A 576,716-nucleotide genomic window follows, 5' to 3' on the forward strand; every position below is an offset into this window, starting at 1 on the left:
TAAAATGTAAAGTTACATTTGAACAACCTTACTCTGAATTAAATTCTTTATTTAGAAGTGAAAGGGAAACATTAGGAAGAAAAATTAATCTGTGAAAAAGCACTGACTACAGCCTTTGTAGACACCAATGTGTCTTAATTTTATATTTACTGTCTCACAATGTGATGGCAGGATTTAATTTGTTTCTGTGCTTTCATTTGGTGTTTCTTTTGTCACTGTTTTGGAATTTCCTTTAAGAATTACTTTCTCACTGATTTTTTTAGATGTATGTGCTTTAATTGGAGTTAACTGCAATGTCCATGGGGTTTTTTGCCTTAAATGTCTCTCCACTTTGTCCTTAAACTTATAGTTGTGTTGTTTTGTTTTTCTTTGGAGGTATTTATAGTGTAGATCACATTTTCTGTAATATCTCAGAGAATAACTGGACTTGGAACTCAGGATCCAAGAGCATCAGAAGTTTGTGTCTTTGGGTTTTTTTTATGGTATGTACTTGAGGGTAATTTCTAAGAGGTGCCATCTGGTCACAGATAATAATGCAAAAAAAAAAAAAGTAGATTTCTTGACCCACCTGGTTTTCATCATGCTGTTTTGGGTTGAAATACTCTTCTCAGTGGCGCAGAGCACTGCAATAGGAGAATATAAACTCCTAGTGTTTCTTGTCATCAAGTGTCTGGGGAGACATGCACGTGGAAAAGCAAATATGTTCTTAATGAAAAAGGTTATGGTGGTTTTATTACAAATTACTTCACCTGTTTAAGAGGTTTCAACTAGTGCTTTACTCCTATCATATATTTTTAGTAAGGTACTCTTGAAGATTTCATTCAGGTTTAAGATGATAAGTTGCTCTATGAAGGCTGTGTTTAACATGTCTGGGGTAATAAAAATACGCCTTGGCAAAAGTTAGGGAGGACCTGGCAGAAATTAAATACTCGGCATTGAAAAAACTCTGATAAGTAGTCTTCAGGCTCCTGAGAAAATCTGTGAATGGCAGTGAGCTAAATAGGGTGACGTATTAACAGCAAGGTTTTGATCATTTAAAATGGACTTTTATACAGTACGTTGCTTTATACAAAGACGTGGCTTTTGTATATGATGTTATAGTCCACTTAAAAGCATTGAACACAATTGATGGAAACTCATTATAGGAAACGGTCACTGCTCTTACTTTCATCTTGGAAGAATTCTACTTAATGTCCTGTGCTAGAAAGAGACAATTTCCTGCAGATTTGTGTCCTGCATTGCTGGCAGTCTGCCTCTGCATAAATCCCAGCTGCTCTGTTGGCTTCCATGGATTGCTCTTCCACCCGATGTTTGCTTCCTCCCGCATTCCCTGCCTGTTTGACAGGCAGAAGGCAGCACCAGCTCTGATCTGAGTTGTTCTTTTACTGACAGGGAAAGCTGCCTGCTCCCTCACACAGGGAATTCCTTCCTGCCTTTGGAAATATAAAATCGTGTGTGTTTCTATGTCGGGACACAAGTTTGGGTCTTTTTTTTTCTTCTTGGCTTCAGATTTTCTTGAATCTTGTAGAAATATAATATGGCTGAACCTCTGTTGAATTTGATTGTAATTGTCAATGCATTAAAAGTTATTAGTAAACAGAACAGGGAGATTGATGATATTGCCTTGGAAACTGATGTTCTGTTTAAAGGCAGGATTTAGTTCATTCCAGACAAAAATATCTCTAGTGTTGGCTTTCAAGGATCTTAGGGGAGGTGGTGCTTTTTGAAATGGGATGTTTGGGAAGGTCTAGTTTGTAGATCCAGAGCTTTGGATCTTTTTTTTGATTTTTTTTTTTTTTTTATCTTTGACACTAATTAAATAGGGGTTCAGTCTCACTCCTCTGAAGACTTGGGGCCAGTGATAAAGCCTTCATGCCTCAGTTGCTCACTAATGACTTTGCTAAAGTATTTTCCTTTATTGAAAGGGTAGAGGAACTAGAAGTGAGGCAGTGTTGTAAGGGTAAATGTGTTAAACGCCCTGAGATGCTCATTTGTGTCAAGATTATATGTGTTTGGGACTGATAAATGGACCCTGTTTTACTAAAGTGCTTGGCACTTTTAAAAAATCAGGCCCTGTGAGGAGTGTATAGGTCTAACATTAGCTTTGCAGTTTGAGTCCTTTGATCTTGGCATGTTAACTCAAAAACCTCACTAGGGAATAGAAGTGTTTCTCCAGAAAAAAAGCCTGCATATTTTGTTTTCTGGACAATGTTGATCAAGTAGTCGGAAGGAACATTTTTCACTGTTACATTTCCACACACCCTCCCTTACTTTTATGCATGGATAGTATTTGTTAATTTTTTCTAATCCGATGTAGCTGTGTTTGCTCACTATGGAATGAGTAATTCTAATTAAGAACTGCAAACCACAGAATGTTACGCAACTGGCTGCGTCCCACACTTTCAAAATAATTCGGCTGAAAGAACAGCGCTTTCCAAGAAAAAGCCAAGGCAGAATTCATCCCCATCCTAGATTACATATATTTTGTCCACTGGCTTGCTGTCCCTCCTGCTACTACCTGAACTCTGGGGAGTGCTGAGTGGTGGTGGTATCGTGGTGTCTGATGCTGCTATCGTGGTGTCTGATGCTGCCCCTGGGACTGGGCTCAGATGCCTGCCTGACCCAGCCTCAGTGGTCCCCAGCAAGACTCAGAACCTGGAAATTATTGAGCACCACCGGAGCGGCAGTGAGGTTTGAAACACGTTAAGGCACTTCAGTTGACCCTAGTGTCTTGTCCAGGTCCAGTGTAGGTTAGAAAAAAAGAAAAATTCATGCACAGGTGGCACTTCAGGTGGCTTGACATTCCCTATATAGTCTCCCCTGCCCCCTCTAGCTTCCACAAATAGCATGTCTTCTGCCAAAATAGCACGTGAATGAACGTTTTCAGAGCAACCCCAGCCCTCTATTCAAAATAACAGGTTTCACAGTGGCAATCCTGACCCAGTTTCAACCTGGGTTGCTATGGTGCTCTGCAGGCTGGGCGGTCGGCGGGGCAGGGAGATGTGGCCATGGCACACAAGCCTTTTGTTGCTTTTTGGCCTGGGTCCAGCCAGCTTGTTTCCCCGCTTCTCCTTCCACCCTGCATCAGCTGGCAGCAACCTACATCTGCACCCCAGGACCAGCCAGGCTGTGGCCTCCGCTGACTCTCCAGGTTGGTCTTCCAAAGGAAGCATCTTCTTCCAGGCATCCGGAGCTGTTCCCTCCTGGACTACAGCATCCATCTTTTGGCCAAATGCCCCTGCATTGGAAAAACCTTCATCTTCCTGGGCTTTGAGCAGGCTCACTCTCCCCTTCCCTCACTAGTTTCATCCTGTCCCCTGCTTTACTTCCTTCCAAAAAAAGGAATTCATCACAATACTTTTAAATTTATTAGATTTAAAATAGGTCGTCTTAGTAATGAGTGGAAAGGAAAGTAATTTTAAGAACAGGATTTAAAACAAAACTCGTTATTTTAAAGGCGGATCTTTTAATTTCTAGTTAAATATATTACAATTGCCTACATGCAGTAATAAAGCACAGGATTTGCAAATTTGAGTTTAATGTTAATTTAGTTGGTGGAGTTATTCTGCGGGGTAATCAGTGCTTTGCATTTTTCATTCAATCTTAATGTTAAACTTCCCCTTCCACAACATAATCTAAACCACAGACCAGCTGGCTGTGTTGATTAAAATCCTTGTTCCGCTTTTTATTAATCTTCATGGTTCTGCCCTAGAATTATGAAGTGGTCATGGTCTATCAGGAAGGAAATCTGCTGGGGCAGAATACAGTATTTACAAATTGAGATTTCTGCCTAAAGCTTATTGCCAATTCCTAAAATAAGTTGTGTCCTGAATGCCTTATTCTATCCACAGAACCTTACGTGAGTTTGGAACAAAGATCCTCAGATTAAATTACTTACAAATAATTCTTTAAGCATTTGGCTGACACATTTCCTCACTGAAAACCTAGATTAAGAGAATGTCACTAGGGGATAGGGGTGACAGTGGACTTCTGTTGTCCATAGGCCTAATCCTGCCTTTCAGAGGAAAAAGAGTCATGCAAGCTTTTCATCTGTACCCTCAAATGCCTTTAACTTGATGGCAGAGGGAGAATGGACAGGGTCAGGGTATTGCTGCAAGGGTGAGCACTGATCCAGGCATCAGAGGTTCCTCAGGATGCACAACAAAGGGATGGGAAAACATTCTCAAAAGGAAGGTGACAGAGCAGTGGGAAGGATGCTCTGACTCCCCAAATTCATCCAAAGTCAGCTGGGACACAGCCTCAATATTTTGTGCTCTGCAAAGCTCCTTGCACAAAGGCTGTTGGTCCAAAGTGAATGAGATTTACCCTAAACAAGTAATGTGCTCTCTGTGTTGTTGCTTTTATTTTTATAAATAACTGTTTGATCACAAGAAATTGATTTTTTTTTTAACTAATTTGATGAGATGGTTAGGCAATCACTTTAGCATGTGTTTTTTCAATTATCTCTCGTTAACAAAATGAGGCGGTAACTAAGCATAATCTATCTTTTCCTGATTTCTCACAAGGTTAATTAAGACTGCAGATATTCCTGCTGTGGGGTTTGCATATCTTTGGATCTAGAGATGGCTAACATGGTTATATTCTGTAGTTATGTTACCTATACTTTGGCCAATATCCTACTCTTAAGGACGTTACTCAGTAAAACTGTTACATAGGTAGAGAGACCTGCCTACAGGGGACTGTGTCAGTGCATACATTTGGGGCAGAGAGAACACAAAATGATGATGGATGCTTATAAATAATGCATACTAGTGCTGCAGAATTTTGCTACAGGGAATGAAGTTTGGGCTTAGGCTTTACTCTTTTGTTTCCATACTTGCACTTAACAAAACCACTCATTTTTACTATTCAAAATAAATTGCCGTTCAAATACTACACCTTTGCTATCTGCTTTGAGCTTCAGCAAGGAGCTGTAAGATATGCGGGTTGAAGAGTCAGGACCTGAACGTTTTTTAGAAGCTTTTCTCTCATCCTGAAGAACGATATAACTTACTTTAGCGTGTTTCTCACCATTGCAGGTATATCCAGCCTACAGCGGAGTAAGACAGAGATAGGACATGCAAATGTGAAGTACCTGCAGGGTTAAAACCACAGTTCTCCTTGACACCAATAAGGAAGTTTCCTATGAGCCAGCTCTGCTATAAATTGCAGTGTTGACACAAGCTCTGACTATGTGGAAATTAGTCTTTTGTGAATTCAGCTGTTCTCTCTCCATCTTCTAGGGGATGTCATAAGCTTCTGTAGGGTGCTCTCTCCTCGAAGGCACATGTCTCAGTTTCTAAGCTGGTTTGGAGTCTGCTGCAACCTTATGATTTTGCATTTTTAATCTTCAAAAAAGCAATTCCTTTCTCTTGCTTTGGAGGGTCTTGGTTGCAAAAAAGTCAGCTCTGACCTCCACTCTTCCCAATTTACTTTTGCCAGTTTTCCAGGCAATTATAGTAGTTTTTGAAGCCCTGACATCTTCAGACACAGAAACTTGGGCTAGCAGCTTGCCGTGGTAACCTTAATGTTGACTGGGTGCTGGTCAGCATTGCTTGTCTGGCTACTGAAGTTCATGGGTACTACTCAAAAAAACAAACTGCAAAATGCTACTTAGGAGTTGGGGGTGGTTAATCAGCTTGTTTTTATCCTCATGACTGCACAGTTCTTATTTTCACTGAGCTCTTGCCACTCAGGCATTTTCTTTAATATTGTGAACATAGCAGGTGGGCTCTGGCTGCAGAACTGACTGGTAGCAGCATCCAGTTGATGCTCTTATCCTATAGCCTCCTGCATTCCCATCTAGCTTCCCCCTGTAACATCATGGTCAAAGCAGATCAACTTATCCTCTTGGCAGTAGTCTTATCACTTTACTTTGTGATCTACTTGCTTAAAGGATCTGTCTATTGCCTTGGTTTTTTTGTCATTATCATCCCAAATTAGAAGTTCTTGCCCTCATCTTCTGGAAGTATTCAGCAGCTTGGAATCTCTCTTCTGGCTTTTGTGTTTATCCCTCCTTTTGGGCCATCATCTTTGTCCCTGTGCCTGCAAACCTCTGTTCCAGTTCACTATTTTCTACAAATACCAACTTAAATTAACAGAGGCTCAACCACGTTACCAAATATATATTTCATGTGCTTTTGTACTGTAGTGTTGGTTTTCCACCAGGCTTCTGTGCTTGTGGATAGTTGTACTGCCTTCAGCTGGTGCTCTGTGTGGCACTGGGTACACGTAGCAGGCCTTGGGGTGCTTTGTCCCCACGCGCTCCTTGGCACAAGGCACAAATGGAATGCTTCTCAAGCAGAAAATAATAAAAAAAAAATGTAGAGAACTGCTTAACAAAAAAGAATGCAAACTCTGCATTTCTGGCTCACTTTGCTGTGCCTTAAGGACTTCTTTTTGCATTGAGTTATGTGGTTGAATGTATTTTTCAAGAAAACAAGAAGTGACCTGAAGGATCTTACTCATTCCATCTGTTAGCAAGGTTTAGTTTCCTTGCTTCTGATCAAACAACTACCAAGAACCATACCTCCAACTTTACTTATTTAAACTGAATTAGGCATCACGGTTACACAAATCAAAACAAATAAAAACAAATAAAAACAAAAGTGGCGTATACAAGAAACAGCTAATGTTCTGTTTCTGGAGTAAAATACACGTAGAGAATTTTTTTTCAATGCAGAAAGAGGAAAAAAATCCAAACCCATCAAAGTCAAGCACATTAAAGGCGATGGTTGCAAGAAGATGACCCATATGCTGTACATAATACATGACTTTCTTCCTCTTCATGTCTGCTCTCCAAAAGATGAAAAATTACAAGGCTGAAACTGAAAGCATCATTAAATGTTAATCTGCTGGGCTTTTGTAGTGCTAGCGAGGTCAGGCTCTGCTGCAGAACATAGTGACAGATGGAGCGTCCTCTGTGAAATCATTTTGCACTGCCAAATGCTGTCGGTAGACGAGCTGCCTGTCATCAGGCACGTGCTCTGGCTGCGCACCCCGTGAGCTCCCTGCCCAAGGGTGGGAGCACTCCAAGGGACTCGACCCTCCATGCAGGAAAACAGCAGTGTGGGCATGTTGTGTCACTGCAGAGTCAGGAAGAACGGGCTTCAGATTAGGGCCAGTAATGAGCTTTCTGTCTCTGTGAGTGTTATCATAACATGCAGGCAGGAAAATACAGTTTTATAAAATGTTCTAGTGTAGCACTGAGATGGGGATCACTAAATTGCTCTCAAGGGCATTGTCCCTGCTGAGTCTGGTGCCTGTGTTTTTCATCCTTGTATGAAAAATACTCAAGTCTTGGAGACTTAACATATTAGCAAAATTAAGTTGAAACCTCCTGACTGACAGCCTTAGTATTTCTTCCCATAAACAAATAAAGCTATATCGCAGCTGAGACAGAAGGATGGTATCTTGCTTGTGACTAGACTCTGTACGTTGATCTGCTTTTGACATCATCATTTTGTAACTCCCTTGCTAATTTAGTGATGAAGCTACTGACAGAAAAACCAAAACAGTTGTGCTCCTCCCTGAAGCTTTGGCACGGTAAAAATAGGAATGGCCCCTGAATCAATGCCTGCCCCAGCTCCTTTTTGCCAAAGTTCTTTGTGGCAAAGGAGCTGAGGCTATTCCCCAGGGCTGCCAGAGCGAGCACCGCCGACACTATGGTCAGAGGGCCTGTCTGCTGTTGCTCAGGAGGGAGACAACATGAGCGCTAGTTTAATGTGACCTACCCCAATGACACTGCACACAGCTGATCTGCAAGAGTCATCCTCTGCCTTGTGTACAGAAAACAGCTGTTCCCACTGCATTAGTGTGTTGGGTTTGCATGGCAAGGAGCTGGGGGTGGGGGCTACAAGGTTGGCTTCTATGAGAAGGTGCTAGAAGCTTCCTCTGTGTCCAACAGAGCCAAAGCCAACTGGCTCCAAGATGGACCTGCTGCTGGCTGAGGCCAAGCCCATCAGCGATGGTGGCAGCTCCTCTGGGATAACATAGTTAAGAAGGACGAAAACCTCTGTGTAACAGCAACCAGAGGAGAGGAGTGAGAATATGTGAGACAAACAATGTCTGCAGACACCAAGGTCAGTGAAGAAGGAGGAAGAGGAGGTGCTCCAGGTGCCAGTGCAGAGATTCCCCTGCAGCCCTTGGGGAAAACAATGATGAGGCTCGCCGTCCCCCTTCAGACCATGGAGGTCCACAATGGAGTGGCTTTCCATCTGCAGCCCATGGAGGACCTCCTGCTGGAGCAGGTGGATTCCTGAAGGAAGCTGCAACAAGTGGGAAGCCCATGCTGTAGCAGGCTCTTGAAAGGACCTGTGGACCTGTGGAGAGAGAAGCCCATGCTGGAGCAGGTTTGCTGGCAGGACTTGTGAGCCAGTGGGGGCCCACACTGGAGCAGTCTGTTCTTGTTTTGCCTGTGACAGTAATTGGTGAGTGATCTCTCCCTGTTCTTATCTCAACCCGTGATTCTTTCATTATATTTCTCTCCCCTGTCCAGACGAGGATGGGGAGTGACTTTGGCGGGCAGCTGGCATCCAGCCAGGGTCAACCCACCACAACTAGCAGAGGAGGCAAAGAATACCTAAAGATTGGATGTTCTGTCTCTGGTGTCTTAAAGCTCTGGTGAAGTGCTGGTGTCATTGTGTCAGTACTGCCTGACGCATTTTGGTGATGACTTGGGTTACAAATATAGTTGAGACAACTTCGGAGGCAGTGAGAGGCACTGTCACCATTGAAAAATTGTACAATATTTAAGGTTTTAGCAAAATGCTTATAAATCAGTGGAGCTTTGCTCAGTCACTGCTGCTTATTAGCCCACTCATTTCAACTGTGTCTAACCTGGGTTGCACATTTTCCCAGCATGGGCTATTTCCAGAATTCATTTGCTGAGCTTAATTGCCTTGTGAAGGCCAATGATGTTTGTGGAACCTTAAAATGAAGCTTTAAAACTTAAGTTTTAGATCAAGAACTGAATTTCTGTATTTGAGTTTTTGCCTCAACTGAATTGGACAGCATCAAACCTGAAACGTATGAGCTGCACACCTTGACCTATACATAACAGCAAAGAGGAAAGCAACACATTCTTTGCCTAGCAGAAAGACATTATACTTGTCACCAAAGGTTGTAGTTATTTACACTTTTGAGGTTATTGCAAGCTTTCATTTACAGTGGTTGTAGAGGTAAATACCCAGAATATGAAGGGAGCTCAGCCCTGAACAGAATCATACATAGGGGAAACCAGTGCTGCTGCTGGTGTATCTTCAAATATCAATGCATCACTGACAGTTTGACTGACAGGTAGCTCAGATGTCCATGAAATTGGGGCAAGGTGATAAATGTTGTGCTGAGCCAGGAACGGCAGAGGCAGAGAGCACTATACCTGGGGTTACCCAAGAGGGTCCTAGCAGAGCAAGGAGCAGAAACTGCATCTTCCAAATTGCAAAACAGCCACCAATGGCTTGCCTTTGTTCTCTCATGGATGTCTCCAAACCCTGCTTCATAAGCTCTGCTACATGCCTGCTGTGCTGTAGGTGGCAAAGAGCCAGCTCACCTAAGTTCCCAAGGAGTTTTGTAGTCTGCTAATGCTTCTCCAAGCAGCAGATATCATGCTAATGGTGTAGCAGTTTTGCGTTGGGTGAAATTTCACTGACTGTAAGATTACATTTATGTTTCTCCAAAAAGGCTAGTACAAAAATGCGCTTCTCAAAAGACATGAGGTTCTCCCTTGGCTGAGTGGAATTGTTGGCTCATCTTCTAGGGAGAAAGGAAGAGTGGTCACTATTACACAGTGTAGCTGAGAGCACAAGCTTTTACAGGATAGGAAGAGAGAGGCAAAGTTGCTTCCCTTAAAATTCTTCTTGGATTTACAGCATTTCTGTGGATTGTGGAGTTAAAAGATCCTGGAACCTGTGTGTCTTGTCTTTGCTTCCTCTTTCTGCAGGTTTTATTTAGACTAGTGTCCATTTTCTCCTCCAAGTATATGCCCAGCTGGATTTTGATAATGCCTTTAGAGGCTTCTGTGCAGTTCTCTCTTCAATTACTGCCTCCCCTCTGGGAAGATTTTACATTTCAAATTGTTGTGAAAACCATGTTTTATATTCGCTTTAACAGCGCTAACGGAACACAAGTTCAGTGCTTCTGTGTAGCCATGTCAGATTTTGTTTTTAAAATGTCTCATTCAACATATCCTAAAATATGAATCCTTTCTCCTCAATAAATAAGCACATATTTTTGTCATCAAATGCAGGAAAATAGCCAGTATGGAGCAAGAACTGTGCTTCATCTTGGAGGCCCTCCTTTTTTTCTTTCTTCTTTAATTGTTTCTGTGGACCTGATTAAACCACTCAAACAGAAATCTGGGGTTGTTCCATGTGTAGCCATTGTGAGTGGGTGATGCAGTTCCTGGAGCTCTGCAGTGGGCACCCCAAGACTGATGTGCTGTCATCTGGCAGCATCCATTACTGACCTGGAGAAGGAGAATTTGACTCATTAACTTGGCTTCTTCCCCTGCTCGGTGCTGCAGTGTAAGGCCATGCCATATGAGTGGGGGCTCATCTTCACAGTGCTTTTCAGAGAGAAATGGGCAGGCCAGCTAGAAGCCCACCCCAAACTGTAAGTAAGATCTCGACAGGTATTGCTGACAAGCCCTATGGAGGCATGACTAAAACCCTCACAGCTTGCAAAATCTCACTTGTCAGTTATGTCTAGTATCAGGGAAAGAGGAACAGCCCTCTTGGCTCCTCAGGAGATGTTTTCTGACATCTGCCACAGGGTGGTTCTTATCACAGTTTGCTTGCTTGAGAAAGTAATGGAGTTTAGTTACCTGGGGTGCAAGCTAGATGGAGCTAGAGCATACTGTTAAAGCGATGTTTAGAAATTGCATTAAAATATGATGGTCACAAGAAATCATAATAGAGGAAACTCCTCAGAGTTAGAGACTTTTTAACACCCGATTCACCTACAACCTTTGTTCTGACTGGGTGGTTTCTACTTCCCTGATCCTCTCAAAATTCCCTGTCAAATATATTAACGTAGGGAAAACTCTCTTTGACATTCTTATACAGAACAGATTAATAAACTGACCCTGCTCCATGATTTGAAATATTTTTTTTCTCTCTCCCTCACTTCTCTGTTTGCATTATATTGGAAGAGCAGTCAGACATTCCCCAGTGCCAAAGGGCAGTGCCACTCCATGTGGTGCATACAAAGAAAGATGTACATGGATGGACTAAGTGTTCAAAAGCATTTATGGGACCAAAGGGCATGCTTCCCATTGAAAACCAGTGGGGCTGTACTTCAGAGTTTCTTACACTGCAGAGCTTCCCCTAGCATGTTTTTCTAGCTGCATAAAGTACTTTGCTCTTTAGAAACAGATAGCGCTGTGACACATATATATTACTGTCTGTAGCAAAAGGAGTAAAACTGGAATAGCTGAATATGCTCAACGCGTTTAAATATGCCTGGAGGTTAATAATTTAATTGGCAGCGTGCCCTAGATTTCTGGCTAATGGGCCTGTTTTCAGGAGCTCCTGCCATGTCTGACATACTGGCCTGCTGCTGTTCAGACACAGTTGTACATCTGGTGATCTCAGCTGTGCTGCTCCATCTCCTGCACCCCTTCAGTGAGTGTGTCAGAGCCAGGGTGATGCTGAAACACTCAGGCAAAGATCTGTGCTATTGTCTGAGGATTAAGGATGTGCTGGAAGTGGTCCTTCTTGCAGTATGCAATGTGATCGGTGGGTATAGTGGAAAACTGCTGTGATGAGCAGAAGAAACAACGCTTGCACAGCACCGGTGCTGCTCTGTGAGGTACATCTGTGGGAATATAGGTCAGTGAAACATCCAGAGGGGTTGCACGGCTGCAAAGGGCATATTTATGTGCACAGGGTGCAGACAGCAGGCTTGAGCTAGCCAAGCTGCTGCTGAGCAGCCCAGTGTGTGCCTGGGGAACAGTGCACCAACATGCGCTGTTCAAGCCTGGTCCTCAGAAATAGCTATGGTGCTTTGTCCAGAGCTGCCCTCAGGCTGGGATGGCTATTTTGGCTTTGGAGTGGGCTATCTGTGGCACAGGACTGTAGGGTGCTTGGGCTGCCTGGCATCTGTGGCTTCCCCATGAGTCCTGCCAGTCCCCTGACCACCTGGTATGGTACCCAGTCTGCGGAGTTACATTGGACTTTGTTACTGTGAACATGAGCAAGATGAGGCTTGGAGGATGGAGCAGTTATCATCTGGGTTTTCCAGCTGTATAGCCTGATCTAACAGATGTGGTTTTAGACCCACAAACTTTTTTTTCAGGCCTGAAACAGTACTGCCAGTTTGCTCTTAAGCAACCTAAAATTGTGCAGCTTCACTTGCATCAGCTGCTAGAATATTTACAGCTTTGTACTATGAGGTCTCCCCAGTTTCCTGGTCCCCGTCTGGTTATGTCTGTGTGCAGAATCTTGTAAAATTTCTTCATTCTTTGCTCCTTGCATTTATTTGACTACCATGTTTAGCCTGGCATCAATACAGGCTGAGGGATGAGAAGATTGAGAGTAGCCCTGCCAAGAAGGACGTGGGGATACTGGTGGATGAAAAGCTGAGTATGAGCCGACAATGTGTGCTCCTAGGCTAGAAGGCTAACCTTATCCTGGGCTGCATCTAAAGAAGCATGATCAGCAGGTCAAGGGAAGTGATTTTTGCCCCTCGTCTCTGCTCTTGTGAGACCCTCCTGGAGTCCTGCATCCAACTCTGGAACCCTCCCAACAGGAAAGACATGGAGCATTGGAACGGTTCCAGAGGAGGGCCACAAAACTGATCAGAGCGATGGAACACCTCTCCTATGAGGAAGGGCTGAGACAGTTGGGGTTGTTTAGCTTAGAGAAGAGACGGCTCCAGGGAACCCTTGTTGTGGCAATTGAGTACTTAAAGTGGGGCCTATAAGAATTATGTGGTCAACTTTTCACTAGGGCTTCTTGTGATAGGACAAGGTGTTAAAAATTAAATAAAAAAGGGTGGATTCAGACTGAATATAAGGAAGAAATCCTTTATGATGAAGGTGGTGAAACATGGAACATATTGGCCAGAGAGGTGGTAAATACTTCATCCCTGGAAACATTCAAGTTCAAGTTGAATTAGGCTCTGAGCAACCAGATCTGTCTGAAGATGACCCTTCTCATTCCAGGGGAGTTGGATTAGGTGATGTTTAAGGGCTCCTTCCAACCCAAACTGTTATATGATTCTGTGATTAATTCCACGCTGGTTTTATCACAGACTCACAAAGAAATTTCTTTTCAGCCAGCAATAAACAGAGTCTATGGAAAGGTCCTACTGAAATACCAAGCTACTGGACGTTTTGTCCCTGTTTGCTAGAGTTTAGAAGGCACACACAGATTGACTGGGCATCTGTCTGCCTTTTAATAACATTGGAGGTTTTTTGTTTGAACTGGCTGCCATTACAGTCATCTGAGGACAGTGGCCTGGTGGAGGAAGCCTTTCATAGCCTTCTTTCTAATACTTACTATTTCATTTGCTATCTTGTCAAGGACGTGCTCAGGGTCCTGACTGGGGGTTCTCATTAATGAAGGACTGAGATCTCTGAACACCTCCAGCTGCTGCCCAGTGCTTTCTCTGTGATCCTCTCCTGAGACCAACAAGAAACACCTGATTCCCAAACTTCCAGTGAATCTTTTCTTTCCTTTGATCCTCTCTACCAGCTGGCTTACCCTTAAAATTTGCCTGTGGGGATGGACTAGAGGGCTGCTTGTGCATAATAACTAAAAAAAAGGCTTAAGACTTCATGAGACAGTTGATGCCAACATGAAAACCACTGAAGCTTATTGCACTATTACTGAAGAAAACATGTTGTTCAGAGGAGTTACTCTGACCAGCTCTTATCTCCTACACACAAGGGCCCTTCCAGAGTTCCCAGGCACCCTCTTCCCTAACTCAATAATGTAATTTTTCTGCAGTCTGTTCCCCACACATAATCAGATATTAATTTCACTGGATCCTTTACACGCTGGTTTTCACCAAAGTGATGAGTGTACTGCTTTTAAACCGACTTCAGTTTCTTTCGTTAAGGGAAAGAAAGGCATTGAAAAACAGGCCTCTGCCTGGTATGTTGAGAAAGTATGCTAGCATTGACAACAGACTGGCTGATGTTAGTAACACTATTTTAACTAGATTGCAGTGAAAGTTTCCAGCAGTCTTTTGGTTGTTCATGACTATACTAAAAAAGCATTCATATTTCTGCATATCAGTCTATAAGCTGGCAATAATTTCTGGTCTTGCAGTAGAAGAGTGGCGGTTGAGAAAAAGCCCATGAGTTTAAAGGAAGATGAAATTGTCTTCCTGCTGCTTAGTCCACCTTGTTCAAGATGTTCAGCTATGGACTGCTTGGAAATCAGCCAAGGATGTTAAAACAGGCACCTGACAAGTCATTCAGCTTGCTACTAAAGATTCGAGCAGTGCTGAGCTTGAGGCCAGCTTGTTAGCACTTGACCCAAGTTCAGTGATTGCACCCCAGGTCTTATTGATCATGCAGTGATTGTTGGGTAATGTTGTACAAGCAGATGTTCAGCTTGCAGACTTGCTTTACTCTGTTGCTCTGTTCCCTGTGAAATCATTGCAAACACAGGGTGCTGGGTCTTAATGGAGGAGAAATTGAGGCTGCAGGGAGAAGAACTGGTGGTTCGTAGCAGCCAGATGTTGCCACTTGGAATTCACCATGTCCCCCTGTCAAACTCAGAGTATAGCTGCAAAGTTGGGTTCACTGGCAGCCCTTCCGAGTTTGCTGCCTGGTCTGGTTTATGAGATGAGCTCTGTAAAACCTATTCCATATGTTTATATTACCAGAAGACCTATCGGTTTGTGATACCACAACTGAGTGCGCTCACGGATCTTTGATCCCTGTTAGGATAAGACAAAGATGTGTTCTACCAGGAATTTTAAGTTGAAGGTTAGTTCTGCCTCAGCCAGAATTATATATGTGCTGAAAAAAATTAATTTGGTGTTTTACTCCTGCTACAAACAACACAAGATTTTCCTTTGGGTGTTCTAAGATTGTTCTTACCTAGTAATTAAATCTTAATCATGTTCTTGCCAAAAGCAGTGTGTTTGGCTCCCAAGCGGGGAGATCTCTCAGTGTCCATCTGTCCCTCCTCCTCCTCCCAGTTCTGTTTGCCTTGTCAGCTGTTCAACCACTGAATCTGCAACCTGATATCTAGATCAGCTGTGCATGAAAATCCCTGCTCCATATCCTGCCAGGAGGCATTTTGTTTTGCTCCCTTGGCATCCAGAGGAAGTTTTTCTCCCCAGGAATTTCACACTTTCTCTGCCAGGAGCCATGGGCACACAGTGTGGTTGGCATGGGGCCATTGCTGCTTACCTGCCTACAGCCAAGCGGAGATGTGCAGCTGAGATCCAAGTGCTCCATACAGGAGGCCTCACTCAGAGAGCTCTTCATCCTTCTCATCCATCCTGAAGGGTCTGATGGCAGAGTCACCTTGGGCTAATGGCTCCTGTCCTCCCCAGCCTGGAAAATTGCATACATGTGACAGAGCAGGGAAGCCTGCTAGATTTAGAAAAATATTGTATATAATGCAGTGTACAGATGTTTTATGCATATTTGTATATATCATATTTCATCAACATCAGAGACTGTAGGTATTTGTCCTGTTGTATCCTGTCCAGGATTCTTATATAATATTTATCTTGTGAGGATGTGGCTCCTTTGTTCTCTCCAAACCCAAATCCTTTAGTGTTATTCTGAAGAAACTGTGTTGTTCTCCTATAGCCACGCTTCTGGTGCTATAGTGCTATATTACTATTATTTATTTTGTTTCCAGAAATGCTCATAAAACCAATGTACTTTTTCAGGAAAGTAGATAGCTGTCTCATTGGCTTTCAACACCATCACTGTCATCAAAATAGTGATGTGCAGTACTGGTAGTTTTGGGATGCCTTTCTTTACACAAAAGGATAGTCTTCAAAAGCATATATTCATTAAGCTCTACAAAAACTTTTGTTCAAGTAGTTACATTTATTTATCAAAACAAAAAACAGAAAAGTAACAAAATCTGATCACTTTTCCCATCTCTTGCTCAGACTTATCTGTCCTAATGAAAAATCTTCAGAATTAATTATGGATTTGTTTTTCACTAAGGATAAATTACGACAATGCAGTCTATTTGAATGGAGTTATCTTTTTTTATTTTCATTCTGTGACCATATTCTGTGCTACAGGTCTTTCCGATCTGATGTACAAACCTCTTTCATTTCTAGCCAAGAGCTAAACATATATTATCTGTATGTATGGATGCTTATTTCTCTAAGAATTCATTATTTTTACTGTTTAAAATGCACATAAATTTTGCTAGTTCTGAAATGTTTAGAGCTTGTAGGGCTGAAAAATGTAGTGATACTACTTTAGCTTTATTACAGCCTTGTCCTTTGCATGATTAAGGGACTTATTCTCCTATGAAAATTACATGCATATTCTTGGAGATACCTTTTCCTTTCTTTTGCAGTCATGATCTACATGATGGTAATAAAAAATAAGCTTCAGTAGAAATTTGCCAGAAAGACTATTAGGATGCTTTCCCATTCTTCTCTCATTTGTCTTAGAGGACTCAGGGGGATTTGGTTTGGTTCTGGTTGCCACAGACATGTGCATTGCAGATGCCAGAAGGACGTTTGGGAGACTCAAACACTGTTGTGCCAGAGCTACTGTTAGTGACAGCTGCGTGTGACTGAAAGAAGGCATTAACTAATTCCTTTTCTGCTTCTGACATGGGTTTGTAAAAACAGACCAAGACGGTGATTTCCAGTACTCAAAACACTGACTGGTGTGAAGGAATAGATCCTTTATTCTGAGTCATATGTCTGCATCATGTGCCACTGTTCAGTCATGACCCCATAGCTAGATCATTTCAGTATGAGACATGTTGCAAGGAGAAGCTTCTGTCACCCATTCTGAAAGATCAAAAGCCTCCATGTGTTTCACAATCAGTGGCAATTGGTTTTATGTTGAGCTTCACTATGAGATTGGTTTTGGATTTTGTCCATCTGAAGTAGCATAGAAGTTAAGATTTACTTAGGTTACAGCGTAAGGAATTGTATCAGAAGTAATTTGTTAATGACTAATATTATATTTTCTTCAGCCACTCTTCTTGGTCAAGTCCACTGAAAATGGTGATGCTGCTTTCATTCTCCCAGTAGTAGGATCCATACCCTATTCTCTAGCTTTGATAAACCTTTTTGTACTATGTAGACCATTCAGCTTCTTTGTGTGCCTTTAAAACTGGAAGTAACTCGACAATATTTGGACTTCTCTACTGTGTTTGGTGTTCACTCTGGGTAGCTGAGTGGTCTGTGGTAAAAACTGAGTCCTTTGCTAGTATTGTCTGTGTCTTAAACATCATCTGAGTGCAGGGCTGTGGTGCACCTGAGGGGCATTTCAGTGGCTCCTGGTTCAGTAAGAGGGGTAGGTGTAGGAGCAGGCATTGCACGACCCTCAACCTTGCCTATGATGGGCTGTGGCTGCTGCAGAGCAGGGGAAGGAGGTGAAGCTGCAGGTGCTGCCCCCCTCATCTGACTGCCCTAGGGCCCCCAGCCTCAATTCCAGAACCTTCCCGAAGGAGCTTCTGCACATGCGCAGCAAGACCACCCTTCACATGCTACTAGGGCATGGGCTTACATCTATAAAAAGAGCCTGCCTAGAAGGGCACAGTGTGTGCGCCCACCAGCACCATGGAACTGGCCTGAAGAAGTGCTGCTGAAGAACTACTGGACCCCGTGCTCCTGAAGAAATGCTGCTGGATAGACCACGTTTTCCAGAGGAATCACTATGCCCTGCTGGAGTGGTGACTTGTATTGTATTACCCCCGATACCTTTTTTTTCTCTTTCTTTTTCTGCCTTATCTTACTGTACTGTTTTTTCCCTGGTACTATGGTGTATTGGATCAAATCCAAGTTGTGTTGTAGTTTGTTTAGTGACCTTGGCTGTGTTCAGAGTATCAGATTATGATCTGACCAGATTGGGATCTGGTTTTGAGAAGCTGCAAAGCGCACAAGTGTCTGGTGTGTTATTTTGGCTGTGTCCAAAATAAACATTGCATTTGAATTTACCCTGGGAGATTTGCAGGTCTCTGATTAGCTGCACATATATCAAAAAAACTCTCCCTCTTCAACTGTGCAGGTCAGGGGATGCCCAAGCACTACTGGTGACAGGAGCAGTCCCTGACACCGGCTCTCTATCTCTCCAACCCACAGACCATCAAAGCTTTCTTCAGTCCTCCTCCTCGCACACCTCCCTGGCTTCCTCCAGCTGCCAAGAGCTATCTTCAGTACCCCCTCCCAGTACCTTTCTGGGCAATAAAAGAAACTGGGCAGCTAGTATGACTAAGTGCATTTTCTCCTGTTTCATGCCCTCCAGCTTATGCTCGGGTTAGCTACCTCCCTTGATTTGCCCCTAACACAGCTCTCCCCACATTTATGCACTGGGTTTCATTTAAACGTATAAACCCAAAGGGCTTGTAGGAGTGGCACCCAGGGCTGATCTCCATGTGGTCCAGCTGGAGTATCAGTGCCATTTAGAACAGTATGGTCATTTTTTCTAGTGGCTGAAGAGACAGAATTTGAAGGGTGGTTGATAAGTTCTCCGCTAGTCAGCGCCAATTCACTGTTGAGCACCTTGTCAGCACAGAGTAAATATGTCCTCAGTGGCTTCCCTTCAAGTCAGCCATGGATGTGTAAGGATGAAGCCAGGACTCAGTTTAACAGGAAGTCTGGTGCCAGAGGTCCAGCTGAAGATTTTTTTGTGGGAGCTGGAAGCTGGATTTGAGCATTATCAGATCTTGAAGCCGCAGAAGGCACTCAGCAATATGGGTGTCTTCTGTGCCCTTAGGAAAGGTGGGCTCTTCCAGCTGGACGTGGAATTGTTTTGAGGGATAATATAAGGAGTATGTAAGCTCCCGGTAAGAACAAGTGGTGGTAAAGGGCTGGCTCTCTGTAGCACCACAACTATTTGCCATAAGCCAACTAAAGATGCTTGTCTTAGTTCTGCAGAAAGACACTGGACTATACCAGGTGTGAGCACCACAGAAAGCTGTCTGCCTGCCTCTGAGTGTGCACATGGATTGTTTGCACTGTCTCTAGTTTTTATCTGTATTGTACCTAGGTGAGGATGAGGAGAAAGAAAAGTTGATGCTTTCCATGTTAACTACATTTTGGCAGTGGGCTGCTCCAGTGAGAGTGTGTTAAGATGTGATAAGGCATGGCTAGAGTGAGGGATGGGAGTTACTTGCATGTGGCTGGTTTGCTGCCTCTTAGGATAAAACTACAGCTCACATTTTTTTTCTGCATCCGTCATCATGCTGACATTGATGTCAGTCTGTAACGACTTATTTTCTCACAACAAATACAAACAGCACTTGATGTGCATATTGTCATTTTCACAGCCCATATGGTCTTCCCAGGTTCCTCAGGTGCTTGGCAGAAAGAGGTTGTTCATCAGCAGCTTAATTCACAGCTCCCTGGGGAGTCAGGGATGCTCCTCAAGGAGGACAAGCAGCTAATCGCAAGCCTAGCACTAACCTCCATCTTTGATGGTTTTATAATTGCCAATGTGGAGTGTGGTAATAATTTAAGAAAAAAATGAACCACTCTGAGAAAGGAATGATTCCTGAAGTTACTGTAATCCTATGTCAAACACCTGTGTGCCCACGTAGGAACCCAGCTGGATCTTCTACAGCAGCTGAGTTCATAGACTCTTACCCCTCCCAAACATGAAGCTGAAGCTGGTTGTCCAGAGCAAAGGGCAATGAAGTGCAAATGCTTCAAAGGCTTCAGCTAGTGTTTCCTTCTGTTTGTGGTCAACTCCCTTAGAAGTGAGGCTCTCTGGATAAATGAGCCTAGGAAGTGCAGGAATTCCTGCCAGAACAGAGAGGCTGGGTAATCAGTCACGTTAATTTGGGCTAAGTGAAGCATGAATGAAGCCTTTACCATTCATTCAATGTTAATCATATTGTTAGCTAGAATAACAAAACTGACGTTGTAGAAATCCAGTCTAATTTCCTTTTGTTGTAAAGTTAATCCAACCATGTTGTTATTGCGTAGAAGTTCTGTCTTCCTAAAAGATCTTTGACATTGGCTTAACATCTCTTTCATAAGCTTAATTCTCCTGATTGAATACTGTTTTGGTATTTAGCAGAGATAACTACTCTATATATTTTGTGAAAATAAGCTTGTAATCATCTGCGTACCCTTGAAAAGGGAGACTATCAAACATGTGGCTAGGCGGAGTGTGAAAACTCTGAAATAATAAGGAAGAATCAGATAAGAAATAATGATATAAATAGTGACCTAGACATCATCTAAAAGGTGAAGTCGTGTGAGAAGTGTTAAGGTTTATCTTCCCCACAAGAGAGACAAATATGTACTTATTTTGTGGTTGAGAGAAAATGACACTTGGAAAGAGCACCTTAACCACTGCTGTTTAAGGCATATTTTGACTGAACAAAGAATTAGACCATATATATTACCTAAGCCTTAGCTAATAATGGTTCTTTCTTAAAACATCCTTAAAATACAGAACAGAACCAAAGAAAAGGTTTGGGGCAATTAATTGAACCTATCACAACGTCAGCCTCTGATGCTGAGATAATAAAACAAGTTGAAAAAAAAAATTGAATCCTATATTCAGGTCTACTTTTTGAGCATGCCTTGTGCCCTCCAAGTTACTGCCTTTAGGTACATTTATACATGCTTTATAACCAAAAGTAAAATGTATATACGCAGACACACAGTAAAGTCACTGGCAGCCAAAGCATTTAACTCTCATCCAAACACTCCTATGTGGTGCTTGTCCTTAGTGAACCTGCCTCTGGTATTTCTTTCATGTTTCAAGCTCAAGTAAAATTGAGTTTTCATCACGAAGGCAATAGGGTCACATTCAGTTGGTAGTGTGGAGGATGGTTTGGGTTTTCTTTTTCATCCAAAGTGTCAGCATAACAGTCTTCTCTAATATTGCCTGGGTCTACCTTGCTGTGCTCAAGAAGATATGAGAGTGTGCTGCTCCAGGAGGGCTGGGTCTGCCCTTTCCACCCTAGTGCTCCCATCTCCTCCCTGTGTTGGTGTCAGTAGCTGCACTACTGTGCAATAATTTGGGTTCAGGATGAGGAACACCGAAACCTAATACAGCAAATGAATAAACAGAGGTTAATGCCTGGTCAGACTCGTGAGCTGATCTGACACAGTGTGTGGCAGCAGTGTCTCCTGGCCTGACTGAAGAGCCACTGTGGGAGCACATAGCCAGGGTCCAGCTTGTGCCTCTCAGCTACAACACAGTCTTGCACTGGCTTACTGTAATGGATTTCCTGAGGCCACATGATGGAAATTATAGATTGAAGGGAAAGTTTAGTAGAAGTTTTTAATCCTTCCTTTAAAGATAAATCTCACTGTCTAAGAAGGAAGGAAATAAAAAGACTAAACCCTTCATTTTTAAAATTCCTTTCTTTTAAAGCTGATTGCACGACTGATAGGCTGATCTGTGATGTCCAGTAGCTTTATAGATGAAACACCCTCCTGGATTTATCTTTCAGTGAAGTGGCAGATCAGACTAGTGATTTTCATGTTCGTATTTACAGCTGCTCTTTTGGTTCTGCTAATTATCTTGATTCAGTACTGTCCAGCAGAGGTCCTAGCAGTGCTCTTGTCTTTGAACGTTTTATGACTGGTCTTCAGAGCCAAGGGTCTCAGGCTTTTTCATCTCCAAGACATAGACTCCCCTCCTACTCAGGGATTCCCTTCTGCACTTCAGACACTGTTCTGGCAAGAGAGGAAACGGTTCACCATTTGACATTATCTTCTTGCCAAAAGCAGCACCAGATCCACCCCAGATTCAAAGATTTGGATCTCTGTCAAAAGCTGCTAGTGCCTGAAAGTGTCCCGGGACTTTCATGCCATATGGCATGCCAAGCTTGAAGCACTTCTCCCCAGTCTCTCCAAAGCCACATTGTATGTTGCTCCAGACATCTCTGTCTGTAAAAGCATAAAATATCCATGTGATGCTCAGCATCACTAGCACAATTCTTTTTCCTTTTAATTAATCAAAGCCAGAGAAGGTTAGAAAACATACTGTAAGCACACCTCTCTAGCTGCCATCCTGCAGAATCATGGACAGGAGCGGATCCAAATCCTTCTTATTTTAGTGGATTTCTGGGCATGAGTGAGTTGGTAGTTCTGCTCTGAAAGGAGGTGTCATTTTTCTCCCAGGCAGAAAGTGGCACAAAGAAAGAACACCATTAATTCCAGACCCTTTGAAAGTTACCTTTTAGCTCACTGCAACTCTGAGGACTCCTTGCTTGGAGCTTCTGGTTGTTATCAGTGCGAAGTGGTTGTCTTTCTGCCTGCAAGTGCCTAGGAGGAGTTATATGGGGCTGTAAATCACTGCTGAGAAAGCCCTTTCCCTGGTCTTTGTTCTCTCTTTGCTTTGGGTGTCAGAAAATAATTCTCTGTGATGGATTATCAGTGATAAATTGTCATCACTCTTTTAAGGATGTAGGAACTGCCTTTCTGGATAACCCCTGGTCTACACCTAGGTCAGTATCCTATGTTCAATACTAGCCAGTGTTGATGGGAAAATTGCCCATAAGCCCTATAATTTGCACATTGTCCATGCACTTCCCTTGACCTTACATCTAATGCCTCAATATCAATATAATTTGTAACTTTTCTCCGGTGTGTTAAGGAAAGCAAAAACATTTTTGCAGGCTGCATTTCAGGGAAGGGGTCCTAAGGACTCGCTAATTCTCCCAAGTTTTACACAAAAATGTTACATATAAACAGGTTTCAGTTGTGGTGCTAATAAACAGAGATTGCCAACCAGCATGTTTTTGGGAAAGCCTTTCAGTCCTGATGTTCTTTTTAAATATAATATCCTGTGTCCTTCTGTTATTAAGCCTATTACTTGGTACGTGGTCCTCAGTACTCCTGGCATTCTTCATGCATGGATGAGAGGCAGTTTCTCACTGAGAGGGCGGAGGGTCTGTGCACCCTCATCTTCAGATAGGCCTGGTGGGCTTGCAGCCCTGGCCACCATAAATGGGAAAGGCGTAAGGTGTGCCATGCAGGCAGTCTCCAGCCCAGCAGCTAAGTCATGACCCCACAAGCACCTCAAATTGTCCATCAGCTGCTTTAGCAAACAAATGTTAGAACAACGTTAGATGGCTGTCAGATTTTTATGTGCTGGGATTATGCCTGAAGTGCCACATTTTTCATTATTTCCTAACTGTCATCATGTTTACCTGTTTGTGTTGCAGAGAAGTGTTTAATTTGCTCTTTCAAAGTCTCATAAGTGAGACTACCATACTCTTGCTTTGGCTATGACTTCTTATTCCTGGTGTCCTATAGGACTTCAGTTATTTTTTTTTTTTTTCCCATTTTAAAGTTGGAATCTGGTGGCCGAAGTTGTTTGGCTTTGCTCCTTGGTGTACAGAGTAAGATCACCCACCAGGAATGAGTTTTATGCAGTGGCAGCTGGAACAGTGTTAATCTTCTTTGGATTCACCTTCAGGTGACCGTGTGAAAGCCTACCCAGATGACCAGCATCTCCTCACACTACCCTGGAGCAGTTTCATGAGACAGCAGTGCCCTCCCTTGAAGCTCAGGAAAAGTCTGAACTTCTTCCAACTAATTCACATCTTACAAGAAATTTGGGATAAAACTGTCATCAAGAAATTTTGCTATGAAAATAGAGTTGTGGCTCTGGCTATTTTGTTTAGCAAGGTTGTTAACAGATGAGAACAAATGTTCTAAGTTCTTTTAGTTTTGACTGAATGGGACAAGCGCGTAAATTCAATTAAGTGCCAATTTTTTTTTGCAAACAATATTGGTGAACAGGAATTATGAAACAAAATAAGCAGCAAAGCTATCAGTCTTCAAATGTTGTTAATCAAGTGGCTTTTAATTCATCTACAATTGTTGTATTGTTTTTAAGCATATCCTGCAGTTGCTAAATCCTTATTAAAAATTACTGATTACTTAAAATATAAGGGAGGAAAAATTCTACTCTGATAGCATCTTACTCAAAGCATAGATTTCTGCCGTCCTTCTCGCTGAGATGTCATCAAAGAGTAAATTAGTGTTGGTTTCATTGCTTGCATGAATGCAAGCAATGAAAACACTGGAATGCTTTGCCAGTATGTTCAGTGAAAGCTGCTCCTGGCTGATGGCTGAGGGTATGTGCAACTCCATCAGCCCTGCTCAGAGGGTTAATGTGAGATGGAGACTTGTGCTGTACCCACCTCACTTGGGGATCCCACTCTCCTTCCAGGGCCCTGATGAGGACATATTTTGGTGGCAAGGAGCACAGCAGACTCAGGGCTGACTTGGTGTGGATGGAAAAATGGTTGAAGCTGGTGTTTATCCCACTGGTCCTTGGTATGTGTCTTTTGACATATCTTTCTTCATCAGGCAAGTTAGCAATTAACAGCTAGGTTTTCTTCTCTTAGTCTATAACGAGAAGAACATGAAAGGCATACTGTGTCTGGTACATTACAAACAGAAACAGAGAAATTATTTTTATCAGTAAGGACGGGTGATAAACAGATGTCCAGCAGCAGGATTTTGGAAAGGCTAGTGAATGAGAGGATCGTGAATGAGAGGATAGTGAACGGACCTTCCCATGGATGAGTTAGTGGCAGAGGGTGCTGCACCTATAAGTTTTCACCCATAGCTGTTATAATCACTATATGCGGGGTCATGGATGTTATTCTGTGTGTTATTCAACCACCAGTTAAGGGAAGCCCTTGCAAAAGCTGGTGTTGCAAAAGTGCTCTGCTGCTTCCTATTTGGCAGAGAGACCATGGACAAGCAAAGGAAGAATTTTTTCATGCTCTGAAAGCCACAGCCTTTCCAGACAGACATGGAAATGCAGACATGAGCCAGTTCGCAGGAACTGGTGCTGCACTTGTGTCTTCATAAGGTGCCCCAAATAAAGAAGTACAGCTTCCAGCACTGTTGTTTCAGCACTTTGCCTACTTCAGACACAATGACAGGTATTGTTTTGAATTAGTGGCAAAGTAGTCATCTTTGAAATTACACTTGCATTATGATGAGTTTTAGTGTTTACTAAGAGTTATGCATTTTTGGTACATTTATTGGTATTTAATCTGTAAGGTTGGATCTCTTCAGCAGAAAAGTTGACATTGAACTGCTTTCTGGATTTTCTTAAGCACTGTAAAACACAAGTATCTTTACTCAAGCTCTCTACAGATACACTACAAAATGAATTACTCTCAGATGTTATCCTTTAAGAAGCTTTTTGAGAGAAGAAACAAGTTGTAAGCCCTGCAAGGAAGGGTTGTTGTCTCTTGTGGGGAAGGAGTATCTCACGGTCTTGTAAAAGCACTGAAATAGCTCCTGTAACCTAAAGATCCCAGTGAAGACAATTTTTCTTATTCTATCATAGTCACTTGAGACCGAGCCTATGTTATTTGGTTGAGCTTCACCTCAGTGGCATTCAGGTTAAAAAACCCTGTTGATCAGGAGTTTTTTCCATTAGATTTTGCACTCAGCCAGCCAGGTAGGATTTGCTTCCCCATGAGGACGCTCCTTCGCCTTACTGAGACCGTTTCACCCAAAGTTAATGGTCTAAGGCTTGAAGCAAGTCTGATCTCTACCCCTTGGTGGCTGCCACATCTTGGATATCCCACGGGTAAAGAGCTCCTCATGACCTGTGGCTGTGTCCGTCCCATGAGCTCAGAGGGAAGGGTCTCTATCAAACAAAGTAGCTCTGATGCCTTGGATGTCTTATGGACATACTTTAGCTCAAATAAAGGATGTAGACAGTAGGCAAAGCAAACAGACTTTCTTGTGACCTTTTCTCCTAATCAAGAAGGAAAGAAAATAATTGGTTTGAAACTAAGACTGTTCAGTAGATCAACACTTCCACCTTCTGTAGGTGAGCCACAGAGTTATTTGCTCTTGGTATTAATTACCTAAAGAAGGGATGGAAAAGGGATTAGATCCATAGTTTGCAAATTACATCAAATATTTCATTTAGGAAAGAAAACAAGGAAATATGCAAATGTAACATTTATTATTCATTGGCAGTAGCTACTTCTCCTTAAAGCAGGAAAATTGTGAAGAGCAATTAACTAACAGTCTTGTGTTTTGATGTGTGTGGAAGGGAGAACAACCCATTTGGGTTCAAACACATGGTGGAGACAAAATGTACATCTATCCCTCCTGGATGATGAATGACAGCAAGCTCCAAGTATGCCTCCTGCAGAGAGACAAAATTTATGGTGCCATGGGGTAGCCTGGCCCTCAGTAGGGGACAGAACCCAGCCTGGCATGGCACCAAGCAGCTGTATCCCCACCAAGGTGATGAGGTCTGGGATCAGTGCTTGTGCTATTAAGCTGGCCAAGACCTTCACGATCTGCTGACAGGAATGATTTGAATGATGGATTTACCCCAGGGGACACTGGATTCATTTGAAGGCAGGACAGAGGGAAAAAGCTAGATGTGACTGTTGACAGATCACACAAAACCTCTAGCTGATGTACTTAGTGATTTAAAAATAACAATCCATGTGCCAGATCTGTAAAGGACAGACTGGAAAAAAAAATTACTTTGCATTATTGTTTTTTCTTCTGAGGAATTTGCTGTCCACCTTACCAGAAACATAGCTCCTGTCACATTTGCCTGCTGTTTAGCACAGCAGAGAGTGCTCTGAACTGTGGAGTAAGAATTAATGACAGCAGGAAAAGATCTCTGGGAAACACAACAGAAAAAAAACAGATTTATTTCATCCAGAGAGGAGATGAATGCAGAGACATTGTGCAAGGTTATACAATAACAAACAGTAAAGAGAAAGAAAATACATCCAACTGAATTTCCTTCCAGTACTAACATATGAGGGGATTTTATAAAATGAATATGTTAATGTATAATGAACAACTTGAAAGAAAGTGTTAGCAATCTTCCTGAAAGGAACAAACCCAGTGTATTTCAAAAGCTCCACATATCTTAAGTCATCCAATTATACAAGTTTTGTAGTAATAATACAGCCATCACTGTATTACTGTTTTACAAATTGTCGCATCGAAATACAGCTTTTGATTTTGGTGAATACTGGCTTCAGTAAAGAGTAGGGTGGATTTAGAATCAGAATAAACTTAATGTTCAACTTCTCTTCAAAATATGTAATTGTGCACTTATATGATAGCTGGCTTGGTGTAAGCACTGCAGAGTTTGTATTCTGCCTTGTAAGTAAAAAGAAATAAAACAGCAGAGAGATTTTGTGCTGAGATGTGGGTGAAATTCAGCAGTCACTTGTCAAGAAACAAAGGGGCTTTGTGCGAGGGGGCATTGGGGCACATCACTGACCTGCCCAGGCACTACTACGAGGTAGGGATACAGTGCTCATGTGTCTGTGGCTGGTAAGCAGTGGCTATTTCTTCTTGATACTCCCAGGAGAAGTAATTTTGAACTTTACAGTCACAGGGAGAGACAAAGTCTGGCTCCAGACCTGAGGATATCTTATTTTGGCAACATCAGAAGAAAGGGTCAAATCAAAAGTCCCTCTGACCTTGTTTTTTTTCTCATGCATTTTGCTGTGTGTCATCTAGGTTATCATGTGGTTTCCAGTGCCTCTCAGTGCCATTCAGCATGGCTTTTATCTCCCTTTTTTTCTGGTTTTGATAGATGACTGATGAATATGTGAGAGGCCACACAGTGCAGCACAGGTCCTATCTCCTGCTAAATGGCGAGATCTGCAGAGTTAAGTCTCCCTAGTTTTCTGACTCAATTTACCCAGCAAGTATTTTGTGTTCAAGTAAGCAAAATCTGTCCACCCTTTTCTGCTCAGTATCTTCACAGGTATTTCTCTTGATTGCTCTGCTGGCCAACTAAAAAGTGCTTTTATTGTTGTTGTCATAGTGTAATGAGATTTCCCTCTGAGGTATTCGCATGTACTTCTCAGAGTATAATAGAACCAACTATAGTTTTAATGTAGTTCTTTAGCAGATCAAAATTATACAGTCTACAGAGATTAATTTTATTTCATCTCTTTCTTTTCAAATTGGTTTCTAATCTACCATTGTTCATAAAAGTGCTTTCCTGGAACAGTAATTTTTGAAATGCTGCAAGTTATACTATTTCCATGCTTATTTGGTTGTTTTTTTTCCTGAAATATGGTACCTGTTTTTCTTAGGAATTAGCACAACTGTTCATGCCAAAGCTAACAAATTAAAGGTCCAGGTTTAATTTCATCAGATTACTAAAGCACAACCTCATCCTTCTATTTTGATTCATCCAATAGTACATCCTGCTGCTAACAGTACTTTTCTAGTTCCTGCTCCATGCTCAGAGCAGCTAGGCCAGCAGAAGGTTATTTAACCTGCAAATCTTAAATGCTTAAGGAGATGATCTGCCATTTGGAGACACTTTCTTTCCCCTTTGCTAGAGGAAGGAGCCTAGATGATTAGGTTAGGCTAATCTAGCCTCTGCAACAAGCACCATCCCAGACTGCCAATTTATTTAACAGACTTGTGAAGATCTTTATACAACAAGGTTGTGCAATATCCCACTGGCCAGAGGCTGCACTGAGAATACTCAGAATGGTGCCAGTTTGGTTCCTGGACTTTAATTAAAAATTTATTTTGGAAAAAAAGGCCTCGTAAAAATGTTAAACAAAAATGGTGTCTTATTTACATAACACCAAGGGCCACGGTATTTAAAGTGCATTGAAATGTTTCGTTTTCATAAGCAATTGTTTATGTCCTGCCTTTATTCCTATTACATATGTCGTCTGTACAACATATAAGTTAGGAAGATTCAATAAATATTCTTAAATGGAAACTGAATTTAGCTATGAATAGAAATGACAAATCAAAATGTTAACTCCCTGTTGCTTCAAGAAGTAGATTAAAATCCCTCCTATAAAGCAATAGTACATAGCATCTCTGGACAGGGATCTACAGAAAGTAGGCTTTGTATATTTTGAAAGTTTGGAGGTTTTTGCTTCCCTTGTCATCTTGTATCCGCTCTGGGCTTCCACCCACCTTCTCTTTTTTGATGGAAAGACTCAGAGGTTTTAGCAGCTCTGAGGTTTCATAGCATAAGAAAGCCATTTCCCAGCCAGAGTCATGTCAACCACAGAGCCCTCAGAGGAATTGATGAGGTAAGGTCACCTTTTTTCTTAAAATTTTCTTAAATTAAAACCGTGTTCATTTTAGTAGCACTATTTTTCTATTCAAATATTCAGGGCCACAGCAAGATGTGCCATTAGAAAGGCACTGGAAAGTTTACTCCTTTTGCACTTTTTATTGTTGTTTAGCAGCTGCCTCAGGTCAGACTCCCCTTGGGTTTCTCCTCATTTGCAATCCTTACCACAGAAAGTCTGCAATCATGGCTGAGCCCAGTGGGTCACAGCTGAACCTCTTCTCTCAAATAGCAGTGCAAGTGTTACAGGCTTTTCCCAACAAGAAGTAAGTTATCCATGGTTTGATAACACATTACAAGAGTGCTGTCATTGCAAAAGGCACATAGGTTTTTTTTTGTTCCTGAAGTTTGTATCTTTATTGCTTGGTTTTAGATGTGTTTGTCTAAAGTATTTTTAATTAAAATATTAGTCAAAACATTCCTATTCCTTATTTGGGCTCAAAAATCCCTGGATGAGTGAGTGTCCCATCCAGCAGGCAGCAGGGACGTGTCCACTCGGCCCTTTTTTATTGTGATTTCTGATGCTGCAATAGGTACTGCGTGCATTGCTTAGGAACAGCAGGAAACTGCTTGCATCCTGATTTGATTTAAATTATCATTTTGTCTAGAGAAATGCCATTCAGATCAAACATCTTTAAAAATGTCCCATATGCCACAAATTCCAAACAAAGCTCGAATTTGCCTGGGACATAATGACACCAGCCTGTTGTGCTCTTCCTCAATAGACTGTAATTATTTCTCTCCTCAAACTGTGCATACAGCATTGAAGAGGCTGATACATAAATAAAAAAGCTGCATTAATTTCAAGCTACATTAGGAAAGCAGGAGTAAAAATAACCCGTGTCTGATAGATAGGGGAGAAAAACGCAAATTTACAAGAATTCTGACTGGGAGGTTTCAAGGGGAGTTATAAAGTAAGGAGAAAAAAATTAAGCCATCAGAAAGCAGAAAAGTTTGTTATTATACATGATTAGATATGGAATGCAGACTCTGTGGGTTCCAGCGGGTCTTATGCTTATGGAGACTTAGAATCATTTAAAGACCTTTAAGAAGAGTCCAAGTTAACCTAACACTGCAAGGTACACCACTAAACTACACCCCTAAGCACCACATCTACATGTCTTTGAAATACCTCCAGGGACGGTGACACAATCACTTCCCTAGGCAGCCTGTGCCACTGTTTGATAGCCCTTACAGTGAAAAAGTTTTTCATAATATTCAATCTAAACTATTCTTGGCCTTATCATTTACAGGCTGGGCAAACACTGCAGAGATATGGTGTAACCCCTGGGTCTTCATCTTGGCTTCTTCAAGGCGATGAGGAAAATGTGACCACGTGAAGCCCAATGTAATTTGCTAAATCACAGTGTTTCTACAGAAGGAGGACAGGTATAGGGAAAATGCAGAGGATAGACAGAGGTGATCGAGGCTGTCATATAGGTGTTGGGTTCTTCTGCTTTCCTTCTGTTCTGGAACCTGTGGTTCAACTCTAAAGGCTTTGATGTGCCTAAGTAACAGCTATTTGAAATACCGGGTTAAATTGGGACTGGAATTCCACATGATGTTTGGATTTCATGTGGCAAATCAAGGTGTTGTCCCATCCTCCACATCTCACATCTGGTCAGTTCATCTCTTGCAGCTAAACAAAAATATCCTTTATGCACTCCTGGGAGATGCTCTTTTGGCTGCCAAAATGAGATCTTTCAAGATAAGGGACATTATCTGTCGTTATTTTTTTCACAGCTGCTATGCATAACCAGGAAGGTGTTTGCACTTTAGAAGTTAAGCTTTTAAGTCCATATTTAGGTACGTAAATGTGATCCAGTTCCTAGAAAAGCTGACCATTCACATACTCTGCTGAAATCCCAAGGGAGACTGTTTCAGCTAGCAGATAATGTATGCTATACACAAAGTTTTTTGAAAACAAACCAAATCAATTCTAATCTTAAATGTTCAGAAATCAAGGCCCTTGTTAGAAGAAAGGAGTGTAATGACAAGTAACCTACCCAGGGTGCAGTAGCATCCTTCCCAAACAACATGCTGTGGCCTGAACCAGATGTTCTTAGCAATGGTTCTTGCTGCTTTCCCCCATTTCTGAGTTCATGGATAAAAATCTACATCTAACGTTCAAGGCTAGGAACTGAATGGCGACTCTCAGCAGCAGCATCTTTTGGAAATTTCCCTCCAGCTCTCTGGCAGAGGCTTTTCCGGGAGGTGAAGCCCAATGTTCCTGGCCCTGGAAAGGAAGCTGATGTCTTTGCCAGGAGGGAGTATGGGGGTGGTGGCTGCGATGGGGGTCCTACAGAGGACAGCCAGGGCTGGTGGGTTCTGCAGTGCCAGGAGGGTGGAAGGGAAGGAGTGCTGAGATTAAGGTGGTGAATGGCGCAGTTGAGTAGGAGTGGCAAGACCCAGTCTCATATCCGTGTCCTGCCGCATGCAGGGGGAAGCCTGGAGGAGAACACAGCTCTGACCACCCCAGGGTGTGATGGAGATGCAAGCTAGTGTGTTTGGAGGTTTTCTTGTGCTTCTTCTGAATGTGTCTTATTCGTATTATTCTGATCCTAAAATCTAACTGGGGTTCAAGATTTTTCTATTTTTTCTTCTTCCATATTTCAGGATCCGGAAGAAAGGAGTGGACTGAGAATGGGGGAAAATTTCTATTTAATTTTTAAAGGACTATGGTATTAGTTAATTTTCATGTAACATAATAATGCTTAATGAATTACAAATGGCAAGTAATAAGGGACCTAGGGTTTTTTATGGAAGGTGTTTTACAGAAATCTGTTAAGACCCTAGTGCTGGCAGATCACACTTTCCACTACATGTTAGTATTACATGTCTACTACTTATGTTGTGAATAAAGTTGTAGCCAAAATTAAATTGTGAGTACTCCATAGCATGTTTCACTGAACCATAAATCCAAATTAATCTCTACAGTCTGACTGAATGGCACCAGTGAGAAATCTTGCCCATGCAGCTAACAACTTGGTCCCCTATAAATACTTGAGAACTGGCTTTTTCTTGAGTGTGAGCAGGAGCCCATTCAAATAAATTCTTTATCCAGCAGAGGTAGCTGAAGGACACAGAAAGCTTTGCTCTGCAGGGACTACATCTGTATGCAGAAATACTGAAGTAACAAGTGATTGTTAGGGAAAATGTTTTAGATTTCTTCCTCTTCCTTTCTCTTCTCATCATTGTCTGTTGCTTGCTCTTTTTACACATCAGTATCTTTAAAAATGGAGCCATTGCAGCTGTGTCAAAATAATTTTCTTTTAAGGGTGCATGTTCTTCTTTTGTTGATCAAAAACAATTAGAGAGAGAAGAACTGACAGTTTCACTGAACTGTCAATGAAAATACCATAATGAACAGTTTATTTCAAAACAACCAATTCTTCCATTAAATGATCTGTAGCCCTAGGAGAAGAACTATTTGTGAACAGGAAGTATTGTTGGTTGCAGCATCTCTGTGTCGATCTTTTGATATTTTCTAGGAACACAGTGGTATCCATATTTTGAAAGGAACACTGGGAAGTGTGAAAGAGAATGCAACGTACCAGGATCTGACCTCACATTGTTGACCATAAGAAATTTCCTTGTCTCTTCAGGAGCATCTGGGTGTTTTGCCTCAATCAGAACTTTGCTATAAGCAAAGAGCTCTGTTAACCTCTGAAAAAAATGTGAGATGGATGCCAAATTTATCTTACTGATTTTAAATAACTTCATCTGGCTAATTACTTCATAATCCCAACTGTACAGGTGATTAATGAACCTTTTCTTTTAAGGATCACAAATGGTCTGAAGTGTTGTCCTCTGCCCTGGGAAGGATTTTGTAGGACACAACATATGCGCAATGTGGGCAGCTGGGTTTGCACATATTCACCTTCATCCTATTTCATAGACAATTGCTTCCAAAGAGCATAAGCAGCTGAAAATGCAGCACATCTTTGCACAAGGCACAGCCTCTCAGAAGACCCCAATGGGTCTTCACAGCCGTGCTGTCATGTAAACGCCTGTGCCATAGGCTCTGTGGGCCTGCACAGAGGAGGAGAACTGCATAGACTAAGGAACTGCTCATGAAGACCTGCAGGTCACAAACTCAAGTGCTAAAAAGACATTAAACCCTTGGTGGAGTATCAGGACATTTTGCTCAATTGAGACACTGTGTTCATTATGTCTTAGATACACCTTGTTTAATTTGAAAGCTATTAAAGAGTCCCTGTTTGACTCTACTAGGAATAGAGCTTTTTTTGTGCTCTTAAATTCTCTTTATCACTGACTGACTTCCCCAGGACCATCCATGCGCAATCTTTTTCTACTTTCTCCTTTCCCTCCCATGACCTCCCCCATTTTATACTTTTAGGGCTCTTCCCAACCCCTCAGCAAATTAATCTCCTCTCCTCTCTGCCCCATGTTCTCATTCTGTCAGGCACGTGCTTGAACCACTAGAAGCTTCAAAAATATGGAAGAAATACTGCCTTCTGCAAGGATCTTGTGGTTCTAGGTTATGATAACCAGCAGTTAGACAACTCACTGCAATTTACAATAGGCTACTTTAAAGATATAATCGTTTACCCAGTGTAATTGTTAAGAGTCCAGAAATTAGCACTGAACATAGCAAAAAAGTGCATGACCAAGTTGGTCTTCTGTCTCCCAGAGATCTGGAAAAGTGAATGCTGTCTTTCCTACCAGACCGGCAAGATTCCCCAGATATTAGGACAGCTCTCATGTTATTGCTTCACTTCCCCACTCCAGAGCATTCAGCTGAGGGTTCAGAGCTCATTACATATTTTTCTGCTTATGCCTCTTTTTTAGCATGATTTCCCTCACATACTATTCAGGGTGTGCATTTTACATTAATTCCTATGCTAATAAGAATCTGTGAAAAACATTTTCAGGAGGGCAGAAAGGATCCCAAATTATTAGCTCTGCTTAGTTATTGCTGCTTTTCCCAATTATTGTTTCCAAATAAAATTTGTCAGTTTATGCTTCCTGACCCAGATGTAATTATAGCATGGCTGTCAAGTAAGAGCTGGTTTAGTGCCAGCAATGAGGGAAACCTCCTTTGTAGAGACATAAGGAGACAGTTACTTGCATCTTCTGTTACAGGGTTTGGGTCCTATTTAAATAATGAGAAAATAGCTGTCTGTCTCCACAAGAATGGTATAAATGGCTGCTTTTGAGTGAAACATTTGGTGCTGGTTTTATGCTTTTCATGTTGCAATAGCATGCTGCCTCAGTGCAGCCTAATACAACCTCTGATGTGCCCAAGCTGGAGATGAAAGCCAGCAAACATAACAATGTTACTGGGCTGTTTGTTAGGATTTTATATGGAGTTTTCCAATGGGAACCAACGCTGTTGGGGTCTTCTTGGCAAACATGAAAGTATTAATTATAGATGAAAAGTGCAACTCACTTTGATTTGAGCTCTGTAGGACTAGGCTATTTTTGTGTAACTCGTGGAATGCCATTTCGCACTGACATCTGATATATGGATGGATCCTCTCTTTATTTTGAGAATGTTCATGATGAGCTGTGAGTTGCACAAAAGCTTGGATATGGTGGGCTTTCCTGCTTTTCATTTGTGGTCTTGTATTGTGTGAAATGAACAGCCAGCATACAATCATTTGGGCATCCCATTACAAATTCTCATCAAGTCCAAAGCTAAGCAAACATTTCAAGCATGTCCTAAAAAAGGCAAATTGCCTCTAGAAAATGGCATCCAAATAACGGAGTTTTTCTTCTGGTCTTCAGGGTTTAGCAACTACCTTCAGTGGGTTTGCAGACCAGAGGTCTAAAACAGCAAGGGTCATCTCCTTTTGTGTGTTTTGCCTCATCACAACATCCCTCACAAAATTAATCTTCTGTACATTGACTATTTTAATAAGTTGGCATCTGTCTGAAGAGGGGCAGCACCCCCTGGAATGGGGTTCAGTGCTCCAGGGAGGGCTTGATATGGCTTTATTTTAAATCTAGGAAATGAATACACTGTCAGATCAGGGATCATTCATTGCAATTGGGACGAGGCATTCAGTAAGAGCATGTGCGCCTGCTCTGTGTCCTCAGGTGCTCTGAAGCAAGCTGGTTTAGGAGTTATTGCCTTTCCCTGTCCTTGAAAACTTGCCTCTGGCAGGAACAGGAGCATCCAGGACCCCCTTGGACCTGGGAGAGACTGTAGCTCATGGAGGGAAACTCCTCTTCCTCCCCAGCTCTGGTCCTGATGCCCGGGGAGCTCCTGATTCTGTGAGAGGCAGGAGAGATTCCCTGCTGCTCTTCCTAAGGTCAGAACTTGGCTGCTGTAGGGAGCTACACAAAACAAAATCTCCAGCTGTCTGCTGAGCCCAGATCTGTCCAAAACCTTATTTCTCCTTGCTGAGTGCTGCCAGAAAGATCAAAGCGTGGTTGAGAGGTAGAAATAGCAATTATTTGTAGGAATTAACTTCTACCTCAGAAATTGCATCTTCCTCCTCTAATTTCACCTCTTTTCAGTTGCTTCTACTTTAGCTTGAAGCAAGAAAAATTTCCAAGGCCCAGATTTAGATTTCATTAACACTGCTGGAAAGCTGGGGCAATGCCACCAGCTTCTACAGGGTCATTGCAGCTGTGCACCTGAATACAGTTTGACGATGGCAGAGTTGGCATGACAGCCAAGAACGTGCAGGAACAATTTAAAATAGGAATGGAAATGTTTCCTCTTGAAAGAAAAGGAGGCGATATTGAGCCCTTTGCACATACTAATACTAATTTCTTAAATGAAAGCCAGGCTGAGAGCAATAGATATATCCTGCACAGACTGTAAATCAACTCATCTCATGTCTGGTTGATGAAGTCCTGGATTTTCTAAGCTTTCTTTCTGAACTTAAAAACATTTTCCTAAGTATTAAATCCAAGTCAAATCTATATGGTGGATTATAATAAATAGACTGATGTTAAAAATTATGTGATCATGTTAACCAAGAGCCTTTGGACTTTGTAGGACTTCTACGCTGGGAGACCATCAGTTGCTGTTAATTCTCCTTGCTTATGGGAGCTACAAGTAGGAACTTAAGGGCAGCACCTACAGGGGCACCTCTCACTAAAGTGGTCTCTCCAGTGATTCACATCAGTGTTTATGAGCAAGGATGGAAGGCAAATTCCCACTGCCACCTGAGAAAAAGAGATGACCTTTCTTCTGATCATTTCTGTATGTAGTTCCCCCCACTTCCCCAGAGCTCAAAATCCAGGACTGAGTAGCCAGTTCTAGAAATTAAACTCTTAATGTGTGGTTAATCCTGCTGAGAGGATGAGTAAGGGAATCGAAGTCATAGGTGAGGAAAAAATCTTCCTCCTCTCTGCTCACCTGGGTGCTTGTTGCTGGTTCACAGCAGTTCCTCTGAGCAGCAGTTCTCAGCCTGTGATGTGGTGGCATCCAGGGAGGGACATCTACCAAGTCCATGAATAACAACTAAAAACAAAACCAGGAACACTCCATTATCTTCCACTACCTGCCCTACAGGATGGTCTTCCTGATTTTGCTTTGCTTGCTGGCACAACACTTATTGGAGCTATCCTCACTATCAGGTTGCAGCAGCAGTACTGATTTTAGTGCCTTCTACTTTCCAGAAAGTCCCAGTAACAATAACTCAAACCCTCTTTTTCCTAGTAATGCCAGTGATAAAAAAATCATAACTTCCCATGCAGCTTTCATAAGAATTGAAGGGCTGGGTTCTCCACATGGAGGTAAGATCTTTGCAGTGGTGGAAGCAAAGCTGAGCGCTGGGCACTATAAGTGTGACAAGCTCTGGAGTGATCAGCACTATATACATAAGAAACAGCATTTGGATGTAACTTGTGCAACATGCCAGAAAGAAAAAGTAATAGTATCTTGCAAAGCAGTGTGATGCTGGGCAAGAATACAGTGCTAGTGGGTGATTGGGACCCTCTCCCTAGTGCTCTGGCATCTCATACCCACCTCTCCAAGAGACTCTTTCCTCTCCCAGGACACATCCTGCTCACCCTGGCTATCTTCTTGCCCTGGGCCAGCTGCACATCAGCATTTGTGTCCTCTGCCTGGATCCAGCAACACACTTACACAACAGAGGATGTGCTGCCTGCATCACCTGCATGTGCTAGGGCCATGCCTGGTAGCACCACTGCGCCTCTCCTGATCCCCCATGGTGGGCAGAGCAAATTGTCAGGTTTCTGCACTGACTGCATCAGCTGCAATGGATGGATGCTGGACCAAGGACATAATAGATGCTGCAAAACTCACAGCAGTGTCATGCCAGGCAGTGCTATACAGAGTATCATAGCCTGCAATAATTGCGCACAATCAAGTGATTAGCAGCTCATAAAGGACCAGTAAGCCCATAAAACTGTTGGTCTGGTAACATAGGCACTTGTGGCCTGTGAAAACATAGTGATGGTAAATAAGAGACCAAGGTATTGTTCTCCAGCGTGTTGTTACCCCAGTTTGTTTGTAAACTTGCAGGCATTAATCTCAATGTTGATGACTATAGAGTTGACTGTATTTGAGAGGCTGGACTTCAATTTTCAGTGGAGGCACAAAACTTGCAAATGCAGCAAAAACAAACTGCAATTAGGAATGTTTTTCTGAACATCTAGATTTACTCACAGCAGTACAAAATTAAGTGCCCATCACTGTGATTTTGGCACTCGAAACTGGATCAGTGCCTGCTGCTAAGGAAAGAAGCACATCACCACAGTTCCACCTTCAACATCAGATTAGTGAAATTAGTCTGAACTGGGAAAGGTGCCTTTGCAAGGAAGGCGGTTGAGTGCACTGCAAAAGCCTCTGCTTGTATACTGATAGAATATGTGATGAACATTAGCATCCTGTGTATAATCTTAGTATGGGAATAATAGAATAAAGGAATTTTTTGTCTTCACATTATGGTTGTCTTGATAAATTTGTTAACACTGCTTAAACTGCATGTTTCTTGGATAGTGTCTGATGAAGGATGTTCATTCACCAGAGATTCAGTGGCCACTAATATATTTATTTTGTGCCACTGGAGTTTTATTTCACAGTTAATATACATATCTTGCCATCACAGGGACCTGATTGTGTGAATGCAGCAGAGTAGCTCGAAGTGATGAATCTGCATTTGTTAGCATATGCATAAACATATTTTCTTTTCTCTGCTCTGATGGAAACTTTTTACAGGCCCCCAAATCTTACAACAACTCAACAAGGAGAACAAGTGACACCAGCCTAAGTCCTCATCACCTCTCATGGATTATAGGTAGCTTGGTGATCCAGTGCTAGCTTCAAGCATGCTTTTTCCATCCCTTGGGAACAGCAGGTAATGAAGATCTTTTGTTTTTCCACTCTGTCCCAGCTCTGCATGGAAGATTCACTTATGTCTTCTCACTTCGGCACTAGTTCTGGCAAGGTTTCAACTGTTCTTTGTCTTTTTTATCTTCCCACCATCACCTCTTAATGACTTTTCCAAGCCTATTTTTAGACTGTCCCTTGTTTTAGGTAGTTCCTTGTTTTACCAGTCTGAGTGTCTGGAATAGCTCTTTGTAGACAGATGTGATGGGATCATGATGACCTGCTAAGAAAGGTGCTGTTAATCCCTGCCATTCTTTTGCTGTTTCTCCCGGACCTTCCGCACCTGGACTTTCCCACCCATTAGGATGTCTGTCACAAATGAGAATAAACTGCATTTACAGAATTTCTGCAGCTGGAGATCTTAAAGAACCGTGTTCTGTGATCCATGCTTATATTACTCCATCCAGATGTTTCTGGTAGCACAAAAAGCTCTAAAAACAGGATTTGAGTACAAACAAAACCTTAACATTAGAATGAAACTAAATAATTTTGTTCATAATGTAATCATTTCTAAAAGAGCATCCTGAAACTTTTATGCCTAGCGTGATTTTTAAACCCTTAAAATTAGCCATTTTAAGTATAGCATGTGGCATATAGGGTTCCACAATAGCACTAAATAAATACAGGCCTGCATTTGCATCTAGAGTTTCCTTCACATGCTAACCATGTCCATTTCACACCTGCACCCCTAAGGGCATGAAGGCAAAACCCATTTATTCCCTTTTTTCCTAACATTAAATAGCAACAAAAGCTAATGCTGCTGAATATTATAGCGGGTCCTAAACCTCTAATTGAGGTTTCTAGGTGCTGTGGGTATGTTGGATTATTATACCCTTTGGTGAGGAATCATTTGACAGATCTCAGGTCTCAGCTAGTGAGGGTGTTCCCCACTGTAGTGCTCTGCTTCTCTCTAAGGAAATCAGGGCGAAAACCTCAGGTCAGTGGTACTTTTGTCCTGGGCACAGCAGCCAAGTCCACAGAACCAGCTTTACATTTCAGGTGTAATAGCTAACTTTCATGTAGGTGCAAACTTAGCAAGTTTGCAAAACTGCACCCTTAGCAAGTTTGCAGACGACACTAAGCTGGGTGGAAGTGTGGATCTGCTGGAGGGTAGGGAGGCTCCAAAGGGATCTGAACAGGCTGGACCGCTGGGCTGAGAAAATGGAGGCAAGAGGGAATGGCCTCAAGCTCCGCCAGGGGAGAATTAGGCTGGACATTAGGAAAAAAATTCTTCACAGAAAGGGTCATTGGGCACTGGAACAGGCTGCCCAGGGAGGTGGTTGATTCACCTTCCCTGGAGGTGTTTAAGGCACGGGTGGACGAGGTGCTAAGGGGCATGGTTTAGTGTTTGATAGGAATGGTTGGACTCGATGATCCGGTGGGTCTCTTCCAACCTGGTTATTCTATGATTCTATGATTCTATGATTCTATGAAACACAGCTTGCCTAGGTAGCTGTCAGTCATCAGATCATCAGAATGACTGACAGCCTCGGATGGATTCACACCTTTGCTTACCACCTCACTGAAATAATCTGGATATTGCAAAGGAAGTGCAAGTGGTCTGTCTTAGCTTAACACCAAGAGTCCAATTATTGTAAGTGAAAAGAAATGGGCCTAAGGAAATGCAAGGAGAGACTTGATTTCTTAACCCCACGCAGTCCTCTTCCTCCAAGGGCCTCCAATTGCTGTTGTGTAGCACTGTTTTCTTGCAAGATCTGTTCCCCAGAGGCGTTTTAAGGCTTAACCTTTTATAGGGAAAGGTGGAGGGCTTTTTACGCAGAAGGGCCAGGAAGTTTCCTGAAGTTACTCTGGGAATGAATCCAAATAACAAGGACAAGTTCTGGCAAGCGGCCAGTCCTCCCTTTGAGCCACCTGGGTTGGGGTGGTTCCCAGGCAAGCCCTTTTAGCAAAAGTTTTTCCCTCAAATGGTGTTTAGCCTGTAGTAGCTATTTCAGGCTATAGTCAAACCTAAATTGGGAAGTTATGCTCTAAGAAAACTGGCTCCACTCTAATTACATATTTAGTTACACCATTATTGAAATATTATAAACACCTTTAAACAACAGCCTGCACTTCATGAGCAGCTTGGTAGCTCTTGCCTCAGTCAATGTGTGCCTCTGTGAGCACACAAAACACTTCCGAAACCCAGAGGGAGTCTCTCCTATACAGGCACAACAAGAGGTGAAGTTCTCTCCCCTAAACTGTTGCTGGTGTACAAAGTGGTGTAGGCAGCTTGGTTGCCAGTAGGCATTAGGATTTGAGTCACTGCAACCCAGGTGGGTAAGCAAGCAGTTTGTGGCAACCTTTCCTGTAAATCCATCGGAGGGTTTGAAAATGGGTAGGAAAATATCACCGCAAACTGACGGATGGCTTCAGGAGTTCCTCTGGGTGTAACAATAAACCTGCCTGAGCTTTTGCAGTTTTTTTCCCCGATGACCGCAGCTGGATGGAAGTAGAAAACAAAAGAAGTTCCAGTTTGTTTGTCATGAAAGTGGATATTATTTACCAGTTCTGTTCCATCTACCACAATGGTATGGTTACTGGCTTTCTGTAAAATGGGTGTCAGTTGTCAGCTACAGGCTAACAGGAAACAGATGTTGTCCAGAAAAAAACCCTGGTGCACATAGCGTGCAGCACTGGGCTTCCCACTGCTGACCCAGGGCTGCCACATGTACAGGGAGCAGGGTGTTCTTCGTCAGAGTGTGGGAAGGAAAAATTTTATGTGTTACCTTACGTTTTACTGATTCAGGAATTTTTGAGTCCAGGCACTTGCACACCTTTGTCAAAGATATTTGATTTTTTTTTAAATGACAAGTCTTTCAGAACAGATACTGGGGTCACAGCTGGGAGCATCACGCACTGGTTCAGATTCTGTCCTTTTAACTGCAGCTTTCCAGGGCTCTCAGCTCCCTCTAGCAATCTCCACAGCCGAAAAGGATTCAGCTGAGAATTCAAAAGGCTGTAAGTGCACTAAGTCAAACTGTGACTTTGTGCACAACAAACAATTTGATTAAACCCAAAAGTTAGCAGTAAAATCATGTATTCTTTGGCAATGGGGCCCTGATGGATGGAAGCTACAGTGGATGATCTAGTGAAATATGGGGTTTCACAACCACCCCACTCTCTGAGCAAACTGTAGTCAGGTTCATCACAGTGCAGCAGGTCCATGAGGACAGGGTAAAGGCCATGCCAAACTCCCAGAAAATTGTTCCCCGATGAAACTGGCTCAGTGTTTAATGAAGACAGGGTAAACATTTTAGTAGCAAAATACGATACTATATGTTTCTTTTCTGTGCACCTACTCATTTGCCAATGGTAGACCAAACATTCCTAGATGTATTTAGGTGTATTACACCTTACTGGGATATTTTGGACTGAAAGCAGCCCTCCTGCCAGGGTTGTGCTGATGGTATGTGCTCCATACTGGTTTGCTGATTTGCAGCATACTCTGAGTGCTGGTGGTAGAAATCCTGGAAAAGGTGGGAGGCTTACTTTATGAGACTACTTCTGGTGCAAGATAAAACTATAGACAGTATAATATTTTTTTCTTATTTTTGTAAGCAGTAGCGGGACTTCTGCACAGCAGAACCTTGCTTCATTTCTGCAGCTCAATGGGGTCTCTGTAGATTGGCTCTGAAATTGTTTAGCCACTGTAACCTCCTGTCTGGTAATGGCAACACCAGGAGGTCCTTCTGTGCATATGCAAGGCCCATTACCCAAACACCCACCTCCTTCTGCTATGGAGGTCCCACCTAATAATGACTTTTTAATGAGTTTTTCCAGGGCTAGGGGCTTTTCTTTTAAATTCAACATTTTAATGATGTTTTTTATGGCATAATCAGACAGACTTCTCAGACCATTAGACTGCTTGTATTGTTACAATGTCTTATTGTGAATCTCAGCAGCAGAGATTAAGTGCTTCCTCTCTTTCTCTAGGAACCTGGTTTAGCACTTAGAAACCCCATGGAAGACAAAGGCAAGGTTGTGCAAGAGACAGTTTGAAAAATAAGGCAATACTCTGCCCATTACAAAGGGCTTTTCCTATGTAGCAGATAGACCTCTGGCAGGTGAGGGGAAGCAGACAACAAAGGTCCCCATGCTGTCACCCAGCTTGTGGCTCTGGGTGCAGCATCAATGCCAGGGTGCTCAGGGCAGACATCTCCATTACTCAGAGGGGTTTTATTTCAAGTTTATGAACCACTACACTGTCCTAGGCTGTCACCAGCTTGCGGTTTTCTGTTTTATACCTCACACATTTTCTATATTTCCTTGCAATTGCATTCCCTCCTTTTTAGAATAAGAATTAACACTTGTCTCCTTTCCCATTTATGAATATGATATTTATTACTCTCAGGTGATTGCATTTTTTTGTATGAATGATAAATACTCCTGTGTGGAGGGAGAATTGGTTTAAAAAACCCTTGTTTTGAACAGACATCTCTGCAAAATGAGTCTTGGCCAGATTTTTTTTCAGCTCGCATCTGTTTCACGACCTCTACCCAAACCCCTGTGCTCAGAGAAAGACCTCAGGTCACAATTTTGGTGATGGTTTCCCTGCATCACAGGCTATCAGTGCCTTGCTGCAATAGCTTGGATTCACAGGGGAGGCTGAGTAGCCGGGCTTAAGCCCTAGTTTTTGGTAGGATATGCAATTGCTTAGAAACAACATCTCCCTGTGGGCCTCCACGAGAGCAGAGAAAAGGTGGATTCTCAGCCCAGGAGCCAGCCATTTGGCCTGTGGCAGTCCTGTCCCTGCTGCAGGATGTAGGGCACCTAGTGGCAACAACCCTGTGCTGATGCATCACCTCCATGTCTCAATCCCATCAAGTGGTCCTGGGGTGAACGTCCTGCAAACCTTTCACTTCCAGCCCCTGTCTTTTCTTTTTCTATCAGCCTTCCTGGATTTTATTTCCCTTCTTTCCTAGGTCTGATTTGTTTCGTTAGTACAAGGCTCTGCGGCTGGCTCAGCACAGGAAACATGCATGGTTTTGACATGGATTTGCTGGTCTGGTTGTTTTGTCTGCTCTTGAATCTACGTCTGCTGTTTTGCTCAGCAGCCCACTGCTTGGCTACTCTCTCCCCGGGTTAAACAGGAGCTCTGCCACCTACGGCCCTGTGCAATAACATTTGAAACCCTCTCTGGGCACAGATTAACATTAATTTCTTTGATGTGATGGTTCATAGCTGTGACAGGTTCTTCACACAGCCACAGCAGCTCTGGCCTGGGGCACATACAACACAGCCTTTACAGGTCTCAGAGCCCTCCTTCCCCAGAGAGCCACAAGGAGAACACGGTGCACAGCAAGGCATTTGTACATCTGTGCTCTCTGGCTGAGAACTCAGCAGGCTTGGCACTGAATATCTCTAGTAAAAGGTGGATCTCTTGTGCATTCTTGGTGGCTTTTTCCTCAAGGCAAACTGGTCCCTCTTTGTACATTGGAATTGTCATGCCTCTGCCTTGTTGAGGTGGCATCTTCTACCACAACATCATGATCTGACCATGCTCCCAAAAGGACAAGAACCAGTGTCTCCCTATCAGCTTCTCCAAGCACCATGAGCACTGGGCTGCAGAAGGGACTTGAGAGAGGGGCTGGGACATCTGCTGAGGACACTGGGGAGGGCAAGCTGGGGAAGCCAACCAGACAGTGCCTTTCACATCCATGTACTGCGTCACTGGGCATAAGACATGCCAAATTCTTTTCTGTGAGGGAAAATAGCTTCAGAAGAGGTGCTGCAGAGTTTAGCTGAGCAGATCAGGGTTTGAGATTAAGGTGCCATGTTCTCCTTCATGCACCAGGATCTCCTTTGGGACGTATCTTGACACCCTGTTATGGACTTGGCCCTTGACATTTGTAGCCTCTTCAAAACTGTGCAGCTTTCCCTGGTGTTGCAATTCTGATACTATTTTCTTTACTAAATCCAAATTGAACCCCACTTTATAAACGAAATTCCCATTTTTGATAAGTGCACAAAGATACAAGACTTGCTTTGGCCCTCAGTACTGAGAGCTCTCACTCTTCGGCTTAGCAAAATGAGGATTGTTTGGACTGGAAAGTGCAAAACATACATTTCCAGCTCTTTCATGCAGAATACTTTAAATAACTGCTTCCTTTTGTCTCAGCACTTCCTCAGCTCCCAGCTTTAATCACAAGTGAGAACAGGAGTTCTCATAAGGGAAGAGCATAAAAAAAGCAGAGCTAAGTTTTTAAACTGTTCATCACCCAAGTTTTGGTAATGGGGAGCCAGCTGGTTCCCTTAGAAGGGAAAACAGCTTTATAGCAGCAAGACATCAAGTGATGATGCCTTTTCAGGCTGGGTAGAGTTAACTGTGTGTCACCTGGCAGTTGTCCTTGCTGCAGGAGCAGGACCATTGACTATAAACAGCAGTTAATCCCTGTTTTCTTCCCAGCCGTGAAGAAAAGGGTGCTTTCTGTGCTCTGACCCTCTGTCTGAACATCCTCCTCTCTACTTCATCCTCCTTGTCCCCCTGCCACTGGCTCCTACGGCACTGCCATTGGCCTTCTACCACTTGTCTCCTCCCTGCAGTCTTCCCTGTACCCCACTACACTCCCCCAGCTTCCTCTGCAGCCCCCGAGCTCCCCAGGGAATATGACTGGGTATATCATGGTTTTGGGGAGAATCATCTTGGCACAGACATGTATGTGAATGCATCCACGCTGGAATCATCTGCAGCAGTCACAGCACCTTTTGTTTCTCCCACATGCACAATTAAATTTATCAGCCGTTAGACCTTGAAATTGCATTCTACCCTTAAAAATACTGTTGGGAAATGAATTCAACTGGGTAAATTGCATCTCTTTCCAAATGTATATAGGCCTGGGTGCTGGTATTTAAACTTCTTTTTATCATACACTTTCTTATGTGCCACAAAGTGTGTGTGCGCAGTTCAGAATGGAAAGAAAAAGTATGCTACTACAAGGAGATAATTTGCAAATATTGAGTGAGTGCATATGAATTTTACAGTATAATTAATGTGGTGAAATTGGTGTTTACACAAGGAAGTTGGTTTGGCAAATCTGTGTTTGAGCAATGCATCTATAGGAATTGCTTTGAGAGCCCTGGGTTATGTCTTTCCTCTGAAATGAGTCCTCTGCTCCATCCATCCTGATGAGGATCCCTGAGGTGCAGAACTCCTTTCAGTATAAAGTAATTAATTTTTCAATATTTTTAGCTTCCTGTATAGCTTTGGGTTGCATGTATTCAAAACCTATAACGCATGCCACGAAGTGTGTTTAAAAGCCACAAAGACCATTTGCTTTAAAGAAGGCAAATCTGAAGAACTTGAAATTAAAGTCAAAAAAGAAAGAATAGGGCCCAGCTCAAAGAGTAGAAAGAGAGGTTACTTTGTATATAGCAAGCAGACAAGTGTCTCTTTAGGATGTTCACGAAGAGGGAGAGTATTCACATAACTCAATGTCGGGCAGCAAATGTGGGCACTGCAACAGAGATGCTTTTTACATAGCCATGGGGGAGGACAGATTTACCTCCCTCTCTGTTGACTCTTGAGGGCACTCTGACACCTAAACTGGCACCCTGCGAAGCTCCTCAGAGGGCCTAAGGTCCTCAGGCTGTCTGCATTCTACCAAGAGTATTTGTTGCCCCCATTGATCTCTTCTGAGGTTGCTGCAGAAGTGAGGCACCCTGTGGAGTATGGTCTGGTTCTGCCTCCCATGGGGATCAGTGAGAAACCCTGAAGGGTAAGACTCAGATGACCTCATTTTAGGTGGCTATAGCCAGTTAATGTGTGTGTCTTCCTAATGGCCTCTTCTCCCAGGTGACAGGGGACAGGACAAGAGGAAATGGCCTCAAGCTCTGCCAGGAGGTGTTTAGGCTGGACATTAGAAAAAAATTTTTCACGGAAAGGGTCATTGGGAACTGGAACGGGCTGCCCAGGGAAATAGTTGAGTCACCTTCCCTGGAGGTGTTTAAAGGACAGGTGGATGAGGTGCTGAGGGGCATGGTTTAGTGATTGATAGGAATGGTTGGACTCGATGACCCGGTGGGTCTTTTTAAAAAGGTGATTCTATGATTCTACGATTCTATGATTCTATGATTCCCAATGGCATAGGGTGTGTGGCTCACTAGAGTGCCATGGCTCACTCCTTTGAGCAGCGCTGGCCCAGGAGACCAGTTGTCCTCACCACTGCTTATGTGAACACATCTCCTGAACACAGTATGTTGTTAGGGTAAGTGACTCCCTTATCTGAAAATTCTGCTGCTCATTTTTCTTCCTACACTTCTTTCCTGCTTCTCAATTCTTCTCTCTTGTTCACCCATGTAAGAAGCTCCAAAAGCTCATTTTCCCTAAAAGTCCTGTGTTTTCCTTCTCACACATATCCTCCCATTTAAGACACTGATGTACATCGTCATTAAAGAACTAGAAATACAGCGCATACTGCATGTATCCCTTTATCACCACAGAGGGAACAAATTAAGGTCCCATGCTGAACAGATCTAACACTTGCACCCTCCTGCTGTGCCTGTTATATAAATTGAGGAGCTTTGCTTCTAAGTAATTTAGATTAGTAAAAGTTGAGGGAAATTGTAAGAAACTTGTTTAAATAATTTAAATAGATTTGTATCTTGGGCGATATGAATGCACCTTAAGTCAGAGGTTGTCATTTGATTAGATGTAACAGGTGTGGATGTTAGAATAAAGTCATATATTCATGTGTTGCTAGTTTCTTGGTTGGACCTATGGAAAATACTGTAAGAATGTCTCGGTATCCATGAAGTGTACAGAAGCAGTGAATATAACACATTAATGCTGATTAATTACTCATAAAATCTCATTAAATAGATATACAAACTACTGAACTGAATAGTACACACAGAATGTATGTACATACACAAATAATGTATCTGGATGGCTTTCTTCAATACCATTTCTCATCTCAAAAAAGAACATCTCTTAGAAAAGATCCAAGGAGAATCCCAAATTTAGAGATTATTTTTAACCATGAGAACACAAAACTAGGGAATGGTTATCTTTGGAACAAAGATGATGTACTGAGAATTTGATTATGATGGTTACAACACAGATCAATCTATTCTCTTGACTGTACTTTATAATAAAGTAACAGAACAATGGTAACCTGAAAGGGCACTAAAATAGTAAGAAATAAAAGGGCTTACTTCCACTGTAAGCTCGTGGTGGCCAGTGCTGGAAGAGGTCATTTGAGCAGGCAGTGGGGCAGGATTTAAACAAATGTGCATCACACAGAAAGAACAGGTTAGATAAGGGAAGAGTAGATGATGTCATCTACCTGGACTTGTGCATTTGACACTGTCCTGCATGGCATTCTTGTCTCTAAAGTGGGGTGCCAGATTTGATGGGCAGACCACTCAGTGAATGAGGAGTTCGCTGGATGGTGGCACTTAAAGAGTTGTGGTTAGCTGCTAAATGTCCAAATGTAGACTGGTGACAAGGGTTTGCTGTTAGGACTGGTGTTGTTTAACATCTTTGCTAGAGACGGGGACATTGAATTGCACTATCAGGGACTTGAATGGACCCTCAGCAAGTTTGATGGCAACACCAGGCTGTGTGGAACGGTTGACTTACTGGAGAAAAGGAATGCCATCCAGTGGGACCTTGGCAGACTTGAGACATGGGCTTGTGCAAACCTCATAAGGTTCAATAAGGCCAAGTGCAAGGTCCTACATTTGGGTTGGAGCAATCCTAAGCAGAAATACAAGCTGGGTGGAGAATGAATGAATTAAAAGTAGCCTGAAAAGAATGAGTTGGGGTTGCTGGTGGATGAGAAGGTCAACATGAGACAGCAATATATACTTGCAGCCCAGAAAGCCAACTTTACCCTGAGCTGCATCAAAAGAAGTGTGACCAACAGGGCAAGGGAGGCAATTCTCCCCCTCTACTCCCCTCCTGTGGGACCTTAGCTGGAGTACTGTGTTCAATTCTGGAGTCCTCAGCACAGGAAGGACACAGATCTGTTAGAGTTAGTCCAGAGGTGTGCTATGAACATGATTAGAGGGCCACCTTCCATATGGGGACAGGCTGAGAGAGTTTAGCCTAAATAAGAGATGGCTCTGAGGAGACTTCATAGTGGCCTCCCAGTACCTGAAAGGGGTGTACAGGAAAGCTGGGGAGGGACTTTTTATAAGGCCATGTAGTGATAGGACGAGGGGCAATGGCTATGAACTGGAGATGGGAAGATTTAGACTAGACATTAGGAATAAATTCTTCATGATGAGGGTGGTGAGGCATTGGCACAGGTTGCCCAGGGAAGTTGTGGATGCCCCATCCTGGAGGTGTTCAAAGCCAGTTTGGATCTGTCCTTGGGCAGCCTTTCTAGTGGAAAGTTCCTGCTCATGGCAGGGGGGGTTGAACTGGATGGTGTTTGAGGTCCCTTCCAGCCCAAACCATCTGTGATTCTACAATTCTATGTCCACACAGTATTTAGTTGTACGATGCCTCTCATTTGAAACTTTTGGAGTCAACAGCAATTCTGGCTATGTATACACATACCAGTTTAACATTACTGAAAATACATGAGGTGCACAATGATTAATATATTGATGTATTTTATAGTCTGCATGTAATATTCTCTCCTTTCATATAATGTAGTCTCTGTCATATCTGCTCACCAGTAGCTGCTACATCACGCTTTACACCACCATTGGCTTAACAGAATATTTGTGACATGATTCCTGTTATTAATGTCTTTAACAAACAAAGATTTTTCACAAAGCTATTTCTACAATGTTGGGTTTGGGTAGTTGCATTGTTATTGTACCAAATTTCTTAATTATCAGGCAATGTGCTAATTTAAACTAGGCTTTACTTGTCTCTGGGAATAAGGCTCTTAATATATAATTATCTAAAAGAACACAATGTTTAGCTGTGGTTTTCAGAGGCATATTTTTAAATATGCCTTCAGTGGGATGGTGTTATCCTTTTATTTTTCCCTGGTGGTGTTGGCTGCACTCAGTCCCTGCCTTCAGTGACTGATAGTCTCACCCCTCTTTATCCTGGTGTATCTGAGGGCCCAATAAACCTCATATCTACTTGCAGCCCCGGGTTTGTCTCTGCACTGGAGGAGACAGTCACTGCAGGCCTTTGTGGCTAAGCTTGAAGCTCTGCTTCTTCTTGTTGTACCCTGCTTTCCTGTTTCTTTCATGTGTTTTGCTCTAGCACTTGGTCCATCATGAACTCCTTATCTTCTCTGCTTCTAATGTCTCTTGACTTCTTCTCTGGTCTAATATTTTCTCTGTTCCTCTTGTCCAACTCCCAGCTATGCTTCTTGCCCATCTCTGCTAGGCACAGATTTTGTGGTGACTTTGACTGTCCTGCTGTAGCACACTGTCCCAAGTCTCAGGCATGAGCTCAGCCTTGCTCCGAGGACTGGGACAACCTCCCAGAAACCAGAACATCCCCAGTGGGCAGGATATATCAACCCACACATGTTGTTCTCCAGTAACCTCCAGCAGCTCCAGACTGCGATCCCTCCAGCCCTGATCTCCCTCTCCCTTGGAGATGATGATGTAGATATTTTACATTACAGTGGGACTTCGGAGTCTTCCCAGACCTTGCTCTCACCATCCCTTGGTGCCTGCCTTCAACAAGGACTTCCATGCTGTACAGGGAGTGCCTGCTCCCACTTTCATCTCCCAGGTGGCCTCCAAAGATGAACACTGGATTAACTGATGGTATCCTCGGTTAGCTGTTGAGGCAAGGCAACTTTTTGAGAGAGGAAGAACTTAATACCGAGCCAGAACACGTGCCACTATTTGTACCGGTTTTAGCATGTTGGTATTATCCTGTCAGTGAGGAAAGAGGAGGAAGTACCCATCATCACAGCTACAATGGCCCTGTGGAAAGTACCAATATTGCATCTGCTGTTCCACCCTTAAGGTGATTAATTCTGTACATAAAACCTTGTGCCAAGGAGAGATTCACATCAGAGCCATCACTGAAAATAAAGATACTTAAAAATCCCTCTGTCATCAATTAATCCTGAGATTCTACCAGGCCTAGGAGCCCTTTGACAGCTGTAATGGTATTCGCTGAAGGTGAGGAAGACAATTGTGTGGGCTGAATGGCTTATTCCATAAAGTCTCTTTGTCAAGAGGCAATTAGTTAGGCTATTCAGATATCTAACTCTTAAATACCTTATTCCCATTGGGACTGATGCAGCAAAGTGCCTGGATAGATTATTATGCCAATTATTTCAACGGGTTTTGGGAAAAGAAACAAAAAACTATGCCTTTTCTTTTTTTTTTGAGAAAGCCATCCCAATCCAGACTTGTTAATCAAAACATTTCATTTTCAAGTCAGAAAAAAAGGAAGTTCTCCAAAAGAGAAAAATATCTGCAAAAACATGTTTGTGTGAGAAACTAATTTTTTTTAAGGTAGCCGTAATGCCCTTTCCCCCTTGCAAGTATGATATTTTCTGTGCTAATTTCTGAAATACAAGAAATCCTAAACTGAGGAGCCAATGCATGGTGATTTGGTGAGGTAGAAAAGATATGCTAATGCAAAGTAAACAGATGTAACTAAATTTATGCAGGTCTTCACAGTGCTAAGGAAAGAAAGGAAAAATTTCTCATATTGGAACAATGCTGGAATAAGTTTCATAAAAGGCTGGATCTCTGATTTTTATCCCCTTGGAGAAATAAACCTCGAAACAAACCCCAGAATCTTCAAAAGTGAAAAAAAAACCTATAAATACAGACTTGTAATCTGATAAAGCCAATGAGCTCCCATCTACAGGACCTTCCTTTGCCTGCTGCAAAAGCTGCTGTGGATGTCCTCTTTGTGCAGACTGCTTTTTTCCTAATATCCTTTGTTTATGTTTCTAAATACTCTCTGATCTCTCTGTTTTCCATCTCTAGTCACACTGGATCTCTGTACCAAGCAGGGGAGGAGACCTCGGGGATCCCCTCCAGCTGCAAGGCAAGCACAAGTGTTGGATCCTCCACAGCCAGCCCAGGCATCTCCCTACCTCCCGCACTCTTGGAAATCATATCTAAGTGGAAAGGAGAGTGGGAAGGACAGAGGATCAGGCTGAGGTCCAGGATACACATTTGTGGAGTTGCTGCCACATTAACCTCCCTCAGAAACCAGGACTTTTCTTCCTCTTGCTTTACTCAGAATAATTAATGAGGTTGTAAAAATGTATCCTGCATGTACTAAACAGGGAAGCCCATACAGCACACCTGAAAGATGGTATGAGAAAATAGGTTATCTGAGGAGGTGCTAACAGTTTTATTGGGTTTTAATGACTGGGGGTGGAGTTTTAAATGCTGCTAGAAGACAGAGGTTTCTTTTTTTCCCAAGTATAACAACATTTACCTCCCAGGGACAGCACGGAGGTGTGGAGCCACTTGGCTGGTCCACACACAAAAGCCCTCCACTGAGGCAATGAAGCAGAAACTCAGGCAGCGATTCAGTGTGACCCAGCCGTCCCACTTGCACCAGCATGTGTGGCAGCACCCATGCCCACTCAGGTACTTGCAGCCTCTGTGCAAGCAAAGCACCCCATGTAGAGGTACTTGCAGGTTCCTCCTAATTGCTTGCAGACTGGCTGCCTCCTGGGAATTCTTGTTTTACAAGTTTCTAAAAAAAACCCTCCACCAACCCGGTCTTGGAGAGTCTGGCACGCTGTCAATCCTGAAATGTCCACAGGCTTTTACTCATGCTCGAATGTGTGTGCATGCATGTGTGTGTGCATGTTCTTTTGTATTTTGAGTTTACAAGCACGCGCATGCCTTGCTTTTGACATGTAAGTTAGTCTCAGTTGCATCAGTTGTCCTCCTCCCATGTAGATGCACTGGCACTTACAGAATCAACATCTCAATCTGCAAAAAACAAGTGTTACATTATACGTGACATGCAGACACATGAATGCATACACACAAACAGTGGACAACCTATTCCTAATCATTCTTCAGAAATAACTTGTATGTTCCTAGGGAGACACCCAACCCACACATGACATCATCCTCACCGTATCCACGCTATAGCAGATCCAACAAGTATAGTTATCTGGAGGCCTATTAATGAAAGCCTTGAGCAGCAAAAATGCTGTTGCCCCAGTAAATGAAACATGCTCTAGCTGGCACAGGCCTGCTTATGCCAGATCCCTTTGGTCAGACGCAGACGCAGCTGTCAATGCTTTATTCAGCAAAGTGAAGGAGCCTGTACCTTCTGCATTATCAAACTGGACACTGGTCTTTGGGCTGCTAAAGAGAATTAAAGGTTACACTGTGAAGGAAACTTAAATCTCTGAAAGCAGGACAGATGAAGGCAAATTGTTCCAAGGACAGACAATACGAAGAATGGCTTTTTTCTCCCTTCTGGTTACAGAAGCCCGGTAAACTTGGTTGTTAAAAAGGTTATTTCTTCTCATACACAAGCAATGGTCCTCTGCTTGGTGTGCTCTTGCATTGCTTTGCAATTTATGAGCCATTTCAATGCCAGACAATGAAATTTTGATGTGTGACATGGGATGTATGGAACTGCTCTCAACTGTCTTCGGGGCTAATTTTAAGCCAATCAGTCAGGAATTTAGTTGATGCTGAGAGCTTCAAATAGCTCCATCCTTTTTCCTTGGTAGTCCCTTTTATGCTATGCGATCTTTTTATGAGCATTAGCTGCTTGGAATGCACACAACTTCTGTTTATTTTTTTCAGTAGTAACTGATATTTCCAAAGATGCTAAGAACCAGATCATTAGCTTTGAAGTAGTGGTATGAGTGACTGACATGCAAATCAGCCCTTAACATGGTTCATCCGCCTCTCAAAGGATTTCTCCAGCATCAGGAAGCCCCCAGGGGACACAGAGCTACTGTATCTGCCTGCACGTAGTCCTACAAGCTGGAGATTGGCATTCACTCCAAGGCAGCAGCAGCTCAGCACTGCTGGAACAGCCCCTGGGGCTGTCAATATAATTTATGGCAATCGCCAAGTTCCCTCATTTACAGCAAAGATGTGGCCAGTGCAGCTCTGCAGCATGGGGACTGACACAGGCAGCTGAACCATGCTGTCCCTCACCTCCTGTTGCTCATCATCTGCGTCCCTGGGGTCCATTGTGCTGCCTGAAGGATCAGGAGAGGCTGCAGCCAGTGTAAAATTTCAGAATTAGCATAATATGCTTTAACAAATGAGCGAACTGGGCAGCTCTACCTCATCTACCAAGTCAGCTCCACCATCATCCAGGAGGACAGCTCATTCTACTTCTGCCCTTAGAAGCCCAGTGGGCTTCTTGAGAATGGCTGGTGACTGTACCCTCCTGGCCCTAAGTCTGTGTGTCTTGTTATTTGTGTCTATGATATTTAAATTTGGATGCACTGATCATGAAGGATTTGCACAGCTGACCTGATTTTCCAGACTGCTGGAAAAAAAATCATTAGTATCTGCAACAGTGGCAGCTTACAGACTTGAGATCACTCATTTACTCGCTCCGATATAGAAATCACTCTTCTCTTTTTGATCGGAGGTGTCTCTGAGCACCTGGAACTTGCATAGCACTTGGTAAATTATTTGCACTGCTTGCATCAGGCCTGAAGTTAATACTAACAGAGAGCTTTTATCCATACACTTCTGTGTCTCTTGGTGTACAGTTCGGATTTGGGGCCAAGTGTGTTGCTTTATTGTGTGAACCCAAGCCATCTTCCCTGATGGTCTGAATTACCAATGAACTTAATAAATGTAAGATTTTCTCATTACATTTCTTAAACCAAATATTTAATGATTGGTGATATTGCAGAATATCAGAACAGTGCAACATTTCAGTAGAAACCTCAGGACAAATAAGGAACTGAAAGAGAAAAAGCTTATTCTCCTGGGCTCCTGGTACAGATGAATCTTCACTTGAAGACTTTGAGAAGTCATTCAGGGAAGATGCCTTAGAAAGTGTGCAGATAAAGATTTTACGTGAGAATACCAGCATAGAATAGATGGGTGAAATTTCCTCTGTGATGGTGAGGCCCCTTGTTCACAAGGGTTTTCGTAAGATAATTAAGGTATGTTTTGTTTTAGCTTTGAAGGGCTTTATAAGCTGAGGCTTAAGAGGCCTGGAAACATTCACATGCATTCATTCCATGATCTATAATCAAACATAGCTGCTCCATATGAGAAGCTAGCAATTCTGTGAGTAAAACAAAATTAATTTTGAACAGCTCAGCTCTTCACCAGTAATTGAGTGTGACACTTACTTCATAAAGCATTTTGAACCCTATCCCAGGGTAGGAGATGTGCAGGCAGTTCTCCACTTCAGTGATTTTTCCCAACTCTGCTGTTACTTAGAGTAAGTTCCCTGCCCCAGGACCCTCCAAGAAAAGGCCCTCATGTATCTAATACTCTCTCCCTGTTTTCATAGAAGGAGAGAGTCTGTGTGTGAGGCTGCGGCACCAATGGATGTTGGCTCTGGTAGGATTCGTTAACCCGCATGCATCAGAGGCAAGACACTTTCAGAGTGACTTTGTAGAGAAGAAGACTTAAAGAGGGCTTATCTTGCCATGGCAGCATTCATGTAGCTGCTCTCTCACAGAGCTCAGGCTGTGCTAATGCAATGTCCTTTAAAAAACGCTTCCATCCTCAGTCACTTGTTGTTTGGGATCTTTTGCTGAGGGAAGTCAACAAGGGAAAAAGGGGTGAATTAAGCTTCATTAATAGCAGATGATCCCCATTATCTGTAGAAAATAATAAGAACGACCTGTCTAGCTGATGCAGTAGGTGGTGTTTAAATCACTCCTATAAGAAGCAGAGTTTAGAAAAGTGCAATAGTGCAACTTATTCTACATTTTAATAGTGTATCTTTGTGTGTAATTGGAAACTGAAAGGCAAAATGCACAGCAGAAACCCAGATTCCTCAGGGTGAGTAGTAATGAAACAAAACCATTCTCTTCAGTGTTCAAGATATAAAAATTACCAGAATGAGATTTCTCAGTCTACCAGAAATAGTTAGAAATGAAGAAGTGGGGGGAGGGAAACTGTCTAACTTTTAAAGAAGAAGAAAAAATGGAGAAATAGCCTCATGCTGTGGTAGAACCTGGTTTTGCATTGAGCAAGAGACGAATTTCCTTTTGACTTTTATGGGAGCCAAACCTCACTTCTCATCAGAGCTGAATGTGCTGGACCAATGACCAGGTTCCTTCTACCCATGCAGGTGTAGCTCATGCTCAGGTTAATGTTTTGTTTGGGAGCAGCTAGGCTTGGGATTTCTTTTACTAGAGAGGGAGATAGCACGTGTAGCCTAACACGTTTTCTAAGTAGATGGGAAGGCTCCCAATCCACAAAAAGGAGTAAACGAGGCTTGGACCTTCACAGAACCCCAGACCTCAGCCATCGCCCCTCCTTTGTTAAGAGTATGGATGATGCCTTTTAGAATCTAGACCTCAAATTATGTTAGATTTATGTTTAACACCAGTAAATTCCTAATTGTATAATGAGCACACGGTGCTAGGAAAAGATGAGAAAGTGCAGCTCACTCTAGGAGAATAGGTCTGTGTGACAAGGGCGATGTGTGTCAGCGATTCACCTGTTGGTGCTGGGAAAATGAACCTTCCCTCTGGATAAGGATTGACAGAGAAAGTTTAGATTGTTACTGCATGCATTATTTATGAAGGTGAATGTACAGAAAATGCTGTAACACTGGAAAACAAGTATAAGATACCATGTGTGAAGAGAATAACTGAAAGAGCAATATCTGGAGGGAAAAGGACTTGGAAAGAGTAAAGAAGGAGTAGGTAAAGGCAAAAATTGCCACACAGTAAAGTTGTGTTAGTGAAGGTTTTTTAAATTTCTGAAATATTAATCACGACAAATTCATAATAGCTTTTTACGTTTATCAAATAGATGAATAAAAGAAGAGGCCAACTAGCATGCCGGTAAAGACTGATAAATTAAATAATTGAGGGGAACATGTATTTTTCTGTATATTTGCTCGAACTACTGCAGATATAGCGACCAAACTTAGTGACAAGACACAGGTATAATATGATGTGATTATGTTCTCTTTCTGTAAGGAGACAAGCACTACTATCCTAGGGCTAGCTGCGGTTTCCTGACTACTGAATTGTTATTTTCACAACATGATGTGATACCTGGATGCTACCAAAGTATCTTTTTCCTCTGGGAGGACTAACCTAATGAAATACAATTATTTTAACTGTTTAACTATCAACAGTTTTGAATTGTTACAGGGTACGTTTTCAAAACCCTTGCTCCTACAAATTGAGTCAGACTAATGTAACCAAATAACACTGTAGCAGCTATGAATACAGAAACATTTTTGTGTTTCTCACCAGTTCTTAACTAATGCAAGTATTTTTTTCATTGCTTATGACTAATTGTTGTTGTGTCAAAAGCAGCAGACAGGAAAATTGGTGTTTTTTCCAAACATATCATTACAGTCACTGAAGTAATGAGAAATACATCAGATATTTTTAGGTCATCATTTTTTGTCAGGGAAAATAGCAACCATTTTTTTCTTTTTCGTCCACTGGGATTCATACTGAATGCACTAATTGTGGTGAATTCATTTGGTACTGATAAAGTTACAAAGAAGTAATTTCATGGAAGCTCAATTATAAATTGCAGTGGGCTGGGTTGTCCTCAGGCCAGAAATTTGCCTTTTGGCTGTGCCAGGCTATCTGTCCCATGATGGGGTGCTGGAGGGAGAACAAACTGAGCTGAGGGGGTGTAAATCTCATCCTTCGGCAATCCCCTAGGATTGCTCTTCTGGTTCCTGCATCCTTGGGCCCCATGGCAGGAGAAGGAAAGGCTTTGGATGAGGTTGGGGGCAGCTCCTGCCCTGCTGCAGGGCTTCAGGGCATCTTTGGGAGCAACACTGCATGTAAAGGAGTGCTCAGGGTCTGTCTTTTCAAAACAACTTAATGTATAGGCACTTCCTCAGGAAATTAATCTGCATTAACTAGAGGTAAGCGTGTAAAATACCCCATTAAACCACAGCAGACTGTGGTGCACAGGTATTCACTAGACTTTCAATGAACCAAATTAAGGTTATTTCACTTCCAGCAAGGAGAGTGTTAGTGCAGTCTGAGAAATGTGGGAGGGGAAGGGAAGGGAAGGGAAGGGAAGGGAAGGGAAGGGAAGGGAAGGGAAGGGAAGGGAAGGGAAGGGAAGGGAAGGGAAGGGAAGGGAAGGGAAGGGAAGGGAAGGGAAGGGAAGGGAAGGGAAGGGAAGGGAAGGGAAGGGAAGGGAAGGGAAGGGAAGGGAAGGGAAGGGAAGGGAAGGGAAGGGAAGGGAAGGGAAGGGAAGGGAAGGGAAGGGAAGGGAAGGGAAGGGAAGGGAAGGGAAGGGAAGGGAAGGGAAGGGAAGGGAAGGGAAGGGAAGGGAAGGGAAGGGAAGGGAAGGGAAGGGAAGGGAAGGGAAGGGAAGGGAAGGGAAGGGAAGGGAAGGGAAGGGAAGGGAAGGGAAGGGAAGGGAAGGGAAGGGAAGGGAAGGGAAGGGAAGGGAAGGGAAGGTCTACACTAACAGCACCCTCCACTTTCCCAGGGTGTTAAGGGGATCATCTGCACAAATGCACCTGATTTGCCAGAAATAGACTTACCACTGTAATCATTTCCCTGCTTGAGTTCTATTCATCATGATTTTTTTTTATTTCCGCTGAAATCTGCTTATTTTGTACAGGATTTTTTAAAGGCAGTTCTGCTCCCTACAACATCCCGAGGTGACTACTTGTGAAACATCCCAAATGGGAGTAAGTAGTGTTGCCAGTCAAAAGCAGATGAATGTACAAAACCAGGAATAGTTAATGAAATATAACATTTCCAAAGACTATCTTAGACGAAACAACATTTTTTGTTATTGTCCATAAAAGAAAAGACATTTTTTTAGCTTTTTGCTGGTTATTTTTGCACTATGAGCTAGAAACTACTTGTCTGATCTAGAGCAATACCATTTATTTGAAGCAGAAAACATAAAAACTACAAATCAATACATCATTATTTATTTAGAATCTTAGCATTCACTGAAAACAATCTTTCAGCTGTTTATTTAATTCATATTGCAGCCTTAGACTTCATTACTTTCAAAGCCTTGTGGGCTGAGATGAGGTTAACAAGTATTACTAAATATTGTCCATTAGCTAAAAGGTGATTCTGAAACAAAAAAACCCTATATGTTAAAAGGAAAAAAATGAACCTAAAAAATGAACATGCCTGTGTAAGTCATCTCACAGGCACAAAGCACTATCATGAATATATCAGCTTATTCTTCAAACAATCAAAACTCAAGGTCATTTTCCTGAAGGCACCAGGTTTCTAAATGAAATAGTTATAACCATAATGTTTATGTTTGCTTAATTTTTTCCAACTAAAGATTCACCTCACAGAAGGGTTCCCATTCCTGGGGCAGGAGAGGGATCAGGAAATGAGGATGGATTTCACTACAGTAGGTAGAATTAAACTGAGCTACTGATTCAGCTTAATTTAGCAGAAAGAGAAATTACTTTTTAATAATGAAATGTATTGCAAATTGATTAATGCTCACTCCCTTGAAGCCCTCTTTCTTTTATCTCAGTTCAGTATTTGGAAGATTAAGAACTATCTCTTATTTTCTCTCCCATTGGAGTAAAAGGCAAAATAGCAAGTTCATATTAAAAATTTTCTTCTGTGATCATCTGTGTCTTGCAAACCTGTCTCTTCTGCTGCATTAGTCACTACATGTTTATGGCCATTGGAAACTGGAGGAGTCTTCCCATCACTAGACCCAGGATAAACTCCCCAAATTCTTCAGCCAGCATTGCGCTCCCAGAGCCCTGTTGACTCACCTCTGTGGGCACAGTGGAATCTGCGGTGGATCCAGCTGAGTATGACAACTTCATACCACACAACTGTGGAAAGCTCTTTGAAAGGCAACCCAGCACTCCTTTTGTTTTCTTTTGTTCGGTTTTTTTTTATATATAAAACTGCCTGTGTTTTTGTGTTTCATAGGTTCAGACAGGACAGCTGTGTTCCCAAAAAATTAAGTCTATCTGCATTAGCCAGCACTCAGATACAGGAGGCATTTCAAAAGGATCAGCATCAAGCTGTGAAAAGCAAGTGTCAGCTCAGACACCTTTAAATATGTTAATAATTTCAACTTTCCTTTGATGTACCAAATTCTTGCAACTAACAGGGAATAAACCTCTGTGCAATGTTTGGAGACGTTTCAAGACTTTCAAGAGTGAAACCTCAGGAGACTTACACCCTTAAATGACATCCTAACTTTTGAAGATGCCACAGTCATATAGGTAAAAAGATAGGAAAAGATAGTTCCAGAACACTTTCTGTGGTGTGCAAAGCCTGCCCTATAGGGCTTCACAGCTGCACATCAAGAGTTCTTGCTGTTTGCTGAACCTGCCACTCAGCTACTTGTCTGTGCCATTCCAGTGGCAACCAGACTTTTAGTCCTCTGCCCACAGGTGCTTATGGGTTAAAAGGCAACCAAGAAATGCAAATCTGTTGCTAGGAGGCTGAAATCCCTGGCATAAAGATTGGCACCTCAGATGGAGGTCATAAGGATGTACTTTGCTACACATAATCAAGAGCCTTTGCAGCTTCAGAAAGGCACTGCATTAGATAAGAACATCTGGATGAAACCTTGGCACTGCTGATGCCAACAAGAGCTTTAGCTGTGATTTTCTACATCTTTATCCACAATACCACTTCAGTTGTTTGAGGTCAGTCAAAAGGGCCTGGCCATTTTAGGGTTACGTGGTAACACAAGGAGTATGATAAGGCTGAAAAGCTTAACGATATTCAAAAGCAATTTTAAGGCTGAGTAAAAGGGACTACTCAGAGATATAAGTGGACTAATTAATTTCTTGAAAGATATTGAGTTGCTAGAGTAACAGAATAAGTGTATTTTGAAACAGTTTTTCAGAAAATTGTTCTGGGACAAAAAGAACATTTGTATGTTGTTGTTAAGCTCTTATACGCTTTATATTATAAACCTGATCTCTGCATTAATTTTCTTGCAATTGTGTTTAGTGACTTCTCTTTCTTTTTATCATGAATAATAAACCCTTTCAATATTCTTCATATTTTCACTGGACATAAAGACAAAGCGTAAAGCCTTTTTGCTGTTGGTGGCTCAAGACTTATTTTTTTAATGGTGCTTACTCAGTCCCATCCCATGGTGAGGTTGCAAGCTGTGATTTATCATCCCAGGCACTGAAATAGCCAAATTTCCTGACACTGAAGAGGGGCTGCAGAGATGTGTATACATGCATGGCCTCCTTTTTACGTACAACCTCCCTTTTAAAGAAAGCAAACAACGTATGTGTTGCCAGACCTGCTGAGACTATGGAAAGGGTGACTGGAACAGGCAGTGTCAGACTGGAAGTCTTAAGTCTTTGCTTAAGAACTGGAACATAACCTCCTCCATAGCCATGAAGTTGTACTTCTCTGGGCAGATGTAACAACTTGAAATAATTACGTAAAGTGTCTAAAGACCATTCTTCTCACCGGGTTAAACACAGTCAAAGAGAGACTCATACTAGTGCGGTTCTCTGTCTGTGCCATCTGAGGATATCGCCTTCCCTGCATTGCACATTTCACTGAAATACCACTCCTGAATCAATTTCACTAAGTGTTATATGTAAAAAAGATGTGATTTTGGCTTTCCTAGCTAGCTGCAAGAACAGTGCCACCAATCATGAGAAATGGTCTGTCTTGCCATTGTATATTCTCTCCTTCGCTGTTGAGAGCAGAAGGAAAACAGGAAGGCCTGAAGCTGGAAACACACAGAGAGAGCAAGGGGAATACGTCTCACTTCTAGAGGTAAATGAGAAGTGTAAATTACACCTTTCCAGTTTATTAAGTACTAATTAAAGGTTGCAAGCCTGGCATTCTTTTACCAGACATGTGGTACCAGGGCTGAAGCCACCCATGTGTTCAGATGTTGATTGCTATCCTGTGATTATGTAGAAGCCAAGCACGGCTTTTTCTTTTTTTGGGTATTGCTGTCATTTGAATAATAGATCATCAGCATGCCTTGCTGCAGTGATCCATTATTCACAAGCACTTATCGTCCAAGAAAGATATGTGTCTGCTTCATAGAGCTCATGTGACATCCAAGCTGTGTCTGTGTGCTGGGAGCCTCATGAAGGTCTGACTGACTTTAGGAAGTAAAGGAATGGGTCCCTGTCGATCCCCCAGCAGCAGTGGGAATGAGCTGATTGCTGGTATGTTTAGACAGGATATTCCCAACTCTAAGTGGATATATTGCCACTTGATATACTATGAATCTTAATGCAACTCCAGGTGAAAAACACACATCCCCTGAACCCCTACTCTGTGAGGAAGTTTTCTTGTGTGGAAAGTTTCTTCTGGTTTTCCTATCTAAAGAAGCAGTGAGCTACAGGATATGTGCTACCTGATTGCCACTGAGTCTTTTTACTGCTATCAAAGCAAGGGGTAAGCCTTGGGAAGGAACCATAAGAGGACAGTGAGGTAACTCTGTAGGTGGTTACAGGCAGTGTTCTCCAGGCAGGGAAGTAGACTTGAAGGACCTGGTTCAAAAATTAATGACAGAGGTTAACACCATGGGCCAAGATGAAGCAAAAGGTCCCCTTGTGATTGCTCTCTACAACTACCTGAAAGGAGGTTGTGGAGAGGAGGGTGCTGGCCTCTTCTCCCAAGTGACAGGGTACAGGACAAGAGGGAATGGCCTCAAGCTCCGCCAGGGGAGGTTTGGGCTGGACATTAGGAAAAAAAATTTTCACAGAAAGGGTCATTGGGCACTGGAACAGGCTGCCCAGGGAGGTGGTTGATTCACCTTCCCTGGAGGTGTTTAAGGCATGGGTGGATGAGGTACTGAGGGGCATGGTTTAGTGTTTGATAGGAATGGTTGGACTCGATGATCCAGTGGGTCTCTTCCAACCTGGTGATTCTATGATTCTATGATTCTATAATGAAAGAGGAAAGTTTGTCAGGGAGTGGGGAACAACAAAGGCAGGGAAGGGGAATAATCTCTGAGGAGCTGCAAGAGCAAGGACAAGCAGCCCGTGCTGGGGAAGAGGAGAGAAAGTGTATGCTGTTAAGGAGACTGGCAAGGATAGTGCTTTCTTCATCCCTGCTCTCCCTGGCTGTCAGCCTCGATTTGCTGATGCCAAAGAGGAGCATGCTGTGGAGTCTGAGTTTTGAGAGGATGAGAATACAAACAGGAGTTTCGTCTAAAAGTCCAGTTTAGCCATCTGGAGCCAATCTAATCTTACACCAAAATGTTTTCCTCCCACACTCCAGCCAGAAGAAAACAATAGTAACACAGCCAAAGACTTTTTAGTGGCAGTGGAGCAAATCTGAGTTCAAGGGTGGCGAATTGGTTCATGCGTCATATGATCTGCAAGCTTCAGACAGAGAAGCTAGCTTATACTTAGCTCTTCTCACTGTGCCTTGCTTTGTGCAGTTGCTTTGTGTTGCTCTACAGCAACCAAATAGCTTGGTTTAAACAATATTTTACCCATACACAGCAAACGTTTACAGTGAGCATCTCTCAGAAAGGGAAAGAAGCATGAGAGATGTTCCTGCTAAACTCCGTACCAGCTAAACCCCAGCTATCTGAGCATCTTCAGCATAATTCCAAGTAATCTACTTGACTAAATTGCAGACAAATAGAAAAAAGGATTAGGCTTACTGATTTTCTTTCAATATTTTAAATATTTTGCTTTCTCTCTCTTAAGTTTCATTAACAAATGCTAAAATTCTTTTTTTTTTTTTTGTGACTTACGGGACCTGCTGCATAGCAGGTTTTCCAATTTACTGGCAAATGCATCTCACTGATGTTGCAGACCCCAATGTAGCATCTGCATACCTCTACATTATCTTTATAATCAACCAAGTAACTGTGGCAGACATCATCATAAAGCTGTTCTTTGGGTTGATTTCATCTAAGCCAGTGTGTGTAAAACAGTATCAAGTGGCATAAATGGGGCAGGGTGTAATTTCAGAGAGATCACTCCCCAGGTGGCATTCCTTAATATTACAACTACTTTGCTTAATTATGCAAATGCTACTGAGAGTATTAAAGGAAAAGCTCTAATTGCGTGGACCTCCTTGTCTATATTCTGGACACATCCAACTGTTCAGCTGTAATGCTTCCAAGACTATTTGCTGTAGCAGTAACTTTGTGGTAATTTTATTCTGCACACAGGAATTACGAGTCTTGATTACTTTGAAAGAGATGACCCCATTTCTAGCAATCACAACTTGAACTATGTACATAAATAATTAGTCCATAGATAGGTATTTTACTCTAATTAGGCATTAGTTCTAGAACGATTTCCACTATAATGTGTGGAAACAAAACTTCAAATTTTCACTTAAAATAGTACAAATGAAATAAATCAGTGGAACAAATAATTTAAAAAAAAATTTCGTTAAAGAAAAGATTTCCTACCTCGGTTTACAAAAAAAAGGAACCAAATAAATAATCTCAAGGCAACAAATCCCCAGTTCTACGTTATTATTATTAATTTGCTGGCTAGAATTGCAAAAGGTAAGTATAAAGACCCCTACAGTAAAAACAGTCTCTGCATCTCACGTCTGTGGTACAGATGGCTTACCTGGAATACAAAATGTAGGCAACTTCAATTTAAGTGTGAACAATTTTAAGGTATTTGATCCAAATGGACTTTCCATCATCACTTGCATCTGAAAGTAAAAAACATTCACTCATCTGAATGAAAATAGGAAGAAAGTCACATACTTTGATCTCTCACCCCATAGGTTTTCTAAAGGCTTCTCTTGTAGTGAAATGTGCCTGCACAGTTCATATTTTTTTTGACATATCAATATGTCACGGGATGCAGAAACAAATTACATAATATCTAGAAGATTTTTGCAGATGATTGTAAATTTACCTTATCTAAGAGATTTAGCTTTGGGATAGTGTTTGAAATTCCACTACTTGCACCTTGTATTAGGAGAGAAGGAAGAGTGTGATCAGGAGAAATTCCAAGCAAAGCTGCTAATGGAAGCAAAGGTGGATGAAGAAATTTGTGTTACATTGCAGTGAACCAGCCCTTCAGCAAGAAAGAGAATTAATTACTGCATAAACTTACAGAGTGATTTATAGCAGATAATTTGGAATGGAGATGAATTGTTTCCCTAATATGTCATGTTTGCTGGCCGCAGGCCTGCCTGGCTGCCATGGTCCTGTGGGAGCCCTGCCAAAAAGTCTCTTAGGAACATGTGAAAAACTGAGGGATTATCCCTTCACGTGCCCCTTATGATGACTTCCAAATATTTAAGTTTAAACTAAGTCCATGTCACCACTTCTAGCTAAGGCTATCCCTGTGGCCATCCCATACTATGAAGCTCTCCATTTCTCTAGGCAGAAAGTTTTCAGATTGTAGATGTCTGGAAAAACGAAATGAAAAAGTTGGCAAATAAATAAGAAAGATAATGTCTAGAGAAGTTCAGTATTCATTCTGTAAGGATCACTTTTCTTTGAGGAGACTGGGTTTTAGCGAACCGGTCATTCTGAAACATCTGCCTCCACCTCAGCAAAGTCCCTGCCTGAGCCTGCTGGATGATATGTGGCATCATGGAGGCAAATTTCAGATTCACATGTTACAATTACCTCTAAAAATTACTCAGACTCACATTCATCACAAGTAACACTAAAAATGACTCATCCGTAGAGCCTTTCCTCTTTCCCTATTGACTTGCATCTGTCCTGCACTTGTAGTTTTTTTAAAACTCCAGTGAAACTACTAACTGTTTATATGGTGACTTTAGAGCAAAGAAGAATAAGGCCATGTCCCTGTCCTATAAAAACACTCTTATCCTGGAGCCAGTGGCATCTGCTATGGCTTAAACTGTCCTTACAGGACTAGAAGCTTTTATTTTAGAAAAATAAGGAGTTTTCTCAAAGGAAAGTTTGAGCCTGGAGCCTCCACCACACAGATCACTAGTGACAGCTCGTGTTATGAGTGCAACAACAAGAAAGTTGAAATACATATTCCATGAGCACTTGGAAACTTTTCATTATATTTTGAACAAAGTTCCTCACAGTCTGCATGTATTGGGGGTCTCTGATAAGTGTTCAGTTGTGTTCAGTTCAGAAGTGTTCAGGCAGCAGGCAGCTGACGAAAATTTGCCCAAGTCTTTATTAATTCATGCTTGCAAATGACTCTCAATCTAGCAGCATACTTCCCCAGTAATGTTTGGATGCATTACAAAAATGATCAAGAACTGTATCCTTGCCTATAATCCCCTTCAAAAGACTAAGTAGTAAATGGTCATGTAGCCTGGATTACCCTGTTCTTGTCAGAGTGGTTCTTGCAGTTAAGGACTGGCTTGGTGGAAGATTGCTTGAATTTTCTGTTCCAGCATTACATCAACATTTGTTCTTGCCATCTATTTGTTTCTAGTAAGCACTGCATTAGTTTTCACAGCGCGACATCTGAAATCCTTCTCTTGCATCAAAAATGTAAATACCAAAGAACAACAAGAAGAATCAGCAAACATGGCAGGAACTTAGAGACAGATCTTTCTAAACACTAATGTTATTTTACACATCCAAAGTGGGCCAATAGTTCCTTGTTCCACTGGACTACAGAAATGTTTGAAGAATTACTAAATTAATGCATGTTATATCCATTAAAATAGGAATTTTTATGAATGTTATACATTAATCCCTCTGATCTAATAAAAGAGTTGCAGAATGTAATTAGTATCTTTATCAGCAGGAGTCTGCGTTTGTCAAATCATCATTACATCAAAATTGGCTTTACATGCACATCTCATATAATCATGGAGTTCAGGTTCTTGCATACTTTCAAACAAAAAATAGAACCTTCCTGTAGAGGCGATCCTGCTGACTTCTGTATGTTCTCCAAGAATAAAGGTGATATGGACCGCCTAGTTAAGGTTATATAAGCATCTGGATTAAAGCACTGTGTGGTGCTCTCAAGAGTCTAGATGAGATGGAAGAGTGTGAAAGCATAGTGATAAAATACAGATGCAAACACTTCCTTAGCCCAAATTTTTATGGATCCCCCCACACAAGCTATGAAAGAAAAGATGTAATGATAAAGAGATTAGAACAAGAAAAGAGGCACATAGCAGTGAAGGGATCATTAATTTACAGTTCTTAGAATTTATTAGAGTGCACAAAAGATCATTTTATTTTTAAGAAAGGACTGGACAGGTCGTTGATAAGGACTGTTTGTAATTATGACTTTTTGTGAGTTAAGACTTGTAAACTGAAGCTTCTAACTGTGCTGCTTGTGGAGATGTTTGATCCATCTCCAAATGTACTGCTGCTGCAGTTAAGATCTTTCAATACAGTGAGTGGTTTGATAGCTTCATTAAGTTTAATGTTGCAACAAAAAGTTACTGGGTTTTAGTGTCATTTGTTACTTGTGATTATTAATTAATCCCATATGTAAAGCTGTTTATACTTACCAGTCCTCATCAAACATTATAAACCTTTCACTGGTAGTGGTAAAGAGATGTTACTTCAACATGTAATTTAATTAACACTTTCAGTAATGCGAGGTTTTCTGCTGAATGAATTTGGATGCCTGTCTCTTGGTTTAATACAATACACATCCAATGCCAAAGTCTGCTCTCAGGTTTATAACTTCAAGTTTGCTATTGCTTACTGCATCTTGCTGAAATGAGCCATCTAATTGAGTGAAGCATACATTTGTCCTGATTTCCTTTCCAGTCAATGGACAGATTTCAGTGGACTAATTACTCAACGGGAAGATGCCTGTGTCCCTTGTTGAAGTCAGACTGTGCCCAGCATGCCAGGCCCTGAAATAGGTGAGACTAATCTGGGCCATTGACCTAAGCTTAATGTCTTTATATGCCTTAGGATAGACCTCAACCCTTAGTATTTTGGCCTGATCACTTGCAGAATATTCATATATTCAACAAATTAATTCACAGAATATTCAATAAAATTGTCAAAAATATAATATTTTTCTTGTGAAAAAAAAGGAATGAATCCCACAACAATAGATCAAATTCAGGATTTATTTTTTCTCACATTGCTCCTTGCACTGTTGGTGTTGGCCGCAGCTTGGTATACAGATGCTTCTTTCTTCTTTTTACTTACTTCTTATAAATCTAAATTTAAAGTTAAAACTACATTTGTATTTTTTTTCACTCATGAGGGGACATCCCACCAGACCAGGCTGCCCAAGGCCCCATCCAACTTGGCCTTGAACACTTCCAGGGAGCGGGCATCCACAACTTCTCTGGGTAACCTGTTCCAGTGCCTCACCACCCTCTTTGTGAAGAATTTATTCCTAACTCCTAGTCTTCCCATCTTCCCATCTCCAGTTCATAGCCATTGCCCCTCGTCCTATCACTACACAGTGTTATAAAAACTCCCTCCCCAGCTTTCCTGCACACTCACTTAAGGTACTGGGAGGCCACTATAAAGTCTCCTCAGAGCCTTCTCTTCTCCAGGCTGAACAAACCCAACACCACAGCCTGTCCTCATACGGGAGGTGCTCCAGCCCCTTGATCAACTTTGTAGGCCTCCTCTGAACCTATTTCAACAGTTCCATACCTTTCTTATATTGGGGATTCCATAACCGGACACAGTACTCCAGGTGCACCTTCACAAGAGCGGAGTTGAGGAGGGGAATCACTTCCACCAACCTGCTGGCCACGCTTCTTTTGATGCAGCCCAGGATATGGTTGGTCTTCTGGGCTGTGAGTGCACATTGCTGGCTCATGTCAAGCTTCTTATCAACCATCACCCCCAAGCCCTTCTCTTGTTTTTGAAAAGTCTCTTAACAGCTTGGGAGAAAAACCTTCATCTCTGTTTTTAATTTCATATTTTTGCCTGTCTATACTTTTTTTATCTTTATCTCAAATAATTTCAGAAAGCTTTTTACAGACACATAATAAATCAAAGTTTTGGGAAAATCTTTGATACGATGGAGAAAATATGTATACACAGTTAAAATATCTAATAATATTTTTTCTTTACATGCCCTTGGGTGTCCAGTTACATTGGAAACATTGCCACATGCATCTACTGTTAGTATAGAGTGAAGAGAGTAAAAAATACAAGATGTCATAAAGAAATAAAGGGTGCAAATATAAGACGTTAATTTTGCCCTGGACCGTGCCCATATTTTTGTCTTTTAGTCAAGAGTTCTCTCTCCTTCTGATCATATTGATGGCACGTGGGGATCTGCTGCATTTACAAAAATGCCTCCCCATCTTTATTTTTGCTTAGCTGCATAAAGCTTTTCAAGAATAATAACAGAACAATCCTCTGTGTGGAAATGTATCTGTTGCTGCCAACAGAAGCTACATTTGTAGATGAAGGTGATACAATTTTATCTTAGAAGATTTGGAAGTGAGGTGCTTACTTTCTTCCCCAAAAGCGGGAGACAGGAGCATTACCCGGGACTAGTGAATTAGAAAGACAAAATGGACTGGCTTATGAATGAGTGAGGAAAAAAAAACCATTCTCTTAGAAGGAAGAGGCATAAACCCAGCTGATGCAGAAGGACAGAGCAATATTTCTAATACAGAATTCCAGCGTCTGGCAATATTCGCATCATTCTTAGAGCTGTTCCTGACCATGACAAATTGTGCTACTTGCTGCAGCTGGAGTGAACTAGTATATAACGGCATGCTAACCAGTATGTAAAACACCATACATGTCAGCCAGTATTATGAAATAAGTTTTGCAGCAGGAACTGCTGCATTCTTTTCCTGTAGTATTAAATTTCTATTTAAGTTGCTAGCAGTGTGGAGCTGATCAGATAATGTCTTTGTACTGGCTGGACTTTGATCCTGGGAACACCCTGCAACAACATAGTAGTCCAAGAAGATAAATTGGTCTACATGAACGAGAGTATAGAAACTGTTCTGTTTATTAATGGTGCCAGGAAATTCTCAATGATAATATTAAACCTCCACACATAAAGTTGGAAAGTAATCCTGTACATAGAGTTTCTTTCCTTTGTTAAAGAGGAGAAAGCACAGGAGTTGATATGGTTTCTTCCAATAGGAAAAGTCAACATAAAGCAACCCAGAGGTTAAAACACTGAAAAGCAAAGCATATATTTGGTTTTGGTTTTTGGTGTTGATGGAAAGAAGTAGAACTGTTTGACATGTGATCTGTACATGGTCTGGGCTAATCTAGGATAAGCTTTGCCTTATTCATTTTGAAGTATGTGACAAAATGCTGGAAACTGTACCCCTTTCCTCAGCCTCCAGCTGATTCTGTAGCTCTGCTCCCTGTGCCCCCTCCCTCCACCCAGGTGCCTGGCTCCCTGCCACAAAGTCTCATGGCCCTTGTGCCAGGAATATCTCCATCACAGGCTCACCATGAAAAGTATGGAGGCTTCCACACCTACTCTCTAAGGCAGATCTCAGAAAAACGAGCTTAAGTTAGACTGCCAAGGCAGCGCATTTTACACACTTCACACAAGGTTTGTTGCTGAGCAAAGCTGGTTGTCAGTACCACAGCCCTCCGGAGAACTAAATGTCATTTGAAAAAGGAAGTATGTGTGTTTAATTCAAACCAAAGGCTTACAGAGATAGCCTCTCAGGGCTGGACACAGCTCTTTCACCAGTGCCTAGTCCTTTACATTGGCCTACAGATGTCAGTGAGCCTGGCATCCCTCATTCATTAATACAGGATTGATGTTGAAGACCAGAAGACAACAGCTTCAGTCTCATCTAGGTATGTCTCCAGGCTGGAGATGGGTTAACCCAACAACATGACAGAAAATTCATGCTTCCAGCCCAGCTGGGGTAACCCAAGCATTTAGTGATCCAACAGAAGCTATAAGTAGCACAAAGAGGCAATACATGACCTGCACTGCCAATGCAGAGTTAACTTGTTAATACTTTTTGAGCAAAATTGGCTTACTGAGTGTGTGGTACAGGACTCATGCTCTGTGTTTTTGATCTGGCTCCAGGAACCTGACAAACACCCTTAGTGCATGGTCCAGCCACAGCCTGAGGTTTGCTTGCACAGGCTACACATCCTACTTCCCAAATAGTTGTTGGGCAGCTCAGAAAGGTAGAGTGGCCAAAGTATAGGAATACCAAATAGCCTCAAAAATGGTTATGCTTCAAATCTCCTCATTGTTCCTCCTGTCAGTTATCTGAATGTAGCAGTGCTATTATTGTAAGGCAGGGTATTTTAAGACAGGCAGGCTAACAAAACTGGTTTTCAACACTTATTTAGATTCTTAGTTTTGCCATTGCTCATGTTACCTCTTGTTTTTTGGTCAAAATGGCTCAACTAGAAATACTGTCCAGTACATATTTGCTGGGGAGAGATGCCAAGCTGAAATGGGAAACACACTTGTCATTTCATGCTCTTCTAATGTTACTTGGGATGAATTTGGTCATGCCAGTCCCACTCAAGCTCTTCCAAAACAAATTAATCTAATGGAATCTGTGGTCCTCTACAATTTTTAAGAGTCAGTCTGAAGAGATGTCAAACTGGAAAAAAAAATAGCAATCACCTGTTCAAAAACTTCTAACTTTCAGATCCCTCCTCAATAAAATAGGGGAACTTAGGCCTCTTGTCAAAGCAATTTAAAGTCTATGGCTAAAAGGACTGGAGAATAAGTCTTAGATGTTATAACACCTAGACCTTGATGAAGAATTTTCTTCCTTCCCGGTGAGATTGCTTTGCTGCTCCATGTAGATTGCCATCAATATTTTGTTCTTCAGTATTTTCTTACATTTAGAATCACAGAATCATAGAATAATATAGAATCACAGAATCTTTAGGTTGGAAAAGACCTTAGAGATCATCAATTCTGACTGTCCACTACTATTCATGTCCCCAAACACCTCATTTACCCGCTTTTTAAACACTTACAGGGAAGGTGACTCAACCACCTTTTTTGGGACCTTAAAGCCCATCTAGTTCCAAACCCCCTGCCACAGGCAGGGACACCTTCCACTACACCTGGCTGCTCAAGGCTCCATCCAACCTGGCCTTGAACATTTGTCATGTTTTTCACTATATTTGAGGGTAAAGGCCTTACAGTGGCTTCTTTACGAGGACATCAACAAACTCCTTGAGGATCCCTTCATCGCTTGTCCTCAACCCAACATACAGGACTTCCTTATGATATGTAGTTTGATCTTCCGTTAGTATCTTCCTGTGGCCATGGTCACTCCAGTCTCTACTGGCAGAGAAAGTTTTTGAAGTGCATGAGGCTCCACAGCACAGTCACAGCAATGACGAGTATGTTAAAGGAAAAAAACCCAACAAAACAAACAAAGAAACCCAGGAGAGCTTTATGTATAGGTAGCAAACCTATAATTAAAGAGATGACAAAGTCTGGAATTTGTTTGTCTTTTAGAGGAAGGTTACCCACACAGTGTCTTCTGCTCTACTACAGGTTGGGCCAACTCTAGCCCTGCCAATCACCCCATGACTGCATTGTTATTGCTGCCCAGATGTATTTGGCTCTTGTGCCTTCTCACAGCCTCAGTACATGTCTACTAACACGTGACTGTCTACATCAGAGTAAATGTGAGGTTACCCAGACAGTGCAATACCTTCTGGAGCAACTGCGGGATGTCCTGACTGGCAGGCTGCCCAATGACCTTAGAGTCTGACAGTGACAGGACAAACTGAGAGGTGCACTGGCCCTTGCCACAGAGTGGGTGCCATCATTCAACAAAGCAAATTAAAGCTAAAAATATCCCTCTGGGTACTAGAAGCCACAGGATGTGCCCAGAGTGAGGCGGGAAATGGCCCCGTCATCTGAGCAAACTCCTGGGCAAATCCTTCAGCTTCTCGGACCAGTGTCCTGGCAGTGGCTGCCCCATGTTGTGCAGGGGCAGGCAAGCACAGGGGTCATGGCCAGAGATGTCATTGAAACACGTGTTTTGATTGAGGATGAGCCTTCAGCTGCAGGACCTGCCAGAGAAGCCCATCTGGGAGATGAGAAATCCCCACAGTGTCTTGTGAATTACAGTTCAGGGATAAGTAATTTCCAACAAAGAAATTCAAATAGAGCAAAGAAATAAGTCAGTCTGCTTCATCCTATCTGTAAGCACACAAAATTACTCAGTTACTCTGTCAGGTAATCCTGCCCTGGATAGAATTAAGTTTGTTAGCCCTTCAGTAAAGCAGCATTAGCTAAAATGAGACGGCATTATATTCACTCTATCAAGCTAATCTGCTGTGCTAATGCGATAATCTTGGAAAGACAATTTGTGGGAGATCTTTAGGAAGGTGGTTTTTACTTTTTCTTTTGCCTTTTTGGGGGGAGTTTTATGATAAATGCATGAAATATCCAAGTACTGAGAATTTATAGGAATAAAAAAGGATTAGCATACAACAATATAGTTCCATCTGTGGAACAACAAAGAACATTGCAACATGAGCACTTTGTTACTGTTGTGAAGATGCTTTTTTCCATACTGCGTTTCAGAATGTTGCCAGAGAAGAACAGAAATGTGCTAATAAGGGAGAAAAATATGTCCGATACTATGATTGTAGGAGAAAAAAAGTGGTGTAGATTAAATACCCCCTTGCTTGCTTTTGCGGATTTGCCTTTCCACAGCATCTTCCCCATTCTATCACACCTGAGAACCTTATCAAGAAGGTAAAGGTTAGATTTGGAGGTGTCGATTTTTTTAACTTTATGGGGTTTGGATCAGGCCTGGAGTATCACAGGGCACAAAATTGTCTGTAGCAAAATGCACCAGTAATTTGAGTTAAATGAAATCTGTAGGAAACTACATTCATGATGAAATGAACTGTGGGGATGTGGATATCTTGCTGGTCAGGCTTTGCCATAGGCAGCTAAATACTGTCATTCTCTTGGCAAACTCAAGTGATCTGTTGGGTACTCCCCAGCGCTCATCTTAGACTATCTGAAATATGCAGCTATTGGCAGATTCCCTTCACTTAAGCTTTTCAGGCTGAGAAATATGCAGGAGTCTACATTTGCTGCTTGGAATGATGGGGAGCAACTCAGCCTCCTGGGAGTGTTTCAGCCGGAATACTGTAGGGAACCTCTTCTTCCCAGGCATCTCCATTTCCCCAGTCCCCATGGAGGAACCCTGGACAACCAGTTTAACCTCAGAGCACTGCTTCTGGAGAGCTTTGTTGAATCAATCCTTCCATGAATAACTGAAAGTGGGATCCATCTCACCTAGCTCTCGTCACCTAAAAATTACGTGTCCTTTCTAAGGCAGCTGGCTCCCATTTCTAGCCAATGCCATGAAGGAGATGCCTACAGAGCTTTATTTATCTGACCTGAGTAGGTTAGACAAATAACCCTCTGGCAGTGCCTGTTCCTTTCCAGAAAACTAAAAAGAAGTCTAGGATGAGCAGCAGATGCTCTGACTTCTAAGCACCTTACAGGCTTGTGGATGTGTCGGGATTTCTTCAGTACAGCAGAGTTCCATACCTGTGCTGCTGCAGGACATCACTAGCCACGTGTGCAGAGAGACACCTTGGTAGAGTTGTGTTTCTATTGGGTAACTTAAGCTAGAGTATTCCTATTTGAAGGAACTCTTCCAATATGATATGCTGAGTACTGTGTGTAATGGATTGGAAAAGCCTGTCTGTGCTGTAATCACCTCAGACATTCAACAAAGGTATAGCTGCAGGTGCTCTATAAATGCAGCCTGTAGCTTTCATGAATCTGACAAGAAGGATGTATGAAAATTCTTATATTTTATTCACCAGTGGTATCTGGAACTTGTTGAAATTTTTATTTTCATTAAACATGCAAGAACACTATGTACTGTGGTGTGATTTGAATGCATAATTTAGAGGGAAAATTATTATTTTGTATTTTATGTGGGATGTTTCCTGCCACTCCTGCCTAGAGTTCATTAAATCAAATTTGTTTGTAAACCCAGCCACATCCAAATTGAGGATGCAACACTGGATTGACAGATATTTTTCCAAAAGGATTACTAACCATGTATTTACAAAACTTTTTTAAAGACTTTTGTTAGTCTTTATGAAGCAGCTAAAATCTATGTTTTTAACAAGAAGAGTCCAGAAAGTATAAAAGGTTGTCAAGTAATTCCTTGTGTAATGTATGCAACAGGTCAGACTAATTATAATAAATGTAGATTGTTCACCCAGATTTTTGCAGACAAAATCATTGAATCCCAGCTGCCTTTAGAATTTTAAAAGGTATTTGGTTGGATCCCACACCCTCACTCTTCCCACTCATCCTAATTCTGTCACTACCACATCACTTTCTTCTGCAATGAAATCCAGCAGAAAATTTCCCGGGACTGTCCCAGTTTTGGTATAATCTGATCAGCTGCCCTCAATCCCATACTACTTCAGACACCCCAAAAAGCCAGTTCTGCTCTACAAGAGTTTTATCAGGTCCCTTACTAGTGAAGTTCACTTTAAGATGAGCATGTTCACTGGGGAGAGAGCACTTTATGAATATTGATACAACAGTATATCGTTGCAGTGTTTAGTGTGGAATTCAAAACGAAGATACAGATATGCACCATAAAGATTTTACTTCCACAAAGTCCACTGAAGTAGAAAATAATTTTGAAGCTAAGCAAGGCGTGATCAAATAAAATCCTTTGACTGATACCCTGGATTTTTAAACTTCCTAAAATTTAGTGTCACTAAGTGAAGTAATTTTCTATAGTTTACAAAATACTACCAACACAGTCGAAAAATGTAATCGTGCTTTGAAGAAATGCATGTTACAGTCTAACTCTTTCTTTGCTTGAAACAAGCTTTTGTGTGCATGAGTGAGAAGCTTTCATCAACATCCTATATTTCTTTCATCTCATATTTTTTATGTGGGCTGAACTATTTTATCTAAACTACATGACAACGGCAGAATCACTACTCCTCTGATGAAGAACTTAAAAAACTTTAAGAAGGGCTTGGTTACATTTTTATTGACAAGATATTTATTATAGAAAATTGGAAATTAAAGTGAAGAGAAAAGGAGAAAAATCTCTGTTTACTTTCTTTTTCCCTCTAAAAAATAGAAAAAGATAGAATAAAGTGAAAAATACAAGGACTGTGGGAACACAAAGAGATGAGACGTATACCTTTTGGTGGAAATGCCATGTGTATTACCATGAAGTACTTGTAGCGTTCAGTTAAAAAACTTTAAGAAGGAAAAAAGTTCTCTGCATGAAGTGCAGAGCCAGAGAAGAGGTGGAGAACTTGGCTTCATCTGTGCCATGTAGGTGCTGAACTGTGGAAGGTCTGCTGCTATTCTTGGACCAGGGAGGACATTCTGGGCCAGACATGATGGGCATTTTGTCCCAGGACTCAGCATGGGATGGTGCCTCCCCCTCACCACATGTTCCTGAACCTGGTGGGGTTGGACAGAAGCAAGTGGGGAAGGCAGTGCCCATGAATTTCATCTGCTGTCCTCCTAGGATGTCACACAGCTGCTCAGTCAGCCGTACTCCGTGTTCTCACTCGGCAAATGGACCCTTAAATCTGACATGACAGATGACATTTTCCATTTTCATATTTCTGAGCTCTGCTTCATCTTTGCTGAACCTTCACTGATGTCCTGAATGTGGGCTCATCAAAGGTCTCCATGCTAGCACTGAGGTGACGCCACCAAGCTCTGGTGCCTGTAGACTGTGTCAGGGATGGCCAAATTTAGCTGTGTTTATCTACTCTGCTGTGTGATGGGGGGTGTATATTTGTGATTCTCATGCTGTAATGCATGCTATCCAGCACCAGCAAAGCAAGCTTTTATTTTGTGGTGGTAACTTTCATGAGGAGATACTAGAAGAGATCCCAGCGACTGGGCATAAAGTGCTGTTATGAACTGGCTGGGTGCCTGAAATCATCTCAATAATGCATCCTGCTATGATGTGGTAATCATGGAGGATTGGGGTCATTTATAGCCAGCTGGATGGGGAGTCACAGAAATTATTTTACAACTGCAGAGAAAAGTACTAAGGCTGTTTCTGGGTTTGAGACTCCCAAGGAACAGGAAAAAGAACTAACCAGTTGGCCATAAATGATTAAGGACTGACAAATGAACCATTTTGAGGCAGTTAACGGGATTTAGCAGCTACAGGGAGTGGTCATATACTCTCAGAACTGAGCTGGAGATCCCAAAACCAGCCCAGGTCTTCTTAGCTTATACCTGCAGCCTCATCTTCTCCCTCCTGGGATTGAAAGCAGCATTAATAAAGGCAGCAAGGCCACCTTAATGCCTGCTCAGCATAGACACTCACCATAATTTGAAGGAGAACACATCCATAGCTACTGAAACACCTGGAAGCCTATAACAGACAAGGGTGTCTATGAGGGACAGTGGCAACATCCCTCTTCTGATTGACTTTCTGCGCTCCCAGGTTGTTAGGAAAGACATGAAGTGAAACGGCAAGGACACTTTCAGTACTTTCTGTACTCTTACCATGTAAATGTGAAGGAAACGCACATTTCATTCCCCTGGCCCCATATACTGTGTAAGTCCACCCCCACACACGGCATCTCTGTTGGCTAGTGAAACACTGAGAGGGCCACTAGAGGGCTCAGAAACTGTTTACTGGGTAGATAACCCAAATCCCATGTATTGCCATTTATTGCAACTTGGTCATCTCAGCAGCACACACTGTTGTGATTTACTGTGATGCTTGCTTCATTAACCACTACCAGGAGTAAATTACATCCTCAAAATATCTTCTCGTGGGTTTGACACATCAGCCTATTTACTCAGAGATGCATCTAAGCATTATTACATTCCATTTGTAAGTGGAGGGCATTAATCATCACTGATACCGCTTTTCCAGAAGAAGTTGAAAGCAATTATCAAAGGAGTGAATGAATTCCGAATTGCCACCTACAGGGAATTTCCTGTTTTGGCAATTTTTTCACTTTCATGTTACTGAAAAAAAAAAAAAGAGGTAACAACACACTGACTACTTCAAAGGTAATATAACAGAGAAACATTTAATGGATTCAGGTTACAGTATGTACAGTGTTCTTTAACAGTTTATCCGTATTTCCAGATTACTGAGAGAAAAGGTAAGCTGTCACTCATGTTGAAATTACTGATCCCTGCATTTTTTTTTTTATAGTAGTATGTGAAAATGCGGTCAGAAGCGTTTTGGCTGAACTGTGTTCTGTCCAAAAAGAGTTTTGCTGAAATAAAAATACTTTGTAGGAGCATTTCAATTTCAACAAAATATGAGATTAAATGAAAGTTTGACATAAGATTTCATTGTATCAAATATTTATTTTTGATGCTGATTACTAGCCCAGTGACTCCAAACGAACGTTTTCCACTGACTAACTGAAAGCAATTGCTACAACATGTCTGCTTTTTCTGGGATCCTCATGGGCTCAAATCTGCTGGGTTCTGACACATGATAATATAGATTAACGTACCTCTAAAATGCTAAATCTCTCTCACATAAACAGACTGCCTGGCCTGATGTGGTCTTTTTTATTTTTACTATTTCTTAAGTTGTAAGCTTAAAGTACTGAGTTCACGGATTATTTTCTCAGCTACCCTCTTACAAAACAAAGCATTGTCTTGGGATTATCAAATCATTGCTTAATTTTGCAGGCTTTTGTTTTTAAATATAATAGACTTTATTTGGTTTTCTAAAATTATTTTTATCATCAAGATGGTACACAGTTAAAGAATGTCAAGGAAACTAAGTTTACTGATATAAATAATGTGGTCTATTATTGCTGCCCTTAAAATGAACAATGAAATGTGTGGTGGGTGATGGCTTCCATTTCATTTCTTACTATAAAGTATGTAGGTAGGCATACTACTTTTTATTAAATCATAGAATCATAGAATGGGTTGGGTTGGAAGGAATCTTAAAGATCATCCAGTTCCATTCCTCCTGCCACGGGTAGGGACACCATTCACTAGGTCAAGTTGCTCAAAGACCCATCCAACCTGGCCTTGAACACCACCAGGGATGGGGCTTCCACAACTTCTCAGGGCAACCTGTTCCAGTGCCTCACCACTCTCATCAACACGGCACAGCTGAATTAAATGAACCTACTGTCAGACAAACAATTCTTATTTCAGTCTAACAGCATTATATCAAAAGTAAAAGTTTCTAGCTTTGTTTTTTTAACACTTTGCCAGAACAGATAGAGACACTCTGTGCTCATAAGTCTCCTGAGTTTTTCCAGATGGCTTAACAAAAATATTACCCCTTTCTACAGGCATTTGCTTGTAATGGATTTTTGAACATTTGGAACACCGCTATGACAGGTTTTGCTAAAACATTTATTCTTTGTTGCTAGACATAATTTGCTTTAATTACTAATTAAAAGTATGTATTTTTGTCCATAATTTATTGTATTTGGTTCACTATCAGTAAAGTATCTATTTTAGTGTTTATATACTCAAAGTATCATGCCACGGATTTTTATTTTCTTAGATTTGTGGAGATTCTTCTTGTTTATGGACATCATGGTCATCATCCTTTCCTGTCCACACCAGTGAATTACACTGTCCTTTCCATTCTGGAATATTTTACTGAACTGGCTTGATCTAAAAAATCTATGGCATAATATATCTTACTGTCAGAGCACCAATACTGAAAAACTCACAATTAAAATTCTGCACACACCAGGATGTAATCCTGGTAGAAGGTGCCTGCTGCATATTTGCAAGTTACTGCACAATATCAGACTTTCAGGTTAGGATTTCTATTCAGGTTATCAACTATGGGACCCTGCTGTGAGTTGCCGAGATCAGAGACCTACAGGAAACCAAGCACAGTGTGGAGAATAAAAACAGCTTGTTCTGAGACAGGTGCTCCTGTTACAGAAAAATGTTGCAATTTCTCTCTAGATCAGACTGTTTCTCTCCAGATCAGCCAGTAAGAGCTGAAGAATTTCGTTGTCCACAAGTGACTTTCTTGTTGGTTTCAGGAGACAGAAACAGCCCCTACCAATGCCTCTCAGTATCCTGATGAGGCACTGATTCAACCGTGACTCAGAAGGAAATGTGTCACATAATGAGTCACCAGCATCACACTCCCAACACCTCTGCTCTAGTAATTAAGGTCTTCCATCTGAAAGCTGACAGTGAACTCATCTCATTTGTGGTTCCTGGGGACAGTGAAAACAACAGATGTCATCACTATGAGGCAGAAATACAGTGGAAATGTTCAGCGACTGTTCTGGAGTTTGATATCTAAAGCCTTTTGTACTCATTTTATTGTTGTTTTTGAGAAAGATGGACAACTACTCAGGTTTTACAAGAAACGAAAAACCATGATAGCATTTGCAGTACATAAGTCCCATTATCAAGATAATGATCAATCATATTTATGAGCGCTTTAGGCTATGGGTATCTCACTATGATCCGCAACTAGACAAAAATTGTAAAATCATGTTACTTTCTTTCTTCTTTTTTAATATATTAAAAATACTACTACAGGAAGAACAACTTACAAAGACAACTGTAAATGAAGAAAACTGGGCCATCAAAAAAAGCAGAAAGTACCCTGAAGAAAGCTGCTTGTGGATGATGCCACCTCTTTTTGGGGTGGACCTAAAGCAGTAAAAAATCCCTCAATCTGTTTCCATTCGCTAAATAAGTATCTGTGTTTTGAGTAAAGGTCTAGAGTTTTAAAGAAGCCAGACGTCTGTCGCTGTGCCTCTAGGACAACAGATGGGTTGTTCCGTATTGATATTGTCTTCACTGTAAGTATGAAAAAGGAACAAATGTTGCAGGACAGTTTGGGGAAGGAGAGATGGGTGGCCATGGTACAGACTTTGTCATGCTCTGTTTAATTTAGTATAGGAAAAGAGGAAGAGACATAGTGAAAAAAAGGAAAAGGAACTTTTACTTGTACAAGTGTGTTTCCAATGGGAAAGATAATTTATCTGCAAAACCTACTTCCTTCCTTACCTCCCCAACTGTTTAAGCTACACTCTGTCTGGAATACTGTGTCCAGTTCTGAGATGCCTGGCTCAAGAAAGGCAAGGAATGACTGTAGAAAGTCCAGTGGAGGGCCATGAAGATGATCAGGGGACTGGAACATCTCTCTTACATGGAAATGAAGAGAGAGCTGGGTCTGTTTAACCTGGAGAACACGAGACTGAGAGGAGGTCTTATCAGTGCTTATAAATAACTAAAGGATGGGTGTCAAGAGGATGAGGCTATATTATTTGCAGTGATGCCTAGTGACCGGACAAGGGACAATGGGCACAAACTGGAGCACAGGAAGTTACACCTGAAAACCTTCTTTGCTGTGAGGGTGACAGAGCACTGGAACTGGCTGACCAGAGAGGTTGTGGAGTCTTCTCTGGAGATATTCAAAACCTGCCTGGATGTGTTCCTGTGCAACCTGCTGTATGTGAATCAGCTTTAGCAGGGTGGGGTGGACTGGATGATCTTCAGAGGTCCCTCCCAACGCTGGCCATTTTGTGATCTTTGTGATTCTGTGATTCTATTTTCTATAGGGTTGGGTGGGATTGTCAATGGTTCTCTCCCCACATCTCACATAATCTCTTTAACTTGTCTGTTAGTAGGAGCAATACAACACCATAGCCGGCTGTGTGCCTACCATTAAATCAAGCAAGGCAGATAGGGACCTGAGCCCTGGGTCAGTCATCTACACTGTTCAGTTACTTGTGTGGTCCCCAGTCCATGACACCTAGGACTCTCTGAGAAATGTCTGGACTTGCTCTGGGGGTAGCATACCCCCAGCATACTCTCTGAGTGTATCATCAGCTCTGCATCTCTGTGGAGGAAGAGAAGTCAGGCTGGTAACAGCAAGCTCTAAGGCACCTGTCAGCCTCAGAAGCAGTGAAAGGCTTCTTGGGCTGTCCTATTTAGCAGTGTGGTAGCAGCTGGAGGTGGTGCAAACAGACAAAATGGCAAGGAGCAGGAGTGACAAGGTAGACCTCCTTCTGTGGTCATAGTTTTGGGTGCTGTCCAACTCTTCCCAACCTCCCAGTCTTCAAGACTCTCTAACTTATCCTTTGTGACCACTATACTCTGACACATCTTTCCAGGGTGGTTTCTTCAGTATAAGGGAACAGTTTTAGATTGTCCATTTAAATATGTCTTATGTTTTCCTATTGATTTAATCAGGTTTTCCAGAGTAGCCACATGAATCCCTGTCTTGCTTTTCCACCACCAAAGAGCCAGGACTCCTTTTTCCATCGTGTACTAATATTTTTAACAATCACCCCACCTTGTCTGGTCTGGCTACTCAGAAAATACAAAAAATATTGTAGCACAGTGTCAAGAGTAAGATACTCCTCTAAAGGCTAGTATTTCTGGTAGTAAAATATAAAATCTTTTTCCTTTTGCATCTTTTACCAGAAGTCAATTATATTCTCCTGAGCACCTTAAATCTTTGTGTGAACAGGCACCAAGCCCACTAAGAGCATCTGAAAAATGAGAGCCTGCCATAAGGTGCCATGTGACCTTTGCCTTGTCACTTCAAAGCACAGACTGGATGCCACAGAGCAACAACCACTGATGTCTAAAAGACGGCTAGGGTCAAATAGCATGATCAGAAGGGCTGCTGTGCTGGCATCAAGCATCCTTGCAGAGTTTAATCTCATGATCAAAACCAGCTCATGTAGTCAAGGAGTTGCATTGTATAAGACAGAATTTTTGAAACATCAGCAGTTTGGTGATGTGCTTCTACAAGAACTGTCATCAACCAACAAGCATATAAAGGCTTTTGATTTTCTAATTAAAAGAGTGAATTTATCTTGATTCCTCATATGCTAAATGAGGTTGATTAGTGAAAGATATAAGGGATTAAAACCTTAGCTGATTATAATTAAGATTAAATTATTCATTGCAAATAAATTATCTGACAAGTTTGCCATCATCCTGCTTTTGAGCTGATCAAAAAGTGTTCTAACATTTTCAATTCCATAACTATTTTGCAAGTATTGACCGCACAGGACAGAAGCATTTCTGAAGACATTCTGGACATTGATTGCCCATCAATGTAAGATGGATGGAGTCCAGAAAAGTTGGATGGTCTTAGAAGTTTTATTGTATGTCTGAAAAGATATATAGATACACCTTGCACACCATTCAGTACAACATTCCAATGTATGCATTTTGTGGACCTTTCTAAAAGATGTTCAGTTATAAAGGAATTTATTTTGAACTGTAAGAGCAGCACAGAGAGACATTTACTACAATTTCTTGTCTTTCTGCAGAGGTGGGTCTGAGGAGCTGCATGTTGCAAAATGGTGGTCAAGACATTATGGCCTTTTTGAGGTGTTTCATAAAATGCAACCCCACAACTCCTGGGTTTTTTTTCATTTATAAATTCAGTTTTATGCCCACTAATACCACTTGCTCTGCTTTTACCATCTTAGATCTTCCTGCTGCTTTCACAGGATCGGTCTGGCAAAAGCTTTCTGCATTTCCTCCTAGCAGATACCGAAAAAAGCAGTATGACATACCAGCTTGTCATGGTTTACTGTGGTAGCAACAGACCTTGGCCTTCCAGTGAGATGTGGCCTTGGCTCCACTGGCCACCACCTGCAGAGGCAGGACTGGCATCGTCCTGACCACTGCCCCACTGCTTCTGGCTCCCTTTGAGGCTCAGTATCCATTTGCCAGGTAACAATGCAGGAAGGAACCCAGGAGAACAGATAAAGGCTTTTGTAATCCCCCAAACTCATATATTTTGTCCTGACAATGTCTGCTAAAACAGCCCCATGCCCCAGCTACCCAAATACAGCAGTGCCTGTGGTGGGGATGGAGCTATCTACACCCACAACACGGGATGCTCACCAAAACCTTTCCTAGTTTGGCACTGATGAGTAATTAAACCTGGCACAAGCCCTCGCCAGTGGGCCGGGTGCCATGTGAACAGATGAAAAGCAGTGCAGCCGTGCCAGCGATCTGGCTGAATTCATCCCAGGAGCAGCGGCACTGGGGTTGGCAACATCACACCTGTGAGCTCTTCATGCCAACGCGTTCACCTAAAGATTTTAGACTGAGGTTAATATCTACTGAGCCAAATGGCTAGAGAAGCATGTTTGTGTCACTGCAGGCCAGAAGGAGATTCTTCTGAAAATTTTGAAGAAGAGTTTAGTGGCTGCATGTGAGAAAGTACTGGGCTGAATTTTTAAATGAGCAAAGAGAAAACAATTATTTGCAAGGTTTCTTCTTTCTGTCTGGTTGAGGGTTTTGTCTTCAGGCTGTTAGGTTTTTTGTGTTTCAGAGTCATCAGATGAGAAATCCTGTTTAAATTTTCATACTAGAGGATGACTTGCATGACTGGTGTCTGAATTTTGATCAAATTCTTGAACATTTTTCTGCTTTCAAACCAAAATACCTGGATAAATGTGCCTTTCAGCAAAAGCATCATCATTAGTTCATAATTAGAAGGATGATTCAGGAAAGCAAAAACTTTTACTTACCTTTTAAACAATTACAACATATTTCTAGCTGGCTAGGAGGGTTATTAGAGTTTGAGGCTGAGGCTCATAAAATGCATTCCCAAGAAAGAAAGTGCTGTGCTATTGAGCAAGGGTGCAGTTACTAGGACCAAATCCTCCTGTCTGAGTTCTTTCAGAGAGAGGGAAGTGCAAGCATCAAAATGTAAGAGACCCAACTGCCACGGACTCTTTTTTTATTCTTCTTTATGTTTTTCAAGTCTTTTTTTTGCAAGAGGGTTGGAATAAGAGTGGCTAAAGAGGGGCATCATTTGCAGACAATCATGCTCTTGTAAGGGCTGCATGTGCCAAGTTGCCAGAGTTGTGTGTGTGTTTATCTATTAACAGCAATGCCAGACTTGTGTCTAATCCAAGCACTTTGCCAGCTACTCTCCTTCTTGCTTCCTGGATGCAACTTCATGTGTGACAGTGAAGCACGACTGTATCATGGCCAAGGCTGAGGAGAGCCAAAGGCAGATCGTATGACAGGGAGTGTGATGGTGAGCCTATGGCTGTGTTCCTGCCATCGTTACCTCCCACAGTGAGAGATTCATTGATGAAGAGTCATGGTTGCCACATCCTCGGCTTTGGAAGTGATCCTCTGTGATGTGTCAGGGTTAGAAAGAAGCAGTTGCAGCCCAGGTAGGGTTTCCAGATGCAGAAGTTTGGGGTTTTTTGTCATGATGGGGTACAACACCTGACATATCAGCGTGCTCTGATGGCACTGAAGAAATCTGTGTAAAATCTATTCTCTCCAAAATCTGCAAAATAGCTAAAGGCTTGTAAGAATCCTGCCATGCAGGAGAGTAAGGAGAAGAAAAATAAGTCATCAAGATTCCACAGTGAGAAGAGAAAGAGGATGCTAAGGAGTGTGAACTACCTGGAAGGACTCTTTTTGTCCCAGACAGCTGGATTGAGGCCAGTGTAGAGTGCAGACCTTATGAAGCAGGGAATACAGAACAAATACAAAGGCCCAAAGAAATATCCAGACTTTCAAAGTCCTCTCCAAAAGCTGAGACATTGAGAACAGTTTAAGACAGAGATTTTATAAGCAAGAACACTCTTTTCCACTGATGGATAAAATGGAGTTGAAAAAATTGTACTTTGAATGTTAGAAAGAGAGAGAGAGAGTCACTGATTAGATGAAGAGAATAACCTAGAAGACAATCCCAGAAAAAGGGTGAGGAGGTAGGGGAAGGGGTGTCACGAACAAATAAAATTTACTGAGCTAAGATCAAAGAACACTAAAATGTACCAGTGAAATCAAGCAGAGACATAAATGCTAAATTTCTTATGCTGCTTAAAATAAAATTCAGTTGGAGTTTAGTTCAGGATGAGGGTTTCCATAGGTTTTGGATTTCAGGCTAAAATGATAGGGTATATTCAGTTATTATCAGTGTGTATCAGTGTTCTCCACAGGTATACCAGAGCATCCCACATACAGGTAGTGGATCATGATACATAGATCTCTATCTATATACATATATATACCTACACTATCTATATCTTTCTATCTATATCTATATCAAGGGAGTGAGCAGGAGGGACCGATGGCAGAGGCAGTCCTGTGGGTTACCCTGGCTAAGAGAGGCTCGCAGCTTTGCAGGTCATTGCTGGCACCCAGCACACAACCATGCAGAGAATGCGGGGATTTCTGGCTTAGGTTGTGACACTCCCTAGGCATTTCATGCAATATCAAAATTTCATTTCAGAAGCAGACTTAAAATAATTAAATGCTGAATATATGATTTAGGAAGTATGGATGTATGAAAGATGTTCCTTTTACAAGATGTGAAGAAAAAATCACTGCAGATTACTCCTTTGCAAAGGTAAACAGGAAAGCCATAAGTAAAGTAGAAAGGCATCTACAATAAAAATGAAGTAGAGAGGCAAATATCTCTGACATTCCTGTTCTATTACGACCTTTTGGTTCCTTTTGTATGTGAAGTGAATTTCATTTCTCTGGCAGTTTTAGTTTGTGTAGAAGTACTGTTTCAATACTTCCACAACTAACATACAATAGTCAGGGTATATTTTCCTCTGGAAAAGTTCATAGTCTAAAATAAAGAAGTAATAGGACTTGAGAAGTAATTCTGTTGGCAGGTGAGTGCCAATGCCAGATATATCCACCAGATGACAGATTTCAGAATGCATTCTAAATATTTTGGTTTTAGCTAATATTTCCAGTTATTTGTTATACAAGAATTTCAGAGAGGGAATGATTGATTGAAAATTATAACAGGGCATCTCTTTTTCTCAAGAAACCCCAAAGAAAAAGAAAGTCATGTGATATGCAGCAGCAGGGATGACTTATTTTCATCCCAGGAGATGGGTTTAGAAAATAAGATCCACATCTGTTTCTCTCCAGAGAACTGTAACAGTACGGTATTCATACACACGATGCACATGCATGTGGCACAGACCTTAAAACACAATTCTTAGTTATTTTCATTGCTGTGGGTGGGTGAAGCCCCAGTGCTCATAAAACGTCTCTTACAAAAGAGAAGTGAAAGACTGTTTGCCCAGTTTAGAGAATACAAATGAGGAATTATTCTAAACTAATTCAATAGCTTTTCTTTTCTCCAAACTGCCATAATATGTAAAATATTTGATAATACTGTAAACAAAAAAATTATTGCTTAGACTTTTCCAGATGAATTTATACAAGTTACTGCTACATTATACCACAGGGATTTGAACTATATGTTACAAATGATAAATTCTTTCATGCATTAGATAGTATTAAGCTTAGAAACATATGTTTTTGTCACTAGAGTTATTCCCTTTCCTCCAACATAATTTTCATCAGTAAGATCTTCTACTGAAACTACCATGAGGCCAAGACACAGAAGTCACTTCACAGTAGACTTGAATTAAGATATTTATTTCCTGACAATAAGTAAAAATTTGGTTGCGATCAAACATTTCTTTATTTAAAGCGGCAGCACATAGTGGAAGGAAAAGTTGAGGCTGGACACTTGCAGCAGAGAAACCATCTGGAGAAACACAGAGAGAACAGGCTTCTGAGTGTCAGATCTGCCTGGGAAAAGGGCTCGTGTGATCTGCCCCAAGCTGCACTGGAAACCCATCTCCCCTGCTCGACAGCAACTGTTGTGCCAGGAAACTTCCTGGGCACGTCCTGACCTAACAGACTGCAACGTGGACTCAGTTAAACACAACTGTTCTACAGGTAATTAGCTACTATAATAATACCAATAATAACATTGAAACTTGTCTCCTCAAATCCTGCTTTATGAACACCTGTGGAAATTTCAAGGGAGTATATAAAATTACTTATATAAACATGAATTCACTCATGAAGACTTAAACCAGCAGCTATTAATGCCTAGCAATCAGTGTTTCAGTTTCAGCCCAGACATGGATGATTCTGGCAATGAGTGTCCTACACTGTACTCTCTTTTATTGCTTTAGTGGTTCAACAAGTAGAAATGATGGCTACAGATAATGCTTTAATGTTTGATGGGACACTAGAACCCCCATCTGCACCAGCAGAGAGAGCAGTGCCACCTCAGGTATCCCAAAGGCAATGAATGTGTCACCCAAGAGGAGGGGGAAGAAGCACAAAGACCAGACTTTCTAGTGCTTCACTGTGCAGCAGAGCAAAGCACAGGCTGTGCTCTCAGGATAGGTCCATTTGATGTTTTGCAAGCAGATGTGAGTCCTCTCCCACAGCTCATCCTCCCTGAAAACAACACAACTTTGTTAGCTGAGCACAGAGACCTAATTATTATATTAGGGCTTCCTGGGCTAAGCAGCTTTTTGTCAGTTTGCAATGTGACAAAATGTAAAAATAAACCAAAACAGAAAACCAACCCAAAATACAGCTATTTACCCTCAGGCTGCAATGCCATGATGGCTCATGGCAAATCTGTGTGCTACTTGGTAACTACACACTCTGGTCCAAGCCATTATGGTGTTGCCAGTGCAGCCAGAGTTAGTTCATAGCTTTTCCCAATTTTATGTTGGCTGCTGAAGAAAAACTGTTTGGATGGCCTGGCCCAGAAAGTGGTGGTAAATGGTGTTAAATCCAGCTGGAGGCCAGTGACAACTGGTGTTCCCCAGGGCTCAGTGCTGGGTCCAGCCCTGTTCAATGTCTTTATCAATGGCCTGGATGAAAGCATCGAGTGCACCCTTAGCAAGTTTGCAGACGACACTAAGCTGGGTGGAAGTGTTGATCTGCTGGAGGGTAGGGAGGCTCTGCAAAGGGATCTGAACAGGCTGGACCGCTGGGCAGAGTCCAATGGCATGAGGTTTAACAAGGCCAAATGCCGGGTCCTGCACTTGGGGCACAACAACCCTATGCAGTGCTACAGACTAGGAGAAGTCTGGCTAGAAAGCTGCCTGGAGGAGAGGGACCTGGGGTGTTGGTTGACAGTGACTGAACATGAGCCAGCAGTGTGCCCAGGTGGCCAAGAAGGCCAATGGCATCTTGGCTTGTATCAGAAACGGCGTGACCAGCAGGTCCAGGGAGGTTATTCTCCCTCTGTACTCGGCACTGGTGAGACCACTCCTCGAATCCTGTGTTCAGTTCTGGGCCCCTCACCACAAGAAGGATGTTGAGGCTCTGGAGCGAGTCCAGAGAAGAGCAACAAAGCTGGTGAAGGGGCTGGAGAACAGGCCTTATGAGGAACGGCTGAGAGAGCTGGGGTTGTTTAGCCTGGAGAAGAGGAGGCTGAGGGGAGACCTCATTGCTCTCTACAACTACCTGAAAGGAGGTTGTGGAGAGGAGGGTGCTGGCCTCTTCTCCCAAGTGACAGGGGACAGGACAAGAGGGAATGAAAAAATTCTTCACAGAAAGGGTCATTGGGCACTGGAACAGGCTGCCCAGGGAGGTGGTCGATTCACCTTCCCTGGAGGTGTTTAAGGCATGGGTGGACGAGGTGCTAAGGGGCATGGTTTAGTGATTGATAGGAATGGTTGGACTCGATGATCCGGTGGGTCTCTTCCAACCTGGTTATTCTATGATTCTATGATTCTATGAACAATGCATGATCTGGCATGAAGCTAGGCTATGGATTTGGCACAAAGCCTGCTGTTACAAATTTAATCTAGCTACTTTCTTTGTAAACAAATGTGAACCAACAGAGGAGGGTCCACAACCTTTTAGAGACAATACTGGGAACTCTGGAGTCAGGTTTATTTTCTGACCAAACGTCAAGTGATTTCAGGGCTCAGACAATCAACCATCTTTCCACTGGATTAGCATGAGAAACTTCCATAATGTTCTTAACAAATAAACACTTGAGGGTGAGTGGGGAAATTGTCACGGGTCCAGAGTATACCTTGGTCACTGAAGATATCTCATTATCTCATATTCGTAAACTGTTTCTAAAAAGAGCACACGCAGTAGCCTTCAGCTACTATTTTACTTGGGCACTAGTACAGACTGCTGACAAGGATGTGGCAACCACAACTATTCATGGCAAAATTGTTTGTCATGCTAACAATGCTAAAAATCACAAAATTGTTGCTCAGGATATTCCATGTTTGAACATAAACTATGATTTGTCACACGGTTTCTCCCTAGAGAACACTTTTCTTGAACTGGAAAGGCCAAGCTAACCATAGGATAAACTAGTTAATCTGCAGTCCCAGTCAGCAGCTTTACCCCTGCACTGAAGCTTGGGAGAAGAGACTAGTACGTGTTGTTTAACAAATCACTTCAGTTCTTTTTCATCTTCTCCTCCATTTCTGTCTTGTCTGTTTTGACACAAAGTGTTCAAGAAAGAACTGTCTCTAGCTATGTATTTATAACATTAGAACTCTGATCTCTGGAGCTAGTTACAGCTCTTTATGCTAGTGAATTTGAACTGAATATAACTTCATATTGAAAAAACAGTTTAATTAGTATGAAAACAGAGTATGTTAGAACTGCTACTTACTTTTTAAGAACTTAATAACAATTTTACATTAAGAAATTGTTTTCCTGCAGATGATTTTTCCAGCTGTGAAAAGGTGTGGTCCTTCTGAAATTGTTTTTAGAATATAGATTAGGATGATGTATGCTTATATTTAGGATCTTCCTGTTGAATTAAATCTTGCAGTCAAGATAATATTTCTCATTCCCTTATGCCAACTTAATATTTCATGATCAGATTTACCACACAGGGCATAAAGGAGAGACTTTCTTGCATACTTTCCAAACACGGGCCATAAGCAGAACATCTTTAAATTTTTGTGCAAAACTACCTATTAGCAAACACCTCTTAAATATGCAGAACGAGTAATATTCAGGCTTCCCATTTGAATAAATAGACTGCATAAGACAGAATTTCTCCCAGGTAGTGCTAGCCATGCAAATACTTCACATCCCATTTATGCCAGTCACCTGCAGCCAGCAGAGGCACTCGCCCTTGGGAGGTAGAAAAAGCAAAAATTCCCTTCTCTCTCCATTGACTTGAGGGAAGACTAGGGGAATAGCGATGACTAGGCTTCTCCTTTTCACACAGCTAAAGGTGGTGAGATGAATCATATCCTTAGCTTTCAAATTCACCTGACCTAACATCAAAGGAATAATATAAAAAGTAACATATTTGTGCGTGAGAAACATGATGCCTGCCAGTGTGTAATACTGTATCATTTCAATTACCACTGGGAATCAGTGTTACAAGTTGCTTAGTTATAGGGGGAAGTGTGTACTGTGAGCTTGCTGGGACCATACCTAGGAAAGAAAAGAATTTAAAATGTATGGGGTTATCTTCGTGGGTCTGCCTCTGTGCCCAACTCAGCCTAGGCACCATCTGCCACAGCTTCTGCCTGAGAAAGTGCTGTAGTACTGGAGCTTTAATGCTTCATTTGTGGCTGTTATGTGATGAAACAGGAAACATCCCGGATGTAGAAAACCTAACTGTAAATTATACATAATATGACCTACATGTTTCATGCCCTCACTAAAATCTGTGGGGCTCCTCAACAGGTGGGGCAGTTTGTTAGCGCAGGAACCTCAGCAGAAGTGAGGCCAGTCTCTTGTACTAAAAGGATTTGGCTACTTATTGCAAGAATATTTATATCACTCTGTGTGTGATTTCAAAAAACCAGCAAGATAGAAAAAAGAGATAAATCAAGAGAGGAGAGAGAGAGAGAGAAAGAAAGAGAGGGACAGAGAAAAGGAGAGAAAGAAAGGGAGAAATGGAGAAATAAAGGGAGAAAGGAAGAAAAGGAGTGAGAGGGAAAGAGAGGGAAAGAGAGAAAGAGAGAGAGAGAAAGAGAGAAAGAGAGAGAGAAAAAGAAAGAGAGAGAGAAAGAAAGAGAGAGAGAGACAAAAAAGAGAGAAAGAGAGAGAGAGAAAGAAAGAGAGAAAGAGAGAGAAAGAGAGAAAGAAAGAAAGAAAGAAAAAGAGAGAAAGAGAGAAAGAAAGAAAGAAAGAAAGAGAGAAAGAAAGAAAGAGAAAGAAAGAAAGAGAGAAAGAGAGAAAGAGAGAAAGAAAGAGAGAAAGAAAGAGAGAAAGAAAGAAAGAGAGAAAGAGAGAAAGAGAGAAAGAGACAAAGAAAGAAAGAAAGAAAGAAAGAAAGAGAGAGAGAAAGAGAGAGAGAAAGAAAGAAAATAAATTAAAAACTTTACTTTTCTTCAGTTTCCTGGCAGGTTGCCTTTGATGCAGAAAGTTCCCTCTCTCATTGGCCTAGCAACATGGACTTAATGATCCTTATGGGTCCCTTCCAGCTTGAGATAGCCTATGAGTCTGTGATTCTAGGTCACTGCTTGAACTCGCTAAGGAGGCAAACAGCATGTTGGACTCACAATTTGGGTTTCAGCCTTCACTGGGATGAACAGGCAGATAAACCAAGGCTGGCAAGAGCAAAAGTCTTCTTCTGGCCAAGTCTGCAGTAAACAAGTCCCAATTTAAAACATGAGTGGATGATGGCTTTGGGAAATGACGTGGCTCAAGCCCTTCCAAGATCATGTAAGCCTCGTTCTGTCCTGGATCTTGAAGCCACTACTAGAAACTGCTGCTGTGCCTGGCAGCTGGCCTTTTGCCTTACAGTAGGAAAAATATAACAGACTCTGTGCCACTATTCAGAGTTATCTAATAGGATGATCAGGACCCAAGCAAAACTTTCAAAGTAGCTTAATGGCTCACTTTCCTCTTCAGATAAGCACAAAGCCCAGCCAAATACTTCTGCAATCAACAAACAGCCCCACATCTGTCCACACATGAAATCATCTCCAAGCTGCAGGGCCTGCATGAGACCTGGGTAGCTAAGAGCATCGCCGGGGTGCTCAGGGACCCACCTCCAGGCACCATCAAACTGCTGACAACAGCATGAGTTGGTATAACTTCTGTAGCTGCGCACTGGCAACTTGCTTGAACAGGGCTGGAGTTGAGCTCCCAGCGCTCTGTCCAGTGGGACTGTGATATAGGAGTCCTCTGGCATATGGTGGGATGGCAGACTATCATTGCCTGCTGTATCCAGAGTTCATTTGCTGTGCTTAGTAACATTTATTTAGGAGAGAGCACCTTTTTGCAAAATAGGCCTGACAGACCAAACTTGAAAAAGTGTTAAAAAGCAAGAATAAGAATCCAGCACTTTCCAGCCCCTAGGCTCTTGTCCCTTCAGTATTCTAGAGCTGTTGTAATGGAAACTAATCCTCCTTTCAACTAAGATACTGTGACTGCTTTTCCCAGGCTCCTAGTCATATATTTGCTGCTCATTTTTAACAAAGCCATTCCCAGCTTAACTTTTAATTACACCCATCTCTGACACTCAAGCTTATATATTCATCAATAGGGACAGTGGCTCAACTGAAAGGCTGTTCTACATGCACGTATTCAGAGTAGCTACATCAGTTAGTCACACGGGAAATTCATACCAAAAGCCCACAACAATCAAAACCTAAAACACTATCTGTCTTTTGACATGATTTAATAGTTTCAAATGAGAAACAGCACTTCTGACCAGGCAGCACTTCAATGACCACCAACAAGAGCACCACTGACTGCAGTCTTGACAGCTGAGATAGGAAGGGTTCCTGTGTCACCACCACCGTAACTCCTGTACTCCAGGGATAATCTTTCTTGGGAATGCCAGTCAGCACCTAGCCTGGCACTGGCATGTGTTTCTCTTGTACCTTTTCTCCTCTGGAAAACATTTCCACCTGCAGCTTTATTCTTCTCTTTGTCTTAAGAAATATTTGAAGCTGCTGCTATCTCTAATTTCGATGTATCCTCTCATTTAATAGCACTCTGGCAGACCTCTTAGTTGCTATAAAGCAGCATGAAGCATCTTATTTTTGTAAAATTTTACATTTCATCTCCTGTTTGGGGTCATATTATTTTCCAGAACTGGCAGATTTCTTGTTAAACTTGGCATTTTTTTTGCCCCAGTACTCTGGCATAATTAGCACTAAATCAGACACTGAAGACACTACAGCAGAAGGCTGAGATAGGGCTTCCTGATAGTAAAAATATGAGAGACTGAGATAAAGATACTTCTACTCCCAGTATTCCATCCGGGAAACTACAAATCCAGCAGATGAGAGGCCATCTGTGTGGATACCTTGTGGTATGTTTTAACACTAAAACAGTAAGGGAGCTGTACTTCTAGGGTTTCCCCTGCCAGCAGCCATCCCTGGAAATCCCCTGTAGGAGTGAAAGGATAGCTAAGGATAGTGCCATGGAAACAGAAAATCCTTCACTTACCTTTCCTAAATGAACTAGAAATTGGAGACTGACTTGTGAAAGCCAACCTAATTAACCCAATCCTCCCAAATCTAAGTATTTTGTGTTCCATTTAGTGTAATAATTAAGAAATATGAGAAAATACAATAAGAAAATGAGAGGGCTTAGTGTTCTTACTCTTGAAAAAATGCTTTAACACCTCTGTGGTAAAATGTTTAACATCAGATTTGGTGTACACTTTGATACATCTTTATCCTTGTACTTTAGAAATACTTTAAAAATTAAATGGACTATATTTATAAAAAAAAAATAAATCTGCTGTGCTCTTGTAGGACAAAGATCAATGCAGAGCAGTGCTGCAACCCTACAGCCCTCTTCCAAAGAAAGCAACTGACAGACTTTTGAACAGCAAGTAAGACATCAGTGAGAAGCTGCCACTCACAGTTGTGAATCCAGCAGGAAACAGAAAACTTTGCCTCCTCCAGAAGTGGTATTTCACTGTTTTGGCTAATCAAGTGCACCTTGCAACTGAGGGGCACTATCTCCTGTTTCCATCTGTTTTTTCCAAGGGACTTAAACCATAATTTGAGAAAGAAAAATAGAGCACGATTCACCACCGCTGAAAAGCCACTAACCCTTGCCCTAGGGGATTGCACTATATTTATTTTTTCTTGAGGAATACTGGACAATGTGTAGATGGGAGAAGGAAAGATGCTTGCTACACTTCAGTGCACTTTTTTGTTCTATTTAATAATAACTTAGGAGGCTGGCTGTTCACCATGTTCTGCCTCCACTCATGATTGAAGATGGTAATCTTACTATGACTAATATAATTTTATGTTTCAGTAAAGTGGAACACCTGAACTGTACCCTGCACATACTCTGGACAATTCACCTTCTTCCCACTTCTGTGACTGCATTGCCCACACCTGTTAGTGACACTTTGAATGGAGCCAAAGAGCATTCACAAAATTTCTGGGTCCAGGGTTTATAAAAACGGCACAGAATTTCCAGTGAACACTCAGAGCCATGACAATAAAGCATTTGGGAATTCTGAAAGCATCTGTCTCTCTTGATGCCCTCTTCCCAGATTTTCCAGCCAGATGCTGTAAGCTCTTAGCCCTCTGTGGGCAACACCAGAAGAAATGGCCAAATGGCTCCTTAGATGAGTGTCATGACTGCTTCAAAAAACGCGCAGCAAGGCCCCAGGCTTTCATGGAGATTAGGCAGACACCTGTGCTGAATGACTTTAACAGCACCACGGGAACACTGGACTGCATGGGGCCTGCACATGCAATCACCTGCAGGACAGATTTTGTGTAGTTACTGCCATCATGCTTTATATTTACTTCACCTGTGCTGTCATAGACAAGCTTGCACGTTGACTCCTACAGATATTCTTATATTGATTAAAAACTGATGAGTATCAGCCTAGTCTGTGAAATAAAGAGACCATTGCTTAAATGAGATTAAAAATAATAAATGAATATCTGTTTGTAGACAAAGACTTATACTAGGAAGTCAGACTGTACCATACAAGGTTCAAAATGCGTTATGAGTGTCCACACATGATTAGCAGCCATTACATTAAATGAGCGCAGAACACCTCTTTAGAGGTGCAACTATGTGAAACAGGCCAAGCCATTGGAGAAAAATATATTGAGCCAAGACCAAGAGTAGCAAATGTAAGTACGTGGCACATACATGACCATATATCCTCTTTAGCAGCTTCAAAAGTTATTTTGAAGTATTAAAATACTAACTGCTTTCACTTTGTTTAAGGAAACAAACAAGGAAGTAGAATAGACACCTGCTAAAGCCACAGTAATGAGGTTCCTCAACTAAACACAGTTTCAGGCAGAAGGTCAGGTTGGACTTTTTTGTTTTAATTCACAGAATTTAAATCACAATTTACATATACTGTGATTGCTGGAATACTAAGCTACCAGTCTAAGACAAGAAAACCTATTTTTTCTGCTCCCTAGCTCTCTTGAACTACGCAGGCTTCTTGTCATATAAATGTTAATTGACTTGCATGTAAACTGTAATTTTGAAATGGACAGAGAGGTCACTTGACATATATGCAATGACAATGTCAAGTGCTTGGTTTACTTGCATCATACCATTGGGTATCGTACATCTTAAATGACTTCTCTTTGGGGAAACATAACAAAACTCAGCTTTTGAAAATGAAACTGACCAAGAGACTGTAAACCAAAACATAACGAAGCAAAATATTTATAAATGGATGTAAAAGGGTCAATTAGATTTAGAAAAACTTATTGAATAACAGTAAAGATGAATAAGATTCATTACTGTTTTCAGCCTAAAAGTACTGCCTTTATAAGTTACGTGGTGTACAGAAATCTTTGGGTTTTCAGAATGAACGTCAAAAGTAATCCAGAAGTTCATAGATACTCTACTTAAACCAGGTTGTCACTCAGGGTGGTTTATGATTTGTTTATAGCAAATGCATGAATATCTGAGTGACAAAGGAAAAAATATTAGAATATAAATATTAGAAAAATAAAATGCAATATTTTCCTGGACAAAATGTATAGCTATTCCTTTCAATGACACAGCACCCATCCTCAGCACACAATTGTGCTGCAAACACATCAAGAATCCAGCCTCCTAGTTTATATGAAAGACTGCCTTCTTTCATTTTCAAAACTTGTTTATGTTGACAGACATGTCACTATAGGTACTAACTTTTCAATATAATATCAGTGTTGTGTAACCTACTGAACAATTATTTTTGCAGTTTGGAGCTCCAAAATCAAACCTGAAAAGAAAGCACATGTGTGAAATTACTGAAAGAAGCCCACTATTTCTGGCCAAGTATGACATGGTCATCTTTTTGTTTGAACTTCTAAATTTTATGATGATTTCATAACAAAAATAAGCTAGAAACACCACTGGTTTTATAGCTGGAGCAGAGAACTCGGCTCATAAATAATGTTGACCTTGATCCTGTAAACAGTTGTGTAGAGGCTTATCTTCTGTAGCATTGATAGCCACATCAAATTCATGGGGAGTATTTGCATTGTGACTGTTCTGTGCATTTGCATTTGCTATACTTGACTTGATGAACTGAAAAAAAAAAGAAAAAAGTTAAGTTGCATAATCTCAGCAATGCTTTTCCATGTTAATCACAGACAAAGTGGATGACAAGGCCTGCCTGCCCAATGCCACTTGTTGACAGAGCAAGTACAAACTTTCACACACTTTATCAACTCCAGATGGTGGTTCCCAATCTGGGTCCTCCACAAGCCAATGCACAGCAAGGCCAAGCTGTTCTTTCTGCGCTCCATGGAATAACAGACCCCAGCCATGCAGGTCCCCGTGGTACTGGACACCACCGTGTGGGTCTCTGTAGTACTGGTTCCCAATGGTACCAGACACCACAGTAGTGGACCCCATGGTGTGGGTCCTTGCAGTACTGAATCTAATGGTTGTCAGATCCCAGTGGTACCAGACACCACGGTACCAGATCCAGGAGGTACTGGGTTCCTGTGATACTGATTCCTTGTGGTATGGATCCCTGTGGTACGGGGCCTTGTGGTACCAGAACCTGCAGTGCTGGATCCCTGTGGTACAAGTTCCCCGCGGTACTGGACCTCGTGGTACTGGACCCCAGTGCTACCAGACCTCACGGTACTGGGTTCCCTGTGTTAGCAGTTCTCCGTGATACCGGACCCCAGCAGTACCAGATCCACATGGTGCCAGACCCCCGCAGTTCCAGATCCTAGTGGTACTGGATCCCTGTGGTACCAGACACTGCAGTACTGGACCCCAGTGGTACCAGATCCATGTGGTGCCAGACCCTTGGAGCACCAGATCCCAGTGGTACCAGACAACACAGTACCAGATCTAGGAGGTACCGGGTTCCCTGTGGTACCAGACCCCACAGTACTGGATCCACAAGGTACTGGGTTCCTGTGGTACTGGTTCCCCTCAGTACAGGATCCCTGTGGTACTGGACCCGTGCAGTACCAGATCCATGAAGTACCAGGTTCCTGTGGGAACTGGTTCCCGGCAGTACCAGATGCTCACAGTACCAAGTTCCTGCGGTACAGGACCCCGGTGGTACCAGACCCCATGGTACCAGACCCCATGGTACCAGACCCCATAGTACTGGACCCCAGTGGTACCAGATCCACGTGGTGTGAGACCCTTGCAGTACCAGATCCCAGCTGTACCGGACACCACAGTACCAGCTCCCCGCGATACTGGATCCACATGGTACCAGACCCCACATGGTACTGTGTTTCCTATATCACTGGATCCCAACTGTACTGGATCCAGTGGTTACCAGATATGAGTGGCATCGGACACCACAGTACCAGATCCATGAAGTACTAGGTTCCTCTGGTACTGGATCCTTGTGGTACTGGACCTCCATGATATTGGATCCCAGTGGTACCAGACCTGTACGGTATTGGGTTCCTGTGGTACCAGTTCCCCGTGGTACTGGATCCAGTGGTTACCAGATCCCTGCGGTAGCAGATCCAGCTGTACCAGATGCCCCTGGTACCAGATCCTCATGGTACCAATCACCAGCAGTACTGGTTACCCACAGTACCAGTTTCCCCCAGTACAAGATCTCCACGGTACTGGATCCCTACGGTACCAGATTCCCGGAGTACCGGTTCCCCACGGTATCAGATTTCAACGGTACCAGATCCAGCGGTACCGGTTCCCTGCAGTACCGGATCCAGCGGTACCAGATTGCCCCGGTACCAGTTCCCCACGGTACCGATTCTCCGCGGTACCGGTTCCCCGCGGTACCAGATTTCCGCCGTACCAGATCGTGCGGTACCAGTTCCCCGCGGTACCAGATCCCGCTGTACCGGTTTTCCGCTGTAGCGGTTCCCCGCGGTACCAGACCCAGCGGTACCGACCCCGCTCCGCTCCGCGCCGGCCGCCGGGCCGCCCCCGAGCCGCCCCGCGCCGCCTTTGCCCCCGCCCCTCGGCGCCGTCAGCCGTGCCGGGCGGCGGTGGGGTCACGGCGGCGGCGGCCGGGTCGGAGGGTAAAGGTCGCTCCCCCAGCATCCTCCGTGCTGGATACTCAGCCATCTTGGATCCGCGGGACAAGAAAATTCATGCGGTGAGTCCGGCCGCGGCCGCCCCCTCCCCGCCGCCGCCGCCGCGGCCCGATGCGGGACCCCCGGGCGGCTCCGCGGGGCCGGGCGGGCGCGGGGCCTCCCGGCGGGGCCGGGCCGCGCCTTTGTCCGCGGGCGGCCGCGGCGGGGAGGGGGGGGGGTGGGGGGGGACGCGCGGCGCCCGAGCCGCCGGCGCAGCCGCAGGCCCGGCCCGGCCCCGGGACCCTCCCTCCCGCCTCGCCGGGCCCCGCGGCCCCCGGCACCGCGCTCCGGGCCGCCCCCGCCGCGCTCCGCTCCCCGCCGTTCCGGGGCCGCGGCCCGGCCGGGGCCTCGCGGGGGCAGAGAGCGGGTGAGACCCGCGGGGCCGCCGCCGCCCCGCTCGCCTCCCGAAACGAGCGCCCGAGCCCCGTCCCCGCTCCCCTCTGGGCGCGCAGGGGGCCCCGCGTTCCCTTGGGCGCGTTCGCGAGGCCAAACTCGGGAGGGCCCGGGCCGTTTTCCGCGGCTGTTGGGAGCCCGAGCCCGGGGACAGGCCGGGGGCCGGGGGGGCGACGGGGAAGGGGGCGGGAGGCAGCGTTTGGTGCTCTACTTGGGATGTGGGTGCGCTCCTGATGGAGGCGAGGACGCGCCTGCAGGTATCCTGGCTTAGCCTCACTTTTTGTTTTTTTTTGAAGTTACCTGTAACTTTGCTTTGGAGGATTTGTAATGTGAGAAAATGAAAACGTGGTCGTGTTAGATGTGGGTCTGCAGCAAAGCTGCTTGTTTTGTTATGAGGTAGTATAGAAAGTGCGCCTAAACTTCCAAGGGCGGAACTCTGTTCTAAAATCGGCAGATCCTTGTATTTAACTTCGTCATTTATATCTTTCCTTAAAACTCTGATGTGCTGGAGTACATTTTTTTGAAAGGCACCTTAAAAAAACCTGTTCTGCATAAAACAATATAAAAATCTCTGAAAATTCTTGGCAGATTACTTACCATATTTGTTTTTCGGCAAAGCTGCTGATCCACATCTAACACAAGCATGTTTTCATTTGTGCTCTAAGCCTTCGTTTGTCAGGGAAAAACTTTGTTCACAGCTTTGCACTATTTTGTCTCCAGGGGAAGATAAGAACTTTTTGCCTCTCCTTCTTATACATGTATGTGTGTGCGTGCGACTTGTCTGTGTGAGGAGGCATTCCTGTGTTCCTGCACAGCAGTAGCATCTGGTGCTGGTGACTTGCTGCTAGTCTTAACCCTTCATCTGGGGGAAGGGAGTTTAAGATGATCAAACCTGCTGTCACATCAGTTAATGGAAGCCTTTCTGCGGTTCTGGAGACTTGAATGTGTTTCAGACTGCTAAAACTTGTAAAGACCTTCAAGAGGAAAATAATTGTTTAGGTTTGTATTGCAAAGGCAACTTTGCTTGGACCTTGAAGAATTGTGTGTGTTTTGGTATGTGTTGATATACTTTGTGTTCTCTTATAGTGGCTTATTAGTAGAATGCTACTTGCGAGATCCAGTTTTATGATCTTGAAGACTATATATATGCCCAATGCATTTTTTTTTTTCAACTTCCATTATTGTTTATGTTGAGAATTCAGCCGGTGTGCTAAACTTCAAGGTGATGACTGCTGCTGATTTTAGGAAGGGATTTGAATACTTGCAGTCATGAGCTGACTGACTTCACTTGCAAGTGTGTTTCCGTTTCACTTTCAGGAAGCTGTTGATAAAGCTAGTGGTAGATAAACCTTGTCTACACGTCTCTCTTCTAGAAACTTAATATTGCTGTCAAAGTAGTCATTGTTATAGTAACCCACTTGTTTGGCAGTTCTACCCACCAGTAAAAGCAAAAGTTCTTAACCAAGAACTGGAAAAAAACCAACCCTGGAATTGATAAAAAAATTGATTTGAGTTCTTCTTAAATTAATCTCATTCTAGAGAATTGTTTTTCAGTGGAAAAAATAGGGCCATTAACATGTGCTGAAGTTTGATGCTAAGAATTGGTGCCATAAGTGGCTGTTTGCACCCGAACGTCTAATCTGTACTTCAGCCCTTTCATGTGAAAGTTGTGTGTGCCCGCAGTGGAATGGTAGCTCTCCGAAAGTATTTCTGTTGTATTTGCTGTACTTCTGAACGTATTTCTGTCTAGATAGAAATTAGCTCTGAAATGAGAAACATTATTGCATTTTTAGCTTCTGCTGTGTGTTTTTTTTTTTATTATGTTTTACTTATATTTGTGTTAGTGCAAGGGTTTGTCTGTTGTGTAGTAAAGGCAACGTTGTAACCTCAGTACGGCTTTAAAAGCAGTCTTGTGTCATAATTTTGTGTATTCAAAAATATGTTGCACCTCTTGTTGTTATTGACTGAAGAAGTGACTAGGACTTAAAAATACACCATAGCTGAATTAAAATAGCGGTTTCTTGCACCTGACTTTCTGACCTAATCTGGAAACTCAAGAGAAACATTGAAGTGCTTATTTTGTTATGAGGTTATATAGAAAGTGCACCTAAACGTCCAAGTACAGAAGTTTGTGCTGAAATCAGCAGATCCTTGTACTTAACTTTTTTATTTATGTCTCCCCTTAAAACTATTGTGTGCTTGAATACAGATTTTTGAAAGGCATCTTAAGAAACATGTTCTTAATAAAACAATATAAAAATCTCTTAAAATTCTTGGCAGATTACTTGCTGTATTTGTGTTTCTAAATGTTAGCTTAGATAGGAAGCTCTGTGCCAGTTTATATAGCAGTACAGTTCTATATTCAGTCAAAACAATATTTTTTTGCTATAGATTTAAATGATTGCTTTCCAAGTGATACAGCTTTTTTTTTTTTTTTTATCATTAATACAGTGTATGCATGAAGTATACTGCTTGTAAAAGCCAAGAAGTTCAGGTTAGGTTAACTTTGCTTTATCTGGGCTTTTGAGGTATATATAAATAAATGTATGTAAATGTTCTTCTACACAGGGATCTACTAATATTTTTGCTTGAAATTTATCCTGATGTCGCAGATACACTGTTTGGAGCAATTCAGAACAACCTCTTTCAGTTGTGTTTCCTGAATAGGGTTGGCCTTTTCTTAAATCAGTTTTTCATTTGTACTTCCAAATGTGCTCTAGTGCATACGTTCTATGTTCGTGTGTGTTGTGTTGATCTTCTGACCCAGGTTCCCGTAAAAACATTTGAATAACTGAAAGTTTGTGGGTAGTGTCACTGACTTAAAAGTGCCTACTTGCATGTTGACAGTCCACTTTATGCATGAGAGTTTTCAGGATGGATGCTTTCTGTTAACAGCTAAGTATGCTTTTATTTAGCATCATAACACTGTAGGAATAATTGTGTAAAATGAAGTTATTGCGCAGTAGGATGGTTAACATTGTCCTTGCAGAATGATTTTGGTTTTAGAGAAAGTGTTTGTGTATCAAACATGGTCTGAGCTAATCTTATTTATACTTGATTTATACTTGGGATTTAAAATCTCTTTGTATTTGCATCAGCCAAATTACAAAAAACCCAAAACCCCAACGCCTCGTAAATTGTTCAGATGGTTTAAAATTATATTTTATTTTTCATTTATAATATTTTGCTGAAAATGGAATATTTGTATTTTCATAGTGTGGACTACCTCAGCTTCTGGTCTGGTTATATAATAGGCCCCAAATCAAGATGTAAATGATCCTTGCCTAAAGAGGTTACCAAGCCCACCTGATTTGTCTTGAGATAGCATTGGTTATCAGTACTGTCACAGAAAAACGTGTATTATTTTTTCCCCTTGACTTGCTTGCTCTGCCATCTGACTGCTCTTTACACTGCTAATGTGTTAATTTCATGACAGTACATTTCCTAGGAGGATTTCTTTCAGATTATGCTGGTATGTTAAAACTTGATTATAATTGAGACTTTTTTTTTTTCAGGCACATCGTTCTCTTGTTGAGTAGCAACACAAGAGTTGTTGGCCAGAAATTTATTAATAAGTAAACCACTGTTTCTTCCCATTTTCCTTTTCTGTTTTTTGTATTTTTAAGTATTGTTTTGTACCCCACGTAGTTTAATGAACTTCTGAAGCATTTTCAAAGTTCTGCCTTCAGATTTTTTTATGCGTTTGAGAACAATCATGGATGAGTATAGTTGGCTGAGGTTGACTGTTTTGTAAAATGATATAGTTAGTTTAAAATGAAAACTAGTACAAAATACTGATGTGTTTGTAGGAAGTAAAATGGCGACTCTACTTTGAGTTACTCTTGCTTGAGCAGACAATAATCCAGTGGATTTGAGTGTGAGCATAAGAGTCAGAGCGTGTTTTCTGTCTTTCTCAGTTACCTGCTGAAGTGATGGGTGACTCTGGGTAAGACATTTAACCAATTTGTAGCTGAGTTCTAGTCTGTACTAAAAGCATAATGCTTTCCCGTGTTTCAGATGCATGTTTCAGGGCTTCTGTGGAACTGGATACCAGTAGCAGTTAAAACATGCAGTTAGAGAAAGCAATGTTAAAAACCCCAAAATGGTCCTATACCAAATTCAGTAGGTGGCAGTTGTATTGTGTGTCCTTACGTGTTTCAGAATTTTATGTCCACAACATTTTCATTACAATCTACATATGTGTGCCTTTGGAAACAACAGCAAGGAGTTCCCAGGCACCAAAAAGATGCAGTGTGACCAATTACGTTAAAACAACTGCAACTAATTTAAATTATAAACTGTTAATGTTTAGATTTGGAGGCAACTTCTTGGCAAACAAGTTTTTTTAAGGTGGCATTCATAACACAGACAGCGATAATATAAGATTGAGCATTATCTCTTCTGTCTCAGGATTATAGAAAGATGCCCATCCTCGTGCAAAATAAGTAAATAATGCTTGTGTCAGTGGACTGTGCTCTTGCCATTCAGTCTGTATGACTGCATGAGGTTTTTTCTTCAAGCTTTACTGGAATAGCATTTTTCCCCTTCCAGCCTACTAAAACCTTGCATTGTTTGAGGAAGGCTGATTATTCTTTGTAACTATTTTTATGCGTTTTCTGTTCTAATTGTGAAAACTATTCCTGCAAAGGAAGTGTTGCCAGAGAATTATAATTATGGAAAAAAGGCCTGCCAGCCTTCCTTCTGTTGCTCTGCTGTGTATGGGAAATGTTCAGGTACATGCTTGGAGTCTTTTCACTATTCAGTAGTAATGCAATTTGTGAGAAATTACTTGTTGCATATAAATAAGAAGGCATAAACTAGGAAAATAGCTGTGAAGCAAGTGTTTTATGTAATGACTGCCGTAGGCTAAAAAATGTGTAGAAGGTGGTCTTTTCTTGAGAATGCATACCATGCTTTGTGGCACAGAGAAGTGGAAATCTGGGAGGTTTTCAAAAAGAAATCTAAGCTATATGCAATGCCTACTCTTGAAAGACTGAAGAAATGATGATAAGCAATTCTGAGTGTTAAAAGTACCTTGTAATATTGTGTCCACTTGTAAAACAGTTTGCAGTAGAAAAATGATTTTATATGATAAATTTGGGTAATTTGTTGCAATGTTGGTATTGTACGTGATACTTTGCTGCGTGGTGTACTCTTTTCAACACGTGAAAAGCATCATCATGTAGTAGATAGGTGCCTTATGCTGAAATATTAAGTAGTTGGCTGTGGATGTGGTACTGGATGCGGATGCACACTACCAGTAAGTTGATTCTTCAAGACCAAAATGATTAAGATCAGTATTAGACATGAGAAAGTTAGTATCTCTTTTTATTTAATGGTGGAAGTTGGAGTAACTTCTGGTTCCTGTGCTGTAGTGATACAGAGTTAATCTTTTTTAATGAAACTTTTTGCTACTTTCAGGATGATATGTTTTGGGCAGTAAATACATGGTTTGTTTTTCACTGAATTTATAGAAGTTCAGTTATGTAACAGGAAGTATTCCAAATTTCTTGGAAGGATAAAAATGTAGTTTTCAAGAGATTGGCAGTCTTCTGAGTGTTCCTTTTCTCAGATTGGTGTATGTTGTGACTATCAGCAGTATATGCTTGATGGAAAATTGTCTTTTCAAAACAATTTAATTAAGAATTTGCAAAAATGTTGATATCAGGTGTGATTCATCTTTTCTTTGTCACCTAAATGCACATATGTGTAGTTTAAACGGATTTATTGTTTCTTTTTTTCAAGCAGCTGGAATTTATTTTAAAGGCCAAAATATAGATTCAGTTTCAGGCCTCCTTTTCTTAAATGCACTTCTAGACTGAATTAGTTTTTATAGCAACAGCGCAGCAGGTCTTGAAAACTGGGATGGTCAAGTGTTTGTCTGGTTGGCAGCAAAGAGTGACTTGCTCAGAGCTGATGTCTAACTGCCCCTGAACTGCAGCACTTCTGTATTTCAATGTAGAGCTGCTGGACTACCCTGCAGTAGTGAATGCTTGCATCTGCAATCCAGTTTTTAAACCAAAAATGTTTCGAGAGGTATATTTTGAAACTCGATAGACTAAGCAAAGTCCACAGGCTGTGCTGTTAATGTACTTAGCAAAGAACCTGAAGAGGAATAGCGTAGACTGCAAATGAATAAACAGTGGTAGTAAAAATCTGTTGATAGTAGGATGCACTTAATGGATTGTTTTATGTCTGTGTCTGCAAGAAATAGGGGAAGCAATATTGATAAATTCAGGTTGGGTTGTTTTGAAGAGCACTGTGATGCATGACCATGAAGTTAGCCACAGTTTTTTTTAAAAGCAGTAAAAATGAGAGGAACAGTGAAAATCTGAGATGCTGAGGGAAGAGTGAAGTTTAATCTAAGCAAATGTGTGCTGGGTTCATTCTGCAGTATCTAGTACTTGATTAAAGCTTAAAGAAGGCAAACACCCAGGAACCTTTGATTCAGCTTTTTTCAGGAGGTGTGATTTATGGGGTTGTTTGGTTTGTCTGTTGCTCTTCCCAGGGAGTGTATACGTGTGTGTGTATAAAAATTGAAAATACGTGTCAGGTATATATAGACAACCCAATATTTGAGTTAACTCAGAAGTTAGGCATTTAAATTGATTTATGCTTCTAAATATATTCATATATGGGAACTTTAAAACAAATCAGAAAGAGGACTTAAGACTCAAATTATGGTCCTACAAACCTCAAAATTGTGTCCAGGTAGAGCAGTGAAGACCAAATAATGGCACTCTCTTGGAAAAACAGGCAGTCAGACCTGATGTGGTAAGTAAGAGTTTGCTGTAGGATGGCAGCTGGTCGGGCATCCTGTGAGCACAGATGGACTTCCAGAGTGTCTGTACCATCGCTCCCTTTTCACTGGAGCAGCAGGGAAAGTCAGTCATGAAAAGATGTGGAAGAGAGGGAAGTTGAGGGTTATCGTGGTTTGGGAGAAGTATTAAGGAACAAATCTGTAAGAAACCATTTTTCTTTAGTTCTGCTGCTCACAGGGAATAATATGTTGGTATTTATGATTAGTAGCATGTTTGGTTTGGTGACTTTTTTTTTAATGAACCTAAATTGACCTTCTTAGTCTCAGGTGGTTCAATATTTTGGGGACTGGCAGGAGAGAACTTTAATCTGAATCAAATCTAATATTTTACTCCAACTGAGCAATTGTTCTTTGTGCACTTTGATGTAACTGTCCGTGGCTCTGCAACAGATTCCAATGCAGTACTTAATTTTGTAATATGTTTCTAAAAATAAGTGCATGGTCTTATGTAACACTTCTTGTATTGTTAGCACCTAGGGGCTTCCTCCCCACTGGTATGAAGTGGAACACATGCTACATAATTTTTTATTGTGGTATTTACATCTGAAATATTTCCCCTGTCATTGTCTTTGGCCAGACAGTAACTTTACTTGTGTTTTAGGAATATCAAATGGTTTGTTTGCACAGTTAGGTATCTTTCTCCTGTGCATTTGAAAAATTTTACAGTATTATTTTGGCATATCTGAATGAAATAACAGTTTGAAAGTACTATATAATACAGTAGACATTTGTTTCCCTAATTTAGAGCCCTGTGGATTCTTACTCACAGGGAGAGCGCACTTTCTCAGAGGCGTTGCACATAATCTGGCTCTGCACTGTAACTGTAAGAGTTCTGAAAGTCTATGGATGTTGCAGATGTGAAAAGGAGATGTTAATCACATTAATGGAACTTTGAGGGTAAACTTGAAATAGGCTTTTTTTCAGTATTTTAGGTGATGCTTATGATCAAATTATTCTGTTTTCTTAGTTCTTGTACACCTCTTGCTGTAGTCCTTGCAATGTTCTGATCTCCTTAATGTGACTTCTCCCATGCTTTTTTAATTCAGGCTGCAAATAACATGTTAAATTAAATGACAGAATGCATCATGTCTTGCTGCTAGGATGACACCTTTGCAGAACAAACTTGTCATATGTAAATAATTTAAGGGACATAAATTGGATTTATCAAGAATTATAGCTTTATTAGAAAGTAACTTGTTTCTCATTTTTCACTACTTCTTGAAGTAGGTGCTGTATTTTTATGTTAAGAGCACAGCTGAAATTTCAGAATAGAGGATTGAAAATTGAGAGTCTCAAAGTCCAAAGCCAAAACAGAGTCATCCATTGTTTGTTCTATTACTGTCCTTATAAAAGTTAATTTTCTATAGTGTTATTTACTGACATCCCAAGTGCTTCATTTTACAAGGCCTTTCTCTTCCCTGAGGGATCCTCTTCTTCAGTGAAGAGTGAATTCAAAGGGGTGTAAGGTCTGAAGGAACAGATATTTGTAAAACTAAACAAACAGCTAGTCTCTTCGTCAGGTTGCAGCCTTAAGAACAAAGGAGATTTTGTAGATACCTTAAATGATTGTTTTATCTGAACAGTTCAAATTATTTATTTTCCTAGCAGTGTCTAGGTTGGGTATCCAGAACTTCAGGGCTGAGGAAGTACTGTCAGCCTTCGGACTTCTTTGTCAACCACGGAGGTCATCCTGAAAGACTGAAAAAATTGTAAACCTTGGTATTTTTGACAGCAGTAGCCCATGCTTCAGCATGAGTGTTAGCCTTGGGAAAGTGTGGATTTTTCCTTCCTGTGACCAAACAGCGTGTATTTGCATTCATATAGGTAGATACATGTAGTTTCTACATTGAGCTCTGGTTGCTCAGTGGGTGAGTGGGCAAAGACAGTAGGTGACAGCCTGCTGTAAGGCCTGTCATCCTGTGCCTTCTCCCTTTGGCCCTGGGCCTTAAGGAACCCTCTTGACCCAGCTTGTGTGTTAGAGGGGAAGAACCACAAAGCACTGCACAACCCTTCCTGGAGGCCTGGCTGCCATTCTTTTATCCTGGTGAAGGGGAGACAATCCTTTCTGTTCTTGGGGAACCCTTGAGTTTGCCTGTGAGGTGAAGGGAGTAGGACGTCTGGCCTAAAATTGATGTTACTCAGTTTACCTTTAGAATACTAAAGTGTTGGGTTTTTTCTCAGTCCTGGTCTCTCCAAAGAGCCCTGGGGCACAGCTGGAGCATTGCAGCTCCGGGGGAAGGAAGGAGACTGATCTGCTGACATTGAGGGACTCCTGAGTGCCATGTTTTCTGTGTAGGAAGCCCAGGATTGTGCTCTAACTATGGCAGAGCAGGTGTGCACCTCTGGCAGGCAGGACAAGGAGCAGAAGAGCAAGGGCTGGGGAAGCATCCCAGAGAGGAAGAACCTGTGGAGGCCAGGCCATGTTCTGTGCCCAGTGGGTTAGTTAATACTGCATGTATAGGGAAGAAGTATGATATTTTTATAGTGAACACATTCCTCTGTTCTGTTTGGCATTGTTTCCTTTTTTTTAGAGTAGTAATCCTACGAGCCAAATGCAAGAATAGCACATCAGTTGTGTATTTTGACTTCTGTGCCAAGTCCTTTTTCAATGGCGTATCCCATAGTTTCCTCACTATGGCTGTCTGTCTGTCCACTGGTAAGGGTCTACTCATGTCAAGAAGGCCCTGGTGGTTGTTGGCCTTTTATCACAAAGACACCTTACTCAGGTTTGAGCAAACTGTGTTAGGAAGCTGTTGATGTCATTAGGTTCACGGGGGTTGTTAGGAGAGGAAGGTTTTGTGAAAAGAATTTCCTATGTATTTTTGTGTAAGGAGTCAGCACACACTTTTTTATTTTAAATGCTTAATTGTCCTGTTAATATAATTTCATTTTGTGAAGCTAGTGTGTGCACTCCTTGTATAACTTCATATTTATGAAGAGTTAGATTTTTTTTTTAATGTGGAATATAATTTAACCAAGTTTATTCAATGTCTGCCTTTTGACTTGCAATGTATAGAATGAATGGATAGCCCTTTCATTTATTAACATGGGGTCAGAATGAGCTCACATCTCTCTGATGTTGCCTTTACCGTGGCAGTCTATAAAACTGCGTGGGTATGTTTTGATCTTTCTGACATATGGATATTTTGGTTGTGAACGTGTTTTCTGTGAAAACTCTTAGTCACTAATAATTGGAGTGACACTTCAGAATATCTGTCACTGTTTTTACTGGAAAGGAAAAAAGCTCATAAACCCACAAGAGTGACAGATTTTGGTTAGAAGGTTAGCTGCTGAAATTGTTATGCGTGAAGAGCATTTAAAATAATCCAGTTGTCAGTGTTAAACTCTAAAACTGAAATTGGGGGGGGGAAATGTCAGAAAAATTGAAAATGGTCTTGCCTAATCAGTTGTCCTCATGCTTCATATTCATAGTGTCAAACTCGGAAGACATACAAAGTTTTGCCTTTATTAACAAAAGGCAGTTCCCTTTGGTGTTGTAGTTTGTTCTGAATGCAGCTACTACTATTTTGCCCACATTACCCTTTTGTTTTTCCTTTCCTTTCTTCCCTCCCCCTCTCCCACCCCCTTCTCTGAAGAACCGCTCAGTATTTTTCTCTCGGAGGTGACAGCTGCCCAGCGGGGTGAGGGTGAGGGTGCTATCTGGTAGCAAGATGGACAGCTACTGATAGAGCTGGTTCAGTTTAGGTTCCACAGCAAGGTCTTGTCGTTTGCTGGAAACCTCATCAGGGCCTGCTCCTGTCAGCAGTCTGACCTCTGTGGGTACTGTTAAACTGGCAGAATAAAATTGGTAAAAAATCAGAATTACTAATGGCTAGATTACTAATGGGAATGTGTTTCTTGAGTAAGAATGAGACTCCTAGTAATACCTTGTAATAACACATCTGTTATGAGGAGCTAATTTAAATTTGGGGTTCATGTACAAAGTGATAATAATAACAATCTATGCATCACCGCTGAGGTGGTCGTATTCCTCCTATACACACTTTGTAATATTACCTTTATATTTTTTGTAATATCAAATATGCTTTGAAATGTTAGCTATTAGAAGTTTAAACTCTTTTTGTTTAGTGCAAGAAGCTTTGAATTGAGTTACTGTATAGACCTAGGGAGGAGCAGCAGTGTTCCGTCAAGTGATGAAGGCATTCCCCTTGTTAGTATAGGCATATGATGCTGTAAACTTAATTGTTGTCTGAAGACAGGACTTTAGATAAATGCAGAAAATTTCAGCTAGCCTTTGTCTTCTGTGCTCCTAGAATGCCTTCTTTTTCTACCCTATCTATTCTTACACTTTGGGTTTTTTTATTTCCTCTGCCCTCTTCTTACTCTTTTTCATCTATTCTTTTCTTTGCTTCCCTGGCAAATTAAGATTGAAAACCAAAGTTGTGGGTTACCTCATTGTTCTGCCTGGTGCTTACTCTTTGTATTGCCATGTCATAAACTTGTCTTGCTTTCAGTTCATAAACAGACAGGGATGTAGGTCACTGTTTATATGAGCATTTGCAATTTTCTCACAAACAACCCCCTCCCTGAGTCAGTACATAAAACTCTGCTTCAATGACTGTTAAAATTGCAGTCCCCAGGCAATCTGAATTTAGGAAATGCTGGAACAAAGATTTTATTTCTCATCTTAAGTCAGGTTCCATCTGCATATCATTGTTATATATTTTTTTGATCAAATGGTGTATTTTCCAGAGGACTGGCCTCATTTGTGAGACAGGATTCATGGTGTTCACTCACTGAGGTTTTTGGGTTTTAATCCTGTTGTTCAGATCATGCTATGCAGAGTTGTAAGATTCTGGATTAATATTTTCTCCCCGATTTCTTCATTACAGTTTCATGGAAGTGCTTTATAATATGTTTTGGAAAAGTTATATTTTTATGTTGCCTCACTGAGGTCACAGCCGTGCATTACAAATAGAGAAACTGAGGCATTGGCCTGATGTTTCATAACAGGAATAAGTTTCATTTAATTTGCAGCTATGAGTGGTTAATGCTACTACATAGTCTCGAAGTATTTCAAGCAGAAGGCACTTGTGAAAATCTTTGTGTGACTCCCCCAGCATTATTGGAAAAACAAACCTTAAGAGACACGCATAAAATCAGTTTATGTATGTGACATTTAGACAAGCTAGACACGTTGTTTTCTTTCTATAGTCTGTGCATCATTAATTAGGATAGTGGTACATCTTCACAGTGGCCCCTGTCCCATTTGCAGTACACCAAAAGAATGAGGCAATCCAGAAATGGCGGATCCCGGGATCTGAATCTCCACATGCTGTAGTGGCTGAGTCTTTGGGACTCTCCACTTTCCCGTCAGAACCTTGCATGTCTGTCTCTTTCTCTGCAGTTTCTTTTTCTATTCCTGTTCTGAACTGTAATTCCTCTTCTGGTTTCCTCCTTCCCTGTGTCCTAGTAATTCTTCTGATGGCACTCCACTGATATTTAAAGTAATTAAAGTACTTCTCAGACCTAGGATTAAGTGTTCTTAGCTATTCTATGGCTATGCTTATACCCACATCGTTAAACAGAGGTCTCGTGCAAGGAGGTGAAACATGCTATAGGCCAGCTGAGAGAAGCTGTGAAGTGCTGTACACCTCAGTGTAGCATGTGAGCAGGGTGGTGTTGCAGAGCCTTACAGTTGAAGCAAATTTGAGCAGGTCTTCCTTGTGATGGTACATGGTGCCTTCCTAAGACAAGGACATGACCTGCTTGTCAGTGTTGCACAGCATTCAAGTGCTGGAGCATTCCACCAGACTAGATTTTAAAATATTCTTGGCTGGAGAGGGAATATTTTCCTGTTTTAATATGGTTTGATCATTTTGGTATGTTTTTAACTACTCAAAAATAAATAAACTTGATCAGTTAAGCCAGAAAGATGGTTGAAGGAGGTATTTGGGTGCAAAAGGCTTGAACATTCTGTAATTTGGCCAAGTGAATGAATATAGGGTCTTAGAAGCAGTGACTGAGGTTATGTAACACAGTATTACTGCCTGTGCTGTCTGTAGCACTCTCAGTTGCTCTTAAAAATAAAAGTGAATCGGTATGTTTTCGTAGCTTTTTCTTTTTCCAAAGTAGTGTATTTGAAGGCAATTTTAAACAAGGCAGATTACAGTGCATTTCATGTGCATGCAATTTATTGTTCATTTCTCTGAATATGGAGTATGAGAAAAGCTATAGAAAATTTCTGGAAATTGTCTTGAAGTGTTGGATAAACCTTAAATTAGAAGATTGTTTTCAGAATTCTTAACTTTGAAACATGATATGGTTTTTGAGGTATCTGTCCAAACTTTTTTGGAAAATGGTGCTGGAGTTAAATCCTTAGAAAAAGTATTTTTGCACTCTTGATTTTCTTTCTTTTTTTTTTTGTTTCGTTTTCTGAAACAAATGTTTGCTCAAAAAATGTCCTCAAATCTTCTTGAGGAGAGAAATGGTATCTGTAGGAACATGACTGACATCTATGAAAATTAATAGGAAAGCAGGGGTTAGCTGTAACTTCATCATTAAGGAATTACTACCATTGTTGCATTTAAAAAATAGAAGTTTGTGTTGTGAATGGCGGTGCTTAGTTGTAAGGGTGTAGGAGGATTATGTAAAGAGGAAAAAGGTGAAGCAGCTGTAAGAGAAAGTGTTACAAGAGGAGTGAACATTCTGAACTGAGGTAGAGGTTTTAGTTTTATTTGTTGTGTTCATCTACATTAAAATTATTGTGAAAATAGTAAAGATGTCTATTCAAGTAATAAATGACTCATTTTCTTCTCAATGTGTTTCACAAGGGAGGTAGTTAATATCCAGACTCAGCTATAAATCTTTGAGTGTTAACTTAAGATCCAGATTTATCCCACATATCTTCTTCCACTTAATTTCAATGCTTAAGGTGAAATTTCTCTCTTCTGACTTCAGAGGCCTTGATGCCTGCCTTTTAGCCAGCTAAAGTCAGGGAAAGAAATGGAAGAGCTTCTTATGTATCCTTGAATACATGCGTATACCAGAAATGAGCACTTGCTCTCTGAATGAATAAGCATAACTGAATGGCGTACACATGTTACTGTAATGTGCATAACAGATCATATGCTTAGTGTAAATGCTGCTGTGCCCTCTTCCTCCTTTTCAGACTCTAGTTGTGGCAACACAAGTATAGCAAATCTAGATGTTATGCAAATATGCTGCAGATAATGAAGAATCAATAATTTTCATGAGAATGGACTTGCGATGTATAACCCTGATGTTGTGAGTTGCTGGAGTAAAACTTTCCCTCTCTATATTTCAATTTCCTGGTACAGATATTTTTTCTTATTCTGCAAGTCTCATTTTCTGCCTACAACCCATGGTGAAAGTCTTCCTGTATAAACAGGGTTGTGCAGTTTTTGAAGACTGCCTCTGTGTGCCTGTGTAAGTAGTTTTCATTGAGATCACAGATGAGAATGGGATTGGCATATTTTCCTGATCAGGGATCAATTCTGGACTCATTCTTGCTTCTTCCGACCCCGTGCCTGTGTTGTGGTGCTCATCCTTCTCGGTGAAGGGCTGGTGTTGAATTATGGTTTGCTTGCTGGCTCTTTGCTGGCTTCTTACTGTCTGCTCCTCAGGCACAGCGCCTCTGGGATCTTGCTTCTGGGATCTTTCCTCTTCAACCTTCTTTGGGAAAACCAGAGTCTGTAATTTAGAAATTTTTTTAGATTCTTTTGGATTAAAAGAGTGAGATTTTTTAATGTGTAATTTTATGACTTGTAGTATTAGTGCAGAGTTTTGTTAATTTTGCAGACTCCTAATGTGTGCTTTTCCCTTGAGATGCATAAATAATTCATTGCCAGTTTTGACTAAAAATATGTTTAAGTTAGAGCTTTTGCTTACTTTTAGAGAATCAGAAAAGTATAAATTGCATTAGGTGTAGAATATGCAGAATGAAGAGCTTGCAAGCTGTGTAACTTTTACTCAGTAAATGATACTGTGTCCTCTAATTCTGCACTTGTCTTTAGGTCTGTTGTGAGAAGGCCCTTACTGGGCCACAGTGCTGACAGTATGAAGTTAGCCTAAGGTACTAACCTTGCTTATAAAAACCTCCTTAAAATATGAAGTAGAGTTCTTGTCACCAGTTTCTGTGTCCTGACAAAGTTCTAAATCAGACTACATTGCCTTTCAGGTTTTTTTCTAGTTGGGTTTTGCTTTTTTTTAACTGAAATTTCATTTGTCCTTGTCAAGTAAGGTATGTAACATAGTCAAGAATCACAGTTTGAATAATGTTAATGTTTATCTTTATGATTTTTTTTCTTTAAAATAGCTGTGAGACTTCACAAATGTAGAAATGTGCTGATGAGTTTAGTATAAATATTTACTGTGAAAACTCCTTTTTCTTCTTTAAAAAGAGTAGTTCTGGGTCAGTAAGAGATGTAATGGTAAAAATCTAATTTTCTGAAATAAGGTAGATGAGCAAGGGGTTAAGGGAGCCTCTGTTAGGCCAGCAGAACTGTATTAATCCCATATACATCATGTAACTGGCACTTGTTAATCATGATGCACTTCAAAGAAATAAACTACTGAAACAATTTCTTTAGTTTAGGCTTTTATCTTGGGATGTTTGGTCATAATTTAGGAACACTTTACTCTGAAAGAGAAGCATGAATGGCTTAATTGTATTTAATTGAAAACCTTCTTAAAGGATTTTTACACTGGAGCCGTACTAAGTGACATTAAACAGTAACTATGCCAATTAGAAAGGATGATGGTCTTTCATACTTCAGTTGAAACTTTTAACTTATGCTTCTTGTGGTTTTGAAGATTCTTGAAGAGCCACTGCTTTTAAAAAGTGAAATTTCGTTTGTGTCAAGCATCAGCCTTGGTGGACTTAATTTTTGTGTTAAAATATGGTTTCTCAATATTGCATATAATAGATTTAATAGTGAAGATTATTTTTCTTTTATCCTGTTACGGAGAAGTCTAGAGATTTCTGGAATATTTCTATGTTTTTGTAATACTATAATGAAAGGTAGGTTTATTGATTTGCAAACATGAGTTGCAATCTCCAAACTGATATGCTATCAGGTATACATTACAAAATTGGGCAATCCTTTGTTTATACATAGGTATGTTTTAAGGCATAATATAATCTGAGACAGCGGCTTTTACATTCTTGCAGAATTTAGTAAACAGTTCTCAAGGGAACTTCTTCCATACAGAACCTTATGAGGGGAAAAGTAAAAATTAAGTTTGCATATTGAAACGTCCCTCAAAGCATTTAAAACCTGCAGTGTTTTTTTTCATTAAACCAAGTTAATAGTTCAAGTTTTTATCCTTTAGAAATATAGCAAATTGCACCACTGCAGTGGGATACGGTGCAGAGAAATGTCTGTGATATTACTAGATATTGCAGAGTAATATGTTATCTACTGTCCACATGGGAGCCTTGACAGTACTGTCTTCTGTTTGTTTGAAGGCATGTTTGTTAAGCCAGCAGTTTGGATTATCGGGATGCTTAAAACTACCTGATGGACTTTCCAAGCAATGCCTCTGTTAACTCTTGAAGTAAATACTGTATCCATTAAAGGGTTAACGGAGGTATTACTTAGGTATTAAGTCTAGCTTTCCTTAGTTAGACTAAAGGAACTATCTGTAGGGTTTTCATGGGAGGTATATGTCCAGATATATGGATTTCCTTGCTGTGGCCAAGTTAGGAGAGGGACAGCTGATTATGGATCTCCTGTCGTGGAGATCAGTGTCCTGAAAGGTACTAGTATTTGATAAACAGGTACCATTTAAGACCATACAAGACAAGGAGGATGTCCCCTGAAATGCTGTTTAAGGGTTTATAAAGTGAAAGTCATTTAAACTCTGCTTTGTTTGTATGATTTCTTGCAGCTGGTCTTGCAGCTCGCCATTCCAAGGGCATAGAGGAATAAGCTCCATCTCTTAGAATTTTTTTTACTTCTCTGCCTTTCTTGCAAATGCCAGTGTTGCCATTCGTAGCCTGCAAAAGGTATTTTGTATAGGAAATGAAAAGCATCACATGGAGAGATTTTAGAAAAAGTGTGGGAATGTAAAACTTTTCCTTTATTTTCCTTCATTCATAAAAGCTTCCTGGCAAACAGCAGCCTGCCAGCACAGGTACCTGTATGGCAGGGAAATGAGAAAGTAAACATAAACCCAGGAGATCCTGCCAGTCTGTAAACTGGCTACAAACTTGCTGTGAGAACCAGTGGAGAAGTTGGTTGGCAGAGCCTGCTCTGATAAATCTGGGAAGTCGTTTTTTCAGTGTGCATTGCTAGACAGGCTTGTAAGTACTGCCCTAGGCTCTTAACAATTATCTCTGATTTCCAGCAAGGCAGCTGAATTTATTAAAGAGAACTGCTGCATCAGGGAAAGACAGGAACAAGTTTCTAAAGAGATATTTCAGGTAGTTTGCGGGGCTTTTCTCCAGTTTAAACATCATCTGGGAAGCTATTGCTGTTCTTGGTCCTTCTCAGAAAATTAGATTTTGGAGGTCATAGATGGAATATTTCATAGATGGAGCAGGATCCTGGCTCGCCAACTAATTTAAACATGTCATTGAAGTAAGATGTTGTGCGTCTGTTCATGATGTGACTAATATGATACTTCACAGAGTATCCATTTGAAATTGGCCAAGTCAAGGTGAAGTCCAAGATCCTTTTCTGTACAGGATACCTCTTTCTGTAACTGTCTGTAATGAGTACATTTCTTTCACAAAATATCTTCAGAATGACTTCTGGGTTTTGTTCTGTGTTGTCTACTTAAAGGTGAGTATCATGCCAGTAAACACACGGGTAGAGAGGTCCTGTTGTTTTCCCTGTCAGTGTTCCCGTTTTACAAAAGTCACTTGCTAAGCTACTAATGCAAAACAGAAAAGGTCTGTTGGGACGAATCTGCTAAATGAGTTATGGTAAAATAAGCTTTATGGGACAGAAACTTCAAATCTGTCATCTGGAATTGCTCTAGACTCCCCTCAGTTTTCTTCATTTTGTTTATGTTCTGGTTTTGTCTGTATGCCTGTCTTATCCAAAGGTAGCTTTCTAATATTTTCCCAATAGTCAAATTTCTTCTCAGCTTTGTGTGTCTTTCCAGAAACCAGGCTTTCTGTCTTTCTAGTAACAAGTCATAGGTCTGGCTCTTGGCTGCTGCAGGTTGAATATCTATTATAGAATAGGCTTATAGAATTTATTTCTCTAGGAATAACAGTTTTTATAAAAAGTTCAATTTGTCTTACTTCTCAAACTTTAGACAGAGAAACAGAAGCTGCCATAGGGAAGGAATGAAGGTGGGAACCCGTGCCTTTCAGAAAAGAGCATAAAGCTAGGATTTGCTCTGCTGTGTGGTAGCAAAATATGCTAGCAATTCCCCATAACTTTTGTGCTGCTATTCTCTGCTCGTTAAGTTTTATCCAGTAGTGACAAATACTCAGTGCAAAATTTTAGCTTTAGAGACTCATTAATTATATGAAAATGAGTGAGAAGCAGAATAACTTGTATCATGTTAATTCTCATTGTCAATCTTTGATGATACTGTGAGCCCCATTTTCCCTATCTATTGCCTGGCGGGGGTTAAGTGGTACTGTCTGAAACCTTTGGAAGTTTTTCCCTTATCTTGGTTGTTCTTTATGCTCTTGTCAGAAGTCAGTGAAAATAGATATAGAGCAGTCCAGTTCAACTCAGAGCCAACTCTGAGAGACTTAATACTTATCTTTTTATTTAAACATCAACTGTTCTATTATGCTTTTTTGAAATCATTTGTTGTGAGAATGTATTGAACTTTCAATAAAATTGATTTGCATGTTGACATTGTGACTTAAGATGTATTCACAAGCCCAGATTGTGAGCCTCTGCTCACAAGAGCAGAGATTGTACCATTATGATTTTTTTAATTGTACCAGTTGATTTCTCATGGAATGTTTTCAAATACTTTTTGCTGTTGTATTGTTCCAGGAGCTGTTTTTAAGGGACAAAAAGCCAGCAAATATGTAGCAAGAAATATTTGAAAATGAGGCAGCCTGAGGATGATACTGTTTGGAAAACTTATATAGTATTTTTATATTTAAATGTATATAAATATAATTATCTATAGCATTGACTTTGGAGCTTTTTTTAATGTTTTATTATGCATACATATATTTTAATCTTAATTACATGTAGTCAGTCAAGAAGATCTCTGGGTGCTCATTCCTAGGAGTTTAATTAATCTTAAATACTGCAAGAGAAGGGTTTAACGTACATAGTAACACTTGTAATACTGAAATTTGATGTAAAACCTTACATGTTCTAATGTACCTTCCCTTAAAGAATGGTTCTTAATATATTGTAAAGTAATCAAAGCAGTGCTCTGTATAGCTCTGTTTATAAGAGTGCCTGTGTAATGACACGTTTTTAATTACAAGATCCTTGTGCTTTCAGGTGTATCTGTGCTTAGTTTAGAAAGTGCTCTTTTTTTATTTAGTTGTCATCTAAATATTACTAGTGCCTTAACTGATGAGTGGAATTACCGTTCTGGTCCATCAACAAATTAAGAGTGTGGTGTGACACAGGCAATACTGAAGCAATAATTTGACCTAATGAGTTCTTGCATTGTCATCTGCAATCCATCAAGAGAAAAGTTTGCCATTTTGCTATTCCAATTTAAAGAACAAAAACCTAAATAGTTTTCTGACTTGAGAACTGAGCATATGTATGAGAGAGGAGGTAAATAAGCTTCATGTTATTCCTAGGTATATTTGATTTACTGTTCAGGAATAAAGAAGAGTTTTCTAATCAAAGGCAAAATAACTTGGGACACTGATCGGCTGGAATAGATGTGCAGATTGGTTAATCAGCAGTGCTACCTTTCTCCTTCCTGTAAAGGGAATGTAAAACCTGGATGAGCCTTAGAAGGAGTAATTGTAGCCATACATTTACGTGTTAAATGCGAGCCTCACTTCAGTGAGGCTAATTGTGTGTATGGTGTTTCCTCTTGAGGAGTGGGTTGTGTTAAAAAAAAAAAAAATTAACTAGAAGAGAGATTGAAGGGGCACTGCTAATTGTTTTAAGTTGGCATTTTCTGATATTACATTTGGAATATTTTTATTATGGAAAACCTTCTCCCTGCATGTCAGTTCGTGATCTACAGTTTGCTGCAGAAACACTTTCATGTCAGCAAAAATATCTTGCCAGTCTGTTCTCCTTGTTCTCCTGCTCATGCACCCTCTGCTGCCTTTTCAGGGACAGGGTTCTTTCCGCTGTTTGTTGCTGTTGGACACTGCGGTTGGTCTGGGTGCGTGGGAGGGCATGAGCAGCACCCAGCATCGATGAATGAACAAGGAAGTGCCAGTAAAAGTGAAACCAGTGATCTGCAAAGTGCTCTCAAACCAAATAAGCCAGAATACTAGTAATATTTTGAGTAGCTTTCACTGGTGATTAGGCATATGTTTGCAAGCAGAGCTGAGAAGTGCATAAACCACTGTCATGGTTTTAGCAAAGTCTGCAAGAGGTATTTATTGAAGTCATACTCTTGTCTCTCAGGAGGACGTGTATATTAACAGTGAAGGCATGTCTCCTTATCGTTGTCATAGTAGGGCCTCCTTAGGAGATATGTAGTAGTTTATCGTGAATTGCACTTCTGTTTTATTCTTATTGTGACTGCATTACATAAAAATGTTGTACTTACAACCTAAAAATAAGGTGGATTATATATTTTTGGATTATATATTGGGATATTCACTTAAATAGCAGTGGCTGAAACGCTTGAAATGTTAAAGGAAAATTGTACTGTGGTGATAGGTTAAATGGAAAGATTGGAGAAGAAAGATAATCCACTTCTGGGCTGTGTCGTTTGAATAAAGTCAATAAAATAGCTCTGCATCAGTGCTTGACTGTGCTAAACTAGCACAGGTGCATGTTGGTAGCTCTGCGCAAACATAGGATGCTTGAAGAATTAAGGAGGAGGAGGAAACTTAGAGAAATATGATCCATTGGATGGAACAGAATGAAATCCATTTTGAGCATAAAACTTGATTTAGCTGCAGTGAAGTATATGAACCAACTTCAAACAAGAAAACAGGAATAGTGCAGGTGTGCTCAGATGTGTGGCATCAATTCGTGCTGAACTCCCAGCATGCAGAAGCTGAGTTGTCACTTTCAGGACTGTCTCTCTCCTGTTTCTGCACTGTGCCAAATGCTGTTTGTGCATTCAACAATTTGAGGGATATTTAGTTAATGTGTTAACTCCTTTGTCCAAGCTTCTTATTGAACATAATACTACTTTAACTGTACTTAAAAAAAATTAATTACTTTTTCAGGTTTCTGACAGATGTGAGGACTGTTTTACCTTTGACACATAAGCCAGGTGTGTTTGCATAGAGATCCTTGTATGCCCACAGCTACTTGAACTAGAGACCTCTTCTCCTTTGCAATTAGAGTTTAGCTGGAGTATTCTTGGTGCCCTCCCCTGTTTGCTGACAACACTTTGCTATTTTTGTTTTTCCCTCAGCTGTGCAGTTTTTTCACTTGGACTTTCTGGCCTTTAAATCTACTTACTGTTCTAGTCATTGGTATCTGTGGTGGTAGCTTGATATTATCTTCAAGAAGTGTGTGGTGTAGGGCCAGACGAAGGTGGCTAGGTCCCACCTAGCCAGCTAGCTGCTGTTTACCTCTTGATACGCATCCATCTCACTTGCTGTTTAACTTAACCTGCCTGGGCATGTGTTCTGGGTTGTGGATTTGTTCAGTGAGTTAGTTGATCTCTGCCTTCCCCCCATCATCTGAAAGTAAAATAACTTCTCTTTACAATACAAGTCTTCTGCCCTTAGTCCTTCAGAGAGAGCACCACTCCCCAAACACTAGTGGGACAATGGCTATACTTATAGGATTTAAGTGCAGGCACTGCAGGATCCTGTGTATTAAAAGCAGGAGAGGGAAGGGAAGCATCCCATAACCTCGTGGAGGTTCTGCAGTAGCTAGGCTGTTTTTACTTGCTAGTGTGGCCAAAGCACCACTGTGTTTTGCTGTAAACTTCTGCTTTCTCAGCTGTTGGAAAGAAAGGTCAGAAGTTCCAGGCTCCTAGGAGGACATTTATGGTATTGCTGTCATGTCTGGCTGTGTTGATACAATCAGAGAAGTTTTAATAGTCAGAGTCTATGAACAGGTGTTCTAAGAAAGCCCAGGATATGCAAGCATATACCGTGTTTTGCCAGAATGCTTGTGTATGTTGTAGAGGATCTACCTTTTAATAAACCTATCCCGTTTAGCCTGAAAACAGATATCTCATTTTGTCAGGTTTTTTAGCTGACAGTGACATACAGTGAGCATCTTTTCTCTTGCCTGTTTTGTTTGTTTGGGTGTTTTTGTTTTCTGGTTGCACTCCTTGAAGACCTTGGCTTCAGTTTTTCCTTCCTCTACATTCAGACTTGCAGAGTTGAAGTCTTCATAAGCGTTACCTCCAGTACCTATACCCATCTCTCTGTTGGTATCACTGTAGGTGTCCCGGGAGGTTCATGCTGTCTGCCTTGTCTTCCCCTGCTTGCAATTTCCCACCCAGTTTCCTTCCTCTAAAAAAAAAAACAAAACCAAAAACAGAACCAAAAACCCCCCAAAAACCTTCTCCAGTTCTTCATACCCTAGCCACGAGTCTTACCAGTCTCGCTGCCACTGCCCTACAGTTCATCACGTACCTTTCCCTTTCTGGAGTTAGTGTGTGGACTCATGGAGGACTAGAGAAGTTTTATTGTGCTGCAGAGAGAAAAGACTTTACAGCCTGTTCTCCTAATATCAAAAAGGAGGAGAAAGGGTTGTTTTAGACTTAAGGATTCATCTTCTCCTCTTCCTTTTCCTTAGGGCTTCAGGTCTGGCCGTTCTCTTGGTCAGTCAGGAAGGAAATTTGTGTGTCTCTTCTTGATGCTGGAGTGGAAATATGGAAGTGAGCATCACAGAGGAAGTATGCGTGGTTTTTTAGCCATGCAAATCTAGTAACAGTAAAATATCTGGTTGATTGGCTTCTTTATAGGACTAAGGTACAGTCGTGTCTCCTTTCTCGACTCAAGAAATGTTATTGCTGACTTGAAACACCTTTTCTTTTCCTCAATGGAAGGCTAAACTTCAAGCTAAACTTAATAAGAGTCAGAGTCAGTTTATAACTTTCGGTCTGAATGGGAGACTTGGACCAGTGTTAGAGGTGGACATCAATAGATGTATCTCTGTCAGTTCTGTTATGCAGTCAGACAGAAATTCTTGACATATCAATTCTGTTAATTTTAGTGCTGCACTGATGTGTGGTGGGATTTGCACAACTTGGAGAGCACAACAGGATCAAACTTTGCCTTGGACCAGTGAGGAAGTTGGTCACTCTTTTAAGTACTATCCATACTCCTGTTTGAATCTGTTTCTACAAAGTTACTTTTCAGTCTTTTTCCATGAGTGATGTCTCCCAGTTTTTAGGATAATATTCATTTAATGTTTCTCGAATGAAAATTTGGGATTAAAACAATGATCACCTACAATGAATATTTTGAAATGTCCTTTATTAATAAGTGAACCACTGCAAAAGCAGCTTGAATGTTTTGGGTAGCAGTGATTTCCAGGCAGTGGAAAAAATATATGAAACTGTAAAAGCACGTGGTATCAACAGGAAACTGTGTAATTTCATGGATATTGTAGACACTTATTCTAGCCCCAAAAAGGTAGGTAGTTAGTTACTTTTTTTTTTTAAATTTGTTTTTGAACATATGCCCATTGGAATTTCCTTTTATCTACATGTTTTTTCTTGTTGTGGATTGATTCTGCACTGGAAATGGTTTATTGTTGATAAATGATGGCAGTTTAGCCACATGTCACACTTTTCCCTGTATTTCCCTGTATTCCGTGTAAAGACTGTTTTCTTGCTAGTGTGTTGTTCAAAGAGAATACTGGTGTTCACTTTTACCACCAGTCATTGTGGGGAGGCTGTGTTACGTTTGTGTAACATGGACTGAGTCAGTGCATTTGGAATGCTGCAATTTTATGCGGTTTTTTGGTAACATTTATTTGCCCTTTTTTATCTGTTTAGAAGATCTTTGACAAATTAACATCTAACTAAATGAATGCTTCATCATTTTTAGTCATTTTTAGAGAAGTAAGTAGTCTTCCCATAGGAAAAATCACTACTCAGATGAAGTCTTCAGTGTATATACACCCATCCCAGATACTGAGGAAGACAACAGTTTGTGCTCAGTTAAGAGATGTGAATTTTAAAGTTTTATTGTCAGAGGTGCAATACAAAGAGGAATTAAAAGTTAAAGATGAAAAAGAGTTGTCAATTCATACAGGTTGAAGAAGAAATTTTAGAGGAGCAAGTTGGAAAAATGTTATTGAATATTAATAATGCTAGGCACAAACTGAATATCTGCTTAACTTTTGTGACTTTGAATAGCCTTCCATTACTTTTTGTGAACTTTTCAGGGCTAAAGGGTGGGAAGGGAATAAAAGCAGGAAGCTGACGGTATAGGAGTCATGTTATCAAATTTATAAAAAAAGTTTGAAGTGCTACCAGTTTGTAAAGCTTTTGAAATCTGTAGTCTGCCGGAAGACCCTTCTATTGAGGTATGCGTGCACACATGTATTTGTGTGTGTGCCTGTATGTCTTTATATGGATTGTTGTACCCCTACCCACTAGCTTTGGTGAGATAAAAATCTTCTGGTAGGATTGTTCAGCCATCTGTGTGATGCAAGTGAACAAGAATGTGGTTGTAAGGTGCCAAGTAGTGAAGTTCAGTTTTTTCAAGTAAACTGGAGTGAAAAGTATGCAGGAATGTGAATGATTTAGTATGATCTATATATTAGGATGTTAAATTACTAATTAAAACTTTCCTGTGTTATTTTTCTTCATAATAGTCAAATGGTGACTTTTTCTGAGTGGAAACTGCTATTGTATTTTTTTGACTTCTATATGGAAACGAAGGTCATTTTATGTTTAATTCCTGAAATGGTTAAAGGGGAAACTACTACTAGAAGAACTATTTCTTTTTCCCTACTTCATTTTATCTGTGTAGTAGGAAGTTTTAGATGAGTTATTTGGATATTACTGTCCATCTGTACTTGTCAAGTGTGACACTCGGGTCACGTAGGTGAACTTGCCTGCAAAGTAATGGTGATTCTGATTTGTTAGGTGTTTCCTGCTCAAGTTAATAGTGGTAGAAGGTAATTCAAGATTATGAGTCCTTTGTGTTTAATGTTTGTTTTCTGTTAATTACCTTTTATGTAGTTGTTTTGTGCTCCTGCCAAAGTTCTGCATGTTTGAGCAGTTTGTAAATAATTTTTGATTGTTTTAAGTGCAGCTCATTGGTGTCTATTCTACTTCAGGCTTCAAGTGCTGCATTCTGAGTTACTAATGGCAATTTAGAGCCATCTTAGATGAATTTAAGATGCTATTGAAATAGAGTATGTGAAAGCGTAAGTAAATGAACTGCAGATAAATACAGTAAGTGGTAAACTTTGTTTTACTTTATTGTATATGGTTAATTAGTCATTCACTTTAGGTGGTGGTTGCATTTCTGTGACAAATAAAACTGATATTCTCTTTAGCATAAGCCATTAGAATTCTGGTGTGACAAATTTAGGATTATTTGGCTTGTTCCAATCAGTGAGATCAGAGGAAATGTAAAATATGCTCAGCCACATGCAGGAGTAGGTCTGCATTACTTATATTTAATTGCTAACAAGTTTTAAATCTGGTTCACCTACCTCTTTAGGCTCCCTTTATAGTCAGTGGATAGAGGTCACTCTAGGGAGCGATTCCTCCCCTGATAGTTCTTAGCTGACTGTAAAGCAAGACTAAATGTTGCTTTGGAAAGCAGGATTCTTCATGCAGCTGCCTGTTTCTGATCTCTTCTGTTACTGACAAAGACCTTGTGCTGCAAATTTGCTTGGTTTGGTGGAGCATGCAAAAGGGCCTCATTGCCTAGAGAAGCCTTTTCCTTTTTATTTATGCCTTATTAAAGACAGGAGGAGGGAACTATTTCTCTGTTGTTTCTTGTTGTTTTTTTTTTTTTTAAAAAAAAAAAACCAAACTTCTCTGTTTGTTTGTTTTAAAAAACAAATCTCAACAGTTTTTTCCTGAAAATGATCTGAAGTGGGTGGGATTAGGATCACTGATCAGCTGAATGTTTTGCAAGTACATAAAGTCAAAGCAGTATACAAATGTTTGAATTTGAAGAAAGGTGCTGACCTGAATTTAATTCTCAACTGTAACAGTAAATCAAAGTTGAAAATAATTAAATTGTCCATCAGTCAAGACTAACGAGTATAAGACTAATGAGTATGAGACTACACAGGAAATATCCTTCAAAGTAATTCTTCTACAGGGAAAAATGCAGGCAACCTTCTCCAGTATTCAAAATTCAAATATTAAACTAACATGTCACAAATAGAAGCAGACTATATTATCTGAGCTTAGCACAGAGGAAATGTTATGCAAAATGATATGCATATTTTAATGTGTTTTAGGGTAAACACCGTTCTGACATTTTTACTGTGATATGTAAATTAAATAATGAAACCTTTCCAATAGTGGCATACTTATGTTGTCCTTACTGTATGTGACCTAAGGTCTTAACATTAGTCTCTTCATTCTAGATTTGCAATAATCCATATTAAAGTTTGGAATGCTTGAAGAAAGGTTTTCCAGTTGTTTTTTTTCCTGGACCGTATGATGTTGTTTTGGATTTCTTTACTAGAATTGGTTTGTATGGAGACAGTTGGCCAAGTTATGTTGTCTGGAATTCAAAGCAGGACTGGGTCAGTACAAATACTGCATCGTATTTCTGAAAATCAAATGGGGTGGGGAGGAGAGAAAGGGAAGCTGATGTTTAAGAAAACATTAGAATTTTCTGTGGTTATGTCAAGTTTATTGTTAATACTCATTTTCTCTTAAAAAATAGATTATTGCTTATTTTTTTGTGGCTTTCTAAGAACTACCTCATTTTAAAATAAGACTGTGTCATCTTTGTGGTTTTTTGGTTGTTTTTTCTTTTGTAAAGCTTTTTAAGTACCTAGCAATGTTTTTTCTCAGTTAACTGAGTGTCATTCACTTGATTGAGGTTCTGGAAAATGTAAACCTGTGCTATAGATTCACTTTGACTGGTGTGTTACTCTTGGAGCTTAATCTGAAAGAGATTTAGTACAAAACCAAACTGTGCTAGAGCAATCCTGTATCCTCCTGTGGTGGAGCAGCAGATCTGAGTAGAGGAGAAGCAGCAGATCTTGTGTATTTTAAGAAGAGCTTTTGGTACACACTACTATGATCTACATAACTAAGCTAAGGAGTTGTGTCCTAAACTGAAGCTACTGCAAGTTGTCTGGAAACCTGTGGTATGATTCTCCTCCTCTTCTCTGTTCTTATGAGACCCTACCTGGAGCAGTGTGTCCAGATCTGGAATCCCCAAGATAAGAAGGATATACAGCTGGTGGAACAGGTCCAGAGGACGGCTACAAAGATAAGAGAGCTGGAGCACCTCTGCTATGAGGACAGGCTGAGAGGGTTGGGGTTGTTCAGCCTGGAGTGGAGAAGGCTCCAGGGAGACCTCATAGCGACCTTCCAGTATCTGAAGGGGGCCTACTAGAAAAGGGAGGGACTTTTTACAAGGAAGGGCACAAAGTGATAGAATGAAGAGGAATAGCTTTAAATTGGAATGGGGAAGATTTAGATTGGACATTAGGAAGAAATTCTTCACGATGAGAGTGGTGAGACACTGGAGCAGGTTGCTTAGGGAAGTTGTGGCTGCCCCATCCCTGGAGGTGTTCAAGGCCAGGCTGGATGGGGCCTTGGGTGGCCTGATGTAGTGGGAGGTGTCCCTGACCATGGCAGGGGCAGGTGGGAATTGGATGATCTTTAAGGTCCCTTCCAACCCAAACCATTCTATGATTCTATGATTCCTTGTGAGACTGTAGAGACACTGTAGGTTTCATACGTGTTTTGTTGAGTCAAATACTTGTCTATATTTTCCTGAAATATTGCATGGTAGAATAGGAAGTAAATATACCCGTTTTGCATAAAAAGGCAAGTACAGGACTGACAAGCAGTACAAATATATAGTGAGGGCTACTGATAAATTAGCAGGGAAGAATAAAGTGCCTCTGTAATAAGCCTGAGTGCCTAAGTAATAAGTAGTGAGTAAGAAGCCATTCAGACTAGCAGTATGTTGTTGAGGTGGAGAAGGAAGCAGACACCATTCCAGGATGTATACCTAGGAGTACCTGTATCCAAGTTGTAGTGAAATACTGTTCCTCTGCTCAAAGACATGGAGGCTGGGCTAACAGAAGTATATTAACGGTTGAAGGAACTGAAGAAGACCATGGCTCTAGCAAAGATGGCCTAGAGAGCAGGGAGGAATAACTGGACCTGTTGTCTTCTGGGAGTGAGTACTCTACAGTGCAAGAGGAGAGGGAGAGGAAAAACTCTTCTTTTCTCTCTGGGAAGAGATAAGATCTTAATGATATCTGTACAAAAGGCATTTTAGGAGGTCGGAGGGAATTTTGTAAGTATGGTCAAATGGTGGGATAGGTTCCTCAGAGGGGTTGTGAAAGGTCTGTCATAGGTCTGAGAGCCAGTAATGGTGTTATCCAGTAGACACTGGTTCCTGCCTTCTGCAGAAGTGGAAGTTCAGCAGGAGACAGGAGCTACCATCCAGGAGACAGTAGCAGCTGCCAGCCTCTCTTGAGCATAAGGTATCTCTTTGATATGGAGACTTTCTCATTTCCTGCAAAATTCTTAATCAACAAATCAACATCTAATTTGGGAAAGAAGAATACATCTTGATGCACAGCCTTTGGGCCGAAGGATTCTCATTTCCTATAAAACATGGAGAACAAAAGCCCTATGATGAGGTGGAATTACAGTGATTTTAATCAGCGTAGAATTTGTGTGTTTATATGAAATGGGCTAATATTTGTATTAGCATGTTGTGTTTTCAATGTAACATTATATATATATATATGTAACAAAATTAGGAAGATTGGCATTTTCTCATTCAGAATGTATTTATTTTCGATTTGCTTTGACTGTAGCTCTCTTGAGTCATGTATTGGTACTGAAGTGAAGATCTGTTCTTGCTTTCTTAATCCCTGTCCTGGGATGACAAGCTTGGAGTGTGGAATTTCATGAGTGCTCTTTTAATTGCCCTGGTAAAGACTGAATTATAATGACATGAGAAATCCTTCTTCCACTGGAACTGAACAGAAAGCTGCATTGGGGTAGCTGGTTGATGCTGTAAAGAACTGAGGGGGAGGAGCTGAAACCCAGTTACTTGTGGAACTGCCTAGATAGACTTTGCAACCCAAGTCTTTTCCCTTCTTGCAAGGGAAAGGGGAAATCTAATTTTGTGTCGAAATTATGATTTTTAGTCATTATACCCTAAACCACTTGCTTGTGCTATGTTTAACTTTGTAACGTCTTTTCAGGAAAAGAATACAACCCTTTCTCTTCTCCTGTCATTTTATTATATTACATGTCAAATATGGTGCATGCTCCCATCCATTGATTTATAGGACTGTATGAAAGAGCCATTCCATGCGCAGCTCTGGGACCACAGGGGTAGCTGCTGTGTGTCTGAGCAACTTGATTGCTTTCTTCAGATGCTGAGGTCCATATTTGAATGTTTCCCCTGGTGTATCAATGCTTCCATGATATTTTCAGTGAAGTTTTTCTTGATTTGCTTAATGCTGAAGAAAATGTTTTGCAGAATAAGTGTGCACGAATGATTTAGCAAATTTGCTTTGAAATTTTGCTGCTCTTCCAAGGTGAGGAACCTTAGGAAAGCATTCTGAGAATGAATGGTGCAAAATGGTGGAGTTATATCCTGTATCTGCAGGACACACAGTTGTGTTGTGTCTCTTCTGGGCATCCGTCTTAAGAGTGTGTGTGTTGTTTGGCTTTTCAGTGGAAAAAAAAAATTTCAGCTTTATCATTGAATGCAGTTGGTTCCTTCGGTAGGTTAGGGTCCTAGAATACTGCTCTGCGTTCAAGATGTGGGTGATGTGTTTTTTCACTGATGTAGTAATTCATTTCCTGTGCCAGTTACAGCCAGAATATGCTGGAGATCCTGAAAGGTCAGGGCTTCTGCTTTCCCAGTTGTATTTTGGTGGTTGATATTTTTCCTTCCCATTATTTCTGCAGTGAACCAGAATTTCTATTGGGAATGGGGTTTGTTTCCTTCCTTCTTGATTGGATTTGGAAGCACTGATTCTGTGCTTCCAGCTTCTGGTTTTGTTTTCCCAGCCATTTCTGAAAACTATTTGGGCATGAATTTGGGCCTGTTCCCCTGCTGTCCCAAAGGTAGTTGAGAAGCATGTCTGTCTTTCTTGTAAGGAGGCAAAATTCCCTTTAATAGTGTACAATAAAAAGAGTCAGCCTCTATTCAGGTTTTATTGAATATGTCTAAACCACAGAGAATAAAATACACACAGTTAAAAATAATTTGGAGGCCATTTGTGATTTCTTATGTGGTTTTCTTATGAGACTAATTCTGTATTATTTTTAGAGGGACTTGTCTTTACAGGATCAAGGCATGTGTGCCTTTCTGTTTGGACAGAGGATCTGTAGATACGTTAGATCTCTGTAGCCTTTTGGTTAATGTTGTGAACTCCTTTCTTTTTTTGAGTGGGGGGGAGGAGAAGCTTACTATTGATTCATCCTTTTCTTTTTTAAATTCTCCAAAACGGTATTAATTTTGGTTTTAAAATGGAATTTTGACAGTTAATGACACCTGCTTTAGTTTGTGTGGGATTATTGCTTTTTTATTATATTTGCTTTTTACTTTTAAACTACTCAGAAGATTTATATTTTAAGTCTATTTTTTATTGTTTTCAATATACAAAATGTTTTTAAATGGATTTTTTTTCTCTCTCTTTATGGAACAGTAAGAATTAGAAGCTTAGAAGATAACTATATGTTTTTACTAATAATGTTTTATTAATCTACTTCATTTACAGGAATTGGTCATCGCTCAAAAGTTGCTTACCTCAGCAGAGACAAAAAATTAATGGGCAAAAGTACAGTGTCTAGGTAGGTAGCTATTTTCAGTGCACTTAGGGTTCTTCAAGGAGAACCTTATTCTTAAGGGACTGGGGAAGCTATAAAAACATAAGATTTTGCTCTTTAAAATATTCAGGCAGTAGATTGAACAATGAGGTGCTGAAGGAAATGGCTTTGAAGTGTATTAACGTGCTCCCTACTTTTAGGAGATTTTATTAAAAAGTGCATTGGAGTGATGCATGTGTGTATTTGTGTGTTAGAGAGAAATTGAAACAAGTACATTTACTTTTGTATGTGCTTTTGAAAAATTTTACAAATATTTTTCTTTTAAGATTTGTACACAAACTATTCTTTCTGATAGTTTTCCCAAATTTGAACTTAACTGAGGTAAGTTATAAAGGGGTTGGGCAAGGACATCTTTATTTTGTTGACCGTTGGTGTTTTACTACATTCAGTTTATTGAAATATAGTGAGCTAATTGTTACACTTCAGTATATTCTTTTCTTTTATAGTGTTCTGCAGTCATAAAAGTTAGTCAAGGTTCCATGATTATAACTTTGCAGCAGTGGTGTTGTACATTGGGTGGGCGAGTTCTGCATTTTGGCTTGTGAATAACAATTACATTTTATTTATCCCCTTAGAAAAACAAAGAAAACAAATTCTTGATTAAAATTTCCATAGTGACATAGTCTGCTCTGTAAATAAATGTTCTTTGGAATCCCTAGTGTTCCTTCAGCTCAAATGGCGAAGGCTAAAAAAAAAAAAAAATCCCTGAAAACAACTCAGTTTTGTTTATACAGAAGTGTGTGTTGTTAATAGCTGTATAGGCTATTTCAGGATAGAATTGCATTTAATTCAGAAAAAAATCATCTTTGAAGATGGAAGGTTTAATTTACATCACTGAAGTAAGAATTCAGTGGCTTCGTTTTTTATTGCGAGTCTCAAACTGTGGTGCTGTGTAGTGTGGCTAGTTTTTATATTTATGGCCTAAAAGCAGAGTAGGAAGGAGGTGACATTTCTACATGGGGATTTACACCACTTTAAAAGTAAAATTTGTTAAATTCTTGTGACTGCATGCTGTGGGTTAATTACAGCCTAGAAATGATTGGGGGTGGGGGATGGGAGGGTGGAAAGGCAAATGTGATAAGAAGGCATAAAGTTAAAAACATACAAGTTAACTTTGGGGCTCTGCCAAATAGTATGTTAAAGTAGCACGGAGACATTCCCAGGAACATGTCATGACATGCTTAAGATGCATTAAAATAAGATGAGCAGAAGAGTCAGTAAACCTCAAGAAGAGCTTGCTTTTGTGATTGCCCTATTTTATGTTTTGGCAGTATGTGTTTGAATTTAATAATACACTGCGGAAAGTCCCAGAAGTAATTCTGAAAAGTTTTTCCTTTCATTTGTCATGTATTGTTTGTTGTGCTCAGTTTGAGGATTTAAATGTGAATATGAACTTTTCTCCTGTGTGCTCCTAACTCTTGTCCCAGAACCCCAAATGGGTTGGGAAGAAGTTATGCTTGGCACAGACTGGTTTCTTGTTCCTCAGAATATCAGTGTGCTGCTTTTGCTTCCAAGGCAATCTCCAGACTGTTTTGGCTAAATGTGGGTAAGTTGTTTACCGTTGGAGAACGTCCTGTTTCACTAGTAGTTTCTGAGAGTGATTTTTGTGGCAAAAGGTGTTTCTCTTCAGTCTCCCATGCAGTAGTGCTTGAAGGAAGCTGAGATCTGAGCAGCCTGTAGTGTGGAATTACAGTTGCCTGCACAGGAAAAGGCTGAGGTTAGAGAGCGAACTTTTAAAGTGTACCAGTGGAGTATGCAGACTGGTAACTGGGAGTTTGAGAAGTTGCAGTTCCAGATGTCCTTGGCATCAGGAAGACAAAAGCTGTCTTGACTTAATTGCTGTGATAAGGAAGGCAGGTTCTGGTTTATGAATTTATCTGTTCTGAACCAGGCAGTAAGATTGCTTCTTAAAGCCAGAAAATCCTTGAGAAAGATGTAGACAGCAGGGTATAGGGAGTAAGAACTGGGTGCTTCTGGGCATGTGATTCAGGAGTGGCAGTGCAGCCCTGCTTATTTAAATCTGGGCTAGATCTGATACTTCATGAAGTAGTACCAGATAGACCTGTTTTGAAGTACTGAATTCACAGATGAAAAGTCATTCATTTATTGAGCGTGATCTTCAGCTCTGTTCTTTTTGAAGCATTAAAATGGGTTTGCCTTGTAAAAGAAACCTGCTTTGGTTGTGCACTCTTCTCTCCCTGTTGTCTGTCTTTTCTTTCTAGCACTTGGTTAACAAGAAACTTTACAGAAACCTCTCATGGAAGACTATACCTAACGTGTGTTTTGGTTTCCTTAAATGTAGGTGTTTTAGGGTAGAACTTCGAACAGATGGATGCATTTGTTTGTATTAAATCCTTGAGAACAGATTTGTTGCTTTAAGCAGGAATGAAATATTTCTATTACAGGGACCCTGATTTAGAGGGTATGTCAGTACCTATGAACATATGGGGGGGGGGGCAGGAACAAACTGTAAAATTCTACTGTAATATAAAGTGTAAGACCAATTATGAAAGTTAGTAGTCTTTAGGGAAGGAAACTGAAGTCTTTGTAGAGAACACTATGCATGCTCTATGCATGATGAGAAGAAATTAGGAAGCATCAATACAGAGCTAACAATCAGATAAGAACTGTTGGAAGTCAGTAAGTTCCACAGGGGACTCCTGTCTTTCTCCTTGTTAAGCTAAAACCTAGCTTTTCTTCCTTAGAAATTTGATGGATCGCTGTAAATAAATGAGATTTGTAATCATTTTTCCTGTGAAATGTATCAGAATTATGATTGGAAAGCAAGCTCTTAAACTGGAAAACAATATAAAAGGTGAAAAATAGAACTGACCAAGAATGCACTTTCTACCCAGAAATTAAAGTTTCATTTTGATCTTCTGTGAATTACTTGGACTATGGATTTCACAGGAAGCCCTGAAAAATGAATACACTGAGGATGCAGAATACTTTCAAAGTTCACAGAGCCATAATATACGAAAACTCTTTGTAGAAATACTTTGTTCCAAAATAGCTTGAAAAGTAGGAACTTTTAATTTCTTTTAAAGTTTGTCTTTCAAAAGAAAATTTACAGTTCCTCAGTTTTATCTGTGTAGCTATGGCTATGTGTGCCTGAACCAGCTATCTTAAGCATTTTATCTGAACATAGCAAAATTCTTACAGATCCTTTTCCTTTAGCTCTATTTTCTCACAGCACACACTTATTTCATTACCCAAAGCACAAATTAACGGGCATTGGTCAACATTTTCTTTTTCCAAGTGAAATTTTAGACTGAGCATTACTCTGTTAAAAAGGTAGCCTTCTTAACCATGAAGGTGGTTAAGATCTTTGGGGATCCATGTCTTTATTGGGTTTTGTTGTCCTTCTTTCCCAGTGGTAAGGCAATTGAGCCGATAAAGGAAAACAGCACAGCCAGGAACTGTGTGGCGGTTTGCACCTTGTGGAGTGTAAGGTGGAGTGGTTTATATTATTACCACCCTGCTGTCCTAGGGGTGCTCGTATCTGCTATAGGGATTGTTGGACAGGGTATGTAGCAAATACTGTGCGAATTTCAGTATAGCTTGCCAGGAGTAACAATACTCTTATTCTGCAAATTATCAGCGGCCCCTGGAGAAGGAGCGTGATGGAAAAGCTTAGGATGGCAGCTGTAATGGCCACCCTAGTTCAGTACGCCCCTGCGTGTGATAAGTTGCATGTTGTTTTATACTTACTTAATGGTGCTTTTCATCATACAAAGATACTTCCTTTCAGTAAATTTGGATGACAGGGTGCTTGCATTTCTTCATTTTCTAGTATCTTGATCTTCAGGTACAGTTTCTCAGCTGTTAAGGTACTGTAATTAGGACTGTGACTATTACTGTACCTCTGTGGTGTGGTGTAACCATGGTTGTAAACATGTAGCAAAGCTGCACCAGGGAGCAGACTGGCTGAAAACTGGCCAGCCAAGAGCAAGTCTGGCAGTAGGCTTCCTTGCTGTGAAACTTTATGCCTTGTGAAAATCCTGCTCAGTGATGATTTACACTATAGTGAATCTTTAATAAAAAATAATCTTCCTGTACAGTCCTTTACTCTAAGAACTGTGCAATGAGCGTGTGGAATGCTTCTCTCTGTCACTTCAAAATCCAGAACCCTTGCTTACTGTCAAATTTTTTGTAACTGTACCCTATCATGGTACAGGATTTTTTGTAACTATATCCTATCATGGTACAGTTTTTACAGTAATCATGGTTATATGTTTGTATTCTGTCCCCATAACTGACTTGCAGTCACTTATAAATTGATTTTAGAGTATCTTAGACAAGGCTCCTGTTCTTAAAGAACACTTGTGAGGTTGCTTTCTAACAACTGCATATTGTTTTTTTCTTGTTCTGCTTTCAAAGTTTTCACCAGATATTTAGTTTATTGAGTGATGTACAGCTTTCTTTGCAGCTGCTTAGCAAAATGTTGGTCAGTATTTCAGAAGCAGTGAGTGCTAATGAACCTTCCTTTCCAAGAATGTCCATTAGCAAATGGTTTGTCTGCAACAGAATTTGTTTGATAATTGTTTAAGTTCAGATTCCTAAAAAATCATCTGTTTGACTGAATTTTTTATGCATTTGACTTAGCTGTGGGTGACACAACAATCTTGTCAAGAATTTTTTTTTGGTTAATAAGCAGAAGGCTTTTAATGTATGATACATGTCCTGTCACTATAAGGAAAATACGGTTTTGGCTTTCTTACTTGTATACGTTATTGCTGTTTCTAAACTAGCTTGTGAAGGTGTGGGCAGACTCTGGGCAGAACTAGAAAAAATATACTTTTTTGTGCGTGGCTAAGTTTTGGGAGTTGTGCACAGTGTTGCTCTATGGGCTGTTTACGAATGCTGCCTCCAGGAGCATTTTTGTTTGTAACAATAAGCATTTGGTAACTTCTCTTTTAGAAAGAGGTGGGGAGTAAAAGAGTGTTAAAGAATACACGTATTTAACAGTGCAGTAAAAAAAGCTTGTGACCACAGATCAGAAATCTGTATGTGATTATAACAGTAATGAAGGAGATCGAACACAAAAAATACTTAAGCATTTATAAATGTTTCTGCCATTTGTACATTTTGAGAGCTAATTATTATACACTTCCTGTCATTGAAAGAGAGCTGTGCTATGTGGGTGATGTTTTGTTTAATTTAAGAACAGTTACAAATTTATGCAACATGTTACTGCCTCCAGTTGTCTAATATATAGGTTCATGATGAAATGTATCACCTTTTGTATTCTCAGCTGCTTGATGCTCAGAGGAAGACATACCCATGTTTTTAAAGTATTCATTTGGATTTTGAGTATAAATCTTATTTTTAAAAAATATTTAATATATAGGTAACTATAGTTTTCTGAAATTTATTTTACATTTTGTGAATGCAGTAAAGAATTTGGTCTTTCTGTCTTTCCTGATCAAGAGTTAATGGTGGAATGATGTTTCTTTTTAAAAACAAAATTTTTAAGAGATTTCCTTCAAGATCGTGCGGAGTGGGGGAGGGTGGGGAAGGGATTGTATCGCTCAAGAAACAAGAACTTCTTCTAGAACTTGGCTGACCCTGAAAAGACTTGAAAGAATTTGGCATCAGATTATGATGCAATGGTTTAAATCTCTCTATTTTCTTTATCTGTAGTACTGGTAAAATGGATTGAGATTGCAACTGAGATACTGCGACTCTAGGTGCAAGCGAAGTAGTGCTGCTGGTCAGGGTAACTTTTGAATCTTACGAAACTAGCTGTAGGAAAAGAAAAACTGAGATCTGAGGTTTGTATTTGCAAGCAGTTTACCAAGTACAGAAACTTCATTGTGAGTGCGACTATATACCTTAGCTGAAGGTTGAGTAGACCAATTTTCAGTTTACAAAGTCTCTTATTTTTTAAGGACAGAATAATGGGACACAATGCCTCATTGCTTGTTTTACTAGGCTGTTGGAGCACTAAACTTTGCTGTCCTGTCTTGGAGCTCTAAATAAATCTGACTGTTTTCTGAGAAACTATGAGGAAGGTATGAGATGGAGGAGACCAACTCTTGTCTGGGACTTGGGCCAGGTCTAAGCAACATTCGCAGCCTGAGCTTAGACTGCCAAATTGAGGTAGCTCTGTTTTAAAATGTTGTGATGTAAAGTCTGTTGCTTCAAAAGGGAATTACTTTAAAATGAAAAATGACATCTAATTTCAGTTTCTGATATTTAAACAAAGTTTACAGTACATATTGAGCCAAAGTTTTACAATATGGGAGTCTGCCTGAGGTCCACCTGCTTCTAGAAGAGAGTGCATAGCTAGGTTAGTTCATTTTTTGACAGCCCTAATGGAGAACAGAATGATTGAAGAGGTTTAAATTAAACATATGGAAGATTAGTACAGTGGAAAGGTGTGATAGGTGCATTTACTGCTTACTTTATTTTACTTAGTGATTGTATTTGTGATAACATGGTAGCGATCTCAGAGCCTGTAACTTATCTTCTTCAGTGTGGAATAGTATTTAACTCTGAAGATTCTTTAACTAACATCAATTAACACTTTAACCAAAAGTCAATGAAGAATTGAAGTTCAGCAATTTAGTCTTAAAATATTTTTAGTATTTCATTATCCTTGAAGTAAACCCAGTTTTATATATATATATATGTGTGTATATTCTTTTTTTAAGACTGATTGTGTCCTTTTTGTTTAGATGTAAAAACATCAAAGTTGGTTTGTCATACTGTCATACGTTATTTTATGGCTGAACTCAGTACAGTTGTAATCACAACATAGCCTGGCTGCGTAGTCAGAAGGTTACAGGAAACAGGTCCTGGAATATTTGGAGAAACCTGCTTCTTAAAGCGTCTTCAGGCTTTAATTTAAAAAAAATAATAAGTAAATAAATAACCAAAGGATAGAAGTCTTTAATTTTAACTTTACATTTTTGCATTTGCCTTGAAGAGTCACAGATGCTCTTAAGTATGTTTTAGGAGGACGCACTAAAATGCCATACATGAATTTAACTTGAGCCTGTGCTTTTGTGGAGTGTCTCTGCTTTTGCAGAAAGTACCTTTCAGTCTGGAGAAGGAGAGTCACTGAGAAGCAAGTATGCCGCCAGGAAGTTGTGGCAGCTCATAAATATTTCTTTCTCTTTAAGGATTCAATATATTAAACATACTTAATGTTTTAAATTTTCCAGTTGTATTTTAAGGTAAGACGTTTGATGTGCTGTGTGTGCAGAATGAACTTTTTAGCCAGAATATTCTCAGCTATTTCTGGTTTTGGAATACCTCTGGAAAAAAAAAAGGAAACAAAACATATTTCTTAAAATTCAACGTAAAGTAAAAATATTGTTATTACCTCTTTCTTGAGGATGCTTCAGACAAACGGTCAGCAGCTTGCATTAAGTACTGTATGTGTGAATGTACTGTTAGATAAATCTTTGAAAATTATTTGTGCCTTTTTTCAGTTGTCCTTTGTCTTGTGATCCCTAAACAAACAAAAAACCCTCCCCCAACCATGTACCTCCCCTGCCCCCAGCAAAAGAAAGAATAGAAGTGGGTCTAGTACTGATTTTCTTAGTGTTAAATTAAAACTCCATCCAACTAATGAAAGAAAAAAAAAATTCGTGTTACTACTCCATTAATTATGATCTCCATCTGACTGTATAGTGCTTGACTGCAGGAAATGCTTGGAAACCAGGGCTTATTTAAAATGCAATGTTTTAGATTAACCAAACATCAAAGTTTTGGCTCTGTCCAGGAAGGAGTAAGTAGTCAGTGCTGCTCTCCTAAGAACTTAGTTGAATGGGTTGTTATACAGGAAACAAACAAACAAGAAAACACACCACCCCCATCCTCCAAACCCAGAAAGATAACTTTGGTATTCCTGGAAAGAGAGAGATGAGCCTGATTCAAATAAATGGAAATATCTCAGCTGGAGTGATAGTTGTTGCTGTTCTTTTAGATGAAGCTGAGTCTAGATGAAGAAATCTGGCCTCCTGGCTGAGAGTCTCAGCTGAAAACAAAGAAAAAGCCAAAGGAGTTCTATTGTTTAACTTTTAATCTTCTATTGTGGGAGAAGAATAAAAGAGATTTTTTTTTGTGATAAACACATCTTAGTTCTGAGATCACAAACCAAATTTGAATTACTTCTAAGTTTGGGTTTTTTCCTCTATTTATAAACTTTATCTCCCTGTCTGATATATAGTGCAGAATTTTTTAGATGGTAAATACACAAACAGAAGGTAGTATCCAGTGGACAGATACAGACTACAGTTATTGCAATACACGTAATTTAATACAGCTTAATGTTTTACAGAAGTACAGATCTAGAAAGCTTATCAATGGACATTTTTGGCTTCAACTGAATTGGGTATCTAGGAACTGTTCAGAAATATTTCTGGAAGAGTATGTAAGGTAGTGACTCTACAGAGAAAGCTGGGGGACACTTAGCAGATGAAACTCTTTATCAGCTTGGCTTAAATGTGACCATATCAAGATTAAGAGAAATGGAAAATACACTCTTCCAGTGATGCAGTGTGCATGTGGTCATCTTACTTGCTTACTGACAAGCATATCAATGCCATCCTCTTTACTTTGGTCGAGAGTCACTTCTCAGCTGTGCTGTCAGCAGCTATCTCGCCTTGCCTGTGAGGCCCAGCTGACCTTCATGTTTCTGACTCATCCACTTCCACCCCAAGCTATTGCTCCCTGCCCTGCCAGTAAAGTTGCTGCTGGCAGTCCTCAATTTTGTGGCCCCTGGAATGATATAGCCTCCGTAAGACCTTTGGGAATATTTTCTCTTTCCCCACCACCAGTTTTCATTGTAAAACTTTCTGATTTGGCAAATGCAAGAAATTTAGTGAAGATTTTGAAGCAGTGGGGCACAATTTACCTGTGAATTAAAAGGCTATAAACTATACAAAATGAGTAAGAAGTTTGGCTGTTAGTACATAAGCTTTTGGTTTAGTCTGCCATTTTTATTTAAAGGCTTTTTAAACTATGTTTTACCACCTGGGACAATTTAAATAAATACATATTTTTTTCTTTTAAGTATAATGTCACACTCATTTGGCATGTAACTAAACATGTCGATAGTACAAAAGAGGGAGTGTAGTGAAGCTTACAGATTAACTTGTAGAATAACGCGATTGTCTGTATGAAGCACCAAAAAGTAGACCCTTTGTTTGCAGTGGTGTTGGCAGTCAAATACATATCTGCCCTCCACATGGGCAAATGACTTTTCTTGCTTTCAGTGAGCAGTAGCAGGGAGTTGGCACACAGACCGGTTAAGGACTCTTTACTAGGAGGAATATCAACTATTAACATACTAGTCACAATGGGCATAATTCAGAAAAATGATTACCACCATATTTCAGTGTAAAATAAGGTTTTTATATTACTTGGGCAGGAGTTCTCTTTTTTATAACTTCTTAGGGAACTAATCAACATAAAGGGTTTCTGAGATGCTCCTTATTAATGAAACTTCTGTATAATTTCTGTAATACTGGAAGCAATTATCTCTGGTTCACAATTGGGACCTTAGTGAGAGTGGTTGAATATCTTTGTCTAGATTAGCACCTGGTTTGTTTTCCAGATTAAGCTGTGTTCCCTGTGTGCATCATCTGAATTGTCTGTCCTTTGTCAGGAAAGGTGTTGAGTGGCTGAGAGTGATACCAGACATCAGAAGTAGCAAAGTATGATATTGTTGATACTGAAGCTGTAATTCTTGGTAGAGGAGGAGCCACTTACCATAGCAGATCTTTTGATTGTGAAGCTGAAGTCCGACCTGCTTAATCTTGCTTAGATAACTTCCTGTTCTAGTTGCTATTAAAAAATGTCTAGTGAATATGTGATGGCTATTGAATACCAATGAAGAATGAAAACCTGTTGTGTGGTTGGGGTTTTTTTTGTTTGGGTTTGTTTGTTTGTTTTACCTTAAGCTGTTTTGAGCTTTTCGTTGCAAATCATACTTGTTTTCTTTGCATCTTTTAACATTTGTCCTGTCTGGGGATTCCGTTAATTAAGATACTAGAATTCCAAACTTGGTTTACTGCCTGCCTGATTATCATTTAACCTGCTTAATTCTCTTCCTAGGAGTGTATTTATGTCCCTTGAGGATCTTTTGTCTGCTGTATGCCTATATGTGTATCATGGAACATACACTGGTAAAACAACTGTCCTGTTCTGGTACATTGTAGCAGAGGGGGAGTACAGTGAAGAGAGGGCTGATAGTACCAGCACTTTGACAGCAGGCTGACATTTCCCTGTTGAATCCCCTGCTTTCTTTTGCTTATACAAATGACAACAGTTTTTTAAGGTTAAAACTTCTTGTTCCCTATGTTTGCTTGCCTCGTTGTCTTGTACTCCTCTGAGTTTTCAGCTGAAGTGACTTAAATGATAACTAGTCCTGCGACTTCAGCCTGGAGAAGACAAGGCTTCAGGGAGACCTTATAATGGCCTTCTAGTACCTAGAGGGGGCCCACAAGAAAGCTGGGGAGGGACTTTTTACAAGGGCGTGTAGTGTGATACAACAAAGGGGAATGGCTATAAATTGGGAGTGGAAGATTTAGACTATGCATTAGGAAGAAATTCTTCATGACAAGAGCATTTCAAAAGCACTAATGCAGTCCATGTGGCAAACTGCAATGTTGTTTGGATGCAAAATAGATTTTATTAGTCAAAACTGTAAGTAGTTTTCAATTAGTGCATTTCTGAATTGCCTAGTGGGATGAGTCAGAGGTTACCAAACAAAAGAAGCTAGGAAGCTGTCTTTCTGAGATCTTCCAATGGCATTTTTTTTTCTGGTTGGGATGCAAAATAATCACAGAATAAACTTCTGAGGACCCAGAAGTGCTACTGTAGTAATCAGTTTATTATGAGATTTTTTTTAAAGGAAATTTCTTTATCTTTTCAGAATGGAATTTTCTCTTTTGCTTATTTAGCTACAAACTTGACAGTGGAATTTCTCCTTTCTTACACTGACCCATTTCCGTATTAACCAAATTCTAGTTTTCATAGATGGGTTTACTGTAGCAGTTACTAGAAATGCAAGTTTGGCAATCTGTTATTTTATGTACTTCTTCGCTTGTTTGTTGTGTTTTATTCTCTTTTCCCATGACAACATAGGTACTTCAGAAGCTTGTTTGCGTTCTGAACTTAGTCGGACTTCTTAATGTAACTGATCTCTTCTTTGATGGTATTCCCAAAAGACAATCATAAATAAATGTGCTGCACAGATACTGTAACTATAGCTGATAATTGTCTTGATGGGTCATCAATTGAGAACATACTTTAAAAGTTACTTTTTGATTACAAATTGAACTTTCTTTTTTAAAAAAATATTATGGCTGAGGTAGGTAACAGGAGTGTTCCAGTGCATCATTTATTTTCAAGTTTCTTGCTGTTGTTCACTGCATGCATACTTAAAATAGTATTGAACTTAAAAGTATGAACCAACATTTTGTCCACTGAAGCTACTAGCACGGTTGTCATAATTTCTTTATAAAATGCAGTCATCTTTCATGGTGAAACCTTAGAGTTGAAGGGCATTGCACAGTGAAATGTATTACATTTTACAGAAGGGAGTCAGAAATGCTATGTTACTTTAAATTAAATCTAGAACCACTCTTAGCCTTGAATGGGTTTTAGATACTACAAATGACTGGAAGCATCAAGAAGAGAGAAAGTGAGTAATTATCCTCCCATTCTGGGTAGGTTCTTGAAGGAGGTATATTACTTTGGGATTTTTTCTTATTTGTGAGTAAATAGTCTTATCTATAGTATATCAGAGAAGTAATAATTATTCCTGGTCAACAAAACCCTTAAACCGTGTCTTTGACAAATAATACAGCTATGTGTGTGGTTATTCAGGACTTGTGACATCATTGTCCTGTCTACAAAGGACACACTTCTGCTTTTCCTCAGGTCACATCACTAGATGTGAAATGCATCAGGCTGCTTCTTGGTTTGTCCCCACAGGTGCTCTAGTTGGAGTGCTAGTTTGTCTGCTCTTTTGGTCACTTTTGCAGATCCCTTTGCTGCTTTTCTCATCTTTGAAATATCTTGTGTGTTTGGATTCTGCTGAATGACGTGTCTGAAGATTATTCCCTGAGTGAGTACATCTCATTGATCAGACCCTTAAAAGGCATCCACACGGCTTAGTGCAAAGTCATATCCCAACCACTCTTGGTTTCTCACATCTTCCAAATCTTGTGCCTGTGATTATTGGGAGTAGAGGCTGCGTGAGTCGGCCCCAGAATGGGCATGGTGTCAACGTTATGAAACTCCAACCAAATGGAGTTTCTTTTTGGCTTATTTTTATTTTAGTGTAGGATAGTTTTTCTTGTTCCTCTAGTGATGTTTTATTTTAAGAGTGTTTTGAGGTGTTCATTTCATAATAGTTAAGGATGGTTAAAGGTTCAAAACAACTAGTGTGTAGATCTTAGTCAAGAGAATTTCTGTGGCTTTTCTGTGGCTGCGCTTACCTGACATAGTTTGCACAGAGCAGAGATGAACAGTTTTAGTGTAGCTTTTGAGAGCATTATTATGTATATTATATAGTAATTTATATTATATTATTTTACAAACATTTTACCTTGTAGATGGCTGTTCTTGAAAATGAGTGGAGGCTAGTCTAAAATCATAACTATATGTTCTTTGTTTCCTTCATGCTCAGTATTTTTGTAAGGAGTCCCCGCATAGAAGTTACTATGCATCTCATCTGTTATATTACTTCATTTTTGAAAGCAAAAACTATGCAGTGTGTTAAGGATACTGGTTATATCTTGAGCTACTGTGAGACTTGACCTGAGTAAGTTTGTAAATGGAGTAGTTGCTTTATGACTGTTCCTTTCTGCAGTGCTCTGTGAGTTTGGTAAATAATCAATTCATGAACCATATGACAAGTACTGTGAGATTATTCTAAAAGCTATCCAACCTTCAAGGGTTTTGGCAAATTTGTGCCTCTTATATTGTAGTGGTCTTCATTTCAGTCCTCCAGATTTCTAAGATTTAAGCTTGAAAATAGTGACATAAATTAAAAGAATATAAAGCAAATTGTTAAAGATGGACAAAACACCTATTTTACTGTTGTATTCTTACAGTGAGTCCAAATTTATGCCAGTATTAAGCTCATCAAGGAAAAAGATCTTTTAGCAAAAAAGAAATATAGTGAAATATTCCATTTTCCATGATAATGTACTGTTGATGCTACAAAGTTGTTTGAAGGGCTACTGTAGTATAAGCATATAGTATACTGTTAGAGGTTATCAGTCACCTTGGAGAAACAAGAGTGACTGTGGTTGTGAAATGCAATGAGAGAATAAAGGATCTCAGCGTCTAGGTTTGTTTTGTTTTTCATCCTGAAAATAAAATATATCTGTTTGTACTAGTGTACATTTCATGATGTTTTAACTTATCCCTAAAGAATTGGGATTTGAGAGATCTTTTGCATCTGTCAGGTTGGTAGTATATATTCTAATGTGCATCAGTTCTAGTTTGGGCCAAATAGGAATTATCTTTAACACTGAGAAATAGGATCACAAACAGTAGTAGTTTTTACTATAAGTTGAACTTATGCTATCTTTTGCCAACTGATGGCATTACAAATTCTGTATTTTGATTTAAATGCAGACTGATTTGGTGTTTACTAGCATGTGACTTTTGATGGATGCTTATTTTTTGAGACACTTAACTTCTTGCCGAAAGACTTATTAAGGGTCACTTTTATATATGCTTTGGATATGCAAATATGTTACCTTATGTGGAAACATTGATTTGTAGCAGAAGAGAGAAATAGAGTAAATTGTTAACTTTGTTTTGTAACACCTAAACAACAACATCAGAAGCCTAAGTAGGTACATGGGTGGAAGCTGTGTAACATCAGACTGAGATTACAACTTCTAATCACTCTTGTAATGACTGCGTGCCTGTTGACAAATTACCATCATCATTGGAGGAGAAGGAAAGGGAAGGTGCTGTGTTAGTGTCCTGAGTGAGCTTTCCTTAGGCACTACCTATCATAGTACTGCAAAACAGAAACATAATTAGTTTTCATATTTCAGTACTATAATTTGCTTGAGGCTGTTAAACTAATTTAATAAGCAATCACAGCATCACTCTATAAGTGATTATAGAGAAGACCTTTTTGCAGCTTAAGACAACAAAATTTAGAATAATTTTCCTTACAAATTCTGTGTCAATAATGTATGTTCAGTTTTAGCTAACAAACAAGGGTTTGAGTGCTGAAGTATGCTATACTGCGGTGTTTCTTGCAATGAAAAAGATTTTTCTTGAAATCTGTTGTTTGGGGGCTTTTTGTTTTTAAATAAGTATTGTTGATTGTCATGTTATTTACTCAGCTGAAACTTAAGTCAGTGACCACAGCAAATAACTTATTAGATGCTTCAAGTTCTTAGCATTTGTACGGTGCTTTTAGTTTCCTCATAGTAGTGGTTGTTAGGAAATCTTCCACAGAAGAATTTAAAGGTTTTGTCAGGACTGTGACTGCATTTGTCTTGGTTGATATTAACTTGAAGTTGTGGGCAGATCTGATTTTTAAATGTGATGTGCTTGTGCTTTGAAAGAAGTGCTTATGTTTGTCAGGTTAGAATTGGGCATGGTTTGTGGCTGCATGACTGGTTACTTCTCTGCGCTTCATCCTGACGTGCAGCTCCTTCCCTTTGTTTACTCTGTTACCACAAATATTTTCTAATAACATTGTACATGAATCTACCAGTGGGAGTTGTAAGTACTTTTGCAATATTATGCTAAGAGGTGAACGTACAGAAGTACACCATTTTTACATTTTTAATGAGAGGTTACACTGCCATTGCGTCTCATGCAACAAAGCACTGAGTTCCCACAGTAGAACAGGAAAAGTAGTTACGGGATTAGGAGAGGGATCTGTATGAAATTAGGCTGAGTATACTGGAATTCTTTGCTTAATAGAATTGCCTTGCAACAGGAGTACCACTGCTGTGAGATTGTGTTGGCATAAATCTGTGTATGTGTGTGTGTAGATGTGTATGTATGAATAAGGGACTTAAATACAAGGGCTAATTTGTGCCTTTCACCTCATCGGTCTAAACCCTGTGAAGGTATGAAGCCTCAGGTCACTGTTACTTTCCGAAGGCCTTAAAATGTGTTTATAAGTACTGCATGAACTTTGCTGTATTTACTTTTGTAGCTGGTTAGATGCTGATCTCAGTCTATGAAAAAGGAGCTGCAGTCTTTGTGTATGAGGCTTCCTGGTGGCTTCTGGTCCTAACAAATAAACAACAAAGTTCTGCAAAATCTGCCAGTGTTTGGCACAGCCCCAGTTTCTCTCACACCTTCTTACAAATAGTGCTGGAACAGGTTTGGGTTATTTTTTTCAGTATTTGTGCACATGCTTGTAGCATGACTGACTAATAAATATGTTAGTGAAATAAGTTAATGTGGATATGAAGATACCTACTGCTAACTTGGCAACCATCTGACAAGGTCATTGCATATATCTGCTGTAATATTATGAAAATCTGCACAAAGATAGATGCTCTGGTGCAGAGGTTTGCCAGCTGTTTACTGTCGCAGGTGACTACTGGGAAGCAGGTGAATCGGCTGCTGGCGATAGCCTAAGAACAAGCAAGAAGTAAGCAGGCTGGCTATAGCACCACAGCTTAAAGCTCTAATCCCAGTTCCAGCCCTTTCAGTTACTGGTCTTCAGTGGTTGCCTTGTTTTATTGTGCTTTTTGTTTTGTAAGAGGGCTGAATAGCAGCTTGAATTGCAATGCCACATTTCTCTGATGTGATCTGTTCTGTGATTTACCCTGAGCACAGGTGGCAGTTCTTTCCAGTGAAGTGAAATCCTTGTAGGAGTGCAGGCAGCTGCCAGAATGCCCTCCAGTGCCTGTACTGCTTCCCTTGGAGGGAGCTTGGACGGCTTGAGCACTGTGTGCAGCTGCCTCGCTTGAATGATACAGAATCACTTACAAAAATGCTGTGTGAAGTATCAGTCTCTGCAAGACGTTTCTGAAGGTCTTCAGATTAGTTGGGCACCACGATGCAGCTGGGTTGCAGGCAGGGCTCCTCTTCTGCAGCTGCAGCCTGCAATGCACTGCTCTGCTCTCTGGAGTTCATCAGCACAATCCTGTTAGGTATCTTGTAGAAGTATGAGTAGCCAATAAAAACATCAATATTTAATCTATCTAATTATTAGACATTTTCTTAATTTCTTTAACAGCTGTGCTCTTACAAAATCCTGTATTAAGATCAGTGCACTTTATCAGTCTTCAGGGCATAGACTTGATTAGGTTTTGGGCCACTGTCTTCTACAATTATCAATATACAAAATGATCTTTTAGACAATGTAATGGAAATTGCTTAAAATATCTTTTAGCTTTTCAGTAAATAGACTTCGTATTTGGACATACTAGCTTCCTTGCAGCAGCTTTAAACATTTACCTTGAGACTGAAGGCTCTGACCTTCCCACAGTGACTCAGAAATCTTTACAGTGCGTGTGTAGCTAGCCATGTGTAAACTTTCTGCGGAAATAAGATCAAAAGCTACAGGGTCATAGACAGAACCATCTTTTCCCCTTACGTAGTTCCTGTACTGTAGCTCAGGGTTAGGTATTGCATTAGTGCAGCATGGTGTATGCTTCAGTGGCTTCCTTTTTATCACAATTAAATTTGTTATTCTGATGATGTATCAAAAGAAAAGGTTATGTCTCAAAAAAAAATACATCTCTTTTCTCAGGTATTATTCAAGGAACACCAAAAAATTCTTTGGGACTTGTGAGAAGCTGCCTTTTATTGTCTTGGATAGTAGTCGATTGAGACGCTGAGCTTCTCCTCATTGCTTGGGATAGCTTCACCAAAGCATTTTGCTATTCTTTTTACAGCAGTTAAAGGCAACTGCTCATCTCTCCGCACTTTATTCAGGCAGAGCAAAGGACAAGATAATCCCCTTAGCCCGTTAAATGCTTCATCCCATCTGGTAGATGATAATTGCATTGTAAGGGGATTAGCACAGTAGGATATGCTTATAGTGTAATGAAAGCTTCACTACAAGTGTGAAAGTCAGCTGGATGCATTTGAGCAGTTTGGGACCTTACATTTGCACATTTCTGTAAAATAGAAGTTTCATCTGGTAAAGGTGTACAGTACCTTTTATGTACCTTCATGTGTGTGTAACAGATAATAAATTTGGTTTGAGACATCAGTAGTCTAAATATCTGAAATCCTCTCCTAGGAGTAGTGGGATAGGCTTTTATTTAACTGAATGTTTTTAGGGAAATTCTGTGATAATAGTTGTATTAAATGCATCCTTAGTGTTGACTTGACATTTGCTCAAAACTCCTATGACTTTGAAATCGTGAGGTTAAGTTGTTATCAGTATAGGAGCACCCATGTTATTAAACAGTGCCTAGAAATCTTCATCAGTAAAGGTGAAATTTGAATAAGCCACATAGTGAGGAATATCACAGTAATTTTGTGTTAGTAGGGATAAGAGGATTTCAAACTGAAAGTAACTTTCCATGCAGCCAACCAGAATAAATGTTTTGAAATTTCAGTTCCAAGCATCAGACTATGGTAGCACAAAATGACTCTTAAAAAAATTTTTTTAGCACTTGTCCTGTGTTACTTTTTTAAGTTTAGCTAGTGTGATCGGTAGTGAAGAAAGTAAATATAAGGGCTCAGAGCATTTCATAGGCTAACTATAACCTAGCCTTGCCTTTCAAGATGCTAAAGTGTAGGGTAGTAGCTCAGGATTGATTTACCGTCCTTTTGGTACAGCAGCCTGGGTGAGTGCTGACCACTATGTGCTGTTTCAGTGGTTTGAGCATTAACCTATTAGGTTAAAACAGGGCTTGGTTAGCCCACAGTGTTATGATAGTGTTTTGTAGCCAGATAGATTAGGGACTTAAGAGGTGAGCGTATTTTTACATAAATAAAAGAGTCAATTGTATAAATATGCACTGCATGTGGTAGATGCTTTAGTGATGTTGTATGACCTTGCTGCGGGATTACATTTTCTAATGAGTTAAGGTTCTGTGACCAGCTGTGTGGTTGCTGTTTCTTCAGTTTCCTGTTCCTGACTTAGCAGCTCTGTGTCTGTGTGCACGCCGCTAGGTGTAAGGGCAAAATAAAATCTATAGTGTTTTTTTTCATGGGCCATCTGCAGTAACTTTGCCAGTCTGTGATGAAGTTGTTGAGTGTGATTAAGCTTGACATTCTTTTAGCTGATCGTGGCTCTGAATATGCCAGGTTGAGTAGAAAGCTATTTTTCCACAGTTGTGGTGATGAGACATGGGAGTGATTTTACAGTTCATTCTTAATTTTTAATTGTTGTATTTCTTATAAAGAATCTGAGCTATAATGAACATTCCTGAACTTTTTTGTTTTAGGTGGAAAGTGTTTACATGAGGGGAGGAAAATCTGAGAAATTGCTATTTTTTGTCTAACATTCTATATTTTCAAATAAAGCCTGAGTGAAAAGTTGAGACTCAAAAAAATGAACCAACAAATACCCTTCCAAAAAATGAAGCAGGTCCCCTCTCCCCACTCCAGTCCTTTCTGAAATACGAGTTTCTGTCAGATGAAAAGAACCATTATGTTTTCAAACATTTTTACAGAGGAAATTTCCAACATTTAGAAACAGGTTGTTTTTTTTTACAATCCTTGTATATATTTAAAATATATACCATTATAAGCATGTAACAAACCAAATCATTCATGATATCTAATAATTTTTCTTCTTATTTAGGTGACAAACAGCATGTTTGGTGCTTCAAGGAAGAAGTTTGTAGAGGGGGTTGATGGTGACTACCATGATGAAAACATGTACTACAGCCAATCATCGATGTTTCCACATCGGTCAGAAAAAGATGTAAGTTGAATAAGCTTTTTTTTTTCCCCTTTTGATAGCAAGATGGTTTCAAGTACATGAAATATATGTGAAGAGGGGCTTCATTTAGCTTTAAGCTATGAATGGTAGTGTTTTCAGTGGCAAGTGCTTTTAATTTTAGTGAGTTTATACATCTAAATTTCAGCCATATGCTTGCCAGTTTTCTTTTTTTTCCCCATCTTTCAGAGCTGTATTTTTAGCTTAAATTGGGTTATTGATTATATCTTGGTTTTACATGTTGTGTCTGTAGTGTTTTAGTTGTGGTTGAACATTTTACATCTTCAACCCCTCATAATTTCTGAAAACGCCTTGTGCAGCTTGTTTGTCTGCTGAAGTATTCTACTTCCCATTTGTAATGTCACAAAGTTAGTAAATCAGTTGTCCTTAAGCATTTTTTCCCTTGATAATACATTACTGTATGTTGGACCTGCATTGGCATTATTGAAGCTCTGGTTATTATTGAAATAAATAAATTAGTTTATAAAGCATTTCACTTTTATATGGAGTGGTATGTAGAAATATTTGAAAGACAAAGCATGACTTGCAGTTCTTGTTACCTGAAGGTCAGTAATACATCTCATGATAGGCTTGCATTTAATATGTGTAAGCAACATGTATATGATAAATTTTCTTTTCAATTTAAATAAGTGTGTGTGTATATATATATCCCTTCAGACTTTCAGAAAGGCTTACTTGCTTCAGGTCTGCCTCCATGGCTGTCCAGAAATATACTTGTTTAATAGCAGTTGTGAACATAGTCTTGATAGACTATGACTGATATAAGCATAAACACTTCCTATATGCTCTTGGTTGAATTTTAATTCAGATTTTCAAAGATAGAAGGAAGTAGGTTTAGAGAGAAAACAAAGCAAAACAAAATGCTTAAATGCAGCTTAGCAATTCAAGTCTTTTAATGAGAAATTTCAAGTGAGCCAGCAAAGGGTTAAAATATACTACAGTGTAAAGAAAATTAAATAGGCTGCTCTTTTCTGTTTGTGACCATTACATATGTGCATGTATCACAGATGCGCACAGGTACAATGGGATATTTATAGTGTCGAACGTACTTTCCTTTTTGTGCACACAGAGGTACAGATAGCGCTCTCAAAAAACAGTAGACACTACTTTTCCAAAGTCATTCTTAGATATTTAATCCCCACTTTTAGATTTGACACTCTGAGGGAGAAATCATGGTGTAATAAGAAAGGTAAAGTGAAATGAATGCAATGCTGTACAGTGTACGCAGTGAAAGCTGATGCTTGGCATGTTGTTGACACTGTGAATGAGTGTTTTAGTTGCCTACTCTTTCTGTAGGCAATGTTGCAGAAGTGGATCTTAGAATGGGACTTCAAGAGAAGGAAGGTGGGTGTTCCAGACATCAGGAAATGACAAATGAGAAATCGTGAAAGCTTGTGGGAGAAATGGCCAAAATGGGGCATAGAAGCTGCTGTAGTTGACAGAAGAGCGATGTCATTCCAACAGGAAACAGAAGAGTGATTTTTGCAAAAGCTTTTTAAAGTTTTATTTCCAAATTCTTGTAAGGGATTTCTTTTTCCTCCTGTAGCTTCTTCACTGTTGACCATTGCAACTTCCAGAGTTTGTTTATGAAATCTTGAAACATTATATGCCATTGTAATTTTTTAAAAAGTTGATCAAAATAAATGGTGGTGATATTGACCTTGTCTGTACATCTTTGATAACTTATGTATAGCTGAATGTATATTCTGTATTATGTGTTCCTTTTGATATCTCACTTGACTCACAGTAGATGAGAAAAGTTGCAAACGTGATTGTATTCTTTTAGTTTCCAGTGAATTGTGTGACTTTGAAACCTTTTCCAATTGAAAATAACCATGTTTTGAAATAGTCTTTCAACTGGAATTCTACTAAGGATGTTGTCCCGTATATGAGACACAATAAATATATTGACTGTGTTGTTATTTGGGTAACGCTTAGTATTGACAGACAAAAATAAATTTACTCAGAATTTTCTCCGGGTAAGCTAATAAAAACTAATATTCAAAACCTGGATCCAATTTTATGAACACCTGCAGGGAAAATCTTGCAGCATTGTAGATCTTGAAACACTTTGAATCTTTGTGTCTTCACATTTATATTGAAATTGAGTAATGAAATATGGGGAAAAAAATAGAGTTAGAGGAAACTTTGGGGAAAGAAGTGTATATTTTATATTCAGAAAATCCAACTGATGAGAAAAAGGCTAAAATGTAGTACACAATCTCTTTGTAAGCTTACTGAAAATGAGCAGTCTTTTTTACTGGTAGAATTGTCTAAACAAGGTGCAGTTTTACTGCAATTTAAATTATTGCTCTGTTTTCATTTTCAGTTTTATATCTTTTACTGAGAGCAAGTAAAATTTATCTATTGCAGGTTTTAACTACAAACCTGTAGAAAATGAGTTAAACATTAATTTTTGTTTTCAGTTTATCAGTCTGAGGACTCATGTGTTTCATTTATGCTTCATTTATCCTTTAGAGTTTTTCAACCTGAGATAGTGGTTCTGAGGGAAGTCCTCTATGAATGGCCTCCTTAAATACTGCTATTTAGGAAGGGTTAAAGCTTATTTAATATTTACCCTCATACCAGACACAACTAGGTGTTTTTCTATTTTTCACTTTGTTGAAGTCTTACTGATTCTAACTCTAGAAGTTGCTACTTTCAAGGAATTGTTACTACACATGTGTACTGCAAACGGAAAAACATGCAAAGCAGTGAAAGCTTCCTGAAGTTTAGAGTAGAGTTAAGGACTGTTACTGTAAGAATGTTCTTTTGAATAAACTTTGGAACCTATTTTTCACTGTACTTTTACAGTTGGGTTTCTGCTCTTATGAAGAGGCGTTACCTTCAGGAGGGATACAGTGACAGCTTGCAAACTATCTGACTGAGTTGGGAGCTTTTCAGCTTTCTGCCTTATTTTGACACCTAATGTGGTTTTATTTTTTTTTCAGTTTATATTAGGAAGTAGTTCTTCACTCATAAAGTGAAAAAAGGAATTTAGAAGCTATCTGAGAAGATGATGTGAAAAAATACTTTATGCCTTTTTATTAAACAATTTTTATAGCCCTTACTGATATGATACTCTTGTGACTTGTTGCTTTGGCTAATTTGAATTTTAAAACAATATTCTGTACACAAATGTAAAGGGAACTACTAAGGCAGCTCAAATCCTGTCTTATATTTTGAAGACTTTTTACAAGTGGCAGGAAGTGGCAGCAAATAATTTAGGACATGTTATTTTATTTCACAGCCTCAGTAGAGCTAAAACCTACAAGTTTTCTTGTAAATCACCTGTTTATCCTTGAGGGGATGTAGTTCTAAACAGTCAGGATTGATATGGTAACTGATATGGAGAAGTTACATGTTACTTGTGCACAAGTGCTTCCAAAATCATACAGATGCTGTTTGAGTCTGTTGGTTTAGGTACAAAATTACGGTTTCTTAGGTGAGATTAGATTTTACTCAAGGCACCTAATGCTTCGTTTTTACTGAAGGAGTGGCTTTGCCTTGAGTCATCACAAACCTTGCTGTGCTAAGTAGAGAAGTGCAACAGTATATCCATGAGTGTTCTGTGTATGAATTCTGTTGCACTTAGGGTCAGTGTGTGATAACCAGGTGAATAATCCCTTGGCAAAGAAATTAGATATTTTATAGAACTTGCAGAAAACAATTTAAAAAAATAGTTTAACGTTTGGCTTGAAACAAAGATGGTTCTGTAACTGAAATTGACAACAAGATGCACAGTGTGCCCAAAAATAATTACAGAGCTTATTTGTGGCCAATTTTGCTGACTTAGTTGAACTGTCTGTGCACTTAGCAAAATCATTGTGAGAATAGGGTTATATATATATATTTTTATTTGGGTAGAGTGGTAGTGGCAGAAATTAGTATCTTGAAGGCTTTGTGTTCTGTGGAAGTTACGATCTTCAAGTGATCAATAAAGATGACGGTGAGCTTTCAGAAAAGACAGGACCCGTTCAATCTATACTTTTTCTCATGTAAGTACTCTACAAGGTTTTGCCAGTGTAGCATTATCCACTGAAGACACCTATGTGAGAGTGTAATATCAGGGCATCTTATGTTGTTCTGAATTGCAGTCATAAGTCTGACAGTAGACAGAGCATGTCTTCTAATGAAGATCTGCCCAAATTATGAGAAAAGTTAGAATTTTTTTTCAATTAATGCTTCTTCCATTTCTTGGCCCAGTGCTGTTCATTTTCCCTCCCAGTTGCTCAGCAGATGATAAAGTGCTCAGAGTAGCGTAGTAGTAATTATCTGATTTACTGTTCTGATGGGTTAGTTTGCTAAGCATCTTCTCTTCTGTGCAAAATCTTAATGCTTTAACCAATTCTGGATTTTCTCAGTTGAGACTTGGTGTTCTTTTGCGGCTCAGTTCTTTCAAAATGTGGCTTCTTGTGGAATAGGTTTTAATAGTTGGGGCAAGTAAGATCTAGCCTCTATTAGATTTGGCTCATTGCAACTATGAATCTGGCTCCTTGACAATACTTCTCCTGAGGCAAGAGGTCCTCAGATTTGGATATTGAGCCCAGCAAAATGGGTTATTGATTCTGGGAGCCTGCTTTCCAGAGATTTCTTCAATCCTGATGGAGTAGAAGCATGTCTGTGATGGATCAATTTCAGGTGTTCCTCTGTTAGGAGACAGTTGCATGAGGGTAGAAGTCTGGGTTTGTGTTGTAATGGACACGATGGTCATGATACGATGAAGGGGTGGTCAGAAGCTGTTTTCATAGTCTTACTGTGAACTTCTATTAAACTAATTTATAGAACGTTTACCAAACTCTCGCAGTGTCTTGAAATATGTGGCCTTAAAAGGAGCTGGAAGTTTGCAAGAGAGAAAACCCTGAAATAAGGGTTAACTTACCATGGCGGTAGAGGTCTAGAATCTTGCTGTTTTGGAAATTAAATGTAGAAGGTTTTAATCAGTCTTCTTGGGACAGCTTTGGCTTTAGAGTTGCTGAACATCATGTTGTTCCAGCTGGACTGTAGACTTTCTAATGCTATTTTTTTAGGATTCTAAGGAAACCTATGGTATCTTGTTTCCCAAGGCATCTTGCTTGGCATTTGCCTCTGTCAACGCATGAGAGTTTGTTAGCTTAGTCATAATTTAACTTAGGATGCTGCACATGGAGTTGTTTTAAGTGTCTAAGAATTCCCATGGAATCCTCTTGTATGTGAAGTAGTCACAGCTAATGCTGGCTGGTTGAACAGAACTACTTAACATTAACATAGCATTTCATAGTCTGAATAGTTTTAATCTATTGTGAAGGAAAAAAAGTTTAAGCTTATTTTGGGGAGAAAATAGGTTAATAATTTTAACTGTAAATGGTAAACAGATATGTTCATATGCATTATTTTTGATGTAAACACACTTCTAGATTTGAGTGAATAGTGAGTTGGTTTGCCTGGTTTACTTTGTGAAACACATGGCTTAAGCTTTCTTTCTTTGAAGACGAAGTTGCAAAGCAGAAGAATTTACTTTTTAACTTCCCAGAGAGTGATTAATAATACTTTGCATATTTTAGTGAGTATGTAATATGTTAAAACAACCAAAAGCAAACTTTAAATAAATTAAATTAATTAAAATTACAATGCCATTAATTAAAAACAGTTGGAAGGACTTGCAGAGGTACGATTAGAAAAAAATTGAAGGAATTTGTGTTTTAATGTAGTATACCCTTTCAGAACCTACTGTCATTCCACTTATAGGTTGCATTTTCATACTTCGTTTTCATACTTGGTCACACAGTTTGTGAGAAGAGTATATTGAATTAGTGCAAGTTATTTTGCATCACTCACTTTACAATTTAAAATTAAGTCACAAGGACATTAGTTTCACTGTTTACACCTGTAGTATATAATTCTTACTACAGTTGCGTTTCTATTTCTGGTTGGTTTTTTTTTTACAGAAGAACTAAATGACTGCTAGCTGATGTTTCTGTACTTCATCTAAAAATTCTGGTTTACTGAAGCTCCACTTAAATCAAGAATATGAAATAGTTTTTGTATGACAGCTTTAGCATTTGAAGTTGTTCTTCCGGCCAGTTTAATTCTGTGCATAACATCATCTGCTTTTTCTTGAAGAGGGAAGTTATGGTTTCTTAAACAATAATTCAGTTCACTGAACATTGTATTATAGCCATCAAACTGCATGTCTCTACACAGGGAGAATTTGTCTTTAGAGTTTTACTTTAATAGCCATATTAACCTCATGCTGGCAATGTCACTGTCGCTGAAAGGCAGCACCTTACCTTTAAGATCTTGAGATATTATGGCCAACCGCCAAAAAAGTTCTAGATACATGCAATGCAACAAGTGATGCTTGCAATGTGGTCCTAGCCCTGTGTGCATCCCAGGTGCCACTGGAGGCGGGAGGCTGTGACCGTAAGTGTTGAAATCTGAAAGATTGAATAAAACTTCATGTATTTTTCAGTTTTGTGTTTGATTTTATACTTCACAAATAATGTACATCAGTAAGAAATCTTGCTTGTAAATAATACCCTGGAAATACAAGGCTTTCAAAGTTTCTTCGTTGATCTCCGATTTTGAGATTTAGAAATATCTTCTTGTAACATGGAAATTTTTTGAGCAGTTTATTGAAAGGTAGTCTGTAATCTGGAGGTGAACTAATAACAGAACTAAATATTAAACTGTCAGAGTATACAAAAATCTGTGGGTTTTTTTTAAGCTAATAATTGTTGGCTTGATTTATTATTTTTTACATCATTGTAACACTTCTTTTGAGGCTGTGGATCAGCTGTTTTATTAAGTAGTGCAGCACAGATGGCAGATGCCGAGCATAAAGTAGTGCAAATACAAAATGATGCTGATGTTTGCACCTGTGAGAAACCTATCATTTATCAGGCCAGATATTGCTCGCAGACTTATTTGCTTGTTCTGACACGTTTTGCTTTTAGTAGTTGACTTTGTGACAGTGGGTGAATGTATTTTAACTTCATCTTGCTTTGTGTTTGAGAAAGTAGCTTAGGCCATCCTGGCATCGTGTAGCAGCCTTCATGGGACTGTTGCTTTGAGTATTTATGGTGACAGGCAGCTGTCTCCATAGTAAATTGGGGGTTTGCTTGAGAGATGCAGGTTGCTGCAGTGTAGAGATGGGAACCCCATTAATCAGCTTGGCTGTCGGGCCTCCTCCCACCGCCTCCTGCTGCTTTCAGGGAGGCTGCGGCCTGCGTTTGCCTGTCTCCCAAAAGGGTTGTAAAATGCATTGGGTTTTTTCATAGTTCTGGCAAATATAAGCAATTGCCGGTGCTGTTTCTTTTGAGATCGGTAGCATTCTTATATGAGCTTACTGCAGTAAACTGCAGTTAACCAAAGCAGTTAGAGTAAAATCTCATTCATCACTAGTTGTAGAAATGCCTAATAGCACATTATGGCTTCTTGATTTTTGGTGTAGATTAGTTCAGAAAAATTGTGCCATCTGCTTGGATCATAAGCTGGTTTGAGTTTAGAAGCGGAATCTTCCATGATCAGGACTGCATTGTGACTGTTTGAGACTTGTAAGTAAAATGATGTTCAGATCTTAGTTGATAGTCATCAACTCAGTGCCTCAGTCTGCCAGGACTGAGCGTACACTAGCAGAATCAAGTGCACCCTTCATGTCACAAAAGGTCTTGTTTGCTTGGTTGTCTCCTTGCCCTGTAGCAGATGCAAGTCTTAGGCCTCCTCCAACTCCTAGTAACAGGTACAGAGAAAGCAAATTGAAACTATTTGTTTAGTTCGGTCATACAAGGTTGGAATTAAAAGCAGAAATCCGTGCCATTTCACAACTGGGTTTTGTAGTTGTTAACCACTGGCAAATTGATTTAAACCTTAATGCCAAAATCTGAAGAGTGGAAGGTTTTTATATGTATGCAGCAAAAGATGTAGGTGTCAGAAGCTTGTTTAACAATTTCCTTGACTCATTCGAAGACTATTGGTCACTTGTTTTAAAAAGTTGGTATTGTGTACATACTGGCAGAATGTGCTGTTCATTGACATGATCTACAGTAAATTGGTACATTTTGTTTTTCAAAGGTTGTTACAGGTGTAAGTATGAACATATTTTCCCTAAAATATTGATACAGTTGAGTAAAGCTTAAAAGATTTTGACAAATGGAGAAGGCCTTAGTCACCCTAAGGGTTAGACTGCTTTAGGTTTTACATTATGACCTTTGGCTGTTGTAGACTAAAACAAATTAAAGAGTGACTTTGAGCCACAATTGCAAGTGCCTGTTGGAGAGCTGTTATATTTTGTCTGGTGGCTAGTAGTAGATTGCGGAATGCCAGAAGGAATGTTATTGTACTACTAATAGTATTCATGCTGAATCTTCATTACCTTTGGTAGACCAAGTTCAAGTAGACTGTAATAGTGACTTGGAGATTATGAATGCAAATAAGGGTTCTAGTAGTATAGGGTTAATATCTTGGATTATTTAAATTTTTGTTGTTGTTGACCTAAATTATATGGAAATAATAGAAAAAGAAGACAAATTTGTAAAATGCTACTTATTTAACTATGATAGGAAAAGTGTTTAATACTGCAGAAGGGGGGTGGTGTTTTACAATATGTAGTCAGAGAGTGAGATGCCTGTACAGCATATTCTCTGTGATATTTGAGAAATACGGTGTTTAATCAGCCTGGAACAGAGCCACAGAAATTTTTATTTATTTCTTCTTGAGGCTTGTTATCTTTGATGTTCTAAGTATGTTATGGCTTTAAGACTAGCTGTTAGACTTATTGAATTTAATACTTGGCCTTTATTATGGCTTTCTGGAAAGATTTCTCTACAAGTCATTTTGCAATTAACTTTTCATGTAAAAGCAAATTGCACGGTACATATGACCTACTTTGCAATGTTTCAAAAGAAAATCCAATTTCTAATAAGCGCTGTTCATTAAATAGTTTGCTGTTCTTTTTCTTTTAACTGAATATAAAAAAAAATCAAGCAATACTCTGTATAGAAGAGGTGTGGGATTTTTTCCCTCTCTACAAGTAACTTAGTACACTTTAGATCTGTGATTTTTATTTTTTAATTTTTTTTTTAATCCAAGTCAACAATCTAATTAAAAGGGGTTTGTGCTGAGGTTTGTACCATCTTACAAACTACATGCTATCACAGCAATGTTTCTTGAATACTCTCAAGTATGGGATCTTATGGGACCTCTTTTGTGGCTTAGCTGTTTTGCCTGCCTGTCCCAAAGCCAGTAGTGCTTTTTAACTGCTATTTATGTCTCAGTGTCTAAGTGGTTTGGGAGTTTTTCTACTTGTACGCCCTTGCCGTTGTCTGTGGAGGTGTCTCATAACTTCTTTCATCAATTTTTCCCTGGAATTACAATTTACCACACCTTGCAATGTGTTCTAGGATTTTCCAACTTTTTAGGCTTGATTTTTTTTTTTCTACCTCGACATTTTATTTTGTCTTTCCTAAAACCACTGTATCAGCTTGTTTTATCAAAGTTTAACAAACATCAACTTTGTCAGCTTAGGTGGGGAGTGTGCCTTTGAAGTCTGTCCCCAAGTGTCCCCAGTTCAGCTGGCTTTGGTTGACTTTGCAGAGCGCTCTTGGTGTGAATTAATTTGATTCATTCTGGATCAAAACAGGCTGGAAGAGATGCCCCAGGAGTGCACCAAACATGTTCCACTCACTAATGGGCAGCCAGTCCATGGCATCAGATGTTCTGTTGGCAGCTAACTTGAGTTAGAAACGTGTACAGGATGTTAGGCCCTCAGGACCAACTTTTTTTGTTTTACAAATGCACTGCTCTGACTGCATTACTTGCTGCTGCAGATGTGGCCTGTGAACTTTATCTGGGTGTTGAACTGAAGCCACTGGTGGATATTTAAAATGTTCTTTAGTTCACAAGCATTTACTCACTAAGAAAGGACAACTTTGGTCCGGTTTGGCAGATATTGTAGTTATTTTTTTTTTTCTGTAGTTGTTCTCTTGCTATTTTAAACCTCTTGTGTGGGGCACGTGTGGGAGTTCATTGTTGGAGTTGTTTAATATCAGATATATGCATTTTGTTCAAAAAGTATATATTGTGTGGCTGTATCGTATTTTGGGGGTGATATTTCTGAAACATTTTCTGATGGCCTAAAGTAATTGCCTGCTGTAGTGTCTCATGACTTCTGTATGTATTAAAAAGTCTTAAATGCTTTGAGATTTACAAACATAAATGCCACTTTTAATATTTAGTGTCCACCCTGCATGTCATCTTTCTCATTTCTACCACCTAGATTTGATTCCAGTATAGACAACTAGCAGATTCAATTTATAAGGTTTGGTTTAGTTTTAAAGCTGTCTAGATTTAATCAATGAAGCATTTTGCTATTTATCACTTGCAAAAGTTATTTTGATTTGAATTCTTTACTCTCAAGTTGACAAAGCTTTAAATCCCCTTATGTGTAAGAATCCAGACATTCCTTTCCTTGAAACAGTATTAAATTCAATCCAAGTCAGGACTACTGCACTAAACAACCAGGCACTTGCCCATGGATTAGTAAATATTTGCCCATGAGTTAGTAAGTATGACTAGCATATTCTGTTGTGAGCTGGATAGATTAGGTCCACTAATATGTCTTCTTGCTGCAATGGACAATCAGCTATACTTAATGTTGATGGACATCTAATCTGTTCTTTAAAAACATCCAGGATGGAAGTTCCAGTGCTTAACTGTCCTTAAGATTGCAAAGGGCTTTTTTTTAAAAATTATTATTTAGCCTAAGTCTCCTGTTTCTCAAATTTACTAGTATTTTCCATTCTGCATTAGCTTGAAGAGTAGTTTATGCTTTTCCTGTTACAGCGAAGTCTGGTGTCAAATCCCTACTTTAGTTGCTGCATTTTTTGAAATTTGGGTTTGTGTGTTCAATCTTTTGTCATAGATCATGATTATTTTTTAGAGCTTACTCTTCTCAAGAATCTCTTTAGTTTGTCACGTTTCTTGTGTGATGTCTGAAAGTTGAGAAAGAAGGTTCCAATGGAAATATTTGGTAGTATGTGGGGTCTCTAAAGTGGGTATAACAGATCAGGAAAGATTACTTCTGACGTTTGTACATCTTACCTATTCATATGGTGTATACAAGCATGAAGCTAGCTGTTAGGGAAGTAAATTACAATTTTAACTTTGGAGTGTTTTCTGTAGTTCGTGTCTGTCTCATATATATAACTACTGCTACATAGCTACTTATCTCCCACCGTTTGCCCTTGTAACTGATAATATGAAGCTTCATGCTTGTTATTACATTGAACAGAGATTGACCTGTTTGTATGATTCAGTTTTTTTCAGGGATAAACCCCCCTATATCTGACCTAACCAAGTGCTTTTTTTTTTTCTGTAATGATGAGTCTCGTTAGAAAAAATGGAAGCTTTTAGATCTTTTCCTCTGTGCTATTTGTCACATGTAAAAGAAAGTCTGATTTTACGTATGTCAAGTAATTTTTTATTGACGTGTAATATACTTTTACAGTTGTTACTGTTCATGTATTTTGGGGAGTTTCTGAAACTTCTGATGACTTCAAAGGAGTTGCTGTTTCTACGTTCTTGGCAAAACAGTGTACTGTTGTAAACTTTGAGAGCAAGGTAGAACTGTATCTTTGTGTCTTTAATAGCTTTTAATTCTTTCATTTTAGATGCTGGCATCACCATCAACATCAGGTCAGCTGTCTCAGTTTGGGGCAAGTTTATACGGGCAACAAAGTAAGAATTTTTTTATTTGTATGTTTATTTATGCTAAATGTGTTTTAGTTTCGTGCTCTTTGGATAGAGAACGTGTGTATGGCTTTGTTTTCTGGTGATTCTGAAAAAGACAGTATGCCTCCTTGTGTGATTTTTTTTTTTTCTGAAGGTACATTTTTGCTTTGCTTAGTATGCATTTTTTGAGTGTTTAGTATGCACAGTGTCATATATTGACACTATATAGCTGTTAAATATCCAAATATAAACACCCTATAAAAAATGTCTGTGATTTAACTGGGACTCTGAAGGAAAAAACTAAGGGCCAAAAGAACTCTAGTTCAGAAACATATGTAAGGAACAGAAGGAAACTATATCTTAAATTATAACTGATATTTCATGCTCTACAGGAGCAAATGAAATCTTGTGTATATGCTTGCAAACTTAGATTTGGCAAAGAACTATGCCAGTAATATTATTGCCTGCTGCAGTACTGTTTTTTCCTTTCCCATACCTTGAAGATTTTTTTCTGTATCTGCTAGTCTTGTGTATGCTATTGCAGTAGAAGACCTGTGGAGCAGCAGTCACAGTATGCGGTGCTAGCCACCAAACTTGAGGGCCAGCACTGAGAACTGAACCTCCTTGTAGCAGAGAGGTGCATCCAGAAAGTGACTCAGATACTGTTATACAAGCCAAATGGCTTTATGAACATCTCAACCTTATCACTGCACTCTTTTGAGTGTTTACAGCTTTCTTCCCAAGTGTGTCTGAATTGGATTTTTTAAAAAAGTGTCTTCAGAGTACTTTAAAGAGTGTGGGCTCTTTTTATCTGGACAAATGAAAAGCTATGTCTGCTAGATACATGGCCTTCACAAGTTCTTTTGGCTTTCTTCAAATAGTTTTAAAAATATAGTGATTGTTTACTATCTCAGTGGCTGTTGACGACTGACCATGTAATATAAACTGGCACTTGATTATGCTGCTGAGATTTATATGAGCAGTTTCTGGCCAGTCTGAATCTCATTTTTGGCTCTTGTCTTTTTTGATTCTGAGTCTGGCACTATGAAACTTCCAGACTTAACCGTGTAAAGATACTGAAGACATTTATTCATTCTGTTTATCACAATTATTTGTTGTTTATTTTTAAGATCAGCTGTTTTCATGAACTTTGCCATTAATTCAGGTTGTAGTGCCTAGGATATAATCTTTCTAATATGGAGACATGCATGGCTAAAATCTAGAAAGCAAATATTATTGCGGTTCAGGTTCTACTAAATATTGAGAAAAAGGGATGAGAAACTTCTGTGCTGAAGTCAATGCCTATGATTAAAGTACTTGTAGAACTCCCGTCCTCCCCCTTTTAGATTCGTAGCTGTCAGTCATTAAGCAAGATGCCATGTTCTAGAATTAATGTAACTTAAACTTAACTGTTTGGCAGGAAATTGGCCACTAAACTGATCGATCTCCAGTACAGTCCACGCAGTCTCTTGTCTCATTTTCAAAGCGGAAAAAAGGGAGCATAAGAAAAAAGGGTTTTTTTTTTTTTCTTATGGTGAATATTTTGACTGCCCCTGCTTGCCAGCCACAGTAATATGATTCTGCTTCTCTGTAACAGCCATACTCATTAAGAATTCTTGTTTAAAGAAAGCTGGCAATAAGAGATAACCATCTTAACAAAACAAATGCTTGCACAAAATTAACCTGAATGTTGTAATTACGTTGTTCAATGTACTATATCTAGTTTGGAAATGTATGTATTTTTCTTTACCATTTTATTTTTAAAATTCCATGTAATTGCTAATCAGCATGAAATATTATCTATTATACATATTTATGCTCATTGAAATTATTCTGATGCAGCAAATTGCCAAAATATTGACAGTGAACACCTCAATATAATCAGCATTTAATGAATTCTTAGAATGCTTGTAATAGCGAGTTACGCTGTGTTTTGATCTGAATGCGCAGAGATAAATTTCAGCGTTATCAAAATTTTGAGTGTTATTGCAAACTTCTTGGATTGCAAATTGTAGGGTAGGACATGGACAGACAGCAGTTCTTAAAGTGTGAGGCTAAACGATGGGAAGGTTTCTTCAGACCTTGTCCGTGATGACAGACATCTTAAGTGTATGCTATGTCTGTTCTTTGCATTCTTAGTATTTAATCGTGTTACACACTGGCATATTCAGCTCTTCTGCGGGGTTGATCTGCCATGGGAGAGTGCTGATCCATCCTAATATTTTTTTTATTTGATCTACAAGGTAAGGGGTTGAGTTCTGAGAGTGTACCTCAGGAGCCTTGTGCCAAAGCAATAGGGACCGTTACTTAGAGTTATCACATTTGATATGCTGTTTGTTTCTGTTGATATATTGCACTAAATGACTTTTTCGTGTCTTTGAACTTCGTTCTGAAACATCAGAAACACAGAAAAGCAAGTGAGAATGATGAGAAACTTCATAAAGTTTTTTGGACATTTTGAGACAGGGCAGCAACTGATTACCTTTTGCTGTTCTGAGTTAGAGTGATTTTTTTGTTTACCTCACTGAAGTGCTGACTTTATTTTGTCACACCCAGTTGTTTGTGTAGAAAATACTTTTGACTGCAATGTTAAAAATCTTCTGTGTATCTTTAAATGCTAATAGAGGGCAGTTAAAATTCTACATGATTTCTTTTCTCAAAAAACTGAACTTGACTTGATTGTGGACACTGAAGCTCTGTTATCAGAAAGAAGCAACTTAAACTTTACAGAGAAATGGCCTAAAAAGTTGCTTTTGTTGTCCTAGAAGCAGTGTTATTGTTAACTAAATATTAATAATTTTCTTTCTTTTTTAAAGATTTGCTTAATTTCTAACAAGGCAGATCAGGGTTCTCAATACTGGCCAAATATACACCAGTTAAAAGTCAAAAGTAATTAGTGTATTTCTTGAGTGCAGTTACTTTTTTTCTTGGAATGCTGCCTTTTTTAAGATAACTTGTAGATTTCCGTGTCCTCATCGAAAAGTCAAACTTAAAACTTTTCTCTCATATTATGCATCTCAAAGGAAACAATTCTGTTAGTTACACAAATAAAGAAATTCCTGAAGGAGCCTTTCTAAAGTTTAACAGAAATGGGGCTAAATTTGAGATAATTTGGCTTCTATTACGCCAAAAAGGACTAGATTTTACACAGCAGGGGCTAAATTTGAGATAATTTGGCTTCTATTATGCCAAAAAGGACTAGATTTTACACAGCAGTCTTTACACCTTTATGTAGGTTGTCAGCATAAATTGTTTCCATCTACACCTGATGGAGAATACGTTGTTCCTGATTGCTCTGTATCTCCACCCCTCTGAATTCTTTTTCAATAGGTGCACTAGGCCTTCCAATGAGGGGAATGAGCAACAATACCCCTCAGTTAAATCGCAGCTTATCACAAGGCACTCAGTTACCGAGCCACGTAACGCCAACAACAGGGGTACCAACAATGTCACTTCACACGCCTCCATCTCCGAGCAGGTATTTATTGATAGCCAATATTTCTGCAATTGTGTCTTTCTGCAGAGCACTTGTTAAATGTTCTGCATATTTTGCCTTGACTACTTTACAGTCTGATTAGTTTTTTTTTTTTTTAAAAAAAAAAAAAAAAAGAAAAGAGGTTTCTATTGACCACTGCCTATTAGGGAAATAATAGTCTAAACCAGTAAGATAGGACTTACTGTAAGACAGTATTTGATTTTTGTTTGTAAAGGACAAATTGCTGGCAAATTCTGCTTCAGAATTTAAGAGGCTGTTTTTTTTGATTGTTCTGTTAGATGTACAGTTAATATTTTTGTATGGATGTCGTACACCATGTAAGAATACTAAGGTGATGCGTCCAGTAAAAAAAGAGGTGTAATACCTTTTCAAATACATAATACCTAAGTGTTTATCTAAACCTGACCAAGGACTTGATTAGTATGTAATGGGTCATCTGATATTTCTGAAGAGATCCAAAACTACATTAATTATAGAGAGTAATCCAAACATGCTGTTTTGACGCTAAGCACAAATTAGGTTGCAACAGCTCAGAGTCCATTTTGCATTAGTAGTCTAAATGAGTAACCAAATACTATTGTACAGATTCATCTCTGTGGATGGTTTTTCTCTTTCAGGGGGATATTGCCTATGAATCCTAGGAATATGATGAACCACTCCCAGGTTGGTCAGGGCATTGGAATTCCCAGCAGGACAAACAGCATGAGCAGTTCAGGGTTAGGCAGCCCCAACAGAAGCTCTCCAAGCATAATATGTATGCCAAAGCAGCAGCCCTCTCGACAACCTTTTACTGTGAACAGGTAAGGCTGTTTAGTTAGACCATCCCTGTCGGCCATGGACATGCTTAAGTGCTGCTCTGGAATTCTAATTTTCATCTATTAGAATAAAGCTCGAAAGCTGCTTCATTTGTTCTCCTCTCCTGGCAATAAACTTTGAAGCCACTAGTAATATTCTCTTAAGCTTTTTGACGTCTTTTAGCTGAACAGTGTTTCTGACTATTGAATTTCTACTGTTGCTTTTTTAAAATATGTGGTGTTTCTCATATGTCCCCAAGTTTGATTTTGGAACATATCTTGCTTTTAGGGTATATACTTCCAATTTAAGACTGTTCACCTGTGAGTTGGGGAAGAAGTAAGGCAGGATTTAAAAACAACAGTTATTGTGGAAAAACAGTTAATTGCTTCAGACACAGTAGAGACCTATTATTTTACTACTTTAAATTCTGGAATAATATAGAGAACAGTGGTTTGCCATTGGCTTAAGGATTTGATGTTCATTTGGATGCCAAAAGCTTCTCAATCACTTCTCTTTTTGTAACTCTGGGCAAGATTTTAACGTCATAGTTCATCAGGCTTTAACTGTGCTTGCTGCTGTGTTAATGCTTAGTTCATACTGATAAACTTGTAGTAAAAATGTGTTAATTCTGGTTAATGTGTGTAGTCACAGCTTTGCACAGCTGACTGCTTTCCAGACTTTCCTGCTTTTCTTGATGTCTCAATCCAAAATGAAACAGTAAGGGCTGTTTCAACTTGGAATGCAATGCTTCCGGCTTTTCCACCAGGAAAACATTTGACGTTTTTATTTATGGAAACTTCTAAAATGTCATTTTCCACCCTGTTACAGGGGGAAATGAATGTTGTGCTTTCCCATAGGGCATAAATTCAGAATTTCACTCAGCTGAGGCCTACCTTTGGGCTTCTCAACATCTTCAGTTCACACAGAATGAATCAGATAATTTCTGAGGGTATCTTTCCAACCATAGTAGTCCTATGTGATACTTAGATATCTTCAAATATTTTTGCCTGACTGTGTGCAACTTTAATTTAGCTTATGTTCCTGTGTGGTAGAGACTATCCCTGTACTGGTAATAGCACCATGTGTACACGGTGATGATTGCACGCCATAACTGTTCGGCTTATAACTGAGTCATGATGAACATGATCACTAACATGATCCAGCTTCCCACCTGCAAATGAATGGATTGTGGTCTGACTTTTCGCTACTGCATTTACTGCTGCTTCATTTTTCTGGATGAAATTGCTGAGTAACCATCAAGTTTGTCATAACTTGTTGGTTGACAGATGGCTTAAGACACAGCGGCTATGAAAAAACTAAGTTAGTTTGAAGTCATTCCAGTTGTCTTGATCGAGCTGTGCCCACTGATGCATTTCAGAAGTATGAAGGAAAATAATTAGAAACAGAGGCTGATGTGGGTTGCTTAAGCTTGAAATAAGAAAGGTGTTTTAGGTTATGTTTTGCCCTTTAATGCCTTCCACTGAAAATTACAATGTATAACCTTTTGTCTGACTTCCTGGATTTTTTTCCACAGTATGTCTGGATTTGGGATGAACAGAAATCAGGCATTTGGAATGAATAACTCCTTATCGAGTAACATTTTTAATGGAACAGGTGAGTTTACTAGTTTACTCTGTCTGATCTTGATCTTAAAGTACAGTAGAGAGATTTTTTAACTAAATAAGTCTTAACTGAAAATACTTCCTTCTGTTGGAGTGCAACTTTAATTTTCAGCTGTTCTATAGAAATGCAGCGCCAAGAGCACTGCTATGCAACTGTTAACTACTCCATAACAGTGTATTTTAATACTTTTGAAGGCAAAGTTCAAGCATTCTGTAGAATACTCATTGTATATCACATGACTGTAGGTTATACCTAGTCAGTTAGAAATGCAAAATAGTTTATGGAATTGAACAGAGGATTAGAGATGAAAAAGATTTATCTGTTGTCTATGAAAACATTATATAGGGTTAAAACAGCCTAAAAGTATTTTTTGAAATCTCAAACTCCTTTTGAACAGCTAATTTATAATGTGATCCTTTCAGTCGGTTGTTCCATTTGTGTTTTTTCTCTGGGAATCACTTCATCAGCTGAAGTTAATGAAGCAGAGAGGGGAAGATATCGTGCTCCTTGTTGCTGCTGCTAGTATGGGTTATTGTCTTCTCTTAAATTTATTCTTGATAGCCCCTTAAATTTTAAACAGGCTACCTATCATGATACTGTAATTTTGATGATCTGCCTGTATTTTACGCATGCAGTCTTTAATCCAAAATGAGTAGATGTTTTTTACTAATTACTGCTGACTAGCTGTTGTTTATAGACAAACTTCAAACATCCTGATGGTCTTTAGGCTCGTCTGATAGTGCAGAAGTGGTTGTTATTTGTAATAACTATAGTAAGAGTAAAAAGATTGACTAGAGGAAAGAAAATATATCCTCAGTTTATCTTGCACATAATGATGTCTTTGAGTAAAAAACTTAAGGAAACTCGTAATATCTGCTTTTATTGTAGATGGAAGTGAAAATGTGACAGGACTGGACCTCTCAGATTTTCCAGCACTAGCAGACAGAAACAGAAGGGAAGGAAGTGGCAATCCAACTCCATTAATAAATCCTCTAGCTGGAAGGGCACCCTATGGTAAGGCTATAGGTTTGAAAGCTCCTTGAATGAAATAAGTCTTTGCTTGATTCACCTTTTGCTACTTGTAAGACAGTAGTCTTTTCAAAAATGCCAGATACTTCAGCTCCTAAGTCCCACTTTTGTAAATAAGTAGCCAATATCTCTGTGATTGGAGATTCACCTCAGGTGATTTTGTAAGCATTAGAACTGCTCTGTTCTATTTTCACTGTCAATAGAGGTTGTTGGGGTTTCCCGTCTGTATGATTACTCTGCAGCTGCTCGCTCTTGACATTTCTTAGGCAGTAGGTTGTATTTCTAGTTGCGTGTGTAAAAGAACTGTCAGGGTCTGAGTAGTAAATTTTAGAAATAATATTTGATTACTAGAGATGTTACTGTGTAGAAAGTCAACAGCTGTAAACATAATGTATATTTTCATCATTTACTGGCAGTACTTGTTGTAGTACTGTTGGCTGTCACTCTTACGATGAACATCACATTTAAAAAAATACCTGTAAGCATCAACTATTAGCAGTTAGATTCCAAGTATGTGTCTTATAATTCTTGCTGAACAGCTTAAAAAATAATAAAAAGAAAAACTCTAAGGTGGACACAAATCTTATTATTTGGGACTGGAAAAAAAATGAAATAAACTTAGCATGAAGCACAACACTTTGTTATTGCTTTAGTATATTTTATCATGCACATTGCATCAGCTACTCTAAAAAGTTGCTTTTATAACCTGAAGTTATTTTTGTGACACTTGTCAGATTTCTAGCTAAAAATACCCCAGTGTTTTCTAACTATAAAAGGCTAGTGTTTTTCAGAGGTATCTCAAACTTTATTGGAGACAAATAATAGATATGGCATTATCAGGAGAAAGTAGCCCCATGAACTGGGTGTAACCAGGGCCCTCTGCTTAAGATAGCTGTGAGAGCTAAACCGAGTTCAACTCACATGCACTTAGCACAGGGGAAAGTCACTTCCCCAGTTAAGTACTGAAAAGTCACACTGAGAGTGGAGATCTAATACTGGTGGCTTACATGAGATTGGGTCTGTCTCTGAAAGAGAAGCTTTTTTATGGAAAATTGACAGAAGGCAGAAAAGAGCCACACAGGTGTACTTGCAGTATGGAGCTGGAGTTCAGCATTCAGCAGCACTGCGGCATGTAACAAATCTATAGTTGCTCCTCTGCTTACACCACTTCCTTGTTTTGGTTCTAGGCTAGCTGTTCGCATGTTTGTGTGGTAAACCTGTGAAGAAATTTCTCTGTCTGGAGAGTTATATTGGGTATCTGTTTAATGCAGGGGATGAATATGGTGGTAGAAACAAATGAGAAATAGGGATATAAGGTGCGCTGGACACCAACAAAAGGTTGAGAGTGCTTTTGGTTGTGGTCATGAAAAAGAAGGTTTGAAACTGAGCAGGGACGTACTTTCTTCATGCTTAGCTTATTTAGGAAAACTAGACATCAAACAGAGAATATTTGATAGTTAATTCATTATCAGTGTGATTCATCTGCTGGGTGAAATCGTAACAACTCTGGATGAATAGAGTTGAACAGCAGAAACAAGATTAACTCAGTGGGTTTTTTTTCCTAAATAAAGAAAATTTGATCTCTAACTTCAGAATGCTAGAGACACATATATTGTCAGGCTCTGAACAATTTTAGATCTCGTATATCTATTGAGAATCTCTGAAAAGTAGGCCCTACACTACTTCGGTCTTCTATTCCTCTAGTACATTTCTGTATACAACCAAATTACTGTATTACTACTTTGTCTCTCTGCAGAGTATTTGCCCTTGGTTATGGGGCGTGGGGCTTTTCTTTGGTCATTTTTTTGTATTTGCTTTTTTTGATTTGGATTTTGTTTTTTAAAACTAGCATAAAAAAAAAGAATGCAAGAATGTTGTTTTTCAGTAGTCAGAATCCATGTTCCAATGTGACTGGCCTACTTTTTTTAAATTAGGGTCAGAGCACTGAGAGTTGCAGGCTAAATGCTTTCAGTTTTCATACTGAAAGTAGGAGTCGTTCTTATGTCACAGGCAAGTATTTCATTTGTGATAGGTTCTGTTGCAAGTTAGCTGGGCATCCTTTAAGACTACATGCTTCGGAAGAGGTTATGCTAAGAAATTCTTTGTGCAGTTAGGGGATGGAGGGAAAATGTATTATAATCTTAAAAGCAGTACATCTTTCCTTCATCAGTGGATTTGCTTAAATAATGCTTTAATAAGGCTTTTAAAGATTATTTGATTATTTAGATAAGCAAACTGTTGCTGTTCCTGGTAAAAGTACTGGGCTTCCTTCTTAAAGCAGTGGATGGGTCTATGTATTTAACCTAGAGTATTTCTTAGCTACCATTTAAATGAGAGACTTTAGTCAAATATGTGGGGTTATTTTAAAAGAATGTGCTTTGTTTTGGTTTACTCGGCTTTTTGAAAGCTACTTCTGCTATACAGCTTGCATATAGTGAAATGGACAGTAAGCAAGATCAACAGCAGTGAATTTCTTCCTTAGCAGTCATTTAATGTTATTCCTGCTTTCATTTTGATGATAGTTGGAATGGTAACAAAACCAGCAAGTGAGCAGTCCCAGGACTTTTCAATACACAATGAAGATTTTCCAGCATTACCAGGCTCCAGCTACAAAGACCCAACATCAAGTAATGATGACAATAAATCTGTAAGTAAACGTTAAATCTCCTTTTAAGTATTTATACTTCTTCTGATCACCGTATTTTAAAATGGGCAATGACTATATTTATAATACGAGATTTTCAAATTTGCCTCTCCAAATTAATGAGAAATTTTATATAGGCAACGTTTCATATAAAATATGTAAATGTAATTTCTCAGAAAGTATTTCTGTGACTGAATAGTCACTGTAACCTTGCTTTCTTAATTCTTGACTTCTGGGTTTCCTTGTGTGTTTGGAGTAGAAGCCAGGGAGGAACTCGCAAGAGCACCTCAAAATTTATTTTTGAGAATGTCTTTATATTTTTTAAGGTCTGCAGTAATTTCTTTTTCTACCAATTCTAGCTCATTTGTCACTGTTGGTGCCTCTCATCAGTAGTAGTAATTTATATATTGTAACATCTTCGTTCAAAGCTGTCAAATCCATTAAAAGTTAGGTGTTGCTATCACTTCCAAGGTAAAATACTTGATGGGGAAATGAAATCACAGAGAACAAGCTCTTTTAAGAGACACCATTGCATTCATGGTATGTTGTAAACTAGTGGGATATGCTGCATCTTAAGTGTTGTTGTAATTATTTTGCATTAGATATATAGCTTAGATCATAAGATTATGGATTTTTTCATTGTTTGCTCTGAAAGATTTGTAATAAAAATTGAGGGTTTCTTACAAATGGTAGGTGATTAAAATTTGGATAACAGAACAATTTCCTACAGTATTTGACAAAACTTTCTAGTTTCCGATTGTTTAATTACTTATAATTGCAAAAAATGTTAATCACGATGGGATAAATACTGTTTAGAAGGTAGTAGAAGTGACTACGAAGTCATGTGAAAACTGCAAAGTGTAACTGTTTGAAAAAGGGATAGGGGGGAAACCTCACCCCCAAGTGTTGTGACCAAGTTTGTCACGTGGAAAGTATTCTGATATAGTTAGCATTGAGTACCATAAGGAATGAGGGAGGGAGTGTAATTGTGTTGTGTTGCTGCAGACTTGTTTTAAAGAATAATAAAGAGTAAGAGATAACAGTTATGGAAGACATTTTTTGTCAGTATATGGGCTCCTGGAGCGCAGTCACAGGTTTTTTACCAGATGTAGTGTTTACATCTGTCTCCTGATAGTTGCATAAGTGCCAACTGTATGTTACTTGCGCCTGAAATTGTCTTGAGTTATCATCTGTTGTTACGTCATGGAGTGTTAAGCAGGAGCAAGACTGTGTGGGGCAAAATACATGATGTCGTGAGTTAAAGTATCCTCTAGTCACAGGCACTCAGGATATCTATTGTGTGCTCACACTCCACTGTGAAATATTTTCTTATCCTTTTAGACAGCGAGCTGTGGCTTATTAATAGGTTGTTTATGATAGGTATACTTAAAGAAGTGGTAAATATTACATAATGTTTTCCAGCAGAACTCAAGATCTTCCGCTTGGTTGTATTCTAGGGCCTAATTTATTAGACTTTACTGGCTTAGAGCACTTGACTGAAAGCTACAGTCAACAAGTTTTTCCATATTAGCTTGTTTCCATCGTACCAACTCTGCAAATTATTTTTAATAGAATTTGAGTACAACAGGCAAAACATCATCCAGCACAGATGGGCCCAAGTTTCCTGGAGATAAAAGTTCAACTACGCAAAACAACAACCAGCAGAAAAAAGGGATCCAGGTGTTACCTGATGGTATGTGTCATTCCTCATTTTCTTCTTTAGAAATTTAGACAGTCATTTAGATCACCTTGTTAATTCCTCCACTTCTTGAAGGAGAAAATTAATTTGTTTTTCTTGCCCAGGTCGGGTTACCAACATTCCTCAAGGGATGGTGACGGACCAGTTTGGAATGATTGGCTTGTTAACATTCATCAGGGCAGCAGAGACAGATCCAGGAATGGTACATCTTGCATTAGGAAGTGATTTAACAACACTAGGTCTCAATCTCAACTCTCCTGAGTAAGTTTCTGGGTTTTAGTACTATCTTAAGTTTTGGGTTTATTATGCTGCCAAGTGTAGGCTCGCTTGGCTGATATGACTATCAATCCCATAAGATATTTTGCCAAATAAAATTTGAAAATGTAATGACAGTAAAATAAAATTTTCATAAACAAGAGAATTGTGCTTTTAAGTCATACTGAGATCTTGTGATGCAGGCTTTTCATAAACCTAGTGACTTTGCTTATTCTGCTAACTTCTTTAGGACTTTCTTCAAGGACTTGACAGTATGTTGTTAATAAATTTAATATATACGCTGTTTTTCAAACAGTAATATTCCTTGAGGTTACCTGCACTTACCTCTCAGCCATTTGGGGGGTAAATTTGATTTATATTGGTATAATAATGAACAGAATATCTGCAGTGCTATCCATAACATCAATTGATTTAAATGAAAATGTAGTCTGCCATCTTGCCTTATGTTGAACATTCTTTGCTTGCTTTGTGGATTGTCGTTTGAAAAACTAAACATGTTTCACATATGGAAAATAGAGATTTTCTACCATGTGAGGTATTTCTGATAGTAAAAATACCTGTTTGACTTGCACATTTGTTGTGCTAAGTGTTTTTATAAAAACAAAGATTGAGAATTCTATTTATATTTCTAATGGTTTCAATTAACCCTTCTAACTCCTGGTTTTATATAGATTTTCTGTGCAGGTAGGTCAAGATTTATTTCAGTTGTTGAAAGAATGATTATGTATTGCCTGTACAGTCCAGTATTTCTTTGTTAAGAACTATGCTTCTAATTCTTTAGGGTAACTTAAAATTCTACATAAACATACATTTATAAAATTTGTCATTACTTCATTTAATTCTTTAGAGATTATGTAGCTGTTTGTTCATGTTCTGAAGCTTTCTGAAATATTAAAAAATACTGTAGGCTGTCCTGTATTCCCTTGAAAAGTGTTGAATTCATAGAGTTGTATTTGTATTGTAGAGGGAACACCGTGCACAAACTGAAGTTTTTATTGCCTACAGAGGTACAGTTTGAGTCTAAAACCCTGGACTGCTTGCCCCAGGAAACCAAATCTCTAGGGCATGCATGATGCTCCCCCTCCTGGGGCAGTGCCTTCCATTATTTCAGTAGAAGGAATGGTTTCTTTATTTTCAACTTTGCAGATTTTGCCACTGAAATCTTCCTTCAGGCTCTAAAGCCTAATTTTTTTTGTTAACAGTAAGATTAGTTAGCTTAGAGTAAGATGGACACTGCCTGATCAGTATAGTTTTTGACCCACAAAGCTCAGCTGGGAGTTGTTTGTGTTCAGGTAATGTAGATTTCTCATTTTTGTGATTAAAATCATCACGCCTTGGACAAGAAGAAAGCAAAGGTGTGATAGGGAATACCATACTCAAGTTTCATTTACAGAATTTGCCATTATAGCGTGCTGACATGGATGACTAAAAGCAGGCTGTAGCTACCTGTCAAAAGTACATTTTGCTGAGTCTTTTTTCACTTCTTTACCTGTTAACTAGAAAGCACATCCTTCAGTATATCAGTCATTGTAGTAGACTTAGAAGGTTCATAATTTTCTTTTAATTAAATTAATGGCTCAACTTTTGTAATATATATTAACAAAATCTGAATGACAGAAAAATATTAAATCATAATAATCTTATGTTCATGTTGTGCTGGAATTCAGTTTATTTGTTGTCACTGAAATTTAGGAGAAGAGTAAAATCTTTACTGGTTAATTTAAAAAAATAAAATCTGCCAGTGTAAGCTTTTCCTCCCCTTATAAATCATAGGCTAATACAGGCTGGTGGCAGCTGTTCCTGCACAAATTGAAACCCTTTGTAAAATTGGATCCCTAAGAAGGGCTGGGATCCCTGGCACTTACAGAATGACAGACTGAAAAGGAAAACTTGGCTCTGAAGATTCCCTTGACAATTTATATGCAATTTTACACCATATCTTAAAAAGAAAATTAATAAATATAACTATTTTAGGGAAGTGGGCTGGAAAATTCCTTTTTCCTTTCTTCTCAGCTCAGGTGATGATATGGGTTGTGTGGCATGAGTTTTAGGTTTGCAAGGTTGGTTTTGGGGATCTTCTGTTTGTTTGGTTTGGGTTTTGGTTTTAATTTTGATAAATCTTTGCTTTTCTTCAGAAATCTTTATCCCAAATTTGCGTCACCCTGGGCATCATCGCCTTGTCGACCTCAAGACATAGGTAAGAGAGAAATACCTATTTAATTCGATATTAATATATGCAAGTTTATATTAATTTACGTGTCTTAATAGTTGCATCAATTCCGATTCTTTTTTAGACTTCCATGTTCCATCTGAATACTTAACTAACATTCACATTAGGGATAAGGTGAGTACGTGTGTGTACTTATTTTTTGTTAATTTATTACTAGTAATTTTCTAAATTTTCTTTCAGATAGGTAATATTCAGAATTAGTGCATTTTATGGATGCCCTCACTCTTTTTAGCAACAATGATGCGTTAACCATCTAACTGGACACATCGTGTACTCTTTCCATCTTAGAAAAAGAAAGGGATGACAGAACTGAGAATGGGCATGGTTAGCTGAAGAACATAGTATATTTCTAAGAGTATGCCTTTCATGCATTGTGGAAGGTTTGTTATAATCCATATATAGTAATATTCCAATGCCATATTAAATTGAGGTATTTCTTCTTGAGGTAAGCTCAGAATTGCAGTTCTGTTGCTCTCCATGTCTGCATTAATAGTGATCTTTTTCTTAAATGTATTTTCTTTCAACTTTTGTAATTCTGTAGGAGAGATCACAGAAATATCGTAAGAAGTTGTAGTAATGTTACTTAATAGAGTGTGAAGTGAGAAAATTGGATTTTTTTCTTTAAATTAAAAAATAATTAGATAAATGAGGAGACACACGGGTGCAGTGGAGAAAAACTGTCTTACTGATTCATTACTTCTGCTTGTTTTTCTGTTGTATCTTTTAAGTTGGAAAGGTTAACGTAAAAGTGAAGAAAAATTATTGTTTCAATAATTATTACTCTTGTTATATTAGAGTATCATTTGCAACACACTTAGGATGGAAGCACGTTCTGGATGTATCCTTGTGTTATTTAAGTGGGATAGTATGTCTTAAAACCTTTATCTATTGTGATTTTTCATCCTCATTTTCTTCAATCTTTTGCAGCTGGCTGCAATAAAACTTGGCCGATATGGAGAAGATCTCCTGTTTTATCTCTATTACATGAATGGAGGAGATGTATTACAGCTATTAGCAGCAGTAGAGCTGTACGTTCAAACTATTTTGTCAGTCTTATATGATTTAATCTATTGCAGTAATGAAGTAGTAGATGTGAAAAAACCCCAACAAGTTGGATACTGAAAACAGAAGCTCAGTCAATCTAAAGCTGGAAACGGTTTTTAAATACCTCCTCCAACCTTGGTTCTATTTTGTACTATTTTTTTCCATTCATATTGCAGAAATCAAAAGCCTGTCTTGTAAATTTTGCATTATTATGAAGCACTGCGAACAAGTGGCAAGTGTCAGTCATCAATAAGCATCTAACTTATCATCAGCAAAGTGAAAACCAGTAAATAATCATAAAAAGAATTTGTTGTTTGAACATACCAGACTTTACTTAAAGTTGCATACATGATTAGTTTGCAGTATAATAATTGTGTGGAAGAGGTATGAGATCACAGGTATAACGATGTTTTAGAAATTTTGTTTTCATTTAGAATGCATTGTGTAGCTTTGATCACAACCTATAAAACTGTGATTTTTGAAGTCAAATTCAGATAGCTAACACTAAAAATTATTTTTTCCTTCCTATTAAAAATGAAAGATTTAACCGGGATTGGAGATACCACAAAGAAGAACGAGTATGGATCACCAGGGCACCCGGCATGGAGCCAACAATGAAAACCAATACGTACGAGAGGGGAACATATTACTTCTTTGACTGTCTTAACTGGAGGAAAGTAGCTAAGGTATCACTTTTCCCTTCTGCGGATTTTTCAAGTCTGTCAACCATGTATTTTTAAAAGGGCAAAAAGTAAAACCCAATCTCTTCCTCAAAAATCTCCAACTGTTTAACCTCCTATTGTTTTTAAATTCATTATCTTAATTTCTGATGCGTTAGGGAATAGAGATTGCCTAGAACACTGGATTGTTTGTGGAAAAGGAGGAGATGTGTCTTTATTGGCTGTGTTCTTCAGGAGGCACAAGGAGGTAAAGTTTAGATCAAAAGTTTCAAGTACGGAATTATAGAATAGGAAGCATTATTTGGCACTTCAGAAACTGCTTGCACATTTTTTATTGTGTTGCTTTAGAAGATTCAATATGAAGCTACTGCCTCTCACTTAGGAGAATTTAAAAATAGGTATGAGGGGTTGTTTTTGGGAGGGAGTTGTTTTTGTTTGGTTTGGTGTTTTGTTTTTTTTAGATATTGTCTCTCCTTGAGCATACTGCAGGATTTTGTGTTCTATTTGAACATCAGAGCGCTTTGAAATAAATCACTTCTAGGTTGGAGGCATATTTTCATGGTACTTATTTTTTGTATTCTAGGGCAAGAGGCATTAAAACAAATCTGAAAGCTATGGTCTTCTCCCTTCCCACTGCTGATAATCTGTTCCTTTCTGTCAGTGAATACTGTCTGTAATGTTCACCCTTTACTTGTTAGATGAAGAAATTCATACAGTTGTGCTTCCTTTTCTCCACCTTCCCCTAAAGATAATATTCAGTATCCTCCAACTTCTAAGACCACCCAGTTCCAGACATCTTGTACAATACCTTTTCCTTGCTGAATCCAAACTTCTTGTAGTTCCTTTTCTCCATTAAAGCAAAGGTTTTTCTAATGCAGAAGGTGCCAAAACGCTACTTGAGAGTGCTAATGTTCACTAAACTGGCAAGAGATGCGTTGTCTTGAAAACAGCCTGCTCTACAAGGTGGTACCTTCAGCTGGAGCTGAAAAAATCGATTCACAATATACATATAACTGTTACAACTACCTAGATGCTACTTGAGTTAAATAGGTAATAAAGAATCTCATTCCCCACTGAAGTTTGGTTATACGAGAATTTTATGGATGTGGCATGATTTTGCTTGAAGTTTTAACCAATACATTAGATTGAAAGACCAAACGTAAAACTTCTGTGTCAGAATTTCTGTAGGTAGAGTATCACACTTTTACTTTTCTCTAAAAAAAGCATTTAACAGATCAGACCAGATTAATCTTGATGCCTTGAACTCAACACATGTGATTCCAACATGTTGGAACTATGTTTTATGATTCCATGTGCTTAGGTATTTCCTTTAATCACAGGTCTTTTCACCTGGAGCTTAAAATATTGTTTGCTGCAAAAGCATTTCATTTCTGTGAACAATTTGCATCTATACACTTGGAGATTATGAAATATTGCATTAAATAGTTACATGTCTGTTGCTGTGTTTTCAAACACCAACTTTAAGTTAAAAGGAATGGAGTTCAGTGTTGTCCCCTCTGCATTACATATATTGAAGTTCATCATCATCTAGAGTTTAAATAAAATGATGCTGTTTTTTCTTTATTCCCCTCCCCCTCCAGTAAACTTGCTTAGTCTATGCAAACTCCCCTCAGAAATTAATGTTTTAGTTGCCCCAAATGATATGGGAGGCTTTTCAGTCCATTTGCACATGACTCATTGTCTCTGCTGCCTTTCCTGGGACCAAAAGGAAACCGAGATTTTTTAACCAAAGTTTGTAATGGCAAGGCCTACTCTTATGTTTTTTTCATACATGCAAGGTAATGTCAGAACTCTAAAGCAAAAGCATCACTCCCCTCAAAAGAATACCCAAACAGAAGGAAAGTTTTAATTTCTACTTGAATGACTTATTTGCTGTTTAGTATACTTTCTTAGGTTTCCCAGGGTGCTGTGTAAAGCTATTTTATTACCATATAAGATCATCAGAGGGGAAGTAGCTTTTGAAAGTGTAGATCTCTACTTTGGAGTCAACTGAGTATGTTCCATTTATTTGTGAGCAATAAAAGGCTTGTGTAGGTTTGTATATCAGTGGATAGGGTTTTACCCTGCGTGGAAACATTCCTTAAACTAGGAGGAAATGGTGCCCATTGTTTAAGGATATTAACATTTTTAGTGTCTCCTTGATTTCTACCTGTAGTAAAGATGCTACTTGATTTTTAAGCGTTACTTCTGAAGACAGTATTTTCTCTTAGTGGTGTCCTGGAATTCAGCATCCAGTGCTTGAGTTGTTAATGAGCATACCATGTCCTTCCTTGTCTGGTTTTATCTAGTAGGTCTTCTTGGAGGTAACTGCAGTAAAAGACAGAAATCACTGCTGTTCTTTGCATGATTTTGCCCAAGATCTACACAGATTTTCTTCTCATTGCTTTGCATACTGAAAATAATTCAGAAGCAGTTGGTATCTGGTAAGGAGAGGGATAAAGTTTTCTATCTGCAGTGTAAGCTAACAAGGAACGCGATCTTCTCCAACCCCCGCCGGTGTCCATAGGAAGAGATGATAGCTTTTCTTTTAAGCGTGTGCATTTCTTAAATGTAAAGATTGGAACTGCAATATTAGTTTGAAATCTTCATGTAATTTTAATTTGATGCAAAATACAGCAGGCAAGTTGAGTATTGATTACAGGAAGCTGGAGAAGGATTTGGGGGAAATTGCTGTTGTTACATGGAAAAAGAATCACTTGCTAGAAATAATTCTGTGACATTTCCATCTATGATAAATAAATAAGAACTTAGATGTATGTTGGGTATGATCTGGGCATTATATTAGTTAGGATATTAGCTTCTGGAGTTGACATTTCCTTGGAGGAAGAGTAACACAGACTTACCACAAGAATGGCAGTACGTGGTAACTCCACGTTGCTTTGAGTGCAAACGAAATTATGGCAAAGTAATGTTTTCTAACAAATGCAGAAGTATTAATTAATGTTTCAAGAAATTAAAAATACGAGAAGCCAGGGAAAGAAAGAAAATTCTGATAAATTAGGATCTCTAACTGCTACATTGTTAGTGAATATTGGGAAATCAGGTCTTTAGAAGGCCACGAGAGTAATTGCTGCTTAATGGTTACATTAGTCCTTCCTTGCAGCGGTCAGGCAAGACTTTTTTTTTCTGGTAAATTACTGTCTTACATAGGCAAATTAAATTGTTTTTCAAGGTGCTTTATAAATTTGTCTGTTGCTCCAGTGTATATGCTAAAATGTAAGGCAGCACATGTTTCGATGTGTTGCGCTTTGCGGAAAATGGTGCATTGTGAGGTTATGTATTTATTTTACCTATTTTAAATTATGCTGCATTACAGTAGATACAGAGAAATACAACTGTTTACTCTTATATTTAATAATATTTTCTAACTTCGTAAACACATAAAACAGATGTAGTTTAACATATTTTTTTATTGTGTCCTAGATTGGCTTTGACAAAGCCCCGTAAACTGAGTAGCTTCTTTCAAGAAAATATCAAATAAATCTATTTATCTCTTTTTATTATTATTATTAAGTTTTAGGCTCTATTTTTATATTCCTAATAGGTAATAGACTAAAGAAGGAAATGCAGCAAAATAGCTGAGTAATGAGACAGTTCCTAAACTGTTAGGAAATAAAATCAAATTAATTTTATGTTGATGCATGGTAGTAAATAGTGAAAAAAATAGGAATTACAATGAACTTCAATCTCACCTTAAATTCAAAAGAAAATGTAGGAAAATACTGATTACAGATATGTCTATATGTATGGTTTTTCATTTAGGGCGTGTGGGAAGTACAGACACTTAGATTTTTTTCACCCTACTTTAAATAATCTGAAGTAAATGTCTGGAATTTCTCCTTAGAAAAGGAAGGAAAACTAATCCCGTTTAAGGAACAGGAATAAAAGCCCTTTTTCTTTGATTTTGTAGTTATAAAATGTGCAATTCTTTATGGGAGACGAGGTTAAATTTCCAAGTGCTTCTTTGCTTGTAAAGATTGCTGCCTATATTAACTATTTCCTTTCCCTTTAAGAGCAGTGTTAATTGAAATACTCTTATAAGTGCTATAAAGTCAAGTTTATTCTTCTAATAGAGATTTGCCGTAACATTTTAATTTGAATTTGGGGGGTTGCATCCATCTTTAAGCCAGTATAAATTCTGCTTTTTCAGTCCCATTTGGAATTTTTGAGCTAGCCATGGGATTTCTGCCATCTCCTTTGATGGACTTGTCCAGAATACTTTTGTCCTCAGGACACTTCCTATTCTGCCAGCTCCTTGGTTTGTTTTTCTCTGTTAATGCTACGGATTACCTTAAGCAGTTCTCTTCTGTCTTGAGTGTTCTTACCTACGATTGTTTGTACACACACAGACTGATCTAACTTTACCATCAAAACAAGTTTTCAGTAGGACATGAGAAATGGTTGATATCTTTGCATAGAACAATCTATTTAGTGTCACACATGTGCTATACGTTTCCACACACATTTTGTATTCATTATTCTTGGTTAATAAAAAGTATTTTTAATAATTACTTCCATGTGGAAAATTAAACAATCTAACATTGTTTGTCAATTGATAAATGGCTTTTTCTGACATATTATTTGTATCTGTTTATAAAAAAAAATATCAGTGATACTGTTCACATCCTAAACCACAGTGGCCCCTGGAATCAAAAGCAAAAACATAACGTATACCTGTAATACAAGTGTTTTTCTATATGTAATAAATAATTACCTTTTAGTTTTCAAAAATACTTGGTCAACGAGTTCTTTTTTTGGTATTTTCTTATATGACTCTAGATATTCTTGCACACTATTCAGCGTTGGACTTGAGCATTTCTGATGCTGGGATGCAGATAAAATGGCTGTTTTAAGACCGTTTATTTTAAAAATTAATGATAGTTTGAAGTATCAACTCATGTACATGTAAAAAAAAATTGGTAGGGAATCTCATTCCCTCTTCTAAATGAGAGGCTTCCAACTTGTGGCCCACAAAGGACCACTCAAGCTCCTGAGCATTTTTCAGATACACACCTTGCTTGCAGCTACTTCTGCCAGTAGAGGCATGTGAACACTTTGAGTTTGGCAAGCCAGATTTTTAGGCTACTGATGCTGTCTTCCTAGTTTAAGTAGCCATTTTCCATGGATAGTTTCCAGGGCATTTCAGAGCACATGGAGGTTCAGGTGACTGATTGACCTGTATTAACCCTTCTCTTTGTTTACAATTTTGTTAAAGAAGCACTTCCCCAACAACTGACCATAGATTGATAGTAACCTGCAGACCCTTCCATGATTATGTGCAAAATGGAAACTTTGAAAGACATGAATGTGAGAGAAGTTTAAGTACTATTTTTTGATAAAATTACTTCAGAATTAGTGAAGACCCACCTAGCCTAAACCAGCCGTTGACACCAAAATACCCCCGTAGATTTGTACACCTTGATCTTGCTTCTGACAAAAGGAGGGAGCAGGCATCTCTTCAGTATAACACATGTGGATGCATTCACACAAAAAGAGAACATACACCAGCTGGCATGCAGTGTTAATTAGGAATGCCAAAAGCAATTAACTCGTGTGTATAACCTGACAAAGCCCAAACAAACCCACTATCAAAAAAAGAAAAAGAAAAGAAAAAAAAGCCCTTGGTTGGAATTGAGAGCAGGGAACCAGAAGTGAAGCAGATGTGCAGCATTTCAGTGCAGATGGCTGTAAACTCACATAGGTTTTTCCAGGATTTTCCAGGTTCAGAGACAGTGTTCTCTGGGGAATAGAGGCTTACTGAATGCTTAGCACTTTCCCCTACTTTGTTTCCTGGCCATGCTGAATGTTCTTTCTATGCTAGGTGGACCTTGTTGTGCCTTAAAGAAGAAAGGTCTGAGAGTTAGATTTCTGAGATTTTATTTCTTGTCTTGCATGGATTTGGTCTTTAATTTACTTTGACTGCCTGTAAAAGCTGACAATATTACACTATTTAATCACTTTCAGGAGTGTTCTAAAATAATAATCTGTTCATTACATTTAGTGTGTTCCTCTGTATATAAAAATAGTGGGGTAAGTTTGCTCTGCAGATACAGGTGATGTTCTGCTGGGGTTCTCCAGAGTTAGGCAAAATAAATTGCTGTGCACGTCTGAAATAGCTGCTGTTGAATTACCAAGTAGCAGCATTAAAGAGCAATTCTGAAACTTCTGCTTACTCTGCTTCTTGAATAAAGATAAAATGGGGATGCGAGACAGTTAAACTGCCTAAAGGACCTGAAAAATATAAGTCTTAAGTCCTTGTACATTTTTGCATGAATGAAGTAATAAGCACCAAATGTCAAAGTGCATTAATTAGGATTGTGTGCACAAATTAAGGTCACGGGGAAGGAAACTACATTTTTCACTGGAATAATCGGGATGTATTTAGACATTAGGGTTGGTTACAATCCTGTTGGTAGTAGATGCAATAGTCAGAATTCCTACTGGATCAGTGAGATGTTTTGCAGTTATGCAAACCAGACAAACAAAAGTCAAGTGGTTTTGCCAGTGAGACAGTAAAGCTGCTTATTTATGAACAAGTAGCCTGTGTGGCATCATAGCACATGGTTAAAGATTTTTATTCCTTGTGGTGGTACTGGCAGAATTTCTCCAGAATGTTGTTGGCAAAGCAGGATATCGGAGCAGGGATGCATAGAAGGGCTGGGTGAGTCTGAAGCTTAAATCTGGGTACAAAACGTGATGGAATATTTTGCTAAACTCTGTCTTCAATATGTTTCAGTAGTTTGCTGCTAGCATTCTAGCTAATATTTGCCAATTTTGTGCTAAGAAGGAGAAACTTAACCTATTTAACTTACAATTGGTCTGGTATGGCACAAAATATCCCAGAACTTCAGGCCATCCAAAATAATGCTTTTGTATATCTGAACTGTAGAGAAACAGAAGCCTTTGTTTATAATTCACCTCATGCCGTTATTGTATGTTTGTGGATTTTGTGTGTGTACATAAAGTTGTTCAAGACCGTAATTGGGGTTCTGAGAGCGATGTAACCTCAAAAAGAATAGGAGAGCCTTCATGTTGCAGGTGTTAGTGGCTTAGGACATTGGCTTTTTCCTAATTAAAATATGGAATCCCAGAGAGCAAAATAACGCGTTTCTGCCTCGAGATAACACTTGATCTCTTTCATATCTGTGCTGGTAGAACACAAGTGGCTGGTAGAACAAACAGTTCTCGACAAGTAAATGATATGTTGTTTTATTGGGTTTTGTCTTTTTTTTCTTATTTTAATTGTAGGAGTTCCATCTGGAATATGACAAATTAGAAGAAAGGCCTCATCTGCCATCAACCTTCAACTACAACCCTGCTCAGCAAGCCTTCTAAAGACTTCCCTTTTCTTGGGGTATGGCTGTCTCAGCACAATACTCAACATAACTGCAGAACTGATGTGGCTCAGGCATCCTGGTTTTAATTCCTTGAGGATCTGGCAATTGGCTCATGTGAAGGGTCACCATTTGAGGTCCTGCCTTACTAATTTTGTGCTGCCCAACAACTAAATTTGTAATTGTTTTTCTTTAGTTTGAGCAGGTTCTGAATTTTTGTTTTTGTTTTATTTTTTGCCAGCAGACAAGCTTGGGTCTGTAAAGACAAGCGAGTACGCTGACAAAAGTTTACCACTTAGTTTTCCAAAATGTAAAAACAGAAAAAAGAAAAAGACAAAAAATTAGACAACAAAATTTGCATTGTTCATTGTAGCACTATTGGTAATAAAAAATGTTTGTGCATTTTTATGTGAAGATCCTTCTCGTATTTCATTTGGAAAGATGAGCAAGGTTTGCTTCCTTCATTTTACTTCCCCTTCTGTTTTTGAAAGGCAGTTTTCGCCAAGCTTAATGCAAGAATATGTGACTGTTTAGAAGAAAGATATTGCCACAGTCTCTGGTCAATTTCCAGAGTTGTGTATACTGAGCTTCATCTTTCCAGAATGAGCAAAACACTGTCCAGTCTTTGTTACGATTTTGTAATAAATGTGTACATTTTTTTTAAATTTTTGGACATCACATGAATAAAGGTATGTATGTACGAATGTGTATATATTATATATATGACATCTATTTTGGAAAATGTTTGCCCTGCTGTACCTCATTTTTAGGAGGTGTGCATGGATGCAATATATGAAAACGGGACATTCTGGAACTGCTGGTCAGGGGACTACTTTGTCGCCCTGTGCACTAAAGGGCCAGATTTTCAGCAGCCAAGGACATCCATACCCAAGTGAATGTGATGGGACTTAAAGAAGTGAACTGAGACAATTCACTCTGGCTGTTTGAACAGCAGCGTTTCATAGGAAGAGAAAAAAAAAAAAAGATCAATCTTGTATTTTCTGACCACATAAAGGCTTCTTCTCTTTGTAATAAAGTAGAAAAGCTCTCCTCACTGCAGTGTTGACTTTGATTTGAGATTGTGAAATTATTTCTTCAACAATGAAAAATGGAAAAAAAAAAGTTGAAGTATTAAAACTATCGAGCTGTACAGTGGTTAAGACACTTGAAGAGTCTTTTTGCTGCTGACAAGTAAATTCACGAAAGAGTTTCATATTCTTTTCCACACTATACTTTCCACAGCCAAAAGTTTGGTTAACCTTGGTTTTGGATCCCCTTCCCATAATGGGAAATCCTTTTTAGAAAGGCGGGTGGGTAACATTTCAAATGATAGAAGAATGCTTCAGGAATTCATCACTGAAGGAACACTTGGAAGAGGCTCGCTTTAGAACTAATCATAGCTTAGTTCCAGGTTGGTATTTTCCTAGTTAAAACAGAAGTACATTTCATTTGATGGTCACTACTACTTGAACTTACAGACACAAACAAACGTGAACTTAGTCCGGTTTTGAAAATTATAACTGATCTAGAGTGGAAGAAGAAAAACGTTGAACCATTTGGATAGTTTCTTTTTTCTTGGTGCAACTGCCACTTCTCATTGAGTTGCCTCTGGTGATGCAAACCATTTCAAAATACCTGAAAGTACCAAAGCAAGAAAAGGCAGCAAAACACATGGCAGTGAATCATGGGGGTTTAGTTTCAGGTTCTGACCTGTTTTTCTGTGTCATGCCAAAGCAGCTCATTGGCAGGTATTGAATTAAACTTGGAAGTGGGACCATTAATGGCATTGTGATTCTTTACCAGGAGTATAGCAATTTAAAATTCTATACTTCTTTGTATGTATTTTAAGATGATAGATGTAAAAATATAAGCTTACTCATTATGATTTTTATTGTTAAAGCAAACTGTTTTCTCAGCTTGAAAGAAGAGGATGATTAGCTATCAGCTGGATCATAACACAGCTGACAAAGATGGTGGCTTTTTTTCTCAAATTGGAGCAGATACAAACATATATTTGACTAATCAAACATAAATTTATATATTTTTAAAAGGATCCTTTCCCAAAACCATCTTGCTCACTCCACATTTAACGTCACCTTTTTTTTAAAAAAAAGTCAGAGGTCTGCTGTGATCTTTGAATTTTTTTTAAGGATTCTTGATGTTTACATCTTGAAATCAAATATGATTATTTCTTAATGTATGGGCTTGGGTTCTTTTAATTTCATTTTTCTTCTGCATTGCCAGTCTCAAGGAAATGAACAATAGATATGTTAAAGGGAGCAAGATAAGTTAGTTTAAAAATGGTTATCTTTTACTAATAAATATCTATGGTACTTTAAACACAATTAAGCTGAAATACAGACCTTAGTTCTCCAAAAAGCTGCTTTGATGATGCAGTTGCTTTTGACAGCATGACACTTCAAAATTGTGAGATGCTTGATTTTTAGCAAACTTCTAACCTGTGAGGAAGGAACTGATTGATGCTTTCCTTCTTCCAAGGGGAAGAACAGGCTGGTGCCAGTTTATCAATTAAATAAACTTATATGGAGACTTCAAAATCTGTGATTATTTCATGTTGCACTCTGGGTTGAAGTAAGAGAAACAGATTTAAATGGAAAACAAGATTTAAAATTGAAAACACTTCTGAGCTGATATCCCACTAATGAAAAAAACTAAAAAAAATACTGCCTTTTTTCTGAGAGGAAGAAAATCTCAGCCCTCATTTACATACTTATACATGTGGCAAATGAATTGGTCAAGAGATTTTTAACACTGACAATTAAGGTCTGAAGCTTATTTAATGTTTATACGTTCTACTGACATTATGAATAAAGGGAGAGAACAGAATGCTCCTTTAAAAATACACTTACTTGAGCTGAGTTTTTTTCCCTATAACTACAGGGTCTTACGACAATGTGCAAAGTAAGTTCCGAGCAGTAAACCCACTGTTCTGGGAAAGAAGAAGTATTCCTATGCCTGGCCTTTTTAACACACTGTCATATTAATCCTTCACTGTTGTATATTGTTTGTAAATCAATATTGGATAATTGGCTCCAGTTTCTCTGGAAATCCACTATCCCTGAATTTCTAGGGTTAAAGTATGTTTCATCCATTGATTATCTGTAGAATTGCAGAAAACATTTGCAGTTCTTATTTTAACAGTTATTACCCAAACCACCCTGCTTGTCAAAACCCACAGTAACAGGGAGTTGAGGAGGAAGGAGGTAAGGACACTGCACCTGGGTGTTTGGAAATGAACAAACCAACCCACCACCCAGGACTCGATCTCTTCTGCCTTAGTACCTGGTGCCACCAATACTTAAGCACATGAGAAGCTTCATAGGCTTGATTAATCTAGTTGAAGACCCAAGTAATCCAGGGAAGCCTGCAGAAGCTCACATGGGTAGAACTATTTTACGCATGACTGTGACCTCTGTTAAAGTGTGGGCTGCACATGTGTCAGGATTCGTGACTGTCCACGCTGGTGTTTCACAGATGTAATGTCTGTACAGTACAATGATGTGTAGTCGTACCACTTATACTGCGTTTCATGTCTGGAATCCTCTCTATCCTTAAACCAGTATTTTTTTGTACTTTTCTAATTCCATTTTACAGTTACTGTGATAAAAAAATACTGACAATGTTCCTAAAATAAGAACTTGCTTATTGTAGTCAGATGTGAAGTTGTTTTGGGGGATGCTTGCCATATGCTGAGGGACTCTTTCTCGTGACCATAAAGAGACCATAAACCATCTTTGGAACCACCGATGCAGTGATGGAAGGTGTAGAGGCCTCTGAGGCAGTCAGCTCAATCCCACATGCCTTGTAGGTCGTGATGGCTATTGCAGAAGGGTGTTCATTTTCTAGATAATATTGGTTTAAAGAGATTTCTCACCTAAAAGGAATTACTTTTTTATTATTAATTCTCCATAACTTCTGATTGAAAGCCCTTAGACGGCTGGATATTGACTGGAACAAAAGAAAAGAAAGTTTGGTTGCCAGCTGCCACGCTCAAGAACACCTTCTAAATGCACAGTTGTCATGAGGTAGCTAGGCAGTGCTTTTGATTTAAGATACCAAATATAACAACTGCATCTACTGAAACAGAATTTGAGCGTGTTTAGTTTTCAAGTACCTTACCCTTTTCTTCATGTTCCTCAAAATTCACCGCTGTCTAAAAATGATACTCGTAGAAATGGAATTCTAAGGAATGCAAATGGAGCTAAGCAGTCCCGATTGGTGACTGATGCTTTTATTTTCATGTACAAATTCTCATTAATTAATTAAAAAGAGTAAACATGAGTGAGTAAAGAAGGCCAATGGGATGCTGGAGTGTATCAAGAAGGGCGCCAGTGGAGATGAAGTCATTGTCCCACTGTGCTTGGGGCTTGTCAGGCTGCATGTGGAGTTCTGCATCCAATTTTGGTCCCTGCTATACAAAGGAGATGTGACCAGGCTGGAGAAGGTCCAGAGAAGGGCCACCAAGATGATCATAAGGACTAGGGAACCTTCCATATAAAGTAAGGCTGAGAGAACTCAGGGTTTAGAAGTGGACACATATGGTTGGACTTGTTGATCTCGAAGGTCTTTTCCAGCCAAGTGATTCTATGATTCTGTAAGAATTAAAGTGATGTAGCAGTTTTCTTTTCTGTTCTTTGACAAGCCTGCATGCTCATTTCCACAAACCGGAAAGCTTTTAGTGCATTTTAAAGACCAGAGGTTTACTTATTTTGAAACCGTGGTTTGAATTACTTCGGCAGGTAAAATCTTGACCTCTTAAAACCACTTCGCTATTGGAGTTACTCTTTATGTTTTTGAAAGTAGTGTTAAAGCGTATGAAACAATAGTTTTGAATATTACTGGTTCAGCCCACTTCAGAATTAGCTGTGCTAACTGAGCTTGCCTATTATTTCCCTAGACATAGATTTATCATTTGCATTTCAGAATCCCTTGTTGGCATTACCGTGCCAATGTTGGATATGGGTATGCATCAGAATTTTCCTGCTGAAGCTGCCAAAACAGTTATCTGCTAAATCACTTCTTTGAACGCCCTCTGGTTTAACAAACAATCCAATGAAGTGGCCAATTTTCATATCGTGCCATCCTGCATTGCCTATAAAACAGCCCTGATGAGGAGTGAAGGGGAAGCAGGCATCCTGGAGCTGCTTGCTCTGTTGCAGACACAAGTGAAATTCTGTGGAAACTTCTTTTTCTACAGCTCTTCTTTTGGATAAAAGGGTTGGCTTGGTTGTTTCCCTGCCCCTAGATGTGTTTCTACTAGCTGACTGGGATCTCCTTCCCTATGAAGACCAGTACACTCTCTGGGGGGCATTACAGTTTGGGTTTCAAAAAGACATTTTGTTACTGAGTAGATATACATTTTTTTAATTTGAAAAGGGAGTTCACTATCGATGCTTTAGTGGAAAACAGTGTGATGCAGCTTCACGTTCAACATCACGAGGAATGCTGTTAGACTTCTGCAAGGAAACAGGGACGTGAGTCCATTCCCATCCACCAGCCTCTACCGGGTGCGTGGTGACAGAGACCCGCCGCTGCCTGTCCAACCTCGAGATATGCAGCCAAGGTGGAGGCACATCACAGGCTGTACAAGGGGCTGTCAGGGGGAGGATCAGCGGCTGGCCACAGGTAAGCCTGCCCCTCGGTCATGGGGCAAGGAAGGGCCTGAAAAAGCAACTAGCAACCTGCCACTGGAGTACAGACATTCAGCTTTCTGTGCTGGCTTTCTCAGCCCTGGCCACTCCTGATGCAGTCGGTGGTTGCTGAGCCAGGGAGCAGACTCCTGCCCTCAGCAGGTGACAGCAGCACTAAAATCTTCACAAGAGGCCCCTAGTATCCAGCTTTGCCCTCTTGCAAACCAGGCATTAATGATATTTTTTTCACTTCTGACTGATCCAAATAGATTTGAATTCCAAATTCAGTTATCTGTGCAAAGCTTTGAAACCAATGAGATTGCCCAGTTAAACATTAAATGCCATTCCCAGTTAAAATACAGCCTCAGCATCTCCTGTGGCCATGGAGGATGCAGGGGTTGGGTGCACGCAGGAAGGTTAACTCTCAAGGTTGCTCTGTTGCCCAGTGAGCTGTTGCCTTAATTTTCGGCTGATGGCACTTTATGTACAGGGGACAGCAGTGAATTGAACAGAGTACCAAATGCAGGGAGACTCAATGCCAGCTGTTCTGTAAGAAAGATGAGAAGTCAAAGCCCATCTAAACAGAGAATAGGAATGGAGCTTTCCTGAGGAAGGTGGCAGGCAACAAATCTACTTGATTAAAATCTTATTTTTTATAGTACATAAGCTCTACACATCAAGTCCTGCTATTAGGGACTGCTGCCACCGCAAGCACCAGCAGCAAAGCCTAACTGATGGGAACAGACTAACCAAGATGAGTTCAGTTGCTGGTATAAAGACCTATCGCAGATTTAAGGGGAAAAAAAAATAAAAATAAGAATAAAAATAATAAAAATAATCCCAGGCTTAGAGACAAAGAATGCATTCTGAAACCCTTTGGTATTAGGAAAGGCTATTACAGAGCAGCTGGCCTAGGGGCAGCATGGTAGCGCAGTGGTGCGACTACGGACAGTATTTGCATCCATTTATATTCATGTCACAGCAGCCTTCCTGCCAAACCTTGCTCAACAGTCCATTTGGAGAACCTATGGATCAACTTTATTTTAAAAAGTTTGACATCGTGCACTGCAGTGGGAAAGTGATTGAAAAAGGTGCCCAGAGGAAAACGCTATTTCCCGTATTTATTTTTCTGGTTTTTCTGTACCTTCTCGTCTGCTGTATCATCAGATTCAGCTATTGGCTCCAAAACTGTCACATTTTGTTCTACCTAATTACCTATGATAAAGGCTACAGAATAAAAATATAACTATTGCTCATGGTATTTTGGCACCAAAGAGCTTGTTCTGTTGCATTGCCACAGTGGAAAATGCTGGGTAATAACCAAGCTTTATTTGCAAAATAAGTGGATTTTCTTGGACCAACTGCCTTTCTGCAGACCTGCTTTGAAGAGGGCACTTCTTAGAGTGATGTTTCAAAGGTCAGTACTTTCTACTTAAAAGCAATTCCCGCCTAAAACTTCTTGACAGCTATCATCTTGCTTACTGTTTGTCTTCAAATAATGACAAAGAGCCTGGAGACTGGGACTATCCTTGCTGTGCAAATGTTGTTTTTGGTGTTGTCCAGAGCAGACCACTTGCCCAGCATCCCTGAAAAGTCCTGTTGAGGAAGGATAACATTCGGCCAACTCCCATTATTTCCCTTCTCAGTTAATAAGGTTAAAATAACATCTGCTTCCTCACTTCCAGATATTTAATTCCTTTCATTTCGGGTCTGACTTTCTGGGCGTACACAGATTTTGGTGCCTTGTGGTGCTGTGCATGACTTCACATGAGCTCTTAGAATCATAGAATCATAGAATCATAGAATCATAGAATAACCAGGTTGGAAGAGACCCACCGGATCATCGAGTCCAACCATTCCTATCAAACACTAAACCATGCCTCTTAGCACCTCGTCCACCCGTGCCTTAAACACCTCCAGGGAAGGTGACTCAACCACCTCCCTGGGCAGCCTGTTCCAGTGTCCAATGACCCTTTCTGTGAAGAATTTTTTCCTTATGTCCAGCCTAAACCTCCCCTGGCAGAGCTTGAGGCCAGAGTCTTCTCGTCTCTGGGACTTAACTGAGCTAGAGCTGAGAACTGAGAAACACAAACTATTTTCCCAGCCACAATTTCATTCTTCTGGACTTTCCTGCAGGGCTGCAGGTGGTGTTGGTGGAGGAGGGTGAGAAGGTGAGGAGTCTGCAACGCATCTCAAGGTGTAAATGATAAATGGTGTAAGTAACAGGACCCTTGCCTTGTTTGTGAATCCTGCGGGTCTTTTTCCACCTAGTGATTCTGTGAAAGTTGTCAGCACTGCAACAACCACTACCCAGGTGTCGTGGTTATTTCCTGAGACAGGAATAATGCAAAAGGGTCAATGTAATATATACTACACATAATAACAGAAAAACCTAAGGTTGGAAAGGACCTCTGGAGACATCTCGACCCACCCTCGTGCTCCAAGCAGGCTTGTCTTCAAGGACCCATCATATTGCTGCAGGATTTGCTCAGTCAATCATAGAATCATAGAATCATAGAATCACAGAATCACCAGGTTGGAAGAGACCCACCGGATCATCGAGTCCAACCATTCCTATCAAACACTAAACCATGTCCCGTAGCACCTCGTCCACCCGTGCCTTAAACACCTCCAGGGAAGGTGACTCAACCACCTCCCTGGGCAGTCAAGGTTTGAACACCCGCGCTCCGCAGCCGCCCCGAGCCGCGGGGCTGGCGCCGGGACAGAGTTTGCTCCCCCATCGCTCCTGGGCGGCTGAAATCGCGTCGGTTCTGAGGGAACAGGAGCTCGTGTGACTCCACGAGGTTCCCTCCTTTTCCGGCCCTTTTGCAACAGGCTTTTAACTTCAAGTCCCTCGCCCGCAGTCCCGTAGCAGCCTGGGCACGGCGGGGTGGCCGGCAGCAGCCTCGAGCATCACCGCCAGGTGCGTCGCGGGCCCCGCACGCTCCCGCCCCGCGCTTCAGACGCCGCATCTTGCCCCGAACCCGCTATTAATCCGCAGCAAATCCCCCGGGCCAAGATAATCCCGTCGCAAGCTGTCCCTCCCGCCCCCGGAGGGGCTCGAATTAGGTCAGCTGGGTTTATTTGCATTTTATTTATTTATCTATCCGATTTTTTTTTTTTTTACGCGCACACACACCACCACACACACACCCCCACCCCTTCCACACACACACCCCGGTTACCCGCCCAGCGGCTCCCGAGGAGGCGGGGAGCGGGGCGGGGGCGGCGGGAGCTTCCCCCGATGGCCGCGGCTGCCCGGGGGGATGGCGCGGGGCCGGCCGGCGTACGAGTACACGGAGGCGGAGGACAAGAGCATGCGGCTGGGCTTCCTCCTCATCGCCGCGGGGCTGCTGTCGCTGCTGGGGCTGGGCTGCTGCTGGCTGCGGCCGGCGCTGCAGGAGCGGGGCGGGGGCGGCCCCGCCAACTGCACCGTCCTGGCCGTGCGGCAGCTGGGCGAGCGCTTCGCCTGCACCTTCTCGTGCGGCGCCGCCTGCCGGGGCACCGCCCGCTACCCCTGCCTGCAGGTGCTGGTGCGAACGTCCCGCTCCGACAGCCCCGCGCTGCTCCACGAGGACGAGCGGCAGCTCCGCACCAACCCCAAGGTGAGAGGCAGAGAACCCCCCCCCCCCCCCACCCCGCCCGGGGCCGCGGGGAGCGAGAAGTTCGGGAGCTTCGGGAAGAAAGATGGAGAGGGACCGTTCGCAAAGGCTGCGGCGACAGGACGGGGGGAAAGGGTATCAACTGGAGAGGGGCGGGTTTAGGGTAGGCGTTAGGAAGAATTTCTTCGCCTTGAGAGCGGCACAGGGTGATCAGGGAAGCTGTGGCTGCCCCATCCCTGGAGGTGTTCAAGGCCAGGTTGGATGGAGCCTTGGGCAGCCTGAGCTAGTGGGAGGTGTCCCTGCCCATCGCAGGTGCGACTGGAACTAGATGATCAGGGGACAGGACGAGAGGGAATGGCCTCATGCTCCGCCAGGGGAGGTTTAGGCTGAATATTAGGAAAAAAAATCACAGGAAGGGTCATTGGGCACTGGCAGAGGCTGCCCAGGGAGGTGGTTGAGCCACCTTCCCTGGAGGTGTTTAAGGGACGGGTGGACAAGGTGCTGAGGGGCATGGTTTAGTGTTTGATAGGAATGGTTGGACTCGATGATCCGGTGGGTCTTTTCCAACCTGGTGATTCTATGATTCCATGATTCTATGATTCGGAGCACGTATGAAGTTACAGAGCATCCCCTCCTAAATGCCCCTTGTGAAAAAGTAGATACATATATATATATAAAGTGCACGTGACATGTCTATGTGTACAAATATATGTCTATATATAGCATGTACATATATGCACAGTATATAGAGGTTAGAATAGTGCTGTACTATATAAATAGTTTAACACTATCTGTAGTGACAGTATAGTATAGCACTATACTATATATACATAGTATAACACTATACGTAAACATACACACTATATATATATTACTTTTTCCACACACGTTCCCCGGCAGCAGTGCAGCGGGGATGCTGGTCCCATGTCTGTCCCTCCGGGAGCCCCGGGACATGGTTGGGAAGCCAGGGAGAAACTCCTGCTGCCGGTGACCAGGGTGACCAGAGCTGTTGTGCTCTGTGTCTCGAAGGGTGAGGGGCTTCCCAGAGCAGCTCTCCGAAGTGCAATGAAAATTTTTAACAGAGCCGCTGCTGACGAAGGACTCGGGAAAGGGCTGCACTGAAACAGAAGTTTTATTGATGCTGTTTTGGTTCTTAAACTTCTCCACCACCCACATGAAAATGGACCGTACGGAAGCATCTTTAAAGTTGCAGCTTTTAGCAAACTAGGATAGTTTGAAAGCAACGCGTGTGTTGTGCTTTTTCTTTCTTTAGAGGTAGTTATTCTGCTTTCTCTTTTTTCTTTTCATGCTGAGTAAAGACCACCTTGCCAACATGCTCCCCGAGTGGAGGAGATTTTGTTAGGTAGTTTCAGGAAAATAAAAAATGTGGCAGCACCCCCCTTGCCCCCCTTCCCCATGAAAGAGCCTCAAATTATGAGTGTGTTGGAGAAGTGGATTTCAGCTCTTCAACTGAGATATGGATGTAGTGCAGCGCCAAGGGTTGTACTAAGCACGATGCAGGGGGCTGTGTGCAGGGGCTGGGGGGCAGACTTTCATGTCTGGTTTGGGATGTGCAGTCTTATATCGCCACAGCCAGAGTTACACCCGTGTGGAGCTGGACCTTGGGAGATGGATTAAGTTGCAAGCTCAAGGGCTGGGGGCTGCCTGTTTTCCCCTTGGCAGGTCGCGGGCTCAGGGTGGCTGTGATAAAAATCAGCAGAGCAAGAAGCAGGATGGTAAGTCTGACAGGATTTGGATTAATTGTTGGCACTGCTCAGAAGCAGCGAAGCTACAGTACTGGATGGTGCCTGATAGTGAAGCAAGTGAAACAGCCTGTGAGGGAGCTTTGCAAACTTCTTTGTCTGGAAGTGCTGCTGCCAGACACCTTGTAGAGAGGTTCATGGTTACATAGGGTTGCACTGTGAGCACCCAGCTGTCTGAGCACCAGGGCTTCCCTAAACCTCTGTGTTCAGGTGGGCTGGTGGTAGTTGGTGAAATACCCTTCTGAGGTGGGGCAAAGATGCTGTGTTGCCACCAAGCATGTCCCAACAGCCACATTCTGGACATCTCCAGCAAGGATGGGAGGTGGGTTGGTGCGTTACGAGCTGTGCCAGCAGCACACTTGGGCTTGGCAACTCTTGCAGCATCTTTAGTTTTAGCAGAGGCTTTCAAACTGGGCTGCAACTCAAGATCTCTCCGAGTAGCTTGAATGTTTGAGGATTTTTTTATTTTTACTTCTCTATCCTGTTTTCTCCTGCCTTTTTGGAAGTCCAGTGGGAAGAGAAGGATTGCACCTGCCTGGGGGCTGGTTGCAATTTCTGCAGGGAGGCACCCAGAGCTCCAGGAGCCATGCCCGTGAATGTCACTTAGAAGCCTATCTTTATTTAGTAATTAATAAGGAAACACAGGGCTGTGTGTTGGAAGCACATTGGACTTGCATGCTTTTACAAACATAATCTGTTTCCTCTAGCTTCCAGCTTTCATCTCAAGGTGTGCGTTGTTTACCCTGGGGTATTGATTGCTGATGACCAAACCTGATTTACCAGATGAGACCAAGCAGAAGGGGCATGGGTTTTTTTTGATGTAACTGCATTCTCTGGTAAAAATTGAATTTAGCTAAGAGGAAAACAACATAGAAAAAAACGCGCTGTAGTTGTTTTTCTTACCTTTGTTTTCCTTACCTGAAGGGGCTTATGTAAAACCAATGCAAAATAAGAATAAAAGTTATTTGGATCTCACTAGGAAAATGTACCCTTTTAAAGGAATGAAGGATGGATACCCGTCACTTTGGGTTTCCCTTTTTTCTCTAGTTTATTGTCTGCATAGCTGAGCAGTTAGATGGTCCTTTTAATTTTTCTCCTAAAGTCTCACAATATTTAAAAGCTTTCAGGATTTTGTTCTGAAATAAATCAGTTGTACCAACAGAGTAGGGATCTGCTGGGTTAAATGCTTAGTATCCAGTATGGATTTATGAATGAGAGCTATTATTATTATTATTAAAAAGCTGTTTAAGCCTTCCCATTTCCATCACTTTCTTGCAACACACTCACTTGTGTTCATACAGTTGGATATACAATATGCTGGTCCATTCTAACTAACTAGAAGGAAGAAAAAGTCACTGATTTTGTTCTGAACAGTCTTAAAATTTTACATCCCATTTAGCTACTTCTCTGTGTGTGGTAGCAATTCTTCCTGGTGCATTGATTGTGCAGTAAACTCATATTTGAGGCTCCTTACAACATGCAACGGTACTGAATCAGCTGGCAGCTTCCTTCCACCCCAAAAATTTCCAGTGTATTGGATTAAAAATATTCTACTTTCTGTAGCAGAGTGAGCTGGCATACAAGCATATCAAAAGCTATGGATCTCTCTGGTCTAGTCATGCCTAGCTGCGGGAAAAAGGTTTTTTTTTCTCTCTCTTCCTAAGATAATCACATCGTTGTACAGCCCAGGATTCATTTTAGTTCTTAAAAGATTACATAGCTGGGTCAGAGTTAATCCAGAAATGTATATATAATGCACCAGGCACGATTACATTTGTGTTCAGTCTGAGTGATTTGTGGATTTCTTTTTTCTCTTTTTTTTTATTTAATTGTTGTCTCAGAGGAAGAAATTTCATCAGACTGATGGTAGCCTTTCTTCAGCTGCTCTAATAGCAATAACAGTCTCTGAGATAAGGCTTAAGGGGGATTAATTCCAAAGTCAATTTGTCAGTATCGTTAAGGATGGAGTGCGTCGGTGGTGCATATAGCCAGTGTGGGGGGCAGGCGACAAGTTCGGTTGGGTAAAATGACAAGGGAGTATATCAACTGCTAAAAAGATCTGCTTTCTGACTTCTAGACCTTTTCCTTTCTATGCTTGAAGTTAAGTGAAGAGCCAGAAGAACCTGGTAATTGTTTTGTTGAAGAAACCTTTTGGGAAAACGGCTGGTAAGCCTGAAGTTAGCAGGTGTACAGCAGAGTCCGGTTCTCCCCATCCCAGCCACAGGCAAGGGTGTAGAGCAGCCAGTCACTGCTCCTTGTCTGTGCACTGCATCCACGCATGCCCCTGTCACACTTTCTGTAAGCACTCAGTCTGAAGAGATGATACACAGTTATCTCCTCCATACACTTGTAAATAGAGTTGGTTTCGGGATTTGGACTCTTTTAAATATAATTCACAACAGAGGATGTTTAATACCAAAATATGCCCAGCTCTACAATTATTTTCAGAGGGTCTGCTGCATCTGGTGAAGTGTCAGGTTTGTGTTTGGGCTGGTGCCCCTGCAGGCTCTGCAGATGCTCTCTAGTGATACCTGTGGCTGTCTCCTCTCATCCTATCACTTGCTTCTTGGAAGAAGAGACCAATGCCCACCTCACTACAACCTCCTTTCCAGTAGCTATAGTAAGCAATAAGCTCTCCTTTCAGCCTCCTTTTTTTTCCAGACTAAACGTCCCCAGTTCCCTGAGCTGCTGCTCAAGAGACTTGTGCTCCAGACCCTTCACCATCTTTGTTGCCTTTCTTTGGAAAGGCAACACTCTAGCAGCGAAAGGTCTTTCTTGTAGTGAGGGGCCCAAAACAGTAGTACTGAACACAGTATTTGAGGTGACGTCTCACTAGCACCGAGTACAGGGGGATGATCACTTCCCTAGTCCTGCTGATCACACTGTTTCTGATACAAGCCAGAATGATATTGGCCTTTTTGGCCACGTGGGCACACTGCTGGGTCAATTCAGTCTGCTGTTGGCCAAAATGTTAGCTGCTCTCTGACACTTTTACTGAATTGAATCCTGAGTCATCTATTTGATCACTGGCAGTGATAGCGGTCCTGATTTTGAGCTGCGTAATTGAGACTGTATTTGAATTGCATAATAATTTTATTGTTGCTGTGGCATAGGGTAGGAGGAGTGATTATGACACCCATAGATTCATTGAAAAGGCCTCTATTTCTTTAGATTTACTTACTTTACTTTAGCTCTTCTCCAGATTCCTTGTAACTTGTTCAAGAAAAAAAATCAAAGAAATATAGAGTGTGATGCTTCCACCAAAAGTGGATGTTACTGCACAAGCTGCAGTTGAGCACAAGGTGTCTTATCTTGCTTTCAGACACTTGGCATTTGCTAATGTTTTGATGGTAGGATTACATGCCATGTCTTGTCGGGGAGGTCTGTGGAATCAACCTTTCAGAAACTGCCTTTTGCCAAAGCAAGTGGTCGTTTCAGGTTCATTCATCAACTCATGGCAGCGAAAGTTGCCAGGTTACGATTCCCTTTTATCCACCTACTGACTCTGCTTTGGAGGGTAATGCAGCTGATCAAGCAAAGCCCCCAAGAAGAACGCTTGGGAGGCTGAGAAGAGAGACTTCCACCACCTGTGTGGATCAGAACAGACCAAAATGAATATCAGGTTGATGGGAATCATGCTGGCATTCTGGAGAGTCAAACAAATTTCAGAGTTTGTGCAGCGCATGGTCAGCCCACACATTGGAGTTGGACCTTGAGTGTTCACTGTGGCTCAAGGCCTTGATCACATTAGGGAGGTATTTCAGGTTGACCCTTGGGATTCGTAAGATGTTAATTTTGCCTTGGGCAGTGGCCACTCCTCTCTTCAAGACTATTAATCTTCCAAAGACGCAAGCAATGAGGTCCTATTGATTTATGGTAAATAAATAAGTGTGTCTCCACTGTGTTTTCCATATGAAGATAAAGAGGACGAGATAGAAATTAATCCAGCCTGTTTCCTGTTAGCTGTCACTTTTTACATTCCGAAAGGTGGTGTGAAGTTTGAGTTACAGAGAGCATATCATTCTTGTCCCCAACTTCCAGGTGTCCCTCCTATAGGTACTGGTGGTACTTTCATACTCTGTCTTGCCTTAGCATGGGGAAAGATGGATGTGTTGACTGGGAAAGCTGTCTGGGAGTCCCTGCACATCTTCCAAACCAAGCAGAATCCCAGCCTTGAAACACTCCATCTTTAACAGCTTCATACTGAGCTAAAAGCAGAGTTCCACCAGCAGAGGACCAGGTGGGATGGTGCTGCACATTAGCAGCTATCAGGCAGATAGAGCAGAGCCAGCATAGCCATTGGGTGTTTCTGTGCCAAATGTGCCAACTCCATCTAGCTGCTGCACAGATGTGTTTGTGCACTGGGAGTGTGGAGGGAAGAGGGGTGTGGTTGACGCTTCCAAAGTACACAACCAAACTGAAAGCACTGCCGGTCAAGGAATATTATCTAAGATGGAAATAAGTGCGTGTGATGAGTCCTGCATTCTGGTTTCTGAAATAGTGGTGCTGCTTGTTTCTGTCCTTCTTTGTCAGCTGTGGGACAATCCTTGCTTAGGGTCATCTGAATGGAGATCTAAAGGTAGATCTATGCTGTGGTAACATCACATGTGGGTCCATGTGAAAACAGAGGCCCTTGCATGTGAAAAGGGCAAGTTTCAGCTTGGAAACAACAAGATTGCTTGCATATTCTTCCAATTTGGAACATGGAAGCTACTGGCAGCCATTGTAAGTCCTGACAGAAGTGATCAGGTTTTACAAACGCAATCATTCTAATAAAATCGTGAGATTTTTTCCATCTCCCAACTCCCTGCAAGAGCAAAGAGTCAAGCTGTTGTTTGGTGATGGACTTGTAGGTCTGTACAGATTGGGTATAGTGTGCACCATGGGAGCATGGTTGCCCCCTGTCAAACCTCACCAGATGGAGAGAAAGCACCCACTAGGCACAGTGAGTCACCATCATCTTTGTTTTCAGGTTAGAGAGGGTCTATCTCTCCTTGTTGTTATTGTCTTCACGATAGAGCGAAGAAACTCATGCTGTGGTTGTATGCGGGGATCCCTTTAGGGGTTTTCCACACCCTGCTCCTCCTGCTTCCTCATCGTGCATAAGTAGGAGGCTTTTTAGCTACCTTCACAGTCAGTCTTCTTCTGCTTGCAGATTCTAGTTTTAAAATAATTAAAAACCTGTGTGTGCACTTGGAGCCTTGCTGTCCATGCGTCCTTCAGGGCAAAAAGCTTTTATGTCATCCAAGGATCTGTTAAGCTGTGTTACTCAGTTTGAATTAATATCTCCGGTGTGTATGCCTGGTAACAATAGGAGGGATTGTGCTTGGACACTGAAATCCTGATACTGCCAACGTTGAATCTGGTGGACGCTGTTTTTTCTTATTTAACTCCCTGTAGCTAGGAGGGAAGGGTGGTATGTCAAAGATGAGACTTGGAAACAAGATATATGCATTGTGTGTGACCCAGAGTGGAGTCTCTGAAAGCCCAGTCATGCATGCACCATGCTAGGGAAGGAACTTCTCTTTATTAGTTTGGGCTTTGAAGCAGATGTCTGAGGGTGAGATCTGCAGACAGTCCAGCTGCACACTCAACTCTTGTTGAATTCTGTACAGCAGAAACAGATGCTGAACCTTTCTGCTGAAGTGGGGCTTTGAACTCTCTGTGCTTGTTTCCCTCTGTTGTAACAGGGGAAGAATACCTGTCTTTTGCCAATGGTATCAGCCAGGTATCAGATATCCTATCATCTGGGAAAGCTTGCTGGAATATTTCAGTTATTCATTGGCATGGTGCTAAACAAAACTTGTGATTACATGCGTCACTGAAAATAGGAAGTAATTCAAATCCAATCCATGCAGCTGTCTAGGAATACATCAAAATTAAATGATCATCTTTACATTCACTATTCAAAAACCCCAAGGTGTAACATGACAGGTTGGTTTGATAATGGAACAAAACATGATAAAGCTTTTATTTTGATTCTGAATGAATGTTTCTATATTCTTTACCAGTACCTGCAGGAAGTAGCTAGCAATTAAGTAAAGTTCAGCTAACTTTTGTTTTGGTTTTTTTCTGTGAAGCTTGTACTTAGTATTCTTTCCTCATTTCAGTCACACTGGTAGTATGAGCAAAATGCAGAGAAAGTGGTGCCCTGCATTCTTGAGCGCAGAAGTAACTCTGTTTTGCAATATGTGTTGGCAGTGTTCATACATCCCTCCCTGTGCAAGAGACGATCAAGAAAACTCTGAGAACGTCACGTACAAGCAGAAATACTGGAAAGAGAAAGTGGGTTCACAACCATTTACATGCTATTTTAACCAGCACTTGAGGTGAGTAATCTACATTTGCATAGGTGGAAGTGCTTGTGCATCTGTATAACAGCTGTCCTTTGGTTCTGTTTGAATTTTATATAAATGCATGCATATGTAAATACACGCCCCCCCATATAGTGATGCGATTTATCACAGAGTCTAGTGCAGAACTTCACAAGACAAGTCTATTGATGAAAAGCTACACAGAAAGTGGAGAAGGGTTTTTACCACTTGTAGTAAAAATATAAAACTCTGGGGAAAGTTTCCCTTAAAACATACCACTGTATGGCAAAAAAAGCATCTTGGCTTTTAATACTCAGATGACAGATTTCTGGCTTGGATAGTAATGTTCCTGCCCTCTGTGGAAGATAAATCCTGCTGTGCTCATGAGGGACTGGAAGAGCAGAGATCAGTAAACAATACAAACCAACTCAGGAACTGTGTTCACAGAATGAATCAATAATGAATGTTCACAGAACTGCCAGTTTTCATACGTGTTTATGGAGTAGAAAGTTGTAACTTAAAAGCTTCTCTTCTGTTTCAATTCTTACTTTCACTGCTGATGTTGATGTGACTTACATGTGTATAAAGATGACGTGTGGTTTCCTTCCTTTAGTAAATGGGAAGAGGAGGGAGTCCTTTTGCCTGTTTCTTTCTGATGATGATGTGCCAGGAAATAAAAGGTGATGTGGCATCAGCAACTTACTGTTACTGCAATGTGCAGGCTCGCTGGGAGGACTTGGGACAACAGCAATGACTGGGATGATAAGTCCATGTAGACAGGAAGGCAGAAAGAGAATATTTAAAATCTCCAGACCAGACAAGGTTTTATGAGGTTTAGACTCCAACTCTGGGAGCATATGATGCTTGCTTAATTTGATCAATATGAGTAATTTTGGTAGAGCCGGGGAGACTGATCTTGGTTGTTAAGTTAGCCACTCAAACTAATATCTGCCACAACAGGGACTAAAGGAGGAGGTTGGTCCTACCTTGCTTGCACGTGAAAATTAAGGGAGACCTGCGTGAGAGTAGCTTGGTGCTTGCTAGTGCAACTTAGAGCTCAGTGTGGGAGAGTTGCCATCAGCTATTTTTTATTAAGACATACTAGAGGAAATGTGCTAGGTTCTTGGAGGAACCGAGTATGTGCTTCGACCTTGGAGGAACCGAGGAGCTGGAGCAGGGTGGCAGGCAGAGAGATGTCCCACTCTTGTGTAGATGGGTATCTGCAGCATGCAGAGGTTAACATTTAGGCACCCTGTGTGGTGATATCAGACCTGGCATCAACCTTCTTGGGAGCCGCTTATGTCCACCAGGTGCCACTGCTTTGGTCTGCTAGCCAGGACCCAAGTGATGATTTTGGCCTTGCTGGGCAGGCAGGTGCTGCCTGTTCCCTGCACTGCTGAGACCTGGAACCTTCAGCAGGAGCTGCCTGAGTGAGAAGAAAGGTCAGAAACATGAGAACTTCTGCAGAAGTTGTCATGTCTAGGATTTCCTGAGCTGGTGTGAGCAAGATGCTGAGAAAGTCACCTTTTATGGTCAGCGCAGAGAAATAGGAGCCTTCCATCTTACCCCTAAATAAATGCCTCAGATAAGTTAGATACCAGGAGGTGTTTATTTCTCTCCTGTAAAGGAGCTTAGGGCGATCTGCTGGAGTGCAGGCACGCAGGTGATAGGTGTTCAGAGCTAGATGAGCTGGTTCTCACATCATATCTATAGGTGAAGCAAAGGCAAAATTTTCTGAGGCTACATACTGCCTAGGGTCTGCCATTTATGTAGATTGACACTGGGAAATTGTGCAGCACTCGAGCAAGACTTTTTTCTTATAGCTGCTGCATCCTCTGCTGTTACATTTTCTTGCCAAACGCAATGGCTGCCTTGAAATGCTGCCTTTTGCTGATCTTACAACAATTGATATACAGTAGGAAAAAGGCTTGCTGCCAGAGATACTTGAAGATAGCCTATAGTCTAAGCTGAAATGTGTACACCATCTATTTTCTCCTGAAGACAAGAGTAAGCTTTGAGAGATAAGTTTTACTGACTTGCTTAAGGATACTTTAGCTATGATGACTAAACAGCTTTTGAAGCAGTAAAAATCATACAAACTGAAAGAAAAATCTGTTCACTTCAAAATAGAAGTGTGCATATTTTCTGTCAGTATTTTTTTAACTGTGTTGGTGAGATAAGTGCTGTGTCAGTCTGTATAAAACACATAGGGTATAGTGGTAGGTTGCAATATTAATACTCTTGCTTTTGAAACGGCAGAATACAATTCTGGGTAAGTATCTAGGCAATGAATGAACATCTCTTCTTCATCAAACTGTATTTAACATGACTCTCAGAATTGCTGCTGTAGACAAAGCACATGCTTAGGTAACTCCTCCCTTCAATTTGGTGGGGTTCATTTCAACAGGCTGTTTTGAAAGAAGAAGAAAGTGATGCCATTTGCACTGTTCAAAGTTATACAAGTGGAGTGAGATGCAGATTTGACAATTTTAGTCATTCTCAGTTAATATAAATAGATAGGCCTCCCACAACTGAGAAATGAGGTTTTGTGTTATCACTGTCGGCACTTATCTTTAGTGTCCCACTATTGTCTTTCTAGCATTGGGCAAAGTGGTGCAAACTGCATGGGAAAGTTTCTGGACCTCTGGTGAAGGTGCCTGACTGTTGGCATGATGCTACTCTGGTCTGTAGGGAGCCCTGCCCAACAGAAACCAACCCCCAATGTTTCAGAGCACAAAATAAGTGACAACTCCAGATAAAGTCCTCATGCTCTTGCCAAAAGTTTGAGAAGACACTGAGCTCATGGATCTCACACTGAGCATCCCAGGGGGTCTGCAGTCATGACCACATGCAGACAAGGGTCACAGCTGCATGCCCTAAAGTGGGATGCCTGCAGGAACAGGTGGGATGGGTGAGATCCTGTCACTTTATTTCTTCACATTCCAGGTCTCATCGACATCAACAACAAGAAAGAGAGAAATTAAGATCTCTATCAGCTCTGACCCCTCAGTCTCACACCATGCAGAGACAGGCAGAACAATAAATGTTAAGTCGTTTCTTATTAGTGGCTCTTTTTTGTGGTATTATTGCTTTTTGTCTCTGGGTTCATCCAGTATTGCAAGAACACTCTGCAATTCTTTTGCCACAGCATAGCAGATGAGCCAGCCATGCTTTATACTTCTCCATGTTTGCTGTAGGATGCTGTACACAAATTCACCTGACATTTGAAAAGTAAATGCTGTCTAGTCAATAGAAACCACCTATATGGTGTTGAGGTACCCTGAAGGCCACTTATCTGGAAAGAATTATCTGTGGAAGCCAAGGGTACTCAGGTAGTAGGGCTGCTCATTCATAAATGGTGAAACACAAATCATGGTTTGCTCTGGTATTTCACTAAGTTTTCAGAATTAAGTCCTTCCAGTCAGAAGATGGTGTTGCTATTTCCTATCCTTTCTTCCACTATATCACCCATGGAGCCGTGCTTGGCCCAAGAGGGAAAGGACTTTGCTGTAAGACATAGCACTGCCCCTGCATGCAGAAGTCCAGCTGAGAATCTCTTCATCTTGCAACAGCAGGGGAAAAAAAACACAGATGAGAGTTTGTCATAGCGAAGGGATGTGGATAATTTTGGGCAAAACAAGTGTATGCAGATTGCAAACACCTTTAAATCCAGATTGTTTGGATACAAAAAGTATTTGTAAGGTTTCCCTATCCCGTGCCTGTGCCTCCATCAGCTTTCACTGTGTCACATTGATTGCACAGTGTGGTGCATAAGTGATGACTGAAATGTTTACTTGCCTGTAACTTTTTGGTCCTACACGACTTTTTGGTACCCCCACACTGCAGTTCTTCCCATGATGTTCAGTAATTCCTCCAAAGGCTCAGATGGAGGCCTGCTTTATCCAGTGTCTGTTTGAACTACTTGGCAGCGCTTAACAGGGATATGTTGCATAATGCAACAACTAATCCAGTTACCCCTGTTCAGAGCCTCATGAGGCTCTGGCCCTGAGCTCAGTGTCCTGCTAAAAATAAGTACTGGTCTCACCTTTTAGCAATCAAAACAAAATTGTTCTTTCCTTGTCTGTTCAGTGAAAAGGAAAGGTGTATTTTCAGAGTTAAGGTAGAGACTCATTCTTCCACACTGTGGCTGGTGCTGGGTGATGGTGATGGTGTTGCAGAGTGGCCATTGCTGTTCATAGCAGAACCAGGCCTTGATGCCTGAGCAGGGCTTGAAAGTATTCAGTTTCTTCTCCTCAGTTTGTCCCACTCTTGCCCCTGCCACTGTTTTGTGCAGATAACTGGTGTTATAAGTTTGGGTGATACCCTAGAGAGGCTTTGCATTTACTGGAGAGCTGAATGGCAGCATCACTAGAAGCAAGAGACAGTCCATAACTGAGCTTAGGGGGAATATGTGCAACCCCTCTGATCAACATCATTGAACTGCAGTATCACATGGAAGTCATAGAGCAAAGATGGGTTTATTAAATGTACTATACTTGCAGGGACAAGGCGATATCTTTAATTGTAGCTACTACTTTGCACAGGAAAATGAAACATATTTCCAGGCATGACATTCCTCCTTTGGGTTCAGTGTCGCTGCCTCAGCACCAAGGCAGTGATGCTGCGGGGGGACTTCCAGCAAAGCCTTGTCCTTGTCATGAGAGGGTTTCCTCCAGGACTGGGGGCACCATCCTTTCTCTGTTTCTAAGACAAACAACAAGCCTTCAGACTGTGGGAATAGGCAGGTCACCTCTACGAAAGTAGCAAAATAATTTCAAAGCTGCAGTTTTGATACGTGTTGACCTTGCAGTGCAACCCCAAACAGGTATGTTACTGCTCTTCAGGTGTCCTGATAGCTATTTATTTTTCTTCCCAAGAATAGAGGTTGTTCGCTGTGGAAGTACATAACTCTCTCTTCTCTTTGTTTTAGTGCTGGTCTGTTTAATACCTCCTTCTCCTTTCCCCCTGCCACCATCCTCTTGGTTTTTCTGCCCAGCTTTGCTAGCCTCCTCTGCTGCTCCTGCTGTTCCCATAGCAGCCCCATGGCTCCTTTCCAGGCTCCTGCTCTCCTTGCTTCTGTTATTGATAAGAATTATTGTTTTACAAGTGGAATCCAGAGATTTCAGCTAATATTTTCTGCTCCTTTGGCCTGTGTCTAGCATTCTTGAGTGGCAACAGTACGGTACTTTCCTGCTGCAATGTGCTTCTGTTTCACAGGCAGGTGAAACATTTATTCTCCTGAAGACCCTATTGGGTGTCTGGTTTCTGAACTTCTGGTCATCTCCATCATGGTGCAGCCCTGCTCTGGCGGTCTGTCCCTGCCAGCACATCCCACCTCTGGCTCCTCTCGTCTCACAGTACAGTTGTCATGATTTTCTCAGGGCTCAGAAGTGACTAAGAGGGGCCACATAAATCTCATGGCTCATTGCCAGAGATTTTGCTCTTCTGGTCGTGCTCTCTGTCTATGCTTGGCAAGACAAGTATCTCTGTGTGCATATTTCTGATTCATAAACATGTGGGGCAGCTCTCTTGTACTAATTACTATGTAAACCTTGGAGTGAAAGTCAAATTTTTTTTGTAGCAGGACAGCAGGACAGATCCAGCTCTCACTGATCCCCAAGGTTGGGAGCAGGGGATGATGCAGAGCCCTGGTGAGAAGCTCAGCCCCAAGCAGGATGCTGCAGCATGGCTGTGTCCCATGGGGCTTCTGCAGCCCTGGCTGCTTCTCTGTGTACTTTCTGCCAAGCAGATTTTATTCCTTATCCCTCAAGGGTTTGTCCCAGGGTCACTTAGGAGTTGTCCCAGGGATGTCTCGAAACACTGTGCAGACTTAGATGTCAGGGGACTGCTGCTCTGCACACCTCACTAGTTCCCTTGAAAGCCTGCCAGGTGGTGGTGGCTGTTCTGCTCTGCCTGAGAATTCATTTCTTCAGGAGGTGGAGGATAGCTCTTTCCCTAAACTAATGCCATGACAATAACAAACATCCTGGAAGAAATTAAATTCAGCCTCTGTAGGCTAACCTGTTAATTAATCACTAATGACTTTGCTATATTTAATTCATCTGATTAATTCTGATTCTACATCCCTCCACCTCATAATTTCTCCCCCCTGGTCTTTTGTTTTGGGCTTTGGGGGCATGGTCCCAACAGGAGAGGGAGGGAATCGTATGAATGCAAAGAAATGGCATTATATGCTGGCAAAGTTAATCTTGATAAGTTCCTACAATCTGTAACAGGCAGATAACCGGGACATTGCCATCCAGGAGTGTATGGTTTATCTGCTATCAGTGCTGTCTGCTGTTATTAGCTTTTCTCATTCACTCCTGAGGTCCAGCAGTGCTTATCTGCACTGAAAAGTTAATTTGGGATAAGATAAAGAGCAGGTGAAAGTGTGATAGCTCTTCCAAAATAACCACACAGATTAAACCAAGGAGGAGCAAGGCTGAGATTTGCCCCACCACTTTTTTGCGCTAGGAGTCAGTACCAAGAGGCTATATCCCAGAAGGTTGCTGAGTTCTTCCATGCATTGGTTCACCCTCCAGAAGTGCTTCTATCTCTCCTTCATTAAAGTAGGGTATGTAATGTCTTAAATGTAGTGCCAGGAGTCATTTAACGACATATTTTTGGGGGAATTAGTCATGATTTGATACATCATCTGAAGAGACGTTGCCAGTTGTTGACAGTGACACACCTGCCACATAGGAATTGTGCAAGGACTCTTGCTGTAGCTAAGAATAGCAATAGTATCCACTTGAACCCAAACCTCCTTCTCAGGCTTCCTTAAATGTCTTGGTAAGTCTTTCGCTCTTTTCCAAAAGGGAAACTCTTTTAAATTACTAAGTTACAAGAGTTACAGTTGCACCTATAATTAGTGTTTGGCATCCATCACTGCTACCTTTGCTACAGATGTTTTCCAGAATATCTAAGATTCTGACAATCTTTCAGTCATCTTTCTGTCCACAATCACACTTTCTTTCCTTTATCTGAATCAAATTTTCTAGTTTGTTTGTTTGCCCCTTATTTTGTAACTCCTTGATTAACATCCACTTTAAAAAAATACTTAAGAATCAAAGTCATTTGTAAGCTGAGTGCTGTGAGGACAGAATGCTGCCTACTCGTGGCCAATTAATGTTCACGTAGGATGGTGCAGTACATGTGAGGGAAGCAGTATTATACCTTCTGCGAAAGGATTTTACTGTTTGAGTGCTGTCATTTATATGACAGAGACTAGTGAGTTTGTACCCACAAAGTTAATAATATTTTATGCAATTTGCGGTCTCCACATGTGCCTAATTATGTGTCTGGAGGATTTCAGTTGAGCAGACTTCACAGGTTCCACTCTTTCAATACACCTGGATTTCTTTGATCATTTTCTATGTTGCCAAGTTTCAATTTCTGTATAGCCAAGCTGCTCATAATCAAGTCTTATTCCGCTCCTTACTACACAAATAGAGAGACATGGTGCACACCTTGAGGACACACAGGCTGGCATGGTACGGGAGAACCTCCACACAGCAATTTTGAGAGAGATACCCCTAAATGCCAATGCGAGTGCAATTAGATTGGGGATCAGGTGTAGCCTGGCAGTTTAGCTCCACTGATTCCTTAAGGATAGATAAAACCCTGTAGATTTGTAGGCATCTCCATTAATTAACTTCCAAGTGAAGGAAGAAGAGTTTCTTCTTATTTCCTCTAAAGGGGATGTTTTCTTAGTGCTGTTTTCTGCTTAGGTAGAAGCTGTTGGGGGAGAGATACCACAGTTCTTGCACAGATATCTCTTCCCTTGTGCCATTGTGTTAGGAGAGCTTCACTCCTAGGACTCGTCTGGATGAGCCTGGGTTGCCAGGTTTTTAGGCTGTGAGTTTTGTTGCTCCTAGGAGCATCGGGTAGCACTTACGAAGGAATTTGCGATGGGATTGTTCAGTGTAAGTGAAGACTAGTATGACTCAAGACTAGGTATATTTTCCTAATTAGATAAAGTTCTGTTTCTTTCTTTTGCGAATAGTTTTCCAGTAGACTGCACATCTCTGGCTGTAGATGGGAAAGCAACACCAAAGTGCAAATGCCACAAGATTGATTTAATAACTCTGTTAAACTACAGGGAAAGCAGTAAGAGCCAGAGCTGAAGAAAACCTGCCATCAGATCTCCCAAACAACTTCCCAGACTTGGGAGAGGCAGATGTATACCTGATCTTCAGACATGTGGCATTGCTGAATTTCCAAGCCTCTTAAGATGCCCCCTTGCTATCCTACTCTTCCCTCTGTTTTCCTTTGGAAATGCATAAATCCATAACAGACCCAACCACAGCTGTTCGTTAGATGCTGTTGGTTGAGGGACGGGGGATCGGGTCTTCAGAAAAGGCTCTCCAAAGTGTCCCTGTACTCAAGTCCACTGAGCAGCTGGTGCTTTCAGTACCAAATTGCAGTGTATTGCTGAAATGGCCTTTGTTGGGAAGGAGCTGAGTTTGAAGCCTCCAGCACACCAGGGCTATGCAGCAGTCTTCCCAGTGGTAGGTTTTGTGCAGGTTAAGCTGGGTCAGCCTGGGCTGCTAGTCATGCAGTGCTAAGGACAGGGACAGGCTCTCCATCCAGCCCCAAACTTCAAGCAGGGCTTTGTCAGGAGCCTCCATGTAGCCTGATGGACATGTCAGGACTCACAGCTAAAAGGGAAGCTTTAACTGCACTTTAAATTCACTGCACAGTGTCTGTTGCTTTATGAAACAGATATGTGTAATTGCTGCCTTGGATTATGTTTTCACTGGAGTGGTTTTTCCAATCCACAGCATGATATTGTATCTCTTGCGACTGTTTGTGATTACTACGACCCCTGAAAACCTAAAGTACCAATGCTTTTCAAATGTTTTTTTAACCTGAACATACTTGATAGCCTGCAAACACTGCAAGTGGAAAGCCCTCGTGGCCTACCACAAGTGCTGGTGATAGATGGGCAGACAAAATGGTCTACTTAATAATTCACTGACATAGTTGCAAATAAAACACCTTTATTGTTTTCACAGGAAGTGTTTCCTACTTTTGATGAACTGATGACATTGAGTTGATTTATATTTTCTCCCTCTTCTGTTCCTCCTCTTCACAGGCCAGATGATGTGATGCTGAGGCGCACCCATGATGAGACTGTTCTCTTGCACTGCTTCCTCTGGCCTTTGGTTACGTTCCTGGTTGGAGTCCTCATCGTGGTCCTGACCATCTGTGCCAAGAGCTTGGCTATCAGGGCAGAGGCAATAAAAAAGAAGAAGCATTTATAAATGGCAAGGCTGCTGATGGAAAAGAAAAACCTACAGGAAGGTCTCAAGGAGGGCATCTCGACACACCTGCAGGTCTGTGGGGTGCCCAGCTGTACCTCCTTCCACTGTCTTATCTGATGGTGGAGTCGCTTTTTCCTCAGGATTATTCTTGGGAAAATGCCCAATGAAATGTCAGCTAATCGCTTCTTCTGCTATGACAGTAAATAATAATATTCTACCAAAAAAAAAATACGCTGCACTAAATATGCTGTGCGCTGTTAGTCCCAGACAGCAGCTACCCAGTTCCTAGCGGTACTGAGAGACAGTTCATTACTCCCTCTGTTGTTGCTCATTTCATTTCCACAAAGGGGTCTTTACTACTATTTAGTATTATATATTTAAAACATTTACTTTGTGATAGATTGTACTTCCAAAATAATAAAGTTTGGTTGGTTTGGGTTTTTTTAATCATTTTTTGACTTTTTTTTAAAAAAAAATGCTTCAAGCCAAAAATAACACTATGCTTATTTCAGTTTTTTTCATTATGTAGAACTTCCTTTTCAGTTTCAAACTTTAACTTCTGCCTGGATGATATTCTTCACCATCACCCATCCGTCGTGAAGAAATACAGAAATACAGAAATTCTCAAAAAACCAAAACAATTATTGGAAAAGATGATTAAATACTGGATGTAATTTTATTGCCTCACTTGTATTCAGTCCCCACAGTCTTTCTCCCCCTCTCTCAGTTATCATATTCAGCAATACGTAAGGTGTAAGGAGCATGACGTAAGGAGATGGGATTTGCAGTGGTTTTACATGAATACATTTTGCCAGCAGTTTCCCGAAATAGTGGAGTGTCTGAGTGCTTGCTGAGAGGAGCCTGTGAGCTGTGGTGTGATGCATGTCACCAGGCTCCAGAGATGGCTGGAGAAGGACATCAACTCTGTAAGGCTGCAAGTGTTTGCTGCTGAACTGCCCACCAGCTCCATGCGAAGTCCCTGCAAGGGGATGCTCCAGAGAATACAAGGCAGGCTGGGCATGGCATCGTGCTGGGTTGCCTTTCTCTGCTTGTCCCAACCCCTTATGATGGGAGTACTGGCCCAAGACCACTTAGCGCAGAGATTTCTGTATATCTGGCAGTTTCCCTGAGCACATCCATTGAATGCGGTAGTCAGGGACCAAGACCAGAGTCACTTTGTGGCACTTGTCCTTGCCCCTACAGGGTCGTGCACCCATGGGACCAGCTGTGTAGCTTTGCAGCACTGGTGCACAGTGGAGAAGGGAAGCTATGTGGCTCAGTCAGGAAAGTGAGTCTCTCAGCATATGATTACTGGCAAAGCATTTTAATCTACATTAACAGTTCTGCAATTCTAACCATACCGTTAATTGTATTAATCTCTGATATTCTTAGTGTTCTGTTTAAATACCTTGTGGTTTGCTATGCTTTTAACACACTGGAGAGGTATTTCCCAAGGATGAGGAAAGTTCTAGATTTGAAATCCTGAAAGCTTTCTTGGCACAAGGCACAGTGACAAACCTGCTTGTATGGCCCAGTCTCCATCTCAGATTAATAGTATTGTGTGTTTAAGAATTGATTTCCATGTGGCTTCGTATTTTGTAAACTTGTGCACATTGTGGACGTTGTGGTTCTCAATGATGAGGGTATCAGGGCAACTGGAGCTCATTCTGCACTCCCCTCCTTACTAGCTATGTGACTTTTGGAGAGTTCTGTGGTCCTAGTCCACATTGGGATAGCTGAAGGAAGCTAAGGAAGCGTATTTATGGAGGTAGGAACTTGATGCTTCCTGGCTAGTTATTCTGTATAAAAGATCTGATGAATGTTAGTTGCATATGTTCAAGCACTTCCAGTTCTGTGGATGAAAAATGCTAGTCACAAAAAAATTTTCCAGTTCTCTGTGTTAAACATCACCCCTCTGGACGTGCCTGTTGTCGGGCTCACATAGCACTGGGTATACTGGACAAAGAGAGTTTGTGAGCTTTCAGCGTGCTGGATGAAAGTTGGCTCCTGCAAATATTATGTTGTGAAGGACAGCATTTCATTTCACATTTCATGTCTCGCTGCCATGGCCTCACTTGCATCTCTGTGATTCTCACGCCTCAGCAAAATGCAGAGACGTCGCACACATATGTCCTGTTGGGGGGGTTGGTTACTGTATTTTTTTGTATGTATTACTTTTTCACGCTCTGTAAATCATAGAAAGCTGCCACTGCTGGGTAGTCTGGCCATCCGGGTAATATGATTTCAAATTCAGCTCCTCTATTTCATCTCAGTAACTTTTTACAGGTAAGGGGAATAACCCTGATTTTCTGCATGTATGCATCCTTTGTTTTCCCAAGGGAGAAGAAAATGCACAGTGACACAGATTCATCATGGATTTTTAAGGCAGTAGCTTGGGGCTCACAAATCCAGATTAACAAAATCCTCTCCAGCTTTGCTCTAGAAGCTTTTGTGACTGAATTGTGCAGCTGGTTCTCTGAGCAAAAGGCAAGAAGCTAATTGAGTTGATGCAGCTCACTTGATCAGCAGTCATATCTTTAAATGTGTTAGAAATGCAGTTTCCAAAGGCCTCTGGAAGTTGGTAATGGTACAAAGATAATATTAAATCATTTTGCAGAGAGATTAACATCCCAAGTTAAACATCTAAATTGTCATGCAAAGACAGGCAGCAAGTATCTCCCTAGCTTGGCAGTATGTGATGCTGAGGGAAAAAAAATAATCCTAAAATTCACTCTTCTGTCCCAGCCTGCACCTTGCTGATTTAGAAATGTCTTCCTAATCCCCACAGTTGATCGTGGTAGCTGGGGATTTCCTTCTAGCGGATTATTCACTGATTTCCCCATTGGTTTTGTGGCTTTCCAGTTTTCGCAGCGTATTCTCTGAAGCGTTTTTGCAGCCAGAGTGGCTGATTTTTCCAGAGGCATCTGCAGAGTTGACTTTCACATTTTATTCAATATTTATGTGCTATTGCTTAGAGGAATTTAGTTCTGTCGTGCTGTCTGCTGCTTCACTTCAGTAAGACGTGCCTTCTCTTTTCCTGTAGTGTAATTAAATCAATTTATTTATATAGTATCTTTCTCTGTTAGATTCTTAGACTCATTTTAAAACTTGAATTAATAGGAACAAAATTTTGGTTTTGCGTTTTTCCTGCCTTATATGTTTATATGTTGCCAGTAAAAGATGAGATTTCACAAGTTAGAAAATTTAGCACTGAATGAGGAGCTTAATTCAATGTCTGGAGCAGATGAGGGATGTCATGGGGGCATGCAGAGGCATTTTTAAAGATCATTACCTGTCATTTCTGGTGTAAACATAGTCACTTGACAGGGGTCTAGCACAGTCTGGATTTGAAGGGCTATTATCACTTGGGCTCTTCATGCACCTGCCACCTCAACTCAGCCCACTGATGCCCACCCCAGCCCCGGTGTTGCTGCCTGCAAGGTTTCCCCAGCTGCCCTCTGCTCCCGACCCTGGACTGTGGTGTAATCTGCACAGGAGCAGGGATGTCTACAGAGGGCATCAGGCATCTTGGCTCATTTCACTCGCTACATGAAAGGATCCATCAAGCGTGTGTTATCACGTCAGAGTCCAGCTGGGAAACGTGAAAGGGTAAAGACTGATTAATATTTAAAATTTTTTCATAGATAAGGTGTAGGGAGTAATTAAACTTGAGGAGGAGTCTGATGCAAGTTGCTAGGGGTTTAGACCTTACCTGAAAAATAAAAACTATTTTAAATTGTGTAGTTGACACCTGTGTGGGTCTGGTAAGACAGTGGGACAGTGGAGATTGCTTATTAACAGAAGGAACTTGATGTGCAAGCCTCTTCACTCAGCATTTCAAATACAGGGACTGCCTGCTGGAGCTATGTTTAGGCAAACTTTAGCCTAAATAGCCAAAAGTATTGTAAAGCCAAGAATAAACATGTGGAAGAAAAGACACCTAGAACAGTGTTTAATAATAAAATAAAAATACTCAGGCCCTGGCTTATGTTTAGGTAATCAGATGAAATGAAGCACAGCAGAATTCCTAATTGTGAAGCCTATTGTACCATGATCATATTTTCTTGCAGCGCCTGACAGAAATCCTGCAGCTGAAGTTATCAAAAAATCAGTTTATTTCTGTGTATGATTTTTTTATCAGCATGGAGCAGCTGCTATTCCTCCATTAACTTTCAATAAGAAACCAACCCCTTCCCTTTCTCACATCTTAAGAGGTTGCTGCACTGATCTGTCAAGCTACCAATCTTTGCTGCAGAAAGCATGAGTGGGAAAACTTCCGAGGGAATGTGTGTGCAATTAATCACACTGCCTTGTCCAGTTACAGACCCACTGAATGAACCAACCCCAAAATTTGATGATTGAGACGCTGTGCAATTTTCTTTCTGGTTTGATATGGCAACACGAACAATGCCATTGCTTGCACTGTGTTTAATTCACAGCTCTTTGGTAGTCTAGTGGTTTTAAGCATCGTATGCGAAAGAATCGATTTGCATGCACTGGATGCACGGCTGGAAATGAGGAATAAGAATAATCCATTGAATTCTATAGCTGTAATTTGGATGTAAAATTTTATTATAAAATACATTGGCATAGCTGTAAAATTAAAACTTCTATACAACATTTCCAAACAGTGCACAGTACCTACAGCAATCAGCCTGAAATATCTTTCCCAGAAATGCAGTAATCACCTTTGATATTGTGTTTTAAAAAAATAAATCTGCCTGTAATTTAGTTTAATGAGCTGATGCTATGTCAAACATTAACTTACACAGCATAACATTTTCATAACTTTTCAGATAACATAAGGTTTATCCCTTTATTCACATACCAATTGCCATTCACTAAAAGCAGTTGGAAAAAGTAAGTTCTTGTGTATAATCACTTGTTCAGCAACTGACAGCAACTGAGGGTTTCTGGACAAAATACTTGAACAATTTGGCCCCATGCAAGCTCAACTAAAAAAGAGATGTGAGTAGCTAACTCTCTGTTTCAAATCCCTTAAAGTGCTAACTTTTAGGCCAGATCCTTTCCCTTGCTGTGGGGTTAGGAGAAATCTAGAGTTCAGGTAAGAAGCAGTTTCAGATCACACCTGCCAGATCACGAGCCAGTGTTGAAGTCTGCGTCTTTTCAATAGACACACGTGGCTGCATTTCAGTTCAGGGCATTGCGATGCAAGAATGCAATTTCAATGCAAGAAACGCAGGCCCCTATGCTGAGGTTTGCGGAGGGGTGCCTGCAACTTGAATTTTGCAGATCAGCTGCTTTGAGCGGAGCCATAGCCCTTCTCCATTTGGCAGTAGGGCAGCTTTTCTCCAGCCCCTCTCTCTACTTGCAGCGCTCTGGTTTGGCTTTCGATACCCACGAGAGGCAGGGCAGAGTGGTGCCTACCCTGAACTCCGCTGCCAAGCCCGCCGAGGTTAGAGGCAGCATCATCTCCAGGATGTAATATTTGGCATTCATTGAAAACCCTGTGAGGGTGTAGGGCTGCGGGATGAGAACACATCCCCAAGCCATCGCTGAGAGTACTCCCACCTAAAGGCAAAAGTGAAATGCTGGAGGGGGCATGGTAACACCTGAAATCGTTTGTGGGACTAAAAGGGCTGAACTATCTTTTCCTGCACTATTCCTCTGAAGAATAATGTTTGAGATGATTAAAAATTAACCATGAAACCCTTGGGAAGGCTGTTTACAGACTAGTTTGGAAGGATCAAATATACATGAGTCAGTATGTCTAAATGGTGGGTAGCCTAGATCCTCACCATTTTTTTTTCTGAAAAATCATGAAAAATTAGTCTGATACTGAAGGAAAAAAAATAATATGGAAATTCCAGAGTTAGCTGGGGTTTCTTGCTTTTGATGGATTAATTCTCAATCCGTATCAAAAATATAGAGTGTATGCTATGAATCTGCAAGTGAATCACAGGCAGTAAATGGTTCTGGTTCATTAAAAGCAAATAGTGTCCTGTGAACTTTGCTGCTTTTTTACAGCCAAACTGGACTCTAATGGAGACGTATACGAGAAGCAATACAATACAGGTGGAATTTAAATAATGTCTCGAGATCTTATTTAAAAAATTAATATAGAGCAGACTGGCAACAAGCGAGGGAAGATTGAAAATGGGCTGCAGAACTGTCAACACAAAGCAATAATGTACAGTGAGATACTGAGCGCAGGTGTGGGGTGAGGTGTCTCGGTAGCTTTATTCATAATATGAAATGGCAAGGTAAAGGGCAAATTAATTGAATTTTTTAAAATATGCAGGAGCAGGAGGTTTGCAACCTCCAGTTTGATGGGCAGATGATTCAACCACAAATATAAGGAGCTGAGAATATTAGCAGAAGAATAAAATGTCTTTTCTGTTTCTGAAAAATGCAAGGTAATAAATGAGGACTGGAGGAACAGAACAAATATAACATCTGGAAACATCTTGGCAGGCAAGGCTAAAGTCTTCACATAGATACTAGACAGCACATTTGGTGTGATTGGTGATAGCTAACCCCAGCTTTGATGGCATTTATCTTGTGCCTCAGGCTGAATCCATACCCTTTTCTCCAGTAGCTAGCACTTAGAGACTTCTAGGGTGGATATGGGGGTACCACAATGGGGGTTTTTAACCTGTTTTAGCCTATTTTTTTAACCTGTTTGTCTCATAGCAAAGTGTATTTCCCATGCTTTTTAAATTGGAAATACTGGGAAGTTTAGATCAGTGTTGGATGGGATTTTTGCAGCAATTCAGGCAGTTTCTGGTGCCTGAGACTACATGATGAGACAGCACGTCAGAACCATCACACTGATTTTTTTTTTCCAAAAGTCAGTGTGTTCCTGCTGCAAATCCGTGGATGGCCACAGAACCCCTATCCATCCTCTTCCCCAGGGGAAGGAGTTTGCACAACTGGGTCCAGCAGGCAGCGGCACGGTATCACCAACAGTATGGTTGATCTCCTCGGGGCTGAACATCTCAAAATTCACTGGTGTCGATGCCGAGGAGTTTGGAACTATGCTGTTTGGGTGTTTTTTTTGTCCAAAGGTATTTTGGGCACAAAACATAGTAATGCACGCAAGTAACCTGTTTTCCTCACTTATAGGAAATGTGTGTGTACCCAAGGAGTTCTCGCTGTGCAAAGTGAGTAAAATTAATGAAGGTTTAGGCAAAACTCAATATTTTTAATCAGTTTTTAATGATCTACTGTTCAAATTATGTCTTAACCTATCTTGAAACTTTGTGGGAATGATTTATTTTCGTATATAATACCTGTACAGATTTGCAGCCCATTTATAGCAACAGGGCAGCTAATGTATGGCTGCATACTGGAAGTTCATTGCAATGTTAACTGTGCCTCCAAGTAAAAGGGGTTGGGAATTATTCCTTCCTTTTACCCTGCTTGTAGAATGACACATATTTTTTGATTTCAGTCTGTTGCTTCCTTCTTAAACACCCATTCTCCAGGCACACACATACATGCGTATTGTGCAGTAAAGGTTTACCAAACTCATCATTATTCTGTATTCATGCACACTGAGCTCTGTCTCTCAATAATTAGCTTTATAATGACTGAAGACATTCTGTACCAACTTGCATTCCTCCTCGTTTTATTGTTTCTCTCTCACTCCTGTCTAATGCTTCATATGTTGCATTTTGAAGATTGCTTTTATTGATAGCCAAAACAAAAAGGCAAAATAAAAGTGAAAAGCCAAATTGATTACTTTTATATTTATTTTGCAAAGACATATTAAATGAACCTTTTTTTTTGTTTGACGTACATTCTGTGCTTTGCTAAATAACCTTGAAGACTGTATTGCCAAGCCAAACATCGCTATTAGCAATACTCATAATGTAGATCAAAAATGTTTAGATAATTTGGCCCTCTGCATTTAAACAGTACCTAGTATCCCCTACGAAATGCGAAAAAAACATGTGAAAAGTGCTGTAGCTTTTCTGACAATTATGTGTTTGCTTCCTCTTTCAAGGGACTACATTTATGGCTAGTGGGTGAGGAAGAAGAGGGCTGGCAGCACTGTTGTTTTTCATAGCATCTTTCAAACATGAATTTTAATTAGGCCATAGGTCTCCTCATAACCCTGGAAAGTGAGATCTTTTACAGGCAGCTGAACTGCTGCCTGCAGAGGTTAGCTGTTATGCACAAGGTTGGACAGTGAAACAAACAGACATGAAATGCAGGGATCTTGGTTCCTGAGTCCCTACCCCAGCTGCTAGACCAGTTCCTCCTGTTTTGCTTAAAACACCCGCAGGAAGATGCAGGTTTTCTGATGGGATTCAGCATTTCTGCACATCAGCAACCCCATTAAGAGCTAATAATGTTCCAGGGGAGCCAGCTTTGCAGATCAGCATGTGTGATTGCAAGTGACAGTGCTCGCTTCTGCTTCCACCGCAAGCACTGGATGCAAGTTTAGTGATAAAGTAGTCATTCGCTAGCAGGGGATTTTACTCCCACATCTGTGGGAAGGGAGACAGCTTTTTCTTCCTTCCCTCCATCCTCAGTTCCTTTGCCCCTTACTGTTCCTCTGAACAATGCCCTCGCAGTCTTAGCTGATTTGCTTTGAACTGCAGGCACTGCGTAACTCATGCTTTTTCCTGTTATTCTTTCCCTAAACATCTGCCATTATTTATACAGACAGTTTAAAGTCTTTATGTTCAGTTTATTAGTCTTTCTGAGAATTACCTCCAGTTTTGTATGGAAATATACTCAGCGGTGGAAACAGCTGCCAACCACAAGGCTCCCCTAACTCCTGTCCTGCTGGTTTTCATTACAACAAGGCAATCTCCAGCATTATTTCAGAGGGTGGGATTTGATAACTCTGCCATTTTCCTGGAAAGAGCCAGCAGCCCCATCCAACACAAGCTAGCACAATCTCTTTTACCATCTAAGTTTTGAGTGAAGACATTTTTAATGCTGATCCAGAAGCAGATACCATTGGCAAATCCCTTTCCTTGGCTATGTCAGCAGAAAAGCTCCTTTTCTCCCTCTCCGCTGGGTGTGCAGTGGCCAGGAGGCAGCAGTGGGCTCCCATCATGTGATGCTTTTGAAGCAGGACTGGGACACAATGTTCTTGCTGCCAGCAGCCACAGCACCTGGCCCATGCCCAGCCCATGCCCCCTGTAGAGTTCATACTGTGGTCTTAAATGTAAGGAAGGCAGTGGGAGAACGGGCTTAGTGCTTCATGTTGATTAATTAACAATCTGCTCTTTTTTGTGTCATTCCCCCTTACTTTTCAGACTACTGCTAGGCTAAACCACTTGCTTCACGAACCTGTGTTGCCCAAACCCCATATTTCCTACTACTGACATTTACCAGGAATCACTGTTAGACCACATGACCTCGTGTGGTAAATTAGACCAGCCACAATGCTCAGGGAAAAGCTTGATTTTAATACTTAATTGTGAATATCAAGTTGGAGGTTCGAGGGCCATTCATTTTTTTCTGGTTAAAGGGCATTCCTCAAGCAGCCTTTGAAGTTCAATTACTTCAAGGTCCATATACCACTCGACTCTGTCTGTGTCTCTTCTGTAAGGTTTAAAATGCACCACTGTTTTCTATAGCATCTTGCATGCCATCTGTTTTCCGAATCACTTTCCTCAGCTGTATAATTTAATTAGTGAGATAAGAGCTAGAGGGGGGAGGATATGGAGATGTAGGTAGAGAAATTTGTTTGTGAAGTCTCTGAACCCAGTTCTCCCTTTCAGTATGCAGGTACTAGAAGACAAAAGGTGGCATTTCAGGAGCAAATGAGACCTGGTCACACTGACACAACCCTCATCCTGCATCTCCCTGGAGCACCATGCTGTGCTTTCATGCACTTGGCATAACACAGGGCACAAACTAATACAGATTCTCCTGCTGTCCAGAGTGTTTTTTTCCCTTCCTCTGGTCCCCTCTTCTTTGAGGCTGGTTACCAGCCATCAGTCATACTCACATGTATTGAAAAGCCAGTGTTAGACCCACTTTTTCAAACCCTTCATTCTTGTTCCTCACTGAGATAGGTGGCAGGCTAGGGACTGAACTGGGTTGGAGTCTCGTTTACTGGGGGCAGCCTGGTGGGACCCGTGAGGGGCAGATCAAGCTCTGCCAGACCAGGTGGGCTAAGGGAGCAGAGAAAGGTCTGAGGAGTAAAAAAAAAAAAACCATGTCTAACAACCCTGCCAGCCAGAGGTTGCATAGAAACCTCAGACTTTCTCTCCTGGAACAGACTAGGGAGATTAAAAATAGCCATTTGTTTTTTGTTGATGACAAGGTAATTTTAACACAGATCACTTCCCCAGTCTGTTGCACTGAGTGGCAACGAGCAGAGAGATGTGGGAACAAGTGGGCGGCACAGGGGCCGGAAAGGAGGAGGGGGGCAAGAGCTGCTTCCTCAGGGACAGCAGCAGCTCACACAGACAATTCCCGTGAAGGTTTTCCCTGCTGAGGCTAAGTAAGGAAGGAGTGGGTCCCACTGTGGCAAGGTGCATGTGCTCCTGCTTGCACTGCATAATCTGTCCCACCCCCACCAACTCAATCACACCATGTGGTCCTTCACAGGCTTTTCTTTCATCTGGTCTCTGGCAGTGTGTTGGGTAGAAAAGGGTGATTAAATAAAAGACGTCATCACAAATTTGGTGGAGGTCTTTGGTGGCTTTACCCTTCTTCCTAGCTGCCTTTCCACCCCAGCATGGATGTATATGGATTTTTCCCTACTGAAATGAATGTCTTCCCTACACAAGAGAAGTAGAAATTCACTCACTGTATTTTCTGTCTTTTCCCCTTTTCTCCTGATGGACCCAGTGCAACAAAATGTTTAGGTCTAATCCCACCAGAACAAACAGAAATCCATGCTCAAGACATCTGCCAAGCCAAGGATCTGAAATTTTCATACCTGCCCTGGTAGGTAGGAAACCACATCAAACCACAACATGCTTGACGCCTGCTCTTCCTTTTGTTTTCTCCCTCCTCCATTTTTTGCCATAGAAACTCTGGGCACCTTAAAGGCAAGATTTCGGCCACCCTGGGAACTGCTGGAGGGGCTGAGGGAGTTGCTTGTTCACCAGAATGTTTACAGAAAATTTGTCACAGCCTGGCCAAATCTAATTGGCGTGATAAGTAAGAAACAGGCTGCTTAGATATTTTTAGTGCTCTCCAACCTTTCTAGCACAGATCTGTAGGACATCAGTTAATTCTAGTTGTCTACCAGTTTGTTCTCTCAAAGTTGAATAATTACAAATAATTTAGCTCCAGGTGTCTTTTAGACCCAGTGATAAGATAACAGGATGTTGGCATTTACCATGTGTGGTGTCTTGAGAATGTATTTTCTGATCTGTTTGATACTTTGGTCATTATATACCTCTTTATTGCCTTTGCAAGTACCCATCTTTTTCTCCTAGTGGTTTCATTACTGCTTCTTCAGGCATTGACAGGCAGGAGAAATGCATCCAATTAACACATGGACCTTTCTGTACCTGTCCTTTATTTGCATAACATTTTCTTCCTTAGTCAAGCTGTGTGGAGCATTCTGATCACCTTCACTTTTCTTTCTGCATCCAATAATTTTTACTCTGTGTTTTTACAGTGCAGTGCAGCTCACACTAAATCTGTTTGGGTAGCTTTACTATGTGCCATCTTGACTGTGTTTGATTTTCCAGAAAGTTTGGACTTTCTTATTTGTAATGCCAGTAGTATCTTTTTTAATTTCAGGATTCTTTACTCTCTGTGGGATGGAAAACAAAATTGAAGGGCCTCATTTCTGTGCTGGCTGTGCTAGAGCCTCAAACTTGATCTGGGCAAAAAGCAGACACATTTGTCTCCTGTATCCAATGGAGCGGGAGAGACCTTGGGATTATAGTGGGAACAGATAATTTTTAAAACTTCTAATAGTAAGATTGCAATATGAAAATTATTTTCCTAACTTTGCATCTTGTGGCAATGCAAATGAATGGATTTGGGATATATTTCCATCCCTATTGGCGTATCTTTGTGTATCTATGCCAAGGACAAGGAGAATTTCTAAAGGAGATATATAATATATTCCCTGCTGATTCCATCATTCTTGCAAACCGATGCAGGAATCTAGTTGCTAGTGTCCTGTGGGGCTACCCAATGGGGTTATTTTCCTCTCTGAAGAGCACTATGGCACTGTTTTCCCCCAGCATTTTGCTCCTCTGATGATTAGTGGAGACATTTCAGCTGCATATCCTCACAAGTTGCAGACCTAGAAAAGAAACTGTACTAATGTAAAAACTGGGCTTGTGTTTTATTTAGACAGACTTCTCAGTGAGCCTCCAAAGGGCATTGCTTCAAGTCAGGGCTTTATTCTGAAAACATGGAGTGGCTCCTGCAGAGCTGCGAGGGTCTGAAGATCCCAAGGAGGCCCCAGGACCACCTCCATTGTGCAGGGTGAAGATGCTCAACCTCTACTCCATCCCCAAATGTGACCAGGGTATAAGGATAGTAACCAGTTCATTTAAGCCCATTTAAGCCCATGGATGTCTACATTAGGCATTACAGATGTCTGTTTAGATGACTGCTTTGACAATCTAAGTTTTCTGTGTATGTAATGAAACACAGACACTTCTGGAATATGGTTCTTCCAAACCCTTTTGGCTGCCTAGGGATAAGCAGTCTTAACGGCAGTCTGGGATGATTATCTCAGACAGACCTCTTTCTGCTGGAAATGTTTGTGTGTTTTCAGATGGAAACACTCCTAGAATTCATTCTTTCTCCATGAGCTCCTCCACAAGATACTTCAGACCTGAGATACCAGAGGTGACTGCCACAACTTGTTTGAGGAGATGGAGGGAGCCAGGGCTGGGCAGTGGCTTAGTCTGTGCCTCTTGAGCGCAGCCTGTATTTAACACACGAAACTCAATGGTATCTAGGTACTTGGCTCCCATAGCCAAGGGAGAAAGTGATTGTGTCTGAGCTGATGAGAATGCTACAGCTTTTCTAGAAGTGAAGACAAGGACTTACTGAATGTACATTTTTCTCCACAAGGAGGAAAGAACAAAGAAAAATTTATGCATCCAATAACCCACCAAAAGGTTTTTATGGAGGAGGTGTTACATTAGACTGATCATCAACTTTCTTCTCTCCAGGTTTTGGACCTATGCAGGAGGGCACACTTGGGCATTGCTCAGTAAAACACATCTAGTTTTAAAGCCTGCTGCAAACCAGCCCAGCTGAGACAAGTAGGTAGAAAAAGCATTCGTTAGAGCTGGTGTGTGAAACAGGGCTGCCAGGAGACAAGTTCCCCTAGGAAGGGGGTCACTCAGCTCATCCCTTCATGCCTGTGTCTTGTCTTTTAGAGAGGATAGTGCCTCCCCCTGACCTATGAGTGAAGGTCTGTGGGGGCAGAAATACCTGGTTTCATGCCCCTTCTTGTCCTGAGAAGATTCAAATTGCAAGTCTCAGGTGGCACCTGATGACCAGGCTGTGTGGCCTCATCACTGCGGGGAGACCAGGAAAACTCTGCCTTTATCCTCAGCAGCTGCTCCAGCTGCTCTCCACCATTCATTTGGCACATAAGCAGGCCTGGGTGCTTGAATACCAAAGACAGGCAAGGACACAGCGTGTAACTTGGCAGGGACTTTGGCATGAGAATGAGGAAGGTCATGTACAAAATTGTCTGGCCCAGCTGCTGCAGCACTTGCCAGCGAAGCTCGGTGCCTGGCATTCAGCTGCTGTGTGAGGCCATGGCTGTCACGCTCTTGGCCTGGCTCTTGGCAGTGCGCTCATGCTCTTGGCCCCTGAGCCTGGGAGGAAGGTACATGGAGGACCAGTGAGGTGGGATGGTCAGCAAGTCCCCACCGTGTGCCTCTTCAGTCACACCCGGTGCTATTGCCCCATAGCTCAGTGATGGAAGGTCTCAGCACGTAGAGAGGAACCGTGGGGGTGCCGAGACTCAGCTCGGCTTCCCAATGGTTTCCTCACTCCAGAAGCTCTGCGCACCCATCTGGGGTATCTCTGGGGGCCAGGACACAATCCCGCCATCCTTTCCAGCTGTGAATTTGGGTGATGGCCCTCAGGGATTTTAGCAGCTTTTGGGTTTCCCTGGACCTCTGCAGTGGCAAAGCTGTAGGTGCTAAGGTGATGTTTTGCCTGGAGACTTAAATACTTTGAGGTCTGCAAAAAGCTTTGCTGTCTTGGTCGTTGGTGCCTCCATGCCTGTGAGGTGCCCCTTGACTACTCCAAGCCTCTGGGAGCAGGGACCACCCTTCATCCCAAGCAAAGCCACTTGTTGTGGCAAGGTTTCACATGACACGAATGACAGTTAGCATTGAACTTGGACATAAAGAGGACATCAGATACCTGCAGGAACTAGAGCTCAAAAAGCATGAGGCACACATGCCTACTTGTGCAGATACAAGCAGGAATGAAGTCCCTGCGGCTGTTTGTGCCTGAAAACTCTCAAATGCTGACACTGCTGGGTCCCGCTTTCCCCTGCTTGCTCCTGGAAGCACACACCCAGGGGGACTGTGTGCCCAGCAAGCAGAGGTAGCATTCACAGCCGCTGGATGAGGAAAACCACCAGATCAAGCTAAAGGGGTGGTCACAGGTGGTTCAGTGACTGATACAGACTGCTGCCTCCTGGCCTGGCCTGGCAGTTGGGCAGCCACGCATGGCTGGTCAGCAGCTGCTGCAAGGCTCATCTCACAGCCCCATGCATCACCACCATCACCACTGGCCCTCAGAACAGGAAAAGTGGCCCTGCGTTTTGCAACTCCTCCAACATGCTGCATTTACCAAAAATTAATTGGAATTCTGGGGTTTGTTTTTTTTTTTTTCTTTCATTCCTTTTTTGATGTTGTGTGGGTTTTCTTGACAGGTCAGGACTGATATTGTACCTGAGTGATGTGCAAAGGCTTGGTTAGTAACACTTGAAATTTTCACTTGTAGTATTTGCTGACATACTGATATTGCCACATCACGCCTGCCACGTCTCACACCAGCATCTATTTCTAGGTTAGGAAACCAACTGATAGTGAAGACTGGGACTGGCAGAAAAAGGATATTGTTATCTAACACTGCTCTAGGAAATGACTTAACAGACAAAACAGCCAGCTTGCAGCTTTGCAGCCCAGATGAAAAATCAGGTCCAAAGTTAAAAACTTGATTCTGGCAATACTTTAACAGGAACCAACCACTATGTTCATGCCAAACTAGAAGAGATCCTCTGTGTTTCAGTTTCCTTGCTGCACCTTGTTTAAACATTCTTATTTCTTCTTCTCTGCAATGCTGGCCATGTTTCTTCTGTGTGGAGGTATTAACTGTACATTATTTTATCTTTACTACTGGCTCTTTTGTGTCTACACTGTCTTCAGGACAGAGTATAGCTCAGAGGTAAGCTTTTCTATAACAAAGAGAAAATCTAACATCTCCTTCAGCCTTCAATACACAGACCTTCAGCAAGCAGCTCACAGTATAAAATATAAGCTAATAAATCTTTCTTCCTTTTAAATAAACCAAATTAATTTGTCCTAAACACTTCTGATGACAAATAAGGAATAACTGAGACACAGTGTTGGCAAGAAGCACACTGCTGCCAAGCACCCTGAACCCACAAGAATGCTAATGTTTTTTAAGCATTGTGGAGAGCAGGAGAAGAAATATATTTGTTAAAAAGCATGGTTCACATCCTTGGGTGGTAGGCAGTAATGGAGCTCCAGTGTGGTGTTAATTGGTACAACTGCCTGGCAAAATGTCTCTAAAATAACAGACGCTCAAGTTAAATATGCACTGCTGTTTCAAATACCCATCATACAGCCCAGACAGTATTTGGTTTATTAAAGGGGGAGGGCAGAGCACCAAGGAGGTAAAGGGAACAAGGGTATCTTTCCGCATGGGCACTAATCTGGCCAGCAGGCAACAGCAGAGCCCTCTTTCCCCCAGCAGGCTGAGGCTTCTGATGAATTTAATGTTCTCTGAAGACGATCTCACTTGAAATCAAACTCACTTATGACCTTTTCTCTGAGCAGCAGGACAACAAAATCTATAATGCAAAGGCATTCAAAATGAAGATGAGGACGTGATTTTTTTAAATGTATGTTTTATTCATGAACTGTTTATAAAAATGTGTAAAATGCACTCAAATATATTTGATTTGTTGACTGTAGCTAGAAATATAAAAATATACTTAACAAATGCATAAATTAAATTGACAATAGTGGCACAATTCTGTGTTCACCCAGTGTTTGTTAGGAACACAAATATAAGTAATTATATAGCATATCAGAATGGAATATGTGCTGAAGATGTTTCTCAGACACTTTACTCCGGGCACTGGCAAAGAATTTATGGCTCGGCAAAATCCAAAATCGTGGATGTTTTCACTATAACATACCACCCTGCTGTAAAGCGATATATATTTACCTACCTGACGCTACTTACAGTATTTCTTTAGCTTTCAAATAAACCAAGACACAAGCAAATCATCATGCATATCAATCTAACAGCATCACTGACACTGTACATGCCCAAATTCCACAGTATTTGCTAAATTTAACTGGGCCCTAGTCTCCAGTATTTCCTGCCAGTCTTAAAAATCAAATCCCAGTCTGAACTAGCTGTTGATCTGTGTGGTCACTGATAACAGACCATTTTGCTTTGGCTATAGTGGTGCTACCAACAGGTAAGGAGTTTGACTTTATCTGCCTGAGGGCTTGGGGTCCACAGTGAGCTGCCTAAGCACGGAAGGCGCACACTCCTCTTCTAAGTTGCAGCCTCCTGGGACCACAGGTCCCAGAGCTCACAGCTCCAGAGCCTGTGACAGGACCATCAGGGGAGTAGCTGTCATTTTATATTGCATTATATTCACATAAACCGCATATCTGTAATACTGAAGGAAATCTGAATAAAAGTAAGCACCTGGTGTGCCACTCCTTGGTAGCAAAGCTGTGGCTACGATAGGCTGCATTTCTGAACATCCGATGTACTTCTCCGACCTGTGACCCTGCCAGAAGATGCTAATACAGTGATTAGATGGTTATTGTTCTTATCCCCCAAGCCCAAATATTAACTTCCAGGATAAGGAGCACAGCTAAGTGCTCAGGTACTCCTGCCTGTCAAATACTATTTAATTTCTTGCTTTCAAAGTCAAAGCGTAGATAACCATATATAATACATAATATAAACTTAAGCTCAAACATTTTCTTTTCTCTGTTCTACAACTGAAAGGAAATTTATAGTATATCATGGCATAAAATAATATTTCTGGCAAATTTAGGCACATACATAAGCTGTATAAATAACTATAGCAGCAGAGAAAAACGTATAAAGTTGCACTTTTATGACATCTTCACAGTATGCCTATTTCTTTCACCCACTTTTGTGTTCCATTAGTAACAAAAATATCATTTATCAACTCCAGCTATGCAAAATCTCTTTTTTTTTCTTTTTCTTTTTTTCCTACAATCGGTAGTGGATCTTGTAATCGTATTGCACAGATTAAAAAAACATTTATTACAATTCTTTCATTATTAAATAACTTTCAATAAAAATTTTGAATTAGTCTAAAAGCCCGACCCTGTAAGTGCTTCAGAAGAGGAATGATATTCTTCAGGCAAGCATTTCAGTTGACTTTCATGGAAGTATTCAGGTAGCTTTGTGAACAATGCAGAGATTCACAGGACTGGGCTCCAAGTGTGCAAATCTTAGCTTATGGATCAGCGACGACACTAGCCTTACTCTATAACATTATTATTGGGAAACATCAAGAAGGGAATTCTGAACATCATTCATGGACATTCAGTGAGAAACATCCTCTTCAGCAGAGGACGTCTTTTTCCTTCAGAGCTCTCTTTGTTCAGTACATTGGCTCCTTCAAGTTCATTCTTGTTACATTAACAATCTCCCATCGGTCCTGTTCTTCAGCTTAGAGGCACAGTAAATATAATTAATTATACTGATAAGAAGGTGTCTCATTGAAAAAATGCTACATAGATACTTTTTACTTATTCTCAGTGGATTTACACTGGTTTCATATCACTAGAACTGGCTAGAGAGCAGAATCAGAGCAGTAATGTGTGTGTGTAGTCTCACATGCCATGTGGCCAGGCAGAGATGTAAAGCTGCTCAAAAGCATTGTGCCAGAGTGTTTAAGGTCACCTGTCATGTTATTAAGTGATGAGGAGGAAAAGGCTTATGGACTGTGTTCGTTATTAGCTGAGAGAAAAGATGAAAACAGCTGTCTGCTACAACATTGTCATTTTGGGTGAAGATTTCTGAACTATACATATACAGGAAGGAGCTGAGAATCAGTGTTAAAGGAAAGCAGAACGATGTGTGTCTTTCTGAATATGATGAACAATGTGCCTACATAGTACACAATCAGACTTTTGCCCTCAGATCATATATTATTGAATGAGTTCCATTTCCCTCAGCATAAAAAACGGCACAGTAATGTATAGTGTGAGATAATTTATAGGGTACATTTGGTACATCTTCACAGTGTAATTGTGCTGCTGGTAACTAACATGGTGATCTTCATTCCTCAGCTACCGCTGCAAAAAGAAAGGACTATATGCAGCGCACGTAACACAATGGCAATTTTCATGATGCCATAAGTTCACATGTTATTAGCAAGGTCAATAATTGATCTAAAGCTGTCATGCTTGTTTGTCCTTGCTTGCTAACCTACAATCTATCTAGCAAAGGAAATAGAGAAAAAAAAGACCTGCAGAAAAATTGCACATTTCTCTGTGGTTTTGCTTAGATTTAACTCTGTGAAAATGGCTTCCACTATAACACTAGTTCCCTCCTTCTTCAGGTCACACTAAGGGTGGTGAATCTTGAGGTGTGTGAGGGGCAAAAGAGGATGTACAAGAGAAGTGAGCAGCATTTTCATAGAGAGACACCTAAAAGGTTAACCAAGCTTACATGTTCTGAGCAGCTGTGAAAGCTGATACGAAGGGTGGCTTCTAAGGCACACGAGGATATTGGGTCAAGAAAGGATCAGAGTCCAGATGGACTATGAAGTTGTTTTTTAATCCCTAGGAAAACCAGAGTGACACAGATGTGCATACACCTGCTGGTTATGCTTTGGAACAACTTAAGAAAACTATGTCAGAGCTGCCTTGCAGAATTTTTTAGCCATTGTCAGGCAGGTGTTCCTACCACAAGGAGAGTATGGCTCCAATAAGTCATGGTGAAATCACAGCAGTTCCTCACTTATGCACTTAGGAATATTGTCTGGTCCTCTGGAGGCCTTCAGAAATATTTATTTATCTCCAAAATAATAGTGGAATTTAGGCACTTGTCTTCAGCAGCAGGCTAAGCTTTCATTAGGTAAAGTATGGGTAGATGGATAAAAGAAGAGCTGTGCATAGCCACTTCTCTATTTGTCTGAAGAGCATTTTATAAAGACAAAGAATAGCTGAACAGAATGTTTAAATCAGACCCTTGAATAAGAAGAATCTTTGCAGAGGAGAGAGGATGTGCCTAATCCGCTTGGCTGGGCAGGATACCTAGTGAGTGCTTTTTGATTGTACTTCTTGCTAATCACTAAATTCTTTGAGTCATCCTATGATTAGCACAGACCTACCAGCCTACGTCTTCTGGTTTACTGATGAGCCTTTTTCTATTCCAGCTGCCCTTGTGGTGCTGACAGCAGTCAACATCTAAATGGAAGAGTCTTTCTATGCAGCCATGCTGGGGCCATACTTTCCCTTTGTGAAAGCAAGTGGCATTTGAAGGAGACCAACACTTATGCCAAAGCAGCTATGCTGCAAGCAGCTTAAGAATGAAGCCACTTGTGTAAACTGTGGGATTTATACCTTCGTGTATCTTCACTGCGATATGTTTATAATCTCGCTACTTTTTTAGCAGTCATGGTACAGCATTGTTTCTAATGAGCTATGGAAGTTGCCAGACATCACATCCTTACAGGACTGTTAATATGAATGTGTGAGGCGTTTCCTTGAATGCCTTTCTTATTTTATTGTAGGCAAGTGAAAATACACAGACACAGGCTGTGGTCTGATTCTGCTCTCTTAAACCAGTGTAAAGAAACCAGAATGTGACCTGTCTCCCCTCAAAGCATGTGTGTAGGGGAAAGGTCTACTAGACTTCACTGCAGCTTATGTTGTTTGATATTTTTTTACTATGTCACATTAGACTGAAAGAGTTGCTTCTAGTGAGATGAACCCTGTTATGCTTGGCTGTTAATGAGTTCTATAAAAGGTATGCCATTGTGTAATGGGTTATACCCATTTATGTCAGATCAAAAGCACTAAGTTTAAAGTGTAGGGTAGCATTGTAATTCCTATACACGACTACTGTTCCCTTGCTCAATAGTAGCTTATTTCATCTCACAAACAGTGAATTAGTTAAAAAAAAAAGAGGTTCTCCTTATAGGATTTTTCCTGTGTGTTACATGCCAATATTGCCCTAAACACAGCAGCCCTGTTAGCCATACAATTTAAAATAGTTTATGCAGAACAGTTCATAAAAACTGTGATAAGAAAAAAATAGTATTATCTGAAGCTTAATATTAATATAAACAATATAGAAAAAATACATATTTACATAATGCCAAAATACAATTATATACATTAATATCTATTACACTTAAATTATATCTTTTAAAAAAATCACCAGACCAATAAATTATACACAGTCTCAACAGAAAGGTCTGGCACCTTTCTAGTGCATGAAATACATACATAAAAAAACCCAGACAAACCACCTAGTTAACAAATGTGGTCACAAAAGCAGTTGTCTGTAACATTCTTAGTGCCTTGAATAAACAGCATCTGAAAGCAAGGAAAATTGAGATTAGAAAAAAATAAAATAACCCAGGCGGCTTTGCGTTCAACTCTGCCAGCTGACTGCCATGCTCTGAAAGGTGGTTGTGTGGCAGCAGCACCGGCTGCTGACTGATCTGATAGCTAAAGAGCAGATCCCACCTTTGCTTCTGCTAGCACTCCCAACTTGTGGAATGCTGTTTTTTTCATAGAATCATAGAATCACCAGGTTGGAAAAGACCCACCGGATCATTGAGACCAACCAGTCCTTGGTCTCCTGAAGCCTGCTCTACCTGTTGATGATGACTCTGACTTCTATGAGGTAGATCAAGAAAACTGGTTTGATTGTTCATCAGATAATCTCTATTCCTGATGTCCACTTTGAGGAGCTAACCTGATGTCTGCCTCTGAAAACTTTTACAGCTCTACCAGGACACATAGGCTACCTCTGCTTACAGCTTCTCCAGACTGGTCCTCTGGCCATGAGAACAGAAGGTGATGGGCAATGCCAGTGCCAAATTTCCTATTTTTGCAATTCTTATTGCCAAGGGGCTGGATACAGGTTAGGAAAAAGAACCTACAAGCATAGAGAGTTGGGGGAGAAAGAGCACAGCCTTGGACACCTACATTATCCAGTCAAGGCAGATGGGAAGTCTCCTAAGGCCACCTTTATGGTCAATAGCAAATGAGGGTGATTCAGGACAGAAATCAAACTCCATAAATGACAGAAGAGCCAGCTGAGCCCAACCAGTGGCCTCAGTGCTCTTAAAAGTGGATGGTGTAAACACTGGTGAGATAAAGGCCGAAACCAATGTAATGATAGGGAAAGGGTTCAGCTTCCCCAACAGCACAGGAATAATGAAATGTGAGACAGGGAGAGCATGAAAGTAAGGTCGGAGCAGGAAGAGATGTTATAATGACTACTAATGGAGGAAATACAGATGCAATTGCAAGAGTAACAAGAGAAGAAATGAAGGTTCAGGGTGAAAACAAATATCAATGGCAAACCATAGCACCATTTTCCTCCTCAGTTATATTGTCAATGAGCTATTACATCTGAAACAGTTTGCAATTTGATAAACTTGCACTTACCTCTATGATACTCCGGATTCACATTTTCATATATAGGAAACAAGGGATTTTCTTGTTCACTGCGAAGTTTTCTGGCTCTTAGCACATCTCTCACACATTGATGTAGATACACATACTGACACTGCAAAAGAATTTTTTTTAAAGTCACTCTGGGAAATCTTGTAATTTAATTTTCCGATGTGTAAAATAATCATAACAGGCTAACTCCCTCACAAAGAATCAAGAGTGTTGTTAAAAATGAAAGCACAATTCTAGAATTAATCTCCTTTTCACACTAGTAATATAGTGAATTTTTGTGATCACCAAACGCTACCAGTAGAACATAAATGAACAAGATATGTTTTGACAGATCATGTCATGAGTGAAAGCTCTATCAACTGTGAAGCATTAGCTGACACAATGCTGTGTTGGATAGCTACTACATCTGAATGCTTTGGTGTAAAGTACATGTAACAGAATTAACAAGTACAGGAATCACACAGAGAAGACAATTTCCTGATTTTTTTGTTCTGAAAAGAAATATTTTCCACAGATTTTTTCAAATATACAACTATTTCATAGAACTTTGATGGATTCAAATTTTCTGGCAAAAGTAGTATTTTTTTATCCAACGTAAGATTGCTTCTGACTACGTGGCAAATGACAGAGTGTTTTTTCTGAAGAGTGCCTTTCACAGAAGGGAACTAAGATGATATTTGCAACCAAATTAGAGAGTCAGCATGTTATTGTCTGTTTATCAAACTACCTTGATAGCACAGATTGTTAAATCCCCATGCTTTGCTACTCTTTGTAGATAATGAAATTGGTCATTATCAGCTTTGGATTGGTGTAGCATGACGAAATTAGGCCAAAAATCTTTATATATCAAGTTGTATCTTTTTAATAAGCTTTATATCAAAGACAGAATTTCTCCAATAAGCACATGCATTTTCTCCTCCAACATCATCTTTACTTATTTTTCACAAGAAATTCAGCTATTGCTCTGTGTATTTTTCTTAATGTTCTGGCTTTGGGAAAGGGAGGATGCCTGCGGTTATACACATAGAGCTGCTGTCTCTGTGTCACAGTATCCTGCACCCCACCCACCAATTTCGTGGAAAGTTGGCCAAGGTATGGAGATTTCCTTAGGCAGAGACCATTTGGGACTGAAATAGTGGACGGCTTCTCTGTCTGTGTTACAACTGCCATGATGAGCCCACTGCCTTTTGGGCTGATGGACATGGTTTTCTGTTACTCTCCTCCACATCTCCAGCTGCAGTTTCTTGTCTTGAAAAGCTTTTGGCCAAGTCTGAAGCAAAGGCAGTATTTTGTGCTGCTGTTTTACTGTGACTACATAATGTCAAGCATGATGGTGCTGTGACCTTTGGATGGAGCATGTCACTGGATACAGTCCTATCTGCTGGCCTGCACTCCTCGGTGGGATTTCAACAGATAAGTATGTAGCTGTTGGCTCATCAGCCAAACAGATTGTGGATGCCAAGACAAGAACTAGGGTCTTCAAACACATCAAACAGAGTTTGTGGAGCAGATCTTTTCCTCCCCTGTTCCTCATCTCATTTACTTTTTCTTAAAAGATGTGTACGAATTACTTTGTAATTCACGGCTCATTGCAAACTTTGAATCATCGTAAAACTCCAGGAAAAATCTGCTTCATTTTCTTGTAGTAAGATGAAAGATTGTATTGCTTGTGCTCCACGCTACCTTGATGAAAGGCAGATCCAAATCAGTAACCATGTACAGATGCAACTGACAGTTCAGATTAAGAAGACTTGCTGAGCATACAGCAGCTCAGTGGCTGTGCACTGAAACAGCTACATGGTCAGTCTACAAGGATGTTACAGCTCAAGTGGCATAAGTACGTGTGAGCTGCAAAAGCTTTCTGTCAACTTGTCTCTGGGATGCTGACTGTGAATTCTTCTAGGGGCAAGACTGGTTACAGCAGAGATCTGGGTAAGACTTGAGCCACTCCTGGTCTGGGGCTGAAGAGCATTTAATGCTGTTAGTGGGAAGGTGGGGTGCTCTTTACTATTGCTGTAGATATTTCACTTGGGTCTGGCTGCCTTTTGACTTGGATGTCATGTCAAGCTCATGGCAAAGGGGTTTTGTTATCACATAGTTATGGCTGTCTATAAACCTGAAGTTGAATTCAGGAATTCAGGCTCTCGAAGTAGTTGACTCTTTTTTTTCCAGCTAAGGGAAAAAGAGCCACCATCCAGAGATTCCTTTCTGCCTGCACTGACTAGAGCTGAAGGGAATGTAGAAGGTAAGGTGGATCTGCCTCCGAGGATGCCCAGACCAGGCTGAGAATCTGTCTCCTCTCCACAGGAGGTCTTCTGTGATTAAGATAATTCCAAGAAATCTCTTTTTTGCATTCTCAGATAAGCCTCTCTTTATACCCATGCATAACTTTTACATCTTCCAGGAACTGCTGTCACTGATATTTTTGTTTCTGAATTGCAACAAAGAGCTCCGTTAGTACCAAGCAACAGGTAGACGCATCTAGTTCTGATTCCTCTATTACAGTTCACAGGGAAATGTAAAGGCTGCCTCTACATCTCGGTTTTATTAAACCAGCTCCTAAGTGTTTGGCTGCTATTAGTATAAAGTAATTTTCTTGCAGTTTTAAAAGTACAGAAAGAAATACCAAGCACGTACTTTTTCTGAACTTTGAGAATAAATGTGTTTGCCTTTGCATAGTATGTTAGAAGAATGCTGATCAACTTTCCAATACCATTAGTGAATATAACAGAGCAGCTCAATAAAAAATGAACTGCAAAGCCACAAGGTCACAGTGCTTAGAGTTTTAAAATTATGTACATCTAATTTTCTCTGCCCTCTATTCCTTTTTCCTATTATGTCGACCTATTTGTCTGGTCTAGGCTTGTTTTCCAAACCCATCCCTGAAGGACCTATCTCTGCTGAAAGCTTATTTACTGGACACTGCACTAACACAACAATATGCTGTTAAGCTCTGCTGCATAACATTGCTGGGGTGATTGTGGCCCAGTGCCAACAGGAGAAATCTATAGGAAGCACAGCTACCACTTGTTATGGTTTGGATAGCTGCATGAGAGCCAATGGAAACAATCCTGAGCTAGAAATTCTCACAGAGCTAAAATATGGCTAAAATAGTATTTCACAGTGTAGTAACTGTGAAGTGCTTTGAAAGCTTTTAAGATGAGACCGATTATTATATATTGCAGCTGGTGTTGCTGTATTGTAGGCTGTCCAAAACTTACCTCTGTCTGAACCATGTGAACCCGGTGAAGCCTGAGATCATGTACTGCAGCATAAATGTCAACAGTGTCCTTTGAATCCAGCTGCTGCAAAATTCGGTCCAGTGCAATGAAAGTGCCAGTCCTGCCAACACCAGCACTGGAAAAGAAAACAACCCTCACTTTTGTGAAGTTCAGATCTCTGGGGTGAGAAGATCATTATTCAAATGGCATCTCTGGGATTTCAAACATTCTGTAATGGAATTTGTTTAGGAAGTAGGAAAGGATAGTGATACAGCTACTGCTCGTACTGCTTTCTGCTTTGGATTAACTCAGTCATCAAGATACACTGAGAGACTGTGCCTGACTGACTTTTAAATCTCTTTTCTTCAGGTATGCACCAGAAAGCTTCATTCTAAAGCATCAGTTGGCTTGTGCCTTGTGGAATGGCAGAGCAAGGCAAATTATCCCATGGTCCCCAGTAGCTGAAATGCTGAGAAGTGGAATTTGGAGACAGCTGGCTGGGAAGATGGAAGTTGACCTGCCAGTGATACAGTAGACTTCTGACATGTTACAGTACATGACGTACAGGCAGGCATAGGTGGGGTCATGTAAGATACGTGCCTCAGCCCAGATAATGGGTGGAGTGGTCAGATACTACATTCAGGTAGTACCAGTGAGTATATGACTTTATCAGAAGATACACATAGCACTGTGCCGCACTCTCTCCCACTCTGTAACCCTATATGCTGCTGCAGCTGGCCAGTGGATCATGGATCAGGCAGTCAAGTTTCGCCTTTTTTGTACATGTACGTAGGGGTGGATCACGGAGCAGAGTTAAAACTGCAGCCCTATGGCTGCCAGAGATGGAACAACAACAAAAGAGCATGGGAAGGCAGTAAGGAGATGGAGTCTTACAACGGGGGAAAGGACGGAGCTAGTCTCAACATCCATATGTAGATAGATTCATTCCTGGGTGTATCTTATGGTTTTGGAACACCCCTTTGTGATTCAAACGCTGGGTCACAACAGTAGCACACAGCCAATTTAAGAATGCAAAAGCTTATGAGCAGTGGCAGCTGCTGACACCTTTAGTCTCCCCAGTGGTCCCACAGAGACACAGTGGATTCCTGAGAATCATTTTTGGGACATTTCCAGGGTGAGGTTGTAAGCGAATGCATCTGCCTCAGGAATGCTGCTCTGGTGCATCTGGAGACAAGCCTATCAGCTATCTCTCAGGTTCTGTACTGTCCATGGCCTAACAGGTACGAACATTTGGGATTTTCCCAAAGGTATGCACAAAGGCTCTATGCTGCTGACATTTTGCTGCTGCACATACCTGCAGTGCACAATAGTTGGTCCTGTGTCTGGGGTCCTGTTGATATAATCCCTTACAGTTCTGACAAACTGAATCAGGGACTGGGTGGTCTCCGGTACACCATGATCTGGCCAGACAGTGTAGTGGAAGTGACGAATGAGCCTCGTTAAGTCAAGCTGCTCTTCCTTTTGGGATACAAAAGTGTGGGTCATCAGAACAGGTAAGACAGGATGGGACATAAACAACATGCACCTTTACAGTAAATGCTACAGCTGCCCCAAGAGACAAACAGGGCATGATGCAACTGTGCTACAGCAGAAGAAATCTTCCTAATTTAGCCTTGCAAGTGTTTTAAAGCAAGTTAATTAAGAAAAAACAAAGAACGCGAACATACACTGCAGATTTTAAACTCTCGTATCGTCCACTCTGGAAGGACCGACTCAGATAGCATCTCAACAATCAAGTCTCCATAGTACAAGGAATCCTGGTCAAGGGGCCAGTAGTGATCACACTTCACCTGCAGGGAAAAGAGAGATTTAGCATCCAAAACGGCTCCTGTGCCTGAGCATGAAGGACAAAAGGCAGCTGCTAAGTTCAGAGAGAGATGCAACCCCCTGCCATGTTAGCCCAACAAACAGGGCCTGGGATATATGTAAATAGGCTACGATGGGGCTTGGAAGTGGAAGTTCTTATCACAGATGTTCTGACTGGGGGGAATGGCAAGCACTTCACTGATGCCCACTTCTGGATACTATAACATTTTCTGTGCCAACTCTCCTCTGAGCTCTACTTGGATGAGAGCTAGGTCTTCAGTGCCTGCTTCCTCACCTATTGCTAAGACATAGTGGGATCCTACTCAGAGCCACCGAGGCACAGAAGGAGTCAGGTGGCTGCTTGTCCTGCATCTGCTTTTGCCATGTCCTCAAGAAAAAATGGTAAACTGAAAGGAAGTATTCCCACGTATGCTACTAGATGATCAGTACTTCCAAGTCTGTTAAATCTTTTTACAGATAAAGTCCTTGTCTTACAAAGGGTGCAGGATGTGGTTATACTTGAGAAGGTGGATTGGTGAGACAGCTAAATAATCTATCTACGCTTGCACTCAGTAAGACTACTAAGTCTGTGAATGGTCTCTTTGCTTACCACATCAAGGCTTAAGCATCAGAGAGAATTCCATGTATTTAATGATCAACATTAGCTGTCTAGAGCTTGTATTTCAAGTAGCAGTTAATCCGAGTTGATGTGCTAAACATGTATTTTTTGCTCTTGGCAAAAAGGGCGTTCTCCTTCAGTATGCTTAATGGAAGTGTATTAGTACTAGTATGTAAAGTCCTAAAGTCCTGGAGTAGAGACCAGAATCACTGAGCTCTGTTGCTAACTCTAGCCTTTACATGCTGCATGTCCTTGGAATGGTAACTGCATCCTGACTTCACAGCTTTAATCTGTCTCCAGTCTTTAGATTATATATCTTATCTCTTACAGTATATCTCCTTGCCTGGGGCCTTTTTCATTACTGTGATGCAACTAATAAGCATAAACTTTCACCAGATGTTAAAGCAGTCATTAATAATAAAGGAGAGTCACCACTCACCCGGCCCTTCTCAACACACTGGGTTACCATGACAATATTGTGAACATTTTGCTCCCATGCCATCTTCCAGAACTCATCTTTGGTGCCAGGCAAAGGACCCTGAGTTGCTATGTATTCCCTACGGAAATTATTGCCCTGCAATTAAAGAGAACTCCATTAGTTTCCATAAAGGCAGAATAAATATCTCCTAGCAACTGAACAAGCCATGGGGTTGCAGCCAGGGTTTTGCAGCATCAATGCCCTTGCTGGGGCAACAGTATTGAGAGGTAAATTGTTGCCTTGGACCTGGAAGTCCAAGGACCTGGAAGTCCAAACTTTTAGCAAGTTTGCAGATGACACTAAGCTGGAAGTGTCGATCTGCTAGAGGGTAGGGAGGATAGGGATCTGAACAGGCTGGACTGATGGGCTGGGACCAATGGCATGAGGTTTAACAAGGCCAAATGTCGGGTCCTGCACTTGGGGCACAACAACCCTATGCAGTGCTACAGACTGGGAGGAGTCTGGCTGGAAAGTTGCCTGGAGGAGAAAGACCTGGGTGTGTTGGTTGACAGTGACTGAACATGAGCCAGCAGCGTGCTCAGGTGACCAAGAAGGCCAATGGCATCTTGGTTTGTATCAGAAACAGCGTGACCAGCAGGTCTAGCCAGGTTATTCTCCCTCTGACTGCTCCTCGAATACTGTGTTCAGTTCTGGGTCCCTCACCACAAGAAGGATGTTGAGGCTCTGGAGAGAGTCCAGAGAAGAGCAATGAAGGTGGTGAAGGGGCTGGAGAACAAGTCTTATGAGGAGCAGCTGAGGGAACTGTGGTTGTTTAGCCTTGAGAAGAGGAGGCTGAGGGGAGACCTTATTGCTCTCTACAACTGCCTGAAAGGAAGTTGTAGAGAGGAGGGTGCTGGCCTCTTCTCCCAAGTGACAGGGGACAGGACAAGAGGGAATGGCTTCAAGCTCCGCCAGGGGAGGTTCAGGCTGGACATCAGAAAAAAATTTTTCACGGAAAGGGTCATTGGGCACTGGAACAGGCTGCCCAGGGAGGTGGTTGAGTCACCTTCCCTGGAGGTGTTTAAAAGATGGGTGGGTGAGGTGACAGTCATGGTTTAGTGTTTGATAGGAATGGTTGGACTCGATGATCCTGTGGGTCTTTTCCAGCCTAGTGATTTTGTGATTCTGGAAACAGAAGGCTGGTTGGAGCAGAGAGAAAGAAGAGACTGCAGCAGTGTTTCTAAATGCTGTTCCCTTTGTGGCAGTCAAAGTTTTTTCATTGTTCTGTTGTTTTCAGAGCAGTCTCAAGCAATTTTGGGACTACTGGGTTTTTTTTGTTTATTTACTGTTTTTAATAAATTAGCTCAGTTCTGGCTTGAAATCTGGATTGCTAAAGCTACTGCTATTATCAGTCACAAGACTTTGGCAAAGGGCATTATTTTAATATCAGCCAGTTTCACCCTACTGCAAGGTGCCAACACTGTCAGTATGAGCTACAGCTCCACAAGGAGGATGACTCCTGCAGTGATAGCTACAGTTGTTGTGGACACTGTATAAAATCAGTGACCTTTAAAAATATGTCCTTGGCCAATTAGACCTGCTATCTTACATAACTATAGCAATCCAAGAAAGTGTCCTTAAGTGCTGCATAAATCACTCACAGTGAACTTAATGGCAGTCAGACACAGCCTTTCAGCACACCCACAAAATGAGTTCTCGGACTTTTAGCTCAAGATAACAAATGAAGGGGGAGGGGAGCCTTAAGCACACAGCTTTATATTCGGTTTTAGATGAAGGACAAATTACCACTGGAGGGAGGACTGTAAAACACTATCCTTGAATCACTTACTGGTATGTAGCTTGCATTAATGTAGTCTGAGCAAGGGTCATCATCCACATTGGAAAGCTTCACTCTTGATGTATCGTCTAGGAAGAAATTGATTGCAAGAGGCTTATGGCTAAGTCTTGATTTTCAGTCCCTCTTTCATTTACAGAAATGCACTTGTGAAAGGACTGGCAGCATTATTAAAAGGATTTTACATGCAGGGCTAATTTAGAGGGATAACTGTTTATATTTGTACTGCCCCTTTCATCTGTAAGTGCTGTGGATTATTCCAAACGCTAGGAGATCATGGGTGAGAAGGAAGCAGTGAATATCCCAAAATTCCTTTGCTGAGCTGCAGAGGATCTGTTTTGGCAACAGAAGAGCCAGAACAGCATCCTTTAATCCTGACAGCACTGTCCTGTACTGGAGAGCAGCACCCAGCGCTTGAGAGATCCACAGTGCTTCAGTGGTCTGCACAACGCCTGAGCTAAAATGTGTGAGCAGGCCAACTGTCTTCCCTAGCTAGAGAACCCTCTGTAGAGAGGCACAGAGTGCCTAAGCCACCAGGTCCCTGACTCGTGAGACAATGCCATGTTGGATCTCTGTCAGGAGTTGTTTCTTGTACATTGCAGGCACGCTCCACAGCACAGCGCAGCAGGCAGAACCCAGAGATGCTGTGAGGCTGTGCTCAAAGCACCTACCACATCCAGCAACAGGCAGTATGTGGAAAAGCGAGTCATCTGGTGCTCCTCCTCAACACACAGCACTTGTTACCTCCAAAACTGTCAGATAAGAGATCTAACGGGGGAAACTCTGGAGAACAGGTCTAATCTCACACATGTATCTTCCCATGCAAAACCACACTAGCTCTGCATTGTATAGTAGTTTGCTGTGTCCTCTGAAGAAGAAACATTTGGCAAGGTTGTGAAAAAGCACTGAATGGATGATAGTTTGTATGTAAACAACTTTACTGTTATTTCCACTATCCTTGTTATCAGCAGAGACTGAATGCCCTAATAGCCGGAGCTTTTCCTCTCTAGACTGAATGCTAGTCATTACCCCTCTAGTGCGAAATGAAATTACTGGTCTGTGTGAAACCATCCAGGGCCATTCATCACCTACTTCCAAGCACCACAACCTGAGCTGGCAGAGCTATTTCATCTCTGACAGGAAGGAGGGAAGGGATTGCCTGCACTCTTTTCCACTAGGCTTGCTAAAAAAAGTGAAAAATAGCTGCTGTGATGTAATATTACACAACCAAATATAAAACTCACAGGGCAATATATTATTGTATCGATTCTTCCCTCTGTTCTCTGGTAGAAGTGCTATGTCACATGTCTGGTTTCGACCCACATCTTTCAAGTCCTGCAAAAAAGTGTAGGAATAAAATGTGAGGTGAAAATAATTAAAGATGTGACAACACAGGAGGACACACTGCTTATCAGCTCTCAAAGGCCATGGACAGAGAAAGTGTGGGTCTCTTAAAAAAACAAACCGCAATGAAAAAGCTAATCATACTGGTTTAAAGCAAGCACATGGCTGGCAGGTGCTTTCCATGTGTTATCAGATGGATGTACCATACAAATGAATACACCTGACCTCAAACAGATAGGTATCAGGCAGAGGCTGCCAAACAGGAGATGCTACGCCAAATTAAGAGCCGCTTTCTGCACTAGGACAAATGGAGTTCAGGTGAGACACTCAACTTATTTGGGTTTGTGTGAACAAGACAAACAAATGCAGGTCTTTCTAATGCACTAACCCACTGATTCAGTCAGCCCGCCCCTTCATAAAGCCAGCCCTTTGCCTAGGTTAAGATCCCACCTCATACTCCTTGGACAGGAGGTAGTTGGAGTCTGCTTGAAGTTTCGTGAAGTGTGCTTCAAAATGACTGACTTTGATCGGACTAAAATATTCAACAGGAGGAAGAAAAATCACAGGATGAATCAAAGTCATAATTTATCCAGTTGGTTATCAAGAAGCTTTTTAGGTATTAATTTTTTCTTTTTACCTGGAAGTTTTCCGGTTCCTAGAAATGAATTAAAAAAAAAAAAAAAAGAAACACTTCATCAGTGAGTGACCAAAGAGGACTGTTCATCCATGATGGCATATCAAAATACCATGCTTAGAAACAAAACTTTTGACATTACCCTTTTTGCCCCAAGTTCAGATGGACTGCCAGTGGCCTGTCCCTGCGGATGTTCAGCCTTGCTGTAGGTCTCTCATGGCCACTGTTGGAATAAAAAGGAAGGTATTCCGTTCTGTTATGTTCTGATAACAGTAAGAGCTGCTAATAACATAACTTACATTGGAAAAAGGTTGCTAAATTGGAAAAAAGGAATTTAAGACAGCCCTGTTCTGATTTGTAGCTCTGATCATGTGACATTGCTCTTAGCTTTGGCACAGAGTTTTCATTTATTTATTTTGGTAATAGTGATGTGGAGTGCATGTGAAGAGGCAATAAGACTTCTTTCTTGCTCTGAAACACTCACAGCCCAGGCTATCATTAAGGAGGGTGTCCTGTGCTAAGACAGGCCCTAAATCAGTTGATTCTCTACACGCAGAGAGGAACATGCAGGAAGATTTTCAGAGATGTAAAAGGCTTACAGCTTCCAGCACATCCACTTTGCAGACCAGGCGTCTAGAAGATGTGCAGCTTTATAGCAGGAGTAAGTAACAGCACCACAGTTGGCTTTGGGAAAGCCGCAGCAGTGGTACTGACTCCATACGGTTTGCATGGCCTTTCATCCTGTCACTGCCATCCCTTCCTTCAACACACCGCCCTTTGAGAACACTTTCTCTTTATGTATGATGAGAGAAATCCATACCGGTATGCTAGCTATAAAACTCACAACAAGAAATCACACTGTGTCCAAAGTTTATCTATACTAAAAAAATGCAATGAGATGTGTTAGGTGGAAAGCACATCAATTTGCACTCTATTCATGCACTGTATGTCACTGTACTGAGATGTTTAGGAATGCACAAGTCTATGCATGCAATACTGCTAATGATTTACACCTATTTTTTCTTTTGGATGGCATATAGAGAAATACACCGAATTTATTCCTGGAGTCTAAGAACAGTATTGCTAAAGGGTAAATCCATTCTGGCTAAAAGCTATGATGAGTCAGAAAATAGTTTTTTTCCAATGTGAATTTCTGCCATCTGAAAAGCAAAATCAAAACAAAATAGACCTAATCTTTTATCAGTAAAAGCACTGAATTTCAGATTTTCAGAGCCTCCCATGTAATGGAAATGTTGATATTTTTTAATTTCAGAAACCAGGAGGAATTTCACATCAATGATGTCTCTTTCAGTCATGCAAAATGGTTTAAATGGATAAAACTTTTTTCACTATTTCAATTAATCTATAATGTTAAATACACAGCTATAATTCACAAAAAAAATAGAGAAGTAAAGTTTGAACTAATCTTTTCTATACTGAGGTAATGCCACACCTTAAGATTTTTTAACAGAAATGATCTGTCTCAATGAACAGTTTCAGGATCCTCCCATGCAGATGAAATTAATTTGAAACATTTCATTTTTGACAAAACACATCCGGTTTGAATGATAAACCAGTTTTCCAGGACTATTTGGATTCCTACTGAAAACTAAGTTACATGAATCCTCTATGAGATAACTCTGACTAACATCAGTAGGTATTTGAATCAAGAATATCTCTCAATAGGTAAGTCATTAGTTCTGTACTTTAGTGTGTACAGACGTTGGGGACACAGATTTTATCTGTCAAATAGTTCAGTGCATTCCTTCAATTTTAGAGTTACACTTTAAATGTTGTATTGCTTAAATGCATATAATTTGATCTGACTTCAATAACAGACTGATAAAGGGACTCAACTTACCCAACTTTTTGTCTGCAGACAAATAAAGCAGTAACAGCCACTAACATCACAATCAGAAACAAGCCAGCACTCACACCTTCAATAACTCCAAACAGAGGCTCTAGAAACAAAACAGTGTAGTTATATACCTTGAAGAAAAGATAAGAAGAATCAAAGTATCAATAACTTTCAGGGGATGTGTTATTATCAGCCAAAGAAAATGGTTAAATACAAGGAAATGTAAGACATTTAAACACTGAGATAAAACCTGGCCTTGATTTTCTGTCCTTATTTTTTCCAAACACTACACAAAATCTTTTACTCCCAGTGACAGTAAAAGAAAGCATAGCCCCTTTATATTGGAGTTTGGTTCTCTCTGGCACTTTGAAACTTTCTTGGTGACAGCTTCACTAAACACGCATCCTTTCCTCTACTGTCAGCAGCTCCATTAAGAAGTCGTCTGAATTTTCAGACTAAAGCTGGATAAGCCATGGCTCCAGCCTCATTTCAGAGCAGCCTTCAGGACAGGCATCTCATTGTGTTCCATTCCTTACAAATACTCTAGATATCAGAGTGTTCTGAAGCACAATATATATTCACGTGCTACAGTCGTTGAAAAACAAGCCTGAAACTAACCTGCCTCTGTAGTGATCGGTAAAGAGAAGAAGGTGTCTGCAAAGAGTGGTTTAGGGAGTTCCCTTGGGTCCTCACTGAAGAGCTGGGTAAAAGCCCGTATGCTGATCCTGAAAGAAACAGTACCACTACAGTCAGGGCTCATCAGATGTTCAATACCAACAGCACAGAAAAGAACACACTTGCTTGCCTCTTAAAGATAACCGAAACTTTTCCACTGACCACAGACAGTTCTTAATGCAGGCACCTGAGTTAAATACTACAGATGGGAGAGCCTGGCTAGTACAAGTGAAGGGCTCTGAGGTACCCTGGCAGAGGTAACCAATGGCACACACAGCCAGACTGTGCCTGAACGCAGGACTAGCAGAAGCTGCAGTGGTGAAAGGACTCAGAAATGCTTCTCAATGGGGACATGTTTTCCCTTCATGTGGTTGCACAGGCTGTGCTAATGGAGAAATAGTACAGTCCTCTTGGTCCTCTGGTAATGTTGGGTGTTTCCCAGGATGAATTACTGGGGAATGTGCACTAATGAGGACAGACTATGGTAGGGTAGCACTGTCTTGAGGATGATGAAGCTGAGAGGTGTGAGGTGTACTACCTGACATGTGCCTTCTGTCCATGTGGCTGTCCAGTGAGAAGCTTGCAGAGCTCTTGGAAGAGTGTTAGCCTGTGGGAGGGGTATGACTGAACTGCACTGGACTTCATGCTTGTATGTGTAGCAGCCTGTGTAATTGCTGAGCCTGGACTTGGCAGTCACTCCCTTCTACACCCTAGAGATAACCTGCACCTAGATCTGGAACCTGAGGATGGTGCCACAGGTTACAATAAGGTCCAGGTTTTCCTATCTTGTTCCAAAGGACTGGTGTGGGGTAGTGGTGGCCAAACAGACTGAGTGAAGTATCCTTGCCTTCTCCTGTTAAGTATTCTTTTGGCTTAGCTGATGGTCCTAGGTCTTTCCAAAGAAAGATTTAACAGCTAAGGGAGAGCTCTCCATCAAGTTGAGGGAAATAAACTTATTCACGGCACAGAGTTTTGTGCATAATTAATTATATCATTCCCATGCTAGTGAAGGACTGGTTCGTACCTATGGAATGGGGGTGTGTGTGGATAAAGCTTTTATTAATTCACAGTGAAACACAAAGAACATCGTACCACCCTGTTATGAATCTACAGAAGTTCAAATGTATCAGGCATCTAGACAGCACTATGCCTAATAATGTGACAGAGCAGAACTCCCAACATAAATCTAACCTATAAGCAGTCCGAGGCTTTAGAGGTCCATCGCAGAATTTTTGCTGATCTGGATCACACCTTCCTCCCAGATTTTCCATTTCTCCTCCAAGCTTAATGTCAAAGCTTTTATAGTCACTGTCAGGGTTTTCAGCACATCTACTGGCAAAATAATTTGTCTGGTAGATGTGTATGGAGTCGTTGTGTTTGTACTCCAGGTAGGAAGGTAATGGGTGCTGCTCATCAGGCTTGGGTCCTTCACTACCTACATCACATACAGAGAAAGACAGAAGGTTCACATACCACAGCCGTTATTGTGATGCAGTTTATAGGTTCAAGCCATTCAGACATATTCTTATCCAGCTTTCTAGCATTTCTTGGAGACTGCACAGGCTACCTTGTGAAAAAAAGCTATAGTGGTTAGGATACTTGTTTTTAGTACCAGTCCTGCTATTATTTTTCTGGGGAACTTCAGACAGATTTCCTCACAAGACCTCAACAAAACTTTTTCAGATAGAATATTGCAATAGGCAGGCACAGGTTGAATTCAATGCTACGACATTTTTTTCCTGTGGTGTTGGTGGGAATTTCTGTGATCCAGATTCCTGGATCCTACCACTAGGTATTTCAAAAAGCAAGGAAAAAAAAAAAATCCACACACTGACAAGTCTACCCTATATAAAGAACAGCTGCAATACGAAATGACAGGAGTGTTCTGAATGGAAAGTCACAATACTGTGTAAAAGACACAGTAGGCAAAGTCACGGCAATAAGTAGTCTCTTTCTCAGAGAGCTTTACAGTCTGCACAAACACGACAGAGTAGACAGCAGAAATATCATCTCTCCTTTTTTTCTAGGGCTGATGGACAGAGAGATTAAGAAACTTTCTCAAGGGTCACAAAATATGTACTGGCACGCCAGTAAATGAAGCCACTTCTAAAAACAAGGTATTAATTGTTGAGACATCCATCTGTTTGGCCACTTATAGGTCAACTACAGAAAAGAATGTTTCTATGCATGCTACAAGGGCAATTTCTGTTCTGTTTTACAGTGCTGTACACAAAGTAATTTTCTTCAGTAAGAAAACACCACCTGGGAGATGCTACCTTTGCGTTCTCAGTATGGCTTACTAACATTCTTCATAAGAGTTGCTTGAGAATGCCCACCTAACATTTAAACTACCTTTTGAGACCTTTGCATAGCAAGGCAGTTTCTTCTGTGTTCACAGCCAGTGGCACCCAATACCAGTCCCCTACTGTGGAAATCTCCTTAACATACATGAGAATGTAACCTAGAGTACCAAAGCAAACTACGGCTTCTGGCTGAGCTTTGCAGTTGCTACTGACTCTCTGAGGAGAATACTGAGTTCCTAAGTCTCCAGACTGGGGAGAAGATATAGATCCAAAACTTCTGTGAAACTCAGCCACTAGATGAGGAGAAGCTCCTTTGCTGTGCAGTGAAAGGATTGTACCTCCCCACCTCACTCCTATAGGCTATAGAGAGAATGGTATTAAACTGTGATACTTACCATCAGCCTCTCTCACAACCACAGTAAAATACTTCACAGCTCCATTAGTATCACTAAACCAGCTGCAGTTAAAAGTAAAGTTGATGGATGATTTGGTAATCAGCACCTCTTTTTTGTTCACTCTGATGTCTGGAGGTGGCTGAGGGGGACCTGAGTAATTAAAAGAAAAAAAAAAAAGAAGAGAGACAGCTTTATCTACGAATTTGCTACAAGTTAGACCTAGCAAGGAAAATGCAACATACAATGAAGCTCAGCTAAGTGGACCCAAGTCTCTGACTCTATTCTCTTTGCAATCAAGAAAGTGTCTTCAGCTTTCATAGGGAAACCGTCAAAGGATGAAGCAAGCCAGCACTGACTTAACCATAACCATGGCAGCTCCTCAGTAGGAATTCCTGCAGAAGCCCACATGGAAATGCATTGAAGTATTGCTAAATCTATGAAATCAGATATTGTAATTGCTAAAAATGACACAGGTTTAAGCCAGGTATTTGGAGACCACTTAGCACACTCACTACACAAGTTACCCATTTTAAATACCTAAATTTTTACTTCTTTTTCCAAAGCAACAGCCCCAAGTCAGCCAGACACAGCATTCAACTACAGAGTACCATTTCCCAGACTGAATGCAGAATTTCCATAGGAAATACTCTTTGTATGATAGGAGGCTATACCTCGAACGGTGACACAGCAGAAGTAAACTGGAAAGTGAAGTACATAGGGAAAACCTTCAGAGGACCAGTGCGGCAAAAGTGCCTAACCAACACAAGCAATTGCTTATTGCTGCTTACTGTCTCCCTTCATGGCAATTCTGAATTCTACTTTCGGTCGTTTCGTTATTCCTGAATCTTTTAAAAATCTGCATTACTGAAAATATATTGCATGTAAGGGAAACATCAAATAAGTAAACAAGTGGCTAAACTTCAAAAGGTTTTAATTCATAAAAAGAACCAAAAATTTTCACATTTGTATGTTGTTTAGCTAAACCTCTTAGATCAACAAAGCCTGGCTGCAATTTTTTGCGTTCCCTTTAGGTAGGGCCTCCGGTGTTAGCCAGAGCCTAGGAGAGCAGCTGTATTCAAAACAAATTAGAATGAGTGTTAAACGGCTAACCTTCAAATAGGACTCGGTCTTACTTCTTGTGACATGAGAAGTAAGTTTTTACTTCACCAGAATTTGCAGCATCCTTTGTGGTAGAGGTAGATGACATGGTTGTAATTAAGAGGCAATTGATAGGAAAACGGAGAAGGTGGGTTGGTGACTGAACTCTGCAACTTAGCTCACTAGCTCGCAAACCAAACATAACTTTTTATGATCTAGCATTTCACACAAATGTGGTTTTTAATAACAGGCTATAGAGGCATTGCTGAAGATAGTCCTCCTGGCCATCCTGTCATTTTTCAGTTTAGCCCCGGAGTAGTTCAGGCCTCTGAGTTGTGCTGTGCCACAGAATCCAGAGGTATTGCAAAAATTGGAGCAGGTCTAGGGCCAGCAATGGCAGGCTGTTGACCACAGTGATGCCTGGCAGTGCAGAGGAGCCAGCAGACACTCCTGCTGCCCCACACTCAGCAGCCTACAAGCAGAGAAATTGAAGAAGCTGATTCAAAGCACGTGCTACAGAAATCTGTGATCCTTCCTCATGTATAACTTCTACAGGTGATTTGGTCAAACAGCACTTCAGAGGAGTGTATAGAAAGCCCAAACAGGACCCACTGTCACAATCCAATGTCCTTACTGATGGGTATTTGTCCTGAGGATGGCTACCAGTCATGAGGGGAAACAGTTAGGCACAGGAAGCCAAACAGCAACCATGAAAACCATTAAAGGTGTGTGATGAGGAGGGCATACTTGCTGCTGAACATTGTACTGACAGGATAATTTTCCATGTTTCTCAGGCTATATTTTGTGAATGAGCCAAGTAAGCAGGTCTGGCAATGGAATGAGAGACAATCTAGTTAAAATCTTACATTGTCAGAGGCGATATAGTTAAAATCTTACATCATCTGTCACAACGGGGACCAGAGAGCGGGCTGACCCTATTTTGGTGACTAGATTGTGACTGCCAGACATTGGCAATTATGGAATTCAGAACTCCTTTTGCTCCCTAACCAACACAAGCAATTGCTTACTGCTGCTCACTGCCTCCTTTCACGGCAACTCTGAATTCCACTTACGGTCGATCATTGTGATGGTGCTGTCTTCAACTACTTCACTCGTCATGTCTGCAGAATGCACCTTGATGGACACCAGGTATCGCTTGTGGGGAACGAGGGTCATGATATTAAGCAGAGATTTGTCTTTTTCTATCCTTTTAGAAAATTCCACTTCATGAGTGTCCATTTTTTTGCATTCGACGCTATACCCATCAAAGTCAGAATCAGGAGGAGTCCAGGAACACGCAATGGCAGTAGAGGTCTGGGGCCGACAATGAAGACTTTGTATCTTGTCTGGTTCTAGAGGAATGTTGAGAAGTTGAAGCTCAGTGGGAAAAGGGACATGCACCTTTTAATTATTCACTCTCTGCTTGCCCTACAGCCCCTAGATTTTGCACCATTTGATCAGAGCAGGAGGCTGGGAGCCAGAATTCCCAACTCTCATCCAAATGTGTGCTGCCTGTTTGTTACAGAAGGCTGTCTAACTCTTTTTAGCTATCTGAAGTTGGATCTAGTGACATCAGCCTCATCAGGTTTGTGAAGCTTCAGTAATTAATTGTGAAAACAAGCAAACAAAACTATTTGTGAAGTCTTAACAAGAATAGCAGCACTGGAAAGCAACAGATTGCTAGGACTCTGATACAACTTATTTGGAGGTTACATGAGGTCAGAAGTATCTGTCAATACTGATACTGTCATCGTGCGACTGATTTGGTTTCCTGGGTAGCATGCGGTGTGTCCATTTACTGAAGCATACCACAGAAGTATGCTTTATCCATGTAATATTGGAGCAGCATTTATTACAAGCAACATGTAACAAGAATGAGATTTCACTTTCAGATTGCAGACATCTATATTTGAGTGATAAAACGCAGCTGAAAAAGGTATCTATGCTCTCAATTAATATGCTGTATGAAGTCTAAAGAGCTATTCAGCTTACTAAACATTGGTATCAATTTGGAGCTGAATCTCACCCCAAATGACATGAGGGTTTGCCAAGGATCAGTTATTTTTACGATTCCAGGTCACTTCTTCAAATCAACCTACTACTGACATTGCTGGAGATAATATGGATCCACAGACAAGGACAGAAATGCAGAGCAGTAAAACTCTCTGATTCCAGTTTCAAGTCTAGTACAGCAGGTTTTCATTCATCCTTCCTGTCTGATTGTTCAGAAACATTTTGATTATTTCAATATCCTACTGTCTGAGAAGTCTGGATATTAAGCCTTATTTTCCCCCTGAAACTGATTCCAGCTCTTCAACCAAACAGCATCACTCTGGACGCAGAGACTGCAAATGCGTGTCCATTTCCAAAGTTTAAACAGTTCACCTTGTCCACAGCAAGGGCTTAGAGTCTAGCCAAATTCATTACTAATTATTCATGAATTTATTAATGGAAATCACTGACTGTGAATGGAATCAGTAAGATGTAACAGTTTTGCATCTTCTCCAGTTGAGTGTTAGGGTGCAATGTAAATTGTTACTTACTCGTCCTCACACTCGCAGACTGTGACTGACTGTATGTCTTCCAGCTGTCACCACTGACGGTTCTGACACTGAACTCGTAGAGTCTTCCTGGTCGCAGGCCATAGATGATGCGGACTTTTGATTTGCTGCTACCGTAGGGGTTGAATACTGTGAGGGGATCCTTTGGAAGCCACTGCAATTCAAAATCATCATAGTCTGTCCAGTCTGGAGGACCCAGCCAAGTGATTGATAAAGAAGTGTTTGCAACATCAGTAAACGATACAGTGTTGGGAGGGCTGGGTGCTAGACAGAAAGGGAAAAAAAAAAAAAAAAAGAGATTTTTAACTTCTTACACAAGAAAAATAAGATGAAACATGTATTATTATCTTCACGCATCAAAAATGGTTTATATTATCCCATGTACACAGCCAGTTACTGCATCTTTGCTGATGGTAGTGACTTTCACAGACATTACATATTCCTGAGCCTTTGAATGAAAACCAGTGCTGAACAAAATCACACTCCATTGGTTTAATACCTTTAAGAATATCTTTTATAATTACACCTTCAGTGACTTCTAAATAAATCCTTCCTCAGAATAAGTCTGTTCCATAGTTGTGAACAAATGTGAATACTGACAGTTGCGACTAAACAAAAATCCCAAAGCTGTTCTGTCTTTTACCTGTTCTTCCTTCAGCGTTTGCTTTATTGGTCAGCTCACCACTGTGAGTCACCACAACCAGAGTGTACTTTCTGCCAGGGATAAGCCCCTGGAAATGCCACTCTTTCAGGTCTTTCCTATGCCAGGTTTCTTTCTGTGTCCCATTTGGGTTGTAAAGAGTCAGCTCATAGAAGTCAACATCTCCTGCTGCTGGACCCCAGGTGAACCACAGACTGTCTGTCATGTTTCGGTTGGATGCCTTGAGACCAACAACTGGGGCTGGCACTGAAAAAAAAGGGATGAATATTACTTTACATATAACATCCTTAGGGTGAGGAGAAGCAACAAGGTCAAGCAGACCCTACATTTATCCTGTAATGACAGCCATATAATAAAAAATACAGCCACCATAGCTGGCCAAAAAGCCAGGAAGCATCAGGAAGTATATCTCAATAGTTTCCTTTCTTATTTTGAACTGCCACTGTCCCCAAAAGATGCTGAAATATTTATAATGGATATTTTTCCAAGCTTTTAAGCAGCTTTTTCCCGCTCAATGTCTGGAAACATCCAATTCCAATCTAGCTGAAGAAAGTGCAGAGGCAGTGATACACAGTGGTGACTGTATGGTGCCTCAGAGGATAAAGAAAGTTTTCAAAGAGTATCAGAGCTGCTAGAGCTGCTTAGCAAACTGTGCTTCTCAAATGTGACTGAACAAACATGGAGCTGTAGCCAGTCCTCCCCATGTGAAACAAGTTTTACTTCACTGACAGATTGTCTACTCCATTAACCCTACTTGCTTTGCCTTTTGTCTTTTCCACTAATAGAACGATACTGCTTTTATGATGGGACACAGCTGTCTTCTTTTAAGTCTTAGGCAGCACACACTGGGATGTCCTTTTCCTGACCTGGTTACCTGAGCACTTCTGCTTCATTTTTCCTCTTGTAATCACATAATTCAGAATTTACTTCCTCCTTTATCTAATGCTTTTCATGTATAGGAACCATTTTTGATACCCCTAACAGTTGCTCTAATCTAGCACAAAGGTCAGACTCAGACCAGCTCACTGATGTCCCTCATTAGCACCACATTGGAGATGGATTATGTACTAAGATGTTCTTGCCTGTTCTTCCAAAGACAGATGATTCATTAGTGAGGTCTCCGCTGTGGGTAACAATCACCATTCGATACATCCTCCCTTGCCGCAGGTTCTGGAATGAACAGTTTTGGAGCTGCTGCTCTCCTGAAATCCTGTCGTGAAGGGACTTGTCTGGGTTGTATAGGAAGATGTCATACGAATCAAGCTCCCCTTGTGAGGTGGTCCAGCTGAAGGACAGTTGGTCGGTGGTGTTCTCTGTGACTTTCAGATTCGTAACAGCTGCTGGAACTTAAAAGAAGGATAAATGCAAGACTAAATATCAAAATGTCTAGCCATTAAGCTGAACCTTTAATAAAGTGACAGCTCATGGTTGGGATACATTTCAATTAAGCCACAAGCAGCTAAGTAATGTCAGCTTTCAGAAGCATTTATGAGGTGCCACTGAGTCTCTCCAACACAATGTTTGTACTTCCCAGTAGGCCTGGTTCTCCAGCCTATGCTCACACAGTACTGTCCATTAGCTTCTAACACAAAGCTTTAATTGAGTAAAGACTGCAAGACTTGGCTCTTGTGCTAAAAGCCTTGAGAGTGTCAATTAAAGACTTATGACAACAAAGTATTCAAGTGGTTCCATAACAGATAGACTGGGGAAAGCATTCAGTACTTTGGTTCAATACCCCTATTACAAACTATGGCCACATTACTATGCTAATAAATTTCAAATTCACATATCAACCATGTATCAGGAAAAACAATGTGTAAATAGCTGGAGTCTGTTCCTTGTGGAATCTTTCCAGAATCAGAATATACAGATGAATCACGTATTTAATGGTATCTGACTGAGGTAGATATAAATAAACCGAGATTTTCTAATTACCTGTTCGACCAACAGTTTCTGCTTGTTTACTGAAGAGCCCACCGCTGACTGTCAAAACTTGTATTTTATACTTCTTGCCAGCTAATAAATCTTCAAATTTGTGCTGTTTGGAAGTAGCTGGCTCTGATTTGTTGCTCAGGAGGATTCCTTGTTCATTCAAGAGCAGAATGTCATATCTTTCAGCTACACCAGGAGCTTTCTGCCAGGTTACTAACAGGGAATGACTGGTGTAAGCATGGTGGGCTAATAATTCCTGGACAGGGGCTGGAACTGGAAGTAACAATCAAAGGCAGGGCATTACCAAGTGAAATACAGACCATTCAATACACAACTGTGAATGGAGTAATTAATAGAGGATATCTTTGTGCATTTGTATGTTCGCTTGTTGGAAAATATGTGCATGTGTTTGCACAGGTAAATCATTCTTAGAGATAAATAAGTTACAGAGCATCATGGACATTTTAATTGGGTATGGAGAAGCAAGAGATATACAAAAACAACCATGAGAAGAGGGAGATGGAGAGTGAGATGAACTGACCAAAATAGTTAAGCAAGGCATGTGAAAAAGAACTTAAAGAAGTGGTAAATTGGTGCTAAATAGTGTCACGCAATAGAAAACATTAGTCAGCAGCTGTTGCACAAAAGTAAAGGCCACAGCGCACACATGCAGGTGCTGAAGAAAGAGGATGGATTAAAACCAAAGTGTTCCACTGTTTGTGGGTCCTGACACACAGTATTTTGGGGCAATATACTGTCTAACAAGCCTTGACCATGCAATGTGCTCTGCTAGAACACACCAGTTGACTACATGGAGCCCTGCAGATGAAAGTGTCAGATAGGTACAAGTTACAGGACTGGGGAAGGATGGAACTGCATTCACCCTATGAAGGCAGACCTTGGTCTGGGGACCTGAATTCCACACACACTAATCCAGGTAAGGCTATTCACGTGACAGATGTCACTCGTATTAACAGAGTCATGCCTAAGTATTTGCAAGAATAAGGACTCGTGCTCTGTGAGAGAAAAACTTCTCATGAGTTTAGGTTTTCCCACACCCAATGGTATGTTCATAAACATTATTGAATAAGAGTCAGCTTCTGGGAAGACATAATGCAACTTGCTCCTTGTCTCAAAAGAAACATACTTGTTCTCCCAAAAGCTGTTAAGCTGTTGTGCAAGGTGCCACTGTTTGATTGCACCATCACCCGGTACTGCTCCCCAGCTTCCAACTTGTGAAACGTGTGCTCAGAGACATGTTTGGAGACACTCTGGGAATCAAGCTGATGGTTTTGCTGAAATATAGTCACTGTGTAGGAATCAACATCTCCACTTCCAGGAGTCCAGCTCACTTTCAGGCTGTTTGTCATGCCATTAGGTGACACATGAATGTTTCTGACCGCACTTGGAACTGGAAAAAAAAAAGGAATACAAAGGCACCTGCTCACAAATTTCCTGCTTGATTCATATTTTTTAACTCCTACATTTTTATGGCCACAGTAAATGATTCAAAGTACAAAGAGCATTTACAGGTACAAGTAGTTTCATCCAAGTGTAAATACAAATAAAGCTGAAGACATTTGTGTAGGATTGTGCCATTTTAGAAAAGCAATTATATGTGTTTACGGGAAGAAAAGTAAAGAACATGTATGTTAAGTGGGAAAAAAATTTTGTATTTTCTTTTATTTGGATAACTTCCCTCTTCTCTGAAGGATGCTTTAGAAACATTTCAGAAAATCAAAGCTCTTTATGTACACTTACTTAGGAAGCATTTTGCAGTTATAATCTCACCCATTCATTTCAAATGGGTAAAGAGAGGTATAAAATAGCTTCAGTGATTTAGCTAGAGATACTAAGCAAACTGGCATGTATGGGAATAGCAGAAACCCAAATACTGACAACTCAATACCACTCCTATGCAGCAAATCAAATCATCTGCCGATAATCAAATACTGCTGCCTGTGACATTTGTTTATTAAGCACAGATCAAGTTGGCTGAAGCACTACTGTGATTTTCAATGAGATCTGCTGTCTTGTGTTACAGAAGCTCAAATAATATTGTGGTTCTCCCCAGATTTTCTGTGTTTCATTTGTCCCTCTAGAGAAGACTCAACACATTTTAAACACTACATTATTTCTTACTTGTCAGGCCTTCTATGAAAGTAGCACGTTGTGCATCTCCACTGATTGTCAAGACAAGAATTTTGTATAGACGTCCTGGAGTCAGAGCTGTGAACCAATACTCCTCAATGGTGTTCCCAAGGAAAATGGGTGGGAAGATTTTCATATCGTTGAAGAGGAGCTGAATCTCATATTTATCAACGTCCCCTTCAGCCTTTGACCAAGTTACCTGCAGATCTTCTGTGCTTCTGTTATTAATAGTCAGTTCTTTCACTGACTCTGGCACTGAAGAGGTGAGAAGAAAGATAGGAAAGTTCTAAGTACTTATTACCAGATCACAGCAAAGCGATAACAGCCCTTAAGCCATGCTCCTGAGCTAAAAAAAATTCATTCACTTCCCTAGGAAAAGCAGTAGACTGCACTTATTTGCAAAGGTTGTTGTTAGTAGTTTGCATCATATCTAACACTGTACGGTCCCACTTCAGAACAGGGAATCCACAATCTATCAACATAAAAATAATAAATTAATAATAACAGAGCCTGCAGGCAGTATACATAACCAACAAAAATTGACCAGGACCTGCATGTACAACAAATGTGGTACAAAGAGGTCTCCCACTAGTGGAGACCTGAGGCAAGCTGTCTGTATGCTGCAGAACCACACTGCATAGTTCTCAATTCCTGCCAGATGCAGGTCAGTTATTTTTGTCCAGTGCTACATTTGTGTTAATAAAGTTGGTTTCTTAACACAGCTCATTAGCTTACATGTCACGCTAGATGAAGACAGGCAGACTGCATCCAGATGAAGACAGGCAGACTGCATCCAGATCCCTAGTGACTCACAACTCACCACCGTATCGCTCTTACCCTATGCTCTCCAACTCCAGTTTTTGGGGCAATCTGAGTAGAGTGAGGTCTAGCCTATCTTCTTTCTTATATACTTCCATGACCAGAAAAACCTGTGTCTCGTACATTCTGGCCTAGCTTAAGCATAAATACTGGACCGATTTTGAAATCTGCACAAGTCTGTTTATCAGTTTTCCATGTTTCAAGATTTAGCTTTCCGAGTTCACAGCACAGGTGTCTTTTTTTTTTTTTTACTTTTTATATGTTTCTAAATTAAACATTGGTCATAAACTAAATACTACTTTCCCTATTTGTAATGACATATATTCAAAGAATCACATTCAGCATTATATGTTAAATTCATACAAGATTTTTGAGCCCAGGTAAATAGAAAAAAGTCCTGGAGTGTCCCAGGATGTTTCCAGGTGCTTTACTTACTTGTTCTGCCATAGACCCTTTCACTAGTTTCATATTTCCCACTCCTTGTGCTGACTGTGACACTGTACTGCCTCCCTGGGACCAGATTAGTGAACACACATTCATTTTCATCCTTTGGGACAGTTTTCGTTTGGATGAAATCATTGTTGTTTTTGATGACCACTTGATAATCATCAAAATATCCAGAGGCATGTAACCAGGACACCTTCAAGTAGTCACTTCTGGCTGAATTGCTGACAGTTAGTCCCTGAACATTTGAAGGGACTGAAAAAAAAAGCACAATTAGAGATTCAGAAAGCAATAACCTCCAGAAGCAGCAGGAGTTGCTGTAGAGGACTACATTTGTGATGATTACCAGACTCTTCTAATGAAGTTGAAAAAAGACCACAACATGGATTTAAGCAATACCTTGCCCTCTAAAATAGTAACTCTGCTGTTTCCAGCTTGTTTTACATCATATGACAATGGTTCACCTTTCCAGTTTTTGGTCTTTTGGAACTTGGTCAGTTTTGCTTATAGCAGTGAGTTCTACAGGTTTACACTATTCCTGAATTTGATTCTCCTCTTTAAATAGCTGTCCCCTACATTTTCACTAACATCATGAATAGACTAGAATTGCAGTAACTTGATACTCTTTGTTGTTTTAATGCCCCTTACAGTATATCTTTTATTCTACTGGTTTACCAAGTGTAAAGTCCCCATCTTTTCAATCTTTGTGGAAGTTTTTAAAAGTTCTCCATGATTATTGCCACTCTTATCTGAAATTTCTCTATCCCTCTTATAATCTCATTGAACATTGCATGACCAAAACTATTCATGTGCATGCTATGTGGCCAAAACCAAGAGACGTGGCTATCACTCATTTATGTGACACGTTACTAATACTTTAGTTGCTATCTCCTATCCTGTTTTTTCAGTATTTTGAGTGATTTTACAGAGGTATGCCCAGGTAGAGGCCAGAACTGATACATGTTTCTGCTCACAAGTGCTGACACATGACTTTTATTTATGCTAAACTAATCGTGCATGACATAAAGCAGCAGTAGGAGCAGAAATATAAAACTAAGTTTGTTACAGTTTTATCCTCTAATCCTTATTCATCCATCCCAGTCTGGTCAGATATTGATAGACCATTGACAATGGCTATACAAAGTGGTTATGGCAAACAGATTTGCTCAGAAACTCTCGTTACCTGTTCGTTCCTGGCTGAAGGAGTAATTTTCATACTTCCCACTCTTCGTGGTTATCATCACATTGTAAAGTGTCCCAGGAATAAGGCTGCTGAAGGAGCATTCACTGAAGGATTTGGAAACGGTGAGGCTCTGAACAATTTGGTCACCATGAGAAAGCGTCACCAAATAACTGTCTACATCTCCAGAAGCTGGCAGCCAAGAAACACTGAGGTAGTCGCTGCGACCTGAGTTATTTACTGTTACTCCAGTCACGCTGGAAGGAACTGTGCAACACAGAGGAATAAACAGAAGAGCTTTAACTAGGCAATTCCTGTTGTTGTCAGCATGCTTGGAATGCCACCCTACAAAATAAGCAGTACGGGATTTCTGAGGTGTTCTGCACTGACTCTTATCCACCAGTACTCATCCACTTCTTTGAATGCATTGAGGGAAATACAGCGTCTTTGGTGGCATGATCCCAGCTCTCCTGAAATCCCAGAAAATGAGTTTTCCTTTCAAACTGCCATTCATCAGTAAAAGCAATAACTACTGACTCTTGGATAAAGCTGAGGCCTGTAACAGAATGCATTTCATCTACAATGAGTTCCCTGACGCCTAGTGGCCAAAACATGAATATAATTTGTTTTTCAAGCCACTAAGGTGAGCTCAGAGGCTACACATTGCCAGAACTACCATCTCCAGATAGAAAATGATCAGAGTTATTACAAGGGGATATCTTAATCCTAATGAACTGATGCATTTTCGCTGGTCTTTGACGCACTGAACTGACTTAACTCAGTAGATGGGCTGCTTATCAGCTACAACAGTCAAAACTACCAGAAAATATTAATATATATATGTTAAAATTCTTAATATTATTCGTCTCTGTATTCGTCATTGTTTTAATTTTTTTAACCTGAAAATAGTTGTTTTCAAGGAGAACATTGGAGCAAACTGCAGAATGCCTTGCCTTGGCCAAATTCACATAAAGGGTGAAACTGCACTGCACCATCTAATTTTCCCTCTATCTAAATGTCACGATTCATTAAACTCACAGAATTTGATGCAACAGTAAACGCTACCCTATACGGTATAGGAGGGTCTCATATAGAGAAATTATCCCTGGTGGATATTCCTTAATGTTGGACTGGAGAAAAAGAATGGGTCATGAGAGATTGAGACACAAATTCAGCCTACCACCTTCAGGCTGTTAATTTGCACACCTCATTGTGCACCTAAGTAACAAGCAATCACCCTGTGATGCCATCTAGTCAATGGAATAATAAAGTCCCTTCCAAGGAGTGATTAAGCCACCACAGTTCTATCACTCTCAGGGCATATTTTTGTCTTGGCTACAGGGTAATCCTGCTGCACAGAGTTCCTGTTGTAGGCACAGCAGCTAACTCCCCACAGCTGATTTAATGTGAATCTGAATCCGCAGCGTGCCTGAGGTCACGTGCAGGAATTGTATAGCTGAAACTCCTGTATTTCTGAATTCTCAGTCCAGTGGCTCAATCATAAGACTCTTTAATAAATTCAGCTTTTAGGAAATGACAAAAGGTATGCTGGAGTATTTCCTTTTTACCTGTCCTGCCCTCTGCTATTGTTTGCCTTGAAGATATCCCTCCGCTGACAGTGGTGACAACAACTGAATAGAGTCCACCAGGTTTCAGGGGATAGAAGTGGTATCTGTTGGTTTCACTTGGAACAGTCTCATTTTTAATAACAACATTCTCGTGTATCAGTAGCACTTGGTATGAGTCTACATCTCCCAGTGCTCTTGTCCAGTTGGTGAACAAGCTGTTGGTTGATCCCTGACTTGTCACGGTCAGACCAGTCACTTGGGCAGGCACTGCAAAGAAAATTGTCATAAGGTTACTGAGGAGAAACAAACTAAAACAAAACAAAATCCCTCAAATAACCCAAATTTAGTCACACTGAGGAAGTGCATCAAAAGAGCATTCCAATTTGCAGCCAGACTCAAAAGGACTAAAAATAGTCTAATTATGGACTGCTTCCTGTCTGATGGGATGTGGTCTATGGGAAACTATCTAAGGCACAGAAAGGTCTTGCAGGCTTTAGCACAGCTTTTCTCAGTCAGACCAAAATGGTTCAAGATCAGTGAATGGGAAGAGATGGCATTTTATAAATAACATTAAACAAAAGCAGTCAACTTAGGAAATCTCTTGGTTTTGTGATGACTATTTCAAATACAGTCTCTATCTTCCATTCTCCCTTTCCTCTCTTGTTCCCCATCTCTCATTCCTATTAAATGGCAAACTAGTTTGACAAATACCCCAAGCATAGTCATCTGTACCTCAGAGAAGTGTCAGAACCTTTAATTTTGGGGGGAAGTGAGATGGATGGGTTTGGTTTTACTTTTTATGTCAGAAGATCTGCAAGACATCAACTTTTCTAGCATTAGAAGATGAATTGTTAAACTAACATGACATTTATCTGAATATAAGTTGGTGAACTTAGCCAGACCAAAAAGGAAAAAGAAAGAACATAAAGAAACAGAATATCTAGCACAAAATTTACCCAAAATATTTTTTATTTTGATTTAACAATATTTGATCAAAGCAAGGAAATAAGTTCTTTCTAAGTATTTTTGTTTATATGACCAAGCACAACTGACATAAAGAAAACTCTAACTTTATAAAATGTGACTGCAAGCTTCATCTCTTGCTTTATATCAACTTTTTTGCACACATAGCACTGGATTAGCAAAAATTAACAAAAGCTAGAAAATTAGGTGCATAGATAAAAACCATATGTTTATAAAAGACTGAATAAAAAATCCCACCTGTTTTACAATGCTGTCATAACATAGTAAGCGCCAACAAAACACTGAAGTGCCACATTTCTGTGCTAAAGGCACTTTAAGTGATACCTTGAGCTTCACTAGAAGCTGATCAATCTGGGATGCATGCAAGACCTATTTCTGTCATATTTACAGCAATATTTTGCAAGTCTAGTTAGCTGTCCTACTGAAAAGAAAATTTGGAGGTTTGGAACGCTTATTAAGACCTACGTTCAATTTCATTGATGTTTGTTCTTTATAATTTTGAATGTAATGCTGACACCCTAACACTGCCTGATGCATTTTCAAGCATTGATTCATACTAGTGAAGTGGGACACTGTAACCTTTATGCCTGAATAGGCCTCCAAAAGGGGCATAAGGCAGGAGGAAGTGAAATCCCTACTATCTAATCACATAGCAGAGAAATCTAAGAGTAAGTCAAACTTTTCAGGCCCTGGAAGGAGTTACAACACTTTAGCAAGGACCACTATCAAGCTGTAGGCATGATTAGATTCATACACTAGCAGCTTGTTTTTCCCTGCGCTGTTCCAAACCAGAGCTACATTTTATGACTTTGCTTGCTCTGGAGAATGCACAAGTCAAGCAGAATAAAGCAACACATATGGTGTAAAACTTGCAGACGTGCACAAAATTAGCACCCTGGAGGGGGTAGGAATGGGACCTTCCTTGTGTCAGTCATCATCCTAAGAAACAGATACTGATTCTGGAATTGTAACAGCAGAGAGATTCAAACTACATTTTCAAGGTCACATATGTTTTGTGTCTATCAGCCTTGGAATGTTCCCCCTAAAGCAACATTTTCCTGTGCAGTGGTGGTTGGTTTGTTTTTTTATTTTCCAGATGATGAATGCTTTGAATCAAGGAAGTGACCTTTCTGAAGATACCCAGTGAAAATTGTTCTTTTAATATGGAACCTTGTGCTCCTGTAGGTTGATCAGATGTGACACAATATTTCGGAAAATTGTTTTGCCAGGAATTACATGCCCCTTTCCTCAGAACCTTAAATAAACACTGCAGAGTAACTGACAGAAATGAGTCTCAGAAACAGAACTTTTCTATGGAAGAAACATAGATTCAAGACTTCAGAGATTTAGGCAGAGGTCATTCAGTTCGCTAGAAAGCAAAGGAAGTTTTTAATGGTTAACAGGAGTAAACATTAAAATAGTTTGACAGGATGATACCTGTTCTTCCTTCCACTGAAGTCCAGTTGCTTAAAATTCCACTAATGGTAGTGATGGTAGCTGTATACTTTCTTCCGGGTACCAAGTCAGTAAAAGTGAATTCCTTAGCTTCTTTTGCAAGCCCTTTTTTTATGACCGTAAGATCCCTATCTCCCAGTGAAACCACATAGCTGTCCCATTCTGCCACAGGGGTCATCCACATGACACTAAGTGAAGATTCATTAGCATGCTTCACACGGAGTTGGAGAACAGGCTCTGGAGCTGGAAAAGTACATAAAAAACATGACTTTGTAGTGAACACACGTGCCATATCTCAAGCTTCTGTAGGGAATCAAGATATTTGTAATCAAGAGGAGACTCTTTACCTTACGAAGCAAACCTTACAAATCTATTATTTGTGCTGCTCTTCAGTAAAGGCTGTGGCAGCAGACTTTGGCAATGCATTATGGCTGTAATGCTTAGGATTAAACTTATGCCATATTTTAGAATGAAAGGAAATTCAGTGACGTCAGGGAGCTTCTCCTTGAACTGTGGGTGCTAGACAGGGATATAAAACATTTGTACCATATAATACATCATAGCTAATTTAGCTCTGAAAAACAAGGATGTAAATAACAGGGTCAGAGTGACATTGATTTTGCATTGGTTTGAATCTAAGTAAAGTCTGGAGAGACTCCAAATTTATAGTGTTATAAAAGAAAGAATTTGACCTTGTATCAGTGAATTTCTGTGTATGTATTTGTGTCTGTGTGCATGCATGTCCATAGATGGCATCTGTCACCTAACATAGTCACCTGATATGATTTTGTCACTGTTACACTGAAATTCAACCTCCTTTCCAAGACTGTGGGCTTATGTAAGAGAAAATTAAGTCAGAACAGGGCATAATACATATGTTTCATGACACACACGTTATGAATCTGTCTGTGGAGTCAAATACAACTGTAATACATCCAGTGTTGTATATTATTTATTGGATCACATTCTAATTGTTGAGCTGTGTCAATTAAAGGTAACACCATAAAATTAAGTTATTTGTAATGTATATCAAAGTAAGCAAGATCAGAATCTGCCTTGCTCTGATCAAGTTGACTAGTAGTTAGAAAAAGATTCAGTTCTGCAGTGTCTGCTGGTCTTGTAATTGTGCCAAATCAACTATATTAAGCCCTTGGCGAATGACAGGTAAGGATGTAGGAGGAAAGGTGGGCACCAGGAAGGGTGAGGATAAAGTAGCATGGCCCTAACTTATCTTACATTCTCCTGTGAGATAAGATTCAGGCTTGAGCCTTGCCTGATATTTCTCCAAGTTTTCTGAATTGCACTTTTCTTTGCATTCACAAAGCAGAATCATTAACAATTACATTGCAGTTTTTTTTTACGTTTGAAGTAATCAGATGTGGCTCTAAATGAATTCTGGTAATGTCATTGTAGTGTACAGGGATTTCCTTTGGAAAGGCTGACTTGAACCATCTTATTTCTGGAGTACAGCAACAAGAATTGGAATGTTACGGAACTGCTATGCTACCAAGTAACTAAGCCAGCTTTGATTAACACTACCAACACTCATTAGTTATACAGGCTGGCAAGGAAACCAATCTGCCACTGAACGTGCCAATGAACAACACAGGAAAATCTATATTGCCTTCTTTGAAGTACTATATAGGGTGCCTGCAATCAGCTACAAAATCTAACAGTGAAATGCGATATATGTAGTGTTATCCCTCAGCCACAGCAGAACAGAGATAAAATTCCCAAACCTTTCACTGAAAATACATTTACCACAAAAATAATCCTGACAATTTTCATAGAACTGCTAAAAATAATAATTGCTGGGTTTTTTTACAAGGGAGCTCCTTTTTCCTGTATCAATAGTGAAACTCATCTGTGGATTCTCAAGTACTATTTCTCTCTAACTGTCCCCAGAGCCCAGCTGAGCACGCTGCACTTTCACACTTCCCGGACGAGCACACTGACCTGTTCTCCCCGTGCAACTGGTCTTGCTCTTCAAATCGCCACTCTCCACAATGACATCCACGTCGTACTGCCTCCCCGGGATGAGGCCCAAATCGTGGATGTGGTACTCCGTGACATCCTTCTCGAGTGTGGTGTTGAGCAGCACAGCTGAGCCGTTCCACAGGAGCAGGTGGTACCTCTCCCAGTCTCCCGCAGGGGGCAACCAGTTCACTCGCAGAGACTTCAGCCAGCCACCACCACCTGCTTTCAGCTCAGAAACTTTCGGGGGAACTAAAAGACAGAGATTAAGAGAGTAATTCTGAAGTGGGTTATTTCTGGTAAGACCTAACTGCTGGCTGGCAAAACCTGTCTCACAGCACAGCTATTGTAGAAGTACTTGTATCAGTCAGAGCAACGTGAGGTATCTTGTTACAAAGGCAGGCTCTGATTTTAAAGATAATTTTTACTCTTCCCTACACACACATCTCACTTTTTTACTGCTGGTTTCCAACACCAGAAATGGGAAAACCTTCTTATGGTAGGGAAATTCTCCCCTATGCACTTCTCGGATGCATCTTGCAATTTTCAGTCAGTGTCTCAGTTGTTTCCCAGACTTAAGGCCACTTAGAAACTGTCAACGAGTTTTTCAAAGCTAAGGCAAAAACTTTAATTGCTATAAGTCAAACTCTGGTATCAGAGCAGAAATGCAAACTCTGATGCCTTCTTCCACAAAGACCTTGTCTGTCTTAGTCTCTCCCAACTGTAAGGCACTGAGGTTCAAACTGATGTTCATTAAAGCATCCACTCCCTTCCACTTCCATGTTAGAGCACATACTTCAAAGGTCCTAAATTTACATGCTCAGCCTTCCTGTCCTACCACTGCAGGTCCACTTCACTGGACCACTGAAGCATTACTGATTTTCATAGAATAATTAAATATTAAGCACACCAAGCTGAGACTGGAAGACAGATGCAGACTCTCTAGGTTAAGATACCTATAAGGTTAAGATACCTATAGCTTCATGTTAAGATACTCAAAGATCAGCATTGGAGCCCTGAGAACATCAACAAGTATTAACTATAAAGTATGCAGCTAGAATCATGCTCCCACGTTTTCTCTGGCTTAGTTAATATTTAATTGCTTGGTACCTAGCAAAGGATTGAGACATTCCCACCAGCACTACAAAATACTTAGCAGTTTCACTTCCCACAGGCATAGCTGTGCAACCTAAATCTCCCACATGCCAGGGAATATGGGAAATATGTTTCAATTGCTGAGTGAGTGGATAAACCCACACTGTTTTGTTAGTAAGCACAGATGTACTTCCATCATAACAGATAAAATTCAGCCTTGTCAGATTGGCTGGACATCATGACTCCTTATGGTACAAAATACTAGCCCCTAAAGTGCCTATATTCATTGCCATAATATTCGTAGCCCCAATATTCCTCAGCAGGTTCTGCTGCTGTAGGCGCCATCTCAATACACAGTGATGTGGATTATGTTCTTGGGCACCTGTCTCTCTCTGTGATTTAGACGGATCCTAAGAGTATAACCTCTTCAGCATCTGTAAACCTGACAGACTGGATTTACAAATTTATCTTTAGGCTGTAAAGCTTCTGTTGAAATGACTCCATTTTTAAGTATCTTGGTAACTATGAAAAAGTCAAGGGAAAGAAGTGCACACAATCAGCATCCTTGGAAATTGGACTTCCATAACCTCAGCTTTGAAAGTATTGGGTCTAGATCACAAATTTGGGGATCAGTGGTTTGAGTGAGGGCCTGAAGCTCTCCCTCCAGATGGAATGGTAATCTTAAAGGTCTTTATTGGTAAGCTAGACAAACAGAAAAGACAAGCATACAACCAGTCCAGCTTCGTACTTACTGGACATCAAAGCCTTTTCAGCCTGCAGTGAGAACGGGGTAGCTGCTAGATATTGTCAAGGATGTGCCTTCACAGGAGATATTTAGTTGTAGATTGTAAATATTCTCTAATATAAATACTCTGTTTTGTCTCTCATATATACACATTTTATATTTTTAGTCCTAAGCCTACTAAAAAATTATGCATGAATTCTTCATCCACATGTATATTTTTTCCCATCTAAATCCTGCTTGTGTTAGCCTGGTATGGAGAAGATGACACGTTTTTGTGTCAGTAATGCTGTGGGAGCGTTATGCCTGGATTTTTCAGGTTCAGAACTCATAGAAGAGATAATGAAAGAAAATTATACTTCTGAAACAAGATAAACAAAACACAACCCAGTGCTATGCAGGCTGCAATATGCCGTCCTTAACCCATACTGTTGGTAGTAAAGAATGCCAAGACCTAATCTTTTCCTATTCGTAGATTTGTGTCTGGAGCAAGGGATAATATTAGACCTGGCAAAATTACTTAAAAATCCATCACCAATTTGACTATATGTGAACTTCCCTATAATGTAACTCAGTTTATATACTATGCCAAGTTGAATTCATGGTAACAAAGTTGGTCAGGAGTGGAGTAGTGTGGAACAGTTCTGTAAAACTCACCCAGTTATAAGGTCCAAAACCGCATTAGTTTCTTGCTCCCAAGCTATAACATAGCTGCTTTTTGGCTGCCAGATTAACTGTTGCCAGAGTCAGGAAGGGGTATTCCTGGAACAATATTGTGCTCTTTATCTTATTTTGCCTGGAATTCAAATTATTTTGACTCCTACAATTATCTTCTACAAGGCTAGTGTAGACAAAAATAGCATTGGTTACAATGTTCTTACTGAAGCTGAAGACTTACATGTCCTGCCAGTTGCCATCCAATCAGTAAACAGTTCACCACTGATTGTGCGAGCAGTAACCTGATAAAGACGTCCTGGAGTCAGCTTGTCAAAGTGAGTCTCAGTGACCAGGGGCTGTAGAGTTTTGACTTCTTTAACTGATCCAAGATGAGACAGAGTGATATTATAGAAACTGATGTCTCCTGGAGGTCTTCTCCACTTAACTTTTAAAGCATCTAAGCTGCCATCATTGGTCACTGTCAAATCTAGGACTTCAGCTGGGGCTAAAAAAAAGAAAGTAGAAAGAGAATAAAATACTTCCATCACAGAACACACAAGAGCTACTGCTGCCAAACTGCAACAGGTAAGTTTTGCTTTTGAAAAGTTACATGAGGCGGGGTATGAAAGATTGTGCCTGAAGAGTGAAAAGGCAAAGCCCGGTCACAATGAACCCAAACCCAGCCCTGTTTAAGATATTCTACTGTTGATTGACACCACTTACAATGTCTATTCTCATTTCACAGAATGGAAAATCTGTTAATCATGTCTGCGTTCACACTAGTCATTCTGACTACAAAACAGATCACGCTTCTAAAAACAGAGATGCCTGCGTACATTTTGGTAAATGCTCCAGCAGCTTTAGAGCTACGCCTGATTTACACCACTGTAGAAGGGGCTGGAATCAAATTCCTTTATTCAGATGTTCCATCAAAAGAAAAGCACAGCTACCTCTAATATCTTAATTTCTCAGGCTTTGGGCACAGTAGGTGCTGAAATGGAGGACCATGCTGCAAGTTAGATGGAGTGCTTTTATATTCTGAGAAAATCTGTGAGATTTAAAATTTTTGCACCCCACAACAAGAAGATATAAAGAATTCTGAAGAAATAAAATAAAACATGAGTATAATCCCCAGAACAGCCAGTGCTAGGTGAAAAGAGCACTCATCTCTGTGGCCTAGATATCACATTAAAATATATTTACATGGTGAGATTTCTGCAGGAGAAACTGCACCACAGTTTCTCAGAAACTAAAGAAAACAAAGGCATGACTCTGCTTTTGCTTATATAAGTGTTTTGACCATTGGACTCCAATAGGAGATCATCTTATCATCTTTCTAAAATTCCCGTTCTGTGAATCAAAACTTCTCTGTGAAAAAAACAACCAAACAGCCTTCCCCAAAACCCCTTCAGTTTTAAAATTCTTAAAGTGTCCTACATTTTTTTTTACTTCCTTTTCAGAAACACAGCTATTTTGCAAACCAGAGAAAAAAATTCACAGAAAATATATTTTTTAAAACACAAGATTTGTATTTCCCACTCAGCTAAGTAAAAATCATGGAGTTAAACTGTCTTCAGTACTGTGAAATAACCAGATCACACACTACCTCAGTTCACTGAAGAGGTTCATAGAAGAGTCAGATGAACCTCTTTCACAGACATGAAGTGAAACTAGGGCACTTGGGCTCCGATTGTGAACACCTAACTTTACATGTTTGTTGCAGCTGCCTACATTAAGCAGTGCAGCTAAGTTAACTGCAGACACTCTACAAGCTAATTTAGCCACTAACTTTGCTGCAGTGCTAATGCAGGGAGCTATATAATCTTATGGTGTCTCTAACTCCATCTAAAGCCTTTTGAGAGAAACATCTGGCAAGGGCAATTTAGCCACTGAAGTCTGGAAATATATCCTTGGAACACTAATTTATTATTCTGAAATATGTCCCATAACATTATTAGATTATGGGCTTAGCTTCTTGTTTTGTTGTGATGAATTCTGAAATCATACCTGTCCTAACTGTTAGAAAACTGCTGCTCTCCAATCCTGCAGCCTGGGTTATGATAGAGAGGTTATACAGGTGGCCTGGTGTAAGTCCTGAAAAAGTGTAGGAGGTCAGAGGATCTTCTTGATGAATCTCATGAACCAGGGCATGATTATCCAGTAAGACTAGCTTGTAACGATCCATGTGACCAGAGCCAGGAGACCACGAAGCTTGGATAGTGTCTGTCTTGACGCTGACTTGAATGTTTTTCACAGGGGATGGCACTGTTGGAAAAAAACCCACATGCTTAAGGACTGATGGTTATCTCCAGAATTTCAGCAAGTTTGAGGACTTACTTTTGAAATGTGTTTGGTTTCCTCAGGGTTAGTGAAAACCCGACCCCAAATTTATGTCCAAATATACTACAACAACATGCCTCCATTCTTAGCAAACAATACGTTAGTCAGAGATTCATGTTTTGTTTATTTCTACCTATAAGCAATAGACACATCCGTATCTTGCCAGGTAGAAGAACTATATTTTTTTTTTCATTTCAAAATGCAGAACTGCAAAATGCCATAAGTGGTTTTATTTAGATGAACTACAGTAAAAGAAGTCCTACCGGTAGATCCACTTATGTGAAGTTCTGGGGTACTCTTATTTCCAGCAACTGCACTGAGGACAATGTTGTATTTATTGCCAGGGATGAGACTGGAAAAGGTATTTTCTGTTTTTGAAAATGTTCCTGGTACGGAGACTTCTTCTATCTTTTTATTATCATGATCAAATAACACTAGGTTATACAAGTCCACCTTTCCTGAGGGACGGTCCCACTGAACCTGCAAGCTTGTGAGCGTAGTTTTTTCCTTATTAATTTCAAAACGAGGTGGTGGTAAGGGATCTGTGGTTAAAAGAAAAAAAAATTAACAGAAAACATAAACCAGTATTTCTTGCATTGGGATAGTCTAATGTTTTACACAGCAGTACAAAAAACCTACCAAAACTCTCCCACTATCATCACCATGCTACTGATGATGCCTTTTTCTTTCCATTTACAAACATCGTATTACTGAAACTTGTCTACAAGAGAGTCCTGCAGAACTCAGAAATGTTACGCGTGTAATTGTGTACACACACACACAAAGAAAACCACTTCCAGTTGTGGATGTAACAACCTTGGAAATCTGCTGATAGTAAAACTGTAACAATCTTAATAAGAAACAGCAAACAGGGAACCCCAGAGAATTAAACTCAATGCCTCAGTGTAATGTAGCTTTATAGATACAATGGCTCCTGGTTGCTTGTATTCTCCAGGTGTATTTCATCACTCACCAGACTTCATGCAGATCAAAAGAAATTTATTACATGTTGATGTAATAAGGTATTGACATTTATGTCTCCCAATAAGGTTAAGCAACTGCATATTAAAAACGTATTGCAAAACAATCCACAGTAGCAAAATCAATCATTCACAAATTGGGGAGTTAAAGAGTAAAGGTTTCCCAACAATTGAACAACACATTTTGGCTTCCACGAGTACGCTGTGCTACTCTTTCCTAGCTTCAGACAGGGAGTGCATGGTGCTTCCAGGCTGAGAACTGAGGTCTCTATATGAAGGTCTATATATGAGGTGTCTCTGCTTTAAATCAAGAAGAACAAGACCATTTTTCCAATGTAGTCATTGCTGTCTCTTTCCCTAAACAAGGCAGACGAGAGAATGCAAGATCAGGTAATTTAGAACTGCACTGTAAAGCCTGAAAGGACAAAGTCAGATCTACCCCATCCTACAAATAGAGCAGTAGGAGTATCACGGGGCTAGAAGCTTTTAAGCTGTTTTTTTTTAAATCTGTGTCCCTGCCCATGGGAAGATGGTTGAAACTAGATAATCTTTAAGGTCTCTTCCAACCCAAACCATTCTATGATTTCATGATTCTTCAAAGCCTGGATGGTGCAGAGGGTTTAATTGCTTCTTACAAAGCTTTACTGAGAACATACTTGTGCCAGTTTTTCATGGTATGCTCTGTCAGTCAAGTATATTAGGAATTCCAAGGGAATATCTCCCTCCTTGGAGACAGTCAAAAGCTGTTTGGACATAGTACTGAGCTCTTGGTGACCCTGCTTGAAAGAGAGCTTGGGCTGGATGATCTCCAGAGGTTCCCTGCAACCTCAACATTTCTGTGAATCTGTGAAAAATACTCTTGTCCTTTTGATCTCAGGTCTCTGCTTAAACTCAGACTCTTGCTTTGCACCACAGAGATGCTAGGGCTCTTCAGAAAAAGAGACAAAAATTAAATTAACAAAATCAATAAATAGACATAATTGTCTTCTTTCCTTGACCTCTTTCTTAAATGCCAAAGTAACTCTGCCTAAATCTGGAAAGAAAAAAAAAAGGAAAATATCCCCGAAGTCAAAGACCAAACATATCAAACTCAGGCCAAATAGTTAAAATTTCACCCAGTTATAGCAACTGAAACAGGAGCTTTTAATGAAAAGTGTCAGGAAATCTTAACAATGGGCTTGACTACCAGCTCCACCTATAACATATACTAAGCCACTAAAGACTGTTACATTGGCAAAGGTGAATAGTGGGAGTATAAGCCTGTTCCTTGAAGGCAATTGTTCTAATCAGAAAGGTCAAACTTTGGGAGTCAGACATAAATTCCAGCTCTATATATGGTCAGACGCGCAGCCAGATGGAAAAGTTTTAATTTGACTGATATAAAGAGAACAGTCATGATAAGTGTCAAGAAGTTTCATCCTCTCTCTGACAAAGTTACAATAATGTCGACCGCTCATTAGTCCTGCAACAGTAATCAACATAATTGCATTATTTGCCAAATTCTACAAAAGATGACATCTACATTTTTAGGAGCACTTAAACTGTCTGGGTAATCTGTCTCCCAAGGTGCATTAGCAAAGAAAAGAGTTGCGTGCCTAGAAGGTGAAGTTCAGAAATTCAAACTTTATCTAATCTATCTGGTCCAGAAAACAAAACACTCAGTGCTTTGTACATCCGCTAGAACAAAGGAACAATGAGATTGGGAAGTGCTTAGGCTGAAAGAGGCCTGGATGGAAACAAACACTTTAAAAGCCATTTACATTGTTATACAAGTCTTTGCTGGCAATGATACAACACTGATATATCACAGAAATAAAATATTTTCACAAAGATATTTTTATACCATTTGATACTATATGAATTAATGCTCTACATCGTCTTCTGGTCTACGAAAGAATCTTCCAGAAGACTTAATTTGTTTGAATTATACTGCACCTCCATTTTCACTGTGTGGGAAAGGATATGCTTCATGTGCACTGTTGCTACAGATACAGTTTGTAGAAGTGATGGATATCGTTATATCCAATCTCAATGACAAGACTCCTAAATACAATGCACAGAAGCATCCCTGCCTTATCTTATGCAACAGAAAAAAAATAACTGAGATGTGAGCCCAGGACTGAGTAACAGGGAATTCCTGCCAGTCTTTGCCATTTCCCTACCAAATTATCCATTCTTTTCCTGGTTTTCTCTATTCATAAAAACAGTAACACAAGGACTTTTTTCTTTGAAGATTAAGTAAAAAGCGTTGATTTCATTGTCCTTGTTAAGAACAAACACCTATTTCTTTGGGATGATATGCAACCTAGAAAGTCTTTAAAACATGACTATTTATTCTCCTCTTGTACTCTGCCTTTTTAAATGATGACCATAACCATTACATGATTACGGATAATAGAATTATGCAGCCTATAGTCAGAGCCATGTCACAGTAGTTGTTCCTACAGATGGCTAATAAATCAGATTTGTCCCAAATAATTTTAAATTTACAGCAATGAACACTTGGCCAAGTCGTGCTTCTAGCATTTACAGAGTTATATCTCACAATGGAAAAATACTTTACCAGCCTGTCTTAGCACGTAGAATTTTTGACCTCTTTTCATTCAAATATTTATTTTTTTTTCTGACAAAAAATAATCTACCTGGTTAATTATCTCAGTACAGACACTGGCTTGGATTAGGCAATGACATAATATATCACTGCAATATTTTTGTAGAAAACAAAGTTGAAAATGGCATTTATGACCCTGTTTTAGAAGATATATTTGAAAGCAGAGAAGTGCCAGGTTCTTTTTTCATGGCTCTCAAGACCTGTATTTCAAATCTGAATTTCAGAATTCATAAATTTAACTGTAATTTAGGATACTACTATTTTTAACTAGAATTTTAATCAAAGACCTAGTGATTCACTGAAAATACACTACTGAAATGTACTGAAATGTACAGCTCTGCTGGTACACAGGCATTTGGAGAACTGAGAGCTTAAGAAGTATTTTATCTGAAATCAAGAAAGACACAACCCTGACATCTTTTGTCATAGAGTACCTCTCAGTCAAAGAAGTAGTTTCACTGAGAATAAAGAAGATAACATGAAAAGGCCAGCTGGTCCTTGTGTTGTCCCAACGTTATGATGTCAAGCATGCTGACTAGCTGTATGGTTTATGTGCTGTTTTATGTATACATATATATATATATACACACAAAAAAAAGCATAACAAATGGTAAATATTAATGTGAAATAAATATGCCAACTTGTGCTTACTAACACCTTTAAACACAGGTTTGCAGTGGAAAATTTATCTGTAGCTCAGAGCTGATAAATAGTGTTATCAGCTTCTTCTTCATTTCCTGTTCTACAGAAACAGAATAACTCCTAACACTGTATCTGTGTTTGCATGCCTGCATACATTCATCTTATATTGTGCATATGTGAGTGTATTTTCCATTGTTTTGGAGGACCTACTTCAATTCTGCTCTAGAGGATTAAATGCTTGCCACTGATAGTACATACAACAAAATTTCTTGTGTAAAGAGAATCCAATTTCGTGGGATAGTGTGGATTATTGTACCAGTATTCCATACGCTATTAGATTTCAGATCTCTACATCCACAAGTGAAACAGAAGCTGCTTCTCTACTCAAAGATTCACGAAGGATCTGATGTTACTTGAGAGTTTGTGCCATCTTCATGAGCTGCAGACTTACTCTATTGGAATATCAAACTTGCAAATAACATAGACTTAACTCATTGTCATAATTATGATTTTAATGTGAAATTAAATACTCAAAAGGCCAAATTAAGTTAGAGATTTGGTTCTTTCCAAGCCTTCATGTTACAACTGCAACTGCAGTACACATTAATGAATGCTTTTGCCTCAAGTTCTTAATTAGAACACATCACACTCAAAATCTAACAAAATATTTTATATTTTATGGGCTTAACTAGTCCAGCACATTGTACAACAAATATGATGAAATGTGAGCTTGTAAGAGGAACAAGTACATTAAAATTTTAACAGGATTGAATACAAGCAAACAGTTAAGCCTTCTGAACTACGTACATAAATGAATCTGCAACTTTTTCTGTGTACGTTTATTGTATCAAGACAATACAGACAACCAAAACCTCATTTTGCAGAAGTAAGCATATGAATTGGGATTCCTCTCACTTAACTCCAACCACCTAAAATTTCGGGTGTTTGGTTTAACCTAGGCTCCTCCTATAGTCGGCGGAGAACACCAGGCAGTTCCAAAGCACAGCTTAGCCCATCTATTAAATGAAGAGCTCAGGAAGGGAACTTCATTTAGTACCAAGGTCAGACATCATATTTTTAGATGGCCCATGATAGCTCAGTTACATTACTGTTCAAATCAGTGGGAATTTTGTTTGCAATATAGCTGAAAATATTGCTCATACCGCCATATTCACAGGACAGTTTCCAGGAATATATATGTATGGACATTCAGTGTCAGCATATCATAAAACAAAGCTACTGACATCAAGTTACAAAGGAACAGGTGAAAAACAGCTTCCAGAAAACTTGTTTAAAATGTTGCCCCTAGTGGAAACATACAGAGGAATAATCCTCCCTCACTCCGCATTAAAAACATAGCATTGACAGTACTCATGGTTTGTTGATAGGCATAGCAAACCTTATATACTCTTTAGAAAAAATAAATTGACAAATTTTGGAGTTAATTGTGTATTTTAAACACAATCAAGCAATGCAACAGATGTAATTGAATCAAGAAAAGCAAGGAATCACAGAGGAAACTGAGCACTGTCTTTGCAGGAAATCTTCATGATTTCTCTGTTCTTATCTCATGCTTTTGACTGATCTCTGCTATCTAAAACCCAAGCATAAGCCTCACTTCAACTACAGTCCACTAATTTGTAGTATTTCAACTTAAGCTTCAACCAGTCTTTCCACACTGACATCAGCTACATAATATGACTATAATCAGCAGTTGATTTCAATCACTTTTGTCACCTTACAGTCTTGCAAAATCTATTTACTGATAAAAAAAGTAATAAAAGACATGCACAAGTTACTGTCTGAATGATTACACGTTAATCAAAATGTGGTCTAAAGTGGTATCTTTTCCTCAGCTTCTATGCCAGTATTCAATAATAGGTTTCTACTCTTCGGCAGTGATGGTGACTTATAGCTGTCATTCTGACAATGGTTGATCTGTTCTTTCCGTTGTCAAATTACAAGTCATCAATATTAAAAACATTTGGAATGATGCATGACACGGATTTAAATCACTGTCTGTACAGAAACCATTACTCATTTTTACAAAGTGACATGATTTGTGCTTACTGTACAGCTATCACACCAGCAGGCTAGACTTCTTTTAATTTGAGTTAACAAAGCAAATTAATGGAGACTATTTAATGCACCTGTATGGTTACTGCAGGGAAAAGAGGCTGACAGTAACTGATGTCTCTGAACCAGTAATTGTTAAATATTTGGCTGCTGTCATCTTCAGTACTAAAACTACAAAATACCTCTGCAAAGCTAAGACTCTAGAAGCAAATCAAGGAGGCATTTAATGATGAACCTCATTTAAGACATCTCTGTTTTGAGTCTTCTGTTATCAACAGTCAGAGTTTGGACAATACCGTGTTTCGCCATCTTTACGAAAACACAAATACAGGTTGCAAGACCCCAGTTCTGTCCCTGCAGCCAGTGGCTTCTACATCGTTCAGTGCTTCCCCGTTAAGTTGTTCACACGCACACACAAACACACAGAAAGGAGACTTTCCTCGGCCGCTGGAACATCTTTACAGTCGGTCAGGGATGTGACACCGTAGGTGTCCTGCACGCAAATGAACATCATAACACCTCACCGGCTGCACTCGAGGAAAATGTACAAGCAAGAAGTTTCAGCCCTACTTTCTGACTTTCAGACTCTGGTTAAACAGAATAAAAGTACAGAAATGGGCTGAAGCAATGAGCTATCCTTGAACAGGATCCACCTGCCATGAAATAGATGGTATTTTAAACACAGCAAGTAAGCCGTCACCTGAGGAACTACAAAGCCAGCAGGCTTGCTTGAGCACAAAGGTTGTTACGGGATATTACTTCTTAAAGTGTTCTGCTGGATGGCAGCTTAAGGGGTTGAGGAGCAGCAGAAACGTACTCCCAGCAGGGATCCAGTCTCCGACAGCATCTTCTTCCAAGCCTCCTGAGCTAACTTTAGGCAGCGTGGTAAAGACAGTCCCAGGGCAGGGCAGCTCCATTCGGCAAACACGGCAGGTTCATGGGAGCTGTGAAGCCCACCCCTGCTCCCCCAGCCGCTCGAAGCGCCCCCCCACCCCCCCTTCCCGCACCTGCCGCGCCCGTACCTGTGCGCACGGAGATGTTGACGGGCTCCCCGCCGGCCAGCGGCTCGATGCGCAGTTGGTACCGCGTCCCGGCGCTCAGGCCCCGCACGGTGCAGCCGAAGGAGCCGTTCCCCGCGGGGGAGGGCAGGCAGCCGGCCGGCTCCCCGTCCTCGGAGCTGCCGGACACGCTGAAGTCGCAGCCGCGCCCCGCGGAGCCCCAGCGCAGCCGCACGCTCTGCCCGCGGACGTCCCGCTCCAGCAGGTCGGCGATGCATCCCGCCGCCTCCCTCGGCGCAGCCTGCGGACAGAGGAGAGAAGCTCAGAGACCCGGACGGGCTCCGCCGGCAGCCGGTGTCCTCCTTGGGTTCATCCCTCCCCAAGCCCCGTCCCAAAGCCTCTTCCCGCTGCAGCTGGGCTGCTGCGGGGCACCGCAGCGGGGCAGCCGGGGCCGTCTTTGAACTCATCCCTCCTCAAATCTCTTCCTAAATCGTGTCCCCACTGCAGCTGCGCTGTTGGGGGCAGAGGGTTCCCTCCCTGGGCTCATGCCTCCTAAATCCTGACCCCAAGCCCCATCCCCGCTGCGCGCTGGGCTGCTGCGGAGCAGCCGGTGCCCTCCCTGGGCTCGTCCCTCCGCAGATCTCTCCTCAAATCCCGTCCCCGCTGCAGCTGGGCCGTTGGGGGCACCGGGTGCCCTCCCCGGGCTCATCCCTCCCGGCCCCCGGGCTCAGCCGGGACTTGCCGGGGTGGAGGGGGGGGGCGACCCCCGCACCGCCCCGGTCACCTTGGTCAGGGCCAGCGCCGTCCACAGGGCGAATCCCGCTCCATAGCTGAGCATCGCCGACGGTTTTTATCGCCGAAGCCCCTCTCCGGGAGGGGCAGGAGGGCAGGAGCGGGGTGGGTGCGGGGGTGGGGGGTTGCGCCGAAGCGAAGCGGCCGCGGCGGGCCGCCCGCTCCCCGCCGAGCCCCGCTGGCTGCATGCGCCCCGGCGCTGCCCCGGCCGCCCCGCCGCTTCCCCCGCAGCCGGGGCGGGACGGGACGGGATGGGGGCTGCCCGAGAGGCGGGGGAGGCGGCCGCCGCTTCCCACGCTGCCATGCTGACCCGGGCTGGCTCGGCCGGAGCCCTTCCCCGCCGTTTCCGCAATCGGGAGGCGATTTCCTCGCGCCCCGGGAACCCCCCCACGGCCTCACGCCGCTCCCGGGTCCCCGGATGCCGCCCTCGTTCCTTGCGGGTCCCACCGTCCTCCCTTCTCCTCTCCCACCCCACCTCCCTTCCTTCCTCACTCCTTCCTCCCGTTGTCGCCTCTCCCTTGGGATTTGTCCCCACCGCAGGCTCTGAAGAGACCTTATAGCGACCTTCCAGTACCTGAAGGGGCTAAAAGAAAGCTGGGGAGGGACTGTTCACAAAGGCTTGTAGAGATAGGACAGGGGGGAATGGGTATAAACTGGAGAGGGGCAGATTTAGACTGGACATAAGGAAGAATTTCTACACTATGAGAGTGGTGAGACCCTGTCACAGGCTGCCCGGGAAGGTTGTGGCTGCCCCATCCCTGGAGGTGTTCGAGGCCAGGTTGGATGGGGCCTTGGGCAGCCTGGTCTGGTGGGATGCCCCTGCCCCTGGCAGGGGGGTTGGAACTAGATGATTTTTAAGGTTCCTTCCAACCCAAACTGTTCTGTGATTCTGTGATCATTGAGTCCAACCATACCTGTCACTACTAAACCATAGTTGATGCCAACTTGCCTTGCCTCATGGCCACCTCACTTCACAACCACCTCTCCTTGCACCTGCCTGTCCACGCGTCTGCCTTACCTCATGGCCGTTTTGACTCATGGCCAGCTTGACTTGCATGCCCCCTTCTCCTCATGCCTCCCACCTCTCTTGGCTGCCTCGTCTTATGCCCACATCGCCTCGTGCTCACCATGTCTCACACCTGCCTTGCTTCATGGCTGCCTTGCCTTGCGTGTCCCCATCGTGTCCTCATGCCTGCTACCCCTCATAGCTGCCTCACCTCATGGTCACCTTGCCTCATGCCTGTCTCATTTCACGGCCTCCTCACCCAGTATGTTCACTTCTCATGCCTGCCACTCCTCACACCTGCCCCATCTCTTGACTTCAGCCATCACTAAACTGCCATTCCATCTCCTGTGTCTCAAACACTGAGGTTTTTAGGGGTTGGATGCAGATCACCAAGGCCTCCATCCTCTCCCTGGCCCTGCAGCACCACAACCAGAGGCATCGTGGCAAGAAGCCTGCAGCTTCTGCCTGCAGCTCCAGACACCAGTGGAGGTGTACTCTGTCTGTCATTGTTCAAGTTATTCCAGCTTCTTGTTTTGTTCGGCATCGACTTGTGTCCTTGAAACAACTCCTTCCCACATCCCCTGAATAACTCCCAAGATAAAGCTACACATACCACAGAAAGCTAGAAAGTCTCCCTGTTTTCAGACTGCGACAAACAAGCTGTGTGCAACTCCAGATTTGGCTGCAGCAGTTTCTATCATGCATGCACGTCTCCTCCTTATTTAGGTTTCAGCGTCTTAAAATTTGCATGTGTGGGTACGTGGGGTGGGGTAACGGAGAAGAAATGTAGCCAGAGGTGTTTTGGACATTCAGATGCTCAAATAGACAGTAACATAGCAGCCATGGGGTAAACCTGAGATTGCATAAAAGAGGAGGAATTTGGCATTTACTTTCTTCACATGGGAATGGCACTTTTCTGCACCTTTCTGTGCTGTATGATGCATGTGGGATTTTAACTTCTAAAAGCAGGATCACAAGCAAATTCAACACCATCTCTATTTTACTTTTTCCTATTCTGGGGAGAAAAAAGTGCTAGGGTTCACAGACGTTAGTCTGCCTGTTAGGGGAGCTGCTGTCGTAGAGATTTTCTGGGCATGAAACTGTAAAAGAAGATGCAAATGTCTGAAAAACCTTAGCTTTCATTCAGAAATTCTCATTCAGGAACTGAAGGTCTGAGCATTTGTGGGTGGCACCTGTGCCTGTGGAAAGCTTTCTTTGTTCCAGTAAAGCTCCATGCCTGGTACTTGGGACGTGGCACTGGAAGTGTTGGGCTTTACTCCCTAAAGGCCTGGGGTGGTTAATAACTCGTGAACATCACCTTAAGTGATGATATAAATATATGTTGATTATTATGCTGTTCTCAAGCCAATTGCAGAACAAGATCTTCCTTCAAAGAGATGTTTCATGTACTTCAGACCAAAGGAGGGACTGCGTCTCAAAGAGCTTGTACAGTGATAAACCATTGATGGAAAATGAAAAGGGTTTGTATTAGACCCAAACTGAGGCTAAAATAGTGTCTTGTAATCAGTTCATATGAGAGATTGCTTACAGCCTAAATTTATCTTCAGATGACTATGCTTTTGACACCTAGTGGCATAAACCACACCAGTATTTTTCCAGCACTGAGGAAGAGCAAATCCCAAAGCTTATGAGGAAGTCTGGATTACTTCAAACCCCTCTCTGAAAATGAGAATATTTGGAGTAACTCACTTGTTCTTGGAAAGTGGAACTCACATTGTAGGTATTTTTGAAAACATCCATAATCTGAATTTGCAGGGAAGATATAATTCAGATATGTAGGTGTAAATTAGTTAAGTAGATGTCATGTATGGAAGTTAAAAAAAGAGAATCAGTGCAAACTTTAAAATGTCAGGAAAGAAACTGAAACTGCCACAGGTTGAATTTAAAGACCTTATAGAAGTTTGTTTGTCTCTCAAAGTTAATGTAAAATAATGACTGGAGAAGAGTGATGTTGCTGCTTCTCAGCATTGCCCATAATTTAGAAGTTCCTACTTTATTTCTCTTATTCTTGCTATTGTAAAATCTTTAAAACTACTCTGCTATATTGTTAGGAAAGTAGTGGTTTATTAAGGGTTTTGAGACTTCTTCCTGCCTGTTATCAAGCACAAAGCTGCTGTAAGGGCAAGATCTACCACAGATGACTATGCCAACACTAGAATAAAACAGGAGGGGGTCCACAATTCAGTGGTGGCAATCTGTTTATATAGAATAGCCAAGATAATACCAGTAATTATTTCCAGACTGAATAAATGGGCATTTAGCAAATCAGCAGTCACACAGCCTTTAACATTTACCGATCTGTGTGGCAAGCCAAGAAACTAATTAAAAAAGAAAAAAGAAAAAAGAACTGGAAGTGAGTTTTGGGAGTGGCCGGACGTGTCTCTAATAGCAGGCTCCAAAGTCCCTTTCAGACACTTTCCCAAGGTTTCCTGACCTTTTTTTTTTAACACCAGCCTTTCTCTGTGTCTCTCTAATCAGGAGGAAATGGGCTTTGCATAGCTTTTGTCATGGCTTGAAAGTGCAAACTGCAGTTTTACTTGAAATCCAAGGCTGCTCTAAACCAAACATTTTGTTCAATTCAGGTGTCACCATTGTCCCCTCCAAAACGGGTATGCTCACAGGCAAATAACATCAAGGCTTTGCTTCTACAAACAAGAGGATCTAGCCTGGGCAAAGTCAGTTAAGAGAAGGTATTGTCTCTTTAGCAGTCCCCAGTGCTTACTTGGTCGATGTGTTTCCAAAGTGTCATGTTAAACACAATTAATCCTTTAAACTCCTTGCGAGTTTGAAAAAAATATTTTTAATTCCAATTTGCAGGCAAAGAAGCTGGAATATGGAGGCCAATGTGTTAAGTTTGTGTGTGTCTAAAATGCTGTATCTAGATTCAAATGTCCACACTCACCTGGAGATTCTCAAGTACAGATATTAATAATTTTTTTTTTTGTCGATATACTCAGAGTGCTTATCATCAGGATTCTGGTTTGAAAGCTTTGTTATAAATGACTCAGTGCCAATCATGTGAATCAGGATGTGAACTGGGGTAGGAACACAGGAGGCAGTAGTTTCATTTCAAACAAAGCCATTTCTCAAGCACTGGTGTGATTATTTAGAAGAAGTGCTGGAGGCAGTTTGGATAATACCAGATTATATAGGACATTTTTCTTTGGAGACCAGAATTCTGTGCAGGAGGTGTGCATATAGACAGAGGGCTCAGGGAAATTAGCTCGGCCTGCCTGCACCAAGACAGTATAATCATATTTTAAAAGAACTGTCTCCATCAGCTGTGGAACAAGATGCAGTTCATCCATCATCAGTTCAGTCTCATCCCCTCACCAGCACTACAACAGCAGTGACAGGGTCTATAAACCTTCGAGTTGGTTATTTGGATCAACATAGTCCTGGGTGACACTACTCCTTTCTCCCAGTCTCTAGTGATGTTCCTACTAGTTTGTACTGATTGCTCTATCCACAGCCCTCCCAAATGCAAAACACATTTCTTAGTTTCATCCACAGTAACACTGACGCCCAAAGTAATAATTGAATCAATATGTTTGCCTGCCCCACTATACTGAGTACAGTGTGGTCTGTTGGACAAGAACCCACAGGGAATTTAGGGATTTTCAGTTGTAAACCACCCTTGATATCAAGACAGTGACCAATAATATCCTGCATGTTTTACCTCAGGCACATTTTGGCAATGATGATTCCAGATTTGCTCTCAAATTACTTAACTGTGCCTTGCTCACTCATAAAAATATGACTAGAAACTGATGGGGTGGTACTGAGTGCACACTGCCTAGCTTTGTCCATGGATGGGGCTGGCACTCCTGTTCCCCTCCTCTGGCAGGCTGTTTGTGGTTGGACAGAGAAGAGATCAAGTTGTAGCAGTGTGTCTCCGTTCTGACTATACATCAGTAGATAAGCTGACCAGGGTCAAGGGTAGTGTTTCTTGTTAGAATTAAAGCATTCAGATTTCGCTTGCTTTTGTCTATAATCCACATATGTAATTTGAGGACTCAAATATCCTAAATAAAGTCATAAACCATACTGTTATTCTTAGACCGTAATTAGAGCTAGATCCTCATGTCATGCAACAAACCAATGGCAGAGGCTAAGTCAGTCAGAGCAGAAACCCAGGTCCCTGCTACCTCCATGTTTTTCATTGCTCCCCAGCTATCCCAATCATTTCTCTCTTGCTTAGATATTTTTTGAGTGTATTGTGCACATCAGAACTGTGCTGTACAGAAGCAGAATTTTTCTGCAGCTATGTTTCTAGCAAAGGACACTATCTGAATCAACAATACATCCCACCAAAATAAAGAACAAAGCTTAGTCCTGTAGTTTTTTTCAGTCCACTAAACATCAACGTGCAATAGCTATCAGGCTCCACAGAGTGGAGCAGGCCTAATAAAAATCAATCAATAATGCCGCTTCCTTACCTCTTCTGTAGTGCTAGAGTATTGAAAAGTAGTTGTTGGAATCCAGGGTTTCTCTGTTACTGCAGATTTCAAGTCAAAGTAGAGGCTTTCAATAAGATTTTTACTGAAGTGTTCAGTCACATTTCTGATGAACATCTCTGTGCTACTCTTCAGCAGATTTTCAGGACTAGAAGTAACAGCATTTGAAGTGGAGGATGTAGGTCTAGTACTCAGCACAGAAGTCTCTGTGTCTTGGAGATCTAAGACAAATAAAGGAAATTAATTAAAATCAGCTCTACGTATTTATAAATAATTCTTTAGATGCCAATATATATATCTTCTAAGTAGTTTAAGTGCACCTGTCAGTTCTATATTTTTTTTTTGTTTTCAGTGCAAACGTATTTTGCACCAGTACTAACGTATCCGCAGAACAAAAGCAGGAAAAAAATAATTTCCGTGAACATTCATGCCATTCATTTTAGATACAGTTCATCAATGATTCTGAAGTGAAGAGAAAGGCTGTACTTTGTCATTTACAGCACAACATTTTCATTCACTTGCTTGAGTCTATCAAACAGTACACAGTTTCAGCTTTATATGGTCAGCTTCCCTACCTTTCTAAGTACACAGGCCAGATTCTCATCTGCTTTTAGTTCACTAAGTTCAAAATATGGCTTTGTTCAAGATAATTGTTCAAGATAATGCGTTCAATATCATTTTTTTTGTTAAAGATATTTATTCAAAATAAGTTCCTTGTGCCCACATGGGACATTCCTCTTGGATTTTCAAATCAGTCCCATGCAGAGACCATGCTAACCCCTGACTTCTGTTCAGCTAACAATCATATCAGTTAACTGAAGTGTCTGCAAATATAATGGTGGATTTGCTGTTTTAGTCACGTATCCTTCAGAGAACGCCAAAGTTGCAATTAGAGTGCAGGAAAGATTTTACTACACATTTTTCCTCCACATTTTCATGGCTCTTCCTCCCCATTGGTATGTATTTAATATCCTTTCTTTGTGGCGGTGAGGGCAGGGTTCAAGCTGTGGTGGCCTCTACATCTGGTAGCATTACATTTCAGCTAAGCAATTGGAATTACTCACTGGCCCCTTCTCACAGAAAGCTTCCCTGCCATTGCTGGAGCACAGTTAGTGTGCATTGGCTCAACGCCCAAGACACTTTGTCTGTCCTTGAACTGGGGTCTCCAGCATGACAGAACCTTGTTTTGCTGCTGAGCCACTGGGCTGTTTGCCATTTATAACAATTTTAGCTCACAAACCCTCTAAAAAAATGTAATGACTGGGTTAAATTGCAGCAGAAGCTTCCAAATGTAATTACTTGGTGTGCAATTATGATGTCTTAGCAGGCCAATGCGTGATTACCTCTTACTCAAAGGATCAGTGGGTGAGCTTCCATGAAGTCGACATGGTGGAGGCTTTTTTTTATGTGTAAATATATACGCTAACATGTTTATATAAAAGAACATACAGTACTCTAATTTGCATCCAGAAATAAAAAATGAGATTGTAAGTCCTTGTAAGGGACACTTTCACACAAGTTTTTCCTGTGTTTGACAGCACAGTGCATTCACCTGGTACACAGTTTTGGATTGTCTTGAAATGCATTGGTTTGTTGGAATGGATTGATAACCACATTAAACATTTGCTCTCCTTTTATCTAATAAAAATCTCCAAGTCTCCATTTAATTACGAAAAATGTTGATCAAATATTTTTCCATATCAAGGCACTGAAAACAACACTACAGATATAATTCTGCTCCCTTTTACACCTGTGCAAAGGGTTTCATTGAATCCTCAGGCTGGTTCAACACTGCATGACCATCCTCATGCTATTGCTGTTGCACTTGCAGAATCCCCTGTGGGGTGCCTGTGGTGCAAAGTTGGCTGTGGTCCTGTTTCGCATACCGTCCTGGCCCCCACCAAATGGATGGGGAAGACTCTGGCAGGGGCAGCCCTCTGCTGAAGCTGCTGTCAGGTGCTGAAACAAACCTATTAGCTGACACAAGTCCAGACTTAGTCTAAATTCCATGTGGGTCATCATTCCTGTGGATCTCCTACTATTGGGATTCTCTGGAATTCTGAAGCAGGCAACTAGAAATGCCAGCCCCAAGGACTTGGAAAGAATTAGGCCTGCTGGCTCTGTGCCTTTCAGATACCTCCAAGTTCAGTGAGGAATAGAACTTGCTGATAGAAAGATAGCTAAAAAAGAGTACATCTGAGTGGTCAGCAGCCATTTAGAAACAAAGGCCACCCTTTCCTGAAGGGTTCCTAAATATAGATTTACACACCCAACTTAAAAAAACATATTAAAAAAATTCTTGGCTTTATTTACAGATAAATAGCAGCAATTCCAACAGGAAGACGTTTGTGGCCCAGTGCAATTGTGCTTTAGGAAAGCTGGTGCTCCAGTGACATCTATGTGACTCAGCAGTCAGGGAATAACCAGCATTCCTTGTTCAAGCTTTGTTTCATGGGCTTGACCCTCGTGAAAGCCAAATGCTTGGTCCTCAGAAACATTCCACCAACCTGAAGAAGTGCAGTGAATGAGCATATGGTCATTGCACAGTCTAGCTCCTCTTGTTAAGTTCAGGGCTACCCAGCTAAAGGGTTTCCAGCTAAAGGATCTTTCCCAGCAAAGACTGACAACAATCTCTTACCTGTAACTTGTGGATGGAAAAGGCTTCTGCATAGCACTATGCAGTACTGGAACATCAGGCATTTTCTGTGTATGCTATATTGGATTGGCTAGTAGGGTTCATATCTGCCCTCACTTCAAGCAAATCAGAATCCAGGTATATATCCTTGTCATAAGGAAACTCACGATGGTCCCAGCATAAGGACCCTCATATCTCTTCTTCAACAGCAGGCACTCATAAAAGAAAACTGCACGTAATAAGACCCAAGCAAATAGATTTATGTATAACATGAGTTCCAAAATTTTAAAACAGAAAAAACTCACTGTTTGGACATCAGTGGAGCACACAGAAATCTCAACAGTGGGGTTTTTCAGAACTGTTTAGCATTGTTCTAGCAGTCTCTTTGGCAATCAGTCATTAAACAATTGATGGGAACAGAACTGCAGCACTGACACTGGTGTTGATTGCTAGTGGCTGAATGATATACAGCGTGTGAACATACCATTGTAATCACCAGTAGCACACTCAGGAGAAATTATGACATTCTGACTAAGCACATATTTCATCCATGGGAGGTACTGCAGACTGCATCCATCTGCACAGCAGCAGGCTGCTTACAAGAAAAGGAAATCCATACGTTTTGTATGTATGATGAGGAAGAGTGGTGGTTAGTTGTCAAGTGCTGAGAACTCCACAGTGGTGCTTTCAAACTCAGACAAGCTGGCATGGTGCAGCTTTCTGAAACAGATTGCATCGTATCAATCTGCCTATTCTTTTAAAGCTAAAACACAGTTTCAAAAAAGTAAGGCTTAAGTGCTAGTGAAACATAAATGAATCAGATCTCTATTACATAAGAAAAAAATACTATGTAAGACTGCATCTAACTGGCTGACATCAAGAAAGAAAGAAAATTCAAGCCATTTTTGGTATTTTATGATTCACATAGTTGTTGCCGGCTCTTTTACTTACAAAATGTTATAATATAAGTAAACATACTCAAGGAGATAAAACCAGATTTGAGTGAATGTTTTTTAGGAAAAAAAATTGGGGTCAGCTCAAAGATGAATAAAATTATTGATTCTCACTGTTCTAATTTGTCCTGGAGAAATTTATGAACGTCAGACATGCAAAAATGCAACCTGTTGTGAACCGATGGATGTATTGCTACAGTCATTACAATCAATGAAGGTGTGGAAAAAATGAAGGCCCAGAGATAATAATGTGAATGTAAATATGGCTAAGAGTTGCTGTCTTTCTTTCCTTCTACCACCTTTCTTTGGTGTTCTTCCCCTCTCCCAAGAGTGCCAGGAAGGTGCATGTGTCTTAGAATCAGAATCATTTAGGTTGGAAAGAACCCATAAGGTCTTTGACTCCAACCATTAGCCTAACACTGCCAAGTCAACCAGTAAACCATGTCCCTAAGCACTACATCTACATCTCTTTCAGAGGTGAGGACTCCACCACTTTCCTGGGCATCCTGTTCAAATTCTTGACCACCCTTTCCATGAAGAAATTTCTCCTAATATCCAATCTAAACTTCCTCTGGCACAACTTGAGGCCATTTCCTCTCATCCTATCACTTGTTACTTGGGAAAAGAGACTGACATCCATCTTGCTACAACCTCCTTTTAGGTAGTTGTAGAGAGTGATAAGGTCTCCCCTGAGTCTCCCTTTCTCCAGGCTAAACAACCTCAGTTCCCTCAGCCGCTTCTCACAGGAGTTGTTCTCCAGACCCTTCACCAGCTTTGTTTCTCTTCTTTGGATGCGCTCCAACATCTCAATGTCTTTCTTGTGCTGAGAGGCCTAAAACTGAACACAGTATTCAAGGTGTGGCCTCACCACTGCCAAGTACAGAGGGACAATGTCTTCCCTAGTTCTGCTGGTCACACTGTTCCTTAATACAAGCCAGGATGCTGTTGGCCCTCTTAGTCACCTGGGCACACTGCTGGCTCATGTTCAGCCAGCTGTCAACCAACAACCCAGATCCTTTTCCAGCCATTCATCCCCAATCTGTAGCACTGCATGTTGTTGTTGCGACCCAAGTGCAGAACCCAGCACTTGGCCTTCTACTTCTTCATCTCTCCCATGTTTTCCTCCTCCCTGTTTGCATTCCTCTACCTTCTCCTGGATCCTGGATTTAGACAATCTTTGATTCCAAGAGCCAGCTAGAGAAAAGAAGGCTTTGACACTTTTGGGACTATTCCTCTCTCTGCCCAGAATCTCCTCGTGAATTTGATGAGAACTGAAGTCTCACCATATCAAGGGAGATCAACACCTTGTGACCCTTCTTCATGTTAGCTCTTTCAACCAGATGTCAGATTCAACCATGGCTTTTTGTGAGAAGGACTGTCTGCTGTTAAGATGTAGAGTGATCTCTGAATGAACAGAGGTGGGATATGTATATAAACTCATCCTGATTCTTACAAAGAGTCATCTAAGTCAAGACCATAGCAGAAAATCTATATCCAAACATATTTCAGATGGCTGGTTTGAAATCCAAATCCAAGCTCAGAATTTCCCCAGGTTTGGAAAAGTCATGCTTTACAATTGAATTAGGACCAGAATAAAAGATAGGAGCTTGTACTGTATCTGGGCTGATAAGACGTTTGGGATGCGATTCAGTGAGCTACTCCTTTGCCAAAATAGCACTATTTTTATGATTACTATGGAAACAAAGGGTAAATTTTATCAAAATATGGTGTTAGTCAGGAGCAGAAAAACTTACAGCCATTTCAGCTCCAAAGACTTTGTTCAGTTTTTACTATCTTCACTAAATATAGACTGTATATGTTATTTCAGGCTGATTCACTACTGCCTTCACTGAAAGTAGACAGATGTTCTTGGAAGACTAATTTTATGCATTTGACACTGAAAATTTTGACATGCATATGAATGTCAAGATCAGCACTGTAGGCACTAGATTTGGTTCTTGTAGTTGTTGTTGTTATTATTATTATTAATCTCTTTGCACTACTTCAACTCTTCATGAGTTTCTTATATGCCTGGAATTTTTAGTTAGGTATTGAGGATCATAATAAACTGTTGTTTTCTCAGCAGAGCTTCCCAGAGCTGTCAAAAAGGAGATAACTTCTATAATCACAGAATCACTAGGTTGGAAAAGACCCACAGGATCATCGAGTCCAACCATTCCTATCAACCAGAAAACCATACTCCTCAGCACCTCATCCACCCGTCTTCTTGGCCACCTGAGCACACTGCTGGCTCATGTTCAGTCGCTGTCAACCAACACCCCCAGGTCCATCTCCTCCAGGCAGCTTTCTAGACAGACTTCTCCTAGTCTGTAGCACTGCATAGGGTTGTTGTGCCCCAAGTGCAGGACCTGGCATTTGGCCTTGTTAAACCTCATGCCATTGGACTCTGCCCAGCAGTCCAACCTGTTCAGATCCCTTTGCAGAGCCTCCCTACCCTCCAGCAGATCGACATTTCCACCCAGCTTAGCGTCATCCGCAAACTTGCTAAGGGTGCACTCAATGCCTTCATCCAGGTTATTGATAAACACATTGAATAGGTCTGGACCTAGCACTGAGCCCTGGCAGACACCACTTGTAACTAGCCTCCAGCTGGAGTTAATGCCATTTACCACCACTCTCTGGGCCACCCAACCAGTTTTCCACCCAGGAGAGTGTTTGCCTGTCCAGGCCAGAGGCTGACAGCTTATGAAGCAGAATGCTGTGAGAAACTGTGTCAAAGGCTTTACTGAAGTCCAAGAAGACCACATCCACAGCCTTTCCCTCGTCCAGTAGGTGAGTCACTTTGTCATAGAAGGCGATCAGATTAGTTTGGCAAGACCTGCCTTTCATGAACCCATGTTAACTGGGCCTGATCACCCGGTTCATGATAGCACTCAAGATCACCTGTTCCATGACTTTCCCTGGCACTGAGGTCAGACTGACAGGCCTGTAGTTTCCTGGGTCCTCCCTCTGACCTTTCTTGTAGATGGGCACAACATCAACCAGCCTCTGATCTAGTGGAACTTCCCCTGTCAGCCAGGACTGCTGGAAGATGATGGAAATGGGTTTGGCCAGCACATCTGCCAGCTGCCTCAATACTCTTGGATGGATGTCATCCAGCCCCATAGACTTATGGATGTCTAGCTGGACAAGCAAGCCTCTAACCACCGCTTCTTGGATCACGGGAGCTTTGGTTTACTCCTCTAACTCTTGCCTGTGTACACACAGGGAACAACTTTCCTTACTGTTGAAGACAGAGGCAAAGAAGGCATTAAGTACCTCAGCCTTGTCCCCATCCCCTGTCATAGTTGTTCCATTTGCATCCAGTAGGGACTGAATATTCTCCCTGGTCCTCCACTGACACAGTGGATCAACAGGCTCATCTACAGAAAGCATTTCAGGAAGATTAAGGCTAATTTCTTAAAGCACTGAACACAGTAAATAAACTACAAGATATTTTAATACTCCATGACAATTGTCTTAATATTCATTGGTCTTAAATTGCTCCTCCTCTGAGTATGATTAAGAAAAGGATGTAAGGTTACTTTAACAATTAGGCCACACTTCATCTAGCTATCTAAAACACTGCCTGGGTACCTAATCTTAAATTTTCATGGTGTCTTTGAATAAGAAAGCCATAGTCCCTTTAAACTTGTCCATATGCAAAAGTATTTTTTTTAATCCAGTAAATACAAGAATAAATTGTGTGTTCCCCAATAAAAACTATAACTTTGCATGTAATTCTTATTTACCATGAAGAACCGCTTAATAATATGCAAGAAGAATGTCAACAGGGTTGTCGTGAAGGATTAACGACTGGACATCAAGGTAAGTATTATTAAACAGCATTCAAACTGTTCTACCTTCCCTTTTGCTATGGATGTGGAAACACAGGTACATCAGGACATCTATAAGTATATGCACAGACCTATGCATCTTCAAGTGCTACTGCAAGAATTTTGGAGATTTTGATTCAGTTAATTATTTTCAGGATTTTGAATGTTCTCATATATACTGCATCTAAGGGCAAAGCAACGCTTTGTAAACACATGAATGTGTAAACCATATGGCTGTTCTAATCATGCATCTGAGTTAATCAGATAAATAATTGTGTATGTATTTGATTTGCCTATGTATTTTTTGATTTAATCTGGATTTGTATGATAAAATGAACGGGGAGGAGAAACACTTTTATACATCTACATTTTAAAAAAATTACTAGGGACTAGGACCCACAATTCTGTTTAAAAGTGAAAAAGGAAATGACACAAGAATAGTGAGCTGAGCTTACACATAAGCCCTTTGAGCTAAAGACTGGGAGTAGAGAAAAGGAAAGACATCCTGAAAATATAAAATGGCTTGAAAACCACACCACTTGTGAGTAAGACAGCACTCATCTCAGCCGTTCATTTCATGGTTCTTTAAATTATTTTCAACTGTGAAAAAGGTATTTCTGCATGAATACAATATAATAACTTTTAACATTTGAGTTAGCATAAACCAGACATTTTTGTTACCAAAACTTCAGGATACTTGTTTGAAGTAGCTCACCTTGCTTTGAACACAGATTTACATAAACAGGTTTTCCCGTCTCACTGGCTTCTAGCTGCATCCATGTATGAAGGTATTTCTTGCTCTGTTTGGCCATTACCTTCTGACCTTGCTTTGTGAGAAAGAGAGAGCTGTTGGCTACCTTCAGGAGCCCATCCTCCTTGTGGCAAGTCCACCTGACTGCCTGGGGACAATCAACGATGATGCTGCGAGATGACAGAGCAGAGCGTGTAGAGATGCTCAGGCACTGTTTGGATTTCATATGAAGGAGCTTGTCATCCGCTGTCCACTGCCATTGCTGGTTGAGGTTGGTCATATTGCACTTTTCCATAATGACTCCTCTCTTTTCTGAAAGACACTGCTGTTTCTGTTCATGGATAATCAGAAACCCTTCTGGAAGAGGAAAATTCCAGAAAAACACAATACAGACGATTATTTAACAAAAAGCAAATTAATGATTTAAAATGCATCAGCAAATAAATCTTTCTTCCTACTTTCCATATGTTGAATTTTCGATAATCCTCCCATGCATTGAACCTATTTTAAAGAAAACCCAAATGTACAACCCACATGACACAAGTGCTGGTAATGTAAAAGTGAGAATTAAAAAAAAGCAACTATTGTGGCAAAGGTGGCCTTGATTTCATTATATATAAAAATGAAGAAAAAAATAAACTGGGTTTAAAAGAAATCCCAGAGCAATTGGCTTTAAATACCATTTCTAAATAGCCCATTTCCCCTGCTTGAAAGCATGCAGAGATCTACACAAACTCTCTGTTTATTCTCCATTTTATGACACAGTCTTTTTGCAGTATAATTTACTGCCTGGAAATTGTTTTAGCAAAACACATAGTGTTTCTGAAGAAAACATATAAGAGGACATTACCACATCTGTGTACCTCTCAGTGCCTGTGCCATTACAGGAATGGAGGCTCTTCACTGATAGGAAGTGCATCTATTTTACTGGATTTACTCCAGTGTTTCTAGCTGTTAGTTTTGTCACTATCCTAAATCACATTAGACTAGCAATTTGTGCCACCACACTTAAGATCAAGACCAAACACTCAAATGAATAGAACTACAATGCATTCATCTAAGAACCCTGAAGTTACCAATGCACAATCCATACTTTTATTTTTACAGAACATGGAATTGGATATTTCAAATACAGACTCTATCACGCATCTTAGTTACAATTTCCTCATTTTATAATCTCAGTTATTCAAACATTTCCAGCCTCATAAGTTGCAAAGTGCTAACTTAAAAGTGCATATTTATTTCCCTTGGTTGAGGTTTGTCATCCCCCTGTTTTTACAGATCTGGGTATTTTCTAACTAAATATCACAGAAAGCCCCTGGCTCTGGAAGTTTCACAAAATAAGAATTAAAAAGAATGGGAATTTCCCCATCAAAGACCTTGTCCCAAAGCTCAGCTCCTGGATTATTTAGCAGAAGATAGTCTTAAAAAGAAGAAAAGATATCTCCATCATAGAAGGAGAAAGTTTATTTTCCTTTGGAAAGAAACCTAAACAGAATGGGCTATGTTGGCCCTGCCCCCCAGTCCTCTTGTATGAACGTAAGCAAAGAAGAGACTCCTTTTTCTTAAGTTGCCAGCTGCCCCAGAGGGCTCTGCTCAGCAGCAGAAAGAGCAATACAGCAGAGGGGAGGTGGGGAGAGGCACTTACCTGAGAATGTCAAGGCAAGACAGGTAGAAACCAGGACGTAAAATAAAGAATCCATTTTCCCTCTAGCAACTCCCCATGCTTCTCTTAAAAAAATCCACCTCAGATAAGTGAAGCGAAGGCTAGGAAGGAAATGTGCCTTCACAGGGGGAAAAAGTCAGTGACGAGCACTTCCTTCTATTCAATTGTTTTGGTGAGTTTTACACCACTTTGTCCTTTCATATGATTCTTCAGTGTTTACTAGTTGCTTTATTTTGGAAAAATACAAGCAAAAGAGAGAGAGAATTTCAAACACCTGAGAAACTAAAACAGATGATATTGAACCTCTTTAGACTGAAAGAAAAGGGATTATACTTTTTTGTAATTTGTTGCCTGTGAAATATTGCAAGTCTGCAGATGGTCCAGATGGTGCTAAATAAGTATATACAGTATTATCCAAATACAAATTTTTTGTAACTGTATGTAATAAAGCAAAATCTCGATGTTGATAGTTCTAACTCGCAAGTTCTAAAAGCCAAGTGGAGAGGAGGAGAAGAAGGGGAAGAGGAGGTGGCAAAGCTCTTAAGTCTGCGCTGGCTTTTAGGCAAATTCTCCCCTGAGGGATTAAGTGATGCTGGCTTTGCCTTCCCATCAGGTGATCCACCTTGCTCCATGTCAGTGGGAGATTGCTAACTCATCTGGATTGGCCCTCAAGTGGCCTAAAGCCATGCTGGAGGCTAACCAAATTGTACTGAGATGTCCCTGTTTATGTGGGTACAAGAGTGTGTGGAGCATTAACTACTGTAGGGAAGAATAGAGACTTCAGTAAATATTTTATATCAAGTGTAATTTATTAGCAGTATGAAGCAAATCAATATCACTGCATTAAAAACTCATTATACCCTGTAAACAGACCTTCCAGTGCTGTAACTCATAATGCAAACTTTGCGCTTCACTTTTAAAATAAACTCTTATTGAACGGTAAGGGAAACAGTCATAATAGCATTTTCTCTCTTGTATAACCTGTCATGGAGCAGTCCATACCAGTAAAGGCATCTATCTCTTACTGAAAGGGATAGAGCAGATAAACAACATTAGCAAAAAATCCCGTATTAGTAAATGACAGACAAATATTTAAAATCCTTACCATGTAATATATGCTACAAAGTTTCTTTTAAAAGTAAAATGACTTACACAATTTACAAATACACTGGCTTCAGGTCTGTAGCAGAAGCATGTTCAAAGACAATCAACAGTATAAGGTAAATACATACACACTGAATAACAGATATTGTGCTCTGCAACTGCTCTGTAAGACCTACAGTAAATACACATTTAATAGTTAATAGTTAATAGTATGAAGAACATATATTTCCATATAAAATATTACTGCTTTTGAATATTTCCAAAAACAAGACTTTTATTTTTTATCTCATCTTCTCTATTTGAATCCGTAATCGAACACTTGCAGTTTTAGCAGCAAGAATATTATGTGGCCAAGGAACAAGCTCACCACATAATCAGTAATAGCACTTTACAGTACGGTTGACAGTCCATTCACAAGACAGTTTGCAAACGTTAAAGCATTTATACACTTGATAAACATTTCTCCTGTGGAAGTTCCAATTTCCATCTGACTGCAGCAGTAGCACATACATACATTCCATATGGCAGATATCAGCATTACAGTATTAAATCCACCTTTAGATACATATGTTAAAACCATGTGTAGTGTCAGTACGGTACCTTCTTTATAAATCATTTTTGGGAAGCTCACAATACATTCATATACAGTAAGGGTCCAGCAATCTCTATACTTTTGCCAAACCATCCGCAAACCTTTCAGAAGTTGGCCTCAAAGCCGCTCTTCCCACTGCAGTAAACTCCTTGAAGAAGTTGCTGGTAGGTAATGAAATAAATTACCTCAAGAGACTGACATTCGGTTTTACCCTCCTTGGCTTCACTGGACAGCTTCTGCAGAAAGTCTGCTTTCATATAGACTCAGTGCATGGTGCACAAATTCATACTGTTCGCTGGTCTGAACCATTCCACCCCTCAAAAGGAAACAAATCAGAATGAAATCTTATATTTTGAGAATGCAACAACCTCCAGCCCCTGCCAACCCCACGACCACCAGCTAATAGAGGTCCCTTTCTCAATTTGTGACTTAGTGTTAACTTGAGTAAACTGGAGATTTGCCAGAGCAGAAGTACTTTGTTCATATCTTACACCATTCAGCACATGCCCAGCATGAACCACCACCATTCCTGATTCCATCAGGGTAAGAACAAGAGAGGAAAGCATCTGGAATCTGCATTATTGAAACCTACATTTCAAATTCAACACATTCAGAGAGCATTTTGTGCAGTCACTTAGGCGAGGAAAGACGGATAGACGGACACAGCATTACTACTAATGGAGCAAGGGAGTAGTCAGAATCTGGCCTTTCATTTTTGACCTTCACTAAAAATGTAACCTTTGGTGACCCTCAGATTGCCTGTGCAGAGAACAGCTCTTCCTGTCCTCTTTCTAATGCCTACAATGCATCCTGTCTGAACAGCAGCCACCTAAGAAATTTTACAGCAGTGACTCACTTCAGCACCAACAATAAAATAAAGTTTAACTTGACCATTTAAAGGATTAGTTACAGACAGCTTGGATTAGATGTCTACATTTGATACATCCAGCTGATAACAATCCCTTTTTCAAGTCTAAGAATGAGGATGAAGTCCCACATCTCAAGTGCAGTGTGGCAGGAAGGGGATCATGTCCTGCAGGAAGTAGGGTGATATTTAGTAAGAGTGGCACCATTCAACTCTGAAATTAAACTGAATCTCTTTCTGACAGTACTAAGGTCTTTCAGGTCTCACTTCTCATGAAATAAGGCCTCAAGTTTACTAATTCCACGGTTATTATCTCATCTACCAGAATATTCAAAACTACTTACTCTGTTTCTGGAACCAAGACCCCAGTTCCTCCTCAGCCTACCCTGCAGCAGCTAGTTACCTTTGAGGGGATGAAAGAGTAAATGGCCTTAGCGGGAAGGAAGACATTAAGATGTGTATTGTTTTTGGCTTCAGCTAGATTTTCATTGAAACAATTAAATTAATGTGGGATTTGGATCCAGAGCAATATCGAACCCAGGCATCTTACAGAAGGTCTGACAAATCCCCACGTGATCCCTTCAGACACCCTATCAACAAAAGGGTCGGCTGATATACAAAGCTATATGAATAGCAGTAAAACTAACTGAACAAGTATTGTCCTTTAGTATTAGAGAACTTTAGCTACAACTATTAGTTCCTTTACTTTCCAGTGGTAGTGGATGGCTGCGGTAGGAAAAATGTAATTAAAATAATATCTGCTTCTTTAAGCAAATGACCAGCTGTTTCTGCTCCTCCAACAAGGAGGAGGCAGGCAACTCTAGAACACCTTTTAGTGAGCTGCATGTATATTGTATGTTATACCTAGAAATGAAATCACAGGCCCTTAAATGGTCCCATCTGGTGCAAAATGCAGCAGCATCTTAGCTTTTCCAACAAAAACATCCACAAATTCATAACTCTCGGCTGCCTGCTGCCTTCAGCTGCTCTCCTCTGAGCCTGTCCCCTGCCTGGAGATCCATCAAGAGTCTAAAGGTGACAGGAGGGCTTTGCTCTGGTGCTCTGTGCTGCTTAGCCTCCTTCCTTCCTCCTCACTGCTGCGTCCTGTGCTGCCCACGCAACCCCTTCACAGCCAGCTTCCCTCCCTGTCACCCCCATCAGTGTTCCCCCAAGATGTGCGCTAAGGGAATGCATTTCCCAGGTTAGATCCGCAAGAGTGGAAGGGGTGGAGGAAGAGAACGTATCCAAGGAAAATGACTTGCCAGTAAGGGCAGGTTAAAACAAGTTTGGCTGCACTAGGATGTTTGTGGGGGTGATCCTTGCTCCTACCTCTTCTGTGCTGAAGTAACATACAGAATTCCCAAGGAAGCATGCATAAGGCCAAGGAGACATGTATAAGCCTGGATGGGGCAGAGCCCAGCACTAATGTGTTTGCCTTGTGCTAACAAGCATAACCGAGATGTTATGATGCTTCCGAACCCTGCATGGGCAAACAAACACACATCCCCATCAGCTTAGAGGTTCAGATGACTTGTCCTTGTCAATGCTACTATATACAGGATTCACAGAACATCACAGTATGGTCTGGGTTGGAAGGGACCTTTAAAGATCATGTATCCAACCCCCTTGCCATGGGCAAGGACATCTTCAACTCAATCACATTGATCAAAGCCCTGTTCAGCCCGGCCTTGAACTCTTCCAGGAATGAGGCATCCACAACTTCTCTGGGCAACCTGTTCCAGTGCCTCACCATCCTCACAGTAAAGAATTTCTTCCTGATATATAGTCTAAATCTACTCTGTTTTAGTTTAAAAACATTATGCCTTGTCCTATCACTAGAGGCCCTAATAAAAAGGCTTTCTTCATCTTTCTTATAAGCCCCCCTTATATATTGAAAGGCTGCAAAAAGGTGTCACCAGAGCCTTCTCTTTTCCAGGCTGAACAACTCCAACTCTCAACCTGTCTTCCTAGGAGAGATGCTCCAGCCATCTGATCATTTTTGTGGCCCTGCTCTGGATACACTGCAACAGCTCCATGTCTTCCTTGTGCTGAGGTCTCCAGGCCTGGACACAGTACTCCATGTGGGGTCTCAACAGGGTGGAGTAGAGAAGCAGAATCACCTTCCTTGACCTGCTGGCCATGCTTCTTCTTATGCAGCCCAGGATGAAGTTGGCTTTCTGAGTTGTGAGTGCACATTGATGACTCATGTCCAGTTTTTCACCTACCAATAATCTCCAAGTCCTTCTCCACTTTGTTCTCATGCAAGTTTCACATTCAGTAGCAAGAAATTATCTGTGATCCTAAAACATTAGTTTCTGCAAAAAGCCTGCATGGAAGAGTATTTGAAGAGGAAATCTGCTCAAGGAGGGAGGTTTCCTCTCCCATTGTTACTAGTGCCCAGAAGGGATGGACTCACTGCTATAGCACCTCCAAGTGTGCAGCCTTTGTCCTCTGCCAGCTCCTCTGTGAGCTGCTAGGGTCTCTGCTTCTCTGAGGTGGTGTTCAGAAGAAGCAGCCCCTGCTATCCTGAGGGCTTGGGGACTGTGACCAGCTCTGCCTGGGCAGCCATGGGGAAGGAAGAGTCCTTTATCCTGCCCTCTGGCTTGCTGCTAGTGCAGCTGGATGCAGTCTGCTCCAGAATTAATGTGATGCAGGGTTGGGGATTTTTTTTTAACCTGAAGCGATTAGTCAAAACACTTAAACAATGAATTGACGCACACTGGAAACTCTTTTCATCCTGTCTGAGGAGCCAAGAGCAAAGTTATCAGACGTCATTCCAAGAATGTGTCCTTAAGGTTAAGAATGTGCAAAGTTTCTCGATATCACAGTATGTCTTGAAGATGCCTCACATCAAACATTTCCTGTTTCTGTTGCAAAACATAAATAAAAAATGAACTGGGAAAAAAAGTCAGCTGAGCAGACCTGTGGGTCTGTCTTTCTATGAATCCACACAGAGCATGGCTGTATTTCCATCCCACATCAAGATTTTGAGTGGATGGTCCATTTCCTCTTGTTCACAGAATCACAGAATCACAGAATAACCAGGTTGGAAGAGACCCACTGGATCATTGAGTCCAACCGTTCCTATTGTTAGCTCAGCACAGACGATTACTGCCAGATCCATTCACCCCTTAACTTTTACTGAAAAGCTATGAAGAAAGTGGCATCTAGACATACTTTACATGGGAGCAGTTCTGTCCTGTCTCATTCTCTGTTGGAGCTCTATTTTAAACTCATTTCCAAAACAGGCAGTTAATTAAACTGGTTTTCAGCATAACTTTTTGCCACCATCTGCAATTTGTCTGTATGTTTGTTTGGTTCTCACTGATTGTGTTGGGAAATGGGAATGCTTTGGTAAACCACTATAGCGTCACTGTGAGTTCCTCAAGTGCAGCTCTTTTCTCCAATGGCTCAATTCACTTTGGCAGAAATGTGGCCATGGACTCATGAAAAAAAGTTGACACACAAGTGGATACCATTAAGTGGGTTTGTTCCAGCAGCGGATCTGCATTTGGGTGGTGCAGCTCTGAGCATGAGCAAGTCTGGCTGGCAACTTAGGCGAGACGAGGTATCAGGGATGAAATATTCAGTGTACATCTTAGGCAGGTTTCTGCTTCCCAAATGGTCAGATATAAACATCCTTTTCTACTGAGTTTTTTTTCTGTTTTGTGAGGGCAATCTGATGTACCTAGAATAAATTGGAGATAAGCTGCTGGCCATCATCATGAGGAAGAGAGTCTGATCTCTGTTCCTGCTCTGCTCCTGGTTCTACCGCACTGGAAAAGTTGGCCACACTTGTAAGTGAAGTGCAACACAGTTATGACCAGAGCCAGGTCTTGCAGCCACGTGTAGTGGAATGTTAAATTCCTTCTTCCAGCTTCATGCCACATGTAATGACCCTATCTCACACACCACCTGGCAATAGCCACTATGTCAGGTCTGTATCATCAGGGGAAGCTGGTCTCATGGAGCTTTGTCCATGTAACAGTGATGTTCTTCCACTTTACGAACAAGCAATCTGGTTGGGCTGGCAGTAGCTTCTGTAGTCTTAGGGGCTACTAAGCTCTGCTTTAGCAATCCTTGCTATAAACTGACTGCCAGGTGAGAGAGATCCATTCTACAATATGGCCAATTGGAAAAAGGAAAGAAAAGGAGGTTTGGTTACTGAGCTTTCCCCAGAAAAAATGTCTTTAAAAATTAAAACACATGTACTTTTTATCTCAGGCAATTCATGAGCAAAATCTTTGGGCTCTATTTATAGAATCATAGAATCATAGAATAACCAGGTTGGAAGAGACCCACCGGATCATCGAGTCCAACCATTCCTATCAAAATGTAATCTGAAACTTGAAAAAATACAGAAATGTGCAAATTGCAAGACAACAATTTTTACAACAAGCTTTGTGTCACAGAGGTTGCTGTTACAGATGTTTATATTTGGGTAATTTTCACTCTCTTTCCAAGTTTATCTAAGATACTAATACATGGAAGAAAGTTCATTAGTCAAATACACCCAATGAAATTGTGTTGTCAGTTATGATGCTGAAATTTTGTATTATTTTTTCTATGGCTAAAATAATGACATAAATAATGATATAGCTGAGGCCAGAGTTGCTTCCACTTCTCTACAGTGTAGCACAGAAGCAATAAGAAAAAGCTTATAATAGAAATACTAAAAGGAGGAGAGCACTACAAACCTTTTTCAATAAATTGAACAGTTAATTAGAATCAAGTGTTGGAAATTTGGAGTTGATAATTTAAAACAGAATAAGCATTTTCTCCTCATCTCTTCCATCTTTTCTGTTGCTGAGACTTTTAGGTTAGGAACTCCCCTTGGAGAGTTTTACACTCCCAAGTGGCTCATGTTGCCCTGTAAGGATCACATTACAATCTCTCGTATGATGAATGTGCGTGGGAAGGGAAGACAGAGGAGGTGATCCATAAACAGAGTCAGCTATATGGATTCTGGTCCTTCTGCAATTTGTGGTTCCAGTACTTTTCAAAGCTCTTCAAAACAGAAAAATGTTTTATTGTCCCTTTGACTCCAGTTCTTTTTCAGCACTTGCTTCCTTATGAGTTGTTTCCATTTTAAGAAGAAATACATGTCAGAAGCAGTTAATAAATGTGCAAGGTAATTATATAATCTGGTACCTACACAGCAGTAGAGGAACAAGACTTGGTGCAAAACTGTTTATTTACTTTATACAAAAACCTGCTTCCCTGAGCAGAATAAGAAAGGAAAGCAACCAAACTAGCAGCTTCCATTGTGCACAATGCCCACATCCTCCTTTCCAACACAAATCTCTCTTCAGCTATGGTTTCACAAAACAAAGCACTACTCAATGATACTGGCTTACAGTGTTCCTGCTCCCAAGCTGTGAGTTCAGTCAGGGAATTGGTCTGATTTAAGAAAATTCTGCAACAAATGGCTTGCTATTTTCTTAAGCTGTTTAAGTTTGCCAACCCAATTCAAAAGGAACCCCAGTGCAGCGGAGGACATAGATACAGCACCAGATTTGTTTCTCTCTGCTGCAGAAAGAAACTACATGCTAAGTAAGTCTGATTGCCCATGTCAATCCAGTCTCAAAGACACTCCCTTGCCTCCAGTTTACCCTGTGTCTCTTGTGTCCTAGTGGAATACCACAGACAGCTGTAAGAGAGGAAAAGAGGAGTGCCAAGTGCCCACCAACCACAGGGCTGCCATCTCAGGAGAATTTCCTTCAGTGGAGTCTCACCCGGATTCACCCTGAAAATTACTTTGAATAGTCAGCTAGTGCTGTCATAAGAGTCAGCAATAGTGATTGCAGCTGCTTTGTGTAAAGCAACATTAAACTGTGAAAAGATTTTCAGAATCATTAATGCATTATTACTGAATCATTTCAGTAATGACTTCAGAATCATCGACTTATTTACAGTTCTTCTGGAACTCACCGATCCATTCGTAGCTGACAGACAATACTCAATGCATCTACAACTCCCTCTTCCTTCAACTGCTGACAACCAATGGCTGTGGCAATAAAACATCCAGTTCTTCCTATGCCAGCACTGAAAAGAAGGCAAAATTTAATAGCGAAATGGAGTTCACAGATCAAAGGAGTCAAGTGGAAAATACTAAATAGACATGAAAAAAACAGAAAAATGAAACATGGAACTGCTAGAACCTGAAATTCCTGGGTGCATGACTAGTAAGGGTAACTTCTCAGCTCACTTTCTTAGAGAGAAATGAAAGGGTGCGCTTTTCCAGCACTCCAGCTTTTGTGAGTAATTTGTGAAGCTTACATGTTTTCAGTTCACACACAAGTGTATGGTAAGGAAAAACTGATGAGGAAAGAAAATCAAAAATTTCCAGCAATAACTTTAACAGTGTCAAGTTTGTGAACATGAAAATTTTGTCCCTTACTCAAGAAACTCTTACAAGTCCTCCAATATGTCAAAGTGCTGGTTCTTCTCAGAAGCAGAAAGTGGCATTTTTGTCTAGATGCTTGGTCAGTTTGGTTTCATTGACTAAATGAAGCTAAATTAGTTTTACAATTGCAGAATATAATTCTGTGTTCTAATTCTTCCTTATTGTTTCAATTTAAATAAAAATTCTTGTCCCTCTATGTTCAAAATCCTTTAATTAAAACTTGAATTTGATCCCAACCCACCTAGTTGCCATTAAACCCAAACTTACACATCCAAAGGACAGATTAAGGAGATATTTTCCATATTTACTACGTGCTTTCAATGAATGACATGAGAAAGAAAACATATACCTTTCCAGCAAATGCCACTATAAAGAACTTAGAATATTTTCCCTTTGGAAATTTGGGTCCTTAGCATGTGTGTAATCAGATCTGCTTGTTTTAAGGACCAGAGCAAAAATTTACTCTTTTTTCTATTCTTTCACAGAGTAGGAACTACTTTGCTAAAACAAAGTCCTTCTTATATCCTGAGTCCTGAATGTGCTTATCACTGATGTGTGTTAGACAAAGCCTCATGCTGACACACTACAAGAACAGATGTACGAAAAAACGAATTACTTTTTTTTCCCCTTGTGTAATTTTAATAAATAATTAAATAATTTCTGCTTCAGATTAAGAATCATTGTTCAAGTGTGCACTGTAACATTCTTCTAGAAATAACTGAGAATTGCACAGTTATGTCTGAGGTGCAAGTACAAACGTGTGCACAGGCTCTATAGGTCCTGGATCACCTCAACTGCAACTCAGATTAGAGGGGAACAAATTATCTGACTACAAAATGGACTGTGAGTGAGTTTACCTGTTTGTAGACCATAGTGTAGTGAGGGTATAGATAGCCGAGTTGTCACTGAAGAACTATTAATTTTAAACACAACTGAGATGATACCTGGGTCCTTGATCATGAATAAATTCCTGCTCATGGTTACAGACCTTGTTGTCACATCAGTCACCTCAGAAAGACACTGTTCTTATGAAGACCTTCATTACTGAAGATCCTTACTGGAAAAACAGCATTGTTAATAGCCATCCACAGATTTGTGGCTTATTTAGGGAAACTACAGGATAAAAACAGCTGCATAAATTTGTGGAAGTTCTTTATTCATCACGTTCTGGTTTTGAAAAATGGGTGGTTCAGTTTCCCTAAATTTCCCAAATACGGAGTTAAAAACATGGTTCAAGATTAGAAGTTCTGCTTTTGATGTACATCTAGGAAAAAAAAAGAGTACTAGCACAACTGGAAGAGAAGTATCATCAGAGTTATGAGACAAAGCACATAAGGAAGTACTGATTTTTTTCCGTTTTGCTTCACCTCCTTCTTTCCACCAATATAACAAATCCAGTACTACTTCCTACTACTTAAATAGCAACACAGGCAATGTATCAATACAAAGCAATAAAATGGAATTTACTTAGAATGATTAGAAAGACATTTTCTAGTTCATTATAAGATGTGTGAATAACATGCTGCTCTTGAGTACTGATTGGCACTTTTTTCTTGAGTACCAAATCACCTGCCTTTATGAAAGCATTCATGAATTTTAGTACTGATGTGTTTTGGTCTCCAAATTTGTACCTGATGCCTATTTTTGAAAACTGACTTTCTTTACAACATTTAAGCCAACGGGTCACAGAACATTGCATCTGACTTAGGTATGCAATTATGCAGCAAGACTAAAAAGAAAGAAAATAATGAATAAGAAACAGAAGCAAAATAATTTTTCCATCTGGTCTTTCAGAAACAGAGTTCATTAGCAGAAAGTGGAGAATGGTTCAGAAAGTATTTTCTAGCAACAAGGAATTCTCTCCAAAACTCAAATCCTCTAATATGAACAGAAAAAGTCAACTAGCAAGAAGAGGATCTGAGGGATTTTACTCTTCCCCAAATAGGTTCTTTGTTTAGGAGAAGGACTGTTCGATGTGATTTGCTGTGGCCTTTCTTTAGGTGGTCATTTAAGAGAAAGATTGCAAATTACCTGCAGTGCACAATGACAGGCCCTCTGCCAGGTGATTCCACTCTGTCCTCTTCTACATCCAGCATGAGCTGCAGCAGAGGCTGAGCGCTGTCGGGGGTTTTGTGGTCTGGCCAGGATGTGTACCAGTAGTGTTTCACACTCTGGGATTGACTCCCTTGCTGAAAATATGACGAAGATTTTATACGCATACTTGTGGGGAACACTTATTTTTATTTCTCTCAATGTTAGACAGTAAAAACGTTAAGAGAGTTTTAACAGGTTTTTTTTTTATTGGACTTGGAGGATGTAATTGCAAGGAACATGCATGCTTTCAGGGATGCAGTTGTAAGAAGGGTTTGTGTACCTGAAAAATTAGCTGTTTTTCCAACTCTGTAAGTTCTGTTCTGTCCATCTCATTACTGACATGCTGACCTTTTTGTTAACTGGGTGTTGTCAGAGGTCTGTGTTAGACCAGCAGTAAGATCTAGAGAGGTCAGCTAGATCTGGGCTCCTAAATTTCTAAGTTATTTTATATTTCTGCTTCCTTTTAAGGACATTATCATAAGGAACTGATGCTAAAATTACAAGAGTACTTAAGTTAAAGGTGCAGAAGAACTGCCCTTCTAGATTAATCAAACATCCCAGTTGGTTCAATTACTTTCTCCAGCAGCGCTGCTACACCTTACTTCAACAAGCAAAGAGGCTAAATATGGGCAAGAGTAATTTCTGATGGACAATATGACTTTTGCCCACTTCTCACTGCCTGGACTGAAATACCAAACCAATTTTACAGATTCATTATTTATTGTAATGCTCTGTCAGTAGCAGCAGAGGCTGCAGTTAGATAGCACTGAAGTGTAATATGTGGAGAAACTTAGAAGAGGAGCTTCTGCTTTATTTTGCAGTTTATGTTTAGTCAGAACCATGAAAGCATGAAGCTTTCCTTAAACACTCCTTATATAATTAGCTTCTCAAATGGGCTATAGATGCACTCAGCACACAACATGGATAGCGTATCTTTTTTCAGGATGATGCTATGCTTTCCTTGACTAAAATCCCTTTACATCACTTCGGCAGTGCTAAAAGGCCTCAAATCAAATATAATTCAAGAGAGTGAAACCTGCCATCTTATTGAAACATTTTCTATTGCCAGTGATACAAAACAGCGATATAAGTGTTCCAGCACTTTGGTCTCAATCATACCTTGCAGCTGTGAACTTCATAGCTCAGTTACTCCTGCAAAAATTTATGCCCTTCACAAAAACCACTTTAACTTCATTTAATGTTAATAAAATAAAGTATTATGAACAATGCTTCTCAGATGCAGATTGTTACCTTTATTGTAAGCAGACGGACAGTATAGTTCTCGCATTCTTGCACACTATCAACAAGGACTTCAACCTTCCCATAGATTCCTCTTTTTTCTGGCCAATAGAGTACACATTTCTGGAAAGCAAGTATCAGTGTTGTCAACAAATGAGATCCTGAAGCCATGTTAATATTTAATTTTTACAGAGAATGTATTTGTCTGGGAAGTTCAGATGAATTCAACTGAGGTGTTTTTCATGTGGGAAGCATTCCTATGTAAGACATTGCAAGGTTCTTAATGAATGCATTAGGCCTGATTTTCAGGATCTGAATGTTTTAAATATGGATCTCTACCACTGAACACTTTGAACAGCTGATTTTATTCTTAAAAACGCAATGAAATTCAGTTAAAGGAATTATTTTCTGCATTCAAAATGAAAGTTGTTTTTTCTAGAACATTCTTTAATTCTTAAAATGTAATTTATAGAATTTACTCTTTCCAAAAATGATTTCCTTCTGAGCAAGAGATTCAGAATTTCTCCTCTCCTCGCAAGACTTTTTATCCTCTTTACTTTCCTGAGCTGTGATACAACAAAGTGTGTAAATGTACCCTTAGATCTTACTGAATTCAATGGAACTTAATGTTCATGTTAAAGTATTTTGCCATGTCCTAGATAACTTACTGGAAATGAATGTTAAAAAAATGCATCAGTCTTACTAGAGCTACACAAGATATATACAGAATCATTAATGAATTAGTAGTCTTATAGTATTTCAGCAATGTATCTGACAAGCATCTACTAAAAAGGAGATGGAAAAAATAGTATTTGCAATATGAACCACTTTATTTTTCCCCTGCAACAGTTTCCTTACCTTCAAGTCAACTGCAACTTCATAGTAATTTCCATTAAAGTATCTCTATAGTCTACCTGAAAGCAAACATCCCTGTTGTCTAAATACTTCACTAAAAAAGATTCTCATTACCTTAAGAGTGCAAGGTGTTTGAATGACACATTTTCTGAAACAGTTCTGGTAAATACAACTTGTTCATGAGATAAAAAACCCCAACCAATTAAAGAAAACCTTCTTTTTAATATCTAATGCAGAGGTACAAAAAAAAACCCCAAAAGAACAGACAATTCCACAATAACTGGAATCCCAGAAAGGATTTGTTTGCATTTCCTCATAAACTCTTGCTATAGAAATTAGTAACTATTTAGACAGTAGCCTATATCATGCAGCAAAATGAAACAATCCCTTTAATATAATTACTTGCCATAAACCTTAACTCCCAGTAAATCCTGCTAAAAATGAACCAGAGAAAAACATCAGTGAAATGCAAGCCTTTACCACCAGGTGTGATCTTCCAGCTGCTACTCGATAACCCAATAGCTGATTGAACCAAATTGTCCCTGTTCTATAAATACTTTTCTAAAAATAGATGCTCATTACCTTAATAGTGTAAGGTGTGTGAAAGCCATATTTTCTGAAATAATGCTGACCAATCTGACTGGTTTCATTCAGATCCTGTCTTTTGCAGAATTACTCGAACATCCTAAATTTGCTCTCTCCCCGAAGACATCAAGAATGGCAATAAAATACTCAGAAATTTGTATGAAAAAAGTGTTCATGAGTTCCACAGTCCCCCCCATGTGACACATATAGCTACTATCATCTACCAGATCTGCAATTCATGCCCCTCCCTGGGAGTGTAGTTTTCAGTGCTAATATGGGAAAAAGAAAAGTCTAAATACAGAATTGTACCCTGACAATCAACAATAGTTGAGTCAGCCCCTGAGATTTCTTGATAAATGCAACCATGCGACGTTCACTACAAAGCCTTCAGGCACTCCAGAAGAGTGTTTTTCTTGACTCTTTCCCAGAACTGGAATTGGCAACTTCTGCTGGGTGGACAATGAAATGGGGCTGTTCATTAAAATAACTTTCATTTAACAGTTCATCTACATTTATTGAGATACAATGGATTATTTTTAACACAGTCTCCGTGTTTTATATTTTAAAAAGCTTTTATCTTTCTAGAATACCGATTGTTGCTGCTTTAAAAAATAGCCTTAAAAAACTTAAAAACAGACCCGGGTTCAGCTGGTTCAGACACCTCTAAGAAGGCAGATGTTTGGGGGAATTAGCATGTTTTTTGAAAGTTAATTGCAACAAAAAGATAAAGATGTGAAAAAGAAACATATCAGACATAAAAAAAATAACATAGAAAAACCCAGAGCCATCAGCAACAAAAAGTGAATTGTCTCAAGCTATTGCTTGAACCTTATAGAGAAAATTCCACCGGTCTCAGGTAGGTACACTTTAAAACCATTAAAAACCCAAACACAATGCTTAAGAAGGATGCTCTCTAGCCTCATGTCTATAAACTTATTGCCCACAGTTTGTATTAGAAGAAGTTATTTGTTCTTATCGTCACGTTGTCCTCCACCTCTGCCCTTTGCACTGGTCCTGATTCTGTTCCTTGCTCTTCTTTCAGGCTGCATAGTTTCCCTTTCAGCATGTTCATCTACCACAGCCCTTTCTAAATAGGTCACATGTTTTGTGAATTTGGGATTGAGCGTAGACTTTTCTCTGCAGTCAGCAAATATATAACAGGATTTTTTAAAAGATGCTTAAGCTCAAAAAAACCACCAAGTTGCAGGGCAGTCAAAAGCCTGGGAATCTTCTTACTTTCATGTGGAAAATCCCATCTTCCTGCCATCTTTCAAATTCCCCCCTCAGATACATTCCCATTAGTTAGCTTTTTGCTAATAAGTGATTATTTATTTCTGATCTGGTGCATGACCTTTCTTTAAAAAAAAACAGAAAAAAACAACATTCCCTGACCCGAACAGGAAATTTATACAAGAAACAGTATCTCATGTAACCTTTGATTTCAGCTTTTGCCCTCCCCACCCTCCGACAGGGCTGCATGCCCCTGTCCTGTCTCCTTTTGTGCTCTATCCCACGCCTGCTGGGTGCCAGGCTTCATGGGACTGCTCCTGAGGTAGATCTCCATAACTGAGTTCGATCTGGCCCTGCCTTGGTCCGGGGCTGGCACAAGCTATTTGCTGTGATTGGTCTATGTTACGGAGCACAGGTTTTTTTAACTTGCCAGAAGTGCTCCTACTGGAGACCAGTCCCCTGATTCTGCTGAAGGGAGGGAGGCTTGCTGAGATGACATGTTATTTACCTGCTTTACTTTCCCTGGATTTGGACCCTAAAAAAAAATTAGTTTAAAAACTCTCAGATAGCCGTGAGTTGCTTTACTTCAGCTCCACTTTTTGTGTATTTTTCTATATAGCAATACCAACAAATTTTCATATTAAATGTCCTAAAAACCAAGCTGACACACAACAGTAAAAAATTACAACAAAGGTTGAATTCCAGAATCCCTTTTTACTCCCACCCTCTATTTACTGTCACTAGTTACTCAGGCATGAGTGGTATACTTTAAGAGGGCTTGCAGGATTTGCCTTCATGTACTAAAATCCTCAAAGTTAGGACCAAATCTTCTTAAGTTTTTCAAAGACCTAAGACATATCTATGGTGCCAATACTCAACTAATAAATCATCTTCAAAGAAGCTTATGTGAATTCTGTAAAAGGCAGGATTTCCGAATTCTAAAATCTACTTTGCTATGTGTAGATAAGCATGCCTATTTCATGAAGAAATAATATGAGCTTTAAACAGTGAATTAACAAGATTGTCCTAGATAATTACTGACAACAAGGTTTACATTATCTGAGTTGAACAAATATGTTGTTTAATGCATCCTGTATTCTTGCAGAATGCTGTATGGTATTCTTTATTTATGCTTCCCAAGTATGTTTCCTGGTTAATAGGTAACTAAATGCACATTATCTATAGAGTACATCTCAGAACTACAAAAAGCGGCTGATACAACCAATTCTTACATTCCACATATTTGTCTAATTTCCATTGCTCAATTGTCTTAAGTAAACTCTGTAATATATGAAGTCTATATGTGTCTCACGGATAAAGCTTTGTAATATTGTGTCCTAAAATATTACTACAGAATTAGAGATAGTCACCTTCAGTGGGTGAATTACTTATTGTCTTAGAGTGAGATGGATCACTCTCTGGAGGTGACTACTGCTCTTCAGTGACCAGGGAGGGTGCCTAGGACACTATATGAGATGTTATTTTCTTCAAACTAATCCTAAATTATAGCCTAGAATTCCAAGTTTCTCATTATTTATTCAGGCAGAAACTCTTTTGCTGTGGTGTCTCCTTGCACAGGTAGATTTCCAGTCTCTTCAGATGTTGCATAATTTTGAGGACAGGCTTTGCAGCTTCTGCCTAAAATACTGACAGCACCCATAGTTCCTTCAGCATTACTGTTGCATACAAATCAGTCTCCTTTTTTTTATCAGAATTCAAAATGAAAAGGAAAGAAAATCCAATAATTTAATGCTTCATGCTTTTTTCATACAGCTGAAATAAGCATTTTGCTCAGCACTCTGCTTTCACATTAGCCTTCAGAGGAGGGCTACAAAGATGAAGCAGAAGGCTAGAGCACCTCTGCTATGAGGACAAGCTGAGAGAGTTGGGGTTGTTCAGCCTGGAGAAGAGAAGGCTCTGAGGAGATCTTATAGTGGCCTTCCAGTACTTGAAGGAGACTAAAAGAAAGCTAGGGAGAGACTTGTTACAAGGGTGTGTAGTGATAGGATGAGGGGGAATGGCTATAAATTGGAGAGGGAAAAATTTAGACTAGACATTAGAAAGAAATTCTTCTTGATGAGGGTGGTGAAACACTGGCACAGATTGCCCAGGGAAGTTGTGAATCATAGAATCATAGAATAACCAGGTTGGAAGAGACCCACCAGATCATCGAGTCCAACCATTCCTATCAAACACTAAACCATGCCCCTCAGCACCTCATCCACCCGTCCTTAAACACCTCCAGGGAAGGTGACTCAACCACCTCCCTGAGCAACCTGTTCCAGTGCCCAATGACCCTTTCCGTGAAAAATTTTTTCCTTATGTCCAGCCTAAATCTCCCCTGGCGGAGCTTGAGGCCATTCCCTCTTGTCCTGTCCCCTGTCACTTGGGAGAAGAGGTGTTGGATGGAGCAACCTCGTCTAGTGGAAGGTGTCCCTGCTCATGGCTGCAGGATTTGAGCTAGATGATCTTTAAGGTCCCTTCCAACCCAAACCATTCTATGATTCTTTAAATATATAATCATCCATCTTACAGAAATTTTTACCACAGCAAGTCTTTACCATTTTTTCATCTCACGGAAGAAAGTAATTCTATAGAAAACTGTGTTTGTCATCATTTCACACAATTCCCATTTTCGTTGCACATCCATCACATCAGTACATTAAACAACGACACTCATGTCCCAAATAATTTTATTTATGCTAAATATATGAATTTACTGTTGAGATTAAGGCTTTACATGTGTCTCTCATTTGAGATGTCCCTCATTATACAATATTATATACATTATAGTATATTATAGCTCAGATGGAGTCTATGTTATACAAACTAGAGAATGGGGCCTATATCTGAGAGTCAGGTAAGGGAGTTTATTTGTGCAGTGGTGGATGTGTATGAGTGGAAAAATACACTTTCAAATATGAAGGCATTTGTATGTGTGTATTCTGCAGATCTACCTCCCTGAAAATAATGGTAATGAAGCACACTGCAGAGAAGAAAAAACATGAAGTATTATTATGCTAAATAACATCTGCTTTTGCCTTCTCTCTATAGACAGCAAATGCTTTAACAGTGAAGTTGATATGCTGAGCATAACCACTAGCTTGGCGGTTGGTTTCATTAGCAAACAAGGTTTCAGGAGGAACCTGCTAATGATGGGAGAATTCCTAAGGTTTCTAGACAGGGCAGGACAACTTTTGCAAACACAGCCTCTCTACATAGTCTGGGAACGATTTGAGATTCCTCCTCCTTTCTGTTAGGAGGAAATCACCACTGCCAGGCCACAACAATGCGGATAAACACCAGTGCCTACAGCCTGCGTAACTCAGGTAAACACAGGGCTTCCTGACATGATGGAAACCACTGAGCACTTCTTTCAAGTCATTCTTCTTACACAGTGTCAGATGTGAGTGTTTAAATAGTCAGCACTTCCTCAGTGAAATACTTATTCATTTGTCTAGTTAGGCTGGGGTAAGTTTTCCATGCTTTTAGGAGTAAACTTTTTAATGTAGACCTCTGGACACTTGTTTGAGCAGCATAGTGCAAAATGGCACCTCATTTAGAATATTCTTGAAATATTTTACGGGACCAACCTACTTTTTACGTACAGCTTTCTTAAAATCCACTGGATTTTAGATTAATGTTAGAAGCCCAGACTCACAGTGACAAACGCCAAGTAGTGGTCAAGGGCAGAAGAAAGAAGAGTCCATGTTTAAATGGAGCAGTGAGTTTGAGCCCTGAGAACATACTCAGAATCTTGGCCCCCTGAAAATTCGAGCTGGGAACTTGGCCTGAATTAACTGTTTCTCTGTCATTACATGCATCTGAGTTTGAAGAGCAAAGGTGTGAGTGGAGCAGGGGCAGCTGCTTACCTGGCAAGGTGCTGAGACTTGGTTGAGGCACCTACCTGAGCTGGGAATTGCTACCAAGCCTAGCAGTTTGGACTCAAGAAAAAACTCAGACTCCTTTACGTCTGCCTCTCTCCTGTCTGCAAGCCCTGTAAACCACTTCTTTAAATTTCAGTCTTCCGGAACAGAGCTTTGCGTTGGCCCTCTGCATAGGAGAGTTATTTTCATTCCTTATGTCTGGCAGTCACAAATATGGACTCTGGCATTATCAAGAAAAGCTTGGCAACAATTTACATGAACACTAAATAAAGCTATTAAAGATGTAGTTGGGAATTGATCCAAAAGTCACAGAATATATAACAGGCAGTTAGATGGCTATTAGCAATTAAAATGGAGTTGTCATCCCTAGCTGGTACAAAGATAAAGAGCTGTGTATTTCCATTCTGGCTAAGTCCCTTCATAGTATTGGCATTTGGGAGCCCAAACTGTATTTATGGGATGGTCCAGAAGATTTGTAATATCTGGAGTGGATCCAGAACCTGCCATTACAGCAAAGCACAAACTCCAAACGTATCCGGAAACCTCTAATCATAACATTAATCATCTATTCTTTATGTATCAGAAAGTAACAAGACGTACAGAGGTGACCAACTGATAAATGAGACGTTTCTTAAAGAGTTATGAACCCAACAGCAGAGATCTAGAATCACAGAATCATTGAATGTTCTGAGTTGGAAGGTATCCAAAAGGATCATTGAGTGCAACTCCTGTCCCTGCACAGGATAACCACAAAATTCACATGATGTGTCTGAGGGTGTTGTCAAAATGCTTCTTGAATATTGGCAGGCTTGGTACCATGAGTGCTTTCCTGGGGAGCATATTCCAGTGCCCCACCACCCTGTGGGTGAAAAAACTTCTAATATCCAGCCCAACCCCACCCCAGCACAGCTTCCTGACTTTTCCTCGGGTCCTATCATTGGTCACCAGAGAGAAGAGACCAGCATCTGCTCCTCCTCCTCCCCTTATGAGGAAGCTGCAGACTGTGATGTGGTCTCCCCTGCAGGCGGAACAGACCAAGTGACCTCAGCCGTTCCTCACATGGCTGCCCCACAAACCCTTCATCAACTTTGCAGCTTCCTCCAGACACTCTCCAGTACCTTTAAATCCTTTTAATACTGTGGTGTCTGAAACTGCACCCAATACTCAAGGTGGGGCCACACCAGTGCGGAGCTGAGAGGGACAATGCCCTCCCTCAACTGGCTGCCAACGCCATGCTGGATGAACCCCAGGACATGGTTGGCCTCCTTGGCCACCAGGGCACACTGCTGGCTCATGTTCAACTTGCTGTGGACCAGATCCTCCAGAAAATGGAATTGCTTTTTGTCTTTTTTTCAATACATCTCTCATGATTGCTCTGCAATAACAGTTGGTCTGTTTGGCTACCCCAACATTTCTTTTCATATTGTCTATTACCAGGTATTTAAGAGCCAGTTATCTGCCCATATCTGCTGAAGTTCTTTATACGGTACGCAGCCATATGAATAAATTCTTACTTTGGCTATTTGTCATACCTCATTTTTTTCTTTCAGCTTTGTGATCATAACAATGACAGGGCTGTCTTCTTGCCAAACCATCTGCCAGAAATCATTCACGGTATTAATCATAGGTCCCTGAGTTGCAATGAAAGCCTTCTCTTTACCTCCATATCCCTGGTTTAGAAACAGAAGCAAAAAAAAAGCACATTTACTTTGAATTCACATGGCTGAATAACATTGCAGGTGAATGTTCTAAAAGAACACCAAAATAAATCTGGAATTAAAAAAAAAAATTATTTGAGCTGAAAGCAGTTATGAGTAACAGTAGAGCAGGTCAGAAATTTTTCAGTAGAACAGCTTTTCCTCTAGAAACTACTCATTTGATGGCCTGAAATGGTCCTGAGAATACATCAATCCCTCTCATTTTTCCCTGCTTACTTGGCTTCTTCTAGCTTACCCTGTTCTTCAAATTGCTAGGGTTTTCTTCCATCATCCATTGGTACTTTAATTCATGATTTATATTCCTGCGGTGTTTACAAGATAGTTTACAGTCAACAACGCACAGAAAAATAATGAGAACTATAAAACTGGTTTCTACAAAGATTCATGACAGGAACATAGATTTAAAATACATGAATGCTTGTGAATTCAAAGACTCTGCTATGCATCTTTGCTAAGGAAGAATGAGACCTTATAGGGGGGACAGCATATCAGTATAAGGAGTCCTGAGAGATCCAAGTGCATAGGAGGTCAAAGAAAGGTCAGGTAAACAGTAGGGAAGCAGAGGAAAGGGAAAGAAAAGAAGAAATAGGAAAGCCAAGAGATTGCCTTCTTATTTTTCGGGTGAGAAGGGGAACTTGTGAGTTTGTCCAGTGACAGGGTGCCCAACAGTAATGCAAATCAAGAAAGCCTGGCAATGTCTGAAGTGGGTGAGTGAATGGAGAATAGCTGGAGGTGATGCCTGAGCTTCTAGCTGTAGGTCTTCCTTTTGTGTGCCTTTCTCCTTGAGAGCTGTTACTCATTGAATGAACCAATTGGATAGAACCTCAGCAGGTATACAGTCCTCTTTCTACTTGCCAATCTGCCTGAACATACTTTGCCCAAGACACGTCTGTCAGGATCCCAGCAAGCCTAATTATATTGCATAAATGGACACAAAATTTCATTTCCTCACCAGGTTGTCTTTTTCTGCAGCTGCTGACAGTTCAGCTGGTGTTAGCAGCAGAAGAAATCACCATATATTGGCCTGAAGGGTGGTGGCATGGGGAAAAAGGAGACCTGCCTGACTGATAGAAGAGTTGCTTTACAAAGAGAAACACTCTGCTTATTTACATAATGATGTCTTTCATACAAAACGCTGAAAGCACAGGATGTAAAGTGAGGCAGGGCAAGGGTCGTGTGGTATGTGTACATAAATATTGATATACTGTTATTTAAATATGCAACATCATTGTAGAGTTCTGGGGCCAAATTTCATTTGCAATTTTATATTTATTCCAGCTGAGTATTTGGTACATAACTCTAATAAAAACATTTAATTTTGCAGGTAGAGGACTACACTCCAAACACTTGACTGAAGTAGTTTCTTAGTAGTCCATTCAGCATACACTGTGCCATGAGCTCAAGAAGGCTCTGTATGTGCGAGTGACATTGAGGATGATAACATAGCTGACACTTAGAAAAGTACTTTCAAAAAGGATTCATGTCGGTAAAGTCTTTGTATCATGTAACCATTCAATATAAGGAATAAAATGTGAAAGCCTGTGTGCTGTCCACATATGTATTATTAATTCATCTTTTTATGCTCCTTTTCACAAACTTGTTACAGTATTTACTTTGACTTTATAATTTACCTTGAAAGTGTATTTACTTAACTGATGATTTCAATACTATCACTTGATGTAGTTAGGCATAAAAAAAAGTCATCATCACTGAACTTGTTTGTGGACAACATGACTGCAATGAACAACCATACAGCTTACATCTCTTTACCAAAATATTGGTATCTCTGTCACCATTAAAAGGTAACCCTCTTTTCCTTACTATAAGGCAGTAGGACAATACTAAATGACAAATACTGAAGTAAATAAATAGTAATGCATATGTTTCTTAATATTTTTATAAGCTATTCGATATATTTGTTTTCTTACTGCAGCCATTTTAGTACATTCATGGCTATGTGTTCTTTCTCACAAACAGCTCCTGAAACTACTTTTGTCATACCGATGTAGACAAAAAGATTAGGAATTGTCAGTGAAAATGTGTAGTAATAAAATGAGTGGCACCTTGGCAAAATCAGCTATTCACGTGGAAAATCAAATATTTCTCAAAAGCACATGAAGAGCGTACATTTACTTACCCTAATGTAGTTAGCATTTATGTAGGTACTCAAGGAGTCAGATGGATTCTTTGGTTTCAAATACACTCTGCTTAGAGGATCTAAGAGCACAAGGAAGATGGAAATTGAAAAGAAAACCCACAATTAGAAGATTTCTATAGAGAATCAAAGACTTGTTGAAGAAAATAATCGCCTGTTATTTGGGGCTGTCAAGCACTAAAGCATTATGCATCAAATTGTTCCTTCTGCAAAGGATCATCACGTGAAACTAAGGTACATCTATACTGCACAGGGCTGGGCTATGTAAAAGTATCTCAGCAAGCTGTGTGTACTGAAGCAACAAGTCCACATAATGTTCAGCAAGGTCTAGTCTGCCTTTGCTGAGTATCAAGCTGCCCTGTCTAGACTGTCTCCAAACCCCATGCAATATATTTGTGTGATGCTAGAAAATTACACCAACTCCTTTGGATTCAGCTTTGATATCTTTTCTTGAAGCTGTACCGTTTTAATGACTACAGTTGGATTTAAATGAAGAAAAATTCCCTCTGCCTGGGATGAAATGAACTGTGTGTTTTCATGCCTATTTAAGTTCACTGTTAGGGGCTGGACTGGGTAATCCATATCCTTCCCTTCAGTCCTGCAGTCTCATCTGAAACAATTTGTGACCATTCACGTGTACTAGATTGGAGACATAATGTCAAAATACAGGAACATTTTCCTTCACACTCTTCTTTCCTTCACTGCCTTGGATGACCTAGAATGGAGTGGAGGCCAGTTGTGTTGCATATAGAGCTGTTACTAAATTCCTCCTGCAAAGGAAGTTTTTGCTTGGTCATTTGTGATTATGGGATCCCCCATGTATTACCCTTTTGGAATGGAGACCTGTTGGTTTGGAAATAGTCTCTGTATAGCTGCTTTGCTGAGTAGATTCTAGGCAAAGTGTTCAAAGATATGTATGTGGATGCTGAACTGGAGACTGGTAAGAAACCACAATTTATTATGTGGCCCTGCTGCTTATTCAAGACATTTATAACTGATGTACATGTGCTGTAGCTAAAACTAGTATTTTCGGTGTTGCTTTTAATTTTTTTTTTTTTTTGTGACTTTTCATCCTGTTCCTAAGAACAAGGTAAAACCTTTTTCACTTAAAGGAAGAGGAGGGATGATCCCAAACATACTTTATATCCTTTTCCCACTGGAGGTCACAGGAGCATCTTGGACAGGAATGGAGACTTTGCAGGACCTAAACTGGTGTTTTGAAATTATGTTTCTGGAAATGTGCAAATGAATGCATGAGTTCTAGTTCAGAGTCTGTGTATACAAGTATTGTCCTCTCTGTTAAAGAGCACAACAAGAATCCTGCTTAGTTTTTGTTAAAATCTCTTTGTACTAGCTTTCCCGACTTTTTAACTCAGAAGGTTTTTTTCCCTTAACAATATGAGGACAGGAAACCTCTCATTCCTTTTCAGCACTGAGTGATTATTAGCCATTTCCACAAATGCCTGAGGCTACATGGCCTTGAAAAAACACCCTCTTCCTCTAGCTCACACAATGCCTCTGATTCTAGTGTCTCTTGACCCCTACCTTAAAAAACCTCTTCCAAGAAGACTCAACATCCAACTTAATCACCATGTCTTGCAATAAATCTCTCTGTTACTAAAGAGCAGCTAAATCAGTTTCAAAATTTCTGAGACCTCCTTCCAACTCCAATCAACAAAACAAACACTGCTTCTGAATGGCAATCTTGTCTAAAGCAACACTCTTGATCAGTTATGAAATAGGTAAATGCTCTAAGCTCACCTCTAAATGAGGAAAACCTGTGTGTCTCTAAAGATCCAGAGCCACTAAGCAATCATCAGACACAAATGGAAGTAATTAGCTTCCTCCTGAATGACAAATACCCTGAAGGTAATAATCTTTTTCTCAAGAATGGCAAAGTCTGAGAGTCTGAATCTACAGCAGAAAGACACAGATGGTGGCTGCAAAGCTGAATTCATCAGTGTTAGTAAAACATTTTGAAACACAGCAGAGCTGTTAAGCAGTTATAATTGCTAATAAAAAATGTGTCCTACAATTTTGTCTGAGGCAAAATTACTGCTGTTTTCTTCCATATATCTAGGAATTCTGGAATAGCTCTCCCACTAGAGTAATTATCTTTAACGCATTACTATTGGCCTGAATTTATTGTGCTGGAGGAATAGGAAGGTATTAATGGAGTGGTAGCTTGCTCCTGTGAAACTGCCTGGTGCAGGGAACAAGCTGGACTGTATGATCGCAGTGCTGAACAGCCTCTCCCACAGTCATTGATACTGGAGGTCCATCTACTCCACATACACCACTTTGTCATGTGAAGACCCAGGGCTTTGTCTCACTGCAAAGGCCATATTCATTGTGTGCTGGATATGATGTGCTGTGGTCATTTTTAGTTCTTCCGTTTCAGCTGCTACTGTGTTCTGAATTCTTTAGGACATGGGTATACTTGCATTTGTTTCACTTCCAGGATAAGTCTTTTTAAGTCCTAGTCTAGTCCTAGTTGCCTTACTGACAATAGGTCTGAAATACAGTGAGAAGGGCTGTTCTTAAGGTATTTCTGGTTTGTGGACAGGAAAGGAAGATTTTGAGGTGGACTGCACTCACACTTGCAGCCCAAAAGATCATACATATTTTGGATATTGAAGCATTTTGGAATTCATCCACCTCTGTTTTGCCTGGTTTTGCTTGCAATCTATGAATGGTTTACAGATATTGGTATTATCTGGCAAATATTGTAACACAGAACCTGGAGGGATCAAACCAGACTGCATTCCCAATCTCTGCCAGGTGAGGAATAGGCTATTAGACTTGCAAATAATATAACTGTTGCAAAACACCTCATGTATAAGACACCTGTAAACTATGCACAGTTTTTTAATCTCAGCTGAATAATTTCCTGGCATTGCAATATAATCGAGGATTTCTCAATGAAAAACTTAACAGATTTATCATGGTGAGTGCTTCTGCATTTTAAAATGTGCTTCAGCATTACAAAATAAAGTTTCATTCATGCAAAGGGAATGTTCCTTATCTCCTAAAAATAAGGTATGCCTAATATCTATTTACCTGTTTAACTATGCAGTGTAACATAGATAAATTATTATAATACTGGCTATTTACAAATATGATGTTTTAATCCTGGTGCCCACAACCAGGACAGATTTTGTTGACTCATGTGGATATACAAAAATACTCTGGTGAACCCATGTTGAATTCCACTAAGATTAAACAGTTTTTCTCCTTCTGTTTTGTAAAAATGATTTCTTTTCTTTAGTCTTTGAAAGCCTACTGGTGATCCTGTTGCCTTCATTAGGGAGCAGAGCTGGAGCAAGCATGAACATTTATAATCAGGCCTGTAGTGCTAGGGAGCTTGAAAGTTCTCAACATCAAGAGAATGATTTTCCAGCATCTGCCTATAAGCTTGCATAATGAAGTGCTTTGTTCATACAATTTAGATTTAACTTTCTCCTCTTCTTTAGCTGGAGTGCTAGAGCCAGTTGCAGCACAAGCATTTCAAGCAACAGCTTGTAGATTTGTGGGTTTGACTCACCAAGTGCTTTCTACCTTCGTGTTACTGTGAATCTCCTGTTATGCCAAGTGTTTTTTTCATTTAAGCTTTTGCCCTGAAGGTACTTTTCAGAGAGGGGTAAGGAATGACATCCAGGCACCTTGGATATGTCCTACACGTGAAAATGCCCACAGAATAGAGTTAAGCCACTTGCTCCATTGTAAAGATGCTCTGAAGCACCATAGGAATTCTGCTTCTGGTTTGAAGTGGAAAAGTGAGATAGGAAGGGGAGAAGATACAAGTCTTTGAAGCTGATGTCCTGCTGCAGGGATATGTAGAAAAGGCTGCAGGAGACAAGCTGGCAAAGGGGAAGATGTGAAGTAAGAGAATAAGGCAGGAGCATGGGGGCTGGTGTTCTGTCACAAGGATATGACTGTGGTGAGAAACAGAAATCTGTGTGCACGACTGGGAATCTGCTGAGAGGGAACGAGAGATTCTGTAGGTGCAGAAATGCAGCTGAAGATATGGATTGAGGTTTGGTGGGACCAATGGGTGGGGAAATAGTCAGGAGGAGGGATGGAGAAACAGTGATTTTAAGGAACAGTTAAGCCACTTGCCTCTGAATCTACAGTCTCATTAGTTGTATTAGCTTATTATTATAAAGCAAATAATGCTTAGAAAACTTAAAGAGGCATCCTAGTGTTTACATGAGTGTTGGCTATGTTCTACTGCAATTGAAACATATTTCATAGAAATGTAACATTTCCTGCACTTTATAGTTTTCAATATAGAATATAGAATATAGAATATAGAATATAGGTATGCATTTTATTTCACATGAGTATGTCTGGCTGGGTAGTATCTATTAATATGAACCTGCCCTCATGCACCCTGTCACAAAATTATCTCTTAAAAAAAAAGAGAACATGCTCCAGAGTGCAGAGGGTGGAGCTGGCAGGACTGGGCATTTTCAGGAGATAATCCATCAGCTCGAATGTCACTTGTCACCACAGGTGTCTCAATTCAGTAGACGCTCCCAGCACTGGGAATGGAAAAGCTGATGAGAATGTATGAAGCAGCGGGTTGATATCATCTGAACAGGAAACCAGGAAGGCTGTTGTATTTAATCACTCAAATCGTTTCCAAACCCTCTAGGACTGGGTGTGGGGTGTGCAAGTATTTATTATCAGCATGTGCCTCAATCCTCAAATTATCTTCTTCGAAACAGCCTGGTGCTAACACACAACAGACCTTTTGATTTCTGTCAAAGATGGTTAAAAAGTGACTGTCAGTGAAGAGCTGTGGTGTTCGCTGGCAGTGTGCTTGGACTGAAAAAGTGCCTCAGAGTTAGCAGCACATCCCAGCTCACTGAAGGTGAAAACACAAAGGCATGCTGGTTCTCAAAGCTCATCAGCATCAACCAGGGCCCAGCTGTCATGTCCCAATTCAAAACACATGCTGCAGTGAAACAGAACTCATTGCATTTTCAAGGCATTGCCAAAGGTGAACCTGATGGTGGCTTGGGCAGCTCGGACACAAGATGTTATGAGAAGGGAGAACCCCTTCCAAATATCCACTCATCAGGTGGAGGGAGGCTTGGCGATATCCTGGCTCCACTGCAGCTAATGGCAAAAGTCCTGCTGTCATCAAAGGGGTCAGAATTTCTCCTTCTGTGTACCACCTGTTGACATTGGGCCAAACTCTAAGGAACGCTGAATTTTCTAATTACTTGGTATATAATTTACATTCAGTTACTTACTTTCTTTAATTCCCTTTACCATTCCTCTACTGGACTCAGCTGCGCACAGCTATTAGTTGCAATAGATGAACTAACCTTGAAGTCAATGGGAATTTTACTGGGGGCTAAAGGGAAGCAAGGACTTCACACAATGAGTTTCTTTGCCAGCTACGTATCGCATTTCTGAGACTAATCTAATGGCTGAAGGCCATCAGTTTTCATTAATTTGACTGCAAGGTCTGTTCATGATGTGAACAAGTTACAATGCATTCAGACTTGCTAAGAGAAATCTTGTCATTTAAAGTGTGTGAATTTGCATGACCAGTAGATAACTTAGGCCTATAAGAACATTATAGAGATGTTTAGAAAACAAATTTCTAGATGATAGGATATACTGTCATTTAAAAACTATTCTTCATTGCAAGATAAGGGATGTGTTTAGATTTTTCTGTGGGAGTGTCCCCCAACATTTTGAATCACTGCACTTTTTCACTTTGGTGATGTCGAGATATTACAAACCCAGAACTGTTTATGTGTGTATTTAGTGCAATGTTAGAACTTCTGCAACCTATTTTGAAACTGAACACAGGAGAAAATGAGTGATAAAGGAAAAATGGAATGCTCCATTATTCCCCAACAAATGCCATTACAATAGCTGCATCTCAGATAAATGTGTATTTTGAAGGAAAACTATTCTACTGAAAAGTTTTCAATCACCTCTAATTATAAAAAAGCAGTTGTTACTTCATCAGGAATAAATAATTTGGGCCAATGAAAATACAGAAGCAGTAGAGCAAAGCAGTAACAAGTTTACAGCAACAATGAGGCAGCATTGCGTGGGAGCAGTTTCCTTACTAATCTAAACAGATTTCCTCTAAGCCACATGGTGCATGTAGAAGAAAACCAACACCAGAGGACTGATAAAGGTGAAAGTCCGCTACAAGAAAGGATAGGATGCACTTTTTGTTTTTAGTCTGAGCCACTTAATGTTGGACAGGACCCCAAATAGCTTGACCCAACTAGAGGGAATTCAGTGACTACAAGATGGTGTGGGCTGTGATGAAAGAAACAATCTCAGTCGTCTCATACTGCAGATCAGGGGAGCTACTGCAAAGCACAGCATACTTCTCTCTACCCATTCTGCTTGAGCTGTCCACCAGGGAAAACAAGGATGCACTTAGGCTGCATTTCATCACGTGGCTGGGATGCTGACAAAGTGTGTACATACTGAGGCATCCAGTGACAGTTCTGCATTTGCCAGTCCTACAGCACTGGGCTTTGTTGTCTTTCTATGTAGAATATAAATATATTTATCAATAGGTACACAATAATCAAAGATAAGACAGCTAGATTTTCACAGCAATATGTACCCAAAGCAGGACTAAATGTCATAGTAGGAAACCATGGGCTAACTCACTTACTTGGCAAAATTGTTCTATAGCGGTTTTTAGTTCCATGACTCGGGATGTCAATTTCTTTAGGATCCACAAAATTCATTGGTATTTCCTATAAAAAATAAATTAAATCAGATTGGTGTTTCCAAAGGAGCCATGCAGGAAATTATCACCAGAAGGCCATCTGCTGTTACACAACTGTCTTTTGACATCAAAGTTTTTAAGAAAAAAAGTGGTTCCCACCTCAAGTCTGTCAACACCCTTCCTTTAATAAACACAGGGAGTTGAATATTGAAGGGGTGACTTCCAAGGAATACTTCTGAAGAATTATTAAAAGCAAAACTTTTACAGGATTAGGAGAGAGGTTAAAATACACAATAGTTCTAGAAAAGTGGAGTTGAAAAGTTCAGTACTGTAGCAGAAAAGCACAACATTCTGCATAATTGGAGAGGAACTTTCAAAATAATTAAATATTAATATATATTAACATGTTTTAGTTTTGTGCAACGCCCTTAACAATGTCAGTCAAAGACCTTACTTCCTTTTTATAAAAACTACTAGAATGAAATGCCTTAGTCTCTTGCATTCAATGACTCAAAAGTGTAATAAAAATCTGAAGCTCTAGAGTCTCATTTCAATCTTTTAGTAACTGACTGGTGTTGTTTTCTTTAAATACAAATATGCAAGTAACTAATGTGACAGTTTGCTTGAAGTTCCAAAAATATACAAATGATAAACTCTTGACGAACTTAAAATTACTGGTTTCTAAATTGTTCATGAACATGAAAAGTAAAAATCCTCCAATTTCTAATTGACCAAAATGTTTCATTTGGTCTAATAGGGGGTAGGAATAATTTTGGTTTTTCAGTTCCTGAAACAACATAAGCGTTCTTACAGCTGAATAAAAACAACCCTTTGAAAATGGCAAGATGAAACACGTAGGGTTTTTTGCCCTGATCATGGGGAACATTTTACCAACCAAAGCACTGTGGCAAAATCACATTTAAAAAAGGTTTAGTTAACTTATATCTTCATTTTGCACTGATTTTTCTTTTTTTTGGCCTAGTACTATTTATACTCTCTTAGAGTAAGTTGGAATTTGATCTTCAGCAAATTAATACTTCTACTTAAAAGCACAGTCTTTACTAGAGACTTGAAAACTTCATTGCTAGCCTGGGACATTTATTCAAAGAGACAGTGGCATATTAAATAATTACCCCTTACAGACACACAGGAGCACAAGACTGCACAGAAGGTATGTTCCTACCCTATTCAGTGCAAATCTCCTCTTACTTGCGCCACTGGAAAAGTTACTTCAGGATTTTCCTCCAAAATCAGCCAGTTTCTAACTCCACAGGCACAGTCCTGCCCAGGACTTTGGCACAGATGAGATGCACATCCACTGTCCTTCAGACCCAAGCTCTGGTCCTACCCAACATGACTGGCTGCTGTGGGTTGTTTTTAGAGGAACAGGGACAAGGCCTCTAATATCTTGCTAAGGATTGTACTCAACAGCAGATCTTTACGTTTGTTCACCAAGCAGAGAAAGCAACTCTCTTATTTCTCTTCCTTCTCTGCTATATGGGCCATGTGTTTAGTGGACCATCTTTATTCTTTCTCTCTCACCCAGTTTCTTCCTTGGTCTCTTCCTTGTTCTTCAGCTGACTCTTGAAAAGAATGACTTGCTGCCTCTCATTTCAGGCCAGCCACAGTGTTACTGCTAAGATACACTTTCCTTGCAGGTACTTCACCAAACCCTTTTTTCACCTCCCTGATGCCTGTGCTAAGCACAGCATCCTCTCACTTGCAAAAGTCCATTCCTGCATAAACCTCATCCCCATTCCTTCAGGTCAAGCCATCTCACCTCTGCCCTGCTTCTAATGTCCCTTCCACCTCACTGGAACTACAAAATGAGCTCCTACACACCCCTCACACCTATCTCTTACTTTCATCCCTTCCTAGTGGTGACCTCTGTGAACTCTTGTCCTCCGCTCTTGGGTTCCAAATTGTCCTAACTGGCTCTATTATGTGCTGCAAGTGCCTTACACTGGCCTAGGGGTTGACCTAGAGATTCCCTGGTTCAGTTCTGGCTTTGTATAAACACCATCAGCGCATGCCTTCTGAAAGGTTTCCTTCCTCAACTATACATCAACTGGCACCATGTTAAGCCTTTGTTTAAAGTGATCTACATCTGTCATCTACAGAGACTGGAAAAAAGATGTATGAATAAGAGTTCTTCGCCTGCACAAGGGACAGTGGTCAATGGGGCTCTTCCAGCCACCTGGCTGTTTTGCTCTTGATTCCTGCAGAAATTTGAAAGTAGTTCATTAGTCGATAAGTTACTGACAGATGGAGAAATGCCACCAAGTTGAAAACAGAAACACATTTCTCTGGGCCAGCAAGGTCAATTAATAATATTAATCACTTGCATCCTGTAAACACTTTCTAGTCAGTGGGCTCTTCCCATCAGTACATACTTGTGGGGCCAAGGGCACAGACACAAATCAGACTACACCATGGATCACAGCCACAGACAAGTCACTTACTCTGAAGCTGGCTATGAAATGCAGGAGATAATTCTAGAAAAAAAAATCAGGATATTTTATGGGGATAATGTTTTTGCTAACGTGGGGCAAAATAAGCCCAGCAGACTGCAAATGGCACGAAAGTGTACATATTAGCATACAAAGTATGTAGCTGTATAGAGTATATATGAAATTGTTTTATTAAACTTACATATATATATAATTACAAATAATGCCTAAGTTGCAGACATTGATGTGCTCAGTTGTGTGCATGCAATTGTACATGCATATGCTTATATGCCTTTGTTCATGGGCTCCTTCATCTCTCTGGGTAATACTGTTCTAGTAACAGATATTATGGCTCACATTAGCCTTTAAACGCTACAACTGTTTGTACACTTGAAAAGATATGATTTGGGTCTCTGAAAGCATTCAAGAAAAAGTAGCAAAATATATAAAGATTCAGGAAAATGTTAATTTGACCCATCTTTATGAGAACCAAATTTTATACATTTAACAATCTGGTAATTTCCTGTGCAGGACTGTATTTTCTGACATTCCAGTATTTCAGGAATAATGATTTTTTCTGTTTTGCCACCAGTTTCAGACATTTTGGCTTTTGAATAGTAGCAGCTCAGGCTACTAAAGTATATGCTGGGGAATTTATGTTTCTTTCTCCTTGCAAATCAGGTATATTTTGACAAGTAAAAACAACCCAACTTTTTGTCAGCATTAAAAAAAATGAAGAAAAATAGCTCTTTTCCTCAACAACTATTATGAAAAAATATTTTGATAGTAACTTACTACTAGTTTTTACAATTAAAAAATAAATTTAATTACCCCTAAATTGTTAATTAAAAATTAAATGCTAATTAAAGAATTAAAAATAACCTGAAACTGCTCATGTTTCGGTTTTCCATTGCAAACTTTGAACATTTCTCCATTTTTTGCACACTTGGAAGGTTTTAATGGGAACTAATAATTTTAGTTTCAGGCAGACTGTCTTATTGTATTTCTGTAGCTAGTTAAAACAAGCTGAGTGAGCAAAATGAACTAGGGTTATATATTGTGTCCTTTGCATGCCTCAAGTTCCCACTGAAGCTTATATCTGTAGCAAGGAAGATATTAAACAGATACTGTTCAACAGCTTCATCTTAAAACACTTTTTTAAAAAATGGCTTAAAATTGAAATAGACAAGTAATGATCTTTTCGATAAAGTTCTGTTGAAACACTGAGTAGCCAAAGTCATGTTGTGCTCCCCTGAGGGACAAATAAAATGTGAGTCTCTATTGTCCTAAAGCTGTGCACAGATGCTGTGTGAGAGGATTCAAGTAAATGGGATTCTATGGAGGTGCCAAGTTGTCTGTACAAACTGTCTCCTAAGATGGAGGGTTTAAACATGATGAAGTTATTTCTTCTAGCTTTCCTGCCTAAGCAGCAGAATGACAGAGAACTGAAGGCATAACTGGTGATAAAAGTATGTTAAATGATTATAATTTTTTCCATATACACTGTCTAACCAATTTCTGATAAAACAACCAAGTGGTTTATTTTTCTTAAGCAAATGCCCTCTGGTAGCAGTTGGTAGCAAAGCATCTCGGGGAGCTACAAGAATGGGACGAGTTTTCCTTTGTAATGCATTGGTCACCTGATACTATTCTTTTAGCATGGAAACCCATGAATAATCACTCCATATTCACCTTCTGCCTGCTATAATGATTTCATAGAGTCTTCCATGGTCTTTTCTAGGCAGAAGAGTCCTTGGCTATTTAGGATCTCCTTATGCAAAAGCTGCTCTAGCCTATGATTATGTTCACCATACTTCTGAACGTGCTTTCAGATGGAAAGATCAGAACAGCACATAGTTGTGAATGCAATATATTTTTTTCCAATGTAATAAAGATATTTTCAATAATATTCTCTAGCACTTTCCCCAAGATTCATAGTCTTGTATTTCAGAACCCATCAAAGTATACAAAATTATTTTCCTCCAAATGTTTAATATTTTATTTTTCAACCTTGAATTTCCTCTGCCTCATCATACCGTAAAATCCTTCTGCATCTTCTTTGAAGTCTGTTTGCAATTTTACTATCCATGATAATTCCGTATCATCATCATCAAACTTTGCTACCTTACCATTTATTTTCTTTTCCATATGACTTACAAGCATCTTTGTCAGCATGTGCTCCAGAAAAGATGACTCTGGGACTGGACTCTGGCTCCTTTTACTCTGAGAAGCAACCATATAGCTTACAAAGCCTTTCAATGCTACACTGTGTTGGATCTCCCCCACTGTATTGCATTTGTTCATGTATCTATCGGCTTCTTTTTTTTATAATTTCTTCCAGTTCCTCTTATTTAAACATCAGATGTCTAGGCCTGCAGTTCTCTGGATCTCCACTAGAGCCCCTCTGAGAAACTCTGGTTCCTCTGGCCCTCTGACTCCTCAGCTTCTGGGGCCCAATTGCTAGGTTACACCTGCCCAGTTAATACATTGGTTATTTCATATATGAACACTTTTAGGACTCCTAGGTGAATACCAGCCTATTCCTGTGAGTAGCTTTTATTAATTTTATTGATTTGTTTTAGATTCTCTTCCATTAATGCTTCAATATCAGACAGATCCTCCAGTTACCTCTGTGAATCTACTGCCACATAAGTAGGAAATTCCTCGAGTTCTTCTACGGTCAACACAGAAAATGCAGTCACTTCTGTCCTATTGCTTCACCTTCTCCAAATACTTTTTCTACCTTTTAGATGATCTATTGATCTGTGCACTCTTTGGTCAGCTTTGTGCTCTTGAACTATTTAAAAATAAAAGTAGAATTTTTAAAAATTTCAAACTCCTTTTTTGGCCTGTCATAGTCAGCTTTCACATTCAACTACCTTAAGTTTATGCTCTCGTCTATTTCCTTCATAAAGAGTGTTGCCTTATTTCCGATCACCTCTTTCATCTGCATGTTTTTCAGTAACAGTCCTTTTCAGGTCTTAAAATATTTAATGATGTGTTTTTCCTGACTGAGTTTTTCCACTATGACTTGTTTGTACCTGGCTACTGTCTTCATTTTAGATTCTTACCCATTTCAATATTAAATACACCTGTAGGAGACTTCATTTTTTTTCAGTCTTGAGCATATTAGCCTTGTGTGTCTAGAGTGCTTGTTAAAGACATGTTGAGCTGACTCAGGAGCCACTTCTCTTTCTGTGGTGTCCCTGTCTGCTCCAAAAAGTCATTTATAGTGACTAAAAATTTAGTCTTCAAATTACAGACATATGTGATGTTTACATGGGAATAAACAAATCTCAAGTTACTCCTGTGTTTTCTGTCATCACAGCCTTTATGATCTTTCTGAAACTGTCAGTGTTGCAGTCGTGTTTTTGTGTACTGTAGCTCTAATATAACATTTCTCCTATCTATGAATGGGACTTCAAATCAAGAGGTATCTGTGTTATCCATGGGTATAATTGACTGATTTATCTGTCTTCACTGAATAGAACACTACCTTGGAACAACCTGACCTGCCCTTCAGAAATTACTGTATTTGTATCTTGACACTAAAGTGTTGCCCAATTTTGTTTTCCCACAGTTTTTTTGTGCCAATTATGTACAAAATCCTCATTTAAAGCTTGTTATGAAACTCACCATGAATTCTGTTTGAAGTAAATGAGAACATGCAACTGTGTCTCGAAGCTGCTGCCGTGTCAGGATGCGTCCGGCTGACTGTAGGTATTCCATCGCTACTTTTTCTCGTGGTGTTGGCACAGTGACGAAGGGTTCAACACTTCCCAGACTGCTCATATCCAAAGTCAATGAGACATTGGAGCCACGTCTGTATTAGAAAATAATTAAAACAGTTATATCAGATCTGCGTTACTTAAAGTCCCATACTCGTGCAGCATATTACTGAGTTATTTATGCACCCTGTGGAGTCACTGGGAAATTTAAGTGTGCAAAGACTGCAAGACTGGTTTCACTGGAAGCACTGGGTGGCCAGAAAACCAAGATTTTACATATCATTCTACCTCTTCTGTGTAACAACTGACTTGGCAAGAACGGTGTGCTAGGGAAAAACTATTAGGACTATCCTTAGAAGTAGAAACTGCTCCTCATATGCTACTTAATCTTTGTGAAAGTCAAATGTGAAAGTGATATCTTAGTAAGGAAGAAATTTTTCACAGAAAAAAAAGGAATATATTTCTTGCTTATGTATATAACAACCTGGAAAAAATATACCATAGGTCAGCTGTGTGTTTAAGAAGCTATTAAAACTAAATAGACAGCATGGAGGAGAAAAAGTAATAACATTAGCAGAAATAAGTGGAAAGACACTGCAAACATCATGACTACCAAAACAATGGACAATGCCTCACATTAGGTAAGAGAGAAGGGAGAGGCAATAAACCACAATAAAAAAGCTGCATCCCGGGAGGAATTGTCAAAGGCTTAGAGGGGTTATACAGAAATGTCAAACATTTCTTGTAGGACAATCAAATTCATCAACATTTCACATTTCTACAGGAAAATAAAGCCAGAATCCACAACATCTGTGAACAGTGAAAATACAAGTAAAGCACTGTCATGCATTCTTGGTATGAGTGTTACCCTTTTTGTTGCTTTCTCCACACAACACTGAAGAAAACTGTCTTTTCTCATTGTTTCAACCTATCAATTGCATATTATCTACTCAAACCTTAATTTTACACATATTGATTGCATAAATCCATGCTTTGTGAACTGGGATCACTAAACACACATTTGCAGGCATTAATCAAAGTTTTTGTGTTTATTAATCAGTAATCAGTACTATAAGACTGTACAATTCAGCTGTCTCTGAACTGGACTACAGCTGGCCTACGAGGTGTAAACATCACTAACATTTAGCAAGCAGCTATGCACATACAGATCTATGACAACAAAAGTTTCATTCCTGCCTCTGCACATTGTCATCTCACTGTTAATGTATGTTTACAGGGGACAGTTTTAAGCTCTTAGTTCCTCTACCATGCTTGAATATGTACAAACACAACACCTCTATATCAAGATTCTCCTTATAGTCATTCTGCCAGATCAGAACACAACATTTTTAAAACCACATTTCACAGAATCACAGAATCACTAGGTTGAACAAGACCCACAAGATCATCAAGTCCAACCATTCTTATCAATCACTAAGCCATGCCCCAAATGTCAGTGATTAGCCATTATCTGGTTAATCCAATATCTAGTAGTGCTACTTTTCATTCTAGAACTCTGTGCGGTTAGGTGCATTTCTTATTGGCAGACAAACTGCTGCTAGATGAGTGTGACCACATGCCTTTCTGGATAGAATCATAGAATGGTTTGGGTTGGAAAGGACCTTAAGGATCATCCAGTTCCACCGCCACTTCCATGGGCAATGACCCCTCCCACTAGATCAGGCTGATCAAAGCCTCATCCAGCCTAGCCTTGAACACTTCCAGGAAGGATGTTGTTAAAGTACAACTGTCCCTTTTGCAGTAATACTTATTACCACATATTATTATAAATCTCATACAGACATGATCAGATAGTACCTCTGAGGCAGCTGCTACTAATACTGGAGGGATGTTTTTCTCTAACATGCAGCAAAGCTTTTTTGTGTAAATACTTTCTACTGCCTTCTCATTATCCATAGGTGACTCATGGGTATTTGTATGCCCACATAGTTGAGCACATTATTTGTCTTTTTAGTGTTAGTGTTGCTATTCTGTTTTCTGATCTTCTGCCACCAGAATAAGTACTGGGAGGGCTTGTTACTTTTCCATTTGTAACCATATTAACAATTTTTTGTGTTCTGACAACTTTGATGTGCTTACCTCCCTCTCGTACATGTCAGCAGATCCTTCAGCAATATTCTTTTCAATTAAACCATTTCTATCATGTCAGTCTGTGTAAATAGACATTATTTCAGTCATCCACTTGCCACTTAGCTAAACACAAAGCAACAATGGCCAAGAGACAAGACAACCTCGTGGAATCAGTGAATCTCACATTGTGCCATACTGTCTATAAGCATATTTCAGCTTAAATGATAGAGTGATAGCAAGAACTTTGCTGTCCAGGCACACAGATGGTAACAGTAAGTCAGCAACAGAAGCAGAGGTGGGAAAGGCAACACAGAGCAGAGGCATTAGCAGGCAACTGGCTGCCTCTGGGGATATACAGAACCAATTTCTGTTGGCAGAGATAAGTAGCTTGAGGATTCTGCCGGTTTTGCTAGGATGTATACAGAAGTGAAGGAGCATCCTGAGCAGTAACTGATAGTATGCACAGGCTACCAGTAGTGCTCTGTGACTCATGACACACCCTGCATCAGATCAAAGCCCCAGCTGGTGGCACCAGTGCTCATAGCCAAATTGAGAGCTGTGACAGCCTGGGAGGTTTGCATGCTGCGAGCTGGCTGTAGTGACCCTCTCTGCCTGTCCCTGTGGGGGCATCCTGGCTCCGGTACCCATCCCAGCACCCCAGACACTGCCCCCACTTTTAGGGGAAGTCAATTTCCCAGCTCCAAGCCACTTCTCAAGGAAAACATCCTCTTAGTCTGCTTTCTCACAAAATTCCTCTTGCAAAAGCACCTCTTCTGACCACAACTACCAATTTATTCCGTGGAAAATTGCAGTCCCTCAAACAGGTGGCTCTGAGGGTGTTTATCACATGTCCAATCTTTTGAAAACAATCCAGAAATCCACAGACGACTTGTGAAATGAATCTCTCCAAAACTGTTTAGGCTACCTTTTGTTGAGAAATGGGTAGTGATTTAGACCCAGACATACTTCTGGGAGAACCTACTGAGATTTCCTAATATAGAGGAAAAGTATTCTCATTGTTCAGTAACAAAGTACAGTGAAAATGTTAATATTTTCTTTGGCTTTTACATTGTTATAACTGACAGTCTTGGCAAAAAAGTTATTTCCTTTTTAACGACAACAAAAAATATACCTGATCTAATTATAACTTTGAGCTTGCAGCTTTTACCATTTACGGTGATTATTGATGAATACTAGTGTTGAGAATCAAATCACTTACTGTGGAAAGAAGAAATATTTTTTAGATGCATATTTAACACATAAAAATTTAATATAGGGCAGAAAATAATTACCTAATGAATAGTGGTCTTTTTAGAAAGTCTATAAGAGGATATGAAATAGATAATAGCTGTTAAGGTAATGCTTCCATAAAGATGGGCATCTTGAAGAACACTTTTGAAGAAGTATGCTTCAGTTAATAAAAAGATTTTAGTATTGTTTACATTAGCAATACTATTGGCAATATTAGCTGTAAACAGATTTCTATATTCTTGTTAGAGACTATGCTGAGGAATAGGGCTGAAAACAGGACATATTGCCTTGTCTTGAAAGATGAGGGAGGACCTGAATCCATGATACATATGTATGTCCTAATAGAAGATGCTTATCGTTTCGAGTCCTGGCCTGGACTCTTTGGGTTCTCTATGTTCCTCCAACAGTTAAAATCTTCACTTTCTGTAGGAAAGAGTAGAAAGAAAGAATTCTTTTCTCTTTTACTACCCGAATGGAAAGAGGTAAGCTAGTAAACTCACCTTTTCCCACCTTATTGGAGAGACTGCTCAAATCTGGTCACAGAAAACAAAGCCCATTTTTTGTAACTATCCCTTGTCTCCAATAGATTTTGAATACAGAAATCACAATCAGACCAGTCACACTTCAAGTCAGACAACTAATTTTTTTTTGAGTGAGATGTATATTTCTCCTGACGACCTACTGGTATCTTTTTATTTTAAATTAGAGTGAACCTGCTACACATAGGCATTTCCCCTTATTTCTGAATATTTAAAACTCCTTTTTTACATTCTAAATAACTTTATATTCTTTATATTCCCCATGTTAACGTCTGCTAAATTAGGAAAGATTTTGTTATGGTACACCTCCCCCAGGACTCGCTTGAAGCTGTGTCTTGATGGGGAAGAGCTTCATGTGAGGAATCTGAGGAATTGTAAACATACGTGACAACAATACATTAAAATCAGCCTAAGACTGAAGTTTCAGCAGCTGGGACGGCCACCTCATCACTGGGTACGTGAATAAGTGCAATCAAGAAGCCACTTGTGTCTGTGTATTGTCTAGTTTCCAAGAGGGGGGTTCTTACTGCATACTTACAGCCCTCTTTTTGACTGGATAATAGAAACAAGTTCACTCATGAGAATCTACTGAAGTATTTTCAATAATACCTTTACAGAAGCAGATTTTATTTCAAAACATGATTAAAAATATTTAAATAATTAAATAAAAAGATTAATGCAATGTTTGTTTGAAAACTCTGAAAAGGAAGCTCCACCTGTCCACCTTGGAGGGCCACCAGGTTAATAAAGCCTGTTAATCATTAGAGAGGTCATTTCCAGGTCTTCCCTGACCCTAAAATTAATCCATAGCTGGTGACTATGAAAACCCAATTACCTGACACATTTTCCCAGTTGTTTATTTAAGCTGGATAATTTCTTTAAATACACATTCCCATGTTTATTCAGCACTCCTGAAAAATGCAACGCCCACATTCCTGGTCCTTGGCTTTTTATTCTCTCTAGAGGTTTTGGAAGTGGCAGTGATGGCTGCTGCCTTCCAACAGCCATTGGCCTCTGACCCTGGCACTGCAGACATGGGAGGCGCTTCCTTCTGCACCCTCCATCCTCCGTCTCTGTGCTGAGCTTCTGCAGAGCTGAGGCAGGAGCTGTGTTAGCCTTGCAGGTGGAAGAAAGCCATTAATTAGTGGGAAAAGCCAGTGGCTGCTGGGGAGGAAGTTTGCTTTGGGTCCTTAGATCCCATTTGTACCAGGGATGCTCCACAGGGCTACTGTCCCTTGGTTTTGCTGCAGGGACAATAGGAAAAACACTGTGATTCCCTCACACATTTTATTTCTCTAGTGCTCACAGACTATATCTAGACATGTATCCTGATTCTTTCCTCTTGCCAGTCCATATTGTCAGCAAATGCGCTGAATCCATGTGGGTTTTGCACTGCTGCAAGTGCCCTGAGAAAGCACAATTAGGCAGGTGGTTTCCACCACTTACTACCTTACTGGTGCCAGATTTCTCCTGCTTATCTAGTTTTATATTTCAGTAGGGTAATTCAAAGGAAAAAAAGTAATTTGTAAAACAGGGCAATGGAAAAAACCTGATAGGTCTCAGCTTTCCTGCTGCTTTAGCAAAACAGCTAAGAGAAAAGCATGGTCATGTAGGTGAACAAATGTGAGATATAAAGCTGTGGTGTGGAAAGCACAGGAAAAGGGTATAATGTTTTTATTATTAATTCTGTATTTCCATATCAAATAAACAAAAATAGGATACTGCATAACTCCAATTGACTTAATCAAGAAAAATCAGTGTTGAAAGAAGAAAAAGCAGAAAAGCAGAAATACAGAGGGGTTAAAAAAATGTTTGCAAAGGACTAAATAAACTGACATTTTCTTTCACCCTTGGGCAAAGATTAACACCGATCTTCAAATATATGCCTGAGACATTTCTTCACAAATCCATATTTTTAATATCCATTGCAGTCAGTTCTCACAAGGTTAAGAGATTTCATTTGAAGTGAAATATAATTTGATAAATTTTAAAGTATCATTAGCAGTATTGTTAAATACTTGTTTCTAACAAGCATTAGAATGCTTCATGTATTTTTCACAAATGCTTATATATGATTCTTGCTTCGTATGTGCAAGCCAAAAGCACATTATCTTGTGCTGGTTATATTACTGGATATTTTGGGAAAGCAGGGCTGACTGAGAGACCACCCAAACCTGAAAAAAGAAGATTCTTTTTTACCTATATCTACATTATTTTCTTGGAAATGCAGAGCTCATAAGTCTTCTATTGTTCTGCAGCACATATTAGAGGATATTCTGATAGAAAACCCCACAAATTCTGATAACATACAATACCCGTTAATGTAATTTTCCTCTGTTTACTCCTACTTACAACAAAGGTCAATCAATATCAACAGTATTAGTTCGAGAAAACAGTGAGTAAAAAATTTGTTAGGTAACTATGTGAATGTCATCTTAATAAATAAATGATTGTACACATTACTTGTTGCATATAATGTCCTTTTTATTTTTACCCTATTAGATGCATCGTAATACAGACGCTATGCTTGAAAGATTCATGATGATAACTCAGTTTCCCAAATGATTTCTACTTTGCTTGCTGACAATCCTGGGCTGCCATTGGTTTTCACTTGTACAAGTGCTGCAGCTTTTAGGAACCCTCTCAGACTTGGGGTTATTGACATTTCTAAACAAAGCAAACCTACACCAAGTCCAGACTGAAGTACTCAAAAATCAGAAGCTGTCATCAACCAACTAACAAGACCAAAGAAGAATTAGTGTTAGAAGCAAGACCAAAAGCCAAGGTTCTATAAATCCACGTCATTTCCCAAGCTACAATCATTTTGCAATCAATTCTTGCAGGTACTCTTCTCTAAAAGAAATTACTATTCAACTGTTCTAAAGATTCAGTATTATTTACAACAATTGTTGACTTAAAAAACAACAGCAGAGGAATACAAACTGATTTTGATAGAAAATCTGTGACTGGATATAAAACGACTGATTTCCCTTGTATTAAAGTATAATATGCATTATGGCCACTATAAATTCATAGATCCTAATACCTTGAATAACCTATTCCACTCAACTCATGTTGGGTCATCTTCAGCAACTTTACTGTGCATGAAAACAAAGAATGCAAGACAAGAATTTCACCTTCAGAACTTTGGTGTGCAGGTGGCCAAAACTTGATCTTCCCTCCTCTCCTGCTGTCCCCTCACATACCAATGCTCTTTTATTAACATAGGCTCCTGGCCTCATTTTGAAAGCCTTGTTTCTCTTACAGATTAACCTTCCTCTGGCTTTGTTTTTTTACTCCCCAGAGAGAAGATCCTGGATAGATAGGTGTATACTAGCCTGACATTTCCACAAGCTGCCTAGCAATTCCATCATCAATATTACTGATATTTCTATTTCTACTCTGTGTTACAATCACCTGCATCGAAGATGAATCCTGTAGCTATTTGTGTGGGCAGCTCAATCTCACCAATCAGAGGACCTCATTTACAATGCAAAGAGGATAAGCTGGATATGACACCATGGCAACTATTGCCAGAAGGCTATAGCTGGAGGATATTTAAGCACAAGACCATAAGGGAGGCAAGAGGATGAAGTACAACATCCTATACAACTTCATTGAAAGATCTGCCATTTCTGCTCATGTTTGCTCTCTTGTACCGCTTATCTCATACTATTCTAGTTTTGCATTACTGGTTTTTACCACTTATTTGTGACTTGAAAAACTGATTCTGAAAGGAGAAGAGGAAGGATATATGGCTGCTGTGAAGCAAGACTTTCGGTCCTCTGCAGCTTCTAGCTACAAAGGAACCTCCTGGCAGCACCTGGCAGCATCTTTCAGCCTTCTTTGAGCCCAGAGAAACTGATCAGGAGTCTCTGCTATAGAGTTTAAATAGCTTTTCTGGAAAGTGGAGGCACTCCATGTTCTCACCAGAGGGTCTGATCTTGTTCCCACAGGCATGAGCGAGAGCAGGCCAATACCTCTAGGGCTAAATTGCAAACAATTCTCAGGATCTACTCACAGCTCAGCATGTCAAAATGAACTGAGGAAACAGTTTTGACAAGTACTTCTGGACTAAGTTTTAAGCAATCAGTATCTGGTTAGGACAGGAATGGCTCAATATCCTGTAGAGGAAAACAGCTGACATGAGAGTAGTTTCAACTTTCCCTCTTTTAATCATGCTTTCTAATGTTCTGCCAATTCACTCCTGTTCTGCCCTCGATAAGGCTGTGCCGCTCGGCTACGGGAACTGACTGTTCAAAAATGCAAAGCTTATACAACCTCCCATCTTTTCCTGTAGATTATTTCTATAATCAAATTGCATTTTGTCACGCTAACTTCTCTCTCCAATAAAATTTGAATGGTAGCATAAAGCTCTATTTCTGATTCATATTCATATATGTGTGTTTTCAGCATGAGTGAAAATTGAGTTAAATGTTCAGAAGTAAAAATAACAGAAGATACTAATTTGTTGTGCTTATTTGAGCTGTTTTTTCAGAGATGAATAAATGTTTACTAATTTACGGTTAATTTGCTTTAGATGGTAGAGCTCTAATTGAATGCAGCCTTGCTTATTGCTATTATCTGTTTGCATTGCAGCATTGCTCTATTTCGTATTAGAGGCCTCATTGCACAGAAGTATCAGATGACCTTTCTCTCTCTGATTAATGCATATACTAATTTACACCAAATGAATATAAACAAAAGGAATTAAAAGAATAGGGAAAGGGAAAAGAAAATGGGAAGGAACAATACTTAGCTGTTAGGGCTGCTCAGATTAATCAAATGCATAGCTTAATGATCTCAGATAATGCATCTGTTTAAGGTAAGAGAACAATAATTGTTGAACTCCCTCCCCCCACATATTCTGTCTGCTCTATCTTCTGCTTAAAAATCAGAAAAAAATTAAATTAATTTGCAAAATTTTTTTTATATAATTGTATGAGTTGCACCTCTACAGTTTCTGTCTGTATGTACCTCCATGATGCCTTGGAGGAGATGTAACCAGGCACCATCATTTCCCATTTAGATCTCTTGTCCAGGTGCAAAGTCTGGTTACACGCAAGACACACTTCTTTATTGAGCACTGCAGCATGCCCAGAGGGTGCTTGCCAGCAGTATTCAGAGAACCATAGCATGAGAGAGCTGGTCTAATAAATAAGAATGAAGAGGCAATAACTTCCAGGAAGTATTTTTTTAAAATGATGAACTGATATTTTTTGTTATTTAATTGGTCAGCTTGGTAGTACAGAAGTAAATAATGGACTGATCTTAGATTTTTTAGCTTTTAGATGAAAAAAATGTTTGTGGGTTTTGTTTTAGGGTTTTTTTTTGTTGATTTTTATTTTGCATAGCAGAAGCTTTATCATTAAGTACATATAACTTCATGTATTCCATACTAATAAATCTCTTGAGCACAAACTCTGCCTCTATTCTGCACCTGCTGCTCATTTAAGGAGTATAATCTAAAACCCTTAAATCCAAACAAGCAAATATATCCTAGTCATACATTAATGTTCTTCAGCACTGTTTTGAGGCTTTAACCAAAGCCAGCTCACCTTGAAAAAGTCACTAATAGGAGTATTCTTAATGTAAATGGGCAGTATCTTCCAACAGTATCAGTAAGAGAAAATTATTTTTTTATTGTGACTTGAAGACTAATCAGTACAATGAGTTCTTTCCTGGTACATTTGCCATTTGGGAAAGACAGGAAGGAACATCTGGGAAAAGAGGCATTTACTACACCCTGTCAACCTTAAGATAATAAAAAAGCACGTTCCTTGTTTATTTGACTTGGTCTTCATTATCTTTAAACTACTGCAAGTGTGACACAGAAGATTTCTAAGGAGACAAATGAATTGTTAGCGTACTTTGAAGAAATTACTGAACAGCAACGGTTCCTGCAGAATGTAAAACCTCCAGACCCACACCATTGCTCAACAGAGCTGTGCTATCTATGGATGTTTCTAAAGGGAGCCAGCAAAACTGCTCCACTCAGTCACAGAGTGGACAAAGCATCTAAGGCTGCCTGTGCAGCCTAAAATCCTTTTAGCTCATACAATTTGAAAGGCATAGTCACATTTCTAGAGTGACGTATTTTATACTGTGAGATGATGAGATTTAGGCTGCTAGAGACAGGAATCATGTATGTGCACTCAAGTCTGCCATTTAGCTGCTGCTTAAGTTTACAGAGTTGACACCTAAACTGGGTAATAAAACTTTCCTCCCAGCTTTTTCTTCTTCATGTACTTTAGTAGTCTGACTTCTCAGACTTGCTTTTTCTGAGGAAGCTTGCTCAAACAAGTATGTTAACATACAAAGTACCTGGATTCCCTTTGAAAATAAAGTTTAGGAAGTCCACCTAGGCTTGCAATATGAAATTGAGCAATGTTTTTAAAAGACAGCTGTAAATGTCTGTATATCAAGGTGTACTTTATCCTTCTCTTCAGAGGTTAGGTAGACCTTTAAAAGAAGTACTGCTGCTCCATACAGTCCCATTTGAGTCTGTGTCTGATGAGGAAGACTGATAAGCGACCTGGAGTTCCATTCTACTGAGCTCAGCAGATCCCTTGAAGGCTATGGCCCTGACCACTGCCTGCTTTCATCAGACATTCCTATAGGGGAGTGCATAGGCTGGGCAACCGGGAAGGGATAAGCATCTATACCTGTGCCCAGAGATGAGGACCTGGGCCAGAATGAAGACTTTCTGGGTCTACTCTTCCTCATATACACCATCAATGAGTGAGTACAGACTGGCAATTTCAGAGTGAAATTATAACTGCTTCAGATTCATAGTTCTCTATTAGCAAATGATTCATGGCATGAAGAAACTTAAATCAATTGATTTAAATTCACTTCTGTGAATTGAATAGAGGAGGGAAATGTGAGGACTGATAAAAGCAGTGTTCCCCTAAATGAACATTGCATTATGAAAGAAAGAGAAAGAAGGAGAAGTCATATGCAAAAATAAACCAAACTCCCTCCCAACTTCATCTCCAACCCATCCATCTCAGTACAAATGCTCTCAACACACAGGGCTCCATAAAGCTCATGATGTAACACAGGCTAGATTAATGTACATTGAAGGGAGTGATCTAGAAATATCAATGTAGGTTTGGTGTACCAAGTAAGACCAAAGATTGACTAGTATCATGTCTTCAACAATAGCCAACAAGAGGGGGTTTAGGGAAAGAGCTCAAGGACAAGGAATTACTTAATTACTTAATGAATGCTGTTACTTATTTTTAGTATGCTCTCCAGCAATCTGTAGTTTAGGAATGTCCTGAACCAAAGTTTACTTCCTGATCTTTGTGCCTGGAGTCTTCCCTTATGTGATTCTGTGATTTTTTCCTTCAAACGGCTTTCTTAGTCCACCTTATGACCTCTGCACTGTCCCAGGACAATAAACTTCATAGCTGGGAGAGCAAGGCAATAGTGAACACTAGACATTTGGGAAAATCCTTGTGATAAAGCAGAAAATATTTATTTTATTCTAATCTTATCAGTAAACTGCAAATGCATTCTCAGTAGCCACAGAACTACCTTCAGGATTAATTACAATACCAGCTTTCTACTTTTCACAATGCTGCTGCCTTTCACAAACCTATTCAGTACTGTGCTCTGTGGGCCAAATTCTCTTCCCAGATGCCTCACTAAATCCGCTGAGGCAAAACAAGCTAAACAGAGTCTAAAGAGAAACAAGACCATGGAAACTGGATTTATTAGCTGTTGTGTACTTTCGTGATGTTCTGATTGTTTTCCTTCATTTGTTGTAAGGCTACACTGTTACATCCACTGTCAGTCTAGGGAAAGGAATAGAAAGCCTCTGGACTATGCAGCAATCCTCTGGTGGAATTTGCTACAATGCAGGAAGGATCTGAGACATCTAGAAGACAGGAGATGCAGCTGCCAGGGGAACGGTGGGAAGCAGACACACCAGCCCTGGTGAAGGGGTAGGCTCAGCTGCCATCTGCCCAGCACCAGTCCCATCTCTCACTGCCTTTCCAGGGAGCTGCTATTGGTCATGCCAAAGCATTAGGACCAAGTTCTCCAGAGAAAACAACTTAACGACATTTTTCTGTGTGGGAATTATATACAGTACTTCCCCTTCTGATGCCTATCGCTTATTTGAACAGTCATTTGAAGTTGCAGAGCTCTGTTTTGCTCCTGTTATCAAATCACAGCATTAACATAACATGGATAATTATAGCTACCATAAATTAATAACAACAATACACCCTGTTTGTTAAGCATCAGAAGTATATTCTTTGATATGGAGCATAAGGGAAGTCCCTGTCCCAGAAAGAAATATTACTTCTTACAGACTGCCCTGGTTAGAGAACTGAACGAAGAGTTCAAGAGTCCAGATATTTTACAAAGATAGGGCACTGATTTGAAATATCATCTTGGATCAGTCACTTAACCAATTAATGTCTCATTTGTCTTAGTAAGGAAGTAAAAAGAAAAAATCCTGAAACATCTTGGCTGTACTTAGCTAAGGTTCAAAGGCAAACCAAACTGATACATCAGCATGGATATGACGGCATCAAAGCAGATGAACAACTCTATCAAGAACCTATCTGAAATGTCAATGTTGTATGAAATCAGCTACTGTCTCTGGGTAGTATTTCTTGGCTGAGCTATTCTCATAGCGTACTCTGGGCATCTTCATCTCTGCCATGATGCAGTTGCTTCTCCATTTCCTGAGATGCGCTTGACTGTCTGTATGCATCTAATACCTTGTCTAATATTTAGATTGTGAGTTTTTTAGATAGAAGCTAATTTCATTTTTTGTGTGTATACAGAGCATTGCACAGAGGGATCCTGATCTGTGACTGAGGCTCTCTGGTACTACGTTAATAAAAGTGCTAAAGAGAATCTCCCGCAAGACCTGAGAAATAGTCTGATCCACAGTGTTCTTTGAGCAAAGATATATATGCAAACAAGGGACATTTCTGCTAGCTAGCAATATTAAGTTTTCTGTACATACTAGCTCTGACTGCATAAGAGATCTGTGCTGAATTTCCAGAACTGGATTTTTCCAAAAAGAAGCAGTATAATTAGTAAATTGTCGTAACTGACAAGTGTACTCCTGACAAAGCACAGAAACAAAATTAATTATGATTGCATTCAAAGAAGAAATCCATGGCTTAGAATATTAACTGATGGCTACAGTAAAATTTGGATGTCCAGGACATGGCTTCTTGCAATTCAAAGATATACTTAGATATTTAATAATGCAGTTTGGGGGGCACTTTGATGTTTTTCTTTGCTTTCTTTAACTGTGTTCTTGATCTGTTTCTAACATTTTAAATTAAGGGTAACTAAGCTGAATTCAGCTTTAGGTTGCCTTGCAGAACAGTTAGGTAGAAGGAATGGCATGATTAGTGAGAAATGCATTCCAAAACAAGAGTAAAGGTGACTATTTTTATTTTAATTTGAAGCATTAGCCTTTCTCAGACATTAATGAGGATATTTTTTTCTATAAAGCCCCCAAATCTGAAAAATCAACCTTCCTTGTAAATATCAAAACCTTATATATCTGATAGGGATGGTCCCTTCTACATCAGTTTTTCATATTGCTGAAACCAGTAACCGTGGGTTCTAGTCAAGGGTTCATATGATGCAACGTACCTCATCCTGCTTATAACCCAGTCTCATCATGAAACTAGTGCTTTTCTCCCACTATTTCTCCCTGAGCGTGGCAGTTCCAACCCGCCCATGTGAAAAGGCGACATATTTAGTTGTTAATGTCACAATGGACACATCCTGCTACAGGCTGAGCCGAGATACTCAGAACATTCAAGTTCAACTAATGTTCTCCTCATTTTCACAGATATTCCACTCTGCCTGCACATAAGGCCACCTGGTGGAGTAGACACAGACATCCCTGCTTTGGATGTTTGATGACAGAAATGAAGCAGAGGCAGAGAGGAGCTGAGGAAATCAGTGACTGGAAAACTGGATTGGAGTTTAACCCTCTAGCCAAACAGTGCTTAAAAAACCCTTAAACCCACTGCTTGACAAGGCAGGGGGATTACTCACACAACTCAAATTACTCATATGCTCAGGGCAACAACGGCCCATCTGACCCTAGGCCTTGAGAAACATTTAAATATTAACACGGATATTTCCTTTCAGCTTCTTGTGCTGTATGTTACTTTTCAAACTATCAGCTGGACGAATCACTGCAAAACCACCAAAACTGTCTACCAGATGGCGGCCACTGATTAATTTGTCTTAACTTAAGCCAAAAAGGAAGAAAATGCGATGGGTGGAGCAGTAAAGACAAGCACAATCAACATCCGACCAAATAGGGTTTCCTGTCACCTTGGGAACTGCGGTTTGGAATTGGCACTGCGGTTTCCTGTGTACAAGCAAAAACCAGTAGCAACTGGAGTAACAAGAATAAACGCCAGATAAGAGACCTGGGAATACAATAAAATTTTTACAAAATTCCTGACTAAACCTCACAAGATGGTAAAGAAAAAGGCATGGGGAGGCATGGGCTGCATGCTAAATGGAGCACTCGCCGGCATCTGAGCGGACTACAAAGTTGCAGCAGAGTAACTTCTCCAAACAAGGGTGGGTGAATTTGCCTGAACTATCCACTCCCAGAAATGAATGTCACATGTTTTGAAGAGCTTTTACTTCTTTGCAAGAGGAAAAAAAATGGATGTAGGACAATTTAAAGCAGAGATAGAGCTAGGAGTGGAAATGTACCATCTACCAAAGTAGTTTGCAAGAGGTGCTAAAGAGAAAGGGAAACAGACTGTGGGTCTAAGTTTGGGTGATGGTGCATAGTTATTTGTATCTATTTATGTAGATTGTAAACCTCACAGAATTTTGTTTCTAAGAGCGCTAACCACAGCCAAAACACCTTAGCAGCCGGGAGTCAAATAGTTAAAATATGGTTTTTTAAAGGGTCTTTGTTAGTCTGGTGCCTGAGTTCACTTCCCCTCCAGAGAAAGGGGACAATTCACATTCCTGTTCTCTTCCTACACTGCAGATAAGCAAAGACATCTGTAATGGGTTGGACAGAAAGGACGTTTGTGCGACTCGGAGGTCCAGTGCTTGCAAAGTTTTCAGAGTGACTGTGCAGTAGCAGAAATGTTACACAAGTGCAAGTTGGAAGTAAAGCATTATTCTTGCTCTAGTTATGAATCCATGTGCTAAAACAAACATCTTGGGCACTGAGCAGGAGATCCTCAGAGTTGGATCCCACTTCGTGTTCACTGTTACTTAGACCAGTTTCTCCCACCACAGCAGGGTTTTCAGCCCTTGCCTTTACCCTGTCACTCAGAGTGCAGGGGGCAGCAGTCACGGTGTCGCCTTCGAACTAGTTGAGATGGCCTGAGGAGGAGGGAAACCACAACATCAGGCTGCAGGAAGACCCTGTGCTGAAAGAAGCATTACTAAAAGGCATGTCCCATAAGTAGCCGCCTACAATAGGGGCTGCTCCCCTCATTTCAGCTGCTACACCATCTGTGAACTTCTTTATGTGCAAGTTACATCTAGAAAAAAGAAACTGAACAGTGCCAGGAAACAATCCCAGGCACTGAAACTTGGTAATCAACATTGCTGTTTTTCAAGCCTTGCAGCCCTGGCTTGTTTTTAGCCTTTGCCTACAAGAATGATCCAAAGAAATTCACTGGCACAGTTTGGAAACCAGCACATGCACAAACCGTTCCTAGTAGGCAGTCTGCATCCAGCCCCTGCTCTTTTGGAGGTAAAAAGAGCTTGGCAGCATTTCTGGGTGTATTGAAATAATTAGCACATCTTACAGCCGAGACTTTTATTTTTTTTTTTTTAAACTGTGGTCACTCTTCTTAAATGCACAGATAGTGACATATGGCACTTCTACTGTCTTTCAGGTTAAGGTTCTCATCTTTGCTACATCTCTTCAGACGAACACACCAGCCAGACAGTCTCTATCCAGTGGTTAGGAGTGCGGCTGGAGGAGGTTGACGTGGCATGTGTAAAGAGTCGATGACAGAGAAAGGCTGGAGCACAAATATTCCTGCCTCCCACCTCAAATTCAGTTTACTGGCTCCTGGTGCTTTGAAAATTCCTTCTGATAGGCTATCACCATAATATTGTTCTCCAGCTAGTGCTTTTTTGTTGGCACATAGCTGCGCTTTGAACAATTACACTGTCATTTTCCTGAAAACAATCCCTAAGATTTAAATTAAGAATGCAGAAAGCATATTCAGCTCTACACAATAGGGTAAATTTATCCTCCAAATCTATGCAAAGCAAGTATATTTTAGCCAGGAAATTCCAGGCCCCTTCCTGTAAATATATTAAGGTCCCATGCTTGTGTCATAAAAAGCAAAATGTGGCATGTTTACAGTACTCCAACTGCAAGGTGCTACAGTCTGAATATTACTTGAAATGATTAATCATGATGGAGGGTTTTGTTTAAAGATAACACACTAGCACCATATTTATACTTGCAGCAACTGTGCTTTGTGATCTAAAAATCAGAACAGAACCAGAGTGAATTGTTGGCATTTTTCTTATCTATTGAACGAAAATTTGGTTGAACAGTGATATCCTGATATGCAGCTGTCATTATATTAAGGAAGCAAAGAGCACATAATGTTTTTTACTGTGTTTCTAACATTTCCTATGAGGTTGAATCAAGATGCTTATTTGGTATACTGTCTTGTGAATATAATGATTCATTTTAATGGATATATTCTTTTTCTAACACCAGGAAAAACTGTATTACAGTTTTATTTATCATCCATAGTATTTGTTATCCAGATGGCAGTTGACAGGGCACAGAAATTGTTTAGGTGGCCAGAAAAATAGCTTAATTTATATGCCTATGCAGAGTAAATAATAAAAGAGTTATCAGTATTAACGTAGGAATTTTCCTCCAAATTTGAAGTCCAAACTGTTTACAATTTTATTTGTAACGGTGTCAAAAACAAGATGTTGCTGAAGAAGGATGCCAAAGGCAGGCAGAGAACAATATTTTTTCTCCTTATTTGTGTGACTACATACATGAGTACCTCTCGCTAATACATTCCTGATTCAAACTTTATCGTTTGGAGTCAGTTCCACAGCATACTACAGGTTATATGAATTCAATTAAAAAAAAAAAAATGTATTGCCTTTTTTTTTTTTCCATCAGAATCTCTCTTTTTCTCATATTACAGAGAAGTGGATGGGGTGAGCATTTAGCAGCTTTACAATGCATATTATTTTAACTTTGATTTCATTATACTTACTTCACTATGCCTACTGAATAGAACTGGAGAAAAGAATTGTGCTGTCAGTTTACAGGCAGCTTCAGGATAGTAAGAGAAATCTTACTGGTTATATTCCATTAACCATGGCATAGGTGTTTTATGGTATTACTGTGCTTTGTTGGGAAAAGTAACATCACACACGGTCCTTACAATCAGAGTTTAAGCCAAGATTCAGTGCTATTATATGTGTAGGGAGTTGCATTTGACATTTAGGTGATCTTCCCTTACTATTTTCTATTCCGATGCCTACTGATTTTCTCTGGAGGTTGTAGACTTGGTTACCCACTTATCAGTAACCTGCAACGGTGTATGGCTGAATGATGTCAGCAAGCAGCCCTCTCCCCTCCAGGTTTGTTCATGCTGGCATTGCTTGCCTTCCCTTCCACAGACTATCTTCTGTTCTCCTGTGTCCCAGCAGTGCTTCCATTGCAGAAATATTTTTAAAAATATTTAGTATTTCACTTGTCTGCGAGATTTTTGCTCTATTTGACAAACTTTTTGTTGTTCAATTATATTCTCTGCTCCCTTGTGTTTATTTGCAGAGAATAAAACCTGAGCATGTAGCATATGTAAAATGTTACTTAGTCTGAATGAGATGTGCATTCCCCTAACACCTTGATATCTAAGCAGGAGGAGGTTTTAGACAGAATAATTTTCTAATGAATATGTAACAGTCTGAAAAAACACAATGCTGTGATTTTTACCACTGATTATTTAGATGTAATGTACATAGCTTTAAGGCATCGTGGCTCTGATGGAATAGAAATGCTTGCAAAGACTTTCTAAAGGAGTTTAGAGGAAGTGGTTAGAGACTTGCTTGCCCAGCTAGACACCCACAAGTCTATGGGACTGGGTGGGATCCATCCAAGAGTACTGAGGAAGCTGGCGGATGTGCTTGCCAAACCCCTTCTCATCATCTTGTAGCAGTCCTGACTGACTGGGGAAGTCCCACTGGACTGGAGGCTGCCTGATGTTGTGCCCATCTACAAGAAGGGTCGCAGGGAGGATCCAGGAAACTACAGGCCTGTCAGTCAGACCTCAGTGCTGGGAAAAGTCATGGAACAGGTGATCTTGAGTGCCATCATGAAGCACATGCAAGAGAACCGGGTGATCAGGCCCAGTCAACACGGGTTCACAAAAGGCAGGTCTTGCCAGACTAACCTGATCGCCTTCTATGACAAAGTGACTCGGCTGCTGGATGAGGGAAAGGCTGTGGATGTGGTCTTCCTGGACTTCAGTAAAGCCTTTGACACAGTTTCTCACAGCATTCTGCTTTGGAAACTGTCAGCCTCTGGCCTGGACAGGCGCACACTCTCCTGGGTGGAAAACTGGTTGGATGGCCGGGCCCAGAGAGTGGTGGGAAATGGTGTGAAATCCAGCTGGAGGCCAGTGACAAGTGAGGTTCTGCAGGGCTCAGTGCTGGGTCCAGCACTGTTCAATGTCTTTATCAATGACCTGGATAAAGCCACTGAATGCAGTTTGCGGATGACACTAAGCTGGGTGGAAGTGTCGATCTGCTTGAGAGCAGGGAGGCTCCAAAATGATCTGAACAGGCTGGACTGCTGGGCTGAGTCCAATGGGATGAAGTTATCAAGGCCAAGTGCTGGGTCCTGCACTTGGGGCACAACAACCCTGTGCAGTGCTACAGACTAGGAGAAGTCTGTCTAGAAAGCTGCCTGGAGGAGAGGGACCTGGGCGTGTTGGTCGACAGTCGACTGAACATGAGCCAGCAGTGTGCCCAGGTGGCCAAGAAGGTCAATGGCATCTTGGCTTGTAGGAGAAATGGCATGGCCAGCAGGTCCAGGGAGGTTATTCTCCCTCTGTACTTGGCACTGGTGAGACTGCTCCTTGAATCCTGTGTTCAGTTCTGGGCCCCTAACTACAAGAAGGATATTGAGGCTCTGGAGAGAGTCCAGAGAAGAGCAATGAAGGTGGTGAAAGGGCTGGAGAACAAGTCTTATGAGGAGCAGCTGAGGGAGCTGGGGTTGTTTAGCCTTGAGAAGAGGAGGCTGAGAGGGGACCTCATTGCTCTCTACATCTACCTAAAAGGAAGTTTAGGAGAGGAGGGAGCTGGCCTCTTCTCTCAAGTGACAGGGGACAGTACAAGAGGGTATGGCCTCAAGCTCCACCAGGGGAGATTTAGGCTGGACATCAGAAAAAAAGTTTTCATGGAAAGCGTCATTGGGCACTGGAACAAGCTGCCCAGGGAAGTGGTTTAGTTACCATCCCTGGAGGTGTTTAAAAGATGGGCTGGTGAGGTGCTGAGGGGCATGATTTAGTGTTTGATAGGAATGGTTGGACTCGATGATCCTGTGGGTCTTTTCCGACCTTGTGATTCTGTGATTCTTTGTTTTTTAAAATAATTTCCCACATTTTCTTTTTTTCCAAGTACTTTTGCATGTCAGATAGTGACTAATTTGAACAAAACAATATATTGTGCACTAGTTACTTGAAGTACAATTGCCCTAGTCATAAACAGTACCACAACTAAGACTCATAGAAGCTGTGGCCAAGGAAAAAGTAAATTCAGTTGTAAAACTAGTGAATACTGTGCTAGTGTGGTAACATATTTATATTTATATTTATATTTATATTTATATTTATATTTATATTTATATTTATATTTATATTTATATTTATATTTATATTTATATTTATATTTATATTTATATCACTGCTATGCTTTTGTTTTAATAACTCATTCTTTGTTCTAAGAATTTTCAATGCTTGGCATGTTGTAATTAAATCTAAAATACCACATCCCACTTTGCCACATCCTGATTTTGGCCGAGACCACTGATATCAAGATGAATTCTGAGCCAACCAGCAGAAAAAAATGAAGCCTATAGAAGCCTAACTAGAAAAATAAACACTGATGTAATGTTCATGGATATGCTTATGGAGGAGAAAAGGATTGTTTACATCCTGAATTCAGGTGTCAGCGCTGTGATGCTGTGACAGTTCATCACTGAAGGCACCGTGCACACCGGGCACCTGCAGTACCGCCCAGTGCCTCTGGGTGTCGCCCTCCCCACGCCCGCTCGACGAGACACCGGGTACCGTCCGCAGCATCCCCCGCATCCCCCCCGGCATCCCCGCATCCCCCCCGGCATCCTCCGCATCCCCCCATGGCATCCTCCGCATTCCCCACCGGCATCCCCAGCATCTGGGGGTGCAAATGCTGCCAAGCCTGGGGTGTCTCGTAGAAACAGCTGAGTAAGAGCCTTTTCAGAGACGCTGAAAGCAACGCTCTAGTCTTTGGAAGCGTTCATTAACAATTTGTTTGACTCTGTACCAGCCAATTCTATTCCTGTTAAAAATGGAAAGGGCTCAGAGGGCCTCGTGCTGATGTGGTGGTCTGTGAAAACTGAGTTCCACCATATTTTTGCATTTAGGTATCCTTCTCAAAGCAGCACCTCATTTGCAGAAATGGAAGAACTTGAGAAGCAGGCATCATCCAGCTTTTCTGCCTCATCTTTCAGAGAGACTGTCACAAACTTCCCTCCTAGATGTCTAGGTACAGCAGTTGTCTCACTGCCTGGTTTGGCCCATGGTTCATTGATTTCTTTTTCATAGAATCATAGAATCGTAGAATAGTTTGGGTTGGAAGGAACCTAAAAGATCATCTAGTTCCAACCCCCCTGCCATGGGCAGGGACGCCTCCCACCAGACCAGGCTGCCCAAGGCCCCATCCAACCTGGCCTTGAACACCTCCAGGGATGGGGCAGCCACACCTTCCCTGGGCAACCTGGGCCAGGGCCTCCCCACTCTAATGGTGAAGAAATTCTTCCTATTGTCCACTTTGAATCTGCCCCTCTCCAGTTTATACCCATTCCCCCTCGTCCTATCACTACAAGCCTTTGTGAACAGTCCCTCCCCAGCTTTCTTGTAGCCCCTTCAGGTACTGGAAGGTCTCTATAAGGTCTCTTCAGAGCCTTCTCTTCTCTAGGCTGAACAACCCCAACTCTCTCAGCCTGTCCTTGTATGGGAGGCCCTTTTTGAATAGACATTTTGCTCTGGATTGTACTAGACATTTCATGACTACGGATCACGCTTAAGGAATCAAACCAGAGTTTTTTGATATTTAGACAATACCCCTCAGGAAGCACTGTCAAGCCATCTTGCCAAAGGAGTCTCAATGCTAAGTTTGTCAAGGAGCCCACATATCCACAATTATTTCCCAAGAGCTTCTTCTTCCAGCAGAAACTAAAATCAGGGTAGCAAACATTATTGAATAGTCACACAAGCTGTGGCTATGAGCAGGAGAGGACCTCCAGGCTTGTTCCCACTCCATACTGACAGGAAAAGAGCTACATGCAGATTGTGTTGTGCAGAGTGCTGCTTTCAGTGTGCAGACCCATACTGTAATTTCCACTGCTCCCATGTGCAATGAGGTTGGCTGGATGGCCCTAGGGTGCCCAGTGTGAGGTTGATGTGGGGCAGATAAGCGGAGAGGGTTTTAAACTGTCCACATACCTGTCCATTAGATGATGTATGAGGCAAAACACATTGCTGCATTATTACATTTTGTCTCCAAAATTTATGTATTTCTAAATGTGCGTAAAATTGTTCATGGTACAGGGCATAGTAAATAAAAGAAATGCACATATAATAGCTGCTTATTTCAGAGGAAGAGAATACAACCTTTTCCTTAAAGTTCTCTCCTGCACATCCCCAGACCTTCATATCACAGAGGTGGAAATAAATTTAAACCACCATTTCTTAGAAGTGGACTTGGGCTGGTAAGTTGTAACTGTGTTAAAGACTTAAAAAGGACTGCAGAATGGGACATTATCACAATTGCTTTCATTTTTTCCACAATGGCATATTACTGTTCTTTTACAGTAGAAACAGAAGTGCTCATAATAAGCTGAAAGGCCTGGTTTATTTGATCAAACATCAGGTTTAGCCTCCCTTTTGTATCTTAGCTCTCCATTTTGACCTAACTGAGAACTATGTTCTTCCCAAGCATGAAGTTTTGTTTAGCAGTATTAAATGCTGAGTTCCTATCTGTGGTGGTAGAAATTAAGATGCTAGATCAATAATTTTTTTCTTTGTTTGAGCAATGGAAAAGTTTCTTCCCCACTCTTTAAGTACTAACTCCCTCTACAAATTCTTTCACCCCAATCTCTCTCAGTTATTATGTTAGGTACTAGGTATTATAAACTAGCCATATGCTCCCCATGCTTGCGTACTTTATTTTTAGGCTCTTCTGGAATGAGAATCTCTATCAAAGCATATTCACTTGTTTCCTCCACTCCTTATTTTTATAGCTGCAATGATATCACTACATATTTTATGACAGCTCTGCCTTTCGGCATCCTTACTCATGGAAGTTTCAATTCGTCTCCTTCAGTCCTGTCTGGGGCTCATAAAGCCATTGATAAAATCTATGTCATTGAAATTCCATGGTTCAAGCTGAATCAGGGTTGCTGCTTAACTCTGAGAGTCCTCACAGACAAGGTCTCCTTGCTTGGTCTCCTTTTCATTCTGATTTCCACATCATATCTGCATGATGTCTGTTCTTTCATTTATCAACTGTACCAGAGTAGAAGAGTTCAGCTGCATGGCTGCATGCTACGTTAGTTATTCAGAGCACTGATGCTTTATGAAAGCGGCCTGCAGCCATCAGGAAAGAAATTATATAGCTTTCTAACAGGGAACAGACAGATGTCAGTGTGCATTCTCATATGGGAAGAATAACTACTTTTATAAAAAGAGTACTGGCCCAGTTTTAAAGGTGGAATGAGTGGCAAGATTTGGTACCCAAGTATTTCTGAGAAGCTGCATGCAAGGGTTGGTTTCTCTTTTCACTTTTTTCCCTTTCTTTTCTCTTTTTTTTGTAAAGACTTTAGCCCTTGGACTGTAACTCAGTCCTATGGAAAGCTGGATTTAAGAAGAAAAATTATCTAAAGGTGATATTGGAAACACTATATGAAATTGGTAAGTGGACTCATAAATATTTCTTCTTTTGAAGTTTCCCATGTGCTAGGGACTCCCTGGCAATAAGAATGTCCTTTGCTGACAAAACATAACCAGCCCTTGTGCCCTCTGCCAAGATCTCCAGGATCAAAACAAGCAAAAAAAAAAAACAAACAAAGGAAAATGACAAATTATTTCTACCTCACTTCTCAGATCTCCACCTGGCATAGTGTCTCATTCATTGACAGAAGAAAACACAGCAGCACGACTATAACAAAGCAGAATAAATCTTGAATGCGCTGGGCACAATCCTACCTTTCCTGGAGTCCCACAGGTTTCATTCTGAAAGGAGATGGGCTGGCACACAGGGGAGGTTTGAGCTCAGGAACACATTGACCTTGAGGGTCCACTACCACATTGACAATCTTTGGAGCCTGTTCAGGCTGGACCATTTTGTTAGAGGTCTTATATCCAGAATGAGATGTCTGCAGGGGAAGGGGTGAGAGGTGGATCTCCTGCTTCTTTTCCTTCTCTTGCCTGAGTGACAATTGTATCTTCTCCTTCAATCTGTACAGAACCTACAGAAAAAAGGGGAAAGCCCAATTTCAGTTTCCTGGTAAACAAGGCAAGAAAAGTATCAGAAATCCTGGATAAGATTGCTATACGTGGCTTTCACTCCTAGAAGGTTATCCACAAATTGCATTACATGACGTTTCCCACAACAGGATAAATATTTCCATTACATAAACCACAGTGTGTACAAGCGGACGGTAGGGGTTTTAACAGTTCTCATTGTGAGCCAGTAATTATTTGCAATACCAGCAGTTGCATTATTAAAGGAGCAAATAACACAGAGTGAAAAATAGTTACAAAAGACACAGTGAAGAAGGAAACACTGGTAAATAGAGTAATTGTAGGAAAACTGGTAAGGACTTTAATACAAGAGAGATGATGACACAAAATAAAATAGAGGCTCAAGATATATCCAGGTACTTGTTTCTAATTATAGCAACCTGAATTTGTTTTAGAGCAGGTGTTCTTAAAAGCTCTTACTCATTTTCCATGGAGCTGATGGTTGAACAGAGTAATTTTACTAGGCCACTTTTGTAATGGTAGGCTGCTACTACTCTGAAATACTCCTCTGGATAAGGATATCCCTCAACATCTTCAGAGAAACATAACATGTTCTGGAATGAAGCTGAAGTGTTGTGTAGCCTATAAAGCCATTTAAGCATCTGTTCAGAAAAGCATATATTACAATTACCAAGACACTGATGTCTAAACACACTAATACCTGGTTTCTCTGTTCACCTATTGCTTATGAACTTGAATGTCAAATACCTCTGGCAAAAAACTTTTCTGAAGTTGTTCTGATCCTTTTTCAGGGAACTCCATGCTGATGTTGCTGTACACTAGCTTTCCAAGGGCTGGTGAGTAGTGTGTGCTTGGTACTGTCACTCAAGAGGAACCTGTGCTACACCTATTTAACACATCTTAGCTCTCATGAAGGGAATGCAAAAAAAATGATTCCTGAATTGTAGTTGTGCCACTTTCAAAATGTGCCTAACAAGTTGTGAAACTTATGAGAATTACCATAGTGAGTATTGTATGTGGGAGTGGGTGAAAGGCACTTACGCAGCTTTTTGGAGGTGTCTGCTTATACCCTTATACCTTCTACTCTGCTTTATCTGTTGCTGTAAAGCATTCAAATTGAATCCTGGTTTGCAAAGCCACAAAGACAAAGTCTAGACCAAAGCATTTTTCTGCTGCAAGTCAGCTCTTTCACAACTATTACCTCACTAGTACGACATAAATATCTATCACTCCCTAGCTCTCCAGTGAAGACTGGATACATCTGATGAGTTTGTTTTTTCAAGGATTAGCACTGGAGGTTTAGCTGGAAACTGACCTAATGTCATTAGCAATACACCCATTAAACAAGACTTAGCTACATAAACCATCTGTTCATTCAGAAGAGTTTAGAATTAAATTGCATGGATATGATAAGCTGCTCTTTGCCATTATTTTGCAGAAAAAACCCAGCCCTACTGTGAACCAAGGGCACAGATATCAGCAAAAATAAAACAGTGGCTTGAAATATTTTAATCCTCTTTTCCTCTAGTGATTGCTTTAGGCTTATTTGTTTCTGGTAACCCACAGGTATACACCTCAGACACTCTCAGTCATGAAAATATCAACCATACCTTCTTTTCACAGATACATTTTGACATGGTTTCATCCCTTGGAGACCCATGGAATTATGTTTTTAAATTCAAAAAAACCTGGATGAGTATTATTTAATATTCTTCTTAATACTCTCACATTAGACCCTAGAAAATGGTCAGAAGTTGGAAAAAAGCTGAAGAACCATATTTGATCTAAAACCTAACACAATTTCCTTAGAAGAGGTGGTCAGGGCCTTCATATTTTAATGAATTCCAGGTGAAAGTCAAACAAACAGAAATGGACAAAAAGACAGCAGTCAGCCCAACCACCAAGCTCTGCCAAGAGAACAACTTAGATGTAGCCGTATTTCAAATCAGTTTAAACATATCAGTTTCCACGGACGGAAACAGGTATGAAGCCCTTAAATTAAGAAAACTGACGTTTTACCAATACTGCACAAGATTCATTGCAGGGATAACCAACAAGCATGGAGGAACTGAACACAGAGAGTACTATTGGACACATGAAGTGGGACAACTATAATTTTGTCATACATTAAGCCTAGAGTTCAAGACCACTGTCCAAAAGGACTTTTTGCCTCCTCTTTGACTTAGCGTATATGGAAGGATGACAGGGTGCTGACAGCACGACATTCACTCTTGATATCTCTGCTCAGATTTCTGCAAAGGAAAGCTGACATGCTACATGCTAGCTTGGCCAGTACCTTCTATATACCCATTCAAACTACATGTGAAAACTACTGTTATTCATCTTCAGAGCCCAATATAAAATCCCAATAAGATTACTATGTCTCCCGAAGGAAGATCTTGGCAATGGTTATGTGGAGCAGTGATATAAAAACTCATCTGCCTGAAGATATTTAGGGCATCCAGGACTGTATAGTAAAATCTCACAGAAATAATGGAAATTAACACTGTTCACTCTAATGAAAAATATTCTCTCTAACAAGTGGTTACCAACATGTGTGTGAGGCTATGTGAGCACCTCTGCATGAGCAGAGCTATTGTGTGTGTATATACCTGAGAAAACTAACAAAATACCCGCCAAATACTGGGCAAGGGATGAAAGAATAAAAATGTGACAGATGTTATTTGCGTTCTTTGATGGATTACTGGGAGACATTTGGATATTGTGCTTTAAATGCACTATAAAAAGTTCCACAGAAGCAGAATAAAACAATTCAGACAACCTAGGACTTCTTTAAACAGAATTCCTCAATTTCAAATTGTCTTAAATACTCTTGCAGTATGTTTAGTATATGTATCTTTAATTTTACTTTAAATTTCTAACCTTGTAAAAGCTGAAGTTGGTGGGCTGATATTAGTTAGTGGTATATTTTCTAAAAGTACAGTGCTTTCAGAAGTCCTGCATCATTTTATGTGTCCTGAAACTTTTAAATTTAGGAAAAAGTGACATTTTGTATGAAAATTGGATGCTGAAATGCATTTTTTTACTATCCAATATTCTTCTTGTTAAAGAAATTCCAAAATACAATAACGAAGCTGTAAAAATAGGCATAATTTAAGTAGCTATCTCCACAGAAGATAAAATAACTCTTCATAATTCACAGAACAGCCAAAACAGTAGTAAAAATCAAGATTGCCACAATTTTTTGATAAGGCAAAGTTCATGGAATCATCAAAAGATTTGGGTAGGAAGGGAACTTTAAAGATCACTAAGTCCAACCTCCCTGCCATGGGCAGAAACATCTTTCGAAGGTCAGGTTGCTCAAAGTTCTTGTCTTTCATTATTTGAAATGCAGAAAAATCCTAATTTTTTATTTGTTTTTTTAAGTAGGAAAAAGAAAAACATTTGGAAAACCCTCTTATCACATCTAGTTACAAATATTCCATGAATTGAAAGTGATACTTCCAGACTACTCCACAGATACATGATTTTTTTTTCAAAAAGGCTATGCAAACATAGTGGTTTCTTAAAGCAGGCAAAATTACTAAAAAATATCATAGCAGATAATTTAACCCACTGTCAAATACTGTGTTATGTATTAAATTCGGTAATGGCTCAACTATTTCTCTGCCTACATAAAATAAAAAATACATTGACACATTTTACACATAGGAGCACTAAAAATATTTATTTTTACTTAGCACTTTGCATAACATACATACTTTATAAATGATGTATGATGTTCACAGTGGTAGTGAGTCCATGGTTAGCCCCACTGATGGGGATAGCAATGAGCTATGTGTTCAAGAAGAAGAGAAACGTCTATGGGCTCTGAAAGAGGGGACAGGCCTCTTGGGTGGACTACAGGAGGGAAGTGAGATTGTGAAGAGAAAAAATCAGAAGGGCTAAGGCTCAACTAGAAATCAGATTGGCAAAGTCTGTGAAAGATAACAAAAAATCTTTCTATAAAGATATAAATAATAAAAGGAGGACTAGGAAGACCATACAGTCCCTATTGGATGCATAAGGAACAACAGTGACAAGGAATGAGGAAAAGGCTGAGGTACTTAATGCCTTCTTTGCCTCATTCTTTAGTTGTAAAGAAAGTCGTTCCGTCTGTGTACTAACCCAGGAGCTACAGGAGCAAAATGAGGCTCTCATGATCCAAGAGGAGGTGGTCAGAGCCTTGCTAGCCCGACTAGACACCTACAAGTCTATGGGGCCGGATGGGATTCATCCAAGGGTATTGAAGGAGCTGGCGGATGTGCTGCCCAAACCCCTTTCCATCATCTTCCAACAGTCCCAGAACACTGGGGAAGTTCCACTGGACTGGAGGCTGGCTGATGTTGTGCCCATCTACAAGAAGGGTCGCAGGGAGGATCCAGGAAACTACAGGCCTGTCAGTCAGACCTCAGTGCTGGGAAAAGTCATGGAACAGGTGATCTTGAGTGCTATCATGAAGCACATGCAAGAGAACCAGATGATCAGGCCCAGTCAACACGGGTTCACAAAAGGCAGGTCTTGCCGAACTAACCTGATCGCCTTCTATGACAAAGTGACTCGGCTGCTGGATGAGGGAAAGGCTGTGGATGTGGTCTTCCTGGACTTCAGTAAAGCCTTTGACACAGTTTCTCACAGCATTCTGCTTTGGAAACTGTCAGCCTCTGGCCTGGACAGGCGCACACTCTCCTGGGTGGAAAACTGGTTGGATGGCCAGGCCCAGAGAGTGGTGGTAAATGGTGTGAAATCCAGCTGGAGGCCAGTGACAAGTGGTTCCCCAGGGCTCAGTGCTGGGTCCAGCCCTGTTCAATGTCTTTATCAATGACCTGGATGAAGGCATTGAGTGCACCCTTAGCAAGTTTGCAGATGACACTAAGCTGGGTGGAAGTGTTGATCTGCTGGAGGGTAGGGAGGCTCTGCAAAGGGATCTGAACAGGCTGGACCACTGGGCTGAGTCCAATGGCATGAGGTTTAACAAGGCCAAATGCCGGGTCCTGCACTTGGGGCACAACAACCCTATGCAGTGCTACAGACTAGGAGTAGTCCGTCTAGAAAGCTGCCTGGAGGAGAGGGACTTGGGGGTGTTGGTTGACAGCCGACTGAATATGAGCCAGCAGTGTGCCCAGGTGGCCAAGAAGGCCAATGGCATCTTGGCTTGTATCAGAAACGGTGTGACCAGCAGGTCCAGGGAGGTTATTCTCCCTCTGTACTCAGCACTGGTGAGACCACTCCTTGAATGCTGTGTTCAGTTCTGGGCCCCTCCCCACAAGAAGGATGTTGAGGCTCTAGAGTGAGTCCAGAGAAGAGCAACGAAGCTGGTGAAGGGGCTGGAGAACAGGCCTTATGAGGAACGGCTGAGGGAGCTGGGGTTGTTTAGCCTTGAGAAGAGGAGGCTGAGGGGAGACCTCATTGCTCTCTATAATTACCTGAAAGGAGGTTGTAGAGAGGAGGATGCTGGCCTCTTCTCCCAAGTGGCAGGGGACAGGACAAGAGGGAATGGCCTCAATCTCCACCAGGGGAGATTTAGGCTGGACATTAGGCAAAAATTCTTCACAGAAAGGGTCATTGGGCACTGGCAGAGGCTGCCCAGGGAGGTGTTTGATTCACCTTTCCTGGAGGTGTTTAAGGCACGGGTGGACGAGGTGCTAACAGGCATGATTTAGTGTTTGATAGGAATGGTTGTACTCGATGATCTGTTGGGTCTCTTCCAACCTGGTTATTCTATGATTCTATGACTTCCACCTATGATGAATATCTCCTCCGATGCAAGAGACTCCCATACCACAACAAGGACTAGCTGAGTAAAAACACAGAAAAACCTCAAAGGTACAATTTACAAGTCCGAATTTAGCTCACGTGCTGCTGTATCTCACTATTTAGGAATACACTGCACAGTAGATTTTTATGTATGGAGGTCAGATATTTATTAAATTCCAGCCAAGCATTAAGAAGCTTAAAAGCTGTTAATGCACAGTGCACTCTTAGCACAGGGAAACATCACGGTTTGTAAGGTCCAGTTAAAAGACAAAGCTGCATATTTTGCAATTTCTGTGGAAATTACATATAACAAAGCACCATCAGTGACAATCCAGCTGCCTTACACTGAACATTGTTAATGATCATAATTATCACTTGAAATACTTCCTTCTCCATACTCTAAAGGATACTTCCAAGTCTTCTATAGATGCAGGCTAAGACTTCTGCTTTGAGACCCTCTAAACTACAAATAACCACCCACAGACAAACTGGTGCCTACCCTGCTAAAAGAGGCCTCATTTTATTAAAAAAAAAGAAGCCTCATTTTGGTGGTCTCATTTGACTGCTACAGCCAAAGCCACTTAGAATAAGCCTTAATGCCTTAAGCTAAAGCTGAATGGCCTGACAGATAACGGCTGAATTTAAAAGACTGAATTTGTACTTTTCATAAATCTGCCACTTTGTCACACTTAAAGTGGGAAGAAAACCAATGTGCACTGCATGTTAGTCTTCTAGACTGCACATACTCCCTGTATCAGCAGGTCAGGGCAAAAATCTGAAACACTGTCCTTTGATGTGATCTAAATAATATCCCATGTAAAGATGCAAGTTCACCTGGGAGAGGACAGAAAAGCCTTTGATTCAATCCCTCACAGGTTGGACAGGGCTCTGAGCAATGTTATCTATTTAAAGATGTTCCCGCTCATTGCAGAAGGGCTTGAACTAAACAACTTTCATAGAATCATAGAATCATAGAATCATAGAATCATAGAATAACCAGGTTGAAAGAGACCCACCGGATCATTCCTATCAAACACTAAACCATGCCTGTTAGCACCTCGTCCACCTGTGCCTTAAACACCTCCAGGGAAGGTGAATCAAACACCTCCCTGGGCAGCCTGTTCCAGGGCCCAATGACCCTTTCTGTGAAGAATTTTTTCCTAATGTCCAGCCTAAATCTCCCCTGGTGGAGCTTGAGGACATTCCCTCTTGTCCTGTCCCCTGTCACTTGGGAGAAGAGGCCAGCACCCTCCTCTCTACAACCTCCTTTCAGGTAGTTATAGAGAGCAATGAGGTCTCCCCTCAGCCTCCTCTTCTCAAGGCTAAACAACCCCAGCTCTCTCAGCCATAAGGATCCCTTACGGATCCCTTCCAACCCACACTATTCTATGATTCTATGAATCTATGATTCTATAATTTCCAGCAGAAAGGACTGCAGCATCACAGTAAATACATCTGGAAGAGAATTCAAGGAGTTTACTACTTTGCTTCTGCCCTAATTCCAGATCAGCTACAACCAAACTACTCCTGACAGATGCTTGCCTAAAACCTTAATGGGTGAAAACTCCTGAGCTTCCCCAAGCAATGCACTTCAGGGTCCAGTGACCCATGTGATAACAAAGTTCTTGCTAATGAGTCAACCAATTCACTCCTTCAAAAAAAAATTGCTTTTTTTTTCCTATCCCCAGTGGAGAAAGTATTGTCTTCTTCCTTACTACAACCTTTGAAACACTGGGGTACCACACTTGAGAACTATCATGTTTCTCCTTGCTCTGCTTTCCTCTGTCATAAGTAAACCAAATTATTTTATGTCTTCTGTGTCTCTGATCGCTCTGGTATCTCCTCCCTACCATAATTGTTCGATGTTTTCACAAGTGCAGTACCCAAAAGAGAACATAGAGAATGAGTAAGATGTGATACAATAACCAAATTATTATCAAAGCCAAGTCGAACACATAACTTAGAGGTTCTATCCTCATTTATACATCCCAGGTCAAGAACTGTATTTGTATTTTCAACAATCTAATGTTACTTGCTGACTTCAGTGTGTCCTCTGCAGTACTGCTGGAACTTTTCCTACAGAACTGTAGCTTTGTCACATATTTTGTACACTGTATTAAAGTACATGATTAGAGATCTTGTTCCTACTAGGCCACATTCTTGTTATTTCTTACCTTTTCTCCAGCACCTTAAGACTATTTTAAGTTCTGATACTGTCCTCCACACTGTTTACAATTCCCCATGCCATCTAAATGTCCAAATAATTAATGAAAACATTTTGCAGGACCAGGACAAGGGCAGACAGCATTTACTATACCTTTCCTGTTAAACAGCCCATAATGACCAAAATATCTGTGACTTCAAAGTAAAAAGTTTGAGTAAAAGTTGGAACTTCTTGAGTTATGCTGCTATTTTTGAGTGAGATGGCATAGAGAAATGGAAATGACTAGGAAGGAGAGTTTAAATAAAGCAACATTTTTTTTTTGTAAGACAATAAGTGCTTTTCAAATCTTAGGGAGACTTTTAAAGCTTGAATAAGATTTTGTTATAAATTATCACTTATTAAAATCTTCAGCTTAAACATTCTTTTCCATCTTAAGGTTATAAGTGGACAATCCACCTAGGCTAAAGAAAACTAAATGTGTTTGAAAGCAAAATATCTCAAATGATTCCAAGATACTCTGAGTTCATAAACACTGAGAATTGTCAAATAATTCGGTAAACTCCTACATTTATAGAATCATAGAAGAAATATACTAGCCAGTAAAGTAAAACATGTGAGATACAACACTTGAAAAATGCAGAAATTTTGCTAGAAATGTCAGTGGTGGAATAGTGTTATTCATCTTCTGTGTGACCCTTGCACATTCAGTGTATTATGAGTATCTCTAATGCCCAGAAACCTGGCCACTGAACCCACATTATGTGAATGGAGAAGTTGTTAAAAAACACAATCATTCCTTCATGTACTTAGTAGTCATTTCAGTTTAAAATTTATATATTTGGTACATGAGCATTGACACACACTCTAAGAACTACGCATTCACAGTATTGTATCAGTATGGTGTTGTTTTAACTATCCAATAAAATTGAAATGTGACTTCAGGGAAGCTGGGAACTTAGTAAGAAGGTTGAGAAGGCATCACTCACAGTTACTCTTCAGATTTAAGAGTCTATTACTTATTTCTTCAGCTTCCTTCTAGTTATACCCTTCCGTTGGACTAAAAATATTTCAAAATATGTGGTTCTTCAACCTTTGGTTTCAGAGCATTTTGACTGACCAACTCTTAGCTTGTAGTTGAGTTTTTAACAGCTCTGAGAGCACACCTCTCATAATAAAGAATGTATGACTCTCCTTAAAACTGAGAAAGGCATCAAGTAAAGAACAGCAAAAAAATTTAAAAAGGAAACTTACCATGAGACAAGTTACTAGAATGACAAAGATGCTGAGAAATATGACAACCGCATAAAATCCTTCTTTGCTCCATAATTTGTCTGCTTCACGCTGGCCTTGCAAAACATTTTTCTTTTTTAAGCAAGAAAACAGAAAGAGGAAGATAAGTTACACGTAGCGTACACAGATTAAATAGCTCTCATCAGGCATTAATCATCCTCCTCAGTGTTGTCATAGTTCACATTCCACGGTACATGACACTCAATTTGAACAGTGCTATTTGCATACCCACCTCAGCTACGCTCCCCACTGGTCCTCTGTGTGTCTATCTGCATACATGTGAACCAGGGGTCACAACAGTACACGAGATAATCTGAGACCTTCTCTGTGTCTGCTGAGATAAACCCCCATCAGGAGTCATGGGCTGGTTGAACGTAAGCAAACAAGACCCACGGTCTTTCGTGGAAACAATCTGGCTCATCGGATAAAAGGGCAGAGCTCCTGCGTGGGCTGTGGGAACCGCTCGCCCTGCCTCTTTCTCCCCATTGCTTATCTCCAGCCCCACCACCCACATGTCAGCTTCAGGACTGTTTACACTTGACACAGGAGTAAAGAGCAGGTGACTTGCTGGTTTACCTTCATGAGCTGGGGAGTCCTGACATTGTATCCTGACACTGTCATCTTTAGGTAATACACACACATACATGTGCATATGCAAAAAAAATCTGATTATGCTGAATGTAATCTCATTATTAATCTATCTATAATTCTGATTATGCTTTAAGTAATCTCATTAACTTTGGGTTCCTGCTGACAGTACATTTCTAGAACAGCTGTGCACACTAAAATTTCCAGAACTCATGGGGAACTTCTGGGGAGTACAATATAATAATAATAATAGCTTTTTTTTTTGGCTTTATTGCAGTGTACAGAGTTGGTTGGGCTATTAAATTAGCAAAACTTCAGTATGTTTCCAAACAGAGGTTTAGTTGTAGAAACAGGGTACATATACCTTCAGTCTAACTGCAATAGAATGAAGTATATCATTTCATGTTTACATGACAGCAGTTCAGTGGACATTGCTATCCCAATTTTCAGCTACTTGCTTTTCTTTCCTTAAGTGCTTTTCTTCAGTACAATTCTTAGAATGAGTTAAAATTACTTTCTTAAATTCTGGTTACCACTATAAATACTTAAGGTCTTGGTGTTTCCCTTTCACTGAAATTCCCCAATGGCTTTAATTAAACTTCTTGTTTAACTCGTGAGTTGTCTTTCCATCTCAAGGTGGCATTTTTTTCCTCTCCAGAGACATTATGTAAGAGGTCTCAGAGTTTTCCATGGAGGAAAGAGTTGCTCCATTTAAAGATGAGTGCCTGCTCACTGGACCTGTGTTACCGCAGGGATCTTCTAGCACTGTAGTTACTTCAAAGTCATCTTTGCTACTGATTAGACTGTTTTTTCCAAAAGTTAATATGCCAAGCAAACTCCTTTTGTTCATCAGCCTTCCAAACATAGTAAGTTCTGAAAAACTGAATTAATGTGGAAAGGCTTGTTTAGAAGGAGGAGAGCATGGCCTGGGGAAGACAGGACAAGCTGAAAGAAACATGCTGCGTGTTGGATCCAAATACAGTTTTCATAGTTCTTTCATCACAGGTTTGTTCCCTGGTTGGTTTGAAAAGGGAAAAGGCAATGTAGATTCAAGACAATGCAGTCACAAGGCAACTCACGGATCATACTGCCATGAAACGCAAACATTTAGAGAAGTTTTTGGCTGTATTTGGTTAATTTACAGGGACTTTTTTTTTGCTAAAAAAGAATGTGTGGGTACCACCAAAAGTTGGCTGCTTTAGAACTGAAAGCATGAATAAGAGTTTTCTTTGGAAATCATAAACCTAGAGACCAGAGTGGAAATCCTTTATACTCTCCTGCTAAATTAAAGAAACAGGCCTTGTAAAATTAGTGTGTTTGTGTGTGTGTAATCACACAAAGTTTCATGATCTGGGCCTAAATGTGCTGCAGGTAGCAGCATGTTAACAAGATTTCTTAAGTGTCAGACATCTGTTTAGTGAGCACAAGAGCTTTTGAAGATGAGCTAGAAACCTTGCCAAATACTTCGCAAAAATGGTTCCTAGACATATCCATAAAGCGTTGCCACTCTAATGGGGCACTCTCCATGCAATCTGCTACCTCAGCACAGCAAGGTTTTTCTGCCATGCTCACAGCACAGGACTCGGGTCCCATTACTGGCTCAGAGCCCAGAAGTGCAGCTGCTCCACACTCGGGACTGCTCCTGTTAAGCTCCATGGGAATCCCACAGCAACAGTAGCAGCTATCAACCACAAACCATTTGACCCTTGGTAAGTTACCTAATGGCTTTCCTGTGTTTCACATTTCTAGGGAGGAAATCTAGCTAAAAAGCAGGAGTTGAGGGAGAACTGGCCATACTCACCTTTTGTAAGTGAGTAAATGGGGGTTTTGTACCTCTTCACTGAAAGGACAAATACACTAAAATGTAAATAAAGAGCTAAAATGACTTTTTGACTCAATGGTTTAGAGACTATAATTAACTCTAATTCATTAGAGTTACAAAACTTTTAAAAGATTTTACAATAGACTTCATCTAGAGAATTGAATCTAGGAGAATTAATCTCTGTCTAATGGTACCTGTGGTCAGGATACATTATTCCCTGATTTGTCTTTCTAAAAATAAACTTAAAAGAATATTAAAAAATGCTGTAAAAAGGGTAAAAAATGGTATGCCTCAGCTTTAACAGGTCTAACACACTATTTTGAAACACTGAAGAAGTATCCTTACTAACCAAGGAAATCTGTCCCCTATATCTAACTGAGGAGTATGCATGACAGCAGAATCATTACTTAAGCTGCTCCCTAATGACAAAAGAGGCTGCAATCTACAGTAACTCAGTCATTTCATGCCCACAGCAAGTAATTGCTTTCTGAAATGTCAGTGCTGTTCATTCAGAACTTTGTTCCTTGTTCAGGGAGAACTGATAAGAGATGGCAACTGCCATGCTCACTACAAATTGTTGATGTCCAGGAAACAGAAACTCACAGGCTGAACAAATGCTAAGGAAAAAAATCAAAAAAGAGAGAACTTCTCTTTGATGATCACAGGCAATGAGCTCCCCACATGGAGATGTGTAGTGTCTCAGCTGACAGATGTTACTCCACATCTCTGTCATTCAGTTGGGTGCCTTTTCCACAAAGACTTCTGGATAGTTTTTGAGGGGTGGGAATGTGCCACTGCCATCACAGGGCAGGAGGATAAATTCAAGCTAAGCTGCCAAAAGCCACAGCTGATAAAGATGGGGGGAACACTGGAGCAGGTGGACTGGTAGAGGAGTTCCAGTAGCTCAGCCAATATCAGGTCTCAGAGCAAATCTGACTACAGAGAGCGGGGCTCATCATCCTGTATATCGTCCCACAGTGTTTGACTGCAGTCTCCAAGAAGTCTCCACAATCAGGTGAGTCATTCAGGCAGAATTATCCAGTTTAAATTTAACATAACTGAAGTTAGGAAAAAATCTGTGACTGAAATATCCTGCTAAGGTATCAGGAGTTGCCAGGAAAGGTAAGTCTTGACTGGAAGATACGCGAATTTGCAGTTTGTGTCAGTTAACCCCAATTAGTTTCTTGGGCTGAAACACTAATGAAAGCACGACAAGCTGTAGTTCTGAGCTCAGAGGAAAGCTTACAGGGAGCTGAGAATCAAACAAGACCAAAAAGGGTTCATTGAAGTTCATAATCAGTTGCTTTGCTTTTTCTTCTATTTTAACTATGTTAGCTAAGTCAGTTAGGAATGTCTGCCAAGAAATCACTTCCACTTCCAGTGAAAACATGCAGGAACATGGGTGACCTCTCAGACTTCCAGACCACTGGATAACAGCCACCTAGCATCTCCTATGACAAAGAATCCCCAAAGACTCTACCTTATATGTGTGTGCAATAAAGTGTTGTGATTTCATGTCAGAGTGGGCAGGCTTGTAGGGCTCCTGTCCCTGTTGCGGTGCTCTGCTTGCAGAGCTCTAATGCTACATCTGCCTTGCGTGACCACAGGAGCACGTCCCTGTGCTCTGTTTTGTGCCTGGATGCCTCTGCCAGTGTAGGCTGTTGTAATTTCTAAGCTATTGGTTTTGATCACTTGTCCTTACAATGACTTACAGTTTCTGTATGCTTTAAGTGCATGATTAGTTCCTTTGATTTCTTCTCTAAGAAATTAATATTGTGCACTTGAAAGGCAACTCACAAGGAGGCTGTAATGGTACATTTTGGGATTGCATAATTTTGGCATGAACTCTGTAAAATTCTCCTCTAGTGCCACAACTACCAGCTGGCAGTTAGCTTATCTCTCAAAACACAGTGACCCTTACTTTACTCACTGTAACCTCAGTTATTTTTGTCATTCAAAACCAATTCAAGTTCTGTTGTGCTCTGCTAAGTCCTGAAAGCCCATAGTATTTCTTTTTTACTCTGAGCACAATTTAACATTAGGATGACATTAGGATGCCAGGATTCCTACACCATAATAGAATGAATTGCCTGAATCATTGTGCTTAGTCCCATCAACAAGCAACAATTCAGTAATTTGTTCTGGGGAGGTCTGCTCCTGGCCCTGTTTCACACCATGGAGAAGAAAATGATCCTAATTCGCACTTCAGACACAAACTGTAGACTGTAATAAAAGAGCAAATAGCTACAATAGGCCTTTGAAAGAGAAAGGACATATGGAAGGTCTAGCCATTTCCTTGGATCCCTGAAAGGGCAATGACTCCGTAAAATTAAATTTTCACATTCCCGCAGGTACACAATCCATTCTGCAATAGGCAGTCAAAGACTCTAGTGGTTCCTACAGCAAAAGCAAAAAGGGAATCTGCTCTTTCAGCTACTGCAGAATAGGAAACTAGGATATGAATTTTGAGTCAGCTGGTTCAACTGAAAATAGACTAATCGGTGATTAATGCATCAGCAGATGTGAACTGTCAAATTATTACTGGAATGAATGGAAATGTAGTTCTAGTCACCTACATCCACTGAGAATTTTGCTGCTTATGGTAGTGCATGGGTTGAAAGTTTTCTGCTGAAACATTAAGCAGAGAGCTTCAGTTTTCCACTTGGGTTTTCCAGCATCATAATGGTAAAGTTTCTTAGAACAGGGTAATCTCCTGCACCATTAACCCTCTCAGCTGGGCATCTAGCTTAAGCTAAACCTTGTTAGAAAGAGTAAACTAAGCAATCTCAGGAGAGGTGTCTCAGAGACAGGATGAACTGCCTGCTGAACCTATCTCCTTTTGCTTATTGTAGAGAGAGACAGCAGACTTTCAAGCTTTAGGCAGCTCATACTGAAATAGGCAGCTAAAAAACAAGATAAATTCCAACCCTAACATCTCTGTGTCAGCCACCCCCCTTAAAAGATGCAGATGTTTCCTTTCTGCACAGGTACGCTTACAGTGTACATGCAATACTGTTTGTGAAGCATTCAGAATTTTTGGTTGGAAGAGTACAAATTATTAGTTCAATTAAGTTTTATAGCTCAGGAATATGCACACGCAATGGGTAAAATAATGTGGAAAAGCTCTGTAAATCTTTATATATCTTCCTTGAAAGGTTTGCCTGTTTTGATTTTCTTTGCTGTTACTTCGTTTGGCACAACTTGTTCATAGAGCAAGTTGAGAGAAGAGTAAATAACTGGTTAGTGGTTAAACACGTAAAGATTATATTTTGTTGCCTTTTAGCTGCTGTTTTCTGTGAAGTCTTACACATATAAGCAATTTATTGAGATACAATAGGAATACCTACTAGCATAAAGCTGCATGATTTCTGTTAGAATCAGGACCTTCACTGTATAATCTGCTAGCAACTCAAATATTAAAATAATCTCTCATTTCTCCAACAGTATTAGAAGGAGTTATGAGTCTGCAAAACTTTCATTCTAATACTACTTTTCTAAATTATTCCATCTGGTTGTCCATTTTTTTCCCCCTGGAGAAAAAATGCAAATATCTGAGCATTCCAGATTATTGAAATGTATCTAACCCAAGATGAGATCTTGAGCTCAGCACTGTGTTTTTATTCCAGCATCTCTTCATAGCTTGATGACATTTCTCCATTCATCTATTATTCATAGACGTTTTTGTCCTGTGTCTACCTGAAGTGTTATTTGTAACTGAAGTACTTGGAACAGATAATTGCATCTATCACAACCCTAAGACTCATGTTTCAGTAACAAAGGAAACTCTGACCTAAAGGAAGCTTAGCTCAGGTTACTGATGGGTTATAAAAAGACCTGATTTGACATTTGGCCAGCACTACTCTCCTTTGTTTTGTGTTAGAACAGCTAAAACCTGAGAATCTGCTCATTTGCATAGTGGCAGGCTGCTATAGTAAAGCATATGAAATTACATTAAACCGGCCTTGATTTTATACTGCAATTTGTTGTTTTTTTTTTTACCAAAGATAGATTCTTGAACAGAGTTAAAATACTTAAAATGAGCAAAAGCTTTTCTAATCAGTCTAAATACCAGTGAATGCATCAGGCAATAACAACTCAGCGATGGCTCAAACGTAAGTTAAGGTGTAAAAATATTAGGAACTCTTTACCAAAAAGGATTATATTTCCAAAACAGTGGACATAAATGGCTCCTTTGTCAAAATGGGAGCTTATGTGGAAAATCCCAGTTCTTGACAAAATGTTTGAAGTTATTTGGAGCTCACGCTAAATTATGAGATCTTTATATGAAGGTGAAGGCTTCTAGAACACTAAATATAATGCAGTGTGATGTGACCATGTCCGTGAGCGTAATAATTTCCTTTCTTAAAGGCCTTCATTTTTTTTTATTTGCTATGCATAACTCAAGTGGTCAGCCAAAATTATTAAAGATGTCTGTCTCATTGGTAGCATTTAGGACACTGGAGATGATTGTGCAGTCTCTGTCTTGAAATAGATTTTTTTTTCAAAAAGTGGATATAATCATAAAATTAATAGCTGCAAGTATTATTTTTGTCCTCCTTTTGGAGCAGGTAAACAAAAGAAATCTCTCACTTCTGAGAACAGAAAGAAGCATGGGTGCAATATATGAACTCAGTTTTTCAAAATCACATTAGTCACAAGTTACATGGATAGTAATGCTCACACCTGATACCTGCATTTCATTTTTGTCTCTACTGAAATTGTTATACATGCTGAGCCATAAGAATAGACCAAAAGTGCTAGGACCCACTTCCTTTAAGGCAATTGATACACACTTAGGATCTAAACTCTGATTTCAATGGTAAACTATCTCTGTAAGGAGCTCATGGATATTAATGCTTAAATAGCCTAATGAAGCACTATTAAAGTAATTTAACAGGGTTAACTGTATAACTGCCTTACAGCAGTAATGCCATCTTAGCTTATACATTTCCTGCTTCATGCTTAAGAACCTCATCCTGAAAACTACCAGGGATGTAATAACTGCCTAATCTGTAACAAACTACAGACAATGAAATTAACAACCAACCTCAGGGGAGACCTCTGTTATTCCGAACTGGGATAGACTCTGATGCAAAATGTTGATATTAAGGGAACGCAGGACTTCTTCAGACGGGAGTGCCTCGGAAATTCCTGGCTTTCTGTTCAGTGGGGACACAAACAGTTCCACACAGTTCTTCTGCCCCTAGGAAAATAATAAAAAAAAACGCAGAATCATAGGAAGGGTATGAGATTGAATAATCTCTGCTGTTTATAGATTGTAACTATAATTCCAATAACAAAAGCGTGTAGTACAAAGGCTGCAACCTGCTCTGTGAGGACAGTTTACCTAGTTCCTGACTCCATAAATACCAGCTGACTGTGCAAGAAAGTGCAAATACCATACATGGGTGTGCCTACTTTGTCTCATTCACTATTGGCAAAGTGCCCTCTTCCTGAGTCTATAATCATCAAACAAGGCAGGTCAATGTAACACGGTGAGGGGAGGAGCCATCTGATGGGGTCAAGGGCAAAGTGTCAGCAAGGATTTTAGGAGATAGTTCATGTGATCTGAGCTGAAATGCAGACCTGTTTTAGAAGGTGGTCCTTAAACGGGAATGCTTAGTATAATATCTTTACCAATGATCTGGACGAAGGCATCAAGTCCACACTCAGTAAGCTTGCAGATGACATCAAGCTGTGCAGGAGTGCTGATCTGCTTGAGAGAAGGAAGGCTCTACAGAGGGATTCGGACAGGCTGCACCTGTGGACTGTTGCCAATTGTATAAGGTTTGACAAGGCTAAGTGTCAGGTCCTGTGGCTGATAGGTGCTACACATGAGTCAGCGGTGGGCCCAGGTGGCCAAGAAGACCAACAGCACCCTGGCTTGTATCAAAAATTGTGTGGCTAGCAGGACTAGGGAAGTGATCATCCCACTGTATTTGCCACTGGTGAGGCTGCAACTCAAACACTGTGGTCAGTTTTGGGCTCCTCACTACAAGAAATACCTTGAGCAGAGCTGTATCAAAATGGCAAGAGGGTTTGGAGCACAAGTCTTATGAGGAACAGCTGAGGGAACTGGGTCTGCTTAGTCTGGAGAAAAGGAGGCTGAGGGGATACCTTATCACTCTCTGCAACTACCTCAAAGGACATTGTAGTGACGAGTGCTGGTCCCTTTTTGCCAAGTAAAGAGAAATGGGAGAAGATGAAACAACCTCAAATTGCACCAGGGAAGGTTTAGACTGGATATTAGAAGAAATTTCTTCACTGAAAGGGTTATAAAGCGTTGAAACAGTCTGCCTAGGGAAGTGGTTGAGTCATCATCCCTGGAGATATTAAAAGACGTGAAGATATGACGCTTAGGGACACGGTTTAGTGGTGGCTTGGCAGTTTTAGGTTAATGATTGCACTCAATGATCTTAAGGGTTCTTTCCAACCTAAACGATTCTATGATTCTATAAAGATGTAGTATTTTGGCACTGCTTTCTAATCCTGTGTCAACACATTGCAGACAAGTACCGCAATGAAGTATGAAGTCTTTTTAGTCAACTACAGTGCAACTCCTTAAAATGGTACAACAAAATGAAACAACAAAAATTTTTGTTTACATTTAATAGGCAAGCTGAGAATACCTACTCTCCCCTCTATTAATTACTATCCTGGTGTTTTGATGCAGCCCTGGTAGCCCAAGGGGTGCTGTATTAGAGATGTCAATGATGCTTACTGTGTTGCAAAGGAACAAAGGGAGAGACTTTCAGAGGGTCCTTCTGGTTGTGATGACCTAGAATAGCACCTAAGACCAGCACTCCAGACAGTGTTGATGTCCAAACAACCCAGGGAATCCAGGTTCCCAGGGCTATCGCCAACTTAGTCCAGGCTGTGATGTAGAGTCCAGACCTGGGGGGTTCCATATATGCAAGGTAAGCATGGAGCTACTGCTTGCATTGCTACCTGCACAGGCAAGAACCTTACCCATCTGCTTACTTGCTATTTAACATTTTGGGATGGGAGAGATCAGTTCAAGCAGGGATAAACCTGATTTCCCCTGCTTCATTCCCCTTACCTTGAATGTGTATCATTATCTTTACTGAAGTGAAGAAGAAGACATCTTTTGCTGTTCTTAAAATATTTTTTCGTTAGCATTCATATGTAGAGCTGCACAGAAAGCAACTCTTTCAAACACATTTACCCTAAATCTGCTCTATGTCCTCTCATGTGTGCTGCTGGTTGATCTGGTTGGCATTAGCTACTGGTGGGAACAGACATTTTTTAGTGAGACTGTTCAGATCAGCAGGGTTATGAGGAGTCTGAAAGTGACCTACAGGTCTGGACTGTCAGTGCAAGGCAGAGACCTGTCAAGCTCAAGAAGCTGATTTCAATCTGTGGTCCTACTAGGTCTCTGATGTGGGCAGGTGGCTGTTTCTGGATGCAGGCACAAGGAAGGGCTTGGTGGGGACACAGCATTCCCAGTGTTTCGTGCCTCCTCTCTTTATGAGGTCCTCTGCCTGTTAAAAGGCCTTTATGGGAGGAGGATTTACTGGAAAGGTTAAGAAGACACTGGAAATGCCCAGTTAATATTTCCTGGCACATTATGTATTATTACATATAAAAGGCTAGCAGGCCCTTTGCTCTCCATGTGCCCAATCTCATCGTGGCTGCTCTGATCCACTTACCCCACTTTAGTCATCTAAACTCCCTCTGAAGTCAGTAGAGAGACTGGCATCTCTAGAGAAAGATTTGATCCATCTTAAAATAATTGGGTTCTCAATGCTTCTCCTCCTCCAGTTAGCCTTCTCTACATTGCTTTTACAGAGAGCCTAGATTAGTAGCTTAGACTAGGCTGAAGTGAGGCGAGATGAGTTTTGATGTGCCCTGCTTGCTTGCCAGTACTCTACACGAGAGGAACTGTCTCAGGTTAGAAGGATGCAAAATAGAAATAATGTCTCCTAAGATGTATTTTTCTTCCTTGTGAATTTTAACTTTGTGTGATTTTTAGGGAAAACAGGGCAAAAGTTTGATTTCTTCTTATATCATTAAAATATTAACTTATAGCAGACTTCTACAGATGTTGAGAAGGCTAATTAATTAATAGCACTTACTGCATTCTGAGCTATATTCAAGTACAAAATGACATTATCTTTTCCCTTAGATCACAAATGAGAGGAGAAAGGGAAAACCTATGGAGTCAGTAGGAAAATAAACAACATATTTCTTCTACTTAGTTACATAATTTCCACATAGCATAGTAAGAAAGCTGCTAGGTGACTTATTATGTTGAAATGCACATCCTAAGCTCTGGAACATTTCTCATTTAATCAAGCTTTTCTTCAAATATGTCTTCCCACCTTTCATTCTGGTTAATGCAGGGGACAAAAGGAAACTTAGAATCACTTGTCATGAATGAGTGACATCCATGGTGAACGTGAAAAGGGATGCGTTGCATTCCTATTGATCTTTTATGCTGTACTTCTTGTGTCATCCTTTCTCACAGAGACATCATTTGAAGGAGTTTTATAATCTTTTTTGATGTATACAATCCTATCAAGCTATCAAGGCAGGAAATACTTTCATGCTGAATCTGTCAGTTTTCTCCCCTAATACTCAACTTGCATGTACAATAAAATAACTTTTCTTCCCTCTGCAGTGTGAATGTGCACACACATGGTGCTGAGGTTTTTTTCTTCACGGCAAAACTGTCATAAGAAGACAAATGTTAAGAATGCGTACTCTTAACTATATAGAGAAAACAATATAATGACATTTCCTTCTAAAATGCCTTTGTTGCTGGAAGAAAAATTGTCATCAGCTTTTGCAAATGTGATACCTTAGTCTGCAGGATCATTTCAGAGCACAGATCATTATAGCTGAATAGCAAAACATGAATATTAATATAGTGAGAAGACATTTAATTTACTAATGGAAAGTCTGAGGGTAAAGTGTGAAGATGCCTTTGAAAGGCAAACTCGTGTTTTTTTTAGCTATATTCAACCTCTGAGAAACAAAACATGAATAGGTTTTCTTAATCAATGTGATGTGGAACTGCACTGGAATGACAACTAAAGGATAAGCAATCTGCTTATGAATTGATACAAAAGAGATTTATCTGACTTAATTTTTCTCTGCACTGTAACTGGAATGGATTCCTTTCAAAAGAAAATTCAAATAATTTTGTAACTGAGATTAGTTTTTCTGTAGTGCAGTTAAAAAATACTGGAAAAAAGTATTTTTCTGTCCTATTTTATTGCACTTTTCCATAGTAACAGGAAAATAAATTTAAGAGAATTCAAAATAACCAGGTAGATTTCATTATACACAGACCTTTAGTACTTACAATGAGTCTGTTGATATGAACTTGCTGAGGTAACAGTCCCAGTGCTGCTGCCACTCCTTGGCGAAATATCCGAAGCAATGTAATATTCAGCTTGTTTACATCCATTTGCAGTGTCTGCAAAAAAAAAAAAAAAAAAAGTCAGATAACTTGTTCAATACATTCAGTTCCTAAGATGACTGATCTCTGGGACTCTTCACTAATTTTTTTTTCCACAGAATGATAATCTGTGCAAAGTACTTGCATCACAATAAAGAATAAGTCAACAGGAAAATTTAAGCATTGTAGATGCTGCTCATTAATAAAGTACCATTTTTCCTTGACTACCTTCAAAATAAGTCCCAGAGTTTTTTGACTAAATTCCTTGGACAAGTCACAATACTCAAGATAACACAATTACTATATTAAAAAAGAAAGTCAAGCATTAAACATCAATTCACTTTTAATGAAAGATGTTGGATTTACACAATGAAGATTTGCACTAAATATTATCTTAGCTTTTTTCCCTGCAGGTGAAGAATGAGTCAGACATAGTAGAATTACACAATTTTAATTTTGATTAGTGGTTTCTAAGATCAAGAAGGAAACTTCTGGATATATGCCACATGTTTGAATTTCCTAAAACTTCCTCATGTGAGTCAGAGAATGCTCTAGCTTTCAGCAGAGACCAGCTATATCACTGAAGCATTTTCTTTCTGTGTGCTAGAATCATAGTTAAATTTAAATACTTCCTCCAGTTCAAATCCTTCCTAGGAAGTCAGTGGAATTTTAGCCAGGAAAAAATTAAAATCTTCCATTTCCAAGAAGACTCAGATATGGAGTCTTCATGTGATGCCTGATGGCCAATACTTCCATGTGGTGTGCTGAGGTACCATTCGTCACTTCCACACACCCTTTGCAGACAGTATGCAGCAGAGAAGGGAGGGAAGACGAGTACGTGAGACAGTCCCAGAAAGCTTCTAGTGTTTCTGGCAGCCTCTGATTTAGGTGGTTAGTAAGTTCTAACTGAGTCAGTTGCTTTGAGCTGAAAAATATTTTTTATTTTAAACTTTCTGCTTAAAGCCATAGACTAGCTTGCTGTTCTGAGGATCCTGGGAAGTATTCTTCCTTCCTAACCAGAGCTGTATAAAGAGAATAAATATCCATGGATCAGACATCACATATGTGATGTGAATATGGTTATAGTCTAGAAAGGAAGGCTACTTTTTTCTAAAAAAAAAGAGTATCGCACACTTTGAGTGTTGTTTTTATTTAAAAGTATTTGCTAGTTATGATGTAAAAGCAGAAAATCTTTGCTTCCCTTTTCCACTCAGTTTGATTTTTTCATCAGTACTGTTTTTAATTTTTTTCCACTATCTCTCATTGCTTTACTCTAATGGGATTGTCAAGTCTTGATGCATTAGCTGAGATCTGATCTTAACACATAGTAGAGCTTCAATCCAGCTGGAAGCATGATAGGTTTCTGCAATTTAAATTACCATTTCTACCCTGGCATTTTCAAAATATAAAACCTTCTCCTTGCTCCTTCTTGAATTAGGCAGACATCTTGAGTCTGTTCTAGCTCTAGCTTTGCCATTGAAATAGAGAAATGTCTTGGTTGGGGAGACAGGGGCATCTAACAGATCTGAGCATCATTTATTCTGTTCCTGACTAGATCGCTCCTAGCATGGTACACTTGAGCAATGGAACAATTAAGAACTGATTTGGAGCTGTGAAGCCGTCACTACGCTGAAAGCTTGCAGACTGCTCTGAGGATCTTGTGTAAATGAGTAAAGGAATCGTGGCAAAATAGGAAGGCTGTTGTGAGGGTCTCTAGAGATCCATCAGGATGGCATAAAGAGCGTGAAACTGCTTGTCTAAGCCAGTGACCCTGAGTAATGGGGATAATGTTAACTGTTGTTACTGAGCAAAATTAGCAGGCATAAAATCAAATACATTCACTTAAACAAACTTGAGCAGGGGATCAGATCACATTAAATGTTAAATAGAGTGTTAAGAGCTCACTGATAAAGACACGGAAATTAAACAGCAAGAAAAATATCCAGCTTCAGATGAAACAGAAGATCTTAAAGAGTCTTTAAGGATGTAATAAATTCTCTTGGATTTATTACGCTGGGATTGTGATTCATCATACCCAGGAACAATAAAATGTGATGGGATTCCATTGTTTTTGGGGGAGTCACATTTCCTTCTACTGGGTCTGAATTTGGTCCACTGTGTCCTGTAACAGTTATAAAAGACTGCACAGTGTGTGTGTGTCTGTAACTGTCCTTGCTGGTTCTGGAGGAAGCCTGAGGACTACAGCACTCTCATCTGTCAGTCTGGCGTCAGCTTCTTGGAAAGCTCATCTGGCCTTGCAGCTGGATGAAGTTTCCTTTTAGGAAACTTCCTAAGTGATTGGAAAGAAGTTTGTCCTTAAGCGTCATCTCAGATTGCTTCTTATGCAGCGATAAAGATTTTTTTGTGTGTGTGACTATTGATAAAAAAAAAACAAATCCAAGAAATATCTAAGGAAGGAAAAGTTCACGTTTTTTATAAGAACTTTGCCTGGCTGTCCACTGAAAGGATTTGCTTTTCAGTTGCTGGTGTTACTGTGAGGCTTAGTTCCTTGGTAATTATAATAAAAATTAAGTAAGGGCTACACGGGCCACCTTTTTGCTACATTAGGCATTTGCTTCTTCCTGAGAAGAGATGGGAGCAATCCAGAATCTGCCACTTCAGGAATGGGATTTCTAACTCAAACAGTGAAAGATAATGTATGTAAATACTCAATGGGACTTGAGAGAATCTGCTTTAGTAGCATATCACAAATGTGCTCTGTGCTCTCTATTACCTCCTTGTTTGTATTGGATTTGTAAAAGTATGAAGCAGGAGTAGACAAGACCAGAGACACAAAGTTCAGTATCCTGTGGCCAACTCTGGAGACTCATGGAAAATGACAGGAACAAGGCAAGATTTTACCCCTTTTCCTGTGTTCCTTTTGATAAGGTCCAGGCTAATTTATGACTACTCAGCACTAAAAGGCAATGGGTCTCCTCAATTACCTGAATGTTATCCTGCAATGACCCATACTGACACTATCAAGATCTAGGATGAAGGCAACATTTGAGGGCATTATGTTCTCAACTCGGGTATGTGCCCTCCTGAAGGTCACTGAAATTTAAGTCTGACCTGAGAGTCTGGTACAAAGATGCCTTTCTGCATTATGTTAATTATGACAATTTTTGTTGAGAAAAGTTAGAGAAATTAAAAACAAAAGAAAAAGATAGAAGGAAGATAGAGAAGAGAAAGAAAAAATAAAGCCCTAACTATTCCTATCAGTAGAAAATTGCTAAAACAGTATTAAAATTTTAATATTTTAATATTATCATGCCATTCTGATGGCATTTGTAAATCCTGTGTTGAGTATAGTACATAAAGATAAGTGATTAGGATAGACCAATGATAACGGATGAACTAAACATGCAACAATGTCTGTATGTTAGACAAACAGTATAAACTGTCATTAAGATAATTATTCCTATAATAGAAACTTGTCCAGCCATTTACAGGTTATAATTACACAGACAAAGTCATTATGAATTCTAACGCCACCTGCAATAAAATGCGAAATTAAGCCCTGTAAAGTAAATCCAGAGGAATAAATAAAACAAAGTGCTAGCATAGATACACAAATTATGTCTTACTGTGTTCTTCTAGCTGCTCCTTTTGCTTTGGGGAAGAAAAGGCTGAAGCATCGCAGTTAGACAGCATTAATCATTTACCCTTTGCTCATCTGCACTGTTGATCATGGATTGCAACCTTCTCCCAAAGGAGTTTACAATTTTGAATCCCCTACTGCTCTTGGCAATAGCAACTTCTTGAGCCTCGAGGCAAACACCCTTGAGGACTCATTTACCTAAGCAATTACCCATCTGGATATTGCAACTGTAGAGAGAGTTTCTAGGCTTATGTGATCCAAGCAAAACAGGTAGTTTGAAGGGAAGGAGTTTTCTGCTTTTAGTGGAAAACTTGAGAAGACAGAGTTCTAGAAAAGGAAATACAGCACAGAAAACCACAGAAGACCATTCACAACTGAGATTCTACCAGGGCTTTTTGATAAATGTTTTCATCTTAAAGACAAAAAAGCCCCAACATGAAAGGGATGAATGTATAGCACAGTTTCCAAAATAATATTTTTAGAATATTACAATAAATTATAATATGCCAAGTCCTGCTTCTCAAGAAAAAATCATAGATGCCTCCCTTTCTTATCTTTTCCTTATCCTCAGTGATACCCTTTCTGCAATAAGCCTTAAAAATACCATTCCTTTTCTATACATTTATTACTCCCCTCTAAAGTTCTCCTGACCCTACCACCACAGGTATTTTCTAAAACCTCCAGCTAACCTGAATATACAGGAAGAAAAACAGTCAAGGATGAAGAAGGTTAAAGGCTAAAGGATAAGCCTTTCCAATACTTTCATTAACAAAGTTTAAAATTGAATCAGCAAATTATACATACTAGCAATTTTACATACTTAAGGACTATAGGGTAGTAAGGGTAGTAAGGGTAGTATAGGGTAGTAAGTTCTACTTTTTGCTAAAATCAAGAAAAGCAACTCTAAAATAAAAAATATGATAATCACTCCTATTTACTTAGGCCAAACAAAAGAGAAAGCTCAGAAAAGAGCTGTTCTACCACCTGTACTTCACTTACTTATATCTGTTTTATGAAAGTCACCAGAAATGCTATGAAATCTCTTTTGCACTAAAGGTGGACTATGGCTGTGCTGCAAGTCCCACCATCTACGCACCCTGCTCTGCTGCCTGCACAGTGACAGTGTCTACAGCTAATTAGTATCTCCTTGTTTCATCTTGTCACCCTCATTAGACAGACCCATAATTACAACCAAAGCAGGATGCATTTATCAGGAGCGAAGGTGAAAGTGTTGCAGCTGTATTTGTACAGTTTGGGTACTACAAAAAATATGGCAACAAATTGGGAGAATACCTGCGCTTTCTTTTTTCTTCCCCTAAATATGTTAGATTTGCATTCCTTTTGCCACCCAATGATTTGAGATAGCAGCTACACTGGGCATCAGGTTAGCCCCTTCAGCTGGCTCAGGTGCCTAATACACATCCACAGAAGATCAGAGCTTTCATAATATTATGCACGTCATGTGTTAAGCAAGTTTAGTGTCTCATATAGTCCACAAATCACACAGAAGCCAGCATGGCTTCAGCCAGCATTATGCAACTAGAACAAAGCATTTTGTCATGAGAAGTGCCACTCCCAAAGTACTTTGCCCTAAACCAAACTGGTATTTGAGGTGGCATTCCCTCCTCTGCTGATTACCTCTGCTTCTACAATGTTATTTTCTCCAAGACAACAAACCTGCCCTTTTATGAGTTTCACATTAAACTTTGAATTATGCCTGTAAACTAAGATAAAATTCTCCTGAGTATAAAATCAATTATTCTTGGTGATTAATTAAACAAGCGTCATGTTTCTGTGTAGTAGCAGTTGTCTGCGGTGACCTACTCAAACTTTCATATATAATATATTTCTGCTAAAACACAATATAGCTAGAAATATGAATCTTGGGACATTTAAATACTTCCAAGGTCAGAGGGCAATAAATGAATAATTGTGAGAAGGAGGCCTGGCTGTTCTACAAAAAATCACCTAAAATAGCAGGAAAATTACAGACCTGCGTTTGAGTTTACAAGAACTAGTGAAAAGCATTGATAAATGCTCTTGATCCAGAACATGCTTCTGTTGAAGTCACCCAGTTTCTAATGAGACACCGAGGCTGCAGAATACCGAAGTCTACCAAACAATTCCACATTTTACATGTGGCCAGCAAAATTTTAAATGTGCTTGTCCAAAGAGTATTTGGGTGATGAGGAAAAAGCTCTAAATGATTCTGTATAAACATTAAGAAGAAGTGATAGGAATGAGATAGACTGATTGCTTCAGTCCTGATTAGTCCAGGGAAGTTCTGTACATTTGGGTGTTGTTTTTCAAGATGTAACATTGTACAGTGTCACTCACATTTTTATTAGATAAAAAGCCCACATCTTTTAAGGAAAATCTTTTTTTAAAATAAGATTTCCTGGATATATGTGTTTCTTACATAGCATTAAAGAACAATTTTGGCTCTTGATCAATTTTTCATGAAAGCATATACATTGAAATATTTATGCATGTTATGAGCTCTCTGAAAGAAATCAAAGACAGAAGTAACAATAATGGGAAATACAGAGTTATTTTAATCAATTAAGACAGTTGTATGGTCTCCCCCCTACTGATTTTCAAGTGAATGTTCATTAAAATATGAGAAACCCAAAATTTATAAAAGGAAGCAGTCTTTCATGCACTGCAATGAATCCACAGACCTTTTTTTACCACAGGAAGCTGCTGAGGCCAAAAACTGAACAACAGGGCATCAAAAGGGCTGGATGCTTAGATGGATATTGGAAGTCACTGATGTTCTTGAAATCTGTAAGGAAGAGATACTGCAAACCTCATCAGACAGTTGAAGCTGAACCTGTAACTATCAGAAACCAAGACAAACTCTACTGCAATAAAAGGATAAGCCTCTCAGTCTGCTATCAAAAGGTTCGAGTGCTGGCTATCATCCTGGATTAAATACTGGGTTTCATACAAGTCCTGTTTGCGTGTGCAGGTACCAATTAAGGACTTTCCTAGAGACCGCTGCATCACAGAGGATGAAAATGCTCTTCCAGGTGTTGAGGTGAGGCCAAGGCACTCTGCTGGGATCCACAATTCAGACTGGCAAAGCTCTCTGAAAGTGGGTGGGTGATATGACTAAACTGGTTTGTCTCAGCTGTTTGACAGATTTACACATCTTTTTGCAGGGAGAAGAACTAATTTCTCAAATGAGATCAGCTGATCTGGGGCTGATTTGACCACTTCTGTAGGAAGCACCAACGCGAAAGTGAGAAATGCTCCATCTGTGAGGTCTGGCTTTTGTCCAAGATTCCCTCACCAAGCTTTTACATGCACTCAGGCAGTGAGTCAGTCAGCTATAGAATGACTCTATGACCTTCATGGATGAATAAAGTGTGTGAGAATGCATTCAGGCTATTAAGGATAAGGTTTGTTAATGCCTGTCTTAAGGAAGCACACTTTGATTTCTATTGGTCCTGTGTTTTGCATTAATCTCTGGGCTTGCAGTCTCCTAGCGAAGATAACAGTCAGCTCTTTCAGTGTCATTTGACACCATTGTGTCACAAGGTAATATGGATTTACTGATGAGATCTAATGAGAAGACACATAATAGTCTTTTTCTTTCTTCTGAAGCAAAATCTCAGATGATAAGTTATTTCTTTCTGCGGTCTTGAGTCCTGTGGGTCATTCTGATACCACAATGTGATGCAGTTAGAAGGGTGACAGTCTGAGAGTGTGGGTTATGCCTTTACTCATTTGCTTTTACTTCTTTATCATTTATGCACTAACCATTCATTATACGTCTGGAAGTCAGAAGGTTTGTACAGCTTCCAAACACCTAAATATCATATAACACTACCATCCCACAGCCCCAGCCCAGTAGGGTAATAATCTCATCCAGAGCCCAGTGGAATTTATAGAATTGTTCTGAGTCAGAGGGTTGCAGAATACCATATCCTAAATGCCCATGGGATGCATGCTTGTCATTCCCAAGGGGATGTAAGAGAGGGGAAGGAAAGGTTATCTATTTTCCATGGGACGCAAGTTTGACACAGCCTTGTCATTAAATAATAACAGTCTCAGAAGGTGTCTGCACTGTGGGAGGCCTTTGGAAAGGGAAGGAGAGGGGCAGGAGGCTGAAGTAGTTCTATTGGACTTTGTGGCTGTTTTTCTGTAGCTTCTTTGAGATAAAGAGAACTTTATGCTTCACCACCTTGTGGAACTTAAGTACCTAGTGACGGAAGGAGACAGTTTTCTCCTTTGTGTGGAAATACATTATTAATTTTAAATTGGTCACAATGATACTATATCTGTTTTAAAGAGTACTAAACTGGGAGAATTTGCAATTACTGCAAATTGATTATGTATGGAGGAGAGGCTGAAATTTTGCTGTGCCTCTAGCCTTAGCAAGTTTGCCTTCTTTAACTTGCCTCAGTTCTATGTCTATAAAATGGGGACAATAGTATTTGACTGTTTCACAAGATTTTTCATGTTTCAGTAAGAAGATGGAGGCAGATATGTGGGATGGAACTTTTCAACTTCTTTCACAGGTAATTTTAATGTTGCCCCCAAAACTTAATTCCTGTCTTTTTCTAATTTGGTGCTTCATTTCTTCAAGGACTAGGATTTACTTCATGACCAAGTATTTCAGTTTTCTTAACATAACAGTTGAAATTCCTTTCAAAGTGGGGATAGTTTTCTAGGCTTTTTCCTTCCTACATCCACCTCTCTCTGCCCTCCTCCCTTATGGTAGACAGTTCAAAAGGATAAGATGATAGAAAAGCACAAGACCATACAGAGAGGTGAAAACACAAGGAGAGTTGGACTAGCTCATCTGAACACTATTTCAACCTTTCTGTTCTTTGAAAGGCATATATAATGAGCTCCATAAAATTGTCCTATTTGTCCTTATTCAATATTAGGGAAAAAAAATCATTTCTTCAATTACAAAAGAAATACATGGTGCTATTATGCCCCATACAACTTTTATGCACAGCATGATTGTACCAGTCACATCCTATTTCATCATCCCAAAGCCAGATGTAATCCTCAGAGCAAACCGACCCCTTTGAGCCATTCAGTACAGTGCTTTATAATACATTTGTTTTTTCTGTCCAATTATTAAATCTCTAAGTAGAGACAGTGAATAGCTTTAAATGCCAGAAAATGAGTATTGTTTGCTCCTTTTGTACAATCCTCATTTCAGCTAGTTTTATGTTTCAAACAATTCTTAGTTACTGAACTTTAAATTCCTGGTATGACTTTGTAAAATGGTCCTCAATACATCAAAATGCCTTCCAGAAAAATGACAGACATAAAAAAAATCAGCCCAGAATCATCCTTGTCTTTTCATCTCCAGAACTTTAAATTTAGTTTGTAGCAGACATATATATAGATATGTATGTACGTAACCTTACAAAGTAATGAAGAACAAAACTAGAAGCAGACAATACAGCAGCTTTCACATCTCTCAGGAACCGATGTGGCCAAAAGATTCCCACAGACTTACTCTCTTTAGTAACATTCCTCTTTGCTTTGAAAAATCAAAGTAAGATTTCAGTACTGCTGACGTCCTAGCTTTCTCATGCACTTATTTTCAGAGAGAATTTTTATTGGTAGTTATAGATAAGCAAAATCTGCCTGAATGCACACAATGAGAATCTTCTAGAAAGAAGCAAACACTTTCCTTTTTTTACATATTCATAGTTCTCTGTGGTTCCTGGGCATATGAAGAAGGAATTTTGAAATACAGCGCAGGGGGAGTCTTAAAATATATCTGGCTTAACTGGATTGAAATATTTACACAAAAGTCTGTTCTCGTACAATCCCTGAATACAGCTCACGTCCCAGGACAGTCTGGATTTTTTGTCCAACAGAGCTAAGACTTTCAAAGTAAGAAGAGATTCTTGAATCTCAGCTCTTGAGTGATCAGGATCTCATTTTCAGGAAACAGATGTCCAACAACAAGGGCTCTTTAGTGTGATGCAATTCAACTGTATGTTTTGAGTCTTTATCTGCTTCCAGCCTTTTAGCTGAAGTCTGTTTACAGCCATTATCATTGCCATAATCACAAATTATTGGAATAAAAATTGTATCACTGATTTTTCACTGTCTACTTTAGCACTCCAAATCCACATGAACTGAGTGCAAACAATACAAGGCACGGTCATAATTTCTGCCTTATATTCCTTTCACTATTGTGAGCTTGAAACAAAGTTAAGCAAACTGAAGCAAAACCCTTGAGGACCTGCATTTTTTTCTTAAGAAAACTTGCATTAGTTTGGGTTTTATCCTGTCATGGATTCATGTGCCTGGTTATGTCCCTTTATCTCAAAGTTTCAGCAAAATCATTAATTGTTGTCTGTGAATCCTATAAGCTCACAATCAGCAAAGGAGGTAAAAGGACAATCTCATGATTTTGGCAACTGTCTCAGGATCTTTGACGTCCTGAAGCTGCTAATACTCAATGTATTTCAGAGGCTATGAGATACAAATTCCCCTTTTCCAGAGGAGCTGGGCAGATGAAGAATTTTCCTCTTCTGTTTAGTACTGAACAAAGATGGCACAGCTTAAGGGAAAGCACTGACACCAAATCTTCAAAGATTTAAGGTCAGTTTTACCTCAATGATTGCTGTTAATGCTAATAAGTGTGTTGTATTTTTGACCTGTGGCTCAAGATTTGGGTTTCTGGCTTTGGAAATGTGATTCATACACTCTGTCCCAAATGTCCTAATATAGGGTGTTTTCTGACTCAACCATTAGGGAGAAAGTTTTAGAAAATGGCTTTCAGACTAATCTGGAGGACTTCTCTTTAGCGATGACTCCACTTGTGAGGTCAAAGATGAGGAAGCTGTGCTGCCTTGTATTATGGGATATTATTGCTCTAAAATGACGAGGAGACAGAGCCCAGTTCATGGATCCTCAATTTCTTTTATATTTAGAATCAGAAGAACATTCTGTGTTCTTTTTTTTTTTTTCCAACAGGCAACACAGCTGTCAAAGCCAACCTCAGATGTTTAGAATGAGAAAAATGCATTTTCCCCCATTTTGTACTCAGAATTCATCACTCTTAAAAGAGAATATTTAAAACCGTTTGCATTTTTGTCATGCTCACAGATATTTAAAAGCAAAATAATTCCTAATCCTTTCAATGAGAAACAGCACTTGCAAATTTGGTGGATGAGTCTTCTTTCTCCTTTTTTATTTCTTTCTTATTTTTTAGCAATATTCTTGAAACACATAAGAAGTAATCTTCCAAATTTCTTCAAGTGACCACAAACAGTGCCATTTATGTTTGAAAGGTACTGCTCCTCTGTATGAATTCAGTGTGTGCATCTTTATGCCCTTTTCCTGGCTCTTGCCTGCACTCTGGAAACCTGGGAGATTCCCTGGTGGTTCTGTGGCTTCTGATCAGTGCAGTCAAGAAGAAACGTCTGGGAAGCAATACTGAACTTCCCAGAAACCAAGTGTATGGCTCTGATTCAGAGTAGTATCTGTGTTAGAACTGGCATATCAAAATGTAAGTCTTGCCAATGATTGCAAGAGGGCTTATAGACTTCATAAAAAATACAGGGGATCTACTTTATTTCCCAGAAAAATGACACATCGGTAGCATCAATGCCTGTTAATAAAAGGCTATATGGCATCTATCTCAATTTTCAGCTAAAACTTGGGCTTAAACTTATGAGTGGAGATGTGTATATTTAAAAAAGTTCAGAAGTTAAGCAAAATAATGGATTATTAAACAGAACAACTCCACACTGGAATAAAAAAATGCAGCATTAGATTAGATAAACAGCTTTTATTTCTTCTTGGTTTTATGATCTTTTTGCCATTAAATAGAACATTCCCAGAAAATCTTCCAGAAACTGCACAATCAAATAACTGGAGAGAAAAGAGGAAAATAAGATTTAAAAAAAAAAAAAAATCAAAATTACTATTTTGATATGACACCTGCCATGTTTACCAGACCTATGTCTGTCTCTCAATAACCTTCCAATATCCTTCACTTTTCTGAGAGCTGATCAGTCTCTGCTGCCAGGGTCACATTCACGTGCACTACTTTGGGCATCTTATTTTCATCCCACCTAATCAGAGATGAAGGGAAAGCATATCCCATTCATTCACTGCCAGTTATTCCTGCAGGTACGTAAGCAGCCCAAAACCTCCTAAGGTGCATTCCCCTGGGAGAACATTGCAAGTGGGCAGTGGCTCTTCCTGTGCCCTCTAGAACATGCCTGTACAAAAGGGATGCTTTCATCATCATTAAGGATCTGTGCTAAGAGGTACATAGAGTATGTTATGCAAGTGAGGCAAAGAGCAGGACCTCTGTTCAACAAGAGTTCACTAGCCCCATGAAGACTAAAGCAGCTCCTGCTGAATTTCTTGGCATGTATTTCCTCAGAGGTGTTTTAGGCAGCTGCAAATATTGACCTAACCAATAGCATGAGTTTGTAATAGATGGTATTGCCATTCTTTGTATTAACATCTTTCGGTCATCCAAATGGTAATTTTATTTCTTTCCTTACTATTGCACATATTGTATTTCCTGGGTCAGGCCGTTTTTGTCAGGCAGGAATAACGTGGTCCATTATGGTGTCTCCTCTGTTAAATGCAGAATTGCTTGTATTCGTCTCAATTTCAAACACACAGTGAATGTTTATGTCATGCTGGTTGACAGGGAGAACAAGGCTGCATGGAGAAAGAACGCTTTAGTAATAAATAATAGTTTTCCACTTATATTTGTAGTTCTTTTCATGTGGGCACACCAAAGATTTTAACGATGGGGATTAAGAATATGCATTAGGTCTGAAGAAAGAGAAGTGCATCATAGCAAAGTACTTATCTTACAAACATGAAGAAGGTATATAATGTGAATGGTGTAAGTGAAAACAAAGATTTGGACACCCAACACAGAATTCTGGTCCCTCTCCATCTAATTTTCCAGGGCTTGGGGTTACTCTTTATATTTTATGCCAGAAAATGTTAATGTTCTAACTATAATAAAGGTCCAAAATTTTAAAATTGATGTAGGTCTTAAAATACAGAAACAGAGTTCTTCCCATATGTCATTTACAAAGATGAGTAAACCTAAGTTCGTTTTATGTACTTCATTATATGCGCCATTTTCTGTTTGAAGCCTGTATTCTATACCATTAAAGATTCCTCTGTTTTATTAAGAACAATTTTTGCAGTTAATTGGCATCATAATATATTACATATCTTATACGCAAATCATGGGACAAGTATTTAAATTACTTGCATAATCTGAACAAGATGGCAACTTTGGCCTGTCAGATGAATGGTGTCTTTTTTTACCTCATATAATTAGAAAACATATTTATGACTCATCAGCCTTTTAAAGTTAGACTATGATTAGAAATTCTAATCTCGCCACTAACTGTGAAGTTCTTGAATTTCATTCTAATTCTGTATGAAATCTTCTCTGTCTTCTGCACTAACAATTCCTATATAGATTAGACAGATCAGAGAGCAGCTCCCAAATAAGAAAAAAGCATTTTCCAAAATATTTTGCAAAATGAAATGAATAACTAATAATTTCTTTCCATTTTGTAGAAGTCCAACTAGAGTTAATCTCCTACTTGAACAACCATTTCGCAACTTACGTAAGTAAAAAATCTGAATCTTCATTCAGTGACTCAAATGTTTTTAATTTTAACACCTTTGAGATGCTTTAGTAAAAGAAAGAAAACAATTTTTGTCATTGAAAGATGTTTTTCACAATATTTTTATGCAAGGAAGAAGCTTCTAGTTGACAGTCTCTATATTCTGATGAAAGATAACTATTCGGACATGTAAGATTTTTAAGGCTGTATCCTTAAGATACTTATGCAAACATCAAGTAAAATAGAACACATGTAGAGCTTTAATTATAAGTGGAGCATGTGGTTGTTTAGACTGAAGAAATATTACATCTGGATGTAAAGAAAAGCAGCTGTGCCATTCTTAGTTTAGAGCTGAAATTACGGGAAGGTAGATGATGAGAGCAAGGTAGATGATGAGTACTAAGAAGCAATAACAGACCATCTTAGAAACTTGGAAAAGCAGAAAGAGAACTGGGAATTCAGATTTAATATTATCAATCCAGGGTGTTTCCCCGGGAGGAATTCTACATTCATCTTTTCCTCCAACATCCAAATTTTATTAAGTAAACCTGATGAAAGGGTAATTTCACAGCATTATTTATATTTGCACTTCTGTAGTGCCATTAAGTTGGTCTTTCTGGATATGAATTCCACCTCTATAAAAAGGCTGTAAATCGGGGTTTCCTAAAGAGCCTCATGATGAATATGACCTCAGACTGGGGCTGCTCATCTATCTTCCATGCAAACCAAGTTGTAGACTGCTTTGAATTCTGGAAACAGTGACCATGGCAGTGGCAGTGCTACCCCAGCCTAAGGCTCTTGTCTCATATATCCCTCAGATCTGGAAAAAAATAGTCTACATATGACAGTTCAAACTTGTAAATGGTTCTGCTGTGTATGGGCACAATTAATAAGCCCCTTTAGGAGAGACAGAGAAAGATTTTGTGAGTTACGAATATGCTGTGGCCCTTCAGATTCTGCTGCACTGCTTTCAAGAAAAGAAAAATGCTGCAAAGCTTGTGAGAATATTAGCAATAGAATAGTAGAAATTATGTTTCTGTGAAGATGAAATGAAATTTTTTATCCCTTTAGATAACCATGTAAATACTGCAATGGGGGAAAAAAAGGTCTACATGAACTGCTGGCAAGGGCTAAGTGGAGAAAAACTATCAATGGATATCTAGGGCTGGTAACCTTAAGTCTTCTGGAGTTTTTTATTTAAATATCAACAAGGGTACACATTGACGCAGTGAAATTTTCATAGTTATAGAAAAAAAGAAAGCAGGAACTACTTCCAGGGATTTTTTGAGGGTTAAGAAATCAAGGGATGATAGTAATGTGATATATACTGTATATATTCCACTCAAAAAGTAACCACATTGGATGCTGAAAGAGCAAGTAGAAGGGTAAACCTGTAAAAATCCTGGAACAGATGACCTCTTTCAAAAAGTTGCTCCTAGCTCTCTGCTACTCAACATCTTTTTTAGAGGTCTGTTGAGCCACAGAAAGTCATAAAGAAGATTGAAAATAACACAGAAGATTGCAGGCAATGCAGAATCAGGGAACATGGAATAAACAATAAGGTAGGTCAGGCCTGAACATCATGTACTTAATAGCTAAACTCAAGACAACACAAATCTTGTAAAAGCATATGTTATTCACCTTTGAAGAGATATATTTTTAAAAGGAGTGACTCAGAAAGTGAGTCAAGCTTCATATCTGATAACCAAATGAACAGATACTCCCAGGGCACCATACAGGCTAAAGTTATGGGAATACAACCCCTGCTCAACCTCTAAACAGTCTGGAAACTGTATAGCCACATCAGAGAAGTGGTAAAATTCAGGTACTATATCTTGTATCTTAATAATCAAGAGAGAGAACTACATACAGCCCAGCACTTTCTACTGCTTTTCAATTCATTAATGTCTCACTTATGCTGGTGGCCAGGAGCAGGACCATGATCATGACCACACACATTCACTTGCACAAGTTTCTGTGGGACATTGTGAGTTTGTAACTCTCCAGATGCTTCCAGTTCTGTAAACACTTATTGACTTTTTTTTCTGCTAATGAGCTAAGACTTACCAGGTGACACAAAACACCTGAGGGGCAACCTACACAGGCTGCAATTAACTCCTGGTTCCTGTTTCTGTTATTTAATTAGCAACATCAATTTTGAACAGTACACACACTGATCGCAGAAAACACAGGCAATTACCAACAATCATCAACCCCTGTTTTCTAAATTACATGTCCAGGATAAATGATTTTAAAGTATAAAAATAATAAGTAAGCAAAACATTTTTTTTTAATGCTGTGTCTCTGCTGGATAAGCTTAACAGTGCCTCACATTAAATGATAATTCCTACTTCTGTCTAAGGTCAGTAGACAGATATAACAATCTAATAAAAAAACATTCTCTGAATCTCAGAACGTATTTTCCTACAGAACAGTGTAAAGATTCAGAGTGTGCATAAAGAAATGAACTAGAAGTGAGTTCGGCCTTGGGAGCACAATTTACACTTTTTGATGCTTGATGTAGAAGGACGCTGATGAGGGTAAAGTGCTCAATGGTTACTCAGGGCTTTAATGTCCCTCTTTTACTTTAGACCCTGTTTCATCTGCCTGCAACTAACAGGTGCTTCACAGTCCCTGGTCCAGGGCTTCTAGGTATAGTCTATAAATGCATAACCCTGAATACTGAAGTGAATATCTACAACAGAAAAAGCTCTCCTTTGAAACCTATGGTCATGCAACATAGCCTAGGAGCTGGGTCTGTGCCTACAGGACTATATTGCAGTCAGTGTTATCAAAATGAGGAAACCTGAATTTCTCACGTTAGCTCCTGGCCTTACACCTTACAGAGGCTACACACTGTAAATCAGCAAATGCCCCAGGTTTCTTTTCAGCCTGAAGCAGCTGGGGGAGAAGTGCAGATGTCTTCAGCAGCGGCAGAGGTTTGATTCAGGCAATAGCTCTACGCTTCTGCTGAACTGCAAAGACTATGTCTGTGAATGAAAGGGATTGTTACTCCTGATGAACTCCAAACACGTGGACAGCTGTGATCTGGAACACACTGCTATTCACAAAAGCACTACAATCAGAAGTACTTTACCTCTGTGAAGACAGTGGCTCCAAAGCAGTTGCTAGAACTTGATGGGAGCTCCTGAAAAGGGATCGTTTAGCTTGGAGAAGAAGGTATTAGAGAATCTGTATAAATATGTGATGGGAGAGAGTAAAGAAGACAGTGCCAGTTTCTTCTTGGTGGTGGTCAGTGACAGGACAAGGAGGGAATAGGACAAGGTCCAAAGCAGCCTGCAGGTCTAACAGACGCTGCTTTGGGCAGGGGGTTGGACTACACAATCACCAGAGGCCCCTTCCAGCATCAACCACTCTATGAGAAGAAATCAAACACAACACTAAAAACAAGCCAGAATCAGTGGGTTTGTTTTATGCGTTGAACCGAGACTGCAGACTTAAAGCAACTTCTCTCCTAGAACAAACAGTTGGAAGTAATTCTCTAAAGGAAAATGACACAGGCTTTTTCCAAATGTAAAAAAGTAAAATCAGTAAAGTAAGAAAGTTAAAAAAATATTTATTTCTTTTCAGTATGTAGCTTTCTGGCTTGCTGTTTAAGTCCTTCGTCCAGATCACTTTCCCAAATCTACAGGGTTGATGACAATAAAACAATGGAAACTTACTATTGTATCTAATATTAAACAGCTGTGTTTATGAAAAAACAAGGGGCACAGACCTGCCAAGAACAAGAGAGGCACTTTGGAATCATTTTTCCTAAGCAGCTGTTACGATCATTCAAGGAATATGAATACCTCTATTAACGTCCACAAAATTATTCACATGTTCAGCATTATGCTTCATCACTTTGCTGCCTTACTGCTTATTAGCATTTGCATTTTATAAAACACTTATAATAGGATCATGGACAGTTGATGGTACGCAATGACAGCTCCCATCGCTATTCGCAAATCTGTTATTCATGTAACACCTTAAGGAGGAAGACACCTCCTTCGTAACACTTCACAGCATGAAATTTTCTGAAAGATGTCTTCTATTTCATGCTTTGTTGTGCATAAATTGGCATAAAGTCTTAAAATGAAACAAAATTACACCATCACTTATACTGTGCCAGTGCTTATATTTTACTACAAGAGAAGCACACAGCTCTACTGGTTCTGACCACATGTCCAGGTCTTCCAATGCTGTGTCTCATGCAGGGCTGTAAGTGGACATTATGGACAGAGTAAGGACAGGGCAAGTGTATGAAATCTCTCCCCTGCTGCTAATCCTGTGTCAAACCACTTTTGGCTTGGCAGATTTTCTGAGCATACAGTAGTTTGCTATAATAATCTTCAAAAGATCTGTCTTCAAAGTTCCTTCTGTGAACCTGACTAAACTTCATGAGCCAACATCAATACTTGGTAAGGACTGCTGCTCACTGTCTGGAGAACCGCCACACTCAAGTGATCTGAATCTAGCTCCTTCTGAAGCAGATGAAGCCATCATGTGAAGAGGAGGCAACATAACAGTGCAGCCACTTGAGTTGCTGCACTCAGTGCACAGGTTAGGCTGCAGAGCTGCTTTGGGATGTGCTAGCATTACAAAATTCTAATTTCCCCTAAACACCTCAGGACATGCTGTGACATGATATGCTTCACATGCTGTGTTGTGCTTCAATTCAGTTTTCTTTGTGTGGTTTCAAAAAAAACCCTTTTACAATGGTCTAGTATAGTAATATTTCATATTTACTTTTCTATGTGCTTTCTTTTAGGATTATTTCTCATCTAATAAATAATTGTAAAATTCTAACATTTATTTCCAAAGAGAAATTTTGTCATGTGTAAGAGATTCTACACAGCTTGAAGAAAGCCACTTAAAACTCTCTTCCCTTTAGAAAGTGATGATAATTAAATAAATTATGTAAGTTTGCAGTTACTGAACTCAACAACAGTGCCCCCAATAGCTTCTGTAATACAGATTTCAACCCTAGATTCTCATTCATTCATTAGAAGCATAGCAGGAGAGCACATGGAAGCTGTAGGAAGACTATCTCTTTAGGCATCAATATTAAAAAAACCTTTCTTTTTCCCCTTTAGAAATTGCTAGAGACCAAAGCACTCTGCTAAAGCAGTCAGATTGGGATAAGCTTCTGAGCCTAAATGTGATTTGAAGTTTACTCAGTTTCCTGCCTTCTCTCCTGCCCAGTGTTTTCGATGCAGGGCCGTAAAGGGGCCAAGCACGTACACATTTTTAGACAGATTTTCTGCTTGGTCATTTCCGATCACAGTCCTTTCTTTCTATAGTTCATGGAATATGAGATCTAACCTAGACCCAGAATGCCAAAGACAATTGTTTAAACTGGTGCTTGTTCTAATTCAATCATTACACTAGAAAGCCTCTACTTCATTTCAGCAGAATTACTGTCATTGCAAGGCAGGACACATTTTTATATTTTTTGCCTTCTAGAAAGGACACATTTAGGCATGCAGACCTTTTAGACAAAGGATGAAGGATCACATAGGATGTGATTTCAAGACAAGAACTCTCTATAATGACATATGGTAAAGGCTAGCCCCTCTTTTCAGTAAGTACAGCTTACTCCTCCTCATCCCCACACCAGCTGTTATTCTTCTGTATGTGAAATGCATCCAAATAATTTCACATATGCAAAAAAAGAAAAAAAGAAAAAAGAAATCAAGTTAAGAACAGAGCAATTTAAACTTATGACAACATTATATGCAGAAAAATATTATTTAACTGACCAAGTCAAACATCACATTGTCAGAATTTGAATGGCAGCCTTTCCAGAAACTGAGAAATGGCACAACTCAGTGGAAAATCTCAGCTAAGAGATAATAACAGAGCTGTAGTTTGTGATGTTGCCTATCCTTCCCCTCCATATCCTTCAAAGCCTCAAATGGCACAAGATAAAGTATATTTCTGTATATTTAGAATAATTTGAAAATTACCCATGCACTGACTTTGCATGCTTACAATCCTTAGAGAAGGATACAAAGCTTTCATGTACAATTTAGTTATCCTGTTATCCACATTTTCACAGAACAGCATTATTTCAGAGATAAAGGTGACAACAACCTTATATCCACAATGACATAGTGTCTTTGCATTATCATACTGCATAAATAAATTTTAAATTATGTAAAATAAAATGTAAGACCATTAAATGACTTCAGTCACTAGGGTTGAGGCCTACAGAGTACTTTACCTATTGTGATACATGGGGACTTTACAAAGGAATTTATCAGGGTAACATTTTAATGACAGTGGGAAATCACTCTTATGCTTTAAGCTCATAGAAAATTATTCATAACTATATAAAAATTTTTGTATAATGGTGCCAAAAGAGTTGGCTAAAATGTATATTATCTTGTTCCACATAAATAAAAGTAATGGCAAAAATCTCCTTCTTTTGATTGTGTATGATAGCAGCTCTCCACTGTTAGCCTGTATCTTTGTTATGGACTTATTATTACTCCCACTTCTCAGCTGTTTCTCTGTATAAGGTTAACAGATCATATACTAACAAATTTATCTCCATAACAAATGTGGTTTTTTCCATCTGTCAATATAGCAGTGGGAGAAACTAAAGGTTTCAGAGAGACAAGCTTCAGAAATTGATGTCAGATCAATGCTAAATAGCAGTTTAGATTCTAAAAATGAAACTACCTTCCAAACCTAGATGAGCACCAGCTAAACAGTATGATTGTTTCCATTGAAAGACCAGCAATACATTGCAGCTCTGGGAAAAAGATTAAAAATCTGGCATATGACACCGAAGGGCTCTGGCAAATGGGGTCCAGAAAACTTGTGGGCTGGGATAGGTTGGTACAGTTGTGATGTAACTACTCCACATAGTCTGCTCTGGTTCTCTTCTGCAGGGAGGCCACTGATCTGCTGCCTGGGCTGATGGAGCAAGACTTAGAGCCAAGTGACACACGGTGCAGAGAACTTGTCCTATTCACTGCTTTCATTCAGGAGGGTTAAATATAGGCAGACATGATAACACAGTAATTTCAGTATTTAAATCTGGCAAAACGTTAAAAAAGCAGGATCAATTTCTCCTGGATAAAATTCATCATTCAAAAATCTTAATTATTAGCAAATAAATCAAACATACAGACAGACATACAACAAAAATGTGTTGAAAAAGCACATCAGGAGAGTCTGCAGTTTAATACAAACCCCATACATAATATGGAGGTAGCTGGCAGGTCTGTTCCCAAGACTGACACATAAATGCAGTGCAAAACTACTATGTGGAAAAACACTGTAAATTGCACATAGTGATTAACCACATGAATCCAAATATAATCAATAACAATGTTTCTCCAACCTAAAACAGGCTTTAAAAGATTCATGTATTTTACTGAGTACAGTGCATTTTTTAGTAGTTTTCTATATGTAATGAATATATGAACTAACAGCAAACTTTTTAAAAGATCCAGATATGATGTTCATAGGTGCCATTATTTTATTTTAACAATTAATTTCTTGAACAGTTGATTGAATCACAAAATGTGAATTGGACAGGAAGAGAGGAGTTGAGACATTCTCTTTTTTAGTGGCTGTACAGACCTCCCACTATTTAAATTAACATGATTGATTCAGAGTAAGGAAAATAAACACAAGGGAAATTACTAACAGAGTGAGAGGTAAAGATTTGGTTTAATGGTCTAAAAATGAAACACGGAACTTCTGAGATGCCTTGTTTTTGTAAAACTGCAAGGCGTGGGAGGAAAGTGATTTATAGCAAGAAGTTTATGCCCTACTGTATCTCTTATCAAGACAGAAGCTTGTGATTCACAGTGATAATGGTGAGCCCCTTTAATCGAAAAGGATGTCTAAGTACACTACAAACTGATATACAAACTATACAAGGTATTAATTATACACAATGCTGCCATTTATCACAGAAATCCATCTATCAGTGGGAGAAACAGAGCAAGTAAGGAAGGCAGGAAATACAGATTATGTGCTCTGTCTCTACAGAACTAGGCAGTATGTTTTCAAGTGAATCTTCCTTTCCTTCTAATGGTAATGGTGAATAATGACCCACAGTAAAGGCAGGCAGTTTAAGTTCTGCAAGACAGAGCTCAACAGGCCTCAGAGTTGCCCTCTTTTCTGACATATTATGACAAAATATTTGCCACATCCCCCTACTTTGCTTGTCTGCAACCAAATAATGGATGCCTGCTGTTATTGATAGTATGAAAGCAGTTATACTTCCAGTTCAGATGGAAGAGCCATGTAATTTGGAGCTAATGTTTCTGTTCCAGCCCTCACTGACTGTAGGGTTGCAGAAATACTGAATGCTTTCGTCTGTCTGACAAACTGCATAAATTTAGTAATACTACGAATTTTCACTTCCCACTGAAATAAGGAATCAAAAAAAAGCATTTCCTACTGACATTTTCCATTTGGCATTTCACTCTTGGGGACTTGCAGACAAAATAAAGACAACGAAAAGTCACATTTGGTCTGTGTTTCTATCTATTCTGAAAGAGCAAAGTGGTCAGAAGTCCCCAGTAGGAAATGCATGATACAAGACCCACTGCTCTACTGTACTTGTGGCTTAACTGTCATCTCTTGGTCCCCAGAAGAAAGTAACAGCCACAGGGGCAGTTAGCACTCCTGGCAAAGGAAAGGCTGATTATCTCTTTCAGAAACCCCTCCATTTTATATAAAGCACATTTAGTCAGTAAATGGTAAAGAAAGATAGTCTAGCCTGCTGGTCAGAACTCCGACAGTGCTTGCATGCTACAGCTAGTGTTCCAATAAATCTCCAATTAGTTCACATTGGGTAAAAATTGGCAAGGGAAGATAATGAAAGCATCTAATGCAGAAAAGTAGATAGTCCAGAAACTAGGTTGAAAATCCCCTTAAGACGATGAAGAGTCTCCCTACCCTGGGAACTATTCTAGAGACTCTGCTGCAGCACAGAGGGAATTTTCTGTGTCCTATACTTTGCCATTCCCACCAGTTCACTTTTTTCCAGTGACCTGCATTAGACCAGAATGTGAGGTCTTTGGGGATGACTTCTTTTTGTGATAAATGTATTGCTGACCAAAAATATTTGAATCAATTTACTGATCCTAGCTCGTTTTGAAGTGGGTTAGAAACAAACCTGTCTAAAAAAAGATTTATTTCCAGGCATTCATATTAGCCTTAGTAATGCTGGTATAGCTAAGCATTCATCCTCATTACCATTTTGTCCTGTGAAGTGTGAATTGGTCAGAAGTAACTGGGACTGCGCTTTTGCTTTTCTCCATCACCTACTTCCTCAGCCAGAGGAGTCTTCCTGAAACTTGCGGGTAGAAGGAGTTCGCTTAAATAAACCAGAATAACAGGCACTAATTTAAATACTCTATTCTACAACACAGATCAGTTTATTAATATTAATATTATCAGTATATTAATAGGACTGAACTTGTTTAAACAAGGAAAGATCTGAATTTTAAAACAGTGTTTAGCTATGAACTTGATACTTCAGTTCAAGATAGTACGGCTAACTTGTATTCTCCCTGCAGGTGAAACCAGAGGATGAAAGTAAAATGCCTCCGAATAAAACCTGAAGCTGGAATATGTTGAGTTCTGCACTGTTACTTGACTTTCATAGTTAATTATTCCTGTTATTATCTCAGCAAGAAATGTTCCTTTATATCGTGTACTACTTTTATCTATTATCTTTAATAGCCTGGCTCACTTTAATTATTAGACTGAGAAATTCTGAGAATGTCAAAAAGAGTTTCTTAAAGCAGTTATTGTGCTAAAACTCACAAGATTATCCTAGCTGTTTGTGCATTAAAACCTCTTCCTGCAATTATTCCATTGCTTTTGACTTTGTTTTAAAAATACGCTTTCTGGAACTACAAAGTCAAGAATAATTTTCCTCAAACATGAATAAACTTCAAATCATGCAGAGCTGTCTTCCTGTACTTTGCTAACAGTCACTTCACTTTCTTTGTGAAGCTTGAACTGCTGCATGTGTCTTTCTAGGGTGCTGGCTGGAAATGTCATTGTTGACATCATCAAGCTCTGCTAAAATTTTTACTTTCTTGTTAATCTACTTAAGCCAACAAGCCACATTTTCCTGCACGCATTTTAGATGCCAAAGCCCTTTCTGCTCCCTAGCTGACATACAATCTCCCAAAAAAGTCTACACAACATTCATTAATTTCTCCATTTAAAAATGGCTATGACTTAAAGAGAAAGAAATGTTAAATGAAACCACAGAGATGGTGCTCTGATTATCATATCATCCTTATCCAAGAAAAATGAACCTTAAAAAATCCAGAACAGTCATAGAATTATCTGCTAACTGTTGTACTGAACTGATGCATAATCTAGCCTTGCCACTGGCTTGCCACACAATATCTGCACTTCGGCTGTATTGAGTTTGAGTGATGAAAAAGAAAAGAAGGCACTTGCCTCCAAGATTTTTTTAATCTGCTTATATCATTTGGCCAGATCTTCATGTGGTAAGTACCCCATGCTGCTTCTCTCTCTCCTCCCGACTCTAAAAAAAGAATTTTAGGTCAGTGAGTGAAAGCACTTATTTTCCTTTGTTCTAAACATCCTTGTAATCAAACCTATTAGATCTGATTTTAAAAAAGGCACAAAAAAAAAAGATTATGTAGAGCTCAAAAGGAACAGGTGGAAGATTTGACAAGTATGGTAAGTTCAAACACTGGTCCTTAAATAACAGATTTGCATGTGAAAGTTTCTGATCACCAGATACAAGCTACAGATTACTTTTTTTTCTAACTAGACTCTTCTAGGGTCAATTATTCAGCTTGCGAGAGGAGGACAAAGGAGCTGTGGTGTTCCTCCAGCAGCAATAAACAGACGAGAATTAAGCAAACAAAGCAGAATGTACAGACTTGTTAAAAATCTGGAACCAAAGCAGCCTGAATTCAATCAGAATCTTTCTTTTTCCACTGACGGATTTGAGGTAGGTTTTTACTAAGTAAGCAAATGTGACAGTGAGAAAATTCCTATTTCCCTGTCGGAGAAAAAAAAAACAAACCACAAACCCAGAAAACCATTCACAAGATGTTATTTACTTCTGTCCAGGCTCTTCACTGTGGTTCACCTCTCTGGCCTGTTCCAAATAACTTTAGCTATCCCACCTTTTTCAGATGCAAGCTCCTGTCGCAACCTGCCACCTTTATGCATTACTTCTTTGAGGGGGAGGGAGGATAGTTTATTCACATTTGTAACGTTAGGATTTAAATCACTTTTGTATAAGTCTTCTAAGGTCTATTAGTTTATGAACTATGGAACAAGTAACAGCCTACTGGTGGATGATATTAAACTACATGTCCTCACATAGCCTAAGGGGGTGGAATGTGTGCAGTGGTTTCATGTATCAAATATGTAACTTTTTAGAGGGATGGTGAAAGACTATTTCTAGAGTCTTTTCTTTAATACTCTTAACAGTGATCTAATAAAAACAGCGTCCCTGAGAACAAAAAATGCTTTTACTTCTTAGAGGGCAAGCAGAAACTCAGAACATCTTGCTAGAATTCAGATTCAATTAAAACCCCACAGAGGATGCTGTTATGAAAGGGACATATACCAGACAGGCTAAATTTCTTTATAAACTAAGAGGAAAAAACAGAGGAGTGATTTTTCAATTAGTTTCAGAATCAGTTTGGAAGCTCTCTAGGAGTGGAAAGGAACCTCTCAATTACGTTGATATGACACTGAACTACATTGAAATGATAAACAGCTGCCTGAAAATAGATGTAACTATTAGGTCATTGGGCTAGATTTGTTGCTAGTGTAATTTATCTGAAAGCAGTAGTGTTATACCAGCCATATATTTCATTCATCATGTTTTACCATCTACATTTCAATTTTTGGAATAATCAGACATATTGTGCGTGGTGGGCATATGGTGTAGTTGCAAACCAGAAATCTGCCCTGAAACTATTTTTGGTTGTTTCCCTCTCTCCTGTCACAAAACCAGAAATCTGTAACAACAAATACTGTAACTGAATGGCTGTGTCTTCTTTTATAGCAGCGATGCTGAAGTACACAGGGATATTAATTCAGTACAGACAAAAATAAATCTCATTTAGCATTTTTCATGACACTAGATGGTAGTGGCAGTGCATGACAAAATGATTCTCTCTATAATCCTGAACAGGAAGACATAAGACTGGAAAATGAGCATAGTCACTCAAGTAGCATCTACTTTCCACTGGCAAAATGTAGAAAGGTGGATTTTTTTAAACCCTTGCTAAGATAAAGCAGTAAATTATCCCTGCTAATTAATAATTTACAAGCATCAGAAGCGAGAGCTTTCCATGAGTCCTCCGTGTATCTTTCAAAATGTTTTTATTTAAGAAGAAGGATAATATATCAATTTTTCTGAATGTGGCGTTTAAGTAAGTATTTAATTGCCAGATGCTCACTGGAAATAAGTTTCCAAAATACCTGAGTTTATCATGGCACTGCTCTTCTGCTTAAGGCAGGGTATTTTTAATTTTTGTGATTGTCTTATGTAACATAAACATCAGTGACATTAGGATTGGAGGCACCCTGGGCTGCAGTGCTCAGACACTGGTGGAGTTCAAGGTCCTGAGGGATATGGGACAGGCAAGGAGTATAGTGAGGACCCTAAATTTCAGGAAAGCAGACTTCCAGCTCTTCAAGGAGTTACTCGGTAGGAACCCCTGGGACATGGTCCTTGGGGACGAGGGAGCAGAACAGAGCTGGCAAATATTTAAGGATACTTTCCATAAAGTGCAAGAGTGTTCAGATCCCATATGTAGGAAATTAGGCAGGAACGGGAAGAGACCAGTGTGGCTGAGTCGAGACCTGCTGGGCAAACTCAAGAACATGAGGAAACTTCACAGGCAGTGCAAGAAGAGACAGGTAACCTGGGAAGATTATAAGGATGTTGCCTGGTTTTGTAGGGATAAGGTCAGGAAGGCCAAGGTGCAGCTGGAGCTGAACTTGGCAAGGGAAGTGAAGACTAACAAGAAGGGCTTCTACAGGTACGTCAGCCAGAAGAGGAAGGTTAAAGAGAACGTATCCCCGCTGATGGTTGAAAATAGTGACCTCGTATCAACAGACGAGGAGAAGACTGAGGTACTTAACAACTTTTTTGCCTCAGCCTTCACTGATAAACACTCTCCTCACCCCTCCTGTGTCATGGGACAACAAGATGGTGACCGGGGTGGGTAACCCCCTTCCCACTGTAGAGGAGGATCAGGTTCGTGAACACCTGAGGAACTTGAACACTTCTAAGTCTACGGAACCTGATGAGATGTATCCCAGAGTCCTGAGGGAATTAGTCGATGTGATTGCCAAGACACTCTCCATGATATTTGAAAAGTCATGGCAATCAGGAGAAGTCCCTGGTGACTGGAAGAAGGGTAACGTTATGTTCAATTTACAAAGGGTAGAAAAGATGACCCTGGGAATTACCAGCCTGTCAGCTTCACCTCTGTGCCTGGGAAGGTCATGGAACAGATCCTCCTAGAAGCTATGCTAAAGCACATGGAGGACATGGAGGTGGTTAATGGCAGCCAGTACAGCTTCACCAGGGGCAAATCCTATATGACCGAATTAGTGGCTTTCTATGATGGGGTAACCACAGCAGGGGACACAGGAAAGCCAATGGATGTGATCTACCTGGACTTCTGTAAAGCCTTTGACACAGTCCCCCAAAACATCCTACTCTATGAATTGTAGAGATGTGGATCTCATGGGTGGACTGTTTGGTGGACAAGAAACTGTCTGAATGATCGTATTCAGAGAGTAGTTGTCAATGGCTTGAAGTCCAGGTGGAGATCTGTGACAAATGGTGTCCCTTAGGGGTCTGCATTGGGACCGGTGCTGTTTAATATCTTCATCAATGATATTGACAATGAGATTGAGTGCACCCTCAGCAGATTTGCAGATGACACCAAGCTGAATGGTGCAGTTGTCACCCATGGCAGGGAGGTTGGAACTAGATGATCTTTAAGGTCCCTTCCAATACAAACTCTTTCCTGATTCTATGATAAACTTCTGCAGCTGCCAGGGAGAAATGTGACTACTCGCTCTCCTTATTTCTGGCTACAATGATCCCTATTCTTCCAGATTTACCTAATGTTTTAAAGAAACATCATTTCCCTGTATATTCCCCCTCACCTGTATGCTGCTTAACTGTATCTTTCCCTCCAGTGGGGAGACAAAAGTACCTCTGGGCCAATTAGATTTTCAGACCTTTTTAGGTGGGGGAATCAAGCATAATTGAAACACTGTGGTAGTTAGGTTCCTGCAAGTCATGTCAGCATGAAAGAGGATGTGAGGAAATTGATCAGTTGTCTAGCAGGCCTTGCTATTATTGAACATGCAGAGAGGCACTCTAATAGTAAATGTATCTCTATGCAGCATCTCATCATAGCTCCTCAAAGCTTGGTGAAGTAACTGGGTTTTTTTGGCAATGGAAATGTGTATTAAAGCATGTATCCATATTATTTATTTTACTAAAGAACCCCAGGAAATAAACTATTCACATACAAATAATCCCATCACTGCTATGGAGGGATTGAAAAAAAAAAAGATTCAGGGATTGCTGTTATAAGTTCCTTGCATTAAAAATGTTTTCTCTCAATGCTTAAATTATACAAATTTAGAGAATCCTTGGAAATGTTTAAATCCTGCCTTTATATTTTCAGTAGGAATGAGATTTAGCAACTACTGTTACAATAAAAATCAAATCATGTATTGAAGAGGCAGTTTAAGGCCACTCTCTCAGAGCAGGATGATATTGTGAAGGCTAATCACAACTTCTGTTTCTCATTGACATATCATTTTTTTGCTCATCATCATCTCAAACATGATATAATTATGGCTGAGTGCCTGAAGTTTTCTTCTGCATGGGATTACCTTTCCCATGAATGACAGCAGCCTAACTGGCAGCTTGCACGTACTAGTTCATGTGTATCCTCTTCTGCTTTTGGAAGCTACCAGTTTTGGGAGAGCTAGAAGACCACAAGCAAGTCAGGAAATGGGCATCCTCACTTAAAGGAAGGTTTCTGTCAGTCTAACATTACCAGGCATAGCATAAACTATGTGCCAAAGCAAAAAAGCTGATGGCTTTTGCTTCTCCACTTTCCATTTTATCCTGTATCATCAGAGATGTTCCCAGGACTTTTAAAAATTAGGTCTGTGAGACTAGAATAACTGATGCTTTTGCTGACTAGCAGAGCTCATTTAATTTATTTTAATCTCTGCTAATACCTGCACCCTTCATTACCACCCACATTACTCTCCAGGCTGGTGGGAGGATCACACTGATCAGATGGGAGATATTGACCTATATCTTGTCATGAATTCAGTTTCTCACCAGAGACTTGCTCTGCCGTAAGAGAAAAGGGAATTCATTCACTAATGCAGGAAGCATTAGCATGTGCAGTTGTATCATCTACAGAGAATAAACTTCATTAACACAACAAATACAGAACTACAAAACATTTAAAGAGCATCTGAGCTCCCTTTTTTTTTTTTCCCCTTTCTTTTTTAGGAAACATTACTATTGATTTACTTTTCCAGATGTACTCCTTGTTAGAGTCTGATGGCCACTTTCAGTGGAAGAGAAACCTCAAAGGGTTTCGTTCTCTGAGGATCCCATTTGTTTGCAGATTTTTTCCATTATTTTTTCCTGTCTCTAATAATATAACAGCACTTGTAACAAACAAGAATGTCTGTATAATATCATCTCATAAGTAAGACATTATGCAGTTAACAATTAACTATTAATGGAAGCAAAGATTCAAGGCTTATTTGCTTTTTTCCTTTCTGTTTCTGTGCAGTTATGCTAAATATAGTAAGAAGTCTGAACCACTCAGCTCATGCTGGAAGGCCAACACAACTTTTAAAATGTATGCAATACATGTTTTCCTAGTAAGGCAGAGAGGTTCAAATAATTATGCTACATGCCCACTTGGACTTCTTTTCTCAGCAGGCGATACAACTCTTGCACCTTTTGAAAGCTTCATAAAAAATCAAACCATTTTGGACAAATATTTTCCCTAGCCCACTGGAGAACTGAGTGGGAAAAAGAATAGAGAAAAACACAGACATTGTTTCAAGGTGAATCTTCATGTTGACCTCCTTGACTGTCTGCTTTCACATAGCTTTAGGATATACACACACTTAACATAGGAGTGCTGAACTGATTCACCTGACAGATGCTCACCAGACTGCTACAAAAAAAAAGTTATACAGATAACACATTGATGGGCGCAGGAGAACACTTTTGATTAGGATGATACATAACATTTGATGGAAAGGACACACAGTCCAATCATTACATGATTTTGGAGGATACTGGAAGATTTCCTAGTGATTTTCTATGGAATGTAGGGCAAAAAATGGAAAGGCAGTTTAACATGGCAGCATAAGTCTTGAAGAAGATCCAAAATGACAACTGTCTTTGAATAGAAATATAGATAAAAATCTTATCGTTAAGCAGCTTTTTCACAGAAGACTGGATTCCTCTAATGTGGCCTCCTGCGGTGTCAGAGAAGTAAGCATCATGTTTCTTCAACAGAAGTCCACTGGAGAGAAAACAGGAGGGACCCAATGAATGACCTTTGGAAAAGGAGGATGTGGATGGATTGTCAACCTCCACTTGTTTACTGGTCTCTGTCAGATATCAATCTGTGTGGCGAAATGAAAGGTCAAGATATTTAGTACTAATCATTACGGAAACTGTGCAGTTGAGTCACATAGGTAAATCTAATGTCAAAAAGAAATACTACAAGACATAGCTACTATTCCCTTTCACCATTCCCTATTTCCTATTTAGGGATGAAATGAGTAGAGAAAAAGGAAATGAGACAGTATAAAATACATAAGAGGAAAGGTAACATGGGAAGGAAATTATAGAAAAGGACTAGAAAGAACAGACTTTGGTCATGAATGTGTAATGCAAAACCAACTAAACTTACACTACCTGATCTTCAATAAATAGGCAAACAAGAAATCTCTTGTTCCTGGAGTGATAATTTTGGTGGTTTAGTTTTTGTTTCTTTTTCCCTTCTTTTACTTTTTACCTAGCACTGCCACATGGCTCCTTTCCTATAGTACAGAGCTGTAGCAAGTAGCTGCCCCAACATAGGTTCTCACCCTACACATAACCTCTCATGACAGCCTTGTATCCCAGTACTGAGACAATGCAATGAGAGTATGACCTCCTCAAACATCAATGGAGGGGATAATTGCTGAATAAAATCCTGAAGGTGCAAGAGATGAGCCTTTAATATCATCAGGACATTTGCCGCTGAATGCAGAGAAATGAAACAAGTCCTATAAAAATGAGATTTGCGAATGCACTTTTACAGAACAGTTCATCTTATATTAGGGGGAAGCTACATCTCTGGCGGATTTAGAGTAATGAAAATTTTCTGTGACCTTTTACTCTGTCTCTTTACATTACAAATAAATGTTAACATCCTACTAATTTGGATCCGTTTGGCCTTCGTAGCCAATATTCTTTTAGTATATTTAAAAGTTTCTAAGATGACACAAGGTGGGTGGCTTTCTTTGCTCTGAAACTGTCTATTTTCCAAATAATCATTCCATCTGAGTCATCATTTGCAGCCTACCAACGAGATAAGCATATGTTGCCTGTAACTGTTTACTTAGCTTTATTGCATGTAAGAAGGACAATAACCAGCAAAGAGTGATCAAATATTTGCAAGCTATGGATACTACATAAGAGTTCATGATCATAGCCAAGAAGATATATGATCTTTAAACAGATAAAGGCATGGTAATGGAGATTATATATTAAGAGAGCTAAATTACTGAAAAGGCTGTTCATTTCATTCAGAATATGCTGGGGAAATCCTAAGCCTGTCTTCCATAAAAGTACATGCAAAATACTCCAAATATTTTTAAAAAATCTCAGGAAATGAATTGGTTTCCAAGAAACATTTTAACTAGAATTTTCAGTTTTCTCTAAACTCTCTGCAAAGAACAACTGATATTTCTGAGTGAGGTCATATTTAAAAGAATATTATGACACATCTTGGGGCGTGGAAACTGCACACCAATATTATTAGTGTTAGAACTAGTTCAGCTGCTGGCCAAAAGTTTCCACTATTTTTTTTATCACTGTTTTGCTAAAAAAAAAGCAACCTAAAAACTTGGTTGAAACTCCCTGACAAAACAAGTTAATGTTATAAAGGGCTGTTTCAGTAGAATGCATTGCTTTAGTAGATTTTTCTCCTTAAACTATCTATACTCTTTAATATTATAAAGACATAACATGTTATTCATAATTAAAATCCATGTTTCCACCATCTTTAAGGCTGAAGAACAATATTAATTTTATCTTTAATGATCTATTGAAAAATCTTAGTCATCAGTACCTGTTACACCTATACACAGATAAAAGGCAATATTGAATGTCTTTTAAGGGTTCGGGGTGGGGGAGCTCTCTCTATCAGCTTTGCTGCTGCTATTGCAGCAGCTTTGCTGCTATTTCTGTGGAATCAGGGCAGCAAGGATAATACAGCTTAATAGCGCTAGTTCAGAAGCCTTCATATTTTCAGATTATTCTGTTCAGCTCCACATGATTTAATGTATGGAGGATAACATAAAGGCCTTGGGGATCTACATTCACAGTGGTTATGTGACACCGTAATACTACTGGGAGTTACATGTCTGCATCCAGGGAAGAATACACCATGGTTTTAAATACGATAAACGAAGAGCAACCTAGAGACAACTTAGTTTTTTACTTCAGTGCAAATCTGCAGTGCCCGTTCAAAGCATAGAAACAGTAATAGATTAAAAAAAAGCCCACCATTCATTGAGCATTGAGGTTGTAAAACTCTTCATCTGAAAATAACTGGGGGGTTTGAAATCTGATTTGATAGACTTGTTTTAGGAAAATTAATTTTATTATGCATTTTAGAGACTTGTACCATAACAACCATACCTATGATATTCATCATTGACTGCATAAAAATGTATACATATAGCATATGTATATATAAAACTTGTTTACCTATACTTACATATTTATATGGGGAGTTACAGAGAACAGGGCAATTAAGTGCTCTTTTGTGCAAGAAGACTTTTTACTTCTTTGAGGAAAATGTGCTAGCAAACATGGGAAACTGCTTTGGAGAACAGTTTCAAAATGGATGATACCACTAAATAATACTATTCACACACATGTATGGGCACATATGCATGCATACAAGAGAAAGAACATATTAAATTTTGATTGTATTGCTCTGAATGATCACCTTTTTTTTTCTCTAGAATGCTGGAAATTGTACCGTCATAGTTCCAGCATGCAGGTAGATACGTGGGGTTTGGACATACTGACTTTTTCTAATTCTTCTATTCCATCCTGAAGCAACTATACTGTAAATCAGATCCACACACATATGAATGGTTAGAATTAGAAAGAAACTGCACTCTTTGTAAGCCTTAAATACATTTTGTATAATTTGCAAGCTAGAGAAACTGTAAAGTAGAGAACATATTGTGTGAAGACTAGCTTTGATTCATATTCTTTTATCCAGTTACCAAGACAAGGTTGGAAATTAAATGAGATAATGTGATTGCTTCTGTTTCTGAGGCAATTCTTTTCTCTGAAAGATGCAAATATTTTAATTGAATTCATCTTTAAGTTCTTGCCATGCTGTTAGAAAATCTGAAACAGGATCACATGAATAAAAATTTCAAAAATATTAATAATAATGAGAAGGTCTGCTAATCTGAAAAAACATTAATTGGGCTTTTTTATTAAGTCACAAATGTCTTTCCACTGCAATTTTTTTCTCAATAGATATTAACCTGAATCATTCATGTGAAGTGGCCCTGCAGAGCAATTCCCCAAGTACCAGTGCACATTCCTCAAAGGCCACATGGTAGTCTTGGATTATAAGTGTAGAATGCTGCCCTGTGGTCTGTAAAACCTTGTGCTTACACTGCCTTTCTTCACCTCACTATTGCCACTGCAGGGAGGTGGAGCTGACAACTTGGCAGATGCAATTAACATCGGGAAAGGCAGAAACCTCCTGGAACAGTTCGAAGACCTACAACTTCACTGGTTTCTCCACAGCAAATTCTGCAAGATGAGCTATAATTTGAAGTTGCTTTTTTTTCTTGCAGTGTCTTTTCTATCTTCCATTTGAGAAAGCATACAAAGCATATTTCAAAGTTTGATACACGTGACGATATTTTCTTCCTAATGGAGATTGAATTTGTCTTCCTTATCTATGCATTGTCTACACACAATATCATTAAAGTGGCTGAGGGAATAGGGGTTGTTTAGCCAAAAAAAAAAGGATCAGGAGAGAACTTATTGCTCTCTACAGCTACCTGGAAGGAGGTTGTAGCAAGATGTGTATTGACCTTACATTTGTATTGACCTTACATTTGTTGTTTAGCCTGGAGAAGAGGAGGCTGAGGGGTGACCTCATTGCTCTCTACAACTACCTGAAAGGACGTTGTAGAGAGGAGGGTGCTGGCCTCTTCTTCCAAGTGACAGGGGACAGGACAAGAGGGAATGGCCTCAAGCTCCGCCAGGGGAGGTTTAGGCTAGACGTTAGGAAAAAATTCTTTACAGAAAGGGTCATTGGGCACTGGAACAGGCTGCCCAGGGAGGTGTTTGATTCACCTTTCCTGGAGGTGTTTAATGCACGGGTGGATGAGGTGCTGAGGGATATGGTTTAGTGTTTGATAGGAACGGTTGGACTCGATGATCCGGTGGGTCTCTTCCAACCTGGTTATTCTGTGATTCTGTGATTCTGTGACCTCTTCTCCCAAGTAACAAGCAGTAACACAAGAGGAAATGGTCTCAAGCTGTACCAAGGGAGGTTTAGATTGTATATTAGGAGAAATTTCTTCACTGCAAGGGGATTGTTTAGCACTGGAACAAGCTGCTCAGGGAAGTGGTTGAGTTACCATCCCTGGAGAGGTTTAAAAGATGTGTCAATGTGCTTAGGAACATGGTTTGGTGGTGGAGTTGTCAGTGTTAGGCTTATGGTTGGACTCAATGATCTTTAAGGTCCTTTCCAACCCAAATAATCCTATGATTCTATGACAATGTCAAATAAGTAACAATGCACAACAGTGCAAATAAAACCCAGAAATTCCCAGCTGATTTAGCTGATGGAGCTCGTGATCAATAGATTGATGGCATTGGCAATTTTAACTTCTCAGAACTACAACATGGTACCTGGCAGCTTCATGATGCTTTTCAGATCAATGCAAACAGAACAGCCCCTAAACTTTTCCAAATCATGACTGTAATCCACAAAAGCAAAAAAGCTGTCAGCCCCAGAAAAGCTGGATGACATATTGCATCTGAAAGTTTTCCCGTTGAAAAATAACCTGGTCTTATTTTTTACAAAAGAAAACACTTGAAAGTTTTTAATATGGCATTTATAAGTAAAAGAGAGAAAAAGAAAACCAACAAAAAACCCAAGAAAACTAATTGGCAAATGACCTTTTTCCAGTTGGAATTCTACATTGATTTAGTTTTGGAAAACAAAAACTATGATACATACTTTTCCCCTAGTAATTCTTCATCCCCAGTCCAAGTTTTTTGTCATAGGCTGGAATACAAGAAATTATTTCCAGCTTTGCTATTTATTTTCAATTCCGTTCCATTTTTCCTGTTTTTCTCATTCTGCTTTGTGTTTTTTCTTAATGTTTATTTAACTTTTCCAAATATTTTCAAGATTTTAAGAATTATAGAATGCAAAGTACAAAGCAGTATGAATAAAAAACAACCCTGAAATAAGCACAGATACAGTTAATTCTACTGAATTACGTAACAGCAAAAAGGCAAATAAGAAGAAACAGTAAAACTGGGGAGTAAGGGTGAATGCTAAGATAAAGTGAATTTTGACCTAACAAAGGCACATAATTTTCTGTAGAATATCTACAATATCGAACAAAAATATGAGAAAAAAAAAATCAAAAGTTTTCATTTTAAAAGGAAAACAATGAAAGACATACAGGGGTTAAAAAGCATGCCCTATTACCTTTATAAGTAATATTGGTTTTGATAGAATTTTTATACTTTATAATCACTGCTGCTTACAGAGTTTCTCTGGTTTGGGATGGTTACCCACAGTGTTAACCACCAACCTCTGCAAAATACTGAAAGACATGTAATAGCATGCATGGAGTCTTACCAACCACCTCTTTCTCATAGCCTTTGCTTTTTCAAGAGCATGTATTTGAGATGATGCAAGCTTCCTGAAATCAAGATGCTAAGGATGGGGACAAGGATTTAATTGCCTGTGTAAGACTACAAGAAATAAGCTTTGACCTCCCTATCACCTTTGTTAGTTGCAGTAGAATTCAGTGTTGAAAAGTCTGTCATGCCAAAAGCTTTAAACCGAGCACCATGTACTAATCACAAATTTTAGATTTTGACAGGCAGAACTTAGAAAATAATTTGTTAGTTTGTTGGATGGCCCTGCTTTTGCCTTACTTGCAACATCTGCATGCAGCATTGGATTCATAACAAATTATCTATCTCCATAAGGTAAAGACATATCCAACCTAATGAATGTATTACTCAAGACATAATGCCAAAAAACTCGCATTGTGATTTTGATTTTGTTGCAGCTTTAAGGGGAAATCTTGCATATAAGATTTCTATTTTTCAGATCTTCCACAGTAACTAGTATTGCAAGAAATAAGTTTCTTAGAACTCCGATTCTCTGATTTTAATGCAATATGTGTGTGCTTTTGATCAGAAACAAATTAACATTGAATTAATTTCTAAAATTTTGCACACTATGCTTTTAACTCTGGATTTCTGATAATACAGAACTATGAAACACCTACCATATTTTTGGATCAATTTTCTTGCTATTGAATTCAACCATGCCATATAAATCCATTGTAAACTGAATCTATAAAAACCCAGAAAGCTAGGCAGTTCAATCAATATCTTTTCTCGATGAAACTCAGGGAGTATGGATTTTCCTTGCTGCTAGTGTGAGAACATTCACTTTGGGCGTACCTTTTCACACATATTTATATACTAGTTTAAATTCTTTAAGGCTTTTTCTTTCCTAAAATTATTACTGTTGTATTTGAGAAACTCACTAACTGTAACTGAATGTATATTTGCAGCTACTTTTGTAAATGGCAAAAGCAAATAATAACCTAACTGAAAGGAGGGGAAACTGAGGCATGAACAGTCAGGTCATGCATAAAATCTATGCTGGAGCTGGTGACCAAACTAAGACCACTGTGGACACTGGCATGGTTTAAACGCTATTCCACATCAGGAGTGATACCCAGAGCTCTGCAGGAAGACTCTACTTACTGGCTTATGTTTAGCCCATTTCTACACCAAATACAATATGGGAGTTAATGTATCTTTATTACATCTTTCTAGTAATTTAGGTATCAGGGATGTTATCCAAAGAAAAACTATGTGGGTCCAATACTCTCCCTTTTATAAGGAGACTTCAAGCAAAATTTCCCAGGAACGAGTGTTGTCTAACAAGCCTAAGGTAATTCTAGGACTTCCACCATTCTCCATCCACCCTTTTGAAGTCACTTCAGTGTATAGATAAGAAGCCTAGATTTTTGAGGGGAGAGATAAAGAACACATGTGATTGTGACTCCACAGTTTGGTGACTGCTTTAGGCACAGAAGGAGCTAAGTCCTGGATTTGGTTCCCTGTTTTTTATCCAGTAAATAGTTATACCAGTATTTGGTATTTTTTACTTAGTTATGAACAATTAGTAATTTTTTCTTAAAGAATAAAAACCAAACACATACAAAAATTACAAATTTTTAATTTATGAGCAGTAAAGCAACATCTCCCACTGAGTAATGCATCTCATTTTATGCTCCTGAACAGAATTTCACTCCATCTTTTAATGTTTAATACATTGCAGAGAATTAAAAATTAATATTCCTCTTATTCATAATTATTAATAAATACATACTATTTAGTGCATATATATATATCATGAAACAATTTTAATATCCTGTTTATGACAGAACTCTTATTTTGCTAACTATTTTATGATCTTGTACGTCAGAGGACATTTGGTGGCACCATTCACATGCTGATGAAGCAGAAGAAAAGTGGTTTTACGGCCACACGGTCCATTCCTGTGCATCAAATGTCTGCAAATGTTCTGTCCTCTCAGAACGCTCTTCTCCCAGCCTCTTCCCCAAAACAGAATCAAACAAGCTGCTTGACAAGGCCATGGTTATCCAAGCAAACCACTGCTCTCCCATGTTCTACACTCTCTGGTGCTACTTCTGTCACAAGTGTTTCACTTCTATTACTGTAGCAAGAGGAGCACAATTAAAAGGTAGAGGTTGGAATTAAGTATGTGGGAGTTCAGCTTGAATGAGGGCTACAAGATTAGACAGATGCACTTTGGTTTTATTTCATGTTATTGTGTGATATGGCAAGTCAGAAAGAAAAGCAATTAAAGAATCAGGAACACTTTATTTATTTCAGCTACTCTGCTGAAAGAAAGCTTTTTACTGGATCTTTGCCCTTATGAATATATTATATTTATCCCAGACTGTGATCCAAATTTTTTGAGAAATAACTAACATGCTAAGTCAGGATAATTGCCTTTTTAATCATGCAAACAACCTTTAAGAATTGTTTTGCAAGACTTAGACACAAATGCTCTCAAATACCAGGATGCTATTAAGAGACTTAATATTGTTTGTCATTGATGCAGCAAAGCCAGAGGTAAACAGATTAGTTCACTAACAATCAGGTGTTAGGTTTGCCCATGAAAAAGCATATAAGTGCTATAGCCCTTATGAGGAGAAAGAAAGGACAAGGCAAGAAATGAAGGATAGCTGCATTCTGGAAAGCTCTAATGGTCTGGAGACCCTGACAGGGACCTCTCAGGCAAAGCTCAGCATTACATTGATCAACAGAAAGTACTGTAGCTATCAGAAAGGTATTCTGGCAGCACAGATATAATCCCCATCAGCTATTCACAACAGAAAAATGTAGCTGTCCATACTAGCTGAAATCTGAGAGCTTCAAGATATACATAAGGTTCGAAGTGACAGTGTATAAACAGACAGGGCTTATTCTGACCCTTCTGTGTTCCCCGTTCATCTGCTTTGCTTCAATATTACACTTATTGCTGACCTGTAGATTTCATTTTCATAAGGACTGAGAGCTCAGTCCTGACTAGGCAGAAACTACCACTGAATTTGAGCCTTTTCTTTTTTCATCATCCTAGAATTGAACACGGTATCATTCCCTGTGCAGCTACTTATCTAAAGCATGTTCAATTAAAACAAGTGTTCCTAGGATGGGACCTTTGACTCTCTTCTCTCATTAAAACACAGGCACATAGATGATCCAGCACTTGAATGGATCTCCAGAGACACAAATTAGATGTGTCTAGAACTTGAGATAGAAACACCTATGGGTCCAAAGTACACATGGGTATTTTTCATACACCTATATATTGTAAGCCACACCGAAGTAACAGAAAAACATGCAGGCATAGAGGTACATTGAGCATGAAGAATTAAGGAAGTAATAGTGTATTTTTATTACCCAAGACCTTCTTTCCATTGTACAGGCATCCTATAGGTAATATTCAGAATTGTTGAATTGTTCTACATTTTTTCTCGCCTTGTTTTCACCGTACAATAGCACATTAACTAATGTTAATTAAATTCATGTTGTTAAAAATTACTTAAAATGGTTCCTCTACTGCCTATATTTTTCCTTCTCTTAAAAAACCCACTGTCCTCATAAAGCACTGCCAGACTAAAGACTGGTGATACACTGACTGTCAGCAAACACAATGCTAAGAAGTCACAGTAAGACAATTTAAAATCCTCTAAAAATGGTTTTATGGAAGCAATTATACAAAAATGTCAATTGCTGACCAAAACTGACCCACATTTGTATGATACACACTATATAGAATATAAGCACAAGTACTGTAATATTTCATAACTGCCATCACTGTAAAATTAATCTGTGCTAGACTGGTCTGTAAACTGAAATTTAGCTTATTTAAAGCACAAGATGTAACAAGCATTTTCAAGTAACTACAGATGAGCTCTTTTATCGCAGTATATTGCTAAAATAGAGCTAAGTCACAACTTGGTTATTGCATCTTGCTTATTTTATATCATTCCTTCAAGGTTTAAGCACAAAATCTATTTAAATATTGCAAGTACTTACATAATCAAACTTCATTACTGTTTTTACAGCAGGTGGTGTACATTCCTACATTCAAATTAAGAAAGTTGTGCAAGAATTTTGTTCTCTTTCTTATTTAGCCAATGCCTTTCCCCAGCACATGCAAGCAGTGTAATAAACATGGTACTTTATGAGATTAAAGAGCTAGAGATAATCCAGGAAACTGCAAATAAAATAACAAGATCAAGTTATATAGTTAGCTCAGTGGACTGAAATAAATTTAGTTCACTTTGTTTGGATAAAATGCACAAAAACACTTTTACTTCCACTAAATATTCTTCATGAAAGCTTCTCTATGTTAATATCATCGTATATCACAAATTGAAAATACTTCAATAAAAATAAACATATTTTTGAGAAAAAATGTTTTAAAAATAAATAATTTTTTAAATTGGTCTATGGATTTGAAAATCTTAGTAACATTTTCTAGTACTCAGACTTGAAATAATCTTTCATGCCCAATTCACTGGGCTATGACAGTAAACATTTTTTGTTATTGCTTTGATAGCTGTTCTTGAGAGACCATGTCTTGTGGAAACAAAATAATTTGCAACTAAAAAATGAACTTTCAATGCAATATGCCATTTTGCAGTATAATACATACACAGAAATACACATAAATAGAAGATATAATTTTATGTAATAAAGTGTTTGTGGGTATCTTAATTTGGGAAAGGTAAACTCTTACCACATCCACCAAGATAAGGACGTCTACTACTTCCAGAAGTGGTTTATTTTCTCCAAATTAATTAAGAAATTTGTTCTTTCTGACTCTCTTCCTGCCTCCTTTGGCTTGCACTGATTTCCCCCTACTTAATCAAGGATACCTACTGATGGATCAATCTATGTACCTAGTATGAAACCTTACATAAATGCTCACCAACTGGGAAAGTCACATGCGTATACTAAAAGACAGAATTGCAAACACACTGAAAACTAATAGAAACTGAATGGTTTGCTCTATTATTATTATCAGAAGGCACTGCTAATGGGCAATAAACATTTACCTGGTTTTAGTAAGAAATTTTAGGTACAACTTAATTTTTTCAAAAAGCAGAAGAAAACAGCAATGTCCACGAATAAATTCTTACACATTCAACAGAAATCTTCAATGCTATGCATCTTGCAAAATGTTGTAACTATGATTTAAAAGAAGCAGATTGGTTATAAAACAATTATTAACCAAGTAACTCATTGTCAAACATGGAAACATTTGGAGAGTCACATCTACAATTATAAAATTACAACTCTGTCCACACTTTTAAGTTAATTTATCAAGGCTAAATTCAAGATGCATTCTTGCAAATATGCATTCAGTATCAGCGTAATTCCACAAAACAGGACTACTCTCAAGAATAAATACGTAGCTTCTGTTCACAGTGGGATTTCCACACAACTGTTGTTTAGCAGGTACACAAGATTTGGCTCTGCAAACGTGTAGTTCATGCATGCTTACTTGTTTGGATTCTTGCAAGAATACCTCAGGCCCAAAGAAAGGTCTACGTGACAGCTCCCAAGACACCTTAGATCAGCTTAGGTATGTCAACACTGCAGGGAGTGCCTGGATCTGCTAAGTGTCTGACACAAACATCCTGTGTCTTTCCCACACAGTCCTACTCAGGAAGCCCTCTGTGACTTCTGTCATCATCCACCAGCTCCTTGTAGCAAAAAGGAGAGGAAAAAAAATGACCTAGGGCAGCTACTGGAGCACTAGGCACATGGCCTTTCTCAAGAGATAGACCTCCTCTTTAATATAAAGAAGGCCAAAGCACTGTCCCCCTGCCTATGGGGACGTACCTAAGCACGTTAGCTTTCAGCAGGGCTAGTCCCTCTGCAGAGATGTGGTAGGAGGCCAGGGTAAGGAAGGTTCGCAGAGCTTGCCAGGACTGCATGTTGCCAACCTGGGCTATGCCGTCGTGGCACTTACACAGAAAGCAAAAGGAAAGCTTGGATATGGGTCCCGTGACCAAGTGACCTGCCAGCACATTTTGCTGACTCTCAACGCTAGGAGACATACTTCACAGACCTGCTGTAGCCCATAAACATGCACAGACAGCTGATAGCTGAGCATTGGGTTGGAGCACGCTGCATGGCAAGCTAAGGGGACAGCTGACAGAAACGAAACACCCAGCATGCATACAGATACTGTGACCAGAGTCTGCTCCAATAGCTACCAAAGGCAAAAGAAATCTCCACAAAAGCCATGTACTTTTAACTCACTTGTTCTGTCAGTTCTAGTAACTCAGAGTATTTTACAGAGGACTGGTAGATGAGACACATTGATTGGTAATATTTTTACGACGAACTATATTTACATATATGCATTTATACAAATTACAAATTTAAGTGATCGATATTTGTCACTTCTACCATGCAATGCATGATAAAGGTAGACTGTTTTCCAAGGGAAGGAAAAGCACACAAAATCGAGATGGCAAGTAGAAAATTAACACTGAACTTCTGTAATTTATTTTCATAACTGCACTCTCAAATAATATTAATGTAATTGCCATTTTTTCATGATCTTATTATACAGTGGTTAACAGAGACTTTAGAAGTACATACATATTGTGTAAACTGCCTTTAATGAAAGCAATTAGACAGTTGAATGAATGTTGTTCATTACCACCTATGAGTGCAGGGACATCTGGTGGAGGATATTGCTATTTAATATTTTTCTACATATTTTCACTGGAGATTTCCCTCTAAAACTCCACAGAATACAAATTCAATGTAGGCAATGGCTTATGCTTGAGAAACACTGCATATTTGTATAATATTAAGAGATCTTTGACATGTACACCTTAAAATAAATTAATCTTAAATTAATATTTAATTCAGCTGAGATTTTTTTTTATTGCCTGTGAACAGACATTAATTTAATTCTTTTAGGTACCATTCACGCATTTTTTTTCAGTAACATTTTATAAAAAAAGCAAAATTTAATCTTGGACTTAAAAGTATATTTTGATTTTGAGTTTAAATGGGAAATCACTTATATCATCATGAATTCCAGGTCTTTAAGTACATGGATGTACATACTTCACAGTAATTCTCACAGTGCCTGGAATCCAGTAGTCCATGGGGAACTGCAAAGGCAAGGCAACCATATAGCAACAAGAGGAATATTTTCTATTGGTTTTCTCCTAACTTAATACAAGCAAATAAGCAAATAGCTTTAGAAATACTCACATTGAACCAGAGGAGTTATTTGCTATGAATAAAATGAATAATAATAATAAAAAAATACCAAAACATCTGACTAAAACCTGAGTTGAGTACACCTGCCGTACTGTCAAAATATATGGTGAGAAAATGTACATTAGAGTTTAGTAAATGTCTGCAGATCCATGACGTTGTCAGAGATCTGGTAACAGAAGGGCCCTGGGCAAAACGAGGTATGTGCACTGCAGAGGGGCAGATTATCAAGGTAACCAAGGAGAGATGTGGGTTAAGAAATTTGTAAAAATGGAGAATTAAAAATGATCAGTAAAATGGTTTGAGGCTACAAGATTTAAGGGAGAGGGTAGAAGGCAAAGGGGAAAAGAAAGACAAAGGTGAAGGTGGCTAAATACCAAAAAAACCCTTGGTAGTAGCCTGAAGTAAAGGAAAGAACAGAAGAGATGCAGAAAGGAGGGTAGAGCAGTAGAGCATCAGGAAAACGAGAGGGTGGGAAAAGGGATGAGTGAACAGACAGAATTGAGCAGAAGACGAATGTGACACTCCCAGGAGAAAAGCAGAGCTCTACTTCCAGCACCTAAATGGAGGCAAAAGCAAAGGAGATGAATGTGCTGTTTAAAGTATTCTTCCAAGTTCAAATTTATTATGAAAGATTTTGTGTAAGATTAGACATTTGCTCTATCATAGCCTGAAACCCAAACACATGGTAAAAAAAAGAAATGCAGGACAAGAGTTGGATGAAAAAGGGATTGAAGGATTTATATGGCTTGCGCACAGCAGAGTCAGAGAGGGAATAAATAAAAGAACAGAGTCACTAAGGACGGTTTGAATGGATGGTGAGGCAAATGTCTTAAGAAGGCACTATGGACTAAGTATATCAGGGGACAAGAACTCCAGCAAACTTATTACAGGACAAGGATAGAAAAGAACTGAAAATACTGTATAGTAAGCACAGAGTGGTTAGCCAAATGAGAAAAGGATAAAAAAAAAGGAAGGATACATGAAAACTGTGGCAATGTTCTTTTGAAACAATGCTTTTGAATTTGTTATATACCAGATCAAATGAAGAGAAATACAAGTTTTATATTGTGCAACATAATACCTATCAAGCTGTTAGGAGTCTTATTCTCCTAAGTTTCACATCAGTTCACATCAGTAGTGTCAGGTTGTAAGTCCAGTAGAGCATATAATTCAGAGAAGGATGAACAATGCACAAGTAATTTAGTGCAAGTTTGGGTGAAAAGATTGTCCAGCTGACATTATGATTTTAACTAAGTGCTCTTTCCAAACACAGAATAATCGAGCATGCTAGATCCACTACACTGAAGTTTTATTAATTCATTTCTGTTTACGTAGCCTGTCTCGTATTGCCTCTGAAAATCAACTTATGCCTTCCCACTCTACCAGATAAATCACAGAGACTGCATGTGGTCATATCTCCCTGTATAGAAATACTTGCCTGCATTTTTAATTTATAGTACTTCCTTTGACTTTTTTTCTAGCAAGGAGGCGGAAACTCCCTGCTATCTAGATTGTATGAGGAACTTAATATAGTCTTATCAGGATAATCTGTGTGGTGACTCATGCCAATACACTGCCTCCTGTTTTTGTACAGGCCATTAGCAAGAGAACAGCTAAGAATAATTTATTTGTCCAGCTCCTGTCGACAGAAGTTCTTCTTAAAATTTTGTCTTATACTGTTGAGAAATAATGTGTTTCTAACAATCTCATTAAGGGCCAGTCTGCTGAAGACCTGAAGATTGACTTATTTCAGAATGAGCAACAGGACTGTGGTTAGAGATATATACAGTCTATGGGAGACCTCAGCCCAAGTCCCTGATCTGTATATGCTCTAAAATAAAGAATTATTGCTTTGTCCTCCATATGCCACATGAATTAACTGAATGACTAGACTTCCAGACAAATCTTTTTCTGCTGACACCGCAGATAATACTCAGTCCAAACAAATAAATAAAAACTGATCTTGAAGGGACAGCGAAGTGTTTTAGTGTCTAAAAGAGACTTGGCCCTCTGGCACTCCCACAGATCAAAAGCAAAACAGTCTCAGGTCCACTGAAAATAAACCCTGCATAAGCCATTCTCAGGCCTATACTAGAAGTAGATAAGGACATCAAATAGCCCGATTTGGGTGATTTAACTAGTTCACTTCTTGTGAGTCTTGGATCCTACCAGGATGTGGCAGAAGAGGTGCTTGTACCTGAGCATCCATTGTAGTTCTGTGTCTTAAGCTCTGGGGATCTTGGCAGTTTTGTGATGCATGACTCCCATTTCTTCATTACTTCCCAGTTAAAGCGTCTAAATGTTTCTTGATTGGTCTCCTGTACAGCTCAATTGCTACAAGGAATGGGTGATCCACTCCATAACGAATAAGCTGTTATAAAGCTAGCTGGCAGCTGATGTGATATCAAAGTGCAAGTACTTTGTATGGCAAATCCTCAAATAAATTTTGAAAGAAGTTCACAATCAGAGAGAAGGGAAAGAAAAAAAAGAAAAGCCAAAGATGGAGGCAAAGTGAGGCAGCCTCCAGGCAGAATAAGATTTAAAAAAGCAAAGATGTAGCTAATTTATTGAAGTAGACAAGCCAAGAAAATAAATTACTATGTATTGGAGCCAAATATTATAGTCAATGCCTTTCTATTATAACTGAAGAAACTAGGATAGTAGTAACATGGCCAAGAGAGCAAAGATCAATAGCAGCAGAACAATGGATGGAGAGGGTTATAACAACAGTAAAACAATAAAAAAAAGCTAGTGGCCTTTGCCAAACTTATACAGTCGTGTTTGGCAAAAGCTGGGATCACTGGAACTGGCAACACACAAGACATTGATGAGGCCACAGTGATTGAACAGTCCCTTCCGGAAGCAGATATATATTTCTGAAGTATTTAATTTCTTAGGCTGGACATTAGGAAAAAATTCTTCACAGAAAGGGTCATTGGGCACTGGAACAGGCTACCCAGGGAGGTGGTTGAGTCACCTTCCCTGGAGGTGTTTAAGGCACGGGTGGATGAGGTGCTAAGGGGCATGGTTTAGTGTTTGATAGGAGTGGTTGGACTCGATGATCCGGTGGGTCTCTTCCAACCTGGTTATTCTATGATTCTATGATTCTATGAAAATAAATGAATGTGCAGCCTGCCAAAAGAACTAGATTCTTCATTTACAGTCTCTTACCTTTAATAAAAGAATTTATAGGGCTGTGCTCATTAACAGATGAGGACTGGTCAAATGGCAGCTCATGAGTCAAACAGGGCACGCAAGAAAATTTTGGCTACTCCCTAGGAAAGCAGAGAGTTGTAAACCAAGCCAGTTTTACAGTCCACTGAAAGATAATGGTGTAAAGCAAAAGTGAACTTGATGTGGGCCAAGCAAAAGCATTGCTAACCACTGTACACACCTGGCTGGCCAACCAAACAAACCAGTAGCATTACAGGAGAAGAAAGATTGATTACATGAGAATGAGATAAAGGGTTTGACCGTGGGTAGGCCAGCTGGGTACATCCGAGTGTGTCTTAGAAATTCACTCAGTTCTCAGTTGCCCTCAGATTTCAGTTTAATGGTGCATGAATGTGGAGACACCAAAGCTGCCCTTAAGCAGAATGGTAGCTCAGAGTCAGGAGGATATCATAACTCAGCACTGACATTAATTCTTCTCATGTTCTGCAACACTTCTGCCAGCACTGGGACTCCAAGGGACTTTTCCATTAGAGATCGCTGGCTCTGTGAATTGATGATAGGTCCTGACTAGCAAACCCTAGTAGATGTGTGTTAACTCTGTGCACAGTACATCTACATCATGATCTTACTAAGTTATATCTTTATATTGTTACATTACGTTATCAGGGCTTTTTCTCACTATCTACAACGTGGCTTAGTCTCTCAGTTTAAATAATTATAAAAACATCCCACTTTTAACACCTGGACAGGAACAAAAATTATCCTTGAAAATAAGCTGCCTTTCTCTACTTTTCCTTTGCAAATTTATCACCACCACCACAAGGATGTGCTATTCATACTGAATAATATTATTGCTAGGTAAATATTTCATATTTTCAGAACCAATACTGTAAATACAGTTATTTGTTAAAAATTTTCCTGAAGTATTTTATTAAAACAACTCTGATCATTTTGCATAGACATCATAGACATGTACCTCTTTGGCAGGGTAAGGTGGTAACTTAAGTCTTACATTAATTTCAGTGTATATATCATACTCTAATTTTATGAGTGATGCAAAATGTTTATTATCTTTTTATCATCCTCTTCATGAGGTTAGATTCCAGGAAGGGAACTATTAAAGGTGATACAAAGAGAGTTTAAATTAGTATGATTAAATACAAGGAAAGTGAAAAGGAAAAAGGGAAAAGTATCTTCTGCAGTGTTCCCTTGTCTCTCCTGGCACAAAGGACTGTGCATAGAAAGAACTGTCTAACACAGGTCCTCTAAATCTCTTCTTTTGAAAGAGGAAACAGTTCACTCCCAGTCACTCTAAGAATAGCTATCTTACTTTTGTTACTGTACCATGCAGCTATTTGAAGCATTTGCAATTGTTTGGGCAAGACAATACTTAATTCTATGAACACAATAGTATCCCATCATGCTTTTTAAAGTTGAAGTAGAACACGAATAACTTTCATTGACCAGAGGAAGACAGTAATTAAAATAGAAAAAAACATGACTAAAGTAGGACTGCTCTGCAAGCATTTTTAATGTATCAGGCCCCTAACCTTCTAAAATTAATTAATGCTTTAATGAAAGTTGCCTGTTATCTGACTAACAAATTTAGTTTTTCTAATATCCAGCTACCCTGGCTTTCAATTAAGACTCAAAAAGTCAAGAACTGATGAGAAGCGACATCATAAATGATTTATGGATGTCCTACTTTTGTGTATGGTACATTCATTATTCCACATAATGCATCCATATGGTTTTCTAATTCATTCATTACTGAAAGCCTCGCATTAGTTATTTCATTAAAGGTTATATCAATTTTCAGGCAGATTCTTAAGAAGCATATTTAAAATTAAAGCTACAATCAAATCTTTGATTTAGTGTACGGATTTCAAATTATACATATATTTAATTATTGTCCTATTACCTGTTTCTAGAGTTCTCAACTGTTGGTGGTTTCTTAACCAACATTCAATAGCTTTCTTGCCATTTCATGACCTGGGTGGTCTTAATTTTCCAGTTTATGTTTCCCTTTTCTCCCAACTCCAGTCAATAGTCCAGTAACAAAAGTATGTATAAAGCATGTCAGAGACGTGTTCCTACAGCTTATAATCACCTCCTCTTTTCCCACCCCAGCCATCCTTCAACAGAGTATTTCTAACAGGGTCAACCTAGAAACCCTTAAAACTAAGTTTATGTTATAATAGGCAATGGACAAAGGAGAGAGGTCTTTAACTGGTGTAGCTATAGTTTAAACAGAAAAGAGTGGAATAAAGGGAGTGAGCATTTTTAATTTTCAAGTTAATTTCTATTGCCTGTATACAGCTCTACTGTGGCTTATTAGGCAAAGCCTAATAAGCACCACTGTAGCACCACAGAAAGAGGTTTTGGGGACATCATCTGTTTCATGCCTATTTTTCATCATCAACTTAAGACAGAGAATATAATTCCTATACTTTTTTAGCTTTACTTTGCCTAAAGAATGCAAAGGCTCTGAGAGTGCCATATTTAAGGTTGTTCTTCTACTAACCCTAAACATTTGTGTTTTAAAGACTGCACCGTTACAGAACTACATGATGCAGAACCCAAAATTAAACTGTTATAATATGAAATAACTTTTATTACATTAAATTGAAATATCATATCTATTTGTAAAGGTTAGCCTCCAGAACTGTGTTCCTAGTTGGACAATACATTATGTGTTGCAGAAAGAACGCATATCTGCAACAATTTGGCTTAACAGTGCAGAAAGGCATAAGTGTTACCAGAACACCACAGGACTGTAACAGAAATGATCCTTATTTCTTTCAGGACATTTTCAAAAAGACAACAAGATTACTAGTACAATTGGCACCAGCAAAAAGATAAACTATTATTTTAAAAACATCAGCAGGAAAATGGTCAAAAACAAAAGAGAAATTAAATTCCATGGGCGACATTGAGTGGATCAAGCAAAATTTACTTCAGCACACTGTAAATGTAAAAATCTCGATTTCGATTGCTTTTGATTTCTATGCTACAGTTTATTACACAGTGATCATTCTCAAGGAGAATGTGTATCCCCAGCCAATTTCATACAAAGCAGATATTCCACTGTTACTCTCCATCAGCTAGTAAAGGCTGAAATGTAAATCTGTTTCAGTTCATGTCTGAAGAAACATAGATATTCTGTGTACTGTCAGCCACTTTCCTATTCAACACTAATACATTAGCAATCTTGCTGTACACCCGCATTGCTTCTCATGATGCTTTTACCATATACTCAGTCAAAGCACTGAATCCACTAGAAGAACTTTCCACCAGTTTACTGTGGTATAGAGCCAAATAAGAACTAGCTCCATTACAAATTGTCAGTCAATACTGACCTTCAAAAGAGGGACAGCAATATATTAATTAAATTATTTTAGCAACAACAACAGACAAAGACTTTGTACCTCTCTGCTTACCTCCTTGGGTTATTCCCCTTTCTATGAGCCATTTTGATACTGAGGTGATCGACAAAATATCATTCAGTTGACAGCTATGCAATAACTTTCAAACTCCAGTATTCTCCCAGCCTGTGCTTTTAATTTCAGAATTCAATATTTATTCTTTGCAAAAGAGATGCTGAAGTGCAGTAATACTTGTCTTATGAAGCACTTTATAGTTTGTTCAAAAGATCATCCTCTGCTTCCTAATAATATTTGTTTGATCCAAAACTTTGCTGTTTTAAAAAATTATGTTTTAATGTAGTCACAATATAAAAACTACTATTCTTATTTTTCAAAAGCAATTTTTGTAAGGCCTAATATTTAAGGGGTTACATACAAGAACACCTTATGAACCATCTATTGAAGTACTTCTTAGAAGTTGTCGCTTTTCCTAAGAATGATGTCAGAAGTGAAAAACCAAAAGGATTATTCCAGAGGCTGAATTGCCAGATCCAACAAAACATAATTGACTCATAAGAAAACATATGCTTTATTTTTATCTGAGTACTCTTTATCTGTCTTTTAAATATCACTATAGGGGCCTTGGGTATTCACAGAGATACCTCTCCAAGTATGCTAAAGGAATAAAAAAAAAACAAAAGAAAGAATAAGGAAAAGCGTTTTTTTCCGTCTTTACCACAACACACAGATTTCTTGTGGGGAGTAGTCACTGGTTCATTTATTGGTGGGTCTCGTGACCCTAGTAGGGCCACTATTTTAATTTATTATTTTTGTCAAGCACACGTGAGTCCAGTGATGGCACCTGGAACTCTGCATGACAGGAATCTTTCCCTTCCCTTTCCTTAGTCAAATTTAGACAGTAATAGGTTTGAGTTCACTTGTGAAAGGAAAGTAGAACATTGTTAGCAACCTCCTTGAATTCCTGCTGAATTAAATGCCTGCTTGTACTGTCCAGGGCAATGGAATCAGTGCAGTTCCACCTGGTCAGGTCTGCAAGGCTACCTCCAAAGCCAAACACTGAAACACTGGGCATTGTCAGAAAGAAGGCAAACAAAAAGAAGGGATAGAAAATACACCGTTGTCTTAATCTCTAGGTCTTCTTTCCTGGAATCTAGTAGAACATGTCACAGAAAGAGCACTGAAGCCTATTTCAATCAGAGGAATATGGAATAAATGAGGCTATGTAAGTAATAAGGAGGTAGCAGAAGGGCTTGTTTGTTTTTTTTATTTCTGGGGTTTTCCTTATTTCAGAGACCAAATCAAAACACATACAAGAAATTTAAACTGGATCAACCCAAGATCAACACCTTCAAATTTTCAGTTGGCTGAAACAACGTTTCAAGGGTGAAACAAACATTTTCATCTGTGAGTATGAGATAAGTGTTGCTCTGTACCCCTTAGCTCAGTGAGTAGATGATGAGAAATGAGAAAGACCCAGGTCTGGTTTTCTCCTCTACCTCCTTTAGAGCAAGGCTTTGAACCAGGCCTCTCACATTTGGGTATATAGTCTTTCTCTCACATTTTCCCCCTGCACCTCCAAAACCACTTTGATTTGGCTGAACTGTGGCTGAATTCAATCCAATTCCATGTAAAATCCCTGTTCTACAATAAATAAATAAATAAATAAATAAATAAATAAATAAATAAATAGTTAATAAAGATGTTCCTGGAGAACAAAACCCAGAAATTCGAAGAATGGAAAAACACAGGTAGATTCCTTTCTGCTATTTGCAGGTGTCTACTTTATAGCTGTTCAGTTATAGAAACATACAACTGAAGAAGAAGTATGGAACAGTTGACACCTACTTTCTTACAGATGAACTGTACAGTCCTAACAGTCAGTGAAAATTCAACCTTTAATTTAAAAACATATAATATGCCTGCTCTTGAAATCTAGTTTTCATTTGCACTGTGTAGCTTATGAAGAAAACTAAATGACTTTGAGAATCATCTTCCCTTAACTAAAAAAATTGCAGGAAAAAGAAAACTTTGTGACCAAAGAGGATCTGGGCAATTTGAGAAGGATATGACTAGCTTTTGTGCAATTTTACCATCCCACTGAATGTTACAGAGAATAACCCCATAGTTGTAGCAGAAAGCTAATCAATTAAAGCACTAGATTGCTGAATATCCCACTAACATTCTTTAAACATTTTGCAAGGCAGATAACAAAAAAATGCCTTAAGGAGGTTTTAGTGCTTGTTACAACCTAATACAACCATTCCTGTTTTCCACAAAGACTGACAGCAAACACAATGCCATAATAATATTTCAGCATTCAATTACCCCTGCTGAAGTGCACAGAAGGAAGCAGAAAGCAAATGAGGCCAACTAATGCAGATTCTCCAGATCTCTTTGTGCAAACAAAATGCAGAATGACAGAGCTGCAGGCTACTAGGTCTATTTGCAAGGCTTGCTGCAGATATGTTATGCCTAGTAGAATTACTTAAGAAAGGACTAAGATAATGGTGAGCATCAATGTGTTATTAGAAGGTGAACTTGAGATTACAAGCCAAATACTATGAAGACTTGGTGTTCGGTCTCATGATGTAAGATGCAAAGAGACACAGCAGTGATGATAACAATCACACTAAGAATACTGAGTGATACTGCACACTGTTGTAATGTGTGACTAACATTTACAGCTTGCTAGCAATTCAGCTATGTAATTAAAATAAGGTCTTAAAATTTTACTGTCTATCAGCATAGCACTTGTCCCCTATTGTTCCAAGCATCAGACAAACACATGACCTGGAAACAGAGAGGGACGTAGTTGATCCTTCCTGGATTTTGAGACCTTACTCCTCAGAAGAGTCTTCTGAGAAGTCACCTTAGAGACCTGATTTTCTGTTTATGTCTCCTCTGCCTGGTGCAGCGCCAATTCCTCCCTTAGGCTGACAATAACAGAAATTAAGTGACAAAATGTGACATTTGACTTTTTGTTATGTTTCATAGAGAGTTAGCTTGGCTGTTTGCCTCAGCACTCAGTGACCTGCCACTTTAAGAACTATTTGTTGTCCTCTCTCATAACATATTTTTTTTTGCCTTATTTCTCAACCCATTTTGTAATTTAACATACTTTCAAAAGTATTTTTACAACCTCTTCGTAAGGCCTACAGAGGGAATGAGCTTAGGGTACTTTTACAGAACAAAAGGAGTAGGATACAGAGCAGCCCTCTGAGTAACTGCATCAACCCACGTGTGGTCTTTCTGGGCACCAGAAGGTAAATGTCCTTTGGAGTTGGAGTCTGACAGACTTGAGACTAAGACCCCAGATTCATGTAGTATTCAAAAAGTAGCTCCTTATTCACTTCTGTTAGTACAACACAGTACAACTACACCTAGCTATAGACAGAACTACATATACATGTATCTACACCTATGTCAGGGAAAATTAGAACTTAACCTTGAAAAAGTGGGCATATTATATTAAAAAAATACCACTGAAAAGAAACATGTATTTTTCATTTAAGGAAAGTAAAAAGCAAATTCCACAGACATAGTTCGAATTTGTGAGCACAAAACTATATTAAATGTTTCCACACAAATGTAATTACAGGGACAATAATTTTTTGGTCTAAAAATGTTTGGAAGGATTGAATGCCCCCATCTTTTTATCAAGCTCTCCTCATACAGTACTTCTTACAGCATTTCAACAAAGCCAGTCAGCAGAGGCAATTTCAAGGTTTAGAAGAAAGTATATTTTGTAGTCTACTTCCCTTAGTTTGGTTGATCCTTAAAATGAAGAAGCAAATCTTGCATGAAAAACACATCTTGAATGGAAACATAAAGGAGGAGACAGCAGGACATCCTGTGGTCTTAGATAGGCCATTCTTTGTAAAAGCCATGGCTTCTACATAGAAAGAATTAGAAAAATAAAGTAAACATGGCCAACAGAAAAAAAAAGTGTTGAGAACAAAGAAATAAAGTGTAGGGAAACATAAGGTATATGGGTTCTGGGCCTTGACACTAGTAACTAAATCTGATGCATCAGGAAATGGGGAACTCGTGGAAGATTAAATTTATATGTGTGAGGCCATGTCAGTAAGCAAGCCAGAGATATATCTTCTCTGAGTGTGTAGCATGAGCAAAGTTAGACAAGAGGATACAGCAATGCTTGTGGGATGAATTAGACATAAGTGTAAAAGCAGTTCTGCTGTGATTTCACAGCCTTATGGTTTTCAGCTACCCAAAGCCACCCAGAAGCAGCCCACCTACTTGAACTCTGCCTAGATTTGGAGAGGATTTACACATTATTTCAATACAAATGTGTCGCTGAAGCTAGGACCACCTCGAGATTAAGATGGCACTAAATGTACGTGCCTGTGTGCATGTATGAATACATATGAAAATGTAAGTAGTAAGTAGCATCTGCTATCATCAATAGAAGTTTTGTCACTATAGCCATTTGGGCTTAAGGAGATACTCCTCTTACCCTGAAGTAGACGTCAAAGCTATGTTCTACTGGTAGATTAAGTGCATTTGGTGCTGTTTTCTGGCAGTGAGAAAACTGATATGGAAATAGCCTGTGTCGGTACTAATGTCCAAACCAGGATGACCACATCTAGTCTGACTATTAGATATGCTCCCTCACCTGCGTGAACTCTCGGATCATCCAGAATTTTTTTAGAAAAGTGCTAGATAGCTTAATAGACTACCAACAGGCTAGATTCCCTCTGCCTATACTGAAGTTTCAATACCTAGTTCACATGTGAATATCTGTTTACAGATATGTACTTTCATGTGCTTTACTCTTTCCACTGAATCCTCTCACTAGTACTTGAAGCTCTTTCCTGTGCTCTTCAGTGTGCTTGAAGGTAGATGGTTCAATCATTGGTGACAAAACAGATGCAATGGTATGGCAGAGCTACACAAAATACCATGGAAAAGGCAAAGAGAACATCCGTGTGGCTGTGGGAATCTTAAGTTCTAATGACATAGCCAAGAGAAACTAATTAAATCAGTTCAGTAACACCCATGTAAACCAAACACAACTGAAGAGATAGACTGAATATTAGGCTACTGTACAGTGCAGTAACCTTTTTAAGCAACTGATACAGAAGCAGAATTTCACATTTATGTAACATGTACAGTAGTAGTGAGGTGTGAAAGGGAAAATCTTGATATATTGAAGAAATTTATTACTTTACATTTCTGGAACACTTCACAGGATACAAGTGAAAAAGGCATCTGAGGAGCTTGGTCCACTGTTAGTACAATACACTTGTGTGTTTGAGAGACTTTGGACAGATCAAGCTATATCAGGTTAAAAACAGCTAAAGCTGTTGCTTTAGCGCCTCCAGGAGACGATATTTTAGATGTAGCCTGGACTGTAACCTTTACAGAAGTCCTTCTGCTTTTCTCTCAAGTTCAGCCCCAAATGTATATATGTATGATTGTAAGTTCAGAGTTTTAAATAAGAGTGTTAGACAGCAACATTTATAAGAGATAACTGGTTACCCACAAACTATTTCTACTTTCCATGTACTGCATTGACCTTGGTAGTGCTCACATTCAGTATTGGAAAGACTTGGAATGAACACAAATAAACACTTGGAGAGCTTGTTCATTTCACTACTAACTCTAATATGTTCAATGAGTGTATAGTTTCTGAGATCCAAAATAAACCCATACAAATAGAAAACTCTCAAGTATTAAAAAAAATTATGTAATTCCATATGTTAATGAAACAATTTTCAGATGAGTTGGTCTCAAGTAACTTACAGAGATAGCTAAACAGAACATATGGTTAAGCACCAAGGCATTTATAGAGCAGTCAAAAATGCTTCTAGAAGCTCTGGATTGTCCTCACTTCCCTCAAAAAACAATCTGCACTGAACACACACACACACACACAAAGACAAGGACTTAATACTGGATAACACGATGGAAAGCCTTCCCTTATATAAAACTCACTCCCAGAAAATAAATGCCTCCTCTTCCTCCCTTAGGCAAACAATCACTACAACTTCCCAAGGTTTAGTAGAACTACTTCTTAACATGTGTTCTTTATTGATGGAGTCACAAAACACCACTTTTTGACACAATACTGGTAGAATTCTTGGCTTCATAGCACTCTGCTGTGCATTGGCAACATTTTGCTTGTCAGATGGTCTAGTCCTTAGCACAAAATGTAATAGTCTACATTACACATCCATTCACCCCACCTTTCCACCTCGATCATGAAGAAAATGGACTTCAAGTAACTGAAATTAGATTTAATTCAGTTTCCTCCACTCTGCAGAGCTGCAGCAGTGTTGATTTATTTTAAAAAATAACCCCATTGCTGGCTTTCATACTAAATCACAATGTGCACTAGTCTTGTAACTGGATTACAGGAAGCATTAACACTAGCAATTGCCCTTTCAAGTTGAGCAACCAACAATATTGCTAAAGGCTGGAACAAAAAGGGTCAGCCAGGGCAAAACAACAAATGTTGCCACTTGCCCTATATGATAAAACCCAAAAAGCAGCAACAAGCAGTAAGTGCTAGTTTGAAACAAAAAGGGAGCAATAAACATGCATTAAAACCAAAACAGACTCACTTGGCAAGGACATTAACATTGCAATCTACTTAAGGTAAAATTCAAGAGGGAGAAACAAAACATTGAAGTGCAGAGACCTGGAAGGAGCAGGGCTGAGCTTGGATTGTGGTAACAGTCCTGCTGTGGGACAGCTGCCCTTTGGAGGAAGACACCTTCCAAATTTCTTATTGTGGGATTAGTCCGGTAAGATTTCTGGCTCTCAGCACTTCAGCTTCGAAATATATGCTTCCCCAAAGGCTTTTTCTGAAAGCATGACATTAAAAAACCTCAAAACACCATCCTTCAACACATCCAGAGATAGCTGAAGATCCCAAACAACAAACAGCTTTCATGTCATGATTAGCTCATGATGTTATGCCCCCCCATAAAGCACATATGGTTCACAGTCAGAACAGGCGGCTTTGGAGCAGCAGCACCATCCTAGAAATGCAGTAGCCAAGCTCCAGGCTGAGGTCACTTAATGAGAACTTAATGTAGATTTAATAAGTCTTTTCTTTTTATGTGACTGCCAATTCAAAATCTGCCTCATTTAGCTTTTAATGCAGTCACAGAGCCAGTTAGCTAAAATCAGGGTAGCTTCAGAATATTTTGAAGGATTCTTCCATGGCAAGCTGAGGACTGCAGGTCTCTCAAAGTGTACAAAGCTCTACTAAAATAACAGGTCATAACTAACAGCATAATTTAATGAGAACATGAGGAGCCATACATATTCTGAGTTCCTTGCACTAACAGAAAGGTTTCACCTTCACAGGAGGTGAAATAATGCTTCCTACGGAAGAAAAGAAAGCAGCTACATTGACTATGGAGTTGGCCCTGCTGGCTTAGGCTAGCTTGGGGCATGGATGTATTCGGCTTGCTTGGCATCTCCTCCTCCTGATCAGTACCACTGAGTACTGGGGCTCCGTACAGCTGGCATGTCCCTAGTGAAGCAAAGCTGTCACTACATTATTTTGCTATGACATAGAAACTTGAGTACAACTGAATCTAGTCTACTGATGATACTAGTCATCTAATCTCAAATTAGTAGATTTCATCCATGTGGGATGCAACAAGTCCAGAGCAAACCTTTTTGAGCTTTGTTCTCTGATAGTATTTTTTTATGTATTAAAACTTTAATATTAGATTAATAAAACCACTACACTTTTTTTCCCCCTAATTATTCTTTTGCATGTCACTAGTCTTTATTGTATTTAGTGTATTCATGAGGGCAGATCTCTAGAGGTACTAACAGTATGAGGAACTTGCACATGATTTTGAAACACTTTGCATGCTTATGTGCTCTAGTGTTGCATGCTCTAAATTCTTTCCTCATTTGTAAAAGCCATTTTCTTTTAAACTAGCATATTCCATATAATTTACAGAAATAGGCAAATAGTTGCTGATTGCAAATAGTCACATTGTTTCAGTTTAATCTTTATTAATTCACACTCATGAGTAGGTAAGCCATTATGAACAGTTGTTCTTTCCTCCAGGAAGAAGATAGATGAGTCCAGTGCTCTTCTCCATAATCAAGTAGGGCTAACTATGCACAAGGTCAAGGCAGAGCTGCACTAAACACAATCAGACTGCGGCCCACTACTCAGAGGACAGATCTACTGACAGTATGTCACTCCACTGGCACAACGAGTGAGAACTCAGCAGTCCCACTGGCATCCCCTCCACTGCAGGAAGGAACATGGTCATCACTTTTCTGGGAATGGGAATGATTACACACATAGTTAACTGAACAAGGAGAGACTCAGCTCACATATCCCAGAAGAAGCACATATGGCTTACCTGAACAAAAATCATAATTCTTACTCTTCACAAGAAACAGGCTTGTTTTAAAACAGCTACGTAAGCATAATGGTAGATTCACTGAAGAAACAGAAGTGAATGAATCCTTTGCATCACCCTTTTAAACTCTCCCTGCCTCTGTTAAATTGTTTCCTAAAGTATATTTTCTTGTGCCTTGTGCAGAACAAATCTAAAATACACCCAGTGAAAGCAGCGCAATTACCTATCAAGACAAGAGAATTAAAGGTAAAGGTAAGTTCTTTACTTACAGAGGAATTATAGTCTGCCTTTGTTCATCAGATTGCTTGTTGATCGTGGTGAGGCTATATGAACACAAGTTCTACAAAAGCGAAGAGCTTCAAGATGTGTGGTTATTTAGATTTAGATGATCAGCCAGGCAGTGGAATATGAACTTCAGATACTCCACATTACAGTCTCTGTCTGTAGTTATTGACAGGCATACTTCATAAAACAACTCCAGAAATCAGGAAAAAAAGACACTTACCACAACGATAACATTTGTCGCAGGAATAGGAAGATTTTCCAATTCCAAATCTTGACCAGTCATAGCTAGCAGATCGAGGGATGGGTCATAGGCAGGTCTAGGGAAGGTTGATTTAACAATTATTGCCGGGTGTAGCTTGCTTATTTTGGTGTGAGAAGCAGAATGGAAATTTTGTTTGGAATTCTTATAACTGTCTGTATCCAGACTTTTCTCCACACTCTGTACATGATGATAAATAAACACAGGTTTCCCACTCTTTCGGTGATGAATTGCCAAAAAGTGATCATTGTCTCCAGAAAAGCAGCCTGCAGAAAGAGAAGAATAAGTTTAGAATGTCTTTCTTGGATATTCTGTGGATAGTGCTGGAAATCTGATGAGATCTTTGGGCTCTGCAAGTTTTGGAAAGCATATTTGTGGAATACAAGAATTCTCTTAAAAGGCCACAATGCAATTTCCATAGCAATAGCTTAACAACACTACAGAGAATCTACTAAGTATGTGAGGAGTATCACATTCTTAAACTCATTTATACGAGGCTTTTAAAAATGTTATTTATACTTCCAGCCAGGGTTACATTTCAAAAATGACATGCAAGAACAGAGCAAACCCTGAGCCAAGTTCAAGTTTTTTATCAGCATCAACTCCAACAGGAAAATATATGCAGTCCACTCACTGATTTGTTTAATCAACCAGTAATACCAAAGATGAGAATTGCTGTGATCATCTTTTATGTATGGTGACTTGAGGAGAAAAGGCCAAGAATCAGATCCAAAAATCAAACTTAAACATGCAAGAAAGAAATGAAAGGTAAAGTTCAGATGCCTGAGTCCATAATCATAATTCTGCTTTTCCTATTCATCTTGCATTATCTGCTTAGATTAGGAGGCCTTATAGTCCCTTATGCCAACTCCTGTTATGACCCAGTCTACAGCCAAGCACTCCCTGGCCAGCCAGTGGAGCATCTGGCTCTCTGCATAGAAGACACAGGTATGTGGATTTAGCCATACCTTGCATACCTTGGTGTAGGGCAGAAGAATTCTTCTAGATTACATGCTTTTAACAAACTGTGTATTAATAAAAAATAAGTTTCTCTTGATATTCAAAACACTTCCTAATGATGTCTTTATAAAAGGAACCAGAACTAAATCTCCAGTTCCTTCAGTTAAGAACTGAACAGCTACAACAGCCAAAACAGTCCAGTTCAGGTCCCAGTCTGGAAGTCAGGCTGTCCCTCTGCACAGAAAAATAGGTAAAGATCAGCTCCTTTACTGATAAAAAGTAACTGAAGCTGCATTAGTCATCTCCTGGAAGAGCACTCTAAGAGAACTGTGGTACATAACGGACTTTGTATTCTAAGAAAATTGAACCCAGAGAGTTCTGATCAGCTCGAACTCTTTCTCTTCAGAAGCTGTTGGGGTTAATGGCAATGTTGCATTTGTGCACAGATTTCTAGTTTTAGAAAAATAATTTAAAAATCAGTGTTATTTTAATTCTCACAATGAGCTGTTAAGAATAGCTAAGAACCAAAAACATGTTTCAATTCAGGTTGAACAAGAAACAATTTTGTTCTATTCAGACTGATTTTTGCCTCTGATTGTTTTTTGCTTGTGTAAGCAAATCAAAATAACCAGTCATTTGCACAGCCCTACCCAGTGCCCTTAGGAGATTTCAGTGTAGGTAATTACATTCTGTTGACCTAATTTCCTCCTGAAGTTTTGGTTAGGAAAATCAAGGGCAATACCTCATCTGTGCTGTAGTATTGCTATGCATCATTGGGAAATGCATCCTCTGCCAAAAGTGGGTTCATGTCAGTGGGCAGTGAAGCAATTCATAACATAGATGAGCAGAAAATAAATAAGAAGAAAACAGAACACAGAATCCTGTGTTTTTCAGGACACAGACATCCTCCTAATATAAAGTGCCATGTCAATCCTGAGGCTATTCTTAAATGGTAAAAACACACGCTGACAATTCCCTAGCTGAACACTATGGTCACATGTGTACAGTTGTTGTCAGGCTTTGATTGGGAAGATGAATGAGAGGAGAAAAAAAAAAGAAACTGCAGGGCACTGATTTAAAGGCAGCTGAATTCCGAAGCTTGATGAGCTTACTGGTGTTTGGCCTCATTGATAAAAAAATCCCAAGGGCTGGTCTTACCTAGCAGTTTAGTTAGTTTTGTGAATGGCAAAATAAAACAAGAAAATCAGCACTTCTTATAGTCACCTACTTCTCACAGTCACCTCTTTGATGAACTTATTTTCACATCTCCTTCACAGACAACCAGTATTCCAAAACTGATCATATATAACGTACAGGAATGTAACTACAGACAAATTTGGTGCCTGCAGTTCTTCTTCGCTTCCTTTTGTACCACAGTATGATAGCATAAAGTGAGTGATTTTGGTGCTTTTTAAGCTTCAGATACCCCAACACACACAGAAATTCAGAAAATGGGACTTGAAAAACTGAACTCCTAGAGGTATCTCTTCCACAAGTTTAGTAAACTTAATCCTGAAGTGAATTTTGATAGTCTGCTCACACTACCCTGTTTGAACTCTGCTTCACAATGTAGAGCTTTTCATGACTGACTTGTAATATTCAACAAGCGAGGATATCACCCCTTAACTAAAAATATTTTATGCCTTCTACTAAAATTCCCTCTCCTCAAGTGTATTTACAAAGAAATATAATTTATCCTGCCTTGGCATTGAGAAGAGCAGACCGGATGTTCAGATTGTGATTCTATGCTGTTTCTTCTAATCAAAAAGATGTTGAATCTTCACGTATTTCTCAGCTAAGTACAGTTTCTTTATGTCAATGGAAAACTTTATTTCATTATTAGTTCCAAAATGCACAATAATCAGTAGCTTTTAAACTCGCATCAGAACTTCTCAGCAGTAGGTTTGTATCTCCCTTTGCTCTAGGAAGGCAGCCTATCCTTCCTCCACCTAGATCATCTCATTTAATAACAATTCCTATGCCTTTCGGTAACATATGCTGCATTGTGACTTCATATTGGTATGATTTGTTGATTTTCTTCCAGTTCTTCTGAATGCACAATGTCATGACTGGTCACCACAGTTTCTCAGGCTCTGGCTCCTGATGAATATTGCTACTTCTTCCTCTGTTCTTTCCTTCTGGCTTACTTTTCCTTTTCCCTCACAACTCCTCACATACTTCTGCCACTCTTCCTTAGATTTTTTTTTTTACAAGAAAGTCTGCCTTGATCTAGCTTCCATGTTCCTCATCTGCAATCCACCTCTTCAACTTAGCTTCTCCTGTACAACAGTATCCTCCTTCCTCAAAATCTCAGTCTATCTTTAGTTGCATTTCCAGTCCCTGGAACTGTGCTTCAAGATCCTTTATCAACTGAAACACTTCATCTACTATTAAAGTGCAACATGAAGCTCTAAAGTGACATAGAATGCATGCTTTCTACATCTTGGACCACTGACTGTGCTAATTTCAGCATTTCCACCATTGCCACCAGTTCTCATATGTGTCTTCATAATCCTTCCTGGAAAGAAAAATTGGAAAAAGCCCTGCAAAACATCTTGTTCTGCTGGATTGAGCTATTCTTCTTGCTTGTTTCAATGAGGTGTTCACATTTGCTTAGTTGTCTGCAGAAACATACAAGACTCTGTCCTGAATTAAAAAGAAAAAAAAAATCCAGTCTACAGAAGAATGATGGATAATGGGTCAGTAGACATCCATGTGAAATACCTACATGGTCCCTGTATACAGGAAGCATGACATTTTCTCATGATAATAGATGGGTAAATCACATTAATGCTAGATAGCACATTCCGCTCAGCCTGTCTTGCTCTACAAATGTGTAATGTGTATGCAGAAATGAAAGACTATAAGAGACAGTACATCTGATCTTAAAGATGTTTTGGGAATTTTTGACTGTCCGAGTTGGCCTCTGCTCAATAGAAACATCCCAAGATTTCTCTAGACTCTCTTGACTCCCTGAATAGTCTCAGGCAGCTGACAATTTAAAGCAACCTGCCAGAAAATTCTTAGATTCCTAATTTCCAAATACTTTTACTTTCTCTAAAGCAGACAGTCAAAAAACTTCAAAAAAATGAGATCTAATAACAGGCCAGTAACACAGTAGCAGGGTTTTATCTTGTTAAAACATAAAAATGTCACAGCTTTACAAAGTTTTTTATCTCGTGTCCTCTAGAGCAGAAACCAGACCTTTATTGACTGGAAAAGGAGAGGCCCAGTGGGACACAACATTCTTTTGTAAACCTGACAGAGCCAAGATAATGGTGTCTAAATTCTTGATGTGTGTCTGGAAAAATAATTTGAAGTCATTGTCATAAGTCTTATTATTTGTTTTAATCTGAACCAATTAGATTCATAATTAGGTATGTTCCTGAACGTTCTCATTTTCTGTATTGAGATGCATACTTGTAGGTTGCACAGTCACCTCAAATCCATTGACAGAACTGCTGTGCTACACTTGATCTGCAAGTAAAATGCACAACTGAATACAGAAACACAGTGCTTATGTTTTAAAACTCACAACTCCGTAACTAGTACTACAGTAATGCCAATGTCTCTTTATAGTTACAGATATCTTGGTATATTACACAGTTCGAGATTTTCATGCTAACATGCTGGAAATTGGCAGAAAAAAAGGCAGAAAATGTAGAGTCATTTCATAGGGGAAAAGCATACTGAAACTTGACTGATTGCTTTCAAAGATAAATTTAGCTCAAATGCAATTTGAGTTAGAGCACTTAATGCCAAGCCAAATATTTTCTCATTTTCAGTAGAAATTAAATTTTGTACCCGAGTTTCATATTCTTTTTTCTTCCTGTTTAGCTTGCCATCTGAAAGATGCTCTTCATCCCATACAACGTCTCTTCACACCCTATAGACCCACCTCAGACTTTGAACAGGCTTGCTCTTTAACGCCTCTTGCACAATGGTTCATCTGTTCTTGAAGAGCCACCCAGAGTCACTGTGAGAAGCAGATCACTGTACTTATGCAGACCATTGATCAATCCTTTCCAATAATGCCGATGTTCCTACAGCTAAGAGACTCATTTCCTGCCTCTTTTTAGTGCATTGAGATGGATATGGTCTCACATACTGAAGAGCAGAGCTTGCAGTTCTCTCTTGTCTATATAAAGGCCAAGTAGATACTGGCTCAGAGGAAGAGAAAAAATAATATCTCTTAGCATCTGTGCTAAAATGCTTAATATGCTAGCCATTTATGAGCACGGCTCTAACTCTCGGGAATCCCAATGACAAATATACTAAGGGAAGTGCTAACTACTGGTAATTTCGAGACATAGGATAGACACTACTATAGTGTTCTAAAAGACTTCTGTCTTCTCTTGGTGGTGAATATTGTCCCTTCTGGTGCAAGCTAGGGGACCTTTCTTTGACTGTGACTTTGAAAGATACAAAAGTCTACTGCTTTATCCCTGTTTCATCTATTTCACTGGAAAAAAATCTTAAAACATATCAAGAGAAGTCAAAATATCTGTTGGGAAATAAAAATATTCTAAATTATGCTGAAAACACAAATGAAAACAAAAGCTGTCTGGAGGCAATATGCCTTGTATCTGTACTGTCTAGTTAAAAGTATGTCTTACTGTCAGCAAAGCAGTACTTCAATCAAACCTAAAACTCATTAGGACAGGTTATGCAGTTTTAGCCAAACATAAGCTTTAGTAAGGTGGACCAAGAATTATTAGTAATAAAATGCAGTTAATTGTTGAAAAAATATGACCTCATTCTTAGCTAGACAACAGAACATACTTTTTAAAGTATTTCATTAGGGAAACTTGATCCTGGAAAAGCAAAGAATTAATAATTTTTGATCACAAATCTCAACAATTTCCTAATGGATGTACTGAACATAATCCCCAACATCAGACCAGCCTTTGCAATGGCAAAATCATATTACAGAGCTACAAGGTTCAGTCCTTCATATGAAAGGTTCTGCACTTTCCTATCCAGGTCTGGTAACCAAAAGGCCAGACCTTCTGAAGCAAAGGAAAACTACCCACAACATGTCAAATTTCAGAGCAAGTAATCTGCACCAGAGCTAAACAAGCACAGAAAACGACAATTGTAAAAATTTGGAAGAATGTATTGATCCGCCCTTGAACGAAATGTTCGGAACATTCAATCAAAATAAAAATTTCAGACAGTATCAATTCCTACAAAATAAGTGTACAGATATGTGTATACACCCATCTATATACAATCTCTTTTCTTTGTGTGCATTTGTGCACATGAGCATGAGAAAGCACATGCACATGAGAGAGCATAGGAGCATTCCTGAGAGACAGAGGGACTATACACAAGAGAGGTAGGGGGAGAGAGATACGATTGCAAGGATTTTTTTTCCTTTTCTAATAAGCCATCTGCTGAAAATAGAAACAACTACAAACACATTTTTGCTGAATTTGTCCTTTTCAGTAGGAAAAAAATGCTCTGGCCAGAAAAATCCACAGCTACAGTAAATTTGAAGTGAGCACATTAGTGGTACCTTTTTGAAAAAGACAATTTGTGTCTGGTTTTAGGGGCCTGTTGCCTGATATGTCAATTATGAAACTGGATGCTACAGACCATTGATTTCACTAGGTCTACTCATGCGACTTAAGAGATGAGCCATTGGTCCCAAAGGCACTTAAATATTCTGCCATACTTATGTCCTGGCACTAATGTACTGCATAGTCTCGCATCAGACTTTTATTCCCAGAAGATGTGAGAAAGTGCTGCATCGATTTGCTAATTTTGTGATTACTGTCATTTTCCAAATGAAGGTTGTGGCTAAATTCTGCTCTGTATGATACGGTTGCAAATATATACTGTCCCCACGAGATACATAGTATCTCTGCAGAAAGCTGTAAGGGGTATGAAGGAAAGTCCAGTTCAGTCTTAAGGCTTTTGGCTGTGCATCTTTTGCAGTGAATACTCTAGGAAATCACACCGAGGATTTCTGAGCAGATGTTATTACCTTCTCCAAGTATTTATTTCAAAGCCATGCTGAAAATCCTATAGGACAATGTCTGTGTTTTATGGAGTAGGTGCCCTTCCCTTCCTCCTAGAGCCCATATCAAGCCTCAAAACACCCTTGTCGAGGGGGATCACCACTAAACACAGCCACCCACTGCTATCTCATTAGCTGCTTTCTAGAGATACAGACTCCCCCAAGAGCCCAATTCATAGTTTTTCAGTAAGTCTCCTGCTTCACTCTCCAGAGAAGCTGGAACCAGCCTTTGCTGTCTAAAATGTTTCAGTCTTCTTGTAGTACAACAAATGAAATTAGGCAGGGATTCCAAGATCACAAACCTCAATAGCTTCCTAATGGATGCACTGAACATAAACCTCGTGTAGAAGGTAATGCCTTTCAAAATTATGAATGGTAAGAATTTCCACATGTAAAAACATGACAAAAGTCTCTCTTACAACTAAATACTTCCTCAAAAATATGAAGTCAAATACTGAATTACAAAACTATTTTTCTCCAACAGAACTTTTAAAAAGACAGATGAGTACCCTGTGATTATCCACAAGTCTGCTAGTAAAAGGCACAAATGTCTATTCTAGTAAAAACACCCACTCATGGCCAGTGATATGTTTTCTAGAGGAAGCAATTGTAGGTATCAGCTTTGTTTAAATTATGTTAGTGGAATGAAGAATTCCAATACATTTTAAAAATCAATAGCTCCTTTGCATTCACTCTAAAAGTATTCAGAAGCTAGTATTATTTACTCATTAGTGTGAAGTTACTGAAATGGATCTGATTATGAATGAATTCTGTGCAGATGGCACCTCAGTCCTAGAAGTATAGTCCCCAGATTTTCTTATTTTTGTGACACAACTTGTGCATTTTTTTTTAGAAAACAGGCCCCCCAGCACTTAAGTAGAAACCACAGTACACTAAAATAATTTCCAACCATGAGAATACCATTCAGTATGTGTTTGACTTGGAACACTGAAGGACTAGTTTCTGCTTAGCAGAACTTAGTAAAATCACCCTGTCGACTTCGGTAAGGATTAACTGAGAACCAGTCTACCATATTTTCAATATGTTTCTACACATAGTGAATTCTACCCAATGGAGTGTTACCTTGTGGTCAAAGAAATTTCAGTTGTGGTATAAACAGTCTTCATTATTACATCATTGCCCCAAGCAGGTAAAACACCACTATTGCCTACCTTGAATTTTACATGATTCAGCTGATGGGCATGGGGAATGGATCCATCAAGAAGTCAAGACAAAGATCTACATGCTTTCCCTCTGAAAAGGCTAGTAGGGAAGTACTGGTTGTCCATAATAACTTAAGGTTGTCAATGCATCTCTTCACTGATGGAGAGTATAATAAACTAGGGTAACAGAAGCCCTTAGCATGCTAGCATAAGGCCTTTGCTGAAGAAACCAAGGCTTAGATGACCTGTACAAGTCTTAAACTGTTAACTCTTTGCTTTTCCAAGACCAGAGTTTCTTCATCTTAAAAGCAAATTCTGCAAAAAATGGTCTCTTAAAGAGAGATTTTTAACGTAAGACAGGTGGTGAGTTGATATTGTCATTGTTAACTGAGTAAGATTTTTCTAGTCTAGTTGATTTTCCTAACCGGCTTTCTGTGACTGGATATTTAATTAATTTACTCTTTTCACTCTCTTAAAGAAATCTGTTAAAAAAGAAAATGAGGTAAAATAGTTAATTAGTTGAGTAATCTGGATGACGCAAATAGTTCTAATTACAAGTTAGTCTAATGCGCCACTTCGTGTTTTTGTTACCACCTGCTAGTCTTTTAGGAGGAAACAGTGTTCCCTAGTCATCTTGGGAGACAATAGTTTTTTATTGCAAGAATATATATTAGATCATACGTGCTAAAAAAGAGTATAATCTGAACTGTCTTGCAGTCTCTCATGCCACACATAATATTCGTTGAAGGTTCATGCTGACCTGTAATCAGTAGCTATGGGTTTAGGTCTTCATCCAACAGCAAGCTTTATATAGGTTGATTACTTCACCTACTGCACTCAGCAGAAGGGCCTAGTTCTGTTTGCAGAGATGCACACACAAGTGTCTTTGATTTCAACAAGCAACATACGGGCATACCGACAGCACAATTGGATTTAATTTTCTGCTTACATAGCTGTCATGCTTTATTGGAATGGGTATCTACATCAGCTTACTAAAGTGGTACCTTTTCAAGCACATGAAAACTCCTGACCATATTTTTCACACAAATATTTTCCATTTTTTTTGTGTGAATACATATGTGGCTACTGAAACACAACATTGTACAGCTGACTTCCCATAACAAACCAGATCTGCAAAATGACATGCGTTACCTTTCCATGAGAAAGTACTATTTAAACACGTTACAGAATGAATTATTTTTGCTGTAGCATTAGCTCAAGTAAATGCAGACATATGTATCCTTTAAAATGTATTATCACCAACTGATGCCAACAGAGATTTTGTTAATGTCTGCTGACAATGTCTTTAGCAGTCCCTAGAAACATGCCTCAAGTATACTCAGCCTCAGAACAAAAGAGCCAAGCAGTTTCCATCTCATTACAAAAAAAATTACATTTGGGATATAATTTGTGACTTAGCACTAGTGGCAAGTAGAATGCATTTTGTGATTCCATGTGAACCAAAGCTGCAAAATCACCATCAATAGTCCAGAAGTTTAGGATATGCATAAGAGATGACCATAGTGGTAACCTGTGTAAAGACCAGATTTTCTACTTGCATCAGATGAAACGGAAACACATTATTTCATTGTGGTGACATCTTCAATGACTTCCAACAAGAGCAATTTTTCTGCAGCCCTGCCTTAGAGGAAGAACAGCTCTTGTGCTCAATGGGAGCTGTACCCAACATGCAAAGGTTGAATTCAGCTCCTGTTGATCCTCTCTGTTGCCTTCTGTGAAATAAATATTATTCAAGATTGCCCAGGAAGCAAGGTGACACTATATAAACATCTGTTTTCCTCTCTTTTTCTCATTATTAGAGACATTTCAATAATTAAGGCCAAGCTCTGTTTATAACCATTCCCAGTAACTTAACAAAACAAGCAAAACTTAGTAAGGAATATAAATGACTTACTTGTAGAATGTAAACCCGGGATAGAAAAATGAAGGGTATAATAACTTACACAACACCCATTATTAATAGAAGATACATTGAGATTAGAAGATCTATTATGTCAAAGAGAGGCTGCACAGTAATTTTGTACAGATGATCATTTTAATACATATTGTAAAAGAACAATCTAAAAGCAGCTTTAGGCTTTTATTCACAAAATGCTCCCTATCTTTCACACAATAATCTCTTGCATGTAAGAATATAAGGCATAACAAAATGACCTTCCCACCTATAGATATACAGGAAACAGGCTCCTGTTATGAACTGTAGCCTAATATTCCAGGGCAATAAAATATCAATAACTAAGGTAAACCACTTCTCCTGACAGCAGCAAACAAATGTGTGCAGCGTCGACTTCCTGATATATCCAAATAAGCGATTATTTTCATAACATGGCTTATTGGAGCAGGAGCATATGTGTTCATGTACTGCTTCTGCATTAAGAGACATGAAGTTCATCTGTTACTTTTAAGGAGTCTGCCATAAAACAATGCAAATTAGTGCATTTAACAGTCTCTCCTGAAGAAAACCAAACACAAACAATCCTGAGAGCCAAAGAACTAGAACCTAGAGGGTGCACTTAATTGTTTTCCTTAATAAAACTTCAGGGAAGTTTAAAGCATGGTGCAACAGCCATTTTCTAATTCAGAAGTAGCTATGCTTGCCATAAAAGATAAACTAAAGAAACTCTTCAACTTTGCTGATTGAGAATTTAATTCAATTATACAGTTACCCCAGGTCTTATTTCCTTCTTGAGAGTATAAATGCTAAAGTCTGCGTAGGAGAGAGAGAGAGACTATGAAAAATAAGCAGGTTTTCATGATTTAAGAGAAACCCGAGATTTACACCAGGAATACAAGCTCTGACTATCAGAACGAAACTGGCAGTGGAACTTCATGCACGTACTGGGGCGCCCATCGCTCGCCGCATTTCTGAATGAGGCGCACGTTTTGCTAGCAAAGCAGAGAGAGGATTTAATATCACCGCTACACCGCTATTGCTGAAACGCCTGCTGTCGCAGCCGAAATTTCCCTTCCTAAAAATTCCGCTGCCACGAGCAAACACGACTAGCAACGCACTGAATTAAAAAGAAGAAGAAAAAAAAAAAGAAAAGGGAAAAGGGGGTGGAGGGAACGGGGGCGCTCGGTTTTCCTTCGCTTCCCCAGCTCCCCGCTCTCCGAGGCGCGGGGCTTGCCCGCTGTCCAGGGTGCTGAAAGGCGCGCTCTCCGCGCGGGGCCGTCAGTCCCCCGTCGCCGTTACCTCTCCCCGCGGGGCCGCCCCCGCCGCCACAACAGGTGCCCCCCCGTCCCTCCCCTCTCGCCGCTCACCTGCGGATCGGAGGTGGAGCAAGAGGCAGAGCGCCCGCAGGCACGCGGCCGCCCGCCTCATGGTGCGAGCCGCGCTGAGGCGAGGCGAGGCGAGCCGGGCTGCACCGCGCCACCGCGTCCCGCTGCCCCCCGCCCCCGCCAGTGAGCATGCCTGGGAGCGCGGTGCGCATGCGCAGCCGGAGCTGGGGGGCTGCGCTCGCCCGCCGGCGGGGCGAGGGGGCTGCGCGGGAGGTGACACGGGGAGACGGAGCGCCCCGGGGCGGGGGGTGCAGGGAGAGCTCTCCGGTTCCAGCCGGTGTGCGGGCACCTGGGGCGGCCGCGGGGGCGGCCCCGCGGGGAGAGGTAACGGCAGCGGCCGCCTTTCAGCACCTTGGACAGAGGGCGAACCCCGGTCCGTGAGCCTCGTCTCTGATCACTCGGCGCGTCTGCGAGGGCTTCGGCGGCACGTGGGTTTGTGCGGGTAGCAAAGGCCACACGCCCCTTCAGTCCGCTGGACCGCTGGGCTGGGATCAATGGCAGGAGGGTTAACAAGGCCAAATGTCACCTCCTGCACTTGGGGCACAACAACCCTGTGCAGTGCTACAGACTAGGAGAAGTCTGACTGGAAAGTTGCCTGGAGGAGAAGGGGGTGTTGGTTGACAGTGACTGAACGTGAGCCAGCAGTGTGTCCAGGTGGCCAAGAAGGCCAATGGCATCTTGGCTTGTATCAGAAACGGCGTAACCAGCAGGTCCAGGGAGGTTATTCTCCCTCTGTACTCGGCACTGGTGAGACCGCACCTCGAATACTGTGTTCCGTTCTGGGCCCCTCACCACGAGAAGGATGTTGAGGCTCTGGAGTGAGTCCAGAGAAGAGCGACAAAGATGGTGAAGGGGCTGGAGAACAAGTCTTACAAGTAGAGGCTGAGAGAGCTTGGGTTGTTTAGCCTGGAGAAGAGGAGGCTGAGGGGGGACCTTATTGCTCTCTACAGCTACCTGAAAGGAGGTTTTGGAGAGGAGGGTGCTGGCCTCTTCTCCCAAGTGACAGAGGACAGAACAAGGGCAAATAACCTCAAGCTCCACCAGGGGAGGTTCAAGCTTGACACCAGGAAAAAAATTTTCACTGAATGGGTCATTGGGCACTGGAACAGGCTGCCCCGGGAGGTAGTTGAGTCACCTTCCCTGGAGGTGTTTAAAAGATGTGTGGATGAGGTGCTGAGGGGAATGGTTTAGTGATTGATAGGAATGGTTGGACATGATGATCCAGTGGGTCCTTTCCAACCTAGTGATACTATGATTCTATGAATATGCTGTGAAACACACAGTGCTGTGGCATCAACAGTGGGTGAAACCTGCATGATGAAAATCGGGGCTGATTGAGTAACACCTGCTTGGCATCTGCTGAACTCCAGGTGGTGGTTCAGACCAGACTGATGCAACACCAACTCGAGAGACACTCAGGAAATTTGATCGCAGGGGTATCAGAGACCCACATAAAGAGGCCAAACATGAAACAGCCTTGTAACGAGATAATTTTCTAAAGATGAGTTTAATTGATGAAAAGAGTTGCTGTAGGCTAACCTTGAGAGGAAGTGGCAGATGTGTCGCTCAGCGAGTAATCCATCTACAGGATACTGCTCGATGTGGCAAGAGGCATACACGCACAGTCAGGTCTTTGGCTGAAATCATTGTCCTAGTTGGAAAATAACAAAGGAGATTAACACGACTCGCTTACTTGTAACTGGCTTTAAATGAATCTTTGTGCTGAAATTTTCTTCATATAACAATGGGAAGGGCTGCACAGGGTCTGATATCTAGATGCAATTGCATGTGTGACTGTACATATGCAAATGAGCTTCCTTTGCCAGCCCCCACACGGCTGTTCACTTACGTATAGACAGTTAGTTAGGTCGTTCGCTTGTCAGCAGTGTAAGTGAGAAAAGGCTTGGCTCAGAAGACAACACTCAATTGTGAGCTTTGCCCGAAACAGGGAATTAAAATGGTCAAGGGGATTTTTGAGCCCTGTCATCTCAGCTTTATCTTTTGTAGATGTTGTGCCTCGGATGCCCTGCTAAGTCACGGGATTTCTGCTACTTCCTCTACTGAGATGTGAATTTGTTTCAGTTATATATAACACAAATTGCAGCACATCCTCTTCCACTTTAATCCTGCTACTTCTGACTAGTAGAAATGAAAGCTAGAAAAAATGAAATGAAGAATTCGGTCTGTGCAGTGCACCCCAGTTGTGCCCCCACAACTACAGCTCCTCAGCACCCAGGTTTCAGATATATGCTTACAAGAAAAATAAGTAGGAGGCTATACTTACTTCCCTCATTAAGTTGTGCAGTGCAAATTTCAACTTGGCAACTCTTGGGGAAAGATACAAGAAAAATTCACTTATAGTTCTTCGATATTATGTTATTGTCCACAAGTAATCACCTTTGTGTGTTCTAGGTAAGGCTTTAGGGTCAAATATGTCAACAGGATAACTCCACTGAAGCTAATGGTATTGATTTGTCCCCATGTGGTTACAGATGAGGCAGCTGTGGTTTCATACGATTGAGAGCTCTAGCAATATCTACTCATCTCACTTATAGAGCCCTAAGGCACAAAAACCGGATGACTCACCACTACTCTCTTAAGAAAATTGTTTTCTATAGGGGAAATGTCTTCAGCTATGGTTTTATACCCACATTTAAGAAAACATTTAGGCTTCCAACTCATACTTAAGCTGAATTTAATGGGAAGCTAAGACTAAATAATTTGCTGAATTTCATATCAGTGCATCTTTTTTTAAAAGGCAGCCCCATCAAAGCAAAATTGAAGCATTACTGTGGAGTGGGAGGCTCTTACACAGAAAGTGAGATAAAACATGTTGCATCAGCTTGAATTCTCCAATTTCACGGATTTTTTTATTATTATTATTTCCAAATACAGAACATGATATTAACAGGGTGGAGATCACTACTGAGTGGCTTACTCTGAAAGAGTGTATTAAATCTAGAGCTGAATTAAGTGTTCAGCTGAATTCTAAACATTACCAGTAGTTATAAGTGAGGTCTGTGGTATGGGATAATACTAACTGTTTTCAATGTTTTTCCCATGGTACCCTCTTCTCTTCTGATGTGACAGATTGAGTATGCTGCTGAGAAGTCACACTCAATATAGATTACAATTAAGAGAGCCTGTTCCAAGTGCTAGAGTTCTTACTGTTTTCCTCCTGTGTCATGCTGGGTAGGCCGTCTTCCTTCTCTGGAAATCATTTTGCATTAGACTTCCATCGACAAATTGCTTTAAGAAGAAACTAGCACAATGAAAGCCAAATTCAAACCCAAGCTTCAGTTTAAGAGGGCAGCAACACATAGATTAGTAAGCAGAGAATATATCTGAAGAAGAGAGAATCACACTTTTGTCTAGGATTAATAATATGGATGCTTATATCTGTTGTCCCTTGACCAGCTCCAGCAGAAATCTAAAGCCACTCTGTAGTAATAAATGAAAGCAAGCTGGAGGAGGGGAAGAGGTGAAGAGGAGGTTATATGCACAGGTCAAGGGATTCTTAGGAGAGACAAATACAAATCAGCATAATAACTAGGGTCTTGTGTGTGCATGTGTGTGCGTACAGTGATCTCAGCAGAGGAAAGCTCTTGACATGTACAGCTAGGTCTCATGCTACATAATATTGCTAGAATGGGAAGAGGGGTTCTTTTAACAATGCAGAAAGGTAACTGCTACGGGAAAAGTGTCAAGAAAGTAGCTTGTGTCCAGGGAGATTGCCTGTAGGCAAAATTATTATTTACCAATGCAAACACATCATATTCCTTAATAAGTATTGTCATTAAAGAAATACAGCCTTCTAAAGTGGCCTGAGATTCTCCAATGTTTTTTTTGGCACAATATCTAATATAGATATGAAAAACTGACACTAAGTCAGCTGAGAAACAACAAAAACTTTGACAGCATAAGAGAGAGAACTTTCTGTTTCATGAGGCTGCTTGGAAAGAATCAAATGGATTAAAGGGTTATCTGACCAAAAGGTGTTTGTTAAAGACACAAGACAAACCTCTGTTAATCCACAATGTGAGCAGCTGAAGTACTGAATGAGACCTGTAAGGGGCTGGGGTAACCCTAACCAGAGCGCAAGACATCAGTATTTGCAAATGCATTTAGCCATGCTGATTGCTTCCTTTCTGGCAGCTAGTTTCATTCATGGGTTTAGACTGCCAGCAAAGCAATATTATTTTCTTTTGATGTGAATATGTATAGCTCCGGGTCACCTGCTTTCCAATGCAGTGTCCAAAAGCTATGGCATTCTACAGTATCTTCAGGAGTTTACAATGCTACAAAAAGGAAGAGGAAATGAAACTGGCAATCTAAATGCTGGTTATGGCTTTCTCTGCATTTTCCATGTGAAGGAGAAGAGGAATACATGTGATACGAAACTGCTTATTTGTACCAGGTTGATGATAGCTTGTCTCAGCATTTTGTAGTTAGTGGTAAAGTACTTTTAAACAGATTTGAAATAGTAAGGATGGCTATTTGTCTTCTTGCCCTTGGCAAGGTTTTTCAGCACTGTTTCCATCTGAAGTTTAACTGTGCAAATGTGCCAGAAATATCAGCTTTGCTTTCTGTTATGGTGCATTAGATGTTCCATTGTTTTGCCCGAAAGTGGGATGTGAAAACACAATATTCCAGATACAGTTGTAGGATTCACTTCACCTAGCCTGAAACATCCGCAAGGTAGATATCTTCCTCTGAGCTGGTCATGCTGAGCTCCCTTTGTTCTCAAGAGACAGAAATGGAAGTCCTAGACAATATTTCGTCTGACCTCTTCTAGATGTCAGCCTTGGGATGAATCATGCACCAAAATGCCTGTTTTTCTCTACTGTCAGAAGTGGGAATTTAAGACAACTAGTTCACATATAGATATGAATATTTACTCAGGTGACTTTTGCATTTTCTTAAAAAGAAGTTCACCCAGACTTTTTTTTCAAGATTTCTAATTGGAGATATCCGTGGTTTTGAGCTGATGATAAACAGGCCCCCACAAGGACAAAATCAACAAATCTTTGTTAGCATACAGTTGTGGCTCTCCGTCCAAGTCCATTCATAGTAAATACCTGGAACAGCTAGTGGCACCTCTGATTTCATACTGCTCAGGCACCATTTCACTGTTTTCTCTGATTTGTTCTCTTTTTGATGCTTGTAACTACTGTTCTTAGCAGCAGGGAGTCACAAGGTGGCAGAATGGAATACAGGGAACCTATTTCCCTACCTGCTTCTGGCAGTGTAAAGGAGAAGCTCAAAGGGGACTATCAAAACTGGTATGAGTAAAAAAGAAAATATTAGCAACATGAGACACCACAGGTATTAATACTCAGACGCCATCTGATTGAAAAAGAAAATCTGAAATACAGTAATGTATGGGGGAAAACACAAGAGATGTGACAAAAGGAGGTTAGGGAAACACGAGTAGCTGGCGAAGAACCATCGGGGCTGTGGACAGTAAAGTAAACACTATAGTTTGGAAAAGAATGACAGGTTTTTTTGTGGGTTGAAAAAAAACATGTTCAAATGTGCTGAGTAGCAAGTAATTTATCCAAACAAAGTTCCCCTCTGCAATTTATAATCTGGAGAAATAAAAAAAAAAAAAAAAAGATTGACCAACATTTAGTAATTGCTTTTCTTAATGCCAGTTTAGGGACTCCGGTACTGCTTTCCTAGTAACATGGGCTCTCTTGCCAACACCTAGGGGACACAATGATTAAAGACAAGGAACATAAATATGCTTATTAAACATGATATTTTAATTGATACAAAAAGAAAAATTAATTACAGAGCAAGAGGTAAAGGAACGGCCATTTAATTTAAATTCTTTTTGTTTATCCCTTTGTGGAAAGGCCTTAACAAAGACTACATCACTGTGTATGCTCTAACCATATGGATTCCAGAATATCTACTTCTTCCAAGTAGCAACAAGTCTTATTTTAATGTAACATAACTACAAAGGTAGCCTATAGGTGGATCAGCAGTTACAGCTGATGACTGATCATACTTATGTAACGTATCATCATGAGTAACATAACCTGTAGGCTTATAGATTATCAATGGAAAGAAATTCTAAGTCTTATAAAGTCTGAAAAGTGGCTTTATAAAAATAAGCCACTTGAGGAATTGTAAAACATAATAATAATTCAAATACATCTCAATAGTCTCATATAAAAATAATAACCCTTCCTCGGTTACTTCTCTTACACTTTCTTTTACACTTCATCACTATGCAAACCACTTCCAAAATATAATTAGATTCCTACAATGTATGGAGTTTTTCTACACTTTACAACTTGCAGTGTAAAAGGAGTTAAAAGGAGTCAAAAAATGAAGAATTGTAAATTTTTCTATTTAGTCTTTCAAAAAAATGTTTAGTAGTTTACAGATAATGTATTTTATCATTTTAACACTTGAAACTGATCCTTAACTAATAAAGGATGAGGAGTTCCTTTATTTGTCCAGAGCACTTCCTAGCAGAATGGAATTCCCCCCAAACCTCACCCATAACTACATATTTTACATGTTCTCTGGTTATCACTGGTATAAAAAGAGTCACAAATACCTTTTCAAAGTGAGAAAAATACTCTGACAAGACTGGAATGATTTAACATTACAATTTTACTAATAACCATCTATAAATCAGTATTGTTTTACTTCTAAGCCACAGGCAAAGTGCGTCACACATCCTCTAGTAGCTGGTACCCTGAGCAGGAACATACCCTACAGCACTCGAAGTGGCTCAGGTCATAAAGGACATTGTCCATGTAATGATTTCAACTTGTTGACTCTTGGGAATCTGTACAATTCCAAGTTATTTATAAAATGCAAATTGAAGAGAAAAATACTCCCATATGGAAGATTTCAATTGAAACATTATGTTTACACTTACTCTGCCAAGCCAAATACCTCATTGTTTAGACTGTATTGCTGAATCTTGCATACTTTTAAACCAGCTTAGAATGGTTAATACAGTCTCACTGCTCTAGCTCTGTCTGTTTTGGATGCAATCCTAGGTCAGACCCCTAATCTGACTTTTTAATCTGTCAGGAAGCTGCACTGGATTCCCAAATTATTGTCAAACAGCCCTCTCTTGGACAGTTAAACAATTTCCATCCATTGCTTTATCTAAAATACGATCTCTGAGAAGACCATAAACTAAATGCACTAGGAGCAAGGAAGGAAATAGCAAAACACATGCCTATTGACAAAATGTCTTCACTGCTGAAGATTTATTCTTAAAGCACTCAGGTTTTCAAAGACCTCACCATAAGATAAATTTTCTCAGCACCTGATCTCGGTCCTTCCATAGCGCTTTTATCAGGTTCTTAGTGGTGGGAAGGGGAAAATCAATTTTGCTCCCTCTGTCCTAAAAACGCTTTCTATCACATGGCTGTGGCTGGCCCCCATAACCTGGCTGCCTTATAGTCTGGTTCCTGTGTCATATTTCTACTGATACGTTGCAACTCTTTCTCTCATAGCAGCAAACTCTTCAGTAGACCTCTGCAGGAAAACCCTTGTTTTGAGAGAGATTAGATAAGACTTGAGACACTGTGTTGGTGCATCAAGGTTATCACAGATGGCAGTATTCTTCAAAGAAAAAGTCAAGCTCTTTTTTTGAATGCAACTATCTTCCACAAAATTAGTTGTATTTCCCTTGTAAATATTAGAAAAGATTTAATCTTTTCTAATGTTTGACTCTGTCATAGTGTTACAGAAGCATTGTGGTAGCAAAGTCAAACATGCAGAAGATGGGAAGCATCAATATTAAGTTTGCCCAGAAAGTTTTATTTTGGTTCTCTTGTGCTTATTCATTAAAATGCAGTCTCCATGACATGGTCATGTTCTACACATTTCCTCAGGATAAAACAAAAAGAGGCATAATACAGTGGGACAGTCTTCAGATTCTGTTCCTAGCATATGAGATATTTGCACAAATTTTCCTCAAACGTGTGCGTACTTCCAGCATTTGCCAAAGGCAAAAAAAAAGAGAGAAATGAAAAGAAACCAACAGTATAAATGACATGACACAGGAAACAATACAAAACTAACATTACGGTGGGTATTTCATCCATTCCAGTAGCTTATGATAGGACATTTATGTAAAATAAGCTTCTCATCCTCCAGTTTCAGGAACTACATAACCCATAATGTAAGGATTTAATCACCCGTAGTTTTTCACCGGTCCAAGCCTTCTCGTTACTATTGAGTTTCTTCAAATGCTGACATGTGATAATCTAGGTTTTAGACGATTCTGCCTTCTCAAACTTGACTAGATACAGAAAAATTGTTCCCTTAGATGTAAATTGCTTTAAAAAACACTGCTGAATTTGGCCTAGTATCTCTTAGAATACTAATAATTTATAAGCAATTTATTTAATAAAATACATTGTTACATTCTGGATAGAAGGGATAGGATACAATGGTCACTTATGACACAGCTGAAAGTTTACCTCTAGTTTTTTAAAGTCCAAGTGCTAATGAAGTGTCCAGCTGTGGATGCTGATGGAATGTTGAAGACGTTCAGTTTTTTGTATGCTTACTTCAAACCCGTTTATAAACCTGTTGTGGTTTAGCCCCAGCCAGCAACAAAAAAACACATGGTCACTTGCTCCCTCCTTCCCGTGCCCCACCCTGGTATAGCGGGGAAAAGAATAAAAAAGAATGGTTAAAACTCATGGGTTGCGATAAAGAGAGTAGCAGAACTAAAAAGGAGACAATTACAATAACAGAACATACAGATCGCATGATACACAGTGTAACACCTTACCACCTCAAAAACTGAAACTAACCCCACTCCTGAGGACTGATTCCTCCCCCCAACCAGGCCTCCAGTTAAATACTGAGTATGACATCATATGGTGTCAAATTTTTGGCCAGCAGGTTGGGAGAGGCTATTCTGCCCCTCTCTTCCGCTCTTGTGAGACCCCAGCTGAAGTATTGTGTCCAGTTCTGGAATCCTCAAATAAGAAGCATATGCAACTCTTGGAATGGGTCCAGAGGAGGGCTACAAAGATGATCAGAAGGCTGGAGCACCTCCCATATGAGAACAGGCTGAGAGAGTTGGGCTTTTTCAGCCTGGAGAAGAGAAGGCTTAGATAAGATCTTATAGCAACATTCCAGTACCTGGAGGGAGCCTTCAAGAAAGCTGGAGATGGACTTGTTACAAAGGCATGTAGTGATAGGATGAGGCAGAATGGCTATAGATTGGAGAGGAGAAGACAGACTAGACATTAGGAAGAAGTTCTTCACAATGAGGGTGGTGAGGCACTGGAATTGGTTGTCCAGGGAGGTTGTGGCTGCCCCATCCCTGGAAGTGTTCAAGGTCAGGCTGTATGGGGCCTTGGGCAGCCTGGCTAGTGGGAGGGTGGGACAGGACAATCTTTAAGGTTCCTTCCAACCCAAACCATTCTATGATTCTATAATTCTATGATTCTATAAAATATCGCTTTGGCCAGGTTTGTCAGTTGTCTCTGTGTCCCCTCATAGCTTCTTGAACACTTCCTACCTTACTAGGAAGAAAATTAACTCAATCTCAGCCACCACAAATCCCCAAGTTTGTTTTGTGATTGTCTGAGTTCTTTGACAATTGTTCCTTCCCTGGAGCTTTTCCAGTCGTTTTAGATACCTCTTCTCCTGTCCAGGGATCCTTGGAAGATCATCCCAATCATCACTTTTTCACAGAGGTGCAATGTAAAATGAATAGTATTTTTAATTAGAAAAGAATTTTATTTTAAAGTTCTAATGTTTTTACTCTTACATGGATGTATCCTCACACTCTCGCAGTCCTGGGCTGAACTGCAGTATGGAAGGAAAGTGCTGACCTTACCTGGTGGATAAATTCAAACTAGGATCTGGGAAGCCCCCCTGACTGCAGGTGAAAGTGAATATGACTACATGCCCTGAGATCTCTGTCAGGAGACAGCAACAGTGAATTCTGCTGGGAGCTTCCCAGGAGCCAAGAAACAGAAAATTTACCATAAAAGTGCTGAACCAATGAATCACGTAGACCTTTTGGTTTCCTGGCTGATGCAACTCCTGACCATTTGACAGGTTGATGCCTGTCTCCTAGGCAACTTTGCTATCACCATAATTTGTCTGCTACTACAGCAAATCTGTCCCAGGGCACATAACCACATTTTATTTATCATGTTTAAGTCCCCTTTTCAAAGTCACCCCACTCCCTCAGCATTCAGGCTCATGGCTACTTTGTCATTTATATTCATTAGGCCCTGTCATAGATGAGCAGTTGAGACTGAAGGAACTAAAAAGTTAAAATAGCAGAAAAACAAACTAAGCCCAAGCAGCAGGCTCAGTCTCAAAGACCTCAGAGGACACTCGGTATCAGCCATAATGCACACTAGATGTCACTGTTTGCCAGAATTAAATGTGTGAGCACTTTTTTCTGACTTTAAATGTAGTGGGTCTTTAACCAAATAGTACAGCAACTCATATTTTCAGGAACCGAGTTCATCTACAAAACTTCCGCAGTTCACCAAAAGGTTTCTCCAAATGCCTTAGTTCACTTACACTGTCTGATTTTTCTCTCATGCACCAAGAATAACTTCTCTCAAAATTGAATGGTGGACCTAATTTATGGTTGTATAATCCTGCCTTTTTTCGTTCTTTTACCTAACCATACTTTATAATATCTGTGCTTTAGAAACAGAGTGATCTCAAAATGAGAAATGCTGCACTTTACGCTTCCTGGCTGCACATGTACTTAATATTTTTTCACTCTGCAGACAATGAAAATTGAAAATATTTTGATGACTCTTTTATTCAGCTGCTTGATTTGGGGCACTTCCTATGTCTAAACTTCACAACTTTCTGTGTCTAAATTTGAAGTTATGTTTTTTAGGCTCCCTATTTAATCACTAGAGTGCAACTGGGTTTCCCACAGTAATTCAGAAAGGAAGCGTGCTTCACATGCTTCTGGAAGAGCTTCTTTTTTTCCAGTGAGTACTTCAGCAGTTCAGGGAAAGATTGCTTTCCTTACCTGAGCACATAAATTTACATGAATAAAATCTGGCACTGTGGGTGCTCCCACACATACTGGACTGGGTTGTATCCATGTATTTTAACTCACAAATTATGCTACTAGCAAGACAAGAAACTGGAAGAAGAGGCAGACGAGTTGCTAGTGAGGTAATCATCTGTGAAGAGGGTAAATGAATTATATCAAGCTGTGTTAAACTTGGCTCTTTAGAAAATATTTCAGAACATTGTATGCTCACAGGCAGGCTACAGCATAGAGTCACTAATAACTGCCAGATTTGGCACTCTTTTCTTTGTGTTTGCTAAATCAATAAACATTGGGGGAAAAAAGATCCAGCCCATCAGTCACCCAGGTGTTTCCAGAGCATCATTAGTGCATAACAGCATGTTTCAACATGGGGGGTCACACTGCTGACTTGAGGTGGTTAAGCTTAGGTGCTCTGACTTGCCTTATGCACAGTCTACTGCTCCCTAGTGACTCCTTTACTTTTATATAGAGAAACTAGGCTGTGAATCACCCTCAAGAGTGCAGTTCAACAGCATTTTGAGCTGATCTAAGTCAGTGGTGTGGCAAGTCCCACCTCCGCCTCCAGCTGTACATTCCTGCTCTTTCTCTCTTGTGTCTGGTAGGTGGTGAGCTAGCTTAGCCAAAAATTAATCCAGAGGAAATAATCAGATTAATTTTCTATTCTGGATGAGCTTCCTGAAGAGATCTGATGTTTGGCTGCAGGGTTAGTGCAGGGGGAAGATGGGAATGTGCCACTAGGATGATAGAAGACAAGACCCAGTCACCTTGACTTAGCTTTGCTTATGCTACTGGGGATCTACTCTTTTAAGCAGGTCCCTAACATAGCTCCACACTCACTTCTCTCCCCGTGGTCTCTGCCTCCATCCCCCAAAACATACCTCCTGAAGTGTAAAACTTCAGATTCTGGCTCCCAGGTCTCATGAGGTAACAAGACACTCTCCAGGACAGCATGGAAAGGGTCTGTGTCAATGAAGTGAGAACCTTGCACGGTATGGAGAGAACAGTCACTTTCCCTCCTGAGTAAAACATGAAAGCACAGCTAAGCTATATGACAAGGCAGAACAAAAGATCAGTGATGCATATTTCTGAGTTGGTATAACTTTCTCAGGGGCATCTCGGCTCTCAGCCTCATTACAGATTAGGAGGATGGTGAATGGCTTGGAGATACCTTTTGTCTTCTGTCCCAGTGCTAGCCCAAATACGGCTTGCACAGATCAAGGGACATTTCTTTATGTATTTTAAATCATGCAAAGCAATTAGTCTTCATTAACAGCTTGTCTAATTTAATTTCAAAAGATCAAGCTGTTTCCCTGTTAGATGACTGAAGTAAAAAACAAAAAAGGGACAGAAACTTCAATTCAAACCCATATGTGACTGCCAAACTAAACTCAGGAGTCATTACTACTTACCTCAGCTTGTCATCTGCTCTCATTTTGTCCGAAACGTCACATCGTTCTTGACACTATATCAGAACATTTCATGGATGATCTTTTGCATTACAAAATGCCAAGTACTGTGGGAGACTGAGTCTTTATTTTGCTAGGAGCAAGTAGGAGTAAGACAAAAATCAAAGCCATTTAACTAGACTGCAACATCAAGTGTTTTATGTGAATTGAAATTCCTGTCATGTGGAATTTCTCAAAGAAATTGAAAGATTTCATTGGACTTTTTAGGATGAAGCTAATAAGAATGTCCTTAGATATCTGACCAGATAGTTGTCAGATTTGGAATGATGGGTGCCTTCGCCAACCACCTCTAGTTTCTATCTGCAGAATGTTTGTTTCTAAGAACATATATTCATAGTAACATTAATTCGTAGGTTACAAGCACGCAAATCTCTACTCCTCTTATCTATGTCTGGGAGCCTGTTACTTAAAGATATTCTGCCTGGGAACATGTGTCTCCTTGGTTACACTTCATTGCTGAGACATACATGCTAAATTCAGAGATTTGGAAGGCCAGCAAACATTTGCCAGAGTCTTAAAAAACTCTGAGGTTTCTGATGCAGGTATTCATCCCCATCTGCATTTCAGAAAGCTAAAAATCAGATAAATGTTATTTAATTTTGCTTTGTTTTTCCTACTAGGCCATTTCTGATGTCCCTCCTCAGATATCATTTTATCTATATAAAACTATATCTAATAAAGGCACTAAATAAATGGGCATAAGGAGGAGTGGGAGATAATACATCTTCTGGTTGTGATTCACATTGCAAGGAAATGGGCAATTTACATTGTTATCCTACTTTTATTTGAGATGATTTCTCATATTTGGGAGGCTTCCATGGCCTGGAGCATGCAGGAAATTGACAGAAATAAATTTGGGTCAAGATTCTCCAAGGTTCATGAAATTGGAGTGTAAAAAATAGAAGATAAGGAAAACAAGACAGAAAACAGGATAGTCTTGGAACATTGGTTGGGATGTGAGGGTCAAGGTCCAAATCCCTCTGGTTTGCAGCTCCAACACAGATTTAATACAAATTCTCCTACTTCTCCAGACAATGCTTTGACCAACTGCACTAGGTACCTTCCATCTGTTTTGCTGAAATAGGTTATTTTTGTAAAAACACCTCCCCGGGCCCTCATTTGTAAACAGCACATTTGATTTTTTTTTTCCGTTCTCTTTAGTCCAACATAATAAAATACATAAATAGCATGATCATTGCAAGTATTTTCTATGCTTCCCATCTGTACTTAGATTGTCAGTATGCTTTGGTCACAATATTTCAGACCCTTCTAGTCCTTATCATTTCAAAAGCACTTCATTACTCATTTATTTGTTTCTTTGTTTGTTTTCAGAAAAGGTGAGGACTTAGATGCAGTGTGGATAAGTAGATATTTGACAGCCAAAGGATCCTTGTCTGTTTTCAACCCATCATGTAAAGTGCAGTTCAGAAAGATAAGAGGTTGTTTTTGACAGAACTTTAACCAAAACATTGCTTCAGACATCTCAAAATAAATTTCAAAAGAAAAACCTGAAACCATTGAATTTGTGGGTGCTGCAGATGCAAGGCTGCTAAAGCCTCATTACCTCCCTGTATTTATATGAGGTCACACATGACAGATGTTTTGTCCTGCAATTGTTCTTGGGAAGCAGTCTAGCTATGCGGCTTGACCCATGAAACACAAAGAAGAAAAAACTTGCCAGGTCTTCTGGAGGAGGTCAAAACAGCATGAAGAAAAGAAGTTAATTATTTTTGGCGAATTAACTAAGCCAAATGCCAGATGAGAACTGTGGTTACACTAAGCTGCTTCTGCTCTGAATGCATGAAACAAGGAGCTATCAAAGGTCCTTTCCAACCATAGGTGGACTACATTAAGTGTTTTAGGAGCTTTTTATCCCCCTGTTCTGACTCTAGAAGGAACCTGAAACTGGTACTCCCTCTTGAAGCTCTATTATATTCTCTACGTCCAATGAATTCAAGCCACATTACCTGCCCCTCAATACTTGCCTTGTAAAGCAAAAAGTTCAAAGGAAGTATTTTCTTCTCTGTAAGTACTGAGGCAAAGAGAGATTAAATAACTAATCCAGAGTCACCCAAGTAGTCTGTAACTGAGCCAGAAGCTTAAGCAATTCCTACCCCAGCACTTTAAATGCAAGAAAACATTACTATTTCCTGTAAAACTTTCATTACTTGTTATGTTTTAGTTTCAGATTGCTTAAATAGAAGATTTTGAAGGTAGACTGGTTTATTAGAGCTTATTTGAAAAGAGTAAGTTTGACAGACTAAATGATTCTCTGAATATCACTTTTGGTGTTTCTTACACATTTGCCATCTTAAAATTGTGATACCACTTCACAACAGAACAAAGATTGTTTTTTTTTTTTCCAGTAAATCAGTGCAGATGATTGCTAAATATGTTCCATTTGCAGGGACAAAAATTTAATTATTTCTTTTTATTATGAAAATATTCATGTTCAATCTTGTGGGAGGAGAAGGTTGTGAGTGAAATATGATTTGCTTGGCAAACCAGCACACTCTCTGCAAGTTTTTTTACCTCAAGCCCAGATGCTTTGGGAACATTACAATGCTGCCACTTACACGTAGGAAAAGGTATATCATCTCCCTACAGGCTCCTTGTGTTCTTTGTCCATTCAGCCAAGTACCCCAGTTCTTGACTCTGAACTCAAGGCTCCCTTTGACAGTGATTGATGGCCACCCTCTCACAGGAAGAATGACTAACTCCAACCTGTGAGTATTGAAGGCAGTACAGAATATATCTGCTGTACTATTTATTTTGGGAGGCGGACATGTGCTCATATTTTTATTCTTGGAATAAACATTCTGACATTTTCTGGCAGGTGTGAATGCTGTAACATACTAGCAGACAGAAAAAAGTTAAAATGACAGCTTCTAACCTCTAAGATGGAAACAAACTGACTATCGCTGATGTGAAAATTGTAAACTCTCACCAGATTCCATAAGAATTTTATCACATGGAGAGCCAGGTTTGATTTTAAGGGTCTCCTCGCAGACCAAAATGAAAGATATCCATTTATTTCAATGGTACCTATTTGATCTTCTCAACCAAATCCAAAGCTGTATAATGAATTATATAACTTTTAAACTTCAACCTGATTACTGCCAATTAATTATGCCAATAATCTGAAAATATTAGGCCTAATGTCCAAGTGACAGCATGCAGAACCCTTCTCATATATTTGAGAAGACCAATGAAGCTGGTGAAGGGGCTAGAGAACAAGTCTTGTGATAAGCTGAGGGATCTGTAGTTGTTTAGCCTGGAGAAGAGGAGATTGAGGGGAGACTTTATTGCTGTCTACAGCTACCTGAGAAGAGGTTGTGGAGAGGTGGGTGTTGGTCTCTTTGCCCAAATGATAGGTGATAGGATGAGAGGAACTGACCTCAAGCTGCTCCAGGGGAGGTTCCGATTGGACAATAGGAAAAACTTTTCCACCCAAAAGGGTTTTCAAGCACTGGAACAGGCTGCTAAAGGAGGTGATTGAGTCACCATCCCTGGAAGTATTTAAAAGATACATGGATGAAGTACTTAGGGATATGATTTAGTAGTGAACAGGTATGGTTGGGCTTGATGATCTCAAATGTCTTTTCCAGCACAGTGTTTCTATGCACCTATGATTCTATAGCTCTTTCAGCTGGCATCTCATCAAAAATTCATTGGTGTAGAGGGTCTGATGTGAAAAGATAATTTCAGTTCTGATTCAGTTTAAGATCAGTAAAATTCAGTCTTAATTTTACATTGATTTATTCCAACAATTGCCTAGAAACTTATATACAAAATGTTAAAACCTATAAATATTTATGAAAATCTATTAATAATAACTCCTTCCACACTATTTGGTAAGATGTCTCGACTATCATGTCTTAGAAGTTAACAGTGTACATGGAGAAAACTTTAGAAGTCACAGATGGGACATACTCTTTTTAGCCTGATCACCTATGTGTATAATTGTAGGCTGTAAACAGTAACAATTTTAATTGTAATTGGTCCATAGGGGGATAATCTCAAACTTTATATTAAATGAAAGTTTGGAATAACTCAAATCTTCCATTGTCAACCAGGACAATACAGAAGAAATGCAGAGTCAGAATAGAGAGAAGTCAAAATAGGGAAATGATAATAAATGTCATTGTATAGGACTGAGTAGGGAGAGTTCTGTATGTATTGCAAGAAAGTTTTGGGTAAATTAATTTTTCCCCCTTAGAATATGCTCTGTATTAGCAGCAATTTCTACTACTTTACTACTCAAAGAACATTTTGGTTGTGAACAATCTCAGCTTAGAAATTCATCTATCCCATCTGAGTCTAGCAGTGCAAGTCAATTGTTACCCATTTTGGACAAGCACAAAGAATAATTTGTCTTAAAAAATGGCCATGAAAGAATTTCAGTGCTTTAGCGCTGCCACAAGAAGAGAACATTCTTAGAAGCCAAGAAAGGCTGAGGTGTCTAACCAGAGGGGTACAGGAATCTGTCACTGATTTATTGCAGTACCTCAGAAGAGTCACTTCATTGCCCTGTGCATCAGTTCCCCATTTCTGGAAACATCAGGCCTTTTTGCTGTGACGCATTTCAAGACCTGTGGTTAAAAAGCAATAGCTTTTATCACAAGTATTGGAGATTTAGTTTGGGAACTGGTTAAGCCCTGTTTATATAGCATTTCTGAAATAATATAATTTCCACAATGTGTTCCTATTCATATGTGACTGAATAATAAATAGTCAATAATGAGTAACTATAACTAAGAAAAAATGGGCTTATTTCTGCACAGATGCCTTGTTCATATGCAAATTGTTCATATGCACAAATGTCTGAGAGCACAACTGAGCTGAAAAATATTTAGTATTTGAATGAATGCAGGACTGCCAAACCACAGTGTCAGGCCACCAACAGTCATGGCATTGGTATAAAATCCAAATATTAAGAAATACTAGATTTGTGTTTCTTTTTATTGGTCTTCTGGTTTTTGAGCCTGCCATGATCATTTTTTCCAGCTTCCCTCAGCAACTACAGATATTCATAAATGGAATTTCTGTTCTCAACAGACAGATCCGTTAAATTGTTAAAAAATGTAGTGGAACATAATTTCTAAAAAAAAATTTAGGTATGAAAACATAGCCATATTTCATTCTCAAAATGTTGAAATAACATTAATTTGAAGTCTAGAATGGCATTTTCTACTTTATTAGTATGAGAAGCTTGAAATTATTTTCTCTGATAAAAAAATATTTTCCAGGTGCAAACCAAACTGGCAAATATTCTCCTGTCTACACACATGAGATTTAGAAGTTGAGTTTTGAAAGTAAACCAGCCATTTTCACTTTCATGATAGCAATCTGTGTCCAAACTCTTTAAAAATAAAACAAGAACTAAACCAGAAGAACTTTGTTTCCTAAAGAAACCTGTAGAATTGTCGAGCTTTCATTACTCCATTAAAGCACTTCAATGTTATGCTGAGATAAATATTACCATCGGATCAGGTACAGATATACAATGGAGAAGGAGGATATATTATCTTCTAAACATTCTTATCTATCATCTCCATCATTTAGACTAGCAATGTAGCATGGTCTCTCACATCACAGGGTATTTCCACAGGCTGTACAGCATCGGTCATTTAGACCTGCATTGGTTCTTGTTCTGACAATTATAGAGCCAGATTTAGGAGTTCACAGGACAATTTTCTATGAGGTTACGGGCTCAATTGCTTGATATTGGGCAATTTGCTACCCTGCCTCTACAACATGCAGCCATCTTAACAATCACAGTTTGTCCTTTAGTTGTTGGCACTACAAAAGCAAGATCTGCTTCCAGGACAGGAGCAGACGTGTGAAACTGTCTTCTCTTCAAGGCTGCTAATCCATGATGCCCATGTAGCCAATGGAGAGAAACAGAAGTATAGAATGATTTGGGTTGGAAGGGACCTTAAAGGTCAGCTAGTTCCAACCACCCTGCCATGAGCAGGGACACCCCCCACTAGACCAGTCTGCTCACGGCCCATCCAAACATGGACCGAATTAAAGGAATTGTAGCAGCCTAGATAATTTTTCCTTGCTGTATTACTTTTCTCTCATCTCTCTCTCTCTTTCTTGCATACGGGTCTAAATGTGATGCCTTGGAGAGCTGAAAGTTTGAGTTAGTTATTGCCCTTTTTAATGTAAATGCCATGGTACTGTAGTCCTTAAGTCAAGCGTGTGGGCCACCTCCTTACAGCCTGCAGAGCCTCTGTTTTACCTCCCAAAAAGTGGAAATTACGTTCCTAACCTTTCTTAAAAGTGAACATGCAAACATGCATTAGAACACTTACTCTGTCTACTTGTGCATTCTATATGTGTTGGAGTGGTACCCCACCCTTAGAGTCTCTAGATGCTAATGACAAAGGAAGACACCCAGTCTGAAAAACAGAAAGCTGTGTGGTTGACACACTGAAGACAGAGCCTAAGCAGTTTTCCCCAGGAACAAGTTATGCCTCCAGCCATTCTTATTGAATACTGTAAAGTAAACATTTATACTGGCTTTTCTTCTGCATCTACATGGGCTGTGTATTCTCCATGTGCACTATAGCCAGCTAATGTGAATGGAACAAAAACATTTGTTTTTCTTCACATTTCTCTATATACCAACCCCTTCCAAATAAATATACAGCCGAAACCTCTTGAGCTATTAGGGAAAAAAAATAAATCAAAATAATGAATTCATTTGAATGCCAGAAAGATCTTTCATTTCTGTATTCTAAGAATATCCCACAAACAACTAAATGTTCATGTAACAGAGGCAAACCTGATAAAATGATGAGTCTCTGTGGCACCAGCAATAGGCCTGGCTGAAAGCCAACAACAGACAAGCACTTGAAACCCTACAGAAACTGTAAGTGACCCCAGAATGGATAAACTAAGGAAGAGTTTCCCTTTGAGCACTCTTAGTAACTCACCATGCTGAATGTTCCTGTAGTCTTTGGCTTCATTGTCTGGCTCAAACTTGCAGATGAATTTCCAGATGCATTTTGCAGGTCTTCACAGTCCAGCAAAAGTTGACTAGACATTTCAAGCTGCCTTTTGGCTTTGGATTCAGTCTTCCTTGCACTCTTAAAAAGTGATAAGGTGATGTGGAACTGGTAATTTCCCAGCATATAAGTGGCATAATTCCAGATACCAGAAAAATTATTTGTTTGTGTATACATCATCTGTACCTTTGGGTCCCAGAAATGGACTATTCCACAATGGAGCAGAAGGTAGGAACAAGCTCGTGCCTTCACAGCCTGCTACAAGTGATGCTGTCATTTGGCCTTTGATCTAGAGATCAAGAAACAGAAGAAGTTTTCAGAGCAGCTTGGCTAGAAAAAGCTCTAACTCTTGGGATGTGCAGTCCCCCAGACCAACTTCATATACTTTGAAGTACTTTTACAAGCTGAAACTATTCAGTGGTGCAAAGTATAGTAAACAAAGGGGTTGCAGGAGTTTTCCTTTTATTTAGAACTTCTTAATCATCCTCTTCTAGCAATGGTACTACTGTTAATGATAGCCAAAGCAAGCCAAAATTTATCATGGTGTTGCAAAGAAGAAAATGAACCAAAGAGGGTGTGGGAACTCCTTTTCAGCCGCTGATCAGTAATTTTCATCCATTAAAAATCACCTTTATTTAACAGCAATCACTGTTAAATATCCTTAAATGGGTATCAAAACCCTATGGAGTCTAAGGAGTAAGTAAAACTGATTTTTTTTAGTATGCAAAATGTGTAATTATTCTGCATTACACACTTGCCAATTTTAATTTGAGAAGAAAAAACTGTGCTCCAGTTATTAAACTGAAACCATAATCTCACTGGAATGCTTTAGGCTTAGGGACAAAACTTTCTTCTGCCTCTTCCTACTTCCCTGTACCTAAATGGAAACCTCTCCCTCTTTCCCTAACTTTTTCTTAGGAGCGAGGAGGGATGCCCTCCACCCTTGGAGAAGGAGAGCAGAGTTCTGCCCCACTGAAATCCCTCAGTGGGATGAAAGCTTGCGAGCATGAAGCCTCCTGTAGCTGGAGGAAGAAGGCTTCATCAGTAGGCTCTCCTTGATCAGGTGTAGTGTACGCCTGTAGTATACACCAACCACAAGGATCCTTTTGCAGACTCTGTCTTTTATTCTGACCTACAAGCTTTCAGCCTGTATGGCTACCCTTTAAAGACAGCTCTTCTCATTCTATCCATTTACTGGCAACATCTCCACCTCTCCTTCCCAGTCTGTCCCTTCTGAACCTCCTGTAGCCATCAATAGCCACACTCCAGTCATGGGATTTGCCTCACCAAGTTTCAGTAATGGCAACCAGGTCATACCTTTCTAGCAGCATAGTAGCTTCCAGCTCCTCCTGTTTGTTGCATGCATATAGAGACCCTTCATCTGTTGGCTACATTGCCTTCTTAGTGGAACACCCCTTACTTCCCTCAAGCTGTTCCATGGAAGTTTCCTTGCTGGCACCTACTACCTCAGGAGTTCCCCACTCATCTCTGCAAGGTTTCAACTGTGCTGTGGCATCCCCAGCATGGCCTGGAGCAACCGGTGGAGGTCTCACACCTTCACCCTGTCTCTCTAACCACAGTGTGTCCTCCTGCAGCTTGTCAGCTGATACTATCCCCTCCCCACTTCACATCTAGCTTAAAGCCCCATCAATGAGCTCTGCAAGCTCTTGAGCAAAGACCCTCCTTCCCCTTTGAGAAAAGTGGCTCCCATTTGATGCTTGTAAGCTGGACGCTGTGTACGCCTTCTCATTGTCAAAAAACCCAAAGTTATTACGGTGACACCAGCCACGGGGTTGTGTATTGATAGGCTGGGCCCATCTGATCTTTCCAATGTCACTGCCTGCAACAGGAAGGAGGGAGGAAAGTATCACCTGGGCCCCAGATTATATTCGCAAGTTTAACAATATTAACAGAATATTTAACAAGTGGTGGCATTTTCACAAGAGCATAGTATTTTCTGTAAAAACTATGTAGTAATGCTGGGTACCCTCAAATTTAAAAAAACTGAAAACATAATACTGCTTAAAAGAATCGATCCTACTTTATTTTAATCAAGAGGAAAATATTGTTTGCTGTTACAAGATTTCTTCAAGGTTATTTAAGCATTTGAGTGTTCTGTTTATTGTACTGATTATGACTTGCTTTGCCAAACCTAACAAATTTAAATCACTGCTTTGATAGTCTACCATTTCTCCTGTTCAACATGTGGTTTCTCTAGCATATGGATGTAATATTTCTTATTCCACTTAATACTTCTTGTTAAAACTTCAGTTCTCCTGTGAATCTTGGTTCTTTCACCTTCTATCTGTTCTGCTATATTCAATCTGACCCACTTATGACATGCCCAAGACTGTCATAATAGTTTCTTCTAAATCCTCCTCTTAAACCCTTATTCAAAACTGGTGATATTTTCTACATTTTTAGGAACTTATCTATATGTGTATCCACTTCTTTCCAAGAGGGTTAGCATTAAAAAAACAAAAACAAAAAAAAACCAAAACCCAAACCCAAGCTACACTGTCTGGAGCTGTTCTACCTAAATCTAGTAGGTACCATCAGTATGAAATGTGATGCCTTCCAGATGCTTTTGAATTTCTTGTGTTTGCTGAGCCAATTCTATGACATTCTGAATGACAAAGTCCAGAAAGTCACATTCTGAATATTTTCTTGTGGCAATACTTAAGGGCCAGATCCTGCAACACAGTGTGCATATCATAATAAAAGGTCATAAACACCCTTAAATCCATCCAAACTCAGAAATTAGGAATGAAATTTTAAAATTGTGTGAGATCTTTGAGCCTTCACAGCACGAACTCTGAAACACTGGTAATTGAGGATTTTAGAGACATATGTTACCCATAGTCACAACAGTTGAGGAAATCAGTATATTTAGAACAGGAAATCCCTTCAATATACATGCCAATTAGATCAGAATTCTCTTTGAGGAAAAACATAACTAGTTTGAGAAACATATTGGTTTCCAATAATCTCAATTCTTGAGCAAAAACATCTGCTTACAATGCCAATCATAGTTGAAAGAACATCGTAATTAAAAATGCATTTGACATCCAAAAGTCAAGAGACAAAACAAGGATCTCAGTTTTGTTTTAATCACTTGGAAGCATAAAGCATTTTATCCCTTTTGTGATGTCCTGATTCAGAACTAAAATCCTCAATTATTCGTTACCTTGAAACGGACGCACATGGTTTTGTCCCAAAAAAACCTGGAAACAAGCACTGTCTATTAATCTACTAGATTACATGAAAATGATTGTGAAGTGTCAGTTGCTCCTGTTTTCTTTTTTTTCTGTCTGCTTATCTTTCACAGACAAGGTGTAATTTTCTTACCAGCTGTTCAAATTGCTGTTGCTATATATATTATTTAATGGTGGGTATTTCTGCGACACCTGTTTGAGCAGAAGCAGGCTCTTCTACTGTTCTAAGAGACTGATTTTTTGCAAGTCACCCATCAGAAATATACTTCCCAATCTTTGGTCCCCAAGAAACCCTGTGGCAAATTCAGTGTTTAACTGACAATTTATTCTGAAATATTTAGCAAGTGTTTCTGTGAAGCAGACTGTGACAGATCTAACACCCTTAAAACTTGTGCGTTTGATCCATCATATTGTTTTTAATTTCTCAAGTGAATTTAAAATCATCAGATGCATCCCTGACTTTTCACCACTGTATGTTCTTTTGTTTAGATATACATTATAAATATTGCAATATTTCTTTACCTGATGGCTGATCCTCAGCAATTTAAGCTTGCTTATTACTTCTCTGTCTCTTTTTGCTGGCACTCCCTTGGTCTTACCCATGTAACACACAAACAATTAAAATTATAGTTGTATTCACTTTTTAGTGATTTCTCACTTTTCCTGCATCTCTTTTATGCAAACTCTTTCTATTCTGAAGTCATCGCTGAAAGTGATTTTTAGGTTTCACTGTTGACTACTTTATCATACAAGATATGAAGGTTTTTTCTAATCACTACTTTATATATTATGATTAGATATTATCCTGTTCCCTAAAGCTTTGATTTAAATAGGAGAAAATAATGAAATTTTGTTACAATACGATATTCAGAAGAACACAAGTCATATGGACTTATTCTAGCAACTTCCATCTCTAAAACCTGAGAGACATGGTAGACTTAATGCTTCCAAAGCTTTCATCACAAAGGCACTGATCTTTGGATTTGACTAAGGCTTTTACATTTCAGAAGTGTTTCAGGCCGCAGCATCTAGAGTTTGTTATCATTTGTGTAAGCTGCAGGTGTTCTGTGGTCCTTCAGTTTCATCCCTGAATTTCTTTCTGTAGGCCATAAAGACATGAAGGCTTGTCAGCTTGCTTGTTTGTCTCTCTCCTTGCTGCATATTGGCAAGTTGGCAAATGGATAAAACATTTAGGTGTTTTCCATCATTCAACTTATTTGTATCTCGTAAGACCAAAAACTTGCCCAGAACTAAAGCATTATGACACTGTACTTTCAGATCTTCACAATATCTGATTTTAAGTCTAATATATCACCATAATATGTGGGGTTTTTTTGACATTAACTGTGGACTGACTGTCCACAGAAAAGCAGGAAGTAAAGACACATTGCTAAATTTTACCAGAATAAAATTAATCTATTCAAATGGTTGAAGCATGCAAGCTGGTGATGTATTATGTTACTCTGATAGGATGGCCTTGTACTTCTGACAGAAAAGGAGGAGATCCTACATAATATCAAACTGCTGTAAAATTAACAAAAGACATAACAAGATGAGAAGTGTATATCCTAAAAAGGCAAAACCTCAAATCCTTGATCTCCTAACTATCCCTCTGATGGGAACAGAGCAGATAAGCCATGTTGGTAACAGATGTGAGAAATGTGATTGGCTACCTACTAGAGAATGGACTCTGTAGGACTTCTTCATCTGTTTTTGTTTCTTCTGAGGATATTGGGAAGCTTCTCTGACAGCTCAATAAGAAATAGAGAGCTCTCTGGGTTTTTTAGCTCTCTGAGCTAAATTATTGCTGCCTCCCTTTGGGTTGTAATTTTTTTATGTAAACTGCTACATTTACCCAAGTACTTGCTAGCACATCAAAAGTAGTATAAACTTGAAACAAATATGATTTTCTCTCAAATTAAATGAAATCACTTTTTCACCTTGCTGAGTGTTACTTGTAGCACCTTTGGGATCCACATGATCCCTTTTAGCCCTTTTTAGATACCTTGTATCCCATCTCAGAAACAGTGAGCCACAGGTTTGTGATAAATACTGGTCATGTTTATAAAGCACTATGAGAGGGAGACCTCCATGAAGCTGAAGGATTACACAATAGGATAGATCAATCTGTTTTCCAGAAAAATTCAAGGAGAAAAAAGCAGAAGAAAAAGTCAGGGACCTTATGTTTTGACATTACATGTTGTTTACATAAACAAAAATTTTCTTCCCTACACTCAGCTTAAGTGGCAGCATTAGCTGCAGTCACATTCTCCACTTTGTCCGTGTTGTTCACTACTCATGGTTTGACAAATCAACTTCTTCCTAAACTCTTGGGCCTCTCCAAATACAGCTAACATTACACGGTTGCCAGTCCTGAACTCTAGTGGGTTGCATTCTTTGACCATAGCTTGCAGAAGCTCTAGCCCAGGAAGTCAAATAAAGATTAAGTGAGTAATCTGAGGACTCGATTCAGTTGACTCAGAAAAGGTAAAGGCCATGTGGTTGCTGTAGCACAATCAGCTGGGGCTGTCAGTACCTGTAGAAGATCCATACTTACCTGCAGGCTAAACAGTATGTCTGTGTCCTTTGGGATCTAAACAGATGTGAAACTGTTGTATTTAGGCAGCTGATTTTTAAAATATCTGTTCTGCAAAGCTTTCAGTGAGAAATTTGAAAGGTATTTTCTCAAGGGTGTTAAATATGTAGCTCCTGCTTATGAAAGAAAGATGACATTGCCAGGGGATCAGGCCCAGCCAGCACAGGTTCATGAAAGGCAGGTCCTGCTTGACCAACCTCATCTCCATCTATGACTGAGTGACCCACCCAGTGGATTCAGGAATGGCTGCGGATGTTATTTACCTCAGCTTCAGTCTCTGCAAGTGTCTTCCACAGGGTGCTCCTAGAAAAGCTGGCGGTTCATGTCTTAAACAGGTGGCTGAATGGCCAAGCCCAGAGAATTGTGGTGAATGGAATTAGATCCAGTTGATGGCTGGTTACAAACAGTGTTGCCCAGGGCTCAGTGTTGGGGCCAGTTCTGTTTAATATCTTTATCAATGATCTGGGTGTGTGGTCCCTCAGCAAGTTTAAAGATGGCAACAAATTGGGTGGGAGTGTCATAGGAAGGCTCTGCAGAAGGATCTGGACAGGCTGGATCGATGGGCCAAGGTCAGTTGTAAGAGGTTTAACAAGGCCAAGTGCCCATGCAAAGCTACAGGCTGGGGGAAATGTGACTGCGAAGTTGTGCAGTGGAAAAAGACCTAAGGCTGCTGTTTGACAGCTAGCTGAACATGAGCTAGCAGTGTGCCCAGGTTGCCAAGAAAGCCAATAGCATTCTGGCTTGTATCAGAAATAGTGTGACTAGTAGGACTGGGGAAGTGATCGTCCCCCTATACTCAGTGCTGGTGAGGCCACATCTCAAATACTGTGCTCAGTGTTTGGCCCTTCAGTACAAGAAGATATCAAGTTGCTGTAGTGCAGCCAGAGAAGGGCAACAAAGCTGGTGAAGGGTCTGGACCACAAGTCTTAATGAGGAGTGGCTGAAGGAATTGGAGTTGTTTAGCCTGGAGAAAAGGAGGCTAAGAGGAGACTTTATCTCCCTCTACAATTACCTGAGAGGAAGTTGTAGTGAGGCAGGTGTTGGTCTCTTCTCCCAAGTAACTAGTGGCAGGACAAAAGGAAATGGCTTCAAATTGTGCCAAGGTGTAGGATTAGACTGAGTATTATGGAAAAATTCTTTACTGAAGGAGTGGGGAATCATTGGAACAGGCTGCCCAGGGAAGTGGTGGAGTCACCATCCCTGGAGATGTTCCACAAGCATGCAGAAATTGCACTTCAGGAGGTGGTTTAGTAGGCATGGTGGTGTTGGGCTGATGGTTGGACTTGATGATTTTAGAGGTCTTTTCCATCCTTAATGATTCTATAATTCTATGATTCTAACTAAAATACCAGGGAAGGAGCTGAACATAACTTTAGCAAAAGCCTTTAGGCTGCATCTCTAGCTCTTACAAACTAATTGATGAATCTGCTTTATATATTAACAGACTGTATAGATGTTTTAGACAGATAGATAGGGTTTGGGATATACTAAATCCTTAAGAAAAGACAGTTCTGAAATCATTCTGCAGAAGAAACCTAGTGCCTGAAAGGGTTTTGGCAGCTGAGGAATACAGCTGATTGTTGAGCCTATATCACTGATCTGGCTGTTGAAGAGACTCCCCATTTCTGGAAAGCAAATTGACTCTGCTGACACCTCCAATTTATGTCCAGTATTGGCCTTGTTGGACTCCACTGGATTGCTTCACCAATGCCTCTGCTGTCCTTAGCACATCCGTGTCTGGAAAGCTTTGGTAACCTGGGTACAATGACAACCAAACTGTGTCAACTCTCATGAGTCTTACTTTTTCACATGGCTCAGCACCTGAAGTAATACCAACTACACACAGATTCCAGCCAGGGCTGCTTAAGCTGTTTCTGTGTAAACCAGGTCAGATCTGGAAACTGTTGCACTGCTTATGTTTCTGTGCGCCAGTGTTGTAACACCCAGATTATCCTGGGTAACAGACAGCTGTTGTTAGTGATGCTGTATTGACTTAAAACAGCTGGGGGTCTAGTTCTTCATGTGAGGTTGCGGAAAGAAAATATGGAATGAAGCTTCAGAGCACATTAAGTGAATCCAGAGTCTAACCACACTTCAGAAATTTTGCCAGCCTCATTTATTCGATAGAGTACATTTTATCATAACCAGAACATGTCTCATTCTTCCCCTAAAGAACACGCCCCATGGCAAAAAGAGTTTTCTAGAACAGAAAGAGAAGAGCCAGAACCTCTATAAGGTCTATCAGGGAGTTCACTGCTGCCCTCTTAAGTTACATAGAAAGGATTCAGATAAAATGGTGGCTGACAGCACATACCCCTAAAATGAGATTCATGCTATACCTCAGTGGAGTAAAGGAGTTATAAAGAGTGAGAGATAACAGAAGTGCTAAACCCACAGATTAAACAAACCAAAACACTAACCCTCTTCCACAGATAATTTTATGCACTTGAAGTATTAAATTGATCAAATCTTTGAAGAACAGATGCTGATATCTCTATTAGATAGCTAATGTGTAATGCTCCAAAAATAGTAACATTACTGCAGTGATCCACAGCAGTCTCTTCACTGTCATTGATGTTCTCCTGTAATGCAACTTAAGGTTCTTCTGCTATCCTATTGCTTAAAAATGTGTTGTTCCGTGTTTCCTCTTCTGCCCACCTTCATTATACAAAAGCACCTCCCAAACCCTTACGCCTATATAGTAGGAATACATATAGTGTTTTTACTTACTATGAAAAGTGAGATTTAGTTCATCTGAAATGTTCCTGTTCCCAGTGAGAACTTAGATTACTTTAATTTATTGTGAAACAAATAAAGTTTAAGAAACCAGCTTGTGGTGAAAATCAATAATGAAAAAAACATAAAAAGGGTAAGTTTAAACCCCATATTTTGTAGTAAAAAGAGCATAAACTGGTAATTACTGGTATATGGTAAAATAAAACTGGTCTTAAAAATACTTTTTTTTTCTTTGAAGCAGCTGTATCTGCAATACAATCTCTGCTTCCCCAGTAACTAAAAAGCCAAGAAAAGGCAAAAAATCCTTTAGAAAAATGCTAACATCCCAGCTATTATCCATCTATCCATCACTAATAGGAAGCTGCACAAATTTCTTAAGGAAGAAATTTCGCTGTGCATAGGCTGTGCATCAAAAGTTATCCAGTATGCAATGAAACATATGCAATGCATGCTGAGATACAGAGTAATATAGAATTTAGCTTTTTAATATTTAACAATCCAATAAGATGAAACCAATGTTTTTCTAGCAGCTTTAGTCACGCAACTGGGAAAAATCTAGCTAAATAAACTACATTTTGTACAGGTAGTGAAGACCTTTTAAAAGGGTCACTAAGTAAAAAGGCAATTTATGATGTTTTTATGTATAAAATAGTTGCCTTCGTATTTATCTAAACTGTCCGGTGACTGAATGTTCCTACTGCTATTTTCAGCCTCTGTCTCATTTAGTACAGAAAACACAAAATATTTTCTTTTAGTTTAAATTAAATAGGACCAGTTCACGACTTTAGGAGGGGGAAGGTGGAGACCGGGGGGGAAGTGGGGAGAGAGATTTACAGTAGCTTCAGAATGGATGCTGATAAAACAAGCAACAGCAACATGGCTGTGTCACCTCTGTTGTAGACTTGAAACACTGTACAGTGTTTAAATGATAATTCTGTTTCAAGGAAGAAGTCCCCAAATAATATATTTTATGGCTGCAGCCTGTTTACTATTCCTTTCTCTTTACACACAATGTTTGTTCACATAAAATGAAGACAACTAGGTCAAGCATCACTAAACCATTTGAAATTCTTCTTAAATAGAACTGCCAATAGAACACTATTTTTTTCCCAGCTAATACAGATGAATAGACTGCCTGTGACCCAGGTCTTGGTTGGCAGTTTGTAGCTTGGATGTCCTAACAGATGTACTAATGATTGTTGATGGAAACAGGACACGAAGCAGCATCCCTATCACAAACCATAAAGATCTAATACTCAGTAGAATAAGCAACAAAGTAAAACATTATTCCATGCAGTTATTTTAAATGACTACAGAGATCTTGATCCTTATTTGTCATGAGCAGTTTCCTATATATTGTGTGATGAGCTCAGTCACTGACCACAGGATGCAGAAAGATCTGTGATGCATGCAAAACTGCTTTGCAGACAGATGCCAATTGCCTTGAGCTTCTCCTTAAGCAGCTAAGTACACAGTGGAAGTATGCAGGTCACTGAGGTTTGGCAGGTTAATGTTGAAATCTTAGAAACATAGAATGGTTTGGAAGGGACCTTTAAAGGTCGTGTATTCCAACCGCCCTGCAATGAGCAGGGACCTCTTTAACTAGATCAGTCTATTCAGAGCCCCATCCCACCTGACCTTGAAGGTTTCTAGGGATGGAGCAATAATGCCTTCCCTGGGCAACCTGTTCCAGTGTTTAACTGTCCACATCATAGAAAATTTCTTCCTTATATCTAGTCTAAATCTACCCTCTATTTGTTTAAAACCATTACCTATTTTCCCATTGCAGCAGTCCCCGCTGAGAAGTTTGTCCTCATCTTTCTTATGAGCCCACTTTAGGTATTGAAAGGCCACAATAAGACCTCCCAAGAACTTTCTTTTCTCCACACTGAACAACCCCAACTGTCCCAGCCTGTCTTCATAGGAGAGGTGCTCCAGCCCTCTGATCATTTTTGTGGCACTCCTCTGGACCCACTTCAAAAGATCTGTGAAAGACCCTATGCTGAGGACTCCAGAACTGAATACAGGTCTCACCAGAGCAGAGTAGAGGGGCAGAATCACTTCCCTTGATCTGCTGGCCACACTTCTTTTGACACAACCCAGAATACAGTTGGCTTTCTAGGCTGTGAGTGCACATTGTCAGCTCACATCCACCTTTTCAACTAACAGTACTCCCTAGTCCTTCATTGCAAGTTTGCTCTCAATCTCTCCATCACCCAGCTTGTATTGATACCGGGGGCTGCCCTGACCCAAGTATAGTACCTTGCATTTGGCCTTGTTGAACCTAATGAGGTTCACACAGCCTCATTGCTCAAGCTTGTCCAGGTCGCTGTGGATGGTATTCCGATCCTCAGGTGTGCCAATTTGGTGTTGATAACACAACTGCCTCAGCTTGGTGTTGTCTGATAACCTGCTAAGGTGCACTCGATCCCACTGTCTATGTCGCTGACAAAATATTAAATAGTACTGGTCCTATTATGGACCCCTGAGGGACGCTACTTGTCAACATCTCCATTTGGACATTGGGTCATTGACTACTACTCTCTGGCTGACCATCCAACCAATACCTCATCCACGAAACAGTCCACTCACCAGATTGATGTCTCTCCAATTTATAGAGAAGGATGATGTGGGTGACTGAGTCAAAGGCCTTATAGAAGTCCACATAAAGGAAGTCCATAACTCTTCCCTTGTCCACTGACGTAGTCACTCCATCATAGAAGGCTTCTAGGTTGGTCAGGCAGGACTTGCCCTCAGTGAAGCTGTGCTGGCTGCCTTGAACCACCTCTCTGTCCTCCATGTGCATTGAGTATAGCTTCTAGGAGGAACTGTTCCATGATTTTCCTAGGTACAGAAATGAGGCTGACAGGTCATTAGTTCTACTGTTTTTAAAAATGGGTGTGGTGTTTCCCTTTTTCTATTCACCAGGGACTTCCCCTGACTGCCATAACTTTTCAGATATCATGGAGAGTGGCTTGGCAACTACATGAGCCTTAGGACTCTGGGATGCACCACATCAGGTCCCATAGATTTATGTATGTTCAGGTTCCTCATGTGGTTGTGAACCTGATCTTCTCTTACAGTGGCATGGACCTTGCTCACTCAGTCTCCACCTTGCAGCCCATTCACTCAAGAGGTGTGGGAAGAGAGATTGTTAGTGAAGATTGAGGCAAAAAACTTGTCGAGTACTGCAGCCTCCTCCTTGTCTGTTGTTACCAGTTTCCCAGTATTCTGGGATGCCTGTTCATCCTGGTGCCATTCCTTACTTCAGATTTATGGTCAACATGTCTAGCCTGTAGTAACAAATGAGGGCTCTTTCAGCCAGACAAATATTCACTCCTGGTGGCTCAGCACTAAAACACCAGCCGTATTTCCAGGGTTTAATTCATTCTAGACCAGAGTCACAGGACTTCCCTTCACTATAAATCATTGGCAGTTTGGACAAAGGAAGACTTGGTCATTTAATATTGTGTGTCTCCTTTTTCTTCTTTCAGAAGGTTCCAGTAAAATGAGATGACAGCTGAATATTTTACAAGGTAAAAATATTTTGCAAGGTAAAATATAAAAAATATGAGAATACGAGAGTTTAAGTACTCCAGCAGAAAAGCTTCATCAATCATACTAATCTACATACCAAATTTACCTACGCTTTTAAGAGCATGGAGCCATTTTAATTGATATGTGAAGGAGGTGAGACTTGTGCTCAGTCAATTCTTGTTTCCTTCCCTATAGTGTTTGTACCAGTTTTAGCCTAATTTGATAGTAAGGTAGTTTTCAAAAAGTATTGTGAGAATATGCTGTCAGTTATAGGAAAAAAAGATCCTTGTATTGTGAATGATGATAGTCAATGTGTGATAAAGTATAAGCTTGTGCCTTCATATAACTCATTACAAAAATTTAGTCAGCTCTAAGAATATAGTGACTGGAAACTAGGTGTTCATAGCTAAGATTCTTAGAGAACTGTGTAGATTTTTTTGAGAAACAAGTTAGATAAAGAAGCCATACACATAAGGTTCTGCTCTAGTGAAAGTTTATAGGCAGTCTGCACAGGTATCTTTGGTTTAGTATAAATTCTTAAGAAATAATACTTGATAGTATCAAAGTTTTCATGAAGGATATGTCCAAGAAAACAGTGACAGCACTGAACTGCTAAGGGTTTTAATATAATCTAATTGTATGCTTTACAAGAAAACATTTCTAAAAACAATAAAAGCTTTGAGTTGCAACATTGGTTTGGGTTTGGGTTTGGGGATGGCCAGGACAATATTGATAGGAATGGTTGGACTCGATGATCCAGTGGGTCTTTTCCAACCTAGTGATTCTGATTCTGTGATTTCATTGATAGAGGGGTAAGAAACAGTAAAGGTGCTTGCTCCTACCCTGAACACTACTTGGGTGAAGTGCGGTTATTTATGCCAGCTTGTTCTTCTTCTTCAGCTGATGGGAAACTAAGACAGTCCACCTTCTGTGGGGTTTCTTTCGCCCTAGAGTATTCCAAAAGCTCTGTGATTTCATTGTCTCCATAAGACTACATTTCCCAGGATGCAGGATGGTCCCACCATTATCTAGCTGCGCTGTATCTTGCAAGTCCTCCTGGCTGCAGTGCAAGGCAGGAACATAGCTCAGAAGGAAAAGACAGCCATAAGGAGGAGAAGGAGGAGATTTTCACACTACTTCTCTCCTAATCCACTTTCTTACCTTATTTTAACCGAAACATTCTGGTTTTGATCAATGCTTCCCAAACCATTCTTTTTGGACATGTTTTATCAAGGAAAAGTTCACATTTTTTCCTTTGCATTGTTCACGAAGAATATAATTCAACACAAAGCTTTTCACCTAAAACAATTCCATCATCAGGTCAAAGATCTGTCATTGAAGTCAAGTTCCTTAGTTTGCTGACTGAAATGAAAAAATAAGTATATTTCAGGATTTTAAGGAACAAGTTTTGAAAAGTAGGTAATAGTAATAATAATAATGCAGAAATTTAGTAGAAGAAAAAGAAACTACAGTTTACCGTGTTTTAAAAATATCCTGTTTTGTTTACCTATAGTTTTGAACAACAATATTTGTCAGCAGAAATCTGCAACTAAATTTAGTTAGCTCCAAACTGTATTTTCAACTGGTCTGCTGAATACCTTCTGCTTCTGTAAGGAAGGAATTAAGGGTAGGAATTTTTTTTGCATCTCTTCTCACAGAGATCATAAGGCTTGTATGTTGCATATTCACAAAGATCGACAAGAATTTTTTTGCATTTAAGGATTTTTTAGTAGTCCACCTTTTCTTTTCCTAACATACTTTTCACAGGTTTTAAAGCATATTGTATGTTAACATCAAATCAAGGGAAATTCCTGACCATTATAATTGTAAACACTATTATCACAGAATTTTCATTACATGATGCGTATCGTGATTTTAACAATTTGTAAACAAAACCCCTGTTTCTTCTTGGTCAACTTATTAATTGAGAGAAAGAAGTAACTGCTGTGCAGGACCAAGCATATTATCCCTCAACCTCAATACAATCCGAATCTCTTTGCATTCATAGTTTATAGTGAAACTATATTGTGCTGTCTCTAGTAGATCACAAATCTTTGAGAACTTTTATTGTTTTTGAAATGTCCTCCTGCTGCCTATGTTATACAATAAATTAGTTGCTAATAAGAATGAGTTTGACTCATCCAAGATGATAGTTGAAGTAGTGGCTGTTGAGCTGCCAGTGAAGGCTTTGGTTCCCAGGCCTCCAGCCAATGCAGACTAAGCAGATTAAAGAAGTAACTTGCTCAGTGTTGATGAAAGATGGGAAAAGGTCGTACTAAAATACTACCTCCTTCTTTTCCCTCTTTTTTTATGTTGGCACCTAATACACAATTGATAGGTCTTAAAAAATAGAGAAATACAGACAGTACGTCACAGACTCGAAGCTCCCTCCTTAACAAACATCATCTAAAATTTGGTTATGTGCAAACTTCTACACTTAGAAGCATCTCCTTTGCCTATCACTGCTACCTCTGCATCAGTTCTGTTTTGTAGGAGTGTACAATGGTGAGGTGGAGTTTCCAAACTCCAGCTGAACATTTTCAAGCAAAACTAACCTGTTTTTTCTCTGTTGGTAGGCTTAGCCTGTCCCTATGCGTACTTGGGGAGCACCACCACTACAGCTGTGCTGGCTTCCAGCCACCTAGTTCACAAGAGAGGATTTACGAACTCTCTTGGATTCATCCCTATTCAACCTTAAACATGAGCTTAATTCTAGTAAAGTCAGTGTTACTTAAACACATACAGAAAGCTAAGCATGGGTTTGCAACACAAAAAAAATGGTTACAGGAGAAGAACTACGTGGTTTCTACTGCCTTCTGCCATGGCTCTTCAATCTCCAACCAGGAGAGTCCAGCAATAGCTCCAAGATTTCTGACCAACCCTCAGTTCCTTCTCTTGCAGAAAGTTCACATTTATGTTATTTTCATTGCCAAATTAAAGTCTGATTTGAAATAGCAAAGTACTACATGAAACGGAATTTTCTTCTTCTACCCACTTTTGTTACTTAGAATTGTAGTTTAAGTAAAAGATAATGATGTTTTATTAAACTAACAGACACTTGTTAGCATCACTAAAGGGTCAGAATAGAAGTGGCGTTGCTTTGTGCTGCCCAAATGGGTAATAAAATGCAAGTATTTCCTTCTCAAAGCAGTATGATAACTTCTTCCACTCATCTATGAGGTATCACAGTACATATTTCCTGAATGTGCAGAGCAGAGGCATTCTGCTGAAATATCCCTGAGATTCCATGAAACTCACATTTACCTACTATAGAAATATTTTTCTCTCTCGTAGCTCAAAACTCTATTTTTTTTTCACAGAGCACAGTAATTTTAATTCTCTCCAAAACTGAAATTAGGAAACACATTTAAAGCAGAAGTATGAAACATTTAAGATCTGACATTTTAAATCCCAGAAACCAGGGAAACTAGTGCCACACATGAAGAATGCTAATGCATTTAGCACTCTTCTCTGGTGCAAGTAAAGGGGCCTTCTGAGAAGAGGAGAAGGTATGATTATATTGGAAATGTGGTGTCAGTTGAACTTTCCACCCTGATTAAGGCAAAATACTTATGAATGAAAGCGTTAGGGTAATAGATCCATAACGCGTTTCTCAGTCCACTGATTATATAAATGGCCTTAGAGATAAGTTATATAAGATGAATACATGTGCTTTGCTATCAGGCTGTTCTTGATCGGAGTAATGTAATATACATTTATAAATTTCAACTCCTGATCCTCATGTTTCATATCACTCAGGGTAAGGCAGAGTAGCTTGTGCTCTGTAGCGTAATTCAACCCAATCCTTAGCTTGTGTATGAGCAGCCTTTAATTTCTTTTAAAAAACAAACCCAAGGTTGTTCATATTGCAGCAGTATTTTTGGTATAAAATCCTCCTTTTGGAGGAAGAAGAGAGGAAAGATGATACAGTACCACCTTTCTGCCACTCAGCCCTTTCTCCTGTCTCCTTCAGCACCACTGTTGTGAAATACTTTCCACCCCTAGAGCCGAACTATGGTTAACCCTTTGCAACAGCACAAATGAGCTCCTACTGAAACTACTGAGAACTTTGTCATCATATTCAGAGGCAAAAAAGTACCAAACCAAACGAAACAAACAAAAGCAACAGACACCAAGATCTGGGCTTCTCTAATTTTATCTGGTATCAATTTGCCTGATTTACCAGTATGAGGCAAGTTGTTGTTTTGTTCTGTCATGTTTTTCATGTTTCCTGCTGTGAATTTTATCTTCCCTAATTTGCAGTTCTTTCACCTTATTACTCCCACTCTTAAACTTCTGAAGTAGTTACTCCTCTCTTACAGAATTACTTCACTATTTACATGTTCAACTATTTTCCCCCTCTCTTCCTTACATAAATACCTTCCCAAAAATGTGAATATTAAAATCTATTAACCTGTTGCAGCTGGTCACATGCAATTGTCTTTTTTTTGCATTCACCTCTGTTCCCATTTTTATTGAGATATACATACATATTTCAGGAAGGAGGTGTTTTTTCTTTTCTGTTTAAAAAAAAGAAATTTAAGAATGGAATACCTATACTGCAGAAGAACCGAGCATATGTGCTGAAGATTAGTAAGACCCTGATCTCACCTGTGACACTCATTACTGTACAGAAATCATTGCTTTAACAACAGCTTACATCTCACAGTAAGTTCATGCCCAATTTGTTGTGCAGGATTACTTCATGTTTCACCACTCTCAGTGCATCCTGAGGCATGTGTTGTGCCTCTAACCAAACAGTGGTGCTGTCAGAGGCCTCTTTGTTTGATCCCACCCATAGGAAGCAGGCATCAGGCTGCTGGCTGGGAAAGCAGAAAAAAGCCAGAGTAATTGGTCAAATGCATCCGGGGTAGGGAATGCCAGGCATATCACCTATCTCAGCTGGAACATCCTTCTCAGCTGGGCTTTTATTCCTTACGGGGAATATGTGCAGCTAGCACAGGATGAAAACTAGTTGGCAATTTTCTGACAAAATGGGTTTTACTTGGAAAGTGCTGACTCACTGAAAATAGAGCTCTTCACACTGTGTGCCAGCTTCAATGAAACAGTGATTGGGAAAGTGTTCTCTGCTTGAGGATAGAATGTACTCTGCCAAAAAGTACAGACAGAGTACCACCACCGAATAGCCAAAAAAATAGCTCTTGGAGGAGTCTCCAAAGGTGAGGGAAGTCAAGGGCTCAAATCCTTGCTCCAGTCCAGATTCTGCTACCAAGCAGAGAGATTTGCTGGTCCAACAGCTGCAAAATGACAAGATGATGTCTGGAAGCCAAACCTTTAATTTTCTATAGCTTGTCATCATAAGCAACTGCAGGAATTTGCATTCGATAGGATCTACTAATTTTCAGTTGATAATGTACGTGGAATTTAATTTGCCGTTACTACACATACACTTGCCTCTGCTGTTTTACTAGTTTATATATTAAAATTATATATCTCTGCTACCATGCTAGGACAGACTTCCCTGCTTGGCTCTGGAATGTATTGTTAAAGGCAAGAGTATTTCTAAATAATTGGCATAATAACAACTATATTAGGCTATTCAAGCACTATTTCGTTTGTTTACTTTTGAGTCTTTCAAGAGATGTTAAAACACTTTGACAGAAAATAAAATCTGAAATCTCTCCCCAACTTCTACTGTACTTCAGTAATCCCCTGACACGTCAAACAGCAATTTCTGCTAAATGACTCCATGGCTCCTGTGCTTTCCCAGGAGTTTGTCAAATAGCCTCTGCAGGATATTTGTGTGTGATTACAGCCCAGAGTTCCAGGTTCTGGGAAGACAAAACTCCTGGTGTGTCACCCCGGCATTGGTGCTGCAGCCCTGTACTCCTGCAATAGGAATTGTACCACAGTGGAAGCAGAAGGAAGAGAGACCTGATGTCCCAAAGGGTAGCCTGCTAAAGCTTATTCCTGCAAGAATGTATTTTCATAGAATCATAGAATCATAGAATAACGAGGTTGGAAGAGACCCACGGGATCATCGAGTACAACCATTCCTATCAAACACTAAACCATGCCCCTTAGCACCTCGTCCACCCGTGCCTTAAACACCTCCAGGGAAGGTGACTCAACCACCTCCCTGGGCAGCCTGTTCCAGTGCCCAATGACCCGTTCTGTGAAAAATGTTTTCCTAATGTCCAGCCTCAACCTCCCCTGGCGGAGCTTGAGGCCATTCCCTCTTGTCCTGTCCCCTGTCACTTGGGAGAAGAGGCCAGCACCCTCCTCTCTACAACCTCCTTTCTGGCAGTTGTAGAGAGCAATGAGGTCCCCCCTCAGCCTCCTGTTCTCCAGGCTAAACCACCCAAGCTCTCTCAGCCGCTCCTCATAAGACCTGCTCTCCAGCCCCCTCACCAGCTTTATTGTTCTTCTCTGGACTCGCTCCAGAGCCTCAACATCCTTCTTGTGGTGCGGGGCCCAGAACTGAACACAGTATTCGAGGAGCGGTCTCACCAGTGCCGAGGACAGAGGGAGAATAACCTCCCTGGACCTGCTGGTCACACCGTTTCTGATACAAGCCAAGATGCCATTGGCCTCCTTGGCCACCTGGGCACACTGCTGACTCATGTTCAGTCACTGTCAACCAACACGCCCAGGTCCCTCTCCTCCAGGCAGCTTTCTAGCCAGACTTCTCCTAGTCTGTAGCACTGCATAGGGTTGTTGTGCCCCAAGTGCAGGACCCGGCACTTGGCCTTGTTAAACCTCATCCCACTGGACTCTGCCCAGCGGTCCAGCCTGTTCAGATCCCTTTGCAGAGCCTCCCTACCCTCCAGCAGGTCAACACTTCCACCCAGCTTAGTGTCGTCTGCAAACTTTCTAAGGGTGCACTCGATGCCTTCATCCAGGTCATTGATAAAGACATTGAACAGGGCTGGACCCAGCACTGAGCCCTGGGGAACCCCACATGTCACCGGCCTCCAGCTGGATTTCACACCGTTTACCACCACTCTCTGGGCCCAGCCATCCAACCAGTTTTCCACCCAGGAGGGTGTGCTCCTGTCCAGGCCAGAGGCTGACAGTTTCCAAAGCAGAATGCTGTGAGAAACTGTATCAAAGGCTTTACTGAAGTCCAGGAAGACCACATCCACAGCCTTTCCCTCATCCAGCAGCCGAGTCACTTTGTCATAGAAGGTGATCAGGTTAGTTTGCAAGACCTGCCTTTTTCATTTCTATCCACTGAATTCACAGTATTGAATTGTGTATAATTATTCATATGTGTCTAAAACCTCATGCACCAGGGGTAGATGCAGTGTCATTTCTGCTTGTTTAATTTTGCCAGTGTGATTTACCCAACCTGATATGCTTTAGACCATCTCTCTTAGTCAGGTTAGGAGAAAACAGACACATTTTCAGAATCTGATCCTTTAGTTTGAACAGGACAGTCTGAACGGCTAAGCGTTGTGGAGCTGTTTTGTCTCAGTCATAGTGGTTTCCATTTGGGCAGTACTACAAAAAAAAGTTTAAATCTATCTCAACCATACAGCTAGTTGGTCTTAGACATATAATCCTCACTGTATAACAATGATAATCTTCTATTTATAAACCACCTTTTATCCAGGCAGATTCCAAAGAAGTACACAAAACTGCGTTTATGTATACAAGACTTCATTCAGTGCAAGCCTTCTGGTCTCTCAGGAATGGAGCTCTGCAGCTGTTTAAACAATGTATAGCAGTACCCAGCAGTTCAGAGAAGAAGATATTTTCAGGGTAAGGTTGAAGCAGCAGTTTAGACTCCAGATATACTTGCATGAGTGTCTGACTGCAGAGGCATAATAAAGTGCCAGCTTCAAAAAGGAGCTAGGGTGGTGTCACCTTTATCATCTCACTGTGTCCTGGGTCTGCAATGCTTTAAGGTAGTCCTTACAGAGGTCTTGGAAAAGTTAGGTTCCTTAGAGTAGATTTCACATGGTACAATGCCTTTCTGCTCAGAGTGGAGTAGATTCTAGGAAACACAGAAAAGACCACCTTCAGTCCAGCTAATCTATGTTTTCTAATCTATGGTGTCCCTCAGGTGTTGGTACTGGGACTGGTGGTGTTTAATATCTTCATCAATGATATCGACAGCGAGATTGAGTGCACCGTCAGCAAGTTTGCAGATGACACCAAGCTGAGTGGTGTAGTTGCCACATCGGAAGAACAGGATGTCATGCAGAGGGACCTAGACAGGCTGAAGAAGTGGGCGTCTGAGGACCTCATGAGGTTCAACAAGGCCAAGTGCAAGGTCCTACACCTGGATCAGGAAAACCCCTGTTTTCAGTACACGATGGGGGATGATGTGATTGAGAGCTGCCCTGCAGAGAAGGACTTGGGGGTACTAGTTGATGAGAAGCTCGACATGAGCCTGCAACGTGCACTCACAGCCCAGAAGGCCAACCATATCCTGGGCTGCATCAAAAGTAGCGTGGCCAGCATGTCGAGGGAAGTGATTCTGCCCCTCTACTTATCTCTTGTGAGACCTCATCTGGAGCACAGTGTTCAGTTCTGGAATCCTCAACATAAGAAGGATATGGAGCTGTTGGAAAGGGTCCAGATGAGGGCTACAAGGGTGATCTGAGGGCTGAAGCACCTTCCCTATGAGGACAGGCTGAGAGAGTTGGGCTTGTTCAGCCTGGAGAAGAGAAGGCTCTGAGGAGATCTTACAGCGACTTTCCAGTACCTGAAAGGAACCTACAAGGAAGCTGGAGAGGGACTATTCATAAAGGCTTGCACTGATAGAACAAGGAGGAATGGATATAAACTGGAGAAGGTGCCTTCCAATCCTAACTATTCCATGATTCTATGATTCTAAACAGAAGCTCACTACACTGAAAGTTAGAAGACAAACATGGCTTCACAGTGCTAAGGGCAATACCTATATTCACCCACTCTTCATCATCTTAACCAAGCTCCCACAGCTAAGTTCCAAAGAAAATTTTATCAGTCAAATATTTGTAAAGCAACAAGGCTAGGCATTATTTTGGGGTCTGGTCTGGCCTTCTCAAGAGCTTAAGCGCTATTGATATGTGCAGAACCACAATTTGGCATCTTAAGCCTGGCTACATTTGGTTTTGAACTCTTGAGTGAGTTAGGAATCTAACTCTAGAAATGTCTTTACAACTAATAAACTAATCTGACTTTTCAGTTTCCTTAAGGAAACCCCATACACTTAAAAAATGAGTGCTCCAGAAGCAGCTTGAAGCCATTCGCTAGGAACTAGAAGCCTGAGCCAGAGAGAGGCCAGAGAAGACTGCTACTCCCCTCACCCAACCACAGCTGGCACACTCAGCCCTAGCAGGTCCTTTTCCAGGAATGGCCACTGCTCTGTTTCTCCCTTCAGAGCAGGGAAGCTGAGTTACAGTTTTTGCCACCTAGCAGCCATCTGCTGCCTACGTTTGAAGACAGTGGAGGGGAAAAGGCACTTAGAAGACTTGATTCTCCTGACCAAACCTGGGGCAGGATAAGTTTAAGAAAAGCATATCAGAAGTAGGTATATATGTGGGAGCAATACATCTAAGCTTTCAGTATAGTAGTGGAGATCTAGTCAACACAGTCAGTGGAGACCAGAAAAGCAACTCAGTTCACCCTACAATGCAGTTACCTGCAGTTAACTTCCCCTTCTCTATATAGAAATTATCTCCACTGACCACAACACACACTTGAAATCCTGGCTTACATTTAGACACCTACATGTAGATCCTGGATTCAATTGTCAATCTGGAGCTGAATCCTATGGCTGCCCTAAAGCTGAGGTGAATTATGGACTGTTTCTCACCACTTGCTATGAAAGGAGCATGAATAGCTTGGTGGTGGACTTGTTCAGGCTCTCCTCATCTGAGCTGTGCTCTCAAAGCAGTGTCTTTTCTAAGCTGCTAACCTGAGCTTAGACTAATCAGGTCCCATGCTAAGTCTGGGTACTCTATTCCTCCTCCTTCTACCTGCCACAGTGGAAAGCAAGTGTTGGGTAGCAGGAATGTCTCTGCAGTAAGAAAAGAGTAGTTAGGTGGCTGCATGGTCTCTCCTGCAATCCTGGCATCTCCTCTTCCCAAAGCTGGTCTAAGGGAGGCAGGAGCACTGATGCTGGGGCAAGAGCACCTAGGCTGAGGTAGGACCACTGGGTCTGCTGGCTCTCCCAGAGCCACTACACAGATGAAGGCAGAAACCCATGCAGGCAGCAAGCTTGACAAACCTTATAGTCATCCACATAAGTGGAGCCTGTGCATCCAAAGCCTCAGAGCTTGGCTGTGATCTGATAATACTATCATAGTAGAATCCATCCTAGCACTCTACTACTTCTTGTATTATTTCTGGTTGCAAACATCCAAGTTTGTGTACAGACAAATTGAAAAAGACATGAGGGTTAAGGGGATTGTTAATGAAGCGAGGCTGCTATCATACTGTAAGTTCAATCTTGTAACTATACAAGCAGGGGTACTGAACTCACCAGAAGAAGAAAGAAAGGGAGGTCAGCCCCTGGAGCTCATTCAAATTAAGTTCCCAGTTCTGCAACCAAGTACCCTAGTGTTAATGAAGTTTCTGCTTGGGCTCATGTTGGCAAATGGAGACTTAGTTACACGCTTCTCATTAAACCTAAACAGAATTTGACAGTGCAACCTTTTTCTTATGCTAGAAACCTACAGCTGTGTGCCAAATACGCGAGATAAAAGAACATAATAGAACTGAAACAGTATAACAATAGGTTACAGTAAGCATATATTTTTATAGCTTCATATTTTTTTCCAGTTGATTCTACCCAGTCCATCTTTCTTCAAATAATTGTCATTAATCAAATACAAATATAGGCCCCATGGGTCTAACTCAGATTTAAAGCTAAGCACATGTGTAAGTGTTTGTTGGTCTGGAGTCTTAGTTGTTGCAGTTTTATTGAAAAACATTCAACAATAGACTTTTTTTTTCCACCATCTCCCCTCCTCCCAAATTTCAGAGGGATTTATCTAATCATTGTGAAAAATGTTTTCATATATCAAATAGAGTCTTACCCCACCAAAAATCCAAAAAAACCTCACAAAACAGAAAGCTAGAAAAAAATCTGCTTTTTCAATTGTCAACAGCAGATACTGTCAAGAGTCTTGCTTTAAATCCTGCAGATGGACAGCAGCTACAGCAACATGCAGAGCAACAATGGTTACAGAAGAAAAAAGTAAGCTTACAAAGCATCCATGCACACGCGTCAGAAAAAACAGGAGCGAAGTTCTAGGTAGCTTGCTTCTCACTTACGTAGTTCTTCCAAAGACACCAGAGATGCAGCAGCTTTCTAATGAACAACAAGTGCCTGGATTTGGGCTCAGAACAAAGAAAAAGCCAACCCATTCTCCCTCTGCATTCGGCACTGGTGAGACCGCTTCTCGAATCCTGTGTTCCGTTCCAGGCCCCTCACCACGAGAAGGATGTTGAGGCTCTGGAGTGAGTCCAGAGGAGAGCAACAAAGCTGGTGAAGGGGCTGGAGAACAGGCCTTATGAGGAACGGCTGAGGGAGCTGGGGTTGTTTAGCCTGGAGAAGAGGAGGCTGAGGGGGGACCTCATTGCTCTCTACAACTACCTGAAAGGAGGTTGTAGAGAGGAGGGTGCTGGCCTCTTCTCCCAAGTGACAGAGGACAGGACAAGGGTGAATGGCCTCAAGCTCCGCCAGGGGAGGTTTGAGCTTGACATCAGGAAAAAAATTTTTGTGGAAAGGGTCATTGGGCACTGGAACAGGCTGCCAGGGAGGTGGTTGAATCACCTTCCTTGGAGGTGTTTAAAGGATGGGTAGATGAGGTGTTGAGGGGCATGGTTTAGTGATTGATAGGAATGGTTGTACTCGATGATCCTGTGGGTCTTTTCCAACCTAATGATTCTGTGATCAAAACATGTCCCACACTTCTGCTATCACTGGAAGAAATCTTACTGATTTCAATAGTATTCTTTATGGTTACAAAGATAAACAGGTAGCTGTGCTTTTGTACAATGAAGTGTTTAAAGAGTTATATTCTTGAAGAAGTTTTGTATGTATATACATGTATATATTTAGATCCATGTATACTTAGATTCTGTATATACAAACATACCTTACATTCAGTTAGACACACAGAAGAAAACTATTTTCCAACCTACATCTAACAAGGAGCAACGAAAAAGCTGAAAGCCTGATAGTCCTTGGCACCTCGACAAACTCACAGAACCCAAGAAAACAGAAAAGCACAAGAGAGTAGAATGTGGCCTTCCCCACCAACCAAGAGCAGTCTGGACTAAGCCCTTGCCACAGTCCCAGGCTCTAATAGCATCCTCAGCCACACTTTTTTCTGAAAGCCTCCTTTCTGCTGCATGTTGCATGTTGCAGCATTTCACACTCCTCTCCACAAAATAGCCTTTGAATATGCAAAGTCAACCAACCCTTATTATTTTTTTTCTATCTCTAACACCCTGTGAGGCATACTTTTGTTTCAAGCTGCCCCATGACTTATTGTAGCAGGAAGATCTGATGCTTCCCCATATCCCCATGGTAAACCTTTCAGGGCACTCTGCATTTTGGACATCCTGTTTGTGCTGAAGCAAGATTTTAACATTTTTGGGAAAGCAAGACACCTTCATTCTACTTTATTTCTATCTTGCCCTTGAAGAAGGATTTTCACAGTGAGCATTTCAGTATAGAGTAAATCTTCCACCTTTCCTTTAGGAACATAACACTAGATTGACAGCAGGGATACAAATTTCCAGATAAATAGCGAACAAGTTTGCAGGTTCAAGTGGTCTCTTCTCTATGCACACATTCTGCAAACCTTGGACATTATTAGAATGGCAGATGAATTACTCTTGTTCTGTGAGACCAAGAATCAAGCCCTTCCATGAGGAACAATCATATAGAGGGTAAGGTTCATGGTATTCCTCAAATGTTCTCCATTACCTGTTTTACTGTGAACCAAACACAAGAACAGAAAAGGAGTTCTTAATTCCACTCCTCTTCTTCCCTCTTCTTGTAGGAGAGGGATTTGCTTAATTCTTTACAGCTGACCCAGCCCTTCTATCCTGACAATCTTTGTGTGAAGTTTACAGCATGCAGCTGCGGTTCTTCTGCTCAGGGCAAGAATGTTAACCCTTCCCCTGACAATCCTTGAACTGGTTATTATATACAGTCCATCACATGAATCTGATTTGAGACAACACCAGATGGTTGTTATTTAGGTGAAAGCAGACCCAAATAGAATAATAGTCCAAAACACTACAGGGTCAGTTACTAATCTACTAATTTGTGATCAGAAGTTGGAAGGAAGAAATATGTTGGCATGGAGAAGGGGCATGATCAGAACTGTTTGTGTTCACTAGTCCCCTCGTGTTCATCCTCTTTAACAGCTTTCAAACCAAAGCTGAGAGTTTTTCTTCTGTTCTATGTCTTGTTTAGGGGCTTGGGTCAGATTTTTTTTTTAATATTTTTATTTTAAATGAGCTGTTCTCAAACACAAACCTTTCTAATGAAAGGTTGAACTTAATTCACAATGGAGCCAGCAAAAGAGAGCCAACCTTCCTCTGGCAGTTCAGTGCCTGAAAAGGGAAGAAAATTGACACCTGGAAATGCTGACATTTCAGAAAACAAATCTTACCCGTTTTGCCTACAAGTAAGATGCTGGCAAAAAACATGATATTGAAGCAGGAGGAATGGAGGAAAATGTAAAAAACAAAACCTTAGAAGACTATTTAGGAACAAATAAATAATGAGTGTGTTGAGGAGCTCCATGTCTAATGAATTTGTATCACCACATTTAAATTCATGGATAGAACTAGAACGTGTTAGATGCTGCTTATCTTTGCCCTTATAACAACTGCACAGGTACTACCACTAATTCTTGAAGTAGCCTATTTTAACTGTGGAATTTATACTCACCTACCTCAAATCAACATGACAGTTTTCTTTAAGGCTTTGCAGATAGTTGATATTTCAGTTTGGATGCCAAATTATACACCTATTTGGTTCAGGTTGAACTGAGTTTAGATTGTGTTTATTTTCCTTGCCGAAATGAGAAAAATTCTGCTTTACAAAAAGTAAAACAGGCAAGTAAAATGAAGGGCAAGACTCCTAATGCTGCTGGAAGATCCTCCATCTTTTTAGTCTGGATCCAGCCTGTTCCTCACGGCAGACAGTTGCTGCAGCTACCTGGCCAGCACTTCCCAGCTGACCATGGCTCTCATGGGGGACAAGAGGAGTACATCCCTCTAGCATTGAACACCAGTGGAGACTACAGCACTCTAATCCCTCTGCTTGATTTCTCTACTTGCCCCATCCCCTATAAACCCAGGCCTCACTGACGTGTCCTACCAGAACAGCTCTGCTGGGTCCAGGGGGAGGGCTGTGCCAGCTGGTGGTAGTGCCTTTACCTGTGAGGGAGAAATGCTGGTTTTGTTGATGGGGATATATGCCCACCTGAGGAGCACAGGGTTCACCAGCCAGAACAGCCTGGATTAAAAAAACAATGTATTTTTTAAACATCTTTTTTTCCCTGTAAAATGGACTACTTTATTTTCATCCTCTTGTAGCTGGGATAGTCTTCTGTTACCTGGATGCGACGTATTCACCCCTTTTAGCATTAGGTACCTACTGAATTAGCTCATCTAATGTCTCAATCACCCTCTCCTCAAAGTTTATGAGGGAAGACCATCATAACCACACTTCTAACATGGAAGCACCAGCTAAGCAGAAGGTAGGACTAAGGGAACAAAGCCCAAACACTTTTTCTGCGTCTTAATAGAGGAGTCCCTTTCATACTGACCTGCTCTCCACTGGTGTTTGTACACTCTCTTACATACTGTCATTCAGATACTTTCTTCATTTGGATTAGTTTATAAGATACTCAAGAAACTGATTTTTGAATGATAGTGCGCTATATAGATCTGTGGTACAAATACAAAAAAAGATGTATTTTGACAATGTTTGGAACATGAAGGCAAATAAAATAAAGCCCAGACATTAACATATATTTTGTCCAAGCAGAAGGCAATTGGAATTAATTTAGTTCTTACACTTTAATATATCATATATGTATATAAAAGGAATGCTTGTAAATCAAAAACAATTTGCAAGCAAAAACCAACAAACCAGACAGAAATCTGTGTCACTCTGTACACTCATATGGTGGGTGCATTTTTGTCCCATAATTGTAGGCACGTTAGTTGGTGTTCTTTTATTCTTTCCTGTACCATTGTACCTAATTTGTTCTTTTTAATAGAAAACTCAACAAAGTTTGGGTTGTAAGAGCTTTCCATATGCTAAAAAGCAACAGAAACATCATCACAATCATTTCAGGCCCCTTCAGTTTAAGTAGTACTCACAATAGTTATTTCAAAAGCACTATCTTGAGTAAATAAACTCATATACTAAGGTTTTCAGAGCCAGAGCTTTTGTAAATCATACCATAGAAACAATCTTTCTCATGAACCTGTTTTTCCCTATCAATTATTGGCATTTCATAGAATCATAGAATCACCAGGTTGGAAAAGATCTCTTGGATCATTGAGTCCAACCATTCCTATCACTCATCTAGCTATTTATAGGAAAAATAGCCCAAATCCCCCAAGGCTGTCACTGGAGATCACTTTCCCAATTCCATTGAAAGATAGTCATATCTGTGGGTCCGAAATTTCTGCAAGGGTAGAAGGCTTTGGTTTACTTCTTGAAAGATGGGGTTATAATGGAAAATAGTGCTAGGCTAAAGAAATAGCATTGGTGGTATAATTTGGCAGAAAAATAAAGGCCATCCAAACAAAAGGGTTTGCATTTCTGGAAAAATAATTCTAGTTTTGTGCCAACACTGTCTGGACTGAGAAAAATTATGATTTACACCTTTCTGAAACCTTGAACCCTTTTCCAGAAGTATGTAAGAAAAGTCAAAATCCAAAGGAGTAGATTTCTTGGGTTGCCATTTCCAATGAGTAAGTTTGATAAACAAAACTTAATTTTTACATCTGCCACGGATTCCAGGGCATGATTAATAGCTCTAACATTGTGGCCAGTAGCCAATGTATGTATGTGATTACAGCAATCTTAAATATAGTACATTTTGAATAAATATGCCAAAAAAGAGTATAAAAACCCGCCATGCATGCTTGGAAAAAATCTTGTCACAGTATCAAATATTAAATCCTTACGAAAGTTAAATACCGCAGGCATCGTTAGGCAGAATCACAGAAGCATGGGGTGCATGGCATCAGCTCAACTCTGGGAGTTCAATCCTTGAAACACCACTTCTGTTAATTTTGTTTTCTACATTTTGTTTCAGCCGATTTGCTACATATGGCAGTGAAAAAAATACACTCAAACCCAGCCCCCCCTACTTTGCCTAAAGTACCACGTTAAACTGGTTGTATTTCAGAGTTACTTGCAAAAAAAAAAAAGAAAAAAGTTAAATGTTTTTCATTTTAAAACTATACTCTGCTAACTCAGATTTTGTGATCAGCACAGTTTCCCTCTCCTCTTCTGTGGGAATCATGTCCTCACCTATGCTGACAGTAGCAGGAGGATAATAGAGAATTGCTAAACTCTACTGCATTTGCACCACAGAATAACTAATTTAATGGATTATTAATGAGTGATAGTTCACCAGGATTTCTGAAGAAATACAGGATATCCTCCAAATCCCTCTATCTACAGGACAGGGAATTTTTATTCCCTCTTTTTCCTTACCTTCATGCTCTTGTCACTTCTTCTGCAGTCCTGCTTTTGGCTCTTAATTCAACACTTCCACCATGCCTCTGCTCTGTGGAGGAAAACTCTGCACTAGAGGATCAGTTTTAGGTAGGAGCAAAAGGGGTGGAAGCTCCTGGAAGTTCAGAGCTTAACTAAGGCTTGTTCAAGCCAATCAGTAATTTTGGCTTTAATACCAGCCATGTGGTTTTAACAAGTTTTTCAATGAAAACTTACTCTGTGTTTCTTTCTTTTGTGCAGCAGGTTTCAAGAACCTGAGCTCTGTAAGCCCCCTCACTCTGTAAAAATTGGAAGATATCTTGCAATGGTTTTAGAGTGATTTTTGTTTAGAATACTTTACCTATCATCAGTAGAAATTATAGACACCAGGTACCCAATTCTACCAAACTGCTTAGGACAGAAATTTTTGCAGAAAGATGCACAACAGCCACTTAGTGGAAACTCAATTGCAATCTTAAATTTTCAAGAAAGGGAGGAAGTGTCTTTGCTATTAAATTTATCTTCTGCTTTCCTCCAAATGGGTGAGGTTTCACCTGCTATAGATACATTCCTTAACTAATTAAACTCTTAAGTATTAATCGCCTCTAAAAGCAAGGCTTAGTCTGCTCTAAGCAGTGAATTCTGAGCCAACTTTTGTATTAAGCGGTATTGACATCCAGCGGAGAGTTAGAGTAATTACAGGCACACAGATAACCGAATGCAATCATTCGTTTATGTTCCAAGTTCACCTTTAAAAGAGCAGTCTACCTACCTTAACACGCAGACACTATCTTCCTATAAAGTGTAACTCTTAACTTAGCATATTCTCTTGGTAAAGGAAAACTGAAATAATATCATACGAAGTCTGCCGCTTCTTTTGAACGGTTTTATTTTGTGTAGAGTTTCCTTGTCTTCCACACATTTTCCTTTTTTTCTTATAGTTGTTCAAAAGTAATGTCTGGGATGCAGGCACTGTTTTTCATTAGAAAGAAGACATCAATGCATATGTCTGACTGTTTTCCAGCACAAAAATACAGCAATGTGCATTCTAGCCCTTGCAATAAAGGAAGAATATGTACAAGAATTGGAGCAGTAGCAATAACCTCATCAGTCCTACTCTAAGGAGATTTTGCTGACCCCATCTGATTATAACAGAACTATGTTCTTATAAAAGACAGCTAATTTTAAAATGTTAGTTTTCTCCTGCAAAAGCTGTTGACTACACATAAAACTACTTGTCAGTTCTCAACAATCAACAACTGAACAACATTTGACAAAAGTGGTGAAGATCAGGAAAAATCACAGTAAGACTGAAATAAAATTTTAAAGAAAAAAAAAGAAGGAAACAAAAACTTTACCAATGCGTTTTGTATAACTAAAATTTCTTTGTCGCTGTCTACTCTTTCTATATCTCAGTAAAATCCATCCTAGAACACTGAAGATCTCTAAACCTCAGCAGTAGAATGCATTTACTGGTCACTAGTTAAAAATTTGCCTTCTTGGTGCCCTATGCGATATGAATTGGTTGCCTTTAGTTTTGCCAAAAGTCTTTCATAACGCAGTAAAAATGCTTATAAGTGCTAATTCAGGCTCCAATGTATTTGCTGAACAGTCGTGGTGAAAAGGCTCAAAACTGCAGAAGCCAAGGTGTCAAGGAATACAGATGCAGATTTGGGGGGAGTGTTATGTATTCTTTCTTAGTGCATCCTTTATAGAAAAAAAATGAGAATAAATATGGAAACAAGCCATGCTGCTTTAAAGGCCTTGGTAGTGTCCACAAGCTCTTGCAACTCCAAGGCCTTTAAGGGCAAACATCTTAGTCTTGGACAATACCAATGGGAGTTCATAATACAATGGGATTGCTGGGAGGGAAAAGATCTGGTTCAGGTACTCAGTACTTCACTCTCTGGTGTGCTCCCTTACGACCCCACTATTAACAACTCTCCACAGGGATGACTTGAATATGGCTATGTTCACCTCAGAGCCCAAGACGTTTGGTGAGATTTTTTTTTCCAAAGACTTGGTAATACATGTGAAGTGTGTAGTCACCTTGCTTATGAGCCCAAAAGCACTGTCATCAGGAGCACCCACCTCACAAGATGGTCGTATACCACAACCTCATTGAAGAAAAGCTGTGTCCAACAAAGAGTGGAGAGCTACCTGTAGGGATACAACATGGGCTGGTAGGCCTGGGTCCAGGTGGAACATGGGGGTGCATAAGGAAGGCTGCTCATGACAGATGTCTAGGTCTTGGGCAATGCCGGCAGGCAGTATAGGCAGCATGTTTCAAATAGGTGAGGAAAGCACTAAAAAGACTATTTATGTGTACTGTGAGTGCCATGGAATGCATGTCATACAAATTACTGTGTCCAGGCTGAATCCACCTGAGAAGCTTTGAAGGTATTATCAAGATCTGACGTGCAGATACCCATGGGAGAATCTCACTGGGGAAGCCTTCATGAGTGAACTAACAGACTACTTGCTGATAACATGCTGATGTGGCCCGAATCCACCATTCTTTGAAATAAGGCCAAATCTGCAAGATCCCTTGCACAACAGAAGGTGTAATAGGGATCTATGTATCTCTCTATATATATCTATACGAGTGTAAAATATCACTCTTCTTGTGAAACTGAAGAAATACCAGGTGTTTTTGTTGGTAACTGTACACATGCTGCTTTTTAGTTTTCATGCTGTAGTTGTTTGGTGAGTTACATCAGTGCATTCAGTCAATCATTTGTTTTTGCTACCTCCCAGATTGATTCACTTGCATAATTTAATTGTTCCATCTGCCCCTTACTTTAATATTTCTCCTTGTCACAACAAAAAAAACTAATTTGTCCCTGCTCTTAATTATGTCTACTTTTCCTACAATTAAAATGAAGTCCATTTACTTTAATATATTCATTTATTTGTCACATAATTACTGTTGCTTTTCTCAGTTTGTCTTCTAACTGTCTTGATTGCAATTGACTTCTCTCAGTTAGTGGATTTCCCTGGGATGCTTCAAGTATGAATGACAGGAAAGGCATGACAAAGACCTGTATTATTAACATTTCAGGTCTCTGATCCATTTGTTACATTTTGAAGGAAAAACTTGAAGGAAACCACAAATGACATGGTTTATAAAACATATGAATAAAAGTCTATGTATGAGGCTATTTAAAAAAAAAAAATAACAGCAACATGGCAGCTAATACTTCTTAAATTTACACCAGTCAACTAACAGGAACGTACTAAAGTTTGACCACCACAAGAGGTCCTTATCAGCCATTATGGATGCAGGATGCAGTGCTGTCCACTGCAATGGAGTGTGTCCTATGTAGTCTGCTTATTTTGTTAATCCTTCCTTTTTTGTTGGTGATACTTTCCAGATTTCTGCTAAATTTAGGTAGAAAGGAGCTGCTCAAGCAGACTCAGCACCGAGCACAGCAGCGTATCCACCTGGCAGGGGCTTCCCAGGGCTGGCCAAGGTGAGAGGGATTGCAGCAAGGATCTAGCCGTGCACCTGCAACCCTGGGAAAAGAAGTAGCAGCACCAGAGCTGATTCAGTGCACAGCCTCCACAGTGTGCTGGAGAGTTTGACTCAGGGTTTCTTAGTGGAAGAGCTGATAACTATTTATGTTAGGAGTAACCTTTATCACAACGGGCATCTGCACTGATATTTCAACAGCATAGCTGAGGAACAAGAGACACTGTCTGCTTCCTTACCTTTAGAAAGTTGTTAGACATTAACAGCACTGTGGAGGCTAAAAATCCCCATGTCTATTTTTTGAGTCGCTTCAAATATAAGGGGCTATATACAGCTCCTTATCTTATGCCACTTAAGAAATACATGCGTTTTGGTTTGGGCTTTTTTTATGGCACATCTGATTCCCATTGTCTTTGCAGTAAAATATTTATCGAAAATCAAAAATTTCTGTTTGAGTCTAAGTATTGGCTCCCTTCAGTGTGTGCAGATGCCCACAGTGAGAAATATCTCCTTGACTTAAAGCCTATGCTTGTATAAGCATTGGGTCTGCATGCACAGAAACGAGTAGCCTTATCCTGCAATCAATCCTTTCATGCATTTCTCAGCCCATTTGTAGGTGTCACAGATTCGGTTGCATATGGCAATATCCGCTGTAAGAAAACCTAGGAGCTCAATCATTTGTCCTCATCACTGACAATCATCCTTATTATCCATAACTTATTGATTTGGGTCAAATGTGAGAGTTCCATGGAGTCACAGGACTTCATGTCCTGGAGATTAAAGATGAAGACAAAATGTCACAACATAACTTCACAATTCTGTGTACTTAAGGTTCAGAGTGGATCCCAATAGAAAGTAGGAAATCTGTTCACAAAAGATAACTCCCAAACCATGTCACTAGCATTTGGAAATTCAGTGTAGCTCTAGTTAATGTGGAACTGATTTGTAGTTTCTGGTTTTAGTCTCTTGTGTCCATCCATCTCCTTTTCAACTCTTTTGAGACTGAGTTAACTGCCCGGTACAATTCCCATTAGATTTCTCAGAGCTAGAGAGGTAGTTCCTTCATGATATTGGAGAGAGAAGTTTTATTCACTGTAGTTCCTCATCCCCTCAAAACTAAGGACCTCAGACCTGTCTTAGACCTTACAATTTTAAAGTGCTTCATCAAAAATAATTGAAGATAGTATTCTTGACCTCTTTTAGTCTTATCATAAATCCTGATGTCTGATAAATGCTCAGTCTACATTTTTTCCCTTATGTGCCATACGTTTAAGAGACAAGAAGCAAATGATTGTTCCTTTCCATCACTCTTGCCAGAGTGTTATAAGCTTTCAGAGCATTTATAAATGCTGTCACCTCTACATCTAGAGAAGGATTCAAGACACTATCAGATAGTCGACCAGCTATAGCTAAAATAATCAAAAATCATTTGATCGTGGTTCACATAGAGACCATAAAGGTAATGTGACTTTCTCTTTGGGGATCTTTCTTTAAAGAACAGATGAAAATACACCGAACTATCAGGGAATTCTTCCCAACCTGAAAACATAATTTTGTCCTACCAGAACATATTGTGTTCCATTTGAGCCTCTGGTCTTTTGCTGCTAAAAAATTTTTTTCAGTAGTAACTCTTTTTTTGCAGGATAAAGTGTCTTAACTACATCTCTTCTAGTAGATAAGAAACAGCCATGGCACAGCTTACACCCAGGTTCACAACTGTGATGAAATGGTGAGTACACTCTTGCCCAGTTCTGTTCGGTACCTGTTAGTGCTGCCACAGACCTTGCTCAAATCCAGTGACTGCCAGGAACCCTTCCCATAAAGCAGCCTGACATCTCTGTTCCGGGAAAGCAATGAGTTTGTGTCTGTAGATAGGTTCAATGTTACCCCAGCTGGCCTTTAGTACAGAGAATGATCCCTGGTTTCCTTTAGATACTGATGTAGGCATTGCCTTTCAAACAACACCAAAGGATTTATTTAAAAGTTATATCAGACTTATGGATTCAAACAATTTATTTATCTGTTTTCTTTCCAAAATCTAATAGCCATAAAGATAAGAATGCATTATGCTCTTCAAATGGGTACACAGCCTGAATTAGAGAGACCTTGCCATACTAGCCCCCCTTATTTTTTTTGCAACAGAAAGTGTGGAAGGTTGTTTTCAGCAGATTTGACTACAGCAATTTAATTGGCTTATCCTAAACTCTTGTGTTTGAATGAGACTACTCACTTTGCACCTGTAGCAATTTCTCTCCATGTACAGGGGGAATAGCTTAGATCCTGGACATGAAGGTAGACACAGCCAGAAAAGTGTCTCTCGAGTCTGAAGCTCCATTTTGATGAAGTATAAAGAAAATACCATCACAGATGATGTGACAGTTTAAAGCATTTGCATCAATTTGATAACGATGAAACTGTTCCCTAAGTGGGCCAAGACTTGATGCTCAGTGGTGTTGTGATCATGTTCCGCTTACTTGCTCAAAGCAACTTACTCATTTATCAGCATGAGTGGAGTGAGCAAAAGTCTCCTTCTGCACCCTGTTAGAAGTTGTTCAGAACAAAGAAACTTCTGTGCTTTTCATGTGCGAAGCACCTTGTTAAAATTCTCTTTAAGAACTGCAGCTATTACTAATTAAACTTCCTTACCGTCAAAGTGGCCACATAAATCAGCCGCACAATAATGGTTCTATGAAAAATACTTTATTAAGACTTCTGTACAAACTTTAATGCAGTGCAACTGAAAAATAACAGATCAACAACTTTATTTCCTCTGGTTAAATACTAAAGCAAATAATTTAGGTGAAAAGCAATTTTTATACTGACAGCTTTGATTCAAACAACAGCCTTGAATAGAGTATATGATTAATTCAACTTTTGCCAGACATAAGCATATGTAAATGGACTTGGCACCAGCCTTATTCCTCTGTAAAATTCTCGTCTTGCTCTCAGCCATCACTCTCAGATGTGCTAGAGTGCATGGAAGAACGAACTTGCAATGCTAGTGGTAGGTTAGGTGATATCTATTGCTCATGTTACTTTACAACATGAGTTGTTATAGTCCCCTTTCTGCCATTCACATTTTTTATTTTTGTTCACAGTTCCCAAAGATCAAAACTATATGAGCTTTCTATAATACCCAGTTCCACAAAGTTTTGTATTCATACATGCCTGGCACTGATTATTTACGTTAACAATAAATTTGTCACTGAGCTTTCTGTGTTTAACTGTTTGCTCTCTATCTTGAGTACCGTCATTGTCCTAACGCAGATTCCCACTGCATGGATCTTTTACACACAGTCTTGAGCTACTGCATATTGGTGGTGTTCTCAGGTTCTCTCTCTCATGAAGACTGAGTATAAATTAAGTCTTAGGAAAACAGAATAGTGTAAATGTGCCCGGAACTGTTTTACCTACCTTTGCTTAAGAGCCAAGTAGTAGAATGAGCAAATGAAGATATCTTTTTACATTTCAAGGCAACTGGTCTGATTTATTGGCTGAAAGACATATAAAGAATCTTAATCTTCATTACTTATTTTGTGTGGTGCCAGTGTCTGCATCTTCTGGGACTTCACATGCGCAAAACCACCAAGTGACAAGAGTAATACCATCTTGATTTAAGGATACAGGATTCCCATTTCAAGTATGTGTAAAAGAGTAGAGACTGAGAAACTCTTATGAGAAAATTTTTTGATGATCTACACTCTGGTATAATACTACTGAATTAAATTTTAGACCCTATGAACTATATGTCAACATTGCTGCTGATTTCTGTCAGCCCAGAGATGCTTCCAATATCTTCTATAGAAGAAAGGATTTAGGATTTGGGAGATATTTTAATAATAGAAGTGGAATTCTGGCACAGAAGAAGTCATACCAGCAGGTGAGAAAGAAGTCAGAGGTGTTTACTAAAATGAAAAATTGTGCACAGCAAAGGAGATGCTGTTTCACTGCTTTCAAAGAAATGATAGACATTTCTTGAGGTACACACAAGCAATGGATAATTAGCCTTCTTCTTAGCGCATTTGGATACAATAGGTGCGTTTTGCTGAGAGAAGCACCAAATAGCACAATATACTAGCTGCTATGTACTAGCTGAAATCAGCAGCAACCATTTCTGGAAAGCAAACAGACTTGTGGGATGACAGATATAACAGGGATCACAATGATACCAATCTGATCTCCACCCATGCAGCCTGTTTAACTACAAAATAAACCAAAGGAGAAAACCAAACCAAATCCACTGCAAGAGCTATGGGATTTTTCCTTTAGACCAGTGCCAGCTAGTGGACCCCCACAAGAAATCAAAGGAAATTGTTTATAGTTTTAAAAATATTTTCCATTTTTGAAGTTGCTCACAAATTAACTTCCTAAAAGGAGATGAAAGAGAGAGAGGAACAGATTAAGCAAGCTAACTAAAAGCAAAATAAAGAGCAAAAATTCCAGCTATAGTGAGAAAAAAAAATATTCTTGGAAATGTAATATATTTTTGTCTGAGAGTGCTCTGCTGCAATAATTTCTGTAATAAGCCAGATCCACAGTATTCTCACCATCCAGCTGTGCTCTGCAGCCATTGGGGCAAATTTGAACATACCTTTGAGAGATGAAATAGTGCCTATTTCCCACCTTTCCCGCAGAAGCATACTCTGACAGTCCATTTCATTAACCAATGCTGGTCTGCCGAAGATTTAAAGAAGTGATACTTCAGCAGTGGCCCAAACAATTCCAGCTAACCTGAGACACCAAATAGACACGCCTGTTGTACAGATGTCTTAAAACCAACAACAGTTCCATAGCACATAAGTACAGAGCATTGATCCTCTGTCCCTTCTCGCTGGCTGAACTTTGACCGGCTCATTCCCCTCTGAAATTCCACCCTCAAAGCACAAATGCAGAGTTTCATATTGAGCAACAACCAGAAGTAACACCACTGATTGAAAAAGGCCCTATCCATTACTGTCCCATTTGAAATTCCTTCAGATCCCTCATGAGCTTGACTGGATGCAGAAGAAATGCAGAAGAATGCAGAAGAAACAGAATTTAAATTAAAAGAGCATCTGAACTAATAGAGCCTCCTTTTGCTCATGTCTCAGGCTTGGTTGATCTCTGTGCATACAAAACATGGGTTCTGCTGCAGCTTTTCACATACTTGGGGCAGTCATAAAACTTTCTCTCTGGTGAATTCTCCAAGGCATGTAAGCTCTCAATATCACTGAAATCAACCACAATGTTCAAAAGATAGGAAACAGACAATGCAGAATGAGCAAGTTTACAAACCTTGTTCCTTACAGAGACTTAACTACAATGTTTCCCTTTGACAGCACTGAGAGATATGATGCTCAAAGAAGAACTGGCATTCTTAGTGTCACCCTCATTTCACGTGTATTATCAGTAGGCTGCAGACTAGAGCGTGAAACCTGCTTAGGCAGTGTACACAACAGGCTATTGCAACAAATGATTTCAAGGGGCAACCAAGGGGCTGGATGCCTTCTTCCTCCTTTGCAGTGTGTACAGAACCTGACACAATGTGAGTCTGGCTGCCGCTGCTGCCCAGACCGTGCTTCTGAAGTGTTCTTGCAGTTTCTCAGATTTCTCTTCAATAGCTTCAATTTTTCCACCCTGAGGAACAGAGAAAGATCAAGGGAATCACATCTCTTTGAAAAGAGATGCGATTAGTCACTCAGAAAGGAAAAAATCTCTCACCAGGACCCATTTTGTGCAGAGGAAGAGACTGGGCCTCATGCCAGAGGGCTATTAATTCTACCTGGAAACAGATTAAATTCTAGGTCACCATTCTGGACATGGAAGCCTTTTGCTTCTTCCACATTTTTAGCAGAGCTCTGGAGTTTCTGTCAGTGTTTTGTGCATTGTGCTCCATAAAGCAGTGTTAAATACTGTGCAGCTATAGCCAGGAAACACCTCAAAGTCTCCTAGTGTCAATTAGCTACTTCCTCTGCAAAGTCATAAGCAGATGCATGAGAGCAGCTCTCCAGGAATATATTTGCCAACAGGTGCATTATTAGAAAGGAAAGAAAGTTGTTTATATTAATGGGAAGTCTCCTTCAAAATAGCTCATCCAGTGTTTTCTGTCTGCTGCTGGCCCCACTTTTGCCTCTCACTTTTCACCCACATGTGTTGGATAATTAGGGGTTCAAATGCTGCATGAGGGGCCTCTGCTTCAGGGATTATCCAAGATTACCAGAAGGCTTATGAAACCCTTATGACTCCAGCAGAGAAGCTCTGCATAAAACATTGGTCTTATAGATGCTGTAAGTTTAAAATTACAGCAACTGCTGACAATAATGATAAATTACAGCAAGCCAGGTCATCCACTGATATAAACTAGGGCAGCTTCACTGAAGGCAGCAGAACTTTGCCAAATTACATCCGGCTGATGATCTGGCCCATTGAAACAACTGCTGCCCAATGTTTTTTTTTTCCCTTTCCACTATAACAATCCACTTTCTTTCTCACTGTTCATCTCTCAAGGTGCAGACGGCCAAACACAGTTTTCTTCCCTTAGGTTTAGATGACCATAACCATGGATTTACTTAAACACAAGTCAGAATCTCAGTCTATGCTGACCTGTACTCATGTTTTAGAGAACTCTGTTTTGGCGTTGGACCAACAACCACACATTTGTATTCAACCCTTACATTTTAGTATACTAAGTTAATTCACATCACCGGTGATATTCCCATGCTTAGAAACCATTCCTAATTCTAGCTCCATGGTCAATGGATAATAAAGCATTCAAACTGGAAGAGACCAGATATATGCAGTACACTTGAAAACATGAACCTTGAGGAAAAAACAGTCTTTGCAAGAAACTGTTGCAGAACTTGGAGTGAATTGGTGTGAAATAACGCAGCTTGCCTTAAGAAATGCACTGGCACAATCCTGTGCTCTCCTGAGTGAGAGGGGAATGTTCTGCCTTGGTCTCATTTCACAGAAGCAGTCAATTAAAACAAATTAAAATGCTTCTACTGGGTTTAAGTTACAAGCTGGAGATGTCTACACAAGCAATTTGAAAGTGGTTTTGGAATTTGAGAATGAGTTCACCTGCCAGCTCAGTTGAACCAAAAGCTCTTCAGAGGCAGCAGCTGCTGCACAGAACAAGTACACAAACAAGTTTCTTGATCCTAATGCTATTTCTGTGCTGCATCTAACGTACTTCAGATCAGGATGAATGCTATTCTGCTGGTCTACTTGGCCCTTTCCCTCTAGGGACAATCAATACACAGATATATCTTGCCTGATTTGAAGTATCCTAATACACTGTGTACTTAATGAGAAGAGATATGGTGTGTCAGACCTATGCCAGATGAAGTCTTTCCTTCAGGGGAAAGCATTTGACCCTCATGTTTTCCTTGGACATTTTGCAAATCTCCAGTTAACTTAGGAGCTTAAGTCCCATTTAAAAACTAACTCACAGCAGATCTACACCACACAAGGAAACACGGTTCACAGATAAAAAGACTAGCACTCTTAATCTATAGGGCAGAAACGTGTGCAAACAGCAGCCTTAATCTTCACCAAATTGCAGCCAGGTCAACAAGGTGCAGTTAACCAAAATGCTCATCCTGGAACTGGGGTACAGCACAGATAACATGCCTAGACTCCTGCCACTTCTGGAACTAGCACGGTGCCTGCTGTGCCAGGTGTTTTCTCATCATTCTCTGTGGCAGGACACAAATGTACCCTCAGGCTTCAAAATTTTGGGGAAGAGGTCTTAGAATCACTGTTGTGCTTTTGTAAATGTTGCTCTTCTGCCTTAATCAGGCAAGCTCTGTTACTGCTTCAGCAACACGTACAGGGACTGAGTAAAGGAAAGAATATGGAATTTGGCCCAGAGCCCTTTTAAATGCACTTCTAGGGTAATTTAAGAGCTGTATTATAAAATGTTAATGTTAGTATAAAAATCTGGGGAATTTCAGGACCAAACTGAGATAACTTTTTTCTTTTACCCTCTTTCCTCTTGAGAAGCTTGTTTTCTTTTTATTAAATTCCAATAATGAGAGACCATTTCACACAGGTACATCTGCAATATGTTACAGGCAGCACAGACTATTAAAACAACCTGTGCTACTGCTAGCGAAACTAATAAGGGAGGAAAAACTTTTCTCAGCCTGGGAGGAAAAGGTGTCTGTAGCAGGAACTCCATTAACGAACTACATTACTGAAAGTACTATACTGAATGCTGAAGTTATGTCCAATTCAAAGTCTTGTTTCAAACAGCAATTCTGCTACTGAAAGAGGGAAGCCAGGCCAGGGAGAAGTGGTAGTGGTACTAGTGGCCAGGCAGTTCACCTGAGATTATCTTCAGATATGGATCAGGGTTTTAAAACAAAACAGTAAGTTAAGACAATAAAAACGAGGAAACTGTAAAGCAGAGAGAGAGGGCAAGTTTATACATTAACCTTACTTGCTACATGGAGAGGGGCAAATCTGTCTACCCTAATCCTCTGAATCAATATGAGTGTGAAAGTTCATCTCTAGAGCGATTGAGTTCATGCTCGGCAAAGGATTGGCTGTGAAATAGATTGCAAAGCCAGGAGTGAAAGAACAATTCAGCTGAGAAATGAAGAGGTGAAAGGGGAAAAATAAGCAGAGGGAAGAAAAAGGGGGAGTGGGAGGTCTAGCAGGGTGAGAGAAGCCAGAGAAACAAAGAGGAAGAGCCAAATGGAAAAATAAGCAAATAGTTTCTTTTTTGGTTAAGACTTAGGAATCCCTGTTCCACAGAAAACTCACCATTTCCAGATTTATTTATATTTTATTTCAAATTGGAAGAAAAAGTCAGAAAGACAAAATAAATTTATAATGGAATTCTGTGTAAAAATTGGGTTTTGTGGTTCTGGCCACCCACCTGCTTACCAGAGTGGCTCCCAATGCAAATTGTGACAGAATCAACACATTCCACCAAAATGTCACTGTCCAATGCAAAGTGGCTCCATTGAAAATACTCTGTTCAGCTGTATATCCTGTCACTGCTTTTTTAAGCTGTATAGGTACCCCAGGGGAACTTGGCTTCAAGAACACAATATGGTCTGCTAGTGCACATAATTTTTCAATTTAGATTTCAAAAGGGAAGTTACTAATGTGCACTCTGGCTTTCCAAGAGCAAAAAATGTAAATCTGTTTTATTGTTGCACCTCTACTAGTAGAGGAAGAAGGGGGAAATGTGGGAGGAAGAGGACAAGACAGACACATGTTCATTTAAATAGTCTGTCTGTGTAAGTGAAAGGAAATTCACAGAAATTAATTTATTCAGCGGCCCCCCAAAGGACTCATAACTCCATATCTGGTTCTCCCAGCTCCAAGTATCTTAGACTTTGTTAGATTTATTTTACATTTGGTGAACAACTACTAGCTCTTTGCTGGTAGGTTGTACAAGTCTTAAGTATTGAAAAATCTTGCAACCAGCTACTACCTCACATTCTTCCCCCATGAAGCTGGTACCTTTCGTATTAGGAGAGCAACACCATGATGTCTTCCCAGTTTGTGATCCCAGGCAAAACTATCTCTCTTCCTCTCAGACTGCACCCTCACAATACTGCTCTGGAAAGCTTTTCATGGTTGAAGACTGTGCCCAAGTTCTTAAAATCTCTTTGTTTCTTCAGGGACAATCAGGACAGGAAGCTGACATGGCCAGGATGGAACAGCAGTGATGGATGTGGGCAGCAGTGGGATGGAACAAGCTCAGGGGAGGGATGGGACACCATCAGCATCATCCTGATGAGGGCTTTAGCCAGGGGACATGCATGGACAGTGGGAGACCAGGCACAAGGAGTTCTGGAAATATGGATCAAGAGCATATGCAGATGGGAAGGAGTGAAGGGGGTTGGAGCAAGGACTAGTCTGGAATCCTGCAGATTGAAAAATACTGGAGGTATGGAGTTGAAAAGTTAAGCAGAAGAGCATTGTATTGGAAGAGGACAGGGATTTGTGGAGGGTAAGACTGAGAGATAACACAGGGCAATTTACCATCACCCACCATCCCACCACATGAGACTTCATTCCTTTTGCTATACTTATTTTTCTTGTAATTAAATGCCATATCCAACTGATCTGTTTGACCTTAAGTCTGCCAAATTCACTGATCAGGTGTGAGGTGTACTAGAGCAGAGGGGCTGTGGCCCAATACTGTTACCTGGACCCCATATTCAGGAATTGTGCTCTGAGGCTGGCACCATGCTCCCCACCCAACACATGGCTCATCAAAACAGATGTGCCTCATCACATAACTCCATGTAGCTGTGGCCAGTATTGAGGGAATTTGCACTGGCATATATGAAATGAGGGAAAAAAGTATCCAGCTACAGAAAGGGTCGTATTACTCTGACTTGAGAGCTTAGATGTCTACATCCCTGCTTCTGAAAGCAATCCAGGATCTGTGAATACACTTGCACATGTAGATGTTTGGCAGATGCATTAGAGAAAAGTATGTGACTCCGCTATACATCGCTAATAGGTTAGTTTAACTAAGGTAAGGGACATAATACTGGCTAAGAAGGCCATTTTCTGTTGTATCAGTTCTTTGAAACTGATTTGGAATCAGTTCAGATTTTCATTCAGATTCGGTGTTCATTTCCAATAAATTTATTTCCAGTACCCTGTATATTTATGCTTCTTTCAGCCTGTTTTCCTTCCATTTGGCAATCTGCATGTGCAACTCTAGCTGCTAGCTATTGGGCCTCGTTACTGCAATGGGAACTGGCTGAGGTCTTAAATTATGTTTGAGAGCTTGATCCCACTTGAACAAAATCAAAGAGAGCTTTCCATTAACTTTAACATGAGCAGCAGAGAACTCAGAAATGAGGAATATTTTACTGCTTAAAAATATCCAGGAAGTTCCACAGTTCTGAACTTCAGTAGATGTATATTGCCAGGATGCAAGGATGGGTTATAAGGCTGATTTCCCAGAATTCAGGCTCTAAAATTAAATTAGCAGATATGTTTGCCATGAGAAGGACAAATTCTACCCTTATACACATACTTCTCCTTGCAAGTCTCGCTCAAATTCTATACTAAGTATAAGCACAAAATACAATTTGAAATACTTAGTCTTCTTATAATTTGCTTTCTTACAGCTCCAGAACTTCTCAAGTTCCATCTCCAAAAGCAATGCTTTTACACAAATAATGGGGGTATTGTGTGAAGACAGCCTCTTTGTACTAACAGAACAAGTCAGAGGCATCCTAAAAGATGGGGTAATGCAATGCTATTTTGTAGTATCCTGCTGATTTATAAAAAAACCCAAACCTTTCTTGATTCCCCTTGGGCTTTTTTGATCTTCAGCTGTGAAGACCCTGGAGGCAGAGACCCTCTTCTTTTAATTTTATGGAAACTCCTTAGCCCAAGAGAAATGCTACTATGAGCAAAGGACAATTTTGAAAATCTGTGAAGCTGCAAATGTTAGGTGACAAGACCTTTCCCTGTGGTGATGTGTGTTTTCTCACACAAATGGTCCCCTCAAAAGCTGGCAATGCTCCTGCTGAGCATGAAGGCTTACCATTGCGAATAAATCTGCGATCAAGACCGTAAAACTTTATTGTTAGCCAGCTAACCAGTAATTAATTTGTACTTGATTTTTCATTAACTCCTTTTTTGCTGTTTAGGGGAGTCTTCCCAGGACTTTTTCTAGTTGTGTTAACCCTAAGATCTTTATCTTCCATGTGTTTTTCTTCCATATGAAGGGAAAAAGTGAAACCACATGAAACTGGGCAATGCACCAGAAAACATTTATGAAATTTCTGGTGAAGTGTTTTGGCATTGCTACATAACAATAACATACTATATTGATTAACTTGAACAAACAAACCCAATAGAGTATTAAAAAACAAAACAAAGACAAAAGTACAAATGCAGTGTAACTTTACACTTTGACAATGCAGAGGACAGATTTACCAGCTTGTTCACTGCTTCTCTTGATGGAGAAAAGCTAATACCAAAGCCATAGGCAGGATGTACAGCAAAGAACAAGATGTGGGGAGGGATCCCAGTCAATCCCCAGATTTCACTGGTGCAAATAAACTGGCAAGATACACAGCACTGTTAAGGATACAGCATTAGCAGTAGTTAAACTTGATGATGGTAAAGGTAATGGATGCTCAGTAGCACACTGAAGTGTCTCTTGATGTGACAGAAATGTATTCCTCATTTACCCTCTTGCAAGCATGGACTAATAATTGGTCTACAAGTATTTGCCTCTCTTTTCTTTGAGAAAATGCATGGTTGCTACATCAAAAATTATTTCTGTGTCATACAGCATGAATGTATTCTCTGTGCAACAACTGGAGGGAGAAACTCACTTGAGTGACTGATCAGTCCATGCATTCTCCACTGCTGAGCTGAATTTGCGTTATTTAAACAAACTACTACCATACAATCCACCTTGACCATAAACAAGCAAGCTTGGACAGTAGAAGCAGTAAAGCTCAATTCATGTGACAGTCCAGGGAGATTATTTTATTGTAATTCTGAGGATAATTTTATCTCCAGGTAAAACTGCAAGCTGATCTATATTGCAAATTTCTCTATGCTATGTTGCCTGTGCTTTTTAACATGCAGCTTGCTCAGGCCACCTCTTTGCAGGATCACACTGCGGGACATAGATTTATCCCAATTGTACATGTAAGACCAGTTCCTTCCCTGGAGAAGGGACACGGCAAACAAGAGGTGAAAGAAAGAAGACACATCAGCTCCATACAGCTCTGTCCCAGAATCACAAAATAAGAGAAAACAGGAAGAAGGAGAACCAGGAGCTCAAAATTGGTTAGATGCAGGTTAATGTGCCAAGTAAATGAAAATCAGGCTGTTCAGAGATGGATGCCGCATGGTTGTGGGTAAGGGGAGGAAAGGATCACTTAGGGTCATAGCTCCTCTGCTGTTGTGTAAAGGGGAATGTACCTGCCTCAGTCTCCCAAGAAATCCATCTTGGAGCTTTTAAAGGCATTTGTTTATGCTTGTTCAGAATACTGGGTCTCATGAGACAATTAAAAAAGACCGATGGAGCATTTCTAAAAGTCCAACAGCTATTTCAAATATGAAAGAACAAAGAGTAGCCTAGGATTCAGGGATCTCGTAGAGTAAGAAAACATTTGCAGTGAAGGAAGCAAAAGTGAGCTGTGTTTCCTACATTAAAGCAGATTAGTTGTGAGAGAGTGATGGGGTTTGTGCATTTCTATTCTTTTTTGTGTGAACTTGTACATCTGTTAAAAGTTTGTATACTAGTTTATAAGTAGTGGAGCTATTTAAGCTGGTGAGACATACAAATGCCCCAAAGGAAACAAGTATGTTAACATGTGCATCTGTTATAAAACTGGCAGTTTCTGTGCTAGGCCAAAAAAATTATCATTGTTGTAGCATTCCACTAATTCAAAATGGATATAAATGTTGAAAATATTATTTGATTTCTTCTACAATGAAGATCAGATCTGTATTTCTTATTTTTCCCTTTAGAGGTGATGTTGATCTTCCCTCTGCACTTCATTCCAGCTTCTGAGCTGAGTATCACATCTTGTGGAATACTCTGATTTGATCTACTTGCAAGGAATAACTTCCCATTCTTATATATGGAGGAATTTTGGAAGAGGAGTGTTTTATTTGTTTTTAACACAGTCCTGCTGTTCCAGCTTATGCTTGCTTTCCTTAAGAAAAAAGAAAAATCACTAGAAAATGGATAAGAATTTCATTATTCCCATCCCTACACTTTCCTTATGCCCTTAAAATAATTTTCAAGTTGCATTGTTTGGTGATGTTTTACAAGGAACTGAAGTGAGCTGACCATTGTGAAGGAAAAGAGGCTGACAACAGAAAACAGTGGCGAAATGACAAGGCATGAGTGTGAGAGGAAAAAAGAAGCCATGATCGTACTTAAGCACCAAAATATAGCACAGTGAGTCCTCTGCCCTCTCCTAATCCAAACTGTGTGCACTTTGATCAGTGAACCTTCAGAAGTCCTTGCAATACTGTAAGAGATTAAAATCTGGACCTTGTAATGGAAGGGTGACTTAGGTTCCTAAGGAGAACTCTTGGACTGTGAATCCCATGCAGAACTGAGGTGGATACTGCAGCCATCCCTTTTCTGACAAGGTGTCCACCTGCCTTCCCTCAGTGCATGAGTTGTGGCCGTCTGTGCCCTTACAGCCCCCACACTCCACTTTGTGTTTAGGAATTCCTCTTCAACTCAGCCCCTAATATGGCACTGCTGAGCAAACACCCCTTGGCATACTTATCTTAAATCAAATGGAAATAGAAATGAAATGCAGTAAGGCTTGTCTAGTGCTACCAGTTTTATCAGTACTTGCACTGGCTGTGGTTATCTCTCATCTAAAGAGAGATCCTGTCAGCTGATTATAGAGACATGCAGAGAAGCTCAACTGATGCTGCTGAGGATTTTCACATACCAGCATTCATTTGCCACCAACTCAAAGGAAAACCCTGAACTTCACAGCAGCCCAGCTCTGTTCAGTGCCTTCCTCATTAATGGCAAAAGACAGGCATTTCTGTAGAGGGATTTGTATGACTTGAGGTTGAGGTGGATCTGGACTAAGCTGCTGCCAAGTCTCTCAGAGCCCCAGTTTTTGCTCAGCCTCTGCTCCCAAAAGCTCAGAGAGGATGGGGAGCAGGGACCCCAGAACACAAAGCAATTTGTCTCTGCTAATAAAGTTGAAAGCAAGATAGATGTTTTGAGATTGAAATTTTTCTGCTTCCCATCCATTCCTCAGCAAAGTCAGGCCATCCGTGTGCAAAGTTTTGATTGTGATAGCCAATGAAGAAACACACCATTGAGTAATTTCTGATCTAGCTTTATTTGCAGTTGTCCTGAAATGTAGCTTTTTGAACATTAATGGGAATACAGACTTATGAGTCAGAACTGACCAGTGGGAGAGAGGAACTTAACTGTCTGAGCTTCCCTTTACTTTTTGTACTTGTAATTCAAGTAGGATATCAGGATCCCCTTTTTTTAGTATTTGTCTGCTTATACCATCCCCCATTTCCAGCTGTGAACTAGAAACAGACAGATGCTCATCTCAACCGAAAAAGAGACATCAGAAAGAAACTGGATTAAAGCTGAGAAGGGGAGGTTCATTTTTTAAAAGTTACTTGTGCTTGTCACAGTGGAATTAAGAAATCTTATTCTTCTCACTTGATATATGGCACATTCCTACTTCCATACATCTGTTCGGATACATGCCTAACCAGCACACTTTCGAAGTGTCCTTGAGAGTGGCTCATCTTTTGTGCATGAGTTACAGGATGATAAAGTTTCTGTAATAATCATTTATTGTTTCCAATTTCCATCTGTATCCGGGTGTAATGTTCACAGATTCAAAAAGCTGGAACTGGCAGGTATTGGCTAAATATCCCACCTGGCTCCACTTATCCCCCTTTCAAATTAGAGGCAATGTAACCCAAAACCTCTATCTTCTGCTTTTTAACATTTCACACAAACTCATTTGGGAAATTTATTGTGGCTTTAAAAAGATCTGACTTTTTTATTTGGTGCGTCACTCTGCAAGAACAGTACAGTACCTGTTAGCCAGATGGTACAGGAATAGCAGACCAAAAGGTACCAGATTTCTTATTTAGAGTCTGCTGTGAAACATGCATATCAGATTCAGGTGATATTAATGAAAAAATAATGCTGGAAAAGTTACAAGCCATTATTCCATGCAGAAATGGCATTTTTCTCCTTTTACAAGCACTCTCAAGTTAAACAAGCTTTGAACTTTCAGATCTTTCTGTTTGTGGGGGTTTGCTCATAACAGTCATGTAGCCAATATGACGACAAGTTTGGAAGAGGCCCAGGTATTTTTAATCAGTGAGACCATGCTGCAATGTATGAAACAGATTTAAACTGCTTTTGCCTTTACATGACCAAAATTTTCTTTAACTGAATATAAAATGTGTAACCAACTAACCAGATTCCAAGAAAATTTACTGCTTCTTAGCAGGCTAGACTGCATTATAATCTTAATTGCCAGCCCTAATAGGATCTTGCGAGGGTTTTATGAAAATCAATATAGGTTTAGAGATCATAAATGGTGTGGCAGCTCTGTCAGCATGAGCGCTATCAAACTGCTTTACTGTCATATCAAAATTAATATCCAGTTTTCTTTTTTTGTTGGTATTAAACTGGACCAGATGTCTGCTTTGAGTTTGTAAACCCCTGGTAACAGTGACAAACAGGATGAAAGTCATAGGGGAAACAACCTCAGCGCCGGCGCTCGGAGCCAGTTGGTCCCCACCCTGCTCTGCTCCCTGCTGCGTACGAATAAGCCATCCCTCCCACGGGGTCGTTTGCTCGCTCGGTCGATTGTTTGTTTGTTTGGAGGGAATTAGGTTAGAGTAGCTCAACTTCAAATGAAAAACACATCCTAATCTAGTGGGACCTGCATTGGAAATAATGCATCAGACTGTCTTGGCTGTTTCTGAGGCCTGATCTGCACTGAAGTTTGGCTGCTGGAGCTGTGCTTCAATTAGGAGTTTCCAGACTTGCTGACACAGTCGTGCCAATAGTCGTAGACAGGATCTGCTGGGAAACAACTTCTTTCGGTCATCTTGTGCAGTTCCTTCGGGGAACACTGTCTACTTCTCTCCTCACAAGGGCTTATTCCTTTAGACGTGCCGTCAGATCTTTCCCAGCCCAGACAGCATGACAGTTCACCATGTCCTCACCCTCCGTGATTTTTCCCTCTTCGTATCCATAGCAGCAATCACAAGTGACATGATGAGATGCATAGGGTCATATTTTCTAGTTGCAGGGCCATACTGAACCCAAGCTACAAGGATGTTTCCTGCCATGACCACAAGGTTTATCAGAAGAGGTGGTGAAGGTTCAGGGAAATTCAAAACTAAGAGGAAACTTCAGTTTGACCTATTCCAAGATGTTTGATCCTCTCTCATGCTCCCCTCTCTCAAATAAGCCAGTATACCACTTCATGTGCTAGTATGTCAGTATCTCCAAACTACTGGCACCGTTTCTTGCTTCCTTCCTCCTAGGGAGACCTTTATCATTTGGAGTCCAAGTTCAGTATCAACAACAGGGACCTGACTCAGCCCTCTCATGGCCTCCTGCTGCTTAAGGTTTCAGTCTCTTCGTGGGAAGGTCCTTCTTACTGTGGGAGCTGACCAGTCCCTCTCAGGCCCTTTCTTTCTCCCATAAGTTCCCTGTAGATCTTCCTTATTGGTCTTACAATTCACTACCTCAGTAGCTGCCAGTTGGAAGTGCAATCCACACATGTGGTTTTTGGCCTACCATAACAAATGTAACATGAAATGAATGCATAAACCTACCCAATACTTCAGTTAATAAAAACGTTAACTTCAGTGATGGCAGATGTATGCAAAATAACTGCAAAACCACAGCAGGAGGAAGCATACAAACCTCCTGATCTCTATTAACATCTGCTTAGGATGTTCTCACTGTACGTGGCAAACAGTAATTCCTGTAACTTTCCTGTTTTATAGAAGCATCATAGTTCACCTGATTTGTGATATGAGATAATGAGCTAAGGTCTTAGAGGAAAGTAATACAGGAAACTCTTAGTTTCAATAAGGACAGAGTTATATCTTTAACTGTGAATTTGCAGGGTTTTCCAAATTTAAGACAGGCCATTTTAAAAATGACCAGGGAAAAAACAAATATGAAAAATGGATGACTTTGTAACTTAAAATAATATTAAAATAATTTTCTTGGATTTTCACTTTATTTTGAAAAGACCTTCAAAGAAGGGTTGCCAAAATGTTATTAATAAGGTGTAAAATGGTTCATATTTTAAGTTTCTTCACATTTCATTAAAAATTAAAAAAAAGATTTCTGCAAAGTAAACTTAGCTTAGATGCATGTTTTTTCAGCAAAATGGGTCATTGATGTAAACCAGTGAACATTCTTTGGTTTTCCACGATTTGATGAAAATTAGACGTATTCTATTAAACTCATATGATGAATGTGCAAAATCATTTTAAACAGAAAAGAAAAACATATCTAAATAGGCTTTTTACAGCAGATTTTAAACTGTACATGGCTTTGGTCAGAAGACTTGGAAAGAGTTCAATTTCTTTGAGCTACGAGACAGAAAGCCAAAGTTATCAGCAGAAGTAAATTGATGTTGCTCCACCAAACGCATTGAAGCCATACTAATGGCAAAGGAATCATGCTGATTGACATCAGATGAGGATATGGCCTCATTTTGTCTCCTGGGTGAATGAGATTTTCAGTGTTCAAGAAAACACTGTTACTCCGCGTAGCACTATCGTCCTAAACATTGGCACACTTTTTAAACTGTTGATTTTCCAAAGATTCTGTAAACTAAATCAGGGGAAACAGGATAAAACAGTTTCCTGTTTCCTAAGATCATGATGTGGCACTCTTCATTGCTACTCTGAGCTTGCACAAATTCACTGTAATCTGCTTGAACATGGACTTCTGCCTGTGAATGTTGTCTGGCCACCAGGCTGATGCTCTTCTATTTTTGTTAGAAAAAGTCGATACATTCCTAAGGAACCGACACTTGCCGGTTTAGCAGTTTAAAAGAAAAGAAAATTAGGCTGCTTCAAGCTCTGTACCAGCCGTGACTGATGCAGCCTCCCAGACAGAGCCCTGGTGGGTGCACACTGCCAGCCATGTGCCAGACTGCAGGCCGTGTTCCCCTCCTGCACTGGTGCCGGATACTAGTGGGGAATTCACTTGTGGGAACTGTGCTCAGGTGGAGGAACTTCTCTGCATGGTGACAGAACTCAGAGAGGAGATGAGCAAGCTGGGGACCATCAGGGAGTGTGGGAGGAAGACTGACCACTGGAATAATGCCCTATGCTTCCTGTCTCCAAACCAACAGGCAGGCATGCCTTCTGTGACGGAGGATGCCTCATCCTCTGTCCAATCACCTGAGGAGAGAAATTTAGGAGATGAAGGGCAATGACAGCAGGTTCCTGCCCAGCAGCAGCGGGCATGTCTCCCCTGTGCCAGCCTCAGCCTCCAAGATTCCCTTGCACAATATACAATATAGCTCTGTAAATGGAACCAAACCTCAATGAGGATTACGAGTCTAGAAATGTTCCCTAGGTTAAGACATCCTACGCCATCCATCAAAATGGCCTCTGTCAAGAAGAAAAGACAGTTTTTTGTCATAGGGGACTCCCTTCTGAAAGGAACAGAAGGCCTGACCTGTAGACCAGACCCATTACATAAGGAAGTCTGCTGACTACCTGGGCCTCGGTTAGAGATGCGGAAAGAAAACTTCCAGCCCTGGTCAGACCCACAGATTATTGTCTTCTATTGATTTTCCAAGTAGGCAGTAATGAAATCCATACAAGAAATCTGAGAGCAATTAAAAGGGACTTCAGGGCCTTGGGATGTATGGTGGAGGGATCAGGGGCACAGGCAGTGTTCTCATCTGTCATTCCAACTACAGGGAATGATGAGGGGAGGAATAGGAAGAGCCAAGAAATAAATACCTGCCTCCGAACCCAGTGTGAGGAGCATAACTTCGGGTTCTTAGATCATGGGTTGGCTGGCACAGTGCCAGGCTTGCTGTCCAAGGACGGGGTGCATTTGTCCCCAAGGGGCAAAAGGATATATACCAAGAATCTAGCAGGGCTCAGTAATAGACCTTTAAACTAGATGTTAAAAAAGGAGGGAGACAAGCCCAAGCCTGATAGAAAAAAGCCTGCGAATGGCACTCCAGTGTCTGGGGAATGGTGTGCTGGCAAGGACCTTTGGTCCGTTACCTCAGAGGAAGTGGGGGATAGCACTTCAAATGGCAACACAGATGTAAAGATTACTAATGTGTTAGAAAATTCAGTGAGTAGTCACTTAGGAACTGAGACTGTTAAGACTCAGGAGTGCAGCAAGATCAACAGCTCAGCCGAAGTGCATCTACACCAATGTACGCAGCATGGGCAATAAACAAAAGGAACTAGAAGCAGATGTGATGCAAGACCATAATATAATTACCATCATGGAAAAGTGGTGGGGTGACTGGCGTAACTGGAGTGCTGCTGTGGCTGGCTATAAATTCTTCAGGCGGAATAGGTGAGGAAGGAGAGGCAGTGGGGTAGCCCTCTATGTTAAAGAATGTTTTGATACTCTAGAGCTTAATGATGGTAATGATAGGGTTGAGTGCTTATGGGTAAAATTCAGTGGACCACCTAACAAGGCAGATATCATGGTGTGAGTCTGCTATAGACCACCCAGCCAGGAAGAATAGGCTGACGAGTTATTCTACAAGAAACTGGGAAAAGGTGGATATCAGAAAGAAGAGGAAAGTATATGAATTTTGGAAAAAGGGGCAGGCATCTCAAGAGGACTACAAGGATGAAGTGAGTTCATGCAGAGAGAAAATCAGAAGGGCTAAAGTCCAACTAGAACTTAAATTGGCCAATTCTGTGAAAGATAATAAAAAATTCTTTCTACAAATATATCAACAACAAAAGGAAGGTCAAGGAGTATTTCTGTCCTTTACTGGATGCAGGGGAGACATCAGTGAAAAAGGATGAGGATATGGCTGAGGTACGTAATGCCTTCTTTGCCTCAGTCTTTCATGGTAAGGTAAGATGTTCTCTGGGTACTGAGCCTCACAAGCCACAAGGCAAGGAGGGAGAACAGAACAAAGCTCCCATGATCCCTGAGGAAATGGCTAGAGACCTGCTTGTCTAATTAGACATTCACAAGTCTGTGGGGCCAGATGGGATCCACTCAAGGGTATTGAGAAAGCTAGTGGAGGTGCTTGCCAAGCTCCTTTTCATCATCTATCAGCAGTCCCGGCTGACTGGGGAAGTTCTGCTTGACTGAAGGCTGGCAGATGTTACACCCATTTACAAGAAGGGGCAGAAGGAGGATCTGGGAAACTACAGGCGTGTTACTCTGACCTCAGTGCCAGGGAAGGTCATGGAACAGGTCATCTTGAGTGCTATCGCACAGCACATGCAAGGCAAACAAGTGATCAGGCCCCATTAGCATTGATTTATTAAAAGCAGGTCCTGCCAAGCTAACCTGATTGCCTTCTGTGACATGACTTACTTAATGGATGAGGGAAAGGCTGTGGGTGTAGTGTACTTGAACTTGAGTAAAGACTTCAACACCATTTCTCACAGCATTCTGCTTCAGAAACTGGCAGCCATTGGCCTGGACAGGCACACCCTCTGCTGGGTGGAAAACTGGCTGGATGGCAGGGCCCAAAGAGTCGTGCTAAATGGAGCTAAATCCAGTTTGAGGCTGGTCACAAATGATGTCCCCCAGGGCTCAGTGCTGGGTCTAGTCCTGTCCAATGTCTTTGTCAATGACCTGGATGAAGGAATTTAATGTACCCTTATTAAGTTTCTGGATGACGCAAAGCTGGGAGAACATGTTAATCTGCTTGAGGGTAGAGAGGCTCTGCAAAGGGATCTGAACAGGCTGGAATGATGGGTTAAAGCCAATGGGATGAAGTTTAACAAGGCCACGTGCCAAGTCCTGCACTTGCGACACAACAACCCCTTGCAGCACTAAGGGCTTGGGGAAGAGTGGCTAGAGAGCAGCTGGCAGAGAAGGGCCTGGGGGTGTTGGCTGACAGCTGATTGAACATGAGCCAGCAGTGTACCCAGGTGGCCAAGAAGGCCAATGACATCTTGGCTTGTATCAAAAACAGCGTGGCCAGCAGGACCAGTGAAGTGATTCTGACCCTGTACTTATCACTGGAGAGGCCGCACCTCAAATACTGTGTTCTGTTTGGGGCTCATCACTATAAGAAATTCATTGAGGCTCTGGAGTATGTCCAGAGAAGAGCAATGAAGCTGGTGAAGGGGCTGGAGAACAAGTTTTATGAGGAGCAGCTCAGGAAGATGGGGTTGTTTAGCCTAGAGAAGAGGAGGCTGAGCAGAGACCTTATCACTGTTTACAGCCTCCTGAAAGCAGGTTGTAGCGAGGTTGGTGTTGGTCTCTTCTCCCAGGTTGCAGGTGATAGGACGAGATGGAATGTCCTCAAGCTGCTCCAGGGGAGGTTCAGATTGAACATTAGGAAAAACTTCACGGAAAGTGTTATCATGCACTGAAACAGGCTGCTCAGGGAAATGCTTGAGTCACCATCTATGGTGGTACTTAAAAGATAGGTAGATTAAGTGCTTAGGCATATGATTTAGTGGACAGGTACGGTTGGAGTTGATGATCTCAAAGGTATTTTTCAACCTAAGAATTCTATGATTCTATGATTTTAAGTGTTTACATTTAATAAGAACCATCATCTGCAGAATTCTGCATCTTCAGAAAAGAATAACATATGGTTCAAAAACCTGCAAAATGATGCTAATATCTTATTAATTCACTGTTGTTATGCCATCCATCTCATTTGTTACCAACTCACCTGCCCCGCCACCCAGAGCTCTTAAATCTTAGTTCTGCTTTCTAACATTTGCAAAAATATACAGAAAATTGAAAATAACTATTTATAAGGTTACTGTGAATTTTTTTTTCCACGCACAGTGCTAATCCATACTTCAGTTGGGTGGACATTTCTTGGCTGCAGGCAGGTGCTAAGCTTTGAAGTGATGATCAAGTGCTGGGCTGTGTCTTGTGCTTGACAGAAGACTGCTGGCTTTGAGGCCACAGTAACCCACATCTCTAGTGACAACTCGTATATTTTTTCAGTGTATCTGGGCCCTAATAATTATATATCCTTGTTAGAGTTTGTCATGCTACCAGCCAACCCTCAAGCTCTCCAAATTGTGTAGCAATAGTATTACATGGAAAGAATAACAAGACATGTACCACATACAAGATATATACAAAACATACCCCGGAGACACAACGGTATAATAAAGGTATAATAAAATCCCGGCGTCACAAATTTTTCAAGTGTACTACAGCCCTATATTTTTTCTGATTGGGGACATTAGCATGTTTGTGATGTGAGGGTCATGGTCTGTGCTATGCAGTAGAGCATAAACTGTTCCCTTGTGAAACGTTCTCTGAATGTTCAGCCTGGTGGCTTGCATTTCTTAAGTGTCAATATTCATTTCTGTTTTCATATCTTTGTACATATATTTTCTTTCTGCCTGCATAGTTTCAGGCTCTCTATTACTTTTCTATTCCAATATAACTTAAACTGATAGTCATCAGACAACAGGCATAAATTCAAGGCATGGATCTGCAAGCATAGGAAGTTTATACCAACTGTTTCTCTTACCGTTTCAAGCTTCAGGAATGGCTGCCATATGACCAGAAATGCTTCTAGTGTGCCTCTTCCAAGATACAAGCCCCATTCCACCTGCTCACAAAATCTCCACACCGGTATGAAATCCATGTCAGTTGTTTCTTTTACATAACATTGTTGTGGTTGTTGCAGTTAGAGCCACACATTATTGAAATGGACTTGTATAATTAACATCAACCGCTAGTCACTGACATCCAAAAAAAAATTAGTCTTTTGAGAATATTTGAAGCAGAGCTTATTTCAGCTCTGAAAAACTGCTCTTGAAGTTTTCTCTCCACAACATTTTGCATCTGTAACACATCTCTTCTTCTAAAGCCACCGATATTTTTTTTCTCAGATGATTTGTATATTTCTTTTTATATATATTAAAAAAATTATGTTTAAGTAAGTTCTCCATATTGTACTCCAGAATGGCATCTTTATTATATTCATTCAAATCCTTTTTCCATTGACTGAAAGACTGAGAAATAACAATACAATAACAGGAAGACCTCCATGCCAGCATAAGAGTCCGTGTGTAGAATGAGAGCAGAATCTTAAATCAAATGGAAAAGTGATCCATTGTAATTATTTGTGTTATGGTATTAAGGGTGTCAGAGATAGCACATCTGGATCTTTTGTACCACAATCACAGTACCCAAACCCATATCTGACAGACAATTTCCTGTAAATAATGTGACAAACTCTTACAGAATGTGGTATGTCTCTTAGAGCTGAAGACATTTTTTAAATCCAACCATTGTAACACAAGCTCTCATTTCCTTCTCCTTTCAGCACACACTTTTGAGTTCAGTAGTCTGTAATTTCTCATTTGTGCTGACAAACAGTGCAGTCCTTGATCAGTTTGCAAGAGGCTCCAGGGATCTATCATGCTTCCCATCAGATTGGGTTGTAAAATTCTGTCTTGTCACTCTGATCACATTCCGGTTCACGTAATTCTCACTCTAGCTCCCTGGATTCCTCTCACAGTTGCAGTAAGTTATGTTTTCATTCACTTCCTCTTCTGGTGAGCCTTGTTGCCACAGGACCCTTACTTTCCACCCCATCTGTTTGCCTGTCTATAAATATATATGGAATTGCAACAGCCTGGGTATTAAGTCAATATGCCCCACACTCCCCTGTTATGGTGATGAGAGTGACTGCAATTAGCTTCCTATGCAGTAACAGAGTGTTGATACATTTATTTGGTATATTCATTCCTTTTCCTATTCACACTACTACTACTATATATATTTTTATTAAACAGTTTCCTCCGTCACTGCTTTTCTTGAAAGAGTCTATTTTAATCCTGTGCCAGAGGATCTCAACAGTATTTACAGCAGTAGACACCTGCCTGGGCAGGAAAACGAAATAAATACTGGAGTTCCTGATGAACAGCTAACATTCATTTCCATGGCTCTGCTTCCTAATATTTGTCACTCTTAATATAAGGCTAATCATTGATACAGCTATTAAGTCTTAGTCAAAGATAGCTTTGACAAACATTTTTTAATAAAAGCCAACACATTCTAAAAGATACAGAGACAGTAGTGAGTACATTCAATTTCTTTCTCGTCCCCAACAGAATCAAATCTATCTTCCTTGGTTTGAATTAACTGTAATAATAAAGAACTTAATGTCATGTTGAGTACTGATAGATGTAATGATTCAGAGTGTAGCTGCTGCTTTAATTCATGAGTATAATCATAGAATCATAGAATCATAGAATAACCAGGTTGGAAGAGACCCACCGGATCATCGAGTCCAACCATTCCTATCAATCACTAAACCATGTCCCTCATCACCTCGTCCACCCATGCCTTAAACACCTCCAGGGAAGGTGACTCAACCACCTCCCTGGGCAGCCTGTTTCAGTGCCCAATGACCCTCTCTGTGAAAAAGTTTTTCCTAATGTTCAGCCTAAATCTCCCCTGGCGGAGCTTGAGGCCATTCCCTCTTGTCCTGTCCCCTGTCACTTGGGAGAAGAGGCCAGCATCCTCCTCTCCACAACTTCCTTTTAGGTAGTTGTAGAGAGCAATGCGGTCTCCCCTCAGACTCCTGTTCTCCAGGCTAAACAACCCCAGCTCACTCAGCTGTTCCTCATAAGGCCTGTTCTCGAGCCCCTTCACCAGCTTTGTTGCTCTTCTCTGGACTCGCTCCAGAGCCTCAACATCCTTCTTGTGATGAGGGGCCCAGAACTGAACACAGGATTCGAGGAGCGGTCTCACCAGTGCCGAGTACAGAGGGAGAATAACCTCCCTGGACCTGCTGGTCACACCGTTTCTGATGCAAGCCAAGATGCCATTGGCCTTCTTGGCCACCTGGGCACACTGCTGGCTCATATTCAGTCGCTGTCAACCAACACCCCCAGGTCTTTGTCCTCCAGGCAGCTTTCCAGCCAGACTTCTCCTAGTCTGTAGCACTGCACAGGGTTGTTGTGCCCCAAGTGCAGGACCTGGCACTTGATCTTGTTAAACCTCATGCCATTGGACTCTGCCCAGCGGTCCAGCCTCTTCAGATCCCTTTGCAGAGCCTCCCTACCCTCCAGCAGATTCACACTTCCCCCCAGCTTAGTGTCATCCACAAACTTGCTAAGGGTGCACTCAATGCCTTCATCCAGGTCATTGATAAAGACGTTGAACAGGGCTGGACCCAGCACTGAGCCCTGGGGAACCCCACTTGTCACTGGCCTCCAGCTGGATTTCACACCATTTACCACCACTCTCTGGGCCCGGCCATCCAACCAGTTTTCCATCCAGGAGAGTGTTTGCCTGTCCAGGCCAGAGGCTGTTTAGGAAACATTAATATTACAGTCAACTCTTGTATTCAGCTGAAACTTTAGCAAGAAAATGCATCGCAACAACAAACTAATCAGTATTCATAGATCACTCCGGGTTTAACTGGTCTGACAAATCTTTTAGATAATAAACACTACAAAAGCACAGTTTGAAACAACTTAGAATAACACTATGTTTATTTGATAGCAGGCATGGAACTACTGACATTTCAGTAGTTTCAGTGGTTAATACCACCCCTGGAACCCACTCCGCTAATTAACTTCCTTACTTTTGCACAAAAACAGACTTTTGGTGTAAAAAGCCGGTGGTCTGAAATGCCTTAAGGCTGTTTTATGAAGCTGCCTGAGAGCACGCTTGGGTTTGTGTATATTTGATGCCTAGTTTTCTTACCGGTTTCTTCCATAGTCTTGTGTGTGCAAGTCCATTAGCACAGTTTAGTTCAGCTTTCATGAAAAAATGGGCCAAACAGTCTTTTCCAACCTTGCAAAGGTTAATGTAGATGAAGAAACTGGAGTCTCTCTGATGAATTTTACTAGCTGAATTTGAGCTCCTCTCACAAATTAGGAAGAATATTATATGTCTCTTATGCCTCTTACAGCCAAAGGACCTCTCCTGTCTCTTATTTCTTCATGCCTTTTCCACTTCTCTGGTTCCTGTATTTTAAAGAATTCTGGACTGCTCAAGTAAATTTTATAAAATCTAGGGGTAAGGGTTTATTGCTGTGGAGACTTGTTATTCTCTACAAAGAGAAATAATTTGTAAGTGGATTTGAAACAGAAAGGGAGAGAGACAACTTTCCCATTCTTCCCCAGTGTCCAGGTTCAGATAGATAAAGGATCCAGCCCCTCTAGCTCCCCAAGAAACCCAAGCAGGCTCAGCATTTTGTGAAATACACTGAGGGTCAGCTTTCAGTTCGAAAAAGTCAGACTTGAAAAGAACAAAAAGCAATTTAATCCAAACCACTGCACAAAAAAGAGAGCCCTTCAGTGAAAGGATGAGAATATTGCTATTGACAAGTGTTAGGAGAAAATCTGCCAGATTTCTTGATGTATAATTATCAAGAATAATCAAATTGCCATGGATAAAGCTAGAAGAGATCCAGGCCTCCCTCTGGTTCATGAATGAAGTCCTAATGTAACATTTCCCCATACAGGCATAGTGCAGTTTCCCCAGCCTGATCCTTGCAGAGGGAGATTTTGGTTCTGGCACAGAACAGCATTGGGTATTTGCTCTGTAACTGGCTGACCCAAGCAACTCAAAGTCAACTATCCCCTCAGCTGAGGAGGGTTGAATTCAACCTAAATCAGCTGAGTTTCTGGCATGCCAGAAAATATTTGGCTAAGTAGTTAAGGCAGGTCTTAGAGCAGAGCCAGAGAACTGGATTTAAATTTTGTGGTTTCAATCCTATTTCAGAATTTAAATTGATAATCCTCCATCTTAATTTAAAAATAAACCCTACTGCCTTGCTTAATCATGTCTCTGAACACACTTGGGACAGATCTGCAGTGCGCCACTATCCTTCCCAGAAGGAAAGTATGTTTCTATCTTGTCAGGCTCATTCTCTTGGCATCCCCAGGGGCTGTACATCTAGCAGAGCTGTCTCTGGCGTACCGTTTGGCTACCAGCTCTCCTCTGATGAACCCCAGCTATGACACTAGCTTCTTAGGGGCCCTGACAGTCAGCCACATTTGGGGCAGATTTGGTATTGCATGAAGAACAGGTTGAACTGGCTTTCAACGTGACAGCCAGGACACAAATGTGGTTTGGGGTCAAATCCCCTTCACGCTGAGCTGAATATATGAAACCCTTGGATCTTGATAAGCTCATATCTTCATTCTTTTTTTCTTTCAGAATAAGCTTTCCTGTTTTGTTTCATTCTTCCTTTGTTTATCAAGTTCATATTTCTTTTTTGTTTGTCTATCTGCCTCTGTATTTTTCTTCATTGTTTTTTGTTTCCAATAACAGACTTATTAACACTCTTTTCATTGTTTATGGCATTCCTGGCATTATTTATTGACTCATTTTTTACCATAAAGTGTAACTTCTTTCTTTTTCTATTCATGCAGTATTTTTCCCCAAATGCAATCCTTTCTGAGAACAACATGTTCCCCCAAAATCACTTAAATGATGTAACAAATCATTCTTCAGAGATAGTTTTACCCACGGGCAACATCTTATCTGTTGCCATTAAATAGTTTCTTGGCTTTGACATGATAAATCACCAGTTTGTGTTAAATAGATTTGGTTTAAAGCCGGGATCCAGCTCCCCTACCAAAGGCAGGGAGTCTTTCTTCCTACCACTCTTTTCTTGTACTATTTAAGATTATAATGATATATGCTTTTTCTCCCTTTGCTATTCCAAAGCACTAAGGTCTTGGCCATGTGTCTTTCCTCTACATGTTTGATTTTATTGGGTAACATTGAGAGGAACAGAACCTTGGACGAGATTGTTGTGAAAAAACAAAACCGACCTTCTCCAACACCCCACAAAAGAAAACTCGTATGGTTTTATTGTTCTATTGAGAATTTATTGTCAAATTCCATTTCAGCGATTCCAGACATGATGATTAAAAAGTGGATGTGGGCTCAGAAAAATGTCTCATGGCTATTTTGAGTCAATTGCTATGTCAAAATGTTCTCTGATAAGAATACCAAGAGGACTCCATGAAGGAGCAGCGCTAGGATCTGTTTCAGCATCATGGTTATGAGAGGACCACTAACGCACAGCAGATGAATCTCGTCTTTCCAGCCCAGACAGTAACCATGGCCTATTTCCTAACAGCTTGGATATTGATTGAGAAAAAATGTCAATGAATCAATAAATAATCAATGTACTATCATGGAACATTATACCAATGCTCTTTCCTGTCTGAAAATTACTATTGATTTTAACAAGTTCAGTATTGTAGGATGGGATTCATGCATGCCAACTTTACCTATCTGCAATGCAAATGACTCATCTAAGCTCTTTTGCTATATATTTTAAAATTATATGGCTCAAATCCTAGTTGTTCTTCTTCCCTTCACTGATTATGAAGGGGTGCCAGACAGGTAGCTCAGATATGGCTGAGGAGATGGGTTAGATGATCTTTAAAGGCTCTGTCTAACCCAAACCATTCTGATTCTATTATATGAGTTTCTGCTCTGTAGCATTTTGCATGTGGCCAGATGGATCCTATCCAAACAGATTTCTCTTTGGTTTATGTTTGGTATTTTGCTGTTTCCACTGAAAAATGCAGGAGAAAACTTCAAGTAAACAGGTATATAAGTTTTGCGACATCAAAGGCAATGGGCTAGAAGAGGCAAACCTACTTCAGCAGCAGGTTGGTAATATTCTGAGTGACTTCACTAACTCAATCCCATTTAAACAGTCATGGTAGCAAATAATCATAGTACTTGAGTTTTATTCCTTAGAGCTTTACAAAGTAAAGACAAATTGCTTAAATAAACAGAAGATCTATTCACCTTACCTTCAGATGAAACTCTTGTATCAAAGTTCCTCAATGAAGACAATAACCTTTCGATGTTGTTTTTAATCTACACTACAGTTTTATTCTGCTCTACTGTTTTAACAGAAGTCTGAGGTATCGTTACCATGTAATCATTATTATTTTAATGCAAGGGCAGGATACGTTGAGAACCATATCCAAAATCAGGCTGTAGACAACCAAATTTTAGATCTATCAACACTTTGCTTTTATACACCTGTCTTCTCCAGAGTAGCATACAGGACCAGACTGGTATCCAAGCCAGATTACATTGTGCCAATCCCGTGTCAATGCTTGTCATAAACTCATAGCAGTAATACTCAAGTTTACAGCTGCCTGGGCAGCAAGAGTGAGCTGTAATTTCCCCTTCATGGCCATCCATTAGGCATCCACAGCTCTAAGCCCCTTCTCCTCCTAACCTCTGGTCCTTTCTTCAAAGAGAACTTTCCTACTCACGGGAAGGAGAAGAAGGAAGATGTAATTCTGTCTGAATTTTGCCATTCTACTCTGAACTTATTCTGTAGTGATAATCCAAGGGTCTAGCTACCATTCCACGATCTGGGTGATTCATGCTCAGCTCCCAGGATTTCAAATCAGAGGTAAGATATGCACAGAAAAAGCAGTCCGGGAAGGAGGAAGGACCAGAAGGACATTTTTCCTTCCAGTGACTATGGCTGGAGAAGAGAGTCATGCTTTTTCTCTGGTCCAACAAAGTTTGAATTCTTCTGGCACAGATTCTGAGGTTCATCAGAGAGAAGGTTCATCAGAAGAGAGAATGTCAGAACATTCTTGTAGCTAGATGACATCCCTGGGAGATGCATGAATTTCTGAAAGCAGCTCTCACTGTTTGGCCTAATGGCCTGAATGCTAGGGGAAGGGTGGGAGATGGGACAGAAACTTTTCTTCTGGATGTGTTTTGAAAGAAAGTGGCTGCTGCAGATGAATTTTACCCCAACCCAGTTCTACCAGTCTAAGACACAGGCGAAGATCTTTGGTCAAGAGAAGCTTTTAATGTATTGATAAGCAACAATTGCATGGCTCTGTCGAGACAGGAACAGTCTGGGTGTTGTCCGAGAGACATGGCTACTTGAGGAGTCTTAAAGTTGAAGAGTATACTACACAGTTTCCTCTTAAAAGGCTCTGTCTGAAGGTGTTTAAAATTGCTCCAAAAGGTGAAGATGGAGTCCAGCAGGACTGGCGAAAACAGCTGGCTTTCAGGGCACAGCAGTTTCATGGCCATCGCCATGCTGTGGAAAACCCCAGCATACCCCTATGACCATCATAAAACATCTTCATGCCTTTAAAAAATCTGCACCCTGATGCTATTTATTTCGTCAGGGAGACAGCCTGGGCCAGCAGCATCCTTGGGGCTGGCATCACACAGTCCCTCTGGGGTGGCAGGAAAGGACCTGGCAGCCAGGGCCCATCCCACCACCCCAGCCAGGAGCAGTACAGCTGAGGGGGCATTACAACAGTCTCCGCCTCTGGCATTGGATACTTCAGGAACAGGGATGGTCTGAGGCCAGGTCAGGCCATGAACCCATGGGTGGTCCCAGTTGATTGGATGCTATGGCCAAGCAGGGCAGGACCTGGAGACTGGCCCTACTGCAGCATCGCTGGAATAGCGATCAACAAGCCCAGGCACCTGCCACAGCGTCCTGGGCCCTGAGCAGGGCAGGTGGAGCCTCGGGGGTGGGCAGAGACAGTCGGGGCTTCTAGTGCCCCAGGGCTCCAGCACTTGCAGGCACAGGTGAATCCAAAGGCAGGAATACCTCATACTGCTGCTGCTGCTTTACCAGTCTCTCCCCCATGATTTCTGTATACGTCTTGCCTCCACTGAGCCTTGGATTTAAACCTTGATACATATTTGTAAAACACGTGCCACTAAATCAAAATCTTGTATGCAATCTAAGCATCATTTGGGCCTGTGAAAGACCACCTCATCTGCCAGGATATTGATTAAACATCCCTGAAGGGAAAGGACCGTCCTATTTGGACGAAAGTTAGTCACTGTTCTCACAAGTAATAAAATCCCAACCACATATCCTATATCGAGGACCAAACTGACCTGCGACACTCGTAATTGAAACACCCTGCAAACACCCTGCCCCGCAAGCAAAGCTGCCTGGGGGAACGTGATTCCCAAGAGCCGTCAGCCACCACAAGATAGTTTGCAGCTGTTTACGGTGACTCTGCTAATACCCATGCGGACACACTGCATGGTGAAACTGAAATCTCAACGTGACTTAAACGCTATCTTCAGACAAAATAAACTCCTCAGAAACATAAACAAAGACATTTATTGTAAATAAAAATTCACATTCACATCATTAAATCTTATGAAGTATAAGGCGTCATTTTGCAAATTTTGAAGCATCCATGTGCAAAAGGGCTGCTGTTTTCATCAGAACAGCTGCCTGGGACATGCATATATTTATCTGTATGTGCCAAGCCAAGTATCCCTCTATCTACAAAGGTTTTTATTTGGCTGGTGACATCGTTCTGACACTTCCACAGTTTCATTTTCTCTGGATCTGACAGTAGAGGCTCATAGAAAACACCAAACCAAAAATCTGGAAAACAAAGACATTTCTGGCATTACTTGGCAGTCCTGGAAATCCCAGGATACAACCAATACACAGTGGGAACATTTGGTTTGCAAATGTCTTGAATTCACATGCAGGCTAAATCTGCTATGCAGAGAATCTTTTCTAATCTAATTCTTAAAGAACATGAATCTAGAATGTAGCTATTTTTTTATGAAATCAGTATGCACCACAGGTAAGACATGATAGAAAACTCATTAATTAATTGCTTCTATGGATGGGGAACACCATAATTCTAGGGGTTCAAAATGCTTTTGTTAGCTGCAACAGAGCAGTAAACACCGATAAGTTCAAGAAATTCAGACAAAAAAAATTCTTTTAGTTTCCAAGAAAGTTGCAGCAACTTTCTGATCTCATTGTGTATTCTAAGGGTTGTTCCTCTTTGAAATCTCTCTTCCACTATCACTCTTTCACTTAAGTATGTGTGTAAAGGAGTACATGTGTAATTTGTACATGCATACATCTAGAAACATTCCCCACTGGTTTGAGTGGCAAATGAATATGTAACAAGTATTTTATATTCATCAGTAATAGTTTTGGGAGACACAGAGATCACTATAGAAGCTGTTGCTTGAAATATAAAATTCAGTAGGATCACCTTCTGTAGTGGGAATCCCAGTGGGTGAAATTCCCCAGCCTGTGTGAGATAGCTGGTGAGATCAGAAGATCACAAAGCTTCCTTCTGGATTTAAAATTAACTAGTCTGTGAAGGTGTTTCACAAAAGCAGAAAGTATCCACTTGACATTTCTAAAGCCATGAACACAAGCATGTTTCATTTATTTAAAGAAGAGACAGTGGAGAGCATACTGAACACAGGGATACAGCTAAGACAAAGGGATGGACTCACAGCTGGAATAAGCTGAAAGGGCTTCCCTGACTTGCCATGCCCGCATTTTTTCATTTCCACTAATAGGGAGAGCTGAAACCATTAACAGCCCACAAGTGGCATAATGCAGCATGCAGAGGGGTACCTCTAGTGAAGAACAGCTGTCCATTTCTTTTTATCTGGGGTTTTACAATGCAGAGAGATGATTAAACAGTTAAACGTGTGGCCTTTGATTTGCAATTACTTGAGAAGTCATAATATGTTAATATTTTTGGAAAAGCTAAATGCTTATCAAGTGTAAGTTGTCAGCTGACAATTTGTACCAGCTAAAGCTCATGTTGTTTATTCATGTTGTTTTCTAATCCCTTTGTGACTGGGAGAGGCAGCCACCATGGAAAATGCCAACCAGAGAACAGGGAGGAACGATGGCAAATGAACTGAAGGTTATAGCTCATGTAGCTGCAGTTACTAGAGCAAAGTGAATTATATAATAACTTGCCTTTGGGATACAGATGCAATTTTTATATTTTATGCAACTATTATATTTTTAAAGGCCTTTTAATATTGGTGTATTTCACCTATTTTCCCCCTAAAATCTACTTGTAGGCAAGAGACCTGACCCCCATATAAAGCACCTTAAATAACATTAAACCTGTGCCAAGTAAGAAGTTAGTGGCATGTCCTCTCCCAGTGCTACAGCTGTGTAACTCTTCCACGCTTACTATTATTTTCCTGGAAATGTATTTTTGATTTGGGGCTCTTGCCCACTTTTCTACCATGAGGATTAATCCTCTGCCAATGAAGTTAAGTTTTCACTTAGAATAACAAAGCCATCTTTGAACTCTGCACAGTCATCTTTGTCATTTCTGCTTTTCCATCAAACATCCATTGGCGGGGGTAGTGGAGGAGGGAAACCACAGAGGAATAGTGAAAAGAAAGAAAATTATGAAGAAAGCAACATGATGAAATCTTGTCTCTGTAATTTTCTCCTAATCAAACCCTATCATACACCAAGTAGCTGACTGGATAACCTCATTGATTTTTCTCCATTCTGGAGAAAATTTTGCATCTTGCTCTTCAGCTTATGATGAAGCAAATAAAATAAAGAACTCGCATACTCTGCTTTTTTACACACAGGAATATGTGGAGCAGCACAGATGTGCACTCAGGCACACTCACGCTCCATCTTGATGCCTAAATTATGCCTCAGAATAAGAGTTTTATACCATAATTTCTCTGTTATAAGAATGTGCAGTTTAGGAGCTAAGTTTTCTTATGTGATAACTTTTTCATCAAGTAAAGAAAGGAAAGATGAGGAAAAGACTAACTATTCTGCCTCATGTCTTCCTGGGGCTGGGACACACTCCTCTATTCACAAGGCTCACTGTCAAGGCTCTCTGTCTGTCTCCAGGGCTGCCAAATATTTGAGGAAAAAGTACCATGCAAGATACTTATAGAGGCAGCAGGGTGGTCTGATCCCACCTGAAGTTCACAGCTCAGCAGCCATATATTCTTTATATGAAATAACAGTGAGATTATAGCTAAAGTGAGAGGTGGTTTTCTCTTGACTATTAATCGAACAAGCCAAGCACTTTAATCCTATTCCCAGGGTATTTCTAAGTAGAACGTATTGTTTGTCAGCTACTGAATATTTCAGTGGTGTATACTGGTACCTCAATAACGGCCAGTCCAAAGGCAATTCCCATAATTATGATCAGGTGGTCTTTAAGGTATTTGATAATCACATGTTCACAAGGCTGAAAAATAAGACAAAATTAATAATTATAGATAAGAAATACTAGCCTAAGCTTATTAGGAAAGCATCTTCTAAAACAACTCTTGTCACACTCTTTTTCTCTCTCCCTCTGTGTTAAAGAAAGGCTGTTAGAATTTACTCTGGCTTGTTGCTAACAAATGCAAAGAACACAGCTATATGTACCTTGTGCTCTGAGAAACATATCTAGTCTTTGCCTTCCCAAATACAAAGATGCTTTTAGTAGCTGACGTTAAAAGTGTATAGTTACAAATGAAGTCATATAGCTGAAATTAATGATGTTTGCATGATTTTCAGTTGACAAGGAGTATTAATTCTTATTTTCACTTGATAATCAGTCACTGCTGTGAAACAGCCGATGTAGCAATGACTGAATCTGAAAGAGAACTTCAGTTTCCCACTAATCTGATCACTGGATTTGAAACTTCATAGTGCATTATTAGAATTGGGCTCAACTACCGATGTCTGAATATAAAAACTAGCTTAAATATTCATTTTGACAAATGTTTGGTGGTCATGGGCTGGGATTTGGACTGAGGCTGGGAGGAAGTGAGTGATCATATCTGATATTCTATGCAGAGCTATCCTCCTTTTTAATAAAGGCATACATCTGTTCTTATAATGACTACGTCTTCTCCAGGCATTGACAATATTCTTTTTGCAAACTGTAGGGAAAGCCAAGTGCAGCTTATATTCATCAAAACTGCAGAACTGTTCCAATACTACAACTTCCTTCCCCCAGATATAATGCATAGTTACATACCTTCACCATATTTCCTCCCTCACAATAAACATGTAGGTCTTCTCCTTCTAGACCTTCTAAAAAACCTCTTATTTAAGCTGACTCAGAACTGCATTGAATTCCAAATCTTTTTTCCTGGATCAGAAGATGTGAATATCTTTACTAGCATCTAACACCACCATGAAATCTGTGTGTTCATGTGAGTGATATCTTGCACCTGCAGTAATTTCACTGATGGCTTCTCATGTGTCCTTTGAGTGTTAGCTAGAAGCCAAAAAGACATTAAAATGTGGCCAAAACAGCCTCTTTGTGTACCTCTTATTTCCAGATAGGGTTCTGGCATCCTCTACTTAACCAGACTATTCCCTTCTTCTAAAAAAGTATTTGCTTCTGTGGGACTACACAGGGAGGAAATTAGTGTTCAGGCAAGACCTGGCTAAGGAACTATACATTAAGAGTATACATTAAGAGAAGTATACAACTGGATTTGGACATCTGCTAAAATCTGCTTCGTGCTGGATGTAGACTGGCAAATTTTGTACTACCAGCATTCTAAAAATGCAGCTACTTTCTGCTGGTTTCCCACCTTTTTTTTTCTCCCCATTTTTTTTTCCCCATTTTTTTTTCTTTATATGCAGAGAGTCCAAATTTCCATATAAGGAGAAATATAAATATTGAAATTAATTAATTGAGACCTCTGCTGCCCACCTACCAATTTTTGAGTAAGTTTTCTTTCTGCCTGTCACCAGACATTTTTACCTTAATATTATATTATATGTCATGAGATTTTCAAAAGGCTGTATTAGTAGGAAATTACACTTTGAGTATGCTGCCATGAAGCCTACACCACGTAAGGTTTCTTTCCCGCGGATCCTTAAACATGAGTGTGTGGGGGTTTAATAAAGGACTATAAAACCCCAAAGTTCTTGCATTTAACATGTTCATTTTTCAATATCCCTTTGAAAACCTTGGAGTCAACATATCTACTACCAGAATTAGCCTGGGTGGGAACATAACATTCTGAGGGAGGAATGAGAGATGAGGGGTAGCTGATGTGCTGCTCTGACCCAGAGGCATACCCTGACAGCAAAGCCACTCTAGTTTCCACCCACAGAAACCATGCATACATCCGAGGTCCTAAGGGAACTGCAATCCACAGCTAAGATAGAAGCAACCTAGGAAGAGAAAGCTTGTATTTCATATATGTACAGTAATTTCATAACAGGTGACACAGGGGCAATTCTGGCTAACAAAGAGAAGGCAAGACTCTGCCTTTTTCGAAAGATACAGAACTGCTGACTGTGCCAGTCACCAAAAGCAACCTTGAGTTAAAACATCTTTTTGGAAAGAGGAGTGAAACATCATATTTTTCTTACCGTTTTATAAATGTATCTGCTTTGAAAGTAGACGCAGTTGTCTTTTGGTGGGTTGTTTTGTTCACACGCACAGGGTTTACTGCTACCAAAAGCAATGTTAAAATTTTTTCCCCAGTCTGCAGGTCCACTCCCCAAACCGCAGCACTGGTTCTGTGAGAAAAGAGGAAATGGGAGGATGAGGAAAAAAAGTGATGACTTACAGTTCGAGGAGAGTAGGGGAAGGAGTTGAGAGGAAAAACAAAGTAGAAATTTCCTTTCATCTTTTCCCAGGTGGAAATTTTCCCAAACTGGTATGCCTCAACTACCCTTTGCATTTCCATACGAGTTATAAGAATGCAAGTGCGCAAGTTCCGGGGGGAATAAAAAAAGGAAAAGAAAAGGAAAAAAGACCAGATTTGTTTAAAAAAATATTATCATACTATAAAGCTATTAATTATCAGTGCTGGAATGGAATTGGAACATGGAACAATTCTGGGTAAAGCATTTTTTGAGGATCAAGTCTTCTTTCTGCAGGTTTTACTTGCAGACAGTAAGTAACAGCTCCATTAACATCCACATTTGAAAAATCCACATCTTGAAAAGCCAGACTGAAAAGGTAAAATTCAGGCACATAAAACTCTGAAATCTAGAAAAATAACCACTTTCAATGATGTTTAGGCCTTTAAATTAGAAATGGACTGAAGAGGCCAGGGCTCCATTTGGGTTTTATGAAACCTAAACCAGGTGCAGTTTCATTTCATGTTCCACTTTATTCAAGCCACTAAAGCTCAGGGGTGCAGACTTGGGTTTGAGGTCCTCCCTCTTGTAAAATGCAACAGGAAATGTTCACATTTTCGTATAAAAGCAAAGGCCGTGGGACATAATAAAGCAGTCCTGGTCTATTTAAAAATTAATACAGTAATTAAAGTATTTTTCATTTTGCTCACCCTTCAATCATCTCCCCAGGGAGCTGCTTATTGTATCAGAAGTAATAAGCTGGCTCAGAAGCAGAGGACAGGGCTAGAGGTGGAATGAGGAAGGAGAAGAGGAAGTAATATAAGCCACTCAAATACTGTTTCTTTTTTCCTTTTCTTTAACACCAACAGTCTTTAAAAATACAGGAATTCTTTAAGCCTACCCATCAAAGTCATCACCCATAAGAGACTTAAAAATAGCAGGCACTTTGTCAATGTATAGACACAGTTACTAGGGGCAGATGTAGGAGTCTACACGGTGAATTATATCAATGAATTTCAAGGTCTTCTCTGTGGGACACCCAAGAACAAGCTGGCACTGCGTACACCTTCTGGGATCCTGCAGTTGTGGGAAGCCAGGACAGCTATAAGCACAGTGAAATCAAACCCCATTTTTATCATATTTTCTTCACCCTTCTTACACAACGAAGTACAGCATTTGATGACTTAATAGTAATAGGATATTCTAAATGAAATATGCTCTTGAAGTTTTGTTATCCTTGAGGTAATCTTGCCTTTGGAGTATTGGATAGTTCTTAGGTGGAATAAATTGAAGGAATGATGTCCCTTCAGGTGGGAAAGGTGTGAGAAAGGAGTAGGCAGCTTTCTCATGAAAGAACTTGGCGAAATGTCAGTCTCACTTGCGTGTTGTGTGTCCTTGCTCTATTGCTCTTATAAACAAAGAAATCATCACAGAAAGCCCATCATATCAAGACAGCAGAATCCCCTTGTTTTAACTTGCACTTAAGTCAGACCTTCCTCATCTCCGGAGAATGAAAAACAAATCTATAGCGAAGTAGCCATAAAGTGAAGCACAGACAAATGGAAGAGATGGAATATATAGCAACAACCCCTGTCCTTTGTTACATTTTAGTTACCATTTGCTCAAACTGCTGGAAAGTCTCTTGAAAGGCTTTATCTTCTTCTGTAGAGCCTTGCAGTACAATCGCACTCTGCTGGAGAGTCACGTTAACGGATGCTTCAATCTGCAAGTCAAAATATTTTATTAGTTTTCAGGGTAGAAACAAAACTCTAGGAAGACATCAATGAAAATTCAGAATAATACCATACCTGAGATTTGTACACAGCTCCTAAAATACCTCCTGCAACCTGAAGGATCAGGATCAGAAGCAGTCCAATAAAAAACTAGAAAGAAAAAAAAAAAGGGAGGGAGAATGCTATGGAAACTACAGTGCTTTTGACTAAAATTATATAATTTCTTCTAAGTGAATGTTAAGCTTTCCTGTGCTTGAATAACCATGTAGGTAGAATGAACCTGTCACAGCTGCTCCAGCTATTCCTTCCTTGGCAATGAGAAAAGGGAGTGCTCAGGACAAGACTGTGATCAGCTGGTGATCAAAACAAAGTGCACACCAAAGTAGTGGCATGGTGGACAGCGTGTTGGGGAGAGATGGGAAGGAGGACCAGGAGGATGTTCTAGGAGGACCAGCAAAGGGAGTAACTTGGAATTTATGAAATTAAATGGGACTAGCAGGGGAGATCTGGTTAAAGAAAAATATCCACATCTTGACTTCGTACTACTTGCAAGGATCTTATCCATCAAATGTAGCTGTGGTCTGTTAAAGGTAGTCAAATATTTTTCTTTCCTACCAGCAGCAGCATGCACTGGCTCTCCTTTATGGCACCACAGCATCCCAGAAAACCAAGGACCATAATGATGGAGCCCACGGCTATCAGCACATTAGCCCCTGCTAACAGGCTGCTGTCTATCTCCTGAAAAGAGAAGAGAAAAAAATCTTTCAGGTCCTCCTGAAAACATCTATATGCCCCACACCAAGATAATTATTTCATAAATGATAAATACATTGATTAGAAACCATGGAGAAATTCTGATCAATTAATAAATAAACCTTTAATCCCCCTTTCTTAAAAAAATTGTGATTGAACTCAGTAGAACCTACCTTTTCACAGTCTCTGGACAAGATGAAAGTCAACCTTACAGAATAATGATCTCTTGTCTTTAAAGTTTTCAGCCAATGAATCCTTACTTTTTACTGGAAGTAGCAGAATTTATTATCTCAAAATCTCTCCTACATTAAAAAAATATTAAAGAAACAAAATCTCTACTTGTCATTAGAAGGCCAGGAAGAACACTTCTCAAAACAAAGCTCTACTGAAATAGATGTCTTTTCCTTTCCTTTTCCTTTTCCTTTTCCTTTTCCTTTTCCTTTTCCTTTTCCTTTTCCTTTTCCTTTTCCTTTTCCTTTTCCTTTTCCTTTTCCTTTTCCTTTTCTTTTCCTTTTCCCCTTCTCCCTCTCCCTTTTCCCCTCTCCCTCTCCTCCTTCTCCTTCTCCCTCTCCCTCTCCTCCTTCTCCTTCTCCTTCTCCTTCTCCTTCTCCTTCTCCTTCTCCTTCTCCTTCTCCTTTAACTAGGCATGATCCCTAATATCACCCTCAGAGATGAAGACTATATCTTGATATGTAGGACATTCAAATAAACAATTCATATACTTCAATATTATTAGATGTTGAATTATTAATTTCCCATAGGACTGACTAAGGCCAAAGGTTAAAACAGAGAAAAAGATTCAAAGAATTTTCCAGTGTGTCTGGTGCCAAGATTAGCAAAAATGTCTGGAAGTTGTCACATCTATCTTCTGATGGAAATTAAGGTATATAGACGACCATAATTTGAAGAACGTGTTGTTCATTCCCCTTCCAAGTTGGACTGAAACTCCTGTTATTTATTCTTAGAAAGTTCTATTCATCTACATCCAAATCCTATGGCCTGTTCAATTATTACTCAGGCAAAATATACATTGTTTTTGAATAGCAACTTTGCCTGCATACAAAGAAAATATAAGAAAAACTTTATTTTTTGGTCCCTAGTCTTATTTCAAAGTTCTTGGGTAGTACTCAGTGTCGCTTCAGGAAACCAATTTGGGACACACTTAAGTATGCTTTTCTGGATAGGAAATAGTGGTTGTGGTTTTCCAAGCTCTATTTTATCTCTGAGGCATTTTACTCCTGGAGGTCAACTAGCAAGTATGGCAGTTTTAGCTTCTTTCAAAATGTTGATTAAAGAGTGAAAGTTGTCATTATTCCATGTAGAGAATAGCAGAACTCTCCACCATGACATAATTTACCCCATAGCCCAATGTCATCATGAACTGAGTTCTGTTGCATTCATCCTCTGCCAGACATAACAGACATCTGGGACTGGCTAAGGGCAACAGCATCATCAGCCAAATGTCAGGAAATATATAAAGCTATCTTCTTATCTCCACCATCTTTTCATTTCCAGGTGGGAAAGAACTGACTTAAAAAACTGATCTTAACTGATCAAATGTGGTAGAGCAACAGAGGAGTGATTTTAAGGTTTGCAACTTAATCTATACTAAAATCTCAATCTGGAAGCTGAAAAATATGCTTCCATATCACACGTGGCCATTTTTTCACTTCTATGTCCAGGAAGTCTTTCTGGAAATTAAATTTTCAAATTAATTTACATTTCTATGTCCCAAATTCAAAAGAAGAAAGATACTGCTTAAACCTTAGAGTCAGATTGTTCTTTCTGTTAGTATAACAAAGCACCAGCATACAAAGATTGCACAGTGCCTTTCTGATAAGCATCTATGAGCTGTGAAATCAGCTTCTCTCAAAGGTGACAAAAAACTTGCTGTGAGTCAGAAGCCAGTGCTACTAGGACCACACTTGGAAAAAGGTTGGTAGGGCCCTCAGGGCCAAAGGGTCTTCATACCAACAGGATCAACCTTTGCTGCATGTCTGCAAGATCAAGGGCTCCTCAAAATTATATTTTCCCTAGCTTTGCAGAAAAGAAAAGTCAAGAAGTGTGAAGTAATAACCCAGATAAAATCCAGGAGGGAAACTCAGGGACTTTCTGCTCCCTTCTAAGAGCATTGTTAGCATTTTAACCTAGGTATAGATTTCTGGGTCTCTAAAAATTTCTGTCTGTATAAATATAAGGGGAAAAAGATAAGGTGTTTTTAAGGAGTCACTGAAAATAAAAGGGAAAAATTGTCACTCTCTTTCAAAGATGAAGTTACTGGGGAAATAAGAATCTGCTATTGAAGAGAGTGAGAAAGGTTAAAATATTCCCTACAAACATATGGAAGTAACCCCAGGAATATATGACCATACTATCATTTTAGGGAAAGACATTGAAAAGTCTAAGAGCTGCATGGCTCTTCATTATTCTCCCTGACACTGAAATAAATAATGAAATCATCATCAGTTTTCATTAAAGGAGACACTTTTCCCAACAGAAGTCAGTGTTCATCTGCAAGAAACTACATTTGTTACACTACAAGACACTTCTTGTAGTCACATGTCCACGTGTACGGCAATTGCTTTATCTGACTACCTACACCATCTCATTTCATCTTAAATATAACAAAATCTTTACCCACACAAACCACCTCAACAAAAACATAACAAATTTGTGAAAATGCAAAAGTATAGGCAGTAGCTTCCACATCGTATATGGTACATGCATACATTTACCTGCTGAGCACCTTTGCTAACACGTATCCATATAGAGACTCCCAAAATAACGGAACCACACACCTGCAGGATAAAAAATAAAGAGTATTTAGAAAGATCAGCAATTTTATCTTAATGTTCTGCATCCCAATTGCACCAGATGCTAGCCAAAATTGTGAAATCATTTGTTTGGCAGAATGAAAGAAACATGAATTACTGGAGCATATAATATTGACTCATATCCAGGAAACTTCATAAGGGTAGCTAAATCTTCACTTATGCACCAAATCCCTGATGTTTCTACCTCAGAGGACTCCACATTTCCTTAATGATTTATACATGTGGCTGGGAAGCACACAGAAATTCTGTCAGATGAGAGAGGAATACAAATTGCTATAGTATGTATATAACATGGGTGTAAAGAACATCGTTACTTGTTTAATGGAAACACCTGAAATTTGATAAGGGATATTTGTGTAAATGTTGTTTCTAGAAATATTCAGGACACATATCTAGAGACATATTCTCTATTATAAAACTATCAGGAAAAGTTCTAAACAAAGTCTTTCTGCTGATTCTGTTGCAAAAATATCTGGCCGTCTCAAATCCTTAGAATATTCCTCCTATAAAATGCCTCTAGTTGTTATTTCCAGTATATTTTCATGGAAAACAACCATACTCTGTACACATGAAAGTTAGACTAGTATTCCTTGCTTCTAGATATTGAAGTCAAGGCAGATGAATCCCAGGTCCAGAGGCATTCCCTAATCACTAGTCCTCCTATTTTGTTGATTGTTGAGGCATCTTTCCAATGTGTGCCAGTCACTCTATTCCAAAACTTATCTGTGATGGTTCTTCAATGGAATTTCTCTTTATTAAGTGTTGGAGACAGGTAATTAAGCCACTAATCAGTTGTTAGGTTTGTGCCTACTAAGATGACTTGTAGGAAAGAGAGATCATGGAGGACCAGAGACTAGGCAGATTTAGAATTATCTTCCTATATGTCATTAATACTCAAGTATTAAAAGGCCCTGAAATGTTATTATGAGCTTCCTGTGAAGACTGAGACTATTCCTAAGCTTTTAAAATTAAAAGAGTTATTTTTATATGTTTTAGATAGTTTTTCTTAAAAAATACTTTCCCTGCAAGAGGTTTCATATAATATTCAGCATCAAAGACCATAACGACTTCAGCAGATTATTTAATATTGAACAAAGCCAGCACTCAGACATGAGTACCACACATTTTCCTGCTATAAGTAAAGGTTCTATTTTAAACTTAAAAAGGGAAATTGTACAATTGATGACAGCTATATCATGCTATCAAATTTAACTATAACTCCCCAGTGAAGCCTTCTGAATCTACCTAGAAACTGATGGTAACTTACGACCATATATTTAGGTCCTGTTCAGCAGTACTATGTGAGCCATGTGGCTATGCACCAGACAATACAGGCTAACTAATGTGAAAATTTCCAATGAAACCAGCATTGCTACAAATCCAAAGAGAATTTGGCCCATTGCCTTATTTGTTATATAGGACTTCCCATAAAAACACAGCACAGTCAGGTAAGTATGTATAGCTGAATATACAGGAACTTACCAATCTGATGGGGATGCTACAATATCTATTACCTTCATTCAAAATAAGAAGCATAATTTATAAATAAAAAATACTAGTAAGGTGTGTAAATTTTAATAATAGAGTTGGTTTATGCTGATAAAACCTACTCCACTTCAGTAAAATCTGAATGGTTTATTTCAGTTTATTTTCATAATATACATAGTGTACAAGAACAAATACAGAAAAGTTTTGAAATAACAAATCAAATTGTTCCTGAAGAGTCCAAGTAGAATATGTCAAGTTTACTGGTATACATGCCATTCCAATAATTATATTTTCTTCAAATAAAATTGCAACTAAAGATACTTTCCTTTCTGGAAATTTCATTTTTAGTGAACCCATATTACCAATGGAATAAGAAGAGTTTCTTTGGAAAGGTCCTCACCCATTTTCCCAAAACTAAATGGCTGTCATAGTTTTGTCTCAACACTTGACCAAGAATCAATAACCTTATCATGGTGGCATAGATTGACCAGGAAAAGGACTGTTGTCCTTCGAAATCAACTGGTCCTTCTCTTCTCAAGCCTTTCATTCTCAGTGTGATGAAGAAATACAGCCTAGTTAAATCAATGTCACCTCAGATGAGCCTGTCATGACTCTGGATCAGTAGTATGTCAAGATTCTTCTTTATTCAGACACTGGAATACCAAACCTATGGTACACACTTTTTGAGTAACTAGTTTAAGGGTATCAGGAGGAGCTTTCTATCAAGGGTGCTTTTGTTCAGGAAAATATTTCCCTGGAATAGTTCCTTGAGTTACCTCGAATAAACAGTAAAAGGAAGGTGTTTCACATGATGTGGTCTATGGCTTAACATACTTGCTATGTTGCCGGAAGGGACTGCAAGTCTGATTTGATAACAGCAACTGATCAAAGATTGCTGTGCTACTAATTCTACAGTTTTGCATGATGTGGAGTAGCAGAAGCTGACAGAATGAGAGCAGCAGGTGAGACTGGATATCCTGCAAACTCTGAAGAAAGGAGAGAGAAAAATTCTGACTTCTGCATCAGTTCTAATGCACAAATTGACTTAAGGGTTAACTTAAAGACTATTAAGAGCCCCTTGTAGGAACCGAGTTCCAAAGAACAGGTCTTCAAGATCCCAAAGGCTCAGCTTTCTTCCAGCGAACTGGGAGGATCCAAAACTCTATGGACTTGCTGGAGCCCAGCATGAGTCTCATGGGGTTGTAGATTCCCATGGGGGCAAACGTTACGTGGTGAAGCCAGAGCAACTTTGCAGAGCTAGCTTAAACTATTCCAGGGATTACATACTTAGTGCTATCCTGTTACAGCTGCTTAGAAAAAGGCACCAGAATGCTGGAAAGCCCATTCCTGAGTACCCTAAGAGGGGACACTCCCATAGGACTTAAAATGAAATTATGCTAGGTAAATATGCAGCTGCTTATCCAGTTAAAGTTAAAGTCACCTTCACTTCCCACTATCGGTTTAATTTTCCACCTGCCAGCTGCCTTGTGCACCGAAGACAGCAGTGCCTTTAAAGACATCATTGTTCCCACAACTTTACTACAGCAATTTAATGATTTCCAGGAACTAGAGAGAGGAATGTGAATCAAAGAATCCAGCTCATTGTACTCCATCAGCCCGTATTCCTGTTTGCACCATGTCTGTTTTTCCCTGTCTTAGTAGTGCTAAGCTTCTTCCTTTAGAATAAGTAACTATAGCTGCTGCTATAGTAACTATTCCTGTCCTTCTCCATCCCATCCAGGCAGTCGTATTCACAGCAAGTGTCTCAGCATATTTGTGCCTAGAATAGTGCACAGATTTTCCTACTTTTGGCATAAAGATTGGTTTAGGAAATTTGTTCCGCGTTTGCTTGTTTCCTGAGCTTTCAAGACTCCCCCAGGACCACACCCTGTGTTTTTTCCTAGGAAACCTATGCTGTCATTGGAGACTTAGGCATGGAGCATTATTCACATATTCATTCTAATCTGAGACATTTGCCTGTGTTTTACACAAACTACAGATGAACGTGAACAGGAAATATTTCCTGAGGTACAGGAATTCCAAGTCAGAAACTGACAGATTCTTTTAAGTACTGTTGCAGAACAACTTCAAGAAAGATGTCAAATATCTTCAATCTGCCTTGATGGAGGTGGAGGAAGAAGAGGAAGGAGGCAGTCCAAATGATCACTGGCCAGTTAGGAATTTCTTTGTGAGGTCCACAAGAATTATGCTAATTCTTCTTATTTTGGCTAGCCACAAATTTTCCAAGGCTACTCTTTGTGGCCCCTTTAGAATGCTATCACCTTCTCACTTGAAAAAAATCCCTGAGGAAAAGCCCATAATATGGCTAGTACTTCTACTTCTGGTTTCAGTGAACCTCCAGTGAACCTGACAAATCTCTGTCAGAAAATCTGACAGCAAGATTGAATCATGAGACAAATATTCTTTAATTCAAACCTTTTCAGAGTTTCCAGGACCAAACCAACTGGTTTCTTGCAAACCAACCTGTTTCTTGCAAACCAACCGAGATGTGATACATACATAGACAAATACAGTTCAAACAACAGCCAGAGACCTGCCTGCTGCCTTGTGATCTATCTGCCTCAATACAGCTATTGGCAGAATTGCCAGCCCATACCATTTTACAAAGGTTTACTGTCCACCATCAGAAACTAATTATGGCACTGAATGTAAAGCAAAGAACCACAAAGAAGGATATGAAAACCATTTATCATTTAGGAAGATAAAAATACAAGTGAATTTTCCAGATCTTCTGTGGCAACTACTTTTTCAGGATTATGCTATTTGGATACAAGCAGCAAACAAAAGAATAATGCATTGTAAGCAGAAAGTCTGTTATCTTCTGACTGAAACAAGGGGCACGATTTGGGCAGGGAGAAAGACTCATTGTTGTTCTGCTTTTGAATGTGGAGGGAAAGCTATTATATTCTATTGAAGAAAAAGACAAAGGGAAGGGCAAAAGTTAAACATATTCTCCCCTCCCTCCTCTCCTTGATTTACAATCGTACTCTGGTTCCACTTATGTTCTATTTTCTTTACAATTCTTTCAACTACAGCGTTCAGATAATGTCGAACATATTTCAGGAATCCCTAATAACAGTTTAAACACCAGCTTACCCAAAATAAGAAGTTGAAGATGAACATGGAGTACTTCATGCAGCTGCTTACACCCGCCATTTTCAACAAGCAGAAACAAAAATGAGCACTGCAGAAGAAGCTCTTCTAAGAGTTTGACCTTGATACAGAAGTGAATGAAGTTCCTGCTTCTTCTGAAAACCTCTCAAACCACTGCAAATCCCCTGGGCTCTGCTACTCAAAGCAAAAGATTGTGACCAGGCACGAACGATTATTTAAACAGTTCCTATACCACAGGTAAATATTAACCAGAGTATTGAGGAAGCACTACCCAGTGTTATCACTGAGTCTCCAGACTCTTACTGCGTCTCTGTGATTTGTACTTTTCTAAGGTCCTGTTAGTCTTGTTCTACACCTCAAAAGTAAACAGATAAGGCAGCCAAAGTCATCATTTCAAGAGGAAGGTAAATGAGCATAAAAAATTTCTACAGACCTGCTCTGGGAATTTAAGCACTGTGGTGCACAAACTGTCGTGCTGTGCAGGTTCCCAGAAGTATTGTAAACCCTAGCACAGCAATCATGGTTCTGGCATCAGATGTAGGATACTTCTCAGCAACAGGAGCTAGATTCATCCCAGAAGACAAGACAATAAACCTATTTCATTAGTTTTGTTTTCTGTTTGGTTTGTTTACTGTTGTGCCTCTCAGACTAGGAACCCTGACAGGAAAATGAAGGTATCATTGCTCTTTTTTTTAACTTCAGCCCATTTTCTGCAGAAGCCCTGTATAGCAGTCCTTGAAGGGATGAAGATCAGGCACAGTCTCCCCTAAGTTCATCATAAAAACAGATTTATTTTGCAGGTGAACACAAAAGGAGATTAAAGATATGCTGATTTATGAAACACCCCTGGCCCAAGCCCATTTTTCAGTCTCTTCACTGTCAGTTCACATTCTTCAATTCTGTTGCCTGTATTTGGAAAAAAAAATGAAATGCAAAGCGTTAGTATATAACACACCTGTAGATGGTGACAAAAAGAGGTACCTTAGAGCCTGGCTTTTGTAGGATACATCAAAAAAAAAATCTACTCTACATTGAAAACAACTTCTTCTAGCTGCTCTCTAAATCAGCTTTAATGAAAGTGTGATGTTGCAATCTCTCCATTCACATTCACTAATTATATTTAAACAGACACAACCTTTCTCATTTTTATCAGTAGGTCTATATCTGCCTTTGACTTCTGGGTTCCTTTTTGAAGTAATGCTCTTTTTTTCTAACTCTAGCAGTTTGTCTGTTTGACTAGTTTATTTTGCAATACCCACCCTGAATTTGAGAATGTTCCTAAAAATAATTGTGCTCATGAAATACAGATTTTGTAAGGATTCAGAGAAACAACTGTGTGGTATGGTTTAGATCTAAGGCACTCAACAAATAAGTAAGTTGAGAAATGTGGGTGTCTTTATGGAGGGATGCCATAGCCACTGATGAATCATGAGAAAAGTTTAAAGGGCCATATAAAATTGTAAAAAAAGAACCATGAAGGGTAATATGACAATCACAGATGACACAGTCTTTGAAGAGATAAGTCTTCAATCAGATGATGCAATTGCAGTAAACTAAGTTTGTTATAAGTGGAGTGCAGAAACAACATTTTGTACCAAACATTACACAGATATAGATCTTCATACACGTAGGTGTTCATTAAAAAAGGCTTGAGCTGTAGCCCTGTTGTCTGAGAGATGGTTAGCCCAAGCATTCAGTCAGAGGTGTCTGAGGGAAATTGTGCTAGGAATAGGAAGGAAAAGTGAGCATTCACAAACTGGCCCTTCAAAAAAGGCCACCGTCCAATGATCTTTCACATGCAAGAGGCCTAACCCCTCTTTGCCTCCCCACCTTCCTTCACAGCAGTCTTGGATTTGGGGCAAAGAGGACTCTGACATGCCCCAGAGTGAATTCCAGAGTAATACACAGTCCTGGGCTGCTGAAGGACCCCACACCTGTTTGGGGGCAGAGAGCTCCACAGCATCTGTGGACCCTTCCCCAGCCTCCATCCTCGAGAGGTGTAAGACCAGTGCAGCTGAGTTTCTTGTTCAGTCTAGGAAATTTAAACAGCTGAAGATATGATTTAGATCTGAAACCTGTTTTCATTACAATTGTATACTTATGGCTGTGGTTGTTGAAGAAATTTGCCAGAACTTCTGGGATTTCTTTTAACATGTTTTTTAAATGTGTGTATTGAACATTAACCATAAGCAAGTTCTGGTAAGATCCCAGTTCTTCCTAAACCTTGTATTTCGTATGCTTACTGATCTTTTTAGAGAAAGAAAAAAACTTTTGTAGGACCCAATAAATACTCCTTTTCTAGGATGACAAATAGAAAATAATGCCAAAGTTAAATACATTTCCTAGTCGGTTTCCAACATGCTAAATTTGGCTGCTGAATGAAAACCCAGTATCTAAATTTACTACAATTCCTATGTGTTTCATATCTGTATTTCACGGTATCCAAGGTAAAAACATGTCATCTGAGATTAAAAGCAAACAGAAGTTTTCATTGTGACAGATCTTCAGGTTAAATCTTCTGTAGGAGTTGGTGATTTCTTATTTCCTGGCTACATAGTCCTTTTTTATATGTCTCTGAGAAGGGGAAAGCCACAATTACAGATGAGATTACGTTTGCAGTTGTACCTGCAAGTATGAAGGTCATGCAGATAATTGCAGGCACTGACAAATGACAGAAATGGTACGAGAAATTTGCTGCTATTTGGCTGCATGTGAAATTATTCCCATTATCCCTCCACTGTTTAGATGATCAGCTATGTCCTGCCAATAACAGTCTGTACCACAAACTGCTCAAATGTTTCTCCCAGTAAAGAACTTTCAAACCCCCTGCTCCTCCTTACAGATTAGAAGAGGAGAATGATCAGTGAACACCCTGGGTGTAGCACAGGGTGGGAGCCTCCGACACAGGGGAGCTATGACAACATGCTGACGTTGCCTGCTATGTCATACAAGAAACTGGAGAAGGGGAGGCATATTTCGGCAGGAAAAAGTGCCAATACACCTGCAATGAACCTGGAGTAAAGCATCTCCCCTTTGGCACTTCCCAAGCAGGTATAGTTTGTTTTATAATGCTCTGATCTTCCTATGACCCTGAACCTTCCCTCGCTTTGAGTCTTTTTCTTCTCTTTTTTTGCAACCTCCATTTCCCCCTGTGAGGTGCCTCTCCAAGGTCACACTATGACCAAAACCCCATATCAGATGATTCACTGTGTAGCCAGTCATACGTTCAGGTCCGGACTTGAAAAACTGGTTTGTCCTGGGTAGCAGCCAGCGATTCGAACAGTGGCATATGGTTAGTGCACAATAGAAGTTTGTTTGACACCGAAATTTCTGCTCAGTGCAGTGATAAATGCACAACGGAGAAGATGGGCAAGTACTATATCCACTGTGGAACTTGCAGCCACCAAGAGATCAGTAGATCTCTGGATCTGCTGACTCAGTATGGACAGTCTATATAAGCCGTGCAGAGACAGATCTGTCACAGTATTCATCCTTCAGCCTCACCTGCTGCCCTAAGGTCTCTACTCAATGAAAACTTCTGTCAGAGTGATGCAAAAAAGGAAGTGTGGGGGATATTAGGATCTGTGCTTAGTATTTAACACTGTAGGCATAGCTGCACAATTTTTACTGTGAGATGGCTTTGCGCTGACCCAACCCAAGGCAGGGTAGCTGCCTCAGCATGATGTGCAGCCCAAAGCAGCAAGCCCAGTCTCTCAGAGGCACAGATTCATTGCAGCTCAGCAGTACACTGACTCCAGTTCCACCTCAGGGTAAACTATAATCCACTCAGAAAGCAGTCCAGTGTGGTCTTTCAGTGCCAAATACCACTATTGACTTCTCTCCTTTCTTTTCCTCCCTCCTTCCATATCCTGAACTGTTACAAGAATTAACAAAGACATGTCTCACAGCAGAATCTGGAGCCTTTCTGTTTTCTGTGGTCTACATGGGTGAACTGGGTTCCTGTTAGCGTTGTACTGGGAACAGATTTCTTATCTGTTAAGGTCTTTACTTTCACTTTGAAATAATAGGTGTTTGTAACCATTAATGATGTAAACACTTCTTCATAATCACTATGTTCCTCTGCACTCCAGCCAATAAAAATGTAAACTCTTCGTATAAAAGATACAGTCCAACACATGACCTGGACAGCCCAGCTCAGAAGAGGCAGTGGCCTGACCATCAAAACAAACCTAGATGTCCCAGCCACACCTGTACATTCAGGGGCAGGCAAATACTGCTGTGTCCCATGCCAGTCCCAGCTCTGGGCTGGGAAATGTATAGCTGGGTTAACCTGGCGCTCTCCCCTCTTCACAAGGCCTAGAAAAAGGATGTATAGCACCTGTCACCCCAGAACAGGTTCTCTGAGAGGTACTCCTGTGGCCCAGGTGAGTGTGTTGGCCATTGGGATGTTGTTCAGAGATGCATCATGCCCTCCCTCTGACCACACTTTTCATGTTAGCACTGGAAATCTTGTCCCTGGGGAGGAAGTTTAAATGGGGATATGTCTCCACAAAAGATTCCTGTCCTGACAAAAGAGTTTTATCAGAAAATCCCCAGCCAGCTTTCTGCTGAACTCCTACCCAGGTGCTCCATGGCCTGGTGCCAACATCACTCATATGTTCCTGCTTTAGCAAAGTCTAGTGCCTTGAACACTCTCACTTCCCCTAAAGCAACAACTCTTCCACCAGAAAATAAACCTTGTGCAGCAGGTCTGTCTGTGATCCGCTTTCCCTCCCAAAGGATGCAGCCTCCTCTTCCCGTATACCACTGGTTTTCTTCTATGCCTTTCATCTGAAAACTCTCTGAAATACCTGTTTTTAAGCTTTCATTGATTTGGCTTGCATTAAAATAAAAGAAGTCCTAAACTCTCATACCTAGTACATGTATTTCTCTTTTCACCTCTCCTGCCTCCCCAGACTCTTTCATTTAATGCTAGCCTTCTTGGCTGTTTTATATCCTTTTTGCTCATTTATGTACTTCATGAACTAAGGAGTCCTTTTATGTCAGGGCTTATGCCAGGGATTTCCTATTTCCCAGCACCTGGTCAGGATACATTTAAACTATATGTCTCCAGGTTTAAAATATTTTGTTGGTTTCAAAGTGAATTCATCGTGGATTAACGTGCTAAGCAGCATCAGTAAGAGTTTCACTATCTAGCCTGTAAGTATATTATTAAGCCTACCTTCATTTAAAAAACATTTGCTAACGAACCCATACTGAATATGATTCTTGTAGGTTTATACTATGTAGCCACAGCTCAATGTATGGGAGTTGTGAGTAACATAAGAGGTGGCATTTTGACCCCTGGCATTTTCAACATATGTTAAACCTGTCTATGCCATAAAGTACAGATTGCTGTGAAGAAAGATGCCCTAAAAATATAGCAGAACAGCCTTTGTCGAAGAAGAATCAAAAGGCTTCAGAAGCATCTTCAGAATATCACTTTCTTTTTCAAGCAGGGGGGTGCTGATCTAGGAGTGTTTCTCCTGGGAAAGGAGATGCATATTTCATATTCAGGTCTAAACACCAGGAACTTGATTCTGATTTTGTTTATGCTTATGTAAATCAAAAGAAATTTATAAGTCAAGTCACTGCCAGTACAGATTAGAAATCATATATCTAACCTTTCTCCCTGCCAAAGGAAAAAGAATAAACCTGCCAGAAAAATGTGGCACTTTCTCTCTGAATTTTCCCCATTGCCTTCCAGCCAGGCATGAGATATCTCCCAAATGATCTGAGGCCCACACAGGTATACAGGATGTGTTGTAATTCAAAAAATCAAACCCAAAGTTTGAAAATGAGAAGTAGGTTATTTTGCTGCTATTTACAGACATCAGCTATGTAACTAGAATTGTATTATTCCTTGTAAAGATGCTTTTTTAATGTCTTGTATGAAACCCCTACATAATATGGCAGGCAGGCAATGTGGTCATCATTAACATTTAGAATTAGTACATGCAAAGTACACAACATCTGTCATGAAATTTTCCGCAAGAAATGCAGGTTTGATATTTATTTTGACAAGTATATTTCTTCTATTTCAAAATAATATGACACTCAATCCCCACTTTCACTGAGGCATACCTCTGTTTGGCAAAGTAAGTAAATACATACAAAAATTAGAAAAACAAACATGCGTAAGCAAGCTTTAGCTTTCAACATTATTAATTCCTTAAGTCTGATTTGGGGGAAAACATCAGTGCCTTGAAAGTTGTATGGAAGCTTCTTTATTTTTTTTTTACCTCCTGAAACTCAGAGTTCTTCTGGGACTATTCTACCAGATATGTATAGTCTTTTCACAGTCCAGAAAGGAGTTTCCTTCAACCCTCATCTGCTCACTGACCTTCACAATCCCAGTGACAATAAACTTTGCTGCTCTGCAGCGCTCTGTGGACACTAGGGTCTTTTCTGATTCAGACAGTTGTATTGCTTTTTTAGTTTAATCCCCCCCACACAAACCTTTCATTTCTGCGCCTGAGTGCTGTTTTTTACAAAGCTTGAATATGAAAATTCTGTCATTTGCAGACTATAAACATTTGCTGAAAAACGCGCATATTTTCATTCCCACTCATCTTTTTCCCACAAGTGCTATTCATTTATCCTGTCTATACATAAAAAGGATCTTTTCTTTCCAAAAGCGATGTTTTGGGTTTTTTTTTTTCCTGTAGCTGAAAGGACAGGAAGGGAATTGAAGAGTATTATTGAAAACTTTATAGTAACTACCAAATAGCGAAGTTAGCAGCTCTACCTACTGGCAATGATCCAGATTTATAACTTGCATATGTGCAATTCACATTTGTACTAAAAACTAATTTCCTATTGAAGGCATTGAAGATGCTGTAAAGAGCTGGGTCCTCAGAAAAACAAAGAAGCCCATGCTGAGGGACCATTGGCCTCCCAAGACTGTAATCAGAGCTGAGAGTGCTGAGCTGATTTCAGAGGAATCTCAGTACCATCCAGCACTAAGCTCCAAATGGTAACCACTACTGTAAAAATAGTTCCCCTTTTTTCAGCTTTCACAAGTTTTCTGGGATTATCTCCCTCTGAACAGAAAAGCACATGGAGCTAAGATACTCTTGGCTGTTGCACAAAGGCAATTCTCGTCAATGCTACAAGAAGTGTCCAAACCCCTCCTTTACTGACATAAAAAGAAAGAAGACACATACTGGAACAAAACCAGAGCTTTTGTATCTGCAGAAGTTCTTAGAAACGAGCTCAGCCTTTTAAAGGCCATGATGTTCTTCTTTACTTGCTCTCTGATCCCTTTAACTCATCTTGTGTCAAACAGTATGATACCAGAAGGGATGAGCTTCTAATTAGACAAGCATCTAATTGCCACCATCCATGAAGGATTTATAAGTTCTGCACACAATTTTTATTAGTGCTGACTCTAAAATGTTAATAACCTCCTCTGCAAGGCAAAGGAGGACAATCTTTATGGATCTCCTCTGCCTCAGAGTATCTGTCCTGGGTGGATAGCTGGAATAGCAGAGGACCCTGATAACTTTACAGTTAGAGAACTAATGCAACAGCTCAAACCAAAATTAAGTTAGTAATCTTCCTATTTTATGCTATTAGAGTTGCTAGGAGAAATATTTGCCCCTGCAAAAGCATTTGGACAAGCCAAAGCCAAATCTTGAGCAACCTTGTTGATAGACAAGGTGTGAGCCAGAGGAACTTACAGAAAGTGTAAACTAAAATCAATGCAAATGATGAAACTCTAGTTTTCATTCAAAATAGAATCTATACAATAGATAACATTTTAAACAGAGGCGGGAATGCCAAAAGGAACAAGACTTAAAATTTCACTGCTGAAAGTGAAACAGCATTGTTTTCACATCATGCTTCCTTTGAGAACAATCACTTAGTTCTTAACAGTTGAGATAAAAAAAGGCACTTTTCCATTAAGCCATAGATTCCCCAAGAGCATATGGTTAGGTTTTGTGTCTTCTTTTTGCTAAAACATTTACTACCTCAAAGTGAAGAATTTCTTCTTTTGTCATGTCCATAGATGATATTAACAAGTACACTCTATACACTTCATTAATCCTTGTGATGATTCATGCGCATGGGGGTCATACTTTAATCCAAGTCAGACCTCTAAAAATACTTGACCTCCAGATGGCTGTGCTGATTGCTCTAGCTAAGAGCTGAATTTGGACACATCGTCTTTCTTTTCATAGCACCAAAGTACAGATTAAACATATTCAAACTATCCTTTTAAAAGACATGCTTAACAGTGTGCTGACTATACATAAAAGAAGGTCATTTGGTCAAGGATCTTGATTACTCTGAGATTTAGTTCAAAGTCTGGCATCATTGCACTTCGCTCTTGAAAGAGTCTTTGGGTGCTAAACTCAAAGCATAACCAGCACTGCAAACAATAAGCTTGTTGTCAAAAGATGTCATCATAGTGGGAGCATCCTTCAGGGTGCACACAGCTGGGTGCACACAGCTGGTTACACGGGACTACACTCCAGGGTGCATGAGAACTCTGAAAGAGGTGTCAGTGAAATACTACAACCAAACAGAAATGCTGTTAGAGAAGAACAGCCATGAATCTAATGACTATTTAACTATGCATGGGTTCAGCTCCATACTTGTATTTTTAAGGCTCAGAGCTCTTTATGAAGAGTCAGATTTATTTCCAGATCTGAATGGCTTCTTCTCCTGTCCTTTCGCCCCATCACACAGAAACCAGACCTCTGTTTGCATCTGAGTACGGGTATTTTGATTTATTTAGTCTTACCACTGCAGTACTCCAGATTTATTCTATGACAGCCACCCAGAATTCTTTTCCAGACTTTTTAAATAGGGTTCCTTTCACTTAATTGCAGCCGCTTAAAAGTAAGTCTGTAATTTGATAGTTTTCTGACATCCATCCCAAGTATACAAAACAGGTGAGATGGCTTATTGTTGGCAAGTATTTATCTCTCCTTTCCAACCACACAAAAAACTTAAAGGATTATCTCAGATTATGTGCCAGATTTAGGAAGCTCATATTAAAGGAAATAGATATTACCCTAACAGCTTTGTATCTACGTAAGAAATTAAATGTTGTGCACTGCACACAGTGTACTATAAACCAAAGCCTGCTTTACCCAGAGGTAAGACATGTAGCTATTTTCCAGACTGCTGGATAACTTAGAAAATATTTATTTGTCCCATGAAGTCTGTTACTCATATGCATCAAGCATCATATTCTTACCTGGTGTAAATCTGAATAACTTCACTGATTTCAAAATTGGGCTCAATAGTGGAAAGAACATACCACAGGCCATTAGCTCCTCCTGAGACTATTGAATCCATCAGATCAGAATAGAGGTAGGAAGTTTAATATCTTTCACAATGATCTGTCCGATGCATTTCCTCATAAAGCCTGTCAACAATGGCAAAAAAAAAAAGAAAAAAACTCACAAAGGTCAAAAGCTATCCTCTCAAACCCCATCTGCATTGCAGTTTCAGTAGATGTTGCTGTTAAATGTGGTGGATTCTACTTCATGTGAAGAATTTAAATTAAATCTGAATACCTTTCGGAAAAGATATGCAATAGATCAAAAAGATGCATTGAGCCTGGGGCAAAAAAGAATTAGTGGGTTTCTATGGGCTGTTTTACATTAGAGTTCAGAATAGATGCTCTTAAAGTTCTCTCCTCACCTGAACATATGAATCCAGTCTCATTTAGCTAGACAGTAATTCACTGCCACAGGTATGCTGATTTCATGAACTATAAAAATACATCTAATTTAAGAAACTGGCCTTTGAGCTTAGCAAGTACTCATGAGTCACATAAGCCAGTCTCTTGTTATTGCAGACATCATGTTATATCCTGTTTTATCAACTTCCATTTTAGCAGTTTGTTCTGTTCACTTCCTCTACTCCCATTGCTATAATGGTTAGGAAAGTTCTTCCAATTTCCATTCTGAATTTGCACATGGCTAGTTTACATTTATACAGTTTATTTCTGTCTTTTCTGACAATCCTGCCTTTGAGCTTAGTTATTCTGCAACACCCTTATGAACTGAAAAACTATTTTGCCAAAATATGCCATATTCTTCTAAGTTCTTACACGATGTGTACCTTTTCCCTGTTGAATCTAGCTATGTATCTCTGTCCCTGTTTCCATTTGAGTTCATCTTTCCTGAATAAGAGAGCCTCACATAAGACATAGAGTTCCAGATAGGTATCTGCAAATTCTGAGTTTTCTGTGAAGCCTTTTCTCTATCGTATCTTCTGCATCTATCTGTACCCCTGCAACAGTAGATTCTACGATCTATTGATCTTTTCTTGTAGCTCTGATATGTTACGCCTAACGCAGCTCTAAGCAGATACACGATCTAAGTTAATGCAGAATTTGAAGCATCTTCCCTGACTGGGTCTACTGATTCTACAGTTCTTTGGATTTCTTCTCCAAGTAGTCTCCTAGTCATCATTGTCTTCTCCGAGTAGTCCTTGTTTTTACAGACAAAAATAAATAGTGGGGTTTTTTTTAAAAAAAAAGAAAAAAACCCACAGAGAGATATAAAGTTAGCCTTCCGCTACTTTCAGTTTACTCCTGCAGTAACTTAGTTTTGCTTACTGGAATTCAACATCTGGCTGAGATCTCTCAGTCAACTAGACTTTCATAACCAACTATTGTGTTTCCAGGCAATGTGTCTCCCAAACTATGAAAACATACCGATACGAACATAAAATGTGTTTATGAGTCTTCAACTGATGTGGATGATGTGAGATCATTGGGCTGAATTCTTAATCACATTAGGGTTGTTTGGGTGCCATTGCAGAATTCATGAGAAAATTTAAAGATAGTTATATACATAGCAAACCAAGTGTCTTCTGTGCACAGAGGAATCCTCTGTCTTCACCAACTTGGCAAAAGTACTCTGGCATCAGCTTTGGCTTAGAAAGTCTTTTGTAGCGTGGCCAAGCAATAGCAATACACTGCTAGAACACCGCAGCACTCAAAGCAGACTTTTGCAATCCTGACACTTCTCCAAACTGAATACTCTGCCTCAGCATTAGGAGTGAGGGAGAGAACAGGTAAATAGAAGTGAGGGAGAGAATCGATGACAAAGAAAACACCTGAGAAAACAGGGGGAGGAAGAATACTGTGGGCTACTTAGGTCCAGGAAAACTAAGAAAGATGAGGGCTGTATGTGGACTGTGTTACAGAATAGACTATTAATAACAGAGATCAGAGACAGACAAATTAAAATGCTCCTGAGCTTCTTCATAGTTGAGACAATAAAGAACAGCTTTAGATACACATCCACACCCCTCATTTTGTGAGTCATGTAACCTAAGGTTAGGCAAAAGAAACTGTAGTTTCAAACTGCACCCAGCTTTTCCCCTCCCTTATTCTGTTAATAAATAATTTTCATAGATAACATTAACTGGTATGTGGAACTCATGCAATGATGGGGAGTTCACTCACATTTACACTACACATTATCTACAAACACACCTTGAGAGATGATAAGAACTGCATGTGATGATGTTTAACTGTTGGTGCCTGGTGTGTTACTGATTAAGCTAAAATATGGTGTGTGCTGTAATGTACACCTTTGCTGGAGAAACAGGATGGAAAAGGAACAATGCAGCAAACGGAATGTTCTTGAACTAAACTCTTTCTCTTTTTCCAGCATGTGCCTAGCTTCTTAACTAGGGTGCTACTGACACAGCACTTTTTAGCAAGTTCTATTGAGATAATATTTTTCCAGAAATTATAAACTAAACATAGGTTTATCATAATGCTTTACACATTCCCAAGATTTTAATTAATTTCTTGGAGGCTTTTTCTCTGTTGGTCATTTCTTACTCCTCAGTGTGTAAATAACATCTTTCTACAGCTGGCAGCAGGCTTTATGTTACTTCAGACTCTGGCCTCAGAATTCTTCTGCACCTGTGCTATCTCGTAGCCCTGCTGAACCCTTAGTGCCCAGAGCTTTGCCTGGAAACGTTCACTGCCCCCGGGCTGCTTCTGTAGCCAGGCATATTAAACCCCATTCTTGCTGAGGAATGCAGAGAGGCTCCCCCTAACCACACAAAAATAGGAAATAATTGATGCAGTAAATATGTATATTCATGAGTAGGTTAACAAAGCTAAGAATGCCCAAAAAGATTTGGTGGAGTAAATTGGATTCTATTGAAATAAATTACAGTACAACCACAAAAACCGAACATTCTCTGTATTTTGAGATCTTAGGCAAGGATTACTTAGTTTGCACTGTCTCCACTTTTATGACAATGTTACTCAGATGTGCTTAACAAAACATAAAAGTAACCCCAAGCAGAACTGGAAAAAAAGTCAATTTTTACTTAACAAAACTTCTGTGGTGAGAGGAATTTTACTGAAAGCCTTAGCACTGCAAAACTGCACACACGAATAGGCAGTACTCTGTAAAAGTCACAACCATTCATAAAATGCAGTACACAAGGTTGTTGGAAGGAGCTAAGACCTTTCTAGTCCAAAACAAATTTACAAAGTCGGAAATGGAACAAAGATGAGTGGAAGGTAACAGAAAGCAGAACAGAAAGTATTAATTATTTTGTGCAGAGACAAAAATGTAACAAAAAAAGGGAAAGGAGAAGCAGCATTTTGCCAAGAAAGTCATCATAGGAGCTTTGAGATACAGTTGTTTATACAAATTGGCAGGAAAGGGATTTCCATGTCCCTAGCTCCAAGTCAGAGGTGAATGGGGTGACCACTGTTTTAATCTTATACTTCTGGGACAACATTTATAAACAGAGTCAAGACAGAGACATATCCAGGGCCAGAATGAGATCAGGAAAAGCAAATGAGAAACTATAAATCAGCTTCTTAGAAAAAAAGCAGAAAACAGCTGAACTCTTTCCACCTCCTCAGGTAGTACTGTAGCTTATACTCAAATAGCAGGAACAAAAATTGGTAGCTGTCAGTGTCATTGCTGTTCACCTGCCAGCAGCAAATGTCTCACCAAATATATGTGTTTATATAGCTTGTAGATGAGTTTTTCTCAAAAGGTGAAAACGTTACTTACCGATACGAAAACAAATGCAGCAGAATGCAAATGCAAATACCGGATACTGTGAGATAGATGAAAGCATGTTGGATGGTTACACCTGGAAGGGAATAATGCCATATTTACATATGCAAAATATATTCAAATATTCATATCTGCCCCAGCAATGGCAGGGACTAATGTGTACTGAGGTGGGGGCAAGCATATCCAGAAAGGCACTTGGCTAAGACTAAGTGCATCAGCAACAAAAGCAGAATGGGACCCCTTCAGAAGGGACATAGATCTCACACACACACAAAATTCTCATCCTCTTTGAGAGGTGTCCCTTTAGTAGCCTTTTCACCTTACTGAGTAAGCATTATCCTTCAGTCTAGGAGTTTAAAAGAAGAGGGGTAACTGAGGGTCTTTCCAGTCTTTACTCCATCACAACTCATTGGGAATGATAAACATTACTGTGTATCATTCTGCTACAGCAGCCCAAGGAGACAATCCCTGTCTAAAACCCACACACAAGGCAATATTCAGTATTACTGTTAGTTGTTCAAAGCAAATTAATTGGATGACTGAAAGCCAGGCCTGTCAGAAGTCCGCAATGTCCTGAGACAAATACGGTGAAGTTATATAGTCCATGGATGCTTTTTTCATTAGGAGGAAGTAAAACATCTGAACACTATGAGAGTGCACTCACACTCTAAAGCAGATGATTTCTTGCTTCCTTCTTTGTCCACCCTCTTGCTTGCCTTGAAGGATGCAACCAGTAGATATTCTTGCAGAGTGGCTGGGGACCTGACATCACTGGGGTGGACAAATCTTCTCACTCATTGTGGAGTGGGAGGAGGCACAGCAGGAAGCTAGCAGCACAAGGTAAAAGTGAAAAACTCTTAGGGAAAAAATGGTCTCTCATCTTTGTCAGCTATTCTCTATCTTCATTTGTACACTTAGGCATCAGATATTCAGGCAGGGATATCTACAACCACTTTGGAGTATCATTTCAATTAAGTATAACTACTATTGTAAATAAGTTATTTTCAATAATTTCCTAGTATATGACTTTAATCGGATCTTCTGACCTTGGCCGAAAGCCCAGGTCCTGATGCCACAGACCAAAGACCTGTGCAGAAGGCTGAAACTTTTTTCCCCTGGCTCGCAATACTGCAAAGAGGCAGAAGATGGCAGAAGGAAGCCCTGAAAGAGCATTCCCAGGTGGGAAAGCCCTGCCCGAAGCTGCTCAGGGCAGTGGAAAAGGTACCCACATCTGACTTCCGTGTGAGGGTGGCTTTTCATCTTGGCATTTTGGAGGGTTTTCTTTGCTTTTGTATATTATGTTTCCTTGACATCAGAAGTACTGGAGAATAGCTGAATACTGTGTGGGAACAGAAAACACTTAATCCAGTAATGGGCTGAGTATGGAGTTATTTCATACTGGTTTTGTAGCCACAACTATTGCTAAGATTCTGATCTTTTTTTACAGCCTTTGGAGAGTCATGTCCCAAAGGACAACAGTCCTGCAGATTCTCAAAAACAGGTGAAACACCAGATTTGGAGCTCTTGTGCAGCTTATTTTCTCTGTTTTAGCCTGGTATTTTGCTTAATAAGACCTTCCTGTGCTTTCTTTTGCAAGCTGGTCCTACCATGCCATGCCATGCGGAAGAAGAAACAATAGCACAGTGCGAGTGCCAGTCCCACTTGCTTTCATTTGGTGTTAACCAAGCTATAACAAAGGAAATTCTTCTCCTTTTTGAGTGACACTTTGGTGAAATCACAAAATCCTTTCATCTACATGGACCCTTAAAGAGAGGTGGTTAGATTTTGACAAAGCATGCAAGGCTGAAGACAGAAACATTATTTAATCCCTGAACATCTGTCACTTTCCCTCTAGCCTCCTCACTTGATCAAATATCTAAAAATAAGAGTCAGCAGCTAAACTAATCTGTTCTGGAACATATCCTAAAGACAATGGCCAAGAGAGCAGTGACCACAGCTAAATCTCCCAAGGCAGCTGGGAGCTGAGCTATTTCACAGTGGATTGACTAGAAAACTCACCTCCTACCACTTCTCTACTCTTTCTCCTCTTCCCACTTAAACCTACCGTACTCAGAATGGCTTTGACCACCACTGTTTTTCTGGCAAGCTCCTCTTTGCATGCTTTTCCTCCCAGACAGAGGGAGGGCAAGAAGTAGGGGGCTCTCACTGAGTTTCTCCCATTTGGCTGCTTCTCCTGGTGTTTCTGCTGCCTGCAGCACCCCAAAGTGATGGCAAGGACAGGCAGCCTCTGTCCCCAGGTCCCTTTGTGGAGCCCTGCATCACTGTAAACAGACTCATTCTAATAAAGGCAGCAAGAATTAAAAATAGATGTCAGTTAGAATTGAAAATAGGTGTTCTTGCATTTAGTTGCATCAGCGCTGGGTCTTTTTTCAGTGTCAGATGAGTGTTAACCTGGCTCCACTGAGTAAGACAAAGGCCCGTGTGTTTTTTAATTCGTCTGTTTTGTTCAAGAAGTGGCAGCAAGTGGCTTTTCACATTTTCACAGGAACTGAACCTCTTTCAATATGTCTATCCTCCCTCCAAAGTCCAGGTGACCATAAACAGGAACTGAGCTGTCTTGTTCTCCCATCAAAGGCCAGTCTAAGCACAGCATCAAAAAGTGTCACCCCTACTCAGCAGCATGCCTGCTCAGCTCACTGTCCACTGACACTATCACCCTTGCTCACACTGGCCTGCTAAAGTGTGGAACAAATTGAGATTATTTGGGCTGTTAAATAAGGCCAGCTGTGTTAATTTTATCTCCACTCAAAACAAGACAAAACAAACAGACACAGAAAGGGTTTGACAAGGGGAAAGAGAAGAAGGAAATCAATATGAAATAAATACTGCTTTTTAAACTTCTAAGAGGGTATTAAAATAATGCAGATTAAAGAGCAAACGAAAGCTCTGAAGCGAGCTGACGGTGTCCTTTTAAGTGAACATGTGTGGGTTTATACATTCACATATGCCCTACAGGTGCACTTGCCAGCTATCCAATCAAACTGTATAAAAAATACACGTGATTTTCCCTCCTTTCTCTACATCTCACCAGCAGTGTTTACTACAAAAGAAGCTGAACAAGTTTACTCTCTTCCTAAGAAAAACTGTTAATAATTATCTTAAGCATACAAAGACCTGCGGCTTTTAGTTTTCTCTTAAGCCAAAAGGATCAGTAAGATGTTCTGTTTATTACTCTCAGCACTTCAACTATCACCCTGGTTTTTGGAAATTGGCTAGAAATTCTGTAGGAAAAAGGAATCACTACCATATTTTCAAATAGTTTCCTTGGCTTTTGGCCTCTGTTTCTCAGCAGAAATCTGTGAGCATGTTGTTGATACTATTTGATGGAGTTAAAATCTCCATGAGATGGGTCCTGAAGCAAGTTTGAAGGCTAAATCATCCTGGCATCTCACCTCAGAGACCAAGTCTGCCACTTTGGTATTGAAGGAGAGAGCAAAAAAAAAAAAAGTGCAGAGAAGCCCTCACTGCCCCTTGCCTCTTGAGGCTAGCAGGGAGGTGTCACATCCATCAACAAGAATGACAGGAGAGGGGCTGGGAGGTACAGAAAAGCTGAACCATAGCATGCCGACGGGATTTAATACAACCTGTCCCCAAATCTGGTGGTTTTGATAAGAATGACATGTCCATCAAGCACTTCCTGGTCTGTCAGTCTGGTAACTCCCATCAGGACTCTCATTCTCAACAGATAGAAAAGAACAAGATTATTTCACTGTGAAAATTAAAGAAGTCACATAAAGCTGCTTTAATACCCATGGCCTTGTCATACATCCACAGTGTTTTTCATCCAATCCATAGATGCCTATTGTGCATTCAGTAGATTGTCATACTTTGGTATGGATCTTGTCACTGCACTGAAAGTATTGTCCTTTTTCATAAACCTCACGAGCTTTATTGTGTCCAGTAATGCCAGTAGCTGCTATCAGTATCTGGAGTATCTGTAGCTGAGTCAACTGGTTTTGCATTCAGCATACAGCATATTGTAGAAGTGAGAAAAACATAAGAAAAGTAAGTAAATTACAATTTTAGAAAGCAAAGAAAGGAGTAACTGCTACTGATTATTTCCATTCATTTTGCAACTCCCTGGACATTAGGAGAAGAGTCAGAGAGACAGAAAGATTTCCTTAAAGACTTTCTAGCTCCATTCCATTAGAAGGTGGCCTTGTGCTAAAAATTTATCTCTGCAACATTATTCCCAAATCTTTCACTATCTCTTTCTGCATGTCATTCTCATTCTAACACTTCATTTCCTCATCTCGGACAATCAGTAATGGCTAAAGCTAAATTTTCTTTCCATCTTCCCTGATTATTCTTCTGCTGTTAAACTCGCATGTCCTCCAGCCCAGGATCAGGGAACATTCTAAATTCTGCTCCCTCTTTCAGTCACTGCATGATCCAAGCCTGTTTGCCTCCTCCTACATAATAGCTCACAGATTCTTCCTTTCTCTCAGCAGACAGCTAAAGCTCGTGGCAGGATCCCATCATTTTGTACTTTGTCTGTAATAATTTGGTCTCCAGCCATATTCCAGCACTACTGCTGCCTTCACTTCTATTCAAAACACTGAGATTAGAACCACGTTCCTGTCTCATTGCTTTGGCTGCATTATCCCTCTCCTTGTGTCTTTCCAGTGGCTTTGCATTTTCAAACACAAGCATCTTATCTTTGCCTTTAAGATCCTTCACATTTAGCCTCACCCTATCTGTCAAATATATTGGCCTATCAAACTGTCAGCTCCTGCCTGTGATCTGACAAAGATGACAGCCTTGATCACGAAGTCCGCTTCTTCCTCAGCCACCTCTACACTTTCATCTCCCTGTCCCCTATGCCTAAGGGAAACTGCCATGGAGAACTCTTAATTTAACCTCCCCTGCAAGCTTCTCCGTCTGGGAACAGAGAAATAAGTTCCATAAGTCCCCTCCTGCATGGGCCAAGGAAATGCAAGGCTGTGATTTCAGCATACCTGTGACGTCCTGTTAAATTCACTTGTCTTATCCTTTCATCTTAGTCCCACTGAGTTCATCTACCATGACTGACATGGAGAGGAATTGTATCCTTTGCTATCTGCATCCAACCTGCACACCACATGGAAACCCTTGCTACTTATCAAAGTCGTAGTAGCAACTATGAGGAATCCCTCTTTGGAATTGTTGCTAAGGAATCCAAACCACCTTATTTTTGTAAGGATAGGGGCCCAGATCTATGAAAAATATTAGGTACCTAACTTTTGTCTTGATGCCTAACCTCCAATGGAAAACTCCAGCAAGTTCGATACCTGATAGAAACTAGATAACCACCTCCCCAACTATGCAGGTATGTCTTTGACGCCTCAAGCCTATTAACAGCTCCAGCAGAAGCTATAGGTTGTTAGCTCTGCCTATATCCTGGACAGAAGCCAGGACTTCCATAAAAGAGTATCGCTTCCCAGCAAAGGAAGCTCAGTTCCAGGAGTCGTGCTCTGGTAGTCTCAGATTGTCCTGCTGCGTCATCTGCTTTCTCTGCCTTACACAAAGTTATCCATCTTCTCATCTCTTCTTCTATCAGTCAGTGAATGTCACCTCTAGATAATGACAGTGCCTCATAGCCATAGTATTACTCCTGCTTACACAGGACATGGTGGCCAGTTTCAGCTCAGCTTGTCACTTATAAGGTCTTGCTCCCTTGGCCTATTTACACATTATGAAAGAACTGCTCCACATCCTCTGCATATGAGCTTTTCCATTATGGTTGCTCAGCTGCCACAGTCAGGACCTGCCTTTAAGGTAATGACCTGGTCACAGACTCTAGCATTGCAATGATTTATTTTACTGAACAAAGGTGTTTATTCCCAGCTATCATTATTATTCTGCTTGCTTAGGTCTTGGGAACCTCTTTAGACTGTTGGTTTGATGCATTCTGGGAGGGGTTACAGTATTGAATTGTTCAGGACTTTGAGACAGCTAATGGATATTAATGACTAGACTCATTGTTATATAATTGCAGAATACGGGAGGCTGTTATACTCAAGTAGTTTCGGCCACCTGCCTTCCTTTCACAGTGACCAAAATCTTGTACCTGAGCTATTTTGCCAAACAAATCTGTGGTCTTTCTGGCCATTTTTCATTTGCTGCTTCTACTAATATGAATTCTTGGCAATGAACCTTAGTGGAACAAGAGTTGTGATATGGAGTTAAATGACAGAGTATGGAAGAGGTTTTAACTTTAATAAGTCTTAGCCACCAACGTGGAATGGTGTTACATTTGATTTTTTATTCTTTCAATGTTTCAAGAAATCCCACTGAAACACTGCTGACTAAAGTTCAGTCACTCATAAAACATTATAGGTCATTAAAATTTCTGTTTATTCCAGCTCTGAGGGAGATGCAGGTTACACTATTCTAGATGTTACAAACTTTTATTCCTTAAGGACCAATAAAAATCAGGCCTGAATTAAATCCCAGAGATTTAGTTTAGAGGTCAATTTTTCCAGCAGACCACCTGGAAAATTAAATTTTGTCCCAAAGAAATCATATTCATTTATGCTTAATTTCATCTCCTTGCATGTAGAATATGGAGCAAAAGTCAGGTAGACAGGAATCACTGTGGCTTTGGTAAATTCATTCCCCATCTCCTATAGCGGGTGACACATTTAAGTCTGAAACACTAAGTTTAATTCACATGGTTCACTTTCCATTTCACGGGGCCTTGTACACTGACTGATCACAGTGAGCACACACAGGCTCACTCCATCCCCATTCTGGATGAACCAAGTACCTGAAAAACAAAACCTTCGCATTTTCTGGATTAGAAGTATTGTATAAATATACATACAAACTGTGTTGTACTGTTACAGCAAAAAGACCTCTTATGTGCCTTGTTGGTTCTTCTGACTACCCAACCAAGTTTTTTCAGCAGCATGTCCTTAGGAAGAAAATTTGCCTCAGACAAAGGGATCCACCGTAAGACAGTGAATATAATCACGGTGACTTCTATCCACCATGTTGTGGCTATTTACTTTTTTTGCTCCTTATCGATAATTATACCTCCATTTGTTAGCTCCTCTTTCCCAGGACTGCTCCAGTATACTGGTTTTCATATCTATGCAGACCTGCCCCAGGGCAGCACTTAAGCATAGGCATAACCTTCTGTATGTGAACTGCTACAGGAAACTTTAGTTTGTGCTTAGCTTTAGTCAATTTTTGTGATCAGGGTGTTTCAAAATGAAATGCTGGCAAATATCCAGTAAGTAGCATCTGTTAATTTTCTTCATACCCACTTCATCTCAGTACAAGTTCTGCAGCGTAGTTATTTTCTAGTTCTGTCTGTGTGCAAGGCTGAAAGGTGCCAGTGATTTTCCCATGCTAAATCATCTTCAGTATGCCCCCTTGTTTCAGATTTCAGTGATGACTAAAATCATAAAGAAATCTTAAGCTACTCTGAGGTCAAAAAGATCTCTATTGGAATCTCTGATATTTGACTTGCCCTGTTGATGCTGTTCCTCTCTGTAGAATTTTTTAATGTGCTGCATAGTAAATGCATGATTCACATGCAATTCATAACTCACCAGTTTCAAAGGATCTGCTTTTCTATCCAAGAACTGCATAAATACATCATGTTTTTCCTTTTTTATAGGATTACTTTAGAACAAACATATTGTGTTATGATCAGTAATTAAATCAATAAATCTCTGAAACAATTCACAGCTTTCTGATTTATTTGAACGGTCAGTGCAACATCTTGTATTCACATTGTGCTCTTTGAAAATTATATATGGCTATGTTGACAAGTTAATTTTTTCCATGCCATCTCTTTCTCACTTCTTAATGAGACTGAAGACTGCATATAGCTCAACTATTTTTCATAATGTACTTTCTGGAGCACTTAGCACTTATGTTTTATATCAACTTTTATTTCCAGTAATGAATTAGCACTTCAACCCAGAAACCCCTCTGACTAAAGCCTAAATGCGCACGTATTTTCCCAGATTTCACAAATAACACATGCAAATACACGCACAACATACATGCGTGTCTGTCAAGGAGAGGAAGGAGGGAGTATCAAAACATTTGGATCTTCAGTTCAAAGAAGCATGCAGACATTTGGATGTTTGTTCAAAGTCTATCCAAATGTATCCAAATCTTTTGGCTCTGGAAATCAATCTAAAATCTTGCAAGATTTTCAAATTTTCCCAAGAGATTAATAACCTCTTCAGCTTCCATCAGGCTGGTAAAAATGCCACAAAATACTATCTTGTCAACTTTTTCTCCCAGTTGAAAATGGAAAAGGTGATGAATGTGAAAATTAAACAATTAATAATTTTTTTTTCCAACCCTCAGGAAAGGCTTGGTTCAGTTCAAGCTTTTTTCACAAGGTTTCAGTTTTGCTCGCTTTGTGCAAACTTGTTCACTGAGCTCAAGTCTGTATATGAATTGCACTCATTCTCGTGGTCGTAAGTGTTCCTGTTAACTTTAATGGGCTTAATAACAGGTCCATATTCTTTCAGTCTCAGAGAACAGTGTTTACTAGGTGTTTCTATCTTTTATGTGCAACCACATTCCCACTTTATTCCCACTTCCTGCTAGTATGGGTACTTTTTTCAACAACTCTCTTGACAATTAAAGAAAACACTGCTCTGTAAACCTATTTTAACTGTGCAGAGGCCTAGTCAAACCTATACATTGCACAGATTACACTGAGCTAATGTGGGATTTAATGTGATGCAGAGATATTGTGCTCAAATATTGTCTATCAATGTAACATCCATGTTATTTCCCTAGTGTTGATTCCCTGGTGAGGAATTCCAGAAACACTTTCGCCCTGATCCTGCAAACATCTTCTCCAGAATAGGTAATGCCTTGAAGTCCTTTTCGTTTCCTAAAACCTAGGTCTGATGCTGATTAGGAGGAATTTAGGTTATCAAGCAACATTTCTTAAAAACAGTGTGAAATGTTACCTCAAACTTGTATGTAATAAACAAAATAAAATTAAATATGCATTAACATGCAAACACAACTCACAGGTTGTGTCTGATGAGGGTTTTGAATAGCTGTTGGTAGTCACAGAATAAGTGATAGCAATGAATGGAAAGATTCCAGATGGAAATTCTCCTTCATTCTCCTTGACACTGGTAAGTCAAATGTCAAGGAAATTATTGCAAAATTAAGTTTTTGCCAAAATGCTCTGTAACCAAAATAGAATAAACACACTCTTCTTGACCACTTCACAGGAAAGGAAATTAGAGCCATGAATCTGCACAAATTATATTATTGGATTTTTTGGTTTTCTCTGTAAAGAGATGAAAGGTCTAAAATAATTAAGGAATAAATAATACAGTTGCAAATACAGATTTGTATTTTATCTCTGCTTCACATCTTCCACAACTGCTTCAAAAAATATGAGAATGCCAAGTTTTCATTTCTGAAGGTGTCCATGTAGCAATACACAAAACATAACTAGTTTTTCTTTTAGATTTTAATGTCATCTCTGTGTATTTTCCCACTTGGACTGAAAGGAATAATAAAAGGTTGTGTGTTTGCCTGTAATTTTTCCTTGTTCTGAACACCACTGCTCATTTTGTCTGCAGTTTGATGATTCAGTTCTTTATAGACCTCTATATATCTCATAGACAAAAATGGAACAAGGAAAGAGAAAGGACTTATCCCAACAAGAAGGATTCACTTTTCTAAGAGCTAAATGGAACAGAAGGTGTTTTGGGCACTCATGATGTAAATAAAATGACTCATTGCATTGAAGTCATTGGCTGGCATGAGGCAAATAACTTCACTGGGATTAGTCCCAGTTGCATTTAATTTCAGCTCCTGAATTTCAGCTGCACTGAATTATTCCTGGTTAGAGAAGGGAATAATGTTATCAAAAAAAATGGAAGGATAATATTGTTTCAGCAGTATAGAAAGATGTCCGTCATTTGTTTTAAAAGTTATGTAGATAAATGTATTGAACCTTTTCAAAGGCTTCAGTTTATTTATAAATCATGTGCTTACTTGTCTTCAGCATTTTTCCTCTGTTCCCAGATTACCACTAAATGACAATATTCAGTGAGACTTCAGTTTAAGTCAGAAAGATCAATGAGAACTCATAACACACTAAAATGCGCACTTCTCATGCAAACCAGTTCAAGTTTACTCAGTGTTCCATATTCAATGGGATGGACTCTAGATATTTTGGACTATGATTGCACTAGTAAAAAAGATACAGCCAGGATATCAGTATGAACAATTTCCTAAGTTCATCTATCAAATATAGTTGCTGGACTACCCCCCAGCTGGACATGAAATAATTAATACTCCCCCAGATAATGCTAAGGTATGATACAGAGGTTAGCATGGGGCAGAGACTATTCCCAGGAGTATGGAAACAGTTGTCCGTTTCTGAGGAGGAAACACATTTAGCAATCACAAGGTCTGCCATGGCACTTGGCCTTGAGCTTGAGATCTATCCCATTTTCTCTAGTTTACGGATCAATTGTCCATGTGCAGTGCAGGGAGTCAGATGTATCTTCTGGGAATGCAGTTGTCAATGCAGCCAAAGATGGAACTTGAGTGGGTTGTCATGAAGAGAGCCAGATCTTGAACACCTGTGTTCTTCACTAACAAAGGCCACAGTATATCTGACTTGGACATGTTTGGAAGAGTAGTGGCAGATCCTTTACATGCCATTTGTTTGACAAATGAGCTGCATATCTTTCCTTATGCACAAGGAAACAAATTCAATCAAAGCACATGAAACTTGACCTGATGGATATATGATTTCTGGCATATGAAAAACAAACCTGATAGTGTTTTATATTTAGAACTAAACAGCATCTGCATAGAAGAAAATATAATTACATGAGGCAGCAACTAAGAAGTTGAATTCCTCAGGAGATTTTTTTCATCCTGAAGACTGGCATAACCTTTCTGTTGTTTTAAGCTGTTATAAAATTCTTCCAGTAGTTTGTGCATTCCTTGGCCACGATGAAATAATTATTTTTCTCTCTTTCATATTTTTTCTTTAGGAGAATTTAGCCATTATGAGTGGCACTGGAAAAGGAAGACCTCAGCTTTATGGAAGGTAAGCTAGTGAGTAGCAAGGATGCAAATATATTCATGATGCACTTCCACTTCTTAGCTTTACAAGGAAAAATGGTTCTATGACATTCTAGTTTTGACAGTTTCTTTGTTAAGAGCTCTTACAATGATTTAAACACTTTTTTGATGTATATGAATGTGTAACAGTAGATGATGGAAACATTTGTGTACCATTTTCATGGTGTTTCATTTTCTTTCTTCAGTCTGAATGAGCGGTTGCTGTCCCAGTGAGGGAACAGCAGAGGACCTGTCTCCCAAAGCCAACAGCTCTCAGTATGTCATGTTCAGGAGGTCGCATCAAAATCAATAGCTAACAGATACAGAAGCCATGGGAATTCAACATTGATTCTTTGGTCAGAAAGCAGGCAAGCTTTCTGCCACCAGAAGTCATCCCGTATTTTCTTTCCTGGAAATTCCCTTCTTTACTCCTCCTAGGAACCTGCACCACAAAAATGGGAGGCAACTCCATTAGCTATGATGATACTGGCATTCGTCAGCTACTAAGGGTTTAAACAACAGCCAAACGGAACAACTGCCAGTCCTTTTTTTCAGGCTCATCTGTGCTCAGATCAGATGTACAGAAGGACAGGCATCCTAGGGTACCAGGAGAGAGGATTGGAGCTGGAGAGAAAGGACAAGACAGAGTCACAGAATCACAGAATCACAGAATCACAGAATCATAGAATAACCAGGTTGGAAGAGACCCACCGGATCATCTAGTCCAACCATTCCTATCAAACACTAAACCATGCCCCTCAGCACCTCGTCCACCCGTGCCTTAAACACCTCCAGGGAAGATGAATCAACCACCTCCCTGGGTAGTCTGTTCCAATGCCCAATGACCCTTTCTGTGAAAATTTTTTTCCTAATGTCCAGCCTAAACCTCCCCTGGTGGAGCTTGAGGCCATTCCCTCTTGTCCTGTCCCCTGTCACTTGGGAGAAGAGGCCAGCACCCTCCTCTCTACAACCTCCTTTCAGGTAGTTATAGAGAGCAATGAGGTCCCCCCTCAGCCTCCTCTTCTCCAGGCTAAACAATAAGACAGTGGACTTGACACTCTTGACTCTGCACCTGCAGTACAGCATGCATGGTAACCTGGGTCTTATATTGGGAACTGTACCAAATTGCACCAGGAACACTGAAATTTCTAGGATGGGAACAAAATACACAAATTTAGGAATTGGACTAAAACCAGATGCATACTTCACTGGGTAATGTCAATGATAAGATACTAAATTTGGTAACTAGGTTTTACAGAGGTATGAATCCTGTATGTGTCCAAAAGAGAAGATTTAAAATGAAATGGGATACAGTGTGGTAGGAAAGAATTCCAAATCACTGCCGCTAGTAAAAACACAGTTTGAATCTTTTGTCTAAGCAGAAATATGCAGTTTTCCGGGTATAAATTGAGATGGTGAAGTTCTATGTCAACAAGAAGACAAAAATTGTTTAAGGTAAGTTACTAGAAAGGCCATAGTTCAGTGCCAATCATTTCAAATCAACCTCCTCTTGACTGCATATCAAATATCTTCAGACTGCTCTGGTTTCAAACTTATTGGTTTGGGATTTTCCAGTGCTTTGTGCTGCTTGATCAGGAACACATGAGACCATAGAAGTGTCAACGGGTATCACTGGCAGTATCCCAGTAGCAAATCTTTCCTCTTTTCTTGCACGGTCCATTTAAATGAACACTCGTATCAGTGGCAGATTCATTGCAAAACACATTTTTCATTTTTATGCTCTTTTTATGAAAGCTGTAAAGTTATACACTTAAAAGACTTTGACTAAAAAAATTATGTGAAAATGGATAAAATTAACTTTTCCTAGGCTTGGGGTAGAATAAGCAGCCCACATTGTGAATATCCCAGAATATGATGCACTTTTATTAATATTTCTATTTACAAGCTATTACCAGACGTCTGATTTTAAAAACATTTTTGAAAGATTAAATTCAAAATACCTGCTACCCTTATGTATCTGACAGGGTCCAACTGTTCATACAAGATGTGTTTAGGAATATTGAAAAAAACCTGGCCAATGAGTTATTTTTCCTTATTTTTACCTTTTTATGCCAACATGAAGATATTGTAAGCACATTACAGAAGCTTTCTGCCCACTGATGGATGTTCAGAATACTGGCACTATCTGAAGTGGCCCAAGATGACAAAAAAATCAAGGCCAAACCCAAATCCCCATTTCTTATGGAAGAAAATTCCCTTTGACGTCAATGGGAGTTTTGCCTGACTACAAAATAAAAACTGGCCCCAAATGATATCTCCAAAGGGGGCTTTACTCACTGCACACAGCTGTATCTCATGAGCCAGATCTCTGGGATTCCATTTTTCTTCTCCTGCCCCTTAATGAACTTACTAAGTGAGCCAAAGTAAGAATAATACCGCTGCTCTGGGAAGCGAGGTTAAGATGTGCGCCACACGTTCTGCATGTACATGCATAGCGTACAGTCATGTCATTGTTTTCCAAAAGAAAGCTATAGTAACAGGCCACCATGCTTGCTACAGTAAAATGGAAGGAATTCACAACAGGGTCATCAAAGTGATAGAGCGCCATAAAAGCTAGCAATGAAAGAGCCTAGTTAGATCCAAAAAGACTTAGGCCCCTGGAAAGGGTTTGTTTGGGGTTTTCTTCAATGCAGTTCATTTTACCCAGTGACTTTTAGATTTAACATACAGGAATAGTTCTCTGAAAGTAAAGATCAAGAGTCCAGGACTCCCTTCCTTCAGGAAATTGCCCAGATCTCTCTTTGTTCTCTGGCCCTAAGAAACTTGGCTCCCTTTTTTTTGCATTTACCCTGACAAAAGGGACTTAGATCCCTATGCTCTCCCATTGATAAGGATTAAGGTACTTTGGCAGGAGATGTGAATCTGTGTGTCCTTAAGATGAAGACAATTTGAATCTAGATTTCCTACATCTCCAGGTGGAAGGCTCACACCATTAGATTATTATATAGAGAAGGATGGGGATGATATCTTTATGCTCTAGCTTCATAAAGAAGATGGCACCAATGGATAATTGTGATGAGGAATGCCTTTGTCAGTATATTTTCAGTATGTTCTCCTCTCCAGATGAAGCCTCTCAGTGTGCTTTGGTGAGAAGGTGTCTAAATTCTGAACCTCAAGTGAGCTTATGCACAATATCTATCCAAGGCTACTTAGTCCACTGAAGCAGTCTTCTCTCACATGCTCCATTTTTGTCCTTTACCTAAGCCACCGTGCCCTGTGTAGTGACTATCACATGAAATCTTCTTTTCCAATACCCCACCCCCGACACAGATTCTCTAATGAAACATGGGTTCTGGGCTATGCAATCTGAATACTTGTGTTTCAGTGAGCAAAGCACTGAATGCAGTTATGGAGAATGCAACCTGGTTAAGCAATGAGACTCCTGAGTAATGTTTTTCTTTCCAATCTTCACTTCTTCTGGTGTCACCAGCTAGAATATTATTCAAATAAAAGTATGGGTCAAAAGCATGAAAAGAATGGAAATGCAAGAATTCTTTTCAAGTCATTGAAAATTCACATTGAAAATGTTGGGGTTTAAATACTAGGATGTACGTCAGAAATAGCGTATCATAGTGAGTCAGAAATCCTGTAAGGAACAACATGAGCAATCTCTTTTTATGTTCCTTTTCTGTCTGAAGTACACAGTGTTGATATTTGCTGGAATGTTCTTGAGTTGTGTATGATAAAGATCTGACAGTTCAGTAACACACTTACTACATAGTCCATCCACATGCCAGTCAGCTACTTCAGAGCTACGACTTTGAAGGCTTCTGACTCTCCTTTTTAGTAATCAAGGTATGTCATTATGGATTAAAACATGGCACTTCATTCATTTCAGCAGCTGAATGGGCTGCTGTTATAGTATTGCTAGCATCTTACAGGTCAGGAAGTGGGCCATATTGGCACGGTCTTTATTTTGCTTTGCTTGTTTGCACAGCTTTTGCTCTACCTTATAAACTATCCTTACATCAACCCGCGAATTTTCTCACTTTTACTCATCTGAGTAAATTCCATGCATCCCATGAACGAGGTGTGTAGTGCTCAGTTGCCGGCTGGGGTTAAACCACACCAGTTCTCAACAAGCGCACAGGTTTCAAATTAGTTCCTAGTTAAAGTTAAGTATCTACCAAAGAGGATAACAAAGAGTATATAGAGTTATGTTTCAAAGACTGATGCAGAAACTTCCCTGACATTGAAAGGAACATCAGAAGTTCTGCCAGCTAATGAGATCAAATTGGTCTTCCAAAGCTGAAGTAACAACACGTATTTCACCTTCACCAGGCTTCTTCCACAACATACTTTTTGCACGAAAAAAATTCTTGCCAGCCTTCTGGAGTCAGTGAGCCTAAACTGCAGCAGGCCTGGGGGAGAGCCAGAAAACTATTGTTTTCAGAAGATTATGGGTAATGCCTTGCTAATTATCTATAATGGTAACCTGGTAATGGCTAATAGTGGGTTAGGCATTGCTTTCTCATCTGTCAGATGTTATCCGTTCAAGGAGAAAAATATTTGTAAGGTGATTTCACCTATGGTTTCAACATATTCTAAATGAACAATCTTTGTTCTCCCACAAATGGTATTGTGTTGGATAACACAGTTGACAGGATTTCATAAATCCTTTTCCAAGTTCAGTTTAATTGCAGTTCAATATTCTTTTGTTTCTATTAACCTAGGTAAATAAATAAGAGTGAACTGTCGATTTTGAGTTGTGGTCTATGGCATGATCCCCTGTGTACTGACACCAACAAAATTCTTGCACATCACAAATCTGCAAGAAACACGTTTATGTCTTCCAACAAAATGTCATCAAACCTTTGAAGGAATCCATATTTATCCTTTGCATGGGGTGTTACAGCTTCACATTAGAAGCTGGCAGACTCCAAAGCAGGAAGCTTGAAGCAGAGGGAGAGGGAAGATTCCTCCTCTGAATCTTGCTATTTCTAAGTACTAGAATCACAACCTATTTAAACTAATTTATTGTACAATGAAGGCCATTGCATTTTTTCCCCATTCTTTCCTTTTTCCACATAATTCCTTTGTTAGTTATTATAAAATTTTCTTCAGTGCTTTTCCTCCACTACTTAATATCCCAGTTCTCTGCTGATACAATGCATATTTCACAGTTCACTTTCTCTCTCTGTGGTGAAAACACCTTTTAATCTCCAACTGGCAAACATTCATCGTAAAATTTAACAGATTTTCATGAGATCATCTATCAAAGACATTTTCTGAAAACTAAATTGCTATAAGATATATAAAGTGCTTAAAATATACAAAGCAAAAATTGAGGCTAAGAGGTCACTTTTTACAGGAGTATATCTTTGTTGTCCTATGTTAATCTGTCCTGGAATCTATTCTGTATACAGGAACTGGATGAACAAGAAGTCAGCAACACTTCTAGATAATACAAAATAAAACTTAATATTTATAATCATGATAAATACAAAGAACTGCAGAAGAATTTCAGAACATTCTAGGGATAAAATATAAAATGAAATTTGAAGTTTGTTGTTGACAAGTATAAGTCCATGCACACAGGAAAAAGTACCTTATGAGTCATTGATTTATTAATTCTCATTGTTAAGGAAACCAGTTCTGGAGTAATGGTAAATAATTACCTACAAACATAATGTCATGCTCAGTAGTGATGGAAAAAGACAGCTAGAATATTAGAAAGCATTAGGAAGGTAATTGAGAACAAAACATGATATATGATATATATTGAATATGGCATGCAGTTCTGGTTCCCAGAGGATTTATTAGAAATAAAGAAAATAGAGAGAGAGAAGTGTCAGAGTGAGTAGATTAAAACAGTTACCATACGTGGACAAATAAGGAATAGTAGACTCTTAAACCTGAAGCCTCAGAACAGAGGGAGGGTTAGTGGGGTACATTAATTTACTGGCCTAGAGAAGTGCATAGAAGGCATCACAAATAGCTACAACAAGCAATGATCATGGGGAAACCTCTGGCGCATGGAGACTGTAACCTGCTGACTACCAGAAGCTGGCAGAGTCTAATGAGGAAAGATAATACTTGCCATGGTCTTATATTCTTCTTTAAGTCTGTTGTTTCAGGCATCGGCCATTGGTGGTAGTAACCTTTCTGATCTGGCCTAACGTGGTAGTTTATCTGTTCTTAGGATCTCCCCAGGCAAGACCGACTTCATCTCCCTTTGGATAAGGGTTTCTAAAGAGGAAAAACCCATATCTGAAGCTGTCACTAGAGACTCTCATTACATGGAGAATTAGACATTTTTAGGACACGTTTCATCCAAATTAGTTTAGACACCTACCTCAGAACAAGATTAATTATACTGTACAAATGTTTGTTTCTCTCCATTGAATACAAAGGGAGCCAAAGGTGATTATTTTTATTGTAGATATTTATATTTAGTCTGATTAATTTCATCCACTTTATTGTTTTTCTCCGGTACTACTGGAATAAAAGTGGCCAGCAGTGCAGCAGAGCAGATACAAGGACAATTAAGCACTGTAGATGCACTTTCAAGACAAGTACGCAAACCACATTCTGAGCTATGATTTCCAGAGATTCAGAAAAGAGGAAAATGGGCTCATGCGGTAGTTCAAATCTTGTCGTGGTTTAAGCCCAGTAGGCACCTAAGCACCGTGCAGCTGCTCACTCAGTCCCCCACAGAAGATGGGTGGGAGAATTGGAAGGGTATAAGTGAGAAAACCTGTGGGTTGAGGGAAAGACAGTTGAATTATTTGGAAAAAGTGGAGCCAGAAAAAAATTGACAACCAAGAAAAACTAGTCGTGTGAAAGAAAACAATCACTCACTACCAGCCCACCAATGCTCAGCCAATTCCGAGCAATGGCAGCTCCTGCAGTCCTCCACAACCCTTCCAACTTTTTTTGCTGAGTGTGACACCACGTCATCTGGGACATCTCTTTAGTCAGCTGGGGTCAGCTGTCCCAGCTGTGTCCCCTCCCAACTCTCAGCCTACTCTCTGGCAGGGCAGTCTGAGAAGCAGAAAAGGCCTTGATGCTATGTAAGCACTGCTCAGCAGTAACCAAAACATCCTTGTGTTGTCAACATTTTCATCATAAACCAAAAACACAGCCCCATAAAAGTTATGAAGAAGAAATTTAGCTCCATCCCGGCCAAAACCAGCTCAAATCTGAATAAGGAAAGCCTCCAATAGATAATCTGTAGCTACTGCTTCCACTGTGTATGGGAAAGGTTTTTGCTGCACTCCTGGTAAGGAGGCATAATGAGATGCTTCTGAGGATTCCTCCAAGTGTCAGAGAAAGCATGAGAGACGTCCAAATTGGCAAAGCCTGTCAGTTAGCATCGGAGACAATTTGAGTTTTATATGTACATTACAGAGAAGTTAGAAGACTCTCTTGCTATAAGTACAGGCAGGTGTGTCCCAGGATTTGCTTCTCACACCATAACTACAGGTAACACTGCCTGCACATACATTGTCAACACACTGGCAAACAGTGCTGCTATGTTTTACCATGTACACATGAATGCAAACAACCAAAATATCCCAAGTGGTAGATTGACCTCTGTTTAACCAAAATGCTCTATTTAGAACCGTTGTGGTTCTGCTTAAAAACACAACAACAAGATCAGGTATCCAGGTACACACCAGTGCCTTCTGTGGGGGTTCAAATTTCTCTTGTGCTTGAGTTAAAGGCAAAAAGGATATGCTATTTCTTCTGGATTGGCTTAAAAATAAATATATTTCATGGAGTCTTATAAGGTTTTTTTGCCTTCCTGAATCACACTGTGTTTGGAATTCTCCACCCTTTTGTTGGGGTGGGAGACCCAAATGGAACTAGCTAGCACAACCTTTGGCATCCCTGAAGCTTTGGCAATCTGTTTAGACTAAATAGGTCAACAGGGTGGAGGTAGCCCCTAAAGTTTCAAACTTTTCCTGAAAGTTAAAACATCACCAGCTATTTCTATCAACATGTAGGTTAATCTCAGGCTCTCATGAAGCGTAGGAAAAACTTGGGCTGCCAATGTCCAAAGAGGTCAGGGACCCTGAATTAGAGAGAGGTAGGAGAAAGACTTTGCCTGTTGCTGCCCCAAAACAAACTTTAAAAGAAGGAAATAGGAATGATAAGGAGAGTGTTCTGGACAGTTGTGTTGGCTGCACTACTAGAGGCAGGGATTTTGAGGCAAAGGCAGAAGAGGTGTGGCTGAGCCCTGTAGACATGTATGATGTGACTCCAATGTTTATGGAAAGAGAACTGAAGCCAAATATTTGGAATTTGATGAGCATTCTCAGCTGCAAATAGCAGTTATTTCAACAAGTAAATGGGTTTCATACTAGCCTTTCTGGACCTTAGCTTTCTCCCGAGGCTCCTCTCTGCCCTGTCTCACTTCCTCATTTAGACTTTCCTTCCACCACTCACACTTTGTAAAAAACATGTCACAAATGCTTTAAATATATGAAACCTAAGACATTTCCTGATGCAAAGAAGTAGGAGCAAACCAGATAACCTGCTGCTTCCTCCATCTTTATATTACTCTTCCATTAATCCTCTGAGAAAATAATAATTTTTATGCAAATTACAGTTTCCATATTTACATGCTGCAAGGTAATAATAATCCAAATCACCATCTATGCCAGCAAAATGAGGGTATCACATTTGAGTAAACTTGCTTCTGTAGTGTCATCCATCCCAAATGCCTCCTAGTTTCTTTTGAAGTTTTAATGAATAGAATGAGGACTGTAAATCCAAAATTTGTTCTAAGTCATGTCATATCAGTGATATCACAAACATTTTTTCTACGTAAAAACATAATCTTTGTTCATCAGAAACTAAGTGTGGCTACATGATGTTTTATTTTCATACAGTTCCTTTAAAACTATAATATTCAGATATTCAACTAGCAAACTATTTTAACAAAGGAGTCAAACGGTCAAATCTAAATATTTCTAGTTTAAATCATTAGCATAAAGAAAAACATAGATCATCGACCTCTGTCTACATATAAATGGAAGTGTTTGAGAACACATATTAATAGTCAGAAGGAATAATTATGGGAAGGTCAGTTTGTTTTAAAATAGGACATGGTTGGATCCCTATTCATAGGGAAATTGGGATGTCTATGGTGACTATAGAGTGAAGAAACTGACATTGCTAGTATTGCTATATGCTTTCAAGATCATCCAACATAAACATTTCCTTTTCTTTTATTTTATTTTAAAGTCTCTGATGGTTTTTGTCTAGGGTCTTCCTGAGCTTATACACTACCAGATTTAACTTCGTTCATCAGAGTTGGCTCATTCATGGTTTCAGCACTGTCGCAAATACAGAGTTCAGTATTGGCTGCACATGTTTATATAAATGGATTTACATTTTTAAACTAGCCGTATGAGCTTGTGTACCCCTAAATTATGTGAAGAATCCCAGCACATAAATAGCTGTCTGAGTACATATGTCTAAAAGTCGCACTACAGCATACAAAGTGGTTAACCTACCAATATATAGACACATACCAATTTTGTGTACTGAATACATTTGCACTAAGAGTTAGATTTTCCGCTCTAGCTGGTCTATATTTGGAGATGGTGGAGAGAAGGGCTGCAAAAAAAAAAATTAAAAAAAGAAAGAAAGAAAAAAAGATGATTGTAATACTTTAATTTCAGGGGATCTGAGTTTAGAAATATATCTTTTTATTTTTCCACTGAATGAAGAGCCTCAGCAAACATCTTTCAATGTTAGCCTGCTCCACTATATGCCACCACAGTCACTGTCCACGTATGATAGATGGCTCTCATTTATTTCAAATGTAGGAATGTGACCTGTGCACAAGATATGTCCATACCACCACAATCTTTCTGCAGGCAGAGGATTCCCTTGCAGCAGGAAAACCTCTGCAGTTTTATCTGGTTATTTGAAATTCTCTTGATATCACATAAGCAGACATAAGGAGTTAGCCAAGACTGTTCTAGGTAAAGCATTCCACACATCTGAAAAAGTTGTTCTGAGTGCTGCATTTCAGTACAAAGATCTTGATTTTCTCTTTACATGACTTGACTTTTACCTCAAGAAAAGCCACAATTTTGTTCAATTTTCTCATTTAAAGGTTAATACATCTAGTCTAACACCTTAATTACCATTCCATATTTAAAGGCTTTGTCAATACTTCTATTATAAATGTTGGGTTTCATAGGTATCAAGCTCAGCCAGAAAAATTCAGTATGTATGACATTAAGCTTGCATAATTTTATGTTAGGAGCCTATCACCTTGTAATAAATTCCAAGATAATCCATTTGGAGCATTTTGAATACCAAAGTAAAGTGAGGTTAGATGTTATGAGGAGAGACAGAGTTTCAGCTGGCATAAGCCATTCCAAAAGTTACATTCATTTAAATTACTAAAGGATCTGATATTTGGTCCATTAAAAAACTGGAAAATTTAATCAATCAAGTCGTTGTAAAATATGTCATGACCATATTTAAAAAAAGAATACAATTCAGCATCTGTACCATTCAACACTGAATGATACTGCAATGGAAGCATCCCTGGCATCAACAAGCATATAGAGTCATAGAATGCCAGGTTGGGAGGGACCTCAAGGACCACCTGGTACAACCATTTTATTTGATATATAGTTTAAATAAGATAGCACAGCAACATGTCAAGCTGAGCTTTAAGTGTCCACTTCCTTAGAAAGATTATTCCTATGTTTAACTGTTCTCATAGTGAAAAATTTTCTTCTGCAATCCAATCAGAATCTCCCCATAAGCAACTTATACCCATTACCCCTTGCCTTTTCCACGTGACTCCATGTGAAAGGGGAGTCTCTGTCCTCTTGGTAGACAACCTTTATATACTGTTAGATGGACGTAGCTCTTATTTTTAACCACATGCAAGACAGACAATATGTTGTGTCACTTGATAGGAGAGATGCCTGTTTCCAGTCATGGGATCTGATGCAGTTTCACCTTTACAGCGCTGAAATATAGTGAAGTCCTTGAGTGGGAGAGACAGGAAAAACTGTTGCCTTCATGAAAATGCAAGAGAAATGAGCATTCAAAACAGTTTCAACCAAACAGGGATCTGCTACTTTGGCTGAGACCATCCAGGACAATTTGGCCATTAACGCAATGACTGATAGTTCTACATTTTTTAGAAGATATTTTCAGCACTATAACTCACACAACTATCATTGTTCCTTCATTTTAGTCATTGCTATAAAAAATTGGCATCTTTTAAACTTAAATCTGATGTTACTGTTAGTTCGCATTTAGGTACTGGGCAAAGCTAGTGCATTCTCCTTTTTTTCTCATTGTTTTACAGCATTCTGTATTTAAACATGTGCAAAGCTTTTCTGGTGCATTTACCTTACTTTCTTCTCTGAGTACTGCATACCCTCCAAGCAATATTTCTCAGTTCATCTGGCTCCCCTATTATTCCTCTTTTTCCTACATAATACATTCATGTAGTGTATCAGTTGTTCGGATTCCTCCACTTTGCAGTCTTTACCAGTTTCTGTTGTTTCTTTCTGTCTCCATTCAATTCTTTATTTAGAATACATCATTTTGGTTGCATCACTCACTTGACTGTGACTCTGCTCATTTTTTATACCTTTCTCTTTATTCCTTTTGCTGTTCTTTTGTCTTACAATAATTTTCTACCATTTAACTGCATTTTTGATACCTTTTACCTAATTTCACTGTTGCTGTGAAATAAAACAAGACTGGGGGGGTGCGGTTTATAGGAGTGTCCCTCAACTTTCTCTCCACATCTATTTGTTAAAACCTTTACTTGTGAATTATCAACTTAGTTCCATAGTCTGGAACTCACAAACCTTCCCAGTAGCCCTTTTTGTCCTCTGGGCCTGTTCTGGTGACAAGACTGTGGATTATTCTTAGTGACGAATTCCAATCACACAAATCTGCCTGTTTTCCACGAAGGAATGAAGGGATTTCATCCATTTCCCTGAAACTCTTTTCATCTTATCTGTATTTCTCTTTCAAATGCATTACTACCCATATCTGTCATCTAGGTCATTAGGAAACTGAACTTGTGCAAAATGCAGACTTCAGGGCTTAAATTTAAGCTCCTTA

The 576,716-nt window shown here is 40.0% G+C and overlaps 5 protein-coding genes across 10 annotated transcripts; 2 read left to right on the top strand and 3 right to left on the bottom strand.

Moving 5' to 3' along the window:
- The first annotated feature begins 98,468 nt into the window (after positions 1-98,468).
- CNOT2 (CCR4-NOT transcription complex subunit 2) lies at positions 98,469-184,378 on the top strand. 2 transcript variants are annotated; one of them, XM_069857355.1, is made up of 16 exons: positions 98,533-98,614; positions 129,756-129,828; positions 148,586-148,708; positions 160,393-160,459; positions 163,784-163,931; positions 164,567-164,749; positions 166,279-166,358; positions 167,256-167,381; positions 169,919-170,043; positions 171,613-171,733; positions 171,844-172,000; positions 174,151-174,212; positions 174,310-174,359; positions 175,173-175,273; positions 175,831-175,975; positions 183,239-184,378. In XM_069857355.1, exons 3-16 carry the CDS (start codon positions 148,598-148,600, stop codon positions 183,323-183,325), a joined length of 1,563 nt encoding a protein of 520 aa, XP_069713456.1. In that variant the 5' UTR covers positions 98,533-98,614; positions 129,756-129,828; positions 148,586-148,597; the 3' UTR covers positions 183,326-184,378. The 2 variants fall into 2 exon arrangements, with proteins under 2 accessions (XP_069713463.1, XP_069713456.1); XM_069857362.1 differs by lacking the exon at positions 129,756-129,828 and having other exon boundaries at positions 98,469-98,614.
- A 7,824-nt stretch (positions 184,379-192,202) lies between these two features.
- On the top strand, positions 192,203-210,345 carry KCNMB4 (potassium calcium-activated channel subfamily M regulatory beta subunit 4). Its single transcript, XM_069857376.1, has 3 exons — positions 192,203-192,580; positions 200,542-200,669; positions 209,752-210,345. Exons 1-3 carry the CDS (start codon positions 192,242-192,244, stop codon positions 209,918-209,920), a joined length of 636 nt encoding a protein of 211 aa, XP_069713477.1. The 5' UTR covers positions 192,203-192,241; the 3' UTR covers positions 209,921-210,345.
- Positions 210,346-225,928: 15,583 nt separating this feature from the next.
- Positions 225,929-292,125, bottom strand: PTPRB (protein tyrosine phosphatase receptor type B). 5 transcript variants are annotated; one of them, XM_069857399.1, is made up of 34 exons: positions 291,976-292,125; positions 290,292-290,684; positions 282,135-282,373; positions 275,901-276,177; positions 268,833-269,111; positions 268,237-268,494; positions 266,471-266,734; positions 263,718-263,987; positions 261,744-262,004; positions 259,323-259,589; positions 257,758-258,021; positions 256,566-256,829; positions 255,303-255,566; positions 254,308-254,571; positions 253,164-253,433; positions 252,311-252,574; positions 251,211-251,474; positions 250,550-250,831; positions 249,080-249,358; positions 246,909-247,058; positions 245,402-245,645; positions 244,154-244,260; positions 243,539-243,638; positions 241,820-241,900; positions 241,681-241,698; positions 241,494-241,575; positions 240,944-241,034; positions 239,694-239,770; positions 237,866-238,000; positions 236,669-236,791; positions 236,296-236,459; positions 234,981-235,116; positions 231,742-231,862; positions 225,929-227,779 (listed from the first exon to the last, which is right to left on the bottom strand). In XM_069857399.1, the coding sequence occupies exons 1-34, from the start codon at positions 292,028-292,030 to the stop codon at positions 227,712-227,714; spliced, it is 6,675 nt and encodes a 2,224-aa protein (XP_069713500.1). In that variant the 5' UTR covers positions 292,031-292,125; the 3' UTR covers positions 225,929-227,711. The 5 variants fall into 5 exon arrangements, with proteins under 5 accessions (XP_069713500.1, XP_069713489.1, XP_069713520.1 ...); XM_069857388.1 differs by having other exon boundaries at positions 241,820-241,903; XM_069857409.1 differs by having other exon boundaries at positions 225,930-230,658; positions 241,820-241,903; positions 291,976-292,124.
- Positions 292,126-292,815: 690 nt separating this feature from the next.
- Positions 292,816-441,990, bottom strand: PTPRR (protein tyrosine phosphatase receptor type R). Its single transcript, XM_069857441.1, has 14 exons — positions 441,843-441,990; positions 430,377-430,681; positions 372,225-372,338; positions 367,944-368,099; positions 360,448-360,558; positions 350,997-351,259; positions 327,528-327,714; positions 321,385-321,469; positions 314,706-314,785; positions 312,383-312,520; positions 304,306-304,416; positions 302,992-303,149; positions 300,486-300,599; positions 292,816-294,005 (listed from the first exon to the last, which is right to left on the bottom strand). Exons 1-14 carry the CDS (start codon positions 441,901-441,903, stop codon positions 293,912-293,914), a joined length of 1,977 nt encoding a protein of 658 aa, XP_069713542.1. The 5' UTR covers positions 441,904-441,990; the 3' UTR covers positions 292,816-293,911.
- An 83,339-nt stretch (positions 441,991-525,329) lies between these two features.
- TSPAN8 (tetraspanin 8) lies at positions 525,330-540,708 on the bottom strand. Its single transcript, XM_069849810.1, has 8 exons — positions 540,514-540,708; positions 535,810-535,872; positions 532,937-533,059; positions 532,397-532,471; positions 532,204-532,311; positions 530,373-530,522; positions 528,154-528,237; positions 525,330-525,620 (listed from the first exon to the last, which is right to left on the bottom strand). Exons 1-8 carry the CDS (start codon positions 540,571-540,573, stop codon positions 525,567-525,569), a joined length of 717 nt encoding a protein of 238 aa, XP_069705911.1. The 5' UTR covers positions 540,574-540,708; the 3' UTR covers positions 525,330-525,566.
- Between the last annotated feature and the right edge of the window lie 36,008 nt (positions 540,709-576,716).

This window comes from Phaenicophaeus curvirostris, chromosome 1 (assembly GCF_032191515.1).
Source record: "Phaenicophaeus curvirostris isolate KB17595 chromosome 1, BPBGC_Pcur_1.0, whole genome shotgun sequence".
Taxonomy (NCBI): domain Eukaryota; kingdom Metazoa; phylum Chordata; class Aves; order Cuculiformes; family Cuculidae; genus Phaenicophaeus; species Phaenicophaeus curvirostris.

Excerpts from the sequence above, each read along its gene's own strand:
- CNOT2 (XM_069857362.1), top strand. The coding sequence starts at position 148,598 with ATGTTTGGTGCTTCAAGGAAGAAGTTTGTAGAGGGGGTTGATGGTGAC. Across the intron at positions 171,734-171,843 it reads GATCCAGGTGTTACCTGATG|GTCGGGTTACCAACATTCCT; the intron begins GTATGTGTCATT and ends TTTCTTGCCCAG. Across the intron at positions 175,274-175,830 it reads CTATTAGCAGCAGTAGAGCT|ATTTAACCGGGATTGGAGAT; the intron begins GTACGTTCAAAC and ends TAAAAATGAAAG.
- KCNMB4 (XM_069857376.1), top strand. The coding sequence starts at position 192,242 with ATGGCGCGGGGCCGGCCGGCGTACGAGTACACGGAGGCGGAGGACAAG. Across the intron at positions 192,581-200,541 it reads AGCTCCGCACCAACCCCAAG|TGTTCATACATCCCTCCCTG; the intron begins GTGAGAGGCAGA and ends ATGTGTTGGCAG. Across the intron at positions 200,670-209,751 it reads TATTTTAACCAGCACTTGAG|GCCAGATGATGTGATGCTGA; the intron begins GTGAGTAATCTA and ends TCCTCTTCACAG.
- PTPRB (XM_069857388.1), bottom strand. The coding sequence starts at position 292,030 with ATGGATTCTTTATTTTACGTCCTGGTTTCTACCTGTCTTGCCTTGACA. Across the intron at positions 276,178-282,134 it reads ACTCTAGCACTACAGAAGAG|GCTGCGCCGAGGGAGGCGGC; the intron begins GTAAGGAAGCGG and ends CTCTGTCCGCAG. Across the intron at positions 256,830-257,757 it reads CTTCAGCCAGGAACGAACAG|TCCCTTCAAATGTTCAGGGA; the intron begins GTAACGAGAGTT and ends TTTTTTTTTCAG.
- PTPRR (XM_069857441.1), bottom strand. The coding sequence starts at position 441,903 with ATGAGGCGGGCGGCCGCGTGCCTGCGGGCGCTCTGCCTCTTGCTCCAC. Across the intron at positions 372,339-430,376 it reads CGACAAATGTTATCGTTGTG|ACACTGCAAATGGATGTAAA; the intron begins GTAAGTGTCTTT and ends TTTTTTTTGCAG. Across the intron at positions 294,006-300,485 it reads TGTCAGCTACGAATGGATCG|GGGTGGAATGGTTCAGACCA; the intron begins GTGAGTTCCAGA and ends TTTCCTTTTGAG.
- TSPAN8 (XM_069849810.1), bottom strand. The coding sequence starts at position 540,573 with ATGGCGGGTGTAAGCAGCTGCATGAAGTACTCCATGTTCATCTTCAAC. Across the intron at positions 535,873-540,513 it reads TCTTCAACTTCTTATTTTGG|GTGTGTGGTTCCGTTATTTT; the intron begins GTAAGCTGGTGT and ends TTTATCCTGCAG. Across the intron at positions 530,523-532,203 it reads TCCAGCAGTTTGAGCAAATG|AACCAGTGCTGCGGTTTGGG; the intron begins GTAACTAAAATG and ends CTTTTCTCACAG.